Source organism: Heloderma suspectum, chromosome 3 (genome assembly GCF_057233095.1).
Source record: "Heloderma suspectum isolate Gila_16-S chromosome 3, 16-S_ref, whole genome shotgun sequence".
In the NCBI taxonomy this organism is placed as follows: domain Eukaryota; kingdom Metazoa; phylum Chordata; class Lepidosauria; order Squamata; family Helodermatidae; genus Heloderma; species Heloderma suspectum.
In genome coordinates this window covers 312,982,708-313,559,423 of record NC_139460.1, presented here as the reverse complement: position 1 = coordinate 313,559,423, position 576,716 = coordinate 312,982,708, and the positions used below count along the sequence as shown (strand labels likewise).

Genomic DNA, 576,716 nt, shown 5'->3' with positions numbered 1-576,716 from the left:
AGAACTCAAGTATAACATGATCACTTTCCCCCAGAGTTCCTGTAACTGCTACTTTATCCTCTAAGTCAGCGGTCCCCAACCTTTTTGGCACCAGGGACCAGTTTCATGGAAGACAATTTTTCCACGGGCCGGGGGGGTCCATTTGTGTTCGTGTTCTTTGCGATAATAGGCTACGTAAAGATTTATGTCACCTATTACGTGAAGAACAGGGATGCAAATGGCATCCGCATAGCAGGAGCCATTTGCATCCCAGTGGCCAGAAGTCCACCAGCAGCCAGAGCAGGCTGGCAGCTCCGTGGACTCGCCGCGGCGCGGAGACGGCTGGGACCGGCGAGGATTCTGGGGGGGCGGGACAGATCGCCTCCCCCCTGCAGATCCCTGCGGACCCAAGGTAAGGGGGTTTCGCACACCCCTACTCGCCTCCTGCTGTACAGCCCAGTTCCTAACAGGCCACGGACCGGGGGTTGGGGATCCCTGCTCTAAGTCATCTCGGTTGGTTAGGATCAAGTCAAGGATAGCCGATCCTCTAGTTCCTTCCTCTACTTTCTGGAGGAGGAAGTTATCTGCCACACAAGTCAGGAATTTCCTGGAGGGGCCATGTTTTGCAGAATTTGTCTCCCAACAAATATCGGGGAGAAATTGAAGTCCCCCATTACTAATACATCATGCTTCCTTGAAACATTGGCTATTTGCTTTTCAAAAGTTTCATCCTCATCTTCTCCTTGATTGGGTGGCTGGTAGTAGACTCTGACCACCATGTTCCTTTTATTTTTTGCTGCATTTATTTTAACCCAGATGCTCTCGACAGGGCTACCAAGCTCATCCTCCTGTATTTCTGTGCAGAGGTATGTATTTTTAACATATAGTGCAACCCCACCTCCCTTTCTTTTCTTCCTGTTCTTTATGAACAAGTTATATCCTTCAATTGCTGTATTCCAGTCATGAGAGTCATCCCACCAAGTCTCAGTTACACCTATCAAGTCATAATTTCCCTCCTGTATTAAGAATTCAAGTTCGTTCTGTTTGTTTTCCATACTCTGGGCATTAGTATATAGACATCGAAGACCATGTGCTTCATGGTCTGGCCTTCTTCCTACATGTTTGTGAAGACTATTATTGGGCGCTATTATAGCTGTTCTCTCTGTTGTGGTGCATGAGCCTTCATCCATTGTTACCTCCAATTTTATGTCTCCCTTCCCCGTAGGATTCAGTTTAAAGCCATTCTGATGAAGATCTTCATGCTTTGGCCGAACACATTCTTCCCAGCCTTTGTGAGGTGCAACCAAGCCTTTGCCAATAGTCCATCTTCCAGGAAGTATAGTCCGTGGTCCCAGAATCCAAATCTCTCTCGTCAGCACCACCTTCGTAGCCAGTCATTCACCCGGAGTATTTTTCTTTCCCTTTCTATCCCTCTTCTAACTACAGGAAGGATGGATGAGAAAACTAACTGGGCCCCAAAGTTCTTGAGTTTCCTTCCCAGTGCTTCAAAGTCTGATGTGATTTCTTTGTAGCTTCGTTTGGCAGTATCATTTGTTCCCACATGGAAGAGAAGAAAGGGATACCTGTCAGTGGGCTTTCTGAGTGCAGGAACCCTTCAGTCACATCTCTAATCCATCCTCCTGGGAGACAGCATACCTGGCGAGTCCATGGGTCTTCGCGACATACTTGGGTTTCAATCCCATGCAGCAAGGAGTTTCCCACTACCCCTCCTCTTCTCTTCTTGTTGTAGGCCTTGGTTTCATTGCCTCTGTTTGACTGAGCTTCAGCCTCTTGCTCACTCTCATGCATGTTTCCCTGTAATTCTTCCTCTGCAGGCTGTCCTCCAGTCTCATCCTCAAGTACCTAGAAACGGTTCCATAGCTCCACTGCTTCCACTGGTGCAGAGTGGCAGCTAGTTCTTCTGCTCCTAACTGTCACCCTTTTCCAAGAAGTCTCCTCTACTGCATTTTTCCTCACCTCATCATTTTCCTGTTCTGCCTCACCTTGCTGTTGCTCTTCAAGCTTCTGGTCTTCACTTTGCTGCTGTAGTTCCACCATTCTGTCCAATAACTCTTCATGTTCTCTTATTCCCTGGAGGGTCAACAGTCCAGTACTCTTTTTCAGTGTGATCACAGCAATGTGATCAACTTGCACTTGTTGCAGGTGTAGGCCATGTTGTTCTCAGGCAAGAAAACAAACATTGCACACACTTTGCAGGTCACCACCACTGGAGAGTCTTGTCCGTCCATAATCTCTTTTCCCTTTTTGTGTCTAGTTTTCTGATTGTTCTAGAGTAGCCTGTGCCTGGTCCACTACTTACTGAAGGTTAAAAACAGAGTCCCACTGGTATGGAAGTATGTGTTATAAGACAAAGTAAAAAAAAGTTTGTTTTAAAAAAAAATGTTAGGGGCCTCCCCTGCCGAACTCCCCTGTTTGCTCTCCCTGTCCGCTCGCTCTGATCACTCACTCTCTGGGAGCTTGCTTGCTTCTATAGTCCCTAGACCAGCTGGAGCAGCTTCCTCTGCTCTGCTCTGCTCTGCTCTGCTCTGCTCATCTGGGAGGCAGGAAAACGACCACATGAATTCTCTGCAGGTAAATGTAAAGCAGGCTCCTGTTGCAGGTAAAGCCACTTTGGAATGAGGCCTTGCAGGTAGAGATGTCCAGATTTCGTGAAATCCATCCCGTGGATATTTCATGGATTGCATGGTATCGTTGGTTTCAGCATCTGTTCACAGAGAGATTCAAATTATAATTGTTTCATTATGCAGAAGCATACACAAATAATTCCATAAGAGTATTTGCAACAATTTACGTAATTTACATTAGTACATCACATTTAGCGTATTGTCCACCATTCCATTCAACTTTTCCCCATGTATATTTTCCAGTTTCAGTAGAAACTTTTGTATTTTCCTACGAATAAATTCGTGCAAATTTCGGGAAAGTAAAAAAAGAGATCCGAAAGTCCACGGACTCTGCACAGCCTGAGCAGGCTGTCTGCAACAGATTCTGCAGGTCAGATTGTTAGAAATCCTAATTCATTTTAGTCTGTCTCAAATTTCTCCAGCATCCCTACCTGTAGGTCATTGATACAGCAGGCCGATTCACATAACACAAGAGTGGTTAATAAGCCACAGTAGGTTGTTAACCAGTCTGTGCATGCCAGGCGCATGCCAGCCTGATTTGCATAATTACCCTCGTCAGATGCAGCTTCTCATGTCATCCGAACACAGATCCCCTTTACTCGATATTAAACACTTGGAGAACTTCACCAGGAGGCTATTGTCAGGGTGGAAACTGAGCTCATAGAGCCCCAGAGCAGTTCTGATTCTGAGGAAGAGCAACTACCCATGGGAGAGGAGCTCGCTCATCTCTCACAGGCACAGCGGCAGGGAGAGATTCCTCCTGCCTGCATTCCTGAGAGAGATGGTGACCCTGGCAGTGAGAGAGCAGGGGATGGGGCCTTGCTGACGCTCGGCGCAGACGCAGGGAGCAGCGCCAGATGGAGGGCGCCGAGAGGAGGCACTCTGCTCGCTTGGCACTAAAACAATGGTTGCGTCCCAAGGACCCAAGGGTAAAAGTGAGGACCTCTCCATAGCCCATAAGTTCAGAATCTTCCCGCCCTTCTCCTTCAAACGGGGACCAACTGCCTTACCTGGAGCTTAGGCTACTCTGCCAACTACCCCAGTGCAGTTCCTTGTTTAGTTCCTGGTGATTAGCATCTGAAAGAGTCATTAAGTGGTAAAAGGAATAAAGCCTTGGAAAGAATCCTTTTCGTCTGTGTTTTGAGTTGGCTATTGGAGGGGACTGTGAGAGGCAGCTAGGGCGCTCCTGACAGCTATGGTCTGAGATTTTATGTATGTATGTATGTATTAGATTTATTTATTTATTAGATTTATTATCCACCCATCTGGCCAGCTACATGGCCACTGTATGCAGCGTACGATACAAATAACAATACGAAGTACAATAAATGTACATAATCAACTGAACAAAACAACATTGTTCTAAAAAACCCTTACCCACCCCAAATGCCTGCCTGAACAGCCACGTTTTCAAAGCCCAGCAGAAGCTCATCAAATATGGGCATGGTGGGGGTCACTAGGGAGGGAATTCCATGGAGTGGGGGCCACCACAGAAAAGGCCCTCTCCCTAGTCCTCACCAGCCTAGCTGTCCTGGCTGATGGGACAGACAGAAGGCCCATCTTGTTGAGCAGCATCCCAGGTGTTGTTGGAGGCAGTCCTTAAGATAGACTGGGCCCGAACCATATAGCATTTTAAAGGTCAACGCCAACACCTTGAATTGGGCCCAGAAAACAACTGCTAACCAGTACAACTCATTCAGCACTGAAGTGATGTGGTCTTGCTGACGGCTGCCTTTAATCAGGTGGGCCACCACGTGCTGCACCAGCTGCAACTTCCAAACCGTCTTCAAGGCTAACCCCACATAGAGCGCATTACAGTAGTCTAGGCAAGAGGAGACCAGGGCATGTACTACCGATGGGAGCAGATGGTCAGGAAGGTAGGGGCGCAGCCACCGTATCAGATGGAGTTGGTACAGCGCCACCCGGCTCATGGCTGACACCTGAGCCTCCATGGACAGCTGGGAGTCTAAAATGACCCCCAGAATGCGGACCTGGTCCTTCAGGGGCAGCCGCACCCCATTCAGCACCAGGCCAACATCCCCCAACCTCCCCTTGTCTCCCACAAAAAGTACTTCGGTTTTGTCAGGGTTCAGTTTCAGCTTAGTCCTTTCCATCCAGCCACTCATTTTAATTTTTATTTTAACAAAGGTCTCACCACTGCCTCCTTCAGGCAGGCTGGAACTCTACTTTGACTAAGGGAAGCATTAACCTCTCCACTTACCCACTCAGCCAGTCCACCTCTGGCTGCTTTTATGAGCCAGGAAGGGCAAGGATCTAGAACACATGTGGTGGCTAGTCTTGATGGCTCTGTGCTACCTCCAGTACCAGGGTCAGTGAGCCTATGTACACTAGTTGCTGGGGAACATGGGTGGGAGGGTGCTGTTGCGCTCGTGTCCTGCTTGTGGGTTCCTGGTCAACAGCTGGTTGGCCACAGTGTGAACAGAATGCTGGACTAGACTGACCCTTGGTCTGATCCAGCAGGGCTCTTCTTATGTTCTTATATTCTTCTTAACAAGCTCAGGTTTTGCTGATTCGCATGTCCATACCACTTCATCTCTCTCTCTCTCTCTCTCTCTCTCCCCTATCTATCTAATCATCTATCTATCTATTTGATGTGGGAACAGTGGACTTTGGCTGTAGTTGGAGTGCTTAAACTGTGCCTCCACCTATACACTCAACCTGTATATTTCTAAACACACTCAAATGTGACACAATGCCTTAACCTCCTCTGAGCTTCCAAGGGAAATCAAACCCGGGTAGGCGCTGCACCCGTGGAACCTCACCGCTCAGAGAAGTGGGGTGAGAGTAACAATATTTATAATAAGTGGTTTTAAAAAGGGGGAGTGGGGAGAATATTCTTGTAAGACTAGGAGTTTGATCTTCATTTTGAGTGAGACAGGTTCCAGGTTCCAATCACATATAAGCCATGAAAGAGGGGAAGGGGATGTATCCTTGTTGACTGAGGTAGTTTACTTCTGAATATGAGATGCTGGGGACCAACAACAGGAGGTTTCAGCTGGCTACTGTACTGTTTAAAACAGAATGCTGGACTAGACAGACCTCATTCTTATCCATGTAGACCATTTGTTGGGTGGATAGATGCACTCAAGAGTGCATGTTAGTTACCAATCCATTCAACTAGTCTTTGTCTCTGTGCAGTTAAGCTTCTTTGCAGTTAATCTATTAAGACTTACTGCTTGCAGAAAGTTAAAGGATTATTTCATTGTGTTCTCTCATGTAACCAGGCTATTACGTGATAAGTACAATCAACACATAAAAACAACATAGTTGTCGGGATCCATCTTTTGGCTATTACTGATGAGGCGATTGAACCTGCTGCTTTTATCTTAATCATTTTGGTGTGTTTTGTCATATTGGTGTTATGCTGTACACCACCTTGAAATCAAACATGAGGAAGGGTGGTATATAAATAATCTGATTTTAAATATCTTAATTTTGTATTTTAATTCAGTTGACTTATTTTATTGTTCACTGCTCAGGAATCCTGATGGATGAAGAGTGGTATATAAATCCTGTAAATCCTAAATTAAATAAATAAATTTATTAAATAAATAGCACCATGGATAAACCCTGCTTTGACAAATGAACTTATCTGTCAGGGGGCAGCTAAACAGTTAAAACTAAATACACATGCAACTACCCAGGTTTCTTTAACAGTCGCTACCTGCTGGAGTTAACAAGAAACTTTCCAAGCACAGCAGTTCAGTTTCAATAATTTAATATAAACCCACAGTGCAATGCTGATTACAAGGCCCCCTTCTTCATGAATCAGTTCTGAATGGTAGGTACTCAGGTTTTAGGCCACTGCTGCATATTTCAACACAAGTGCACTTAGAATTCTGAGACAAAAATCTTCACAGCCCTTTTGATCAAGGCAAATGTGAGAGGAGCTATTTCACTTGATCTTCTTTTGACATGGTTAACTCCTAGATCTTAATTATCAAGCAACTGCCACGGCTTCTCTGGTAGACAGATCGCACGGTGTTCCAGAGCTGTCTTACTGAATGAGGGATGAGGTAGGGAGGTGAAGTTGATGAAATTGAAGGTAAAAAAGAAAACAAAGGTAGATGTGCTGTGAATATATGCAAAGTCCAGAGGCCTATCAACACCACTAACTCAGATGGCAATTCCATACACCAGGGGTCCCCAGTGCAGCACCTCCAATGGCACCTGCGAATGGGTCCCCAATGTGCTGCTCACAGGCACCAGAAATTCTATTATTATTATTATTATTATTATTATTATTATTATTATTATTATACACACACACATGAATTTGTATGAAATGTATACAACTTTCTAGCAATTATACATGGGTTGCAACAACAGTGGACCAGATATCCAAATAAGTATCCATTTGAAGGTGACGTTTATATGCCACCCTTTCAAATATTGAAAGCATTGTTAAGTCCTCAATCCACTGCATTGCAGGAGGTGTTTATCCTTCCAAAGTTTTCATATCAGTCTTTTAGCTGTCACAAGGGTGCAGAGAATCCATTTATAGTGACCATTTGTTAATTTCCATGAAGCAGGTAAATAACTTAAAGGAGTGTGTTCATCAGTGAATATGAAAGACTGTTCCAGTACAATTTTTTTTTCTGTGTAATAACTTCCCTGCAAAAAAAGGGGGACAGGGAAAGCAACTGCTGGACATTGCCAAAACATATGTTTAAAAGAAGCATTCACTGTATTGCACCGCCAGCAATTAGCCGAATTAGACAATCCTTTATTAAAGAGATGTTGCGGTGTCCAAGAGACACGAAGCAAATGTTTTTTGCTAGATAAGTTGCAGCCTAAGATCCATAGACATAAAAAGTAGATGCCAGAGCAGCGATCCACTCATTAGGCATTTTGTGGTGGTGCCCGCAGCAGTATCTCAAATTCCCAAATGTGCCCACGGGTCCAAAAAGGCTGGGGACCCCTATACTCGCTTACCTGAAAGTAAGCCCAATTGAAACTAACGGGGCTTATTTCTGTATAGACACGCATACGATTGCACACACAAACTTTTCAAGTAGGGCATCCTGGAAAATACAATGGTGGGTATAGGATCTCAAACAGTTAATTCTCACACCCTTACCAAACTACATTTCCAAACTACTTTTTGTGAAAAAGCATAATGGTAGCACTTTTTTTGAAGTGTGTTGCATAGATATACCTTATTAAAACTCATTGCCATAAAAACAAAGTCATATTTTGGTGTTCTAAGTCTTACGTACAGTAACACAGAAGGAGGGAGAAGGAGCATGCTAGCTCCATCACCGTTCTGGTCACTGTCCTTGTGTTTGGGATGAACTTCTGCAGCAGGTAGCCCCTTTTATCTGTGGAGGCACAGGCTGAATCTACACATAGCAGTTTTACTGTTATCATACTGCAATTATAACTATTGGTGCACACGACACCATGTACATGGCATAACTGCTACGTGTAGATTCAGCCACAGTGTAAAGCCCTGGGAAAATAGGGTTCTGCATTGCGTGGGGAGCTCTCACAGATACAAAAGGCTTTCCACTGCAGACATTCCCCCTGAACATGAAGAAGGCAATGCAAATGGTAACAGAGGGAAGGCTGATCTAGTGTGCTTGTTCTCCCTCCAGGGCCGGCCCTATCATGAGGCAGACTGAGGCACCTGAACACTGATCTAGTATCATAGAATCATAGAATAGTAGGGTTGGAAGGGGCCTACAAGGCCATCGAGTCCAACCCCCTGCTCAATGCAGGAATCCAAGTCAGAGCATCCCTGACAAATGGCTGTCCAGCCTCGTCTTAAAGGCCTCCAGTGTGGGAGAGCCCACCACCTCCCCAGGTAATTGGTTCCATTGCCGTATTGCTCTGACACTCAGGAAGTTTTTCCTGATGTTCAGCCGGAATCTGGCTTCCTGTAACTTGAGCCCATTATTCCGTGTCCTGCACTAGTATACTTGTTCTCCCTCCTCACATGTTAGTATTAGGGCTGTGCACCACTTCAGCCCGAGGCCCGAACCCCGAGTCGAAGCGGGCTGCTTCGGGTCACTTTGACCCCCTTCCGAAGTGAAGCGGATAGGGCATGAAGCGACCCAGAGCAGGTTGGGAGCTCAGTGAAGCACTCAGGGTGCTTCGGAAATTTGGCACCCCTGGCTCAGCTGTGCCAGGTGCTTACCTGAGCCACTGCCACCTCTTCCTCTGCGGCCTCTGTTGCTGCTGCCACCGCCATCACCATCCTCACTGCCACCACTGTCATCCTCGCTGACACCTCTGCTGCCACCACCATCACTGCCACCATCATCACTGTCCTCGCCACCGCCACTGCCATCCTCGCCACCTCCACCACCTCCATCTCCTCGCTGCCTCTACTGCTACCACTGCCACCACCCTTGCCGCCTTCTCCGCCACCATCCTCACCGCCACCAACTCCTGAGGCCTAGATGTGCGCGCCAACTCTTACTGCAGGAAGTCGCCATTTTTTAAATAGCAACTTCCAGGAACTTGGACGGTGGCAGAGAGGAGGCAGCAGCGGAGGCAGCAGAGGCAGCAGCAAGGTAAGGGGGTTTACACAGGGGCGTCAGGGGGGACCTGAAGCGGGGTTCGACATCCGAATCCCACTTCAGGTTCAGGGCCAAGTTGGTTCGGGGGGGGGGCAAATCTGTCCGAGCCAAATTGGGCCTGCCTCCAAAGCCACGAAGTGGCTTCCGAGTCAGATAGGGGGGGACCCTGCACAGCCCTAGTTAGTGTAAGTAAGACTTATAGTGTTGAATAGGGCTTAAAACCTTTCTGGATCAGGCCAAATGCCCACCTAGTCAAGTATTCTGAGTCAAACAGTAGTCAGCCATATGGTTTTGGGTATTCACTAGCAAGCAATCAAGGTAATGGTCATCTTCTGTTCTTTATCCCCAGCACCTGTGACTCAGAGATATCCTGCTTTTCAACATGTTTAGCTACCATGGCTAACAGGTTGCTTAGCACTGTGTAATGTGTGATGCAGCGCTTAGAGTGCTGGACTGGGACTTGGGAGAAGAAGGTTCTAGTCCCCACTTGGCCATAAAGATCACCAGGTGATAGTAGGGATAGCGGAGAAATCTGCCATGGACTCCAGGGGGGCTGGATTCTTAGAATCTGCCCCCCCGGAGTCCGTGGCGGAACGGACCACCCCACCCCACCACCCCGCGAAGTCCGACCCGGCTGGATCCTACCTGGCACCGCTGGGGCCGGCCGGGTCCATCTGCAGCGGTCTTCAGACACAAATGGCATCTGGTGTAGCAGACGCCATTTGTGTCCCTTTGCCTTACCATGGAAGGCTACGTAAGTCTTTATGTAGCCTATCACAGTAAGGCAAAGGGACGCAAGTGGCGTAGCGGATGCCATTTGCGTCCGTGCTCTTTACCATGATAGGCTACGTAAAGATTTATGTAGCCTATCACGGTAAGGCAAAGGGACGCAAATGGCGTCTGCTACGCCAGACGCCATTTGTGTCCGAAGACCAGCTGCGGCCGGAAGTCCGGCAGCGGCCGGCCCCAGCCGGCGGCTCCGCAGACTCACCTCAGAGAGGAGCCAGCCGGGGAGGATTCCGGGGGGGAGGACTGGATCACCTCCCCCCCCCCGTGGACCCCCAGCGGAGCCAGTACACCCCTAGTTGAGAGTCACCGACTCTCAACCTAACCTATCTCACAAGGTTGTTGTGAAGATAAAATGGAGCAGAGGAGGAGGATCATGTAAGCCACCTTGGGTTCCTTGCAAGAGGAAAAAGGGCAGGATATAAATGTAATAATAATAAAATAAATGTGAAAAAGTAATTGACAAAAAAATGCAATTAGATTGGTTCACTGTTTGAGCTGAACTTGCTGGATGATGTCATTGGGGTGACAGTTTTGTTTGTGAGTTTGTTGTAATGAAGCACGTGGAAACGTCAAAGCTCTCTCGGCCCTTTCAATAATACATATTACTTTTCTGAGTGCTTCTTTACAATAAACTCACAAATAAAGCTGTCTCTTCCTGATGACATCATCCAGCCAGACAGAAGGTTAACTTATTCTGCTACAGCAGGAATTCAGTGGTGGGATAATATAGATTATTATCATCAATCCCATATTAGTTTACAATATCCTGGTCCGTCAGGCAGTGGAAAGAACAATCTTCAACTCTTTGGGGACCAAAAGAAAATATTTTTAAGCCATCTGTGTTTTACTCTGATGAAATTTCCCAGTGGAAAGAAAGATGGTCCTATTGACTTCTGCCGAAATGGCAGTAATGCACACCAGCTGACAATATGTCTCCATATAACTAGAATTACTGTACATCAAAGATAACTACATCTTTGGCTACATCAGTCTATAGCTTATTTTATAGATATGGTCTTTGCTCTCCATCTGTGCACTGCTGTCAACAGACACTGAAAGGCTCATTGTCTGATGCACAAATGCATCAGAGTCCTGTTGTTTTCCACATGGCGATGCCAATCTCTACCAGTTGTCAACCCAAACTTGAATATTTGGAGTTGTATCCAATGGTATTATTCCACTGATACAAAGCTTCTAGCAACTGCTAGCAGAACAATGCCACCTCTTCTAACTTTTCTGCTAGCACAACACTGTCTCTAACCCAGAATTAGCACAACTAACGCAAGGTCTAATAAAGCTGTAATGAGTTGTGCAATGATTTGCAGAACAGCTTATGCAAAACCTTGTGCAATGGCTTGTGCAAGCAGAATCCAAATGTTGGATCTTACACGTGCAAATTTTTTTAAGGGTCTAGGGTTTCTGCAAGCTGTAGAAGCTTTGCACTAGCAAAGTGTCACTGTTGGAAGCAGCACATTGTGTTAAATATATCTGCTTGAAGTAGACAAAGACTCATTGACTAGATATTTTGGCTGGAATCAGGCCATTGGTGAATAAAGGTGCAATCCTATCCAGATGCCTGTCAGCCACTGTACTTGGATACTGACAGGCATCCTATGCAGAGTAGAAGGAGCACAGAGGTGATCTTCCGCTCTGCGCTTCTCCTGCTCTGCATTTTTGCTAGATGGGCATTTTTGCCTATCTAACTAGACTTTGCGGAGGGTAAGGGAAGGAAGCTGGGGAGGACTGGGGATAGCTCATATCCCCACCTTCCCAGTCTCCTCCCCTCCCAGCCCACTGTTATACCTCCTTTCTCACCTCTCTGATGTCACTTTTGTGAGGTCAGAGAGGCAGGCAGTGTGGTTCTGTCCACACCAGCTGCGACGGGGAGGAGGGAAAGGGGCGGGGAGCTCAGACTCCATGGCCTGAGGTTGGAGCACTGTCTCCTACCTTGGATCCAGGAATCAGAACTATCCTATCCCCCCCCCAACCCGATGCTGTCTAAGAGCTATAAGATTGCTCTCTAAAGCTGTGACGGTTCCACACTCTGCTTTGCAACAAGGGATAGAACATAACTGCCCTATTGGAAGGGTCAGATGTTTTATTTATTTAATTTATTTATTACATTTCTATACCACCCAACAACCAAAGCTCTCTGGCAGTTCACAACCATTAACACCCCACCACCCAATACAACATGATAAAAATTGTGGCCTTGGGGACCCTATGGAATGATGTAGCCAAAAACATAATTATATTTGAAGGAAATGACAAATCAAGGATTTCTTTAGACCCTTTTCCCACACCAATGGTTTGGAGGTAGGAGGTGACTGTCTTTGAAGAATCCCCGTGCTCTTGATAGTAGGAATGGGTGAGATATTCATTCACAGTAAATTCATTTTAATGCAAACGTACCTAGTTTCATGCTTTTGAACCACTATGTGAACGAAAACTCAGTTATCCTTTGAAATCTGCACTTCTCTAAATTTCCCAATGGAGTTCACCAAATAAAAAATTGTGTATATTAGGGGAAACGCCATTAAAAAAATGGATTTCTAAAAAATTCTATATTAGTCAAAAATGCATCACTTAGGAGAAATGTGCACAACAATGCTTATGAATTTTCATACCAACTTTAACAAAGAAAAAGAAAATCTCAAAGTTCAGAAAAAACTGAACTTAAGACTGGAGAAATTATCAATGTTTGAAACAAAATGAATTTAATATTGGAAAGTCATGCAAGAATTCATGCATGTTTTTCCAGATGTACTCATCAATGTGCATTTTTGAAATGTATGCGTTTGTATCCCATTGCTTAGAGCAGGTCTGCACACATTTTTAAGAAGTACACATTTTTCAAATGCGTTTTTTGTTGTTCTGCAGATCGCATCATAAGTTCAGAAACGTACAGACTTCAACCATAGGTTGCATTCAGGTCTGTGTTCTCTTCCAGGAAGTGCAAACTGGGTAAATTCTGGTCAAAAATGAACTGAAACGAATTTTGAATGCATTTCTATTGCCTCCAGTATCAGAGGCAGTATGACAATTCCAGTTGCTGGGGAACACAAGCAAGAGGGTTCTACAGGCCACCATTTCCCACAATGGTCAACCAGGTGCCTCTGGGAAGCTGTGTGACATATCACCTTTTCCCTACCCATGAATATTATAACATCACCACTCCTCCTAAATATTTGTACAGCACCAAGTACTGATTCTAGCTCCAGAATTTCAGTACTTCTGTAATCTCTCAACCTCTTCCTTGAGGTAATACCTTAGAGTGAGTGTGTGTGGAAGGAATACATCAACTATAACCTAAGCAACCACTTTATTAGGATGCTGCTGCCACCCTCCTCCTCATGAGGAGAGGACCTTTAATTTCTGTGTGTGTGCGGGGGTAGATTCCTAGACTTTGGCCTATTTCTTTCATAGTTCCATTTAACCCTTTTACTGCTAACCAGTGAGACCGAGAATGGCGTGGTCTGAAAGAACAAATTGAAAATGAAACTTTATTTACATGGTATAAGATGTTTCAGTGCAGTTTGAGTTTTATGTGGTAAAATTCTTGTTTCGAGTTTTTATTAATTCATTACCTACTCTATCCTTTCTAACAATAAGGCTTTAAAATAATAAATACACCTCCCTCCACCTCCCATGGGAATCTAACCACCCCTAAAGCTAGAGCCCAGTGCCCTAATCCTGCCCCTCAGAAAGCCAATCCCTGTCTAACCCTCTAAAGAAAATCAAGTGCCAGTTATTCTCTCTCTCTCCCCCAAATGAAAAGGTAACAGCCAATCGGGAGACACCATTTAAAACTGAACAGTCTAACTCCCACCTCCCACCTACTTACCACAGCCTTTAGGAGAAAGGATATGTTAGAACACATCAAGCAAGCAAATAAGCATTAAATTAAACAACAAAACAAAATACCATGTCATCACAGAAGCCAACAAGAAGGACAGGAGAAACATTTCTCCTGCTGTACTTCCTCAGTGTCTGGTATTCAGAGGTGTGCTGCTTCTGATCCTGGAAGTAGTAAATATTCATAGAATCACAGAATCATAGAACAGTAGGGTTGGAAGGGGCCTACAAGGCCATCGAGTCCAACCCCCTGCTTTATCCTCCATGAATTTGTCAATGGTCCTAAGCCATTTGGGGCTTTAAAGATGAACATCGGCACTTTCAGTTGTGCACAGAAACAGATCACAAGCCAGCATGGTTTTAGAACTAGTGTGAGATGTTCCTTTCTCCTGGCCCCAGACAGTAGTTTGGCTGCTGTATTTTGCACCAACTATATTTTCAGAATAGCTGTGCGTAGGACATGCTAAGATAATGTGAGTGGAACATTAGATATATCAATTTCCAGGGGAGATAACAATTTCCAGGGATTCCATGGGGGACCTCCAACAAGCTAAACTCCAAAGCACTTTGTAATGAGGATTTCCTTGAGATGAGGAATCAAACCCATTCAAACAGTGATACTTATTTCAGAGTAAACTTGCCTCGGTGTATGCTGTCTGTGAACATTTGTGATTTGAAAGACAGAAAGTGCGGTCACTGGGAGCAAAGCAAAGCAGAAAGTATGGTCAGTACAAGCAAAGCAGAAAGTATGGTCACTCCACCTACATCAGTGGGCCTCCTGGCATGCTTACCTGGTGGTGACAGCAGCAGTGGCAAGAAGCGGCAGTGCTCCAATGGAGCTGCCATTTTAATTTCCCAGAATGCCCCTGATGTAGCATCACTCTGGAGCACTGATGAAAATTCAAATGGCATCTCCCACGGGGGACTGCCATTTGAATATGAAATAAATAAATAAATAAATAAATAAATTTCACGCAGTGGGTCAGATTGACCCTTCATTGGGGGCATACTGGGAAATTTAAATGGCAGCTCCCAGACCAAGCCCAGCCACTTGGCTCCAAAGTTTGCTTAAAGAGGGGCCCAGGACAGGTGTCAACAGTGGGCTCTGCAGGGTTGCTGGACCTTTGGCAACAGGGCTGTTCCAAGATACTTTACTACCTGAAGCGAAGGACGATGTCCCTTCTCATTCTATGTACAGAAGCTGACTGGGCTGGCAGATTAATCTTACTTCTATACTGGTGATGGGAGAGCATCCTTTACTGAACCTGAGGGCAGAATTCATTTTCATTTTATTTATTACATTACTTTACCGCCCAATAGCCAAAGCTCTCTGGGTGGCTTGCAAAAATTAAAAACCTAAAAATACAAAATAATAGCTTAATACAAAATAGGACTGTGCAGGGACTCCCAATCCGACTCGGAAGCTGCTTCGTGGCTTCAGAGGCGGGCCTGATTCGGCTCAGGCTGATTTGGGGGGACCCCGACCCGACTTGGCCCCAAACGCAAAGTGGGATTTGGATGGCCAAACCCCACATCTGGTCCCCCCCGATGCCCCCGCGCAAACCCCCAGCTCCTTACCTTGCCGCCACCGCCTCCTCTGTCGCTGCCTTCCCCTCCTCCATCGCCACTACCGCCACCTCCTCTTCCTCCTCCTCCACCACTGCCCTCTCCTCCACTGCCACCTCCTCCACCACCACCCTCTCCTCCGCTGTTGCTGCCTCCACTGTTGCCTTCTCCTCACCGCTGCCACCTCCTCCTCCTCCTCCTCTGCCGCCAGCTCCTGAGTCCTGGACACACCGGCTCTTATTGCAGGGAGTCGCCATTTTTAAAATGCCAACTGCCAGGAAGTTCCTGGAAGTTGCCATTTTAAAAATGGCGACTCCCTGCAATAAGAGCCGGTGCATGTCCAGGACTCAGGAGCTGGTGGTGGTGATGGCGGCAGCGGAGGAGGACATGAAGGCAGTGGCAGAGGAGAAGGCAGTGAAGAAGGCGGCGGCAGCATAGCCAGTAGCGGCAGTGACAGTGATGATGGCGGTGGAGGCAGCAACAACAGAGGTGGTGGTGGAGGCGGCGGTGACAGAGGAGGCAGAGGAGGTGGCAGCGGCAGAGGTGGGTGACTCAGGTAAGGACCTGGAGGCACCAGTGTGGCTGGGCCAGGGGTGCCGAAGCTCCAAAGCGCACCGAGTGCTTCAGAGACCCTGCAACCCGCTCCAGGTTGCTTCGTGCCCTCTCCGCTTCACCTCAGAAGGGGCTCAAAGTGACCCGAGCAGCCCGCTTCGACTCGAGGTTTGGGCCTCGGGCCAAAGTGGTGCACAGCCCTAATATAAAGCCATTTACATACATAAACTATAAAACCATTTGAAACAATCAACAATACACATCCCAGGACCCGTTAAATCTAATCATATGCTGTCAAATGCCTGAGAGTTGAGGAAAGTCTTAGCCTGGCACCAAAAAGATGACAGTGCCAGCACCAGGCAGTACTCACTGGGGAAAGTGTTCCATAATTGAGGGCCACCACCAAAAAAGCCCTCTCCCTTGTTGCCATCACCTGAACCTCTCTCAGAGAAGGCACTTGGAGGGGGGCCTAGGGATGCTGGAGAAATTCAAGATGGACTAAAATGAGTTTGGATTTCTAAGAATCTGCCCTGTGGAATCGACTGCGGAGCAGCCTCTTCAGGATGCATGGAGTCCATGGACTTTTGGATTTATTTATTTTTTTACTTTCCCAAAATTTATGCACATTTAGTTGTAGTAAAATACACAAGTTTTTTCTGAGACTTGTGCCATTCTGGAAAATATATGCAGGGAAAAGTTGTATGGAATGGGGGACAACACACGAAATGTTACGTACTAACGTAAATTATGTAAATTGTTGCAAAGCCTCTTACTGAATTATTTATGCATTTTTCTGTATAACAGGAAAAAAATGAATCCATCTGTGAATGGACAACAGAACAAATGACACTGCACAATCCATGAAACACACATGTGACAGATTTCACAAAATCCAGACATCCCTAGGAGGGCCTCAGGTGATGATTGTAGTGTACAGGTAGATTCATATTGAGAGGTTCATACCAGGCTAGTTTAGGGGGTGCAGAACAGGCCATGTGGTACACACAGCTCCATCTGCCAACAAAGGGCAACAGCTTGGGGGCTCAGGAGCAACGGACAAGTGTCTGCTGACCCTGGCCCCCAGCATCTGCTGCCTGAAGTGGTTCCCTCACTCTGCCTAATGGTACGGCTGGCTCTTCTCAGCAGCTGCCCAAGGATGCTGTCTGCCAACACAAGGGTTGTGCAGGTGTTGCTGCCACTGGATGTTTTGACCCCCAGACATCATTACAGGTAAATGAATGTGGAGTCAGCAGTCTGTCAGCAAAGCCTTCAGGTATGTAGCCTAATCAGTCCTAATTTTTCCTAAAGAAATAACAACCATTTTTTTTCTTGCAAAACTGAAAGGGCAGCATCAGGTCACTGCTCAGATATTGCAAGATATTTAGCAACACACCCTTAGCCAAAGACCAAAGCAACGGCATAGCACCCAGTGGGAAAGCAAAGTTGAAACACACTGGAACGGCCTCATTAGTTAAGCAATCCAGCTTCCTATTTTTATTTACTATATGCCCTGCCAGGAGGGGAACTCTGAAGACAGAGTATGTGGGCAGGCCAGAGTAGGAAGGGCAGCAAATCAACAGATAATCATCATGTTTAGGCAGTAATATGAGCTAATAAAAGAAGAAGAAGAAGAGGAAGAGGAAGAAAAAGAAGAAGAACAAGAAGAGGAAGAGGAGGAGGAGGAGGAGAAAATAAGGTTCACGAGTTCCTGACATTACTAAACACTAACGATTTTGTGATCCCAAGCATTTTTCCACCTTATTTTTTAAAGGTGCCTACCCTCTTCTCCCACATTCCCAGGGCATTACTAACAAAGGAGAGTGAAAAAGCAAGATGCAGCCCTCCAAGGTATGAACAATGTTTTACAGCAGTGGTTGGCCACATGCAGCTCCCCTGGCGTTAAGTGCACCCCCGGCCACCACCGGCCACTGCCCCGCACAGCCTCCAAATTTGCACCAGCCGTGGGGGCAGCAGCCAAGGAATCGGTGGTTTGCCACCAAATGTTGCCGGCAAAAGATGATGGTGGCCTGAAAAGGCCAAATTTAGCTCTAAAACAAAGCACACTCCTTGTTTTAAAGCTAAATATGGCCTTTTCCGCCCAGTGTCATGTTTTGCCACTGAAATTTGACAGCAAAGTGCTGACTGATTTGCTGCGGCCACCATCAAAATTCAGCCATGGATGGTGACAGGGTGGGGCCCCTGGAGGATTCCAGAGGGTTGAAATTGCCCCCTGGAGCCCCCAGAATTACCCACCCATGGTTTACAGTGACTGGGGGACAGGAATTGGAACTAGCTTCTCTCAGGGCCATATGAGCCATGAAGGTAATTGCATGAATGAATGCAATCTGTGGAGGCTGGTGGCTCTGATTTAGGTGGGGCTATGAATTCGTTCTGGATTTCAGTCAGAACCAGCCAGATATTTGGGGGATAGGGTCCAGCACCTTGGATAGCTCCTTTAGAGTTCTGGCTAGTTCTGACTGAAACCCAGAATGGAGTCACAGCCCCACCAATATCAGAGCCACCTGCCTCCACTGAATGCAATTACTATGCTTTTTTGTTATGTAAATAGCAGATGTGGAGAAGCCTCAAGTCCTTGAAAGGTGGGGAGGGGAAGTTTATCTCTTTCTCTCCCTGCCATACTCCTGATGAAAATTGCCTCTCCAAAACCTGCTATTTGCATGTGAAGGGAAGCTCCCATTGGCACCAATTGAGAAAATGGTGGCTGGTGGCCAGCCAATCAGCACTGATCAAAGTTTTGTTGTTGCCCACCACCAACATGCAAACTTACCCACTAACATAGGAGAGAGCCCATCAGATGGTCCATGGACAAGAGCCCCTCAGTCCTGGAGCCAGTCCTGAACTGTGTTGCGGTCCCTTTACTAAAACGGTGAGATGTAATCTAGCACACAGGAGGGGGAGTGTTTAGCTGCAAAGTTTCCCATCCCTATCTGTAACCAGGGATGTTGGAGAAATCAGCAACAAAACCAAATCAGTTCGGATTTTTAAGAATCCAACCCACGGATTCTGCAGTGGACTGGCTTTTCCCCTGTCGGATGGATTCTATGGACTTGTGGACCATTCTTCTAACTTTCCCAAATTTTGTGCAAATTTTGTAGTAGAAAAATTAGCCCCCCCAAATAGGGATGTACGAAAGTTCCGCCACAGATCTCGGGGAGGCCGAATGCCAGCGCATTCGGTCCCCCGAAATCGGTGGCAGAACAGCCCGCCATCCCCCCGCCACCCCCCCCGGGACGGGACTTACCTTGGGCGGATCTTCCTGGTGGCGGCAGCTCCGGCGGCAGCTCTGGCGGTGGTTCGGCAGAGGTTCGGCGGCGGTTCGGCAGCGGTGGCTGCAGCAGCTGGTCTTCCGACCGGCAGCCACCGCCGCCATTTCCAGGTTTAAAAAAAAAAAAAAGTAAAGATTTACGTAGCTTATCACGGCTAGATTTTAAAAAAACACCATGATAGGCTACATAAATGTTTACGTAGCCTATCACGGCTGACTTAAAAAAACCAAAAAAAATGCGCGTACGCAAATGGCGGCGGCCATGGCCGCCGCCATTTACATACCTTATTTTGGCATGTCTTAGTCTACGTAAACATTTACATAGACTAAGACGGCGAAAATAAGGGGAACGCAAATAGCGTAGCGTCTACGCTATTTGCGTTCCCCTTATTTTTGCCGTCTTAGTCTATGTAAATGTTTATGTAGACTAAGACGTGCCAAAATAAGGAACGCAAATGGCCGCCGCCATGGCCGCCATGGCCACCATGGCCGCCGCCATTTGCGTACGCGCATTGTTATTGGGTTTTTTTAAATCAGCCGTGATAGGCTACGTAAACATTTATGTAGCCTATCACAGCTGACTGCAGGGACGCAAACAGCGGCGGCTACGGCCGCCGTCATTTGTGTCCCTGCTAGCCAGTGGCCGGATGTCTGGCTGCTGGCGGAGCCGGCCGGTGGCTCTGCAGAATCGCTGCGGAGCACAGCCGGCCGGCCAGGATTCCGGGGGGGGGAGGAACGTAGCACCTCCCCCCCGGCGAGGATTCCGGGGGGAGGGATGGAACGCCTCCCCCCCACCATCAACGTAATCCGCGAACAGGTAAGTGACTTTCATATATCCCAACCCCCAAAGGCCAAAAATAAGAATTTTCCCCATAGGTTAAAGCATAGGTTAAAGCATGGAAACATGCATTTGGGGGGAATTTGCGCATCTTCACATGTGCAAATTTGCGCAAATTTGGAAGCTAAAAAAATCTGATTCTGTTGATGGGCAGACGATGGAATGAAAGGTGCCTGACAATCCACAAAACGCAGGCAAAATGGATTTTACAAAATCCGTGCATCCCTAGTTGTAACATGAAGCAGCACTTACCCCTAACTACTTGGGATGGATCTCACCATCTTACTCTGCTTAAGAACTTCCTGCCAGTATCTGGCTGATCCCGACTGGAAACAAAACCAAGCTACAGGGCCCACTGGCATGACATAGTATCAGGAGCTGGTTGATCTATGTACAGCTCCACCACGTGGTGAACCTTTGAACTGCAGGTGGCAGCTTCTCAGTGAAATACCATCCCGGACTCCACCCACCCAGGCCCCTCCTGGGCAGGAAGACGTTTAAGAGGTTTAAGAGGTTGAGCAACTTGGTCTTCTTGAACTCTGGTTTGTTCTTTTGATCCTGACTTCTAGCTTGCTGCAGTGGAGGCTGGTGCCTCCAATGTCACTGGGGTGGCAAATCCGCTCTGGGTTCCAGTCAGAACCAGTCAGAACTCTAAAGGAGCTCTCCAAGGTGCTGCACCTACTTTGGGGGTAGTAGGGCACCTTGGAGAGCTCCTTTAGAGTTCTGACTGGTTCTGACTGAAGCCCGGAGCAGGTTCACGGCCCACTGACATCAGAGCCACCAGCCTCCACCAGCTTGCTTCTCAATTCTTCTTCCCCTTTGTCCTTCAGTCCTGACTTCTGGCTTGTCCCATGGCTTCTGGTTTACAGCTTCTGGTTCACTGTAGATCGCCGCCCATGGCCTAGCCCTGACATCTATCATGGTCTATCATATGTCATTTTGGACAAAAATCCCAAGAAAGCCAATTGAGTAGGGTGCATCAGCCCTCTTTATTTATTTATTTATTACATTTCTATCCCACCTGTTTTCCTCCTCAAGGAACGCAAGACGGCGTCCATAATTCTCCTCCTCCATTTTATCCTCACAACAACAACCCTGTGAGGTCGGTTGGGCTGAGAGTCTTTGACTGGCCCAAAGTCACCCAGTGAGCTTCCATAGCCAAGTGGGGACCAAAACCCAGATCTCCAGACTCCACTCCAACACTCTCACCACTATACCACGCTGGATCTCTGGGTAGGATCAGCCCTGTCCAGTTATGTCTCCTCAGCATAAGAGTTTTGAATCTCCCCTGCTCAGAATGACTTCTCCATTTAGTTAAATGGAGGGGCTGGTCTGCACACCCATACTTGCATGTATGTGGACTGGCTCCTTCCCTCCGACTGAATGAGTGACCCCCATACACCCAAGCGTTCCATCAGAAGGCAAGCAGACCTCTAGAAATTTAGAGAAGTGCCTGCTGCATTGTGTAATATGCTTTCACTCCCAGGCTGAGTGTATGAAGCAATCCCAGTAGGTCTTCTAAGGATTCTGCTTGAGCTTGTACATTCCTAGGTATTGGGTAAAAAAATAACCCACAGGAACTTTGGCAACAGATGCAGAGCTACACCCATTCGCTGGCAGTCTGCAAAATAATGGTCCCGTGTTGCCAAAAGCCGTGGCAATTATCAACAATGTAAGTAATCAAGTAAAAAAGAACTTTCTGCACAGCCAAATGACCAAATTGTCAAGCACATAAAGAGTAGTAGCTCAAACTGATTGCAGCTTCACCAAGATAATTTTCTACAGGAGTTAAACATTCTCAAATCCAACGGGGAATGGCACAATAATCTATATAGCAGGGCATCTTAGCAATAAGCATTTTACATTTAATTTAGAAAATCTCTTAGTCATTAGAAAAGTTCTCCCATTATGGGGCAGGGGCTTTTGTGGAATCAGCAATATTAAAGCACTTTTAAGAAAAAAATAAAATAAGAGGGGAAATAAATAGACCACTTCTATCACAAGCTATTGCTACTCTAGAAGTAGGGATTTCAGTCAACAACCCCCTAGCCCAGCAGAGGGCTGGTAACCAGGGTAGGCATGGTTGGCCACTTGCCAAGGGCTCACACCCCAGCAGGGGCCCACTGAAAAGAGCCCCTGGAGTTGCCACAGGCTACTTGCTTACTGGCTGTCGGTCAAGCAAGCAAGTGGTAGCAATAATGGGAAAGAAGATGAGGAGCAATAGCAACTGGTGATACTGGTGGTGAGAGGGTAGACTCACTGAGGGAGGGTAGCCATTGAGGGTGTCTTGCCCAAGGGCCCTCAAAAACCTGGAGCCAACACTGGCCCAGTGGCCCTCCAAGTGTTTACATACATTCCAATTGTCCAGGTTTTCTGGGACCTGGCATATTACCGCCCCTATGATACTTTTTATGGGGAACCATTTTTAAAAAGTTCTCACAATGCACTCCTATGCATGTCTCTGGGAGGGCAAGTCTCACGGAGTTCAGTGGGACTGCAGCCTCAGCGTATGTTTATGTGCACTGGAGTCCTTCAGGTTCTGCCCCATCTCCCAGATCTCTAGAACTTAAATCTGAGTGGCAAATGCATTTTGACTCTAGCACATAGGCATACAAATGCACACAAATTAACATAATATCAGTGCACTGCATCCCTTTTATTTCCACACGCACACACACCATCAACAAACACCTTATGTTCAATTACATCCCATCTTTTCTCCATGGGGGAGTTCATGGAGAGTACATTGTTCTCTCCCCACACCCTACTCCAACATCCCCTTGAGACTGGTAGGTGGTAAACGCTATCAATGGGACACGTTAGTAATGCCTACCTTAAATCCCATTGATTCTAACAGGCTTACTCTAAGCGTGACTCAGTCTGGATCCAACCCTATGTATAATGAATGCAACCAGATCCATTGTGAGATTAACCATTCCATGAAACATTCTTCAGTGCCTTTTCTTTTTTGTTAAACAGGAACTGTTGCAATCAGTTTATGATATAAATACTTCCCATTTCAGAAGACAGGGCAGGACAAGCCAATGCAGGCTTCCAATCCCACATGCATAGATCTCATGGCAATCAGTGGGATATTCTTCCAAGCAAACAGTGATAGGATTCAGGGCTGCCAGCTAACAAGAGACAAACCTGCCTGGCTGGATCCTTGGCTTTTCAGGGCAGCCGAAGCGGAGCAAGGCTGGTTTATTTTCCATCAGCCCTTTTTTACAAAAGCTGTACACCAGCCTTTTATAGCCTGGTGTCCTCCAGATGTTTTGGATTGCAACTCCCATTGCCCCCAGCCATTGACCATGCTGGCTGGGAATGATGGGAGTTGTAATCTAAAACATCTGGAAAGTGCCAGGTCGGGGAAGGCTGGTGTGTGCGCCACAAAGCAAGCGGCCTATTGCTGAGCTCCACTGCTGGACACAACCAAAAGGGCTGGATTTTGCCCCATAGATTCCCCCCTGTCCAAACTCACTGTAGGCTCCAGCTCCAAGCACTTCCAAAAGTACCAGAATTAGTGATATGAAGAGTTGGCAACCCTAATAAGACTGGTCTGCACGAAGGCTATTCCCCCCCCCCGCCGCCCCCGTGCACCCTCTGGCGAGGTAAAACAGGTAGTCCCTGCCCCTTTCCTTAAAAAAGAAATCAATTATTATTTATTTAATGCACCTTTCTTCCATCATGGAACTCACATCAGTTTACTTGTAGTTCCCAGGCAGTCTCCCATACAAGGCACTGACCACATTCTCACCTGTTTGGCCCAGCACGCTGGCAGGACCCTCTGTTCATACCTGTCGTAGGTCCCTGTTATGTATTCTAGGGGTGGTGGTACTGTGACTTAGTTATTGGTTGAACCTTGGCAGCTCCTGTAGAGTTGGGATAAGTAGCAGCAGTGGGTGGAGCTTCTGCTAAGTTCTGCAGTTCTTTTTTTTTTAGGGATGTACGAAATTGCCCTTACCTGTCTCCGCCGGGTTCCGCTGGGGGGGGAGGCGCTCCGTCCCTCCCCCCGGAATCCTGGCCGGCTGGCTCCGCTCCGCAGGGTTTCCGCGGAGCTGCCGGCCGGCTCTGCCAGCAGCCGGACATCCAGCCGCTGGCTAGCAGGGACGCAAATGGCGGCAGCCATAGCTGCCACCGTTTGCGTCCCTGTAGTCAGCCGTGATAAGCTACGTAAATCTTTACGTAGCCTATCACGTCTGACTTAAAAAAACAAACGCGCGTACGTAAATGGCGGCAGCTACAGCCAGCTCCGTTCTTTATTTTGGCCTGTCTTAGTCTATGTAAATATTTACGTAGACTAAGACGGCGAAAATAAGGGGAACGCAAATAGCGTAGCGGACGCTATTTGTGTTCCCCTTATTTTCGCCATCTTAGTCTACGTAAATATTTACGTAGACTAAGACGGGCCAAAATAAAGAACGGAGCTGGCTGTAGCTGCCGCCATTTGCATACACGCATTGTTGTTTTTTTAAAGTCAGACGTGATAGGCTACGTAAAGATTTATGTAGCCTATCACATTGTTGTTGTTTTTTTTAACCTAGCCATGATAGGCTACGTAAATCTTTACGTAGCCTATCATGTCTTTTTTTTTTTTTTAACACTGGAAATGGCGGTGGCGGAGCCGCCACCGCCCGGAAGATCCTCCCCAGGTAAGTCTCGTCCCAGGGGGGATCCGCGGGGGGGCGGGGGGGTGGCAGACCATTCTGACACAGAGTTCGGGGGGCCGAAAGCACTGGCATTCGGCCTCACCAAGATCCGTGGCGGAATTCTCTGCCATCCCTAGTTTTTTTGTTAAAAAACCCTGAAACCTACAGCAGACTCTTTTTATCAGAGATGCAGAACCTCAAGCTTAGCAGTCAATACTGGCCCCCTGGGGCCCTTCTCCGGCCCTCTGTCATTCCCCAGAGAGGCATGTCCCTTTACCCCTGAATACTGTTTCTTTGGTGGTTCCCCAGCTTTAAGCTGAAATGTGGTCGTTTTTTTTCGTATTTAGGCCCTGCCTCTTTGATGTTTGGCTCCATCCCTTCACCTTCAATCCCACCCACCACCCGATTGCAGCCCCCCAGAGCTTCTCTGGAATGCAATTCACCTCTCGGCCTATAAGAGGTTCAAATACCCCTTCTCCAGTGGAGGCTGGTGGCTCGGATATCAGTGGAGAGGTGGATCCACCCCAGGTTTTGGTCAGAACCAGTCAGAACTTTAAAGCAGCTATCCGAGGTGTGATTCACCTGCTGATACTGGACCCACCAGCCTCCACTGCCCTTCTCTTCATTACCTTTCAGGTGACTTCAGTTTTCCACATACTCGGCAGGTGCGTTTAACTTTGCTGCGAGGAAAGGGTTTCTTTTCGATAAAATAATGTTTCCGCAGGTGTAAAAAATCAGTCAACAAATATTTGTTTGCTGTTTGTGTTTTGAATACACGTGCTTTCATGTCTAAGGATTTTCGCCAGGATCAGCCTATCACACAGCTAAGACGAGAGGGGCTGGGGCTGGGGACTTTTCCTGACATCACAAGAGGCTGCGGCCTACCCAGTTCCATTCCAAATGCTTAAAAATCCCCAGGCAACAGAACATGCCAGTGTGACAAAGTAATGTGTTATGTTGCTCAACAGCCTGTTTGGAGGATTGCCTTGACCTGTAACTGTGCTGGATACAGCCTGACTAAAATGGGTTTTTATTATTTTCCATTAGAGTCGGCTGCAGCAAAATGAACTGCCAGTCCACGGGGGAAATAAAAGTGTTTTTCCTCCACTAGATAGCATCTCTAGCTGATGTAAACAGACTCTTCCCTCAGACCTTGGCCAATTTCCCCTTTCCTGAATAAGCACTATACTGTTCCCAGCATTTTCTGTTTCATCAGCCAAGGTGCCTTTGTGGGGGAATGGGGGGCGGGGGGAGAGAGAACTTAACAGGAGGCCTTACAGAAGAGGTTTCTTTCGCCTGTGGACGAATTCCACAGGTATCAGCCTATTTCTGTTATGGCACCCCAATTTTCAGAACATGCTCCCTGTACAGGTGTGATTGGTCACCAACCGTGCAATCATTTGGGCACCAGGTCAAGCCTTTTCCATTTGCTCAGGCATTTTAAGTAGTTGTGAACCACCCAGAGAGCTTCATCTATTGGGCAGATAAAAAATTGAATATAATAATAATAATAGTAATAATAATAATACAGTTGAACAATCTGTCCTGTTTTATTTGTACTGTCTTTATATTGTATTGTTCTTTATTGCATTTTGTGGTTGCATGACCATTTTTTATATTTTTATTGTTCATATTTGCCTTGAGCTTGATATCCATTGACAGGCAGTTTATAAATATCCTAATTAATTAATTAATTAATATAACATATTTCTGCATACCAGGGGCTAGCAACAAACAATAGAGGATGTCCTTCACTTTCATTAGTATTTATTACATTTATATCCTACCTTTCCTTCAAGGAGCTCAGGACAATGTACACGGTGTACCTCCCCATTTTATCCTCACAACAACCCTGTGAGGTAGGATTTATCTGAGAGGACTTGCCCATGGTCACCTAGCTTCATGGCTCAGTGGGGCATCTGAACCCTTGTTCAAGACCAATGCTCTAACCCCAGGGATTGGCAACTTGTGGTCCTCCAGATGTTTTGGCCTACAACTCCCATGATCCCTCACTAGTGGCTTTGTTGACTAGGGCTGATGGGCGTTATAGGCATCAATCTGGAGGGCCACAAGTTGCCCACCCCTGCCCTGCACTGATTCTCTTCATGCCCTACTTGTAGATTTCCAGAGATGTCTGGCTGACCGTGGTTGGAAACAGAACATTGAACAAAATAGCCCATGGTCTCATCCAGCAAGGCAATTCTTATTCTTATTGACTGGTGTGTTCAACTTCCGTTTTGTTTTTGAGAGTCCTACTGACGTACTGGATGTGAGTGGGAAGGAAATGGATCTGGATCCATAACAGAGATAATATGATTCTTTTTCTGTCTCTCTCTGCTGGTTTTTCACGGTGTGATCCTACATGTCTACTCAGAAGTAACTCCCATTGAATTCAATGGGGCTTATTTCCAGGTACATGGTATAGGATTGCAGCCTCATTTTCTTCCTTTAAAAAAATAAAGTAAAGCCTTTTTTGTGTAAGAGAAATTGTGTAGTTTAGGAAAACAAACCTACAGTCCAAGGTGTGCTTTTGCAAGATATTTATGTGTGATTGTTGTACCAGTGTGGATAGCTATCCCATTGAGAGGCAAAACAGTGTGTATGGTCAGTATCCAAACAGGGATGTGCATTCTGACATGCAAATTGTACACCTGCAGTTCCTGATCCAGCGAGAGATATGCATGGATGGAAGGAGGCGGCGCATTAATCTCCTTTGCTGGATCAGGCCAAGAAACATTCAAAGTAAAACTGAAGTCTTCCACCTTGCCATTTGGAGACATGAAACCAACATGGTATGATCTTCTTCTTTTTCAACAAAAAAATATTGCCATGCTTTCTTCATTTCTCCCTTGGTTTGGCAATAAATTATTGCTAGGCTCATCTACTCCCACATAAATCACAAAAAGCAATCTACTAAGTGAGCTAGTCCATGCATGGCAGTGATTTCAATTACAGTACTTTAAAAGGACCTGCAGAACTCTACCTGTCAAGCTTACACAGGGGAAGCGAAAGCAGCAGGAGTCCTCCACCATTACTCCTTTATATGAGCAAGGCGCAGCGGGAATGCAAACCACACCAATGTGGCTTTTGGCATCTTAAAGATGAGCAACTTTATTCTGGCGTAAGATTTTGTGGACGATGGTCCGCTTCATCAGATAGCCCACAAAAACTGATGTCTGAATAAACAGGGTAGTCTTTAAGGTGCCACGAAGCCCTTTGTTGTTTTTGCTGCAATAGATTAACATGGCTGCGCTCTGGAATTTGGCTTTTGTAACTGGAGAAGCTTCTTTGAGGCTGAACTCAAGAACACCGCTAATTATACCATTATGTTTCAGGGCTCTTCGTGGACTTGGGAGTCCTAGCTGTTGAAACCTGGGGGGAGAGAAGAAAAAGGATGTGTCTGGTTCCACAGATCTGTTGTGCTGCATTTTATTCTGCTCTCATGCTACAACTCTTCATGGTTTCCTCTCTCTTAGGCTAAGATAACAACCCTTCAGTGGTGCGTATGTGTGCGTGTGTGTGCGTAATGCAAAGCAGCCTTGAAGACAGGATGAAGGCTAAGGGTTGCTTAGCCCTTTTTCGTTAGTCCATTTGTCCACTCAAGTCACCCCCACTAAACTGCATTCCTATCCATGGATGTAAACACAGAAGGAAAGGGTAAAGCAGCTCCCATTACTCTCTCTTTCTCTCTCACCACCTCCACAGCTGTTTTGCAATTAAAAACACACACACAAGGGTGTTAGGGGAAAGATTCAAGTGAGTGACAGGTGTAGTTTGACCCATTCGCCTGTTTCAGTCATTGGCACTCTCTGGGTGGTCCCTTGGCCTCCTCCTCTGATGCCCCAAGTGATGCAGGTTTGTCTGGGGCCCATCTGCAGGTCTCTCATGGTGCACTGTTCCCAAAGGGCTTGGTGTAACCTCTCCAGGAATGAAGGCACCCTTTATTTGAAAGGCTATCCTGTCCAATTCTGGTTTAAAGGTAAAGAAGCATAAGAAGCGTTGCCTCTCAAGAGTTAGCACCTGGACAGCAGACTGAACAGCCAGGCACACGGATCACATGGTCACAGTCTAATCACATGGTCACACTATGGTGAGATGCATTGTATCTCTATTTAAATTATAATAGTTCCTTATAAATTTGCATCTATTCATGATCCTATGCAAATGTTATACGAACTGATATCTTCTTTTGTCCTCTTTTTTCATGGTGTGTTTCCTCTTCGGGGGTGATTCATAAGTGCCCCCCCACAGTGTCTATGGGAGTTCTGGGGTCAGGGAGTCTCATGGGGTTTGGGGCCTCAGAATCTTCATCTGAGGAGACCTCTTGGCCTGAGCCTAGGTCAGGCACGACACTGTTGAGCTCTAGCTGTGACCTCCTCAATAATCCAAAACTGATGTTGACTTCAAAAATAAATATATAGATAACAAGTGGCTGTCATCTTCAAGGTCTGGTTGTGAACTTCCAGAAGCATCCGGCCAATGGTGCAGTTGAGGGAGAGTGCAGGTCTAGCCTAGTTTTTCAAACAGGAATGATGGAGGAGCAGAACTTGATTGCTTGCTGGGTTCCCCGCAGGAAGTGATAATGAGATGCTTTTAAGTAAAACCAAAAGGTGTGGATATAAAGGAATGGAAGCCAGTCACTCTGTGTAAGAGAATGCTTGTTCAGTTGTCTTAACTAAGCTAATTGATCAGAGTGGCAGGATTCTAGATTAAAAACAATGCTAAGGGGATGGAAGGTGGTACTTGATCCCCTTGTTCAGCCTACAGCCCTTTCACACTCCCTCAGTTCTAACATTTCAAACTACTTGCTTGAACTGACTAAATACCAAAAACAGACATAGGATCAAAAGAATTCCCAGAGGGGAATAAGAGAAAGAATGAAGAAAATAATCAACAGGCACTGGATATTTCTCTCCATTTCCTTGAGAGAGTACCTACTTCAGGTTGGCGGGTGAAATGGTAAAACTTCTTTGTAAGAGCGTTTTCATTTCTAATTAAGAAAGATCTTAATTAGGATCTCAAGGTGGCATTTCAGATGGCGAAGCATGGCTTCACCTTGTAAAACACCAGACATGGAGCATTTAACACCGTGTAGTGTTATACAAGTTGAATCTATGGATTCAACTCATAAGTAAGCACCACTGAGCTTAGTGGACCTTACTCCCACATAAGTACACTTTATTGCAGTAGGGATGTCAGAGAATTCCGCCACGGACTCCCGGAATCCGTGGCGGAACAGCCTCCTGCCCCCGCCACCCCACGGAATCCCCCCAGGATGGAGCTTACCTGGGGCGGCTCCAGTGGCAGCTCCAGTGGCGGCGGCTCTGGCAGCGGCTCCAGCTGGTCTCCCGGCCAGCCGCTGCCAGGCTGCTGCGGCCGCAAATGGCGGCCGTCGTAGCAGCCACCATTTGCGTGTTTGCAGGCAGCTGTGAGTATTTACGTAGCCTATCACAGTAAAGGTGGCCAGTGGCCACGCAAATGGCATAGCAGCCGCCATTTGTGTGGCTGCCTTTACCGTGATAGGCTACGTAAATACTTATGTAGCCTATCATGACAAAGAGCAGGGGCGCAAATGGCATAGTGGCCGCCATTTGCGTCCCTGCTTTAGCCGTGATAGGCTACGTAAATATTTACATAGCCTATCACGGGCTACCGTAGGGACGCAAATGGCGTCCCCTATGCAGAATGTCATTTGCGTCCGCACCAGCCCAGCAGTGGCTGGAGGCCCTGCTGCAGATTGGCCTGGACGGCAGCTCCGCGACATGGCCGCGGAGCAGAGCTAGCAGGCAGGATTCTGGGGGGGAGGACCAGATCTCCTCCCCCCCGTCGAGGATTCCAGGGGGAGGAATGGATCACCGACCTCCCCAGTGGATGCCCCGATGGGAACCAGGTAAGGGATTCGCTACGCTATTTGCGTTCCCCGTATTTTCGCCATAGTCTACGTAAATGTTTACGTAGACTAAACGTGCCAAAATAAGGAATGCAAATGGTGGCACCCATGGGCGCCGCCATTTGCGTACACGTGGGGGGGGTTGTTTTTTGTTTTACTCAGCCATGATAGGCTACATAAACATTTACGTAGCCTATCACGGTATTTTTTTAAAATCTAGCCATGATAGGCTACGTAAATCTTTACGTAGCCTATCATGTGTTGTTGTTTTTTTTTTACTGGAAATGGCGGCGGCGGCAGCCGTTCAGAAGACCGGCCGCCGCCGCTGAACCGCTGCTGAACCGCCACTGGAGCCGCCGCCGCCAGGGACATTCGCCCAAGGTATGTCCCGTCCCGGGAGGGTGGGGGGGCAGACCGTTTCACCACCGATTTCGGGGGGCCGAATGCGCTGGCATTCGGCCTCCCCAAGATTCGTGGCAAAATTCTCTGACATCCCTAACATCTGACCTTTTGCAAAATGGTGCCATGAATGGCCAACATACATGAGATTACAGATGTAAATGGCCCATTTACACCTGTAATCTTGTGGATATTGGCCATTCACATGACCTGCGTCACCAGATGGGCGGGTGCCTGTAGGACCTGAATGGGCGGGCATGTGACCATCCCTAACAAGACACCTCTGGAAACAGCAGTAGAGGCCTTGAAGGCCATAGCCCTCTATTGCTGTTGTTGTTGTTGTTGTTCAGTCGTTCAGTCGTGTCCGACTCTTCATGACCCCATGGACCATAGCACGCCAGGCCTTCCTGTCCTGCGCTCTCTCCTGGAGCGTGCTAAAGTCCATATTCATTGCATCAGTGATGCAATGAATCACCAATCGGTAATCGAATCAGTGAATACTAATGCTGTTACTCCCCAGTAACTGGTACATAGAGACAAGCTGCCTCTGAACCTGGAGATAAGACATAGCCACCCTGACTAGTAGCCATATTCTCCATGAATTTGCCTAAGCACCATTGGAAGCCATCTCTGAGCTAATGTGGTCATCTTGTGGCAGCAAATGAAAAAAAAATGGTGAAGTGAAGAGTCAGGAGTACAGCAGGTAAAACAAACAAACAAATCTTTCTCCACAAAAGAACTCAGCTCTGCCAACCAAAAGTCTGTCCCAAAATGTCTTCTTAAGGCAGCAGAAGACCATCAGAAAGGAGGCGAGGCGAGCTTCCCGTCCACTTTTCATGGAGATGTTGAGATTTTAAATTACAAAAAATGAAAGATGCCCACAGTGAGATCCACATGGCAGTGCTAAGAACTGAGCACTTTACAGCATGTCTGTCTCTCCGCTGAGCACGATTATTCATCACTGACTCGTGCTGTTTCTGTGGGCAGCATAATGAAAGGCGCAGCTATTTTTGTCTCGCCTATAACTTCCACCTGATTATAACTGGATACCGGGAGGATGCAGCCAGCCAAGCCCAGAATCTTGTAGCACCCCTGTAAAATACCATATGCTTTGGAACATGCAGGCAACTCCAGATCCTTTTGCTGACAGTTCCCAGCTTGATTTCAAGCACATTTTTCAAGCAGCATTTGCAAATCAGCCTTTCCGCACTACACCCTCTTCCGTAGGAACATCTGCAGGCCTGGCACATACGCTCCTGTTTCCTGCATCCTTAACTGAGATGTTAAACAAGATTAAATGCAATGTGTGTGGCACCTCTACCTCTTCTTAAGTTGATCAACTTCTTTTCATGCTCATGACCTTTCACTCTCTCTTTTTTTAATAGCCTGTTGCAGCCTTCCCCAATATGGCACCCTCCAGATGTCTTGGACTACAAATCCCATCAATCCTGCCATTGGTCATGCTGGCCAGTGCTGATGAGAGTAGTAAACCAAGACAACTGGAGGGCACCTTGTTGGGGAAGGCAGATCTATTGCATCCCTCTCCTGATGGAGGGCTCTCTGATCCAGTGGATTCCCCCTTTCTCCTGTGTCTCCTCCCTCACTGTTCCAAAGGGTGTCCCAATGCTCTGGGGCTAACTGGGGGTGAAGGGGATTCAGAAATGAGGCAGAATCAGCAAAACAATCACCTCCCTCTCCCTTTTGGCTCACAGAAGCCTCTACTAGGTCAAAGAGCCTCCTTTCAGCAGAGGGACGCAATTGGGTACACCCCTCTGTGATTGCAACTGACCACCATCAATCACAATCTAGCTGCAATGTAGCCTTGAAACTAGAGTACGGTAATATGCTCTACAGGGGAGTGTCCTGAATGGCTCTCCAAAGTGAGGCTACTGTAGAACCAGATGACTGCGATCTGATCATGGGGTGCCCATTTTTCCAGGATCTGCAGAAGCGGCACTGGCCACTAGGGATGTACGAAGTAGGGATGTCAGTGAATTTCTCCACGAATCTCCAGGAGGCCAAATGCCAACGCAATTCCCCCCCCCCGAAATTGGTGGGGAAATTCTCTGCCCCCCCGCCCCCCCCCCGGATGGACTTACCTCGTGCGAACGTCCCTCTCGGTGGCGGGTCCCAGCGGCGGTTCGGCGGCATTGCGGCGGCGGCCAATCTTCCGACCGGCTGCCACCACCGCCATTTCCCAGTAAAGTTAAAAAAAAAAAAATGTGATAGGCTACGTAACGATTTACGTAGCCTATCATGGCTAGATTTTCAAATTCAGCCATGATAGGCTACGTAAATCGTTACGTAGCCTATCACTTTTTTTTTTTACATAACTTTTTTCTTTCGCGGCCAGAGAGGCGGGGCGCTCCCCCCCGGCCAGAATTTCGGCCGGGAGGGGCAGGGCACCTCCCCACCCGCCAAGAATTTCAGGGGGAGAACCGGAGCGCCTCCCCCCCCACCAAAAACAGCTGCGGGACCAGGTAAGGGACTTTCGTCCATCCCTATACGAAAGTTCTGCCACGTATCTCGGGGAGGCCAAATGCCAGAGCATTCAGCCCCCCGAAATTGGTGGCGGAACGGCCTGCCGCCCCCCCTGGGACAAGACTTACCTTGGGCAGATCTTCCTGGTGGTGGCGGCTCCAGTGGCGGCTGCGGCAGCGGTTCAGCAGTGTTGGCTGCGGCAGCCGGTCTTCCCACCGGCTGCTGCCGTCGCCATTTCCAGTTAAAAAAAAAAAAAGTGGTATGCTACGTAAAGATTTACGTAGCCTATCACGGCTAGGTTTTTAAAAAAGATATGATAGGCTACGTAAATGTTTACGTAGCCTATCACAGCTGACTTAAAAAAAAAAAACGCGCATACGCAAATGGCCGCCGCCATTTGCGTTCCTTATTTTGGCACGTCTTAGTCTACGTAAACATTTATGTAGATTAAGACAGCGAAAATAAGGGGAAACTACACTATTTGCGTTCCCCTTATTTTCGCCGACTTAGTCTACGTAAATGTTTACGTAGACTAAGACGTGCCAAAATAAGGAACGCAAATGGCGGCGGCCACTTGTGTACGCGCTCTTTTGGGGTTTTTTTAAGTCAGATGTGATAGGCTATGTAAACATTTATGTAGCCTATCACAGCTGACTGCAGGGACACAAACGGCGGCGGCTACGGCCACCGCCATTTGCATCCCTGCTAGCCAGCAGCCAGATGTCCGGTTGCTGGCGGAGCCGGCCGGTGGCTCCGCAGAATCGCTGCGGAGCGCAGCCGGCCGTCCAGGATTCCGGGGGGGGGAGGACCGGAGCACCTCCCCCCCGTCCAGGATTCCGGGGAGAGGGACAGAGCGCCTCCCCCCCTACCATCAGCATAATCCGCGAAAGGTAAGTGATTTTCGTACATCCCTCCTGGCCACAGACATAAGCCACAGGTGCTGGGTGTCAACTTATTTAGCATTCAAACTAAGATCGGATGTCAAACTGTGATCTACAGACACTCATGAACTAACAAAATGTTTGACCTTTTGTCAAATGTCAACAAGTGTATGGGAGGAAAAGCCTGTAAATTCTGGGGAACTCTATAGAACAGGGGTAAGCAACCTGATGCCCTCCAGAAGTTTAGACTTCAACTCCCATAATTCCAGGCCAGCATGGCCAATAGTCAGGGATTGTGGGAGTTGTAGTCCAAAACATCTGGAGGCACCAGGTTGCCTACACCTGCTCTAGAGCATGGGTGGGGAACCAGTAGGGATGTACGAAAGTGACTTACCTTTCACGGATTATGTTGATGGTGGGGGGGGAGGCGTTCCGTCCCTCCCTCCAGTATCCTGGCCGGGGGGGAGGCGCTCTGTTCCTCCCCCCAGAATCCTCGAACGGCTCCGCGGCAGCTCCGTGGAGCAGCCGGCCACGCTCGGCCCGGCCAGGCCAGAGCCGTCCGCAGCCAGATTTCTGGCTGCGGAGGGCTCTGGGTAAAAACAACAACAACAACCAACCGTGTACGCAAATGGCGGCGGCTATGGCCGCCGCCATTTGCGTTCCTTCTTTTTACCGTCTTAATCTACGTAAATATTTACGTAGACTATGACGGCTAAAAGAAAGGGGAACGCAAGTAGCGTAGCGGGCACTATTTGCATCCTTTTTTCATTCACCGTTTTAGCCTACGTAAATCTTTACGTAGGCTAAAACGGCAAATCAAAAGGGGACGCAAATCACGCCCGCTATGCTATTTGCATTCCCCTTTCTTTTCGCCGTCATAGTCTACGTAAATATTTACATAGATTAAGACGGTAAAAAGAAGGAACGCAAATGGCGTACGCTGTGTGTGTGTGTTTTTAAACCCACCCAACCATGATAGGCTACGTAAAGATTTACATAGCCTATCACGTCTTTTTTTTCTTTTTTTTTTAAACCTAGCCATTATAGGCTACGTAAATCTTTATGTAGCCTATCACGTCTTTTTTTTTTTTTTTTTACACACAAGCCTGGAAATGGCGGCGGCGGCAGCTGGTCGGAAGACCGGCCGCCGCTGCCGGAGCCGCCGCCATCGCCCGGAAGATATGCCCCAGGTAAGTCTCGTCCCGGGGGGGATCCGCAGGGGGGCGGGGGGGGCAGGCCATTCCGCCACGGAGTTCGGGTGGCCAAATGCACTGGCATTCGGCCTCACCGAGATCCGTGGCGGAATTCTCTGACATCCCTAGGAACCAGTGGCTTGAGGACCATATGCAGTCCATGCGCCCTCCCCATCTTACTCATGGCCTCACCTCCTTGTTCACCATCAGCCCGCATAGCAATAAGGGTTCAGAAAAAAAGCTCTCATTGGCACCAAATTGTGCTTGCTTACAAGCAAGAAACAGGTATGAGTTCTCTCACAGGAGGATTCCTCTTGCAATACAATTAAGGCTCAGATGCTTCAAAAAGCAATAGGACCAGGACAACATGGGGCATCTTTGCTGTTCTCAGGCACTCCATCCTAGGGATGTGCGAACTCACCCCTGTCCAGGTTCTCCAGATACCTGCCCAGCCTGTCACGGGTGTATCTGAGTGCAGGGAGTGGGAAAGCAGTTCAGATTTTGAAGGAGAACCATCAGACAGGGGGAGGTGTTTTCCCAGGTTAGTCCAGGTATGAGTAGGCCTGCTTCTCAGGTTACAAACGTCCAGATGGCTGAGCTTGAGGGTCCCTCCTCACTTCCCCTCCATGAGAGGCAGTGAACAGGAGTATGACCTAATAGATGCCAGACACAGGCGTAGAGAAAAGAGAGAGAAGGCAGGGGTGGAACTTAGATGGTCTACCCAATTGGCCTTGCCTGAAAACCTGCACTTAGAGCCCTCACGACAAGAGAGGCCCTTAAGTTAGGCTAGCGAGACTGCCTCCCTCTTCAAACGGTGGTCAACCCTTTTAAATTCCATTTGAATCCCCTGAAGGCATTCCTTTGTAGATTGAGAGTTTCTGAGAATTTGCATCTGTATGACCCTGTGAAGTAATAGATTAAAAGCTGTAGACTGAAGCCCCTCGTCTGTGTATGTTTGGGTGTTGAAAGTGAAGTGGGGGCTAAGGGAATCCTGATACAGCCCCTGCCCCCACTCGCCAGTCCCAGGACTGCACTCGAGCCCCTCCCATGCTCGGTGAGTAGGCCACACTCACCCCAGCAGCCACATCGAGCTCCACAGTCATCATTTAAAAAATAAAATCAAATGGGGTTTGCAAAAATGTGCATGTTTTTGTATGCGTGAAAATGCACATTTTTGCAAATGCAGATATCTGCATGTGCAAAATGTGCATTTTTGCAAAGGCACACATTAGTGTGTGTGCGAAAATGTGCATTTTTGGCAAACCCGCATTTTTGCGCATTTGCGAATATGTGCATTCACAAAAATGAGCATTTTTGCATGTGTACAAATATGCACATTTTTGCGATCACCATTTTATTTCTCAAAAAATGGCATCCATGAAGCTTGACAAGGCCGCCGGGGTGAGTTCAGGCCATTCGCCAAGCACAGGCAGGGGGCGAGCAGGGGCAGGTCCTCAGCAAGCGGGGCTCGGGGATGTGGGCAGGAGTGGGTCTGCCAGATTCCTGGACTGAATCAGGCACCCACGTCAACCCTACTATCCTCCCCATCTGAATTTAGACATGAAAAACCCCAGAAAAGTGTGGGTGTATGAAAGGTAAATTGTAAACAAGCACAATGTTTGACATTGCACAACACTGTTACTGCTTACGGGGTGCATCTGTTAAGGCATCAGCCTTAGCGTCCAGTTTCCTGGCTTTGTGGCATTTGAGCCAACATGAGATAACCTTAACTCTGATCTTAAACAGGTAGGGTTTTTTTTATCACTGAATAAATAGTCTGTTCTACTGCTTCTCCAGGAAATGATGGTGCTGAACTATAGGAAGGCATGTTCAATAAAAGTCATTGATCCAATCTTGGTTTGAGATCAAGTTTATGTTTACTGATCTCTGAACTAGCATCAGCTTGCCTTCTTCTCATCTTAAGCCAGCCTCTTGGCTTAGCAGGAAAGCAGTAGCTAGCAGAAGCTAGCAGAAACAGTAGCAACTCTAAGTAGGCTACAAACCCAAGGACATACATGGATGCACAACCCCAACGTAATCTTTGCTCTCGTTCATGCACATATGGGCACACACATTTTCTCTTCTTTGAAACTCTTCTAAAAGCTAGAGATGTCAGAGAATTCCGTGATGGATCTCAGTGAGGCTGAATGCCAGTGCATTCGGCTCCCCGAAATCCATCGCGGAACAAAGCCCCTCCCCCGCAACCCACGAAAGGCGCGCAGGACGAAGTCCCCACCACCACCTCCCCATGAAAGGCACGCGAAACTGAGCACTTACCTGCTCCCATCCACGCTGCTTTGAGAATGGCTGCCGTCTTGCGGCCGCCATTCACTTCCTCCTCTTCATAGCCGTGATAGGCTACGTAAATAATTACGTAGCCTATCACGGCTAATGCAGGGATGCCATTTGCGTAAGTATTTATGTAGCCTACCACGTAAGTATTTACGTAAGTATTTATGTAGCCTATCACGGGGGGGGGGGACCCAGCATACGCAAATGGCAGTGGCTACCGCCATTTGCATACGCTGGGGTTTTTCCCCCTGCCATGATAGGCTACATAAATATTTACGTAGCCTATCACAGCTCAATACAGGGATGCAAATGGCGGCGGCTACGACAGCCGCCATTTGCATCCCTGCAGGGCTGCCCAGCGGCTGGATGTCCGGCTGCGGGTGGCCGGAGCTGGCCGGCAGCTCCGCGGCTTGGCCGCGGAGTGGACCCGGCCGGGCAGGATTCTGGGGGAAGGGACGGAGCGCCTCCCTCCCCATCGAGGATTCCGGGGGGGAGGGACAGAGTCCCTCCCCCCACCACGGATTGCCTGGCGCGGAGCCATGTAGGTGTTTCGTACATCCCTACTAAAAGCATGTGTGAGGAGAGTGGAGTTTTGCAGGAGTCAAATACATTGTCATAGTATGAGGATTCCTGACATCTGGTACTCAGTTGGTTTCATCTACTTGAATAATTAAGACTATAGGAACCAAAAGCATTTTGATTTCCTCTGTTCTTTGAATGCAGGTCTGCACTCACCTCACTGCGCTCAAACCATTCCTCTTCAAACCGCTTGTTAAAATTATAAAGAGGTCAGAAGCTGTAATCTCTGAGCTATCTTGAGATAACATCCACATAGAATCATAGAACAGTAGGGTTGGTAGGGGCCTACAAGACCACTGAGTCCAACCCCCTGCTCAGTGCAGGAATCCAAGCCAGAGCATCCCTGACAGATGGCTCTCCAGCTTCATCTTAAATGTCTCCAGTGCGGGAGAGCCCACTACCTCCCTAGGTAATTGGTTCCATTGTCATATTGCTCTAACAGTTGTGAAGTTTCTCTTAATGTTCAGCTGGAATCTGGCTTCCTGTCACTTGAGCCCATTATTCCGCGTCCTGCACTCTGGGATGATCGAGAAGAGATCCTGGCCTTCCTCTCTGTGACAACCTTTCAGGTACTTGAAGAGTGCTATCATATCTCCCCTCAGTCTTCTCTTCTCAAGGTCAAACATGCCCAGTTCATTCAGTCTCTCTTCACAGGGCTTTGTTTCCAGTCCCCTGATCATCTTTGTTGCCCTTCCCTGAACCCTCTCCAGCTTGTCTGCATCCTTCTTAAAGTGTGGTGCCCAGAACTGGACACAGTACTCCAGATGAGGCCTAACCAGTGCTGAGTAGAGGGGAACTAGTACTTCCTGGAATTTGGAAGCTATGCTTCTATTAATGCAGCCCAAAATAGCATTTGCCTTTTTTTGCAGCCACATCACATTGTTGGCTCATATTCAGCTTGTGATCTACAACAATTCCAAGATCCTTCTTGCTTGTAGTGTGGTTGAGCCACGTATCCCCATCTTGTAACTGTGCATTTGATTTCTTTTTCCTAGGTGCAGAACTTGGCATTGGATTATCCCTATTAAATTTCACTCTGTTGTTTTCTGCCCAGTGCTCCATTCTATCAAGATCACTTTGAATTGTGTTTCTGTCTTCCAAAGTATGAGCTATGCCGCCCCATTTTGTGTCATCTGCAAATTTTATCAGCATTCCCTGCACCTCCTCATCCAAGTCATTAACAAACATGTTGAAGAGCACTGGGCCCAGGACTGAGCCTTGCGGTACCCTGCTCATTACCTCTCCCCAGTTTGAGAAGGTCCCATTGATAAGCACTCCTTGAGTCCAATTCTGTAGCCAACTGTGGATCCACCTGATCATTGTTTCATCTAGCCCCCTTTGAGCTAGTTTGCTCATCAGGATATCATGGGGCACTTTGTTGAAAGCTTTGCTGAAGTCGAGGTATATGATGTCTACAGCATTCCCACAGTCCACAAGGAAGGTTACTTGATCCAAAAATGAGAGCATATTCGTCTGGCAGGATTTGTTCTTGACAAATCCATGTTGGCTTCGAGTAATCACTGCATTGTTTTCAAGATGCTTACAGATGCATTGCTTTATCATCTGCTCCAGAATTCTCCCCGGGATTGATGTCAGACTGACTGGTCTGTAGTTGCCAGGTTCCTCCTTATTACCCTTTTGGAAGATAGGGACAACATTAGCCCCCTTTCAGTCATCTGGCACTTCACCCATCCTCCATGATTTCTCAAAGATAATAGACAGTGGCTCTGAGAGTTCTTCTGCCAGTTCCTTTATTACTCTAGGGTGCAGTTCATCTAGCCCTAGAGATATGAACTCATTCAAAGTAATTAGGTGTTCCTTGACCATGTGCCTATTGACCTCAAGCTGCAATCCTGCCCCTTCAGCCCATACTTCGCCTTTGCCAGGAGGGTCATAGACCCTCTTTTGGGAGAATATTGAGCCAAAGTAGGAACTGAGCACTTCTGCCTTTTCTTTGTCATCTGTTATCATTTTGCTATCCTTATTTAATAGCTGAACCACCATTTCTTTCCTCTGTCTTTTACTATGCATGTAGCTGAAGAAAGCTTTTTTGTTGCTTTTAGCATCCCTCACTAACCTCAGCTCGTTCTCAGTAGGGATGGCGGAGAAATCCGCCACGGACCCCAAGTAGTCCGTGGCGGAACGGACTGCTCCCCCCTGCCACCCTGCGAACTAAGGTTGGGACGGACCCTACCTGGCACAGGCCAGTCTGGGCCCGTCCCCTTCATTCCGCAGCCGTCCGCTGCCAGGCTGCGGACACAAATGGCATCTGGTGTAGCGGACACCATTTGCGTCCCTGCCCTTTGCCATGATTGGATATGTAAATATTTACGTAGCCTATCACAGCAAATATTTACGTAGCCTATCATGGCAAAGAGTAGGGATGACCATCTAAGATTTGCATCCCTGCCCTTTGCCGTGATTGGCTACATAAATATTGGCTACATAAAAATATTTAAGTAGCCAATCACGGCAAAGGGCAGGGACGCAAATGGTGTCCCCTACGCCGGATGCCATTTGCGGCCGCAGCCCAACAGTGGACGGAAGTCCGGCTGCGGACGGCCCCGGCCAGTGGCTCCACAGTCTCACTGCGTAGCGAAACCAGCCGGGGAAGATTCTGGAGGTAGGGACGGCTCGCCTCCCCCCCCCAGCGGACGCCGGAGCAGACTGGTGAGGTTCGTACACCCCTAGTTCTCAGCTTTAGCTTTCCTGATGCCATCCCTGCAATTCTGTGCTACCTGCCTGTACTCTTCCTTTGTTGCTTGTCCTTCCTTCCACGTCCTATATGTGTCCTTCTTTGTTTTCAGGTCATCTCTAAGTTTTTTGTGAAACCACATTGGCTTCTTCTGTTGTCTTCCACCTTTTTTTCTTGTTGGAATTGTTTGTAATTGTGCCTTGAGAATTTCCTTTTTTAAAAACTCCCACCCATCTTGGACTCCTTTTCTCATTAGAGTTGCTTGCCATGGGACATTACTGATCATTGTTCTGAGTTTATTAAAATCAGCTTTCCTAAAGTCCAGGGTACACGTTTGACTACACTCGGCGCGTGTACCCATGGCCATTGCTTAAAGTGAAAATGTACTTTTTGCCACCAAAATGGTGCCAAAATTTAGCACCAGTTTCGCACTGGCAGCAACGGAGGGGGGAGCAAGGGGCGCAAAAAAGGACAGGTAGACCACATTTTGCCCACCCCTACACTATATTGATCAAATGAATTTGTTTGGGATTTTGACAACAATTGTCATTACTTATCTTTCATTGGAAGGGGGGATAAAGGGCAGTATCCAATAGGGCTCTTCCATGCATGGCCAGACCACTGTTTTCAATCCGTTAGCGGCCTCTACTCTTGCGGACCGGGACCAGCAGGGCTGGTTGCACACGGACCAGAATTGGTGGGCTGGCAGCATATGGAAGATCCCTATTGGGTACCGTCCATAGAGTTCTTTAGACACTAAAAGCTTTGGTTTTAAGCTACAAAGCCTGGGTCCTATTTGTAAACAGGAGATTCAAGCGTTCTGCTGGAAATGTGATCTTCAATGTATACATGGAGATTATGTAGTAATCATACTTTTGTCCCCAGCCACGTGGTTTTATTATAATGTCCCCTGTCTTCCAAGAAAATAAGTTACAAAACAAAGTTGAAATCCATTTTTCAACCATTGGTGCTTTCAGACACTTTCTACTTACATATCTTTTTTCTATCCTTATTTCTCTTTGGGTTTGGAAGAGAACAAAGGCCACAGATTTTAACTGCTGGACGAAAGGCCATCTCCAAAGTAAAACCATCACTGGAATGAATACCAAACCATGTTGCTGGCAGGTCAACAAACACTCAAAGAGAAGCTGGGTCATCTTCTCTACTATTTGAACCAGACACATAAATAACTTTGCATATTCCTTTTTTTAAAAAGGAGAAACAAAAACCTTAGATATAGTTGGGTAGGGACAAAAAGAAAATCCCCACAAATATTTGCTTCACTTTGAAAATGAATATATTTCAGATGCATTCATGACCTTTTCATCTGTGTTTTTCACACACAAAATTGAGAAAACTTTACAGATGGTTTTATTGAAATGGGAGTACAGTACACACACACACACACACACACACAGCTCAGCTCACCTCTTCCAGGAAGCATCTAGCCCATGGATGGAGAAGCTCTGCTCCATGGGCTTAATCCAGCCCATGGAAGTTCTCCATCTGGCCTGCAGAGCCTTCATGGATTCCTCCATGGAAAAAGTGCAGAAAAGGGCAACTAAAATGATCAAGGGGCTGGAGCAACTGCCTTACGATGGAAGGTTACAACAGCTGAGATTGTTTAGCTTGGGAAAAAGGCAAGTCAGGGGAGGCATGATAGAGGAATACAAAATTATGCATGGTGTGGAGGAAGTAGATAGGGAGACATTTTTCTCCCTCTCTCACAATACTAGAACCCAGGGTCATCCCATGAAGCTAATTGGTGGGAGACTCAGGACAGATAAAGGGAAGTACTTCTTTACACAGTGCATAGTTAAACTATGGAATTCACTACCACAGGATGTAGTAATGGCCACCAATTTGGATAGCTTTAAAAGGGGGTTAGACAAATTCCTGGAGGAGACGGCTATCAATGGCTACTAGACCTGATGGCTGTATGCTACTTCCAGTATCAGAGGCAGCGAGCTTATGTACACCAGTTGATGGGGAACATGGGCGGGACACTCTTGTCCTGCTTGTAGGTTTCCCTTGGGCAGCTGCTTGGCAACTGCATGAACCAAATGCTGCGCTAGATGGACCTCTGGTCTGATCCAGCATGGCTCTTCTTATGCTCTTATGTTCTCCAGAGGAATCTTCCAGCAGAATCTGCACTGTTATCTCCAAACACAGATAAGAAATAATACTAGAGGAAGTGGGCGGTGGGAGGCTGAGCCAGCTTAGTCTGTTTGCTCATGTGGTGCATTCCCCATTTGGAGCACTCCTGCAGCTGCCAACTCAGTTAGGGTGGCTTTACTACATACACAGTGAAGTCAGAACCTGGCCAATGTGCCAGGTGGAACATCCACCCAGCATGTCAGCCAGCCCAGGAACCAAATGATATCCAGCGTCATCCGGCCCATGGAGGTCTGTGGGGGCATCAAGCCCCCCCCTCGCATAATTTAGTTCCCAATCCTAGTTAGCCTAACCCCTCATCCCAAGGTCAGCACAAGCCATTGTGCTGCCTGAAGTAGTCCAGCAACCCACAGCCTGAGCTACTTAAAATAGTTCTTTGTTGCCACATTAGTGGTAGAATTATGGACTCTCGCATGTTATCTGGGGCCATGTTGCCCCTCGGTGCCGTACTCTGGGGAAAGGGTCCTTTCTTTAAACAGTATTTGTCATCATCATGGTGAAGTGGCTGCAGCACAGGCACTCTCCAGGGCTACCTCTCCCACAATGCCTCACTCTGAAGAACACCTTCCTCAATGGGACCACACCCTGGAGAGCCCTGTGGGAGTGCCACCAGCGGCTTTAATGCAGCAAAGTGGCAGCCTTACTCCATGGTAGGCTGGGTGGGTGGCAGGCTGGCTGTGCAGCAGGTGGGTGGGTAGCAGCAGAACAGCTGGGTCATGTGGTGGTGAGGTCAGCGAAGGACAGCAGATGGGCATGCGATCCACCTCCCCTCCCAAAGTGCTGCCTCAGCTGCATACCTCACTGTGGCTTATGATAGGGCCAGCCTGCCTCATCTCCAAATGAAAGGAAGCCTATGGGAGGAAGGACCTTTGCTCCATGATGGAGCACGTACTTCTGAGTAGACATGTATAGGACTGCAATTATAAGCACTTGAGTAGGCATGTATAGGATTGCAATGTTAAGCACATGCTTAACTCTCCCAAACAAATAACTGAGACTTCGCTTTGGCTGGATTATGACTTGAATCTTTGAACCCCCAATTTCACATTTTTGAAATTAAAATTCCACACCAAAACTCAGATCTGAGGTGCCAAAATATAGGGGTTTGTCACTGAAATGTCTAAATGTTAACAACAACAAGGTTAAATTCCTACTGGTTGTTCAGTTTCCTAAATTTTAAACTTGTAAATTTTGACTTGGAATTCTGAAAACTGAGTGACCTATATACAGTGCTTGTGCTACTTAAAAAAAAAAAAAAATCTTTGTGAATGTCGATTGAAACGTTATACTTGAGGGAGTATAATTCAAAACAGGAACCCTCCTCTGTATAGCAATGACCACAAACTAAAAATCACACATTAACACTAGAAAGAACTGAAAGGAAAATCAGCAGAAGCTATGCTGGAATGAGATCTAGGACAACCTGTGGTAAGTCACCATTCAGCTCTTACATACGTAATATGTGTGTGCGTGTGTGGAAATAATTTTGAAAAGATGAGTGGGTGGTACTGAGTGCACGTACTGAAGGAAGCAACAGGATTTAATGTGGAAAGTTTCCTTCAGGAGATTGGTTGCCTGGGTGTTTTGCGTTAAGCAGATTCGAAGGAGCTGGTATTCCAGATTGTATTATTACTTCACATGCAGGACGGGTCAAAATGCTAATGTGACATGGGCTGCAGAACCATACAGTGTTAGAGGGATAAGGAACCATATTTGGTCTGGGAGCCACATTTTCCCCACAGACCTCCCCCCACCATGGGTTCGATTATGTCAGGGGGATGAGCCCACCTGCGATGTCGAGGCAGGGCTTCACCCCCTGACATCATGGGGGCCCTGGCCAAAGTGCCAGCTGGAGCTCTTCCAGTTGGCAGAGCTCCAGCTTCACTCAGCAAAGCTGAGGAGACAGCTTTGCTGAGTGAAGCACACTCACTCAGCACTTACAGGACCTCCTGCAAATGCCAGCTGAGTACACAGTCGGCTATTATTATTATTATTATTATTATTATTATTATTATTATTATTATTATTATTATTACATTTATATCCCACCTTTCTTCCATTGTGGAACTCAAGGTGCTTACATGTGGTTCCGAGGTGGTCTCCCCTCCAAGCACTGACCAGACCCAGACCTGCTTAGCTTCAGCACGGTGGCTGCCTCATGTGCCTTCAGACTATGTCCTGGAACCACTGGCTTCACTTCTGCTACTCCTTCCCCTCATGGTGAAGCATACTTAGTCTGTACTTGCAGGAGCCAGCTGAACCCTGACCTCGGGACTCAGCTGCTTCCTGCAAGGACTGGCCCAGTGCACCTTGCACTGAAGCCTCCCTGGCCAATACAACCCCTGCCCTGGTGCTTCAATTGGAAAGCTGTTGTCAGTAAATTCAGTGATACAGCCTGAGGCTTTGCCTGCCTCACACCTTTCCCCTTTCAGGAGGCTGCAGGGCATGCTAAATAAGGGGAATCCCCACAGTAATTTCTGATCATAGATCGGACACTACAGCAGAGATTGCAATCCCATCTCCTCCTCAAAGCCCTCAGTAGCCAGGGGTTGGAGTTTCAGGTAGAGGGCAGGGCATCACCTGAGGCCCTGTGGCTAGATGGCCCAGCCCAGTGGGCCAAAGTGGCCTGCAGGCCAGAGGTTCCCCATCACTGCATTATTAAGCCCATGAAATGCTCACTATAACGAGCAGGGTTTCTGCAGACAAACAGCACTTGTTCTCACAAAAGTGCTTGACCTCAGAGCCTAGAACTAAGCTAGAGTCTGTCAGCCTGATATCTAAGCCCTGTTCAGCTGACCCATGTCATGTTCTCCAGCCTCGATCCTCCCTCAAGCTCAGAGGTGGGAAGGAGACACCTCTCTGAAAGTCATCACCCCCTGCCCCCAGTCCTTCCAGGTTAGAAGAACTTCTTTTGCACGGCAACTTGGACTGAGAAGACACACTCCCAGTGGAGTCCCCATCACCTCCACACTGTAGGAGCCGATGGTCGGAAAATCTGGTAACGGCCCTTTAAGAGCACTGACAGCTCCTGAGTGGGGGCAGGGCCAAAAAGAGGACCAGCCTTCATAAGGCTTCAGCCTCTTGCTGAGACAACAGCTCTCCTTTATATGGGTGAGCATGGGCCAGCTCTCATTTTCTGCCCAGGGATATGCAACCTGGTGCCCTCTAGATGTGTTAGACTACAGCTATAAGCCCCAGGCAGCATGGCCAATGGTCTGGGATTATGGGATGTCTAGGCAAAAGCATTGGAGGGCACCAGGTTGCCTACACCTGGTACAAGACATCCATACGGGTACAAATAACTGCATGGAAGGAGCTGATGGGGATTGTGTCCACTGACCATGCCTTCAGTCTAAGCATACTATTTGTCCAGAGCATATATACGTATGTCCTAACAGCTGCTGAGAACTATCAGGCTCCATCTGCATAGCCCTACCTCTTCCTTTGCATATTACTTTTGGTTTCATTTTTTGTTGTGCTGCTAGACCAAGTGCTGCTACAGTAAGTGCTGCTAGAGCTCTAGAGCTAATCTAGAGCTGCTGGAGTGCTGCTCTGGAGCGCTCTATAGGAGTATCCATAGCTATGGGAAATCTAGATATACATATACATATGCATATGCATAGACATATATATGAAGAATACCTAAGAGGACTAGAAAAAAGTGATCTGTGAACAACCAGGTCTTTCAGCATCATGAGAGATTGAGCCAATGGATGTTCATAATGAGAAATGGTCCTCTGTAGGAGGCTCCTTTTCATTGTAAAGGAGACCACCTATTGAGACGTTTCTGCTCTCCCTCCAGGAGTGGCAAGCTAATTAAGGTTTGGTGTTTTGGATGAGGCAAACACCAGTTGGTTTTCTTTGCACATCTTAATCTGTTAACCTCACCATTAACCTTGTTGGACACAGATCTGTTAACTTTTAGTACGTTTCCCCAATTAAGCTTCTGGGGTATCAAACTTCAATAGGCATCCACAGCTGTTGTGCATTGATGTATTCCCATGGTGATGGTTGCAATGGGCAGCAGAATTTCAAATGCCTCACATTTCTCATTTTGTTCTCCATGGGGGCAATGCACTTGGATGATTGCCTTCTTTCTTGCAAAACACCCATATCCCATATCGCCTACCCAACCCACTTCAGATTTCTGTCTTTTGAACCAACAGCATCAGAGTGCTTCTGAAGACAGTAGCATAAGTCACCTAGAGATGGGAGAGACATTAATTTGGTTCACACTTTACTGCAAATGTTCCTAATTTTGCACTTCCGAACCAATACTTGAATCGAAACTCCATTTATCTTTTGAAATTTGCACTTCCCTGAATTTTGCAACTGAGTTTTCAGTTAAAAAAAATGCATATATTAGGGGAAAGTGACCCCAAAATGTGTACATTCATGAAAATAACATTAAAATGCATTGTACTGGGAAAATTGCTTGAAAAAATGTGTGTATTAAGCAAAATTATGTATGAAATTGTATGTACTAGGCAAAATGCACACACAATGGGGATGCATTTTGATGCAGACTTTTAAAAGAAATCTAAAAGTTTAGGATGAACTGGACGTAACACTGGAAAAGTGAGAAACTGAGAGGAGCAGATTTGTCCATTCTTGTATCTACAAAGGCCTAAGACAAACCATAGTTTTTGAGAGTTGAAAGTGGTTTCAGAAAGACTTAGGGCTCATCCTATGGCCGCTAGACAGCAGTTAGATGGCCATAGGATTGTTCGGTTTTCCGGAACCAGCCTCAGAGCCGGCACTCTGAGGTTGGTTCCCTGAAAACCGCCTCCCCACCCCCTCCCCCACTGCCTCATAGGCAGTGGGGTCCATTCCTCAGGGGGGGACAGGGACAGCAGGAGCCCTGGTGAGACGCTTCCTATGGACCAGCAGGCCCCCACACCCACACCCCCGCTCTGAGCCCCCACACCCACACCCCCGCTCAGGACAGCTGAAATTGGCCATCTAGCTGCAAATGCAGAGCGGCCGGAGCATAGAGAAGATGATCTCCTCTGCATGCCACCCACCCTGCAGTGGATAGTCAGTCGCCTCCCAGTTCGGAGGCAGCCAACTATCCCCATAGGATTGCGCCCTCCACTTCTCATGATATATAAACATGCTTTCTCTTCTCTCCCCGCCCCGCCCCGCACCGCCCCACCCCATGGTTGCCTCTGATCAAAAGGGCTTTGCTGGCTTTTGAAACAATACAAAGCCCTATATAACTGCCAGAGACTAAAGTGGATTGAATGAACATTAGCCAGCCATGAGACACACCTGCTAAAATACCTAATGGAATCTTAGGTTGCAGTAACAGAAGGATAGGCTCTAAATAACGGGAAGTAATAGTTCCCCTCTATTGTATGCAGGTCAAGCCACATCTGGAGCATTGTGTCCAATTCTGGGTACCAGAATGGGACCCAGAAGGACATTTTAAGAAAGACATTGACAAACTTTCCAGACAAGGATGGTGAGGTGTCTGGAAACCAATTCTATGATGAACATTGGAAAGAGCTGGGTATGTTTCAGCTCGAGCAGAGAACGTTAGGGGGAGACATGATAGCGGTCTTCAACTATCTGAAAAGCTGTCACACAGAAGATGGAGTAGCATTGGTCTCTGTTGCACCAGAAGGCAAGACTATCACTAATAGGTGGAAATTGCAGGGCAGCAGATTTCAGCAAAACATAAGGAGAAATGTTGTAACAGTAAGAGCTGTTTGACAGTGGAACAGGGTGCCTTGTGCTCTCCTTTGCCAGAGGTATTTAAGAAGAAGCTGGACGAACATCTGTCAAGGATGCTGTGGTTGCACCTTGCATTGCAGATCCTGCATTGAGTAGGGGCTTGGACTAGATGATCTCTAAGGCCCCTTCAAACTCTAATGATTCTCTGATGCTGTCATAAGGTACATTTTCTCCTCTTGACTGATATTCTGGGTTTCTGCTAAAAGTTAGAGTAGGCAGTTATTGGGCTAGATGAGCCATTGGCTGATGGCATAAGGAGGCTTCTTGCAGTTCTTGGCAAGGAGGACAACATACGAGATCTTTCCTTCCCCTCATTCTCTGCAGGTGTAATTGTGTCTTTCCATTTCCATAATATGACACTAATGGGTTTTGTGCTCAATTTGTTTTCTGGCTCATGGACATCCGGATCCGCCAACTTTTCTGATGCAAACAGACTCTGTGCCAGCCCTGTGTTGTTGTTGTTGTTGTTGTTGTTGTTGTTGCTTTTCCAGCAGAGGAGAAACTGTACCACAGAGAAGGAAGAGACAAATCCAGGCCTCCTCAGTGACACTCTGATGAGTCTGAAGGGAGCTAAGCAGGGAGTCCAGATATCCTGGGAAGATAAGAGTACCACCCACTCCACTTTCATGAGACGATTGCCCTGTCCTGAAATCAAAAGTGCTTTTCCCCCACTACTGTTGCAAAGAAGGTAAATTCCCCGGCCATACACAATGAACAGCATCCTTGGCTTCACCGCTAATAACACTTTTGTGACAGTGCAGAAGCATGGCCTGCCAGAGGCATCATTACTTCAGGCTCAGCAGCTAATCCCCAGCCCTGTAAGGCAGAGGTGGGGAGCTTCTTTCAGCCTGAGGGTTGAAGTCCATTTCAGAGAAGCAGCTGGGGGCCACATTCCAGTGGCAACGGTATCAATAGGGATCAGAAAATACACCTGTAAGGCTGGAAACCCAAATCAAAAAAGGAACAGCTGCACCAACTGAATTCCCAATGAGTTTCAACACGGGACTTTATCAAAGGAAAAACTCTTAGGGTGCAATCCTATGGACACTAGACAGTGGCTAGATGGCCATAGGGTGTTTTGGTTTTCGGGGACCAACCTCAGAGCCAGTGCTTTGAGGTTGTTTCCCAGAAAACCACCTCCCCGCTGCCTCTCCCTCCATCTCATACGCAGTGCAAATCATCTGAGGCTCCGGGCTCGGAAGAGCAGCATGGAGTGGGAGGAAAGGGGGTGTTCCCAGAGGCAGGGAGGAGCGGGGATGGCAGAAGCATCTTTATGATGCTTCCTATGCATCGTCCAGCCACACACACCCCGAACTGCTCTGGCTAGACAGCCAAAATTGGCCATCTAGCCAGTAATGTAGGGCAGCCAGAGTGTGGAGGAGGAGATCCCCTCTGCACTCTGCCCACCCTGCATTGTATAGGTGGTCACCTCCAAGTTCAGGGGAGACTGCCTATCCCCATAGGATTGCTCCCTTAGAGATTCTTCTGGGGGATTCCCTCTCCCTTGCTTCTCTGGGAAGAAGCAAGGGAGAGTGAATCCTCCAGAAAAGTCTCTTAAGAATTTTTCCTTGATAAAGACCCATGTCAAAAGCCATTGGGAATTCAGTTGGTGCAGCTGTTCCTTTTTTGATTGGGGGCCAAAAAATCCAAGGGTGGCAATGGAGTTTCCCTCACCCCTTCTTTAGCCTCTGGAGGGGCAAATTTAGGGAAGAAGTGGCTGAGTTAGGGATGTATGGATTTTGTTAAGTCCATTCCATCTGTGTTTTGCAGTATGTCAGGCATTTATTGCTCCATTGTCCACTCATGGATGGAAGTGGATCTTTTTTCTTAGGGTTGTACAAGAATTTTGTACCGAATATGCAAGCATGCATTTGTGCTAGTGTGCATTGGCACAAATATAGACTTGTGCAAGTGTGCTTTAGCACAAGTGCACATATGTGCAAATCCCTGCCACTAAGCAAAATAAATAAATAAATAAATAAAACAGTCTGCAAGTCCACAGAATCTGCGTGATTTGGAAAAAGCCAGCAGAATCTGCAGGGCCAGAAATATTGGAACAAGGATAACTGTTTTGGTAGTTGGCCTCTGTACACCACCACACTGAAGTTGAAAGGAAACACACCCAGATGGGAGCAAAGTCAGGACTTTCAGCTGTAATTCAAGGGGTTTAACAAAAGTGGGGCACTAACCATTCAGGAAGGACATAGGTCATACACACACACCCATCATTGGTGGCTCATAAGTAATGGAACGAATGGCTGACAAGCAGCTGCATGGCCAGGGGTGGCCTGTTTCCTGGGTACCCCATGACCAATCAAGCAGATAAAAGGCCTGGAGCTGGTTCTGAGTGTTACATTTGCATTCGGTAGCTGTTCACTGGAGCCCCCAACATGAGGTCCAAAGAGCTGTCCATGAGAGTGAAGGAGGCCATCATTAGGCTAAGGAAACAACATAAACCCATCAGAGAGATAGCAAAAACAGTGGGAGTGGCCAATACAACAGTGGAACATCCTGAAAAAGAAGGAATTAACTGGCAAGCTCAGCAACAGCAAAAGGCCTGGCAGACCATGGGAGACAACTAAAGTGGATGACTGCAGAATTCTGGTCATGGTGAAGAGGAACCCTTTCACGACATCTAGCCAGGTCAAGAATGCTCTTGCGGAGGTAGACATGTCATTGTCAACATCTACAGTCAAGAGACGGCTTTATGAATGTAAATACAGAGGCTTCACAACAAGGTGCAAACCATGGGTAATGCTTAAGAACAGAAAGGTCAGATTAGCCTTTGCCAGCAAACACCTAAACAAGCCTGCCCAGTTCTGGAATAAGATTCTTTGGACTGATGACACCAAGATTAACTTGTACCAGAATGATGGGAAGAGAAAAGTATGGAGAAGGAAAGGAACAGCTCATGATCCAAAGCATACCACATCATCTGTCAAACATGGTGGAGGCAGTGTTATGGCATGGGCATGTATGGCTGCCAGTGGAACCGGGTCACTGGTGTTTATTGATGACCTGACTGCTGATAAAAGTAGCAGGATGAATTCTGAAGTGTATAGGGCTATACTTTCTGCTCAGATTCAGCCAAATGCTGCCAAACTGATAGGATGCCGCTTCATATTGCAGATGGATAATGACCCAAAACATACAGCAAAAGCTACCCAACAGTTTCTCAAGGCAAAGAAGTGGGATGTTCTTCAATGGCCAAGTCAGTCACCTGATCTCAACCCAGCAGAGCATGCTTTTCACTTACTGAAGGCAAGACTGAAGGCAGAAAGACCCACAAACAAGCAGCAACTGAAGGCAGCTGCAGTAAAGGCCTGGCAAAGCATCTCGAGGGAGGAAACTCAGCATTGGGTCATGTCCATGGATTCCAGACTTCAGGCAGTCATTGACTGCAAAGGATTTTCATCCAGGTATTGAAGGCAATCCTTAAGTTTGAAATGATGTTGGTTTGTTCCATTACTTATGAGTCACCAACGATGGGTGTGTGTGTATGCCACTGGCTGTCCTTCCTGAATGGTTAGTGCCCCACTTTTGTCAAACCCCTTGAATTACAGCTGAAAGTCCTGACTTCGCTCCCATCTGGGTGTGTTTCCTTTCAGCTTCAGTGTGGTGGTGTACAGAGGCCAACAGCCAAAACAGTTATCCTTGTTTCAATATTTCAGGCCCTGACTGTAGAAATCCAAATGCATTTGAATCCATTGTGGATCTCTCTGACATCCCTGGGCTGGATGGGAAGGCTTAAACTACCACCACCACCACCTGTAGGCAGTGGTCCTGATCTGGATCACAGCCCTGTGTGCATACAATAAAGTGGGCGGGGGGGAAATGTAGGCTCTGCTAGAAACTGCATATTCAGCTTATCATCTAGTTGAGTTTGCAATAAGGAGGTGAGATTCAAAAGTTCCATTTCAGATGCAAATGAAAAGTGTGGAAACAGGAAGCACAAGACGCTTGTCCTTCCTGTTCCTTCCACTCCTCTGCCACAGTCTAATTCTCTATTGTGTAACTGTGTAAAGTGAATTATAATCATCCTTGTAAACATGGTGCTTGATTTCTCCACCTCTGTCCTCCCATGCTTTCTGTTTCCTCTTTTGTTTGGCCTTCTTTCCCCTGCATCTAAATAAGAGATTATAAAGTGCCCTACTGGCTTTCAGGCAATGTCTCAGCCACAAGAAAGAGTCTGAGTCATCTCCCTGTGAGAATATTTGAGCTGTACATCATGGTTTATTTGCAAGCGAACTGGTACTATTATGCAATGTAAATGCTTTTAAAGCAACGGGGACTGTGGTTCAGTTTAAAATCCTGTAGGTTTTTATGACCACGGTGAGTGATTATAAAACCTACACGTATAAAATGAAGAGAAGGGGGAAGGGCAGAAAGAAACAAAGACAAGATTAAAGGGCAATTGCAATTACAGGTACATTTTGTGCGGAGCGCAGGCAGTAGCACAAGAAAGGAGACACGGAAGCATTCGTGTCAAAATGTGGGCTATCTATGGAAACATTTATGGCTCCATGGAACAGAACTTATATCCTGTTTTCATTCATTCACAAGTCATAAACATAAGGCTTAATTGTAATCTCACTGAAATAATGGCAGATGTTCCACAATTCCCCAACCTGGTGCTCTCCAGATGTTTTGGAGTTCAACTTCCATCAGCAAAAGCCAGCATGGCCACTGGTCAGGAATGCTGGGAGTTGTAGTCCAAAAACTCTGGAGGGCATTGGGTTGGAGAAGGCTCCTCTGGGGGATTAAGATGGTGTCTTCCAGTCAGGGCTAGCTCCAGGATTGAGGGGGGCCCTGGTGTAGTGGCTGCTGGTGGGGCCCCGCACTTGCTGGTGCCTCTACCCCACTGGGCATGAGCTTACCTGGGGGAAGAGACATTTCTCCAAACAGCCCAGAATGATTCTAGGTTGGGTGCCCAGGGGCATTGTGAGAAATTCAAACTGGCAGGCAGTTTCACAGCTGTTGCTCCTGGATAAACCCACAGCTGGAAGATGTAGTGGGTGGGCTAGGGTGGCTATGCCAGTCCTCTATTTGAAGAGTTGCCAGAGGGCTGTCCTCTGTTTTGAAGACCTCCTCTATCCTGTCCAATTCTGGATCAAGGATAAAGAACCATAAGAATTGTTGGCCATCAACAGATACTACCTGAACACAGGGCCAGCATCAGGGGTCAGCATGGGTGGGCAGCTGCTGAGAGCCCAGAGCCTCAGAAGGGTCCATCCTGCCCCTGAGCCTGCCATGGTTGCTGCCATCCTCCTCTTCCTCTCTCCTCTTTTCTCCTCCTCTGGCTGGCCAAGACTGCAGGCCACTTGGCAACCCATTTTTAAAGAAAACATCTTAAAAAACCAATTAGAAGCTGCCTTGGGGTAGGGGGACATGGCCAATGAGCGCAAGGGCAGTCTTTTCTTCTTTTCTTTTAGATTTTCACTGTTCTTTATTTCATTTCCATTACATGTACAATATCTATCTGTACAACTTTGTTCAAGAAATGCATAAGAAACTGTAGAACAGTTTACAAGTTATCCATGCTATTAACAACAATAAGATGTACATTTTTTATCCTTAAGAACCAATATATAACCTAAACTAAACTTTCGCTGTGATTTTTTATGTTTGAAAACATGCATTACAATTTGTTAATACATATACCTTGTTATTTTAATCATGTATAGTACCTTCTTGTGTTCTATGATAAGCACAGAGTTTTGTAGTAAGAGGGAACACTCCATCGTTTCTCTGCATTTCAATAAACAATAAAACTGTACCGTTCTTCCATAAAACTGTCCTTTTTTCTTTGTCCTTTTGCTAATTTAATACTATTTGTCAATTTTGCACAGGGCAGTCTTTACATCACTCCTGTACCCTGACTGACCATGCCCCCTCCCAAATGCAGCATCTGATTGGTTCAGATTGCTGCTACTGAAAACATGTTCCACAATAATACAAGCGAGAAGGATCTTGGAATTGTTGTAAATCACAAGCTGAATATGAATCAACAATGTGATGTGGCTGCAAAAAAGGCAAATGCTATTTTGGGCTGCATTAATAGAAGTATAGCTTCCAAATCCCGGCAAGTACTAGTTCCCCTCTACTCAGCACTGGTTAGGCCTCATCTGGAGTACTGTGTCCAGTTCTGGGCACCACAATTTAAAAAGGATGCAGACAAGCTGGAGAAGGTTCAGAGGAGGGCAATGAAGATGATCAGGGGACTGGAAACAAAGCCCCATGAAGACAGACTGAAAGAACTGGGCATGTTTAGCCTTGAGAAGAGAAGACTGAGGGGAGATATGATAGCACTCTTCAAGTACTTGAAAGGTTGTCACAGAGAGGAAGGCCAGGATCTCTTCTCTATTCTGGCTGAACATCAGGAAAAACTTCCCGACTATTAGAGCAACACGACAATGGAACCAATTACCTAGGGAGGTGGTGGGCTCTCCCACACTGGAGGCATTCAAGATGAGGCTGGACAGCCATCTGTCAGGGATGCTCTGACTTGGATTCCTGCATTGAGCAGGGGGCTGGACTCGATGGTCTTGTAGGCCCCTTCCAACCCTACTATTCTGTGATTCTATGATTCTATGTTGAAGAATTTTTTTAAAAAAATAGTGCATTTCCAGCTCTGCAGACTCAGCCAGCTGGCTCTTGTGGTGTGATGTCAGCACGGCTGGCTATGTGTGAAAGAGGATGAGTGGCCAGGATTAAAAAAAACAAAATGGAGGAAGTCTGGCTTGTAGTGTAGCAGGAGGGGAAACTTGGCAGCCCAGAGAGCTGGGGGCCCATCCGAAGCACTATGCCAAAGGCCCTCTGGAGTCTGGTGCTGGCCCTGCCTGAGCACTTAGGTGCAGGGTTGCCTGGGTACAGCCTTCCACATGATGGTGAGATGTACTGTATTTCTATTTACATTACAATAATACTTCAAAATTTGCATCTGTACATATAAATTAACAAGTGCAAATTTTATGCAAATCATTAACTTCTAGAGCTAGTGATCACATTTAAAGCCCTGAGGCGCTTGGGACCTTGATATTTGAGGGAGCGCCTCCCCCTATATATGCCTGCCCAAGGACTGAGCTCTGTTGGAGGGGCCCTCCTCTGCATCCCACCAGTGTGAGACATACACTATGGTGGGACATGGGAGAAGGCCTTCTTTACTGTGGCACCCCAGTTGTGGAATGCCCTCCCCTTGAAGGCCCGATTGATGCAGACATTGGTTTCATTTAGGCGCCAAGTTAAAACATAGCATTTACGAAAGCCCTTGAGGGCAATTGGATTCCCTGAGTTTACACACTGTTTTAACTGTTTTATTGTTTTAGATTTTAAATTGGTATTAGCTAGCTTAATGATTTAATATGTTTTTCGCTATTTAAATTATGCAATGTTTCATATTGTTTAAATTGATTGTCTCTGTACGCTGCCCTGAGATCGTAATGATATAGGGTGGGATACAAATGTTTCAAATAAATAAACAAACAAACAAACTTCTTTTTTTTCATTTTTTGGTGATGCATTTCCTCATTTTTGGCAATTCGTAAGTGGCCAGCCTATGGGCCCAGCATCAGCGGCAGTGGGCCCTGTTGAAGTGCCTGAGTCCTGACGACTGCCTGAGAACCCCAGGGGCTTTGCCAGTCCTGCATCCAGGATCGGTGCGGTGGGCAGGTTTACACTGCCAGCAATGTTGTTCAGGAGTTTACTTTCCCATGCAGAAATGAATTGCTGCCATACACTCTTATAGGGAAAAGTAAAGGGAAAAAAATCACTTGGGGTCACCATAAGGAGGAGCTTTAATACCTGTCCTATGTTGTGATGACCCCATTGTAAGGGTACAGTTGTTGCGTTATCATTTTATCCATATAACCACAGAAGGCAGTCAGTTCCTTGGTGACACAGGAAGCAGCTTTTATTATTTATTTATGTTGTAGTTGTACTACAGTGTGAAAGAGTCATTGTGGTGTAGTGGCGAGAGTGTTGGACTGGAAGCTGGGAGATCCGGGTTCTAGTCCCCCGCTCAGCCATGGAAGCTCAACGGGTGACTTCGGGCCAGTCACAGACTCTCAGCCCAACCCACCTCACAGGGTTGTTGTTGTGAGGATAAAACGGAGAGGAGGAGGAGGAGGATAATGTAAGCTGCCTTGGGTTCCTTGGAGGAGAAAAAGTGGGATATAAATGCAATCAATCAATTAATCAATCAATAGTACTAGTATTCCACTTCATATAATAAATTCTCCAAAGGCGCAATGCTATGGAGATAGACATCAGCCTCCAGTGCCTATCCAATGCAGCGTAGCTGGGGCATGAAGGGAATCCTCTCCTCCATTCTCCGGCTTCCCTGCATTTTTCAGCTAGATGCACAATTTTGGAGTGGGTGGGGGGAGGCTGCGTGGCACACAGGAAGCCTCATAAAGAGGTTTCTGCAGTCTCCTCCCCTCCATGCCCCCAGAAGCCTGTCCCCCTTTTCACCCTCGCCGTGTGCAGCCTGCCCCCCTTTTCACCCTCGCCGTGCTCCATTCCCAAACACAGAGAAGAAGCTGGCATGGAAAGAACCTTTCAATGGCTACGAAGGGGCAGGGCAGGGGGTGAGGAGCGCAGTTTCAGGGAACCCTATGGCCCTCAAATTAGTGTCTAGTGTCCATAGGATGCATGTTTAGACAGAAAAAAGTCCTAAAACTCCCAGCAACCCCTAGTCACCATAGCAGCTTACATACAAAAATATCTCTAAACATCATAGTTAAAAGTACATATATAATACAATATAACATTTTTAAAAAAACCTTACAACAACAAATGTAAGATAAATACGTACATTTCCACTCTGTCTTGATGTTCTACAGACTGCAAATGTAAATAGTTCAGTCAGATCCATAAAGGTTTCAAACACTCTGTACAACATGTACTTTTTAGAACAACAAATATTCAAGCATTTAATTCAAGCAAAGGGTCAAGTATGTATCCAGCAAGCTGCACAAAAATTCTGAATCAGGGTTTCTATTTAGAATGCATCCAAAGCCACGTTCTTTTGAAGACCGGCTACCAATAACCACAAAAGAAGTGGCACAGCCTCCAACATGTCCAGGATCTATAGTTTATTAATTTAATTAATTAATTAATTAATTAATTAATTAAATTTCTTAATCGCCCATCTGGCTGGTCACCCGGTCACTCTGGGCAATGTACAACAGTACAATTTAAAACAGCAAAATTACACATTAAAACATAATCTAAAAATACCCTAACCCACCCCAAATGCCTGCCTGAACAACCAAGTTTTCAATGCATGGTGGAAGCTCATTAAAGAGGGGGCATGGCAGAGTTCCCTAAGGAGGGAGTTCCACAGAGTGGGGGCCACCACAGAGAAGGCTCTCTCCCGTGTCCTCACCAGCCTAGCTGTCCTGGCTGATGGGACAGAGAGAAGGCCATCCAAGGCTGATCTTGTTGAGCAGCCTGTCTGGTGTTGCTGGAGGCACTCCTTGAGATAGGCTGGGCCGGAATCATATTGGGTTTTAAAGGTCAAAACCAACACCTTGAATTTGGCCTGGAAAACAACTGGTAGCCAATGCAACTCCTTCAGCACTGGAGTGATGTGATCACCCTGTGGCTGCCTGTAATCAGGTGAGCCGCCACATTCTGCACCAGCTGCAGCTTCCGAACCGTCTTCAAGGGTAACTCCATGTAGAGCTCATTACAGTAGTCTAGATGAGAGGAGACCAGGGCTGTATTACCCTTCATTCCAGTTTAGAGCTCCACTTCCGGGTTTTTGCTTTTAACAGGAAAGCATGTGTTCCATTAAATAGGTACAAACGAGACTGATATTGATCTGGAGGACCAAAGACGTGGGGAGAGAAATCCTTTGGGCCCTGGGGAAGCATCCCAGGGACCATATGTTGGCTTAGATTTCCCTCTCCAAGGTCAGAGACAGTGCTCTGACTTTGGAAGGGGGAGTGGGAGATCCAACCCGCAACTCCACCCCTCACAGCTGGTGTGGAAAGAACCATGCCGGCTGCCTCTCCAAGGTTGGAAAATCGACCTCAGAGAGGGGGGAAAGGGGAGGTTCCAGTGGGCAGAGGGGGGAGGGGAATGGAGAGGCCAGGATATGATTTATCCTGAGTAGCCTTCTTCCCTCCCTTTCTGAAGCACCCTTGCTAGATGGGTACAACTGAGAACTCAGCCACCTTCTATCTATCTGCCTGGCTACCTTTCCTCCTTCATTATCAAAACCTCTTTTATGTTGAAGCTGGAATGCTGTTGTTGCAATTCAACATAGACACCCCACTCATTTCTTCTGCTTTCTTTTAGCAGCAGCTAAGCCCAAATCTCTTTGCGATTCCATCCCATGTTTCTTCCCCCCACCCCTCATCCAACCGCCATTTCAGACAAAGTGTAACTAATTTTGCCAATAGATACACAGCAATAAATTAGATGCAATGTACTGAACTTGGGTCCAAAAATGGGGGGATTTAACTGAGCCTACAATTTTAGGGAAAGAAATCCATATCAAATGAAAAAAAGGATACAAGAATTTTATAACATATGGAGCATCCCTCAGAGGACTGTGCATTCTTCTATAACATCTCTCTTTCTTTAGTGTCAATACTGTTGCAACAAGAGTCTGAAATGACTTTGGCCCTTACCACACTAATGCCTATTAGAGTGAGATTCAAGGTATGGCACATTCAAGAGCTAGGGAATACTTCCCATGCACCAGTTATTTATACAGGGGAAAAAGACCCTGCTGGGTAAGACAGAGGGAGGCACAGTTGCTCCCAATAGCAATTAGATAATTGATCCATAGCTTGTAGACGGTCTCACAGCAAGCAGAGGCTACACTGAAAACACTCTGCTGAACTGAACCCAGACTAGCCGTCAAATACAAAAGCTTGACAGGGACACCAGGGAGAGTGCAAAGTAGCACAGGTTTTTCCCTCCTCATCTATCATCCATCTTCATTGTTCCAAGACAGCTGTGGCTGCATACCTGCACAATTGCTCCATTTTCACCAAAGACCCAGTCCACTGGGGGAGGTTCTCCTGTGAGAGCTCTTTTGAAAATGAATGGGACCTGGGCAAGAACACCACCAGGACCTCCTCTGGCACAAATCCTGCTGAAATGAATGCAAGCAATGAAAGGGCGAGGTAGGACTAGGGATCGATAGATCTGTTCTCACAGAGATGGTCAGATTTTCAGGCTTCAGTTCATTCCATCCCATTCCCCTATAAGTGGGGGAGACATTTGTGCTTTTTTTAATGTACCTTTCTGTGTACATTTTTCCCCACATGTGCACATTTTTGTGTGCATTTTTAATGTACACATTTTTCCCATGTATGTTATCACTGATGTACTGTGGTTTTGTTTCCATTGTGCAGATCCTGTCTCCCTTGTAGCTTAAGAACGTAATTAGTATTGCTTCCCCTTTTCCCACTAAGGGATGGGGCTGTGCTTTCTGGACAGTGTGCGAGGGTTAGGGATGGTGCGGGAGTCTGCAAAGATCGGATTTCATCCCCATCCAGCCTCCCGGACCCTGCTCACTCAGCCATAGGGCACTGATGGACCAGCTGCTGAGCACCCCGGAGCTCAGCGAGTGGCTGGAAGCACACACACACACCCCTCAATGCTCTTGCCTCAGGAGGAGGCCAGGGCAAGAGAGCTGGGGGCTGGCTGTGCCAGGACCTGTCCTGCCTCCGCCAGCTGTCAAGGGTTTCCTTAACAGCTGGTGTGGGGATGAAGGGCCTCAGTGCAGCCAGGCCTCAGTGCTCTCACCCTGGGCAGGGCAATCATTCTGGGGAATGGCCGTGCTGAGGACTCAGCAGTCAAGCCTTTGTGCCCATAAAGCACAAGAGCTTGACTGCCGGAGTCCATGGTATGGAGAAGAGGGGCGGCTTGTATGGCTTGGCAGGTGGGCAGGGCAAGCGGGGAGGCTTGCCAAGCGGGTCCAGGCCACGTGAACTGGGAGGGAAGCACATCGAGCTCCCCCTGCCCCAGATGGAGATGGATCCATCCATCCCTAGTGAGGGTTTCTTTTTAGTATACCTTTCTGTGCAGATTTTTTCCCCAAATGTGCACATTTCTGTATCCATGTCTCTTGGATCCCCTGCTGTGCAGGGCCCCATCCACCTGTTCCAGAGGCCAATTCAGAGCTCCTGAATCAGCTCTGACCCGCCTCGGGCCAATCCAGAGGTGGGCCAATCTTCTTTGGCCTCTGGATCTGAATTGAGATTCAGACAGCCAAAGTACCCAGCTGCGCAAGCCCTGCACCCATCCCCCACCCAGCCACGTGATTCCCATACCTACCCCCTGCCCAGCTACATGAGCCCCCTGCTCCTATCATAGATCATAGAACAGTAGGGTTGGAAGGGGCCTATAAGACCATCAGGTCCAACACCCTGCTCAATGCAGGAATCCAAGTCACAGCATCCCAGATGGCTGTGCAGCCTTGTCTTGAATGCCTCCAGTGTGAATGCCTCCAGTCTATCCAGATCACTTTGAATTTTGTTTCTGTCTTCCAAGGTATTAGCTGTCCCGTCCAATTTTGAGTAATCTGCAAATTTGATCAGCATTCCCTGCACCTCCTCATCCAAGTCATTAATAAAAAATGTTGAAGAGCACTGGGCCCAGAACTGAGCCCTGCGATACCCCACTCGTCACCTCTCCCCAGTTTGAGAAGATCCCATTGATAAGCACTCTTTGAGTCCGATTCTGTGGATCCACCTGATGTTTCAACTGGCCCACTTTGAGCTAGTTTGCTCATCAGGATATCATGGGGCACTTTGTCAAAAGCTTTGCTGAAGTCGAGGTATATGATGTCCACAGCATTCCCACAGTCCACAAAGGAGGTGACCTGATCCAAAAATGAGATCAGATTCATCTGGCAGGATTTGTTCTTGACAAATCCATGTTAGCTTCGAGTAATCACAGCATTGTTTTCAAGGTGCTTCCAGATGGAATGCTTTATTATCTGCTCCAGAATTTTCCCAGGGATTGATGTCAGACTGACTGGTCTGTAGTTCCCAGGTTCCTCCTTTTTACCCTTTTTGAAGATAGGGACAACATTAGCCCTCCTGCAGTCATCTGGCACTTCACCCGTCCTCCATGATTTCTCAAAGATAATAGACAGCGGTTCTGAGAGTTCCTCTGCCAGTTCCTTTATTGCTCTAGGATTGGGGATGGTGGAGAAATCCACCACAGACTCCAATGAGGCCAGATTCTTTAAAATCCCCCCCCCCCGAGTCTGTGGCAGAATGGACTGCTCCCCACCACCACCCTGCGAAGTACAGTCAGAACGGACCCTACCTGTCGCTGGTTGGGTCCGGGTCCCTCCTCTTCAACCCGCAGCCGTCCGCTGCCGAGCTGGGGACGCAAATGGCGTCCGGCATAGCGGATGCCATTTGTGTCCCTGCCCTTTGCCGTGATAGGCTACGTAAATATTTTACGTAAATGGCGTAGCAGACACCATTTGCATCCCTGCTCTTTTCGTGATAGGCTAGGTAAATATTTATGTAGCCTATCACGGCAAAGGGCAGGGACGCAAATGCGTCCGCTATGCCGGATGCCATTTGCGTCCCCAGCCCAGCAGCAGACAGAAGTCCGGCTGCAGACGGGCCCGGACGGCGGCTCCACGGACTCGCCACGGAGTGGAGCCGGCTGGGGAGGATTCCGGGGGGAGGGAGGGATCGCCACCCCCCCCCCCCGTGGACCCCGCAGCAGAATGGTAAGTGGGGTTCGTACACCCATATGTACGAATGCAGTTCATCTGGCCCTGGAGATTTGAACTCATTCGAAGTAATTAGGTGTTCCTTGACCATGTGCCTATCAATCTCAAGCTGCAATCCTGCCCCTTCAGCCTGTACTTTGCCTTTGCCAGGGGGGTCATAGACCCTCTTTTGGGAGAAGACTGAGCTAAAGTAGGAATTGAGCACTTCTGCTCCTCCTTACCTGGACCCATGGGGAGCGCCCACAGCTGCCACTGTCTTGGAGGGAGTCAACATTTTCTTTTAAACCGGAGACTCTTCTTCTTCCGGTAAGGCAATGGTGCATAGATTGTGGCCACAAAGGGGCCATCTATGCAATATTACAGGTGTAAATGGCCCATGTACACCTGTAAGATTGCGTAGATAGCCCCTTTACAACAGTAGTCTACGCACCATCTGCTTACCGGAAGAAGAAGAGTTTCCATGGTGATTCCCTCCAAGATGGTGATCAGTGCAGGCACACCCCACATTAAGAAAGGAGCAGAGGGCTCGTGCGGCCAGGTGGGTGGCTTCCCAGTTTGGGCTGAAGTGGTCTGAAGCACTTTGGAGTGGTATAACCCTCATCAGCCTGCTCCCAACCCTCTCCACAACTGGACTGCTTCGGCCTGAATCACCCTGCTTGCTTTGGGATTCAGGCCGAAGTGGTGCACAGCCCTATCAGATACTTCATAGGCTACATTGGGGAACCGTTTTCCATCTATCCCTTCTTAATCCCTCCTTCAAGAAGATGTCGCTTCCTACATGAGGGCATGGGGCTGGAGCTAACAATACATGGACCCTCCCTGTTCTGAAAGGCATAGGATGCTTTCAGCATGATGTTTTGTTTTTCAGCTCTTCCTCCAGCACCACGCAAACCAGGGTATGCCAGCACATGGTTTGTAAATCACCGCACTAAGCACACATGGCCGCGGACTTGTTTGATGGATTCTGTGGCATTGACCCCTCCCTGAGTGGGGTTTCCAGATTTGAAAGCTTCCAGCTCCGTTATGCTGCCGGGGGGGGGGGGGAGGCGGCGGAAGGGAATCCACTGAATAATGGCTCTAGAACTGCAGTCTAAACAAAACAAAAGACTTGCCCATTTCTGAATTTAACTCTCATTACGTGGTATTTATTACATAACACTGCTGCTTGTATTGCTCCAAACATTTAGACCTACAAAAACCCATGATATGCCACCAGCTCATTATCAATTTAAGCTGATTTTAATCCTCTTTCTTGGTTTATTTTTCTTCCCTCCCCTAAATGATCCATCAGTCGTCTAATTTGTTTCCTCTTGCTGGACATGCAAATGCACTGTTGGCCATCTTTCAGTTGGTGCATTATATTCCGCATAGGGAAATGACAATTTGCTCATTATTTAAACCATGGCAGGAAGAGGGTGGGTGGGTGGGCGTGGAAGGTGCATAAAGCAAACTAATTCGCTTGCTTCCAAATCAGGTCAATGTTCTTTCTCTCTGTGAGACACTACTTAAGAATGCTAGCAGTGCAACTGTATATCATCATTATCACCTCCAGTACGTTGTGACTGGGCATTTTCTACAATAGCACACAGAGCAGAAAATGTTTTCTGTTCTTTTTAGGGGAAAGGAGAATGGGAACAGAAGGGGCTAGAAAGAGAGAGAGAGAGAGAGAGAGAGAGAGAGAGAGATGAACAGAACACAGGGATCAAAGTCATCACAAAAATGTCACCATTACCATTATTGTTATCATCCAAATGAAGCTTATGTTGGGAACTGCATAAGCACAGCCTTCCCCAACCTGGTACCCTCCAGAGGCAACATTGGGCATATCTGCACTACAGACCTATATGGGTTATATACCAGTTTAACAGCTATCCTCAAAGAATGCTGGGAATTGTCATTTGGCGAAGAAGCTGAGAATTCTCTGCTGCAGAACCCTCATCAACCTCACAGAAAATAGTTCCCAGGGTACCCTGGGGAGAGGGAATTATTATTAAAGCAATTAAAGTCAGTGCTGTAAACATAATAACATAAGAACAGCCATGCTGGATCAGAACAAGGGTCCATCTAGTCCAGCATTCTGTTCACACAGTGGCCAGCCAGCTGTTGACCAGGAACCCACAAGCAGGGCATGAGTGCAACAGCACCCTCCCACCCATGTTCCCTCACAACTGGTGTTCATAGGCTCAGTGCCTCTGGTACTGGAGGTAGCACATAGCTATCAAAACTAGTAGCCACTGATAGCTTTTTCCTCTATGAATTTGTCCACCCCCCTTTTTAAAGCCATCCAAATCGGTGGCCATCACTACATCCTGTGGTAGTGAATTCCATAGTTTAACTACAGTATGTGCTGTGTGAAGAAGTCTTTCCCTTCATCTGTCCTGAATCTCCCACCAATCAGCTTCATAGGATGACCCCGGGTTCTAGTATTTTGAGAGAGGGAGAAAAATGTCTCCCTGTCCACATTCTCCACACCATGCATAATTTTGTAGACCTCTATCATGTCTCCTCTTACCCTCCTTTTTTCCAAGCTAAACAATCCCAGCTGTTGTAACCTTCTCTTGGAGGGGAGATGCTCCAGCCCCTTGACCATTTTAGTTGCCATGGTGCTGCCTGAGGTAGAGCATTAAACAGCACACATGGTCAAGGTGCAGAGTGTAAGGATTGGGCACAGGACCTCTGTAGAAGCATCTTGAGAGGCTGTGAGAACCACCGCAGAGTCTGATGAAGAAGAGGGCGAAGCAGTGGGGGAGTTACCAAGGTTTCAGGACATAGAGCAGGGAGAGAGTGGCAGAGAGGAATCTTTCCAGATGCCAGTTAATCAGTTGGTTCAAAGCCAAACAGAAACTTCTCTGTCTGTGGGAATACAAGATCTTCTGGGGAGGGAGGAGTTGGGAGTGATGGATGCCAGAATCAGACTTTGGGTCAAGAGGGAGGAGTAACTTTGGGAAGTACGGAGTTCTACAAGGTTGGCCCATCAAAAGAGGTCCCTAGGGGAAGACTCCCCCTGAGGGCGGGACTAGAAAAGCCACTCAGGTGTCATACTGCAGGCTGTCACCATTTTCGTTGCACTTTTCATAGCAGTAGTGCATCCATCAAAGCGATCTTTGGGTAGTCCATGTAGTATTGTCCAAGGCGAATTAGACATAGGGATGTAAGAACTCACCCTAGTTCGGTTTCTACGGGCACTCGCAGAAGCAGCGCCCCTGCTCGCATCCCCCCGGACCTGTGCTCAGGCCACCCACAAGTTCAGTGAGTTCCCCGTGCTCACCACGAACCCGTTTGGTGAGCACTGCCATTTTCGCGCCTTTGATTTCTGCGTAAAACTGGAAGTTTAAAAATGTGCATATTCAAATATGCGCAGTTTGGAGCTGGGAAAGCTAAATAAGTGCAAATTTAGAGGGATATTCCTGTTTTATGCAGAAATCAGAGGCGCAAAAATGGCGGCGCTCCCCGAACAGGATCACGGTGAGTACTGGGGAGTCTGAGCGGGCATGCGCAGGGGGCAAACAAGGACAGCATCTTGGCAGGCGCAGTTCAGGGTCACAGGTGGGGGTTGGCTGACAAGTTCCTAAACCCAGTCGGGCGCCCGCAACATCCCTAATTAGACATCTTCGCTCTAGGCTGCTGGAGGCTGAGGAAGTCTGTAACCTGAAATGCCATTGACCTGATTGATTCGCATAATAAAGGCTATTTACTAAGAGATGGACTTTTTTGTTTGACTGCAAACACACCGGGCAGTTTAGCACTCGACACATAATACCCAAGGCTGGTCAAGTTATTTTGGCAACTGAGGCAGAAAATTCCACAAGTGTCCTTCTTGGACACTTCCCACTTCCTGGAAGTAGCAACAGCAGCAGCTACTAAAACAATTTGCTGCCCTTTCAGGACAATCTAAACCAACTGCCTGAGGCAGCTACCTCACTTTGCCTAATGGTAGGCCTGGCCCCGGCAAATAGCTGTTTCTCAGCCTAACTACATTATATTCTTGTGAGGATCAAAGCGGATGATCCCCAAATCAGCCTGAGCTGCTTTGGGAAATGAGATAATGCAAATATGATAAACACATCCACCATTTTTGCTCCATTGCATACAAATGTCGGAAGTACTATAAGACTCTCTAAGCTTTGAAGCTACCTGTGGATTCATTTAAAAGTGCACTTGGGGCTGGGGATGTTGCAAAATCGAGCACACCTGCTTGACTCATCACAAGTTGATTCATTTTGAGCAGAGCCCTCCTCACAACCTGCTTCAGCCTTGAGCATTTGCCTCCACCACCTCCGTCCCTTGACCCCTAGGAATGCCAGAGAATTCCACCACGGACTGAAATGGGATCGAATTCCCTTCAGTCCGTGCCACGGAATCCTCTGCGGAATGGCACCACGTGGTCCTGCGGAGCCAGCAGTCATGCAGCTTTTTTTTGTCATCCGCACAGAGTCATGACATTTTCGTAAATAAAAATGCAAGGTAGTATATTCTGATAATAAATACATAAGTTTTTTTTTTTTAAATGAATTGTACTCACCGCCTTGTTTGTGGGTGTTCTTTTTCAATTGAAATCCTCCATCTCCATTTACTTTCAGCCAAAACACTTCCTCCTCCTTGGGGCTTCCCAAAACAAGGCTGCCCTAGGTGTGCCTGAGCGATGCACTCTTTGTTTAAAGCAACGCTGTTTGAAAGAAAGAAACAAAAAATCTTTTTAAATAACCATGCTGGTCTGGAGCCCTGCACAAGGTATTATTCCCCCTGCTAGGCTTTCTATTTCCACATCCAGCCTTGTTGTTGATGTTGTGAGGCTAAAATGGAGAGGAGAACCAACTCTGTGCATGTCTACTCAGAAGTAAGTCTTACTGAGTTCAATGTGACTTACTCCTACACATGTCAGCACCCCACTTGCCCCCAGCTTAGCTTTTTATTACCACATCCAGCTCATTATCAAACCTGTTAGTTATCCAGGGAACAGCTGGGTTGAGGGAGATTCCCCCCCACACACACACATAATGGAACAATATATTTCTTCATATTCCCTGCTATGTTTATTCCTCATTTTGTCCATTCCCTGAGCATGTGCAGAGTGTGCTTTTTATTCAAACAAAGAGAAGGTTGCTGATTTTCCCTTCATGCTGCATTTGTACAAGTGAAGTGTGACTGCTTCAGAAAGAACTTTCCATTATACTGTCTCTTTTTCTTTATGAGTTTCATAACAGAAGTATGGTGTAGTGGTTAGAGTCCAGCCCAAAGTCACCCAGTGAGATAACTAACAGGAGGTTTGCTAATGAGCTGGATGTGGTAATAGAAAGCTGAGCTGGGGGCAAGTGGGGTGCTGACATGTGTAGGAGTAAGTCGCACTGAACTCAGTAAGACTTACTTCTAGGTAGACATGCACAGAGTTGGTTCTCCTCTCCATTTTAGCCTCACAACGTCAACAACAAGGCTGGATGTGGAAACAGAAAGCCTAGCAGGGGGAATAATACCTCGTGCAGGGCTCCAGACCGGCATGGTCATTTTAAAAGATTTTGTGTTTCTTTCTTTCAAACAGCGTTGCTTTAAACAAAGAGTGCATCGCTCAGGCACACCTAGGGCAGCCTTGTTTTGGGAAGCCCGGAGGAGGAGGAAGTGTTTTGGCTGAAAGTAATTACTGCACATCTCAGGGCAGGGGGAAAAATAAATAAATATCTACAAAAAATAGCCTTTCTTACAGAAGTTATGCAGATTCACGGAGATGGCTGGGCACCGGAATTACGGCTGTCGGTACGGATTTATCTTCGTAATTCTTGGAGCGGAAAAAAAAGAGGAGAATTCTGGGGGCTTGCGAACGACGGTACGGAGCACAAACTGCAGAAGTCAAGTGGCACAGAAGGTACACAATTCGTACATCCCTATGACCCCCAAGGGCCAGTGACTTATTCCCAGTGACAGGGAAGGCAGTGGATGTCAGGGTTGCCTCTGAGCATATAGAGTGTCAGAGCAGTTCAGATTCTGAGGAACAGCTGCAATACATGGGGGAGGAACTTTCCTAGGCTTCAGAGGCACAGCTGGATGGAGAGGCCCTCCCTCCACAAACCCCTGTGAGTGATAGCCAACAGGGGGAGGCGAGGGAAGGACAACCTGAACTCTTAGATGCAAGGCGCAGACGCAGGCACAAGCGGGGAATCGCAGGGGCTGAGCTTCGGTGCTTTGCCCAATTGGCTCGGGGTCAACAGCTGCGCCTAGAGGTGTCACGGGAGAGGGGGAGATCTTCCCCACCCACCGCTTAAGTTAAGAGAGTTTGCCGGCTTTTTCCCAAACGGAGACCAACTTTCGTAGCTCCCCTTTGAACTCCTTGAAGGCTTTTGCTTTGTAGTCTGTCAGTCTCTAGCAATTTGAATCTCTATGCCTCATTAGAGTCAATGGAATTAAAGCCTTGGAAATGCAGCCTCTTGTCTGAGTGTTGATTTGGCTATTGGAGTTCTCAGCAGGGCAAAAGGGGGGTGGAATCCTGACAGTGGAGGTGGTGGAGGTGGGAGTACCAGATCCCTTGCAGGGTGTTCATTCCCACTGGGACTGGGACTATAAATCCCATCATCCCTGGCAGGAAGGAATATGATGGTAATCACATCCATTTCCACTGGGGAGAAGGCCCTTTGAACATTTTGAATTGGTATTTGGTACTACATGTTTTGGTCTTAAGCTGTATTGGCTAAATTTTAGATCGTTTGAATGTTTCTTGCAGTTGTCCCCGAGGAAGGAGGAACTTGACTTGAAATGCATTATGCGCAACAACATGGTTTTTTAAAATGAAATAAATACCACCCTCAGCACATTTGGAGTTTGCCTCGGATGATTATTTGAAGGTTCAGTCCCCCCCACACACACACACAGAGGTTTCCCTTTTATTGTTTCTATCCCAACCCAACCCGCCCCCACCCACATGCACACTGGTTTACAAATGATTGGGCAGATCCCCACTAAAAAATAATCACAATGGGTCATCAACACATCTAGCATCATCCTAATTTTGACTAGATCCAGCCGACGCAACCTGCAAGCAATTCTACTTTCTCCACAATCACTCGTCCACGTTCACAAATCCGCCTAGGATGATGCATGAATGCAAAGCCTCTTGGTCCAATGCTTGGGTAGGAGAGCAGCAAACATTTCCTGATGAGGGAAGACTGTACTGTTTCCCAGCCACCTGGAAAAGAACATCCACCATCTATCCCTGGCGAAACTGCAGAAGGGATGACAGCATCCGACTTGTATGTTTTAGAGAAAAATGTCTTCCAATTTCTCTGGTTGCTAAGGGAGTTTCAGCAGTGGGGACACCCCAGCAGGAAAATCTGCTGTTTCCATTTATTCCCTTCATTGGAATTTAATTTCTCTGCAGAAGAAAATACAAGCAGCAGGTGAACCATTTTATAAATAAGCTTGTGTCCAATATTTTTCAAATGGCTTGCTGCTTTGGTGGCAGGTACATTGTGCCTATTCCAGGTATGTTGTTGAGTTTATTAATTTCTCTCAGGGGAAAGAATGAAAGGGGTACATTATTTTTCTTCTGTGTTTTATTAGTGTTGTCCCCCACTCTGTCTCTTAAGAGAGGGCCAGCAAATAAAGGAGCGGGCGAACCCCTGCATCTGGAGAACTGCAACGTCTGCCCAGTCTGGGCACTTTACCCTCCCCTAGGGATGTACGAAATTGGCCTTACCTTGCTCTGCTGGGTTCTGCTGGGGGGGGAGGCGCTCCGTCCCTCCCCCCAGAATCCTCGCCGGCCGGCTCCGCTCCGCGGGGATTCCGCAGAGCCGCCAGCCGGCTCAGCCAGCAGCCGGACATCCGGCCGCTGGCTAGCAGGGACGCAAATGGCGGCGGCCATAGCCGCCACCGTTTGCGTCCCTGTAGTCAGCCGTGATAGGCTACGTAAATCTTTACGTAGCCTATCACGTCTGACTTTAAAAAAACAAAACAAAAAATGTGCGTACGCAAATGGCGGCGGCTACGGCCGCCACCATTTGCATTCCTTATTTTAGCCCGTCTTAGTCTATGTAAATATTTACGTAGACTAAGATGGCGAAAATAAGGGGAACGCAAATAGCGTAAATATTTACGTAGACTAAGATGGGCCAAAATAAGGAACGCAAATGGCAGCGGCTGTAGCCGCCGCTATTTGCATACACGCGTTTTGGGGTTTTTTTTTAAGTCAAACGTGGTAGGCTACGTAAAGATTTATGTAGCCTATCACATCGTTTTTTGTGTTTTTTTTAACCTAGCCATGATAGGCTACATAAATCTTTACGTAGCCTATCACGTCTTTTTTTTTTTTAACGCTGGAAATGGCGGTGGCGGCAGCTGGTCGGAAGACCAGCCGCCGCAGCTGGCGCCGCCACCACCACTGCCACCCTAAAGATCCGCCCCAGGTAAGTCTCGTCCTGGGGGGGATCCGCAGGGGGGCGGGGGGGCAGGCCGTTCCGCCACGGAGTTCGGGGGGCCGAATGCACTGGCATTCAGCCTCACCGAGATCCGTGGCGGAATTCTCTGCCATCCCTCCCCTCCCCTTCTCTTTGCTTTGGACATGTGAGTTGTCACACAGCTGTGATCCATCTGGTGGTTCATCACAAACCTCACAAACCTAGGGATGGCAGAGAATTCTGCCATGGATTCCAGAATCCCCCTGGAATCCGTGGCGGAATGGCCTCCTCCCCCCACCCCCCTGCGGAATCCCCCCGGGACAGCACTTACCTGGGGCGGATGCGGCGGTTCTGGCGGCGGCGGCTCCGGCGGCAGCTGGTCTCCTGGCTGGCCGCAGCCGGGCTGCTGCCGCTGCCATTCCCATCCTTGCAGCTGTGATAGGCTACATAAGAATTTACGTAGCCTATCATGGCTAACTCCTCCAAAAAAAACAACAACCAGCGTACGCAAATGGCAGCAGCTATGGCAGCCGCCATTTGCATTCCCTATTTTTTGCCGATTTATCTTATGTAAATATTTACGTAAGATAAATCGGCGCAAATTGGGAACGTAAATGGAAGCCGCCGTAGCCACTGCCATTTGCGTATGCTGGGGGGGGTTGGGGGGTTTTCGGAGGGGTTAGCTGTGATAGGCTATGTAAATTCTTACGTAGCCTATCACGGCTGCCTGGCTGGATGCAAATGGCGGCCACTATGGCAGCTGCCATTTGTGTCCACAGCAGCCCGTCCATGGCCGGAAATCTGGCTGTGGACGGCCCAGAGCCGGCCTTCGAGGATTCCGGGGGGGAGGACCGGATTGCCTCCCCCCCATCGAGGATTCCAGAGGGACGGAGCACCTCCCCCCTCACCACGAAAGATTCCATGAAAAGGTAAGTGACTTTCGTACATCCCTACTAGGGATGGCGGAGAATTCCGCCACGGATTTCAGTAAGGCCAAATGCACTGGCATTCGGCCCCCTGAAATCCATGGCGGAATGGCCTGCCACCCCCCCCCCCCCGCAGCCCTGTGGATTTTTCCCAGGACAAGACTTACCTGGGGCGGATGTTCTGGACGGCGGCAGGTCCAGCGGTGGCTGCGGTGGCGGCGGCTGGTCTTTCGACCGGCTGCTGCGGCCGCCGTTTGCATTCTGGTCTTTGCCGTGATAGGCTACGTAAGTCTTTACGTAGCCTATCATGGCAAGCCAATTAAAAAAAAAAGTGTACGCAAATGGTGGCGGCTACAGCGGCCGCCATTTGCGATCCTTATTTTTCGCCTTTTTAGCCTACCTTAATAGTTACGTAGGCTATTACAGTGAAAAAAAGGGGAACGCAAATAGCATAGTGGATGCTATTTGCGTTCCTTTTTTCTTTCACTGTTTTAGCCTAAGTAAATATTTACATAGCCTATTTGCATCCACACCAGCCAGTCCGCGGCCAGAAATCTGGCTGCGGACGGCCCTGGCCAGCTGCTCCACGGAGCCGCTGCAGAGCAGAGCCGGCCATCGAGGATTCCGGGGGGGAGGACCGGGTCGCCTCCCCCCCGTCAAGGATTCCAGGGCGAGGGACGGAGCACCTCCCCCCCCATGAACAGAATCCGCGAAAAGGTAAGTGACTTTTGTACATCCCTAAATCTCACACTGACTGGCAATGGCTTCCCAGAGTTTCTGTCAGGATTCCTTTAGCCCCCACTTTATTTCAACACCAAAGACACAGACGAGAGGCTTCAGTCTACAGCTTTCAATCCATTACTTCACAAGGTCATACAGATGCAAATTCTCAGTGACTCTCAGTCTACAAAGGAATGCCTTCAGGGGAATCCAAAAGGAAGTTAAGAGAGTTGCGCTGTTTGAAGAGGAAGGCGGTTTCACTAGCCTAACTTAAAGGGGGGGAGGACCCTCTCTCTCGTGAGGCTTCTGAGCGCAGCTTCTCACGCAAGGCCAAGGCCATCTAAGTTCTGCCCCTGCCTTCTCTCTCTTTGCTCTGTGCTTGTGCCTGGCATCTATTAAATCAGACTCTCCAACCACCCCCCCTTCTGTTTGCTGTCTTTCACAGGGGTGTTAGAAGAAGAACCTTCATCCTCAGCCAACTGGGCATTTGTAACCTGAGAAGCTGGCCCAGTCATGTCTGGACTAGCCTGGGAAAAACCTCCCCCATGTCTGGCAGTTTTCCTTCAGAAACTGAACTGCTATCCCACTCCCTGAGCTCAGAGACAACCCTGACAGCTTCTGACAGTCATCTTTCCCAGCCTTACATGGAAATGTCAGGGAGTGAACCTGGGAACTTTTGCATGCAAAACAGGTGCTCTACTACTGAGCTATTAAACATGGCCAATACAGGTTTGAAAGCAGGAGCCACCAAAGAAACCTGTTGTTCCACCCTAAGACCCACCTCCGGCTTCCATCTTTCCAGCCCCTGCCTGCCTTCCTCCATGTGGAAAAGCTTGGATGATGAAATAGTTTCTCCTGCAGACATGAAACTGAGTTGAATTACTGCCGTGATGCTTGTTTCCCCCTGGCCTTTTGGCTCTTGCCCCAGACGATGTTCCTTACTGTTAATAATTCCTCCCTTGGGAGAGGCTTACCTGTTTCTTAAAATGTAAATGCTTTTATTTTATTATTAGTTTTTTTGTTTGATTTGTACCCTGCCTTTCCACCAAACAATGGCACTTTCTCAGGACCCATCCCTACCACTAGGAGGTCATCTCTGCTCCAAGCTCTCACCATGTGGATCAGACCCATCACATGACTCTCCACACCTTAGCTTCATACACCTAATGTCACAGGCAAGGGCATGGAGATGCTCAGCACCATAGCACTAAGTCATGAGTGCTTATAAGCATTACAATCGAGATGAGAAGAATTCGTTGTAGGGAAGCCATTTTGGACGACATCCTCTTGAGGACTACAATGTGTGCTGTGGCACTTAGGACACAATCCTATGCATGTTTAGACAGAAAAAGTCCTACAACTCCCAGCATTCCCCTACCAGCATTGCTGGTTGGGGACTCTTAGGAGTTGTAGGACTTTTTTTATGTCTAAACATGCATAAGATTGCACCTTCAGCCATTTTATATATATATATATATATATATATATATATATATATGTTGTTGTTGTTGTTGTTCAGTCGTTCAGTCGTGTCCGACTCTTCGTGACCCCATGGACCATAGCACACCAGGCCTTCCTGTCCTGCGCTCTCTCCCGGAGCGTGCTCAAGTTCATATTCATTGCATCCGTGATGCTATCTAGCCATCTCATCCTCTGCCGTCCCCTTCTCCTTTTGCCTTCAGTCTTTCCCAGCATCAGGGTCTTTTCCAGGGAGTTTTCTCTTCGCATTAGGTGGCCAAAATATTGGAGCTTCAGCTTCATTATCTGTCCTTCCAATGAGCACTCAGGGTTGATTTCCTTTAGGATGGACTGATTTGACCTCCTTGCAGTCCAGGGGACTCGTAAGAGTCTTCTCCAGCACCACAGTTCGAAAGCATCGATTCTTCGGCGCTCAGCCTTCCTTATAGTCCAGCTCTCACAGCCATACATTACTACTGGGAAAACCATAGCTTTGATTAGATGGACCTTTGTCGGCAAGGTGATGTCTCTGCTTCTTACTATGCTGTCTAGGTTGGCCATAGCTTTCCTCCCAAGGAGCAAGCGTCTTTTAATTTCATGGCTACAGTCACCATCTGCGGTGATCTTGGAGCCCAAGAAAGTAAAATCTGTCACTGCTTCCATTTCTTCCCCTTCTATATGCCAGGAAGTGATGGGGCCAGATGCCATGATCTTAGTTTTTTTAATGTTGAGTTTCAAACCAGCTTTTGCACTCTCCTCTTTCACCCTCAACAAGAGGCTCTTGAGATCCTCTTCGCTTTCTGCCATTAGGGTGGTATCGTCTGCATATCGGAGGTTGTTGATAATTCTCCCGGCAATCTTAATTCCGACCTCTGATTCATCCAACCCGGCATTTCTCATGATGTACTCTGCATATAAGTTAAATAAGCAGGGTGACAATATGCAGCCTTGTCGTACCCCTTTCCCAATTTTGAACCACTCGGTTGTTCCATGTCTGGTTCTTACTGTTGCTTCTTGACCCTCGTACAGGTTTCTCAGGAGACAGGTAAGGTGGTCTGGTACTCCCATCACTTTAAGAATTTGCCACAGTTTGTTGTGATCCACACAATCAAAGGCTTTAGCGTAGTCAATGAAGCAGAAATAGACGTTTTTCTGGAATTCTCTTGCTTTCTCCATGATGCAGCGAATGTTGGCGATTTGATCTCTAGTTCCTCTGCCTCTTCTAAACCCAGCTTGTACTTCTGGTAGTTCTCGGTTCGCATACTGCTGAAGCCTAGCTTGTAGGATTTTGAGCATCACCTTGCTGGCATGTGAAATGAGCGCAATTGTGCGGTAGTTTGAACACTCTTTGGCGTTGCCCTTCTTTGGAATTGGAATGTAAACTGACCTTTTCCAGTCTTGTGGCCACTGTTGAGTGTTCCAGATTTGTTGGCATATTGAATGCAGCACTTTAACAGCATCATCTTTTAGGATTTTAAATAGCTCGGCTGGAATACTGTCATCTCCGCTAGCTTTGTTGTTACTAATGCTTCCTAAGGCCCACTTGACTTCACTCTCGAGGATGTCCGGCTCAAGTTCAGTGACCGCACTATCATGGCTATCAGGGACATTCAGATCTTTCCTGTATAGTTCTTCTGTGTATTCTTGCCACCTCTTCTTAATCCCATCTGCTTCTGTTAGGTCCCTGCCTTCTTTGTCCTTTATCATGCCCGTCTTTGCACAAAACGTTCCCTTGAGATCTCCAATTTTCTTGAAGAGATCTCTAGTCTTTCCCATTCTGTTGTTTTCCTCGATTTCTTTGCATTGTTCATTTAAGAAGGCCTTCTTGTCTCTCCTTGCTATTCTCTGGAACTCTGCATTCAGTTGGGTATATCTTCCCCTTTCTCCCTTGCTTTTCGCTTCCCTTCTTTCGTGAGCTACTTGTAAAGCCTCATCAGACAGCCACTTGGCTTTCTTGCATTTCTTTTTCTTTGGGATGGATTTCGTTGCTGCATCCTGAACAATGTTACGGACCTCCGTCCATAGTTCCTCAGGCACTCTGTCTATCAGGTCTAATCCCTGAAATCTATTCCTCACCTCCACTGTATATTCATAAGGAATATGATTTAGGTCATACCTGAACGGTTTAGTGGTTTTCCCGACGTTCTTCAATTTAAGCTGAAATTTTGCAAGAAGCAGCTCATGATCTGAGCCACAGTCAGCTCCAGGTCTTGTTTTTACTGATTGTATGGAGCTTCTCCATCTTTGGCTGCAAAGGACATAATCAATCTGATTTCGATATTGACCATCTGGTGACGTCCATGTGTAGAGTCGCCTCTTGTGCTGTTGGAAAAGAGTGTTTGCTATGATCAGCATGTTCTCTTGGCAAAACTCTATTAGCTTTTGTCCTGCTTCATTTTGTACACCAAGGCCATGCCTGCCTGTTATCCCGGTGATTTCTTGACTTCCTACTTTAGCATTCCAACCCCCTATGATGAAGAGGACATCTTTTTTTGGTGTTAGTTCTAGAAGGTGTTGTAGGTCTTCATAGAACCGATCAACCTCAGCTTCTTCGGCCTCAGTGGTTGGGGCATAGACTTGAATTACTGTGATGTTGAATGGTTTGCCTTGGATTCGTACTGAGATCATTCTATCATTTTTAAGATTGCACCCCAGTACTGCTTTTCCCACCCTTTTGTTGACTATGAGTGCTACTCCATTTCTTCTAAGGGATTCTTGCCCACAATAGTAGATATGATAGTCACCTGAATTAAATTCGCCCATGCCTGTCCATTTTAGTTCGCTGATTCCCAAGATGTCGATGTTCAATCTTGCCATCTCATGTTTGACCACCTCCAGCTTACCTTGATTCATTGATCTGACATTCCAGGTTCCTAAACAATATTGTTCTTTACAGCATCGGATTTTCTTTTCACCACCAGACACATCCACAGCTGAGTGTCCTTTCGGGTTTGGCCCAGCCGCTTCACTCTTTCTGGCGCTACTTGGAAATACCCTCTGCTCTTCCCCAGTAGCATATTGGACACCTTCCGACCTGAGGGGCTCATCTTCCGGCGTCATATCTTTTAGCCTTGTGATACGTTCCATGGGGTTTTCTTGGCAAGAATACTGGAGTGGGTTGCCATTTCCTTCTCCAGTGGACCACATTTCGTCAGAACTCTCTGCCATGACCTGTCCGTCTTGGGTGGCCCTGCACGGCATAGCTTATGGCTTCACTGAGTTACGCAAGCCCCTTCGCCACAACAAGGCAGTGATCCATGAAGGGGAGATATATATATATATAGATATAGATATAGATATAGATATAGATATAGATATATATTTTCCCACCTCAAACATAAGGATGCATGAGAAATTGGTTTCTATTTCTTTATTATTAGAACCTACTCCGTTTGTACTTCCCGTTTTAAAAATGTGCTTGAACATTTATTTATTTATTTAAAATATTTCTTGGCCGCCTTCCAGGGCAGAAGCCCTCCCAAGGCAGCTTACAGCAATAAAATACATAAAAACAGTTCAAATATTAAAACTGATAAAAATATGAAAACAATAAAATCAACAATAAAAACAACAATAAAACCAGCAACAATGTTAACAGCAGTAACAGCAACAGCCACCACACCTCTGATTGTAGGTGTGGGCACCCACAGCCCTAGCCCAGCCTTGATAATATGAAAACAATATATGGTTATGTAAATCCAGGGATGTAAAAAATACTTTCAATTCATTTTTTATCAGGATTTACCCAGTTTACACCTTCTAGTTTTAACACAGACCCAGACAAAATCTGTGGTCAAAGTCCAAACATTTCTGAGCTTGCAATACGATTTGCAGACCAAAAAAAAAAAAGTGTTCAACAACATGCATACATTTGAAAAATTCAGTGAAATATGTGTCCTTTTGAAAAATGCGCACAAATATGCATTAATCAATGGGAGAAGAATACATACATTTCAAAGATGCACACAACTGATGCATACATTTGGGAAACTACATGCAAAAATATGCACAGATTTTCATGCCGAAAGAAGGGGGAAAAAGCTCGCAATCTGATATGGGCTTGATGTCAGGAATGAATCTGAGCATATGGAGATACCTACCAGCTCAGATTCAGAATGGGAACAGCCAGAACAGGGGGAGGATCCCTCCCTAGTGAGCTCAGATATGGCAAGGCCGTCTTCCCAAGACCTTGACGCACAGATGGCTCAGCCTCAATGGCCTCCCACTTCACCTTTCCTCCTCCATGAGAACCCAGGTTTCAGAGGAGGAGAAGAGTGCGGGGCGTAACTTGAGGGATGCTAGGATCCATCGCAGAGCGAAGTGGGAAAAGTTAGAGGCGGAGCTCAGATGCTCCTCCAGGTTGGCGATGCATGATAGCCTACGTAGGGGGGAGCCACTGTAAGGGAGGGGCATCCCCCCCTAAGCTAGTCTGGCTGAGAAGTTCTTGTTCAAACTGCTGGCAACTTCTCTAACTTCCACTTTGGCTCCTCTATTGGTATTCATAACTGTGTAGAGTAGCTATTTCCACTGTAGTCTGATAGTTTCCTAGACTTTGCATTTGTAAGGAAGCTGGTTGTTGACTAATAAAGTAGAGAGGCTGAAGCCTGGTATCCTGGAGTGTGTTGATTGAAAAGGGGGAGGATGAAGGAACGTGACACTTGAGTGGAAACAAGCTTCAAGGTGAAATTCGGAGAACTTTGGTGAGCTCGTGTTTTGCTGATTCGCACATCCCTCTGTGAATCACCACAATGAAAACATTGCAGAAAGGCTTTAGGGGAGATGGAATGGTGGACGTTTTGTTGAGAAATTATAGGACCAATTTTTTTCTACTGGGCAAAGAAATCAAAAAAGAGAGAGAGGAAGAAACAGTTCTGACAAAGCAAGTCACAAATCATGTAGGAACAACACAATTATAAAAGGAGTTCCTTGGAAGGAGGAAGCTGGACTCTGAACTTCATAACCCCAACAGGAAGATAAGTTGGGTGAGGGGGGAGTTCCCCCCCCCATCAAAGACCTTTGGCATAGATTTTGTCACACTCCTGTGTAGCCACTTGGCTGAGGAAAAGGATCTGAGCTTTTTATATATCTGATGGCTGAGAAAATGGAAAAGCGGAACTTTTTGTTTATATTTCCAGAACTTCCCCCAGACATACGTCTGTTTTCCTTTGATTTGGCCTGGATCATGTCACGCACTGGGCTGTACCATCCCTATGGGAATGACTGGATTTGAGACTGGGGGAAGGGAAGGACAGGGGGCTTCCCGCACTTTGTTTTAAAGGAGGAAAGTTGTTTTCTAATCTGGATTAATGGTTGTTGATAATGGCTGTTTGACACAATTGGCAGCTTCCCCCCACCCCACCTCAAACTCTCTGTGTTTGCAGCCCAATCTTTGGGTGTGTCTCCTAAGAATTCAGTCTGACTGAGAACAGAGATGTCCATCGTTTGGAACTCTGTCTCACTTTTGACTCAATGGAGTTCCACAGGGTGCCCGGCTTTTCCCCCCAAACTCTGTCGAGCCAGCCGTAATTTGCACAAATAGAGATTTGCAGCTGCAATTTGCACAGATTTGCATAATTTGTGCAAATTACTGCCATAATTTGTGCAAATTTTAAAAAATGGAGAACGACAAACTTGCTCGACTCACTGCAGAGTGTGTCAGGCTCCACAGGATAAAAACGGACAGAAGTGCAGAGGGCCGAATCTAGGGATGGACGGAAGGTGTAAAACCTGCTCCGTGTTTTGTGGATTGTCAGGCACCTTTTGTTCCATCGTCCACCCACAGACAGATGTGGATGATGTTTTTTTCATCATGCAGAAAAATCCGTAAATAATTATGTAAGTATTTACATACATATTTACATAATTTACCTCAGTAAATAACATTTAGTTTATTGTCCCCCATTCCATTCAGTGTTTCCTCAGCAGAAACTTGCATATTTTACTATGAATATATATGCGTAAACTTTGGGAAAGTAAAAAAAAAAATCCTCCAAAAGTCCACGGACTCCACACAGCCTGACAGGGTTGCTCTACAGCGGATTCCGCAGGTCAGATTCTTTGAAATCCGAGCTCATTTTAGTCCCTCTCGAATTTTTCCAGCATCCCTAACCAAATCAATGGAAGCTTGTCAAGCTCCAGACCTGGAAGGACTTCTCTGACATCCCTAACTGAGAGTACCATGGGACTTCTAGTAAGTGCACTTAGAGTGGCAGCATCAGAGTGCCTTCAAGATATTATGAAATGTCAGAGGCACTGAAAGCACAAATGGCTTGCACTCCCTGCTCCCTGTGCCACACTCTGCATTGGCCAAAATAAAATTTTCACATGCCATACCTCCCTTGAGGGGAGAAGTGCAAATAGAAGCTGGCACATCTCACCGTGACTGGGGACCGGGAAGCAGGGGAATGCAAAACTTCTGTTTTGGGCAATACAGAAGCCCTATTCGGGTATTCAGCCAAACACATGATGGCACAAACTGTTATGGGGTCGGCACGCGTGCGTCACCTCCACCAGCAACATCCCCTCCACTCCTGACCTTCCCTCATATGTTTAGCTGAGTGTTCAGATGAATGCCTGATCAGAACTAATGACATATGGGGAACAGGAAGCATAAGGTACTTGCAGTTCCTGTTCCTTCTCTATTCCATAATTGCTCAAGCAACTCTTATCATGGGAAAGGGGACAATGAGAAGAAGCAAATAGCCTGCCATTAGCTGGTTATTGATACGGAATCATTTCTTATGACACTCAGTTCCCCTTTGAAGGCTTATAAAAGTTCAGAAAGAAAACCTAGGGGTATGGGGAGAGGTGTGTGTTAAGATCTGGATAGGGATCACCAAAACACTGGCAGGACCTCAAAGCCAGAAGCTATCTTGAACTTACAAGGGTCTGCTTCTCATGTTGGACTCGATGGTCTTATAGGCCCCTTCCAACCCTACTATTCTATGATTCCTTTTTAAAAATATGATTATTTTGTCATAAAGCAGCCCAGTATAAGGTCAGGCATCAACATGCGGCACCCTTAGGCGGCTGATGGGGTGCCCACCACTGCAGTGACATCTGCCCTGAACGCCATGCAGTTGACAGCTGGAACTGTGATTTTAATTTCCCGCAATGCCCCGGAGCAATGCTACTTCGGGGACACTGTGTGAAATTTAAATGGTGGCTTTGAACTACCTGGCACTGATCGCATCACAGCTGCTGCTACCCACTGCTGTTGACACCAGGCAGTGGCCCACCAGGGAACACTTTGCGAGGGGTCACACTTGGAGCCAGCCCTGGCCATCGCCTTCTGATCCTCCAGTCTGGATGTAGGTGCCGGTTGAATCCCATCTTAGGTCAGAGTTCAGCCAGTTCCTGCAAGCACCATCTAATTGTGCTTTTCTTGTCTTTCCTGCTGGCTTCCCAACCAAAGCACTGACTGGAAGAGCTCCAGCTGGCACTTCAAAACGGCACCCAATTACATCAGGGGGCAGGGGGTGGGGTCCCACCCCTGATGTCCCCATCAGGACCCAGCCTCTGACATCAACCCAGCCTATGGTGGGATCCAGGGAGCACTCTGTCCCCCAGACCAGATATGGCTCCCCATCCCTGCTTGAGGAATCACCTCCTGCTTTTGTGTGGCAGCTATTATTCCCAACCATCAGCCTTGGAAAGCCTTCTGTCTGTCCCATTAGCCAGGAGAGCTAGGCTGGTGAGGACTAGGGAGGGGGCCTTTCCTGTGGTGGCCCCCACTCTGTGGAATTCCCTCCCTAGTGACCTCTGCCATGTCCCCTCTTTGATGAGCTTCCGCTGGGCTTTGGAAACCTGGCTTTTTAGGCAGGCATTTGGGGTGGGTGAGGTTGGGGTTTTTTAGAGTAATTTTTTTTGTTCAGTTGATTATATAAATTTGTTGTATTCCATGTTGTTATTTGTATTGTGCAATGCCTAGAGTGGCTGGGTAGCCGGCCAGATGGGGGGCTAATAAATCTAAATAAACAAACAAACAAACATTAGGTCCTTCTCTTTCTATGATGGTTCCACTTACCTAGTGGTTCTGCTAATATATTCCCCCATGGAGAGAGGAGGTATGGGGGTATATATACTTATGTAATGACAGAGCAATCCTATATATGTCTACTCAGAAGTAAGTCCCATTGATTTCATTGGGGCTTACTCTCAGGGAAGTAAGTAAAGGATTGCAACCTTAGGCTGCTTTAGGAAGCTTAGAGCAGTGGTAGACAAAAGGAAAGTGGTAAACAGATAATTGGAACCAAAGCATTCCTTTCCTCAGAGCTGATGCTGTTTGATAATTTAAGGGGAAAGATCCATTTTAGGAAAAGAATAGATCCCTGCAGCTCAGATGAAAGACTCATTCTTGAGGCTAAGTTAATCAAAGGAACTGCTAGACAACAAAAACCTGGTGTGTGTGTGTGTGTGTGTGTGTGTGTTTGCAAGATTTGCATGTGAATAAATAAAGCAATGGACATCATTACCCTACGGCCTTACTGGAATGGCTTGCCGCCATCAATTCTTTTTGAAGGTGGCTTCAGCTTCCTGTTGGAAACGCTCCCACCTTGTTACAGCGCCAATCCATTTGGTTGCTTATATTAATTAAGATGATAATAATTTCACTCGTCTGTGAAGTACTGGCTTGCTCAGTGTGTGGTTGGCTTCCACTGTTTTGTAGGAAATCCACGAAATCCACAATACACATTCTGGCCCTATTGCATCGGCTACCTATTAGTGCCTAGGCCCAGTTCTAGATGCTGTTGACCCTTTAACGCACTAAGCAGCCTGGACCGTGCATATCTCAGAGCAGACGTGCGTGGACAAAAGAGAGATTGGGATCTAAGTCTAACTGATCGCAGTGGAGGCTGGTGGCTCCGATGTCAGTGGGGTGGTGAATCTGCTCCGGGTTTCCATTAGAACCAGTTAGAACTCGAAAGGAGCCATCCAAGGTGTGAAGCAGCCTCTATGACTGATAGATTGCCAGTTGATTTGCAGAAAGTCAGCAAGGGGTTTTGAGTCCCAAGTGTTTAACAACAGCAAGAACAATAGCAATCCCACCCCAAATTGGACCGTTAAAATAAGTACATGCATAGTTTTGTACTTGTATATGCAAGCCATCCCCATGTAGGGCTCCTGAGGTGCAGTGGATCATTGTCTCCACCCCCTGAGCCACGACTGTGCATCTAACTCTATCCACCACCTCAGGGTTCCAGTTAAAAAAGCATCAATCCTGAAAGTATGAACTCTGCCTTTGCCCACGTTGGAGATCACCTTCTCCCCTACGCACTTTCCAGTTCACTGAGCTGGGAGGTACCATAGACAGGGCACAGGGTCGGTCTTTTTCAGGTGTGGCACCCTCCCTTTTCAATTATGACAGTCATCCAAAGAGCTCTGGATAGCCCTTTCCTGAGACTGCCAGCTGCAAACACATTTGCTTCCTAGAATGTTTGCTGGTTTCTGCATTGATTCCCCATGGCATCCATTCGATCTAGTCTACTTTACTCTTTTATTGTTTGCTCTTTTGTTTTGAATTGCAACATTTAGATGTTAGTGCTCTACATTGCACAACAACTTCTGCTGAATGAAAACGTGACTCATAAATACAATAAATAAATAAACAGATGGATAAAAATAAGATCACACTGAAACAGCCAAGACAGCCTCAGCCCCGCATCTGCAACATGGGGCTAATCATACCAATCTTTTGGTGGGAGACAAGAGGAGGCTGGGGGATGTTGACCTGATGTTGAATGGGGTACGGCTACCCTTGAAAGACCAGGTCCGCAGCCTGGGGGTCATTTTGGACTCCCAGCTGTCCATGTAGGCTCAGGTGTCAGCTGTGAGTCAGACAGCGCTGTATCAACTCCATCTGATACGGCGGCTGCGCCCCTTCCTTCCCGACCATCTGCTCCCATCAGTAGTACATGCCCTGGTATCCTCTCGTTTAGACTACTGTAATGCGCTCTACGTGGGGTTACCCTTGAAGACGGTTCGGAAGCTGCAGCTGGTACAGAACGCGGCGGCTCGCCTGATTAAAGGCAGCCGCCGGCGAGATCACATCACTCCACTGCTGAAGGAGTTGCACTGGTTACGAGTTGTTTTCCGGGCCAAATTCAAGGTGTTGGTTTTGACCTTTAAAACCCTATATGGTTCCGGCCCAGCCTATCTTAAGAAGAGCCTCCAACAACACCAGACAGGCCGCTTAACAAGATCAGCCTCGGATGGCCTTCTCTCTGTCCCATCAGCCAGGACAGCTAGACTGGTGGGGATGAGGGAGAGGGCCTTTTCAGTGGTGGCCCCCACTCTGTGGAACTCCCTCCCTAGGGAACTCCACCATGCCCCCTCTTTAATGAGCTTCCGCCGTGCATTAAAAATGTGGTTGTTCAGGCAGGCATTTGGGGTGGGTTAGGGTATTTTAGAAAACGTTTTTATTGTAGAATTTTATTGTTTTAAACTGTTTCATTATATGCTGTACATCGCCCAGAGTGGCTGGGTGACCAGCCAGATGGGCGATTAATAAATTTAATAATAATAATTAATAAATAAATAAATAAATAAATCTATTCTATCGGGCTGTTATGTTCTACACACACTCACACCAACAGCACCCCCCACCTGCCTCCAAGTGTCACTGAAGACTTAAAAACCGGGTAACTGGAACCTGAAACAGCTGGAGAAGTCTATCTCCTGCTATCTAGTTTCTAGAATGCCTCTCTGGTGCTTGAATTCTGCAAAGATGTTTACACCTGTTCTTGTAAGGATTATGAAAATAATGTATGTGACATGTTCCGAATATTCAAAAATAGCAGTATTAGCAACAGCAGCATTGGGCACTGATCTTCCTGACTGCTGGTTGAAAGGACACAGAGTCCCTATACCCATAGGAGTCACTAGATGGCTCTCTGTTCCCATACCTTAGCTCCCACCCCTAGTACAGCCATACCCAGGGCTTGTTTTCCACTTCACCATAGGTGTGTACAGCACAACCATGGTGTCACTGGCCAAGAAGCTTGGAGCCAGCAAGGGGGGGGGGGAAATCTCCCTGTAATTTATTCATTCATTCATTTATGAATGAAAGAACCAAGTTTCTAGCACTTATGATGAGGCATAAAAACGCATGGGCATGCCAGATGAAATCTCGGAAGCCGGAGGCAAGCTGAACAATAGGCCTTCTCTTGATCAAAGGTCTCTGTGTGGGAGTGTATGGGGTGGGACAGGGCAGGGCAGGGCAGGGGTGGGACTAAATGGCTAGAGAAATAATGGGAATTCAACAGGAGGGTGAAATATGTAGCTGTTGTGAACATGTGACTACCTCAGGGCTTTGTGGGTGATGGTAGTGTGATGTTTAGCACGGCCCAAAGAGCTTTTTGTATTTATTTTTGTATTTATTTATTTAATTTATTAATCGCCCAGCCACTCTGGGTGATGTACAGAATGTATAATAGAACAGCTGAAAATAATAAAATTCTACAGTAAAAAATCATATTTCTAAAATTACCCTAACCCACCCCAAATGGCTGCCTGAACAACCACGTTTTTAATGCGTGGCGGAAGCTCATTAAAGAGGGGGCATGGCGGAGTTCCCTAGGGAGGGAGTTCCACAGAGTGGAGGCCAACACAGAGAAGGCCCCATCCCTCGTCCCTACCAGTCTAGCTGTCCTGGCTGATGGGACAAAGAGAAGGCCATCCGAGGCTGATCCTGTTGAGCGACCTGTCTGGTGTTTTTGTATATATTTACTGTCTGGGGAGCAGTATCCAATCCTGCCAGTGCACTAGTGGGAGCTACCACTAGTGCAACAGGAAGCTACTGGATCCTGCAGGAATTAGAACTGAGTGAAACGCTCATTTCCAGAATGGGACAGCTCAGTGGAGCTTGTGGAAGGGAGCCCCGTTGACCCATCCCAATCCAGAAATGAGCATTTATGCTCATTTCTGGGATTTTTGCCAGAAGCGCTAGTTCCTGTTGTGCAAGTGGTGGATCCCACTAGTGCAATAGAAATGGCAGGAGTGCAGCAGCAGTATTGGATACTGCCCAGTGCATTTTGAGAGCAATTGGTGTGTGTGTTTTGTTGTTGTTATTCAGTCGTTCAGTCATGTCCGACTCTTCGTGACCCCATGGACCATAGCACGCCAGGCCTTCCTGTCCTCCACTCTCTCCCGGAGTGTGCTCAAGTTCATGTGTGTGTTTTACCATACCTCATAAAAGCTGCAGCAATGTTTTCATCACAGGACAATTGCTCTTCCTATTTTCTAAAGCAGAAGTCTTCAAACTTCAAAGGCCAGGGACAGGGTTGGCCAGAGACATTTTGCTTCCTAATGTGACGGACAAGATGGCACCCCACCATTCCACTGGCAGAAGCCCCCTGGACTGGCAGCTGAGGGCCAAAATGGACATTAATTTGAAGCTGTGCCCAGCAGCTACGTCTTGTGTTCATTTTGGCTCTAGAGTAGGCACAGGGCCCCCAATCCAGATCTTAACTGCTCCCCACTCCCCGTGCTAGGGTCCCAGTCCAAATCGGGGACCGTGTACCTATGCTAGGGTGAAAATGAAAAAAATAGATGCATTGGCCATTGGTCTGGAAGTGCCTGGTTGGGGACATGAGTGGGGCAGTAGCTCAGTGGTAGAGCACCTGCTTGGCATACAGAAGGTCCGTTACAATCCCCAGTGCCTCCAGGACGGGCTGGAAAAACTCCTGCCTGAAATCCTAGAGAGCCACTGCCAGCCAGTGTCGACAATACTGGGCTAGATGGACCCATGCACTGGCTTGGTAGAAGGCAGCTTCCTATGTTCCTACGTCCTAGACAGAGTCTTCATCGTGACCATGATGACTAGGGTCCAGGCCCTCATTCAACAAGAGATGGAACACTGAAGGGTTTCCTCCAAGGCTCCCCTGAATATCACTGCCAACACGCCAGGCCGAAGGTGCCCGAGATGGGCCTCTTTAGCAGCTCAGTGCCTGTCTCTTTAAGGAAGCCAACATAGCCTGCACGTCTTGGAGGTTTGCCAGAAGTGAGGTCTGGTTTCACAACCTTCATCAGGCCAGCAAAGAAAAGGTTAGGGCCTGACAGCATTTCAGTGTTTCATAGGGAGCCAGCCATTCTAGGCAGAACATGTCTTTTTCCAGGGCTCCTCACTCCAGTCCTGACCCCCTTCATTACCTTGCTGCCGGCCCAACATTCAGGCTGCAACAGTGTTTGGTATAGACTTGGCGTGGGCAACTTCATGGGGTTCTGGGGGCCACTTTCCACAAATACCCCTCACCCTCTACAGGCCACACTTCTGCTACACCTCCGAAATTTGCTCTTTTTAAGGACCTGTAGCAGTTTGCTGCTGATTTTCTTTGCCACCATTTCGGCCACGCAGTGGGGGGCTCAGAAGAAGATGGGAGTCCATGCAGCCCTTGGGGCACATGTTCCCCACCCCTGTGGATGTGCAAATAGGACCCCCATTTCAAGGTATAACAAACCCTACAGAGCTGCCTTGAGATAAGAACCGTCAAGCACTTCGTACAACCAAAATGCCAAAGGAATGCTAAATCATCATAATAGCACAGACCAAGGTACAAAAAAAAAACAATCAGCAGACACTTGGGTGCATGCATACGCATGACCATGCATGCATGCAACGGAAAGGTTTGTCTTCATAATTCATAGCCTGCTTGTGAAAGGGAAAAGTCATAATGGCGTAGTGTAATATGTCAAGCATCTATAATTCATGCTCCTGGGGTCACAGAGCTACCATACCGCTCAGCTTCACTCAGCAGAGTGAAATGTTTGTAATCAATCTACCAAAAGAAAAAGAAAAAGGAAAACAGAAAAAGATTGCTAAAGACAACAGCCCAGTAGAGAGGTAATAAATATAACCAGATCTGGCAAGGTTCACTTGTGCCCAGCAGCACCTTGAGTCTACAAGTGTGCTCCTCAAGTCACATCGAAATCAGTAGGATTAGAAGAAGAGTCAGCAAACCTTGGTAGAATAAGAGCGGTAATAGCCCACTTACAAAGACAGAGACTGAGGCTGTGTCTGCGCCATAGATTAGCCTTCCCCAACCTTCAGATTTATTATTTATTTATTTATTCATTTCATTTCTATACCACCCAACAGCCAAAGCTCTCTGGGTGGGTCACAGAAATTAAAACCACAAAGCACAGCATAAAGGAGTATAAAATATGAATGCTTAAAACCACAGTAGACCAGTACAACCAGAATAAAACCTAGTAGCAATGCAGAGATTTAAAATACAGATTTAAAACAGCGAAGCTAAAAGACTAGGAAGCTAAAATGCTAAAATACTGTGAGAATAAAAAGGTCTTCACCTGGCGCCAGAAGGAGTCCAACGTAGGTGCCAGGCGAATGTCTCTAGGGAGCTCATTCCACAGCTGAGGTGCCACAGCAGAAAAGGCCCTCTTCCGGGTAGCCACCCGCCTCACTTCCTTTGGCAGGGGCTCACAGAGAAGGGCCGCTGAGGATGATCTTAAGGTCCGGGAGGCACATATGGGAGGAGGCAATCCTTCAGATAACCTGGCCCCAAGTCGTTAAGGGCTCTGAATGTTAATACCAGCACTTTGAACCGGGCCCGGAAATGGACTGGCAGCCAGTGCAGCTGGAAAAGTACTGGCGTGATGTGTTGGACTTCAACCCCCACCTAGCATGGCCATGAGTTGTTGGGAGAAGTAGTCCAACACACAACAGAAAAAAAGTCCTACAACTTCCAGCATTCCACTGCTGGGTGTTCTAGGACTTTCTTCTGACTAAAGGTGCATAGGATTGTGCCCTTAATTGCCAGTCCTTCTCTCTGAGGAAACCCTGAGAACTGGAATCCTGTGTGGGAGACCAGCAATCTTTACAAGAGCATTCTCAGCACCCTCACTGGACAAGAAATCCCAGGAGTCAACAGGAGAAGACATGGTATCAAACTGATATCAGTCTGTAGTCAGTGGAGGCTGGTGGCTCCAAATTTGGTGGGGCTGTGAGCCCATTCTGGGTTTTAGTCAGAACCAGCCAGAACTCTAAAGGGGCTATCCAAGGTTCTGAACCTATTTGGGGGATAGCGTTCAGCACCTTTGATAGCTCCTTCAGAGTTCTGGCTGGTTCTGACTAAAACCTACCGATTCACAGCCCCCTGAAATCGGAGCTGCCAGCCTCCACTGTCCATAGTGCAGAAATGCTCTCTCGACTCACTTTCCATAAAGTTATCATTTGTTTTCTATCATAGGCATGGAGAATTTGGGGTGCATGAGTGGAATGGTACTTGAACGATATGGAGGGAGAGCAAAGAACACCGCCTCTCTCATCATACTAGAAGCAGCAGGGCACGCACGGAGGCTGGCTGGCAGAAGTTAAATTCAAGGCAGACAAAAAAAAAGAAAGTATTTTCATACAAAGCGCACAATTATGGCATCAAATATCACAAAATTGTGGCAAAGGACTCTAGCTTAGAACTAGACTAGACACAACTCGGGAGAACCACGGTAAGGACCTCCCATGTTTGTTTATCTTATTGACTAGGATCTGTGTCTCTATATCTTAAATATCTCCAGGGACAGAGAGCTCACCACCTCCCTAGGCAGTTGGTTCTATTGTCTGACTGCTCTGATCGTTACGAAGCTTTTCCTGATGTTCAGCCAAAATCTGCCTTCCTGTAACTTAAGCCATTTATTTCATGTCCTACAGTCTTGAATGATAGAGAATAGGTTGCGTCCCTCTTCTGTGTGACAACACTTTAGGTACCTGAAAAGGAATGTGGGGGATAGGGCCCAGGGCTCATAAGGTTGGATGCAGCAGTTGGAACCCGGCATAATTGGAATGCCTGTGAACTAGCTGGTAAGAGGCTCAGGTGGGCTGGGTAGACTTGGGGAAGATGCATCAAACTTTCCTGCTCCAAGATTCAAGAAGAATCCTTGTGGAAATGGAAGGCTGGATTAATGAGACCTGGACCAATCCAGCAAATGATGTTCTTTGTTTACAAGGCAGTGGCACAAAATTCTTATAGTTGCTCTATGATATGCTGAGTGCACACGATGTGCACTCCATAGATTTATAATATTGCATAACAAAATTTGCTGTTTTGTAATATTCCATTCCCTTCCTGATGATCATCATTATACACAGGGCTGCGTTATGACGGCTATGTAGCCAAAATGGGCTATTGAGAAATGAGAGGGAGTACCAACATGCTCAGGGAAACCCCAACATTTACAGATGTACAAAACAAAATCTTCAGGGGAAAAATAAGGGCAAATTTCATACACACACACACACACACACACCCCACACACACACAAAGCAGCCCGAAGAGGACCAAAGTGGCCACTGAATGTGGAATGTCTGTTGGGGAGAAGAACTAGGGGGGAAGAGGGAAATGGAATGGAGTCCTTGAAGAGGGCATGGATGGCTGGAACACTGACCTGGAGCACTCCATACTGCAAAATTTTGTGGCAGAACCAGCTTGCCATTCCTAATACTGAATTTGCCTCCTTTACTACTGTAATATTCTATGCTGAGATTTTCAAAGAGGGATTTTTCTTTTTGTTTTTACTATGACACCACAATTTCCTGAATTATCATAACCAGTTTAGACTCCATCGGTTGGTTTGTTTGAAGTATTTTTATGCTGCTCCTCAGCCAAAAAAAGGTTCCCAAAATGGCTTACATATAATAAATTAAACAAGAGAGTTCTTGCCCGCAGACTTGCAATCTAAAAAGACATGACACACAAGGAAAAAGGAATGAGGAAGGAAGAGGGGAAAATTAATTCTTTTAGCTGGGATGGCAGAATGGCCCTGTTCTCCCTCTCATCTCCCCCAGTACAGCTGGAACAGCTGGTGGTGGTAGCATTATCTTTTATGAGTATATCTGACATTTGGCTCTTTCCTTTCTTTTTGTTTTTCAATCTCAAGATACGTCACCTTGTGCACACTTTACAAAGGGTGTTTTCAGGAATTAAGAGTAAAATGGCCACCCGTGCTGGATGTCAAAAAATGGCCATTTCACCCTCTTAAGTACATTTTAAGAGGGGAGTGTTGAAAACGTTCGCATAATCAGATGTCTGGATGAGCAGTAGTGCTATATGTGAAACATAAACAGAGTCCAGATAAGAAGATTCCAATCATAAGGGTTGGATAATGGGAGGTGCTACTGTAAATATCTTGGTACTCTGGCCTTTAAAAAAAAAAAAAAACCCTTCGTGCAAACATTTCTGGTCTCCTGTTTTAAAACAGAACTGTTTTTAAAACTAAAAATCCAGTTTTATTTATTGCATTTGAATCCCACCTTTCCTCCAAGGAGTTCTGGTCAGGGTAGCGCACACAGGGTGAAGATTAGGTTAAGCACAGAGAATGACTGGCCAAAAGCTTTCTAGGGAACTAGTGGAAGAGAAGGGAGGGCCGGCTCTAGGTTTTGGAGGGCCCTTGAGCAAGACACCCTCAATGGGCCCCTCCTTCAGTGAGCCTACCTTCTCACCGCCATTGTTGCCAGCTGCCTTTGCTCCTCATCCTCTTTCTCATCATGGCTACCACTTGCTTGCTTGACAGGCAGAGAACTGGTGAGCAAGTAGACAGAGGCATCTATTGCTTCTCCTCACCTCCAGCATCGTCTGGGCCAAAGCAAGAGACAGGGGGAACAAGCAGTTTGCAAAGATTAAGAGCAGGAACAACTCCAGGGTGTTCTTGCCAATGGGCCTCTGCTGGGATGTGGGTCCCCAGCAGCTGCCCAGCCTTGCTTACCCTTGACACCAGCCCTGGAGAAAGGACCTGAAGCTAGGCATGTTGCTTTCTCCCATCTTTGATTCTTAAAAAAAAAAAAAAAAACTCAAGTACTTTCCATCTCATCTATGGGGAAATTATCTGCAGTGGCCCCGCACCTTTGGAACAAATTGCCATCGGAAGCCCGCCGGGCTCCGTAATTGCAGGCATTTAAGAAGGCCTTGAAAACATATTATTTTACCTTGGCCTTCTCTTAATATGACCGCTGTTGTTGCTGGTTTTATTATCGGCTTTCATTGCTGCTTTTATCATTGTTTTATTGTGATTATATATTTTTATCACTTTTAATATTTTAACTCTTTCATGTATTTTATCGCTGTGAGCGACCTTGGGAGGGCCTCTGCCTTGAAAGTCAGCCAAGAATTTTAAAACAATAAATTTAAAAACTTGCAAACGTCTGGTAAGTTCTTATTAAAAAAAAAAAAAAATGCTGAACCAAATGAAATTCTCACCCATCTGCACTGGGCAATTTCAGTAAGTACAGCTATTCCCAGCATGGAGAGGACCCCGTTGTACCTGCCAGCCATTCTGCTGTTAAACATGAGGGGCCTGTCAGAAAAAAGAAAAAAAAAAAGAGAGAGGTGGTAGTCTTAATTCATAACCACAAACATGGACGAATACACGGGGATTCCAGCGCAGACATTTACAGGCAAAGCACTCCAAGCCCTCTGCCAGGGACGCGTCTGTCAGTTTTGCTTTTCCCCACATTGCCTTTCTTTCACATCTCAGGTTCTTCCTGCTCCATTTAGGGGAAAATGTGTGAACCCTGGCAAGTTCTGATGAACAAAAAAATGAACTGAATGACATTCTCGCCAGTCCTACTGGAAGTCAGGCCTGGGACTCTATTCACTGTGCTGGCTCTCAGTTTTAAATTACCACCCAAGAAGAAGAAGAAAAAGAAGAAGAAGAGGAGAGTGCAACCAGGGGAGGGAGTTCTCTTCCATGAAACAGGAAACAGAAAGGCCACCCGGGCATTTCTCGATCCTGATGGGCTGCCAGTTGGTCCCGAAACCTGACGGAGAAAAGCGCCTTGTCGATAAAACGTTCCGTCTTCTCCCTCCTCGGAGAAGCCTGCAAAACACGCAGTGCCCCTCTCTTAGGCAATCCGGGCTGGCAGTGCTCCTCTCTTCGAGGATGCTGGGTATTTTTTCAAAGTAGCACTGTAATAATACACAAACCACTGATGATGTCAGCTTGTTATTGACTTTCCAAGTCTGAATGACTGAGCAAAGGAGAGGGGGTGGGGGGGGGAATCAATCTCTGGCAGGCGGAGGCGGCCAGCCGAGCGAAAATGAGCTCTCAAGGTTGTGCCAGGGAGGCCGGGGGATGGGCAGGCGGCTTCCTCGCTCGCTGTCTCTCTGTCTAGCTGTGCTTGCCTGCCGGGTTGCTGCCGCTGCTGTGGCTGCCCGGCCAAACCGCCTGTGGAAAGGCAGAGCAAGACAGAACCTATGACGGCCCCACCGAGGCTTCCAGGCCTCCTGCCCCTCAAAGGCCAAAGTTTTGCCCAAAGCTCCTCATGCAGAAATAAGCCGTGTGCACAGGGAACCCTTTGGGACTGGGCGGGAGCAACTTGCAGGCCTTGGTGGCAGGCAGAGGGCAGACCCGCATGCCGCCCTCCTCCTCGCCAGCTGCACTCCCCCAGCCGGGCCTTAACTCTTTCCAGCCCTCGGTCCCCATGCAGGCCCGGAATACCAAACAAGCAAAAGAAATATTGCTACACATGCGCATGCATGCGTGTGCACATGTGTGTGTGTTGTTTTGAGTGCTATCTGGTTGGTGAGGGGTCGGATGCAGAAAGCAAGCCTGGCTCTCCCTCCTGGCCTTCCAGGAGACGGGGGGCGGGCAGGGCAGAGCTCGGAAAAGGACATCGCCCCCGTCCTGAGTGGTCACCACCACTGCACCCAGCAGAAAAGGGGCTCTGCCCCACCTCCCACGCTTGGAAGAGCAGCGTGGAATCTGGTGGCCACTTGCGCTTCGCCGAGGACACTGATCTGTGTAACATTTGCATATGCAACTGTATATAGGGATGAATGGACTGTATAGAATCCGCGCCATCTGTGTTTTGCGGATTGTCAGGCGCCTTTTGTTCTGTCATCCACCCACAGATGGATGCAGATTTTTTTTTTCCCCGTCGTGCAGAAAAATCCGGAAATACTTAAAAAAATATTTACGGAAGTATTTATATAATTTACTTCAGTATGTAACATTTAGTGTATTGTCTCCCATTGCATTCAACATTCCTCAGCAGAAACTTAGGTATTTTTCTACAGATTTATATGTGTACATTTCCAGTGTGAGAGCCAGTGTGGCGTAGTGGCTAGAGTGTTGGACTGGGGGTCAGGAGATCTGGGTTCTAGTCCCCACTCAGCCATGGAAGCTCACTGGGGGGCTTTGGGCCAGTCACAGACTCTCAGCCCAACCTACCTCACAGGGTTGTTGTGGTGATGATGAAATGGAGAGGAGGAGGAGGGTGTAAGCCGCCTTGGGTTCCTTGCAAGAGGAAAAAAGGCGGGATATAAATGCAATAAATAAATAAATACATACATATATTTCAGGAAAGTAAAAAAACATCTGAAAGTCCACAGACTCTGTACGGCCTGAGGGGGTCGCTCCACGGCGGATTCCTCAGGTCGGATTCTTAGAAATCCAAGCTCATTTTAATGCGTCTCAAATTTCTCCAGCATCCCTGACTGTATAGGTGCAAATTTAGAAATAATAACAGTTATTTACATAGAAATACAAGACATCTCACCACAGTGATGAAGACTAACCAGAGGGGTATCTACATAGGCTTTGACACCGATTCTACTGTGCCTCCAAATTGATTGTGTCAGATGACGAATGCCCTTCTCTGTAGCCAGCACGTTGTTTCTAGCTGCAAAATCCGGTGGTTTTTAAACAGCTTGTCTGAGAGCCAGTGTAGTGTAGTGGTGAGAGTGACGGACTGGGAGCCGGGAGATCCGGGTTCTAGTCCCCACTTGGCCATGGAAGCTCACTGGGTGACTTTGGGCCAGTCACAGACTCTCAGCCCAACCTACCTCACAGGGTTGTTGTTGTGAGGATACAACGGTGAGGAGGAGGATAATGTAAGCCGCCTTGAGTTCCTTGCAAGAGGGAGAAAGGCGGGGTATAAATGCAATAAATAAATAAATAAAATTGTCTGATGGATTTTCCCGTCGCAGTGGCTTCAGTGCTCTTTAGAGGAGTCTGTGTGACATGAACTGCCCTCGGTGCGGGTTGATTGGCGGAAGGGAAAGTTGCGGGGGGGGGGGCAGGAGAGCAGAGGGCTAAACATGTCTACTCAGAAGTACCTTCAGTTGCACTTTGCCCAGTACAGTGAGGGGGTCGGGATAATGCCTTTGCCTGTTGTATTAAATATTCAGACTGCGGGAGGGGGGCCGGGACAGGCAGCCAGCCTTGTTCCTTTGAAACTGTGCTGTTGCGAATCTGCACTGGAGAAACATGCTTACTTGGAAGTAACTCTCTCCCCACTGACTGCGGGGGGAGGGAGTGGCAGAGAGCAAGCCTCATGCCTGTGGTTTTAAAACTCCACAGGAAGTGCAAAAGAATGCCTTTGTGGAGATGTCCAGGTACGCAGAGCTTTATTGATTTTAAGAGGTGATGGCCCCCAAATGACCTCAATCCCACTGAGAAGGGCTAGACACGGAGGAGAGCTGTCCGCTACACATGCTTACTTGGAAGTAGCTCACCTTCCATTGAACCTCACTGAGCGTGGGGGGGGGAGCGGGGAGAGGTGCAGGGAGCAAGCCTCCGCTCATTCGCTGCCCCACACCTACGCAGGTGATGACATTCAGCTCTGTTCACGGGAATCTGCCCACCCAACCCAGAACTAATGCAGTTTCAGGTGCCACTTGCCCCATGCAAGTGGGGGCATTTTATGTATACACCACATTACTGGCTACCGTTTGCACCGGGGAGAGCTAACCCGATTTCATGAAAATCCGTATGTAAAAGGAATCCCCTCAAAAACCGTCTCCATGTGGGTTTGACCCAGGTGAGCTGCGTGCCTGCTCAGCCTGCTGCCCTGGTGCTTGAGTCCAGTTCCAAAATGATTCAAGAAAGGAGTGCAGGGGCCCTGATGTCACCCATCAAGCACCAGGATGGCAGACTGGGCCTACACAGGTCATCTGGTTAGTCTTCTCCAGTATGGTGGGATATATTGTATCGATATTTACATTAGAGTAATTATTACCAAATGAACGTACATTTCAATTACCATATGCACATGTTATGCAAAACCCTGTCCTCTTTTGTCCTTTATTTGTGGTGATGACTTCCCACTTTGGGGGCAATGTGTAACTGGCCACCCTAATAGTAAGAGTAAATCATCACTGCAGCTTCGTATCAGGCCTACAGAACTCTGATTATAACCCACTGACCAGGTATGACGGTGAATCAAAGCCTCATTAAACATCCTGTTTTTATTGCCTTCCCAAGACTGCCCAAACAGGAGATGTTGTCAAGCTCCCATATGTGGCGGGTGTCTGTATTTGGTTTGCTGGTTCACCAGTTCTGCAGGCCCCTGACTGTATGTAAATGCAGTGAAACACATAGGTGCAATTGCTTCATTCATGATCGTGTAGACCACATGTAAACTCTCCATGTATTAATGTAATGCTAAAGAAGAGGGTGGTAGGGTGGGAATCAAGCTCACTCAGAAGGAGACTCAGCTTAAGTAGAAATGCCAGAGGGTGAACTTGCAGTCTTCTGAAGGGATGTCAGAGAATTCCGCCACGGATCTCGGTGAGGCCAAATGCCAGTGCATGCGGCCCCCCAAAATCTGTGTCGGAACGGCCTGCCACCCCCCCACCCCCCCTGCGGATCCCCCTGGGACGACACTTAGCTGGGGCGGATGTTCCAGGCGGTGGCAGCTCTGGCGGCGGCTTCGGCAGCAGCGGCTGCAGCAGCTGGTCTTCCGGCCGGCTGCCACCGCCACCATTTGCAGTCTGGAGGTTTGGATGTTGTTTTTTTACAGAGATGTGATAGGCTACGTAAAGACCTACGTAGCCTATCACATCCTGGTTAAAAACAAAATAAAATGCGTACACAAATGGCGGCAGCTACGGCCACCGCCATTTGCGTTCCTTATTTTTCGCCGTCTTAGTCTACGTAAATATTTACGTAGACTATTATGGCGAAAATAAAGGGGAACGCAAATAGCGTAGTGGGCGCTGTTTGCGTCCCTTTTTGATTCGCCGTTTTAGCCTACGTAAATATTTACATAGGCTAAAACAGCGAATCAAAAAGGGACGCAAATAGCGCCCGCTACGCTATTTGCATTCCCCTGTATTTTTGCCATAATAGTCTACATAAATATTTACGTAGACTAAGATGGTGAAAAATAAGGAACACAAATGGCAGCGGCCGTAGTCGCCGCCATTTGCTTATGCATTTGTGTTTTTTTTTACCCAGAGCCCTCCGCGGCTGGAAATCCGGCTGCGGATGGCCCTGGCCTGGGCCTGGCCAGCTGCTCTGTGGAGCCGCCGCAGAGCACAGCCGGCCGTCGAGGATTCCGGAGGGGAGGACCGGATCGCCTCCCCCCCCGTTGAGGATTCCGGGGGGAGGGACGGAACGCCTCCCCCCCACACCATGAACATAATCCGTGGAAAGGTAAGTGACTTTCGTACATCCCTAGTCTTCTGCACACGCAGTATGTGTTCTGCCACTCAGCTTCTTGGCCCTCTTCAGTTTACCCCTTGCAAATTTGGAGAAGAATTCTTGGACAGGGGACTTTCCACACTCTTGAAATGGTCCAGAATGCCCCAATCCCCTACTGGGTCTGACTAGGTCTCCACTGAGTCCTGGCATGTCATCACAAATCAATGATGGTATGGTACCAGTGCCAGCTCCAGGTTTTTGAGGGCCTTTGGGCAAGACCTCCACAATGAGTCTACCTTCTCACTGCCATTGACACCAGCTGCTATTGCTCCTCACCCTCTTTGTCACTGTAGCTAAGATTTGCTTGCTTGGCAGACAGAGAACTAGCGAGCAAGTAGGCAGTGGCATGTACTCCTCATCCTTCTCACCACCACCACCGTGGTCTGGGTCAGAGAGAGGGAGTGGAACAATCAGGTTGTCGGTGAAGAGGAGGAGCAACTCCAGGGGGCTCTTGTCAGTGGGCCCTTGCTGGGGTGTGTGGGCCTCTGGCCGGTGCCCCACTATGCTTGCCCTTGACAGCAACCCTGCATGGTACCTCCCCAAATTAGTCTACCAGACCTGAGGAAACATCCAGAAATTTGAGGCAATGTGGCCTTTCAGTGGCTCACAATGAAATGTGCTTTGAATAGTGCTGTACATAGGTTACTGCCATTTGAATAATCCCTGACCCTGCTGCAGAGAGAAGTTGGTGTCAAGAGAGATCTATCCAGAGGAGTTCTTAGAAGAGACGCTGAACACGCTGTTCTGGATGTGTTTTGTTGTGCATTAGCCTTGGCTTGGAAACATTTTGAAAGCCAAGACTGTCACCTCCAGAATAAATAGTGGTGTAAAGTCTTCTATTATTGTCCATACACTGCCATCTAAAGAAAGGGTTTTTTGTTTTTTTGGTCTCAGCTGGATGGCAAAATTCATCTCAGCAGGCAAGGAGGGGTGAGGTGGGAACACACACACACACCTTCGGCTGGTGTCATTAACTGAAAGCTCTAGGAATGTAACTCATCTGATTTCCTGTTAAATTAGTCACATTACCAATCTCAGCCACTCTATTATACTTTTTTTAAAAGGTCTGTAGCTGAGTGTGGAGACAGACAAGTGGGAATGTATAATTATTCTCACAAACTAAGACATCAACATCTGGAGATATAATACATTAGGTGTACAGTCACAGGCCACCTGTGTGATGGAGAGTCTTTTCACACAGCCACTTGTGACCGTGCTGAGGTGAGGGAGCACCTTGCACCCTTTCCCAGATCCCATCAGCAAGAGAATAGAACCATCATGGCTTTCTCAAAGGCCCCAAACAGACATTACTTTAAATCTGGATCTAGCAGCTACAACCTTTTTTCATTTTTATTCTAGAGTAGGTGCAGCAGCCCTGATCTGGATCAGGCCCCTAGCATGTGGTGGTAGGAGGATGTTTAAGACCTGGATCAAGGCCCCTGCACCTACTTTGGAGTAAAAATGGGAGGAGCCATGGGTACTAAATACAGACTTAAAGTAATGTCTGTTTTGGCCCTCAGATTCACAACAAAGTTGAGCCTTGATGTTCCATCAGGTTTAGGTCACACAACTATGGCCTAGTTCTTACTGAGGTGGTGTCAGGAGCTACTGGGATCTGTGAACAGTTCACCCATTGAACTGCAGGTGGCAGCTTCCTCAGTGAACTACCCTCAGGGTCTGAACTGACTCCTCCCACCCAGACTGGCCATTGGATCCTCCTGGACAGGAAGGCATACAACAGAGCTTCCTGTTGCAGTTGAGCCTTGCTTGAGCAACAAGTTCTTCCTAAGCTCTGGTAAGTTCCTATTATCTTCTGTAGTTCTTCAGGCCTGTTTTCTGGCTTGATCTTTCATCCTGCCTCCTGGTTTATTCTTTGGTCTTGACTTTGGTCTTGTCCAATGGCTCCTGGCACCCAGGTCCTGGCTCACCTATGGACCAACTCAGCCTTGCAGCTGGTCAACTTGTGCCTAGGGATGGCAGAGAATTCCGCCACGGATCTCGGTGAGGCCGAATGCCAGTGCATTTGGCCCCGCCGAAATCTGTGGCGGAACAGCCTGCCACCCCCCCCGCAAATCCCCCCCAGGACGAGACTTACCTGGGGCGGATCTTCTGACCGGCTGCCACCGCCGCCATTTGCAGTCTTGTCGGGGGGGGGGGGGTTACGTGACAGGCTACGTAAAGACTATCACGTCTGGCTTAAAAAAAAAAAAAGCATACGCAAATGGCGGCGGCTACGGCCACCACCATTTGAGTTCCTTATTTTTGGCTGACTTAGTCTACGTAAATGTTTACTTAGACTAAGACGGCGAAAATAAGGGGAATGCAAATAGCGTAGCAGACGCTATTTGCGTTCCCCCTTATTTTCGCCGTCTTAGTCTACGTAAATATTTATGTAGACTAAGATGGCCAAAAATAAGGAACTCAAATGGCAGCAGCCATAGCCGCTGCCATTTGCGTACGCGCATGTGTGTTTTTTTTAAAGCCAGACGTGTATACCAAAATAATTCCTTCAAATTCCATACAAAATTGGCGTGGCAAGGACGAGGCTAGAAAATAGAAAGGAGACCTTCCCGATAACATCTACCTTTCTATGTGGAGGGATTTTGTTTCGTATGGAGGATCATTCCGTCCTGTGATCTCGTAAAGACTTACGTAGCCTATCATGGCTGACTACAGGGATGCAAACGGTGGTGGCTACGGCTGCCGCCATTTGCGTCCCTGCTAGCCAGCGGCCGGATATCTGGCTGCTGGCAGAGCCAGCCGGCGGCTCTGTGGAATCCCCGCGGAGCGGAGCCGGCCGGCAAGGATTCCGGGGGGAGGGACGGAGCGCCTCCCCCCCCCAGCGGAACCTGGCGGAGCCAGGTAAGGGGAGTTTCGTACATCCCTACTTGTGCCTGGCTGTGGTGAGAGCTCACAGGATGGAGTGATCCTCCATACGAAACAAAATCCCTCCACATAGAAAGGTAGATTTTATTGGGAAGGTCTCCTTTCTATTTTCTAGCCTCGTCCTTGCCATGCCAATTTTGTATGGAATTTGAAGGAATTATTTTGGTATACAGGAATATATGGAGGAGTCGACTGGAGAGTTTGGGCCTCCAGAAGGGATCCGTTGGTAGTGGGAAAGGGGTACAAAACCGGGTAGTAAGTTAATAATAAGTTACTAGTTACTAATAAGTTACTAGTAAGTTAATAAAGTTGTGACCCCTAGCTCACCCAATACCTGTGTCTTGCCTCTCTCTTCCAGGAGTGGGCACAACTAGGCCCATGGGTTGGATGTGTGTCCATAGGAGGAAAGACACAATAATTTACATGTTAAATAACCCACAGTCATAAGCTCTGTAGCTTCTTTTGCTTTGGCAGGTGCCAAAATCAAACCTATTGCTGGGGCGGCAGGGGAAGTTACATATTTTCGGGGGGGGGGGTAATGCAGTAGGCTTAGATTATCATATTTTCTTTGAGATGACATTGGATTTCTGTCATGGTATTTGTCATCTTTGATCAATAAACTTTTGATTGGCTTGTTGGCCCAGGGAAGGATAGAAAAGAGTGGAAGAAAGCCAGCATGGGCTCCATTTGCTGGCTGGTGAAGCAGCAAGTAGGTCATGTGACCAAGCTGTCACATGCCTTGCTGAGGAGAAGGATAGCAAGTACTCTGGGTGTCAAACTCTGGATCATAAGGAACAGGTAGTGCTTTCCTACTCCCTCCTTCACTGTGACAGCTGACCCGAGGAAGGAACTATGGGTACTCCAGCCTAACCAGTGCTTCACTGGCTTCCAGTCCTTTTCCAGGCCCAATTCAAAGTGCTGGCCTGAGCTTTACAACTGTTCAGGGCTTGGGACCAGGATAACTATTGGGGCCTTGAGATCTTCCTTGGAGGCCCTTCACATCTCATGGTTGCTAGTGAAAGAGCCTTTTCAGTGGTGGCCCCCAATTGTGAAATGGCTTCCCATTGGAGATTCACCTCTTGCCCATTTCTTGTCTTTTGGCACCAAATACCTTTTTTTTTTCCTGACATCTTTTAATTCTGTTTTAACCTCATTGTTTTATTCTCAACTATTTGAGTTTCATGCTTTATTATATTTTAATCTACTGCATTAAATAGTATACTTTTCATTTTACTGTTGATTTTTTTAACTTGTTCTATTTTGCGTTGTAAGCCACCCTGAGAACTTTTGATTATAGGGCAGCCTATAGGCTATAAGTGCTGTAAGTAAATAGCCAGAAGAAGCTCCCATTGGTAACTGAAGTGGATCATCAGCATCAGAAAGTCAGCTGACAATGCTCTCCTCCATCGATACACTTCCTTTATTTCCTCATTTCTCCAGCTTGTGCATCAAAAGGGATTTGGCTTCCTGCTCAGTCCAGGATCTACCATAGACCTGTTTTTGTATTTTTGTTTTTTAAAGATGTGCAGAGAATCTTCAACTTTGTATGTGTTTCAGGTCCACATTTAACTGCAGTAGACTTGCATTAATTCTGTAGCTGCCATTTTCCAAGACAGCTGACATGTGAATGTAGCTGTGGGGTAACTCCTGAATAAGTGCACATAGAAAGTTCATTTTACTGGCAAAATACAGGGCTTTTTTGAGTCAAGGCGGGTAGAACGTTTAATAGCCAATATTACCACCTCTATGTTCTAGTGCAGGGTAGGCAACCTGGTACCCTCCAGATGTTTTGGCCTACAGCTCCCATCAGCCTCAGCCAGTCCTACCAATGGTCAAGGATTATGGGACTTGTAGTCCAAAACATCTGGAGGGCACCAGTTTGCCAATCCCTGGTCTAGAAAGATCTGGCTTGCTGGTGTCTCCCTCTGTTGATTAGCTTCCTTGGTCAGCTTTCTTTGCTCCCTGTACCTGAATTCATCCTTGCCCACTCCGACTTTATTTAGTGAGTTAATTTTTTACCTGTCTTTTTCTTCTTTTTCTCTTGTGCCTTGTCCAGCTATTCCCAGTGCATTGGCACAGCGGTCCTGACTCATGAAACTAGATGGGGCCTGAATAAGGAATGAGAAGAAGAGAGGGGGGGGAAAACCCAAATACAATCTTGGGAACACAATGAAGTTATACCATCAGGATTAAGAATGGTTCTCCTTAACTACCAGTGTTTTTACCACCATTCAGAATAACTTGTTCTGGTAGCATAGTGCAACGCCGTGCAACGCGGAACACGGCCTCCCTCCAGGGGCCAGCAAGCCAAGCAGTACCATGGGAAAGGGCAATGCCATTTTGATTAGCATTTGGCTCACGGTCCACTTGTTCACTCCCCAAATAAATCAGCAGGCTTGTTCATGGGGGAGACATCTCAGTTTGCTTGCTGCAAAAATAACATTGACCGAGAACAAAGGGGAAGTGCCGCGAAGGATGTGCGGGCCGCAGCATGCAGAGGGTGTCATGGCTATGAACTGCCAAGCATTGCTGTGCACTCTTTTTGCTGCCAAGTGTAGGAACAGGTGAGAAATTAATACTGTTGCGAATTTAGTCCATTCATATAAACATCTCGTGTCCTGATCCAATAAGCCAGCCGAGATGGCGATGCATACCAAAATCTGCATTTTGCCGAGCTTGGTGATGGAGTTCATTGGGGGTGGGAATAGGCGCAAACAATAATGCATGTTTGTGGAAAGTGCACACAAAATGCATCCATTAAAGACACGTCTGCCTGAAGCTGCTTTACACCAATGCAAAAATAGTTGGGAAAATGTGTGCACTTCAAAAATGTGCACAGAAATGTGTATATTTGGGGTTAACGCACACAGAAAAAGTGTGACTTTCCATGTGGACTTAAAAAAAAAAAACTTGCGAACCTTTGTGGAATTGGGTTGGAATGAGCTTAAGCCTGATCATCCGACAATCTCAGCAAGAACAAAATTAACAGCTCTGCCCATCCCCATCAAGTGTACTCAATATTCCAACCCCAACCTTCAAGAAGATACCTCACTTAAGTGAATGTTTCCCAAGTGTCCAATAGCTGTAGTACATTTTCTTTCGGAATTAAAATGGGAGGTGTACTTATACCCAAAAAGGCTTCGACAGCTTGCTCTGATTGGCAGGAGCTTTTCAGGAAGAGGGTCATTCTCTCATTGGCTGCCTGATCCGTCTAACTAGACACCCCTGCGCCCTTCTGCATGCAAAGCGGAAGCTCTACCACTGAGCCATGGCATCTCACTTAAAAGGCTTCCCGGAATGGGAATCAAAGCCAGGCTGTGGCAGCAAAAGTGCAACATGCATACTGCTAGACCACCAGGGACATTTATTTTTAGAATCTGTAAAAGAAAGACCCAGCCTTGCAGGAAGCCCGCCGCCCATGCCCTTTGTTTCTGTGCAAGGCACTGTTCTGACCCTGCCTCTTTAGTGGAAGCAGGCAAGGCTGAAACTGTGGCCTACAGTCATGCTGAGCCCCCTTTCTGTTTTGGACCAATTCAAGCTTCTGTTCATCACCCTTGAAGTCCTAAAGCAGGGGTGTTGAACGTCTTCCAGCCCAAAGGCCACATTAAATTCCAGAGAAGCTCTCGCGGGCCGCATTCTAGTGTTGAGCAGGGCTAAGGGCAAAACAGGGTGGGTCCACAGGCAACAGGGCCAAAATTCCAAAAATGCTAACGTTTTCGGGTGGGGAGACAAAACCCAGGAAAATGCCAAGTGACTGGCGGTTGAGGAAAGGGGTGGGGCCAGAAAAAGGGGTGTGGTTAACTGGAGAACCCTGGAGGACCTGACCAGAATGCCAGGTGGGCTGGATTTGGCCAGCAGGCATGAGGTTCTGTATCCTTGCCCTAAAGGGCCAAAGCCCATGTATCTTACGAGCAGTGGAGGCTGGTGGCTCCAATGTCAGTGGGGCAGTGAATGCACTCTGGGTTTCAGTCAGAACCAGTCAGTCTAAAGGTGTGAAGCATCTTGGATAGCTCCCTTAGGGTTCTGACTGGTTTGACTGAAACCCGGAGCAGATTCACCACCCCACTGACATCAGAGCCACCAGCCTCCTGACTGATAGATTGCTGGTTGATTTACAGTGAATCAGCAAGGGGTTTTGAGTCCCAAGTGTTTAACAACAGCAAGAACAATAGCAATCCCACCCCAAATTGTACTGTTAAAATAAGTACATGCATAGTTTTGTATACATGTATAAGTACGTGTTTAGTTTGCAAGCAATGCTTAACTATAAACAGAAATACAGTCCATCTCACCATAGTGGGGGAGACTGTGACCCAGTGACCTGTGTGCCTTGGTCAGTTTGCTGTCCAGGTGTTCACTGTTAGTCCACTGTCAGTGTGTCCAGGTGTTCACTGTTAGTGGGCAACTTCAAGCCCCCTGTGAAGCCCCCTGGAGAGCTCCTTTAGAGTTGTGACTGGTTCTGACTGAAACCTGGAGTGGATTCAGCCCCCACTGACATTGGAGCCCCCAGCCTCAACTGCTGAAGACATCAGTGGGCAGGTTTCAGGCCTGAGGGATTGGCATTGATTCTTCCTGGAACCTTAAAACCAGCCAGAGTCAAATATAACACAGTGTCTGGGCTGGGGCCAGATGCAAAATGGTGGCCAAAAAGTGGAGCCAGTTAACTTCCACACTCCCTGCAGGGATAACCTGCCCATCCAAGCACAAATCTCTATCTGCATGGCCACAGATAAGGAAGTCTAATGATCTAATTTAAAGAAAACATAAGTAACAAACCCTTTTTGCTACTCCTGTGTTGATGCTTTGACTGATGGTGTGTTCAACAAATTAGTTCTACTTTATTTGATTACGTCTTTCTGTGTCTGCATTGCTTTGAGTGAATTTTCTTTTTGTAAAAAATGATGCATATGCTTACAAATAAGTGAAAGTGGGAGTCGAGCATAGGTCTGCAATCTCATGCCCACTTATCTGTCAGTAACGCCCACTGAAAAGAGTGGGATTTACTTCCAAGTAAACATACAGAGAATTGTGCTGTTAGAAGGAATAGCATCCGGTGATGGTGACAGAGAGACCGTGGCATACCTGTAATTGTGGAAGAGGAGATGTTTGTATGGTGGAATAATCCTTTCTGACATGGATGAATGCTTTGCTGAGATATCGCCGCATATCAGCTGGGTACATATTGTAATGAGATCATTAGCCAAAGTACCTACCAGCTGCATGAGGTCTGAGTTTGCAAGAAGCTGGGGTGGTGAGGAATACTGGTTTTCTGGAAATGTTTGCCAGCCATCAGTGCCTCCTCCACTTCTTATGTACAAATGACAAGGTGACGGCAGGGGCGGTGCTTTCTGAAATGTAGTCTTACCCATGTTAAAGGGTCAGGACCAAGTCAGGGACATGACCAACTGGCCCCGAATTGAGAAGTGAAGTGCAGCAGGCAGGAAATTGTACTCTGTTAAGCATAGGGATGTCGGAGAAATCAGCAACAGAACCAAATGAGTTCATATTTACATGAATTTGACCCATGGATTTCACAGAAGACTGGCTTCTTCCTTGTCAGGTGGATTCTGTGGACTTGCGGACTAGTTTTCCAATTTTTCAGATTTTGTGCAAATTTGTCATAGACAAATACGGAAAATTAAAAAAAAAAAACTGGCCCAAAATGCACATTTCCCCCATTGGCTAAAGCATGAAAATGAGCATTTTGGAGAAATTCGTGCATTTTGCACATGGAAATTTGTGCATTTTGCATGTGGGAATTTACGCAACTGCACTTTTTCACAAATATAAATTTGCACATTCGTAAACAAAGAATACAATTCTGTCGATGGGTGGAGGGAGGAACAAAAGGTGCCTGACAATCCATGAAATGCAGACTGAACGGATTTTACACAATCCATACATCCCTAGTTGACCGAGCAAGGACAAAAGACCAAGCACCTAGTATTTATTCTAGAGCTGTGCTGAAATTTCTCAAAAGTCTTTTTTTCACCTGAGAATCTGTTTGCAATTTTTCTTTTTCTCACTCCCCAAGGAAAGAAGGCCACTTTGCGGAATTTTCTTCAAACGGTCTTCCCCATTTTTTTGTGGTGGTGGCGGCAATGCTCTCCCACTCCCCTGCAGAGTGGCCTGGACCGCCGCCAGGTCCCGGGACATTGTGGAGGAGGCAGAATGAGCCCATTTCTTTTTAACACCTTTCTCCCTTATCTTCCTTTTATTTTATAAATGTCTACTTGAATTAATAACGGGACATGTATTGCCATGTGAGGTGGTGTGGTCTTAAGAAGCTATATCATAGGAACATGGGAAACTGCCCTACACTGTCAGATCATTGGGCTGACCTTGCTCAGCATTATCTACACCAGGGGTGCTGAATCTCTTTCAGTCTGAAGGCCAATTTCTAGTTTGGAGAAGCTTTTGAGGGCCCTGCCCATCATTCCAGCGGTAGGTGGGGCCAAATAACAAAAATGCTAGCCTCCTTTAGCTTAAAGCCCTTGCTGTCAGTAACTAAGCCTTAGGAGAGGGATTTCAACCTTTTAGAATGGGGGAAAGTACACAAATGGCAGGAAACCACCAAACAATCGGCGGCTGGGGAAAGGGCAGGCCTGGGAGAAAGGGATGTAACCTTCTGGGCAATCCCAGAGGGCTGGATTGGGACCTAGGAGGGCTGGATTTGCACCCCTGGTCTACACTGACTGGCAGCAACTGTCCAGGGTCCAAGACAGAAGTCTTTTGCTTATTAAGAAGACCCCTATTCAGGTGTTCAAAAAATGGAGACTCCCCACCGCACCCTCCGCCCCGACCTCTCTCTGTCGACAGGGAACCTCTGCAGCGAAACTGTTGAAGTGCTTTGCACGATTGGGACCCCTGCACAATCAGTCAAAGGGGGCTACGCTTTCATGAAGAACTTCCTTGTCAGCACAGGAAGGTCAGTGGGGAGCAGGTGAGGATGGAACACACATTTTTTTGAGCACCTGAATAGGGCTATCATGACAGAGTAACATATGAGCATGCAGCACTTTAAAACAAGCCAAACAATAGAGCTGAATTTTGGGGCGGGGGGGAAGGGGGGGGAGGACGGACAGGTAGCCAATGTGTGTTTTGCTAGTATACACTTGCATCACTTCAGCTGTGAAGCCAGGAGGAAGCCGAGCTGGCAGCATGGCTGGAGGAACCATTGTGAGTTCACTTTTTATGCTGCTTCTGTCTTCCCCTGGAAAAAAAATAATCTTAAGAGGTATACCTAAAAACATAACATGAAAAGATCCTGAGACAGTGAGAAATCAGACTAAACCCCAGGCTTTGCAACATGATAACTGCAGTTCAGAACAAGGTTATGCAGAATGCACAGCCAGTAGACTCACCTAGCAAAGGACTCCACTAACTGGATTTTCTAGGTATTCTGGTTACAACAAAATAATTGTAATCAGGTTAGGAATTTCCTTTTTCCAGAGTCATCCCACACTCGCCTGGCCCATTTGCTCTTTTGGACGTTGCACAGAGCTCAGCGAATGAATTCTGTGTCCTACAGGTAATTCCAACTGCCATCCTGAATAATGTCCATTCTCCCAGTCCTACTGGTTTGCTTCCATAGATTTGGGGTGGCGGGGAGGTGGTGGTGGTGGGGTCTGTGCAATTTGAATTGAGTATTCTGGTTCCACCACTTTTGAATCTTGACCAAAAATGCACTTCATCAGGAATGGGGAAGGTGCCGCCTTCCAGATGTTGTTGGATTGCAACTCCCATCATTCCTCACTATTGGCTATGCTGACTAGGGGTGATGGGAGTTGCAGTCCAACAAGATCTGGAGGACAGCACCACCTCTGTGTCTGCACTACATCCTGTAGGATATTTAGGGTAGTATCCAATGTTAGTCCAGCATAGAGTAGACCCATTGAAATGAATGAGACTTAAGTTAGTCACAACTAACTTAAATTCCATTCCTTTCATTGGGTCTACTCTACATAGGACTAACATTGGATACTACACTTAGGGTGCAATCCAATACATGTTTCAACAGAAAAAAAAGTCCTACAACTTCGAGCATGGCTGGCTAGGGCACGCTTGGAGTTGTAGGACGTTTTTCTGTCGAAACATGCATAGGATTGCACCTTTAGTGTGAAGTGAGGCCTATGTGCACATGAGATCAAACCACTCCTTTCTTTACATTGCATGGACTTTGTATTGGGGACCCCAAGTCCTAGGTTTGCTCCTATGCCCCGCCATATATTGAATGCATATGGTGCAGCCTTGGTTGGACCACACCAGAGTTTTGCCAAAATGTGGAACAACTCCTGTCAGGAACAATCTACCCTGCCCAGTGGTTCCATGGAGAAGGGAGGGAGGTTTTCTCCACCAGACAGAGCCTTGGAATTCTATTTTGCAACAACTTTATAAAGACACATTTAAGAGCTGGCTCCGTCATCCTAAAAGTCTGTAAATGTTACCCTGTGTTTACAGCCATAACAATTTTGGAATACCCCCGCCTTGCCACACACACACATCTCCTTGTAGTGATTCTGTTGCATGGTGCCACACCATGTTTAATATATGCAAGAATTACAATACAAAACATGCACGTTAATTAAGTTCTCTTTTAAGAAATATAATTATTTAATCCTGTATCTGCCTCTCTTCTGCTTATTTCTAGAACAGTTTCATATGGAGAAAACATTCCATCAGAGCAGCCAGATACATAAAATGTTAAATCAAGTATTTCTTTACTGCTTACTTAGGCTACCACCTTTCATTTCTGGCATTTCTGCCCCATATCTTCCTGTATGGGGCAGGAATTCAACCACAGGAAGGTTTTCCCCATGACTGAGACCCTATAAGCCTATTGTTGAATAATTACATAGACAAAACAGAGGAGTTGGGGCAGAGATACATTCTGCAGGCATTCAGGTCTCACAAGAGGCCCTTTCAGGGAGCAATTCCATGTCCCTTAGACAGTGTCTGGGGGAATAAAGTATTGTTCGATTTCTGGGTTCCAAGGTTGGAAACGGGGTTCTGACCTCGAAGCCCAGAAACCACACTCCCCACCCCCTCCCTTTTCCCCTCATAGCCAGCATGATTCTAGCTATGTCTCCGTGCTCGGAAATGGAGTGCGGAGATGGGGAAAGGGGGTATTCCCGGCGGGGGGGACTGGGGAGGCAGCCATACAACATTTCCTGTGGCCACCCCAGCTTTCTTCCCTCCCCCTCCGAAGCACCACTGCTAGAAGGGCAAAATCACCCATCTAGCAGAAATACAAGGCGGGTGGAGAGTGGAAGCGAAGACTGCTTCCGTGCTCCAGCTGCCCTGCATTGGATACTCAGTGGCCTCCAAGCTCAGAGGCTGCCAACTATCTTCATAGGATTGCGCCCTCAGACATTTACAGTGCAATCCCATGCATTTTTACTCAAAAGTAAGTACTGCTGTGCCCAGTGGCGTTTAATCCCAGGAAAGTCTGCAGCCATAGTGACTGAGCCGGGGGATTGAGAGTGCACCCATTGCCTCCATTTCCAACTTCTGTCCATTTATCTCATTGCCTCAGACATAGGCAACTTTGTACCCTCCAGATGTGTAGGACTTTAACTCCCATAAACCCCAGCCAGCATGGCCAGTTGTCAGGGAGTGTGGGAGCAATCCTGGTCTATACAAAGGAGGGGATCTTGATTCACACACACATACGTACACACACACACACACACACATTCACTGAATGTTTGAAAAGAGCTAGGGCATCAGTGTACCTTAAGCCAACATAGCTTCTGGCTTGGGGAGGTGCCACAGCTCAACAGAGCACATGTTTTCCATGCACAAGGTCCCAAGTTCAGTTCCTGGCATCTGCAGCTGGAGCTTGGAAAGAGGCCTACCTGAGACCCTGGAGAACAGCTGCCAGTCAATGCAGGACAGTGCTGACTTAGGAGGACCAATGGCCGGACTCAGTATGCCTCCGTTGGAAGTGGTATGCCTCTGTATACCAGTTGTTGGAGAACATGAGCGGGAGGGTGCTGTTGCACTCATGTCCTGCTTGTCAGCTTCCCACCAGCATCTGGTTGGCCACTGTGGGAACAGAATGCTGGACTAGAGAGGCCACTCTGTGTGTTGCCACTCTGAGCTGCCTGCGAGGCAGCGTGGGAGAGGGGGAAGGTTGGTTCTCCAGGAACTGACCTCAGAGCATGGGCTTCGAGGTCGGTTCCCGGAAACCGACATATCCTGTGGCTGTCCAGCCGCTGACCAGCGGCCATAGGATTGCTCCCTAAGCCATTTATTTAATCCATGGTAGGTGCCACAGGTCATGCGAACCGAGTCCCACCTACCCACAACCAGGCACTAGCATTTTCCCCAGCTGAACTGTAAATAAAATCATTTCCAAAGAGCACTAATTTAGAAGAGCATGATTATTAAACGCATTGCCAAAAACGGACTGGTTAATATATTGCACAGTGCTTCAGCTGAAGTATCTAAAAAAGACAAAGGGAAGTGAAAGAAAAGGAAATCAACATCTTGCTAAATTGCATGTTTTTTTTTTAATCCTATAATTGAGGCTGCTACTTCATTTCCATTTGTAAAACAGATTGAGTTTCCCTTCTATCTAACTAATGGATTTGGTTTATCTCTTATACTAATTACTGGCATTTGCATGGTTGGTACAGACCATTTGTTAACAGGAGGTTCACTTGGAAAAAGACAGGCTGACATAGTTAACCCTTGAATTACCAGAGAGCAGCCAAAAACATGTTGCATGCAAATAGGGGCTTTTCTGGTCCAATTCTGACCAAAATAATAGAATTGTAAAGTATATATAACTGTGGTGGTTTAGGGAATCTGCATTTCTCCCTTTGAACTCATAACTGAGTTATTGGTTATTTTCAACCATGAATGTTCAGGGACTGGAAGAACTTTTGGGAGCATTAGTGTGAATACCGTAATTTTGCAGTCCAAAGCACAAGGGGTCTCCTCTTCTTTTCTCATTTCCTTGCTAATAGTAATATATTTGTGTACAAATGTCACAACAGAGTGGATGAATTCTTCAGAAAAGCAGAATCAATTACATAACAATTGATTTTTCAGAGAAAGTCATTTTTAAGTTAAAACCTTGCAGGTTTAAAACCAATTGTTCCAGTCTAATTAGTATCTTACAAAATGATTTTTTTTAATGCATTAAGTATTGCCTGGGTTTTATTCAGTAAAAATGACTGACCAGCTAGAGCAAGGGTGTCTAGCCTCTTTCAGCCCAAGGGCCACAGATTCAATTTTAGAGAAGCTCTCAGGGGCCGCATTCCAGTGGTGGGTGGGGACAATGGCAAATGGGGGCCAGAGAGGCAGATTGGAACCCCTGGCAAACCAGTTTTGCAATGCTGAGCAAGAGTGTAGACAAAGCCACTATCAAGTACCCTTAATGTATTCCATATTTTCCCTTGATTTCTTTGAGTTAATTCAGTAAGGGCGCAATTCTATGCACATTTAGACAGAAAAAAGTCCTACAATTCCCAGCATTCCTCCAGGTGGCCATGCTGGCTGGGGCAAGGGATGCTGGGAGTTGTAGGATTTTTTTCTGTCTAAATGTGCATAGGATTGTGCTTTAATTCACATAGTGTGGTGCAAGAAACTGATTATCACCGTTCAAGAGTCTCCCAAATCCTGCTCTTGAATAAGGCTATGACAGACGAACAGGCACCTTGTTTGTGGAATACTCTCCCCAGGAAGCCCTGCCTGGCACCTATTCTGATGTTATTTTGGTGCTGGGCAAAGAACTTTTACAGCTGCAGCTTACATAGATGTAAGTGCTTTATGGCTGCAAATGGTAGAAAGTATGCAATTTTCGGCTGTGATTTTCCCAAGGTCCATGAGCAGCAGCTGCCGTTTGCAGACCTTGTCTTTAAAACCAGAAAGGCATCCAGCGAAATCTGGCATGCACGCAGGGCTTTGGGGATATCCGGTGAGGCTAAGCAACCTGGATTTCCCCATAGCGGAATGCCAGACCAGAGCTCAAGGGGTTTGCCCATCCCTATAGAGGCCCTGGGGAAAGGGCTGGAGAATGGCAAATTGAGCAACTAGTAATAATAAATATTTTTAAAAGTCATCCTCTAAAATCTTCTCAAAACAGAAAGCAACACGATGACAGTGAATTACTGGAAACTAGTACTAAAACTCAGAGCAGACAGAGCCTATGCTAACCAATTCCTGGGGTTGGGTGGGGGGTGCTTCTATAGAATCCTTCCCCAGGGACTGTAAAAAATATTCTCGAATACCACATACATTTGTACTTTCCCTTTTCTTTTGAGTTTCATTCTTTAGACGCAACTTGACAATGCCTTTTTCCCAGCCCTTGGAAGTTTACCCTAACATGATTTGAGAATCCTTGAACCATATGATAAAAGAACCATCATCTACCATATTCAGAGGGAGCTCAGCACAGGGAACAGGACAACCATACTTCACTCCCTACACTGAAGCACTCTGGGATAATTACATTGTAGCAAGGACCCCCGGTTGGCCTAAGATTCCACTCTACGGAGTTCTTAGTCTAACGGTCAATCCAGCCCATTTTTGATGCAAATACTTTCAGCCACACTCCCACACACTGAAATAAAACTGACAGAAATAAATAGATTTACTGACTGGCAAATATTCTAGAATGCCTCGTAGACTTGCACTATTTCTTTCCTTTCGAATTTCATTTTGTAGACCCAAGTTGAGAATCCCCCCCTTTTTTTTTTTACTTGGAAGTCCACCGTGACATGGTTTCGGAATCCCTGAATCGTGGTGGTTCTGGAGAGTATTTCAGCCATTTAGAGAAGTAGTAAATGAGCAATAGTTAGATTACCCTTTCCTTGCCTTTCACTCGGCTTCACAGTTTCAAGGTCACCATGTTCAATTTCCACAGCAAACTGTGTAAAACATATCAGTATGTGAACACATATTTTCTAATGTGCCAGATGGAACCAGAGAAAGGTATAATATACATATTTCACATAGCCTGAACTGCTCTTGAAAAACTAATGTAATGCTGCTAAAAAAACAAACAACGCCCCCGCCCCAATCTTCTCAGCCATAAATTTGATCTGTACCTGACTGAAGAACAGATGCCACAAATGAGGTCTCCATTGGTAATGTTTATGTGTGCCTCTTAATGTCACACCAAGAAGATAATTTAATGAACATGAAAATCACTGGAACAAATGCAGGCATGGTGTATATGCTGTATTGTTGCTAATTAACATGACCCAGCAGTGCATTAATACACACACACTAATTATGAGGTCCCTTGCTCCTTTAAAAGTAACTTCGAGGGAACAGTAGTGAACAAATTCCCATGCTGCCTTGGGGAAACCTCATCCCCATAGATTATTTAAGACGTTGCTCAAGAGAGTCATCAGCTTTGGACAAGCCACATTACGCACAGAAATAGCAAAGCGTCTTTTGGCACCTTAAAGATGAAGAAATTTATTTTGGCCTAAACTTTTGTGGATGCCGTCCAGTTCATCAGATGCAAGTGGACACTGTCCATGAAAGCTAAGGCAAAAATGAATGTGTCCGTCCTTGAGGAGCCACAAGACTCTTTGTTATTTTTGCTGCAACAGACTATTATGGCTACCCCTCTGGAAATTAAACACAGAGGCACCCCATTCCCTCCCCACCACCAACGTGGTCTTTAAAGAGCCTTACAAAAAGACCGCCCACGTATTATTTTAAAGGCGACAGCTGTGGCAGTGTGGCACCAGTGTACAGAAAGGGAGTCGTTTGCAAAACAGCACTTTTTAAGAGTCAATGTGGAATAGCCGCTAAGGTGCATGACTAGGATTGAGAAGCTCTAGGTTCAAATCCCACTATTAAGCTCACAATAGACCACGGAGCAGTCACTATCATTCACCCTAACCTGCCTCATAGGGTTCTTGTGAAGATAAGATTGGAGAAGAGCCTTCACACCTTGGGTAGCTCCTTTAGAATTCTGACTGAAACCCAGAACAGAGGCACTGCTCCACTGACATTGCAGCCACCAGCCTTGGAAAAGAGCTGGATTTCTTTTTTCAACGTACTAAGTAAAACTGAATAAATTTAATACCAATTTCATGATACCAATGTGCCGTGGCTAGGGATAAGAACCCCAGTCTCCACCATGCAAGTGAAATCTTAATTTTCCCAAGACGCAAGATGGTGTTAGCAAGTTTGAGCTCTTCCTTCTAGCCATGACAGACTTAAACCAACAAACAAAAACATTCTCAATTTTGTGTTACTGCTGTTTATTTCAATCTGGGGGAAAATAAAGAATAACGAATACAAATGCGCTTTTATGAATAAAACCAGCCTGAGCTTCAAGTTGGCAGTAACTTTCTGCTTCCTTTTGCAAGATGTTAAAAACATTAACAAAAGCTTTCAAAATAAAGACTAAAGTTTAGAATGTAGTCCTGTATATATTGTATTTTATGAGGTATTTGGTGGTTTTAATTGTTGTGAACCACCCAGAGAGCTTCGGCTAGTAGGCTGTATAGAAATGTGATAGACAAATAAATAAATAAATAGTCCATACAGAAGCAAGTCCCACTGAGTTTAATGGGGCTTACTCTCAGCTAAGTATCTATGGGCAGCACTACTAAGTGCTGGTGTGGGGAATTCTGTAGTGGGATACCTGCCACTTCCTGAGCCCTGCTGGCTTGCCAGGGCGGGAAGAGTGAGAGTGTGAGTGTGAGTGTGAGTGTGAGTGTGAGAGTGAGAGTGAGAGTGAGAGTGAGAGAGAGAGAGAGAGAGAGAGGTTCCTATTTTTAAAACCACCGGTTATTCTTTTGTAAAAGTTTCCCTTCCTATTGAAACCAATGGGAAGGAAATTAACTAAGCCAGCTTCAGGCTGGAGTTGTTAAAGGGCCTGATTGGGGGCGGGGCCAGCCCAAAACATTTTGCTACCTCAGAGAAAAGACAAGATGGCACCTCCTCCCATTTCATGTACAAGAGCCAGCTGGGATGGTTGTTGAATTTTTCTTCAACACTGCCAATGGGACACCATCATCCATTATACCTGAAGGCAGCAGGCTAGTTTGGAGGGTGCAGAGCAGGCCGTGTGGCCCACAGCTCTCTCCTCGAACACTGTGCTGCCGTCCCGCAGAATCTGCCACCTGAGGCAACAGTCTCACTCTGTCTAAAGGTAGGGCCGGTTCTGCTTGGGCAGGGGGGGAGGTCAAGGAGCCTACAACATGCCCGTGGAATGCCCCTTTTTGGCCCCTCTCACCAGCAGGAAGACTGCCAATGGTACACCTATGCCTCTGGAGCGTTCTGCAGGTGTATGCCCCCTACCTCTAAGTAGACATGTTGCTTGGCTGGTGGAGTGGCAATTCTGCCCCATCTTAACCTCCCTCAGCCAGCCTTTGGCAGGGTTTAAGATTGCTCTGCTAGACAATAAATTGTGAGAAGGTTTTAATAGGGCATTTGGGCAGGAGATTTCTTGCCTTTGATTTGTAATAAGAGGGATTTAAGAAGCTACAATTCAGCTTATAGAAAGATGCTGATCACAGGGCTGAAAGAAAACTTTGATTCCCAAGGTTTTTGCATAGCTGGGTATTTTTTTTACTTTCCAATTTTAATATAAAACACAAATATGAATTTTGATTCTGAAAGCTTTTGCTCATTTCTCTTGCAAATGGGAAATGATTTATGAAGGGGAACGTTTCTGCCAGATTGAAGAGACGGTTTTATTTATTTTTTAAAAATCATATTTTATTCATATTTATTCATCACATTGAATAAAATCAACACAAGTAGGTATTCTCAGAACCTTTAAATAAAAACAACAACAAACCTTTTAAATAAAAATGGTCGTGTGCCCATGCATTTAGCAGTCTTTCCCGGAGCCAGGCATTTGTGTTCAGAATCAAATCACCATTAAACCAAATGATTCTGTCTGTGGCCACAATCCAACCAAGCAGTTCCTAGGTTGCATCCTCACCCACCGAAAAGAGCTAGGCCAGCTTGTGTTTGGGGGACTGAGCTCTTAGACGCTCATCTAAACACACATGGAATGGGATCGTTCCTGCTTGTGCTCACTAGTTCTGCTCAGTATGCATGTTTGGAGGAATGTCTGAAAGAGCCTAAGCATGTACTGTTTATGCTGGGGGTGTTGAACCTATGTATACCGTAACTACAGCATGCTTGTGCAGCAGATGAGATCCCACTTACCCCACCATCGCTTGTATTCAGATGAAGATGCTCTTTCTGCATCCGAGAGCTTGAAGGACCAATGGTCTGCCTTAGCATAAGGCGGCATCACGAGTCCCTGGGTTCATGTAAGGCAATCCGTGCTTATGTCATGCAGTCTCATAATTACCACATTAATTATAGAAGTTAATACCAAATTGATAGCAAAATCCATTTGGGTTAGAAGTCCTCAACATTGCAAAAGGAATGCCCTTAAACAAACAATCATTCAAAGAAACATGCACAACCCAGCAACTGTAGTTATGCCCCAAACCTTAGATTTCTGTACAGGTATAGCATTAATTTATTTATTTATTTATTTATTTATTGCATTTATACCCCGCCTTTCTCCCTCTCGCAAGGAACTCAAGGCGGCTTACATTATCCTCCTCCTCACCGTTGTATCCTCACAACAACAACCCTGTGAGGTAGGTTGGGCTGAGAGTCTGTGACTGGCCCAAAGTCACCCAGTGAGCTTCCATGGCCAAGTGGGGACTAGAACCCGGATCTCCCGGCTCCCAGTCCATCACTCTCACCACTACACTACACTGGCATTAACATTGCAGTCCTATAGAGGTCTGCTTAGATGTCATCCCCATTGGGTCAAAAGGGGCTTACTCCCAGAAAACTGAGCATAGGATGGCAGTCTAAGGTTTAGGATGGCAGTCTAAGGTTTACCTGGGAGTAAGTCTCATTGATATCAGTGGGACTGACTTCTGAGGAGACATACCCGGAATTGCACTGTAAACAATAACTAAAAACGCCAAAGCACCCACATTTGTGTTTAAAAAAAATAAAATCAAATAAACAGCACACCTTGACAAATCATTCATGAGAACTGGGATGTTACTAAGCCAGAAAGGATCACATATGCCTTGCAGAGACTTCAGAATTCAAGGGCCCATTCATTGAGACTTGAATGATAGAAAAACAGAGGAAACATACAGGAAAATTGGGTCATCCCATGAAGCTGATTGGTTGGAGATTCAGGACAGAGAAAAGGAAGACGTTCTTCACACAGCGCAGAGTCAAACTATGGAATTCGCTACCATAGGTTGTAGCGATGGCCACCAATTTTGATGGCTTTAAAAGGGGGTTGGACAAATTCATGGAGGAGAAGGCTATCGATGGCTACTAGTCCTGATGGCTATGTGTTACCTCCAATACCATTGGCAGTACGCTTATGTACACCAATTGCTGGGGAACATGGGTGGAAGGGTGCTGTTGCACTCCTGCTCTGTTTGTGAGTTTTCCACAGGCAGCTGGTTGGCCACTGTGCGAACAGAATGCTGGACTAGATGGACCCTTGGTCTGATCCAGCAAGGCTCTTCTTATGTTCTTAGGGGGGAGGGGGGAATCCACCCCAAACCAGTTTTATCTAATTGTTTCCTTGAATTAACAAAAGACCAAAGTTTCCCGAAAGGGCACTCTTGGGAAAAGAAGAGGCACCTTTTTGACAACGGCAGTTCCCACAGTTTTCAAAAGAAAGTAAGCAACTTCAAACTCAAAGTTTTTTGTAAAATTATTTGTGTGTGTGTGTACAGAGAGAGAGCAAGACACAGACAGACAGACAGACAGACAGAGAGCACGTGCCCAATTTCAAGAATAAATGAGACATCATCCATTACACATCATATAATATGCCAACCCTGAACTTCTGAGTCTTGAAGATTAGAATGGATTTGTAATAATCTTGCATGGGAAATTTCCTAACTTTTTTCTCCCTATGAAATAATTATTTCAAGAAAATAGCTAAGTATCTCTCATGGAGCTAAATGACATTATAGCCAGAAGGTATTTTGAGGACTGCTGTCACTTGTAAAAAATGCAAGAAATAAAATCAGTGTTTGAAGTGAACAGCCCAAATTCTGTGCAACTGATTTGAATAGCAGTAGCAGAGTTGGTTCTTTATTTTATTAGCTTTCTATACCACACCACCCTGTGAGCTCAGAGGGATTTTCAGTAGCCCCCACCCCACCCCCAATGCTAACTCTTCTGTCCCCAAAGGGCTCAGAATCTAAGGGCCAAACCAGACTTGCATACATAAAGTTTAAACATATCCTTGCCTCTTTGGGGGTTACTGCTATATTTACTTACTTACTTACATACATACATTTCTATATCGCTCCATAGCGAAAACTCTCTGGGTGGTTTACAAAAAATAAAAAAATGATTAAAATACATTATACAAAGTGTAAAACTGTTTACATAACAACACATAAACAGAAAGTGCATACAGACAACATGTATCCAAAACAATTTTAGACAACCACAAGACAAATCCTGATCCTGATTAAAAACTCATCACATGCTGCCAAATGTCTGAGAGAAGATGTAGGTTTTAACCTGGCACTGAAAAGATAACAATGTTGGTGTCAGGCAGGCCTCTCTGGGGAGATCATACCATAACTGGGGGGGCCACCACTGAGAAGGCCCTCTCCCTTGCTGCTGCCTTCTGAGGCTCCCTCGGAGGAGGCACCCAGAAGAGTGCCTTAGATGCTGAACGGAGTTTACGGGTAGATACCTGTTGGGAGAGGCACTAACGTTTAATACTAATAGGATTAGTATTATCAGGGTTAACTTGTTATACTAATAGGAGCATGCAAGGGAGGGGTAAAACCTGTCCCTCCCACACCCTCATCTTGCTACACTCAGCTGCTTTAAGTGTTTTTCTCCCTGCAGACTCACGTCTGTTGTCAAACCCTAGCTGAGGGAAAACTTGTCACCCCCACACACGCTCCTTTTCATATCAAAAGTGATCCCCTGCTTTTGCTTTATACCTAAACAGGTAAGCGTGTCTGGTTTGGACCTATGTAATTAATCAGTTTGGGTGATAAAATAGGCCAAATTAAATAACAACATTGTACAGATGTGATTTCTTTTTAAAACACCCATAATGTGCCATACATGACCAGTCCCAGCTGGTGTCAAAAAGGGAAGTACTTTCTCCAGGTAGCCAACTATTCAAATGACTATTTGTGGAAGGGCTGTAGTGAGTGAGGACCAAAACCCATTCCCAGGTCTGTTGGCAGCAGTGTCTCTTGAGCTCCACCCAGGTGGTGGATAGTGCTTCCCTCCCAAATAACACATATTGGCATCCAGTGCAGATACAAAGCCTCCCAAGACCTCAGTTGCACCCAAAAGATTCACATTCTACATCAACATCACACTTTCTAGTTCGCCCATACGTCAGTGCTTATTTGTATTCTCAATTATACCATTCCAAGTAGATTTGTCTGCACAAAAGAAAAAACCCATATGGATCTAATCATGACATTTTTATCTTGCCCTTTTCCCAAGGAGATTGGGGCAGAGTAAATTGTCCCTTCCCCCTTTTTATCTTCACAACAACACTGTGAGGTAGGTTTTGTTGAGAGAGCAACTTGCCCAAAGTCATCCAGTGAGCTAAGAGCCCTTTGTATGGAAGCATCCCTAGTCTTAGTGTGAAACACACTACCAGCGGCCTCCCATGATGTATATTTCATTGGACTGCACCAATTCAGACTTTGGTGGGGAGATTATATGCTGAAATATCCACCCATATATTAAAATATCCCTACACTTATGAAACTAGCATATTGGGAGGTTAGTCACACACACACTTCATTCAAAACCCCTGCCTGCTCTCTGTAGTGGAACAACCCAACAGGAGATAGATCATGTGAGGCGGCTGCTGATGTGTTCCAGCTCAGTCCATTACTCAGGTGAAAGAATGTGGAAAAGGCACCCTAAAAGTAACTGCAGGGGTCCTCAAAGTAACCATGATTCTCTTCATCCTCATCAATGCTCTTTTGTTGTTGTTGTTGTTCAGTCGTTCAGTCGTGTCCGACTCTTCGTGACCCCATGGACCATAGCACACCAGGCCTTCCTGTCCTGCACTCTTTCCCGGAGTGTGCTCATGTCCATATTCATTGCATCGGTGATGCTATCTAGCCATCTCATCCTCTCCCGTCCCCTTCTCCTTTTGCCTTCAATCTTTCCCAGCATCAGGGTCTTTTCCAGTGACTTTTCTCTTCGCATTAGGTGGCCAAAATATTTGAGCATCAGCTTCAGTATCTGTCCTTCCAATGAGCAGTCAGGGTTGATTTCCTTTAGTATTGACTGATTTGACCTCCTTGCAGTCCAGGGGACTCGTAAGAGTCTTCTCCAGCACCACAGTTTGAAAGCATCGATTCTTTGGCGCTCAGCCTTCCTTATAGTCCAGCTCTCAGCCTCTCACAGCCATATGTTGCTACTGGGAAAACCATAGCTTTGATTAGACGGACCTTTGTCGGCAAGGTGATGTCTCTGCTTCTTACTATGCTGTCTAGATTTGCTATAACTTTCCTCCCAAGGAGCAAGTGTCTTTTAATTTCATGGCTACAGTCACTGTCTGCAGTGATCTTGGAGCCCAAGAAAATAAAATCTGTCACTGCTTCCATTTCTTCCCCTTCTATATGCCAGGAAGTGATGGGGCCAGATGCCATGATCTTAGTTTTTTTAATGTTGAGTTTCAAACCAGCTTTTGCACTCTCCACTTTCACCCTCAACAAGAGGCTCTTTAGATACCCTTCGCTTTCTGCCATGAGGGTGGTATCGTCTGCGTATCTGAGGTTGTTGATAATTCTCCCGGCAATCTTAATTCCGACCTGTGATTCATCCAACCCAGCGTTTCTCATGATGTACATCAGTGCTCTATTGAATGCCAAAGAAGTCATCCAATTTCAAATTACACTATTCAGGTCGCAGTCCTATTCACACTTACCTGTGGCTAAGTACCATTGAATGCAATAGGTCTTACTCATGAGTAGACATGTCTTTTTTTTTTAATTTATTGAATTTATATCCCACCTTTTTTCCTCTTGCAAGGAACCCAAGGCGGCTTACATGATCCTCTTCCTCTCCATTTTATTCTCACAACAACCCTGTGAGGTGGGTTGGGCTGAGAGTCTGTGACTGGCCCAAAGTCACCCAGTGAGCTTCCATGGCCGAGTGGGGACTAGAACCCAGATCTCCTGGCTCCCAGTCCAACACTCTCACTGCTACACCACTCTGGCTAATATTGCATTGTCTCTTACTTTTTAGAGCCTTTTCTGCATCCTGTATGGAATCTGTAGCCAAAATTCTACCGTGAACTCACCATCTCTAGGGTACACATGTCTAGACAGCTCTGAGATGATAGAAGCAAAGCTTCTAAGCTCACGCAGCCATTCCGATCCAATCACCAACTGCAGCATGTTCTTTAGTGTGTTTTTCTTCTGTAATCTCCATTCAAGTGACTCATGCAATGGGATTTCCACTGTTTCTTATGGGAAACTATCTGTGCTGCAATACCTTGCACAATTTGGACATTTTTCCAGTAAGGAAAAAAAGAAAGAACATATCTTCCAACCTTACTCTGTTTTGCTTTAGTCCTCATGTGTTAGTTTTGCATAGCCCTTCTCTATCTGCTGTTTTCCACTCTGACATCCTCAATTATCAGGAGTTGTGCTATCTGAAAAGTAATATTATGGCAGTTATATTGTCTGAAAAGGTGGGCCTTAAACAGGGAAGGATTTGCTCTCTTAGAGATGGGGAACCTCTTTCAGCTGGAGTGGGAGATTGCCACCTGGGAAACCTCTTGGGGGCTGTATCCCAGCAGTGAGCACAGCCAGAGCCTAAAGTGGAGTCAAGCCATTCTCTCTCACAAACATGGAGCATTCAAAACCCCTACCTGCTCACTGTGACAGAGCAGCCCAACATAATATAGATCATGTCCTCTATCCCCACACCATATGCACACACCATGCACACACACACACCAACACAGATCATTTGAGAAGTGGAGGGGGTGTGATTTTCCTCCCCATTGTGGCACACTGGGCTGGGAGGTTTAGAACTCCCCATCCAGTTCACCACAGTGGGGATAAAGATTTTGCCAGAGGAGGAGGCAGGAGAAGTGGCATTGCTTGGGAGAGTGCTGCAGGCCTCATTGGCCCCTTGTGAGCCAAAGGTTCCCCATCCCTGCATTATATACAGAGCCAGGCTAATCTCAGAGAAAGGGCATCTCTACACCATCTTAAAATGGGGCTTTCTGCTTCCATTTTAAATGCAGGATCACAATGATCCCTTCCCCACTCCCGCCCCTCCTCTTCCCCCCATATCTGAGTCTTCCATTATCATTCAATGATCTCGCTCCTTTTCTTGGCGCTTTAACTCTTTTGGCGGAGCGAACTGAAGCAGAACACAACGGGGTAATTTGATAGCTCATCATCTGCGATCTATTTAAAAACGGAACAAAGGGCATTTAGTGCAGGAGATACCTTGGAGGTTCAAGACATTTAAAGAGCCTGCAAACTTCCGTGAAAGAGCAATCTCAATTGCAGGATAAAAGTTCCGTGTGAACAAAGCCAAAATCTTGTCCTGCTGATAATAAGGGATCAAGAACTACAAAAGCCTGTACATTAAAAAGTGTGAAAGAAAGAGCATTTGGCATGAACGATTGAAGCCTTATCGACACATACAGCAGAATGAGGTAGTAGAGTCATGAGGTAGTTGTAGAATGGGATGTTCCACATCAGGCTGCAGTGGGAGACCATATTTTTAATGTTCTTCTATTTTAACAGCAGCAGCAAGAATGTCTTGGAATTATATCTCACGTGAACTGATGCTACTGACTGCACAAGGAGGGTGCATTGTCTGCAGCACAACCATTTCCTCTCCCCTGCCACTGCCACCCCTCATGGAAAAGTTCGTTTCTCTTTAAAGGGGAGCCAACAGATTGCATGATTTGTGCAGACATAACCTTATGTCCTTCATATGAGTCTCCTTCCTTCCAATTTTCTGTGACAATTTGCACTGTGTGGATTCACACCCTATGTACAATGGTGTAAATTCAGCATATGGCCCCAGTTTGCCCATCACAATACCCCCCCTTTTAAAAGGTTATTGCAAATGTGGCAGTGTCCTCATGCATACTGCCTGATTGCTCCCACTGCAAGCAGGGCAGCGAAACAGCTAAATGCTCTTTCCCTGGGTTGCTTGCTGTGATGTGTGAATCAGAAACTCTGGCTTCAACAAGCCAGAGTTGAAAGCCATGCTTGTTACAGGAGGGAAAAGCCAGAGTTGAAAGCCATGCTTGTTAGGGGAGGGACAAGCCAGAGTTCCTGGTTCACATATCATGGTAAACAACCCAGGGATGGAGCATCCCTGCATTGCTTGGCCTCCCCCACTTGCAGCGGGAGTGACTGGGATTTTTAAAAATCTGGATTGTTATGATGTGCGAACTGGACCTCTATCTTACAAAAACATTGAAATGTCAGGAGTGGAAAGTCTGCATGAATTGATGTCTTTGCAGAAGGGATCAGGAATGAATCAGAAGGATCTGAAGGATCTGGAATGAGAAAGTGAAATGAGATAGGAAATTGGAAGACCCTTGATGTTCTTTCTCGTGTTATACCATACTGACCCCTTCTGTTGGCTGCAGATGCACCACTTAGAAGAGATAAGGTGTAGGGGATTTATTCAGTATGCAGCTCTGTTTGTCAAAGATGCCAGGTTACAATTGATTGTCTTTGCCAAGGGCAAGGTACTTACTTGAGAGCACATGCGGCCTTTGGTCTACGTGTCAGATTCAGTTTTTAAATGAATACAAGGATGAAAAGAGGCTGCATGCAAAATGTGAAGAGTACACAAGACATTAATAATAGTAAACCTTCCGTGATGTGTTGTAACACAAAGGTAATGGACTTATGGAAAATGCTAACAAAACCGAGGGGGAGAGAGAGATTGAGAGAGAGAGAGAGAGAGAGAGAGAGGTCTGTCAGGATGTTTGTTTAAAAAGTTATTATGTATATTTTCATCTGGATGATTTGGTGGGTGGGTTGGGGAATGTGGCAAGCCAAACTTAAAGCCGGGGTGGTTCTACCATACGGGCGGTCTAGACAGTCATCCTGGGTGGCGCAGTTCAAACAGCATATCTGCACTACAATTATGCGCTGGATCAGGACCACATGTTTGCATAGCATAGCATAAACATAAACATATGAATAAGGTGACTCCTTGTTATCTTAGACAGCTGGAAAGTCTTGTAGGTGTTCAGTTATAAGGATGGGGAAAACCTCTACTTGCAAACACAGGCCAGTGGGGGTCATGAATAGCTACCATGTGGCCAAGGACTTGGGAACTGTGAGGAGGCGTGGGGCTTCCCAAAAGACTGAGAAGCAGCAACTGGCTCAAAGTCTGCCAGTGAACTTCATGACAGGGTGGGAATTTGAACCCAGATCACCCAAGGCCTAGCCTACCCCTCTGACCACTGCATCCCACAGGCCTTCCATAAAGACTATAATTACCCAGTAGTCTCAGCCTGCCCAGGGTGGCTTTATAGCCCTTCCTGGGGATGAGAACCGGTGGTCAGCCTGAATGAGTGGAGTCAGTACTTCCCCTGGGAGTCCTTTACAGCTACACACAGGGCTATGGCTTCCCAGTTCAAGCTCCTGACAGGGGTTGTGACAAGCGCACCTTTTTCAGAGGATGTGTGTGCCTTGTCTACGGAGTTTGTTTATAGTGATTCTAATGGTGGGCTGGTGCTTCTGTTGATGGGTATTGAAGGCCATGAGCCACACCATAGCTTGTTGAAGGATATAACTTGTTCAAAAAGAACAGGAGGAACAGAAAGGGAGGTGGGGTTGCACTGTATGTGAAAATTACATATCTCTGCACAGAAATACAGGAGGATGAGCTTGGTAGCCCCATCGAGAGCATCTGGATCAAAATAAATGGAGCAAAGAATAAAAGGAAACTGGTGGTCGGAGTCTACTACCCAACCAAGGAGAAGACGAGGATGAAACTTTTGAAATGCAAATAGCCAATGTTTTAAGGAAGCATGATGTAGTAGTAATGGGGGACTTCAATTTCCCCGATATTTGCGGGGAGACAAATTTTGCAAAACATAGCCCCACCAGGAAATTCCTGACTTGTGTGGCAGATAACTTCCTCCTACAGAAAGTAGAGGAAGGAACTAGAGGATCGGCTATCCTTGACTTGATCCTAACCAACAGAGATGACTTAGTGGATAAAGTAGCAGTTATAGGAACTCTGGGGGAAAGTGACCATGTTGTACTTGAGTTCTTGGTTCTAAGGGAAGCAAAAGCCAAGTGTAGTCAAACGTGTACCCTGGATGTTAGGAAAGCTGACTTTAATAAACTCAGAACAATGATCAGTAAGGTCCCATGGCAAGCGACGCTAACGAGAAAAGGAGTCCAAGATGGGTGGGAGCTTTTAAAAATGGAAATTCTCAAGGCACAATCACAAACAATTCCAACAAGAAGAAAAGGTGGAAGACAACAGAAGAAGCCAATGTGGCTTCACAAAAAGCTTAGGGATGACCTGAAAACAAAAAAGGACACATATAGGAAGTGGAAAGAAGGCCAAGTAACAAAGGAAGAGTACAGGCAGGTAGCACAGAATTGCAGGTATGGTGTCAGGAAGGCTAAAACTGAGAACGAGCTGAGGCTAGCGAGGGATGCTAAAAACAACAAAAAGGCTTTCTTCAGCTACGTGCAGAGGAAAGAAATGGTGGTTCAGCTATTAAATAAGGATGGCAAAATGATAACAGATGACAAAGAAAAGGCAGAAGCACTCAATTCCTACTTTGGCTCAGTCTTCTCCCAAAAGAGGGTCTCTGAGCCCTCTGGCAAAGGTGAAGTACAGGCTGAAGGGGCAGGATTGCAGCTTGAGGTCAATAGGCACATGGTCAAGGAACACCTAATTACTTTGAATGAGTTCAAATCTCTAGGGCCAGATGAACTGCATCCTAGAGTAATAAAGGAACTGGCAGAAGAACTCTCAGAACTGCTGTCTATTCTCTTTGAGAAATCATGGAGGACAGGGGAAGTGCCAGATGACTGGAGGAGGGCTAATGTTGTCCCTATCTTCAAAAGGGGTAAAAAGGAGGAACCTGGGAACTACAGACCAGTCAATCTGACATCAATCCCTGGGGAAATTCTGGAGCAGATGATAAAGCAATGCATCTGTAAGCACCTTGAAAACAATGCCGTGATTACTCGAAGCCAACATGGATTTGTCAAAAACAAGTCCTGCCAGACAAATCTGATCTCATTTTTGGATCAAGTAACCTCCCTTGTAGACCATGGGAATGCTGTAGACATCATATACCTCGACTTCAGCAAAGCTTTTGACAAAGTGCCCCATGATATCCTGATGAGCCAACTAGCTCAAAGTGGGCTAGATGAAACAACGATCTGGTGGATCCACAGTTGGCTACGGAATCGGACTCAAAGAGTGCTTGTCAATGGGACCTTCTCAAACTGGGGAGAGGTAACGAGTGGGGTACCGCAGGGCTCAGTCCTGGGCCCAGTGTTCTTCAACATTTTTATTAATGACTTGGAGGAGGAGGTGCAGGGAATGCTGATTTGCAGATGACACAAAATTGGGCGGGATAGTTCAGACTTTGGAAGACAGAAACAAAATTCAAAGTGATCTGGATAGACTGGAGCGCTGGCCAGAAAACAAAAGAATGACATTTAATAGGGATAAATGCCAAGTTCTGCACCTAGGAAAAAGAAACCAAATGCACAGTTACAAGATGGGGGATACGTGGCTCAACAACACTCAAAAACACATGGCTCAACAAGCGAGAAAGATCTTGGAATTGTTGTTGATCACAAGCTGAATATGAGCCAAGAATGTGATGTGGCTGCAAAAAAGGCAAATGCTATTTTGGGCTGCATTAATAGAAGCATAGCTTCCAAATCCCAGGAAGTACTAGTTCCCTTCTATTCAGCACTGGTTAGGCCTCATCTGGAGTACTGTGTCCAGTTCTGGGCACCACACTTTAAGAAGAATGCAGACAAACTGGAGAGGGTTCAGAGGAGGGCAACAAAGATGATCAGGGGACTGGAAACAAAGCCCTATGAAGATTGACTGAAAGAACTCGGCATGTTTTGCCTTGAGAAGAGAAGACTGAGGCGAGATATGATAGCGCTCTTCAAGTACTTAAAAGGATGTCACAGAGAGGAAGGCCAGGATCTCTTCTTGATCATCCCAGAGTGCAGGACACGGAATAATGGGCTCACGTTCCAGGAAGCCAGATTCCGGCTGAACATCAGGAAAAACGTCCTGGCTGTTAGAGCAATATGACAATGGAACCAATTACCTAGGGAGGTGGTGGGCTCTCCCACACTGGAGGCATTCAAGATGAGGCTGGACAGCCATCTGTCAGGGATGCGCTGACTTGGATTCCTGCATTGAGCAGGGGGTTGGACTCGATGCCCTTGTAGGCCCCTTCCAACCCTACTATTCTATGATTCTATGATTCTATGAGACACAGCCCACGTTTTTGTTGGCTTTATCCCCCCCCCTTCTATCTTTCTTTCTTTGTTCCACCATGGACCTAACATTAAGCCTCCCTGAACTGCCATGGCTTCCCATTCATCCTGAGCTGTCCTCAACAAAGAACTGCTGGCACAGAAGGGAGGAAACCGCTCCCCTCGGCTTTGCTTGATCTTTCCCAGTGCAAAGTATGTGCAGTCACTGCCCTTGTTGTTCAGTCATTAAGTCGTGTCCGACTCTTCATGACCCCATGGACCATAGCACGCCAGGCCTTCCTGTCCTCCGCTCCATCCCGGAATGTGCTCAAGTTCATATTCATTGCATCGGTGATGCTATCTAGCCATCTCATCCTCTGCTGTCCCCTTCTCCTTTTGTCTTCAATCTTTCTCAGCATCAGGGTCTTTTCCAGGGAGTTTTCTCTTCACATTAGGTGGCCAAAATATTTGAGCTTCAGCTTCAGTATCTGTCCTTCCAGTGAGCAGTCAGGGTTGATTTCCTTTAGGATTGACTGATTTGACCTTCTTGCAGTCCAGGGGACTCGTAAGAGTCTTCTCCAGCACCACAGTTCGAAAGCATCAATTCTTCGGCGCTCAGCCTTCCTTATAGTCCAGCTCTCACAGCCATATGTTACTACTGGGAAAACCATAGCTTTGATTATACGAACCTTTGTTGAGTTTGATTATACGAACCTAATGTTGAGTTTCAGACCATCTTTTGTACTCTCCACTTTCACCCTCAACAAGAGGCTCTTTAGATCCTCTTCACTTTCTGCCATTAGGGTGGTATCATCTCCGTATCTGAGGTTGTTGATAATTCTCCCGGCAATCTTAATTCCGACCTGTGATTCATCCAACCCGGCGTTTCTCATGATGTACTCTGCATATAAGTTAAATAAGCAGGGCGAAAATATACAGCCTTGTCGTACTCCTTTCCCAATTTTGAACCAATCGGTTCTTCTGTGTCTGGTTCTTACTGTTGCTTCTTAACCCTCGTACAGGTTTCTCAGGAGACAGGGAAGGTGGTCTGGTACTCCCATCTCTTTAAGAATTTGCCACAGTTTGTTGTGATCCACACAATCAAAGGCTTTAGCGTAGTCAATGAAGCAGAAATAGACGTTTTTCTGGAATTCTCTTGCTTTCTCCATGAACCCGTGAATGTTGGCGATTTGATCTCTAGTTCCTCTGCCTCTTCAAAACCCAGCTTGTATTTCCGGTAGTTCTCAGTTCACATACTGCTGAAGCCTAGCTTGTAGGATTTTGAGCATAACGTTGCTGGCATGTGAAATGAGCGCAATTGTACGGTAGTTCGAACACTCTTTGGCATTGCCCTTCTTTGGAACTGGAATGTAAACTGACCTTTTCCAGTCTTGTGGCCATTGTTGAGTGTTCCAAATGTGTTGGCATATTGAGTGCAGCACTTTAACAGCATCATCTTTTAGGGTTTGAAATAGCTCAGCTGGAATACTGTCATCTCCGCTAGCTTTGTTGTTACTAATGCTTCCTAAGGCCCACTTGACTTCACTCTCGAGGATGTCCAGCTCAAGTTCAGTGACCGCACTATCATGGCTATCAGGGACATTAAGATCTTTCCTGTATAGATCTTCTGTGTATTCTTTCCACCTCTTCTAAATCTCATCTGCTTCTCTTAGGTCCCTTCCTTCTTTGTCCTTTATCATGCCCGTCTTTGCCCAAAACGTTCTCTTGAGATCTCCGATTTTCTTGAAGAGATCTCTAGTCTTTCCCATTCTACTGTTTTCCTCGATTTCTTTGCATTGTTCATTTAAGAAGGCCTTCTTGTCTCTCCTTGCTATTCTCTGGAAATCTGCATTCAGTTGGGTATATCTTCCCCTTTCTCCCTTGCTTTTCGCTTCCCTTCTTTCCTCAGCTACTTGTGAATAGGGATGGTGGAGAATTCCGCCATGGATTTCAGTGAGGCTAAATGCCTCACTGGCATTCGGCCCCCCAAAATCCGTGGCGGAATGGCCTGCCACCCCCCGTCCCCCGCGGATTCCCCCCTGGGACGAAGCTTACCTCGGGCGGATGTTCTGCCGGCGGTGGCGGCGGCTCGGGCGGCAGCTGGTCTTTTGACCAGCTGCCGCGGCCGCCATTTGCATCCTGGTCTTTGCTGTGATAGGCTACGTAAGTATTTACGTAGCCTATCAAGGCAAGCCAAGCAAAAAAAAAAAATGGCGCAGGCAAATGGTGGCGGCCATGGCGGCTGCCATTTGCGTTCCCTATTTTTCGCCATTTTAGCCTACATAAATATTTATGCAGGCTATTACGGCGGGGGGAAAAGGGGAACGCAAATAGCGTAGTGGGTGCTATTTGCATTCCTTTTTTTTCCCACCGTAATAGCTTACGTAAATATTTACGTTGGCTAAAACGGCGGGGGAAAAAGGAACGCAAATAGCGCCCACTACGCTATTTGCGTTCCCCCTTTTTTTCACTGTAATAGCCTACATAAATATTTACGTAGGCTAAAACGGCAAAAAATAGGGAACGCAAATGGCGGCTGCCATAGCCGCCACCATTTGCGTACGCTGGGGTTTTTTTGCCTGCCATGATAGGCTATTTAAATACTTACCTAGCCTATCACGGCAGCCTGGCACTGAACAATGTTACGGACCTCCATCCATAGTTCCTCAGGCACTCTGTCTATCAGGTCTAATCCCTTAAATCTATTCCTCACCTCCTCTGTATATTCATAGGGGATATGATATGATTTAGGTCATACCTGAATGGTTTAGTGGTTTTCCCTACGTTCTTCAATTTAAGCCAAAATTTTGCAACAAAAAGCTCATGATCTGAGCCACAGTCAGCTCCAGGTCTTGTTTTTACTGACCGTATAGAGCTTCTCCATCTTTGGCTGCAAAGTACATAATCAGTCTGATTTCGATATTGACCATCTGGTGATGTCCATGTGTAGAGTCGCCTCTTGTGCTGTTGGAAAAGAGTGTCTGCTATGATCAGCGTGTTCTCTTGGCAAAACTCTATTAGCCTTTGTCCTGCTTCATTTTGTACACCAAGGCCATGCCTGCCTGTTATCTTGGTGATTTCTTGACTTCCTACTTTAGCATTCCAATCCCCTATGATGAAGAGGACATCTTTTTTTGGTGTTAGTTCTAGAAGGTGTTGAAGGTCTTCATAGAACCGATCAACCTCAGCTTCTTCGGCCTCGGTGGTTGGGGCATAGACTTGAATTACTGTGATGTTGAATGGTTTGCCTTGGATTCATACTGAGATCATTCTATCATTTTTGAGATTGTACCCCAGTACTGCTTTTCTCACCCTTTTGTTGACTATGAGTGCTACTCCATTTCTTCTAAGGGATTCTTGCCCACAGTAGTAGATATAATGGTCACCTGAATTAAATTCGCCCATGCTTGTCCATTTAGTTTGCTGATTCCCAAGATGTCGATGTTCAATCTTGTCATCTCATGTTTGACCACCTCCAGCTTACCTTGATTCATTGATCTTACATTCCAGGTTCCTAAACAATATCGTTCTTTACAGCATCGGACTTTCTTTTCACCATGAGACACATCCACAGCTGAGTGTCCTTTCGGCTTTGGCCCAGCCGCTTCACTCTTTCTGGCGCTACTTGGAAATTCCCTCTCCTCCTGGGCCCAGTGCTCTTCAACATTTTATTAATGACTTGGAGGAGGAGGTTCAGGGAATGCTGATCAAATTTGCAGATGACACAAAATTGGGTGGGATAGTTAATACCTTGGCAGACTGAAACAAAATTCAACATGATCATGATAGACTGGAGCGCTGGGCTGAAAACAACAGAATGAACTTTAATAGGGATAAATGCAAAGTTCTGCACCTAGGAAAAAGAAACCAAATGCACAGTTACAAGATGGGGGATACATGGCTCAAAAACACGTGACTGAAAGAACTAGGCATGTTTAGCCTTGAGAAGAGAAGACTGAGGGGAGACATGATAGCACTCTTCAAGTACTTGAAAGGCTGCCACAGAGAGGAAGGCCAGGATCTCTTCTCGATCATCCCAAAGTGCAGGACACAGAATAATGGGCTCAAGTTACAGTAAGCCAGATTCTGGCTGAACATCCGGAAAAACTTCCTGACTGTCAGGTAGGGATGTACGAATCCCCTACCTGCCAGTCTGAGGCGGGGGTCCGCGGGGCGGGTGGTGATCCGTTCCTCCCCCCGGAATCCTCTTTGGCCGGCTCCGCTCCATGGCAATTCCACCGAGCTGCCGGCCAGCTCCAAAGTGCCAGCAATACGTCCGCCATGCCATATCACTGGTTGAAGGGGACTACTGAATGCGGCCGCAAATGGCATCCAGGACGTCATTTGCAGCCGTAAAGGCCTTAGTTTAAGGAAAATGCAGCCGTAAATCCTGGACGCCATTTGCATCTGTGCTTTTCATTAACACGATAGGCTATGCAAATATTTGCATAGCCTATCACGTAAAAACAGGGACAGTCAGTCCCTTCAGCCAGCAATACGGCATGGCGGCTGTATCGCTGGCAATCTGGAGCCAGAGGATCCGGCTGAAGAGGATTCCGTGGGGAGGCAGAGGTAAGTCTTCCGTTCTGCCACGGACTCCGGGGGGACTCATTGGAGTCCGTGGCGGAATACTCCACCATCCCTATTGTCAGAGCAATACGACAATGGAACCAATTGCCTAGGGAGGTAGTGGGCCCTCCCACACTGGAGGCATTCAAGATGAGGCTGGACAGCCATCTGTCAGGGATGCTCTGACTTGGATTCCTGCATTGAGCAGGGGGTTGGACTCGATGATCTTGTAGGCCCCTTCCAACCCTACTATTGCATGATTCCTTGAATACATCCTTGTGATCATACACTACTTCCTTGCCCCCTTCCAAGTAAAATTGCCATCCCGGGCAGCCATTTGGGGTCTTTGTGCATTTGCCAGTCATGAATGCAGCATTAGCAAACCCTGCTGACGCTGTGCAGGATGTATTCAAACCACGAGGCCCTTGACTCCTCTCCCCCCACCCCCTTTGCTTAGCCTTGGTTTTGTGTTATCATGCTGCTTGGCTTTCATCCAAGATGTGGCTGCTGTTGCTGCTGCTGCTGCTGCTTATTCAGAGTACTGAAGCTCTGTTTTCCCTCCTCCCACAGCTAAGACAGAAGGCATTTCAGATAGCAAGTATGCTACTCCTTTACCTCCACCTCCCTCCATCACAGCAGATATTTCTAGAGAAATTGTTTAGCCACCCAATCTCTCTCCACACCCAAGAGCTATGAAAGAGCAATCATTCACCAATTGTGGTGGGTGTTATGCAAATCACTGCTCTCTTTTGTCCTCTTTTTGGCCAATTCATAAGTAGCCACCCCATCATGTACACACACACAGACACCACTTACCATTCGTGTACACATACTGGGCAGCACAGCAGGAAGAAATTGCAGGGAGAGGAGTTTCACTTGTCTTGAAGTAGCAGCTCAGCCCAGGTGACTTGGAGCAGCAGCTCCAAATTGAGTCAGCTCCCCTGTCCCTTCCCAGGAGATGGCAGGGCTGTGGGGAGGGGCCTCAGCAGAGGCTCATTGGCCAGATGGGGAGGCCTGGCATGCCGAATTTGGCCCACGGGACAGAGGTTCTTGTTCCCTGACATATGGAGTGTTGTATATAGGTATGCTGGAGAAATTGGCTCAACAATACCACAAGCGAGAAGGATCTTGGAATTGTTGTAGATCACAAGCTGAATATAAGCCAAGAATGTGATGTGGCTGCAAAAAAGGCAAATGCTATTTTGGGCTGCATTAATAGAAGCATAGCTTCCAAATCCCGGGAAGTACTAGTTTCCCTCTACTCGGCACTGGTTAGGCCTCACCTGGAGTACTGTGTCCAGTTCTGGGCACCACACTTTAAGAAGGATGCAGTCAAGCTGGAGAGGGTTCAGAGGAGGGCAACGAAGATGATTAGGGGACTGGAAACAAAGCCCTATGAGGAGAGACTGAAAGAACTGGGCATGTTTAGCCTTGAGAAGACTAAGTGGAGATATTATAGCGCTCTTCACGTACTTGAAAGGTTGTCGCAGAGAGGAAGGCCAGGATCTCTTCTCGATCATCCCGGAATGCAGGACACGGAATAATGGGCTCAAGTTCCAGGAAGCCAGATTCCGGCTGAACATCAGGAAAAACTTCCTGACTGTGTTAGAGCAATACGACAATGGAACCAAATACCTAGGGAGGTGGTGGGCTCCCCCACACTGGTGGCATTCAAGATGAAGCTGGACAGCCATCTGTCAGGGATGCTTTGACTTAGATTCGTGCATTGTGCAGGGGGCTGGACTCGATGGTCTTGTAGCCCAAATTCCTGGGAATCCAACCTGCGGAATCCACAATCTCTCTACCTGCACATCCTCCAAATTTTTCGCAGCTGTTTTCTTTTCTTTCTTTTTTTAAACAGGGGGAGCTGCTCCAATGGCAGCCACAACTGGTGTATCTTGGGCAAATTATGGCCGCAATTAGCATATTTTATGCCATTTGCATCCATAAAGTGCTTTGTTATACGTAAACAGGCAGGCAGGGAGAGTTTGGGGGTCTGTTGGGGAGGTGGATTGTGTGGCATGTTTCTTGTGCCATACAGAGCTCTCACGGGACCACAGCTGTCCTGACACCCCCATGGGGCAGGACTCCTCTGCCATGTCATCACAAGTGTTTTGGGCTGAGAAACTTTGCAGTATTCTGGGAGGAGAAAGATGGCAGTAGCCAGGCGTTAGGCATAGATGGTGGCCCGTATATAAAGATCCCAGGGCCAGCCCAAAACATTTTGCTGCCTGAGGTGAAGGACAAGATGGCACCTCCTCCCATTTCATATACAAAGACCAGCTGGGCTGGTAGTTGAATCTTTCTTCAACACTGGCAATGGAACACCATCACCCACTATACCTGAAGGCAGCAGGCTAACTTATGGGATGCAGGGCAGGCCATGTGGTCCACAGGCCTCTCTTCCAGCACTGTGCTGCCACCTCCCAGAATCTGCCATCTGAGACAACCGGTTCACTCTGTCTAATGGTAGAGCTGGCCCTGATAGATCACCAAGCATAAAGGTGTTGGGGACGCTCCAAAATTTCTGGGAAACCTCAGGTGACATTTAAAGATCTTCCCTCTGTTCTGGGGCCTATAGTGGGTCACTGAATAGAAGCCACAGGGCAGACCCTACCATACAGCAGGGTGAAGTGACCTTCAAGCATCATCATGGGGGTGGGGAATAGATGAAGGCAGGAACTGATGTCGGAATGGTGCAGCAAGACTTTTTAATTTGCTGGTTTGGGATTCCACTTCAGGCAGCAAAATGTCTCAGGCCAGCAATGATCAGCCCCTTCCATGAGTCGGGACTACTGTCTCTGCCTGGGCATCTCTTAGCCCACATAGCCTTGTCCCAGTCTGCCTCCTCACACTGCCATTTCCTGCATATGTGGGGGCACATGAGGAACGAGTGTCACATGAGAACTGTGCAGGGCATCATGTGGCCTGTAGGGACAGTATGTGCTGAAGACTCCAGCCTGCAGACATGCCCTTAGACTAGCAAATTGGAAGGTCCACAAAACCATTTCTTCCTCCCTCTCCTTCCTATTTTCCTACAAGCCACAATCATACTCCGGGCAATACCGTTGCAACAAATGCAAAAGAAGCCAAGCAGCAGCAGCAGAAATAATTGCTTTTGACCAGGGCTATGCTTTGCTTTCACAACGTAGCACTGGAAATGTATCACAGAAGTTGTTGTTGTTGTTCAGTCGTTAAGTCGTGCCCGACTCTTCGTGAACCCATGGACCATAGCATGCAACCAACAGCTCCTTAAAAGCTTCCTAAAATTGACTCTGGGTACTTCCAGATGAAGCTTTTATTGTGCAATTGCACTGCCTCGTTCATGGAATCTCATCTGGGGAGTGTGTGTGTGTGTGTGGGGGGGGGAGTCCAGATGATGTTGTCTTCCATTTGTAGCCTTCCCATATTTTCCTGGTGTTTCCTCCAGTGTTTTCCATCTATAGCCCTCCTGTGTTTTGCTGGTATTTCTTATCTGTTATTTCTGTTAAGGAGGATAGCTGTACAATGCCTTTTTATTGTTAGCGCTAGGGGCTCACTGTCTGGGAGCACCCTCTGTGTTTCAGTGGCAATAGTGACTCAGAACCAAATGGTTGATTATATCTAGCTGATGTAACAAGGACTTGGAAAGCTTAGGAGAAAATTAAAATACCGCTGCAGTTAGAATAAAGGCGTGTGTGTGTGCGTGTGTGTGTGTAGAAAGAAGAGGGCTTTGCATTGATTAGAGGGCTTTCTTATCGATAGTTGCTTTTCTTCCCCCTTCCCCCAAATTGCAGATGCTATTGAAACCAGGGGATTAAAAGTGTAGCAAGCTCTTCAAAACAGAACTGATCTCATGATCCGTTGCCTTAGAAAAGGCTGCTTGAGTTCACTGCTATTCATCTACTGGAGGGATGTTAGAAATAGTGTTTCTACAGTGCCAGAGGCAAGTATAGCTTTTCACAGACACTGATGGAAAGGAGGGAGGGAGGGCATCTATTTGAGAGAGAGAGAGGGAGGGGGGGAGAGAGAGAGAGGGGGGGGGAGAGAGAGGAAGAAGGAGAAAGAGAAAGAGAAGGACGGTTGCCCCAGAAAGCTTTTCCCCCCCTTTGACTACAGCATATGCCCCCATCGATGCTATCACTGGCAATATGAACAGTAGTGACAGCAGTGGTAAAGGCAGCAAATGCTATGAGTTCATTCAGACCAAGTGTGACTGAAGAGCTACCTGGACTACCAGTTGAACACTTGGGGTGGCACGTTGTCAGGGGCAGGGCAGGGCCAGCTGCAGTTTCGAGAGGGGCTTGGTAAAATGCCCCCAGCAGGCCCCCTGTTAGCAGCCTCGCCAAATTGCTGTTCCCAGGATTCTTTGGAGGATGCTGTGAGAGTTCACCAGGTTTAAAGCTATGTTAACACCTATAGGTTTTTAATGCAGATGTTCTCTAGGCGCAATCCTAACTACATTTACTTGGAAGTAAACCACACTCTGTTGAGCAGGGCTTACTTGGAGGTATGTGTGTGCAGGACTGCAGCATAAGTCAACCTTGACCTCAGGCGCACTACCAGGTTTGAGGGGGGCCCTCGGTAACGTGCTCTGGGGGAGGTGGGGTGTACCACCCTGGCTGTTCTGCCACATTCTCTCTCTCTCTCTCACACACACACACACACACACACACATGCACCTGTGCCACCCTGGTTGTTTACACTCCCCCCCATTTACGAGGCACTGCGAGGAGAATGAATGGGTCCGTTTTCTTTCTGTTTTGAAAACTTTTACAGAGGTAGTTGCCTGGTGAACTGGGCAGCGGCAGTAAAGCTGCAGTCGCTTTGCTAGCCAGTGCACCCAACAACAGCCTCTGTAAAAGGTTGGGGGGGGAGAAGGAAAAAGGGACCCATTCATTCCTTTCACAACTCACTCCCCACCCCACCCCAGCCTCTGCCACCTACAAGGCATGGGCAGCAGGAAGGCATCAGTGGCTAGCACACCTGACAACTTCTGCCAAAGATTTGGAAAAAATGAAAGAAAAGGAGACGCAGTTGTTGTCTTCCTGCCGCCTTCTCGGTCTCCTTCCCTTCCTCAGCGGAGAAAAGTAAGGGATCCTCTTTTCTTTGTGTCCTGTCCTTTTGAAACGAACAAACAAAAAACCTTTTTACAGAGAGGTTGGGGGCACCGGAAGGCCTCTTGACCCACTTGCACCCAGAGGCATTCTGGGAAAAAGAAGACAGAAGGCATGACTGCAGCTCCACTCTGCAGATTGCCTGACTTCTCTGCAATTTTTTTTTTTTAAGGACAGAAAAAGACCCTGGGCCTGTGCCTTGTGGTCCAACCCTAACTTCGCAGCTACTTGGCCCACTGCTCACAACTGCTTTTGGTGCATTAACAGTAAAATCCTATACATTTCTACTCAGAAGGAAATCCTGTTGAGTTTAGTGGGACTTACTGCCAGGTTAGTGCATAGAGGATTGCAGCCTAAATGACATTTAGGTGTCATTGTTCTTGGGTTAAGTGTTTGTGTTTTTTCTGTTCACATATGGGAGGCGTATGCCTCAGGATCCAGAGACCATCATGTGAATTTGTGCACAGACAAAGCACATCAAATGCAACATTCATTTCAATGGAGGCTACTGATTCATATATGCAATGAAATGTGTCCATGTATCTGCTGCCTCCATTCAAATTAATTGGGAAACCCTTATGCATGGCAGAGCTAAGGGTGTGAGAATATGAGCTTTTTTTAGGAGGCTGTTAATCAGCTGTTAATCCACTGTATCTACTTCCAGTTTCATCACAGAACTGAGATCCAAGCACCACACAAAGAATGTTTCCTTTTCTGCTACATAACCTCTAAGTGGCACTGTGGTGTATTGGAATGGCACAAGTACACAAGTGAAAAAACTGGTTTCTTTTGCTTTTCAATTAAATGCCACATTTTCCCTGCTCTAAAAAAACTCACCAAAAGTGCTCATTAGACACGTGAGAGAAACTGGAGGGTCATGATACCGTCTAATGAACGAGTAAACAACAACTGTGAGCAGGAAATGATGAGTGCATGATAAATGCCTCATGTAGAAAACTCCTATATGTTCTTGTAACAAACCGCAGTGTTGGAGTTATAATTTTTTTTTACCTTTCTTTTATCGTGCCCCTCATTGTACTATCTTCATCTGCATTTTGCTTCTGGTTGGCTGGGTGATGTATTCCTTCTCGCTACCTTGCACCAATCTCCTCCTAGTCATAGCATCATTTTGGTATATTCCCTGAAGCATTTTATGGACCTCCTGGAAATGCCACATAGCAAAAGCTTACACAGGTCATAAAATTTGATCTCATCCTGCAAATGTTTCCTGGGGTCCTGCTGCTGCCTCAATATACTGCAGCAATAGTCAAGTCATTGCTGTTAATGGAAGCGTGGATTTTGTGAACAAATTTTGTTCTTCTCTCAGAGGGTCTATGAGCAGCCCAGGACAGCTGATGAAGTACAACAGATTAAGTCGCCAACATGGAAATTGGAATCACTCCTGACAAACACATCTGCCCATTTGGCCCATTTCAAGATCCCATCAGAATACAAACCAAGCTGCTAAAAGCAGCAACCATCTAATGATGTTGAGAAATGACAGCTTGACTACGGAATCAAATTAAAAACAAGAAGAAAAAAATGTGGTGAGAATTCATTATTCCAGGGCATTCTTGCCCAAGGCTGGTTCAAATGGTACATACATCACTTGATTATTCAACACTTGATCATTCTCAGCTACGCTAAAAAGTATTGTCAGCTCAGATGCAAGTTAATTTCTACTAGTTAATTTCACTTCTTCCTCATGTTTAGATCCTGCCCTTCCACCAACCAGCTCAGAGTGATACACATGTGGTTTTATGTGTTTATTTATTTAGGACATTTATATCCTACTGTTCTTCCAAGGAGATCAAGGAGGCATACACAGTTTACCCATTCTCCTTTTATCCTCACAACAACCTTGTGAAATAGGTTATGCTGAGGGAGAGGGAGAGGGGTGGGAGAGAGACTGGCTCAAAGTCACCATGGCCGTGTGGGGATTTGAACCTCAGTTTCCCCAGTCCTAGTCTGACTCTAACCACTACACCACACTATCTCTCAGTGTTTCCCCATTTTTATCCGCACAAAAGCTTTGTGGTATAGATTTGGCTGAGAGATGGAGAGTGACCCAACAGCTTTGGCTGTCGGGTGGTACAAAAATGGAATGAATGAATGAATAAGGTCATCAAGCAAGCATCATAGCTGAGCTGGAATTTGAACCAGGTCTCCGTTCATTCATTCATTACATTTTTATTCCACCTTCTTCCAAGCAGCTCAGGGCAGCACACATGGTTCTGTTCTCACCTATTTTATCTTCGCAACGACCCCATGACGTAGGTCACACTGAAAGAAAATCATTGGCCCTAGGTCTCCTAGGGAGTTCATGGCTGAATGAGGATTTGAACCCAAGTCTCTCTGGTCATAGTCTGAAAGACTACACCAAACTAGCTCTCATTTATCTCTCAGTCTCCTCAAAAAATGTTGTCAGGATGCTTACACAGTCCAAACGAGGGGAAAAGCTGCATGCCTTGCCTGTGAAAACCGTGGAGTTTGCTGGGTCGTTAATGCACAATAGTACTTTAAAAGTCAGTAAAAGGTGGGGGGGAGGCTGGGAAGGCAGAGGAGACACTGCCCAGAGCTGGAAAGCTCAACAGGAGAAGAGGGAGGGAGGGATCAGCAAGAGGAGGAGGCGGGAACACTGACAAGGTAAGCAGACCCAACCCACTCTGCTCAGACTCCACCCAGCCATTAAGAGAATAACATGATTAGAGCTATGTGGAAACAGCGCAGAACCCCGGGATCTTGGATGCCCAACCAGCTGTGGTGTAGCTTGATGTCTCACCTGGAGAGCTTCCTCCTCCTCCAATATCTATCTAACAATCTTGATTCTTATGCTATATCTAGCCCGGTCATTGTGTGTTCATGTGTGCATAGTTAAACAATGGAATTCGGTACCACAAAGCATAGTGATGGCCACCGATTTGGATGGCTTTAAAAAGGGGCTAGACAAATTCATGGAGGAGACAGCTATCAATGGCTACTAGTCCTGATGGCTACATGCTACCTCCATTATCAGAGGCAGTATGACCATGTACACCAGTTGCTGGGGAAGATGGGCGGGAGGGTGCTGTTGTGCTCATGTCCTGCTTCTGGGCTTCCTGGCTGTGGGCAGCTGGTTGCCCACTGTGTGAATAGAATGCTGGACTAGATGGACTCTTGGTCTGATCCAGCACAGCTCTTCTTATGTTCAAGTCCCATTGGGGCTAGATATTTGGAGCATATTACATCAATTCTGTACCAGCTGCACTGGTTGCTGGTGTATTTCTGGGTCGAATTCAAAGTGCTTTTTTTTTTTTACCTTTAAAGTCTAAACAGTTTGGGGCCATGTTATTTAAAGGGCTGCCTACACCCTTATGATCCTGCCCATGTGTTTGAGGTCCTCATTGTTTGAGGTCCTACTCACTGGCTCTCCATTCAGATCTGTAAGGTCGGCAGGCAGTTGCAATAGGGCCTTCTCAGTGGTGGCCTCTTCCCTATGGAACCCCCTCCTGAGAGATATATTGCTGGTTCTTGTTTTTAAGAAGATTTATAAACATATTTGTTTTCTTTGGGTTTCAATTGAAATATTTTATTTAATATGCTGCTTCTGTTACTGGTTCATTTTTAAATTAGTTTTAAAATTAATTTATGTTTTTATGAACTTGCTATTACTGATTCAGAATTCAGAATGTGGTTCCTTGGGGCTCTGTATTGTCCCCTATGCTTTTTCCTGGAGGAGAAGGCTATCAATGGCTACTAGTCTTAATGGCTATAAGCTACCTCCAGTACCAGAGGCAGTATGCCTATGTACACCAGTTGCTGGGGAACATGGGTGGGAGGGTGCTGTTGCACTCATGTCGTGCTTGTAGATTTCCCATAGGCAGCTGTGTGAACAGAATGCTGGACTAGATGGACCCTTGGTCTGATCCAGCATGGCTTTTCTTATGTTCTTATACCTTTCCAATTGCAGGTAAACCAACTGAAGCTGAATCCAAGCAAAACTGAAAGCTAATTCACACAACCAGAAATCAGGCTTGTTTTCATTCTGGGATGAAGCCGCAAGAGCAAACACTCAGGGCTCCCTCAGATGTCAGGTTCGACAAACCCATTTTAAAATGGGGCTGATGGAAAATGACCACCTGGCTGAAAAGAAGCCCAGTGCCTGGGGAGTATGTCAGTGTGGACTATATTCTGTGCATGCAGAAGCTTCAATGCCTGATATCTCCAATTAGACTCGGGAAACAGGCGATGGGAAATGGGTCATACCTGAGATCACCCTGGAGAGCCCCTGCCAGTGTGAGTGGACAAGACAGACAAACAATCTGACTTGGGCCAGATCTACACCTTGTGTACACCTTAATACAATCCCATCATGGTGACGCTGTATCCCTCTTGTGCATTTATACCTGTTGCAGTCATTGGATAATACGAAATTAAAAGCAGGAAATAACACTAGAAAAACGGTGGACGAAATGTGCAATGTGCCCGAACAGTTAACAGTGCACTTCAATACTGGTAGACCTAGCCCTCCTATATGGCAGCTTCCTGGTTGTGCGAATCAGCCCTCTGGCAAGAGAAAGTGAATCCAACCAGCTGTTATTTGGTTTCCACCTTCCTCAGTCGCTCAAGGCTTACTGTCTTGTGGGGCTTTCCACAGGGGGCTCTGCATATTGCGACTGAGGACAGTCTGAAAAACAGAAGTGTGAATGAGTCACACTTCCTCTTCACTACTACTGGGGTAGAGTGAGAAGCGTGAGGAGGACCATGCACATCCCCTAAAGGTAGTATTTGCTCATGTACAAACACACTTGGAGATGCCCCAGCTTACTTGGAGTGAGTAACGACAGCAGCAGCAACAATGTATTTTCTGCATCCTCTAGAGCTTCTGAGCTTCAATGTATTTTCTGTATCCTCTAGAGCTTCCCCCCTCTCTCTCACACACACATCCTCCCAAAAGCTGGTAAAGGCGAGAGAAATGGCAACTGAAAACGAAGCTAGATCCTCTGCATACCACATCCCTTTCCCCAGCCAGCTCACCAAACAATAGGGCAGAAACAAGTCACATCAATCACAGCTGAGACCTAAAGTCAGAAAGGCATTATTATATTTGACTGGCTTTCGGTTGCTGGCTGGCTCCGACAGCTTAAAAACATGTCATGCTGGGGGCTATGGGCTACAAAGCCCCTGTGCCTGTTCTTTTAGAGGCAACCCAGCCTGTATTTTAGAGCAATGGTTTTGGATGTGCCTGATCTCATCTGATCTCGGAAGCTAAGCAGGGTCAGCCCTGGTTAGTACCTGGATGGGAGACCGCCTGGGAATCAGGCTTCCCGCACTGAGCAGGGGGTTGGACTCAATGGTCTTGTAGGCCCCTTCCAAGATTCCCTATGAATCCTAACCCCTATGATTCTGCCTAGGAACCCCTGTAGCATATCGTGATATCTGGCAGGTCTCCAATATCCTCTCTACCCTGTCAAAACAAAGTAAAAACTGGTAAGTGGGGGTGGATGAGAAAGTGGAATGCATGAGGTGGGAGGTTACAGAATTCTGCAGAATCCCTTGGGGAGTTCTGCAGAACTCTGATTGAAAAACACTGCCATAGAGCAGTGGTGACTAATTCATACATCACCATGCCATGAAACCTGAAGAACCCAATTCTCAGTTGTCCCTTAAACCAAATGTTGTTAGAATTTGGTGGGCATTATAACAAAACAAAAATAATCAATAGCAAGAAAATAAGATAAAATACAATCTGCTATCGAACTCTAGCCAACCATCCATACAGCAGATATATCAACAATCTTTTAAAGTTTAGGATACAGAAAGTTTGGAATCACTGATAAAATAAATATGTAATTTCCTGTCAGCTACATCAAATAAAGCTATAACAGAAATAATGCTAAGATCTTATTATTTGCCAATAATTGCACCTCTGTGTCTTGCAGAGTTTTTATCTGGGTAACACAGGAGAATTATATGATAGAAATGTTCTCCTTGGGCCTTCATGCAAGGAACAGAATGATAAATAATGTACAAGATCTTCAACCTGATTACAGCCAAAGATACATTCCTGTTCTGTGAAAGGGGTACCCGAGTATCTCCCCTCAAGGTAAGCAGAAGGCATCACTTGAAACTTGAGTTCCGTAACGGCTCTACAGATCTGGGGTCTGAAGTCAAGGTCTGAAGCTAATGAGTGCTGGAGTGGTTCTTTTTAATTCTAGCACACCAAGCTGAAATAATGTGAATCATTTCTAATCACTCTATTTTCATTGGCATGTTGGCCAAAGACCCAGTTTTTTAAGGCATACTGACCAATACTTAAGTATCCTTCCGGGGTAAATTATAGTTCCTCAGCTTGTCCTGATGTGTCTTTGCCTAATCATAGAATCATAGAATAGTAGGGTTGGAAGGGGCCTACAAAGGCATCGAGTCCAACCCCCTGCTCAATGCAGGAATCCAAGTCAGAGCATCCCAGACAGATGGCTGTCCAGCCTCGTCTTGAACGCCTCCAGAGTGGGAGAGCCCACTACCTCCCTAGTTAATCAGTTTCATTGTCGTATTGCTCTAACAGTCAGAACGTTTTTCCTGATGTTCTGCTGGAATCTGGCTTCCTGTCACTTGAGCACATTATTCTGTGTCCTGCACTCTGGGATGATCAAGAAGAGATCCTGGCCTTCCTCTCTGTGACAACCTTTCAAGTACTTGAAGAGTGCTATCATATCTCCCCTCAGTCTTCTCTTCTCAAGGCTAAACATGCCGAGTTCTTTCAGTCTCTCTTCATAGGGCTTTGTTTCCAGTCCCCTGATCATCTTTGTTGCCCTCCTCTGAACCCTCTCCAGGTTGTCTGCATCCTTCTTAAAGTGTGATGCCCAGGACTGGACACAATACTCCAGATGAGGCCTAACCAGTGCTGAGTAGAGGGGAACTAGTACTTCCTGGGATTTGGAAGCTATGCTTCTATCAATGCAGCCCAAAATAGCATTTGCCTTTTTTGCAGCCACATCAAATTCTTGGCTCATATTCAGCTTGCGATCAACAACAATTCCAAGATCCTTCTCACTTGTAGTGTTGTTGAGCCACGTATCCCCCATCTTGTAACTGTGCATTTGGTTTCTTTTTCCTAGGTGCAGAACTTGGCATTTATCCCTATTAAAGTTCATTCTGTTGTTTTCTGCCCAGCGCTCCAGTCTATCCAGATCACTTTGAATTTTGTTTCTGTCTTCCAGAGTATTAGCTATCCTGCCCAATTTTGTGTCATCTGTAAATTGATGAGCATTCCCTGCACCTCTTCCTCCAAGTCATTAATAAAAATGTTGAAGAGCACTGGGCCCAGGACTGAGCCCTGCGGTACCCCACTCGTTACCTCTCCCTGGTTTCAGAAGGTCCCATTGATAAGCACTCTTTGAGTCCGATTCTGTAGCCAACTGTGGATCCCCCGGATCGTTGTTTCATCTAGCCCACTTTGAGCTAGTTTGCTCATCAAGGTATCATGGGGCACTTTGTCGAAAGGTTTGCTGAAGTTGAGGTATATGATGTCCACAGCATTCCCACGATCCACAAGGGAGGTGACCTGATCAAAAAATGAGATCAGATTCATCTGACAGGATTTGTTCTTGACAAATCCATGTTGGTTTCGAGTAATCACTGCATTGTTTTCAAGGTGCTTCCAGATGGATTGCTTTATCATCTGCTCCAGAATTTTCCCAGGGATTGATGTCAGATTGACTCGTCTGTAGTTGCCAGGTTCCTCCTTTTTACACTTTTTGAAGATATGGACAACATTAGCCCTCCTCCAGTCATCTGGCACTTCCCCTGTCCTCCATGATTTCTCAAAGAGAATAGACAGCGGTTCTGAGAGTTCTTCTGCCAGTTCCTTTATTACTCTAGGGTGCAGTTCATCTGGCCCTGGAGATTTGAACTCATTCAAATTAATTAGGAGTTCCTTGACCGTATGCCTATCGATCTCAAGCTGCAATCCTGCCCCTTCAGCCTGTACTTCACCTTTGCCAGGGGGGTCATAGACCCTCTTTTGGGAGAAGACTGAGCCAAAGTAGGAAATGAGCACCTCTGCCTTTTCTTTGTCATCTGTTATCATTTTGCCATCCTTATTTAACAGCTGAACAACCATTTATTTCCTCTGTCTTTTACAATGCATGTAGCTGAAGAAAGCCTTTTTGTTGTTTTTAGCATCCATCGCTAACCTCAGCTTGTTCTCAGCTTTAGCCCTCCTGACACCATCCCTGCAATTCTGTGCATCCTGCCTGTACTCTTCCTTTGTTGCTTGGCCTTCTTTCCACTTCCTATATGTGTCCTTTTTTGTTTTCAAGTCATCTCTAAGCTTTTTGTGAAGCCACATTGGCTTCTTCTGTTGTCTTCCACCTTTTCTTCTTGTTAGAATTGTTTGTAATTGTGCCTTGAGAATTTCCATTTTTAAAAGCTCCCACCCATCATGGACTTCTTTTCTTGTTAGCATCACTTGCCATGGGACCTTACTGATCATTGTTCTGAGTTTATTAAAATCGGCTTTCCTAAAATCCAGGGTATGCGTTTGACTACACTCAGCTTTTGCTTCCCTTAGAACCAAGAACTCAAGTACAACATGGTCGCTTTCCCCCAGAGTTCCTGTAACTGCTACTTTATCCACTAAGTCATCTCTGTCGGTTAGGATCAAGTCAAGGATAGCCGATCCTCTAGTTCCTTCCTCTACTTTCTATAGGAAGAAGTTGTCTGCCACACAAGTCAGGAATTTCCTGGAGGGGCCATGTTTTGCAGAATTTGTCTCCCAACAAATGTCGGGGAAATTGAAGTCCCCCATTACTACTACATCATGCTTCCTTAAAACATTGGCTATTTGCTTTTCAAAAGTTTCATCCTCATCTTCTCCTTGATTGGGTGGCCAGTAGTAGAGTCCGACCATCGGGTTCCTTTTATTCTTTGCTCCATTTATTTTGATCCAGATGCTCTTTATGGGGCTACCAAGCTCATCCTCCTGTATTTCTGTGCAGAGATATGTATTTTTCATATACGGTGCAACCCCACCTTCCTTTCTGTTCCTCCTGTTCTTTTGGAACAAGTTATATCCTTCAATTCCAGTCATGAGAGTCATCCCACCAAGTCTCAGTTATACCTATCAAGTCATAATTTCCCTCCTGTATTAAGAGTTCAAGTTCATTCTGTTTGTTTCCCATACTCTGGGCATTAGTATATAGACATCGAAGACCATGTGCTTCATAGTCTGGCTTTCTTCCTACATGTGTCTGAAGACTATTATTGGGCGCTATTACAGCTGTTCTCTCCGTTGCAGTGCATTGGCCTACGTCCATTGTTACCCCCAACTTTAAATCTCCCTTCCCCATAGGATTCAGTTTAAAGCCCTCCTGATGAAGTTCTTCATACTGTGGCCAAACACATTCTTCCCATCCTTTGTGAGGTGCAACCCGTCCCTTGCCAACAGCCCATCTTCCAGGAAGTATAGGCCATGGTCCCAGAATCCAAATCTCTCTCGTCGGCACCACCTTCGTAGCCAGTCATTCACCCGGAGTATTTTTCGTTCCCTTTCTATCCCTCTTCCAACTACTGGAAGGATGGATGAGAAAACTATCTGGGCCCCAAAGTTCTTGAGTTTCCTTCCCAAAGCTTCAAAGTCTGATGTGATTTCTTCATAGCTCCACTTGGTGGTATCATTTGTTCCCACATGGATGAGAAGAAAGGGATACCTGTCAGTGGGCTTTATGAGTGCAGGCAACCTTTCAGTCATGTCTCTAATCCGTCCTCCTGGGAGACAACATTCCTGGTGAGTCTACGGGTCTTCGCGACATACTTGGGTCTCGATCCCACGCAGCAAGGAGTCTCCCACTACTACCACTCTTCTCTTCTTCTTGTTGTAGGCCTGGGTTTCATTGCCTCTGTTTGACTGACCTTCAGCCTCTTGCTCACTCTTATGTAGGTTCCCCTGTGATTCTTCCTCTGCAGGCTGTCCTCCAGTCTCATCTGCAAGTACCTGGAATTGGTTCCACAGCTCCACTGCTTCCACTGGTGCAGAGTGGCGTCTAGTTCTTCTTCTCCTAACTGTCACCCTTTTCCAAGGAGTATCCTCTACTCCATTTTTCTTCACCTCAGCATTTCCCACTTCTGCCTCATCTTGCTGTAGCTCTTCAAGCTTCTGGTCTTCCCTTTGCTGCTGTAGTTCCCCCATTCTGTCCAAGAATGCTTCGTGTTCTCTTATTCCCTGGAGGGTCGACAGTTGCCGCTCCAGTCCACTTACTTTTTCTTCTGGCAACGTGATCAACTTGCACTTGTTGCAAGTGTAGGCCATGTTGTTCTCAGGCAAGAAAACAAACATTGCACACACCTTGCAGGTCACCACCACTGGAGAGTCTTGTCCTTCCATAGCCTCTTTTCCCTTTTTGTGTCTAGCTTTGTGATTGTTCTAGACTAGCCTGTGCCTGCTCCTCTACTCAGTAGAGGTTAAAAGCAGAGTCCCACTCTTAGCCTCTGTCTCCTTTGTCTCTTCTACCACTGCAACTCCCCTGGCCAACTCCTGTTTGCTCCCCCTGTTTGCTCACTCTGGTTGCTCGCTCTCTGGGAGCTTGCTTGCTTCTGTAGTCCCTGGAGCAGCTGGAGCAGCTTGCTCCAGGATAATCCTGGAGCAGGATAATCTATCCTTCCTTAATTGTTTCAACTAACACATTTTGGAAATACTATCATCTTGCATTTTATTCAGACTGAGCCAATAACAGAGGTAGAGGAGATCAACCCTGGCAAGAATAATCAGCAGCCCAAATTCTGTCCTAACTTGGGCAGATGCTGTTTCTACAGGGAGTCCAAAGATCCCTCCTAATTCTTGTGGATCTCCAGTTCCAACTTAGCCCCTTCACTTCAGATTTCAACCCTGTACATCAGTTACTTCCTCATGGTCAGATCATAAGAAGAGCCATGCCGGATCAGGCCAAGGGTCCACCTAGTCCAGCATTTTGTTCACACAGTGGCCAACTAGCTGTTGCCTGCAAACCCACAAGTAGGGCATGAGCACAACAGCACTCTCCCACCCATGTTCTCCAGCAACTGGTGTACAAAGGCTCACTGCCTCTGGTATTGGAGGGAGCACATAGCCATCAGGACTAGTAGCCATTGATAGCCTTTTCCTCCATGAATTAACCCCCTTTTAAACCCATCCAAATTGGTGGCTATCACTACACCCTGTGGTGGTGAATTCCATAGTTTAACTATGCACTCTGTGAAGATGTCCTTCCTTTTATCTGTCCTGAATCTCCCACCAATCAGCTTCATTGGGATGACCCCGGGTTCTAGTATTATGAGAAAGGAAGAAAAATATCTCCCTATCCACATTTTCCACACCATGCATAAATTTGTAGACCTCTATCATGTCCCCCCTTACTCACCTTTCTCCAAGCTAATCCCAGTTGTTGTAACCTTCCCTCAGGGGAGTTGCTCCAGCCCCTTGATCATTTTAGGTCCATGCTGAACCAGTCATTTCTGTATAGAGGGATCACATTGGACAGGAGTTGGGGATGATGTGATTATTTCCTATGCAAGCACTAAACTAAAATTAAACTGATGTCTCCAAGGAAGAGGCAATGGCGGTCTGAAAGTAACCAACCCACTGTCGTTCCTTTATGTAGCTGCTTTGGTGAAGTATGAGACCTGACCAGTAGGTTCTGCACTGCAGCATGAATCTGTGAGGACAGCTGGCACAGCATAGTGGCTACATATGAGCTATGGACCTTTTTCAAATCTCCCCCAGACACAAATTCCCTAAGTGGCTTTAGTGAAGCCACTGTGTTCTCTTTGGACTTAGCCTTCTTCATCTGCAGTATGGAAGAAATCATACTAGCCTACTTTACAGGGCTGTCTTGCCCGGAAGGTCATGTGTCCTACGGTACAGAGAGCAGTCCTCTATTTAAAGACATCCTCTATTTGAGGGTGGACAACTTGTGGCCCTTCAGATGTTTTGGCCTACAGATGTTTTGGTCCCTGGATCTTTCAGCTGGCGGTGGTGGCAAGGAGTGCATTTGCACAATTACGCTTGGTGGGCCAGCTGTAACCCTCCCTGAGTTGGTCTGATTTGGCAACAGTTACCCATGCCTTGGTTACATCATGTTTAGACTATTGCAAGGCACTCTATGTGGGGCTACCCTTGAAAACTTCCCAGCAGCTTCAATTGGTGCAAAATGCAACAGCTAGGTAGCCAAGTGGTTCATGGTTGTTGTTCAGTCATTAAGTCGTGTCCTACTCTTCGTGACCCCATGGACCATAGCACGCCAGGCCTTCCTGTCCTCCGCTCTCTCCCGGAGTGTGCTCAAGTTCATATTCGTTGCATCGGTGATCCTATCTAGCCATCTCATTCTCTGCCATCCCCTTCTCCTTTTGCCTTCAATCTTTCCCAGCATCAGGGTCTTTTCCAGAGAGTTTTCTCTTTACATTAGAGAAAAATACTTGAGCTTCAGCTTCAGTATCTGTTCTTCCAATGAGCAGTCAGGGTTGATTTCCTTTAGGATGGACTGATTTGACCTCCTTGCAGTCCAGGGGACTCGTAAGAGTCTTCTCTAGCACCCCAGTTCAAAAGCATCAATTCTTTGGCACTCAGCCTTCCTTATAGTCCAGCTCTCACAGCCATACGTTGCTACTGGGAAAACCATAGCTTTGATTATACAAATCTTTGTCGGCAAGGTGATGTCTCTGCTTCTTACTATGCTGTCTAGTTGTGCCATAGCTTTCCTCCCAAGGAGCAAGCGTCTTTTAATTTCATGGCTACAGTCACCGTCTGCGGTGAACTTGGAGCCCAAGAAAGTAAAATCTGTCACTGCTTCCATTTCTTCCCCTTCTATATGCCAGGAAGTGATGGGGCCAGTTGCCATGATCTTCATTTTTTTAATGTTGAGTTTCAAACCAGCTTTTGCACTCTCCAGTCTCCACTTTCACCCTCAACAAGAGGCTCTTTAGACCCTCTTCACTTTCTGCCAGTAGGATGGTATCGTCTGCGTATCTGAGGTTGGTGATAATTCTCCCAGCAATCTTAATTCCGACCTGTGATTCATCCAACCCAGCGTTTCTCATGATGTACTCTGCATATAAATTAAATAAGCAGGGCGACAATATACAGCCTTGTCATACTCCTTTCCCAATTTTGAACCAATCGGTTGTTCCATGTCCGGTTCTTACTGTTGCTTCTTGACCCTCATACAGGTTTCTCAGGAGACAGGGAAGGTGGTCTGGTACTCCCATCTCTTGAAGAATTTGCCACAGTTTGTTGTGATCCACACAATCAAAGGCTTTAGCGTAGTCAATGAAGCAGAAATTGACATTTTTCTGGAATTCTCTTGCTTTCTCCATGATCCAGCAAATGATGGCGATTTGATCTCTAGTTCCTCTGCCTCTTCGAAACCTCGCTTGTACTTCCGGTAGTTCTTGGTTCACATACTGCTGAATCCTAGCTTGTAGGATTTTGAGCATAACCTTGCTGGCATGTGAAATGAGCGCAATTGTGTGGTAGTTTGAACACTCTTTGGCATTGCCCTTCTTTGGAATTGGAATGTAAACTGACCTTTTCCAGTCTTGTGTCCACTGTTGAGTGTTCCGAATGTGTTGGCATATTGAGTGCAGCACTTTAACAGCATCATCTTTTAGGATTTTAAATAGCTCAGCTGGAATACTGTCATCTCCACTAGCTTTGTTGTTACTAATGCTTGCTAAGGCCCATTTGACTTCACTCTCTACGATGTCCGGCTCAAGTTCAGTGACCGCACTATCATGGTATCAGGGACATTCAGATCTTTCCTGTATAGTTCTTCTGTGTGTTCTTTCCACCTCTTCTTAATCTCATCTGCTTCTGTTAGGTCCCTGCCTTCTTTGTCCTTTAACATGCCCGTCTTTGCACAAAACATTCCCTTGAGATCTCCGATTTTCTTGAAGAGATCTCTAGTCTTTCCCATTCTGTTGTTTTCCTCAATTTCTTTGCATTGTTCATTTAAGAAGGCCTTCTTGTCTCTCCTTGCTGTTCTCTGGAACTCTGCATTCAGTTGGGTATATCTTCCCCTTTCTCCCTTGCTTTTCACTTCCCTTCTTTCCTCAGCTACTTGTAAAGCCTCATCTGACAGCCACTTGGCTTTCTTGCATTTCTTTTTCTTTGGGATGGATTTCGTTGCTGCCTCCTGAACAATGTTATGGACCTCCGTCCATAGTTCCTCAGGCACTCTGTCTATCAGGTCTAATCCCTGAAATCTATTCCTCACCTCCACTGTATATTCATAAGGGATATGATTTAGGTCATACCTGAATGGTTTAGTGGTTTTCCCTACGTTCTTCAATTTACGCCAAAATTTTGCAATAAGAAGCTCATGATCTGAGCCACAGTCAGCTCCAGGTCTTGTTTTGACTGACTGTATAGAGCTTCTCCATCTTTGGCTGCAAAGGACATATTCAATCTGATTTCGATATTGACCATCTGGTGATGTCCATGTGTAGAGTCGCCTCTTGTGCTGTTGGAAAAGAGTGTTTGCTATGATCAGCATGTTCTCTTGGCAAAACTCTATTAGCTTTTGTCCTGCTTCATTTTGTACACCAAGGCCATGCTTGCCCGTTATCCTGGTGATTTCTTGACTTCCTACTTTAGCATTCCAATCCCCTATGATGAAGAGGACATCTTTTTTTGGTGTTAGTTCTAGAAGCTGTTGTAGGTCTTCATAGAACCGATCAACCTCAGCTTCTTTGGCCTCAGTGGTTGGGGCATAGACTTGAATTACTGTGATGTTGAATGGTTTGCCTTGGATTCGTACTGACATCATTCTATTGTTCTTGAGATTGTACCCCAGTACTGCTTTTCCCACCCTTTTGTTGACTATGAGTGCTACTCCATTTCTTCTAAGGGAATCTTGCCCACAGTAGTAGATATAATGGTCACCTGAATTAAATTCGCCCATGCCTGTCCATTTGAGTTCGCTGATTCCCGAGATGTCAATGTTCAATCTTGCCATCTCATGTTTGACCACCTCCAGCTTACCTTGATTCATTGATCTTACATTCCAGGTTCCTAAACAATATTGTTCTTTACAGCATCAGACTTTCTTTTCACCACCTGACACATCCACAGCTGAGTGTCCTTTTGGCTTTGGCCCAGCCGCTTCACTCTTTCTGGCACTACTTGGAAATGCCCTCTGCTCTTCCCCAGTAGTATATTGGACACCTTCCGACCTGAGGGGCTCATCTTCTGGCGTCATCTCTTTTAGCCTTGTGATTCATTCCATGGGGTTTTCTTGGCAAGAATACTGGAGTGGGTTGCCATTTCCTTCTCCAGTGGACCACATTTTTCAGAACTCTCCACCATGACCTGTCTGTCTTGGGTGGCCCTGCACGGCATAGCTTATGGCTTCAGTGAGTTACGCAAGCCCCTTCGCCACAACAAGGCAGTGATCCATGATTGGCACCCTTTCCTGAATGACCTGCCCTGCACTGGTTGCCAATTGCTTTCCAGGCACAATTCAAGGTGTTGGTTTTAAAATGTAAAGTCCTAAATAGCTTAGGACCTGGCTATCTAAGGAACCCCCTGTCTCACTATAAACCTGTTCAAGTACTAAGATCTGTGGGAGAGGACCTTTTGAAGGCACCATTACCTGCAGAGGCCCATTTGGTTGGGCACGCATGTAGGGCTTTCTCCTGTGTTGCTCCCAAACTATGCTTCTTCAAGAACTATGATTGGCTCCTACTCTCTTGGCCTTTAGAAAGCATGTAAAGACTCATCTTTTCAGTTTGGCCTTTCGAAATATGTAGTTTTAATGTTTTAACTGTTTTAATGCTCTGTTTTTATTGTTTTGAAGTTTTCTTGTTTTAAGGTTTTCTTGTTTCAAATGGTTCTACAGCACCTGGCTTTTAGCAGATAAGGCAGTACATACATGACAATAATAAATTAAATAAATACAGCTCCCATCAGCCCTAGCCTTCATAGGGCAGTATCCAACAATGTCAGCCCGCTAATGCAAATCGCGTCGCACTAGCATAAGCAAGCTCGTGTGCAACACCAACAGCATTAGCTAGCGTGAGAAGTTTTTCCGGGTAATCATGTTTTGCAAACCAGTGCTATTGGCACTGTGCTAGAGGTCCCTTACAAGAGTGCAACGTAATTTGTGTTAACGGAATGACATCACTAGATACTGCCCAGAAGCAGAAGTGAGGGATCATGGGAGTTGTAGGCCAAAACATCCTAAGTTGCCCTGTTTGAAGTAGGGGTGTACGAAACCCACTTATCAGTCCGCTGAAGGGGTCCATGGGGGGGGGAGGTGATCCATCCCTCCCCCTGGAATCCTCCCCGGCCAGCTCCGCTTTGAGTTTGCGGAGCTGCCAGCCAGGCCCGTCCGCAGCCAGACTTCTGTCCGCTGCCACGCAAATGGTGTCTGGCGTAGCGGTTGCCATTTGCATCCTTGCCCTTGGCTGTGATAGGCTACGTAAATATTTACGTAGCCAATCATGGCCAAGGGCAGGGACACAAATGGTGTCCGCTACCCTGGATGCCATTTGCGTCTGCAGCCCGGCAGCGGATGGCTGCGGACCGAAGATGACGGACCCAGACTGGCTGACACCAGGTAGGGTCCGTCCCGACTGGACTTCGCGGGGTGGCGGGGGGGAGCAGTCCGTTCCGCCACAGACTCTGGGGGGTCGGATTCTAAAGAATCCGGCCTCGTTGGAGTCTGTGGCGGATTTCTCCACCATCCCTAGTTTGAAGGGCTGTCCAGTCCAAGTCCACCTTAACAATAAATATTGGCAGGAATAGAGAGCAGGAGCCTTGAAGATACTCATCAACAGCAGACTGAGCATGCCCACAGGTCGCCTGGGCACACTCTCACTATTGTATTTCTATTTAAATTATAGTCATTCTTTCTAAGTTTCACCTATACATATAAATTACCTTATGCAAATGTTATGAAAATATGTGTCTTCTTTTTTTGGTAATGCATAAGAGGTCACCGTAGCTACTGCTACTATCCAGTTCTAGGTGATGGCCTCTTTCTCCTCCAACCGTCACCAGAATTGCTCCCCAGGAGGGGTGAAGAAGCAGATTAAGCTTGAACTCATGAACAGAAAGCAAATGGAGAAGAGAAACAGCAGAAGAGAAGAAAGAAAAGACAAACATGTCAAGTGTGGAAGGAGAATAGATGCAGTGCAAACCTGAGTATTATCTGAGCTGGAAAAGGTATGTTCTGATCCATCTGGGCAAGTGAATCAAAAGGAGAAGAGAAACAGCAGAAGACAAGAAAGGAAAGAAGAAAGAAAAGGTATATTCTGATCCATCTGGGCAACTGAATCAAAAGGAGAAGAGAAACAGCAGAAGACAAGAAAGGAAAGAAAAGGTATATTCTGATCCATCTGGGCAACTGAATCAAGCACCGCTGCCATGCTTTTTTCCTCTTCCCTCCCAAACCCTTTCCTTTTGTCTCATGTCTTTTAGATTGTGAGTTTGACAGGGGCAGTCCAATAACTGATTAGCAGCTCTGGGAGCCTTTTTAAGCTGAAGATCAGGAGAAAAATGCTTGCAATAAATAAAATATTAAAATGCTGAAATACTATCCCTGGAGTGCTTTGAACACTTCTGTAGAAATACAAAGTATTAGTAACGTGTGAATTGGCCTTTACTCCCTCCATCCTTTTCCAAGGCCTAGCAGGATGGCCTTACTGAGGGGTAAGCAGCTGTTGTGACAATAGCGGGATCATTTTATTTCCCCCCGCCCCCCCAACAGGTGAGCTGGCTCCAAATACAGATCATGTTGGCTTCATTTCTGTTCCTGGAAGCAAAATTGAAGTTAATACATGATCATTAATTTCAGTTATAAAATAAACATTTTATACCTTTGAGCTTGTTTATTTTATAGTAATTGCTATCAAATACGTGGGCCTGCACAATGAATCATGATGACATTTTAAATATTGAATTTTCCTGTAACAAGATCCTGGCATCCTGAGATAATCTACTTCTGCCTCACTTCAATGCCATATGGTCATCGGCTGATGAGAGCCAGAGACGGGTGCACAAGATAGATTCTCTTGATATCACACCCTTTGTGACTGCAACGTTGCTTGAGAGAGAGAGTGAGTTCGGGTTTGTTAAGCAGCTTTGCAGCGCGCCTTTCACTTCAGGGTTGCAACTCCCACACTGTCATTTCCTGGTTATTATATATGAATTAGAAGGTGCCACTTCAAGCTTCTGTAAGAGAAATAAGATCTCTTTCATATCTATCAAGATCGGAGTGCAATGAACCATGTTTTCAGAGAGATAATATTTTCATGAATTAACTTACAATGGGGTGATGGCTACTAGTTTAGATGGCTTAAGGAGGAGGATCAGTTAAAGTGATGACTAGGGGTGTTTCCAGATAAGTGGTCTTGTCCTCCATGACAGATTTATTTATCTTTTTGTGGAAAGAAAAAAAGGCAGAAAAATCAATGGAAAAACATGAGAATGTTCCAAGACCCCCTATGAAATCCTGTGAATGAGGCAGGGCAAGTTAGTAGTAGTGGTAGTAGTAGTAGAATTATTATTATAGCCCACCTTTTTTCCTCCAGGGAACCCAAGGCAGCTTACATGGTCCTCCTCTGTGCTGTATCCTCACAACAACCTCGTGAGGAAGGTTAGGCTGAGAGTCAGTGGCTGGCCCAAAGTCACCCAGTGAGCTTCATGGCTGAGTGAGGACTAGAACCCGCGTTTCCCGAGTCCTAGTCCAGCACTCTCACCACTACACCACACTGGCTCTCATTGTCAGAAGCCTCATCTGCAAGCATCCTAGATCTATCAATTGCTGTTAACGACGATAGTGAAATAAAACTTCTGTGTGTACAAGCAGGGTACCTCCCAGTATCAGATGCTGACGATAAACAACAGGGTATGGTCATCACCTTTCTAAGAATATCTGAGCCCTGCAAGGTCAGACGAAAGGTCCATCTAGTTCAACACCCTGTTTCACATAGAGGCCACTCTGGTGCCACAGAGGCAGGGCTTGCATTGGCCACTCCCCAGGAACTGCTATTCAATGACATACCACCTCCGAACAGCCATAATGCCCTTGCGCCCAGCTTGTGAGCTTCCAGAGCAGGGGTGCAGAAACTCAGGCCCGGGGGCCAAATCCAGCCTTCCTGGAGTCCCAATCCAGCTCTCTGGGGTTCTCCAGATGACCACATCCCCTTTCCCCTGGCCCCACCCCCTTTCCCCACCCACCATTCATTTGGTGGTATCCTGGCTTTGATTAGTGCTGCGGTGAAAAATTCTCTCACATTTTTTCTGACCGTTCTCATTAAATTTGATAGAAGATAATTTGCTTTTGAAAAGAAAATCAATACTGAAGAAAATTTCAGAGAAATTCTCATGGGTTGGGCTTGGGCTTCGTGGGCTTCCCTTACTTAGGAGGTGACTGAGGGATGAGCACAAATGACCTGTCTTTCATTGTACAGTCATCACTTTGGCAGCCTGTAGCCTCCTGAGCTTCCAACACTTCAATTAAAGTCCAGTTTAAGGAACCATGAGGTAATTCCTGCCATGGGGCTTTGTCAGATCAGGAAGTGCAGGCAGTCTGGGAGGCTAGCTGTGATTGTTGTTGTTGTTCAGTCGTGTCTGACTCTTCGTGACCCCATGGACCATAGCACGCCAGGCCTTCCTGTCCTGCGCTCTCTCCCGGAGTGTGCTCAAGTCCATATTCACTGCATCGGTGTAGCTGTGATTAGATAAGCTCAAAAACACCATAAAAATAAATTCAACATAAATTAAAGACTGTCCCAAGAATGAGGCAGAACAATGGAAGCCCCTTTCATGGGGGAAGAAAACTTTCTGGAAATTGGAGGACAGATTTTGGCAAACCACTAACTTCACCTTATTCCTGGAGCTGAACACAACACTGCCCACTCACACACACACATACCAGCATTGTGGTGGAGGCCAGCCTGCCAACACAGTTGATGCTGTTGCAGCATGAAAACCGCCAAAACCTTTACCAAAAAAAGAAGAAAGAAGCTGTGCCACAACCCCTGCCAATGGGGAGCCCTACCTGGGAGAAGCTGTTGAGAATTTCTTCTCTCCCTGGAGAAATTTGGTGAAATTATCTCCCAAATTTCTCTTCCCACAAATAAGGTGGATAATTTTGAGAGGCCATCTGCACACACCTCCAGCTTTTATGCACTTGCTCCCCTTTTTTGAAATGTTGACATGCCTCTCCTAAGGCTTAGTTTCTGGCAGGAAGAGTTTGAAGTGTTTTTGGAATTTTTGGCCCCTCCTCTTTTGCCTGTAGTCCCACCCACCACTGGAATGTGGCCCCTGAGAGCAAATCTGAAATGGAATTCAGCTCTCAGGCTGAAAGAGGCTCAACAGCCCTGTTCCAGAGGCATCTGGCTCACCACTGTTGGGAACAGAATACTGGGCTTCACAAACCAGCAAGGCAATGTTGATGTTCTCTTGAATAATTGAATTACTTCAATTTAGCAAGCCCTTAAGACACTTTAAGTCCTGTGTTGTTGTCACACAAGATAAAATGGGAGCCTATGCACATGATTTCTGAGTATGGGGTAAACAGTCTGGGGGGACGGAGCCACACACACATAGGTGAAAAGGCCATGTCAAGGCAGTCGTGGGTGTCCATCTCCATGTGCAGGGTTAAACATTTGTCATGCACCTGACAAAGTAAAAACACAACAACAACCCAACTCTTACCTGACCATTTGCTGTGACATGCGAAAGGCTACATCTTTAACATAACGGTGAGCACTCTTGACCGGCTTGCTGTGGTCTGAGAGACAACATGTGGAGGCTTTTTCAAGTGGCTAAGGTGTGCCCAGATGTAAACAGACCTAGAGATGTTGAGAGTTTTTCCTCCCAATGTCCTGTGAAGTAGTACCTGGCTGAAGATGTGGCTGCTGCTAGCATGCAGCTCCTCTGCTCTGCTCCTAATGTGATATTACGATGCATATGTGTCTTATGATGTGAACGCACAATTTTTTGTGACAAGTTTTCATTATGTTTCACAGGTCAGATGCAAATCTGATAAATGTTCCTTTTTCTGTGAGGCTCTGAAAGCATCCTGCTGTGTGCCTGCCCCATCTTAGGGAAGCCATGCCTGTTGACACCCCAAGGCATGGCCTCTTCCATAGTGCAGCTCTATAGCTCCCTAAGGGAGGGGTCTATCCACTCCACTCCCCTGAGGGAGGCTGCCTCACAGTACTGGGGAGGGAGAAGTCATATAACTTTGTCTCTCGGCCTACTAATCTCCCCTGGCTTCAAAATGTATCTACTGCACTGGTTAAGGAAGTCTTCCCCTAGTGACTGAAGATGCTATTGCAGGCTTCAAGCAAATGGACACATTAAAATTAATTAATGCATTTTAGGGTGCAATCCTCTGACCTCTAGTCAGCAGCTAGATGGCCATTGGATAGGTCAGTTCCCGGGAACTGAGGTTGGAGCCCGCTCTCCGAGGTTGGTTCCCTGAGAACTGACCTCCACCCCCTCTCATGCTGCCTTGTAGGCAGCACGGATCGGCCCCGCGCTCCACGATCTTAAGAGGAGCACAGAGCAGTGCAAATGGGGCATTCCTTGGGCGGGGCGGGGCAGGCGGGAGTGCCGTTCTGATGCTTCTTATGCATTGTCCAGCATCCCCCCCCGCAACTTCCCGTGCTAGATAGCCGAAATCAGCTGTCTAGCCACTAATTCATGCCAGCTGAAGCATGGAGGGGAAGATCCCCTCCGCACTGCTCCTGCCTGCATTGGATAGGCGGTCGTCTCCAAGTTCAGAGGCAGCCGCCTATCCCGATAGGATCATGCCCTTAAACAACAACATAACCCCAAAGTGCATAACTCCTAGGGTCCCCTTAGTAGGCATGCCAAGTTTCAGGTGCTAGGTTTCACAGTATTGGTGCTATAGGACAGACAGACAGACAGACAGACAGGCCATTTGGCAACCCTACTAGCAATCTAAGTAATGTAAGCATTTGGGATGACAAAGAAGCCAACGAAACTACAGAAATGACAAATTAATGATTAAAAAGTGTGTATTTCCGATCCACTTATTTGGTGTGTGTTGTCCTAATGTACTGACGTCACATAGTTCCACATGGTTTCTTCTACTAAATTTCCTCTATGGGTGCTTCCGGATGAAGCTTTTATCATGCCATCAACATGCCACATTCAAGAAACTTTACAGGGGGGTCAGGCATCGTCGCCTTCCATTTGCATCACTGTTTTCCCACCACTTCTCCCATTGTTTTTCTTACTGCGGAAAGTCCGTTGAGGATAACATGACAGAATAGCCACACACTGTCTTCTGACTGTTAGTGCTAGAAGCCCTCGGTCTGGAAGCACCCTACCTCACATAGTTTCCACTACTAGTTCTTCTCATCCCGTTTTTTTGTGTGATGCTGTTTCACATGTTGCCTTCATAATGAGGGACCACATGTCAGGATATCCTGACATGTCAGGGACCACATGTCAGGATATCCTGACATGTCAGGACCACATGTCAGGATATTTTTGGACTCGTGGGCACATTTGGGAATTTGTGAAACCTCTGTGGGCACCACCACAAAATGCCTAATCAGTCTACTTATCACATCTATGGATCTTAGGCTGTGTCTTATTCAGCAAAAACTTTTGTTTCATGTCTATTGGATACCACAACATCTCTTTAATAAGGGATTGTCTAATTTGGCTAATTGCTGGTGGTGCAATATAGAATGCTTCTTTTAAACATATGTTTTGGCAATGTCCAGTAGTTGCTTCTTTTGGGGAGGAGGTTATTGCACAGATAAATTTTGTACTGGAACAGTATCTTTAATATTCACTGATGTACACGCTCTTTTCAGTTATTTGCCTGCTTCATGGAAATTAACAAATGGTCAGCGTAAATGGATTCTCTGCACCCTTTTGACACCTAAAAGACTGATATTACAACCCTGGAAGGATAAACGCTCACCGCCTATAATGCAATGGATTGAGGATCTTACAGTGCTTTCCATATTTGAACAGGTGGCATTTAGATGCCACCTTCAAATGGATATTTACTTGGATATTTGGTCCACTTTTCTCAAAGCCATGTATAATTGCTAGAAAGTTGTATGGATTTTGTATGTATTCACTGCTATGGATATATACATATGCAGGTATGTATATTACATTCTTAAAATAAAATTTGAAGTTTTGTGGGTGCCTGCGGACACTGCGTTGGGGACCCCTGGAACAGGGAATCCTGAGCGGTATCGCATTTGATGTCATTGTCCCTGCTAATCAAAAAGTCCTGGCGTTTTGACCCTGTGACCTCTGGCTCCAGCACGGTACTGGTTCTGACAAGCCCCCCGCCCCGCCCTGCTTTGGGCTGAACTCCTGCCAAAAGGGGAACTTTCCCCACCCATCGCCCACGCATCTTGGCTGTGTTGTCTTGTGTTGCCTAGCCAGAGGAAACACGGAAATTGCTGCAGCACCTGTTTTCCTCCCATGTTCTCTCTGGCAGTGACTGCTCTTGCCCGTAGCGATTAAGAGGGCTGAAAAGAGGGAGAAGCAGGCCACCAGCACAACGAACAAGGAAGGGAAACAGCCAGTGAAGCAATTTCCTTGTTTTCAGGAAAACTGATGTATTGCTGTGAGGAGGAGAGGATATTGCTGATGGCAGCGATGGCTTTCATCTCACTGTAGGCATACAGAGTGCCACGGAATGGAAAGGGGAGACTGTTTGTTTGTTAGTGTCTTCCCCACTTCACCAGCTACTGCCTAGAGACTTGCTACCTTCTCCCCCCCCCCCCGCCCCCTAGCTACGTTTGGGCTTGCTACCTTTTTTTCCTCCTGGCATGATAGCTGTGTCTTTCACAAATGCCTGAGAAGCAGAAATTCAACAGGTATGGCAGTAATATAAGATGCATTCTGTTCCCCTCCACAGTCAGTGGAAAATTCCCTTTCATGTTAAAGGATTTGTATGGCATCCAAATTAATGTTTCTCTTAATAAGAGCAAGGGGAATACAAACACAGACACACAGGCATACGCACAAATGCACACAGGCTTACTTCCGTTTTGTCAATCACTTATTTACATACACATTTTTGTGATGGATTGTATCTTTACGTGCCTATTACTGAAAAGAACAGGGACGCAACTGGCACCCGCTACGCCATTTGCGTCCCAGCAGCTGGAGCCAGCCGGCAGCGCCGCCGACTCACTGCGGAGTGCAGCCAGCTGGAGCCGGCAAGGATTCCGTGGGGGGGGGGAGGAATGGATCGCCTCCCCCCGCTGCGGACTCCTGTGGACCAAAGGTAAGGGGGTTTCGTACACCCCTAGATGAAACAGGCTGGACATCGGCTAGAGCACAAATGGTACAAGACTCAAAGTGAAGACGACTGAGCACACTCTAGATTGCATAATCGTGCCTACTGCATGGCAGTACGGGCAGCAAAGAAGGTTTATTTTGCTGCCTCCATTGCGTCCTCAAGTTATTTATCACTTATTTACATATACATTTTTGTGATGGATTGTATCTTTACATTCCTATTACTGAAAAGAACAGGGACTGTGTCCAGCGGAGCTCTTCCAGGTGGTCCAGCAGTTGTTAACATCTTCCCCAATAAATGGGGTTCTGGTCCCATCAAGGACCCGCTGTGACCTTTTTACATCGCACTTTGAGGACAAAATTGCTTGTCTTCACAGAGACCTTGATGCTGTTGTTAGTGCAGTACCAGTCGAGGTGTCTGATGCCACCATCTGCCCAATTTTGTGGGATCAGTTCAAGTTGTTATGGCCTGATGATGTGGACAAGATGCTTGCAATAATGTGACGGACCACGTGCCCTCTAGATCCCTGCCGCTCCTGGCTAATAAAAGCTAGCTGAGGGGGTATGACTGGGTGGGTCCAGGGAGTGATAAATGCTTCCCTACTGGAAGGGGTGGTCCCTGCTGTCCTTAAGGAGGCAGTAGTGTGGCCACTCCTGAAGAAGCCCACTCTGGACCCAATGGTACAACTACCGCCCAGTCGCAAATACCCCTTTTCTAGGGAAGGTACTTGAGAGGTTCATGGCGGACCAACTGCAGTCTTGGAGGATACTGATTATCTAAACCCATTTCAATCTGGGTTTCATCCTGGTTACGGGACTGAATCAGCCTTGGTCACCTTGATGGATGACCTTTATCAAGAGAGGGACAGGGGGAGTGCAACCCTGTTAATTCTACTTGATCTCTCATTGGCTTTTGATATCATTGACCATGGTATCCTCCTGGATCGACTCTGTGGGATGGGTATTGGAGGCACTGTGTTACAGTGGTTCCAGTCCTACCTATGGGGCCAATTTCAGAGAGTAACACTGAGTGACTATTCCTCGGCCCCTTGGCAATTGAGCTATGGGGTGCCGCAGGGTACCATCCTGTCCCCAATGTTGTTTAACATCTATATGAAGCCGCTGGGAGCGGTCATTAGGGGATTTGGAGCTAAATGCCATCAGTATGCTGATGACATGCAGCTCTATCTCCGTGTGACATCTGAATCAGGAGAGACTGTGCAAGTCCTGAATCAGTGCCTCGACTCAGTAATGGGCTGGATGAGGGCCAATAAACTGAAGCTGAATCCTGGCAAGATGGAAGCCCTGTGGGTGAGTGGTTCCCAGGTCCAGGAGACAGGCTCATTGCCTGTTCTGGAAGGGGTTGCATTCCCTCTGAAAGATCAAGTCCGTAGTCTGGGGGTACTCCTAGATCCATCATTGTTACTGGAGGCTCAAGTGGTCACTGCAGCTCGGAGTGCCGATGTCCATGACCCCAATTTCAAGATTGTAATAATCACACAAGTTGATTCCTTTGCTGGAGTCACACATGGTGAACAGGTCTTGAGTCTGCATTCAGCTCATTTTCAGATTGCAGCACAACTGTTTGGTGTTCAACGAGTCACTCCTTGAAGATGATTCAGGCCACAGAATCAATATTATCAATATGTTCTGAAACATTCAAAGAGCTATTCAAGACATGCAGATCCACAGGAAAAGTTAAGTCCATGACAACCCCTGGAAAATGGTTCTGTGACTCCACCATGACTGTTCTTGAGATTTTTTTGCTCATGGAATGTGTCATGTTTGTGTCTCAGAGAGTTTGTGTTCGTGCTCTCTGCACATCCTGCTGCTCAGTAGACTATTGACTGGAGTAGGGCAGTGTTCCCCAACCTGGTGCCCTCCACATGTGTTGGCCTACAATTCCCAGCTATGCTGGCTGGGGGATTATGGGAGTTGCAGCCCAACACATCTGGAGGACTCCAGGTTGGGAAGGCTGGAGCAGTACAAGTTGGCTGCCAGCGTGTTGTTGGACCTGACTTGAAGGCCAATTACGAATAGGGCCTCATTTATCCAAACTAGCAGATATCTGGCTGATTAGAAATGAGGATACATGAGCACTTGATCGGGGGCTGTCTAGCTGGAAAGAGTTTCACGCAAATAAAGTTTGATCAAAATGGCTGTATCATGTTCATCTGATGCAGAAAAAGAACTTAGTTCCCATAATTGTATGGAATATCTATCTATCTATCTATCTATCTATCTATCATCTATCTATCTATCTATCTATCTATCTATCTATCTATCTAATCTAATCTATATATCAGCTTTCTTCCATCATGGACAGTGCTGGCTCCAGGTTTTTGAGGGCCCTTGGGCAAGACACCCTCAATGGGCTCCCTCCCTCAGTGAGTCCAGCTTCTCACCACCATTGTCACCAGCTGCTCTTGCTTCTCATCCTCTTTCTCATCATTGCTACCACTTGCTTGCTTGAGTGCAGGGAGCCAGGGTGCAAGCAGGCAGCGGCATCTGCTGCTGCTCCTTCTCACCACCACCATTGTCTGGGTCAGAGCAAGAGGCAGGTGAACAAACAGGTTGAAATGGTGAAGAGGAGGAGCAACTCCAGAGATCTCTTCTCAGTGGGTGCCTGCTGGGGTGTGGGGCCTCAGCAAGTGCCTGACCATGCCTAACCTTGAAGCTGGCCCAGATCATGGACTTCAAGGCAGCACGCATAGAGTTCCTTGGCAGTCTCCCACCCAAGCACTGACAAGATCCAGAGCTGTCTAGTTTCAGCCAGGTTGCTACACATGTGTCTTTAGGAACAGGGCATCCTCCTGTCCTCCACCTTTATAGCAAAATAGCTGGATTCTAGTCCCCGAAAGGTCTGAGCATGACCAAGTATCGAGTTTTTAAGAATATTCTCTGGAATTCAATTCCACTGAAATCAGTTAGCATTGCTTCTAAGTTGTAACTCCAAATTTGTAACTCCAGTGAAGAGCAGCATGGAACAGATTTGTTTCCTGTGTTGAACATCGGTGGGTATATCTATGTGGTGGTGGGTGAGAAGCTCAGCTTCTTCTTTTGGATCGATAATATGGATGGCTAGTTAAATGTGGCAGCATTATAGCAACAGCTGCTAAGTTACATTTCACACATTATGCTGGGAGGGAGCAGCAAGACTACTTGGGGAGAGAGTGATCTACTTGCATTAGCTACATCATGTGTGAGCTGTTTAGCATGAGGATTTCAGCCGCAGTAGTCACTTCAGAGACTTCGAAATGTACCACCAGATATTATGGAAGCTGCTGTGCCTGAGGTCTATGAGCTACCAGCTCATGTGGTGTTGCTTCTGTAAATTAAACAACTTCCATATATTGGGTGGGTGGGGGAGCCCAAGGTTTGCATGTAAACCAACATTTAGGTAATGATATAGTGACTGAATTATGTCCTTTATGAAGATGAGAGAAGAAGACAGGTTGCTGCCATACTAGGCCCCTTTGATCATTACTGTGGCATTGCTTTTGCACACTTAATTGGAGGCAGAAATAAAACATTCATCCCAGATGGCACTTAATATACGGAATAATACCCATCCCCCTGGCCATGATACTTCTGTAATGTTCACTCAAGGTAAAGCCCAAATAGCAAAGTCCACTGCAACTTGATGGGAAGCTTCCTCCTTCTGTTTTCTGCCTCTAACTTCTTCCTGTTCAGCCCAGCCAATGAATTGACCAGTCATTGCATCTTAATTAGACAGTTCTCATTCCTGAGGTGGGGAACAGGGCTTTAATTCCTGATTTCTACCTCATAGTTTTCTTTCTTTCCTTATTGCAAAATAATGCTATTTTACAATTTAAAAAGAAAAATGACTAAAGAACAGGGAGCAATAGGAAGCAAGAACTTCTAAGGAGGAAGCTTCACATTAAAGATGCAGTAGCCCTGCTAGTCATGTAAATGTGTTAGGGTCTGCAACTGCATGGGCAAAGCCTATGTGCACAGTTTGTATGTGTGTACAATATTTCAGACTTTCTGTTGAACGCAAATATAAGGCAGGGCCAGTAGTTGTGAACAAGTGCGATTCCAATCTCCCCATATGTGTGTCCAATACAATGTGAAAAAAGTGCTAGCAAGACAATTATTCAAATGGAATTTGGGGGGAGAAATCTTGCTGTGGAGGGTGAGTTAGAGGGACAAGATCTGCTTGCTCTTCTAAAAAACAAACAAAAGCCCCTGGAGATGTGTCTTCTAATGCTGAGGTCCAGAGACTGGAGGGAAAAGCATACTTCCTGAACAAAAAGGTTCTGAAATGGTATTATATTCTCTGTAATGAAGGCCCAACCTAGAGGGGATATGTCTGTATATAACCAAAGGGATTCAAATGAGCCTTTTTTAAAAAAAAAATCTTTACAAGCCTTTAATTGTTACAAATGTCTATCAGCGTTACACAAGAAATGTCAGAACAGCAGCGAGCGATAAGAAATGCTGTCCTACCAGATACCTGTGTTTTCCTAGTAGCTGAAGGCATTTGAGTTTAAGATTCACAATACAGCCAGTGTTTGAAAGTAAATAATTGTTCTCCCTGTGTGTGTGAGGAGGTGGGGGGAGGGAGCAGGGCACATGGCCAGCAGGGCTGACCCAATTGCACAAGCAACCCAGGTGTGTGCTCGGGCTAGCAATGTTTTGTTTACGGCCATCAATGAACTGATCAGAAAATGGTGCCCCTGCAGTTTGGGTGGTGCAGAGGACTGAGAGAAAAATGCTTGGAGTGCAGCTGAGTGGTAGAGCTCCTGCTTTGAATGTAGAACAACCCAGGTTCAATCCCCGGCATGTCCAGGTAGGGCTGGGGAAAACTCTGGTGTGAGGTCTGATTTGTTGTGGGGAACTGCTAAGCTGGGAAGCAGTGAAGCATCCAGTTTCCCTGCCATTTCCCCACTCCGAATGGCATCTGAGGTAGCAGTGACCAACCAGGAAAGAGATCTTGGGGTTGTCGTGGACAGCTCAGTGAAGATGTCAGCCCAGTGTGCGGCCACCATAAAAAAAGGCAAACTCCATGTTAGGCATAATTACAAAAAGAATTGAGAATAAATCTGCTAATATCATACTGCCCTTATACAAGTGTATAGTGCTACCACACTTGGAATACTGTGTCCAGTTCTGGTCACCACACCTAAAAAAAGACATTGTAGAGCTGGAAAAAGTGCAGCAAAGGGCAACTAAAATGATCAAGGGGCTGGAGCATCTCACCTACAAGAGAAGGTTACAACAGCTAGGATTGTTTAGCCTGGAAAAAGGAAGGTAAGGGGAGACATGATAGAGGTTTACAAAACTATGCATGGTGTGGAGAATGTGGATTTTTGTTGTTCAGTTGTTCAGTCATGTCCGACTCTTTGTGACCCCATGGACCATAGCACGCCAGGCCTTCCTGTCCTGCGCTCTCTCCCGGAGTGTGCTCAAGTTCATATTCATTGCATCGGTGATGCTATCTAGCCATCTCATCCTCTGTCGTCCCCTTCTCCTTTTGCCTTCAGTCCTTCCCAGCATCAGGGTCTTTTCCAGAGAGTTTTCTCTTCGCATTAGGTGGCCAAAATATTTGAGCTTCAGCTTCAGTATCTGTCCTTCCAATGAGCACTGAGCCCAGGGTCATCCTACGAAGCTGATTGGTGGGAGATTCAGGACAGATAAAAGGAAGCACTTCTTCAGACAGCGCAGAGTTAAACTATGAAATTCACTACCACAGTTGTTGTAATGATGGCCATCAGTTTGGATGGGTTTAAAAGGGGATTGGACAAATACATAGAGGAGAAGGCTATCGATGGCTATTAGTCCTGATGGCTATGTATTACCTCCAGTACCAGAGGCAGTGAGCCTATGTACACCAGTTGCTGGGGAACATGGGTGGGAGGGTGCTGTTGCGCTCATGCCCTGCTTGTGGGTTCCCAGTCGACAGCTGGTTGGCCACTGTGTGAACAGAATGCTGGACTAGATGGACCCTTGGTCTGATCCAGCAGGGCTCTTCTTATGTTCTAATCATCTCCTCCCAAAGTATTTTTTCCCCCAAGAAAATTTAAAAAGGCCATAAGAACTAAGGGTCAAACAGCACATTACTTTAAACGTGTGGCTAACAGCTACATTTTTTTTTCTTTACTCAAGGGTAAATGCAGAGGAACAATCCAGATTGGGATTCTAGCATAGGACAGGAGGTTGTTGTTGTTGTTGTTGTTCAGTCGTTCAGTCGTGTCCGACTCTTCGTGACCCCATGGACCATAGCACGCCAGGCCTTCCTGTCCTGCGCTCTCTCCTGGAGCGTGCTCAAGTTCATATTCATTGCATCCGTGATGCTATCTAGCCATCTCATCCTCTGCCGTCCCCTTCTCCTTTTGCCTTCAGTCTTTCCCAGCATCAGGGTCTTTTCCAGGGAGTTTTCTCTTCGCATTAGGTGGCCAAAATATTGGAGCTTCAGCTTCATTATCTGTCCTTCCAATGAGCAGTCAGGGTTGATTTCCTTTAGGATGGACTGATTTGACCTCCTTGCAGTCCAGGGGACTCGTAAGAGTCTTCTCCAGCACCACAGTTCGAAAGCATCAATTCTTCGGCGCTCAGCCTTCCTTATAGTCCAGCTCTCACAGCCATACATTACTACTGGGAAAACCATAGCTTTGATTAGACGGACCTTTGTCGGCAAGGTGATGTCTCTGCTTCTTACTATGCTGTCTAGGTTGGCCATAGCTTTCCTCCCAAGGAGCAAGCGTCTTTTAATTTCATGGCTACAGTCACCGTCTGCGGTGAACTTGGAGCCCAAGAAAGTAAAATCTGTCACTGCTTCCATTTCTTCCCCTTCTATATGCCAGGAAGTGATAGGGCCAGATGCCATGATCTTAGTTTTTTTAATGTTGAGTTTCAAACCAGCTTTTGCACTCTCCTCTTTCACCCTCAACAAGAGGCTCTTGAGATCCTCTTCACTTTCTGCCATTAGGGTGGTATCGTCTGCATATCGGAGGTTGTTGATAATTCTCCCAGCAATCTTAATTCCGACCTCTGATTCATCCAACCCAGCGTTTCTCATGATGTACTCTGCATATAAGTTAAATAAGCAGGGTGACAATATGCAGCCTTGTCGTACTCCTTTCCCAATTTTGAACCAATCGGTTGTTCCATCTCTGGTTCTTACTGTTGCTTCTTGACCCTCGTACAGGTTTCTCAGGAGACAGGTAAGGTGGTCTGGTACTCCCATCACTTTAAGAATTTGCCACATTTTGTTGTGATCCACACAATCAAAGGCTTTAGCGTAGTCAATGAAGCAGAAATAGACGTTTTTCTGGAATTCTCTTGCTTTCTCCATGATGCAGCGAATGTTGGCGATTTGATCTCTAGTTCCTCTGCCTCTTCTAAACCCAGCTTGTACTTCCGGTAGTTCTCGGTTCGCATACTGCTGAAGCCTAGCTTGTAGGATTTTGAGCATCACCTTGCTGGCATGTGAAATGAGCGCAATTGTGCGGTAGTTTGAACACTCTTTGGCGTTGCCCTTCTTTGGAATTGGAATGTAAACTGACCTTTTCCAGTCTTGTGGCCACTGTTGAGTGTTCCAGATTTGTTGGCATATTGAATGCAGCACTTTAACAGCATCATCTTTTAGGATTTTAAATAGCTCGGCTGGAATACTGTCATCTCCGCTAGCTTTGTTGTTACTAATGCTTCCTAAGGCCCACTTGACTTCACTCTCTAGGATGTCCGGCTCAAGTTCAGTGACCGCACTATCATGGCTATCAGGGACATTCAAATCTTTCCTGTATAGTTCTTCTGTGTATTCTTGCCACCTCTTCTTAATCTCATCTGCTTCTGTTAGGTCCCTGCCTTCTTTGTCCTTTATCATGCCCGTCTTTGCACAAAACATTCCCTTGAGATCTCCAATTTTCTTGAAGAGATCTCTAGTCTTTCCCATTCTGTTGTTTCCCTCGATTTCTTTGCATTGTTCATTTAAGAAGGCCTTCTTGTCTCTCCTTGCTATTCTCTGGAACTCTGCATTCAGTTGGGTATATCTTCCCCTTTCTCCCTTGCTTTTCGCTTCCCTTCTTTCGTGAGCTACTTGTAAAGCCTCATCAGACAGCCACTTGGCTTTCTAGCATTTCTTTTTCTTTGGGACGGATTTCGTTGCTGCCTCCTGAACAATGTTACGGACCTCCGTCCATAGTTCCTCAGGCACTCTGTCTATCAGGTCTAATCCCTGAAATCTATTCCTCACCTCCACTGTATATTCATCAGGGATATGATTTAGGTCATACCTGAAAGGTTTAGTGGCTTTCCCTACGTTCTTCAATTTAAGCCGAAATTTTGTAAGAAGCAGCTCATGATCTGAGCCACAGTCAGCTCCAGGTCTTGTTTTTACTGACTGTATGGAGTTTCTCCATCTTTGGCTGCAAAGGACATAATCAATCTGATTTCGATATTGACCATCTGGTGACGTCCATGTGTAGAGTCGCCTCTTGTGCTGTTGGAAAAGAGTGTTTGCTATGATCAGCATGTTCTCTTGGCAAAACTCTATTAGCTTTTGTCCTGCTTCATTTTGTACACCAAGGCTATGCCTGCCTGTTATCCCGGTGATTTCTTGACTTCCTACTTTAGCATTCCAATCCCCTATGATGAAGAGGACATCTTTTTTTGGTGTTAGTTCTAGAAGGTGTTGTAGGTCTTCATAGAACCGATCAACCTCATCTTCGGCCTCAGTGGTTGGGGCATAGACTTGAATTACTGTGATGTTGAATGGTTTGCCTTGGATTCGTACTGAGATAATTCTATCATTTTTAAGATTGTACCCCAGTACTGCTTTTCCCACCCTTTTGTTGACTATGAGTGCTACTCCATTTCTTCTAAGGGATTCTTGCCCACAATAGTAGATATGATGGTCACCTGAATTAAATTCGCCCATGCCTGTCCATTTGAGTTCGCTGACTCCCAAGATGTCGATGTTCAATCTTGCCATCTCGTGTTTGACCACCTCCAGCTTACCTTGATTCATTGATCTGACATTCCAGGTTCCTAAACAATATTGTTCTTTACAGCATCGGATTTTCTTTTCACCGCCAGACACATCCACAGCTGAGTGTCCTTTCGGGTTTGGCCCAGCCGCTTCACTCTTTCTGGCGCTACTTGGAAATACCCTCTGCTCTTCCCCAGTAGCATATTGGACACCTTCCGACCTGAGGGGCTCATCTTCCGGCGTCATCTCTTTTAGCCTTGTGATACGTTCCATGGGGTTTTCTTGGCAAGAATACTGGAGTGTGTTGCCATTTCCTTCTCCAGTGGACCACATTTTGTCAGAACTCTCTGCCATGACCTGTCCGTCTTGGGTGGCCCTGCACGGCATAGCTTATGGCTTCACTGAGTTACGCAAGCCCCTTCGCCACAACAAGGCAGTGATCCATGAAGGGGATTTAGGTCATACCTGAACGGTTTAGTGGTTTTCCCGACATTCTTCAATTTAAGCCGAAATTTTGCAAGAAGCAGCTCAAGATCTGAGCCACAGTCAGCTCCAGGTCTTGTTTTTACTGACAGGAGGTAGGGGGGATTCAACTCTTCATCCCCACCCCCACTGTGGTATGGATTTGCATTTCCAAAAAAATTATCAATTGAAAAGAATCATTTGTCAGTTACATGCGTTTGTATATGAGATGTAACTGGGTCTTTAAAGTGGCCCAATGGTCATTTTCTCTCCCTAGGGTGATGCCAGGGAAGCATCACCAAAACAGAGGAAATCAATCATCAAAAAAGAGGGCACAGATATTCATACAATTTGCATATGCTACTTGGTATGTATAGATGCAAATTTAGAAGTAACAATCACTATAATTTTGTAGCAGGACATTAAGCACAGTAGGGCTCACTAGGTGGAAGAATCTCTCTCCCCACACCCGCCCCGATTAGACGCACCAACACTTTTGATCTTTAGGTGCATTTTGAAGACACATCTGTTTATGCAAGCCTTCCCTCTGGGAATGCTGGGAGTTGTAGGACTTTTTTTTCTGTCTAAACATGCATAGGATTGTGCCCTTAGACTACCATCTTATGCATACGTAGATACAACAAACTCTAAGTATTGGTTTTCTATTTTATGATGTTATGATTCTATGATTTTACACTTTGAAATCTGTAGATGTAAGCGGGATATAAATATTTGCAAATAAATAAATACTGATGGGTGACTGCAAGGCTCTTATTCTCCCTTCTTATGGTTCTTTATCTTTAAACTGGACTTGGGGACAGCCCTTCACATAGAAGATTGTCCTCTGTAAAGTAGAACACATGGCCACTGCATCCCTGGGGATTGTAACGATGTGACCGAAAGAGGGTGGGTCGGCATAGCTTAAAATAAATTTCTCAGTGCCATCACTAAGCAGCAATTCTCACAATTCTTTGGAGAATCCATGATCATCAAACAGGCATAATAAATGTGCTGGTAGGGTACGCTGGAGCAATAATATTTCGCAACAACTGATGGAGAAGGGGCCATGGCTTGGTGGTAGAGCATGTGCTTAGCATGCTGAATGTTTTAAATCCAATCCCTGACCCTGACATCTCCAGGTAGAACTGGGAAAATTATTGCCTGAAACCTTGGAGAGCCACTGCCAGTCAGTGTTGATAAAATTACTGGGCTAGCTGGGCCCGTGGTCTGACTCAATATAAGACAGCTCCCTAACTTAAGTTCCCTCATATAAACTCTAGTCTCTTCATGGTCACTATGGGGAAATCGGGCACTTGCATGGAACAAGGCAAATTCCATGTACCAGGCCTAACACATGTTTAGGGACCGTAACAAATTAAGTGCAAGCAAGGGCAGAATATCCCCCTGCTACCCCAAGGTCTCCTAGATATTGTAGGGAAGTACCTTGGTCTCTAAGCCACAACCAGATGCTTCAGTGCCCTCTCAATGAGCCAGTCCCAGTCCATTTTAGAACCTGCAGGCAAGTCGGCCATAACGGGAAGTTTGGTGACCATGTGCCCTATTTTACAGAGGACAGTCCTCTATTTTAAGGGCTGTCAGAGGACAATCCTCTGTTTGAAGGTCTCCTCTGTTTGAAAGGCTGTCCAGTTCAAGTCTAGTTCAAATATGTGTGTGTGTGTATACACACACACACACACACACACAAGGAGGGAGAGCAGAGGTGAGGTGTATTATATTTCTATTGCATTTCTATATAAATTATAGCAATTCTTTCTAAATGTGCATATATGCATCTAAATTAACACACTTTATGCACATTTTATGGTGCAGATAAAGTGGTTAGGGAGGTATTTTTCTCCCTCTCTCATGATATTAGAACCTGGGGTCATCCCATGAAGATACAGGACAGATAAAAGGACTTCTTCACACAGCATATAGTTACACTATGGAATTCGCTACTACAGGACGTAGTGATGGCCACCAATTTGGATGGCTTTAAAAGGGGATTAGACAAATTCACGGAGGAGAAGGCTATCAATGGCTGCTAGTCGTGATGGCTATATGCTACCCCCAGTATCAGAGGCAGTGAGCCTATGTACACCAGTTGGTGGGGAACATGGGCAGGAGGTTGCTGTTGCTCTCATGTCCTACTTGTGGGTTCCCATGGGCAGCTGGTTGGCCAGTGTGCGAACAGAATGCTGGACTAGATGGAGCCTTGGTCTGATTCAGGATGGCACTTTTTATGTTCTGATGTTCTCTCTCGGGGTGATGCATTTCCTCTTTTTTTGATGATGCGTAAGTGGCCAACCTATGGGAACATCTGGCTGATCTTTACAGAGAATACTTTGGCCTTCTGCAGTAGAGGTGCAATTTCTATCATCAGTCTTCTTCTCTTTCTGTTATATTCTTTCTATGTTTTCTTCTTAAGTAACCATTTGGAGCCCACTCCAGATCTCATAGCAGCAGTGTTGTTGAAGCCGGGAAGGCACACCCTGTGAGCGCATCCTCACAAGTTTAGCCAGATGAAGTAAGAGAACATAACACCCTTATGGCTGTTTCCTCACCTTGGCTAACATTGGCTTGATCCATGTGAGGGATACTTCACACAAGTGTTGAACTGCACAGAAAGGCCACCATACCATTACAAAAGCATACGGTGTACGTTTTTTTGCCAAGGGCAACCTTCAGTGACATCTTTGGAATGTATCTGGAATGCATAAAAGTCTCTCCTCACTGCACTAGAAAACTAGTGCATGGGATATACACGCTCCTTCCCCTCCTACCCCACCCTTGCTTTCCTGTCTGCTGTGTTTTTGCATTATGAACAGCGTGTCAATAGGGCTCAGTAACAAAACAATTAGGGTGAAAATTGTTTTATCCCTTTAATGCCCTGGATCCCCACAGTTCACTCCATGAACCACTCCAGTATGGCTTTGTGGGCTCAAAGAAGGAGGGCATGTCTTACTTCTGGAAAATGATGCAGAGTTTTGGCTGCAATGCATATCCAGAGGAAGAGAGTCCCACAGTTTTATAGCGTGGCCATTGGTGTGTGTGCTTTTGGTGGTGGTGTGGCGGTGGGCTTCTTTGGGTTCTTGATATTAGGATTTTCTGCATGGGTAGTAGAAGGGGCACCACTAACTGATTTTAGGATTTATACAGATTAGGAATGTATGAGAATTTCATATCAGTGTGTTTAACATCAGAACGTTCCCTGTTCACACCCCGAACGTGAGTGCATTTTTCGGGCAAAGCTTGTATCTTCCCGAGCTTGCAATCTTGTTTGCAAAATGTGTTTGTTAGAGAAATATGCTCTTTAAAAATGTGCATTTTGAGAAAAAAAGTCAATGAGGGAAAGTATGCATACTTGGGTATGCACTCTTAAAAATGTGCCCCTAAATGTACACTTTTCCTGTTCGAACGACGACAAAAAGCTCGCATTTGGTAATAGGAATGAGGAGGACCAAGCTTCAAGGTGGAACTTGGAGAACTTTGACGAACTCGAGCCTCGCTGAGTCTCCCATCCCTCATTCAGATCATGATTCATATCTACAATGCAAGCTTATATTAATTATATGCCAGTTTAAGTTTTTGGCTTTCCCCAGAGAATTTCAGGAATTGCCATTCGGTTGTGACAGTACAGAGGGTTCTGTTAGATCTACCACCTCCTCCCGCACCCCAATCAGTACAGTTTTCTCAAGAGAGGGAATGAGTATTAAACCAGTTTAAGTTTGTAGTGGATATGCAACACTTCAGTTTAACAACAGGACAGTACTGCAAACACTCCATCGCTAGTGCTCTATCTCCTGTCCTCACGTACTCTTATTAGAGCAAGGTAAAATACTCTTGCTCTAAAAAGGGGGAATCTATCTATCCATCCATCCATCCATCCATCCATCTATCTATTATTACATTTATATCCCACTTTTTTTTTCCTCCAAGGAGCCCTAGGCAATTTACATGATCCTCCTCCTCTCCATTTTACCCTCACAACAACCCTGTGAGGTAGGCAAGGTTGAGAGTCAATGACTGGCCCAAAGTCACCCAGTGAGTTTTATGGCCAAGTGGGGACTAGAACCCGGATGTCCTGAATCCCAGTCCAACACTCTAACCGTTATACCACACCGGCTCTCCATAAAGCAACTCGGCTGATGTGCCATTGAAGGGCAGCACACTCTCTAAAAAGTCTGTTGTTCCCCAAAGCTTTTTATGACTTGATTTTGTTGATTTCTGAGTTGGTGTACACACACACACACACACAGACTGCCCCCCCACGTGCACACACAGACCCCCCCATGTACACAGACACACATGCACGCACACATATATACACATACAGAAATCAATAAAACTGCAGATGTGTTTTTATATCTGTTTTATTATTGTTTTGTTTTATAGCTACTGTAAATAGCTTTGGGGGGAAGTCTGTAAAGGCAATATAGAAAGGAGTATAATAAACAAAAAACATTGCGCTGGTGACAGGGAGGGATTACATCGATCGGAACCCCCCTTTTTTTCTTTACATGGTTACGTAAGCTTATCATGCTTGAGTTAGAACATTTGGCTAGAAAGGGATAAAACAAACAAATAGAGCTCAGGCACTTTGGGGACCTGTGCTGCTTGCCACTGATGTCACAGCAAGGATTACCTTTCCCTTGTTTACCCCGGCCTCCACTTCCCTCCCTCTATTCTGTTATCTCTCATTGTAAGCCCCTTGGGGCGAGCACCATGCACCTTTACCATCAAGGGCACAGTCCTATGTGTGCTTAGACAGAAAAAAGTCCCACAACTCCCAGTATTCCCCAGCCAGCATGGCTGGCTGAAGGATGCTGAGAGTTGTAAGACTTTTTTCTTTCTGTCTGTCTAAGCACGCATTGGATTGCATCCTAAACCAGTTTTAAGTCTGTAGTGTAGATATGCCTGAAAACACAATTTAGCAGGAAAGTATAAACAAATAATACTGCCAAACAGTGTAGTCCTCCCCAGCTTGCGCCCTCTAGATATTTTGGACTACAACTTCCAGCTTTTCTAGCCAACTCCGATGCTGTCTAGGGCTGATGGGAATTGAAGTCCAAAGCATCTGGAGGGCACCAACATGGGGAAGTCTGAAACAGTGACTCTTGCACAATAAGTTTCCACGTGGCAAGCAGGGTAAGAAAAATTATAGTACAGCGGTGGGGGGCGGGGGGCAGGAATCACATTTCCCCAGCAACAGCACATTGTAATTTGCTTGTAAGGAACATGGATATTCCCTCAATTAAAGCAATAGCTGCATGGGAAATACTTGGGTCTCCTGCATTCAATCTCACAATCATGGAGTACAGGTGCTGGGAAGCCATACCTACCTTCTATTGCATGCATGGGCCACAAAACAGATGAGGGGGGGCACTTCTCCTAGGGACGCATGTGCCTGTTATGCTTTTTTGCAATTGTGAAAGCTCCCCTGCCCCCCCCCATCACACAAACTGAGCTGCCAGCACCACCCCTGATGGCTCCTCTGACCTCCCCTTTAATTTCCTTCCCCTAGAATTCTGATCAGGCCTGGGCAGCTGGGTTCTGGAACAGCCATTTTAAATTTCCCACAATGCCCTGGGGCAAGGCTACATCACAGGCATTGTGGGGAAGTTAAAATGGCAGCACCCAGAGCCTAATCAGAATTTGGAGTATAGCTGTTGTCAGGTGCTGCTGCTGTCAGGGAGGCCTGATAGGGCTGGGGCCCCTTCTCCTACATCAGTGGGCTCTGTCCTTAGGGGACAGCGGACTCACCAGAGGGCACTTTGTCACAAGCCCCCCCACCCATCCCTGCACCCTCCCATACGGACACTTTTGTTCATAGTCCTGGTAGTGCTTCTGTACAATCCAGGTTGGTTAACGAGTCCATTGGCAATTGTGTGGGGCCAAGAACTGTCAGAACTGGGCCTAAGTATTGGGACACCAGTTTCAGTACTGTGCTCCCACACCAGGACTGGCCCAAGACATTATGCTGCCTGAGACAGCAAACGAGATGGTGCCCCGTCCCAGGCCCCAAAGCTGACTGGACTAGCAGAGGAATCTGTCTTCAGTGCTGGTGATGGGACAGCATCTTCCACCATACCTAAAGGCAGTAGGCTAACTTAGGGGACGCAGAGCAGGCCGCACGGCCCACAAATCTCGCCTCCAACACCTTGCTGCCATCTTCCAGCATCTGCCGCCTGAAGCAACTGCTTCACTTTGCCTAATGGTGGGGCTGGCCTTGTCCCATACCATTACCGGAGGGATGTGATTCCCCATGTGGGCACTGTGTGTGTTTGTATGAAAATATCAGCCATGTTTTGATCAGCCTCTGGGAAACTCTTCTGTTGAGAAAACATAGCAGCATAAGAAGCTGCCTTATACTTATACTTGGTCCATCTAGCCCAGTGCTGTCAACAGTTGACTTGCAGCAGTTCTCTAGGGTTTCAGGCAGGATTCTTTCCCAGCCCTGCCTGGAGATGCTGGAGATTGAACCTGAGCCCTTCTGCATGCCAACCAGGTGCTCTCCCACTGAGCTATGACCCTCCCCGCTGAAGAGGTTTGTCACCGCTGTGTCTCCACTCCAATTTTATGTTTGTGTTATAATGAGCGAGCCCCTCTCCTTACCATACAAAATCTTCAATGTGCCATACGTAGCTATACCCCACCTCTCCTATATTTTGTAGTTGGTTTGTTTCCTGGGACAGCATTTTGCAGAAGGGTGTGTCTTCCCCCCTCCCCCAATGTTTCTTTGGTCTTCTTTGCTCTCTCAGTCCTACATACTCTGTTGCTTCTGCTGCTGCTTTTGGTTTGCACGTTTCATTTCAAATGTGCAGAAAACCAAATAATGACTTGATCTGCTTAATGCAATTTCCTGGTTCTCTTGTGTTTCTCTCTCTCTCTCATATATAATGGACTTCCCCTCCCCCATACAGCGTGTTCTCGAATGAGGGTGCCTTTCCGCTTTTCTTTGTATTTCACTGTATATTTCACCTAGGCCACACAGATCTGTTATTAGGCCTGCTAGACTGTTGTCGATTTGTGAGCAGGTTTGGGGAGCGCGCAGTTCTTTTTACCGCTTAACCACACTGTACTCTCCACTCCTTTTCTGGCTTCTTATTCTGTGCACTCGAGTGGCCTGTATACCAGCATTGACTACCCTGATGCAGCAGCTCTCTGCATCCTGAACCCGTTCACTGGAGATACCAGCAATTGATCCTGGGATGTTACACCCACGCCAAGCATGTCCTCTATCACCAAGCTGTGGCCCTTCACCAAGAATGCATTTTGAAATGGGGGGCGTTTTGTCTTTCATGGGCCACACTGGTACCCCGAATATGCCACTCATCTCCCCTCCCATGTGCAGCCTTTGCTGGCACCTAGTCGATTCGAATTCACAAGCCACCTTTCATGTCTCTATAAATGTATAACTGATAAGGCGGGGGGGGCGTTCATTCATTGACTCCATTTCTATACTGCCAAATAGCCAAAGCTCTCTGTGCAGTTTACAAAGATTAAAATCCTAAAAATCCAATATGACAATGTAATAGAAAACCATTTGCATACGAAAACATATAAAAGGATGTTTCTGCTCTCCCAGTCCCCCCTCCATCCTTCCCGCTTTCCAGCTCACACCTGTGACCCTCCCCCACCCCTCCACACACTATTTTCCAATTTTCCGGTGGCCTCTTTTGGAGAAGGTGGTGGTATTGGGGTGTCTTATCCCCCCTCCCCTCCTCCCAGGCGCATTGGAACGACCCATTTGCTCCCCATCCCTGGTCCCCCCTATTGGGGGAGGGGTGGCAACGCATCCCCCCCCAGTGGCATTTTGCAGAAAAACCAAAACACACTTCCACCCATTTCTTGCAGGGGGTTCCCCTCCCCCTCTATTGCATTTTGGAACCTGTGTGTGTATGTGTGTCTAAAAGCCTTTTTTTTTTTTTTTTGCACTCCTCCCCCACCTTTTACAGTACCGGCACCCCAAATGCGCTTCCCTTCCCTATATTCCCCCGCGGTGCGCGCAAGCTGGTTTGTTTTTGCAGGAAGCAAGCGAGCCAGTAGGCCTGTCCGCCGCCCCTCCCTCCCTCGTCTGTGCATGAGTGTGCGCGCCTCGCTTTCTCCCTGCTCATTTCTGTATGGCTGGCCACCTTTCTCTCCCCAGTGCTGAGTGTCTGTGAGCCGTTGGCTGCTCTGAACCGTTTTGGCTCCTTCCCTTAGTAACAGCTTTAACATTCTGCCTCAATTCCTCTTCAATCTAAATCACACACACACGCACGCACACTACTTTTTTTTTTTTTTTATTTATTACCTCCTCCTTCCTTGGGACTTAATCTGTAATCTCTCCCCCACCCCCTCCCATCAACCTCTCCGCCCCCCTTTCTTTCCAAAATCCCCACCCCCACTCCCAACACACACCTCACCCAAGCTTGGGATATAATTGAATACATTGCATTCTTGGTGGCTATTTGTGGTCTCCCCCCCCCCACTCTCTGTCCTTTTTTTTTTTCCTTTTGGGGGGGGGACTGCATCAGCGATTGCAAATCCATATATTATATATATATATAGGTAGATCTATCTATCTAAAAGAGAAGGAGGAAGCTGCATTATCTATCTCCATATAAATATCTATCTATCTATATATGTCCCCCCCCCCCCTTTCCCTTCTCTCTCTTTTGCCTCCATTGCAAAAGGAGGGGGTGAGAACAGGCTACAACTGAGCCATCAATTGCAAGGTAAGAAACAAGAGTGTTTTCTGGATGTGCGTCCTTTTCTCTCTGCCTCGGTAAATAGACGTTTGCAACAGAATAACAGCGCATAAAGGCGATGTAAAGGGGGTAATGGAGAAGGATTTCAAGGCTGGGGGGGTTACAGAGCAGACATGGGGGGGAGGGCGCCTGTGTTTGTAGCTAGTTGGAGGAGGAAGCGTGGGGGATGGGAAGAAGTGTAACATGCATTTTTCAACTTGGCCCTCTTTCTCTCCACCCCCCTCCCCTTCCTGGAAGTCGGTGTCTTTTAACTATATGTTTATATATATATATAATGATCGCTCCTTTTCTTGCGTGTGGTGGTCTTTGGATTGCCTCCCCCAGTCTCTGACCTCCTTTTTTTCTTTTTTCTTTTTTGGTGTGGGGGTGGGAAGTGTTGATTCACCGCGTTTGGAAGGCGAAAAGGAATTTGCGCAAATAAATGCAAGCAAGCAGCCATTATGAAGTAAGCTGGGTTTATAGCCTATTTTTAGACCGATGGGGGTGGGGGCAAAGAAAAGAGAGTTTATATTTCCAGGCATGCATGCATGCATATATGTATAATTATAGATTTATGATAATAGTAATTTAATTTCCTGCTTAAAGAAAACGCACACATTTCTGTGCATATACAAGATCGCTCTCGGAAGTGGTTTTTATTTATTATTCTTTTTAAAGGTCAATTTGTTTTCTATTTTTAAAGAGGGGGAGGGAAAGTTTTGTTTGCTGGGCTTCTGTCTTGAATGTATGTGTGCAAGAAATGATGGGGGAGGGGAAGAAATGTGCCTGCGCTCATGCTGGAGTGGAGGATGGGACTGTGTTAACAGTGGTTGAGCTGCTTTCTTTTTGCAAAAGAGGAATCTAAGAAGTCCATCTTGTTGTGTGCTTTTTTTAAAAAATGTAATGTATGTATTGTTTTGTTGTTTGGTTTTTACCTGCTTTAAAGAATGCAAAGTTGAAAGCTGGAGTGGGGAGGAGATTGAAAGAGGCTTTAAAAACTGCTTAAAAGTGGCAGAGCTGTTGTGGAGCACTTTTCTAGTTAAGTTCTGAGAAGAACGTTGGCACTTTAAAAAAAAATGGGCAAAGTTTATAGCCATATTTGTATGTGATGGGCCCCAGTTTGAAATCAGGATTTCTTACCAGTATCAGGGCTTCTTGTCCACGTGTAAAACAGTCTCAGGCAATGTAAGAGGACAGCGTTAAATTGTGGGGTTTTTGTTTATATGCACTTTTTTGTTGCTCTGCAAACTTAAAATTGAAGGAGGTTGTTTCAGTACAGAGCAATATGTGGTTATCTTACGCCAGCAATGGTAAATATTCATTTTATTATCCCTCTGACATGGGGAGAAAGTACAAATTAAAGATGGCTCTGGCAGAGTGGATTGTCAAATGACTTTTGAAATGAAATAGGGCAAAAACAAAACAAAACACTCTACTGTGGATGTTCTTGAGCATGAAAAGTTTAAAAAAACAAACACACACCGAAGTTTGGTCAGTAGATTGATGTTGAAGAGAACTTTTTGAATGATGTCCCTGAATTGCCTGGTGGCGTTTCTGATTCTTACATGTGCTTCACTTCCTCATTTTGTTGTTGCTTGTTTAAAGGAAGTTCTAACTGATTTATATAAGCGCTGCACAATGTTCATTTGCTATGAATCTAGCATGGAGGTGAGTGGGAAGAAAAGTTGTGTTGTCCTGTTTTAAGTTTAACTTATGTCCTCCGTCCATGATCTGTTATAATAAATACGGGAGAATACCACAAAGCACGTGGTAAGTGATGTCTCTTGCTGTTTGTGTTGTGTTAGAGACATCTGTAGCACCCAGAGTTCAGAAGCACAAGGTTTGGCTTGGCTAGGTACACAAAGGTTCCATTTGCAAACTTGTAATTTGGGGGGGGGGGGAGGAGTTTTTGAACTAGGCCTCATGTTTGTGGTTTTGATGGACTTTTCATAAAATTAACCTTTTGCCCATGTGAGGCTTGCTAGAGAACGTTGGTTTGGATCTTTACTGCGGTGCAAATATCACCAAGAATGTGACTGAGGAAACAAGGCTTTTGACTCACATCCTAAAGTCAATTACTAGGGAGTGAGTCCCACTGAACTTACACAGTTAACGCCACACCTGTGTAAATGTAGGTGAGTGCTCCTGGCTAAACTGGTATATATCAGCGGGACTGTTTACATGAATATGGGATAGCTGAGTGCATCTTGAATGGTTGATTATGGGAAAAAGGTTGATGGATTGCTGCTTTGATGGCATGATTCATGTGGTATATTGGCCACTTGGAAGATTGGAGGATTTTGTTGGGAATATGTATTGTTGCAAACGGAATCCATATCACTCTTGTGTTCTGAACAGTGGCTGGCACACTATCGGTGCGATATGACTAATAAGTAACAGTAGTTGGGCTTGACCTGGACATAGTGATGATTAGACTGATGCTGCTGTTAGCTCTTGTTGTAATCGAGTTGTACACTTACTTAAATTTTAAAATGTGGGGGTTTACATTCAGTTCGTTTGGATCTCCCAATTCTTCATGTAAAAAGGAGGCAATGAGTTTGGTCCGGCATGAAGACAGTTTGCCACTGACCGATTCTATTGGCAAAAGCATAGGTGACCGCTGCTTTCATATTGATGGAATCGGGGGAAAATCTTTTTCATTGGTTTGAGTTCCAGAAGTTGGAGTCACCCAGTGATGTTCAGTGGCAATAGGTTCATGACTGACAAAAGGAAATACTTGTTCACACAAGCTATAATTAATCTGCACAGTTCATTGCCACAAGACGTGACAGTTTAGGCCCCTTCCACAGAATCAGAATCACAGAACAGTAGGGTTGGAAGGGGCCTATAAGACCATGGAGTCCAACCAGATGGCTGTCCAGCCTCATCTTGAATGCCTCCAGTGTGGGAGAGCCCACCACCTCCCTAGGTAATTGGTTCCATTGTCATATTGTTCTGACACTCAGGAAGTTTTTCCTCATGTTCAGCCAGAATCTGGCTTCCTGTAACTTGAGCCCATTAATCCCAGAGTGTGTGTGTGTGTGTGTGTGTGTGTGAGAGAGAGAGAGAGAGAGAATATATAACCATTTGGGTGAGGCTGATGGGATGGTGTCGCAGTGCCCCCTTCAATATGCACCTTCCCGTAGACAGTTGGTGTATTCACACGTTCTCCCCAGTGCCATGGGATCATGCTACAGGGAATGATCCCCACAAAATGGGGTATGTGAGAAATAGGGGGCCTTGAGTAGCTTTAAGAAATAATTGGGCTAATTCATGGCGATTGCCTATCAGTTATCACCTAACTGGTGTAGGCAAGAGGTATACTTTTCAGTACAAGATGCCTGGGACATAAAAATGGTGGTGGTGGTGGGGAATATTTTTATTGCCTGTTTGTATGGCTAGAGGCTTTATTTATTTATTTATTTATTTATATACCGCCCAATAGCTGAGGCATATTATAGCTGACTGGTGTTGGAAAGAGAATGAGGGATGAGATGGACTTTGCTCTGATTTAGCAACTAATTTTTTTTAAAAAAAAACCTTACTTACAATATTTATAGATTTCCTTTCAACAGAAAGCTGTTTACAGCAATTAAAAAAAATGCAAAAGCCATCCATACAAAACAGAGGGGGGAAAACTCTACACATAAAAACAAAAGCCTTTCCTCCAAAGGAAAATTGAGAGCAACATTGGAGTTGGAGAAACACTGTTGTAATTGGCCCCTCCTATGGCTTTTCCTGTGTTTAATCCCCCCTCCCCCATTAAAGTTCAATTTCAGGGACTGCTCCATTTATTGTTGGCCTCCCAACACCTGAGCTTAGTTCATACTTTCCCCTTCATAATAACATTAGTTATAGGAGTGCAAGGTTATACCCATAAAAGTGGAAGGTGCACACATGCATTTCCATCTTCAGAACATCATGGCAAGCCTCCCAAATGATTATTGAGAACACCTGGAATGTATTTAGCATTTCCTTCTTAATGGTAGGTGGGGGTGAAGGGAAGTGTTAGGAGGATTTGTTTTGGTGGCTGTTTGGCTCAGAGAGGTGTCTTCGGGCCTAATGCAACACTTGTGTTAAAAGGTGGGTGTCTTTAAGCTATATGGAGGGAAAATACAGGGGGATTAGAACACTTCAGTGTATTTGCTACCTATGTGGATTTCTTCAGCCCACTGGCTCAGGGTACTTTTTCAAAGGGCATCTGCTTACAAACTGATGGATTTCTCTCTGTGGTGGCAATGATGAATGCTTGCGTGGTTTCTTGAAGTTCTAAGGTGTTGTTGTCAATATAAGTGCAGAGTATGATCAAACTTTACTTCTGTGTTTGTAGTAATTCCTGCAATTACCCAGGTGATAGTTGGTGGGGTACATGGCAAACACTGAGAAATTGGGCTTTAGAGAATTGTTAAAAGTTCAGAACAATGTCTGTGCTTAAAAATATGTATGTGTGTTTTTGGCTAGTTCTCAATGAATTCTTACAATTGGTTTGTAATGCCAACCTCCAGGGAGTATTCAGGCTTGAAAGATGTGTGCAGAATCCTTACCTGTAACATACTTTACATACACAAGGGGTTGGAAACAGGCAGTACGCACAGGGGATTTATAGGTTTGCCAATCTGAATGTCTTCCTATTAGAATCTGGGCTCAAGTCAGTGTGCTCATTGTTTGCTCAGACGACCCTATGCAGGTTGGACCAGTTTACCTGTGGGAGTTGACCCCCCTCATCAATCTCCCCACATACAACATTCAGCTGGCTATTCTGCTCTGAGTACTGTCCTTTTCTGAGGTTAGATTACATGGCACTTGGAGCAGGTCCTTTTCAGTGGTGGCATCTCAGCTGCTGAATGGCTTCTCCAGAGAGGTCTGCCACATCACCTCTCCATTTAAATGTCTGGTTAAAAATCTTCTGCTTTCTAATGTTATTTTAGCAGTTAAATCAGTTGGATATTTTTTGTCATTTAAATGGTTTTGTTTTTTGTTCCTTGCATGTTACTTGGCTGCTCACAGAAAGGTGATTCGTAAATCTAACAAATAATAAAATAAATATTGTCATTGCCTGGATTAATTGAAAATGAAGTCAGTATGTGGCAATACTATAAGCAAGTGGAAGAAATATTTTTTAGGTTTTATTCCCTGTTCTGAGAGCTATACTTAATTAATTTTAAAATGTGTATATCACAGAGTGAATTCAAGGCATCTTACGTAATAAATAGGACAAAAATACAAAAAAAAATTATAATAGAATCAAATAGCATCAAGCAAAATATCAGTCATTAAAGTAAACATGGCTAAGATGATGAGGCCAAGAGAACAATAATTTAAAAGCCTTCTGGAATAGTCCTGTTTTTGCTAGGCATCAGTGGTGTAGCTGTGAAATGCAAAGGCCCTAAATCCATAGGGCATATTTCTAAAGTAGAAGGCACTTACGTTATGTTTTGGGGTTTTTTGGGAGGGGGCAAGTACTAGAGCTCTTTCACTTCTCACTGTTTCCTTGCATGTGGTATTGGTTCCATGTAGAGAAATGCAGAACACACTCTCTTCCTACAAGGCCATGATACCCAGGAAAATTGTAATGTGTTAAGTGGTCCCCAGGTAACTGTCAAGGAATACCTGTGCAGAAATTTATGTACATGTGAAATGGGTCATTCTTAAGGTTTTGCTGCATGGCTGTGTACAGATGGTAGTGTTTCCGAGATTTGAAGGTGGTAGTATACAACTATTTCTCCCACATTCTCTTCCTTTGCTCTTGCTAGGAGTTTTTGTAGTGCTTCACAAACTTGATGTTCTGCATGAGTACCTTTGCTCAGTATCCCATGATGGGTTGACTAAAGATGTGGGTATGTGGAAGAACATTACTTTGTCAATGCTTTGCTATTTGGAAGTTGCCTTTTATGACGGTCAGACTACTTGTCCATCTAGCCCAGTATTAACTACTTTGATTGGCAGAGAGTCAGAGTTCTTCAGAATCTTGGGCAGAGAGAGAGGGGACTTTCCTACCAACTGTTATCTGATTCTTTTAAACTGGAGATGCCAGAGGAGGTGCCACCTGGAACCTTCTGCATGCAAAGCATGCACTCTACCACTGAGCTATGGCCCATCGCCCTGGCGAGGGTAGAGCGCATCTCCCTGTTTCAACAGAAGTTGGCGTTGACCAAAGTGTCTTCATTCTCAGTCCATCTCTCAGATGACTAACTTTATTTTTAATATAGTTACACTTCATGTAGTTAATGACTGATAATCTCAGAGATTCTAGAACATTAAAACATGGGTCTTGCACAAAAGAAGAACTTCATTTGATTCATTTTGTTCTCTTGTATTTGGCAAGGTTCAGCAATTTAATTTCCAAGCTTATCTTCCAAAGGAAGTGCATATCTTACCTCTTAAATCAGGGACAGAGAGGTGAGAATTGAGGTGAATGTGCTAGTGGGGAGGGGGGATGCGGACTGAGGGTTTGTGGATTAGTGAAAGAATCGACCATCTTTTGAGTCATATGTGACCACATTATAGTTGTACATTACCTTATACATCCTGGGGCAAACTGAATGGGTTTTTTGGGGAGGTGAGTACTGTGAATGCTTATTGGCAGTAGATTTAGGACAGAAGAGAGTAGGACCCAAACCAATAGGTTCAAATTACAAGAAGATGAAACATTAGGAAGAACTACCAGAGAGTATGAGCTGTTGGACAATGGAGCAGACTACCTTGGAAGATGGTGGACTCCTCCTTGATCGAAGTTCTTAAGCAGAGGCTGGATGACCACTTAACAGGGATGCCAATTTATCGAATTCCTTGCCACGCAGTATGGCGATGGCTTCTAGTTTAGGCAGCTTTAAATGGGGATGAGGAAAATAAAAACACGGAGGATAGGTCTGTCACTGGCTATTGGGCAGGATAGGAGTGGAATGAAACCTCCATCTTCAGAGGCAGTGTACATCTGAGTCCCAAAAGCTGTTGGACAACAGCGTGTGCAGACTGTTGCTTAGATCTCCTGCTTATGAGCTTCCTGGTTGGCTGCTGTGGGAAATAGGATGCTGTAATGGATTGACCAGCAGAGTTTTCCCTATCTCTCATTGGCTGTGTGCTGATGGGCAAGTTCCTGAAAACAGGCTTAAACACGGGTTGAAAAAACAAGTACTGAGTCTGGGCACACATGTAAGCATCCCATGCTCTCCCACACTGGAGACATTCAAGATGAAGCTGGATAGCTATCTGTCAGGGATGCTTTGACTTAGATTCCTGCATTGAGCAGGGGGTTGGACTCGATGGTCTTAGAGGCCCCTTCCAGCCCTACTATTCCATGATTCTAACCATGGAAGGTTTTCTTTTCATTGCTTGCCAAAGCCCCCTTTTTTTCAGCACAGACACTGTAGAGCAGTGTCCCCCGACATAGTCCAAAACATCTGGAGGGGACCACAACTCTCAGTGTTCTTGACCATTGGCCAGGATTTGAAGTCCTAAACTTCTGGAGGGTATTAGTTTGGGGAAGGCTGCTTTATAGGCTTCTCGAAATTGGTCAGCAGTGGCATGGAGAAATGCCAGCTCAAATTTGAAACTGAGAGCTTAGGTATATGATTAACCAAGTTTGTTGGTTGCTTCACCGTATTCCCAAAATTTGGCCTGTGTGCCTCCAACCTGTGTTTTGACCCATTTTTCATGATCAGATGAGGGTTGACTCATAACTGTCCGGTTTGTGACTGCCAAATCATTGAGATCTAAATCAGGAAAGAGGGAGGTTGAGACATCTTGTCTATTCTCTGGTAATTGCCATGGTGAAAATATAATACTTGTGCATTGTATCCTGAGTTATACAAGTTCCTTCAGCTTGGTCTTTGCTTCATTCCCTTATGCCCTTTGTTAGCTGATTTTATCTCCTAGTGATCCCCGAGAAGTGGATGGATATGCTAAATAAAACCTGTATGTTCTTTGTTTGTTGCTGTTCTAGTACACCAGGGTTTTATCCAGGGTTGAGTGGAAACTCTCTATGGAGAAAAAGGCTGTAGGTCAGTGTTATGAGCATATCCTTTGAATGCGGAAAGTCTTGGGTTCAATCCCCAGCAACTCCTGGTAGGACAGGAGTAAGCATTACTCCTGTTTAATTTTTTATTTATTTATTTATTAAATTTATTAATCGCCCATCTGACTGGTCACCCAGCCACTCTGGGCGATGTACAACCCACCATAAAACAATTTAAAACAATAAAATTTTACCATAATTTTTTTTTAAAAAAATACCCTAACCCACCCCAAATGCCTGCCTGAACAACCACGTTTTTAATGCACGACGGAAGCTCATTAAAGAGGGGGCATGACAGAGTTCCCTAGGGAGGGAGTTCCACAGAGTGGGGGCCACCACAGAGAAGGCCCTCTCCCTCATCCCCACCAGTCTAGCTGTCCTGGCTGATGGGACAGAGAGAAGGCCATCCGAGGCTGATCTTGTTAAGCGGCCTGTCTGGTGTTGCTGGAGGCGCTCCTTAAGATAGGCTGGGCCGGAACCATATAGGGTTTTAAAGGTCAAAACCAACACCTTGAATTTGGCCCGGAAAACAACTGGTAACCAGTGCAACTCCTTCAGCACTGGAGTGATGTGATCTCGCCGGCAGCTGCCTTTAATCAGGCGAGCCGCAGCGTTCTGTACCAGCTGCAGCTTCCGAACCGTCTTCAAGGGTAACCCTACGTAGAGCGCATTACAGTAGTCTAAACGAGAGGAGACCAGGGCATGTACTACCAATGGGAGCAGATGGTCGGGAAGGAAGGGGCGCAGCCGCCGTATCAGATGGAGTTGATACAGCGCTGTCCGGCTCACAGCTGACAACTGAGCCTCCATGGACAGCTGGGAGTCCAAAATGACCCCCAGGCTGCGGACCTGGTCTTTCAAGGGTAGCCGTACCCCATTCAACACCAGGTCAACATCCCCCAGCCTCCTCTTGTCTCCCACCAAAAGTACCTCGGTCTTGTCAGGGTTGAGCTTCAGCTTATTCCTCCCCATCCAGCCACTCACCGTCTCCAGACATTTGGACAGGGATTCTACGGCCAACCTTGGTGAAGATTTGAATGAGAGGTAGAGCTGCGTGTCATCCGCATATTGATGACACTGCACCCCAAACCTCCTGATGATAGCCCCCAGTGGCTTCACATAGATGTTAAATAGCATCGGGGAGAGGATGGAACCCTGTGGCACCCCACAAGTAAGTGGCCACGGGTCCGAAACCTCCTCTCCCAGTGCTACCCTCTGGTACCTGCTGGAGAGGAAGGACCGGAACCACCGCAATACAAGCTCTCCAATGCCCAACCCCTCCAGGCTGTCCAGGAGGATACCGTGGTCAACGGTATCAAAAGCCGCTGAGAGGTTGAGGAGAACAAGGAAGGAGCATTCACCCCTATCCAGAGCCCTCCTCATATCATCCACCAAGGCGACCAAGGCCGTTTCTGTCCCATGCCCAGGCCTGAAGCCCGACTGAAATGGGTCTAGATAATCAGTTTCTTCCAAGTGTGCCTTCAACTGCACTGCCACCACCCGCTCAATCACCTTGCCCAAAAATGGCAGATTTGAGACTGGGCGAAAGTTGTCCAGAACTTGAGGATCCAAGGAGGGCTTCTTTAAGAGCGGTCTTATCACTGCCTCCTTGAGGGCTGATGGCATCACTCCCTCCTCAAGGGAGGCGTTCACCACCGCCTTGATCCCCTCACCCAGTCTCTCTCTGCAGCTCATAATGAGCCAAGATGGGCAAGGATCAAGTAAGCAGGTGGTTGGCCTTACAGATGAAAGCACCTTGTCCACTTCATCAGGAGGAAGAAGCTGGAACCGATCCCACAAAACCGGTTTGCCACAGGCCGCCTCTTGCTCACTAACTGTATCCACAGTGTGCAGAGTAACACACCTAATCTGATCAATTTTATCTGCAAAGTGCCTTGCCAAAGCCTCACAGGAGGCCTTGGAATGCTCCGGTGGTTCCGGAGCCACAGGACCGACCAGGCTCCGGACCACTTGGAACAGCCTCCTGGGGCAGCACTCTGCAGACGCGATGGAGGCAGCATAATATTCCTTTTTTGCTGCCTTCACCACCACGTGATAGGCTGAAGATACAGCTCTAGCCCGTGTCTGATCGTCTTCGGAGCGAGACTTCCGCCACCGGCGCTCTAGCCGTCTCACCTCCTGCTTCAGCGCTCGTAACCGCGGATTGAACCATGGTGCAGTCCGAGCCCTGTTCAGGGGGAGAGGGCGTTTCGGAGCCACCTGATCTAATGCCCCAGTGATTGCGGCATTCCAGCCACCCACCAGGGTCTCGACCAAGTGGCCGTTGGCATGCCCCAGAGAATCCCCAAGCGTGTTCAGGAATCCATTTGGATCCATAAGACGCCTGGGGCGGACCATTTTAATGGGTCCTCCACCCCTGCGGAGGGGTTGTGGAACCGAGAAGTCCAACATCACCAGATAGTGATCTGACCATGACAAGGGGGTGGTGGATATACCCCCGACTTCCAGATCACTCCCCGCTTCTCCAGAAACAAACACAAGGTCTAGTGCATGACCGGCTACATGGGTGGGCCCAGTTAGAATATGGTGCAGCTCCCAGGAGGCCATGTTCTCCATGAAGTCTCGAGGTGCTCCTGTGAGGACCATGTTTAAGACCATGGAGAACTATTTCCAGACAGCGTAGACCACCTTTCCCCAACCTGGTGCCCTCCAGATGTGTTGGACTTCAACTCCTATTGTTGAAGCAGTGGCCATCCTGGCTGGGGGTGATGGGAGTTTTAGTTCAACATCTGAAGGGCAGCAGATTGGAGAAGGCTGGTTTAGGGCAATACTGAGCTAGACAATCCAGTGGTTTGCCTCAGCATGGCGCAGCTTTGTACGTTTCTAGAAAGTTTTGCCACTGAATTGACATTATCCTCTCTACTTAATTTTGCAATACTTGTATTTGCAAATACAAACTTTATTTTGCAATATTTATGTTTGTATATCACTTTTCAACTGTAACCATTCTCAAAGCAGTTCATAATCACGAAATTGGAGATGTAGGGGCCCCTCATAGTGTTGTTTTGCCCTCATAGTGTTGGATCCAGAATGCCAGATGCTTTCTGGTATGAGATAATGCTATCCTGTGTTTCTTGACTCTGCTCCTCTGCTCTGCAAAGGAGGATACTGGGAGGCAGCTGTTCTTCTCACATTTCACTTTAATGTTGGGTTCTCCAAATTGTTTTTGTTTATCCTTTTTTTTTTGGCCTAATGTGTGAGCGGTTGCTTTCATTTGTGTATAATATATAAACAAATACATTGAAATTTTCCCTGGTTATAAGGCCTAGGCTTGTGATTTGGTTTTTGCGCGTGCGGGGGGGGGGGGGAATGTTGGGTTGTGATACTTTTGATGCTTGTCTCTTTTACAGTAGTGCTCAGTTCTAGGCCTAAGAGGCCTATATTTCCCCAAATTCCTAGGCACTATTATCAGTTGGGTGTCAGAGGGTTCTTTGGTGTCTGCCATTTCTAGCGCTGAATATATATTTCAAATTCCTAGGCTTTGGCATTAAATTTATAGGTACTCAGGTGACCAGGAGGCCTGGTTATTTTAGTGTGTGCTAAAAGAGCATGCAATTGAATGGGAAGGAATACATTTAGGTAGTAGTGAAGTGTTGGGCTATTAAACTGACATAGTTGCTATATTAGTTCAGTTCTAATTGGTGTGAAAATAAGGTTTTTCTTTCGCTTTACTCACCTCCATCGCCTGCTCTGAACTTCAGTTGTCAGTTCACAACAGTCTCTGCTTTTGTAAGAGGGGTTTACTTCATTCCCTTTGTTCTTTCCAGAACATTCCCTTGAACAGTGGTGTGTTGGAGACTGCCTCAGCCTTTCTGCCCACATTAGGCATTGTTCCCGCAATGAGGAGCAGGCGAGACGAAATAAGAGGAAGGGGACACCCACTTCTTTGTTTCTTTTGTCTCTGTAACTAAATCTGAACAGATTTTTCAGGAAATTAAGGGAGCAATCCTATCAGGATAGGTGGCCACCTCCGAACTTGGAGGCGACCACCTATCCAATGCAGGGCAGGTGGAGCACGGAGGAGATCTCCTCTGCGCTCCAGCCACCCTGCATTTGTGGCTAGATGGCCGATTTCCGCTGTCTAGCCATGGGACTTCTGAGTCGGGGGTGGGGGGAGGCCGGGCGACACATAGGAAGCATCGTACCGGCACTTCCTCACTCCCCGACCCGGGGATGCCCCCTTTTGCCTTGCTCTGTACTCTGTGCAGAGCCCAGGGATGATCTACATTGCCTACCAAGTGGAGGGGGTGGGGAGGCGCTTTTCTGGGAACCGATCTCGGAGCACGGGCTCCGAGGTCAGTTCCCGGAAACCAAACAATCCTATGGCTGTCTAGTCGCTTTCTAGCAGCCATAGGATTGTGCCCTAAGTAGCAATTAAGTCTAACATTTTGCATCATTGTAGGCAAACTTGATGGATGTATTTAAAGTGCTTGCCACATTTGACCCTGGTAAGAAATTATCCCCCATGCCACACTAGAGATGGACCATGAGGTTCCATCTCCTGGCATAGCATTTGACTAGCTATTGAGCTGGTGCGCACTTTCCATAGCCAATTGGAATGTTACCAGGTTCCTTGCGGTCATTGTTCCGCACTATATTTTACACCTACAGCAGCTTGCTATAATCCCATGGATGATCTCCCCATTCCTTCAGGACAGGTCCTGATTCTCCATGTGACTATGACTACCTACAGTGCCTTGCATAAGCATTCACCTCCCCCCTTGACTTTTCCCCATTTGGTTGTGTTACAACCTGGAATTAAAATTGATTCAATTGGCATTTTTACCATTTGATTTACACAACGTGCTTACCACTTTGTAGGTGCAAAATATTTTTATTGTGCCACAAGTTAATTAAACAAAAGCAAACTGGCATTTGTTGGTTGCATAAATATTCTCCCCCCTGAGTCAATACTTGGTAGAAGCACCTTTGGCAGCAATTACAGCTGTGAGTCTTTTGAGGTAAGTCTCTACCAGCTTTGCACATCCAGATCCTGCAGTTTTTGCCCATTACTCTTGGCAAAATTGCAAAAGCTCTGTCAGGTTGGATGGGGACTGTTGGTGAACAGCAATTTTCAAGCCTTGCCACAGATTCTCAATTGGATTGAGGCCTGGGCTTTGACTGGTCCATTCAAAGACATTCAGGTTCTTATTTTGAAACCACTCCAGTGAAACTTCAGCTGTGTGTTTAGGGTCATTGTCCTACTGGAAGGTGAACTTCAGCCCCACTCCCAGGTCCCTTGCAGACTGAAACAGGTTTTCCTCTAGAATTGCCCTGTATTGGTCTCCATCCATCTTGCCCTCAATCTTGACTAGTTTCCCAGTCTCTGCTGATGAAAAGCATCCCCACAACATGATGCTGCCACCACTATGCTTCAATGTAAGGATGGCGTTCTCAGGGTGATTAGCACTATTGGCTTTGTGCCATGCATAGGGTTTTTCAGTAAGGCCAAAATATTCAATTTTGGTCTCATCAGACCAGAGAACCTTTTCCCACATGTTTGCTGTGTTTCCCACATGCCTTTTGGCAAGGTCCAAATGGGATTCGATACTTCCCCCCACCAGCAATGGCTTCTCACCACTCTTCCATAAAGCCGAGATTTGTGATGCATCCGGGTGATAGTTGTCTCATGGACAGTTTCTCTCATTTCTGCTGTAGATCGTTCCAGCTCCTTCAGAGTTACCATTGGCCTCTTGGTGCTTCTCTGACTAATGCCCTCCATACCCGGTCACTGAGTTTTGGTGGATGGTCTTCTCTAGGCAGAGTCACAGTTGTGCTATATTCTTTCCATTTTGTAATAATGGATTTAACAGTGCTCTGGGGGATGTTCATAGTTCAGGATATTTTTTTATAACCCTAGCCTGATTGGTGGTTCTCCAGAACTTTATTCCAGACTTGTTTTGATAGCTCCTTGGTCTTCATGTTGCTGTTTCTTTAGATAGGCTCCCCCACAAACTCTGAGGCCTTCCAGAAACATGTTTATTTAATCTGAGATCATGTGACACTTAAATTGCACACAGGTGGACTCCATTCAACTAATTATGTGACTTATTTATTTATTTATTTATTGCATTTATACCCCACCTTTTTTCCTCTTGCAAGGAACCCAAGGCGGCTTACATTATCCTCCTCCTCTCCATTTTATCCTCACAACAATAACCCTGTGCTGAAAGCAATTGGTTTCACCAGAGCTTATTTAGGGGTGTCACAACAAAGGGGGTGAATACTTATACAATCCAGGGTTTTCAGTTTTGTATTTGTAAATCATTTTGTAAAATATGTAGATTGTTTTCCCCACTTCAGCATTATGGAGTATTTTGTGTAAATCAGTGACAAGAACTCCTAATTAAATCCATTTTAAATCCAGGTTGTAACACAACAAAATGTGGAAAAGTCAAAGAGGCGTGAATACTTGTGCAAGGCATTGTAGGTGATAAGCTTCCCTACATGTTGCAGAGGGGCTGTTTCCTATGGCTTTTCTGTGGCAAGTGTAATATGTGCACTGGCCCTTAAAGCTGCTTGAGGAATCTTGAGCTTTTCTTCACCTTGGACGTTTGCTTGTAGTGCAGCAGCTTGTAAAGCTTTCTTCTCTGCTTGTCACAGAATATGGTCTGGGTGAGATGGCTTAATCAGTGGGAGGCTGGGTCATAATGGCTTAACAATTTCTGTAAACGTGCTTTTGCAGCTTTCCTGAAGGATTAGCAAAGTTTCTTCATTTTAGGTAGTCAGTAGATCTCTCTGTCTTTAGGTAGTCTTTGGAGAAGAGCCATTACTCAGTGGAACTATTTATTATTTTATCTTAAGTACTTATATCTCTCAGGAATGCTTACAAAATCAGAATGTTGAGAGAATTAAAATACATGCATCTGCATGAAGGAGGTCCCAGGTTCAATCCTGGCATCTCCTGGTAGGGTTGGGGAAGTTCTAAAACCCTGGAGAGCTGCTGACAGTCAATGTTTACAATACTGAGCTAGTTGGCCATCCTTACATGTACTTGGGAGTGTATGCCTCCTTGCTGTGATCCTGACCACTCTTTTTCTAAGGGTACGGATGTATGTCTCATGCACGTAGTTTGCATGGAGGGCATGCGGTCTTAATGGTTTATTGTACGTTGGATTAGCAAGCATGTGAACTGATCTTCTTTGTGAGCGTATTCTTTAAAGCAGGGGTGGGCAATTTGTGGCCTTCCAGATATTTTGGCCTGCAATGCCCACCATGCCTCACCATTGGCTGTGCTGGCTAAGGCTGATAGGAACTGCAGGCCAAAACATCTAGAGCACCACAAGTTGCCCACCCCTTCCTTAAACAGGTTCGCATAGAAGATCAGTTCACATGTTGGCTAATCCAACATACAATAAGCCATCGAGACTGCATGCCTTCCTTGCAAATTCTGTGCATGGGACATAATGCATACCCCTAGAAAAGACTTGTACTGAGGTTGTGGTCCTTGAAAAGAAGGAAGGTTTCTGAAGTGCCACAGTTCTTCCTCTGTGATGGATCCTCCTGATTATCTTCATCTAGAGTCTGGCTGAAGAACTTGAGGTTAGAAACATAGGAACCTGCCTTATACTGAATCAGACCATTGGTTCATCTAGCCCAGTGTTGTTGACCATTGGTTCATCTAGCCCAGGCAGGAGTTTTTCCAGCCTTACTCAGAGACACCGGGGATAGAACCTGGGACTTTCTGCGTGCAAAGCAGGTACTCTACCACTGAGCTACGGCTCTTCCCTGTGAGGTTCTCCACTATTAAGAATGCTTTGCCACTTTTATAGCTGACTGCTAGTTCACTGCAAGGCCAATGTGTTTATTCAGATTTCTAGCATACTTTATCTCTGGCTCAACGGCAGACTGCAATCTAAAAGTTACAGGAAACCAGGCGAAACAAATGTGAGCTAAAACCGTATACTAACGCCCATGTAACGGATGATGATCGACCACCAACTCAAATACAGCCCACTAACTAAGTATGGCCACTTAACAAACCTCCTTTGTGGGTGTGCTCGCCACCTGCCTGGGAGTGCAGAAATAGGGGGTGTCACCTTCCAGTACTTGACAACAATCCATGGCTAGTGCCCTACATTTGGCCTGGTGGGTGTACCCTCTTGCAAGTTCTACTGGTCTCTGAAAGCCAGCTTGATCAAAAAATGTTGTCAGTATTTCTAAAAAGGTGTTCTAGCCTTGGATCTCAAGAGAAAGGGATTTCCGGAGTTGTGGGGCAGCATGGTCTTCTGTGCCCCTTTCTTATGGTTCGTAGACGGAATGTTCAAGAGGATGCTGTGTTGGTCTGAGAGATGGTAGTGAGGCATAAGCGAAGAGACCTTTTCCTATGCCACATCACTCCTTTTCCCTTCTTTTTCTTGTTCTCTTGTTTGTAAGCCTGAGGGCAAGTCTCGTGTCTTTTCATTTATGCTGTGTTCTACCAGTGGTATCACATACTGAATTTTACTTGATGTGAGCTGCTTTTGGAGACTTTTTTTTGGAAAAGCCAGGTGCACATATGCGCGCGCACGTGCGCGCACACACACACCAATTATGCATGGCCTCTTGGATATGTGGCAATTTAGAACTTGTAAGAAGGGTCAACGCCTTCAGTTGTGCCTAGAATTTAGGCGGTACTATTCTCCGAGCCAAGATGTTTTGCTGTCCCGAAGTCATTCTGCCATATATTGCAAGGCGAGCCTGAGCATCCTATATAACAGGGGTGTTGAACCTGAGGCCCAGGGGCCAAATCCAGCCCCCAAGGTTCTCCAGATGGCCACATCCCCTTTTCACCAATTGCTGATTGTTTGGTGGGTTCCAGGATTTTGCACATTTCTTCCATGTTCTATAAGGTTGAACTGCCTCTTCCAAGGCTTAGATACTGATAGTAAGAGCTTTAAGGTAAAATATGCCAGTATGTTTCCTATTTTGGCCCTACCCACTACTGGAACACAGCTCCCAGTGCTTCTCCAAAATTCAGTTTGGCCCTCTGAGTGCAAGAGGTTCAACACCTCACTGTATTACATGGCAGGAGATTCTGAGGTTCAGCTCTCAGGTACCCCTAAAATACTGCTCCCTCAAGCAAATATTGAGCTGGGAGTACTTTTAGGCTGTTCTGGGTAATGTCCATGTGATATTCTCCTCCTACTCTGTCTGTCTCTCTCTCTGTTTCTCTCTCATTCTTTTGAAGATAGGTTGCTCCATTCTGTACCAGCTAAAGCTTCCATTCTGAAGCAAAGCTTCCTGTAGTGTACACTGCAGAAGTCTGGCCTAGAGGTTTCAAAGGCATGAATGACTCAGAGTACGGTAATTTAGTGTTGGAAAATGCTGCAGTTCTTCAGAACATCTTGATGGAACTGGTGTTACATGGATAGCATTTAAGGGACAGTTCTAGGAGGATCAGAGGAACGAAGTCTTTCCAGACATGGAAAAAGTGAAAAGACCCAGCCTTCCAACCCCCATATTCTGTGTCAGATACTGTGCAAAGTAGCCATTCCATCAAGATGGGAGGTAAACACAACCTCAAACTTGGCACAGATAGGAAGCAAGGTAGTTTCAAAGGAGTTTTAATGGGTGTAGAATCTGATGTTACTACTCCAAAAAAGTGGGAGTACATCCAGCAAACTAGCTGCAGGCAGTGGTGTGATCTATTAGCCTTATCCTCCAGGAATTTGTCTATCAAGGAGTACTAGTCATGATGGCTGTATATTACCCCCCAGTATTGGAGGTAGTATGACTCTGCCTGTTGCTGGGGAAAACCAGCAGGAGGTGCTGTTGCACTCATGTCCTGATTGTGGGCCTCCTTCTCATGGGCCGCTGGTTGGCCGCTGTGGGAACAGCATACAGGCCTTTGGTCTGATCCAGCATGGCTGCTCTTACATTCATAATACCGCTTGTAGGTGCTTGTTAGAATCCTGAGAATACAAGTCAAGCTTATGCCTGTGTGTCTTTTTTAAAAGTACATTTTAAGTTTTCACTGTTGGAAAGAAGTCTGAAAAATGTGAGGACCTAGGATTTGGAAGGATGAAGCTGGAGACACGTACAAAGAAACCTAGGCTGTATTTCAACTTGAATAAGTTCTACCTCCATATATGTTCATACGAAATAATTCACATGCCAAGTTCATGTGAAATAATGAACATAATGTGCATATAGCAATGAAAAGTATTGTGGAAGTCTTGGCAGTGTGCGTGTGTTGATTATGCAGGATACAGATTTAAGTAATACATACAATAAGCAAGGTAGCTATCACTGACAAGATATTCTGTGCTTTCTGTGGAGTCCTGTGAATGGAATGAGTTATTCACCATACTCTGTGTTAGTGTGGTTTCTCATGTCATTATGTACATCGTGAGATTGGTTCAGGCGTTCAGTTTGCCATTTGCTTGGTGTACGTAGTTAGGCCCCTGGTGAATTGTGGATCAGAGCTTTGGTGGGAGAGTGCTGTTGCCCTCTTCTCCGGCTGGTGGGCTTCCCGGATGCCTCTGATTGGCTGTTGTGTGAAATATGTGGAAATTATGGTAAAATGCTGCTAGCATTCAATGGTGGAATGATCTCCACAGTGAGGTCTGCCTTGTGCCAACGTTGTTATCTTCTCAGTGCCAGGTTAAGCTTTTCCTCTGCTCCTAGGCATTTGTTGGCATATGGTGGGGCTTTTAATGTTACGTATTCGTTATTAGGTCCCAGTATTTTATTGGAACTTTTTTTTTGCTGTTTTAAATTGTTTGAGCATTTTGTATGTTAAAGATTTTATATTACGTTTTTATTGTGATGTAATTTTGGGTTCAAATTTTTGTGAACAGCCCAGAGAGTTTTGGCTGTTGGGTGGTATAAAAAGGAGTTTTAATGACTGCACAGCTAGAGAGACAGAGGGAAGGAGGGAGGGAGCTTAAGAATCAGCTGCATCCATTTTAGGCAGCATGTGTAGGGCAGCCATTGAGTTAAAATCAGACAACAAGCAAAGAATGGGATTTAGTAAAGATGTATAATTGCTCCAGCAAAGTCCCAGCCTAAAGAGGGAAGTTATTATAGCAATTCCTGTTAAGGAGAGTCGATGGTGAGCTTTGGTGGGCAGAGTTGCTTCGATACATGGGAACCCTTTACCGTCGCTTCAACTTGTAGCCCCAGTGGCTTACCACACAGGAAAGCCATGCACAGAAATGGCTGGTGTTTGCTCAGCTCCTGACGGCATGCACCTTTAAGGGTCACGTTGCTTTTAACGGAGATAGAGAGACCAGCATGTACAACCTGACTTAGCAGTGAGCTTCCCCAGGGACCAGGAATCACTCTCCATGCTCGTCTTCCTAGCTCCGACTCGTAGAATTAATCTAGAGTGGCTCTATATCCACTGCTTTGGTTAGGGGGAAGCTAAGGGTGGAGGAAGGTGTGGGGGATGTGTTGGATGACCATCCTCTCCTGTATCCCTGGATCAGTCTAATGGGCAGGAGGGCAGTCAAGGAGACAGTTAAGGCCCTAGGGTGTGTTTTGTTTTTTTCTTTTGCAGGGAGGGGGCTCTGGCAAGACACCGGCAGTTCCTCCCTGCCGAGGGGTGAGTAGTTGAGCAGGTGGCAAGGAGTCAGACCAGCAGCCATCACCATCACTTACTCTGGGAGGGGAAGATAACAGGCGAGCAAAGGACAAGGAGCAGTCCCAGGACACACCAGTTTATCCTTCCAGGGCACTAGGGCTTTGGCAGTCTGATACACTGGCTCTGCAAAGAGGTTGGTGGTTGCTGAGCTAATGCAGGAAACTTAGCTAATGGAAGGAGCAATCCTATGGAAGGAGCAATCCTAGACGGCCATAGCATATGTTGTTTTCTGGGAACTGACCTCGGTGGCTGATGTCAGGGTGGACACTGAGCCCATAGAATCCCAGAGTAGTTCTGATTCTGAGGAAGAGCAGTCGCTCCTGGGAGAAGAGCGCGCTCCTCTTTCCCAGGACCAACAGCTGACGGAGATTCCTCCCGCCAGCATTCCTAGTTTAGTTAGCAGTCCAGGGAGTGACCGAGCACAGATAGCAGACTTGGTGGATGCGCGACGCAGACGCAGAGAGCGGCGTCAGATGGAGGGCGCGGAAAGGAGGCGTAGTGCCCAGTTGGCGCGCAAACAACGGCTGCACCCAGAGGCTCCAAGGGAAAAGGGGAGGGACTCTCCCTAGTCCTTAAGTTCAGGGGTCTGCCAGTAATTCCCTTTCAAACGGGGACCAACTGTTCCAACGTAGGGCATAGGTACTCTGCTGCTTAGATCTAGTTGCTACCTGTAGAGTTGTTAAGTTATAAAAGAAGAATAAAGCTTTGAAAGGAATTCCTTTGTCTGTGTCTGGACTTGGCTACTGGATTAGACTGAGAGAGGCCTCCAAGGAGCCCTTGACAGCTGCGCTCTGAGGTTGGTTCCTGGAGAACTGACCTCCCCCTACTTCCGTGCTGCCTCTGAGGCAGCACGGAACAGCCCCGTCCCCCGCACTCACAAGAGGAGCGCGGAGCTGCTGGAGAGGGGAGTGGCTGGGGGCGTTCTGGGGCGGGGAGAGCATAACTGCCTGTATGACACATCCTATGACACATCCTATGTGTCATACAGAAGCTTCCTTCCCTGCTCCGTGCTCCCGTGGCTAGACAGCTGCATTTGGCTGTCTAGCCAAAAAAGCAGGGCAGGAGAAGCACGGAGGGAACGATCCCCTTGTGCTTCTCCTGCCCTGCTTTGGATAGGCGGTCGCCTCTGCGTTCGGTGGCAGCCACCTATCTAGATAGGATTGCTCCCTTAGTCACTATTTACCCTAACTGAGGGTTGAAACCCTGATTATTGTCATGGGGGTTTTAACACATGAAGAAAGTATATATTTGCCCTAGAGTTGGGGTTTCCAACGTGGTCCCTGCCAGGTCCTTCCTGATTTTTATTTTATGTTTAAATATTTTTAAAATTATTATTACTTTAAATTGGGAGGCTGGCTTGCTGCAAAGCCAAGTGTTGCCATCTAGCACCATCTTTATTTGGGTTCAAAAGAGTATTTTCTGTGTTTTGGAACTTAGACCCACCTTTTCTTTGCACTTAACTTCCTGGGGAAGTTACTTTTCTTTTAGTCTCACTGGTTTGGCTTCTGGGAAATGAGTGTTCTGTGACTGGTCATCCCACATGGCAGCCATTTTGTGAATAGGCAAACACCCCGTGGCAGCCATTTTATGAGAACGTCCATGACAGACATGCCAAATTCCAAATGTGCCTACTGACTCAAAAAGGTTAGAGGCGCCTTTCTTGGATGGTGTCAAACCAATAGCATTCTAGTCTAGACCTTCCAGCTTTTTACACTCTGGGCTTTCAAGCCGTCTTTTTCCATATCTGGCGCCAGAGACTGCTTTAACTGGAGAAGCCAGGTTTGCACCAAGGATATGTTGTTTTCCAGGAACTGACCTTGGAGCCTGCTGTCTGAGGTCAGTTCCTGGAGAACCACATACATCCAAAGCTTGTGCTCCCCTCCTTGGTGAGTTGTGGCATTCCCTGAGGAAAAAGTATTCGGACTCTGTGGCTGCTTCACACTTGCAATTTGTTCTTCACCCCAAGAGTTAGCTAAGCAGGGTTTTTTTTTTTAAATAGTACCTTTTTATTTGGAAAACTTGAGAGACAATTGTAGTATGCGAGAGCTCTGCATCTGTTCCTAAATGATCTTTGATGAACTTTTGTTCAAACTGTAAATCTTTCCAGGAAGTCGTGCTTGTAAAAGAATACCCTACAGCTCTGTGGCTTGACATTTTGCATTTAATCTGTTGTGATTTTCCTCCTCCATTTTGCAGCTGAGCGCACTTGGTTATGATAGATGTTTAGCAGTAACATGCAGACCATATCTTTTCGCTGTTCCTTTCTAAACAAAAAATTACATATTAAAGCGGTCTGCTTTCCTACATATATGGAGAAAACCCTGCTGCTGATGGGGCAGGGCTGTGCATTACCTTGGAAAAGGTCTGTTTGCCAGTTCATGGTAATGTGAGGGGTATGACCCGTTGTCCAAATGGGCCAGTTTTACAGGTGCCTAGGAGAGTTGATAGAGAATTGCCCAGGGAGAGGGGTGGCAGGAGAGGATTGGTTGGCAAAGGAAATCTTAATTGCCCCCATTTCTTCCTCTCATCATTTCCTCTGCTACAAATCCCCTCCACTGGAATAATGTTTTGAGGAACCCCCACAGTTGCCTCATGGTACTCAGCACCGCGTTTTGGAGCTTTGTTTCAGATAACTCAGGCTACATTATTGAAAGCTGATTTGGGTTTCTGAAGCTGTGCTCTAGACCTTCTAATCCTCTCAGGCGGGGGCAGTCTTGGAGGTGAGCAGCTGCTTTTGTCATGGTGGCATGCTCTGGCAAAATACCAGTGGACCATCCTTGGCGCAGGATGCGGTTTTAAGATCTTTGTAGTGGTTGCCTTATGACTTGCTCCCCCACCCACCGCCCTCACTCCTACGCACCTCCAAGGAGCCCAGGATGACATACATGGGGTGCGGGGGGAACAGGGACACATGGTTATTTATCCCATTTTATCCTTACAACTAAAGTAAGGTAGGCCTGAGAGAGAGAATGACTGGCCCAGGATCACCCAAAGAGCATCACGCAAGCAGGGATTCGAACTCGGGTCTCCCTGGCCCAAGTCCAGCATTCTACCCAGTTTAGCGCATTGCTTTCCACATGCCTTTCTTGATCTAAAACCTTCATATGAACGCTGTCAGATTGTTGGAGGGCATTGAAATAATTCTCCTATCGTAAAGGAATTTGACTTGTTTATTGACAAAGGCTGACACCCAGATAGAAACCTCCTTGGACTCTACCCACATTTAATGCTTTAAGGGCACAATTCTGTGCATGTTTCGACAGAAAAAAGGCCTACTACTCCAAGCACCCCCCAGCCAGCCAGCCATGCTGGATGGGGAATGCTGGGCAATTGTAGGATTTTTTTTCTATCTAAAGATGCATAGGATTGCACCTTAGGAGATTAAAACTTCTCAGCTGAAGAGCAAATAGCATGGGATGTGCAAGGTTCAGTGCAAGGTCTACAGTTGTCAGTGACACGAAGAGCCTACATTTAATCTGGCTGCCTTGTTGTCCCCACAACTTTCAGACACACGTGTCGAAAAAGTTCATAAAATTCCAAGCAGGCTGATCTGTGCATGTTTGGTTATGTGTGATTGTCCCCGAGCTTGTATGGCAGTGAGAGCTAATGATCAGCCACTGATAAATTAGGTTGTAGGTCAGCAGAAAGTTTTGAGGATGCTTGTATCACTTCGTGGGTGAAGAGCATGAGCTATGAACTGGAAGTTCCTTTGTTTAAACATGAATCTGAAGTGAACTCTTCAACTGGCCTTAGGCCAGCCTCCTACATCTAATATGTGGATAATAATACTAGCCTACTTGCAGAGATAAATGTGTGCGAAGCACGACAAGCACTTGGAGGAACACACTCTTTAAATACCAAGCGTTATCATTTATTATTTTTCAATAGTTGTTGCTTACTCTTAACAGAGGATTACAGTTCTGGAACAGACCTCTTCCAAAACTCTGGAGTAAAGAGTCTGATTTTCCTTGAGGTTGACTCCCTGTCTTTTCAGTAATTTGGTTGTGGTGATGTGATCTGTCGCTTGCTCAGGCATGAAGTTATTGCAGCCTGTCATATCCTAGGGGGCAAACCTGTAGTGAAAACTTGGATCAGTCTCAGGCTGTGGTGCGCTGTGATCCCTCTTAAATATGTGTGTCGGCATATTTAAGATTGCTTTCAGTGGTCCTTTTGTAATGCTGGACCTCAAGAGTTGGATGTTTTTTAGCCATGTCTTGTATGTTTCTATGTACGCAAACTGGTCCTCCTGTAGACGCAGTGCTTGTAGATACCAGCTGGTGCTCTTGAATGGTGATGCACACTCTCACGTGCATGAGAAGATGCAGCCCCCCAGTTCAGTGGGGCCCAGATGGGCATTGCCATGGAGATGTCACGTATCTGCATCAGCAGCATGTGCGGAAGGGTGTGTGTTTTCCCTTCCTCATTCAGTGCAGATGCATTTGTTAGAGGGTCATGGATTCAGGGAGTGGTATCCAGTGGTGCTGTTCTGCGAGTGGGAGGCAACTGCTGCTGGAATGGATTTCCCCTCCCCCTGTGTGCCCCCACAAATCGACTCCACAGGGTTGGGGGAGCCTCCAGTGCAGATTTGTGTCATGCATGGGGCAGGGGGAACTCCGGGAGGGGGAGGATGGGGAAGTTTGGTGAGCAAGGATTGCCACTAACGTGGGGGTTGGATCCAACCCAGTTCTAAGTGTAGCCTCTAAGATTTCATTTTAAACCAGGTCTTCCTGTATTTTTTTTTAAACAATCAATTAAAATACCTCCCCCCCCGACTTTTAATAATTCATTATTCATGTACATTTTCATGTAGTGAGTTGCTGCAGGATAAATTGTTCTTGAACCAAGGTGGTTTCAACCATGTTTCTAATTTTTTAATTTGTGTATTTCCTGAACAAGCATACCTGGTAATTGGGTACTATAACAATTAAAACGTAGCTGTTAGCAATTAAAAAAGACTTTGTACTCCCCAGGAACGTAATCTGAAATCTCTGGTTTAGAGATATAAAATTCCTGGAAATCAGTGAGCCATGACGGGGAGAGAAGAATCCCCCCCCCCCCAAAAAAAAACCCCACACAGAAATTTTGGGGAAAATTGAAATATGCAGTATTTTTAAACCTAAATGATTTTGCTTTAACAACACGAACTGCATAATTTATAACTGCATTACCATGTAAAATTGTCCCATTTGGCATATTTATGGAATTTACAGATCATTCCTATGCATGTTTACTCAGAAGAAGCCCGTTCTGTTTAATGGAGTTTACTCCCAGGTAAATGTGTATAGGATTGCTGCCTCAAACATATAAATGCTTTACAGGGCATGTGCAATCGTATACTTGACCACTCAGAAATAAGTGCCACTGAGTTCGTTTGGCCATAATCTCAGACGGGTAGGTGTGGTATCTCCAAACTAGATCAAACATGACCAGAAGAAGCCAAGCATCAATTGGATGAAAAGGAAAACTGTGTATGCTTGTCTCATGAAAATGACAGAACCCTGAAAGTAGCAGCGCCCTCAAGAGAAGCATCTTGGATTTGTGTGTTGTATATGTCTGCAGTACATGTGGGCAGCAAGCAACTCTAGTATTGGGGAAACCGTGATCTTGAGTGGAATTGCAGGGTGCGAGAAGGAGGGAGAGTTGGGGGAGAAGCATGAGCTTGTGCCCCTGACCCCAAAAAGGGACTGCACCCATGACCTACACCATACACGGGAATGATCGTTCTCTAACGCTGTCGGTTGTCATCCTACACTTTTTGAGTGAGTGAAACCTTATCTTAAAACCCATTTCTCTCATTCCAAAAGAGAAAACATTTCATAGGTGTGTTTTTCAGTGTTACCCCAAATTTCCAATTTTTCTATTGGGAAAAATCAATGTCTGGGGATTGGAAAAGAACTGTGTCTCCCCCCACCCCTGTTTTTTTTTTTTCTCTCTGGGTCTTCTCATATCTCTAGTTTGATCATGCACTCCTATCTTTTTTGCAGGACAGAATTTATACATTGTATCCAATCCTGACTATTTCCCAGTGGAACAGAAACTGCCCGTGGAAAGGTTGCCCCCTCCACCCTGCAGCCCCCTGCCTCCTGAAACCTTCTGTAGAGGGTAGGGGGACTCTGCAGAGCAGATGTGGGGGGCTTGTGGGGGGGCCGCAGGGGGAAACAGCAAGGGGAAATACTGCTGTGCAAGCGGAAGTCCACTTACTTGCTGTTGGATTCAAGCCTATTTCTGCTTAGGGAGAGCATTTACAAAACTGATAATTTCTGGTTGGCTCCCTATACATATGCAAGGACATGAAATGCATAGAATTTTGCAAAAGCAAGGGCTAGTAGTTACTGGGCAGAATATAATTTTTCCTTGACATAGAAAGTAAGTGCCCATGCTGTATTATTCTGAATATTCACAATTTCCATAACAAATATAATATATATGACCTATTGCATCGTATTTATAAAGCATACCTTTCCCCCTGGTTCATTTGCTTGCATAGAAAATCAAGTTTTAAGTCAGTGTTCAGTTTGGCTGATCATCCCGAACTGTTGTTCAGAGAGTCGTGAATGTACTGTACTGTGAGCTTGTAATGTACCATGAGCTAACGTGCATTCATCTTCCCCTCTTGCATTCTGATCCATCCTCAGTTTTCAGATTTCCTCTAATCACACTTTCTTGGGATGCCAACATTGGGCAAATAGTAGTTAGTGCTAACCCCCAAACCTTGGCTTGCAAGTTTAGTTCAAAACTAGGTGGTTTCAGAATTTTCACCAGAGCTAATTCCAAGCCTCCAAATCATAATTTTCCCAACTTGGACGTCATGGCAAGCAGTGGTTAGAGGAAGCCAGGAGACAGAGGGAGTTGGCATGCTTGACCCATGCAGGGGTACATTCCCCATCCTCCAAACTGTGGTTCGAAAGATCTTAATATGATGCTTGAACTTGGCCAGTGTGCTTGATAGAAGCTCATGTATTCAGTTTTAAGCGATGAGCACAGACTATAATGTGTCTGTCTTGAATTTAGATACTTAAATCAGGTTATTTTTAAGGGGCACTTAATGTTACTGAATATTTAAAAACAAAAGTAAAAGAAATCCTATTAAATAATGTTTTTGATTTAAATGAGTCCAATTGAAACACACGCACACAAAACCTCATCCCCGAAGTGGTTGACATTAATATGAAAAATATAACATGTGGACAGCTTGGCTCAGAGGCCTGTAGTAAGAAACACAAGAGCCTCTCTTCTGAGAAATGTCTGACTTCAAAAATATTTAATTATGTTGAGGAGAGCCTTTAAGAAAAAGCTAGGTCCCATTCCAAGCCATCAGGTATGAGAAAGACGTGAACTCAAACCAGTGAAAATGTTTTAATTTATTTATTTATTATTTATTTATTTATATTCATTTCTATACCGTTTTGAGTTCTCTTTCGTATTTCAGGGCTTTACCAGGGATTGTATTCTGGTGTCTGTTGGCCAAGAAGCCCACTCAAATACTCATAGCCTGATCCCGCACAAACTTAGTCTGAAGAAAGTCAGTGCAATGGGACTTACTTTCGTGAAAGTGTACAGGGAATTGCAGCTTTTGAAGGTGCGAGGTTTAGCCATTCTTGAGTAACTTTTATCTGGCCTGTATGAGGCAACAGGCAGTTCTTGTGGTCTCCAGTGTTTGCTTGCTTGCTTATTTATTTATTTATTACATTTATATCCCACCTTCCTTCCATCATGGAACCCAAGGTGGCTCATGTGGTTCTCAGGTGGTCTTCCCTCCAAGCACTGACCAGACCTGTTTAGCTTCAGCAAGGTGGCTGCCTCACCTGCCTGCGTCCAGTGTTGCAATAAATTCTTCATTAGTTTGTAACTACAGCAAGGAGGAGGTTAATGTTAATGCCAGCAAGGGCCATGCACCCTCTTTATTTAAAAATAAGAATAAAAATTCTTTAGCTAACAGAAGCAGAGTCTCCAACATGAATGATGTAATTGAATTTTAAGATTAACGTATACGGCACGGCATATTTGCATACACTTGTTTGATTTTTGCACAGCTTGTTCTGCTTGCTTAAGCTAGGTTTCTCCATTATTTGAACATTCTGGCAAGAAAGCAAGGGTGACGGGAATGTTTAAAGAGGGGTAATGCACAGCAACACCTCCAGGCTTCATTCCTCAAAGAAGGATGTGAAACGTGGTGCGTGGTGTGTGTGTGTGTGTGTGGTTTTTTTTTGGTAGATAAAATAATAATCTGACTCTCCGGATGCCAAATTCTGTAAAAGGTTGTGCGCTTGCAAGACAACCAGGCGCTCAGACACACAATCATCTCTAAAGCCCTGTTAAGTGACTTGTTTTATATATGGATATCAACATTCCCCATCAATTGCAGAAGTTCCTGTTTGGTGCCTTTTAAACATATGTGATTGTAGAAGACATCTTAAAACTAGATTTCAGTTGGAAACTGGGGTGAGGGGACACCCCTCCCCCCATGGGGGTGATACATTTGAATTGTTTGAATATACGCTATTCCTCATAAGTAAAGTGCAGCAGTAATTTTGCCAGGGCAGTTAAAGTCTCCATTTAACGTTCTCTTCAGCATTTCGCTCATCGAACAGATTAGGATAATGGTCGATGTAGAAAACATATTTGGCGAGAGCATAAATAAATGGCTTGGTGAACAACTTGGATTTATTTTCTTGGGCTCCAAGATCACCGCAGATGGTGACTGTAGCCATGAAATTAAAAGATGCTTGCTCCTTGGGAGGAAAGCTATGGCAAACCTAGACAGCGTAGTAAGAAGCAGAGATATCACCTTGCCGACAAAGGTCCGCATAATCAAAGCTATGGTTTTCTCAGTAGTAACGTATGGCTGTGAGAGCTGGACTATAAGGAAGGCTGAGCGCCGAAGAATTGATGCTTTCGAACTGTGGTGCTGGAGAAGACTCTTACGAGTCCCCTGGACTGCAAGGAGGTCAAATCAGTCCATCCTAAAGGAAATCAACCCTGACTGCTCATTGGAAGGACAGATACTGAAGCGGAAGCTCAGATATTTTGGCCACCTAATGCAAAGACGAAAGTCACTGGAAAAGACCCTGATGCTGGGAAGGATTGAAGGCAAAAGGAGAAGGGGACGGCAGAGGATGAGATGGCTGGATAGCATCACCAATGCAATGAATATGAACTTGAGCATGCTCCGGGAGAGAGCGGAGGACAGGAAGGCCTGGCGTGCTATGGTCCATGGGGTCACGAAGAGTTGGACACGACGTAACGACTGAACAACTTGGAACAATTTTGCAACGCGTGCTACAGGTGTGCATTGCTGCTGCTAGTACAACACCATGATATGTCATCTGGGTTGTGTCGCGGGGGAGTCAGTATATAATTCAGCGACAGCATGTGTGTTGTGTCGAGACCATAAGGTCTCTCTTCATTTACATTTTTGGGCCTTTGCTTTTAATTGTCATATTCTCAGATCACGGTTGCACTAGAACCTGTTAAAACTGCAGACCAGAACGTGGTCTATTGGGACTGTACTGGATGCCTGTGTTTCTTGCTGAGCTGTGTGTGGCTGTGGGAACTGAGTTACACAGGAGGGGAACAGGCTGGCAACTTCTGGCAATTCTTTTTAGTTAATAACAATAAACAAGCACGGCTTTGGGCACCAAGTCTTCACGCCAGCTTTCACTAAAGTCAATGGGACGGCATAATTGGAGCTGGCTTGGATTCTGCCAGGAATTTTTGTTGGCATCTTATTTGGGCCAGTATAGCATTCCACGTTCTCTTCTAAAAGGCGTCTGCAAAACTCTTTCAGGCTTCTGACTTAGTTTGACTTGTTGGGTAGCTACAGCAGCATGTAGCCAAGCCCCCGATGGCCTCTTCTGCCTTTCAAGGTGCCCTACGGAGGGATAATTTGCATTGGAGAAGGAAAGGGAGTGCTTAACCTTTCCCCTGCTAGCTGCTCACCCCTCAGGTGGCGGGGAGAGTTTTAAAGTGACTGACAGGGGAAGAGTTAGGTACACCCCCCCTTCACCCCCCCCCCCGGCATCATTTTCCATGCAAACAGCTCACTCCCAACTACATTTCCACAAGGGAGAAGGAGCTGCTGGGGGTTTCATGATATGACTATACAATGCTTCATTTTGTCTCCTTAGGCAAAGTTGTTTTCAGTGGAGGAGCTGTAGCTTAGTGGCAAAGCCTCTGCTTTGCATCCAGAAGTTCCTGGGTTCAGTCCAGGAGGGGCTAGGAATCCAAATTCCTGGAGAGCTGCTGCCAGTCAGCATCAGTGATACTAAATTAGATGGACCAATGGTCTGACTTGGTATAAGGTTGCTTCCTGTGTCCCTAACGGCAAAACAGTACATTCAGCCCTTGCGTCTGGTGTTGGCTGTGTAGTTGCCATATTTTACACTCTGGATCCTGATTACTTCAAGGACTGCCGCCTTGTCCCTGAACCTGTCCTAGGGTGAGACTTCCCTTGGAGGTCCTGCTTTGGGCCCCCTCTTTGAAATATGGTGAGAGATTACATGGGACAAGTCCTTTTCCAAAGTGGCCCCAAGATTTCTTAACTTGACCCAGGAAGGAGTTCCATCCAACCCTTCTTTCCTAGAGTTCTGATTAGGGATGTCAGAGAATTCCACCATGGATCTCGGTGGGGCCAAATGCCAGTGCATTCGGCCCCCCGAACTCCATGGTGGAACGGCCTGCCACCCCCCGCCACCCCGCGGATCCCCCCCGGGACGAGACTCATCTGGGCGGATCTTCCGGGCGGTTGCGGTGGCGGCTGCGGCGGCCGGTCTTCCGACCAGCTGCCGCCGCCGCCATTGCCACTCTTGTAAAAGAAAAAAAAGAAAGAAAAAGAAAGGCATGATAGGCTACATAAATCTTTACGTAGCCTATCATGACTAGGTTAAAAAAAACCACACACATGACGTGATACTGATAGGCTACGTAAAGCTTTACGTAGCCTATCATGGCTGGCTGGGTTAAAAAAACGAACCGCATACGCAAATGGCAGCGGCTATGGCCGGCACCATTTGCGTTCCTTATTTTTGCCCTCTTAATCTACGTAAATATTTACGTAGACTATGACGGCGAAAATCAAGGGGAATGCAAATAGCGTAGCGGGCGCTATTTGCGTCCCTTTTTGATTCCCCGTTTTAGCCTACGAAAATATTTACGTAGATTAAGAGGGCAAAAATAAGGAACGCAAATGGCGGCGGCCGTAACTGCCGCCATTTGCGTACGCAGGTTTTTTTTTTTTTTACCCAGAGCCCTCCGCGGCCGGAATTCCGGCTGCGGACGGGTCTGGCCCGGCCTGGCCGGCTGCTCCGCAGAGCTGCTGCGGAGCACAGCCGGCCTCGGAGGATTCCGGGGGGGGGAGGAACGGAGCGCCTCCCCCCCCGGCGAACAGGTAAGTGACTTTCGTACATCCCTAGTTCTGATGCCTTGCAAAGACTGTTACTTTACAGAGCTTTTGGGAGTGTTGCTAAGGAGGTTCCCCTTTCAGCATTTTTTTCTTCTGCAACATATCTTTGCTGGTTTCTTCTTTTCCTCTGTTAACAGCTGTTTAGTGTTGTCGTGGGTTTTTTAAACATATTATTTAAAATAAATATATTATTTTTAAAAATATTTCTAGAATTTGTTTGTTGCTAGCCACCTGGAGGAGATTGTTAGCTTCAGAAGGGGTGATGGGATATATTTTTATTTAAATTAGTTTAATTTTTATTATGTTGTACTGCAATGATAGTGAGTCAGAATTTATAAAAGCTACATACTAAAATGTTTACATGGCCATGTGCTGGACACATTCTTGCTCCCAACAATGCTTCTCCCTAGTTCTTACTCCCCTGTAGGTTGTGTAGTTTCTGGCCGTCCTGCTTCCCACCCTGGTTAAAGCAGTCCTTGAGAACTGTTTGCATTGTGTTTCTGCAGTTGCTTCCATTTTGTCCCGTGCTGTTTTGTTTCCAGTGTTTCTCTGGGAGAGGTGAGCCCATTTTCAATCCCTTTGGTAAGGGATAGTCAATTTCTATATATGCAGGGGGCTGGGCTATTCTTCAGACCAGAAGGGGACCAGAAGTATATTTAGCCACACAAACTGACCCCTGCACACGTGATCACACTCCCTAATAAACCTGACACCGCCTAGCAATAAAGGCTTCACAATTACCAAACATGCCCATTCAGGCATAACTGGGTATTGCATTCAGGACTTGCACAGATGTAACATTTAAAATGTGGGATCTCTCTCTTCCTTGCAACTTGCAATGCCCCTTCCCCCCCTTTTCTTTATGGGTGAATGAATCTGGATGGCTTTCTTAGGTCTCTTGGGGATTTTTCTGCAACTTTAACTGGCGCTTGTGCTGAAGTCCTAATTTACACTAATCGTATCGGAGCTATCAGTACGATTGCTCCGAAACATCCATCTCCCAGTCTTAGAGCCTACCTGGAGCAGTGGTCTCAGAGGTGGATCTGCGGGGACATTTGCTCCACCCCATGGCCATTGGCTTATGGGGCACCGGAAGGGTCTATTTGTCCTTGATGCTTTTCTAACAGCTACATGAAATTGCTCGGGGAAGTCATTTGGAGGTTTGGGCTGGAGTGTCAGCAGTTCGTGGATGATACTTGGTTCTACCTCTCTTTTTCATCCACTACTCCCCAGGAGCCTGTGGAACTTCTGAACAAGCGTCCAGAGGTGGGTTGGGGATGGATGAGGGTGAACAAGCTGAGACTTAATCCATACAAGAGTGTGGGTAGGGAAATTTCCTGTGCTGGATGGACATCTACAATTGATGGTGCGTAGGGTTGCACGCCCTCTGAAGGACCACATAAGCAGTTTGGGAGTTCTCTTGAGCCCCATCAGATGTTCAGTGAAAACATGAAGAGGAGCGCTTCAGCCCCACCACACTTGTCACACGTTTCTGGCGCCCTGAACACATGGAGGGCAATGGTTCAAACAGGAGAGCTTTCTGTATCTGTGGAGGCTCTCCACGGGATACAGTATCCTGGTTTTCCATGGAGAGCTTGGAGATTCCACAGATAAAGAGAAGAACTGTCTGAACAGGCTCTCCTGTTCAGACAGTCACCCTCCAGGTGTACAGGGTGATGGGTGCGATGATGGAGTGAGGGGTGGGTGGGGAGGGGCTGAAATGCTCTTCTCACATGTTCATTGAACGCAGAAGGAAGAATGCCTGGACAGGGCTCTCGTTGTTGTTGTTGTTCAGTCGTTCAGTCGTGTCCGACTCTTCGTGACCCTATGGACCATAGCACGCCAGGCCTTCCTGTCCTGCGCTCCATCCCGGAGTGTGCTCAAGTTCATATTCATTGCATCGGTGATGCTATCTAGCCATCTCATCCTCTGCTGTCCCCTTCTCCTTTTGTCTTCAATCTTTCTCAGCATCAGGGTCTTTTCCAGGGAGTTTTCTCTTCACATTAGGTGGCCAAAATATTTGAGCTTCAGCTTCAGTATCTGTCCTTCCAGTGAGCAGTCAGGGTTGATTTCCTTTAGGATGGACTGATTTGACCTCCTTGCAGTCCAGGGGACTCGTAAGAGTCTTCTCCAGCACCACAGTTCGAAAGCATCAATTCTTCGGCGCTCAGCCTTCCTTATAGTCCAGCTCTCACAGCCATACATTACTACTGGGAAAACCATAGCTTTGATTAGACGGACCTTTGTCGGCAAGGTGATGTCTCTGCTTCTTACTATGCTGTCTAGGTTGGCCATAGCTTTCCTCCCAAGGAGCAAGCGTCTTTTAATTTCATGGCTACAGTCACCGTCTGCGGTGATCTTGGAGCCCAAGAAAGTAAAATCTGTCACTGCTTCCATTTCTTCCCCTTCTATATGCCAGGAAGTGATGGGGCCAGATGCCATGATCTTAGTTTTTTTAATGTTGAGTTTCAAACCAGCTTTTGCACTCTCCTCTTTCACCCTCAACAAGAGGCTCTTGAGATCCTCTTCGCTTTCTGCCATTAGGGTGGTATCGTCTGCATATCGGAGGTTGTTGATAATTCTCCCAGCAATCTTAATTCCGACCTCTGATTCATCCAACCCGGCATTTCTCATGATGTACTCTGCATATAAGTTAAATAAGCAGGGTGACAATATGCAGCCTTGTCGTACTCCTTTCCCAATTTTGAACCAATCGGTTGTTCCATGTCTGGTTCTTACTGTTGCTTCTTGACCCTCGTACAGGTTTCTCAGGAGACAGGTAAGGTGGTCTGGTACTCCCATCACTTTAAGAATTTGCCACAGTTTGTTGTGATCCACACAATCAAAGGCTTTAGCGTAGTCAATGAAGCAGAAATAGACGTTTTTCTGGAATTCTCTTGCTTTCTCCATGATGCAGCGAATGCTGGCGATTTGATCTCTAGTTCCTCTGCCTCTTCGAAACCCAGCTTGTACTTCCGGTAGTTCTCGGTTCGCATACTGCTGAAGCCTAGCTTGTAGGATTTTGAGCATCACCTTGCTGGCATGTGAAATGAGCGCAATTGTGCGGTAGTTTGAACACTCTTTGGTGTTGCCCTTCTTTGGAATTGGAATGTAAACTGACCTTTTCCAGTCTTGTGGCCACTGTTGAGTGTTCCAGATTTGTTGGCATATTGAATGCAGCACTTTAACAGCATCATCTTTTAGGATTTTAAATAGCTCGGCTGGAATACTGTCATCTCTGCTAGCTTTGTTGTTACTAATGCTTCCTAAGGCCCACTTGACTTCACTCTCTAGGATGTCCGGCTCAAGTTCAGTGATCGCACTATCATGGCTATCAGGGACATTCAGATCTTTCCTGTATAGTTCTTCTGTGTATTCTTGCCACCTCTTCTTAATCTTATCTGCTTCCGTTAGGTCCCTGCCTTCTTTGTCCTTTATCATGCCCGTCTTTGCACAAAACATTCCCTTGAGATTTCCGATTTTCTTGAAGAGATCTCTAGTCTTTCCCATTCTGTTGTTTTCCTCGATTTCTTTGCATTGTTCATTTAAGAAGGCCTTCTTGTCTCTCCTTGCTATTCTCTGGATCTCTGCATTCAGTTGGGTATATCTTCCCCTTTCTCCCTTGCTTTTCGCTTCCCTTCTTTCGTGAGCTACTTGTAAAGCCTCATCAGACAGCCACTTTGCTTTCTTGCATTTCTTTTTCTTTGGGATGGATTTCGTTGCTGCCTCCTGAACAATGTTATGGACCTCCGTCCATAGTTCCTCAGGCACTCTGTCTATCAGGTCTAATCCCTGAAATCTATTCCTCACCTCCACTGTATATTCATCAGGGATATGATTTAGGTCATACCTGAACAGTTTAGTGGTTTTCCCGACGTTCTTCAATTTAAGCCGAAATTTTGCAAGAAGCAGCTCATGATCTGAGCCACAGTCAGCTCCAGGTCTTGTTTTTACTGACTGTATGGAGCTTCTCCATCTTTGGCTGCAAAGGACATAATCAATCTGATTTCGATATTGACCATCTGGTGAAGTCCATGTGTAGAGTCGCCTCTTGTGCTGTTGGAAAAGAGTGTTTGCTATGATCAGCATGTTCTCTTGGCAAAACTCTATTAGCTTTTGTCCTGCTTCATTTTGTACACCAAGGCCATGCCTGCCTGTTATCCCGGTGATTTCTTGAGTTCCTACTTTAGCATTCCAATCCCCTATGATGAAGAGGACATCTTTTTTTGGGGTTAGTTCTAGAAGGTGTTGTAGGTCTTCATAGAACCGATCAACCTCAGCTTCTTCGGCCTCAGTGGTTGGGGCATAGACTTGAATTACTGTGATGTTGAATGGTTTGCCTTGGATTCGTACTGAGATCATTCTATCATTTTTAAGATTGTACCCCTGTACTGCTTTTCCCACCCTTTTGTTGACGATGAGTGCTACTCCATTTCTTCTAAGGGATTCTTGCCCACAATAGTAGATATGATAGTCACCTGAATTAAATTCGCCCATGCCTGTCCATTTTAGTTCGCTGATTCCCAAGATGTCGATGTTCAATCTTGCCATCTCATATTTGACCACCTCCAGCTTACCTTGATTCATTGATCTGACATTCCAGGTTCCTAAACAATATTGTTCTTTACAGCATCGGATTTTCTTTTCACCACCAGACACATCCACAGCTGAGTGTCCTTTCGGCTTTGGCCCAGCCGCTTCACTCTTTCTGGCGCTACTTGGAAATACCCTCTGCTCTTCCCCAGTAGCATATTGGACACCTTCCGACCTGAGGGGCTCATCTTCCAGTGTCATCTCGTTTTGCCTTGTGATACATTCCATGGGGTTTTCTTGGCAAGAATACTGGAGTGGGTTGCCATTTCCTTCTCCAGTGGACCACATTTTGTCAGAACTCTCTGCCATGACCTGTCCGTCTTGGGTGGCCCTTCACGGCATAGCTTATGGCTTCATTGAGTTACGCAAGCCCCTTCGCCACAACAAGGCAGTGATCCATGAAGGGGACAGGGCTCTCGACTCTGTGTTAACTGGGGAAGCTCAGGTAGCGGTGGTGGCCAGGAGTGCTTTTTGCCAGCTTAGGCTGGTTTGCCAATGGTGGCCCTATCTGGAGAGGTCTGATCTTATCAGAGTTAACTATGCACTTGTGATGTCCAGGCTAGATTGATTTTATTTATTACATTTCTATACCACCCAATAGCCGAAATTCTCTGAGCGGTTCACAAAAATTAAAAACACACGTACAGCATAAAAACAATATAAAATATAAAAGCATTAAAACTACAGTATAAAAGTACAAGCAGCATAAAGCATAGCAGGAACGCAGAGTTTTAAAATACAGTAACAAATTTAAAACAGCAGAGCTAAAAGGCTAGAATGCTAAAATTCCTGGGAAAATAAAAAGGTCTTCACCTGGTACCTGGAAGACTACAACATAGGCATCAGGTGAACCTCTCTAGGGTGCTCATTGTGCAACCGGGGTGCCACAGCAGAAAAGGCCCTCTTCCTGGTAGCCACCTGCCTCACTTCCTTTGGCAGGGGCTCCCGGAGAAGGGACCCCTGAAGATTATCTTAGGGTCCAGGCAGGTACATACGGGAGGAGGCGATGCTTCAGGTAACATGGTCCCAAGCCGTTTAGGGCTTTGAATGTTAATACCAGCACTTCGAATTGTGCCCAGAAATGGACTCACAGCCAGTGCAGCTGGAAAAATACTGGCATAATATGATCTGGCTGGCCAGTGCCCGTTAACAATTTTGCTGCCCTGTTTTGGACCAGCTGAAGTTCCCGGACCATTTTCAAAGGCTGCCCCACAAATAATGCATTGCAGTAACCCAGACGAGAGGTTATCAGAGCACGGATAACTCTAGCTAGGCTATCTCTGTCCAGATAAAGGCCTAGTTGGTATGTCAGCCTAAGCTGATGTAATACCTCCTACATGGGACTGCCATTAAAAATGGTTCGGAAGCTTAAGCTCGTGCAGAATGCTATCCCCCAAGTATTGTGAGGGTCAGTGTATGTGACACCTTTACTTTGCCAACTACATTGGTTGCCAACTCTCATCTGGGGCAAATTTATTTTGCTGGTTTTAGCCTTTAAAGACTTAAATGGCTTGGGATCTACCTATTTGAATGACTATCTTCACCCATATCAGCATGCTGGCATGTTAAGGTCTACAACTGAGGGCTGCCTTATGTGCCTGTGAGTAAGAACAATCAGATGGCAGGTTCGAGAGAAAGGTCTTTTTCAGCAGTGGCCCAATGGTTACTTCCAACTGAGGTTTGGCAAGCCCCATCATTACAGGTATTTAGAAGGCTTTAAAAACCTATTTATTTACCAAGCCTTTTAATATAAGCTTTTTGGACTGATGCTGATTGGTTTTAACTGCTGACTGGCTTTGGCTGTATTTCTGTTGATTTTTGGTATCTTTGAAATGGGGTTTTTAAATATAGCATTGGTTCTTTTTTTATTAAACCTTTTCAATTAAAAAAAATATGGCAGAGATTGTTAGGCCTGCTACAATTGCTTTGGGGCTAGTTCTGGACCTGGATCTCTAGTTGTCTATCCCTGGCGTAGGATGCACATTGGAATGGTTCCCAAGCCATAAGAAAGGAGGTTGGTAAGAGCTCACAAACAAATTATTTTTATGGGGTGGTGGTCAGTCTCTCGAAGTCTTGTCTATCATGGCCAAAAGAAATAGAAAAACCTGGGTATGACACCACAGAAACATGTTTATTTTCAGGGAACCTCACCACTGTAAATTTTTAATAAAATGCAGGAAATCCCCCCCTTTTATTTCTGGACCCTTCCTTCCCTCCCCCACCCTCCAGTTCCAGAGTTAGGCTTGCTTTTGGTTGCGGTGTAGCATAAGACACTGTTCCTAGTTTTACTGCTGTCTTGTGTTTGCAACACCTATTTGGGGATTGACCAAACACAGGTTTTTCTTCCAGCGAGCCAGTATTTACTGAGTGAAATAAAATGCTGTCCTTGTCCATTTATTATGCTCTTTTGTTGTGGGAGCGCAGGTCCTAGAGAACAAGGCCACTGTGAACAATAAAGTTGATTCATATCCCTCTGGTGAAATGCTTTGGCTATGGGTGTTGAACACCAAGTCTTGTTTATACATCTCTTGGTGGTTGAGAGTTATTGGGAAATCCGTGTGTTACTTTACTTTCTTATTTTGCGTGTCTTGCTGTGCTGCCTAATTTTGGAGTTTGGGTTTGTATTTGCAGAACTGAGAACTTTTGGATTCAGATTTATTGAGAATTATGCTGAGTGAATGAGGGTAGGGTCATAAGTGTATGTTCATTGTTGCAGATGAGCTTCCATATTGCCTCAAATGTCATGCATATAAATGATCACCTATTCAGGGGCGGTTCTTGGCGTAAGTGACAGTGAGTGCAAGACAGGTCAGTTGCATAGCATATGTTCTGAACATGAAAGGTTCTAGGTTCAAAATCCAGCATCTCCCAGGCTCTTGGGTATTGTGGGCTGAAAAAAAACTTCTGCTGGGGACCTTGAGGAGAAGACTGGATGGTTTTTCAGACCATGTTTTGACCCAGCTGAAAGTAAAGGGGTTGGAAGTGTACCTTTGATTTGTCAATGGATAGTGAGCTTTGATGGCAGGCTTTCACTGTTGTTTTTTCAAACTGCCTTATAAAAGAAATTCTTTCCTGTCATTTATAGGAAATTCATAGATAACAACTCCATTACCAGATGGCTATTTAACAGTCATAGATTTTGAGTTCAGCAGATCAATACTTTTAAACAGTCAAGATGTACAATCTGCCGTAATGCTTACGAATGGGCTTACAATCCTTTTATCCTCAACCTACTTGCAACCTCAATTAATAATTTTTAAAGCCTTATAAACAAAGCAGGAGAAGATCCCTTGAGCTTGATCACCTTGGTACCTAGGAACTGAAAATAATTGTTGCATCAAAATCCTCTAGGAATTGGAAGCATTTTTAAGATGTATAAACAGTGTATAAATTGATGCCTCTTATAAAGCACAGTCCATCCATCCATCCAACCATTTATTTATTTATTTAAATTCATTTCTATACTGCCCAGTAGTTGAAGCTGTCTGGGTGGTTCACAAAAATTAAAACCACAGAGTGCAGTATAAAACAATATAAAATATGAAAGCTTAAAACCCCCATATAACAGTTCAACCAGAATAAAACCTAGCAGCAATGCACAGATTTAAAACACCAGAGCTAAAAGACTAGAATGCTAAAATTCCTGGGAAAATAAATAGGTTGTCACCTGGCACTGGCATCGGTGCCAGATGAACCTCCCTAGGGAGCTCATTCCACAGCCGGGGTGCCACAGCAGAAAAGGCCCTTTTCCTGGTAGCTACCCGCCTCACTCTATTTATTTATTTATATTTATTTATTTATTTATTTGTATACCGCCCAATAGCCGAAGCTCTCTGGTGGAGGCTCCTGGAGAAGGACCCCTGAGGATGATCTTAGGGTCCGGGCAGGCACATATGGGAGGAGGTGATCCTTCAGATAACCTGGCCCCAAGCCGTTAAAGGCTTTGAATGTTAATACGATTTATGTTTTAGTGAACCTTCTTACATGTGTGGAGTACTTTCCTAGTTGCATGGAAGGACACAACATAGCCAGAAAGGGAATATGGAGGATTCTCTGTGTCAGTGAGTATAAGGCAGGAAGGGACGGCTCCTATAATTTTAGGGCCCCTCTTCTTGGACGATTGTATGGGGACTGGAAGTATATCTTGCCACAAGCTGGCTCCTTCCTGGATGGTCAGACTCTTGGTGCCCCTTCTAGAGGGGTAGGAAGCTTTGGGGGGGGCATGGGCCACTTTCCAACCCCTGGCTGCCCCCGTGGACTACACTCCTGCTGCTGCACTGCTGAAATTTGGGGGTACAGTGGCAGCAGAAAAAAGAATTACCAGTTTGCTACTGAAATTTGGCAGCAAACCACTATAAATCCTTACAAAGGACAAATTTAGCTTTTGTGCTTTTAAAGGATATGTAGTGGTTTGCTACTGAAATTTGGTGGCAAACTGGCAATTGTATTTTTGCTGCCACTAGGCCAGCATTGCAGGTGGGGGCCGCAGAAGAGTATTGTGGAGAGCACATGTAGCCTACAGGCCATGTGTTTCCCACACATGCCCTAGTATTACGGGTTTTATTGTTATGGAGCACATGTGAAGCATGGCATTTTATATCCAGTCGGTTGGTCCACTGCGTCCAGTATTTTCTCTCTTGACAAGCAGAAGCTGCTCTGCAAGTTCTTGGGCAGAGCACTTTTCTCATCCTGCTACCAGAGAATATTTTTCTTAACTGGAGATTGCACACAGAAGGTCCCAAAAGGTGCTTGGCTACTGAGCTGTGGCCCCTCTGTAAAGGTAGGCGTTGGTTTATGGTAATCATCTCAACATCTCTCAGTAGCAAGTTTTGGAACCCGCATCTCATCGTAGCCCTCTTTCCCCCTGAGCCATAGAGCCGGTCATGTACACTAGAATGAAGCCACAACATTAGATTCCAGATTCAAAGATGTAATGATAGCCACACATTTGGATGGCTTTAAAAGCCAAATGCATGAAGGATAAGACTATCATTGGCTACTAGTCCTGATGGCTATGTGCTATCTCTAGTATCAGAAGCAGAATGCCTATGTACCCCAGTTTCTGGGGAACACAAAATGGGAGGATGCTGTTGCACTCTTGTCCTACTCATAGGTTTCCCACAGGCAGCTGGTTGGCCACTGTATGAACAGAATGCTTGATGAGACGCACCTTTGACCTGATCCAGCATGGATCTTATTGCTTTCTTATGAAGAGATGTAACATTAAAGAATGGATTCTCTATCTCTTATAACTCAAACTGTTTTGAAACTTTGGGCAAACCTTTTCCCAGATCTTGATTCAAGGCTTGGTACAGCCACTAGGACCAGGCAAAATTGCTCCAGGAGCTGGGTGGGATAATAGCAAATACAACCCAGAAAACATAATGGCTGGGGATCCACAGAAGCACACGTGCTTCTACATGTGCATTTGGGCTCTGTTTAGGCTCCCCTGCCTTACGTAACACCTTATGACCACTGAAAAGCATTTGTGAAGATTGCATGGTGCAGCATATTTGTATCTATCTGTGTTGGGCTACACCTGGGGGTTTGGCTGCATCCGGGGAGACGTAGCCCAGTGGTGGAGCACATGCTTTGCATGCAGAAGGTCCCAGGTTCAGTCCCTGGTATCTTCAGATAGGGCAAGGAAAGGATCCTGCCTGAAACCCTGGAGAGCCACTGCTAGTCAGTGTTGACAATACTGGGCTAGATGGATCAATGGTCTCACTCACCATAAAGCAGCTTCCTCCTGATAACTTTGCAATTGAGAAGAATGACAGATTGACAAGAGCAGGAGATCATGGACTTTCTTCCTTTGTCAGGCATGTAGAACTGATTCTGTTGGCTCTTTGATTATATTGGAAAGGCGTCTTCATGAGCTGTATCTTGCAGAGGAGTATAGTCCTGCAGTGAATTTTTGTGGTTATTTGGGTGGTGTAGTTGTGGGGAAAGATGATGCAACCACGTGGTTAGACTTTGGCAAAGTATGTTGGAAAGTGTATTATTATAGGAAGTAGCAACATTTTATTGTCTAGCTGTTTTGCCTTCCAGTATGAAGCTGCCTTATAATGATTCAGACCATTGGTCTATCTAGCACACTATTGTCTGCTTTCCTGGTCAGCAACTGGCCCTTAAGCAGGTCTTGCTACCCGTGAGATTCTTTACCTGGAGATGTCAGATGATTCCGGGACTTTGTGTATATGCTTGATGATTGAACTATGGCCCTTTCCTTGGGAGTCAGGTGTCACAGCAACTTGGGCATATTGATTGATAAGGCTGTAGCTCCTGTGTAGAACTCGAAGATATTTTTGGCTGATGGAGTCAATCGAGGTAGAACTGGTTCTTTGACCAAGCCTAAACACCATTTTTGCAGCTCAGTTAATATACTCATTTACCTTTTGTTGCATTCTGTAGTTTGGGAATCTAAAGGTAATAGCAACGTAGGCTTCTTAGATTAGTATCTGAAATTATTTTGATAAAAGTCACCCCATCTCCAAGGGAAGCTTTGCCTCCTAGTTGAAAATAAACTGATCTCTTCATTAATTATATACTTTAGTGTGGAGGAGGTTGCGAGGAAAAGTCTGCCAGAGATCTACTGCGCTATTATGCCAATTAAATTACTTCCAAGGTACAAATATATTGTACTGGTGCACTTTAGGAACCATGTGTGATTAGGGGAAAAAAAGAAGCTGCGTTTAGAATAGATGCAACTTGAACGGGGGAAACGAAAGCTTCCACATGTTGCCTTCAGGCCTGTTTCTATAATAGAACTCTCTGACTTGATTTTGTGTTCATATAACCATCCCTGGATCTCTGTGCTTATGGCGGAGAAAACAGTATTTCTAGGAATCAGCATCAACTTTTAAAGCTGCAGCATGCAGGGCTGTAGAAATCCCAGATGCCTTGTGTATTAATGGCTCTTGAAAGATTGGGCTTCCTCCATTTTTCCTTTCCCTTGTGCAGGTCTGGCACCTAGGAACCTGAAAGACGTTTTTCCTGCCAGAATAAGCTTCTTTAGTACAGACCATTCAGAAGAATTAACACACATTTCAAACTCTTAAGTACCAACTGCAATTTCTTTAGATGTCATCAGTTGCTGTAATTTTTATGTTATAGTGCCCCCACTCCATTTTAGGTAATTTGATATGTAACCATGATTGAGTATCTGCTTTCCCTTTCGCTCCCAGTATCCAAAATGCCTTTATGGCACTGTAGTAATGGCATGTAGAATGCCTGGTGTGTTTTTTTACTGCTCTTTCCTGCCGCCTCCATAGCCTGCAGAAACAACCCATGAATAACTACGGCTCTGGGTTTGCACATAATGGCAATCCATGGTTTAAATAGCTTAGAGTTCACAAGCCAGCAACAAATCATGGGTTCTTTCTTTGGGCTGTTTGTGGTTAACAAAGCATGGTTTGTTAGTGCAGCCATGTTCACACATCACAACAACCCAGAATTCAACAACCCATACCATGGGATAGCATTATGTGTGAATCGGGTCATAGGTGAATCGGGTCCTAGCTAAATACATACCCTCAAATCCTGGGCATGTACGTATCTAGGTAGGGACACAATTTTTCCCTACAGCATGAAGCGAAAGTGGCAGTTAGGGTGTGAAGGCCCCAAGAGGCTGGTTATGCAGTTTGGCTTCAACTTCTCCCATATTGTGATTGCACAGCGTGGCATGAAACACTTCATTGTCAAGAGTCCTTGCATTTTGAAGGGTTTTATGGGATTATCTATGCTTTTGTAGCAACCCCTCCTGACAAATCCTTGACACTCTCTAGGTCCCAGCACAAAGCACAGCTTGTCTCCAGTTTGAAAGAAGCACACTCTCCATCCTTTGCTATTGGAGGAGTACAGTAGAGATTTCATCTGCTGTCTGCTAAAATGGAATATGATGGTTGCCCCTGGAGATTGTATTAGTGGACCCTTGCGCATCATGCTCCTGATAAGTTTTGCTCTGAAAATGAGCAGGAAGAGATCTATCCAGACATGATATGAGGACTGCCACACTGCCCCATGGTTGTATTGTGGGATGTAGATGGGACTGTAGCAGAGAAACCATAATGTGGCCTCTGCTTTAACTGTAGCCATAGTTTGAAAACATGTCCCCACCTTTGTCTACATGAAGATGAATCTCTGTACATGAAAAAGTAGCATTTGAATTGGCCCTAATAGTTAAACCAGCAACAAATGCACCTAATTGAGTGCATTTGAAGTCTACAAAGATAAAAGGAGCAAGCCTTATTTTAAGCTGTTACCATTCATCAAGTTTTTATGAAGGTACCTAACAAGCTATGAAAAAGCATTGTCTGATAGAGATGAAAGACCATGGTGACAGTGAATTCTGACATAATGTATGCATAGCCTTTAATGTTCCTACATTTTTCAGGTAGATCTCAAAACAGCTTTTGAGAAAAACCATACACACTTCCTGCCTATCAGGTTTCTTGATTAACACAGTTGTAAATCACTCTCTCTCCCTCCCTCCCCCCAAGGATCCTATGTCAGGTCTTTCTAATTGTGAATGTTCACTTGGAACCTTTTTAACAGCTGGTTTATTCAGCAGATTTGTTTTCTTCTAGGAAACTTCAGAGATTAACCAATGGTGCTATAGACAGCATCAAATTGTGCATATTGGCAAGGTTGATAATTCTCCAGATAATCAAGGCCTGTCACAATGACAGTTTACTACTGGACATCCTACTTATTTCCCTCTTTGTATTGGTTTTCCTGGGCCTAATGCAAAAGATGCGTGCATTTGGTTATGGAGCTCAGCTATGAGAGGAGAGACAGGTCATAGCTAAGTTATAGTATGATGTGCTTTCTGTTGGTAGCATCCATTGTTAGTCTTCCATAGAGTAAACCCACTGAAATGAATGAGGCTTAGTCTTAGAGAGCTTCGGCTATTGGGCGGTATAGAAATAATAATAAAAAAAAAAGAAATAAGAAATAGTCATGACTAAGTTGACTCCCATTCATTTCAGTGGGCATACTCTATGTAGGACTGACATAGGGTAGTATCAAATGTCTGAAGGCCAGTTAAAAAGGATCTCCTGTATCTGGGCTGAGAGAAGGGCTAGATGGTTCAATGGGTTGACTTTGAATAAGGCAGCTTCTTCTCTAAGCAGGAGCAGATGACTCCATGGGTATGCTACTAAAAGCAGTATCCCTGTTGTATCTCTCTCCCCTCCCCTCCCCCTCCCAATTTAGGAATGTTCACATTTGATTGAGCATCATCACATTGTGAGGCGCTGTGCCATTCGTTTACATTGACTGAGATGAGAAAATTCAAAGTGATAACAATGCATCACATGTTGATCTTTCCTAATTATTCCAGGGTGAAGCAGGATGTACTATGAGGATGCCATTTTCCATGGCATCCCTGTGTCATGTGTAATACCTGTGTCTTCCCACCCTATATACTTTTTTCAAAAGAATGATCTAATCATCAAGATCCTATCGCTGTATGCATCAGTGACGATGCACTCTATACCTGTGAAGCTTCTGCCAACAAACTGTACCACGGGCATAACAAGAGCCTTGCTGGATCAATGCAAGGCCCATCTAGTCCAGCGTTTTGTTCCCACAGATGCCAACCAGATGCCTCTGAGAAGCCCACGAGCAGGACATAAGCGCAATAGCTCAGTCCTCTTCATGTTGCACAGCAAGTGGTACCGAGAAGCATAACTGCCTCCGATACTGGAAATAATATATAGCTGTCATGACTAGCAGCCTTTGATAACCGCATTCCCCGTGAATTTGTCTAATCCCCTCTCAAAGCGTAGGCTTGCTCTAATGGGCTGCTTTATGCAACATTAGGCATGAAGAGCCAGCCATATAGTGCCTTCTCTGATGGCTGACACATCCTATTGGCATTCGCAAATTAACCATCATGATTTCCATCAACATCGCAGTTGCCAGTTCACATCTGCTGCTTAAGGGAGGGGCTGGAGCTCAGTGGTAGATCATGTGCGCACCAACGGTCCCAGATCCAGTCTCTGGCGTCTCCAGGTAGGGCTGGGAAAGGCTCCTGTCTGAAATCCTGGAGAGCAGCTGTGAGGCAATACAGATAACCCTGAGCTAGATGGACCATTGCTCTGATGCCACAAGACAGCTTCCATAGTTCCCATTGTTCCACTTTTGTGTTAAGAATCCTGCATTGGCTTCTCAGCACTTGAGAGATGGGGAAACACATGCATTTGGATTGCTTTTAAAAATTGGCTGTTTGTCAGTTGTACGTACTGGATTTTCAGTCTCACTTTTGCAACCTCTTTGCATAAAATCCATTCCAGGGTTCTGGAGTTTGGTCATGCCTGGTGTCCACTTTCAAGTGTCTCTTTGTCCTGGTGGCAGAATACCACAGCAAATTGGCACATTTACTCCTATGGGAGAGTTTAAAGAGACAATAAGTGTGTGTGTGTGTGTGTGTGTGTGTGTAGGGGGCGGGGAGACAGTACTGGGATGGGGGCAAAACCTGTCCGATGACACTGCAGTATCACAGTTACTTTGTTGCTGGCACCATCTGAACTGGGCTCCCAATTGTAGGAGCTTTATCATTTGCTTCTGGGACAAAGGATGGGCAGGACAAAGGATAGGCGGTGTCAAAATCTGCCCGTTGTTCCTGTGTTATGGGATGCAGACGGGAACCCTTCAAGAGGATGAGGAGGGCTCTTCAAAAGTTAAAAGAGATGGATTCCCTCCCTCCCGCCCTCCCGCATCCTTATGATTCACAGCTGTCCCCCTAGTCCCGGGGTGCTCAGTCTTCTTGCACACACATGCACCAGCGATCCTGATGCAGATACTTCAGATGCAGGCAGGGGGGACTTCGGTGGCAGTGGCGATGTCGGGGCACGCTTGGGTGGGGGCTGCAGATTGTGGACCCCTACTGTACTCTGTGCCGGCGTGATGATTTTGCCATTTCTTCTGCTCAGTGAAAGCAGGGAATCTGAAGTGTTCCAGTAAAAGCCTGTGAAGTGCACAGGAAGATCTATGTGGATGCAAGTTTACCCTGTGGTTAAAAGGGAGGTCATTCTGTTCTTGAAATGGTAGGGAGTATGTGGAAGTCAAGGGAGCAGAAAGTAAATGAAAATTGGTACAGTTTTAGAAATGATATATACGGAAGCAGAGTCCGATGGGCTGGCCCATCATTGAATGGACTTGGGGTTAATGGTGCCCTAATATACTTGCATTAAGCACCATCATGGTTTTCTTGTAGCTTTGATTCCAGCTAGCTTAATTTCACTTAGATGTACCTTGTGTTTTCTTTCTCTTGCGCTTAACGTGGTATTAGCAGGAGGGCATCTCTTATTGTGCACTGTTAATTAACCCTGTAATGAGAGAGGCTATTGGTGCAGCAGCCTAAGAAGAGCTTGATTTCCAAGCGCAGTTATGGAGGGTAAGGAACTATTTTCAGGTTTCTGGTCAGAAAATCCCACCTACATGCCCATTAAGACAGACCACAGTGTGCTTGTCTGACACTTTCAACTTCTCCATCGCAATTCATTTTTTCCTTTCCTATTATTTCTCTCTGCCCCCACCCACCCCACTTTCATGCTTTTAGCTCAGAAAAACAGAAACAAGGTTGGAAGAGAGATTGTGTGTGTGTTTTGCTAAATGATTCCAAATCCTGCAAAATTCAAAGCATGGCAAGCAGGCTGAGCTCTGCTGAATAAAAGAATAAGATCAGTTGCCAGGGAATTATGGGAGTTGTAGTCTGACACACCTGATGTACAATATCAGATGTGTCCCTTACTAACGGACCAAAGTTGTGTCAGGGTGGAAACTGAGCCAATAGAGCCCCAGAGCAGTTCTGATTCTGCGGAGGAACAGCAATCCGTGGGAGAGGAGCTCGCTCATCTCTCACAAGCACAGCAGCTGGCAGAGATTCCTCCTGCCAGCATTCCTGGGAGAGATAGTGACCCTGGCAGTGAGAGAGCGCTGGAGGGGGGCTTGCTGGACGCTCGGCGCAGACGCAGAGAGCAGCGACAGATGGAGGATGCCGAAAGGAGGCGTAGCGCTCGCTTGGCGTGCAAACAACGGTCGCGTCCCGAGGACCCAAGGGAAAGAGGGAGGATCTCTCCCTAGCCCATAAGTTCAGGGTCTTCCCGTGATTCTCCTTCAAACGGGGACCAACTGCCTTACCTGAAGCTTAGGACACTCTGTTATCTTTCTCCAGTGCTGTTCCTTGCTTTGGCGGTAGCTACTAGTATTCTGAAAGAGTCATAAAGTAATAAAGGAATAAAGTCTCGGAAAGAATTTCTCGTCATCTGTGTCCTGAGTTGGCTATTGGTGAGGACTGCAAGAAGCAGCTAGGGACCTCCTGACAGCTTGGTCACTTACCAACCTGGTCACTGAGGTCATCAGAGGACTTGCTTCAGGTGGTTCCACATGGACCAATGGCCGGAGTCCACCAGGAGAAGAGCCTTCAGTGTGGTGACCCCCCTTCTTTCAAATTCCCTGCCCCTGGAAGTCAGGCAGGCACCAACACTGTATTGTTTGTTGCGCCTCCTGAAAATAGCACTGTTCCAGGAGGCATTCCTTAATTGCCCAGTTACGGCTTTTACTGGCATTGTGTTTTTAAACAAGTGTAATTTTCTTGTTGTGTTTTAATCTTTTTATTCTTTTACTGCTTTGTCTTTAGTCTTCACTTCTCTGAAATCTGTTCTAGATATGGAGCAGTATACAAATATTGTAAATAAATAAATAAATGTTGCTGGTATGCTAGAAAACATAACACAGGATTGAAAGGGATGCATATTGGCTTCCATGCACACATTGTGGCTTTCTGGACCTCCTTCCCATGGCAGCTTTTGTGCCCCCTACAAATCCACTCGTGAGGCCTGGTGCACCTCTCGGGAGTGGCGTCTAATGCAGCAGAAGAGGCTGCAGCTGGAAGCGACAAATAGGGGAAAGTCTCTATCCATGGAACATGTATTTTAGGCGCCTGCATGGGCCTTTTTTGTATCTGTTTCTCTCTCTCTTTTACTGTATTCTCTTTGCTGTATTCCAAATGGTCTTTGAACATTCAAGGTGCAACTCAGAGATCCACCAAGCTCATCTCGGCTCATGAGCCGAGTACCGTAACCTGCCAATACTTGGCGACACCCTCCGCCTCTGAGTTTTGGCAGGCTGTGTGGGTCACGAGTCTGCAGGCTTGATGTGTATACACATTCCGTGTGAATCTTTCTTCCTGCCCTCTGCACTATGCAACCCGCGCCATAAATATACTCGAAAGTAAGAAAACCAAAAAAGAGAAATGGAACCACGAAGAGAGAAGAAAAGGGGGAGGGGAAATGGAGGCAGGGGGATACCGAGACCGGAGACAGTAGGAGGTGTGAGACAGTATTGATTGAAATAATGTGCTGTTGCACTGGGTCAGAATGTAAAACACACACACACACACACACACACACACTCTCTCTCTCTCTCTCTCTCTCTCTCTCCCCTTTTCTAACTATATTTGATATTTCCAATTCCGCTTTTTGACAGCTGCTGCACAGTGAAGTGTTGAAAAATGACTATGGGATGCCTTTCCTGTAAGCAGCAATTTAGAACCTCACATATTTAACGAGTGTATTTTAGTGGTGTCTTTTTTTTCTTAACATGCTCAACATAGCATTCTTTTCTTCGTATCCTAGCACTGCAGTGCATCTTGGTGGTAAATCTTGGGTTTAAGCATCTTAGATAACTGCAGGATGCAGATTTTTACACAGCTTCTGTTTGGAGATGTGGGCTAGATAGAGAAGGTGTGTGCATGTGTTTAATTTGACCATCATTTTGGTGGAAATTCATGTACACACAAACACACACACATGCTCACGCGCACACACACACACACACTGTTAATTTGAAGAGAAACTTAGAGGGTGATGTAATTGGAAGCAATGGTTTGTTGAAGTATAATCTACTTAAGTAAGGCATTTGTATGCATTTATAATACTGTGGCCTGGTTCAGACTACACAGATCATTAATGAATGTATCAAACACTGCCATTTCCATTACAGATACTCAAGGCACCCTGCTGTTTTTACCACTCTCTGGTGTTTCAAGGCGAAGTAGAGTTTAAATCTGAACACATTATTCGGTTCAGGGTGCAGGCATTCCGAGGAGCAGTCCAGGCCTTCTCTCTCCTATTCTCCATTGGTTGGTCCTCTTGCCGGGGACTTTTATGTCCTTTAAAGGCCGGGCCTGATGTACCTACTTGTGGTGCAGACTGTATACTTGTGTTCTCTGGGAGTTTATTTGGGATCTGTTTTCTCAGATTGGTGCCCTAAGCCCCTCTCCATCTGTGCATCTTCCAGAAAAGCATGCAGGAACTGAGGTTTTCTGTCCTCTCTGCAGCAAATCTGGAGATACGCTTATAGTACAGTCCTACACACAACTTCTCTGAAGTAAGACCTGTTGTGTCCGATGGGATTTACTTCCAGGTAAGTGTATAAGATTGCAGCCTTAAAGATCTCTCATAAATTATTTTGACGTGCCTTTGGGCCTACTCTTGTATCATCTTTCTGTGTGGCTGGCTCCCATCAGACTGCTAAATGGAGAGACTGTGTGGGACAGAAAGGTGATGTTCCACGTAGGGATGTCAGAGAAATCCACTGCGGATTCAAATGAGGCCGGATTCCAAAGAATCCGGCCTCAGGAATCGGCAGCAGATTGAGATTACTTACCTCTGCTCCAGGAGGACTGGAGGCGGAATGGCACTCGGCTGCTTCTTCCAGCCAGAGCTATTCGCCTCTTCCCTGTCCCTGCCGATTGCCTTAAAAAAAAAAAAAGTTTTTTTTTTTTTTAATGGTGATCGGGAGGATGTGCCCATAGATTTATACATAAATAGAGTCATGAATATTGCGTATAAGTCTAAGTCTATGGGCACATCCCCCCCGATCGCCTTTTTTTTTTTTTTAAAGACATTTCTTTAAAAGGCAATTGGCAAGGACAGGGAGGAGGCGAATAGGTCTGGCTGGCAGGAGGAAAGGTAAGCACCCCCAAGCCAGTCCGTCTCCCCCCCCCCAGAATCCGAGTGGAGTGGAACTGCTCTGGAGGATTCCGGGGGGGAGGAACGGATCGCTGCCCCCCGCCCCAGATTCCCCACCGGAACAGACGGTGGGGAATCCGTACACTCCTAGTTCCATGCCAGCGCTGTTAGTTCCCAGGGAGGTGTTGGTGCTGGCCTGGGGAGTAACTGCATTGTCTGTTCTGTCCTGCATGGGGGAGCATTTTGGCCTCGTGACAAAACAGGGGGATTGTTGGATTATAGTAAAGTTCAACAAATGTGTAGTTTGAGTGCATAGAATCAAAATCTCTAGCTCTATTGAGATGTTTAATAAAACACTCTAGCAGAGGGGGATGGGGCCATGCTGCATCGCCCCACCCTGGCATCCTGTGCATTATGGGGGGGGGGGGGGCTGGCGTTTGCATGCATGATTCAAATGTCTGTAGAAGGGAGTTTATTCCAAGAGGTGGGATTTCACGGTGGGGTTCTAAGGATGAAGAAATAGGGATAAGTCCTAGGAAATGAGGAAAGCCCCCCCCCCCCATGTCTCTATAATCTGATTGTAAGATCTGTGTCTTGTAGTTTAGGGGTAAATTTTGTCTGTTTTTCTTTGGATTATCTACTTGGCCTGGGTAATTTTGTGCAGAATGAGTGTAAGGTTTACAACTACAGTATTTAGAAGAAGAATTAAGTACATTCTTGCTTATTTAGTGTGACTTCGACAACTTTTGTTTCCATGTTGTGGTTCCCAAGGGTTAACAGCCTTCCCAGCAATGACAAGGTTACCTTTGTATACTTGAGGGTACAAGGGAATGGAAGAAGATTCCTCAAGTGATTCCAGATTCCAGACTGAACACTCTCAGATGGGCAGGAGGAGGAAAGGCCTCACAGCACACAGGGGCCACTGCTGAACCACTACAGAGGCTGGGAAGCAGTCTCACCACGGAGGCGCCATTTGTGGGAATGGGCTGCCCCAATTGCAGAAGCTGCAATGTCTGTGTATAGAGCTACTTGGTAGAAGTGTTGTCTTAGAGTCTCTGTGTGCATGGAGCCAAGCTGTAGCCTCTACCTCTTGAAGTTCTCACTAGGGATGTGCGAATCAGCAAAACGTGAGCTCAGTGAAGTTCTCTGAATTCCGTCTTTAACCTAGTTCTGACTCTTGTTCGTATCAGATTGAGAGCTCTATTTTTGTCCACCTGAAAATCCATGCGTATTTTTCCAAGTGTACGCATCAAGTGGGCACATGGTTGAAATGTACGCATTCTTCACCCACTGATTAAAGCGTATTTGTGCACATTTTTCAAAAGCGCACTTTTTTCGTGGGCATTTTTCAATCGTTGGCTGCTGTTGAACAGAATTTTTTTTGCTCTGCGAATCACATTGCTAGCTCGGAAATGCACAGAGTTTGACCGCAGATTGCGTCCGAGTCTGTGTTCGGTCTGGAAGGTGCGAACTGGGAAAATCCTGATCAAAAACAAACTGAAACTAATTTCTCATACATCCCTAGTTCTCACTTGGGGGCTGCCATAAATGTGAATGAAGTCTCTCTTCACATCAACATCTGGATAGGAGCGTAGGAAGCTGCTTTATACTGCTCTGTCTCGACCAGGTTATTGTTTAGTCTGACAGTAGCACTCCAGGCCCTCTTTCCCATCACCTTCTAAGGTATACTTTTTAGATAAAAACTGGAGATGCTGGGAATTGAATCTCACACCGTGTGCATGCAAATCAGGTTCTCTGCCACTGAGCTATGGCCCCTGCCCAAAGGTATGGCTTCTCTATTGCCTAGTGTACGAGTTGGTCTGGGATCTAAAGCGAGAATTATGCTCCTAGACCAACAAGCTGGACATGGATGTGTAAAACAAACCGGTTGTTGTCCCAAGATAACATATTCTGGGGGAACTGTGGGCAGAGAAAGTTTGCAAAAATTAGGTACAAGCAGTGAGGGAAGAAGGGAGACTTGAATGCTCATTCTCATTGGCATGTTCTGATCATTGAGAAGAGAAGGTGGCCTGATCATACAAACAGCAGCACATCTGGGGGAGGAGGAGAAACCTGTTTTTTTTTTTCTTTTTACCCCTTTCAGTAACACAAATGCCAGTTGGCAGGCCCACCGTTTCAAATACCGCTGGTTGCTAGGGCCTTTGATGTTTGCACATGTGCCAGATGGTCACCTGGGTTCAGAAAATGCCTGTTGTCATTGTACATGAGTAACTTCCTTCAGGAAGGGGTTGCTGCAGCCTCAAACTGAACTGCTCCACCTATTTCCTTCTGAGGTTCCTCTACAGTAAATAATGTCATAGAAAAAAAACAGATGTAGAAAAACAACATGGAAGACGTCCATTTTCTCCACAGTACTTTGGAGTGTGTACGTGTGTAGCCTGCTCCTTCTAGCAAGACCATCTAGTTACAATGGTTATGCTTTAAACGTGACCATTTGTTTTTATTTGGCTTCTCTAGGATAGCATCACGGATGTGTGTGTGTGTGTGTGTGTGTGTGCGCGCAATATCTAATCTGTTACTTTGAACACCTATAATCTGAATTCTCTATTACATACGCTAGGCGAAAAAGGTATGAGTCTCACTACCTCTGAGGGGGTTGATCTTGACGTATTTTACTAACAATGAAGAGCAGTCGGTTCTTATCAACTAATTGTGTAATTAGCACGGGGTTTGGTATGTTTGGCTCAACCTTTTGCAGAAGACCAAAGCAGCCAGGTCTCCCCACTAGCAGAGATGCAAAGGCCCGGGAGGGAAACGAAAAAATCCAGACCCCCCCGTTTTTTTCTCGTTTTTTTCTGAGGACCATTTTTGTTTTTTTCTGAAAAAATGAACAGTTTTGGATTATGAAATATTTTCTTTTAGAATTTAAGACAAAATATTTATATATTGTTACCCAGATTTTACGGCCCCCCCCAGATGATTTCTAAAGACTATGTAATAAGAACACTTTTGTAGGAAGAGCAGAGATGAAAAATGTCTGGAAATAATGGAGCCATGGGAAAAATGTTTTTTAATCCTCTCTGTAAGATTCCCAGCATAGTTAGTTCTTTTATTCCTTATTTAAAGTATTGATCTAGAGTATATTTTACTGATAGACACTTATGCTCAGTTTCCCAACATGTGAGTAGAGTCACCATTGTGCATTCTTGACAGTAAATGTGCATTCTTGACAGCTTGGGTTTTGTTCTATAGAGTTCTGTGTTTCTGATGCTGTAGCAGTCATTTAATGTAGTTCTAATCTATCCAGACAATAATTACAAATTTACTGCATTTACTTTTAAAAGTTTTAAAATATAATTTATGAGCAAACTAAGTCATACATAAAATAACTGTAGGAACAGGAAGGCTGCTTTATGTTCCTAAAGCAGCCCTCCCCAGCCTGGTGCCCTCCAGATGTTTTGGACTACAGTGCCGGGCATTCCTGACCATTGGCCATGCTGATGGGAGATGAAGGCTGATGGGAGCCAAAGTCCAAAGTATCTGGAGGGCACCACGTTGGGGAAGGCTGTCTTAAAGCAATAAAGGGACTTTAGAGCTGTGAAGAGCGCTACAAAAAAAGTACAGGTTATTTTGCAATTTTTCCAAAATTTCCAATTTTTCCGAAAACCTTCGGGGGGGGGGGGAGAGAAACCTTTTTTCATGGCCTTAAAATTTCCGGAAATTTTACATCTCAGCTGATTGGTGCCAGATGCTGGCGGTGGGGATTGGAGAGAGAGGAGTGCCAGCAAAGCTGTATGAATATGGCTCAGTCTCCTCTTTTCTAGCTCTTCAGGCCAGTAGGGAGCTGGTAGTTCTTAAGGCCAGTAGGGAGAATGAGAATGTCACGTCTGAATCTCTTCATAGCTTTCTAGGGAGAGATGCAGGTCTGCAGGTGTGGCACTGTCACTGTGACTGATGCTATGTTGGGAAGCAGTAGGTGGAGAGGGAGGGGTATAATGGATCTATTGGAGTCTTTGGATAGAGAGGGTTATGCCTCTCATGTTGATGGCAGGCCTCTTGCATGTCTCTTCACTCCTGTTTCTGGAAGTCTTAATTCTTGCCCTGGTTTGTGTGTGTGTGTGTGTGTGGGGGGGTACCCGACAAGGACCCTTAATGAGCTAGATGGGGTTTGGAGTCATATCTGAGAGGAATGATGGAGAGATGCATTCAGGTGGACCTTAAGCGTTTGGGGCGTCATTGTGGCGGGATGAGCCAGTGACTACAATGGGAAATTCGCTACATCTGCTGTAGGTGGTCTCATTTGTGAAGAGGTGGGTTTTTTCTTGGGATAATGGTATAGAACAAGACCTTCAGGGCTGGCCAAGAAGCTCATTCTTTCTTTCTGCTTGGAAGTTGACCACTTCTTAATTAAAATATCCTGTGCTGGACAGCCAGCTTTCTTACACCTTGACTAAGAGCACAATAGATGGATTTTTTATTTTTTTTTGGTCATGCCAGGTGTAACTCTGAGTACTATTTGTTTTTAAATGGATGCAAATGCCAATTGCTCCTAGTGAATCTGCTTTTTAAAAGTATATTGTTATATGTTTTAAATTTTATTTTATTGTGTGTGTTGAATTTTGTAAGCTGTTATGGGACTTTTATGTAAGGGGGGTATAAAACCCCTCAAATAAACTGGAGGGGGTAAATCAGAAGTACTGTGATCCTCAAAGTGAGAGAGAACACATACATAAGCTCTGCAGGTGCTTCCATTTTGAAAGCAATGGGTGAGGGGCAGGATGGATCGATGTTTTAAACCAAGTTGATTGAAATTACCAAAGCTAAATTTGATAGCATGATCTGAATCCTTTATTTTTAAGTCACATTTTCCATTTTGTAATTCATATATTTCTTGAGTAAACATGCATATTAATAGGTTTTAATGTTTTGCAACTAAACCAGCTTGTAATAGAGCCTTTATACTAGAAACATAATCTAAACCAGGGCAACCACAAGCCAGGATCACAAGCCAGGATCTTACCTTGGTTTATAATCCTCTTTTACAGGGTTGCAAATCACAGTTTGTCGGTTTGGCAACCTGCAGTTTTCTACATACCGGACAAGAAGTAATTAAACAAACCATGCTAGGAGAGGAGAATATGGAAAGCACCAAGCTCATTTGTGTAGCACCAAATCATAGTTTGGAGTTGCATGTAGTGACTCATAGGGTGTGATTGGATGTAACACTCTACTATGGTTTAGTAAGATGCAAATGAGCCTTGGGCTTGTGAGCTTTCCACTCCTCCAGCAAGGCTGTGAGGGGAAGTTTGGAAGTTTTTGGTTTCCATTTTTGCTTACCATAGTCTTTCATTATGTCTGAATCCAGACAAAGGTGCTTACTCTTAACTATGGTTTATGGAAACGAGCCAACTTCAAACTATGGTTTCCGATCTTGGCTTGTTTCCTTAAACTGTAGTTAAGACTAATCACAATTCCGGGTTTGAACATAATGACAAATCATGGTTAGTGAAAGTAGTTGTTGTTCAGAACATCTGCCCCCCCACCCCGAATTTCCCATCCCTGACTTCTATACACCATGGGAATCAAAACCTCTCTCAAAGCATTTTAAATTCTCCTGAAAACTTTGTGTCCAACCTCCAGTATGTTTGATAGAGGTTTATGGATTCAGCTTTAAGAGTTTGTGGCTACAAAGCAAAGTCATGGAATAAATGTAACTGCACTTAAAGCTGTGTTCAATCAATTGGTCGATTTATTGATCCAGACCTCACAACAAAACATCAGGTGACATGCAGGAATAAAGTTCAAAGACATGAATTAACACTGCAGGAGTAAAGTCGAAAACATGGATTAAATTTCTCTAAATGTAGAAAACTAAGATTGCTTTAATTAGATAATATTTTAGCTCATGTCCTCTTTGCTCCCAACAAAAATATAGCTCGTTTCTATAATATACGCTTTTGTACCAGGAAAAAAACATAATATTCAGATGATCTTCCAGGATACAAAGTGATCAGTGTATTGCTTAACACTTTTCGGAAGTCTCAATAAAAACTGCAGAAGAGAAGGATATGGCTTACTGTTTGAATGTTGCCTGGAAAGTATAGACTTTAAAAATATGTATCAAAATTAGTTTGCGTTTTTACTCCTGATTTTAAAATAATAATAAAAAATAATTTAAAAAGTATTTCTAAATGAGTTTATAAAATGCAGACGCGAGTATTAGATCTTTGTCATATTGTTGGGAGCTTGGCACTTGACCCTATGCTGTGATACCTGACAGCATTGTGCTGTCAGGTATCAAAAATGGTTGGCCTCTCTATTTGTTCACATACAAAGCTTGCCCATTTTTATTGGAATCTCTGTAGGTGCAATCCAGTGTCTGCAAAAAAACATACAGCTTAGTTACTCTGTTTGGTAGGGTTAGACTTTTGGATGACATCGCCCACTTAACCATGCTGACCTTGTTTGCTCCTGGAAAACACATCCATACAACGTGTGTGCATGTGCGCACACACGTGGGTGTGTAGTTTAGCTGACATGATTATGTAATTTTCGGTAGAGTGACTAAAGCGGCAGAATCTTTAAATTGTTCTGGCAGTATTAAGTCCATCACACAGACTACAAAGCAGCTTTGAGGACCCTGGGGAAACGAAGTGGAACACCCGTAATGTTATTGTCGCAGGATGTACTACAAGTTTATTTCTGAAAACGGCATTTTCAGTTACTCTTCAATTCACAAATAAATGTGCATATAAAATAGTGTGCAGCTGTATGTTATTTCCAAAGGTTCATCATTTAAATTTTCATTGCTATATAGATTTGTTTACTACCGGCAGGAAGTTTAGAATGAATTTCTAAAAGAATCTGACATTTGCATTGGGAGAAAATGGAACATGTATTTGATCTAAAAATATCACTTGGAATCAGTCCTAAGATACTTCTAGATCATCTGTTCTAGTCTTTGCCCTAAAGCTGGAAACTCAGAGCATTTCCTCCAGTGAATATTTTATTTTTATTTCATTTCATACCCTAGCCTTCAACAGGTTCTCAGGGTGGCTTACAAAAAGTTTAAAATTAAAGCAGAGAAAAGCATTAAAATACCTCAGTATAAAAGAGGCAATATAAAAGCAGTCAGCAGAATTAAGCAAAGAAACAAACCAAACGTATTAGGGTTTCTATAACCAGGATGAGAGGGGACAGTTTACAATCACTCTGGAGCTGAATTTTGGGTGAGCAGCAATGTTAACTGAATAACAAATATAATCATACCAACAATTCTAACTTTAAACCACAGTAAATTACAAATACAGTGCTACTGTTAGTAGGATAGTGGCAGTCCCCTTTGGAACTCTGAAAACTGTTACTGGCCCCTGCTGTTGAGTCTCGCTAATTCTCACTGGTTAAAGGTGGTTCTTTCTGTCTCTTCCTCCTTCTCTTCACCCCTGCACTGCTTGCCTTATCTTCCTCCTCAGCAGTTCTGCTTTACTTCTACTTTATTCTGCTGCCTTCTCTTGTCTTTCTCCTTCCTTCGTCTTCTCTTCCTCCTACCATTTCTTTCCTCCAACAGTCAGTTTAAGAACAGGCATGCAGCATAAAATGTCATGTACAGAGGATGAAAAAGCTTGGGGAAATTTATAGTCCTTGCCTGGTGCTAAAATGGCACGAAGGCAGGCACCAGATGAGCATTCCTGGGGAGACCATTCCACAGTTGTGGTGCCACCACCAAGGTGGCCCACCTGCAGCACCTCAGATGAAGCGGCGGGGAGGAGTACCCTAAGCGGGAATCCTATTATCTTTAGACCAAAGTTGACCAATGTCTGTTTTCTCACAGGTGGGTCTATTATTCAGTAGTCCAGGGGCCAGAATTGTATTGAGTCACTCAAGCTGGGTCCTTCACAGGCAGCCATGCTCTATGATGACAATAAAGTTGGCACTATCTAACAGTGAGATAGTCTCATTTATGGAACACGTGCACTTGGGCAACCATAACCGGAACATATGTAACACTTCAGAATGTGGAGAGTGTCTCTCTCACACACAGTTCTTGAGAACTTTTACTCCTCTGTGAAAGTGTGGGCAAGCATTCTACCACATAGTTGTGCCAGATAAAATTATGGGGGTGGGGGCATGTTTCTGGCCTGCAAGCTGGAGGCAAGAAGCTTGTTGCTAGCAGAGAGCAGAAGTAAGCACAGTGGCCCATGGTCAAAGTGCCAGCAAAACAAGCCATTCCAGCTGTCTCAATAAGAGAGGTTAGGCTAGGCTGATGAGGCTCTGGGTCATGGAGAGAAATGGGACAGAGGAGGGGCGTGGGGCACTGTCAAGAGGGAGGGTGTGATTTTGTGTGTCCCAAGAGGAGTTCAGAGCCCTGTGTGAGGGGACAGAGTTGTTTGAGGAAGACCTGTCTGTCACCAGAGTTATCGGATTGTAATGTGGACAGGTGCACTGAGGGTAGCCATGCCATCTCCTGTGCCTCCCCCTGCCTGCAGAGCAGCGTCTCACTACTGCAGGTAGGGGAGTATAAGAGGTCAAAATGACAGGGGAGAAAGTGCTGCCATGGCTGACTCATCTCTCAATTTTAGTGGGAATTTTAAAGTTCTCTGACGTGCAGTTTGCAACTCTACAAGTCTCCCACTTGAATCTTAGAATTTATAACTTTCATTTTTTCCTATTTTTTTTTTAGTGCACACTGTACACTTGTATTACACTTTTCTATGAGGCAACGCGGGTTAGGAATTCATGTATTTGTCCACTCAACACTGTGGGTCCTGCGATTTTGAGAAGGAGCAGAGGTTCTGTGAAGAAATCGCAACGCCAAGTCCCGGACTTGCTTGTTGAAGAGGGTCGTGCAGGTTGCTTAATCCCCCTTGTCTGCAGTATGTTCCTGCTTTCCTTATTTGGAAGCTTGTATTTTGTGTTTGTCTAGCAGTAGGCGCTAATCTCTACTTGAGAAGGTTCTTCCCAAACCAGTGAATCGATAGTGGCCAAAGTGCAGCATAGGTCCCACAAGGGCACAAGCTGTGTGTGTGTGTGTGTGTTTAGGATACCTGAACAGGCACTGCTAGAGCATACTGTCATGTCTTCCTAAGTCGTTCAAAATGTACTGCTCCCTGCTTTACAACTAGAGAAGATGCAAAAACACCTCAAGCCACTGTAGGCATATGTACTGTCATGACCACTGTCTCATTCTTCTGGCTTGGCTTGTTACACACTTGCCCAGAGCTTGGCTTCTGGGCAGATTTAGCTAGTGTGTATATAGATAAGTGTAAACAGAATGGTTTCAGATGTTTTTAAGGCTTGTAAAAAGTCTGACTTTTGTCTCAGTGCAAATGCTTAAAAGGATGGGGGTGGACACCTACAGGCCCCTTGTAAATCATATTCTAATCACCAGGCAGCACATTGCAGCTTCCACATTACAGATTTAACAAGGCATTTCCTTTTGTCCTAACAGATAAGGAGGGGAAAAGGCTGTTTCGCAACAGAACAACTTAGCCTCACAGTGTTCTGTGGAACTGCAGCGGTGACCTCAAACTTCCGTGTAGCATCCCCCACGCCTACATAACTTGGGCACACATTGCCAACGCTAAATGTGTGGTTGTAATTCAGGTTTCTATCTTGCGAGAAGGACTTTGTTGGGTTTGTTCTTGGTTATCTCAAGGAAGCCCCTTGCTTGACGATAACTTCTCATAATTGCATGTTACATTAGTCAGTTTTCTTTAATGAAAAAAGCAAATAATCTCACACAGGTAAGGCAGCATCCTTAGCAAAGAATATAATCAAAATCTATTTCAGTACATAAATAAGCTTATAATGTGTTGTATATCCCACATGTGTAATTTGAATGTAGTACTTATATTGTCTAGACAGGGGTGGGTAACTTCTGTATCCTTGGGTGGCCAGGTAGTGTCTGGGGACTGGATGTATGTTTGACCACACAGACTGACTCCCTCCTGAGTCCATAATAAAGTTGGTGCTGTTAAGCAATGAGGGCAGCTGAATTATGGATAACATACACTAATTGCATAGTATTACATACAGATACATACTTTCCCATGATATATACAGTTTTCAAACGGGAGAGCTAAGAAGCATGGGATATCTGGACAAACTGTAAACGTACTTGGACTAAATTTTGGGAAGGCTGCCATTGGCCAGGTGGAATTCTATCCAGTGCTTTGAAGCAGACTAAGGTGTTACAGTTCAGGAATAGTTTTCTCACTTCCAATATCCTGTTTTGTATGGACGGGAGCATGCGCTGCTGGGCGCTACTTCTTAAAGGTGCACAGAGAGCCTTGAGATAGTGACATCTAACACTCACCTCTGACCTGGTCTTCCTGGGCAGGGCAGAAGTGTGCACTGGGCACTGTGGCTTTCATGAAACTCTGCCATAGAATCATAGAATAGTAGGGTTGGAAGGGGCCTACAAGGCCATCGAGTCCAACCCCCTGCTCATGCAGGAATCCAAGTCAGAGCATCCCTGACAAATGGCTGTCCAGCCTCGTCTTGAAGGCCTCCAGTGTGGGAGAGCCCACCACCTCCCCAGGTAATTGATTCCATTGTCGTATTGCTCTTACAGTCAGGAAGTTTTTCCTGATGTTCAGCCGGAATCTGGCTTCCTGTAACTTGAGCCCATTATTCCGTGTCCTGCACTCTGGGATGATCAAGAAGAGATCCTGGCCTTCTTCTCTGTGACAACCTTGCAAGTACTTGAAGAGTGCTATCATATCTCCCCTCAGTCTTCTCTTCTCAAGGCTAAACATGCCCAGTTCTTTCAGTCTCTCTTCATAGGGCTTTGCTTCCAGTCCCCTGATCATCTTTGTTGCCCTCCTCTGAACCCTCTCCAGTTTGTCTGCTTCCTTCTTAAAGTGTGGTGCCCAGAACTGGACACAGTACTCCAGATGAGGCCTAAGCAGTACTGAGTAGAGGGGAACTAGTACTTCCTGGGATTTGGAAGCTATACTTCTATTAATGAAGCCCAAAATAGCCTTTGCCTTTTTTGCAGTCACATCACATTGTTGGCTCATATTCAGCTTGTGATCGACAACAATTCCAAGATCCTTCTCGCTTGTAGTGTGGTTGAGCCATGTATCCCCCATCTTGTAACTGTGCATTTGGTTTCTTTTTCCTAGGTGCAGAACTTGGCATTTATCCCTATTAAAGTTCATTCTGTTGTTTTCTGCCCAGCGCTCCAGTCTATCCAGATCACTTTGAATTTGTTTCTGTCTTCCAAAGTATGAGCTATCCCACCCAATTTTGTGTCATCTGCAAATTTGATCAGCATTCCCTGCACCTCCTCCTCCAAGTCATTACTAAAAATGTTGAAGAGCACTGGGCCCAGGACTGAGCCCTGCGGTACCCCACTCGTTACCTCTCCCCAGTTTGAGAAGGTTCCATTGATAAGCATTGAGTCCGATTCTGTAGCCAACTGTGGATCCACTGGATCGTTGTTTCATCTAGCCCCCTTTGAGCTAGTTTGCTCATCAGGATATCATGGGGCACTTTGTCAAAAGCTTTGCTGAAGTCGAGGTATATGATGTCTACAGCATTCCCACGGTCTACAAGGGAGGTTACTTGATCCAAAAATGAGATCAGATTTGTCTGGCAGGACTTGTTTTTGACAAATCCGTGTTGGCTTCGAGTAATCACGGCATTGTTGTCAAGGTGCTTCCAGATGGATTGCTTTATCATCTGCTCCAGAATTTTCCCAGGGATTGATGTCAGATTGACTTGTCTGTAGTTCCCAGGTTCCTCCTTTTTACCCTTTTTGAAGATAGGGACAACATTAGCCCTCCTCCAGTCATCTGGCACTTCCCCCGTCCTCCATGATTTCTCAAAGAGAATAGACAGCGGTTCTGAGAGTTCTTCTGCCAGTTCCTTTGTTACTTAAGGATGCAGTTCATCTGGCCCTGGAGATTTGAACTCATTCAAAGTAATTAGGTGTTCCTTGACCATATGCCTATCGATCTCAAGCTGCAGTCCTGCCCCTTCAGCCTGTACTTGGCCTTTGCCAGGGGGCCATAGACCCTCTTTTGGGAGAAGACTGAGCCAAAGTAGGAATTGAGCACCTCTGCCTTTTCTTTGTCATCTGTTATCGTTTTGCCATCCTTATTTAATAGCTGAACCACCATTTCTTTGCCTTTTACTATGCATGTAGCTGAAGAAAGCCTTTTTGTTTTTTTTAGCATCCCTCGCTAAACTCAGCTCATTCTCAGCTTTAGCCTTCCTGACGCCATCCCTGCAATTCTGTGCTATCTCCCTGTACTCTTTCTTTGTTACTTGGCCTTCTTTCCACTTCCTATATGTGTCCTTTTTTGTTTTCAGGTCATCCCTAAGCTTTTTGTGAAGCCACACTGGCTTCTTCTGTTGTCTTCCACCTTTTTTTCTTGTTGGAATTGTTTGTGATTGTGCCTTGAGAATTTCCTTTTTTAAAAGCTCCCACCCATCTTGGACTCCTTTTCTCGTTAGCGTCGCTTGCCATGGGACCTTACGTATCATTGTTCTGAGTTTATTAAAATCAGCTTTCCTAAAATCCAGGGTACGCGTTTGACGACACTCGGCTTTTGCTTCCCTTAGAACCAAGAACTCAAGTACAACATGGTCGCTTTCCCCCAGAGTTCCTGTAACTGCTACTTTATCCACTAAGTCATCTCTGTTGGTTAGGATCAAGTCAAGGATAGCCGATCCTCTAGTTCCTTCCTCTACTTTCTGTAGGAGGAAGTTATCCGCCACACAAGTCAGGAATTTCCTGGAGGGGCCATGTTTTGCAGAATTTGTCTCCCAACAAATATTTGTCTCCATATGTTGCATATTGTCTCCTACTGCTGTGGAGGTACCAGGCATATACACTTTCTGTGGACTTTACATATAGGCAATCAGCACCTTTGATGGTGAAGCCCCTTTCTCTTTAAATGCTACCAGAGGCACAAGTAGCGAAACACAAAGCATTTAGTAAGTGAATAGGCCAAGAAGGGCAGTTGGGGATACTGCTGAGATGAGAATTTGCGCTTGCAAATACACTCTTATTTGAATATTAGAAGAGCATTGGTGAAATGGGAAAGGCAGAAGCTCAGAGATGTCCATGACAAATTGCTAGGCCTGTTTTCTAGGTCATGGATGATGCAAGAATTGAGAACATGTCGTTGTGTTGAGTTCGAATGGTGTGTTTGGTTAATGGTGATAGTGGATTCTATTGAAAACATATAAGCTTGGTTAGAATTGGAGGCTATTCTTTCCAATTCCCAGGTACCAGAATCAAAGCTGTAGGATCCCATAATTATAATCTGCTAGCATATGCAGGGATAGACAATCCATGACAATTCTACAATTACAATTCTAGGTAATTGGGTACCTAGGATGGCTTCTCATTTCTCACTTTTGCTTATTTCTACTATGGTAAATGCTTGCAAAACATGGGTCCCAAGTTAAGTTTGATTTTCTCCTCGCTTGTCTTTATTTTGCTTTTCTTCTCATTAAAATGCTTGGTTATGATGCTGCTGGTGTGACCCACTTATGAACTGCAGCCATCAGTTGAAAACCTATAGACTAGGTGACCTTTTGATCCTTTCTAATTTCTGACTCTGTAGTTTAGGCAAGACGTTTGCCTTGGTTAAGTAAAATTCCAGCAGGTAAAAAAAAGGAAAGACCTCTGAGATGCCATCACCTAATTTGTCTAGTATAGCAGCAAAAATGTTGAAGCCTGCCTCTTCAGTGGTGCAAGAATACAGAGTAATTGGAGCAGAGTACTATCATAGGATCAGCATCTTCTGCTTTGAAAACCTAACACCTCAGCTTTGCTGCAACATTTGTTGCTTATAAATGGATTTGTCTTCCTTTATCGTTACATTAGCAGCAGGAGCATTCTGTTTGGGGGCAAATATTCTGTTTTTACGCTCATTTGAAATTCTTGTGTTTTGCTTCTGAATGGTTAATCTTGCAGACACAAGAAGCTTGAAAGCCGAGTTATCAATGCCCATTGACTGAGTCCTATGTGAACCCTCACCTCTAGGACAAAATAATCCTGTAATCCAGTCATTGAAGGGTGGAGCCACACCACCACAATTGCCCACCCCTAAAAAAATTGGATCTACAATGTCACTGTGTATTTTGTTCATGCTACCCGCTGCGCCATTCAGTGCAGCCACCTACCCTTCACAAACAATGACTCTCACCAGTTCCGGGCTTGCAGTTTCTAAGACTGCTCCTGAATTCTATAAAAAACTTGCATCAAAGCCAGCCAAGGAACATTGCGTTCGCATGCTACCTCCCTCCCCTTTTGTGGTGTGATCCTGAACTCCTGTTCCTGGTTTGCTGCGAAATGATATTGACCAAATGACCAAACTGTGGCCTGCGTCTATGTTTTTTTTTTTTAAATTATTTGTTGCATTTCTATACTGCCCCATAGCTGAAGCTTTCCGGGCAGTTTACAGAAGTTAAAACATTGAATACAATATAAAAAGGTTAAAAGCCATTTACCTAAAAGCATATACATAAACAACATATAACTAAAAACAACTTTGAACTGTCAGTCATAACTAAAGACACATCCAGGACCTTACTCGTAATGTGCTGCCAAATGCCTGGGGGTAAAGATAGGTCTTAACCTGGCGCCAAAATGATAATAATGTTGGTGCCAGGCAGACCTCATCGGGGAGCTCGTCCCACAGATGCGGGACCACCACTGAGGTCTTCTCCCTCGTTGCTGCCTTCCGAGCTTCCCTCAGAGGAGGCACTCGGAGGAAGTCCTTAGATGCTGAACGTAATGTACGGGTATTTTCATTTCGGGAGAGATGTGCTGTCAGGTATTGTGGTCCCAAGCCGTTTTTCTCCAAACCACTTTGTCTTAGTAGAAAGAGCCGCTGCTTATGTAAGTCAGGGTACTCAATTTTCACTTATCTCCCTTAGCCATGTAAGGGCCCCCCCCCACTCTTCTGAGGGTTGGGAAACCCTCTGGGACAGAGTAGGATATGGAATATGGCATGGAAGCCTGCAGCATGTAGGAGAGATCGGTGAAAATTATTCGTGCCAATTTAAGCAAGTGGACGCATTTGTTGCTCAGGCCGGGGGGGGGGATTTGTGGCACTCCAGATGTTTTGGCCTACAGCTTCCATCAGCCCTAGCCAGCGTAGTCAGTCGTGTAGGAACATGGGAGTTGTAGGACAAAACATCTGGTGGGCCACAGGTTGTCCACCCCTGCACTAAGGCAAAGCCACCATTGGATATAACCCCTTTTGTGTAAATACAGAGATCAGTGAATGTGGCCCATTATCACATGTTTGGCATTCAATAGTGTAGGACCATAAATTTAGATGTGCAGCAAATTTGTGCAATTGATACCCTTATGACTGCATTTTAGCCATTCATTGTTCTTACGAAAATGTTGTTTGAGTAGTTTTTAAAGTTTTTTTTACCTTAAAATAAAAAAGTAAAAGTAGTTGAATCTGCACATAGAATACTGATGTTTTACCCTTGATGTCACCCTTGCTTGGCACATGGTAGCATGTGGGGTATGGTACAATATGAACGCTATCTTTGCATCTCTTTTCATTGTGAAAGTCTTTTCGTATGCACATTCTTCTAGGATATCTATTTATTTATTTGTTTTGAAAAAAGATTTGGCATGCTGTTTTGTCTGTGATCACACCGACTTATGGGCTGAAAAAGCTGCAGTTATGGTTGTGTGTAAAATTTCAAGCTTGCACCATGTTTCTCAATTTGTTGGGCAGTTGCATTTCTCTTTTGCAGCCGAAGAGAACTGAAATGTCAAAATAGATGGAAATGCGAATGCCGAGCGAGGGCTGCACAAGATTTGTTCTGAGGGTTGTTTCTTTTTATGCGTTTTACTTCTGGAACTGGCCAGGAATCGCTTGGGAACCATAGTTTGATTGCTCCATTCCCCTGACTGTTGTAAACAAGTGTGTTTAGAAGTGATGTGGATTGTTGTTAAATGGCAGTGTGACAACAGCTCTTCATATTAGGATATTGGGATCTGGTACGGCTGCTACTATATTTTGTTCATTGTGAAAACTTGCCTTGAAAATTATAATCACTAATCATACATCTCACTCACCTGCAGCAGGTTAGCTTTGCCTGTTTCCCCTTCTTGTCCGTTATGCTTGTATCTCCCCACCCAGAATATCTGCAGTGCTCTTTCTCCTTCTCTCTGGCCTGGTCCAGACATCACAATCTCGATCTGCTTTAAATCATGGTTTATTGGACTGAGAATGAGTTGTGTGCCTGTGTGCTCTCTCCTTGAGCCTCCCCTGATATGTCTGGCTTTGATGAAACAACCTAAATTATATTTATTTGCAGCATTTCTACCCTGCCCTTTAGCCTCCCCCCCGGAATCCTCGACGGCCGGCTCCGCTCTGCAGCCAGGCCGCAGAGCAGCCGGCCAGGGCTGTCTGCAGCTGGATTTCCGGCTGCGGATGGGCTGCTGCGGACACAAATGGCAGCCGCCGTAGCGGCCGCCATTTGCGTCCAGCCAGGCAGCCGTGACGTAAGAATTTATGTAGCCTATCACGGCTAACCCCCCCCCAAACACAAAACAGCGTATGCAAATGGCGGCGGCTACAGCGGCCGCCATTTGCGTTCCCTATTTTTCGCCGTTTTATCCTATGTAAAGATTTACATACGCAATAACGGCAAAAAAAAAAGGAAACTGCAAATAGCGTAGTGGGCGCTATTTGCGTTTCTTTTTCACCATAAAAGCCTACATAAATATTTACGTAGGATAAAACGGCGGGGAAAAAAGGAACGCAAATAGCGTCCACTACGCTATTTCCATTCCCCTTTTTTTCGCCGTAATAGCCTACGTAAATATTTACGTAGGCTAGAATGGCGAAAAATAGGGAACGCAAATGGTGGCCGCCGTAGCTGCCACCATTTGCGTACGCTGGGGTTTTTTTGGGGGGGTGTTAGCCGTGATAGGCTATGTAAATTCTTATGTAGCCTATCACAGCTACAAAGACTCCAATGGTGGCCGCAGCAGCCCGGCCGTGGCCAGCCAGGAGACCAGCCACCGCCGCATCCGCCACGTCCGCCCCAGGTAAGTGCCGTCCCGGAGGATTCCGTGGGGGGGGGCAAGAGGCCATTCTGCTACGGATTCCGGGGGACTGGATTCTAAAGAATCCGGCCTCACTGGAATCCGTGGCGGAACTCTCTGCCATCCCTACCTGGTGCTGTTTACAAAGATAAGTAGCAAGACAGTCTTTGCCCTCAGGCTTAGAATCTAAATTTAGATTCTAAGACATGACACGCAAGGAATAAGAGGGAGGGAGGTGGTGGTGGTGACTGTGCTTCTCCTGCTCACACATGGTGGTGGTGGTGATGGCATCCGTTTACTTCCTCTCCTCACAAGGCAGTTGGTTGGGATGGCCTCTGTGAGGAGATGAGGGGCCCAGTCCTTGCTTAAATTTCTTCAACTGTCCTGTGATGTCTGAACTGGGAAACAGTAGTTCAAGGAATACTTCTAAACCAGGATATGAAACCAGGATCAGATCTAACCTGATAAGCCATTGTGTATTTGACCAAAATTGTGACATCTGAACTGAACCTTGGAGTTCCTTCAAACCCAACTCAAAAGCCACCTTTTCCATTAGGCTTTTGACATGACCTGTTAGTCGTCATTCACATCGGAAGTGAAACATAGGTCTGTTTACTTGCATTCATCCCTTGTCCTTCTTTCCCTCTTCTCCCTTTCTTGTCCCCCCTCCCTCACCCATATAAATGTAGATTGTAAACTTATTGAGGTGGAAACCTGTCCTCTGCTTATGTTACTCTGTAAACTACCAGACATGCCACTGGTACTATGCTACAACAACAATAGTAATAGTAATAATAATAAATTTGTAGAGCTGGAGCTTTTGAAGCTTGCAAGAGCCAGATGTGTTTGTATCACTTCCTTATTTATATTTATTTACTGCATTTCTATACCACCCAGTAGCCAAAGCATTATGGGCAGTCTGCAAATAAAGGTTTCTATGTCTTGTGCTCATTTCCCTGGACTGCAGTAACTATCCTGGGCTTGAGAAATGTAATGTGACTCATCCTGGGAAAGCCCTTCACCAGCTGCTGCTGTTGCAGTGTGTGTGTGTGGGGGGGGGGGGAGGCGGCAGAGGCACAGAATAACATTTTTACCATGCAATGGCCACTTGTGGGAAAAAAATCATAGTGGTGCATGTGACCGACAAGGGGAACAAGTTGTCTGTAGCATCCATTCTCATGGTGAGGTGAATTTGGGCATATTTCACTGTAATCCCTTGGAAAACTTACGGCACTAGAGACACCATTAAATTCTCCTCCCCATCTCTCCAGATGCTACAGTTGACGGTGATTATGTGTGCATTGTGATTACAACTGGCCATCACGTTGAAGATGATGAGAGTTATCTTATATGCTTAGTAACCCTAAGCCCTCCTCTTCCTCCTCCTTCAGAGAAATCATAGAATAGTAGGGTTGGAAGGGCCCCATAAGACCATCGAGTCCAACCCCTTCCTCCTCCTCCTCCTCCTCCTCCTCCTCCTCTTATGGATCTAGGGTAGGGCTGAGTAGCTTGGCTAAAACTGCCTAGTGATTTTGTGGCTGACGTGAGATCTGACTTGGGTCTTCTTCTGTCAGGGTGGACACTGAGCCCATAGAATCCCAGAGTAGTTCTGATTCTGACGAAGAGCAGCTGCTCCTGGGAGAGGAGCACGCTCATCCTTCCCAGGGCCAACAGCTGGCAGAGATTCCTCCCACCGGCATTCCTGGCATAGATAGCAGTCCCGGGAGTGAGAAAGTGCGGGAAGAAGACTTGCTGGACGCGTGATGCCGACGCAGGGAGCAGCGCCAAATGGAGGGCGCGGAAAGGAGGTGTAGTGCCCGGTTGGCGCGCAAACAACGGTTGCGCCCAGAAGATCCAAGGGAAAAGGGGAGGGACTCTCTCTAGCCCATAACTTCAGGGTCTGCCAGTGATTCTCCTTCAAACGGGGACCAACTGTTCCAACTTAGGCATAGGTACTCTGCTGCTCATAGCTAGTTGCTAACAGTAGAGTTGTTAAGTTGCAAAAGAGGAATGAAGCTTTGAAAAGAATCCCTTAGTCTGTGTCTGGACTTGGCTACTGGATTAGACTGAAAGAGGCTGCCAAGGAGCCCTTGACATCTTCTTGCAATGCATTTTCTTGGGCAGTACTCTGTACGAGTTCTCAGTGGTCACCTGTGTTCTTCCAGAAACCGAGGCCATTTCTTCCCATAATCATGCATAGTCTTTTAACTGTCCTGTTGTTGTTGTTGTTTTTTAAAGAAGAAACTCTGCTTTTAAAAAGCAAAAGCAAGCATTGTTTGGATCCTCAGTGCAACTGAAAGCTTCTAGTCTCTGTAGCGGTTACAGTTCTGGAGAAAACAGTGCCGCCAAGATTTGTGGTTACATAACACCCTTTTGGTTAATGCATCTTTTCTCCCCGCACCCACTCTTTTGTTGCTGATTGCTTGTTCCGTTTGTTTTCCTGAGCAGGATTAGTTTGTTTTTCCTTGAAAGGAGGAGGAAGATGAATGGTCCGGTCTGTGGCCTAAGTCAGTTCAGCTAGAAAAGTTCCCCTTTTTGTAGTTCTCTTTTTCCTTCTCTCCCACTCCCATACACAGTATGTTTTTTTTTACAGAGTGTGACTCTGGATTTTATGCGTAGAATTTTCTCTGGATATCAGTGGTGGGTGTCATTTTTATTTATTTGTTACATTTATATCCCATCTTTCTTCCATCATAGAACTCAAGGTGGCCACATGGTGGTCTCCCCTCCAAGCACTGACCAGACCCAGACCTGCTTAGCTTCAGCAAGGTGTCTGCTTGACATGCCTTCAGACCATGCCCTGGGACATGGTCATGAAGGCATGTCATCTTTATGGCTCTCTTCCCCCCTCCCGCTGCCATTTGTTAACATCAGTGCAGAATGTGTGAGAGAACCAGCACCCTCATCTATGCTATCCCTCAGTGATCTTTAACTTTTCTGATTCCTGCCCCATCTTTAAAACTAGCCCCCCTGCCCTGGATTTCTTTATAACTGTACATGATTTATTCTGCATTTGCAGGTTTGGGGGAAAGGCAAGGAAGACTACGGGATAGGAGTAGGGAAGTTGCTTTGTGTCTAGAAGGCAACCCCTGGCTTCGCTAGGACTGGGAAAGACTCCTCTGCGATTCAGGTGCGAAGCTGTCTTACGTAGAGTCAGACAACTGATCCAACTAACTCAGTATTATCTATACCAGGGATGGGCAACAAGCGGCCCCCTCTAATTTGGACCCTTTGGGCACTCTGTAGACACTCTGGACACAATTTTGTTTTATTATTTTTCCATTTTAATTTTCTTCCCATTTTTGGCACCCCTGGGGTTGTGTATGTGGCCTGCAAAGTGGAGGCGGGGGAAGGCCCCGAGACCTCCTGAAGTTGTTCACCTCTGGTCTACACTGACTGGCAGTGGCTCTCCAGGGACTTAGGTAGGGGTCTTTGTCAGTGGAGGCAGGCGGCTCCAATGTCAGTGGGCTGGTGAATCTGCTCCGGGTTTCAGTCGGAACTCTAAAGGAGTCATGTTTGATCCCTGTGCCTCTTTCTTCTTTTGATACCTCTCATTTGAACTTGACAGATTGGGGAGGTTTTATTTTTTATTTCTTTTATTTATTAAATTTGTAAATCGCCCATCTGGTTAGTCACCCAGCCACTCTGGGCGATGTACAGCAATACAAACAGTTTTAAAACAATAAAATTCTACATCAAAATAGCGTATTTCTAAAAATACCCTAACCCACCCCAAATGCCTGCCCGAACAGCCACGTTTTTAATGTGTGGTGGAAGCTCATTAAAGAGGGGGCATGGTGGAGTTCCCTAGGGAGGGAGTTCCACAGAGTGGGGGCTACCACAGAGAAGGCCCTCTCCCTCATCCTCACCATCCTAGCTGTCCTGGCGGATGGAACAGAGAGAAGGCCATCCGAGGCTGATCTTGTTGAGCGGCCTGTCTGGTGTTGCTGGAGGCACTCATTGAGATAGGCTGGGCTGGAACCATATAGGGTTTTAAAGGTCAAAACCAACATTGAATTTGGCCCGGAAAACAACTGGTAACCAGTGCAACTCCTTCAGCACCGGAGTGATGTGATCACTCCAGTGGCTGCCTTTCATCAGGTGAGCCGCCACATTCTGTACCAGCTGCAGCTTCCGAACTGTCTTCAAGGATAACCCCACGTAGAGCACATTACAGTAGTCTAGATGAGAGGAGACCAGTTATTACCCACACAACTTTTGTGTGTTAATATAGTACACAATTTCTATTCTGAAGCACAGAGAATTTTTACAGCACAAACCTATACAGAAGGAAGTGCGACTGAGTTCAACATGGGCGTCCTCCACAGATCCATAGAATCACAGAGTTTGGAGCAGTGGAGGCTGGTGGCAACAGTGTCAGCGAGGTAGTGGATCTGCTCCAGGTTTCAGTCAAAACCAGTCAGAACTCTAAAGGAGTGATGCTTTGCACCTTGGATAACATCTTGTACTGAGTACTGACTGAAACCCAGAATGGATTTACTGCCCGATTGACGTTGGAGTCACCAGCCTCCACTGTTCCTAGTATTCCTGACCATTGGCTGGGGGCTTAAAGTCCAAAGTATCTGGAAGGCATCAGGTAGAGGAAAGCTGGAGGAGACAATTCTGAGCTAGGTGGACCAGTGGACCAACTCGATATAAGGTAGCTTCATGCAAGGCTCAACCTCTGCGAAACTTATTTAAGAATGCGTCTTCTGAGATTTTCCCAAGCATTACATTATTACATTAAATTTTAAAGCAAAGATGGTAAGATGGAGTGATTTAGAAATCTGCCTAGGTATAGTCCCGCTACATAATTAAACTGGCTTGTAATGTTTGTATTCCACTTTTCCAGGATCAAAATTGAGCTCAAAGTAGCTCCCAACACCAACAAAGCGCCAACTCCTATAAATAACATTTTGGTCCATATAGCCATATCAGAATATCAGAAGAAGAAGAACAAAAATGCAGTAGGCAAATCAACACACAATTAAAATATGGTTTAAAATGACATTGAAAAATAAATAGTTTACATAAAAATATACAATACTTGATAACTAAATTTGAAATTAGGTATTTAGTGGCTTCTGGCAAGAGTAATCAAGAAATCATAGATAAGAACTTTGATAAGCGCTTGCTTTCATGTTTATGGCCTCTATTTACAGTTTGTAACCCAAGTCAGTTGAAATGCTTAGATTTGGAAGCCTCCTCAAAACTGCTTGCCAGTGGAAAGTGCTCCTCTTGCTGTGGCAAAGGCATTTTTTTCTCCTTTGACTCATGGTAGAAAGCCGGTGTCCCTTGGTCTTGCCTCTCCTCCCAGAATAGGTCTCCTTATCTGTGCATTGTAATCTCATGTTTTGTCGCAGTCTCCATGTTTGTCTGGAGCAAATTATTTCTACAGAATAGTGCTTTATATTGCATGGTGTGAAGCCTTTCTCTGAGAAAAGGATTTTCTCCTGGGCGCTCTAATGAGTTGCTTTTAGACGCTTCTCCCTCCTGCCCCCGAAACACACGCACAGTGGTGTCCCATTCTGACAGGCTGTCCAGCAAGTGTATGTGTTGTGATGTGGACATTATCACTGTTTGGCAAGTTCCTTCAGCATCGTTTGAAATTCTCAGGCACTGAGGTGAATAGAAGTGGTCCCGACAGAATCTTGATAGAGCAAAAGTGGCAATTTAAGGCTGGTCTGCTCTCTGTGGAGCGCTTCAGCCATGTTTTGCTAGGGGAATTGCCTCATGTTTCATCCTTGGCTGATTCAGCAAAGGACGTTGCCCTGAAGTGCGCTGGTGTCCAACATTCCTGTTCGGACAGAAATTATATAATCTGCCATACGTTGAGGCAGCGGCCTGAAAACGTTGAAAGGGCCGTTGTGGCCTTCCAAAGCTAGTTAAGAATGTGCATAAACCACAGCTTCTCAGCCTGTAGCACATGATTCAGGAGGTGCTGCCGACAAACAGGATCTGGGGGTTCTTAAGAAAAGTATCTAAACTTCTGGAGAAAGGTTACCCAAATTAAGTTCTGCGTGAATTATTCAAACAAGGTGGCATGATTTCCCCTCTGTATTTTGCTTAATTATTCTACATGTTTACCATTATACATAATTTATTCTGCATTTTCAGGCCATGGGGACGGGGCAAGGAAGTCTACACAGCACTGGCCTTCAGTGGTAGGGTGCCTCCTTGACATGCAGAAGGCAACCTCTAGTATCTTTATGTAGGACTGGGAAAGCCTCCTCTCCGAAATGCAGGACACTGGTGCCATCACTGTTTACCAGCCTTCCCCAACCTGGGGCCCTCTAGATACATTGGACTACAAGTCCGAGCAACTCCAGCCAGCACAGCCATGGTGGCTGGGGGCTGATGGGACTTGTAGTCCAAAACACCTGGAGGGCCCCAGGTTGATAAAGGGTGGTGTAGACAATATGGTATAAGGTGGCTTCATATGAAGCCTTAACCTCTCCAAACTTATTTAGCAATGCACCTAGCATCTGACTTTACTGAAGCATATGATATATTTTTATATCTCACCTTTCTTCCATGATGAAACTCAAGGAAGCCTACGTAGGGTTCCCAGATGGTCATCCATCAGATGTAGAGCTGTTTAGCTGCGTCCTGAGCCTTCAGAATACAGCCCTGGTGTTGCCTGCACACATCCAGACACATCTTTACAGTAGTGGTTAAAAAAGGATAAGCCTTTAAAAACAGTTTAGATCACTAGGCAGCTGTATTCTGCAGGTGTGGCTTTTCTGTATTCCTGACACACACACACACACAGACACACCACACCACACCCACACACAGCTGTTGCCTTCATGCCCTTCTTGTGGGTTTCCAGAAGGCACCTGACTGGTCAGTGCAGGATATGGAATGTTGGACTTGATATGCCTTTGGTCTGATCCAGCAGGACTCTTTTTATGTTAACATAAGAGCTCTGGTGTTCCCATGTTCACAGCATACTGCTTCTCAACATATAGCCACTGTGACTAGTACCCACTAATGACTAAGTGCTGTGTTATGTTCTTATGTTCTTACATTCCTGACAGTTCCACATGGACCGGTGGTCCAGCTGGAGTCCACCAGGAAAAGAGCCATCAGTGTGGTGGCCCCCTTCCCGTGGAACTCCCTGCTTTTGGAGGTCAGGCAGGTGCCAACATTGTGTTCTTCCAGGTGCCTCCTGAAGACACTGTTATTTCGGGAAGTTTACTGAATCCGGTCTTATTGGAACTTGTTTCTTTTTAAATGTTTTAATTGTTTTATCATGGTGTTTTTATTCTTTTATCCTTGCTGTTCACTCCTCCGAAACCTTTTGATGTCGAGCAGTATATATATTGTAAAAATAAATAAATTCCAAGCTGCTTCTTTTGCCAGCATTCTTTTCACCCTCTATCCCATGTTAGTTTGTTTACAATTTTTAAATTGCCCACCTTTAAGACCTTTGGGTAAATGCTCAAAACAATACAGCAAGAATAAAAAAGATTGCTAGAAAGCCATAACCTTGTTTTGATACTAGATTGGCTCAGAGTTTGAAATAACATATCAAGTTAACACTCATCTATTTTAGAGGAGGAAGAGGACCAGACATAGTAAACACAAAATGTTGTTGAATATTGAAATGTGAAATGCAGTCAAACTGTTTAAGTCAAATGTCCAAACCAAGAAAGACAATGTCTCCATTGCAACCCTGAATCGTGAATAAATCTTTAATAAACAAGAGATTAACTTTAATTGCAAGGGCTATATGCTTTAATTGATTTAATTGGTATTAAATAACATAAATTTTGAGTTGATTAAGGGTTGGGGACCAATTTTAATGAGTGCGGGCAAAGATGATTTAGAATTAAGGGCACACTTGGTGTGTGTGTGTGTGTGTTTAGGTTATTCTGGGTTTTACCGCAAAGGGAATGGAGAGAAAACAAAATAGTACTCTTTTTAGTAAACTGTTTAGAAAGCAGAATTTAGTCTTGATAGAATATGATTAAAGAATCTTAAGTATTAGTATTGCTACAGAGGAGTTTGGAAAGCAATCTTCCTGTACTACCATGTGCCATGGCAACAATATTAACTTTTAGAAAGGTAGGTTTAGATCAATCTTTCCCAATCTGGTGCCTTCCAGATGTGTTGAACTGCCACTGCCATAATTCCCAGCCAGCATTTGCATTGGTGCTGCCATTTTTAAAATGTCATTTTTGCTAGAAAGTTGGGGTGCAAATCAAATTAAATACACACGTTAATTAATTAACAAATGCTGGGAGTTGTGGTCCAGCACGTCTGAAAGGCCACTAGGTTGGGGAAGTCTGCCTTCCAGAATAAAGCTCCAGAAGATGGTTTAATCCGGCCAAGGAAACAGGGTTCTGCAGCATGAATCCTGAAAGGGATAGATAGTCCCTTCGTTGACTGGGAAGAGAGAACCCTCAATGGCAAAGTTCCCTGGTACTCCCTGTCCAGGGTGGGGAGGCAGCCTTTCCCCCACCTCATTATTAGCTGTCTCCTTTCTGCCTCTTTTCGGAGACAAACCTGTTGTAATCCAGAACATCTGGAGGGCACTACCCATAAGCCCCAGACAGCATGGCCAATGGGCAGGGATTCTGGGAACACTAGTACAAAACATCTGGAGGGCACCAGGTTGCCTCACCCCTGCAGTAGCCTCTTTCAGATGTTCAGGTAACATACATGGAGGGGAAGAAGGATGGTACCTGGAGCTGACCTTCTCACATTGTTTTGAAGGTCTACAGGAGAGAAGGGAGTGAGGGCAATCTCCACTGGCTCTGCTGAAAGCGCTGGGCTCTTCCTGCCACTCAACTCAAGCTCCTAGGTTCCATCCCTGGCATCTCATTGTAGGACTGGATTGCCGTAGGACTTGGACAGCTGCTGCTAGTGGGCTAAATGGTCTGACTCAATATAAGGCAGCTTCCTCTGTTCCTAGTTCATTTGGGGGGGAGGGGGGAGATTCCCGCAGCAATTTATGCAGCAATTTATGCAGCAATTTACAATAAATCAAAATAAGAAAAAAAAATACACAAAGACTTTAAAGCCAAGTGACTGAAAAAAGCAGCAGTACAAAGAATAGTGTGAGTCGATCAATAAAAACTTAACCAACTGGTTAGAAAGTCAACCTGAAATAAAACAAAAAGGTGTAAATGGTTGCGGAAGGACAACTTCGGAATGTATCCCTGTGATTTTGGTACTGTAGAGCTCAAAGGGCTTTTGTGTTGGCGTTCAGCCCCCCAATTCTGAAGAGATGGATATGGGTGAGGATCAGGAGCTTGCAGTGTGTGTGTGTGTGTGTGTACACACACACACGCACACACACACACACACAGAGCGACATTGCGCACAACTCCTGCTAATGCATTTCATGGTGAAGGAGCTCAGAGCCCGATTCATGCATGATGTTGGCAATGCAATTGTGTCTGCAAAGCCTCTCCCCTGGGCTGACTTTAAACATTGTACCTCCTGCTTCTCATGTGATCTGGGATTTCCTAATGCGAAACAAATCCATGTTTCCGGTGCGGTTTTGGCAGGGCCGAGTCCAGGTGTGCGTGGCCCGGCAGGAAAGTGCCTCCTGGTCAGCCTGATCTGATACCAGTGTGCCCTCGCCCCTATCTACAGCACTACAGTCTACAGCAGGCATCTGTGGGCTGACGGATGTAACTATCCACAGTGCCCTGATGTAGCATTGCTGTGGGGCATTGTGGGGCATTTATAATGGCAGTTTCCCAGCTGCTCACTGCAGGGTAAACTGGAGGCCTGGAGCAGGGTGGGAGAGTGGGCTTAGTGCGGGTGTTTTTCAGTGGTGGATCTTGCCAGAATATAGGGGCCTTGGCAGCTACTGGAAGGGGTGGGGGTGGGGGGGAAATGACACAACATCTGAATTTTGGTGTGGAGTCTTAGGGAATGTTTTGCGGCAACAGCCATGCTGCAGGAGTAGAATATGAATCATATGCTCCTTTCTAATCGGCATCCGAGAGTTGGGGCCCCTCGGTCACTGCGACTGATACTGTGCAAGCCGGTGCAATGGAATAATGGAAAACCCTCACTGGCGCACCAGAGGTGGGCTTGTGGGAATTCCTTTGCATCCTGGTCCATATCTTCTATTCTTACGACCAAACAGTGAGTACGTGTTACTCCTCCTCCTTGTAATTTGTCAAATGCTGTACGTAAGAACATGCAAAGCTGGTCTGTAGTGGTTTGTCTCTCTCTGTATTATACTGACTGACTGGTGGCTGTCCAGAGTTTCAGGCATCTTTCCCAGCCCTACTGGGAGATGCTGAGGATTGAACCTGAGACATTTGCCCGGCACAGAAGTAGACAACAAGCAGCCAAGGATTTCCATCCAGCTCAAAGAGATTTCTGATGTCGGGGTCAGTCCCAAACACCCGATGGCCTATTGGCCGCTATCTTTTATGCAAAGGGAGACACAAGGCAAGAGCTCTTTAACACCCTGCTCCCTTTGAACCCCAAAGCCTTCCCTTTGTACACTGTAGTTGTTCATTCTTGCTTGCGTCTTGGCTCATGGGCCAATCAAGGTATACAGTCAGGGCCAGAAATATTGGAACAAGGATAACTGTTGTGGCAGTTGGCCTCTGTACACCACCACACTGAAGTTGAAAGGAAACACACCCAGATGGGAGCGAAGTCAGGACTTTCAGCTGTAATTCAAGGGGTTTGACAAAAGTGGGGCACTAACCATTCAGGAAGGACAACCAGTGGCATACACCTCCCCCCATCTTTGGTGGCTCATAAGTAATGGAACAAACCAACATCATTTCAAACTGAAGGATCGCCTTTAATACCTGGATGAAAATCCTTTGCAGTCAATGACTGCCTGAAGTCTGGAACCCATGGACATGACCCAATGCTGAGTTTCCTCCCTCTAGATTCTATGCCAGGCCTTTACTGCAGCTGCCTTCAGCTGCTGCTTGTTTGTGGGTCTTTCTGCCTTCAGTCTTGCCTTCAGTAAGTGAAAAGCATGCTCTATTGGGTTGAGATCAGGTGACTGACTTGGCCATTGAAGAACATCCCACTTCTTTGCCTTGAGAAACTGTTGGGTAGCTTTTGCTGTATGTTTTGGGTCATTATCCATCTGCAATATGAAGCGGCATCCTATCCGTTTGGCAGCATTCGGCTGAATCTGAGCAGAAAATATAGCCCTATACGCTTCAGAATTCATCCTGCTGCTTTTATCAGCAGTCAGGTCATCAATAAACACCAGTGACCCGGTTCCATTGGCAGCCGTACATGCCCATGCCATAACACTGCCTCCACCATGTTTGACAGATGATGTGGTATGCTTTGGATCATGAGCTGTTCCTTTCCTTCTCCATACTTTTCTCTTCCCATCATTCTGGTACAAGTTAATCTTGGTGTCATCAGTCCAAAGAATCTTATTCCAGAACTGGGCAGGCTTGTTTAGGTGTTTGCTGGCAAAGGCTAATCTGGCCTTTCTGTTCTTAAGCGTTACCCATGGTTTGCACCTTGTTGTGAAGCCTCTGTATTTACATTCATAAAGCCGTCTCTTGACTGTAGATGTTGACAATGACATGCCTACCTCCGCAAGAGTGTTCTTGACCTGGCTAGATGTTGTGAAAAGGTTCCTCTTCACCATGAGCAGAATTCTGCGATCATCCACTTTAGTTGTCTCCCATGGTCTGCCAGGCCTTTTGCTGTTGCTGAGCTTGCCAGTTAATTCCTTCTTTTTCAGGACGTTCCAAACAGTTGTATTGGCCACTCCCACTGTTTTTGCTATCTCTCCGATGGGTTTATTTTGTTTCCTCAGCCTAATGATGGCCTCCTTCACTCGCATGGACACCTCTTTGGACCTCATGTTGGGGGCTCCAGTGAACAGCTACCAAATGCAAATGTAACACTCAGAACCAGCTCCAGGCCTTTTATTTGCTTGATTGGTCATGGGGTACCCAGGAAACAGGCCACCCCTGGCCATGCAGCTGCTTGTCAGCCATTCGTTCCATTACTTATGAGCCACCAATGATGGGTGTGTGTGTATGACACTGGCTGTCCTTCCTGAATGGTTAGTGCCCCACTTTTGTTAAACCCCTTGAATTACAGCTGAAAGTCCTGACTTTGCTCCCATCTGGGTGTGTTTCCTTTCAACTTCAATGTGGTGGTGTATGGAGGCCAACTGCCAAAACAGTTATCCTTGTTCCAGTATTTCTGGCCCTGACTGTAGAACAAAGAAAGATCGCCATTAACCCCTCTGTTGTTTTCCGTACTGGGAAGGAGAGTATATTTAAGTCCTTTTGGCTCTTCTTCTGGCTTGTGCAGGAGGGAGTCGGTGGGTGGAGCAAATGTTGCTAACCTTTCAGCCATTGGCTAATTCAAAATGTGGCTTCACTTTTAAAACATTAATTTTTGTGAACCGCCCGGAGAGCGTAGGCTATTGGGTGGTATAGAAATGTAATAAACCAATCATGGTCGCTGAGCAAGGTATCACGTTTCATATTATGCCAAGGCTGTACTCGCAGGTTTACCATCTAAGAGAGTGTTTTTTCTTGCGTGTTAAGCCACAAAGTCCCAGTGCAGGTTGAATGCTATCTGACTATGGCAATTGCAGTTAAGAGATTTGCCTCCGCATATGTGAGAGTTTCAGGTTTGCAGAGAAATTGTATACAGTGCAGCTCTTTGCATGGAGAAGATGCAAAAAAAAAAAAAAGGGGGGGGTAACTGAAAACTGGATCATTCAATCTTGTAATTTTATGTATAGCTGGATACAGTCTCTGATGTGTGTAAAAACAATGGTAGAAGTTGCCTAGTGAATTAAGAGTTGAGACAAAGGAATGTTTGCTTAGATTTTTCATTTTTTACAGAGGACTAAAAATATTTAGGGGGCTTTTCAATTCATTGAGAGCCTAACTAAATGTTACATGCAGATGCTTGTAAGTGACCGCCGGTGGCTCCTATTGTAAAGAAAAAAGGTGCTGGGGAGAGGAGTGGAGCTGAGAGTAGAGAAACAGTGGGTGCAGGAAAGGGGGAGTACTCACTCTCGTTTCTGCTGCTTCTTGGCTCTAAATTCAGTGGCATGCTGGTAAATTTAGAAGTGCAGGCATTCATCATGGCACTCATAGCCATGTTCCCGAGAAGAGTCCAAAAATGCAGGTGGCTGTGTTGATCCATCTCAACAAACCAGTTCCAGGAGTTTTCATCTCCACCAGGACTAGGTCTTCTTAAAAACTAATGGGTCTTAATTGCCCATTCAGTACCAAGCTGAAGCCACTCCAAAATACTATGTGTTACAACAGGGAACAACATATTGTTGCTGGAGAAATTCATCCCTCCACCCCTGGCCACCGACTGTGAGAATTGCAGCTAAACTCAGAGGGGGGCGGCAGAAGAAATTTGTGTCCCTGCTAAAACGTGTTGGCACTGCATTCCGGTGAGCATTTGCGCATAAAGTGAAGCCAGGGATTCTGGTTTATTAAACCACAATGTAAACGGGAGCTGTGTCCATGCATGCAGCCTGTTAACTCCTGTTTCACATTAGGGGGTAAACAAACCAGGCAGGGATAGCTTAATTTGATGTCTAAGCCCGGGATAGCTTAGTGTGTTGTCTGAACCTAGGTTCAATATGCCAAAAGAAGCCAGGATTTGTAAGCCAACAACAAACCCTGGTTTAAACCTGGTTTATGATCTTGGCTTGTTTGGGAGCAGTAAACCATAATCCTGGGTTGGGATGTCACACTAAGTTGTCTTGTGCTGGTTTGTTTAACTGCTTGCACGAAGGGAGGAGCAAAGCAGGAGTGCACAGGCTAGATGCACAACCATGCTGCTCACATTGTTCACATTGGTCTTTAATAATCCAGGATTCCTGGCTTATTGTTATGTGCGAGCGCAGCCACTATTGCTCATCCTATCCTATCACACAGAGTTGTTGTGAGGGTAACATGGGATGTGGTGGGGGAATAGTATCATGTATGTTGCAGTTGAGGTAGTTGACATTGTGATTTAATAAGCGAAGATTCCTGACTTTGTGGCTGCACTCACACATGAACACTACATCTCCACATAACCTGCCACACAGGATTGATGTGGGGATAAAGTGTGTGTGTGTGTGTGTGTGTGTGTGTCTGGGGTGGGGGGACAGACAATACCCTCTGTGTTGCAATTGAGCTTCTTGACGGAACAGCGAGCTAATGTTCCATCAAGAAACTGTTTGTAAATAAATAAAGGCAGATCACAACTCATGCCTCCAATGTGTGGAGAGTGTGTGGGTGAGGCTAGGAGGGGACATGTGGCGCAGTCCCCTTCCCCTATCAATCACATGGGGATAAAGGACTGAAGGGGCTATTAATTGCAGTGCCATCACAGGGGCAACATTTATCATCTGGGTAGTTAGTTTTGGGGGCGGGGACGTTTGAATGGAAGGGAAACAGTGGCATGTTATGTTCATGGATGAGCATTTACTTACATGTGCACTGTGCTAAAGATGATGCATCCCCTCATAGAGGTTTGAATCCTAGAAACATGGGTGAGGGGGCACAAATCAGAACTCTAGGACAAATACATGTGTTTTATTTTATTTCCTTTTATTTAATTTATAGAAGGGCTTTTGCGTCCTAAAAAAAAAAGGGCCCCTGAAGCAGCTCGCAACGAAATGGATTAAAATACAATAAAACTAGGAGTAGGATGAAAATAGTGAAAGCATGATTAAGGTGGGAGGCAGATCCTCAAACTAAAAGAATGGCAAAATGAAGTCTTCCCAGCTCCCCTGAAGAGAGCCAACAGCACTTCTCTAGGGACTTTAGGATATTTGAAGGACTGTCAGGATTCCGTTGGTGGAATATTTTGGTCCCAGACTGTTGAAGTAATAACTAGCCCTTTAAATTGTGCACAGAAACAAACTGGGAGCTAGTATGAATGAGAGTAGTGCAACACACGCAAAAAGCAGACGCCAGAAATTCCTCCGGCCACCTCATTTTGCACTTCATGCATTTTCCGAATACTTTTAAGAGCTGGCTCTGTGTAGAGCGCGTTGCAGCAATCCAATCTGGATGTGTATATTCAAAGGCATGCCCCCACCCCCCCAGTCTCGTGTCTCCCCCCACCCTCTGCCCCAGTGCATAACAGGGGCAGTGATTTACCTGGCACTTGTACCAGAAAATAGGGTTGGTCCTTGGCAGCTAGGATGGGCTGGAGCATCTGCTTCAACATTTTGATATATTTTCTTCTCTGTATTTCTGCAACTGGAGTGTGAAATCTGGGAGAGAATTCAGCACCCTGAGATTCACAGATTCTCACTCATGATCTTGGGAAGAGGTTTGAAGAGGTATCGGTAGTGCTTTAAAAATCTTTGAAAACTGACCGGGGTTCAGCGAAGGCTTCAGTTGTGGTTGTTTGGGCAACTGAAGTACTCCTCATGGCTAAAAATTTCTCCCACCATTTATCCTGAGCTTACAGGAAGGTATGACTCATTCTCAAACTTTGCCATAGTTAGTCTCCACACGTTAACCCATTCCTCTTAAAAACAACAAGAGCTCATTCTCTCGTATGTTACTGTGGTTCATGGCTAGGGATGAGTGAGAAATTAGATCAGTTCACATCTCAGTGCAAACTTACCAAATGTGTACGTTCTGACCCTAAACACAAACTGCAACACATTGCTGCTGAAATCTGTACCTTTCTGACATGTGTGAAGCACTTCACAGAAACAAAAAGCTCACAAAATGCACATAGCTGCTTTTTGCAATGGGGGAAAATGCATACCTTTGCAGAAGTGTGCACACAAATATTTACATTTGGGGAAATGCATACGAAAGTGCAAATTTTTAAAAAGTGAGCATGAAAATGTATTTCCGTATGGACTAAAAAGCAACATAATCTGATGTGGAATCAGGATGGAATGAATTTAGCATTAAGGTAAATGAGAAGCTTAGTGAAATCAGGAAAGATTCACCCCTATCCATTAATGGCTGGGATCAATAAGGGGGGTGGGGGGCTTTCATACCAGGGCCTCTGTTATCAAGTGAGTCTATGTTAGCCCAGTATTGTCTGCTCTGCCTGTTATTGGCTCTCCACCGTTTTTGGGAGAGGTGTTACCCATCACTGGCTACCTGATTCTTCTAACTAGATATGTCAGGAACTGAATTGAATTTCGCTTCAGTTTATAAATCACTTGAAAATTCCATGTTTGCAACCACAGACATGAATGGGAGTGCATTCTCTTGGAAAATATTCACCAATTACTGAACAACTTGCATTTGTGTTTGCAAAATGTTCGTGTTTAAAAATGCACAACTTTGAAATGATGAACTTTTAAATATTTCAGTTTCCATTCTTAATGAGGGAAAAGCTCACACTTTTTAAAGTGCACTCTTTAAATTGTGCATTTTTAAAGATGTGCATTTTTATGCTTTAGTCAATGGGGGGGTGCATACTTTTGAAAAAATGTGCACATTTCCTATTCGAACAAACAAGAAATCAGTTGCAAACAAGAATGGGAGAGAACTGAACTGAGCTTTGAAGTAAAGTTTAGAGAATTTAAGTGAGCTCGAGCACCCCTGGTTCTCCCATCCCTAGACTGAACATAGGGCCTTCTGCATGCAAAGTATATGCTCAGGGATTGAGCTATGTCCCTTCCCCAAAGCAATCTGTGACTGAGGTAGTGTCAGTAGTAGCAGTACCTGAGAAGCTACCTTGTCAGTTGTCCTGGCAGGGGCAGTTTCAAAATTGAAATAAGGTGTGAAATGTAGTTCTAGATAATCTTCCCCCAATGTAAGAATCTATTGTACAGTAGATTTTCTCAGCTGTCTCTTATATGGTAGCTGCTAGCTAGTCTCACTAATATTCAGCCTCTAGTGCATTGTGCATGCATAGATGATTTGGTGTACAGGCCAAAGTCACGTGCAGATCTCTGACTACTTTTGCATGCTGCTTCAGCTGCTCAAAGTCCATGCATACAGGCATCTTATCATACTGGTGCTAAGGAGGTGCTGTGATCGGCAGCTGCCACACAAGAGGTGCTTGTGAACATCCATTTTCTGATGAGGGCTGAGTTCAGCCAGGTCTCTGAGGCCCTCCATCCATCTAGGTGCCTGTTTTCTGTCATTGGCTGCTTTCCAGTCTGCTGAAGCCTTGTGTGTTCAGCTGTTGTCACCTAGTTTTGTATTGATGCATATAAGATATAACTACAAGTACATTTGAAGCTGATGCTCAAATATTTTGGCCATCTAAAGCGAAGAGAAAACTCACAGGAAAAGACTGTGAAAGATTTAAGGCAAAAGGAGAAGGGGACGGCAGAGGATGAGATGGCTAGATAGCATCACTGATGCAATGAATATGAACTTAAGCACACTCTGGGAGAGAGCACAGGACAGGAAGGCCTGGCGTGCTATGGTCCATGGGGTCACAAAGAGTCGGACACGACTTAACGACTGAACAACAACAACAACAAGTACATTAAAACCAGAGTTTCTCATTTTCTTTTTTCAAGATGAACAAAAATTTAGGTGTTTATTAAGGGAATTATTTACATAAGGGAATAAAGTGTCACTCTTCAAATAATGGGCTGAAATTGCTTAAATTTACTTAAATATGCTTGCTTACTGTTACTAGTATGCACGAGTCTCCCTCTGCTAAATCAGCTCTCAACAGCTTTCCCCTATTTCCTTATCCAACCCCTCACAACCAGGAACAGATCCTGTACAGCATGTCTTCTTCTGCCACCAGCTGTTCCTGGTGCTTCTGGTTTCTAGGAATATTCAGATGCTTCAGGGACTATTTGTTGATCCTGTCTGGTCAGACCTCTCTCTGAAGCCTTCGGGTGCTGGGCTTTTCACCCTGCTTGAAGCTTCACCACAACCTCGTGGCACAGCTTCCTGCTCTTTGCAGCAAACTTCCCCGTACTTCCGATCTCACAAACTCACTCTTTCATCAGTCCTGAGCTCTGCCCGCTTTGGCCACCAAGCCACAAACCAACCACCAACTGTCAACTCAAGAGTTTCTCAATTTACATGTACAGGCAGCAAAAGCCAAAAATGATCCATACATCTTGGAAGTAGGAAGATAGGTAGCTGCCTTCTACTGAGTCCGACCAGTGGCCCATCTAGTCCAGTACTGACAACACTGACAGGCAGCGGCTCTCCAGAATTTCAGGCAGGATTCTTTCCCAGCCCCACTATACCTGGAGATGCTGGGGATTAAATCTGGGACCTTCTGCGTACAAAACATGTGATCTACCGCCGAGTCATTGTCCCTACCAAGATATAGATGGCTGTTGGTTAGATGACACATTAGCATGATAATTTAGGGAATTCTGTCATGCAGAGGTTTTGATCCGATTGACTCTCAAGTCTTGATTTGTCTTCCAGACTGACAGTGCTCTAGTTAGTATGTGTGACTACAGTGCCATATTTCCTTTCTAATATGATACAGTGGTCTTTTTTTTTAAAAATTGCAGAATCTTTATGCATAATATATGATGCCTTCCGAACAGTAGATACAGGGCTAAACAACAGTCTCTAATATGACAGCTGTTGATTTACTGCGGAATTCGATGCTCAAAGGATTTTGCTGTTCATTTACAGATGTGCCTGCGGGTATGAACTTACAGGCAGAAGAATTCAAAGTCAGCTCTGGTTGTATTCCTTGTTGCTTTGAAAGGCTTTTGAGAGAATATAGGAAAGTACCAGATACCAAATTCAGCCAGTGCTCCATCTAGCTCAATACTGTATACAGGAGAAGAGCAAAGGGCTGGATGTGCCTGATCTTGTTTGATCTCGGAAGCTAAGCAGGGTCAACCCTGGTAAGTACTCAGATGGGAGACTGCCTGGGAATCAGGCTTTCTGTATTGAGCAGGGGTTGGACTCGATGGGCTTGTAGGCCCCTTCCAATGGTATGATTCTGTGAGGCTTGACCTTAAGCTTTTCTTTTTAAAATGCCAGAAAGCGGCAAGCTGGGGCTGTGGTGGTGAAAATTCAGGGCTGGACCTACCAGTACGTGGAGTGAGGCAACCACTTTAGGCAACAGATTCTATGATTCTATGACTTGCAAATGCTCTCCGTGGTTTTCCAACAGGGGTCGTTCTGTAACCTGCCTGTAGATGTTGGTGATGGAACCCTTGGTCTTCTGCATGCAAAGCATGTGCTCTACCCCTGAGCTATGCCCCCTTCCTGTGGAGACAAAAAGAAAATGAAAAGATGGTATTGGGTTAGGTCAGCAGAGGGTGGGGAGAAAAAGTTCTCCCTCCTCCAGTACACTGATTTTGTTCCTGTTGTTACAACAGTGCCAAGTGCGTATCTTCCTATTTCTGAAATGTTTTTGGAAGGAAATTTGATGCTTTAGTGGATCTGCTTTGTGGTTGTTGTGGCAGTGACTCTGTATAGAGATGCGTATTTGGGGAGGGAAGTTTCCAAACAGCCCCCAATTCTTGCCCCCTGAACTGTCCTGTGGTCCCTGAATCTGAGAGTTGGAGCATGCTATTACACACCACTGCAGTTTTTTCCAGGTTAGGATGATCTTTCATGGCTCCATAAATGATGGTTTATGGAGCCAGGAGTGAGCATCTTAACTGAGCATTCTCTCTTTATTTATTACATTTATTTATTTATTTATTTATTTATAAGATTTATAAGCCACCTTTTTGGGAAACACTCCCAAGGCGGTATACAAAACTTAAAACCATAAAATAAAGTAAGACAGTGATAAAAAACAAAAATGAAATAGAATTTAACAATGAAAACCAGTAAATAGAATTTAACAATGAAATAGAATTTAACAGTGAACACCATATACAGAATGGCAGCCAACAAAGTCCTGGTTCAATTATAGGCCAAGATAAGCAAACAAGCATTTAGGACTTGCTTGAAAGTCTGTAATGATGGGGGCTGGCGGACATAAATCGGGACAGAATTCTACAGCGGGGGGGGGGGAGGCACTGTTCCTCATGCTTGCCAGCCTAGTTGCTTGGACAGGTGGACACATAAGCAGGGACTCCAATGTTGATCTCTTAAGTATGGACAGATTGGTATGGGTGAAGGTGGATGATGGGCCAGCGTTTCTTGTTATGTCCAAACCAGGGAACTCTGATGTAATACAAGGGATAGAGTGCCAAAGCCAGCACACAAAGAGTGAGGCATATGCACTTGGTCCTGGTGCTCATTCCCAAGTCCACAAACTAGAGGTGGGGTGCCTGAAACCTGGGAGTCAAATGGCCATCCGGAGTTTCCCAGATCTCCACACCCCCTTCCCTTAGCCCCATCCCCTTTCTTCTAACCACCAGTTGTTTCCTGGCTTTTGTGCATCCCCCCCCCCCTTTCTGTTAAGGTTGAAATTCTTCTCCTAAGGCTTGTTTACTGGCAGTAAGAGCTTTAAGCTACAATATGTGGGTAGTTTTTTTTTCTATTTCAGCTCCTCCCAAGAGCTTCTTAGAAATTGGATTTGGATCTCAGGTCAAAAGTGGTTCCCCACCCCTGTCATAAACCATGGTTTATACAAGCGGGAAGGACTGTCCAAATTTTATTTATGGAGGGAGCAATCTTAGGTCTCCTAGACAGCATCTGGGTAACATAGGATATTTTGGATTCCTGGATCCGAGGCTGGAGACAGTGCTCTGACCTCAGAGCCAGGAAACCAAGCTCCCTGCCCCCTCGCTTGAAGCTGGCGCAGAGGGAACTGCACCAGCTGCTTCTACGAGCTTGCAAATGCGAGCTTGTAGAGGGGTTAAAGGGGGCATGTCGGTATGTAGGTAGGGGAGGAGACTGGGGACGCAGGGATCCGAGCTGTCCCCAGCCATCCCCAGCCTCCTTCCCTCCCCCTCCCCAAAGCCACCGTTAGATGGGCAAAAACGCCCATCTACCTAAAATGCAGAGCGGGAGGTGCGACACGCCTCCTGCACTGCATTGGATACATGCAAGCCTCCAAGTTCAGAGGCTTACAAGTACCCATGGCAGACCAGATAGGAATCCACCCTTATTTGGTGTCTTAATTTTTTTTTTAAAAAATGAATGCAGCTGTTGTACTAGAACTGCATGGGACGATCTATTCATTGCCTGCCCTCCTGGCTGAGCAGGGATCTTGCGGGGAGGAGGGAACCTCATGTGATTGACCAAGCTCATGTCGTTGTGGTATTTATACACATGCTACAGTGGCATGGGGTGACATGATGGGGAAGTGATTTCCATGTCACTTGAGCAGGGGAGGGCAGAAGGTAGATCGTGATCTACTGATCAATTTCTGTGGTGATCAGCGTGTGTTTCTGACTCCCAGTTATTTTAATAATAACAACAAATGAAAAAGACTTCTCCACCCTAAATTCAGTTGCTGAAATGAAGAATGCTGGGCGGGTGGGGGTAGATTGCAGATTGAAAGAACAGTGGGCTCAGGTCTGCTATTGAGCATATGCTTAGAAGTCCCTTGTTCCTTAATTCTAAGTGTCTGTCTGCCCCCTAAGCACCTATTCCCTCCCCCCTTTCATTTGGGCCCAGTTGGTGGATCTTGGGTTCTAGCAAAAAAGGAAGTAATTCTTGTAAGCCTGCACTTGAGATATGTAAATGGGACCAAAGCGAAGTCTCTCACAATCTTCTTGCATCCATACAGTAGTATATTATTTGTTCTGAAGTGCTGGTGCCTTGCTGGGAATGGAAGGGGCTGTATACAGAGCTTCCACCAGAGCATGGGAATTATATTTGGCATAAGTTTGATTCTAGAAGTGCAGTACAAATCCTCAACCGTTTTGAATCCAAATACCAGCAGCTTCCCCAGCTACGGTTGTATCTATTTGTATACCATCTTATTATACCTGTGCCCAGTTCCAAGTTTTAGAAAGAAATACTTTTAAATGAAAGACCAGCTGCCTTGTTTACACATTACGTTTTTACAGTGGGGAGTTTTGAACTGTAGGAAGTACTGCCAAGGTTGTTTTGTTTTTTTTTTAACTTTGCCGCTGCACAGATGTTACTCTCTTTGGCATAGTCTGTGAAAACCTGGTTCTTGGACTTCAGCTCTCTTCTCCCTCCCCAGCTGATTTAGACAGCATAGGCCTGGCCTTTTCCTGCTGTAAGCACTTCCAGAATACCCACTAAAAGGCTTCACAGATGTGATACGCTCCCTCTGATGCAGGAACATTTTGGTAGATATTACGTAAACCTAGGCAAAGTTCAAGAATAATACCAAGTTTTATTCTTTCAGCGTAAATAGAAAACATCATTTGAAGGTACCTTTTGTCATCTCTTCCTTCTCAAATGGTTAAACACCCCCCCAAACCTTGCTTTTTAATAACTTTTGGTAAATTATGAGGATATTAATAGAGGTAAAACAAAATATAAGTAGTATATACTTATAAGTAGTAGTATAAGTAGTATATAAGTAGTAAAAAGAAAAAACGAATTGTTAAAATGAAATAGATTGGGTTGTAAAAGTATCTTCCAGTTCAGTCCTATGCAGGTTTATGCAGAAGTAAGTCCCACTGAATACAGTGAGGCTTATTTCCAGGTAAATGGGTATTGGATTGAAAACTTAATTAAGAACATTAAGATCTTGTAACTCTCGTTCAGCAGGCTAAAAGTGTCATGTAGTGGTAACCATTCTTGGACTTGTGTTTTCGATGATGTATATGACACACATGGCAATAAAAAGTATGAAGCCCCAGAGAAAGTAGTACAAAGCGAATATGTAAATAAGCCTTAAACTACATTATTAAATGAAATTAGCAAGGTAGCGCCAATATGTATGTACATAGTCAGGTGGTTGGATTAACATCCTGTAATTCTGGTTAGTGACTCTGACACATTTTTTAAAGCACTGTTGATATATATGAGATATTCTTGACAACTTAAAAAAAAATCTTCACGTAGTATAGACATCTGTGCTTGTGTACCATATTTTAATTTAATTGTGACAGAAAATAGCAAAATGTAACACAGCCAGTCATTAATCTATCTTTGTAGACATAAGTCTGTACCGAAGGAATTCTAGTTAAAAAGTAGGACGTCACCATAGTGTGCTCAACGTGTTTTAATTCTTTGGAACAGCCATTGTGTGGAATGGGGGAATTTTAAAACAGAAAATTAGTAAATTCCAGTGGGTTTCCAGAATGTATGTTTCATTAATAAAAGTATTCAAGAACACAGCCTTAAATACCTATTACAGTGTCCTTAGATCTTACATGCTTATTAGAATAACCAGGTTTTTGGCTGAAGAACTGGGTAAAAATGCTTTAAATAGTACATTAGAAGTATCAATATTTGTTTTTAACTAATGCTTAAGGAATTCCACCCTGTTGATTTTTTCCCTCGATTTTGAGGGTTCCAGCATACTGGAATTGTTAAAGAGCATCGCTGATAATGTTAGAATCCATGGTTCTTCCAGATTTGTATGTCTTGAATTTGAGTTGTTAGTAATGATTGCATATACGCAAAACAGGAAGGAAGAATGGCAATCATTACATTAAGAGTTGAATCCTAATTTGCAGATTCGTCGGCTGGAAGGGGTTTGGATGGGGCAGAAGTGCTTCTGTGCTAGCGGAGAGTCTGCGTCTGCTGCAGAGGCCCCAGTATGCCTGTGGAAAGCTCTGCTAGATCCCAAGCCTGTTCATTCCCCCAACTGATTTCAGGAACAGGCCAACTATGCCTGGCAGGAGTTCATGTAGTTAATTCTTTCCCATTGGTTTTGGAGTGAGTGGATTCAAAATAAAGATCCGCCATGCCCACTGGGTCTGCTGCTCTCTCAAACTCTGGGCTGTGTGTGTGTGAGAGAGAGGGAGGGAGGGAGGGAGAAGGGTTTGATGCGGGGTGTGTTGGGTCAACAAGGAAGGCTACAAGATTTCCTTGGGACTGGGCTCCTCAGAATGCCCCACTCTGCTAGGGTTTTCTGCAAGGTCCCATGAGGATGAGATCTTCTTGGGTCTCGCTCAGGCTGAAACTTGGCAGAGAGACTTAGAGCTGTAGTACACTGTACCTGCAACACAAATGCTCCTGAGAATAGCTTCCCCAGGATGAGGGGTACCCATCTTGGCTGTAACTTCTAGAGCTACTTGTGGATTTGTGCAATGAGATGCAACAAGTCTCTCCTTGCCCATGAACCCAGGAATTGTGTGCAATGCACTTTCTACCTTTGATTCTTACAGTTTAGCTTTCCTCCTTTCCTCCCCTCTTGGTGCCCTTTGAATATTCCTGATTGGTGTAATTTTTGTTGTCTGCATGGAGGAGAACTATATAAGATTTATATACAATGCTGTAATGAGTCATACTTTTCTTTTCCCTCTCAAGTGCTTATAAGTGTATGAATAAAATCTATGTGTTCAACAGCCCACGTCCTTTCAAAACATGCTGTACCAGATAACTTTGTTTTTTCTTGGTGGTATGTGCGTGCCTCCTGCCTCCTCCCCCAGGCTGTGTATCTTTTATGTCTTGCTTTTCTAGGATACTTTGGAACGTGACGAATCCAAGGTTAGCTGCTATATTAATTGCAGGTTAAATGAGTTTAGAAAAATAGAATGTCCCTCTTGGTAGCATCTGGTACAGTGTACACCTTCTACCAATTAGCGGCAAGAATATCCATCACAGCAAAAAATAAGGTTGTGTAATCCTGTTTCCAATGAACTGCACTATGGAAACCAGAATAGAAAGCAAGCAAGGTGAGAATGTGAGGGGGATTGGGCTGTCAGGTTACCATGGTGACAATATATAGGATGGAACACCCATCACCCGAATGCTCAACTGCCAATTCTTTTCGTAGGTGTGAGCTTTGGTGATGAATATTTACTGTGTGTGGGCCAATATTTGCTGGAAACATCCTGTAGAATTTGAGTGGCAGCTTAGTAATTATATTATATTATTGAACACACATGCAGACACAGGCATCTGATGGGGTTACCCCCACCCCCCACTCAAGTACACATTTCAGTGAAAACTTCTTTAAGCAAACACCGGATTTATTCTGTTATGGTTTCAGCCCTTTTGTCAGATTTCCTACATAATTATCAGACCCAAGCACATCCTCTTTTCTCACACAACTTAAATATTAGCTTTGCTCAATCTTTAAAAGAAAGGAATATATAATACATAGGTTGGCATGCTCATAGGAAGTGGGGAATTTTCCCTCCGGAAATAATAATCATAATCTTTTAAAGCAACAGCATAATAAATGTGGTGGTGGATGAAACCTGCCTATTTGCAGAGCTCACAAATGTAATACATAACAGCAATTGAGCCACACGTTTGAAGATTTTAAGTGGGGTTTATTGCAATCAAAGCAACTTTCAATTCATTATTCTGCAGTGGCTAATGTTTTTCAGTGCAACCTCTTGTAGTTGAACTGGTGATGCAGTTCGCTGGGGAAACATGTTCAATTTTCATGCTTTATTATGAACTCAATAGCCACGGTTCTGTTCTAACACTCTGAGCTTTTTTGACAAAGGGTGGTGCAGCGCTAGAAGACTGGTAAGGGCCATTGCTTCATTGATACATGTTTTGAATTGTATCTATCTCAGGTTCAAAACTGGATGTCTTCCTGAGGCCCCTGCTGCCTTTCAGAGCAGACAGTATTGTGTCAGATCATCCTTCCCCATCTGGTGCCCCCCAGATGTTTTAGACTACAACTCACATCAGTCTTAGCCAGCATAGCCAAAGAATGCTGGGAATTGTCATCCAGAATATTTGCAGGGAACCAGGTTAAGCAAGGATGCATCACATCATCCTTCTTGACCATTGGCCATGCTGGCTGGGGCTTTTGGGAGCTGTAGTCCAACATATCTGGAGGGACCCAACTTGGGGAGGGCTGCTTTAGATAGATTGAGTCAATAGAAGGCAGCTTCACATATTTTCCTAGTTTTCTTACACGTTGCTTGCGTGTTCAATTTGTTCCAAATATTCATTTAATATATTTGAAATATTTATATTCTTCCTTTGTGGCCCAAATGGGGACCCTCAAGGCAGCTCACAACAGAAGGTTTTTGCTAGTTTTTTTTTTAAAGAAAACAATATGCACTCAATACAAAACCAATAAAATCAAGCAAGCGTCGCACTGTATATCCAAGCTATCATATCAATAGAGATGGGCAAAGACTAAATCCAGCCAAAGACCTGGTGAAACAAAGTGGCCTTCGCAGCATGCCAGGATGCCAATGAAGAGGGAGAATATGGGCATTTATCTACTTGCACTTGGTTAGGGCATTGAACTATGGCCTGCTTTCTGTGGGGAGTAGATCTGAGAGGATTGCTTGTGCTGGATTGTATTTTAGGAATGTTGTGTGTGACAGCTAAATGTGCTAATTAATGGAAGTGGAATGCAAGATATGCTTTCTGAACTTCTGTGTGTGTGTGTGTGTGTGTGTGTGTGTCGGGAGGGGGGGAGCATATTTTGAAGTGAATTCAAAATATGAAGTGAGCCAGAAACCTCAAAGAAGTGGCACTTGCTTTGATCACTATGGTCCACTTGTCCACACATACCCACCTTATTTATTCCCTCTTGTCAAATGTTGGACAGCATCTGATAGGGACAGTCGCAATATACAGTGGGGCATGGGAGCCTGCCATTAGGCCCAGGGGTAGGCACTTCCTGCTGAAGGGATGGTGGAGGATCCTCTAGGGTTTCCAACCCCACTGCCATCGGCTTCCTCGGCCTGCCTGCAAAACTGGCTTGTCTCTCCACAGCTGAGCCTCTTGTCTCTTTCCAAGCACGAGAAATAGTAAGAAGTGTAAGGTGTGAAACATGGAATCTGGCAACAGGGCCCAGGTGACTTGCGTCACCCTGACAGTGGTTAGAAGGGAGTGTAGCTGGTCAGCCTAGGTGAATCGGGTAACCTGGGAAGCCAACAGACGGTTCTGCTGTTACTTTTATATAAGTTGGCAGGGGAATCTCAGAGCGGGGATGGCAGCAGGAGATACCCTCCGAGGGGATTCCTCCAGGGGTGGGACTTAGAGCCTAAGCCCTGCACCCTGGAGGGACCTCAAGAGGCTCAGCAGGCTGGGCAGAGGTTCTGTACCACTGATATAAGGTGACCAAGGTGTGACTGCTCAGTCTGAGCAACTTCTTGCTTGAGTTGTTGTTGTTCAGTCGTTCAGTCGTGTCCGACTCTTCGTGACCCCATGGACCATAGCACGCCAGGCCTTCCTGTCCTGCGCTCTCTCCCGGAGCGTGCTCAAGTTCATATTCATTGCATCCGTGATGCTATCTAGCCATCTCATCCTCTGCCGTCCCCTTCTCCTTTTGCCTTCAGTCTTTCCCAGCATCAGGGTCTTTTCCAGGGAGTTTTCTCTTCACATTAGGTGGCCAAAATATTGGAGCTTCAGCTTCATTATCTGTCCTTCCAATGAGCACTCAGGGTTGATTTCCTTTAGGATGGACTGATTTGACCTCCTTGCAGTCCAGGGGACTCGTAAGAGTCTTCTCCAGCACCACAGTTCGAAAGCATCGATTCTTCGGCGCTCAGCCTTCCTTATAGTCCAGCTCTCACAGCCATACATTACTACTGGGAAAACCATAGCTTTGATTAGACGGACCTTTGTCGGCAAGGTGATGTCTCTGCTTCTTACTATGCTGTCTAGGTTGGCCATAGCTTTCCTCCCAAGGAGCAAGCGTCTTTTAATTTCATGGCTACAGTCACCGTCTGCGGTGATCTTGGAGCCCAAGAAAGTAAAATCTGTCACTGCTTCCATTTCTTCCCCTTCTATATGCCAGGAAGTGATGGGGCCAGATGCCATGATCTTAGTTTTTTTAATGTTGAGTTTCAAACCAGCTTTTGCACTCTCCTCTTTCACCCTCAACAAGAGGCTCTTGAGATCCTCTTCGCTTTCTGCCATTAGGGTGGTATCGTCTGCATATCGGAGGTTGTTGATAATTCTCCCAGCAATCTTAATTCCGACCTGTGATTCATCCAACCCGGCATTTCTCATGATGTACTCTGCATATAAGTTAAATAAGCAGGGTGACAATATGCAGCCTTGTCGTACTCCTTTCCCAATTTTGAACCACTCGGTTGTTCCATGTCTGGTTCTTACTGTTGCTTCTTGACCCTCGTACAGGTTTCTCAGGAGACAGGGAAGGTGGTCTGGTACTCCCATCACTTTAAGAATTTGCCACAGTTTGTTGTGATCCACACAATCAAAGGCTTTAGCGTAGTCAATGAAGCAGAAATAGACGTTTTTCTGGAATTCTCTTGCTTTCTCCATGATGCAGCGAATGTTGGCGATTTGATCTCTAGTTCCTCTACCTCTTCTAAACCCAGCTTGTACTTCTGGTAGTTCTCGGTTCGCATACTGCTGAAGCCTAGCTTGTAGGATTTTGAGCATCACCTTGCTGGCATGTGAAATGAGCGCAATTGTGCGGTAGTTTGAACACTTTTTGGCGTTGCCCTTCTTTGGAATTGGAATGTAAACTGACCTTTTCCAGTCTTGTGGCCACTGTTGAGTGTTCCAGATTTGTTGGCATATTGAATGCAGCACTTTAACAGCATCATCTTTTAGGATTTTAAATAGCTCGGCTGGAATACTGTCATCTCCGCTAGCTTTGTTGTTACTAATGCTTCCTAAGGCCCACTTGACTTCACTCTCGAGGATGTCCGGCTCAAGTTCAGTGACCGCACTATCATGGCTATCAGGGACATTCAGATCTTTCCTGTATAGTTCTTCTGTGTATTCTTGCCACCTCTTCTTAATCTCATCTGCTTCTGTTAGGTCCCTGCCTTCTTTGTCCTTTATCATGCCCCTCTTTGCACAAAACGTTCCCTTGAGTTCTCCAATTTTCTTGAAGAGATCTCTAGTCTTTCCCATTCTGTTGTTTTCCTCGATTTCTTTGCATTGTTCATTTAAGAAGGCCTTCTTGTCTCTCCTTGCTATTCTCTGGAACTCTGCATTCAGTTGGGTATATCTTCCCCTTTCTCCCTTGCTTTTCGCTTCCCTTCTTTCGTGAGCTACTTGTAAAGCCTCATCAGACAGCCACTTTGCTTTCTTGCATTTCTTTTTCTTTGGGATGGATTTCGTTGCTGCCTCCTGAACAATGCTACGGACCTCCGTCCATGGTTCCTCAGGCACTCTGTCTATCAGGTCTTATCCCTGAAATCTATTCCTCACCTCCACTGTATATTCATCAGGGATATGATTTAGGTCATACCTGAACGGTTTAGTGGTTTTCCCTACGTTCTTCAATTTAAGCCGAAATTTTGCAAGAAGCAGCTCATGATCTGAGCCACAGTCAGCTCCAGGTCTTGTTTTGACTGACTGTATGGAGCTTCTCCATCTTTGGCTGCAAAGGACATAATCAATCTGATTTCGATATTGACCATCTGGTGACGTCCATGTGTAGAGTCGCCTCTTGTGCTGTTGGAAAAGAGTGTTTGCTATGATCAGCATGTTCTCTTGGCAAAACTCTATTAGCTTTTGTCCTGCTTCATTTTGTACACCAAGGCCATGCCTGCCTGTTATCCCGGTGATTTCTTGACTTCCTACTTTAGCATTCCAATCCCCTATGATGAAGGGGACATCTTTTTTTGGTGTTAGTTCTAGAAGGTGTTGTAGGTCTTCATAGAACCGATCAACCTCAGCTTCTTCGGCCTCAGTGGTTGGGGCATAGACTTGAATTACTGTGATGTTGAATGGTTTGCCTTGGATTCGTACTGAGATCATTCTATCATTTTTAAGATTGTACCCCAGTACTGCTTTTCCCACCCTTTTGTTGACTATGAGTGCTACTCCATTTCTTCTAAGGGATTCTTGCCCACAATAGTAGATATGATGGTCACCTGAATTAAATTCGCCCATGCCTGTCCATTTGAGTTCGCTGATTCCCAAGATGTCAATGTTCAATCTTGCCATCTCATGTTTGACCACCTCCAGCTTACCTTGATTCATTGATCTGACATTCCAGGTTCCTAAACAATATTGTTCTTTACAGCATCGGATTTTCTTTTCACCACCAGACACATCCACAGCTGAGTGTCCTTTCGGGTTTGGCCCAGCCGCTTCACTCTTTCTGGCGCTACTTGGAAATACCCTCTGCTCTTCCCCAGTAGCATATTGGACACCTTCCGACCTGAGGGGCTCATCTTCCGGCGTCATATCTTTTAGCCTTGTGATACGTTCCATGGGGTTTTCTTGGCAAGAATACTGGAGTGGGTTGCCATTTTCTTCTCCAGTGGACCACATTTTGTCAGAACTCTCTGCCATGACCTGTCCGTCTTGGGTGGCCCTGCACGGCATAGCTTATGGCTTCACTGAGTTACGCAAGCCCCTTCGCCACAACAAGGCAGTGATCCATGAAGGGGATGAGTAGCTGTGTGGATATACAAGCAACGAGCTGTTCAAAGTGAGGAGACTCCTGTGACTTGCCGACCCTCTGCCTGTCTCCCCCCTCTCATCTTTTGATCTGGTTGCCTCAGAAGCAGACCATCAGCCTTTCTAGGATCAGCTTCCTTCTTGTGGCTCATTCAACTCTCAGCTGCTGCTTTTGGACTTGTCCTATGCCTGTCCTGCACCATGCTAATTTCCTCTAACCCCACTGGGCCCTGATTGAAAGGAACAGCAGTGCATGGCTTCCCATGGTGCCACTGATTTTCTGAGCATGGTCTTTACAGCTGCTGGAGCCCCGGTACTGCTCATTCAGGTGAGCAGCTCCAGCTTATTTGGTGTATTTAGGAAAGTGTCCTCGCCTTGCTCATCCTCCATCCTTCTCTTCCCTTGCCCTAGGTCCAAAACTTCTGGAGGGAAGGCCCTAGGGGCTTGAATAGGATCTGTTCATGTTTTACTGCAGTCGGAGAGTTGGTGGACAAAGAGAATAGATGAAAGCAGGACAAGGGAGAGGCCTGTATTACATTTTTGGGGAAATACCTCTGCTCAGCAAAGCAGGAAGAAAATTTTTCAAATTCCCAGATACCAGCATGCAGTTTTTTAGGGATGTAGTTGACCAGATGCTTGGGGGGATCCAGCTCATTTGGATGCATTTTAAAATTATGTTTAAAAACAATAATCTTCAGAGTTTCCTGCAGTTAACTGAGTGAAAATGAAATTTGGCAACATTCAAAGATGTCTGCCAGGGACTATAGTATACAATGAAAGAGCAGTGAAATGGAAATGTTGTAATACCGATATCACTGCAGCACTAAAGGAAAAAAAGAAAGATGACATCTGAAAGAATCCTAATGGAACAAGAAAATACGAAATGCTGTCTACCTGGGCATATCTCATGTTTTAGATTGTCTTTCATAAAAATTGGCATCCCTCAAAAACGATGCTTACAACTTAAAAGCTAAAAGTGAAAATTGGGAGATTCTTGGAGCTGCCAAAGTATCCTTCTCTACCCTTCTTGCAGTTTTTGATGAAATGATACTATTTTCATCCAATTCCTTCTAACATCATGTGGCTTGTGGATGTGAGTGGAATTTCATGCACAAAGATCAGTTGCAGTCACTGTAGGATCGAGGATGCACATTGTTTTCTGCCCTGAGGGCGCAGCAGGTGTTTGCTGAGGTGGCAGGGGCTGCACATGTCACCTGTCCATGCCACTCTTTCCCACACCTCTCTCTTGCTCTCAAATACAACTCTTGCCCAAGAGTTTTTCAGAGGTCAGGCACCTGTTTTGATCAGATAAAACCAGCACTCCTTCCAGAAACTTCAAAACCAGACCATCCAGGAATCCTGGCTCCTAGCCCTTCCCCTTTCTCTAATCCCTCTCTTGCTGAAGGATCCTGACATCTCTCACCCTGTAACTTGGAACTTTTTCAGGGGAGAGGGTGGACAGAATAAGATGGGGGAGGGGGAAACCCACTCTAGGAACAGGCTGTGTGGTTCCTGCCATAGAAGCTCCTTTCCCAGAATGTCCTAGGAAGCAGGCAGGACCCTCGATAACTGCTTCCTAGGATGCTCCTGGGACCCTCTTGTACGAGATGTATTCAAGGACACTTTGTGCAGAGAGCCTGAGAAACCTCAGGTATTATGGGTCGGTCTTACTCCTCCTGAACCAGGGCCTCTCTTTTTGGCCACTCTGTAGAGTAGAGTAGCCTTGCACAACCTGGAAGCCTCCAGATATTTTGGACTACAGGTCTCATAACCCTCAACCACTGGCCATGCTGGCTGGAACTGATGGGAGTTGTAGTTCAAAACATCTGGAGGACACCAGTTGGGCAAGGCTACGCTAGTGTGTGTGTGATGGAATGTTAGGGGCTGACTTTTATAGCTATGGACAAGTGAAGTACTTTTTATTTATTTATTTTTACGTTTATATCCCTACTCCCCACCCCCACCCCATTGGATACCTAGCTATAACTGCCAATGACATAGGAAGACTACAGGTGTTGCACTCTCCGTAACAGTGTCCCTAAGTGCATAACGTTTACTGTGCCTTGTATAGATGAATGGCTTTACTTCCTCTGAGGATAGGCAAAGTAGTGGGAGCTAAACCTGCTTCCTGCCCATGGTGAGATCACGCCGTTAGAACCACGTGTACTCCTATTTGCATAGCCTCATGCTGAGTTCTGTTCATTACTCATGCAAGAATGTGACAGAAATTCAGAGAAAGTAGAATGGAGTATTAGGAACGGGCTTGTGTATGTAATACTTATACAGTGCCATGATGCACACGGAACTTTTACAGAGTACCATAAGCAAAGGAAAGATGGCTCTTGCCCCAAGGCAGCATTCTGAAGGTGTGGGAGAGATTTCTGGAGGGGGGAAAAGTAGGGTGGCATCTTCTCCCAATAATGCTCCTTTGAACAATGCTGTGTGATGATAGCATTACTCAGAGGGGCATTCTGGAGGGGTGGGGTGATAGTGGCTGCTGAAAGGAGTGTGCTGCCTCCCTTTGGCCCCATTTCACCCCCCATCACCAAAAATAGCCCCCTGTTTCACTCCCTGCAAATGGGGAGTAGAATTTTGATTTAGCCCTAGGTGAAAATGTGAATGCAAGTGAAGTGGGTCTTTCCACTGAGAGGTGGTGGATGTAATAGCTTAGCTTAGGTAGCTGAAATAAGAAGAGGACATTGCCCACTCCTTCTGACTGAAAACTAGGTCTAACAACCAGAAAGGGAGAGGAAAGGGGAAATTGTGAGAAAGATTTCTGTGAAAATCCCTGGTCTGTGGCTGTTACCGCAAGAAGAGTTAAGAACAGTTAGCATTTGCCAACCCCTAAAATACAGTTTTTAAATAGCTCTGTCCAAAAAAACTGTCAGCCAGAATGTCTGGAATTTGATGTGTGTGTGTATACACACACACACACACACTTTAAAATACCATCGTATGTAATAGAACACTCCTGTAAATAGCAGAACTTCATATGGAAAAGTGTTACAACTAAAATTGTCCTAAGGGACTGAAGTTGAAAAATCTTCTATAGTCTCTCTACTGCATGGATGATCGTGAGATACTGTTCCACCTTCTCTCCAAAAAACTACTGAACCATCTGATCAACATCCTGTATAGCAAATGGGAAAATATCAAGAATTAAATCTCTGACCTTTTGCTGTTGTTGTTCAGTCGTGTCCGACTCTTCGTGACCCCCCACAAAAAACCAAACTTCCACACAGTCATGCACCTGGCAGACATTCTCCAAAGAAGGCAAGTCATCTATTTTAAGCAGTTTGCTTCCTGAAAGAAAAAGAAAGAACCCAAACTATGCAACCCACTGTATGCCTCCACTGGCCACAGCAGGGACTCTTTGAACTTGCCCAACAATGTTGTTCATCTATACAGCCCTACACTGAGCCAGACAGAAGAGTATGTTCTTTCTTAGGACCTAACCTTCTGCCCCAGCATATGCAATTCTGTGGAAACCTAAGGCTTTTTTCTTCCATCGAATACTCAAGGAATACTTCCACCGTGACTTCAACCAGTGCGCTAGCACATAACTCCGACATCCCCAGCATACTACTGGATAGTGTACTAATACACCACAAACATCCTCTCAGTGCTACAGGAAGAAGGATTCTGCATGGACCCTTCCAGAGATTCATCACACCAGGTTAGATTTTTCCATAATGTTTTAGCTGCCATGTCCAGGCAGAGGTAATCTGCAAACAGCATCTTTTATGACTTAGCCGTGCAGAAATTGATGCCATCCACAGCCTCAGAAATAATGCTGACCTCATAATTTAAAAATGCTGGCAAAGGAGGAGCAGTTGTCATTGGACTACGTGTTGGATTACGTGACAGGAGGCTGAGAGGCAAGTCTCAGACACCACATTTTACAGGTCCCTATCCAGAGACCCCACCAAGGAACGCAAAAGGAACTACACAACCTGTTAAAGGAATTTCCTATGGATGTGCAAGACAAAATCTATACAGACACATTGAAGGAACCTCAACCAGGTGTCTTCTATCTGCTATCCAAAATACACAAACCAAACACTCCTGGGAGCCCCATAGTTTCAGCCATTGGTACTTTCACAGTTGTGGTGTATGGGTATATCAGTGTCTCTCAGGTAGAGGAGAGGTTTTTGAGGATGGGGGCTGAGAAAGCGTTGTTCTATGTCAACCATGAAGATGTTAGCATACTGTAGAACCATGCAAACACCCATGGCAGTGACAGGGATCCGAAGATACATGTTCTCATCAAAGCTGAAATAATTGTGGATAAGTTTTAATTTTTGTAAGCTGCCTTGTGTCCCAGTACTGATGGCTTGTCCATCTTTGTGGGAGATGTTGGTGTAAATGGTCTCAACATCCATGGTAGCTAGGATGGTGTTCTCTAGGAGATTGTCAATAGATGGTAGTTTCCTTTGGAACTTCTCTTTGACAGGCCTTGGGTGGTAGGCCTATACTTGCTTACAGACAGCCCCTCAGCCTAAAACTGGTACTCAGAAGTAACAATTGGCCACACAAGGAGGATTCTCTCCCTCCCTCCCTCAGATTGTTGATGTGGCAACTTCTGGATCTGGCTGCTGTCAGAGACCAAAATAGTAATTATTGTAAGTGGGACTTGCGACAACATGTTGCAGTATATTCCTACATCCTAAAAGGAGTGCTTCTGTTCAAAGCATCAGCCACCATGCCCTTCTCCAAGGAGGCCATTCCAGATATCCTCTTTTTCATTTTTCTTTTCCAACTGACAGTTTAACATTCCATGGCTATTGAGCATGATCAGTCCTTAGTGGTCTCCCAAGCATGCGGGTGTCTCCAACTTGTTTCTCAGCAGCCCTGTTTTGGCTCCCTATTTGTTTGGCCTCACCACCTGAGTTCATTATTAGAGGGAATTATTTAGTTTCAGTGTATATCCTACCTTTCTATCCATGGCACTTATGGTAGGTGAAAGGGTCACTGATCTGAACCCACTTAGGTTCCATTGCAGCTTATATGGGCAATGCACTGATGAATGGTACATGATGCATTTGTTTGTCTGCAGGGGAGTGTGTATATTATGACAGCTCTGGTTACTTAGCTTGATCTAGAAATCTTGTAACTGTTTTAGGCTGTGAATTGCTAGGACTTAAACTCGGGGTGCCTTTTGTCTGTCAATCAAGGAATTTGTCTTAAGCTTTGCTCCTGGCAAGCCCCGCATTTTGGCTTTGCAGATCTCGGGTCCTAGCAGGCTGGCCAACCTCTGCAGAACCTGGCTGGCTGCTCAAGGAGCCTCTGGGGAAACAGCAAAAACACGAGAATTCTTTGGCTCCGACTAGATAAAATTGGTATTGGATGGACTAAATGGCTTACATATGAGAGGCTAAGAAAGAAGTAGAATGTAAGAGTGGGAGGCTTCATGTAAATAACTCTAGTCTGTGTTTTCCTTGTTGCAAGTTTGCAGACTTGAAGACTTGTTGAGAGCTCATCCGTGTAAGGGGGGGGGGGGAGAGGCAGAAAAGATGCCAGATTACAGAACTGGCAAGTGTAATTCACCTGTTCCCTCAAGCTCTGTTTTGTGTGTGTGTGTAATGATCTACCTCCCCTCCTTTTCTGTGGTAATTCCTTGGTGAACTAAAATTACACTGCATGCACCTTGTAGATATTCCTCACCTGGCAGAATGTGTGATGTGGATAAGTTTTATATAAAAAATGTGATTGCATGCAAAACCACGCAGCTGTTGCAGGTCTGACTCCTATTTTCCACCTCTTGCGGTGTAGAACTTGCTAAGAATTTTTGTCCTGGCTTGTGGAGTGAAAGCCACTGGGTAGGATAGACCCATTGAAATGAAGGGCACTTAAGCTTAGACTAACATTGGATGCAGCCCAGTGGATATGACCCTGAATAACACATTTGTCAGTCTCCTCCCCCACCCCCGGGTGGGCGGGCTTTGCTTACTAGGATCAATTTCAAAAAGTGTTTCATATGGGTCAGTGTATAAGCACAGTAGGTTTCATATTTTTTCGGAAGACACTTGTTACCCAGAGTCCCAAACTAGACATGAGGTATTTTATCCTTTCCTGTGAAGAAAATCCAATAGCCAGCTTTGGTGGATAGAGCTAGGCCAGTGTCTGGGAAACATTTACCACCAAGGGACCGATGGCTTAAGACACAGGGCAGCTGTACACAGACTTGTGATTTCTTGGTTCTAGTCCTTGCAGCTCTGCAGGCTCAGAAGGGAATCTTTATTCATTTAAGATTATTCTTTTAGGGTACCTTTTAAAGGCAGGATCCTCTCAAGGCAGTTCAGAAAAAAAGCAATACAAAAATATGCAAAACAAATAGAAAAGCAATACATATTCAATAACGTGCTATAAAAGGAGATAACTCCAATAAAAACTGCCACCCACAGATTATGGGAAGGCCATTGAAAATAAGTGGTTCTTCAGAGCCTTCCAGAAGACTTGCAAAGAAGGGGCCTGGCAAATCCCTGATGGAAGCTGATTCCAGAGGTGTGGGGCCACCACTGAAAAGGCCCTCTCCCTTGTACTCACCAGCCTAACCACCCCTTGGCGGTGGGCAGGTGAGAAGGGCTTTTGCTGCTTCCCTCAGAGTGCAGGCGAGAAGGTGGTCCTTCAAGTAGCTTGGACACAAGCCATTTAAGGTCTTAAAGTTTAAAACCAGGAATTAGGCTCAGAAAATGGACTGACATCTAACACAGCTGGTGCTGTAGTAGTATCAGATGAGCAGACCGCCCAGCTCCCACCGGTATCCAAGTGGCTGCATTCTGCACCAGCTGAAGTTTCTGAACCATCTTCAAAGGCATAAGGATGTTCAAAATTCATTTGTGTGAGCTGCCCAGAGAGCTTCAGCTATTGGGCAGTATAGAAATGAAATGAATAAATAAATAGTACAATAAAATTTACTCTGGTGATTGGTAGTCCAAGTGAACCCCTTGGATTGGCCAGGCCCATGATAAACTCCAGGAGGCTGCCTTTGCCTGGCCAACAGAATTTCAGGCTTTGGGTTTCTGCTGCTTTCACTCCGTTGCACACATAACAGCTCCTAACTTCTTCAGATCTGTGGCTGCCCAAGGCGCTTGTCCTGACAAGCTCAAAGTAGCAGGTAAAAACTTCCTGGATTAGAAATTTGAATGGAGTATATAGTTATTGGCAGAAGAGTTGTAGATGCAATCTTGCCACTGGACGAGGTAGACATTTGTCTGGGCTGCTGAACTACACAGTGTATTTTGTGGTAAGCTTCTGGGCGTAATCACTAGTATATCCTACAATTAAGGCAGTAATATTTCTGTCTAATACACTTCAAAAAAATCTGGTAAAAAAGCCTGTTTCATTAATATATGGCAGATTACAAATAGTTACATTTTTCATTGCAAGTTCACAGTGTCTCTGTCGCCTTAGGGAATCTCGGGTATTAATTTACAGTTGTACAGATTAAACAGGTAAAGTCAGTGAGTAATGCTAATGTGCAACATCATTTCTTACTGCCTGCGTACATTTTGGCTTTTGTGTGTGACTCTTTTCTTGAGGAAGATGTGGCGACGTCATAAAACATATTCCAATTTTGTTAATATTCCATAAACCAGCATCAGACATGAGATTAGATGGAGGAGGAATGACAACAACAAAGCACAGTTCTAGATATAAGGGAAGAGTGAACCAGCCAGTAGCTGTCAGAGTTCCAGACTGCTAGATAGATCCTTTTGACCAGGCCTGTCAAACATGGTGCCCTCCCAATGTGTTGGGCTGTTAATTCCCATCGTCCCAAGCCACATAGCCATTGGCCTTGCTGGCTGGGTATGATAGGAATTGTAGTCCACTACATTGGGAACACACCATGTTGGGGAAGGCTGCTTTTGACTGAATGTGCTACATGAACAGATACAATTTTCCCCTATCCCTGTAATGGCACAGCGAAAATCTTTCCCACGGATTATGGATGAAAGCACTGATCTTCGTTAAAATTCTCCAGCTTTGAAGGCATGGATGTCTGGCAGAAGGGTAGATCCTTGGGCTATGCAACTACTGCCTTTCCAACTCTTTTTCTTGACCCCCTCCGACTTCTCATGGGTTGGAATGACCCACAGTTTTATACAGCTGTCAGACACATTATGCCCACCCTGTCTGAATGAAGCCATACCCACTGGCACCCCTAGGCACAGCCCCTGCCATGGTGCACTCCTAAAGCCTCCTGAGGGGAGGTGGCAGGTATATAACTGTCCCTCGGCCTACTAATCTTCCCAGGCTTCAAACTGTACCAACAACAAAGCTGTGCATTTTAAAATTTAAACGGACATAATTAAATTAATTATAATTAGTCCGGCTGTTTTAAAATCAACTAACAGTGAGGTGCTCCCCCCCCCCCAGGGTCCCCTCAGCAAACATCCCAAGTTTCAGGTGTCTATGTTTCATGTTCTTGGTGCTATCGTGCGGACAGACAGAAGGACATACATCCTCTTTTATAATTATAGACATGGGTGCTCTGGCTCTGTTGGCTTGTTTGCTGGGTGAAAGGGCAGACTACACTTCTTGCAGAGGGTGGCATCACAAAGTGCCCCCTCCCTACCACATAGTAAGTAGACAGAACTTGCTCACTGTCACGCACCAGGGCAAAACCCCTGTTTTGCAGAAGTATGAATGTTCTGCTTCATACAGGGCTGGTGATCCTGAGGCATATATGTGAGAAAAACAGCTTAGAGCTTGTAGAAAGCCCTGGAAGGGATGGCTTCTGCATCAGTGTGAGCCTCTGCAAGTTAACCTCCCACTCTTTACTGATGCCTTTTGATTCTAGGAACTCTGTGTGTTCCAGTGCTGATGACAGTGGGGTGGTAAATCCGCTCCAGGTTTCAGTCAGAACTCTGAAGGAGCTATCCAATGTGCTTTGCACTGGTGTGTTCCATGGGTGTGTTCTCCCCCCCACCCAACCCCTTCTGTCGTGAGGGCGGGAAGTGGTCGTGTGTGTGTGTCGTCACCCAGCCCCCTCAAAAAGCTGGATTACGTTTGTGCTGTCTCTGGATCTTTAAATGTCAGTTGATTTGCGTGTGACATGAAGCCTTTGCCCTGTAATGTGGAAGAGCCTCTTGGCTTTGCCTCTCATTGTCATCGTGAGAACATTCACATCGGATTGTAGGGAGGCACTGGTGCTTCGTGTGTTTCCTAGCACCAGCATTGCTGCGATGTGGCGTTTGGCAACTGTGAGAGTGAAGAACAGCCCTGTCCCCCAACCCCCAGGTCTGCTCGTGTAAATGCTTGATTGGAATTTATTTATGCCAGGGCTCCTTCAGTATGTACCAGCTTTTCTGGATGGCAACCTCTGCCCCCCCCCCTTGCCCTGTTGAGTGGCACAAGAGTCTCCATTCAGAAGTGGGGGGGGCATGGCACCCATTTGGATCCAGTCCTTACTCTTTGTCATAAAAACAACAAAAAACAGCACTTCATGTTTAACTTCATGTTTCGTAGGGGCTGACATGACATGGTCATCTGCCAGTTTCCTCTTTTATATTCGGTTCTTCACTATGGTTTTGTTTGCTCCAGAATGATGTGTGACTCAAACAGCTTGCCTCACAGAATTTCAGTTCGAGGAAACCTTTGATGAATAAACTAATGTGGTGTCTCTCCCTCCCCTCCCTCTTCCTGGGATTGAGATTACTGGCTTGTATCCGGAGTCTTCCTCCTGCCCTTCTGTCCTCAGAAGGCTTCTGATCTAGTGGGAAATTTCTGCTGGTAGAAGAGGGAGCGAGGCAGTCTTTGTCAGTTCCCCCCTTGCCCTGTAGTCCCCTGTGTCTTTGAAAATCTTCAGATGGGTGGGGGATTCTCCAGAACAGCATGAGAGGTGGTGCTTTGGGCTGAAGACAGAGGGGAGGATTTGCAAAGATTGCTTTTCCCCACCGTCCCACCAGCTAGACTGACCTCCATGGAACTCTGCTCAGGGAGTACTCCCACTGGTGAGGATGGGAAACATTGGATCCTTTTGAATTGATAGGTTACTTATTGTTTCCCTATAAGGAATTATGCAAATGCATCTTCCCTCCGCTGCATCCCATACTTTTCGAGATATTTTACTTTGTTGCAGGCCCAGATTTCTCACGCAGGCTCTCATTACTATTCCATGGCAGACGTTCTTCTGAGTGTCGTGGTTCCCGAGAAATATAGCAGAATGTTCTGAGAGCATTTGTTTTTCCTTATAAATTACTCTTTCAGAGGCAGCTGCTCAAAGCAGTGCGTGGGCTTCAGTAGCTGAGTGCTGATGCTCATAAAACCACTGTTGAATCTTACACATTCCCACAATTATGCGCACATGTCTTACAATTGATTTTTTTTTAAATGGATCATTTAAAATGTATTACGTTTCTTCACATTACAGCATAAAGACGGATGTAACCCTTTAACCCTCCCCAAATATATATCCATACATGTTTATGTGTTTCATCCTTAAATTGGTATGCAAAGAGCCTACTGTACAATATGGTCTTCGGGTCATTTCACATATTGTGAAGCAGCAAGCCCAAGCTCGCCACCAAGTGTACACAGAATAGGGGTCTGCAGCCAATTGCTGCTGCCTGAGGAGTGTACCTGTATGATATACAGGCCTGGAATTCGCACACAGCACTCTGAGGCAGCTGCTGAAACCCAAGCATCCTGGCAGAGTCCACTGCTGATGCATGTGCTGAGTGCCCCTCCCCCCAGATTTTTTTTCTTCTGGTCCTCTGGGTTGGTGCTATGCAGCTGAGAGCTGCCATTTAAATTTCCCACAGTTCTCTGGAGAGGTGCAATGTTGAGGGCATTGTGGGAAATAAAATGGCAGCTCCCAGCTGATTGACACTGATTTAGAGTCCTGCTCTTGCTGGTGCCAGGTCATCCCACCAGGGTCAACTGATGTAGGAGGCATCCCACTAGAGGGCTCTTTGCAAAGGATTCTGTCAAACCTGGAGCTGGCCATGATGGTATTCATGTGTTTGTCACATCCACAGGTCATATTTTCAGATTATGCTTTCGAACATCTTTATTGTGCACCAATTTTGCTGCTGTGCTAGTGGGAATGACCGCTAGCGTAATGGGAAAGAAGTGCTTGCTAGAGCAACTGGAAACTACCGCTTCTGGAATGGGACAAGTCAGCAGAGGTAGCGGAAAGGAGCGTCACTGACTTGCCCCATTCCGGAAGCAGTAGTTCCTTGGATTGTGCTAGCAAGCCCTATTTCCCCATTCTGCTAGTGGTCATTCCTGCTAGCACAAAGTGTTTAGAGCTGTTGAATTGCCAGCATCGGACTGCCCATAATGAAGTGGCCATTACATCCAAATTATGGAAATACACAGAGGGTGATGGAAGCTCATATAGCAGCTAGGTTTGGTAAGTGCCATTTGGCCACATTTCATTGCCAGGCACGATTTGCAATCCTGTGATACGTTTCTGTGTTTATATTGGCTTTATACAGTTGTATCATTGTAGCTGGCTCCTTAAAAACCCGGTCGATCTTTTGGATGACCTGCATATTGTCCATCGTTTTTTCCTAAGGTCTACTCTTGCTTTGTTACCGCTCCACCTGCTTCTGTCTTGGCACTTTTTGACCTCTGCTGATGGAAGTTGTTACTGTGAAGTAGCATCGATCCATTTTAATGAAAAAAGCGGAGCCTCTTGGGATTCTCTGGCTAGAGTTCACACAATCACTTTGGATGCCCCAGTTGAATCAGTATACCACTAACACAAAGGATCATGGTATTTCATATATAAGAAATTAACACTTGTTGGATGATCCAATTCTATATGAGTGCTGAAGTGGCCGGTATCTGAAATGGTAATACTTTAGTCATTTTTAGCTAACCTTGCTCTGTACCTATTTCTCTCCTACTGATACCGGAAGGAAAAATAAGGAAGTGTATTCCCTTAAGGGCCTTCCTCTCCTCTCCTCTCCTCTCCTCTCCTCTCCTCTCCTCTCCTCTCCTCTCCTCTCCTCTCCTGGAAGAAGAGGTTACAGGTGAAGAAAAGGGAAAAGCAACACTACAAGAAGATTGGATAAATGTGAAGAGTGAACTTCTGCATGGGTGGGGGTGATCACCAGACAGTTGGATTTGTACACAGCCACTATTTGTCATAACAAGCAAATAAAATACCACAAAATTAAACCAGGTGTCAATGTAGCCCTCTTTGTCTCATAGAAGGAGTTACTCAAAAGAATGTCTCTCTCTCTATTCAATGCTTTCAAGTCCTATATGAACCTGCCTATGTGCTATCGTAGCTGTGGCCCTGTTTGAAGCGTTCTCTCTCTCTCCCCCCGCCCTTTGGAGATTAGATGGGTGGCCACCAGGGACACATCCTCTTCTGTCATAGTGCTCCAGTTATGTAACACCTCCCCAAATTTTCACCTGACACTCACCCCATTATCCTCCAGATGCCGGGTGAAAGTTGGCCTGTTCTCTCAAGCTTTTGGTGGCATATAGTTATGCAACTCTGCGTGGTTTCCCCCCTATTACTAATGCTGATACTGTTCCTGTTAGCATGGGTTTTTTTACCCCCCCCCCAGTGTTATTTTTTACTTCTGTATTAATTGTGAATGTTAAAATCACCTTGGAGACTATTGGTGAAAAGGCAGGGTAGATATCTAATACACAAACGCACATATGATTGCAACCTTGGTCGTGGGAGGCTAATTTAGGTAGGTTATATCCATCCAGAGTGTCTCCTCTTAATGGTGATTTGCACGTAAAAGAGAGTTCTCGTGATAAGTTCTCCTAGAACTGCTATCATATGAGAAGATTGTTCTGGTGTCTACTTATTTAGAAGAGCTCTGTCCCAACTTTCTTCCTTCATGGAACTCAAGGTGCCAGAGATGGGATTCCCAGGTGATCTCCCATCCAGGCACTGTCTAGACCCAGATCTGGTTATGATTGAAAATATAGTTATTTTCCCTTGATGTTTTTCCCCTGCATCCATTACTGCAACTTCCGATGAGAGGGTGAAGTTCTAGCTGTGTGGATAAAACCCTGCCTGGGGAGGCATTGAAGCCTCAGCCAGTAGTGTTGTTGCTATTAATTGGAGCAACTTGTCCTCCATAGGGAATGAGATGATGCAGGCTTTTCAAGTATTTTAGTTGATTTGTTGTGGTTATTCCAAATCACCTGAGTCATGTAGTTTCCTGAACCAGGATTTCCAGGAATTCAGTGATGGTGCATCATGACACTCCCCCCCCCCCCCCGTGCTGCAGATTGAAGATTGGGTCTGCATTGCCACCATGCTTCTCTTTAGCCTATCTTAATCTTGAAGATAATCTCTTCTAAATTATCATGTATTAACTTATGGAAATTAGCAGTTGCCTTTGTTTCCATCCTTGGAAAAGGGAGAACTCGAACATCGTTTTCTCTCTCAAAATTCAGCGGTGAAACTTTCATCCTTCCTTTTACAAATCTTCTGAGCAATCTGGTCTCACCACTGTTACAGTATGGTGTGTTAACACCTTATTTACATTTTTAAGTGTTATACTATTTTTCTTTACTGTTTTTGTCTTTTTCTATTCCAGTACCATCTTCCTGTGACTGGAGGCTCCTAACAGGAAACCTTCCACTCCTCAATGCACTGCCAATGGTAAGTACAGTTAAATGCCCTTAGCGTGGTTTTGTGTTTGAGCTGGCCTCAAATAAAATTGTCCATAGTATGAAAAGGAGAAACACACATCCTACTTACCAAAGGAATTTTTAAAATGTACGTCATTCATGTTGGCATGTATGGCACCCTGTTTTGCTATCAGACAGTATTTCAGTTAATTTGACAGTCAAATCTGACATCTTGTAAATGAATTTGGTAGCAGTTCTAATGTTCCGTTTTGACTAGGCTGAAGCATCATTACTTCTAAAAGCGAACTCAGGTGATGAGCACTGGCTTAAACTGAGCCAAAATGGGGCCACTGAGAAACAAGAGGGCAATATTGGTATGCTCAGGGCAACGCCACATTTTGCAGAAGTACACCCCTCCCCCAAATCCCAACTGGGCAAAAAATGCCCAGTAGCCACAGAAAGTTGAATGTCAGTTGGACAAGAAAATGGGAAAACCAGAGGAAGAGAGGTGGGAATAAGAGTGTAATGCCCTGTTTGAAGGGAAAGGCTGGCTGGAACCCTGAATGAGAACACGCCTGTTGAGCGGAAGAACAGACTGCAACAGACTGCAACATTTGTTGTAGTTCTCACTTGTTAGGATGCTACTAGCCTGCCATTCACACCAATAACGTCAGAGAGCTGCTTCTTCTTTTACCGTTAAAAAACCTACCTGACAACCTGCTGCTGCTTTCTCTGGCTCTTGACTCTCCTTGCTGCTGTCTCTACCCACTTCCCTTCCTCCTTGCAACCTCCTGGGGGTGGGGGAGGGATTGGCGAAGATGTAGCATGGTTGTGGTTTATTGTTGTTGTCCTTAAAGGTTGCCCAGAAGCATGGATCTGGGGCCAGTGGGGACTGGGAGCCATTTGGGTGGGTGGAAGTTCAATTTCTGTCGGGATGAAATGTTCTCAGCAAATTTTAATGGCCTGCTCTTGGATCTATTCAACATTGGAGCAGGGAAATGTCTCTTTTAAAAAGAGCAACCGAGTTTTTATAACTATGACGTGTGTTAATGAAATGGCTAAACACTCATTTATTTATTTATTAGATTGATTAGCCGCCCATTGTCTAACCCCGCTCCCCATTTTTAAATGACAGGTTTTGCATATTTTGGCACCTGCACTAGAGCTGTGCTAAACTCTTGCACTTCAGCAATTTCAGGGAGAAAAAGTGGGATTTTGACAGCTGCAAAAAGCCCCCTTGAAAACCCTCCTAGGCAGTGGTCACTGGTGTTTTCCCACTAAGACCAGGTTTCTTCAAGGGGCTTTTTCTTGATCCTCAAAGTGTTTTCAGCCATGATATACTTCTGCTTTGCAGCATGATCCCAGTCACTGAGGGATAATGTAATGAACAGGAACAAGTAGCCAGTTACATCTGGCTATGTGACTGCATCACAGGACGCAAATAAAGCCCTCACGTTCCTCTCGCTCTGAGAGCTGTGCGTGTGTGAAGAGAATATGTCCCGGTAGGCCAGGGGCTGTACTGCTTTAAAACAGCCTGTTTTTGCTGCCACTTCCGGCTTTGAAAAAGAAGCTTTTTTCCCTCATTGCCAAATTTCAGTCAGAAAGTCGGGGGCAGTGGGGGGGCTGCAAAAAAGGCCGGGGAGGGCACATGTTGCCCCCAACTGCTGTAGGCCAATGCTCCCTATCATCCTAGTACTGTGTGGCAAAGCTTGTGTCTCAGTTGCAATGCCAGGCCTGCAGTAGCCACAGGGGGCAGCCCCTTCCTTTGGAAACGTGTTAACCAAACATCATGCCTAGGCAACACAAGACCTTAGTATCCAGAGAGGGCAGGGACTTCATCTCACCTAGATGGGTGGTTGGCATTTATCCCTGTTAAATTTCATTCTGTTATTTTTTGCCCAGCACTCCAGCCTATCAAAATCACTTTGCATTTTGTTTCTGTCTTCCAGGGTATTGGCTATCCTGCCCAATTTTGTGTCATACTGTCATGCCTGTTGATGCTGTGCCAGGCAGACTTCTAAAATACCACACGTTTGCAATTTGAGCCTGAACTTGAATTCTGTAATCTATACACATTTTGTACCACTTTTGTGTTTATATGGGTAACGAGCGAATGGACCTGGCTTTGCACGTTTTGGAATTACCTTTAGGTTGATACAGAAGCCTTCAAGCAAACGTATGCAGCTGGCATAGTTGGATGCCTTGTGCCCACCCCGCCTGAGTGAAGGCATGCCTGACTGCACCCCTAGGCACAGCCCCTGCCATGGTCCACCCCTATAGCTTCCTCAGGGAAGGATCTACCCAGTCTATCCCACTCAGATGGAGCTGCCCCACAGCAGAGCGGGAGCAGGCCTATAACTTGGCCTACTAAACTTCCCAGGCTTCAAACTGTGCTCATTCTTTTTTTCATGCTTCCGTGTGGGTTTTTTTTTCAACATTTGGGCCCTTTTTTCAATTAAATGTCTAAAAAACATGAACAACATGAACGTTGTGTGGTTGAAATCTGCTCACTGCAGTGCTGAATCAAGATGCGAAGTTTGGTTGAAATCGATCAAATGGTATTGAAGCAATAAATCTTAAAAAAAATGATGCAATGCTTTTTTAGTTCAAGATGGTGGTTGGAATTTTCATTATGCCTAAAACTGTCCCAGATAGAGGTAGAACAAATCCTAAAAGTTTCATAACAATTGGATATATGGTTTTCAAGTCCATCGACATACAAAGACTTCCTTTTATTTATATAGAACAGGGGTTCCCAACCCCCAGGCCACAGACCAGTACCGGTCCATGGCCTGTTAGGAACCGGTCCGTACAGCAGGAGGTGAGCGTAGGGGTGTGCAAAACCCCCTTACCTTGGGTCCACAGGGGTCTGTGAGGGTGGAGGGAGGCGATCCGTCCCTCCCACCCCCGGAATCCTCGCCATCCCCAGCTGGCTCTGCTCCGCGGCAAGTCCGCAGAGCTGCCGGCTGCTGCCGGACTTCTGGCCGCTGGGACACAAATGGCGTCCGCTATGCGGACGCCATTTGCTTCCCTGTTCTTCAAGTAATAGGCTTCGTAAATCTTTATGTAGCCTATTACTACAAAGTAATAAATGTAATGCAGTTTAATCATCCCGAAACCAAAAATTGTCTTCTACGAAACCAGTCCCTGGTTCCAAAAAGGTTGGGGGCCGCTGATATAGAAGACGGAAGGTAGATAACCAACTAATCCTGAGAAGTTTTTGACTGTTGAAAACCCCACTAGGTAGAGAGTTGATCTGGAGTCATTTTTAAAGAATTATATTTGTAGATGATATTATAGGATTTATTGATATGAACAAGTAACCAGAAAAAAATACACTTTTCAGAATTGGAGAAAAAAACACATGTTGTTAAACTGAAGCCAGATTTGACTGTCGTACTTAGCAGTTGGAAGATCTGATGTTGTATCTTTGGACAGAGTCCTACTGCTTCAAAAAGGTTGAGGAAGGACTTTGCATTGGTTTACAAGCTTTGGCCTTTCTAGTTTTCATGTTGGTTATCATAGGATACACTTCTGAGTGTGGATGAACTTCTATTCTGCCCCTGTGGATTCTTGCTTGTAAGGCCTGTGTACTTCCAATACTCAGTATCAACCTTCTGCTCCCAAAATCTTAAATTATGACAAGTACATCATATGGACACCACTGAGGTACATCATCAACCAGGGGTGGGGAACGTCAGACTCCGAGGCCAAATTCGGCCCTCTGGGAAGGTCCCACGCCCTTCCCCATACCCCGCTCTGCCACATGTGTAATTTACATAGCATAAGCAACCTCTAGTGCAACACCAATAGCATTTGCTGGTGTGACGGGTTTCAAACCCATCATACCAACAAACCCTGTTGGTGTTGTTCACTAGCAGAACGTAATTCGTGTTAGTGTTATTATCGAATTGGATACTGCCCTATATGTTCAGTCCACTATGCATATGCATGTGTGAATGGTGGATTGGTGGTGCAGATTGGCATGTGTGCCATGGGGGGTGAAGGTGCAGTGGTGCAATCCAGAGTTTTGAATAGCTGCACAGTGCTAGGCTTCCCATAATACCACTGTTGCTGTTCAGAAGGGACTTGTAATTCTTCAAAGCTGCAAGGTTAATGGCAGAGGTGGCCCAGATGTTCCATGCCTAAGTAGAGTGGTGCTGGGTTTGGTCGTGGGCTGAGAACTTTTCAGCCATCCCTTGTAGCATCCTTCGGCGTGCTTGTTTTTTTAAAGAATTGTTTAATTTGTCACAGTGCCTTTTTCCTAACAGAATAAAGCCCCTTCCCTGTATTACTTCATGCTTGCATACTGAGATTTCGCCAAGAATGAAATGCTGTTCTGTATTATTGCTTCTCTTAAAAAACATGACTCATTGCATATTAAACTACTCCCAACACTTCATAAAATTTTGACGTACCAGGAAGAGACTGTTTGAAGTCTTACTGTATTTTGTCCTAGTTTTCCCCTACAGGTTATGCCAGAAAAGAAGTATTTGTAGAGTTGTGGGCCTGTTAGTTGGTACAGTGGTAACTGGTTCTTAATTACTGCCTGGAGCAGGAGGAAAGACACTCTGTTTTTTTCTTTTAGCAAAGGGACCTTTACATAGGGCTATGTGTGTTCTTGTGATTGTGCTTTGCAATTCACCGAATTTGGTGCTGGATGAAAAATGCAGTGTCACGAGAATCTCAGTTTCCATTTTATTTACTTTTTTTAAAGAAGCAAATTTCTCTCCATTGTGGCTACGAAGGCAGGCGGTCTGACTCAGTATAAAGCAGTTTCCTACATTACATAAGGTGTTTTGTGTGTACCATCTGGATAAACAACCATCCATCCTTGCAGATAAGTCCTTTCTTGTCTTTTTCCCTATGCTGACAATGGCTGAGCAAACCTACAGCGAAGTGTCTGACATCGGGGTGGGTGAGAAGGGGATGTGCAGAATTTCCCGAGCAGCGTTTCAGAGTAATGGCATGGAAAAGACCCCATGGGGCCGCTCCTGCAAAATGGCTCCTTGTGATGTGACAAAGATAACATGCAGACTGTCCCAGTGTGTCTTTTCTTGGAGCTGCTCATGGGAAGAAAGGCTTGCAGAAAGTTCTTTGGGATGTGCAACTTAAGAGTTTCTGTTCCAGTTGTGGCTGTTGTACTTAGTCCATTTCTTTGCCGCCTAGCTGATTTTGCATCGCACATAACTGCTTACCTTTTTGACCATCAGAAGTGATGCTGTGATGTGATTAGCCCATGTAACATGTTGCTGTTTTTTGCCAAATTTGTGACCAGTGCCCAAATTGGGGCGGGGCGTTAATGACATTCCCACCCCATGACCTCCACCGATTTTATCAAAATCAGCTCCCACCTGGACAGTCTTCTAAATACAATAGCTAAGGGGACCATAACAAAAGGTAGGAGGATGGGACCTCCATGTAATTTCAGGATTGTGTGCTACTCTAAGCTAACACTGGCACATGTGGTGGTTGAAAGTGCAAGACAGGACACTCCCAATTACAGTTGAACCTTGGCCATCAATTCACCATCACCCTTTGGATTATTTGGATTATAATATCAACCAATCTAAAGTAGGCCTGCACAGCTTGCAAACCATCAAGCTGAACTGGACAGCCCACGACGAATGTGATAAATCTGTTCTTGCTGCATGCCTGGGAGTGCAAAAACGGGAAGCTCGTCAGCATCTGGTGGTGTCACTACATTGTTGGCAGCTGCATCCATCTTGGTGGGTTACGGGTTGTGCAGGTGAGCATCACAGCGGTGTTGTTTTTAAGGATTTCTGAGACATTGGCCTGGTTCAGACTATCGTATCTCAGCAAAATAAGCCAAGATATGAACGAGTCTCTTGCATGTGCATGCAGCCCTTTGCCCCTCCCGTGGTGTGAGCTGTGATTAGACTAGGGAGCTTCTAAATAAAAATTAATTAATTAATTAATTAATTACATTTCATAGTTTCCTGTTTCATCTGATCTGGGGAACTGTGGTTACCAGCTTTGAAACAACCCCTAGGATCTTAAACTGTAGTTTAAATCTGGCTTAAGTTCCTGACTGGTTTCTAAGTTGATAATCGTAGTTTCCCAGTTGGGACAAAATGGGAAACTATAGTTAACTACAGACATTCTGGTTTAATCATGGCTAATGTGAAGGGAGGAGCCGAAGGGTCTGTGTGCAGAAAGAGGATTTGTCCATACCACAGGTTATTAAACTGAGATACGACTGAATGCAGCCAGTGTGCGTTAAACACCCAAAAGCACTATATAAAGGTGGTTTAGCTGTTTCTTTTAAAATATCCACTAATGTGAGGCTTACTGCAGTTGGTTTCTGCTTTTTTGCTCTGTTCCTGACTCTTGAAGGGAAACAGTTTGGAAATAGTATCCTTTTTTCATGATGCTTCACTTTTACTGTTCTCTTTCTGTTTCTTTATTGGCCTAACTTGCTTTAGGGGTGAGTTTTCTTGTGGTGTGGTGGTGGTGGTGTGGGGGGAAGGTTTCCTTTATGATACTACATATCCTTCCTTATGGGGCATAAAGTCCAACTTAAGCTCCTGTTTACCGAGAAAGTGCTAGAAATGGGTAACAGGGGTCTCGTAAAGCTGCCTCTGCCTCTAAAGAGTCCAGCATCGGCCTGTTTTACTTAAGTACCCACTTCTCTACTTTGGATTGGCCTATCAGAAACATATTACTATTTTTAGTGGTCCATTTTTGCTTCTTCCGTTGCTGTTGATGCATGGCCCAAAGAGTGCCATTCCTCTGTGCAGTCTCACCATGAACGTTGGCCTCCAGAATGCGTTGGCAATTCTAAACTTGTTTTGGAGGAGTGGGGAGAAGGGAAGCCAGTAACACATTGAGAGTTAAGGTGTTTACTGTTGAAGAGGGGCTAACAAGGAGGAATGTAGGGAAGCTTCTTGTTTTGCAATGGCTTTCATTTTGTAAGATAAGCAAACACATATATGGGTATATTTGTAGCTAGTTTTTATGAGAATGGTATATTGAATTGTGTCAAGAGAAGACCATCTATCTAGGCTTTCGTCTGGCTTGATTGTTTGCTTGATGACCTTTGGCTGACAGTAATAATAGGAGTAGCCATATTTATTAGACATTTCTATCCCAGTTTTCCTTTCAGAAGCTTAAGGGAGCATAGATGGTCTCCGCACCCCTGGTTTTATCCTGACAACAACTCTGAGAGGTAGCTTAGGCTGAGATAGCAAATGGTCAAAAGTCATCCTGGGAGTTTCCTGACTGATTGGGGAATTGAATTTGGGTCTCCCTGGTTTTCAAGTTGGATGCTCTATCCGCTACACTACATCAGTTCTCTCTAAGTTACTGGTATGCACTGATCACATCTTATGGAGGTGGGAGCAGGTAAGGCTGGAATGGTGTGGCTGACAAAAATTGAGATAAGGTAGGTAGTTAGTTACAATGAAAAATACTAATAACATTAAGTCTAATGCATTTCGTAGCCTCCTTTCAAGACTGCAGTCTTGTCGAGGCATCTTAAATATAAAACATACTTCAAACCAAGCTGAGGTAGAGTGCTATCTGTGAGCCATTTGATACCTTCAGGTCCCTTAGAGATACAAGTAGCCCTGATGCGAGGCGGTGAAGGGGATGACACCAAAAGGGGTACGCCACTTTTGTTCTCCCCTTTGGGATGCTGTGAGGGTGCTATTCTTCTTCCCCCCTCCTTCTCTCTCTGTCTCTCTCTTTGTTTGTTTGTCTATTTGGTTGTTTAGTTTAATACCTGTTGCGTATGTGTGGGGGGAGGTGTTCCTGGGTGATCACTTGATGATAGAGTTGTATCTGTGTTCTGCCGTTGGGGTTTATGAGCTGTTGTACCCCTGGGTGAGAGACGGGCTGGGGGCTTTGTGTGCTAGAGCAGCTGCTTCTGCCCAGGGTGAGACCCTGTGGTGGCTAGAACTGGGATTCCCTCTGGATGAGAGCCAGTGTGGAGAAGTGTTTGTAACACTCCAGGTGAGATATGGAGTGTGTCAGGATTGGGCCCAGGCTCCCTGGTTGGGTTTCTGACTCTGATTCAGATTTGGAGGCGGAGCTAGAAGAAGCCCAGCCTAGACAGGGAGTGGGGGGAGGAAATTCCCCAAGACTGTCCAGGAGTCAGTGAAGAACCTTCCTAGGGGCTTATTGTGCAGGAAGGCCAGGTTCAGAGACTGTCTTCCCCCCTCCCCGTGGAAAATGGGCCTCTGTTGGAGGGGGAGGAAGTACCGGAATTGAAGATGCCAGAGCCCGCTGCCGAGTTAAGCAGGTGGAGCTGAGAGGAGGTGGGAGGCATTCTGCCGAAGTGGCTGCCCATCAGAAGTTGGGTTGGGAGGATCCAGAAAAAGCCTGTTGAGCATGGTGGGAAACCTGTCAATTAGTTGAAGCCCTTAGTAGCTCCTTTAACAAAAGCCCTATTTAGCTAACTAGGCTCAGAGGACAGCTCCCAGCCTTTGTGGATGCTGCAGGTGTGAAGAGGTGCTGTTAACTGAATAAAAGAGTTTGTGGATTGCACAGCGGAGTCTCTGATGCCTCACTACTCAGCGGGAGGGCTTGGAATCCCTGACAGAGTGAGCATGAACTAGTAGAAGTAGGTTTCCCATGGGTAGCTGGTTGGTGACTGTGTGGGCTAGATAGACCCTTGGTCTGATCCAGCATGGTTCTTCTTACGTTCTTATGTTTGAACAGCTAGGAAATACATGCTTTAGTTGTTCCCTGTGTTGCTTGGTAGGCTTGCAGACCTGACATCATATATGTGACCAATGGCTGGTAATAACCACAAACTATAATTTGTCATTGGGCTGGGTTGGTTGTGTGTGATTGGCTGGATGAATGGAGTGTGTGAGGTTTTGAGTGTTTGAGGGTACATTTGAGTTGTGAGTAGATGTTGAGCGTGTGTGGGAAGTTTTGGTGTGGTAAGGATATGCTTGAAAAACTGTGACTCAGGGACTCAGGGAGGTGTAGGTGCCTCTATTCCAGTGATTTGGGGCAGAAGGAGATATGGCAGGAGGAGGGGGTCAGGACACCAGAACAGAATGGTTTACAGATGTTTATACACTGTTCCCCTTCTACCCCCCCTCCTCCACCTCTCATGTACCTGGTAGCTGATCCACTGAGCCACCCTGTCTTGTGGTGCTGCTATTTAACGCCAGGCCGCTCCACAATAAAATCACGCTCATTCACAATTTAATCATGGGCGAGAAGGCTGATCTAGCATGTATTACTGAGACATGTGGGAGAGCTGGATGAGGCTAACTTGACTCAGCTCTGCCCACCTGGATACTCAGTGCAGCACCAACATAGGCTGGAGGGCCTGGGGGCTGTGGAGTCACTGTGTTTTCCAGTGTTTTATAGAAGTTCCATCTCTCACCAGGAAACCACTCCAACATGGAGCAGGTCTTGAGGAGTTGCACCTGGTATTGGCCCTTAGAGGCAGATCGGGGATGCTCTTGGTGAACCGCTTATCCTGCTTTCCAATGGGCTTCATGACCAAGCTGCCAGAGGTGGTCTCAAGTGTTGTGTTGAAGAACCCAGGACAGTGGTTCTGGGTGACTTTAATTTCCATGCTGAGGCTGTCTCTGGAGCTCCAGCTTGGAACGTCATGGCCTCCATGCCAACCATGTGGTTGTCTCAGTTTGTCATTGGCTGACCACATGAAGCAAGGGATACCCTCTTTGCTCCGAGCTGTGAGATAAGTAGTCTGAAAATGTGTGTGCTTGAGGGGGTTCAGATAACCCCATTTTAATGGTCAGACCATTTCCTGGTGAGGTTTGAACTCACAGTGCTACTTCCCTCCTGCAGGGGTGGGGGACCCATTCGGATGGTCTGCCCCAGGATGGAATCCAATGGATTTCTGAATTCTCTTGGGGATTTTCCAGTTGAGAGAGGCCCTCGTCTTCTGTGGAACAGTGAGATGCAGAGGACCATCTACTTGATTGCATCTGAATGACCTCCCCAGCACTGTAGAGCCCGCTCTGCTTCCTGGTGTACAGGGGAGCTGGGCCCAATTAAACAGGCTGGACATTGGCTAGAGCATAAATGGCATAAAAGTGCAAACACCCAACCACACTGCCTCAAAGTGCAAACACCCAACCACACTGTAGAGCACATAATCATGCCTATTGCATAGTGGTGCGGGCAGCAAAGAAGGATTACTGTGTTGCCTCCATGGTGTCCTGGAGTAGCAGTCCAGTAGAGCTCCTTTGGGAGGTCTGGGGGTTGTTAACACTTTCCCCAGTGAATGTAGACCTGATCCCTTCAAGGACCCACTGTGACCTTTTTGCATTGCACTTTGAGGACAAAATCACTTGTCTCCGCAATGAACTTGATGCTGTTGTTAGCTAGGGATGGCAGAGAATTCCACCACGGATTCAGTGAATCCGTCCCAGAATCCGTGGCGGAACGGCTTCCTGCCCCCCCGCCCCCCCCACGGAATCCCCCAGGATGGAACTTACCTGGGGCGGATGTGGCGGCGGTGGTTCGGGCGGCGGATGCGGCGGCGGTGGCTGGTCTCCTGGCCAGCCGCAGCCGGGCTGCTGCGGCCACCATTTGCGTCCTTACAGGCTGCCGTGATAGGCTACGTAAGAATTTACTTAGCCTATCGCAGCTAACCCCCCCCCCCAAAAAAAAACGGCGTACGTAAATGGCGGCAGCTACGGCGGCCGCCATTTGCGTTCCCTATTTTTCGCCTTTCTAGCCTACGTAAATATTTACGTAGGCTAGAACGGTGAAAAATAGGGAACGCAAATGGCGGCCGCCGTAGCCGCCGCCATTTGCGTACACCGTTTTGGGGGGGGGTTAGCCGCGATAGGCTACGTAAATTCTTACATAGCCTATCACGGCAGCCTGGAAGGATGCAAATGGCGCCCGCTGTGGCGGCCGCCATTTGCGTCCACATCAGCCCGTCTGTGGCCGGAAGTCCGGCTGTGGACGGACCAGGCCGGCTGCTCTGCGGAGCTGCCGTGGAGCATAGCCAGCCGGGCAGGATTCCTGTGGGGGAGGACCGGATCGCTTCCCCACCCCCCGTCGAGGATTCCAGGGGGAGGGATGGAGCTCCTCCCCCCCAGCGGATGCCCCGACCGGAACAGGTAAGGGATTCATACATCCCTATTGTTAGCACAGCTCCAGTCGAAGTGTCTGATGCCACCATCTGCCTGATTTTATGGGATCATTTCAGTTGCTGTGACCTGATTATGTGGACAAGGTTTTTGCAGCAAAGCGACCAACCATGTGCCCTCTCAATCCTTGCCCTTTCACGCTAATGAAAGCTAGCAGAGAGGGTATGACTGGGTGGGTCCAGAGAGCGGTAAATGTAACAATTTGAAAATCACACCATTTGTACCATTTATATAACCATTTGTAAGCCTTTTCTGGATCACACCATTTGTAATATTTGCAATTCTTTTATTCTTATGGAGAAACTCTTCCCTCTGCCCCACACCCAAATGTAGCTATCACTTTGAAAAAATGGTACTTAGCCATATAAGGAAGCTTCAGGTATTCGTCTTACTGTTTTTTCAAATAATTCTAAACACCATTCTCATTAAGGTCAGAACTAGACATTGCAGGAGAGGCGTGGCTTCCACCAAAACCCAGCAACCTTGCATCACCTCCTGTTCCTTTCCTGCTGAATTTTAGCAATAAGAAATGTGTGATGTGATGACATTGAGTTGCAAGTTTCCCCATCCTTGCTTCATTTTATTGGATGCTGCTTGTGGGGGCAAGGAAGCTTGCAGCATGGTGATGTCACTTCACGTGTTTCATTTGCAGTATTAGACAGGAAGAACAGATGCTGTTTTCAGTGGCAACCACAGCATGTCCTGTAATGTCTCATTCTTGCCTGATCCCTTTCAAAAGAAATACCACTGCCACAGGTGTATATACAAGTTATGTTTGCTTTGTAGTTGTGAAATACAGCTAGGAAAATAAGTCAGATTTATTTCTCTATAGGTTATAATGAACGAACAGCCAAAACCTAGCAGCAGCAATGACAAATTACAACCAGAAAATGTTAGTATTTTAATTCAGAATTCACTCTCCAGCGTCATGAGGATTTTCAAGGATACAGGGAAGCACCTTCACAAACAAATAATGAAACTCAATAAAGGCATTCAGCTTCGAGCTCTGCTTGGGAAGCAGTACAGGTCCTATAACAAGGAATGGTCTCTGAGTTTGGAAGTTAAAGATTCAAACTCTGTATATGCATTTTAAGATAGAAGTGTGGGTAGCACAATTAAAATAAAGTTTTGGTAGAGTAATCCATCATGCAAATGTTATGGGAGGAAAGTAATCATACATCTGCTTAATAACTTACTTAACTTACTTAACTCTTAAGTACAGCATTGTATTTCCTACAGTAGCACAGAGAAGAAGCTTGCATAAATAAACACCGTTAGGAGTGGATAAGTAATAAGTATAGGCAAAGGTCTATCACAGAGTGGATGTGAATAAAATGAGCACAGTTGCAAGTAAAATACCAATATATGAAGACAACCTATTAAAACAGGTTCTCCCAAATTATTTTGGAGCCTTCACTTTCATTTTTCCACTGGGTCGTTTGAACATATGAAGCCGCTGCTGTATTGAGTCAGACCATTGGTCCATCTAGCTCAGCATTAGGGGTGGACGAAAGTCCCTTGCCTGTCCTCGAAGGACGTTCGCGGTGGGGGGGAGGCGCTTCGCTGGTCCCCCTGCGAAGTTCAGGCCGGGGGGGGAGGCTTCCCGCCTCACCCGGCCGCGAACGCGAAAGTTAAAAAAAAACCAAAAAAACGCCCCCTGATAGGCTACGTGACGATTCACGTAGCCTATCACGGCTAGATCTGCAAAGTCAGCCGTGATAGGCTACGTCAGTCGTCACGTAGCCTATCACGGGTGACTTAAAAAAAAAAAAGCGCGTACGCTAATGGCGGCCCCCATAGGGAGCCGCCATTCGCGTTCCTTATTTAGTCGCTGTAGTCTACGTAAATGTTTACATAGACTACGGCGACCAAATAAGGAACGGGAATGGCAGCTCCCTATGGGGGCCGCCATTATCCGTACACACTTTTTTTTTGACTTGCTGACTTTGCAAATCTAGCCGTGATAGGCTACATGAATCGTCACGTAGCCTATCAGGGGGCGTTTTGTTTTTGTTTTTTCTTTTATTGCAGTGGCGGCGGTGGCAGCCGGTCGAAAGACCGGCTGCCGCTCCCGCCCCGCTCGAACACCCGCCGAACCGCCGGCCGGACCCGCCGCCGGGAGGGACATTCGGCGAAGGTAAGTCCCGTCCCGGGGGGGGGGGTGCGGGGGCGGGGGGGGGGTTCGGAGGATTTCTCCCCGAAACTTGTTCAGGGGGCCGAACACGTTGGTGCTCGGCCCCCCGAAGTTTCGGGGAGAAATTCTCCGCCAACCCTGCTCAGCATTGTCTCCTCTGCCTGGCAAGGGCTCTCTAAGGCCTCAGATAGGTGTCTTTCTGTGATACTTTCAGTGGGGATGCCAGGCCTTGAACCTACATGCAACACATGCACTCAACCACTGAGCTCAGATCATGGCTTGAATACTCGGGGACGTGTGCTTGGCTGCACTGGGCCCTAAGGCATTGATGGAGGGCTAGGGTTCCTACCTCTGTCGCTCAAAAGTAGCCAGTTAGAAGGTTCGTTTATTCCACATCTCTCTCTTGCCACTGAAGTAGCAATCCCAGGGGCTAGATAGTAAGTACTTTTTGGGGTGAGGATGGAAATGGGTTCAGGGACCTCCAGTTGTTGACCCCTAGATTAGTACACAAGTCAAGTCTGCAAGTTTGGCCCTTCAGTTGAAAAAAATTGCATTGGAGTGCAGTCTTATGCATGTTTGGAGAGAAAAAAGTCTTACAACTCCCAGCATGCCCCAGTCAGGATGGGTCATGCTGGGAATTATAGGACTTCTTTCTCTCTGAGAATACATAGGGTTGTGCCCTTAGTTCTAGTTTAGATCGTTGCACTGCTGCTGGCTTTTATCTTGGTTACTACTTTGGTTTTATTCTGTTTTTAAATTATGGTTGTATGTGATGTTTTACTATGTTGTTGTATTTTGTGGTTTTAAGCTTTGTCATGTAAACCGCCCAGAGAGCTTCAGCTGATGGGCGGTACAGAAATGTAGTAAAGGAGTTTGGGATGGCCGTGAATGAGTAACTCTCATATCGTTAAGACATTTAAAGGGTTGCATTGCAAAAGAAGGGGGGAATTCCCTATCTACTTCATCTCACACTCAACTAAATTATGACTCATTCTCCTTTTATTCTAGTACAAGTATATTTTTTTCCTTGCACTCCCCCAGGAAGACTCTAATGAAGAGAATAACCGAAGTTCCCTGGCAGCAGTTAAAAAACTTAGTTTGCCACAGTGACGTAGAGGTAAAACTTCAACATAAAAGCATCTAGAAGTTTGCTTCCTTACGGTGGCATTTGTTTTTAAGGGCTTCAATAGCTTGTTTTATGTCCCTGTTAAAGTGGCCACAGCTACGCCTCTTATTTGCACAAGCTAGTTAGTGTGTCCCCATTCCGCAGCAAGTCAACAAAATGGTAACTACGTTTTAAACAGAAGGAGCAGTAGCATCTTCCATAGAATCCAAAGCACATGCAGTTGGCCCATGATGTCGCCCTGGACAACTCCCTTAGAAACAATGCGAGGAAAGAAACTTAAGCACACAGCAACATTACATGGCTTGTTGTTGTTGTTCAGTCGTGTCCGACTCTTCGTGACCCCATGGACCATAGCACGCCAGGCCTTCCTGTCCTGCGCTCTCTCCCAGAGTGTGCTCAAGTTCATATTCATTGCATCCGTGATGCTATCTAGCCATCTCATCCTCTGCCGTCCCCTTCTCCTTTTGCCTTCAGTCTTTCCCAGCATCAGGGTCTTTTCCAGAGAGTTTTCTCTTCACATTAGGTGGCCAGAATATTGGAGCTTCAGCTTCAGTATCTGTCCTTCCAATGAGCACTCAGGGTTGATTTCCTTTAGGATTGACTGATTTGACCTCCTTGCAGTCCAGGGGACTCGTAAGAGTCTTCTCCAGCACCACAGTTCGAAAGCATCAATTCTTCGGCGCTCAGCCTTCCTTATAGTCCAGCTCTCACAGCCATACATTACTACTGGGAAAACCATAGCTTTGATTAGACGGACCTTTGTCGGCAAGGTGATGTCTCTGCTTCTTACTATGCTGTCTAGGTTTGCCATAGCTTTCCTCCCAAGGAGCAAGCGTCTTTTAATTTCATGGCTACAGTCACTGTCTGCGGTGATCTTGGAGCCCAAGAAAGTAAAATCTGTCACTGCTTCCATTTCTTCCCCTTCTATATGCCAGGAAGTGATGGGGCCGGATGCCATGATCTTAGTTTTTTTAATGTTGAGTTTCAAACCAGCTTTTGCACTCTCCTCTTTCACCCTCAACAAGAGGCTCTTTAGATCCTCTTCGCTTTCTGCCATTAGGGTGGTATCGTCTGCATATCGGAGGTTGTTGATAATTCTCCCAGCAATCTTAATTCCGACCTGTGATTCATCCAACCCGGCATTTCTCATGATGTACTCTGCATATAAGTTAAATAAGCAGGGTGACAATATGCAGCCTTGTCGTACTCCTTTCCCAATTTTGAACCACTCGGTTGTTCCATGTCTGGTTCTTACTGTTGCTTCTTGACCCTCGTACAGGTTTCTCAGGAGACAGGGAAGGTGGTCTGGTACTCGCATCACTTTAAGAATTTGCCACAGTTTGTTGTGATCCACACAATCAAAGGCTTTAGTGTAGTCAATGAAGCAGAAATAGACAAGACGGACAGGTCATGGCAGAGAGTTCTGACAAAATGTGGTCCACTGGAGAAGGAAATGGCAACCTACTCCAGTATTCTTGCCAAGAAAACCCCATGGAACGTATTACATGGCTAGTCGCATTTAATTGTGTGTGCACACATCACCAGAACATGGCCACTAAATGATGCAGGGATGGGGAACAGCATCCCTTCACTACCTGGTATGGGAGCCCAGTGGTTAGACGTGCAGCAATAGGAATAAGGAGCCATAAGTTCCAAAGGTTGCTCTTGTAGCTGGTGCCTTTTCCTCTCTCACAGTCTCTCCACAGTCAATGACTTAAGTATTCCAATTAAGGGTAGATATATATCAGGGGCATATCCCAAGGCACTAGAATATGCCCCTCATACATATCTAGCCTTAATTGGAATTCGGAAGGCTTTGACTGTGGGTAGAGTGTGAGAGAGGAAAAGGCACCAGCTCAGAGGTAAGTCAGGGCTATGGCTCCATCTTAGAGAACATCCTTTGCTTATAGAAGGTCTAGACTGATTGCTAGCCAAAAAAAGAAACAAAACAGGATCTTGGGTAGCAAGACCAGGAAAGGCCTTTGCCTCAAACCATGAAAAGCTTTGCCAGTTGGAGTAGACCAGTCTTCCTCAACATGGTGGCCACTAGATGCATTGGACAAGAGCTATCATCGATGACCATCAGCCATGCTGCTTGGGGCTGATGGGAGTTACAGGCCTAAACGTCTGGAGGGCACCAGGTTGGGGAAGGCTGGAGTAGATAATGTTGGACTAGATGGACTGATGGTTTGTTTCCATGTAAAGCAGCTTCATATGTTCATGGATTTATATATATGAGATTACAGAAAGGAAGCAAGCTTATAACTAAGTCCTGGGTTCAGTCTCTGGCATGTCCTGGCAGATGATGGGAAGACCTCTACCAGAGAACCTGGATAGCTGCTGGCAGTCAGGGTAGACAATACTGGGCAAAATGTACTGATGCTTCTATTCAGTATAAAGCAGCATGATTGGTTCATAAAATTCAAACCTAATGCTGGATAATGTAGGTAGCAGAATAATGTAGAAATACGTTTTGTAATGGAAAAATCTAGAGCATAAAGGCAGTGAGTCATGAGCACTGAAAAATGACTGTAAGAACAAGGTTGAAGCAGATAGCAATGCAGAACACGCATACGTGGTTATTGCTGTTCTGAACGTAATAGTGTTGAATAGTAAAGTGCATGGGGAGGAGGTGAATGGAAATCCGTTCACTTGGTCGTAGGAGTAGAACATGGATCCCACTCAATAAAGCAACTTTTTTACACTTGCCTACCTCAGCAGCTGGACAGTGCAAACTCAGCTGTCTGCTGAGAGTCTTCAAGAAACCTGGTGCAGGGCATGGGCTAATCTTCCTAGGATCTCTGGTCATATTTCACATTTCGGAGAAGCTGTAGGCAGGGCTTTGTCTGTGCCATACATCTAGGGGTGCACAGAAAAAGCTCAGAATATAGTCTTGTGAGCAAAATTCAACTTTCAGAGAATCTTGGCTTTCATGTAAAAAGAAGAGAGCTTTTAGCCGCTGTGACTGGGGTGTGATATGCTTAAAAGTGTGCAAAACACACACTACATACCGCCTCCCCCCCCCCATACACACACACAAACAGGAGGTATCATCCTCTAATACAGCCTTCCCCAACCCAGTGTCCTCCAGATGTGGGCTGGGGATGATGGGAGTTGTGGTTCCACACATCTGAAGGACACTAGGCTAAGGAAGGCTGCTATACTAGAACTTGATGATTGCATCCGATCCAGATGCTAATCACTAAAGAGCCAGTTGATGAATGGAATGGAATGAGTCATACTTCTTATCAAGTACAAGAAATGTCATTTAATGCCTACAGTCTGAGATCAATAATATTGTACTGTAGCTCCATAATAGGTAAAGGAACAGGCTGAAAATACAAGTTCAAAATACGCATTCAGAAGAGAATGTGGAACTTCAAAAATAACTCCCACATTCCTCATTCAGCTTGATCGCTTCCAAATGGTAAGATACATTTTTTTTCACTATGAAAGCAATTAAGTGCTTCAATGCAATGTCCTGAAAAGTCTTCAAAACAGTTCCAAATGACTTCAGGAGTTGCTTTTAACACCTTCCTTTCCCTTGTTCTCAAGTGCATGTGTAAAATGCCTGCTAAGATCTCCAAAGCCAGAGAGAAGTGGCTGACAGATTTCCAGTGATTGGGGGATGGGACTCTGTTCCCTTTATGGCTCCTTATCTCTCACCATAACTAGCCAAATGAGAATCAATTATGTGAGACGGTAAACATTGCAGAATTCAGAACAAGGAAGTATGTACATTTGCTCACTTAATGTATATAAGTATATAAGAGAGCTTCGGCTATTGGGCGGTATATAAATGAAATAAATAAATAAAATAAGTTATAGAATTTGGCACGCTTTGGTGCTGAATGGATTGTGCTGATGCAGAGTTGTTGTTGTTGGTGAGAGGTGCACCAACACCCTTGCTCTAAACAGGACCCATAGATCAGTGCTGAGTTCATAGTTTGCATCTCGAAAGTCCTTTGAGATTCCTGCCCCAGGGATCCCAGAGCGCAAGGGTGGGAAAACCAGAGATATTAGGAACGTGTTTCCATTCAGTGGAGCTTGCAATGTAAGTGGTGGTTGCTTCAAGAACCTACTCCTTCCTGTGTAGCTAGTACGGCTTCCTGAATTAGAACACCCATTTGTTCTAGGAGGAAGGTGGGTTTTAAGAACCAAAGTGCTTCATGGCATACATCTATAGTAAGAACTCTGCAATGGCCTTTGGTCCTGACTGATTGGATGACACTCATGGGAAATATACTAGCCCAACCAGTCTGTTAGGCACTGACATTTGTGTGGTGTGCCCCTCCCTTTTGATTATTATTTTTTCCATATAATTAAACTGGAGAGAAAAGCGTGCATGATGGGCACAGATCTGTAAGAAATACCTAGCCAACAGTCTTCCTCTGTATACACCAAGTTGACCCTTGAGAACTTCTGAGGAGGCCTTGTTGGTCGTCCCACAGCCAACAGCATGTCGTCAAGTAATGGCAGTTAAATGCACCTTCTTAGTAGCAGCACCCACTCTCTGGAATGTTCTCCCATGTGTGTTCCTAGAGGCGGCAATCTTAGACCCCTCTTGAAGATGAATTGCACTGCTCTGTTTTACTTTTTGTGTAAGGTTTTTTTTAAGGTAGTTATTTTATATTGTATGTTATGTAAACTGCTTAGAGAACTTGTGATATCAAGTGGCATATAAGTGGTTTAAATAAATAAAGAGAAAATAAATGGGTTGCAAACAATGGGCAGGTCCCTGCATTTTCACAGTGTGTTTTGAACACGTCATTTCTGTGTTTGTAGCTTTTCAGCGTGCTTCTCCTCACAAACACTTGCCTCTCCTAGAAACTGTACGGAAAAAAAATATGGTTAACCCACAGTGGAAATGCGGAACATTTCTCCCACTCTTTTTGTGTGTGCATCTGATGCAGTCACAAGTTTGACTAGTTGTGAAAAACCAGGCTTTAAGGGCTCTCTTTTAATGATGGCAATAGCTTTGTGCGTGTGCATATTTGTGCATGTGTTTTGAAATAACAGAAGCAGCAAATAAGAACTGCCTGTGCAATTTCCTTTCATGACAAACAACAAGGGACACATTCAGAAGTATCAGGTACATAACAGACAAATTAAAGAAGAAAATAGATGGCCAAAAGGTTAAAAAGGAATGAAAACACAAGCTTAATACTCACAGGATCAAATGAGGCATTCGTTAATTTTCCTCCTTTTTCGGTGCAGTTCATCAGAAGTTCAAGTAATTCTACTGAGCGATTGAACTGGAACAGAGCATAGTGCCAAAACCCCTGATTACTGATAGCATAAACAGAGAAATAATCAACTGCACTTAACACTTGATGTCATCTTTCACATAGGAAATTGCTTTTGAGAATGTTGGAATTCTACCCTAGTTGCAAGCAGCGACCCATACTGCATGCAAATACCCACAACAGCCATGGCTGCAAGCAACAGATGACAAATTCTTTCTGCTAATGAGCAATCAGGCTGGATTTAAAACTGAAATGGCCGAGACAAGGGGCGTTGGGGCAGAGACATTGGCCACTGAAGGTGATGGTGGGAAAACAATTTACTAGAGGTGTAGCTGAAGGTGATGTCTTTCCAGAGCATGGCTCATATAGGATTTGCTATTGCTAGCACATGCTGAGTTTGGAGACAAAAGGCATGGGCTGTGTTTAAAGTGGGGAAACAAAGTCTGATGAGTATTTTTTAAAAAAATATATGGTCAGGGTCATGTGATATAAATAAAAGGATGTTTCCACATTCAGTATATAAGTAGTTTCCCACCCCTGCTATACACAGATACCTAGGAGTAAATCCCATTGAAGTCAGCGGGGTTTACTCCTCTTGTAGAAATGTGTAGGCTTACACCATTGGGCTCACTAAACTTTTGGAGTTCTTTGAGAGTATCAATAAACATGTAGACGGGTGATGTAGTAGACTGTCAAGGGCTCCTTGGAGGCCTCTCTCAGTCTAATCCAGTAGCCAAGTCCAGACACAGACAAAGGGATTCCTTTCAAAGCTTTATTCTTCTTTTACAACTTAACAACTCTACAGGTAGCAACTAGATCTGAGCAGCAGAGTACCTATGCCCTAAGTTGGAACAGTTGGTCCCCTTTTGAAAGGGAATTACTGGCAGACCCCTGAACTTAAGAACTAGGGAGAGTCCCTCCCTTTTTCCCTTGGATCCTCGGGGCGCAGCCGTTGTTTGCGCGCCAACTGGGCACTGCACCTCTTTTCCGCGCCCTCCATCTGGCGCCGCTCTCTGCGTCTGTGTCCACCAAGTCTGCTATCTGTGCTCGGTCACTCCCTGGACTGCTTTCTAATCTAGGAATGCTGGTGGGAGGAATCTCTGTCAGCTGTGGGCCCTGGGAAAGAGGAGCGCGCTCCTCTCCCAGGAGCGACTGCTCTTCCTCAGAATCAGAACTACTCTGGGATTCTATGGGCTCAGTGTCCACCCTGACATCGACATTGTTTACTTGGGACTTCCAAGAAACATTTGACGAAGTCCCTCACCAAAGACTCCTGAGCAAACTTAGTAGTCATGGAATAAGAGGAGGGGCCTTCTTATGGATTGCTAACTGGTTAAGGGCTCAATCCTATGGGGATAGGCAGCCACCTTCCAAACTCGGAGGCGACTGCCTATCCAATGCAGGGCAGGAGAAGCACAGAGGGAATAGTCCCTTCTGCACTTCTGCCCTGAATTTGTGGGAGGATAGCTGATTTTGGCTGTCTAGCTGTGGGAAGGTGGAGCGGGGAAAGAGGCTGTCGGACGACACATAGGATATGTTGTACCGGCATCTCCGCCTTCCCCGCCCCAGAACGCCCTCGGAACACCCCATTTTGGCCATTCCATGCTCCTCTTCCAAGCACAGAGTAATCATAGAATCATAGGGTTGGAAGGGGCCTACAAGACCATCGGGTCCAACCCCCTGTTCAATGCAGGAAGCCTGATTCCCAGGCAGTCTCCCATCCAAGTACTAACCAGGGCTGACGCTGCTTAGCTTCCGAGTTCAGATGAGATTGGGCGCATCTAGCCCTTTGTGCTTGGGGGGCCATTTCACACTGCCTGTGAGGCAGCATGGAAGGAGGGGAAGGTCGGTTCCCAGAAAACAAGATATTCTATGGCTGTCTAACATCTGACTAGCGGCCACAGGATTGCTCCCTAAATATCAGAGAGCACAGAGTAGGAATAAATGGTAACTTCTACCAATGGAGGGTGTAAAGATGGGTCCTACAGGGATCTGTATTGGACCAGGTGCTTTTTAACTTGTTCATAGATGATCTGTAGTTTTCACTGAGTAGTGAGGTGACCAAGTGAAGTGGAGAATATGATAAGACCCAAAAGTAGTTTTAGGATAGTGAACAAAAAAATGTGGTTCTGAAATTCTTAGAGACTCCCTCCCTGAGTAAACAAGCATTATTTAGTCAATAACCTCTGAAAACTAGAGCTGTCAACCAATTAACAACTTTTAATTGATTAATCATCTGCATTTTAGACTATTGTTTAATCAAATGTCAATACATTTACACAGTGTCAGTGTATAGGTGCATCTTTGAATATTAAAGGGAATGTGAAATAATTTATACTGTAAAGGTACCACTTATTATTAAAAAGGAAAACCATATCTTAATATCTTTACACATATTACCAAAAATAGCCTAACAAATGAACTGTACTTAACTTGCAGCCCCTCAGATTAAAATCAGCTCCAACAATAAAATCTTTCTTTAGAGCCTGTTTTTGCTTTAGGGCCTTCAGGCATCTCATGGGATCTTGTTTGCTACCACGACAGATAGAAGCATTTGAATTTTACTATAAGCGGTCTTCTCTGGGCACCACACTTTAAGAAGGATGCAGACAAGCTGGAGAGGGTTCAGAGGAGGGCAACAAAGAATGTCAGGGGACTGGAAACAAAGCCCCATGAAGAGAGACTGAAAGAACTGGGCATGTTTAGCCTTGAGAAGAGAAGATTGAGGGGAGATAGGATAGTGCTCTTCAAGTACTTGAAAGGTTGTCACAGAGAGGAAGGCCAGGATCTCTTCTCGATCAAAGAATGCAGAACGCAGAATAATGGGCTGAAGTTACAGGAAGCCAGATTCCGGCTGAACATCCGGAAAAACTTCCTGAATCTTAGAGCAATACAACAATCGAACCAATTACCTAGGGAGATAGTGGTCTCTCCCACACTGGAGGCATTTAAGATGAGGCTGGATAGCCATCTGTCAGGGATGCTCTGATTTGGATTCCTGCATTGAGCAGGGGGTTGGATTTGATGGTCTTCTAGGCCTCTTCTAACCCAACTATTCTATGATTCTAAATTGAAGCATCTTCCTTATGAGGAAAATCTGAAGCATTTGCAAGTTTTAGTTTCAAAAGGATGACTAAGGCGTGTGTGTGTGTGATTGTGATTAGAGGCTTATAAAATTATGAATGGTGTGAACGGTATAGGTAGATAATGTTTTTTTCCTCTCCTTTTAAGACTAGACTAGACTAGAACATGGGGGCATCCAATAAAATTGATGGATCTATATAAGAATATGGTAGTTTAACGCTTATTACTAGAAATCTATCAGACTGATTTTCCTCATTTTTGTTTTAAACTGAAGCTTGAGCAGTGTAGATGGGCGGAAAATTTTTAAAGTTCAAAAAAATTCAAAACTTGAGCTTTAATAGCAAAACAGTATGTTTTTTTGTTCTGCACAGTCTCCTGTGTTCTGGAGTCCTTCAATGTGTCCACCCAGGAACGAGTATCAAGCACTATCAGTGCTTTGGCACAGCAACAGAGGCAATGAGTGTGGTGTGAGGCGCTGGAACACTGTACTGGGGAACCTGCGTGGCACAGTAGTGTGCTGGCTGCACCTTACAGAAGAGGAGATGGTTATCCATCGTCCTGAGTCCCTGCCAGCATCCTCCTGAACTCTGCACTGTGAGGGGAAAACACCTAGCAGAATGGACAGAAGGATCCCCAGGCATATGCAGCAGTGCCTTGCCTGGAACCTGTATTTTCTACAGTGCAGAAGAAGCGTGTTGGCTGCCAGCGCCCCGTGAGAGGCAGAGGGATGGGGGGCTTTACCCCCCCCGGGGGGGGAGGGGGAGGCATTACCACTTTTAGAGCTCGCACCAGCCAGGGGTGCAGTAGCACAATCCTGTGTGTGTTTCCTTGGGAGTAAATCCCATAGAACTCAATGGGATCTGGACCTGGAAAATCAGCTGTGCATTGCATTGCAGCCTTGGAAAAGTGACTTCTGTGGAAGAAAGCAGAGAAGGGGGAGTTTATGGAACTGAGCAGGGTCTGGGGTGCCAATGGGCAGCCTTTTGTTTCATTAAGGGCATAATCCTTTGCATGTCAGACAGAGAAACAACCTACATCCTAGGAGTTCAGCATGCTGGGAGTTGTAGGACATTTTTCTGTCTAAACATACATAAGATTGGGCTCTAATTTACAAAATTGATAAGCAGCTCTATATCTAAATAGATTCCTGAGTGGTGAACAATAGTCAAGACCAGCCTGGCCCCAGAGAAGGAGCAACTGCATTGAGAAACACAGCTCCAGCTGACAGTTCCCTGGGACTGCAGACTCTGGGCTCATCCATCTCACACATCATCCATCTACCACTGGAAGCTGCACCCCCTGCCTCCTAGGAAGAATGCAGTGGCAGTTGAAATCCAGGACCACCAAGGTGGCTTTCTCTGAAATGTTCCACACGCAGGGCAAGCTAGACAGGCAAAGCTGAGGAGTCTCAATGCGTGGATGAGACAGTGGTGCAGGGAGGAGCGGTTCAGATTTGTTAGGCACTGGGGAATGTTTTGGGACAAGCCGGGCCTGTCCAAGAGGGACGGGCTCCACTTAAACCAAAATGGCCAATGTCCCATAAACAAAAGATGTACGCACCAGAGGCATCTGGGGAGGGATACTGTGTATAGGTGTTTTCATGCAAATGCTAAAAGCCTCCGAGCCAAAATGGGAGAATTGGAGTGCTTGCCTGAGCTGATGTTTTCAGGAAGAGACTCTGAGGAACTGAGGCAAATATGCGACAAAAGATGAAGTTCTCAACCTTATTGACAAATTCAGAGCAAATAAATCACTGGCCCAGGTGGTATCCTTTCTAGAGTTCTCACAGAACTCAAATATGAAGTTGTTGATCTTCTAACCAAAATATGCAACATGTCCGTAAGATCAGCCTCTATACCTGAGAACTGGAAGATGGCCAATGTAACACCAATGTTCAAAAAGGGATACAGGGGGGATCTGGGAAATTACAGGTCTGTTAGCTTAACATCTGTTCTGGGTAAATCAGTTGAAGGCATTCTTAAAGATGAAATTAGTAAGCATATAGAAGGACAAGCCCTGCTGAAAAAGATTCAACACAGCTCCCGCAAAGGTAAGTTTTGTCTCACTAAACTTTTAGAGATCTTTGAGAGTGCCAATAAATGTAGACAGGGGTGATCTGGTAGACATTGTTTACTTGGACTTCCACAACGCTTTTGACAAAGTCCCTCACCAAAGGCTCCTGAGCAAACTTAGCAGTCATGGAAGAAGAGGACAGGTCCTCTTACAGATCAGTAACTCGTTAAAGAACAGAAAGCAGAGTAGGAATAAATGGGAAATTCTCCCAGTGGAGGCAAGTAAACAGTGGGGTCCCACAGGGATCTGTATTAGGACCAGTGATTTTCAACCTGTTCATAAATTATTTGGATTTAGATGGAGGAGAAGGCTGTCGATGGCTACCAGTCCTGATGGCTCTGTGCTACCTCCAGTACCAGAGGCAGTGACCCTATGTACACCAGTTGCTGGGGAACATGGATGGGAGGGTGCTGTTGCGCTTATGTCCTGCTTGTGGGTTCCCAGTCGACAGCTAGTTGGCCACCGTGTGAAAAGAATGCTGGACTAGATGGAGCCTTGGTCTGATCCAGCATGGCTCTTCTTATGTTCTTGTTGCAACACCAAGGACGACATAAAATTTTATTGTTTGATTGATTTATGTATTTTTTGTATTTATATCCTGCCTTTTTCCGCTTGCAAGGAACGCAAGGTGGCTTACATTATCCTCCTGCTCTCCGTTTTATCCTCGCAACAACAACCCTGTGAGGTAGGCGGGGCTGATTGTGATGGGTGCAAAGTCACCCAATGAGCTTCCATGGCCGAGTGGGGACCAGAACTCGGATCTCCTGGCTCCCAGTCCAACACTCTCACCACTACACCACACTGGCATCACATTTAGTCCCCACGTTGTCTTCCCAGAAGCATTAGAATGGTTTTATTTTAAATTTTTATTTTAAGTTCAATAACACAGTTTATTTGAAAAATCACATCAGTGGATCCCGTGTACAGTTGTTCCAGTCTCAAGGGAAATGGCCAAACATATTTTCACCCAATCATTTGCAGACAGCTAGCGCTCATGGCAACACGGGCTTTACACTAGTAGACAAAAGAGAGTGCTTCTGCACACCGTGTATAATAGATGGAATTTGCTGCTGTAGGATGTGCTGATGGTGACCACTAATCTAGATGACTTTAAAGGAGGATTTGACAGATTTATTTAGGATAAGTCTGTCTGTGGTGTTGGCCATTATACCGAAGTCCAACCTTCAGGGTTAGATGCAGTAAGCCTCTGGGTACGTTTTGTATGGGGTGTGGGGAAAGTAGTGGGGGGCTGTTGCTTGTCAGCTTCCAGAAGTGTCTGCGTGGCATCGTAGAAAATGGGATGCTGGTGTAGAAGGAACTTTGATCCAACAGGGTTACTCTTACATTCTTAAATACCCCTACTTGAAAGTTTATATTGACCATGTGACTTAAAAAATGTCCAATGTTCGTCCCCCTGCTCCATAAAAATATGAAGTCATTTGTGTTGTTCTCTTAAACACACACACATGGCGATAGTCATATGACATTATTTTGCACTGATATATAGGGAATATTTTATTTAATTTTGAAGGATTAATTTGTCTGTTTTATTGTTACATGTAACTAAATTAATTTAGCAACAGTCGAGGATTCTGCTGGATTTGAGAAGTAATTTTATTATCAGTCTAGTTTTCTCTGCTCCTTCTACTTCATGTGCAATTGACATTTTGCTAGTAGGTGGCTAATTGCTAATCTTAAAAGAAATAAACCATAGATCATACAGTGGTAACAAATTGGTATTTAAGCATATGTTGGGCACTCGGCTTTTCTGCTCATTTGAAGGACATTCTGATTTATCTATTCCACTTCTACAAAGAGGTTTAATGCCCCCCCCCCATCCAAATAAACATAATCAGTATATTGCTAATGTGCAAGTATTAGAATCACATTCCTGTTGTTATGAAAGCTGGGATGCCAAAGGGAAGAGTAGAATTCTCCACGAAATCATTTTCAGATGATAATTTTCAAAGTGCTCAGGACTTCCAGCCAAGTGATTTAAAACGAAAACAAAACAAGAACACTCAAAAACTTAAAATAAGTAGAAGTTCTTGGCAGAATAGATCTTAATACTGGTAGATGACTTGTTCAGCTCAACCCAACTTCCTTCAGCTGGAGGTACTGTAGATTCAGTCAGGAGCATTGTACTGTCGTGACTTGAGCCTGCAGAAAATATTGCATTGGTGACCTGAGGGATGTCAGGCAGTGGTTCAAGCTGTGTGCCCCCCAACTGTTCTAGCCAAAGGAGGACCCTGCCAGGGAGACTAGCTGTACTCCTTGGAACAATGGCTTCCAGGTAGGCATGAATGAATCTGTCAATTTTTGCTTTCACTCAGATTCTAATTTTCCTGATCTGTTCAATTTTGTTTCACCCCATTTCCACATTAGTTTGAGACTTGCTTAAGTCCGCACAACTATTTCTCCTAATCTACACATTTTTGTAGGAGTGGCTTGACTGGAGAGTTGTGTCAGAAAAAAATGTTAATGTCGAAGTACAATTGTGTTTTGTGTATTGGCCCAGGAAATGCAAATCAGGCCAGTTCTCATTGAAATGCAAACTGAATGAAATTCTCCCCATCCCTTTTTCTAGGCCAGTGAGCAAACCTGGCTTGTGCAGCTTGGAGACCTAACCAAGTTCCCTGACCCCTATTTGAGGTTTCCGGGTCAGGATTTCCCCCTGAGCAGCTAGAAGACGTGCTGTTGAATACCAGCCACCTTTTTCCTCCTCTCCCTTTGCTTTATCCACACACCACTGCAGAGGGGCGACACATATATGCGAAGTAGATGTTTTGAGTTATAACTATGCATTCTGGTGATTGGGAGGTGTTGCCACATTTTGCTTCTATGACTAAAATCCTATGTTAAAAAATTATTCCTGAGGAGGGGGATGCAGGTATTTCAGTGGTGCCAAAAGAGGTGGGAGCAGGGGGAAGAAAATGGAAAGAAAGAAAAATGTATTCTTCAAATCTCCCCTGCCCTCCTTAACATATTCTAATGGGATTTAAGGGACAGGAGTTAGTTGCATGAGAAATCCATACTGCTTAAAGGAAGTGGTGGTGGTGTGGATAGCGTACTGGATTTGGAAGGCTTGGGTTCAAATTCCCATTCACCCACAAATCTCACTGAATGGTTTTGAGGAAGTTGCTATCACCTAACCCAGCCTTCTCCAACCGGGTGCCTTCCAGACGTTTTGGATTTCAACTCTCATCAACCCAACCCAGTATGGCTAATGGTCCAAAATGCTGGAAGTTCTGGTCCAAAATGGTCCTTGAGAGCAGGAGTGTTGCTGGAGTCTTTAAAAGAGGTGGTAGTCAGACCACTCCTGAAAAAGCCTAGCCTGGACCTGGAGGACATTAACAATTAAAGGCCAGTAGCCAAAATCCCCTTCCTGGGCAAGGTGCCTGAGCAAGTGGTTGCAGGACAGCTCCAGGCACTCTTGAATGAAATGCATTATCTAGATCCATTTCAATCAGACTTCAGGCCTGGCTTTGGAACAGAAACTGCCTTGGTCGCCCTGTGGGATGACCTCTGCCGGGCGAGGGACAGGGGGAGTGCGACCCTGTTGATTCTCCTGGACCTCTCAGCAGGTTTTGATACCATCGACCATGGTATCCTTCTGGATAGGTTGTCTAGGCTGGGAGTTGGAGGCACTGTCCTGTAGTGGTTCCGCTCCTACTTGGATGGCCGATTCCTGAAGGTGGTGCTGGGGGATTATTGCTCTGTGCCATGGCAATTATGCCATGGGGTTCCATAGGGCTCTATTTTATCCCCCATGCTGTTTAACATCTACATGAAACCGCTGGGGGAGGCTTTCCGGAGGTGTGGGCTGAAGTGCTATCAATATGCGGATGACACTCAGCTCTATCTGTCTTTCTCCTCAAGCCCAGGTGAGGCAGTGGCTGTTCTGAATCAGTGTCTGGGCATGGTAATGGACTGGATGAGGGCCAATAAACTGAAACTCAATCCAGACATGACAGAGGTACTGTTAGTGGGTGGTTCATTTGCCTGGCTAGGTGATATTCAACCTGTTCTGAAGGGGGTTGCACTCCCCCTAGAGGATCATGTTCGAAGTTTGGGGGTGCTGTTGGACCCAGAACTGTCACTTGAGGCACAGGTGAACTCAGTGGCATGGAGCACTTTTTTATCAGCTCAGGCTGGTATACCAACTACGCCCTTATCTGGACAGAGATAGCCTAGCTACAGTTACCCATGCTCTGATAACTTCTCGTCTGGATTATTGCAATGCATTATCTGCGGGGCTGCCTTTGAAAATGGTCTGGAAACTTCAGCTGGTCCAAAAAAGGGCAGCAAGACTGTTAACAGGGACTGGCCAGCGAGCTCATATTACGCCAGTACTTTCCCAGCTGCACTGGCTGCCAGTCCATTTCTGGACCCAATTCAAAGTTCTGGTATTAACATTCAAAGCCCTTAATGGCTTGGGGCCAGGTTATCTGAAGGATCGCCTCCTCCCGTATGTGCCTGCCTGGACTTTAAGATCATCCTCAGCGATCCTTCTCCGTGAGCCCCTGCCAAAGGAAGTGAGGCTGGTGGCTACTAGGAGGAGGGCCTTTTCTGCTGTGGCACCCCAGCTGTAGAATGAGCTCCCTAGTGAGTTTCGCCTGGCACCTACATTGCATTCTTTCTGGCACCAGGTGAAGACCTTTTTATTTTTCCAGGCGTTTAGCATTTTAGCTTTCTAGTCTTTTAGCTTTGCTGTTTTAAATCTGTATTTTAAATCTCTGCATTGCTGCTAGGTTTTATTTTGGTTTTATTCTGATTGTAGTGTTATAGTGTGGTTTTAATGCTTTTATATGTTATATTGTTTTACTGTGTGTTGGTTTTAATTTTTGTGAACTGCCCAGAGATCTTTGGCTATTGGGCGGTACAGAAATGAAATAAATAAATAATAAACTAAATAAAATATCTGGAGGATATCAAGTTGGAATAGGCTGACCTAACCCACTTCATAGGATTGATGTGAGAATAAATCAGGATAACCTCTTTTACATTCCCCTGCTTTTTCTCTTCCTTCAAAAAAAGCATTGTTTTTTCTGCCTCTTTCCAGAGAGGGAGAGAATTTCAGAGAATTTTCTCTTTGGGGAGCGGGACAGGGTTTCCACATACCTTTGTAAGTGTAGGCAATTCTTGAGGGAACTTCTTTCTATTTTTTTAAAACACCCCCTGCACTTGCAGCAGTCCAGGATTCTTCTCCAGCCCAGCAGCTTTTTCTGAACTTCCAGGAGTCCATGTGACCTTGCCTTTTCCAACAGCCTTTCAGGAAGAATACCCGGCTGGAGAAGAGTCCAGGGCTCCTGCAAATACAGGGGGTGTTTTTAAAAAAAAAAAAATGGAAAGAAGATCCCTCAAGAGTTGCCTACATTTAAAAAGGTATGTGGAAACCCTGTCCCACTCCCTAAAGAGAAAATTCTCCAAAATTCTCACCTCCCTCAGCCTCTTTCACCAGAGCTTTTGTTTCCCACTCCCCCAAGAAATGCCATAAATGGAAGAATGAAAATTTTCGGCACAGCACTAATCATAACCTAGGGTGCGTATAAAAGCTTTATATGTCACTCTTTTTGTATGAAATACCAGGATGTAAGCACAGGTAAGGCTTTGCCAGAGTATGTCTGGGGCTCATCCACTGCAGTAAGGCTGATCTCCACACCCAGTCTTGATATCAAAGGATGCTGATGGAAATCACTTTGTAGCTATAAGGCATGGCCACATAATCTAACACAGAGATAAGTGTCAAAACCCCGCTTTGTTGTTGTCAGATGAGTAGCTGAAATACTTCTAATGCAATGACTAGTTTGTGCACAGGTTAAAGAACAGGAGGGATGAAAAGAGGAGCAATTATAAAAGGACCTTCTGATTTTTGGCAGAAGGCAACCAACCAGTTGTCCCCCTGCTTTCCTCTCTGTTGTGGGCTGAGCAGCTCATATAAGGCCTACTAAGCAGAGAGACAGGAGATCTGCATGGGAGCTTGTAAGGATTACTTCAGGCTACAGGAGTGTGCCCTGTACCCAAAAGGAAACGCTTCGCGCTACTAATGAGTCAAAGAGAAAAGGCTGCAATTCTTTTAAAGAATATTGCAGGTTTAAATGTATTCCCTGACAGCTTCTAGGACAGCCTCTTGGAGCTGGCTGTGGTTGCACATTTTCACATGCTATAATTTTGCTGTAATTAACTGAAGAAAATAACTGTTCCCTTCTTAGAAATAAAGCACTTTCCTCCAGCTGTCCCCACATGCCACTCTGGTTGTCCTTTTGGCACAAACGTTGTTTTTGAGTTGATGTTTTCTCCAGAATTATTCATAGCAGCAACCCTTTGACATGGTAGTGGTTGCATTTTTGAGTCCACATGTGGGTGATGGTGTTCAGCCTGGGTACCACCCAGACCCATTCAGCTGGGCAGGCTTCTTGTGCTGTAGTCTTATATGTGGGGTATCGGGCAGATTTTTCAAACCCCTTTTGTATTGGAGACCCTTTTCTTCTTGGCCCTCTGGAGATGATTATGTAGTTCTGTGTTCCTTATCTTCCAGTTTTTGTTTTTGTTTCAAGCGGTAGGCGTAAGATTTCTATAAAACAGAAAATTGAATAATGAAATACTTATATATTTCTTTTCTTTTCTCTTCCTTTCTTTTTTTAAAGTAACTTAAGCGATTTCGACACGTTGAGAATAAAGGAACTGTTCTTGGGGCAGTATCCAGTGCTGGCAGTTTGCCAGCGCTAAACATGTTGTGCTCACAGAAACAAATGCTAGAGTAACAGGGAGTCAGCACTTGTTAGCGCTACCCCAGAAAGTGACTCAAATTAGCACTTAGAACTTATGGAATGGTAAGAGTCAGAGTAGCTCCCTTCTGTGAGCTTCTGATGGATAGTGCCCCGGTCTTTTCCCCCTCCTAGAATTGTTGACCTTTCTGCTGCCACTTACCCTGCACCCAGTCCTGAGTGAGACTGAAGGTAGCACAATGACACCTTCTTTATAGTGCTGTTGGGGCAATGAGGTCAAAGGGCAGCTGGCACCCTCATGTAGGTACCTGTGACTGGGGAAATTGTGGCCTGTGGCAGAGAAACCCATTGGGTTATATCCAGTGTTAGTGCCACCTAGAGTAAACCCATTGAAATGAATGGGACTTAAGTTGGACTAACAATGGATACAACAGATTGTGTGTGTGTTTTAGGATGACATTATCTAGGTCTGGGGAGAGTTTGGAGGAAGTGTGTTTTGTCACTTGTGAATAGGTTGGTTGAAGGAATCGAACCCATTTACTGGCAGTCCAAGAGGATCCGAGCTGCTGGAGTAGGGTAGGTGAGGAAGCCCAGATCTGCAGGAGTGCTTGTCCAGAAGGAGCTGGGCCCACAGTGTTCTCCTTGTGGAGGTGTTGCACCAGCAACTGTCAGACAGTGACTGAGAAGCTTTCTAAGTCCGGCCCCTTCCTGGAGCCTCAGCATGGCCCTGATCTGGAGTAGGTGGTGGCCCCCCTCCCCCCAGACCGATGGAAACTAGGTCTTTGGCTGCTGAGCACAGTTTGTCTTCAGTTCTGGATTTTGTCATGTTCCCATTATCACCTGAAGTCGTGGGGATGAGAGGCTCCAGACTCTCCACTAGTTGTGGAAGGTCCTGCCTGAGTGTGGTGTCTTCTGAGTGGTGGCCTTGTGTGTCCCTCCGGGGATGTTGGGTCCCCGTCTCTCCTGGGATCAGTAGTTGGGTCCTGCTCCTTTTCCTCTGGGGTAGCCTTGTCTGTTTTGAGGTCCAGTCCCAGATGGGGTCTGACAAATTCCCACAATTATTTTTTAGTTGCGGTGTGCAGACTTCTGCAACGTGGCTTGTGTTTTGGATGGTAACTGTTTGTGAGTCACAGCTGGCTCAGAAACATGCTATCGCTAAAACTTTTTTTTGCTTGAGGTATAGGAAGGGGACAGTCACAATGGGAGCCCAGAAAGTCTGTCATACGTTGAAGCACACGTTGAAATTGCCACTGACATATTCAGTGGCAATTTGTATCCATGTGGATACAAGGATCAGCTTTCTGTGAAATATTCTCCCTTCCAATATTTTTGTGTATGTAGTGCCAGGTTTTTTAAGTTCCAGCCTTCACATATTTTGTGGTGTGGATGTGAGGGGGCTCTGCAGAGCCCCCTCCATTCATGTCTCTCCATCGCCGTATCAATATGTACGATGGGATTTCTGATGCCACTCCTCCATTTTATAGCTGTCCTAAAGCCGATGGGGCAAATTGATCTTGGTTCAGTCCCCCCCGCCGCCTCCCCAAAGCATATTTGCTTTAATACACAGTCATCCCAAAGCTGGAATGAACGATTCCTGACTACAGCCAAAGTGTCTTCAGTGCACAATTTTCAACTTCTCCTACATTTGTGGAAGTAGCTACGCCTCTTTCAAGATGACCTTTGCAGCCCTGCTCTGTTGCCAACTCCAGAGGCACTTTGTTTGAATTTTGTTCATAGAATTTCACAGCTATGAAAGGAACAATTTAAGCCATGTTTTTTTTTGCGGGGGAGGGGTAGAACAGAAAAATATGAGCCCCCTTTTTGCTTCTCTGATAATTTGAGAGTATGATGCTTTTATTTTCTTGACGTGCTGTTCCTTCTGCTGTGCTCCGCTTGACTTTTCCACATCAAATTAAGAGCTGTCTGTCTTGGTAGCTGGCTTATCTGCAGTGGGTTTAGTACGTTTAAAACACTGAATTGAGTCTCTGGTGCTTCGGGTTCAAATCCCATCTCTCTTGGGGGTGTTTACCATGTGTCCTCCTCAGAGACACACCTTAAATGGGTGACTTGTCATGGAGCATGGCAATGATGTATTGAGGTGCATGACATAGGACATCCCCAAATGTCCTCTAGATGTTTTTGACTACACCTCCCAGCATTCCTCAGCATTGGCCATTCTGGCTGGGGTTGATGGGAATTGAAGTCCCAAACATCTGGAGGGCACCAGGTGGGGAAAGCTGACACATAAGCAGTTCTGGCTAGTAGTTTTCATTACACTGTTCAAATTATGTGCACTCTGCTGAACAACATGCATGTTTCTGTGTCATTCTTTGAAACATCTTGACTCCCTGCCTCTCCAAGGCACAAGAAAAGTCCTCCCCAGGCTTGTCAAGGCCCTTGAGTGCAGTTGAGGGAGAATTGCCAGTTTCTCACCTGGCAACAGGGGCCTACATCTTTGTATGCTTCTGAGCAGCGAGACAAGCTGGGTTTCTTCTTCGACAGAGCAGAGCTAGAGAGAAGATGGGTGAGGGGAACAGCAGGAGAATCGGGTGGGATGTGCAGTGTCTAAAATGAAATGGAAAATGGTGACTCGGGACATTTATGGCATTGGCATTATCTTCTTTGCCAGGATGAGGCAAAGGAGTGTTGCCAGTGTGGGTTTTGGGGCAGCAGGGCTACTTGATAGTAGGGAAGTCTGTCGCGGGGAAATCTGGCCCTGTGGGGACTGGTCGGATTTACCTGGAGTCTCCAACTTGGCTTGTATTTGCAAGCCGAGCTGTGGGCTTTTCCCCAGAATCCAAGAAATTTCCTTCTTATTTATTTTCCCTCTAAAATCCTCAAGTTACACAAATTGCAGTCGCAATTTGCGTAGCTTGTGCAAATGTTGGCCGTAACTAGTGTAATTTGTGCAAATTGCAGCCGTAAAGTGCTTAGTTATTGCGACTGCAGTTTGCCCAAAGTATGTGACTTGCAGCTGCCATTTGTGTAATGGCTGAAACTTGCACAAGTTACACAAACTGTAGCTGCGATTTGCATAAGTTGCCAATTTTAGAGAAAAGAATCTGCGAGCTAGCCTGACTCGCTCACAGATCAAGTCGGGCCAGTTCGCAGGTTGGCGAGTTGGAGTCCAGGGGACCAAGCTGCGGACCTTTTGGCGGACTCCCCCCCCCCCCCCCGCAAGATGGATTCCTCTAACATCCTCTCTTGATGTACAACTTTACACCAGTAGAACCCCTTGCAGGGGACATGGGTGGCCGTTCCGTCCATTTTGAGTGAGCAGTTCCTTCCTTTGACAACTGCAGGTCAGTAACTGGCTCCAGTAGAGCCTCTGGCTAACTGAGGCCTTATATCCCTTCCAAGCTCTACTCCCTTCCTGAGGATTGTAGGCCTCTGGGCTGGAGGCTAGCACTTAGTCACCTCTTTGCCAGTTCTTGGCTGGCGTGTGGCTTGGTGTGTGCAAGACCCTTGGGGTGGGAGGGGGCCGATTCCTTGGGGACGTTTGGCTCAGCGGGTTCTTCCTCTCCATGCCCCAGTTTGGGGATGTCTGGCTCGAGGGACAGGCTCTGTCCAATTCTGGCTCCACATCAGGGCCTGGGCTTGGCTGCAGCACCCACGTGATATGCACGTCTGTGGCTGGTGGCTACTTCTCTGTGCCAGAGCTCTTGGTGCTGCTGAAAGCTGGGCTCATGACAGGAAGAGACAAAGGGAGATGCAATGTCCTATCCCCCTCCTTTTGTCAGGATGTTTTCTTAAGGGCGCTGTTTCGATCCTAACTTATTTTAGATAAATCGTTACACATTTGTTAGTAATTTATAAATTCATGAGACGTCTACCAGATGGTGGGAATGCACGTAGAAACTTGGCCATGAAGGTGGGCTATACCTGGTTCACACATCATGGCCTACTGTGGGTTAAACAAACCATAGTTAGTTGGGGCTGCCCACTCCATTTCTGCTTTGCAGCATTCCTGGGTTGTTCGTCATGACATGCAAACTCTGTCTGGAACTCTGGGTTGGTGAGGGGGGAACAACCCTGAGTTTTAACCCAACAATAAACCATGGGTTAAAACTCTGGATTCTGAGTTTGCATGTCACAGAGCACATGCAAACTCTGTTTTGCAAAGAGGAAGTAAAGCAGTGAACGGCAGGAGGCAACATGCTTGCTCACTCCCAGCAACCCATGGGTTAATGAATCCATGGGTCGTCGTTACGTGCGAACCAGGTGGGCAAATGCCAGCCCTAACTTCCCTTCCTGGCAAGCTTTGCTTTTCTTGTCTTTCCCTTGATCTGTGCTTCCTCCTGCTTATCCTAATATTTTAAGAGAGATGCTTGAGAGTACACACCATTTTACTATTCACTCAGGCCTTTGCTGAAAGCTTCTGCCAAAAAAATTGTGCTTTGTGTGCTATGGATCAAGTGGATGGTAGATTATGCCAGCATGTTGATAAATCTTTGTGTGGTGTATACATGTGCCCCTGTGTGTGTTAATTTAGACTGTCTGCGAAGCCAAATTCATAAATCATTTCAGGAAAATTATTATGGAAAAGGTAGGAGGTGTTGAAGAAACATGGAGACCTGAGGGGATACTTCTGTGTTCGATCAAAAAGCAACATTTTCATTTTGCTGATGATAATCTCACAAATATTTCATGCTCAAATATGCGGGAAACTCATGCTGCCAACAGTAATATTAATAGAAAGCTCAACTCTCATTACATTTGAAGATGTAATAATTTTGCAAAGACAACTAAAATACTTCTCAGGAGCATTTTTATAATCTTTTAATCAGTTTGATCATACATGGATTCCATTGCATAATATTGCCTGCTTTGACCACAAGCAAGTGAAATTTGGCAGGGCTCGGTCTATGCCATGCATAAAAAGAGAGAGGAAAACAAAAATCCTGTGGCCGAGAACATCAAATTCTGAATCCAGAAACTCTGTGCATATATTACACAAATTGGGCATCTTCTTATTTTGCATAATTCATTCTAGTTTTGCAAGTTGTGAGGAGGGCAGGAAGGGCTTTGCTCCAAGCACTGAAAACATTATTCACCTACCTCTCTGGCCTGTGAAACATCCACAGGCATTGTTAATATATTCAAGCATAGCTTTGCACCCATAGAGGTTAGACTGTTGCTTTTTAAACAAACATGAAAGTAGAAATTCCCAAGAAGCGGAATCTCGTGTCTCCTGCCACATTCTGTAACTTTTCCGCACACCTGTGGATTTACAGGACACAAACAACCGTGAATGTTTCAACCAAACTTTTCCTGAATGGAGTACAGCCTGTGTTGCATGTGAGTGGCCTATGGGGAATAGAAGGCACCTAGCATCTGATTGTTCTGGAAGGACCTGTGCAAGTGGTCCTGTGGGGTTGCAGGGGCCAGTTCCCCACCCCCACCCTGGAACCCATCAGGGACATGCACCCTTGCCACACTGCTGGCATTCGGCGGTGTGGTGGCAAAAAAAAAAAGTGTTTTTTTTTTTTGCCACTTCTGCCACCTCAGCAAATTCGGTGGCATGGGGGTGGGCATGCAAAAGACCAGCAGAGGTACATGTGGCCCATGGGCAGTGTGTTGCCCACCCTTGCTTTGAACCATACAAAAGAAGTGTGAAATGGCCCCATGGCGAAGCAGCACCCATACCATACAACAAGCCCCTCAGCACCCAGCTGCATGACTGTCCTTAGCGTTTGGTGGCTGCCACAAAGTAATCAACATGCTGAATTCCTGCCCCCAACAGCATGAGCTAAATGAGCCTTGTGTCCTGCTGCCAGGACCCACAAACCTTTCTTAGAATTTCCTTTAGTCAGGAGTAGGCAACGTTCTAGGGCCGTGGACATATTTGGCAATTTGAAAAACTGTCCTGGGCACCACCACAAAATGGCTCCCATGGGAGGCATGGCAAAGAACAAGTAACCTGCCCAAAACAGCTGAGCACAAAGCAGAGGCGGCGGCTGAGCTCCAATATGTTAAACAACTCCTTTGAACCCACATTTTTCAGCGCCAACAACAAGGTATTTCACAGCAAACCCAGCTGCCAGTAAGAAAATGTGTCAAGAGACAAGTGGGAGAGACAGGGCACCTTAGTGCCCATAGGTGCATTGGTGCCCGTGGACATCACTTTGCCTACCCCTGCCCTTGGTCTGTCTAGCCTAGGGGTGGGCAAAAAGTAAATCTCTAGGTGTTTTGGGCTTAAACTTCCAACATTCATGACCATTGGCCATGCTGGTAGGGTCTTCTGGGAGTTGAAGTCCAAAATATCTGGAGATCTATCTTCTACCCACCCCTGATCAGTCTTCTTGGACTGGCAGTGGCTCTCCAAGGTCTCAGGCAGTGGTGTCCATCAGCTCTGCTTCATGAGATCCATTAACAGGAAATGCCAAGAATCGTACCTGGGAGCATGTGCTGTACCAATGAGCGATAGTCCCGTACTGCATTCTGTGTGGATTGGCTTTTACATGTCATTGTAACCAGGCAGTGTTAGTTGTCACAGGACCCCTGTCAAGTGGGCTGTCACAATTATGAATCAGCACACGCCAGGTATTTTCAGATGGCAGACTCACGTTTTGTGACTGGCTCTGAGTGGGTTTTTGTGAGAGCTTTGTGGCTCTGATCTATATAGTTCTGAACGGACTTTAACTTAATTACATATAGCTGTCTATGTGTGGGCAGATCTTTTAACTTAAGCAGGATTAGATCTTGTGTTTTTCTTCTGTTGATGGCACGTGCTTTCTTGGGACATTCACTTGCTCTACTGCTTTTTTTTGGCATTGCTATTGCAGAACTGGACATTCTGCCAAGGGATCTCATGCATGGAATTTATAGCACCAAAGAATAATTTGTGAGTAGGTCTAGTGCAGTACCAGAATCACACTTTGTCACTAGGCAGGTAGATGGAGGTCCAGCTACAGCTGAAGAGATGTAGGCTAAATCTGTGGCAAAAGTCCAGTGGAGGGACATCATTGTTGTGTTGGTTTATTTTGTATGTTTGTGCTCTTTGAGGGCAATTTTACACCAGGCATCTGTGGCTTTGAAAGTAGAGATTTTCCAATAAATGCACTTTTTGCATGAGCTAATTAAAAATAATTATGGAGCTTAATAAAACAACAATTAAAACATTAACTTAAAACTTTAAAACGAGTGCTCTGTTAGGGAGGGAAAAGCCCACTGTAAGTGGGAGTTTGTGCTGGAACTGCTGGAATAACTTCACAGTATAGGCAAGCAAGTGCTTTGCCTTGTTTTTTTAAGTAAGATTTTATTCCCTCTGTTTCTGATGCACAAGAAAAATGAGGGTGTTTTTTTTTCCCCCAATGCAAGAGTGAGTTGTGTTTCATTAGCAAGCACATACTGGACCTTTTGAGAAGCCAATTGGTTTTCACTAGACACCTGGGGATTCCAGTTTTCATTTTAAAAATTCCTGATCATGGTCATTCCAGTGCATAGCACTACTCCTCCATGAGATTGTATCATGACAAGTCATCAGCTTTTTTAATGCTATCCATTTCCATTCTGAATTTCTGTGTCTAGCAATTAGAGCCCATCTATAGATCCAGGAAAAGCAAGGGGTGAAGTCCTTCCTTGCCCTGTGCCACTTCAGAATGCAGATGGAGACTTGCACCTACCTTTACATGATCCTCCATGTAAATATATATGGAGTTCCCATCATATAATCTATTCTGAAGGTACAGTCCCAGAAGAGCTGTTTGTTGTTGTTCAGTCGTTAAGTCATGTCCGACTCTTCGTGACCCCATGGACCATAGCACGCCAGGCCTTCCTGTCCTCCGCTCTTTCCTGAAGTGTGCTCAAGTCCATATTCATTGCATTGGTGATGCTATCTAGCCATCTCATCCTCTGCCGTCCCCTTCTCCTTTTGCCTTCAATCCTTCCCAGCATCAGGGTCTTTTCCAGTGACTTTTGTCTTTGCATTTGGTGGCCAAAATATTTGAGCTTCAGCTTCATGCATATTTCTCATGCATGTTGTGAATCCATTGAAGTTTAAAACAATGTTTAACTTCTGTTTGTTTGGGCCTTCAGAGATTCAAATTAGTAGTTGTGGATCTTTCAGACATGATTTTCATTAAATGTATGCTGGTGTTTCCAATGACACATCACTAATTATTTAACATCCCCCTCAGCAACACATTGGCCTCGTTGAGGTGTAACATTCATAGTTCAACAAACTATGGTTTTGTTGGATGGGGAACACGTGACAAGCTTGAGTGTTCCCTCTACCCCCAGCTGTAGAAGACTAGAATCAAACTGCAGTTTTTAGACAAATGCTGGTTTGTAAGGAGTACACACTAAGTTTCCCAGTTTGTTGGATATCATGGAAAACTGGTTTAATCAACTAGGTAGTTTTCTACGAATCTGGGCATGCAAGTGGTGGAGGGAACAGTTGAGCTCCCCTCTTGTTCAAGATCCAAGAAACCATAATTTGTAGGACTGAGAATACAATGTTTGAATTGAGCCATTGGTTATGATCCAGCAGGTCATTGTGGGTTGCTGCCAAATTTGGGGTGAGGTGAGGGGAAAAATCAGCAGCGTGTTTTGGTTTTGGGGTGGATTGAACTTCCCACGGATTCATGGGTATGACTGGGTGTTGTGGTCCATCATATTAAACTTGCCTAGAAGTGTGAACTGATGGCATCATAAACCCAGGCTTACAGGGTTCCTTTGGAGATCTCAAGGGCCAAACAGGAATTTTGACTGATCTCCTTGACTTGCACACAAGATGGTTCCTCTGAAGTAGGGCTGGTGAACATAAGAACATAAGAGCCATGCTGGATCAGACCAAGGGTCCATCTAGTCCAGCATTCTGTTGACACAGTGGCCAACCAGTTGACCATTGGAAACCCACAAGCAGGACATGAGTGCAAAAGCATCCTCCCACCCATGTTCCCCAGCAACTGGTATACATAGGCATACTATCTCTGATACTGGCAAGCATGTAGCCATCAGGACTAGTAGCCATTGATAGCCTTCTCCTCCAGGAATTTATCTAACCCCCTTTTAAAGCCCTCCAAATTGGTGGCCATCACTACATCTTGTGGTAGTGAAATCCACACTTTAACTGTGAAGAAATACTTTTATTTGTCCTGAATCTCCCACCAGTCAGCTTCTTGGGATGACTCTGGCTTCTAGTATTATGAGAGAGTGAGAAAAATGTCTCCCTATCCACTTTCTCCACACCATGCATAGTTTTGTACACTCCTATCATGTCTCCCCTTACTCACCTTCTTTCTAAGCTAAACAAACCTTTCCTCTTGGGGGAATTGCTCCAGCCCCTTGATCATTTGTTGTTGTTCAGTCGTTCAGTCGTGTCCGACTCTTCGTGACCCCATGGACCATAGCACGCCAGGCCTTCCTGTCCTGCGCTCTCTCCCGGAGCATGCTCAAGTTCATATTCATTGCATCCATGATGCTATCTGGCCATCTCATCCTCTGCCGTCCCCTTCTCCTTTTGCCTTCAGTCTTTCCCAGTATCAGGGTCTTTTCCAGAGAGTTTTCTCTTCGCATTAGGTGGCCAGAATATTTCAGCTTCAGCTTCAGTATCTGTCCTTCCAATGAGCAGTCAGGGTTGATTTCCTTTAGGATGGACTGATTTGACCTCCCTGCAGTCCAGGGGTCTCGTAAGAGTCTTCTCCAGCACCACAATTTAGTTCATTTTAGTTGCCCTTTTCTCCACTTTTTCCAACTCTACAATGTTTTCTTTTAGGCATGGTGACTAGAATTGCACACAATATTCTCAGTGTGGTCATACCATAGGTTTGTATAAGGGGAATATGATCTTGGCAGTTTTATTCTGAATTCCTTTCCAAATTATGGAGTTTGCTTTTTTTCACAGCAGCCGCACACTGGGTTGACATTTTCATTGAGCTGTGCACCACAACTCCAAGATCTCTTTCTTGGTCAGTCGCCACAAGCTCAGATCCCATCAGGTTATACTTACATTTGGGATTTTTTACACTTTGGGCGGATTTTTTAGACTTGCTTACGTTGAACTGCATTTGCCATTTGGATGCCCATTCTCCCAGTTTGGAGAGATCCTTTTGGAGCTCCTCTCAATCCTGTTTTGTCTTAACTACCCTAAATAATTTGGTGTCATCAGCAAACATGGCCACTTCACTATTCACGCCTAATTGCAGATCATTTATGAATAAGTTGAAAAGCATTAGTCCCAATTCAGATCCCTTTGGAACCCCTCCACAGCCCTCCATTGAGAGAATTTACCATTTATTCCTACTCTCTGCTTTCTGTTCTTTAACCAGTTACTGATCTGTAAGAAAACCTCTCTTATTCCATGACTACTAAATTTGTTCATGTGGCCCTCCAGATGTTCTTGGATTGCAGCTCCCATCATCCATAGCCAATGGTAGCTGGAGTCCAAAATGTCAGGAGGACACCGCATTGGTGAAGGCTGGTCTAAAGCATTTGAAAACTCACAAGACTTGGCAGCTGTCACTTGTCGCCACCCCACAGTCAAAGCAATTTAGAACTCATCTGTTTCTCTTAGAACCCCATCTTTTTTTTCAGTAGCATAAATGTAATAAAGCAATCAGTGTAGATAGATGTGAAGAGGGTAAATCCAGTGCAGTATGACAGTTAAAAAGAAAGTTGATTTTATTTTTTCAAGGAAGTGAAGTGCATGCTGTATGTAAGGAAAGCAGGTGGTTTAAAGTCTCTTGCTTCCAGCATACCTGAGATGCAGGAATTCTGTGATGGCTTCCCTAGCAGAGCAACCAGCAGCTTGGCGTCTGGGAAAGGGAGGCATTTAGACAAGGAAGTGGCCTGGGGAGATAAAGGGTCAACACCCCCCCTTCCCTGGTGCTGCTTTGCTTTTAAGGAAAAATAATAATATTGCACAATTTGGACATAGCATTTGCATTTTTGCTTAATAGCAGGTATGCTGGAGTCTCTAATCTTGATAGAGCAGTGGTAGTGAGGGAAGGTGTGGTTAATCCTTTTGCCCCATCTCATGTATGTATGAGATGGGGCAAAAAAAACATCCTGACATCCATCCACCCTCCCCGGATAGTAAAAAGACAAGGCATCTCTGTTCCTGCAGGATTCTAGAAGTTTAAGTTTATTGTCCACAATCAGGTTCCAAGGAGGCATATGTCTGTCTGCCTTCCTACCCTGCTATATGTTGGGAAGAACAAAGAAGCAAGAAAAAATAATGGACGTTTTTTACTCAATGAGCAGGAAGGTCCAAAGGAGCTGTGGGTAGTATCCAATGTTAGTCTTATGTAGGATAGACCTGTTGAAATGAATGGGACTCAAGTTAGTCTTGACTAACTTAAGTCTCATTCATTTCAATGGGTCTATTCTACGTGGGACTAAGGTTGGATACTGCCCAGTATAAGACAGCTTCATATGTTCCTATGGGTAGATACATGGGGTGGTGAATGCATCATTATATTAAGGGGCTGTCCCTACTCCCTTGAAAGGGGCAGCAGTGCAGCCTCTCCTGAAGAAGATGTCCTTGGACCCAAAGGTATATGGGAACTACTCTCCCACAGCTAATATCCCCTTTTAGGGAAAAGTGCTTGAGAAACTGTTGGCCAGTCAGCTTCAGATCTTCTTGGAGGAAATGAATTATCTAGACCCATTCCAGTCTGGTTTCAGGTTTGGGTTTGGGATCAAAACAACTTTGATTACCCTGACAGATGACCAACTCCTGGGGAGAGACAAGGGGACTGTGAACCTATTGATCTGCCTGGATCTCTCCATAGGTTTTGATGCCATTGACCATGGTATCTTCTTGTTTGGCTTTTGGAGTTGGAGCCACTGTGTTACAGTGGTTCTGCTCCTACCTGCAGGGTAGCTTTGAGTGATTTCTGTTTGGCCCCATGGCTATTAAGCTGTGAGGTGCCACAGAGCTCTATTCTGTACCCCATGCTGTTTGATAACTATAGGAAGTGCTGATTCCTAGAGGTCATCAAGGAGTTTGGAGTTGGGTGCCATCGGTATGCTGATGATACCAAGCTCTATTTCTCCCTGTCATCAGAGTAGGTGGAGCTATGCAGGTGCTAGACTGATGTCTGGATACTACAGTGGGCTGGATGAGGTCCAATAAACTGAAACTGAATCCCAGCAAGATGGAGACTCTATGAATTGGTTGGCTCCCAAGTCCAAGAACTGGGAGTGAACCTGTGTTGGATGGGATTACACTCCCCTTAAAGGAGCAGATATGCAGTTTGGGTGTACTTTTAGACTCGTCTTTGTCGCTGGAGGCTCCAGTAACCTTAGTGGCTTGAAGTGCCAGCTCCAATAGTTCCTAGACAGAGATAATCTGGCCACAGTAGTCCATGCACTAGTAGCTTCCCATTTTGAGAACTGCAATGCACTTTGCTTAGGGCTGTCCTTGATGACGGCAAAGAAACTGCAGCTAGTGCAGAATGCAGTGGCTAGGTTGCTGTCAGGAGCATCATATAACACCAATCAGTACATAACTGCACTGACTCTCAATGTTTCCAGTCTGAGTTCAAGGTTATTATTGATGACATTTAAAGCCCTAAATGGCTTGGGATCTCCATATTTGAGAGAGTGCCTCTTCCTGTATACACCTGCTCTTTCTGTATACACCTGGGGGAGCATTCCTCTGTGACCTGCCATTGGGAGCTGTACATTGAGGGCCTTCTTGGCCCGGGTTACAGAATTCCATTCTTCCCAGAGGCCTGGCTAGTGCTGAATTAAGAACTGGCTACTTACCCAAGATTTTGGGTCTCATTGTTCATAGTCCAGTTCTAATTTACCACTGCAGATTTTATATACATGATTGTTTTATGTTTTGCTTTTGAATTGTTCGCATTGATTGTATTCTGCCCTGAGACCCACTGATATGGGGCAGGTTAGGAATATTTTAATAAAAAAATAAAATGGGGCTTCCCTGGCCATCCCCCCTCTAATGGACTGGGGCAGAAGGATGCACTTCACACATCTGAGAAAACAGATCCAGTTTCTAGGTCAGGGGGCATAGCTGCCAGCCAGCCACTTTCCTCTTAAAAAATTAATTATGGATTGACTTCATGCAATGAAATACAATTATGTGTCAGGAGAGCCATTAGTAAATAGTTTCAACTTTCTGAAAGTTTGTACACAGACAAGAAACCATGGAAATCTTTTCCCCTTACAAAACCTGAAATGCAGCTGAAGAGGAAAAGGTCAGAAAGGTGAATGTCCAAGACTTTCCAATGAACATCAGCAATTAGGATATTTCTTGATTTGTAAAATCTGTCTCACTTGTCATTCAGTAATATGGTTGCTTCTTGGCATAACATGATAATGAGTTGTACTTCAGTTCATGTGCCGTTTCGATACAAGAGGTAGAAGACAAGTAGCTATATTTTCTCCATCGCCCTTTTAAAAGCGAACATTGAGAAAAAGTATCATCGTGTGGTTTGTGTTACAGGTGGTGTAATACCAAGGGCTGTACTGCTGCCACGTCACAATTTTGTGGGTTTCAGAGTGATACTTCCTTCAGAGTAAGGACACTCAGTGATTATTATTATATTACTTTCTTTGATGAGGGAGGCTGATATATTTGTGTAATGCTGCATCGGGCCGAAGGTCCAATTATTTCTTCGGCTGAGGTATACGCTTTTGCAGTTGTCTTGAAATGTCTCGTTTTGTAGTCATTGAAGTTTAGTGCGCACGTCTATATTCTTGCCTTTAAGAGCTGTCATGAAAGGAAACCACGCATTACACTACAGCATGGAAATACGAACCAGAGCTTTGATGGCTTTCTGCAGTTATCCATGAATGGAGATGCCTACTGAATATGGAGTGAATTTAAAAGGTGCAAGCCAGATGTTCCTATCTGTGGATTGAACTAGTTTTAGCCATGATGAGCTATATGGTACCTACTTGCAGAGGCAGCATGTAGCTGGGAGGGGCAGCAGGAGAGGGTCGTCCTGTCCTGATGGTGAGTTTCCCTGAAGTGCATAATGTTCATCACTGTGGGCGAGAGGGTGTAGGACGAGATGGACCACATTGCAAGGTGGACCACATTATGAGAGTGCCAGCTTTTTGCTTCCTTTTTTGGGTAAAGAATTTTGAAATGGTTAGAGGCCATGTGAACTATGGAGTCATTAACTGTAGAGCTAGAAGAAACCTGGAGGTCTGCTGCATTAACATGTCCCACCCCCTTTCTGCATCATTCTGTTTGGCTGCCAGGGAACACCCCCCTGGGCCACAGAAGCACTGCAGGAATGTTGGAAAGGATTCTAGGCCGTGTTCTGGAATGCCAACTTAGTTTGCATGGGGATTGGACAGGCCCATCATGTAGCCATGGTCTTACAACAGGGGTGCAGAACTTCAGCCTAGGGACCCAAACCAGCCATCCTGGGGTCCTAATCCAGCTGTCCAGGATCTCCCAGATGCCCCCTTTTTTCTCCAACCACTGGTCATTTGATGGTTTCACGGCTTTTGTGCAGCTTTTTCCTCTACTCTGAAAGGTTGAACTGCCTCTCCAAAGGCTTACTTACTGGCAGTGAGATCTTTAGGGTAAAACATGTTGCTAGTTTTGATACCGCCTTTTTTACATTTGGCCCCACCCACCACTGGAATGTTGCCTCTAAGAGCTTCCCCGGAAATAGAATTCAGCCTGCAGGCTGAAAGAGGTTGACTACCCCTACTCTGTACAAACTGAGAAGGGATCCAATGCACCCCCATGACTGGAGATATCGGCAGAAGATCAAAGTGGTCACGCTGCCTTCGCTGTTCCTGCCTCCCCACACGCCCCTGCGGGTCAAAGGTTTTGAAACTCCATATTTCACATCTGCCCCTCCATCTCCTCTCTCCTCTCCCTCCAGTGCCAACTCACCATTTGATGACATTTCAGTTGCTTCGTATTTGCATTCCTTGCTCTGTATTGCATCCCTCATACCGCAACCTTCCCCAACCTGGTGCGCTGCAGGTGTGTTGGCCTGCAACTCCCAGAATCCCCTGGCCAGCACAGGTGTATTGAATCACAAGCCCACATGTGTATATACTCTGTTGTATAAGGTACGGATGCATTCAAGTCCTTGCAATTTCAATCTGATTGCTGGCAAAGACGTAGAAAAGTATTCAGGAGCAAAGATATTCAAAAAGAAGGTGGGGCCTTAGAGAATGCCAGTCTCGGGTTACTTTTTGACGTGGCTACATTTTCAAGAAAAAGACCTCTGACCATATCATTTTCACCAGAGGGAAGATGCAATAGCCTTTGCTAGTATATATCTGTTGTTACCCTTCTACTTCTCTGCTCAGTCCGCATCTTAGATTGTAACCTCCTTGGGGGCAGCAACATGTCCTTTTTCTTGTGTTACATGGTAAAGCATGCTCTATGCTGAGGATACTATGGGAGAACCCACAGCTGTGTAGGACAGCACATGCTTCGCAAGCAAGAGGCCCCAGGTTCAAACCCCGGCATCTCTAGGTAGGAAACATACCTCTCTAAAACCCCGCAGAGTTGCTGCCAGTCAATACAGACAATACTGAACTAGATGGACATTGGTCTGACTCTGTATAAGGCAGCTTCTTTGTTCCTTTGCTATGTTAATAATATTATTATCACTATTATTAAGTGAGGGAGCAATCCTATGGCCCCTAGACAGAGTCGGGGAGTGGGGGTATAGGATATTTTTGATTCCTGGAACTGACCTTGGACCCAGGAATCCAAGCTCCCCCCCACCCACAATTCTGGGAGTTGCAGGCCAACACATCTGGAGGGCACCAGGGAAGACTGGTGCAAAACCGACCTCAGAGAGGACATAAAGGGGACGTTCCCATGGGTGGGGCAGGGACTGGAGATGCTGGCTTATGCCATATCCTGAGGCCTCATCAGCCTCCTTCCTCCTCCCTCTAGCCGGAAAAGCCCATCCAGCTGAAACTAAAATGCAGGGCAGGAGTATATTTACGGTGCAATCCTATGGGAGGTGAGGATTGCCCTGCTGAACATCCCACTCTCCACTGGAGACTCTAAGCCTCTGAGTTCAGAGGCTTACAAGTATCAAGGGCAGATCCCATAGGATTGTGCCCTAAATATACTAATAAATAACAGTAAAACTATTCAAAACCAGAGTCTGTGATTAAGTACATCTTGGAATTAAGCTTTCTGCCTTCCCTCTGTTTTTTCTACCACCACACACCACACTCCCTTTGATCTCATTCACTGGTCATGTTGTCAACTTGTGTTTTAAATGTGGTTAAGTGATGGATGGAGTTAATGCCAATGTGGCAGAGGTTAATATTTTGTGGCATGGATCTGATTTCCCACTTGTGTGTGGGTTTGGGGTTGGGTTTTTTTAGGTTCTGCCCTTTGTCAGGATCTCCCCAAGCATCCAATCGGGGTCCTCCAGAGTAGCACCCCATGAAATGCCACAGACTGTAGCCTTGAAAAGAGATTTCCCCTTCCCCATTCAGAAACTCTTTCTCCTTCCCCAGGGCAGGTTGAGGGGAGAGCATGGATGGATCCCAAGCAATGTTTTATTGTCTGTTCTATTCATTTTAAATCGGTTATTTTATTTGTTTTTCAGTGAATAAGTTACCTGCCCAGGCAGAGATAGGGGGGTTGTTGTGTTGACACCTTCCCCCCAACTAAACAAATCTACCTATAGATAAATAAAATGTAGTGTAGTTCATAATAATACTGAAAATGCCAAAACAAAAGAGCCGTATTTCTCATTTCTGGAACTCTTACTTGAATGTCTGAAGTGAGCTCAGCTTCGTCTGTGGTCGACGCCAACTATATTTGAAAAGTTGTCTCATATCATTTGGCAGCCTTTGATAAGGAGAAGCTTTAAGACTGAACTAAAAGAGGGAGCTACAGTAATTACCTCACCCACAGAAAGCTACAGCGGAGGTCATTTGGGGGGCAGTTCGGAGACATCCTCCCTGCAGCTGCTTATGTCGCTGCCAGCCTGTGGACACAAGATGCCTCTTGGCTCCACTACTGCTGACTCCTTTCCTGAGCACAAAAATATAATCTTCTCCCATGCAGCGCATTTTGTTAGAAATGTAAAGACGACACAACAGTCTGACTTATGACGCCCCCTTCGTCCTCTTGCTCTTACGAAAAGTCACAAGGGTTTTGGTCACAAGCATTTTGTCCCCGGGTGTGCATGGGTGGGGAATTAGCAGAGAAATTTGCCAGCAATTGCTAAGCCATCCAATAATGTCCCAGGGAGGAAACTGCGCCTGCAAGCAACCGCCTCTGCTGTACTGTATTTGAGAACATCTGCTGCAAATTTTCATTGTTTTGGTTTCATTTTTGCTGAAGAGTGTACGCCTTGCAGACAGCACCAGTGTTGGCGGTTCTAGCTTTATACTGCTTATCTTGGATGCCCAAGTGACATCTGTGGCATGAAGTGGTCTTATAGGCCCCTTGGACTCGATGGTCTTATAGACCCCTTCCAACCTTACTATTCTATGATTCTAAGTGCCTTTGACCAGCTGAGACTGGTTGGCCAGCTCTGACTCCTCTTGGGAACAGTGTTGCCGCAGTTACCCATGCCCGGCTCTGGACTTGATTACTGCCAGGCGCTCTATGTGGGGCTGCCCCTAGCCAGCTTTTCAGAGCCTTCAGCTGGTTCTGAATACGATGGTTTGGTGATTGACTGTCACTAGGCAATTGGAACACATCTCAGCAGTACTGACTAGCTTCTGGTTTGTTTCCAGGTATAATTCAAGGTGATGTATTTGACAAAAAGAAACCCTGAGCCACTTGGGTCCAGAGGATCGAAATAAAATGCCTCTCCTAAGGCTTAACTACTGCACTAAGAGCTTTAAGCCAAAGTATGCTGGCATCTTGGCCTCACCCCTTTTGCTTTTGGTCTGCCCGCCACTGGAATGCAGCCCCCGAGAGCTTATCTGAAATGGAATTCAGCCCTCGTGCTGAAAGAGGTTCAACACACCTGATTTAAAGGATTGCCTGTTCCCCTATGATCCTGCCTGCTCTTTTTAAGATACGTGTCTGAGGCCCCATGCTGGGTGCCTTTGCCTCCAGAGGTAAAGCAAGTGGTAGCCAGATAAAGGGCCTCTCCCAGTTCTGGCAAGCTTTCCCCAAAGACACTTGGAATGTGCCTACTCTACTAGTTTTTCAGCACAGGTGAACACAGTGTGTTCTCCTGAGCTGTTAATGGGAGATTTATTTTCTTCTAGTTGTTTCTTGCTTTTGTTGCAGCGTTTACTGCTATTTTTATTCTTTTGTGATTTTTTTTATGTGTCATGGTTTGAATGTAATGTTAATTGTTGAACTGTAAATCTTTATCAGTAGCCACCTCGGAAGCTTTTGCTGAAAGGCTAGATGGAAATATTTTAAATAAATGAAAACGTGTAGGCCCTTGCAACAAAATGTTGCAGTCTCTGGAACTCTTCTCAGGATCCTCCATTCTATTTCCCTTTCCACTCAGTTTTCTGTTATTCCCCCCCCCCCCCGCCACATCCAGTCAGTATTCCTGGGCTATTTTAAAGGTTCTTCCACCCCGTAGGGTTTTTTCTAAGGGCACAAGTATCTAGACGGCAGGCCTTCTCTGTAGCAGCACCCACCATCTGGAAAACTCTCCCTCATGTAGTTTGGGAGGCAGAAAATGGGGCATCTTCTAAATACCTCCTGAAAGTACACTTGTTCACCCAGGCTTTTCCTAGGCTGCAAATTAATTATGCCACTCCATTTTACTGCTCTTTGATTTTTTACTGTAGTTTATAGTGTTTTTAATGCTATGTTTTTAATATTGCATTTTAATATTGTGAACCACTGATATATTTTATTGTATTCAGTGGTATACACATTCCATAGATAGATAAATAAATAAATCCTATGCACATTTAGAGAGAAAAAAGTCCTATAACTCCCAGCATCCCTCAGCTAGCTGTGTTTGTGCCCTTAACATTTTTGTAATTTTGCAAACCTTAAAGTGCCTACTGATGTTTCTCACTTGTATATGTGTGGTTCTGTTTTGGTTATATAAGGATCCACACTCAGAGAAAGAGTTCACTGTTTATAATAAAAGTTACTGTGGGGCAAATAGTTTCATAAAGCATTTAGTAGACGGAGGGAGCAATCCTATGGCCGCTAGACAGTGGCTAGACGGCCATAGGTTATGTGTATTTCTGGGACCTGACCTCAGAGCTCGTGCTTCGAGGTCGGTTCCCAGAAAACCAACCTCCCCCCACATCTGCGCTGCCCTGGAGGCAGCGCGGAGAAGCCCCGTCCTCCACACTCGGAAGAGGAGCACGGAGTGCCTGAAAAGGGGCGGGGCTGGGGGCATTCCAGGGCGGGGAGAGCGGATCTGCCTGTACAACACATCCTATGTGTCATACAGCAGACTCGTCTCCCGCTCGCGCTCCCCCCCCTCCCCCGTGGCTAGACAGCCGAAAACGGCTGTCTAGCAGAAAAAGCAGGGCAGGAGAGGTGCGTAGGGAACAATCCCCCTGTGCTTCTCCTGCCTTGCTTTGGATAGGCAGTTGCCTCCGAGTTCGGAGGCGGCTGCCTATCCAGATAGGATTGCGCCCTAAAGATTGCTACAAACAGGACACCATTATAATGCAAGTTTAAAGTGGTGTGTTTCCTCAAGTGCCGGTCAAGCAATTGGAAGGCTTTGCATGTCCTTTGTGTTTGTATGGAATCCAAAAACAATGAAGAAAAAACTAGTTGATGCTGCTTTATTGCCCGTTCAGCTGTGTGACTGAGTTGAGGAGGTAAGGCACCTGTCCTGCATGCACTAAATGGGCACCAAAGTCATTCAGACAATTCAGTGACAGTTATTAAAATAACGTGACGTTTTGTAATATTACCTTTTCACTTTGGAATAATGAGATATATCATTAGACTGTCAGATGAAAAACCGGATATGAGCTTGCTGAGAGCCTTAAGTGAGGCAATATGCTAGGCAGAGTAGCACTCTTGCAGCTTCTCCTTGGTTCAGTACCCATATCCTAACACAGTGGAGCACATTTGGCTATTAAATACTGCTGGTGGAGGAGGGGAAAAGTAGTGAGATTCTAACCAAATGCTGCTGATTGCTTTTGGTTTTCCCCCCCATAGTTTCCGAATGACTTGCAGAACAGAAAGGGATATCTGAATAGTAATTTCCTACAGGGGTCAGGCCAGGGGTAATTTTGGGTTTATGCTTCTAATTCCTTTACATATAAGCTGTCTAACCATTTTAAAAAAGTGTGGCGCCAGGTCCCTGGGGAGTAGAATTAGGAATAAAAATGATTAATTACGGCACTTCGCCCATTTACTTGTTTTATTTATTTATTGTTTACTGTATTTGTGCCAATTTTCCAGATATGTTCAAAGCATTGTAAAAAAAAACACACACAACCCATCATAAAACACTGCAAAACAAATAAAACCCAGTAAAACGGCAGCCGCATTGAAACAGGAATAGCAACGAAACCAGCAGCTGCGGAGCCAGCCTGCATTTCCCTCTGCCCACTGAATGAAACATACTTGTTAACAAACCTTTTGTGCAAGATTGTGCAACAGTCCAGTGTGCTCACTTGTTTCCATACTGACTTTCTAGATACATGGTGATTCTGTTTTATGTTAAAGTATACTCCGGGAGAGAGCAGAGGACAGGAAAGCCTGGCATGCTATGGTCCACGAAGAGTCGGACACGACTTAACGACTGAACAACAACAACATTTGTTGTTGTTCAGTCGTTCAGTCGTGTCCGACTCTTCGTGACCCCATGGACCATAGCACACCAGGCCTTCCTGTCCTGCGCTCTCTCCCGGAGCATGCTCAAGTTCATATTCATTGCATCGGTGATGCTATCTAGCCATCTCATCCTCTGCCGTCCCCTTCTCCTTTTGCCTTTGATCTTACCCAGCATCAGAGTCCTTTCCAGTGAGTTTTCTCTTTGCATTAGATGGCCAAAATATTTGAGCTTCAGCGTCAGTATCTGTCCTTCCAACGAGCAGTCAGGGTTGATTTCCTTTAGGATTGACTGATTTGACCTCCTTGCAGTGGTTCACCTAAAAACAGAAAGATCATCCGTGTCCCAGTTGTTTTACTTCCTTACACTCAGAAACTGTAAACATTTTAATTAAAAATAGAAAGTATTTGATAAACCTCCCTCCCTCCCTCCCCCACCTGTTTTCACTTGCCTATGGAGGGACATGGCTGATGTCTAAGGTTTGCCCAACTGGGCGCTGGCCAAGGACCATGCTTTGACAGGGATCCACTTGCAGACTCTGAAGCCCCTTAGCTGCTCCAGTTCTGTGCTGTTGCTGCCTGTTCCTTTACTCTTGCTGATGGCCAAACAAGACATGGGCCTTGTTCACATGTGCTTGGAGAGTGGGTGGTTAGGGTAACTATGGGGGGTGCGGTAGCAAAACCACGACACGCGCACCATTCACACGACCAGGACCTCTGAGGTTCCTCTAACCACCCCTCCTCCGTAGTTACTGGCAATCTTCCCAGCATGGTTAGCATGCATCCCAGTGTGAATGGGATGTGCACATCCTTAGCATGAATGGGTTCCCGGTGGCTGCTCTGGCATCTGACATGGCCATGCAGCCATAGAGAAAGTCTGTGGCAGCTACAGTGTCACCAGCAGTGGCGGATGCTCTAGCCAGCAGATTCTATGGTTGCAGCCTGGAAGTCCTCCAGAGTTTGTTTTAACTACCGGGGAGCCCACCAGACAACACGGTAAGCCACCCTGGGGACCCTTAAACCTATTGCAGGGGGTGGTTAGCTGAGGTGGTTCCAAAACTGCGGTTGGCATGTTTTTCTCAGCCCACACGACAGCTGAAGCCACCATGGTTACCGGAAATTCCCTAACTATCACAGCTTTGTGTTAAGTGTGAACAGGGCTATGGTGTTAAATTCATCTTTGCATTTAACATGCAGACTTAAAAAAAATCAAAATCACAGCATGGGGAGAGATTTAACTCCTTCTTCCCCTGATATGGTCCTGAGGAAATCCCTCATCTGAAAGTGTTTTTGTTGTTTTTGTTTTCACTTTTGCTTGAGGGAGAAATTTTCCATTGGCAGCACTGGGGAATTTCTTCCCAATAGAAATTCCAGTTTTGGAGGAGGGATTTACATCAGGACTGACGTAGGAGAGGAAAGAGTTAAATTCTCCCCTCCATATCTGCTCTGATCCTGCTATTTTTGAAAACCCTGCATGTTAAATGCAGTGCGTACTTAAAGTATGGAATTCACTACCACAAGTTGCAGCAATGGCCACCCACTTGGATGGCTTTAAAGGGGGAATAGACAAATTTGTGGAGGATAAGGCTATCCATGGCTACTAGTCCTGACGGCTGTGTGCTACCTCCAGTATGCAGCATGCCTATGTTCACCACTTCCTAGGGAACATGACCCAGAGGGTGCTATTGCCCTCATGTCCCGCTTGTGGATTTCCCAGAGGCAGGTGGTTGGCCACTGTATGAACAATACGATGGACTACATGGACCTTTGGTCTGTCCTGGCATGGCTCTTCTTATGTTCTTAAATGCAAAGACACATTTAATGTCACTCTAGTTTGGCCCTGAGTAATCAAGCATTGACAAGGAGCGAGGAGAAGGAGGAGGAGCCACCGTGTGCCTTACTCTCTTCCTCTAGTTAGCCACTTAGATCAGATCCACAGGAATTGGGATCTGAATGGGCAACAGCAGCAAGGAGAAAGTGGACCTGCTTGCAGGGTGGGCACTGAAGTCACTTGTCCAAGCCCCCCTCCCCCCAAATCCAGAGCTAACTTTCTTAAAGTCAGGAGAAGATGGGCCTACACAATGGGAGGTAGTTTCACAACTGAGGCCAGATGGCAGAGAACGCCCCTTGCAGACAATGGGGCTGTTCACACAACACGTTAACCCACACTTGGCGATTGAGTGTGGGTTGTTGTTGAACCATGGGTTAGTGCGGTTAGCATGTTGTCTTGAACCCAGGACATTTTCCATAGGATGGCTTGTTAACCATGCAGTGCGGCTTATTTTTCTCGAACAAGCCACCTCGAGAACTCATGGTTTGTTGTTGGGTTGTTCAGGGTAGTTAACAAGCCAGCTTACAGAAAATGACCTGTGTTCAGACAACACGCTAACCCACAGTTCAACAACAACCCACACTCAGCTGCTGAGTGTGGGTTAGCATCTTGTGTGAACAGCCTCACAAGAAGATGGGGCCTACAGCAAAGCCTTACCACTGGGTTTCAAAGGGTGGTGATCTTAACGAGCTCCTTACCTCCCTGTTCCTTCTCCCAGCCGATTTTTGTGGGTGGCTAAATTTTGGTTCAGTTGTCGTTGTATGCAACAGTTTTCCATGCTCCTCAGTCGATGTAGCCCAAGGCATGTTCCCAAGGAGAGGAGTAGCTCTGACTTAAATTAGTCTTCCGCAGTTGCCTCCCTCCAGATATTTTGGACTGCAGCTCCCATCAGCCCCATGACTAGGAGTGATGAAAACATCTGGAGGTGCCCAGGTTATGGGAAGACTGCCTTGAAGGATCAACATTTCCTGCAGGAACCTGCCTGGGTAATAAAAGCTTCTGGAGAGGCCTTTCTCTGAGTCCCATCACCATCAGAAGTAAGGTGGCTGTTGACAGAGATTGGACTTGCCCTGTTGTGGTACCCTGTTGTGAAACTTTCTCCACAGAGGTGGCTTGCTTGATTCTGCCTTTGTTTTTGGCACCATGTGAATACCTCTTTATTTACCCAGATTGTTTAGACCTGTCAGTTTTAATTTAACTTTTCAATGCTGGAATTTTATCTGCTCCACTGCCTCTCTTTTTATCTTATTGTATTTTAAAGACATTTTATGTAAGCTGTTCCGAAAGCCTGTTTGGCTGAAAAGCAGCAGAAAGTACTTTCTCCAAATAAACAAAACAAAAAGCTCTTGTAAAACATCTCCATGCCAGAAACAGCTATACACTGTTGAATGTCTGGCTCTCATGCAACTGCTAAAGCACAGAGGCCCTGCCAGAAAGAAAAGATGGCAACCCAACCCTCCTGCTGCAGGAAAGTAATAGTGTAACACAGGCGTAGGCAGCCTGGTGCCCTCCAAATGTTTTGAAGCACAACTCCCATCAGCCCTAGTCAGCATGGCCAATGGTCAAGGGTGATGGGAGTTGTCATTCAAAATAAGGATAGCACCAGGTTGTTACACCCGGTGTCAGTAGAGGCTGGTGGCCCCAATGTCAGTGGGGTGGTGAATCTGCTCCGGGTTTCTGTCAGAATGAGTCAGAACTCTAGCTCCGTGTTCTGACTAAAAGTCGGAGTGGATGCACTGCCCCACTGACCTTGGAGCCACCAGCCCCCACTGCCCAGTGTAGTGTGCATCATTTTAGAACGTTGGGACCTAATCCAACAATTCTTCCTTGTGCTGATGATCTTACTTGCTTTTATATGTACAGGCATGGTGCACCTATGTAAGGCATGCCTGAATTCTTACATCTTCTCAATTTCCCATAGGCGTGTTAATGTGAACTCTGTTTTTTTTACCTTTTTAGCTAGCAACACTGGAGCTGCGAATTTCAAATCTTTGTTCCCGTTACTTTTGCCGAATAATCTGAAGGCCTGATGGGGGGCAGAAAAACTTGTCTGACAGAAAAAGTTATTTTTATTTTGGGTATTCTGTTTTTTATATCCCGTTTGGGGGATTTTTTTTTTTTTTGGTAGAGCTTCGAACTGCAAATGTGTTAAGCTTTTGGTCACATGCTATATTCCCCAAATGCTTCAGACATTAATATCAGTGCTGTTCTTGTCATCTTCTTTTTTTAAAGCCTAAATGACGTGTTACTTCTAGTGCTAATAGTAGCAAGCAATAAACTGCTTGTTTGACATCAGTCCAAGAGCTGAACTGAATGTAATATGGCCTCCAGTGCATATAAGCCTGCCGGTTGGCTTTCATATCTCTGAGACCACTAAACTCATCTGTACCATCAAGGTATCATCACACAGACCATATTATAGTGACATAGTTGAGGGGTTTTAACTTCACATGGATAGCTCATGTACCTCGGAATCTAGATTTGAAGGTCATGAAAGACCCCTAAGGACTAAACCTGCCCCAAGCTGAGGCTTGCGGCTGCTTTTGCTGTTAAGCCAATGGCAGCCAGAGAAGCCAGGACAAATCTTGCATGCTCAGGAATCCTGCAGTATCACAACCAATCAGCCATTAAGGAAGCAAAATAAAGTAGCTTTGGACGTTCACCCTGAAACATGACTTGTGCTTCTTTCAGTGCTACTTTTTGGTCTTGTACAGACAGAGAGGAGGGATAGCTGTGAATATCTCCCCTCCACTGTACGATGCAGGTTCTGTCCATGTAAGGCAGAGCACTCATCTTGGCACAGGGCCATCGGCACTAGCTCTCCACCCCTTTGTCCAAGTCCAGAAGGCAGAAGTAGCCTTTGCCACACTTTGCTGTTGATTCTTTGGGTGAATGTCTGAAGCCACCCAGAGAGAGAGAGAGAGAGAGAGATTTATGCTGCTTAACCTGTTGTTATTGTTGGATTGTATCTTTATTTTGTGTTTTATAATTATATTTGTAAACTGCCCTGGAAACTGATATCAGAGGACATTATATAGAAATTCTGCCCCAGATCTGTGCAATAATTGGCAGGCTAATTGCGGCCCCTTCCCTTTCTGTAGGCCCTCATGGGGAAATTCCAAAAACTTTTTGCAGTTGTTTCCCACCTCTTTGTGAGAACCTCTAGGGCCCATCCAAACCCATTCAAAGTTTGGGTGGACAATACCAGCCTTGGTACATCTGTATTGTATCTCCTCTTCCCTGTATTCAGAAGTGAATAGTGAGTTGGCACCAGTTTTGCTACCTAGTCAGCCCACCTGCGTCTGAAACTCCGTTACTGGTGTGAATTGCTGGGAGAGTTGTGTGCTTTTGCCATTGAATTCAATAAGGCAGAGTAGATGTGCAGGGTCAGACAGAAACAGAGCAGAAAAGGGGAGGGGAGGCTGAAGGAAGACAAATGGGCAGGGGAAGTGAATGGTGGAGGGACTGAAAGACCTGTGGTGGCATAGAAGATGGGATTATTGAGATGAGGCTGCAGAGAGAGTGGTGTTTGAAGAAAAAGAGAAATAGTAGGGTAATTGATAGGGGCAAGTTGGTTCAGACAGAGAAAGACCCTTCACCTGTGAATAGTATGAAGGAGCATCATGCATAGAAAGGGGTTCACTCCCTAGTGCATTGGCATCCGCAGAATAAAACCTACATCCATGCCTAATAAGCAGACGGGGGGGGGGGGGGCAAGGACTGCATGACACTTTCTACACAGAATGCCCTTTTATGTTATTTACATGTTAAAGAGGCTAGAGAGAGCACATTATGGGGTGAAGAGAGGAAGGCAGCATGCTGAAAGAAAATAAAGGGATTTACAAAGAGTGGGTATAAAAGCAGATAGGGAGTAAAAACTATTTTAAAATCTGTTTTCTGCAGTTAATGTAGTGTTTCAACCCTCTTGAATTAATTTTTTTAAAAGTAAAATGTACCCTCAGAGTGATTTTGAGTTGTGCACCCCTGTTCTGGCTGTTTGATCATATATTTGGCTTGATCTCAAAGCTTAAATAAGCAGGGGGCAAGTACATTTGCCTTTTTAATTGTAACTAAATCTGGAGATGATGATTCCCCATTTTATTTTGTATTGTTTTGTTTTAGTTCTCTTGAGTGCAAAACACTGAATCGGTTGCAGCCGAAAGGTTGTCCTCCTCCTTCATCTGAGCTGCTGTGTTGTTTCCATTATGGTGTTTTCTCGGAGGGCTTTTCCATTTCACCCATCCTTCCTTCAGAGACGTAGTTAGTATTCAACAGAACACCTGCCTCGGGAAACATTTGGCAGCTTTCATGCACTCGGCAGAGAAATTCTGAAAAAATGATTTCTTATTCCCAAACTAGAAACTGCCTGGGCTGGTAAAATCCAAAGCCTCCCTCCTCTTGGGAATAGCAGTTATAGGAAGAAATCAAGCTCAGTAACAAGGAAGCATGCCAGTTTTATTTGCATTTAGAATAGATCAGCCTCTTCCCCCACCTACTCTGTAAATGGAGACACCCAGTTACTGCCTGTATTATTTCCTCCCTTGACGGAGTTGTCTGTTTGTATCCTTGCTTTCTGATGCTGGCAGTGTTGCCTTCATAACATACATATTGCTGGGAATCTTGACAGGACTATAAAATGGGGGTTCATAGAATCATAGGGTTGGAAGGGGCCTACGTTACCATCAAGTCCAACCCCCTGCTTAGTGCAGGAGGCCTGATTCCCAGGCGGTCTCCCATCCAAGAACTAACCAGGGCTGACCCTGCTTAGCTTCCGAGATCAGACGAGATCGGGTTGTAATCCAGTGATCTAGCCCTGCTTATGTGAACACGATTTCTCCATAAGCAGCAATGTGAAACACACACCTACCCACTCCTGCAATGAATGTCTGTAGGGCTCTGGATTGTGGGGTGGGACGGTAGGCAGTTCAGAGAAAAGCATCAAGAGCTGCCAAACTGTGCAGCTGAAATAAATTACATGAAGTGGGCAAACCTGATGCAATCCTAAGTGCACTTATTTGGAAACAACTTGCATCCAAATAAACGTAATGAGATTTTAAATGAAGTTTACTTTACCTGTTTACACTCAGCCAGTTGTGTTGGGCGGGGGTAGAATTTGACAGTGTCCATCTGAAGTTAACAAAACTCTAAAATGTGTCTTTTTCCATAATGGGAGTGATGATCACCGACCTCTCTCTTTGGGGGTGGCACTTCAGAATTTTCCTTTTTCTTTAAGAAGATGGCTTAATGGGACATCTTACATATGTGATTTTTAACAGCTCCTAATTATCCTTGAATTTGAAAATAGGGCGAACTAGAAATGCAAATAATTAGAAATTTTTCTATATCATTAGGGACTATAAAAGAAATTCAGGAAATCTGAAACTCAGGAGACTGGGGTGGAGTGCATGGAAAAACGACGCAGTGCCAACAAATATACTGCTGCAGCCCATATTAAAATTGCTGTAGCCTGCTGAGGCCCTTCTGACAGCTGGATGGGGTGGATTTTTTTTGTTTATTTATTTTTTATTCAAGCAATTGATATGGGGAGTGTTAAAATAATATACTAGCAAAAATCACCATAACCATCTTGGCTTCTACTTTTAGTTCTCTCTGTCTCTTTCACTCTTGCCTCGTAGTGACATCTTTATATAAAAAGTAATGGCATAAACATGCCTTAAGGTGGGAGACGGGGTCTGCCAAGGTATTTTCAGCATTTTCTCGGCAGCACCAGAGCTCTGTAAACTCTCTTTCATTGGAAGGCTTTGACTCTCAAATTTCTGGGTTTTCCATTGAATAGCTTCAGTGGTGCAATTATGTTAGAATTCCTAGAATCCCTGATTATGGGAGTAGTCAATCACTAATTAGTAGTTATTTCCTGGCAGATTCTCCTGTGAATGTTTTTTTCTTTCTCTTGTTTATGCATGTTATCACTTACATTGTAGTGGCGAGAGCAGAGGACAGGAAGGCCTGGCATGCTATGGTCCATGGGGTCACGAAGAGTTGGACACAACTTAACGATTGAACAACAACATAAAAATCCAGATTTATTTGTTCCTGGTTTTAAATACAGTTTTGAAAACATTTCTGGTACCAAGGGCTGAACATACATGGTTTCCATGAATGCCATTGGTGCTAGACATTCTTTCACAAAGATTTTCAAATAAAAAATAGTGATTAATCCATGGCCCCTCTATCAAGCATGTTGTCTGTGTTTGGACATCACAGTAAACTATTATTTATTGTGACAGGAATGAGCCTGACAACCCTTTGGCTTGCACCCAGACACATCCACCTTTCACTGTTTTTGATTAATCCATGCTCATTGTGTAGTCCAAACCCAACAAACTGTGGTTAATTTTAACTATGATTTGTTTGAAAGTAGCCAGCTTCAAACCATGGTTTATGAAGCTGGCTTGTTTAGATAAGTTGAACCACAGTTCAGGATTCAGGCATAATACCAAACTGTATTTAATTGAAATCTGAAATCAAAGCTTCTGATCTTCTTGCAGCTGCTCTGGAAGGAGCGCACACAAGCCAAAAGTTATTTTCTGTCACAATAAGCCATAGTTTATGGATGATTTCCAAATGCTGCCATTGACTGTGATCACCGCAGCCCACTGTGGCATATTTAAGCCATGGTGAGTTGCGGCACATGCTGGATGGCTTTTGAATATTCAAGCCACAACTGCAGCTTGCCATGTCTTCTGAAACTGGCGAGGGTCAGTTGGAGTGGTTAACAAATCTCCCAGAACCCATGGGCTGTTTTAGGGTTGTGGGTGGTTTGTTAACTACGCCAGCAACCCACCCTCACCAGGTTCAGTGTGATATAACAAGCCATACTCGTAGCTTGAATATTCAAAATGGCTGCCTGCATGTGCCGTAGCCCACCGTGGCTTAAATAATGGTGGGCTGTTTGATCATGCAAACTGGCCCATTATTTTAAAGCCTACTTTTCTATTTAAAAGAACTAGCCATGGGGAAACATGCCTGACTTTTGAAATCATACATAGTAAAGGATATAATAAGTTGTGAATTAATTGTGAGTATTCTCTCTTGGTCATACATTATGAATATCTACTTTGCATCTCATCAACATATATTAACACGACTTGCTTCTGCAGATCCCACACACAGGCTGGTCTTATACATGTCTGCTTGGAAAATAAATTCCACTGTGCAGGGCTTACTCCTTGGCATGTGTGCCTAGTTCCACCCTTGCAGTACTATCCTTTGCATGTTTACTCAGAATGATGTCCCATAGTATCTAACAGAGCATACTCCTGGGTAAGTGTATAGAAGTGTAAGTCTTCATGTAAGTGATCTTGCTTAGTGTTCTTGCATGTGTATGGAAAGAGTGAAATACATCTATTAATTTCACAGTTGTCCCTCTGTGCAGTCCCTCTGTGCATCTTATAATGCAAAAGGCATATAGAATGCATGACCAAAGGTAGGTTTTGATTCAGATAGTATAAAGGCACTTCATAGTTGTAAACTATTAGTTGTTAAATATATTTATACTGTACTCTTCTGCTTATAGACCACTTAGAACAGCTGGCATCAGTAAGAAATACAATGCAACAATAAAATGATAAAACAATAGCAAAACAATACAATTGAAAGCAGCAGTCACCAATACAATTAAATTGTAATAACATCAGATTAGTATGTATGCTTGTTCAAGGAAAAACAACACACATACTGGGAAACTTGATTTGAATCAGTAAATTTTGAATCAGTTGTTTTTGTTCTTGGTGATTTAAATCATGATTCAGATCTCTATTTTAAATCAATCCACCTTGTGCTGTAGAGGCATGAGAATAATTGGAAAAGAAAATTAGATGTGGGGAGTATTGTTGAATTATACTCAATGGGTAAAACCCTTATTATTCCTTAGCACAGCTGGTTGCTTGTTCATCTTCTCTCCCTCATATAAATTCTACTCCAATATAAGAGTATTAAGAAGACCTTTGGTGGAAAACGTGTGAGAACTGGAGCTTCGGTACCATTACTGTCAAGTGAATAATATCAATATCTTGATGATAATAAATGGAATTTGTTGCTACTTTTCAACAGGTGGCTTATTGATTACACTTCTGATCAAGCATTCAGAAAGCTCAAAGACAGTTAATTGATAAAGTTATATTGGTACGACTTTGGAAATGTTTGGTGATTATTATTATTAAGAGGTTACTAGATGAGAGTCTGTAACCAACCAGCATTTTAAATCATGATAAGTTAATATGGGCCTCTTCTGAATATTACCTCTTTTGAAAACAAGTTCACCAGCATCCAGACTTACGTGTGTGTTTGTGCGTGTAATATCCAATATATTTCTGCTTTGTGCAACTTATGAAGTAGTATTTGGTCTGCAGAAGCTCCTACATTTTTTTCAGGTTTGTATTTAGTCCAGCATCTCATGCAGGGCCTGATGGTAGGAGCCCTCCCATGGGGTTGTTTGTGTTTCATATTCTGAGACCCAAACTGCATGCTACTTCAAAGGCATATGTAGCAGCTACATCTCTCTCCTTTTTTCCTTTCCCTTTTTCCTATCCTTTTTCCTTTCCCCTTTAAGTTCAGGGGCCCCAATCTGGATTGAGACCCTAGCATGGGGGCAGTTCCAATCCAGATCAGGGGCTCTGCACCTGCAGTTTATATTGCCAAACTCTGATCTGTTAAAATAAAATAGATCATGGTTTGGCAATACAATGGCAGGTGGTCGGATAGTTTTTCCAGAAATGTGCTCACTTGGCTGGGTGTAGGAATCTCCTCCACATAAGTAGGTGGAAAGCTTTACAAAACTGGAGCAGAACTGATTATTTTGATTAATATATTTAGCTGTTGATGTTCCACAGGTGACCCTCTTTTGTGAATTTATCAGCAAGGCTCAACTTGTCAATCACTGAACTGCCACAGGGCTCTCAGCGCATTTTGCTACAGCAGACTAACATTGCTACTCTTGTGGAACCGCCGCCACCCGCCCATACACACACCTTTTTAGAGATATGTGTGTTGTTTGGCAGGTCCCTTTAATCTCTGAAGGTATATAGGAATATGACACCAAGAATAGCAACCACCTGTGTGCCTTGAAGAGGAAACGTGTGTATTGTCAAGACAGTTTGTGACATGTGAAAGTAATAGAGATGGATTAAGTCATTTGTTGCATTTAGGTGAGACAGGTTAGTCTGGAATAAGCTGAACCTGAACCCCAACAAGACCAAAGTACTTCTGGTGGGAGACAAGGGGAGGTTGGCCTGGTGTTGAATGGGGTGCGGCTGCCCTTGAAGGACTATGTCGGCAGCCTAGGGGTCATTTTAGACTCCCAGCTATCCAGGGAGGTTCAGATTTCAGCCATGAGCCGGGCGGCACTCTACCAACTCCATCTGATATGGCAGCTGCACCTCTACTCCCTGATCATCCGCTCCCATCTGTAGTTCATGCCCTGGCCTCCTCTCGCCTAGACTACTGTAATGCTGTCTCTGTGGAGTTACCCTTGAAGACGGTTCAGAAGTTGCAGCTGGTGCAGAACGTGGCGGCCTGCCTGATCAAAGGCAGCCATTGGCGAGACCACATCACTCCAGTGGTGAAGGAGTTGCACTGGTTACCAGTGGTTTTCCAGGCCCAATTCAAGGTGTTGTCATTTACCTTTAAAACACAATACGGTTCCAGCCCAGTCTCTCTTAAGGAGCGCCACTAGGGACACCGTTCAATGAGATCAGCCTCAGACAGCCTTCTGTCTGTCCCATCAGCTAGGCTGGTGAGGACTAGGAGAGGGCCTTTTCTGTGGTGGCCCCCACTTCTCAGAATTCCCTCTCCAGTGATCTCTGCCATGCCCCCTCTTTGATGAGCTTCTGCTGGGCTTTGAAAACCTGGTTGTTCAGGTGGGCATTTGGGATGGATTAGGTTTTTTAGAGCAATGTTGTTTTGTTCAGTTGATTATGTACATTTGTTGTATCTTGTGCTGTTACTAGTATTGTACGCCACCTAGAGTGGCCAGGGAACCAGCCAGATGGCCAGCTAATAAATCTAATACAATAAATAAATAAAATCTTGTCTGAAAATGGGTAGGGAGGTTGCGGTAGTGGGATGCAAGTTCTATGAGTGTTAGAGCAGACCAGACTGCGAGTGCTGCCATCAATCACATCAATCATTTTTGTGACCTGCCCAGAGAGCTTTGGCTATTGGGCAGTATAGAAATGCAATCAGTCAATAGTTGTAGTTGGGATAGGCTGGTGATGGAGTGATATTGGTACTCAGAGAACCATGGTTAGCAAGCTACTAAAAATATGAATAAACTATAAGTAGCCCCATCACTTCTGCTGATGCACTGAGAGAAAGAGTCTTTCACTGTATTTGGTGCTGCAACAAATATTCTCCAGTTTTGATTTTCAGCTGAGAATAACAGTTTGGGCAGGGTCAAAATAACACCCCACCACCACCATAAAAAAACCACCCCTTTGTGCCATTATTCATTGGCTCCTGTTTAGTGGTATGGTTTCTCCTGGCTGCTAGTTTGAGCACCATTCATTTCTTTGTTGGTCCAGAGACTCTTTCTGTTTTTTCACACAAGTGATCCCAGCCAGTCAGAGATCTCAGCACTACATAGCCAGTCGGATCTGGCTAAATGTCGATGTCGCTGAGGGCATAGGAAGGGAATTTAAAAGTGAAATGAAAAGTGAGATGTAATGTAAATGAATGGGTGAATTCTAAAAGGGAGGCATGTATTGACACTCTCAAATATGTTTGCAAAAAAACCCACACACACATTAGTTTTCTGATCGGCCCTAATTCTACTACAACTTCACAAGGAATTTATATTTAAGAACTATGCTTAATATTCTGGAGGAGTAGTCCACAACAAGATAGTTGCATATAAAGCACCTCTCTTTGTAACTTTTAACGGTAACTGTATAGCCTTATGGGACTCTGCTGATTGAATATAGAGTAGTATCTTATTAACCTCTGGCTCAGATAAACCATTTAAATAAATACCTTAATATACAGTCATTAAAAGGATATTTTTAGCTCAGCATCCTTTAGCTATTAAAGAAACTTGAATGGGAATTGTATTTACTGTGTTTTCTTTATTTTAAAGGTCACAGACAAAAAAAATGACCATAAAAGCTTTCTTCAGAAAGGAAATTATTTATGTACTACAAGGAATGTGAGAACTACTGATGTCTTGTGCTATGTAAACCAAGGGTAAAAAGAGGAAACACAGAGTTGGCATCTAGAAATCTGATACTGGCACTTAAGATATTTCAAAGTTTTCTTAAAAGTTTTGTGCAGGCCTTACTTAAAAGTTTGATGCTGAGGATGTGGAAATATTTTTCATGCTGTCATATAAACCCATATTGAGCATGTGTTTTATTTTCTTACCTATCATAAATACCCATTTTATTGTTAGATGCCTTGAGTGCCATTTTTTGACATAAAAGCGGGTTGTAAATTAATTAAGTGAGCAATCCTATAGCCCCTAGACAGAGTCTGGGGGCCATAGGATAGTTCGGATGCAGAGAGAACCACATTGGCCGCCTCTCCAAGACCACAAATGTGACTTCAGAGAGGAAGGAAAGAGGGTGTGCTGGTGGGCAGGGAGGAGACTGGGGAAGCTGGCTTACACCATATCCCCAGGCCTCTCCCGCCTCCTCCCTGACACTTCACAGAGCCCTAGCTAGACTGGCAAAAAAGCCCATCCAGCCAAAATGCAGGGCAGGAGGAGTGCAGAAGCGAAGGTCACCTCTGCCACTCTTCCCACTCTGCATTAGATTGCTGTAAGTCCTCAAAGTTCAGAGGTTTATGGCCATCCCAGTAGGATTGCGCCCTAAATCTAAAATAGACAATAGGGCAACAACCTAAGAAGGGGGAAACGAAGGCATGGATAAGTGCGGGAAGAATATGTGATCAAGTACACGTACTTTGGCTGAATCACCACAAGATACAGGGTCAAAGACAGCATCCCCCAAGCTGATGCCCTCCAGATGGTTTGGACTTCAACTCCCATCAGCCCCAGACAGCATGGCCAATGGTCAGAAATGCTCGGCATTGCAGTCCAAAACATCTGGAGGGCACCAGGTTGGGCAAAGCAGATCTATGAGAAGGTCAAAAGTCTTCCCGGAAAAGCTGAGATTTGAGGAGGCACTTAAAAGAAATAAAAATCCTTCTTTTGGAGCCCTTGCCAAAGCAAGTGAGTTGAGTGGCTACTAAGAAGAAGACGTTGTGTTGTAATTTATGGTTTTAATTGTTGTGAACAACCCAGATAGCTTCAGCTATTGGGAGGTATAGAAATGCAATAAATAAGTAAAATAAAGGAGGTGGCCACACAGAGCTGTTTCGGGAGACAGTTCCAACCATCAGGGGCATCAAGAGAAAATCAGTGGCATTGTTTCAGGGAGCAGGAAACGTGTGTTCTGTTAACTACCATTAATTGTGGGAGGGACCATAGCTCAGTGGTAGAATAGGGATGGCAGAGAATTCCACCACGGATCATGGTGAGGCCGAATGCCAGTGCATTCGACCCCCCGAACTCCGTGGCGGAATGGCCTGCCCCCCCCGCCCCCTGCGGATCCCCCCCGGGATGAGACTCACCTGGGGCGGATCTTCCGGGCGGAGGCAGCGGCGGCGGCTGGTCTTCCGACCGGCTGCCGCCGCCATTTCCACTCTTGTAAAAAAGAAAAGAAAGAAAGACGTGATAGGCTACGTAAAGATTTACGTAGCCTATCATGACTAGGTTAAAAAAAAAAACCACGACGTGATAGGCTACGTAAATCTTTACGTAGCCTATCATGGCTGGGTGGGTTAAAAAACAACAACAACCGCGTACGCAAATGGTGGCGGCTATGGCTGCTGCCATTTGCATTCCTTATTTTTGCCTTCTTAATCTACAAAAATATTTACGTAAACTATGACGGCGAAAATACAGGGGAACGCAAATAGCGTAGCAGGCGCTATTTGCGTCCCTTTTTGATTCGCCGTTTTAGCCTACGTAAATATTTATGTAGGCTAAAACGGGGAATCAAAAAGGGACGCAAATAGCGCCCCCTACGCTATTTGCGTTCCCCTTTATTTTCGCCGTCATAGTCTACGTAAATATTTACGTAGATTAAGAGGGCAAAAATAAGGAACGCAAATGGCGGCGGCTGTAGCCGCCGCCATTTGCATACGCGGTTTGTTTGTTTGTTTGTTTTACCCAGAGCCCTCTATGGCCGGAAATCCGGCTGCGGACAGCTCTGGCCTGGCTGGGCCTGGCCGGCTGCTCCGTGGAGCTGCCACGGAGCACAGCCAGCTGTGGAGGATTCCGGGGGAGGGACGGAACGCCTCCCCCCCCACCAACAACATAATCCGCGAACAGGTAAGTGACTTTCGTACATCTCTAGAGTACATGCATTGTATGCAGAAGGTCCCACGTTCAATCCCTGCTTTTACCCAGTCAAAACAGAAAACAAAACAAGAAAAGGATCAGGTAGCAAGTGATGTGAAAGACCTCTGCCTAAAATGCTGGAAGGCTCCTTCAGTACTGGGGCTGCTGACAGGACAAATAGTCCAACCTTGTATAAGATAACTGTCTATATTCCTACGGTTGCTTATGTTGTTTGGGTTTAATTCCAGGCCATTTATGGGAGTGGGTTTGGAGAAACAGTGGCTGGGTTCACACAACATGCTAACTCATAATCTGTGGTTGAGTGTAGGTTGTTATTGAACTGTGGGTTATTGTGTTGTCTGAACGCAGCATGTTTTCCGCAGGGTGGCTTGTTAACCATGAAGTGTGGCAAACAAGCCACCTTGAAAACCCATGGTTCGTTGTTGGGTTGTTCAGGTTGTTAACAAACCACCCTGCGGAAAACACGCTATGTTCAGACAACGCGATAACCCACGGTTCAACAACAACCCACGGTTCAATAGCCCACTCTCAACCACTGAGTGTGGGTTAGCGTGTTGTCCGAAACCAGCAGGTGTGGAGCTTTTATGGTGATTGTACTTTTTTCTTTATTTTTAATGTGTCCTGTCCTAACACCTGCAGCTGCTATGAGTACTACTACGTAACCTTTGTTTTGCATCCATATTGTGCTGGGTACGGTACAAACACAACAATCAAGTGATATAGTTCCTGCAGACTACATTAGGCAACAGTGCCTGGGTAACGCACGCACATGTGCACACACACACACTCATATTCATGGATAGTGGGATCAGGTTCAGTCAGCTTTGCTGAATAATTGGATAAGGAACTTAAAGGAGATACCAAATTTAACCTGGCTTTGTGAATGGGTTCTCACACTTCTGGCTACTCTCCCATCACAATCCTAGCAACTCCAGTTTCTGCTGTCTGGGTGGGTGTGTAGAACAGCTAGCCAAGCTATTCTTAAGACTGCCTTCCACGTGGATCTCCACCATAAGGTTGTGGTTAAAAATACTCTTGCGGTGAGAAGGTGGTGCTGCAAACTGTCCCTTATTATGTCAGCAGATGATTACTCGGTGGCAAGGGAAAGGTAGCTGACCCTGGTTTGAACCATTGCCCTTCCACAACACAGAATGTTGTGCTGATGCTGCAGACAGAGATGCCAGCAGCTGCTTAGGATTGTGTCTGAAATGGGAACCTTTAACCAAAATTGTCTTAATGAGGGCAGAGTCCTTCTTTTTAAACAGCTGTAGCGATTACTTTTAGTAGTGTGTTGTTTGCTCCTTCTCTGCTCTTGAAGGACAAGTGGCAAAACTGCAGCTAGCTTAGGAAACCTGGAAATCCAAGGGGAGACTGGTGGCTGTCTGTATGTGCTTTCTCTTGTTTAGAGAATGACAGAGCCAAGACTGGTAGCTTATTTTCATTGATTTATCTGAGGAGTTTGTATCAGAGCTGTGTGCAGATGGCCTTTCAAAATTCTCCAGCCTGCTTGTGGGCAGAGAAACCAGGGGGACAATTTCACTGAATTTCTCCTAGGGGAGGAGAAATTCTCCAACAGTTTCTCACAGATAGGGCTCACTACTGGCAGGGGTCGTAGCACAGGCTCTTTCTTTTTTCCTAAGGGTTTTTGGTTTATTGCAGTGTTCCTGCAAGTGGCAACAGCATCAACTATGTTGAGGCTTCCACATTTCTGAGGCAGAATTTTGAATTTCTTTCAGTTTTTGAGCTTACCTAATCACTGTGAGGTGGCCGAGGGCGCTGTGTGTTTTCTCTCTCTAGTACGCATCTTCCCATTGCTCTACAGCCTCCCAGGCCACTTGCCATTCCTAATCTAAAAAGAACCCATGGGAGGAATTACCTCATGATGTCTTCCTCATGATAGCTTTAATTGAAGTGTGGGAAGCTGAGGAGACTACAGGCTGCCACAGAGTATTTTATACTGAAAGACAGGGCAATCATGCACACTCCATGGCCACTTCATAAGTAAAGTAAGGACAAGAACCCCAAACCTAACCCATGAGAATGTCTCTGAAATTTCTTCTCCTTTGAATTTCTTTTTGAAAGCAATTTCTTTTCTATCAAATTGAATGAGAATGGTTGGAAAAAAAGTGGGAGGAATTTTCAGCACAGCTCTAATTTGTAGATTGCCCTCTGCAAAATCTTACCCCAGGGTGGTTTACAGTACAGCTTGAGATACTCAGCACCAGTCTCAGTTCTCTTGGGGAGCATAAGGTACTTGAAGGCAAGAGGGCAGTGGCATTGGGTGGGTACCAGGTGGCTGGGCGGCTGCTTGGAGTGCAGGTAGGCCAGGGGAAGACATGAAGGGCAGCAGCAGCACGGATTAGCAGAGGGGAGACCAGGCGATCATCCCTTAAAGCTCTAGATAATCCTTCCCCAGTCTTGTGCCCTCTAGATGTTTTGGACTACAACTCCCAGCATTCCTGACCAGTGGTCATGCTGGCTGGGGCTGATGGTAGTTGAAGTCAAAAATATACAGAGAGCACCAGGTTTGGGATGACTGTGCTAGATACTGTTCAGTATATTCTTGTGCAGCAGGCCCTTTCCAGAGAGCTTACAAGCGAAAACGTCGATGCGGTGAACAACATTTTAGTAGCCTAGTTTCTCATTCTCTGTGTTTTTGGCTGGTAGCTGGAGAATTTTATTCTCTAGAAAAATTCCAATAGGTTGGAAAGAACAATTATTCAAATCCAGTTCTGAGTTTGAAGGCAATACAGTTTTCAGTCTAGATAGTATGAGCACAGAGGTTTTCCTGGGTCACTTACTATCCCCCCCTCCCCTCTCCCCCCCCAAGCGACGCTAGTTTAGTAGTAAAAATAATGCTTTGCTCTGGGCATATTTGAGAAGTAGACCTTATCTGTGTTTGCTCCTGTTACACGAGAAATGTAAGAGCGATGTGACCTTCTGGGAACATTATGCCCAGCAATGCAGCCAGTGAGGATGCGGTTATCATTTTTAGCACTTGTTTTCCCTTAAATTAAGCTCTCACAAAAAAAACCCTGTCATTTTCTTTTTTAGAAAATTCCAAACTGGCTGTGTCATATCATTTTCTTTCTCTGTTCAGATTGGCCCAAAGAGATGGAGTTAGCCGCCTTAAATTAGGTCACTAAAGCTTAAGAGTATAATCAGAGCTTCACATGAGTGCAGTCAACCCTGCCCCCCCAATTATTTGTCCTTCACCAAACTATGAAAATAAGTTAGTTTGTCGGCTTTGTATAATTTCTTCGGGTTTCGGGCTTTCAAGGTATTTGTGTTTCTTTTCTGGCAAGGATTCTATAGATGGAAAAGTATACATATTGGAAATATATAGGCTTTTGGGGAAGAGGGGATGGGCACAATAGTGGTAGGTTAGATAGAACCTACAACTCTACCCCATTAACCCTGAAAGTCTACCCAGAACTCTGTAGCTGCTGATAATTGAGCATGCTCTTCTGACACATTTCTAGACTTCTGTAGAACCCATAGGGGCTAGAAACGTGTCTTTTTTTTTAAGGAATGAAAATGTGTCTTTTCCATAGTATCTATCATGCAGGTATTAAATGTTGAAGTTAAAGAAATCAAGGTCGAATGCTAATATTTGACCATGTTAAAATAATAAAATATCACAGTAGACCTTTCAAGCTGTTCCAGCTTGAAAGTAGGCACAATAATATGAATACTATTTTATACCTGAAAACAAATGATCAAACTGCTTGCAGCCTGGATTTTGTACACTAGCATGTGAGGCACTTTTGCAGGTGGCTTTAGAATGCCTTTTGGTTTGTTTCCCTTAAAATAGCCTATTGTGGGAATACCAGTAATGAAGCACGGAACATGGGAAGCAGCCATTTTGCAACTGTAGATCTGGTATTTTGTTTTTGGTGGGAGTTTGTGACCTGTTCATATGCTCTTAAAGATTTACCCATATCGGTCACCCCTCACCATTTTTGGCATAGAAATACACCGCAGTCAGACTCTCTTCCGGGACCATGCACTAAAAAATGGCGGCTTCTTAGCAGTAGAACAGATCCCTGAAGTGACTTGTATCAATTCCAGGAATCATTTTGTATTTTGCTGTCTGGAACTATGACCTCCAATGTTTTTCAGTTCATATAATGACATTGCAAATGGCAGTTCTCTTCCTCCTCCACCCAACCATATCACATGTTGGGACACATACAGTGTTACCAGTGGTATGATATATAGCTGATGTGCATTATCTCATGATTGTGTGGTATGTGTGTGTATGAGGAGTGCCCCTTTAGTTAAGGTGAATTGCAAAAAGAGGTTCTGTCATTGTAAGCCTCATAATTGTACTGCTTATAAAAATGACACCTGTATAGCTACTAAGTTGAAATTTAGCATCCATGATCTACCTGATGAGCTCTACAATTGTGCAAGTTTTCAGAGAAATCTGATTCAAATTGCCACAGATACATCAATTTAAATAGGGTGGAAAGTAACACATTTGTACTTTTTACTCTGTGGCTCGACATATGTATTTCTTTCAAATCCTGTAGGAAACTACTGATGTACTTTAGTCAGGCTTGTTGAGGAAGTGTGCCTTTCATTGGTTTGGTGAAATTTTGAGCAGCAGTTTAAAAGTAATCAAGGTTTTTCTGCCCCATGGAAACCTATGGCTGCAAATGCTGGGAAAGTTATGTCAGACCTGCTCAGTTTCCTTCTGAAGCTAGAATGCTGCCAGTACACCAGTGTTTTGAATTCCACTGTTCTTGTCAGCATTCTGATAGTGGTGGAGGGGTAGCAGGGAGCTGTCAACTAAGATAAGAGTGTGGTAATTTTGAAGGCTGAGGGAATCACTGTTAACTGATTGACACATCCCTGATGAAGAGAGGGAGGAAAAGGAAAAAGCTATGCTGGAACCCTGTGTAGGCCTCCTCAGAAGTAAGCTATTCTGAACATACAAGGACATATCTATTCATTTATACACATCTACTCAGTTAATTACTTGTCTGTGCTTTTGGTTTTTTTAGAACACTATCATAATTTCCTTTTGAAAAACCAGGGAAATTCAATGATAAAAAACCCTAATCCTTTAAGACTAGCATTAAGGCTATCTCATGTTGGCTCAAGCTCCACAAAGCCAGGAAATTGGAAGTGAAGACTGATGACCTAACAGATGTGCCCCATGATCAGTAACGATGTTGTGCAACATCACAAATTGTGCTTGCTTATAAGCAACAAACATGCATGGATGGGTCAACTCACAGGAGGATTCCTCGAGCAATACAGTAAGGCTCACATGCTTCAAAAAGCAATACAGGACCAGGTCAATGTAGAACATCTTTGTTGATCCCGGCACTCCATCCTGCCCATCTGCATTTGGGCCTGAAAGACCAAGGAAAAGCTTGGATGCATGGAGGGAAAGTTGTAAGCAAATGCAATTTGTAGCATTGCACAACATCACTACTGATCACGGGGCACATCTTTTAAGGCATCAACCTTAGCTTCCAGTTTCCTGGCTTTGTGGAGCTTGAGCCAACTTGAAATAGCCTTAACTCTGGTCTTAAGCCAGCAGCCTCATACATTGTATACTGCCTTTCCGCCACAGTTGGCATTATAGGCAGATTAACAATATAAGAAGCTATCAATATAATAAAACCAGAGCATGTCATCAAATATACATTTTGCTGTTTTTCATATTCTCTTTGTAGTTTAATTGTTTTTATTCTGTTCTAATTTTTCTTCTCATTTTAGAAACTTTCTTTGAACGGTGAGGTAGACATTCCAGCATTTAAATGCATACATATATAGTAATAAAAACAGTGGTTATTTATTTTCAATATTTATCCCTTGCTTAATTAACGAATAGTTAAGGGCATAAAAAGAGCCGTGCTGGATCAAGACCAAAGGGTGATATAGTCCAAGATTCTGTTCCCACAGTAGTAAATCCATGGGGAAGTCCACAATTAGGACATGAGTGCATTAGCTAGGGATGTGTGAATCAGCAAAACTCAGAACTCATCAAACTTCTCTCAATTCCATCTTGAAGCTCGTTCCAACTCTAGTCCATATCAGATGGCGAGCTTTGTTTTCTTCTTTTCAAATGGAAATTTGTGTGCATTTTCGTGCATATTTTTTCAAGTGTATGCCTCAATTGTGCGTGTCTTTGCCATGGTACACCTTCTCCCATTGATTAAAGCATAATTATGTGCATTTTTTCAAATACATTTTTCAAATGTACAGATGCTGTCAAACACTTTTTTGTTTGTTTGCAAATGACATTGCAAGCTCGGAAATGGACTTCGATTGCATATTGCATCCGAGCTTGTGTTTGGTCCAGAAGGTGCATTCTGTATAAATCCTGATTAAAAATAAACTGAAACAAATTTTTCATTCATCCCTTTCATGCTCTCCAGCATCTGGTATTTGGTGCAGTGCGGGCAAGCACACTGCCTATTATAAGAAAAGGAGAAAAGCTTATCTGTATCTTTTGTCCGCACCATGCATTGGTTTACCCACCTCAGTCAGGACCGCTCTAACTCACCCTTTTTGTAAGCTAAAGAGCCCCAAACATTCCTCATAAGGGAGTTGTTCCAGCCTTTGATAATTTTGGTTGCCCTTTTCTGCACCTTTGCAGATAGTTGAGCAACTGAAATATCAATCAGGCGTCAACCAGTCCCACCATCGCGTGCACGCGCGCGCGCACACACACACACACACACACAAAGTCTAAGCAGTCCTTTGGGTGATCTGGTGGTTCCATGTTGTCATCAAATACATTCCCTAGGGAGGCCTGCTGGGTGCTTTCGCTCTTGACATTTCAGACGTTTTTTGTTTTCACAGGCCTTTTAACTTCTTAAATTTTTAATCTTAAAATTCCTTCAGCAATCTTGTGATATTTATAGAGTTTTTAGATTTGGGAAATATGCTGCAGTGAGTTTTACTAATATCTGTTTTTATCCTCTGCTGGGTTTTATTAAGGTTTCCATGTTTTAGAATAGCCGAAGAGAGCTTCGGCTATTGGGCGGTATAGAAATGAAATAAATGAATGAATGAATAAATACCTTTAATATATCCATTTTTTTTTTGACACCCTAAAGGTTTGGGTTTTACATCTATAAGGGCGCAATCCTATGCATGTTTAGACAGAGAAAAGGCCTACAACTCCCAGCATGCCCCAGCCAGCAATGCTGGCTGGAGCATGCTGGGAGCTGTAGGCCTTTTCTCTGTCTAAACATGCATAGGATTGCGCCCTAAAAAAATCAAATAAATTTTCTTGTAATCCACCCTGAAAATAAATTTAGGGCTTTAAAGAGCCAAAACTTGAAATTGTGCCCAGAAGCAAAGTAAAGGAGCCAATAAAGCTTACAGTATAGGCGTAATATGTTAATACCGCCATATTCTGCAGCACCTGAAGTTTCTGAAGACTAGTAGTATTCATGGCTCTGCTTTAGATCAGCTTTCTCCAACCTTGCACTCTCCACATGTTTTGGCCTACAACTCCCATCATTCCTGACCACGAGCCACACTGCTGGGGTTGATGGGAGCTGAAGTCCAAAACATCTGTGGGAGCCACGTTGGAGGAGGCTGCTTTAGACTAAGCACATGGTCTAAAGCAGGGGTGGGCAGCTCATAGGCCACATGTGGGTTTCACTGCTCCCCCCCCCCTATTTTTTCTTTTAAAAACGTGGGGATAAAAACTCACAGTTACTATGAAGGCTTACAGTGGACAAATGTAGCTTGTTTTGCATTCTAAACCCCTGTAGCTGTTTATTTTTCCTCCCCTTCCTCCCCCTTTTTGCACCGTGGGGACAGCAGCAAGGGGAGTACCTTCTGCAGCGGGTCTAGGAGGTGAAATTGGCCCCTGGTCTGCTCAGGGTTTCCCATCCCTGATGTAAAGGTTCATGACTCAGAGGCCGGATCCTATGCATGCACACTTTGTTGGGATTAAGTCCTGTTGAACTCAGTTGCGGAAGTATCCATTATATTACAATGTTATATAATTTATACTTGTGTGTTCCAGTTGTGTGCAGTTTAGTATTCCTAATTGACTTTAAAATGATACCATGTTGACATGATTGTCGAGGTATTGGAGAAAATAGTAGCAAATCAGCTAATGCTTTATTTTCTCCTTGTAATAATAGCAATGCTTTTGAAATAAGTTGATTCATGCCTAGTTATGAGATATGTTCTTAGAGTGTGCATTCATTTTTGACATCGCTTTGCCTTTGAAACAAGCAACGTGCGTCTCAACAATAGCAGCTAGCAGTCAAGGATAAGCCAAAACTAAGTTCACGTTATTCCGTTAGTTTTAAATGGTGGTTTTCACTTTAATTATGTAAAAATAAAAAGAGGCATTGGGGAACGTGTGGTCCTCCGGATGTTGTTGGACTATAGCTTCCATCAGCCCTAGCTAGCATGGCCAATCATAGAATCATAGAATAGTAGGGTTGGAAGGGGCCTATAAGGCCATCGAGTCCAACCCCCTGCTCAATGCAGGAATCCAAGTCAGAGCATCCCTGACAGATGGCTGTCCAGCCTCATCTTGAACGCCTCCAGTGTGGGAGAGCCCACCACCTCCCTAGGTAATCGGTTCCATTGTTGTATTGCTCTAACAGTAAAGAAGTTTTTCCTGATGTTCAGCCGGAATCTGTCTTCCTGTAACTTGAGCCCATTATTCCATGTCCTGCACTCCGGGATGATTGAGAAGAGATCCTGGCCTTCCTCTCTGTGAGAACCTTTCAAGTACTTCAAGAGCACTATCATATCTCCCCTCAGTCTTCTCTTCTCAAGGCTAAACATGCCCAGTTCTTTCAGTCTGTCTTCATAGGGCTTTGTTTCCAGTCCCCTGATCATCTTTGTTGCCCTCCTCTGAACCCTCTCCAGTTTGTCTGCATCCTTCTTAAAGTGTGGTGCCCAGAACTGGACACAGTAGTCCAGATGAGGCCTAACCAGTGCTGAGTAGAGGGGAGCTAGTACTTGCCAGGATTTGGAAGCTATGCTTCTATTAATGCAGCTCAAAATAGCCTTTGCCTTTTTTGCAGCCACATTCCACATGTATGTGGCTGCAACATGCAGAATTGTTTGCGACAACAATTCCAAGATCCTTCTTGCTTGTAGTGTTGTTGAGCCACATATCCCCCATCTTGTAACTGTGCATTTGGTTTCTTTTTCCTAGGTGCAGAACTTGGCATTTATCCCTATTCAATGTCATTCTGTTGTTTTCTGCCCAGCGCTCCAGTCTATCCAGATCACTTTGAATTTTGTTTCTGTCTTCCAAAGTATGAGCTCTCCTGCCCAATTTTGTGTCATCTGCAAATCAGCATTCCCTGCACCTCCTCCTCCAAGTCATTACTAAAAATGTTGAAGAGCACTGGGCCCAGGACTGAGCCCTGCAGTGCCCCACTCGTTACCTCTCCCCAGTTTGAGAAGGTCCCATTGATAAGCACTCTTTGAGTCCGATTCTGTAGCCAGCTGTGGATCCACCGGATCGTTGTTTCATCTAGCCCACTTTGAGCTAGTTTGCTCTTCAGGATATCATGGGGCACTTTGTCGAAAGCTTTGCTGAAGTTGAGGTATATGATGTCTACAGCATTCCCACGGTCCACAAGGGAGGTTACTTGATCAAAAAATGAGATCAGATTCGTCTGGCAGGACTTGTTCTTGACAAATCTATGTTGGCTTCGAGTAATCACTGCATTGTTTTCAAGGTGCTTCCAGATGGATTGCTTTATCATCTGCTCCAGAATTTTCCCAGGGATTGATGTCAGACTGACTGGTCTGTAGTTCTCAGGTTCCTCCTTTTTACCCTTTTTGAAGATAGGGACAACATTAGCTCTCCTCCAGTCATCTGGCACTTCCCCCGTACTCCATGATTTCTCAAAGAGAATAGACAGCAGTTCTGAGAGTTCTTCTGCCAGTTCCTTTATTACTCTAGGATGCAATTCATCTGGCCCTGGAGATTTGAACTCATTCAAAGTAATTAGGCGTTCCTTGATCATGTGCCTATCGATCTCAAGCTGCAATCCTGCCCCTTCAGCCTGTACTTCAGCCTGTACAGCAGCGGTGAGGGGTAGTGGGAATTGCAGTCCAGCAACACATTATGTTCCCCATCGCTGTGCTAAAGTCACAGTTTAAAGGGAAAAGATATGCATATTCATGGAAAAAGCCCTAGCACAGTTGTTGAACATGGTTGGTTTGGCATAGTGTTTTCCACTGCCATAAAGATAAGTCTCAGTTTGGTCAGAAATGCAGCTTGTCTCTTTGGCAATCGAATTGCTGTGGCAGAACCAGCGTTAGATACTCTTACTAGATATTCACAAGAAACATGCTTCTTCCACATATATATCCTCTTTCTTTGGATTGTGGCCAAAACAATTATGCAAGGCAGTTTCCTGTTAATGTATCAGGAGCAGTTTGAACACCTAAGTTGCCTTGAAAGCCCTAATGAAGTGGTGATGTTAATTGGAGGAGGTTTTCTCCCTATTTCTGGACTGTATATTTTCCATTTTTTCATGTAACAGGAAGAGTAATGCACGTTTCTTGGGATTTTCTTACATAGAGTTAGTTTTGTGAATGAGTCGACATAAGACCCAGATCATGATGGACCATGATGAAAAACCTTCGGAGAGTGGTAGTGAACGATCATATAGCAATTTGTGGTTAAATTAAAAAAAAAAGACCCCGGAAACATAACATTTTAAAATAGATTTCTTTATTTTAGGGCTGCAAGCTCAATTCAAACCAGTAGAATAATCACCTAAAGCTTAAGTTGGTTGGTTGATGGGGGTTTATTTTTAACTGATGAAGGCACATTTTAAGTGTGGAAGCTGAAATTAAACAGCACATTTCTTTATACTCGGAGATTATTTTGGTTTTGGTGTATTCCTGTAATAAAGAATGAAAAGGGAAATAGTAAATATTTATATTTATTTTATTTCAATATTTATAAGCTGCCTTTCCAGACCAAGTCCACCCAAGCCAGGAACAAAATACAAGTATAAAAATACAATAATATAATGCAACTTCAAAATTTTTAAAAATACAAAAAACCAACAATACATTAGAATAGAATTCAGGAATAAAATATCAGTAAAACAGCAGCATGACCGAGCGAAGGGCTGGATGGCAAGCAAAGGGCTGGATGTGATCCTGATCTCAGAAGCTAAGCAGGGTCAGCCCTGGTTAGTATTTGGATGGGAGACCGCCTCTGAATCAGTCTTCCTGCATTGAGCAGGGGGTTGGACTCGATGGTCTTGTAGGCCCCTTCCAACCCTATGATTTCTAAAACATATCAATTAAAAGCCATTTGAAACAGGTACATTTTCAAAACCTTTATAAACGCTGCAACCAAGGGGGCCAACTGCACATCCCTTGAGAGGGAGTTCCATAAGGTAGAGGCCACAACTGAGAAGTCCCTGTCCCTTGTACCTTCCAGTCTCGCTTATCTTAAAAGCTGGGCAACAACTTGAGTCTCTGATATGATTCTTAAAGCATGAGCAAGTTCTTATGGGCATAGGTAGTCCATCAAGTAACATGGCCCCAAACCATTTAGGGCTTTTAAAAGCCAAAAACAGCACTTTGTATCGGTCCCAGAAACACAACTGGTAACTAATGCAGCTGGTACAGAATCAGTGTAGAATGTTTTGTCTAGCCCAAATGAGCACTCGAGTGGCTACATTCTGCACCAATTGAAGTTTCTGGGTCATCTTCAAAGGCAGCCCCACGTAGAGCATATTGTAGTAGTCTAGTCTGGATGTAACTAGTGCATTCATGACTGAGGCTAGAACCACTTTCTCTAGGTAGGGTCACAGTTGGACTACCAGCCTATGCTGGTAAAAAGCACTCCTGACCACAATCCCACCTGTATTTGCAGGCAATACTGAGTCGAGAAGCACCCCCAAATTACAGTTTTGCCTCTTCAGGGGGAGTGCAGTCCCATTCGGAACTGGTTTCACCTCTCTTCCCAGATCAGCTGGTTTCCCTACCCACAGCCACATCTTGTCTGGATTAAGCTTCAGCTTCTTCATCATCATCCACCGCAAAATCGCCTCCAGACACCCACCTATTCAATGGTTCCACAACCTCCCTGGCATCTGCAGATGGAAAACTGAGATAGAATTGACACCGCTGTCCAAACTTTGAGATGACTTTAAGGGCAGCAGGAATTACCCCTCTCTGAGAGAAGCATTGATTGACTCTGCGAAACTGTGGTGTCCAGGTTGGACACTGATGAGAGGAGTGTTTTTTTCCCTTCAAAATGCAATGCAAATTGGTCAGAACAGGCCTTTGAGGGTTCTACCATCTAATCCCCTGGACCTGTATTCAATAGGCCTCTTGTGACCAGAAACAGCTTTGCTGGACAGCATTGTGCAGACATGATCCCAAAGCATTTTCTGAAGACATGTGAGATAGCAGCTTTGCTGTATTTCCTTGCTTTGGAAATTTGCTTACATATTGGAAAGCAGGCTGCAGATCTTAAAATAAGTCAGGTAGGGAGGTCTAGGGATGGCCTCTGCCTGGAATGGATGCCTGGGAACCCTTTACGTTACCTTCAGTGTCATGGAAGAAAATTGGTATAAATGTAATTAAAAAATCAATGATTATTGCCTTTGCTCATAACAGTGAGTGGTCGATTCATTTTATTAAATTGTAAGTTACCTTATGCTTTTTTCAATGCTTATAATGAGATTTGAGCTAAATGCAGATTTATTTAAAAGTTTGGTTAAGAGGGATAGTCAATTAGTCAGACTGCATGTATGCATGCATGCATGCATTCATTCATTGATTGTTTGTAACCTGTCTCATCCAACACTCAAGGTAGCTTACAAAGGTTGTGTGGCTTGGAAGAAGCTTATTCTCATCTCAAAGAAGAGAATGCTTAGTAGGAGCATCAAGAGCAGGGACGGGCACCGAGCAGTCCTAGGACTGCAAGTCACCCAGCGGCCTAATTTTAAAAGCCCTTTGCAAGCAATCAGTTCAGACCTCTGTCCTCTACTGACCTTTGTCCCCTACCTCCAGCAGCTGAAAGAGAGAGGGAGGTACAGGACAAAAGGGCCAGAAAGAGAAAAAAATGGGGTGAACTTGCCCACTTTTCTGTCTGGACCCACTCAGCACTGCCCCCCCCCCAGATTAGCCCTGAGGGAATGTGCCCCTCGATAGAAACATGCTTCCTCACCCCTGATCTGAGGCCTAAAGAAATGGTAAAAGTTGAGGTAGTTCAGCTCAACCATGATAGAGGAAAAGCTTTTATTTTGGGCTGTTCCTAATCTATGTAATTTGTGGAAACGTTTCTTAAAAAAAACAAACATTCTCAAAAATTTAAGTGTTGTGGGGCACCAAGGATATAAAAACATTCTCTTTAGAATTCAAAGCAGAAGCTTTCTGCTAGCAGCCTTGCTCAACCCAAGAAAAGCACCTCACAAAGCTCATTTGTTCCATGCCCGTGAAAGATTTGAAAGCCCAAATGTGACAGTTTGGAGGAGTCGATCAATAACATCTAGCAGGAGGCAATATTTAAGAACTTGGGAGGAAGTGGGGGGAGGGAATGTCAGTCCTAATTCAAATTGATACCTAATAAATACATCCCAATAAAAGACGTAATGCATTTAAAATGTATGAACTACCTATTCATTATACAAATTTGCTTCCTTAATGACTTTTAGATGGATGAATTTCACCCAGCTTCATTTCTCCTTTGAGTTATGCTAGGGCAGTTTATTGAAACTTAGGGGAGGCTCATTGAAAGTTATTCTTCTGCATAAACTGTGGAAGCTTGGCACAATTTATAATGTTTAATGGATAAATTAGAAGAAGGCCTTGATCCTGTCATTGATTAAATTGCTATGGAAACACACCTCAAATGGGGGGGATGGGCATGGAAATTTGGCAGTGAAGTTGGAAAATTGGCCATTAAGACAGAAAATGCTCCTCCTTTTCACCCTTGCAACCTGCTTGTTCCCCTGCCTTTTGCTCTGGCCCAGACAACTGTGGTGGTGAGAAGGAGGAGTGGTAGATGCCACTGCCTACATGCTCACTGGATCGTTGCCTGTCAAGCCACCAAGTGGTAGCAATGATGGGAAAGAGGAGGAGAGCAATAGCAGCAGGTGACAAGGGCAGTGAAAAGGAGCAAGGGAGCCCAGTAAGGGTACAAAATTATTCATGGTGTGGATAATGTGGATAGGGAGACATTTTTCTCCCTCTCTCACAGTACTAGAACCCAGGGTCACCCCATGAAGCTGAATGGAGAGAGATTCAGGACAGGTAAAAGGAAGGACTTCTTCACATCACACATAGTCAAACTATGAAATTTGCTACCACAGCATGTAGTGATGGCTACCAATTTGGGTGGCTTTAAAAGGGGGTTAGATAATTTCCAGGAGGAAAAGGCTATCAAATGGCTACTAGTCCTGATGGTTATGTGCTACCCTCCAGCAATGGAGGCAGTAGGCCTGCGTACATCATTTTCTGGGGAACATGGGCAGGAGGTTGTTGTTGCACTCGTGTCCTGCTTATGGTTTCCTGGTTGACACCTGGTTGGCCACTGTGTGAACAGGATGCTGGACTAGATGGACTCTTGGTTTGATCCAGCATGGCTCTTCTTCTGTTCTTATGTGGTGTCTTGCCCAAGGATCCTCAAAAACCAGCTGCTTCCCCATCCTACCTGAAATAAGCTTCGCCACACAAGCACTACTAGGATGGGCCAATGGGTGGAAGGGTGTTCAAGGCAAATCAGAGGGTGCCTAGCTCAAAGTGGGCTGTTGTTGTTGTTCAGTCGTTCAGTCGTGTCCGACTCTTCGTGACCCCATGGACCATAGCACGCCAGGCCTTCCTTTGCCTGCAGAAGTTGAACAGTGGTGACCTACCTGACTGTCCCTACTTGGTATTTACAAGATTTCTCAGCTAGCATTCAGGAAACGTCTGTTTTCTTGGAGTTATCTCCAGGCAGATGGAATGATAAGTTTTTGAACCCCAGAAGACCAGCATGTCTGCCTTTCTCATTTTATTTTATTTTTTAAATTCTCAGTAGGCTAGATTAGGCTGAGAGACCAATCTGTCAGAGGTCACCTAGAAAGCTTTCTGGCTCAAAAGGAATCTGAACTTGAGTCTCCTGCACATACTTCCTCCTCTGAGAAAACTAACACAGTATGAGTAATGTACTTCTGACTACATACTCTACCCATGACATCTATAGGGAAAGCTTTAAAATAGATCTTATTTACTGTGGCAGTGGGAGAAGATTTTCCATCACTATCTCTCTGCAAATTTTGGCTTAGGCTGCACCCGGAGGAGATCTTTTCATAAACTTTGATGAACGCAGCTGTGACGTGCGGCAGAATTCCTACCAACTTAACTTTTTCATCCTGAAGATCGGTGTCAGCACTGGGTGCAGTTCACCGATACTGTAATAGGTTACGTCAGCATTTCTGTTACATTACCATATTGTGATATTTATAACATGGCCATAAAATCCACCCAAGAATTGAAACTTGGCACCAGAGATGGAAATCTGAAGTAACCGTTTATTGGGAGGAATTTGGCTTTCCCAGCTTGCACTGCTGCTGTGTGGCCCTCATCCACTGACATGTAGGATGGGTGTAGGTGTTAGACTTGCACTGGAGAGATCCAGTGCTGTATCCAATTTTAGTCTAACTTAAGTTCCATTCATTTCAATGGGTCTACTCTAAGTAGAACTAACATTAGATACAACCCCCAGGTTAGAATTGCTTCTTGGCTACATGCTGTTCACTGACCTGACCCTAGCCAGTCACTATTTCTCAGGCTAAATATCTCTCATGGTTACAAAGATAGCTTCTGTTGGATGGGGGTAGGGGAACCATGAGTAGTAATGTTCCATGCAAGTGGGCTCACATCTACAGTGATGCCAGTACATACCTCACTGCAAACCTACAGGTGTGGTTCGGAAGCTTCCACATATGACACGTAACATTTGTACCAGAGCCTTTCCTGGCTCATTTCCACACAAGTCTTTTTACATTGTTTTATCCCAAGTGCTGGCTTCTCTTTGACTCTTACTACAGTGCCTTTCCAGTTCGGTCTGACTACAGCACAACCTGATTCATGCCAACAAAATCTGGAAGTAGTGTGAGGGGGCAGTAGTTTTTGACACAGGTTAGACCCCACCTGGGTAAACATAGGGTTCACTTATAATCCCGCTGCAGTTAAGTGCAACTGGGCGGTCAAGACCTGTACATCAACATGCCGATCAAGAAGGGGAAAAGGGGTGCCTTACTCTAGTTCATAAATAAAGGCATTGGGGTCTGCATTTCCCAAACATGGAATTTTCTTTTTCCTCATCCATCAGACCACACAGCTCAGTTTGCTTCTGCACTCCTGCAGTTCCTAAAAACTCTTGGGAAATTTCAGCATCAAACAAACCAGGACAAGCACATTTTTGAAAACAGTATCACCGTTATATCATGTTACCGTGACTTCCGTACCTTTGCAAGAGACGACTGATGAAGGTTTTATCAGGAACAACAGTTGTGATAATTGGAGCAGCTGCTTTTCAGTTCATATGGGCCGATTTTAGGATTCTTATTGCAAGACAGAACTTTGAGGGTGAGAGAGTGTTTGATATAAGCTTTTTAAAAATATAAAATCTGCAAAACCATTTATCTAAAATTGTTTACTTGTTCTGGGATATTGTCTGAATAAATTCAAACAATATTTGTTATTTGGTGGTTTGGGACTGTGTGTGTTAAAAGGGAGATCATAAGCATACTGATTGACAAACTAATTAAGCACATGCATTGAAATTTAAAGTTATCTTGGGAGCCAGGACCGCCAACAGGTAGACCATAGTGGCTTAAATTTTTAAATAGTGTAGCAAAAAAAAAATGCCCACAGTTCTGCTCATAAGAAAAAGAGAGGAAAAATGGTTTAAAGCTGCAAGAAAAAGAGAGGAAAAATGGTTTAAAGCTGCAAGAAACAGAGTGCTATCTTTAACCTTACCTCTCTCTTTTGGAATTCATACATAATATGTACACCAGAGCCACTCTAATCTTTTGGTAGCTTTTAACGTGTGTGTGTGTGTGTGTGTCCGTGTGTGTCCCTTGTCCTTCATGTGCTGCTCTGTAGACATTTGTGGGGGCCTGGCAAACTAATGTGCCTACTCATGAGTAAATTTATGTGTAGTTAGGCTCAGTAGTGTGCCTTGAAGGTTAGCCAGTAATGTTCCTCAGAGTATCTGCCAAGACACTGGGGAAAATATTGCAGAAAATGTAGTGCCTGTTTAATGAGAGAATGACTTCTCTGTAACAAAAACTCAGAAGCAAAGATCCAGTCAGAGGGAGGCTTCCTGGAAAATATGCTGATTGCACCAGCTGTTCCTGGGATTTCTGGGACACTGCGGGGGGGGGGGGGGACCAGCTGCTGCAGAAACACCTTGCACCCTTTTGCAATCAAAAGTGTGAGAATATTTGTAGCTTTTTGATGGTATGCACTATCCATAAAGGGAGAAGAACCAGTCTCTAAAGGGGTCTTGAGGAAGCACACCAAATATACTTGACTAATATAGTTTAGGCTGCTTTTCTTGTTCTTTTGGTCATATTCTTTTGTTTCTTGTTCTTTCATTCCACACCAGTCCTTTGGTCAGGTGTGGAGAAAACATCTGTATAAGGTGCTATTGCAGGCTGGAAGGGCAGGGCAAGTACTTGTGGCATGGGGATGGGTTTCAACTGAGACTTACAGCAGCCATTATTTAAAAGACGAAAGGATCACCTTGGAAGAAGGGAAACCGTATTTAGGCTGTTGAAACAATCTGTATGTGTAGATTAGGCCATTATAATAAGCAGGTTGCTCTGTGATGTCCTCATTGGGGGAAATTGCCCATTTCTTTCACAAGGTTCTTTTTATTCCTCATTCACAACAACCATGTTCAATGTTTATGTTACACTGCCACCTTTTGTCCGTTAGATAGGAAGCCTCTTGTCAGGTGGTATACACACCAGAGTTTTATTCTCCCATTTCCTTGATCATCCTGGAAGAGAACACTTTGATCCAACCTTTGCAGAATTTTATTCAGCCCAGGTGGATGTTAGTGTTACGGTTATTTTGATAATTAGGCAAACTTTTTTTTTCTTTTCTTTTTTCTTCCACCTCTTAAGCTGTGAGGGCCGAAAAGCCTGTGACAGTGTGTTTTTAGCGACCATTTTGCAATGTTGTTTTGAACCCATTAGTTGAGTGTTGCTAGCCTCTCAGGTTGCTGACTATTTAAAAAGAAGGTTTGATCTGTCCCTATGTGGATTAAAGGCACAATCCTATGCATGTTTAGACCAAAAAAAAGCGCCCTACATTTCCCCTGGCTGGGAAATGCTGGGAGTTGTAGGACTTTTTTCTGTCTAAACATGCATAGGATTGTGCCCTAAATAACCCTTTACTCATTCTCCTTCCCCCAGCTCCAGTGAAGAGGCATTGCCTCAAAACTCACTGGGATCTCTGATCTTTAGTGAGTAAATAATGGCTATGTCAACTGTTGTGTTTCCTTCACTGTACCAGACTTGTAGCGTTTGGTTTTGCTGATTTATTTTTTCATGGTTGGAGTTTCAGTGACTTAAAAAAATATGACCTTTGAAAACCTTAGAACCTAGGACACAAATACTTGGAGGAGGGGTGTGTTACCTATCATGGCATGGCAGGACCGCGATATAAAGCAAAAAAGTTGCTAGGGTAACCCTGATATGTGTGTCTGTATATCTCTCTGAGCCAGCACAGACCCTACATTACCAGCCCCTTAACTTAAGCTAAGTGAACAGGAACTTTGTCCTTCCTCTGTTTCTCTCTCCCCACACTTGAATCTCACCACCACCGCCACCATACACACACATTTGCTGTCTTTTATCTTGGTTCGCCATTAACATCTGCCCATCATAAATCTGGGCATGTTTCGGAACTAGCTTTTAGAACTCAGTCCTGGATTGTCACCAGTCCACAAGATGAAACTTCCCTGTAGTAACTGGCCATGTATGTTCCTCTAAACTTAAGGCAGTAACCAACAGCACCATTACACCACGGCAAAATGATGTTGCACTAGCCGAAACTAGGTTCTGAAATTTGCGCAAGAGGAGAATCCAAGTAAAGTTAAATTTGTGCAAGCGATTGCACAAGTGTAAAGCACAGCTGCTTGCCCAATGGAAAGATTTGACAGTGCTCTGCAAGCGCTGTTTCAATTTGCAGAATCATACCACTGGATACTGCCCTTAGGTTAGAATCATCCTCCCCATCTTAAGACATGTTCTAGAAATAATATAATTAATTCAGAATGGAGAGCTTTAGATTCAGCATTGGAATTGCAAGTTTGATGGCAAACGTGGGATTTCAACCCTGTGTTTGCTGCCAACATGCAATGCACTGGATGGGGGGGTTGAGCGTGGGACTGTTTTTTGTTTTTGTTTTTAATTGTATGTAAGTTGCTGTGGGAGCCTTTTCAGCTGAAGGGTGGGATATAACACCTTCAGTTAAATAAACAATAGGAACCAGAGGCCTAGTCAAAAGCGAAATCAAGAAGGCAGGTGAAATGGGATGAAGCCTGGGAAGCCATCCCTATGGCCTTGGACAATGTAAAGCAGGAGCAGAAGCAGGCTAGCCAGTCGGTATGCACGTAGGCAGTCAGACAACATCCTGACTGATGGGTTGCTCAAATTCTAGTATAGAGCAAATGAAGTTATTGTTGGTGGTTTCAGGCTGGATTTTTACCAGGGATCAAAACTGGGACCTTCTGCTCTGCCACTGAACCAAGATTGTTGTGTTTTTTAAAACCATGCAGCCACTACGTTCTGTGCTGTTTAGTTATTTATGTATGTGCTTTAGGGACAGATACCAGTAACTTGTCTATAGATTCCTAACCCACTGTGCTTTTATTTATTTTTATTTACTTTTTTTTTTTAGGGTTATATCCTTCGTTGTGACCTCATGGTTTAAGCGGGCATAAAGATGAGTATAAGCAGTGATGAGGTTAACTTCCTCGTATATAGATACTTACAAGAGTCCGGTGAGTATTTGGCTAATAATTCGCTGAGGAATGTCCTTTTGGGGCTAACATTTAAGATAAAATTAATATTGAAATGTACATCTGTCCTGTGGGATCTGTCCTTTGTTATACATATAGCGGCTGAAAGATTGAGGTGTGACTTGGGAATTTCTTGGTTCAAATCTCAGTTCTCAGCTCTGCCATGAGTTCACCAAAAAGCATTAGATCACGGGTGGGCAGAGAGTAGATCTCCAGATGTTTTGAACTTCAGCTCACAGAAGCCCCTGCCAGTATGGTCAATGGTCAGGAATACTGAGAGCTGATGTCTAAAACATCTGGAGATGTTTTCTTCTGCCCACCACTGCATTAGACAAGACACTTTCTCTCATCCTCACCCTCCCACACACACAGAAAATCTGCAATATGTGGATGATAATACTGGGTTATTTTATATGTTTGTAAGGATTATAATGAGCTGAAATGTGTGACCAAACTATAACACTATATAGGCACTAATTGTTATTACTAGATTTATGTCTTGAGTTTCATTTTTGTTTCTACTTATTGCTGAAAAGCGCCTATGTTTTTTGGTGAGTTTTCGAATACCCCTTGAAATTTTATATGGTGGCATAATGTAGAATGGTTAAGAATGTTATTAGTGCAAGGTGACTGTAGGATGCATTGATCCGGCTTAAAGAGAAGCATTTCCAAGGCAGAGGTATTCTTGGTGGCGGCACCTACATTGTGGAATGCCCATCCTAGTCATTTCATTGTCTTGATTCCGCCAGCAGGTGAAGATGGAGTTGTTTCCAAAGGTCTTCTCTGATTTTCGATGTCCAGTTTTTTTTAGAGTTAAGCTTTCAAGCTGGTGTTACTGCCTGTTTAGGATATATATTTTTAATGTTGCCGTGTCTGTTTTTACTTTCTAAGGCTGCAGCAACTTATCTGGGAGTAAATCCCATTAAAATCAGTGGGACTTACTTCTGAGTAGACATGTATAGGGCAGTGCTGTAGGTCGCTTTGAGTTACTATTTTTTAATAGAAAGGCATATACATTTAATCTATAAATAAAATAAATAGATATCTGCTATTCTGACTGCTTAGAAGGTGTAGGAAGCAGTAGAATACCCATTAGCTGGTGGTGCCATGAGTTGTAGTTAGGGATGTTCATTGCTAGGAAATCTAGTGCTTTTTTGGCTCGACGGAGTTTCGCAGCATGTACAACTCGATTTCTATTTGCAAGCTGAACTTCAGGCTTTCCCCCAAACTCTGGGAACGTTTTTTGCACATTTTGGGGGGTGTCAAGCTGTAATTTGTGCAAATTGCTCAGAAATTTATGCAAACTGCAGAACCTGCAGAAAAATGTGCAAAATGTCCGGAAAATCCACGAACTGGACCAGTTCGCTGCAGACTAAGTCAGGCACTGCAGCGGGAACCAAAACGAGGTCTGGGGAGCTGAACCTAGGAAAACGTTTTGAACGCCACCACGACCCTCCCCAAATGGATTTCTCCAACATCCCTAGTTGTAATCCAACGCATTTGGAAGGCACCAGGTTGGGGAAGGCTACAGTAGAATCTCCCTTTCCCAGTTCCTTCAAGGACCTCACAGCCTCTTTCTTCCTTGCAAAGTCTGAGAATTCCTTCCCATGTAATGAAGAAATGGCTGTGCTGGAGGCCCCTCTTATTTGCATTTCCTCTTTTCTCTGCTTCTCTGTCATGTTAGGAATGGGACTTGCCAATCTCTGCCTGTTGTGAGATCTGTGAACTCTAGAACTCATGCTTTTTATAGCTGAGGAAGTTCAGAAAATTATAGATTAGCAACTGGCTCAGAAGAAGCATGCTGTCATGACATCCATTAGAGTTGTCATGAGCCTTGCTAGCAATGCCTCTTGCCCTACTTGGGGTTTATTTCATGACTCCTTATGTCCAGATAACAGTATAAACTAAGTTCAGCCTTGAATTTACACAATTCAGAGACCATCCTAAAGTTGAGTCAAAAACAGTCAAGAACTCTTTGAGTCTCCTCTGCCTAGCTGGAGCCCAATGTTATATGTGGGGGGAGTTCATGGTGAAATGTGAATCCATTGTTCGTGTAGACAGGGAAAGTTATCTGAGGAGAATGGTCCCAAGATAACCTACTTTGTGGTTGTGTTAATAGGACATTAGTCACATGGGTAGCAGTAACTTCTGTCCTGGGGTTTTCTTTTACTCAGGACTACAGCACCTGGTGGTCCCAAAAATGTCCTTTAGCAGTCCTCTGGGGAACAGGTGCTTTCCCAGCAAAGGGAGGCTTATGGTAGCCATTCTAGCTGAACCTTGACTGGCTTAAAGATGGTGGCAGGGAGGGGTTGTTCTGTCCTAAAATGCATCAAGATCTTGGGAGCCCAAATCCTGTGCTGGGAAAAACTGAATTCTGTAACCTGCGTGAATTAGGCAAATCCATCAGATATAAGGAGGGGCATGGAGCTACACCTGGGACTGAAGTCATAACTACTGTAAAACTTATTCAGCCACCTGTATGGCTTCTGAGGTTTTACTAGGTATGGCTCACATACTTTCGAAATCATCTCCACCGCGTCCAAAGGAGTGGAAAGCAAATAAGCAAAACAAAATCACTTCAGAAATAAATAAAATAAAGCTGTGATTCCCAGGAGCCAGAATTATGTGCACAATAGGCATGCATTTTCTACACTTGCATATATTTTGGGAATATGCCTTGTCCTGATTCACAGCTCTTCCTTCTGCTACAGCCAGGCAATAAAAGGGAGGCAATGTCCCTACAGAACGATGTGGAGTCAATAAAATACCCTTATGTAAAACAGAAGAGCCAATAGCTCTCCTGCAGGTCTCCCCACCATCTGAGAGGTGATGCGACCTTCTGTGCAGTAATGCCCCATCTTTGGAATGCACTCCCCAGGGAGGCTCACCTGATGCCATCTCAGCTACCTTTTTGGCACCAACAATTACCCTTTTTATTCTCCCAGGCTTTTCATGCCAGTGTGAGAGCGCTTGCGTGTTTTATCTTGCCTCTGTGCTTTTTCCCTGCTGCCGTGTTTTGATATTTACCGATGATTGCTTTTCTGTTTGCGGGAAGGAACTCCGATTAATGGAACATTTCTGAATAAGGAAAACTCACCCTGTTTCCAAAAACATGGTATCTGAGCCAGATGATCTCCAGTTTTGAAGAGGTTGTTAAACATGCAAGAGAAATGCCCAGCTTCTGTCAAGCCACTCCCTGGCTTCGATCTCAGTCAGGTTTTCATTGTTAACTAAAAAGGTTATTAGCAGATAGATAGATAGATAGATAGATAGATAGATAGATAGATAGAAAATGGGGAAACAGGTTTTTTTTTTAAAAAATTAATACATAAGTGGGACCTCCAAATAGGTCTGGACAGATCAGTGTGTTTCCATTCCATGTCACAAGGAACAGTGACATGGAATGGAAATAGGCTGATCTGTCCACCCCCAACTTAAGTATTAATATTTTGTTTTTAAAAGCTGTTTGTCCATAAATTCATTCTCCCCTAATTCCACATTAATCTACAAGTTAAAAAAAACATGAAAAATCATATTTGAATACATACTTATATTCTAAGTATTCATATTTGAATATATAGTTATATACCAAGGGCACAATCCTATGGGGATAGGCAGCCGCCTCCCCACCCCGGAACACCCACAGCCATACCTCTTTTCAGCCACTCCGCACTCCTCTTGCGAACGCAGAGGACAGGGCTGTTCCATGCCTCGGAAGTGCGGGGAGGTCGGTTCTCCAGGAACCGACCTCAGAGTGCGGGCTCTGAGGTTGGTTCCCGGAACACCACATATCCTATGGCTATGTAGCCGCTGACTAGTGGCTTTGGATTGCTCCCTCCATGTAGTAAACATTTCTAAACATATTTTATCTAAAATATGCATTTATAAACATATTTTATCCAAAATTATGCATTTTAAATATTTATTTATTTTATTACATTTATATACCGCCCAATAGCCAAAGCTCTCTCATAAACACATTTCCATAAGGTGGGGTTTTTCTGGTTTGTTTTTGTTTTTGAGCAAGTAACTATATTGAAGATTCTTAGAAGTACAAAATCTGAAGGATAACTTGCATCCTGATCCACGCATTAGTCCGAGATGTGCAGGTCAGGACAGTTCTCATCAGAAGGTGCAAAGAACAAATTCCTCAAGCATCCCTACCTGCTACAAAATGTGGCAGTGTGAAGTGTTCATCCTCTGTGTTTCAACTGATCCGCTGTGCCTTATTCCAGAATTCTTAATTCCATTCCCCTTCAGTTTCCCCTCCCCATCAGTAAACACTCTGAACATGCTCAGTCCTCACTGGGATGTTTGGGATGGGGTTGCCCTCTTAAGTTCCCCCTCCCCGCCCATATTTTTTGCACTCCTACAAGCCTCGAGGTTCCCTAGAGCATTCCCATACCTCCTTCTTAGTTGTGGGTGTTGTTGTTTTGACTATATAATGACAGGCTTTCAGAGAACGAGTTCAGTCTTAGTATATATGATGTGAATGACTTCAGTTTACTACATTCACTTCAGTAAATTCCCTTTTTAGTTTCTATGCAGCTGCTGCAGATCTTGTAACTACGCTGTATGCCTTTCCTGATTAGACAGAAGATAAACTCTCTTGGATAAATCATCACTGTATTGCTTTCAAATTATCAGTTTTTCAGTAAACCTTTTTTTCCCCCCTAGGAGCAGCACAAATTGCACAAAACAAGCACAGACATTTTCAATAGATCGAGTTCCACAAATTGCAGTTAATTAGAACATTTTAATACTACCCTTTCGAATTGATAGCAAATTGAGGGAGCATTGTTTTGAAATCTCAGTACAAGGAAAGCTTTCTGCCGAGAGGATGAAGGCAGATCATAAAAATAGCTTCCTGTATTAAATTACCAGATGTTCAAGCCAGAGGCTTGAACTACAGTGTGAGGCCAGGACAGAACTTAGCAAGCTACATGGACTATGTAACACCCTGGCCTCAGATGCTCTCCAGGCATGGAAGAGGAGTATAACATGGGCCCCTGTTACTGGTGCATTATCAATACTAGGGGGTCTGAATCTCCTGTCTGTGCCTAACGGAATAGTTTGTATATATTATTTACTTACATAGGAGGTGTTTTGTAGTAAATTCCTAGAATGGCTGCCAACACAAAAATGTCAGTCAACAAAAGTTAAAAATTAATAACAGTGATAACAAAACAGCAACAACCTGGCCAAATATGATGAAACACATTTAACGGCCTAGGTTGTTCTTTGTTTTTGCTTTTGTTTCTAGAAATGGGGGATTTGAAAAAGGGTTTCCCCTGGTGCCCCAAAGGCAACAAACTCAGTGCAGAGAGTGCCAGGACACCACCACTGAGAAGGCCGCATCTGCAATCCAACAATGGAGGGATCTGGAGAAGGGCCTTCGAGGCAGATCTTAATGAATGGGCAGGTTTATGTGAGAGGAGGTGGTCCCTGAAGTAGCTGGGTCCTAAGCTGTTTAGAGAAGAGCTGGGACAGCCATCTTCTCTTCCCCCAGAATTTAATGATGGTGGCAGTCCTGGGGCATTCTGTTCCAGGAGCACCAGAGCCACTGCTTGCTGATGGTAAAGTGTTTGTTTGTTTTAATTGTTTAAAAGGGGAGGAGGAACCCTAGATAACTCCACAGTAAAGGTAAGACAAACATGTTTCAAATTCCCCCCCACCAGTTTTTTTTTTAATGAAAATTGCAAGGCTGACTATGTCAGAACAGCGCTAGCTTAGTGCATTTATTTATTTATTTATTTATTTATTACATTTATATTCCACCTTTCTTCCATCATGGAGCTCAAGGTAAGCTACATGTGGTTTCAAGGTAGTCTCCCCTCCCAAGCACTGACCAGACCCAAACCTGTTTAGCTTCAGCAAGGTGGCTGCCTCATGTGCCTTCAGACTATGCCCCGGGACCAATACCAACACTTTGAATGTGCGTAGACATGGCTCTGGAGCTTACACTTTGCTTTTCACCTCAAGCCATTGTCCCCAGAAATCCTGAGCTGGAGGACGCACTCCCCTGGGTCTGGTTTCGGGCACAGGCCCTTGACTCCCAATCGTTGGCCCTGACAACTCCGAAGCTGTGACTTCATAGAGATTGCATTTTGGGGTGCAATTTTTTTTTGAAACTCCCACTTCTCATTTTTCCTGTAGGTAATTTCCATAACCACCCTCTTGCTTGATTCAGCCAAAACTGGGAGATGCAGTCATGCTCTCCCTACTTCAACATATTTGCCCAAAGTAGGAGTACATCAGGGTTCCGAAAGTTCCCTCCCAAACATTTATCTGATCGAATTATCTTCAAGGGAGCATTGCTTTCATGGGAAGAGTTTGAAAAGAGAAGCAATTTTCTGTCCTAGAACTCTGACTATGAAAAGCTTTTTTGGGCGGGGGGGGGGGTGCTCTATGATAAATCAGCAGCAGCACCCACTTAACTGTGGCTCATTAGTGCTAGGAAGTGTGCTGTCCAGGAAAGAGCTGAATACACACATTATTTCCAGCGATGGCAGGAAGTCGGTGTCTGGCAACTGAACCAGTGGTGTGTGATCTTTCCAGCCAGTCTCCCTGCAGAACCTTTAGTCACATTTTGGTCCTGCTTATAATACCCTATTTCAGTTCTGCCGGTGTCAACGCCATTTCTCCTCAATGTAGTCAAGTATACCTGCGACAGAAAACTTATGCTCCCCTTCTCTTTTATATTGCCTGCTCTTTAGTAGTCTTGTTAAATTTTACTAGTCCTGACAAATTTTGATGAGTCTTAACAGTTCCACACGAGAGGCTCAGATTTCTTTTCTTTAAAATATAATCACAAGAATGATGCTCACTGCATCGACAGCTACAAAACTGCAGGAGGTTTCACCTGCTAATTTATTTATAGCTGCACACCAGTGTGACCTGATGCACAGTTTGGGAATTACTGCTGTAGCTAATAGCAGAGCTTGCCTGCCCATTGTACCTATTGTACGCGAACCCTAACCTTTGGAGGAGGGCTAATGTTGTCCCTATTTTCAAAAAGGGTAAAAAGGAGGAACCTGAGAACTACAGACCAGTCAGTCTGACATCAATCCCTGGGAAAATTCTGGAGCAGATGATAAAGCAATCCATCTGGAAGCACCTTGAAAACAATGCAGTGATTACTCGAAGCCAACATGGATTTGTCAAGAACAAGTCCTGCCAGACAAATCTGATCTCATTTTTTGATCAAGTAACCTCCCTTGTGGACCATGGGAATGCTGTAGACAACATATACCTCGACTTCAGCAAAGCTTTCAACAAAGTGCCCCATGATATCCTGATGAGCAAACTAGCTCAAAGTGGGCTAGATGAGACAACAATCCGGTGGATCCACAGTTGGCTACAGAATCGGACTCAAAGAGTGCTTATCAATGGGACCTTCTCAAACTGGGGAGAGGTAACGAGTGGGGTACCGGAGGGCTCAGTCCTGGGCCCAGTGCTCTTCAAAATTTTTATGAATGACTTGGAGGAGGAGGTGCAGGGAATGCTGATCAGATTTGCAGATGACACAAAATTGGGCGGGATAGCTAATACTTTGGAAGACAGAAACAAAATTCAAAGTTATCTTGATAGACTGGCGCGCTGGGCAGAAAAGAACAGAATGACATTTAACTGGTGGCGTTCAAGATGAGGCTGGACAGCCATCTGTCAGGGATGCTCTGACTTGGATTCCTGCATTGAGCAGGGGGTTGGACTCGATGGCTTTGTAGGCCCCTTCCAACCCTACTATTCTATGATTCTACTGACATTCAGCTAGCTATCTTACTTGGGACTGAGATACGTCCATTTTGCTTGCATGCACTGGACTGGAAATCTCGGAAGTTTTAGCCTTTGGGGAGTAGAATGCCATGCGGCAAACCCAAATACACACATCTTATGTCACCTAAAAATGAAAATGTATTTTCTGGATTGGAGAGCAATACATTATTTTCACATTCATATTTGAGAAAATCTATGGGGGAGGTCATAAAGGTCAGTGGAAATAATTTGCTGATGTTGTTCGTTCGGGAGGCTCATATTCTTGAGCCCCAGTTCACTTTGGGGGACAGATTTGTTTAATACTAATGTTGGAAGACACAGTTAAGGGAAAAGATCTCCCTGTGCCTTTCCTGGATTCTGTTTTGCTTCCCTCAATGTTTTTTTTATTAAATAAATAAATTTATACCGCTCTTCCAGTTGCCTAAAGTGGTTTGCAACCAGTAATGTAAAGAAATGAAGTAGAACAAAAACAAGATCAACAAAATCTAATAATGAGAATGAATAGCCATTTCAAAAAGAAATGAAGGTTTGTTATGAAAAGAAACATCATAGTGGTTCTAACCTCTACTGGAGGTTCCACAGCTTTGGAACTACCACTGTGAAAGCTCTACTCTGAGCCACTGCTGTTCTCACTTAGCTGCAAAGATGGTACAGATGGTAAAGCCTGCTATCTGGACCCCAAAATGCGAGTGCACTCAAATAGGGAGAGATTAAGTATATGTGAATCAGCAAAACCGAGTTCACCGAAGTTCTCTGAATTCCATCTCAAAGCTCAGTCTGACTTGAGTCCATATCAGATGGCAAGCTTTGTTCTTTTCCTTTTCAGATTAAAATCTGTGCTTTTTTGTGCATTCCCCCCCCCTCAAATGTACACATCAGTTGCGTGCATCTTTGAAATGTACGCATTATTCTCCCATTGATTAAAGCATAAGTGTGCACATTTTTATGAACATTTTTCAAATGGATGCATACTGTTGAAGGCATTTTTTTTGTCCGCAAATCACATTGCAAGCTCAGAAATGTATGGACTTCTACTGCAGCTTGCGTCCAAGGCCATGTTTCGTCCAGAAGATTCACACTGGGTGAATCCTGATCAAAAACAACCTAAAACAAATTCCCTGAGCTTCTCTCAGGCCTGCAGACCTACCACTAAGCCTACCCATCGCTACATATTTGAAAACTGATTTCTAGAAACGGAGATCCTGATCCTGACCCAGATGTTGGAGTTTTACAAGGCAGTGCAGTATAGCAGACTGGAATATATTTATATTTTCTAGCAGAGTTGCATGCAGCTCAAACCACAGAAATGCACAGCTGGTTATCATCATCTAATACTGTTCAGACTTCAAAGCAAAACAACACTATTGGGACTACTTTTCAGAATTCTGCATGCTTGAGATGAGCACATGGAGCTTCATATAAACAGGGTATTTCTGTATAAAAGTGCTGCAGGCATTTGAAAGAAGTAGGGTAGTCCCTGCATGAGCAGAGATCCATAGGCTCACTGAAACTCACACATGCGCTCTGTAGCCATGGGTTTGGATTGCAGATGGGGCTCTTTGATTGCAAAGTCAACTCTTCCCTTCTGATCTTCCACATCTTTCAAATTGTGTGGGGATATGTGCTGAATGCTGTTCATATCTGCACTGTGTAATCTTTGCAGCAGTTTCACAGACGTGTGAGGGAGAGGGAGATCTGTGGGGGAAGGAAAACTGTCGCCTCCGCCACCAATTCCTGCCCCACCACCAGGCCTAGTATTCCAAACCAGCATATAGGGGTCAGGTCAGACTGTATCCCTCCATGATCCAGCCCATAGGCAAGGAATGGCGTAAGAACGTGCTGGTCTCCCCAGCGCTGGCATCCCCAGAGGTCCATGTGGGAACCTTTCATGTATGTCTTGCACATGTAAAAACCAACACCTCAAGGCCCAGATCACATGGCTGATCACCAGGTTTTATGCGGGGAACTGATTTATGCTTGTAGCCGGAATGTGGGCATTATAGCCCTGTGTGAACATCCAGGGGAAGGGGCCATAGTGCAGGATGGAGCATGTGCTTTGCATGCAAAATGTTCCAGGTTCAGTCCCTGGCATCTCCAGGCAGGGCTCTTCCTGTGTTCCTAAGGCAGGGGAGGTGGACAAAGAAGAAAGGAGCACTTGCTCTTCACAATCCAATCTCCCCCGTAACAAATCATTATCGGCTGGCAAAATGACCTTTGCTTTGACAGGCGGGGTACGTATGAAAGGTGGACTTATATATTGCAAGGACCATAGGGGCCCCTGCATGCAGAAATGCATTGTACCTGTCTGCGTAATCCTTGTCAGTAAGGGCTAGCCTAGGGTCTAAGATAGAAGGGAAGTTTTGCCCTCACTGCAGTAGTGCTCTAGTGACTCACTTTTACTTTTCCCAAGGGAATAAATTAAACTTGTTGCCCAGCCATTGAGAACCAGGTTTCTTTATTTGCATAGCCCCAACCATTCATCTGTATCGCCCTATCCTGACTTCTGGGTCTTGGCCCTGCTATTATCGCTGCTTTCTTTCTTGTAAAACGAATCTCTTTGTTCTCCTCTGTATGTGCAGCGTTTCAGTTCTCGCTGGCAATAAACAACAGCTTATAATGCCTCAAAACGGGAAATTTCTGAAGTCCCAATTACCTATAACGGGAAAACATAATGGCTTAAGGTGAAACTCTTCCTTGCGATACGGATTTAACGTTTTCAAGGCAGGCAAATAAATAACACATTAACATCCAGTAATCCTAATTTCCCTGCTTGCAAAATGATAATTATGCCACTCTTGAAGTTGTATATCGGCAAATGCAAGCCTGGCACTGGTGCGCACACACGCAAGTAAAATGCTTTGCCATGAAGTTAATCCTCTCCTGTGTGGATATATTTCCCTCTTCCTCTATGCAATTTAAAAACAAATGAACACAGAAAAAATAAGCAACTGAATCTTCCTTATTTCTCACCAGAGCCTTCAGCTGGTAGATTTGACCAATGTTTAGGAAGGAAATAAGGATTGTTTCACTAGGTAACAACAAAGCAAAAGTTAAATACACCTAGTAACCAAAAGCAGATTCTCTGCTATGGCCTTTGGCTGATGTTGTTTGGTACATAAATCTTCAACAAATGCTGTCATTCAGGAAAAGCCAAGAGTACACTCCCTCCTAGAGCCTGCTACCTCAAACTGCAGGTGGGAAAGGCATGTTGGAATGCTCCCCCACATCAAAAGCCCCTTGCCTGTGGGAAGCCAGCATGGAAGGGAGAAGAGTTCTAGCTACCTTAGTGTGCTAGCTGTTTCACAAGCAGAATGTTATGTATTTGTTTTAAATATAAGTCCCATTTTATTGGTTTGAGCTTACTCCTCCAGTGTGTGTTGGGACTCAAATATACACTCTCCAACCTGCACTGAACAGTCCTAGTCCTGGGAGGGCTATAGCATGTGCTTTTCCTGTACACTTGCATTGGCATCAAGATGGAATTAATTCACAGGCCGCAACTAGACACTGTAAGAGTTGTCTGGTTGCTGCTGAAAACAGCAGTCCTGAGACCATTAAATAATAAATGGTGGGTGTTCATCCTTCCAAGCTTGTATTTTAAGCCTTTTTGCCACTCACTATAAAGGCTCTCATGATCCACTGTCAGTGTCCATCTGTTAGCCCCCATGCCCCAGTAATACAGTTTGAAAGAACACGGGCATCTACAAAAACCAAACGTTTTTTCTAAAGGAAAATTAATACGAACTACAACTTCTGACCAAATAGAAGCCGCCACAGAGCATGCCCACATCATATGGCTCAATGAGGCATTACATCAACAACATCTAGCAGAGCTAGTCAATTTCTTCTTCACAAGATACTGTAGTGTCCCATAAACACTAAGGGTGCAATCCTATGGGGATAGGGAGCCGCCTCCGAACTCAGAGGCGACCGCCTATCCAGTGCAGGGCAGGAGAAGCGCAGAGAGGATCATCCCCTCCGTACTTCAGCCGTCCTGCATTTGCGGCTAGACAGCCAATTTCAGCTGTCTAGCCGTGGGAAGTCGGAGTGGGGGAAGTGGCTGCCAGATGACACATAAGATGTGTCATACAGGCATTTCCTCCTTACTCACCCCAGAACTCCCCCCCCCCCGGAATGCCCCGTTTTTGCCGCTCTGTGCTCCTGTTCCAAGCACGGGGCTATTTCAAGGGGCCTGCAAGACAGCGCGGGGGGGGGGGGGAGTTGGTTCCCGGAAACCGATGTATCTTATGGCTGTCTAGCCTCTGACTAGGGGCCATAGGATTGCTCCCTAAGATACAGATATATTTAGGAAGTTTTAATTGGCTGTTGTTTTTATTGATTGGTTTTATCTGCTTTTATTTTTTGTATATTGTTATTTATTCTAATGTGATTGTTCTTGTTGTTAGCCTCCTTGGATGCCATGCTGAGAGGCAGGATAAAAATCTAAAAACTAAAGGAATGAAATAGAGATCTTACTGTGGTTCCCATCACCCAGGAGGCACTGATTTGTCTAGTTTCTGTTAACGGATTCAGCTCTGATAGAGGCCTCATCTAAACATTCACCCAGCTGCATGGGGTACTGCTTTCTCCGTGGCTGGCTGTTTCCAGATGGAGGGCTCCTAGCACCAACCATCAGACAGCATTGTGCAGCTATTCCGTCTTTTCTTCCTTAACAGATTTTCCACAAAGAAAAAAGATGGAACAAGTGGTGGGAAAACATGGGAGGGTTATGAGTGGAAGACGACATTGTCTGGACCCCCTGTAATATTCTGTAAATGAGGCAGGGAGATTGCACAATAAAAGCCTCTTCTGGAAGTACCTGTGGTATCCAGCACAGTTGGAATACATGTGTAAATACAGCAAGAACATTGGCAGAAGCAATTGGGTGGGTCTTTCCTACCTGGTGGGTAACGTGATGGTGCAGAACAGTGCCAGTTATCTGGGAAAGGCCCTTAAATCAACCCTAGCCACTTGGCTGTGGTGTTCGTACTGCAGCTTCATGGATGAACATCAAAGGGAAGTGGTACCCAGGGGCCAGTGCATCTTTAAAACAGGGTCTTTGTTACTCTACCTACATAGACATATGTTCAGACCGGTAGGTGAAATCTAAACTGGTTCTTTGTAGTTTTCACTAATATTTGCTGGTAATGTTTCAGTACTCTGGTGTGCTTTTTCCCAAGAGACTCCTCCCTAGTCCTCCTTGCCCTTGTTTGTTCTTTGTTTGATTAATTGTAAAAGAAAAAGTAAAGGTCAATAAAGCATTAGTAAAGTATTTGTGTACGCTTTGGGCATGACCCAAAGCTTCTCTTGGGCTCGTGTATGCAAATGACACAGGGAGTGCACATGAGTCACTTGTTGGTGGGATGTTCCAAGTGCACAATGGGGAATCCCAGTTTCGCTTTTGATGAATTCCACAACGAGAATTCACATGATGGTCCCACAAATGGGACCATCAAAGAAAATGGTCCCATGCATGCATGGGAGCTCGTGCATGCATCCCAGATCTCCTGCCTCGAGTCATTTGTACAATACAACCTGAAGGTTTTTTCACAATTCAGTGAACTATTAAGGCTGCTAAAGTCTCGTTGACTATACACAGAACATAAATGTTCCTGGCTGTGGGCTGGTTCACACTTTTGCCATAGCAGTACAGATATACTGTATTACTTAACATTGTCTATGTACCATGGATAATGAAAAGAGAACTATAAGATAGAGACATCTGTAACCTGGGGACTGGTTTAATTTGAAGCTCAAAAGAGTGGAGGAGAGAATATGTGTTAGGAGAAGTTACGGACTTCAAGTGCAGCCATCAGTAGTCCCTCAGCCCAGACTGAAAACCTATGGGGAAGAGCAGTAACTACATAGAGTGTTGTAATGTCTGGGGAGACCTCTGCTAATCCTGGGTGGATAATCAGAAGTGCAGTGCAGGATATGCTGGGGAGTTTCTGTCCCAAACACAGAGAGGTGGGCTAAATTCCAAGAGCAATCCCTACAGTTCTTTCTAATGTGGCACTCCAGGAGAAACAGTTCCTGGTCTAGACCACCATTATTAAGGGATTTACTCTTAATAATGGTGAAGATATGGAAAGTGGCAGACATGGCCAAGTGATCCCATTCACTTAGCCATTTGAGAGAGGATAGGCAGAAGATAGCACTCTTTGAATCAAGATGGGAACTTTTTATAACACTTATGAAAGACAGTTATAATTTAGAGATGGATAGGTACAGTTTATTTCAAATGAACTGAATATGTTTAATGGATCAGTAAAAGTAAGAGCAAATGTTATTTAATGTTCGTATGCAGCATATATAGTATTTTCTGTTTTATAGATTATCTCAGTAAAACAGTATTTTTTTTTTAAAAAAAAGTGGAACTTGTATGTGAATGGATAAATGTTGTAACATAGTAGTTGAAACTGTTTTTTAAATATGTTGTAATTATGAAGATGGAAGACTTTATAGGAACTTTGGGAGCATTGTGCATTCTATAAATTGATGTATGTACTTGATACGTGATACTTGCTCTTGTATTTCTGGTATTTCATTTGTGAAACTATAGTAAAAGCAATTGAGAAAGAAAAAGAGTTTCTGGCCATAGCCTGACAACATAACTTCCCTTGTGTGAATGAACACATCCTTATAACCTCCCCCTTGTCTTTAGGGTTTTCTCATTCAGCATTTACCTTTGGTATCGAGAGCCATATCAGTCAGTCTAACATCAATGGTGCCCTGGTGCCCCCAGCTGCATTGATATCCATCATCCAGAAAGGCTTGCAGTATGTTGAGGCAGAAGTCAGTATTAACGAGGTAAGGAAATCTCTCATTGTCTACAGAAGCTTTCAGATGTTTTCTTGCAATATGTTAGACCATCAATCCCTTCCCCGCACCTCTCCTTCCTGACTTCCCTGCACTGCTTGTTCACTGTCATTCTAGTGTTCCCTGTTGCTTGTGTTGCCCGGACATTTTCTTGTTGAATAAGATCAGAGCATTATTAAACTTACGTATGGGGTTAAAATCAGGACAATCATTCGTTGCCATGTTTGGAGCTTAGTGTTTGGGGATTGGGTGGGGCTTCGTGGAGATAACGTTCCTTAATCACAATGCTGGTGTCCATAGATCAAATATTAAGGGCACAATCCTGTGCACATTTAGACAGATAAAACACCTACAATTCTCAGCATTCCTCAGACAGCCATGCTGGCTAGGAAATGCTGGGAGTTGTACTTAATCCGTATGTGAGTAGGTTCCTGTGATGAGGTCCTGGGCAAGCCTATGAAATTTAGAGATTTTTCCGGGGGAAGCATCCTATTTGTGAAGTGTGAAACATGTCTTGCCAGATGGTTAGAACCCAACTGTCACAATGAATGTATATTCACAATGTTGCAGCCTCTTCATTTCAGAGGTCACACATACCAGCTATAGGCATACAATAATAAAATGAAGCAATGGAGCAAATTAGGCAGAAAAGGTGGTCTATCATATTTGAGGACATTATGTTTTTGGGTTGCTCTCATTTTGCCCAGTCTCTTGCAAGATGTATTTATTTTGAATGTATACCCTGCTTTATCATGTAGACCAGCTGGTTTGCAGTAATTGTCTAACTCCTTGCCTTTTACCCTCCAATGAGGAGGCTTTCCCCTTTGCCTACCACTTTCTAAGTAATCCTTCCACACATAGATTTTAAAAAACGGATAAGGGCGCAATCCTATGGCCGCTAGACAGTGTCTAGATGGCCATAACCTCATTCCCCGCCCCCTCCGCCTCGTAGGCAGCACAGTTCATTCCCGGCGCCACACTCTTAAGAGCAGCGCAGAGCAGGCAAAAAAGGGGTGTTCCTGGGGGAGGGGAGGAGACTGCGGAAGCATCCTTATAACTCTTTCTATGCAGTGTCCGGCCTCCCCACCCCCAACTAGACAGCTGCAATCAGCTGTTCAGCTGCAAATGCAGGGTGGCTGGAGTGCAGAGGTGAGGATCCCCTCTGTGCTCTGCCTGCCCTGCATTGGATAGCCGTCCACCTCTGAATTCAGAGGCAGCCAACTATCCCCAAAGGATTGTGCCCTAAAGTAGTTTCCCAGTCAAATTGTTTTCCTCTTACCCCCTGCCCCATTGTTGAGAATTTCCACTCGAGGCCTTGAAGTTGCTAACTTCAGTAATTTCTAACCAAGTAAGTGTTCATAAAGTCCCTTAATTCTGCATAGTGGTCTTTTTGAAACTTCAGTTAAGGTCCAGTGCCCAAGCAAACATTTCCATCACTTTCCTTTTTAAATTGGAATAGATGGTGTTCACAGCTTTCAGTGAAAAGAATTCCACTTTCTCTGGGTGCAACATAAAGCCAGAGCAAGTAGTGAGGATAAACAAGGGAGATTGCCTGTCACAAGGGGTTCCCTGGGCTTCTAAAAATAAACTAAAGGATATGTATACATAGACTGCTTTCGTAAGACCACTTTTCACAATTACTTGCATTTTTTCCCCCCTTAGCAATTCCAAAAGCAAATTCATTATTAGTAGTAAACACATATCTGGATATTCTTTACGAAAATATTTTAGTCCCATTGGACTGAATAGCTTGCTTATTGCTGCTTTAAGGCCTGGGTTTCCTGGTGGCCACCTTCTGGGTGGGAGGTGATTTTTTTAAAAAAAATTTTTTTGGTCAGGTGTGTATTTTGGGGGCGGGGAACAGAAGGCATGAGTGAGCTAAATGTGGAGTTATGGTGCCTATACTAGCATTAGGCAACCCCTAGGGGGTAACAGTTTCAAGTCCTCAAATTTTATAGACCTTCCCCAGGTGTGTGAAAAGGCAAAAGGGGAGGTTTCAGCACACACACACACCTTTAAAAATGATTGCTCTACATAGGTTTTTTTTATACTTGAGCATCTGTACTCAAGTAGAAAATACAGCATAAAAAGCAGCCCAAGGCGAACCAATGGATATGGAGTACTGATGTTTAAACTTAGCAATCCTCGGCTCAAACCCCTCCTTCAGCCCTAGCACTAGTCAAGTGTGTCTGAGGCATTAACTGGATTAGAACAACCAAAGACGATACTGTATACCATAATCTTAGGCACATTTAGTCAGAAGTAAATCCCACAGAGTTCAAGCAGGCATAATCCCTAATAAATAAATCCCACAGAGTTCAAGCAGGCATAATCCCTAATAAATATGTCTAGAATTGGAGTCCTAATCATCAACAGGTGTGCTACTTGTTCTAATGACAAAGACACAGTAGTTGAACGGTTTATGAAACAATGAAATTAAATTGTTTTTAATGATGATGCCTGGTTGTTTGAATGTTTTTTATAATATAGTTGTTTTTATTGCTCTTGATCTGTTGTACCCCGCCTTGGTTTCTTTTACACAGTGGTGATATAAATAAATATTTTTCCAAAAACGCAATGAATGATAATGACTTCTAACAGTGTTGGGTAGGGTTCCTGTAAATACAAAGAATTCACTAAACAGTTCTGCTCTCTTGGTTTTTAACTTGCTAAATACCAGGGTCAGCCTACACTTGCAAAATTTAGAGAGCAATCCTGTGGCCCCTAGACAGTGTCTCAGGGGGCAGAGGATACTGGAGTCCCCCCCCCCCAAGCCATGGACAATGCAGTGACCGGGAGAGTGGGGTGGAATCCAAGCCGGGATTCCCCCTCAGTCCTGCCTCTCCCAGCTGCCTCGGAAAGCTCCACATTGGTCTTCTCTCCCAAGATTGGTCTGATATTGAGAGGGAAAGAAACTAGCATGTTGGGGGCTGGCGAGTTGGTGGGGAGGAGAGAGGCTATGGATCCCTCAAATCCATAAGCCTCTCAGCTCCCGTCCCCACCCATGTGTGTCATCTAAATGGCCTCAGAGGGCACGTTGAGGAGAAACTACAACAAAGGAGGATGGCGAGACTAAAAAGCCTCTGTCATTCCTCCTGCCCTGCCGACAAGAGCCCAAAAGGGCCTTGTTGTTCAGTCGTTCAGTCGTGTCCGACTCTTCGTGACCCCATGGACCATAGCATGCCAGGCCTTCCTGTCCTGCGCTGTCTCCCGGAGCGTGCTCAAGTCAATATTCATTGCATCGGTGATGCTATCTAGCCATCTTATCCTCTGCCGTCCCCTTCACCTTTTGCCTTCAGTCTTTCCCAGCATCAGGGTCTTTTCCAGAGAGTTTTCTCTTCGCGTTAGGTGGCCAAAATATTTGAGCTTCAGTATCTGTCCTTCCAATGAGCAGTCAGGGTTGATTTCCTTTAGGATTGACTGATTTGACCTCCTTGCAGTCCAGGGGACTCATAAGAGTCTTCTCCAGCACCACAGTTCGAAAGCATCAATTCTTCGGCGCTCAGCCTTCCTTATAGTCCAGCTCTCACAGCCATACGTTACTACTGGGAAAACCATAGCTTTGATTAGACGGACCTTTGTCGGCAAGGTGATGTCTCTGCTTCTTACTATGCTGTCTAGGTTTGCCATAGCTTTCCTCCCAAGGAGCAAGCGTCTTTTAATTTCATGGCTACAGTCACCGTCTGCGGTGATCTTGGAGCCCAAGAAAGTAAAATCTGTCACTGCTTCCATTTCTTCCCCTTCTATATGCCAGGAAGTGATGGGGCCAGGCTCAGAAACCTCCATTCTGTGAGGCTTCCATCTAGAGAGCTCCATCCAGTAGGACTGCACTCTTAATTTTTGTTTTTAAACTGAAATAACACAAGTAGCAGTTATTAAAAATAGTCATGTTTGTATTTATTTATTTCATTTCTATACCGCCCAGTAGCCAAAGCTCTCTGGGCGGTTCACAAAAATTAAAACCAAAAAATGCAGGATAAAACAATATAAAATATAAAAGCATTAAAAACCACAGTATACCAATACAACCAGAATAAAACAATAAAATGTTTTCAAAGCAGTTGTGCTAGATAGGGAGCAGGCTGATTCTTCAAGCATCATGGCTTCATAAAATGTTTGACCATACTTGGGGGATGAGCTATAAGCTCAATGAGTAGAACACATACATGCTTTCCATACAAAAGGTCCCAGGTCCAATCCCCAGCATCTCCAAGTAGGGCTGAGAAAAGACTCCTGTCTGAAATTTTGGAGAGCCACTGCCAGTCAGTGTCAACAATACTGAGCTAGATAGACAAAAATACGGAGGTAAGTTGATCAACAGTGTGAGTCTGCATAAGGCAGCTTCATATGTTGATAGTTGTGATGCTCCTGCCCTGGGTTCTACCTTCTCCAGCTTCCACCTGATGAAACTGAGAAGAAAACCTCCTCAGGATGTCTTCCTCCGCTTTCTCTCACTCTCTAACACTCTATTAGCCCTGTCGTACCTGGATCACATTTAACAATGCAAACATGTACATTAATATAGCAGACATATGTCACAGTGGTCAAATACTAGATAGTCAATGAACAGGTCAATTGACCTGCATTCCAGCCCTACCCCCACTCATCTTCAGAGTGCCTGCCTTGCAGGGGACTCTTGGCATTGCAACTTTGACCTGCAACTAAACATTAGCTGTTGTTTCTCTCTCTCTCCAAATTAGGATGGTACTTTGTTTGACGGTAGGCCGATAGAGTCCCTCTCGCTGATAGATGCCGTAATGCCAGATGTGGTACAGACGAGACAGCAGGCCTACCGAGACAAGCTTGCTCAGCAACAGGCAGCGGCTGCAGCAGCAGCAGCTCCAACAAACCAACAAGGTTCTGCAAAAAATGGTGATAACAATACTGCAAACGGAGAAGAAAATGGCGCCCACACAATAGCAAGTAAGCTGACTTTTAAGAAGGACGACATGGGTATGCGCTTATTAACAGCAATTAATAAGCACATTTCATGGAAGTTAATGGCACATCTCATGGGAAACTGTCTGCATACATCTCAGTATGCAGCTCCGATCCTGTGTGGGTGTCTGGGATAAAGCTGCACCGAATCTGTCTCTAAACATTTGGGAAACAAAGCTCTGGGGATGCTTCTGAATCGTCCACTTTTCCCCAGTTTTATTTGGAACAGTGTGCAGGTGTTATGTCCCCTCGCTGCTGCTGCTTCTGCTTCAGTATCAGTTTTTGATGGCTTATTCTTTCTGGAATGATCCTGGCCGATCAGGGATGAAATAATGGGCATGATAACATTACATTGGCACATAACTAATTAGATTAAGTTACGTCCATAAACACATACAGGGTTTATAGATGGAAGTATAGATCTGGATATTCTTGAAGATATTGTTCAATGAAAAATTGAAAGACACTTAGCAAGTATCCCAGAGCATGCATATCCTCAGAGGCCAATCCACCCACACGCCGAGCTCAGAAAGGGCCCTCCCGATCCTTTCAGTAACAAAGAGGGAGTCCCCCCTTTCTCATTACTGAAAAGATCCTGAGTGTGTGTGTTGACCTCAGAGGACTATGCCCTGTAGTATGTATCCTCCAAGCTCAATTTCTTATCCCATATCACTGGGATTCTTCCAGTGCCAAGGTCAACTCCCTGTTTTTAGAGGAAATTGGCCTCTGAGCCCAGTTCCTCCTATTCCTTTGGCAGTCAAGAGGATTTGTGCCCACTGCCATTAATTATTTGCATGTAATTACTTAAGATTTATATCTTCTATATGCCCACATGTGGGAGTAGCATGTGGACTAGGTCCTCTACAGATAAGCACCCATTTCTGCAATTGCAGCAGGACATTTTTCAGCCAGCAGAATCATTTATGGGCACCTACAGCTGTGCCCATAAAACCTCCAGTCACACGGTACATTCTTCACATAATATCTTTCCAAGGAAGACTGGGTTGCCACTCCCATCTGTGTAAACTGATCTTCTGTCCTATTATTGTATTAGAGAAGTGAAGAACAAATGGGCTTACTGCAATCACTGACCATTTTAGAGACAGAAATGAATAAAGATAGGAAACATGCTCAAAATCCTAACATTGTCCTGAGCTGAGTTCCTCCTTGCGTGACTTATTTCTTATTTACTGGTATCTCTGTGGTCTGCTGATTTATTTTAAATTTTACAGAGCAATAATGGATACTCTGCTCCCTTAACAGCTAAGGCAAAACTCATAAGTGATCCTGAGTTATTCACTCCTGCTTAAAAACATACAATGTGCCTTGCAGGATCGGAGCAAGGGCCATCGACTTCACAGCAATGGGCAGGCTGTAGGCAGCATGCTGGAAACTAGCTTCACTGTCTCTGCTTTACAGTCTGCCTTCTGCCAAACCCTGTCCTAAAGCATTCCTCCAACACATGGCTGTTATTTGTGTTGGTTTTGCAAAGTTAACACTTTATCTTGCACATGGAAATCTGCGGAAATTCACATTCCTAAAACCAGTGTCTTCGTTCCTTTCCATGTTTAGATTTAGAAGGCTGTTTTTGCCTGTTAACTGTGAGTTGCAGCGTATGAAAGAAATCGAAGCTACTGATATAGTGAGAATATGATGTGCCAGCCACCCCTACTGGCTGGAAAGGCAAATTATATTGGCTCTCTGTCTTCACAGAAAGGAGTATTTATAGCTGCTACATTCAATGCCAGTAATGCGAGAATAGCTTTCCCCCCCTTTCCTTCCCTTGCTCTCTCTGATGTGAACACTTGTGCGCTTCTGCACATATGCAGAAAGAACCAACTTAAATTAGTCTGCTGGTGTGCAAAGGTTGTGCTTAACATGGGTTTCCACTAAATGTAAAATGGATTGACATGCTAATAATAATTTATATCCTTTCTACTGCTGCCTTAGTTGAATTCAACATAACCTTTGGTTGTTTTAGTTTCTTTTTCAAACATCAGAAACGTTTTGGCACTAGCACAGACTAAAACTGTGAGTTTTGCTTGGTAAACCACTTCGTGTTATCTTACAGGGCAATGTAGATTTATTATGACTTCTTTGCTAAATAACTGAATTACTATATCTTACCATGATTAGCCACTGATTGGCCACATAACTAAATCATTCAGTGAAGTTAGTAAAGTGTGGTAAATCTACTAGTTAACTTCTATAGGACCAAAAGAATTTGTTCAAATATTTTTAGAAAAACTCTTTTATTTTCATATACTTATATAGTTGGAAAATATAATCTTGTGAGGGTTCCAGAATCTTCCCCTTTGCACTTACATAACTGTTCAAACATTTAATATGACAAGAATACACAATCCATATGTATAACAGAGGAAGGCAACAGGAGGAGGTCTGGAGGTCATTCCCTCACCCCCATTTTTTACCCCTTTGGTGACGAAATGTTAAGAGGGTCAAAATTAACTTACAGTGAAGCCAATTTTGATTCTTTGGGCACTCCGTAGCCACCACGGACACTGTTTTTTTCTGGAAAAAAGTAAAATTTTCAACTGATTTTGGGGGTGGCAGTGTGTGCAGCCTGCCGGCCGTATGTTGCCCACCCCTGGTATATAAGAACTGTTTGGGCTTTGCCATAAGCCAGCCCTATTATTTACTACATTTTTATCCTGCCCTTCTTCCAAAGATCTCAGGATAGCATACGTGGTTCCTCCACTCTTGTATCCTCATAACAACCTTGTGAGGTAGATTCTGAAAGAAAGTAACCGGCCCAAGGTTGCTCTGATCTTCATGGTATGTGGGGATTTGAACCTACATCTCCCCAGTCTTAAGTCCAACATTCTGTCTGCTATTCACCACAGTAGACTGGCTCTCCAGTCATAGGCCCTGTTTAGTTGTTTGAAAGCAATTTGCACCAGTTTCTGATGCTCAGATGTAGTAGGATGCATCAGAAAGACCAATACTCTAGGGCAGGAGTAATCAACCTGGTGCCCTGCAGATGTTTTCGGTTGCAACTCCAATCAGCTCCAGCCAGCTGAGCCAGTGGCCAGAGATTATGGGAGTTACAGTCCCAAACATCTGGAGGGCACCAGGTTGCCTACTCCTGCTCTAGGGAGGCCAGAAGCAGCAGGGAACAGGAAAAAGCCCAACAGGAGAGAAATCCTGCAGGGAGTCAGTGGCAAGACTATGGAACTTTGCGGAAAGCAAGACCAGCTGATCCACAGCTGGTTCATCAGCAATGCATTTCAGGGGGGCGGGGGTGGAGGATGTACCAAGAGCAAAGATGTGACATCCCTGGATGTCCTCTGGGCTGGACACAAGGAGTGGATGGGTCAATAATAATAGCACTTCGTTCTCCATTTGTTGTTCCCCATTATGCAGACAATCATACAGATATGATGGAAGTGGACGGCGATGTTGAAATCCCTCCTAACAAAGCAGTGGTGCTGCGTGGCCACGAATCTGAAGTATTCATCTGTGCCTGGAACCCTGTTAGTGATCTTCTGGCCTCGGGGTAAGTTTTCCCTAAAGGAGTCCAAAATGTCAGTTCTTGACTTAAATTCTGTGAGCTTCCACCAAAAATCCTAAGGAACATCTTTTTGTTTCTCTCCCTGTGAGCGTGCCTAATAAGAAAGGGGAATACAGGAAACAGCCACTTTTAAGCCGAATGATATTGTCTAGGTTCTCCCCCCCCCCCCCTTCAGTGGTGTAGCAGAGGGAGGTTGTGGGGAAGTGCAGTTCTGGGACCTTTTTCAGATCAGAAATGATGAAGTCATGTGCTGAAGTGCAAAGGTAACTGACAGACCCACCTTGCTCTTGCAAGTGCATGAAGGGATAAGGAGGTGTCCAGATGTACTACTGTTTGTGACAGATTCGCATATGGGAAGTCAGAGAATTAGGAAAATAATCAAGCGGAGGCTGGATATACCTTTCTTTTTCTTTGACGGAGTTCCCACTTCACGCCAGCAGTTCAAATGGTAGCACTTGTTTGCAAGAGTGTTTGCATTTCTAAAGGTTAATTTGTTGCCTCAAAAGGACCCTGTGTATTTTGCAGATCTGGAGATTCAACGGCAAGAATATGGAACCTTAGTGAAAACAGTACCAGCGGTTCCACGCAGCTGGTCCTTCGGCACTGTATACGGGAAGGGGGCCAAGATGTACCAAGCAACAAAGATGTGACATCCCTGGATTGGAATGTAAGCAGAAACTCAAAAGTGTTCAAATTACCCCTGGGGAAAATGCAGGTTTCCAGATTCAAACACTTGACATTCTGATAGACACTCATAGAGGAGGTGCTTCTGAACTTTCACTTTAAATTGTGAGTTTTGGATATCTGTTTTATTGCTGCTACAGTGTCATCAATGCACACGGTGACTGTTAAAACAGAAGCCCTGCTGAAATGTCAGCATTTTGCATATCTGGGACATTATCTAGCATGCAAGCCCAGCAGGGTTTAGACTTGTTCAAGATCTGGTTCAACAGCCCCCTACTCTGCACTACAAAGAACTTTCAAAACTCAGTGGACTTTCAAAAGTGGTTTATGATACAGTATTGAAGTTGCAAAGTCCCAGCGGGCCTGCAAGGCCTCTGAGTGTGCTTAAATTAGCTGTCTGGAATATATGGCACTTACCTTTCGCGAACTATGTTTATGGTTGGGGGGGAGGCGTTCCGTCCCTCCCCCCGGAATCCTCGCCGGGGGGGAGGCGCTCCGTCCCCCCCCCCCCCCCCGAATCCTGGCCAGCCGGCTATGCTCCGCAGCAATTCTGCGGAGCCGCTGGCTGGCTCTGCCAGCAGCCATACATCCGGCCGCTGGCTAGCAGGGACACAAATGGCGGCGGCCATAGCCGCCGCCATTTGCGTCCCTGCAGTCAGCCGTGATAGACTACGTAAATGTTTACGCAGCCTATCACGTTTTTTTTTTTAAACCTAGCCGTGATAGGCTACATAAATCTTTACGTAGCCTATCACGTTTTGTTGTTGTTGTTGTTTTTAAACTGGAAATGGCGGCGGCAGCAGCCGGTCAGAAGACTGGCCGCTGCCGAACCGGAGCCGCCGCCGCCAGGAAGATCCGCCCAAGGTAAGTCTCGTCCGGGGGGGGGGTGTTCCACCACCAATTTCGAGGGGCAGAATGCGCTGGCATTCAGCCTCCCCGAGATCCGTGGCGGAATTTTCGTACATCCCTACTGGAATATGGCCCCAGATGATGGAGCCCAAGGCAAGAAGGTGGGAAATAGAAAAGATCGAGTGCCATTACAAACACACTTCATTTATAATAGCCCTAAGTTTGTGGTGTTAGCAACAAGCACATAAAAAGAGAAACCAACGTTTTCAGTGAAATAACACCAGTATAATTTATTTATTTTTCTATTTATATCCCACCTTTCTTCCATTATGGAACTCAAGGTGGCTACATGGGATTCTCAGGTGGTCTCCCCTCCAAGCACTGACCAGACCCAGACCTGCTTAGCTTCTGCATGATGTCTGCCTCATGTGCCTTCAGACCATGCCCTAGGTATAGGTGAAACAAATGTTCCAAGCCAGTCCGTTGAAATACCTTTCCTACGGCTTAGTTACTGGCAGTAAGTCCTTTAAGCTAAAACATGTTCTCACACACACACACATTGGCTTTGCCCCTTTGTCCCTGCTACCTTTTACCTTAAACTCTGCCCACCACTGGACTAAAACCCCCGCAAGCTTCTCTGAAGCAGGATTCAGCCTTTGAGCTGAAAGAGCTTCAGCACCCCTGCTCTATTGAGATATTGGCTGTCCTAGCTGTGGTCTGTGAGATAACAGCAGAATTGAACTTTTTCCCCACAGAGCGATGGTACACTTCTAGCAACGGGGTCATATGATGGATTTGCAAGGATATGGACTAAAGATGGTGAGTGCATAGCTTTCTGTTTCTCTTCCTCTTCCGTGCATGGCAGGTTGCAAAGGAATTTCTTTCCACTGTTTTTCGTAAAACAAAATTGCAATAACTCTTCTTTAATTTTTAGGTAACCTCGCCAGCACGTTAGGGCAACATAAAGGTCCCATATTTGCATTGAAATGGAACAAGAAAGGCAACTTCATTTTAAGTGCAGGCGTGGACAAGGTGAGAAGACATCTGGCTTATTTAACATTCATTGTTGCAAGTTTAAGTTACAAGGCACCAGCAGTTGTAGATTTGTGTTAGGCAGTAAAGCCATGAAAAAGCTGCCTGGGTTTAGAAATAACAATCATCAGTATGACTTGATCAGGCCGTTAATATAGCAAGTGATTTATATGCAGTACAGACAATGGGTGTGAAGCTCTTAATACTAGTGGAAATCACAGTTCACTCCAGTATTAGAGGAGAATGATCAAATAATGAACTCGTAAGAGCAGGTGAGAGCTCACATCGCTGTAGTAGCTTAAGAGTCGGGCAAACAAATATATGAAGAATCTCAGAGGAAAGGTGGTGCTGTTTACATATGATGCCCCTTGAATTTCCCTACACTGCCCTAAGGGACATTTCATGCATTACACTCAGGAAACCCAAGTTTGTGATGCAGCGTTCCCCCAATAATGAGCTGTTGCAGCCGATTGCCTTTCCCTGACCAAGTCTACCTGTACCATCCTTTGGTTAGCACAAGCATATGTCACATTCACTTGCAGTTTTTAAACTTAATAAACTTAAAACTTAGAATGCGACATTTAGTTGATGAATCAATTAAAAAACTTCTAACCAATTAAAAAAGTGCCCTAAATTAATCAGGCAGCAGGAATTATAATAATATAAAAATAATTTTTAATATACAGGCTTACAAAAACTGTGCTTGCAGATCTTATGTGGGAAATGTTATGTGGTTAATCCACTGATACAACTTTGCAAAATACACATGCTCATGGGATCACTTCAAAAAGGGTTTGCACTTGGATTGGGGTGATCTCATTTAAAGGAACAAGGGATCTCTCTGCTTTTTTTGTTTGTTTGTTTCATTCTCTCTGTGATGAGGAGAAAGGATAGGAGAAGTGAGAGCGTGAGTCTGGAGCTCGCTTCTGATTTCTTCCTGGGTAGAATCAGAGTGTGACTGTGTGAGAGAGAGAGAGTGTGTGTGTGAGTGCCCAAACGTTTCTGTTTTCAATGAAACAGTTCTGTTCTGAACGTACAGGTTTTCTAGATATTGAACCACTTAGGGATTTTATGAACCGATTAGAAATATTATATTTAGCAGTATATAAATATCACAAATAAATAAATAAAAATAAGTATTGCATGCCAAAGCAAAGGAAGCATATATTTTGAACTTTGCGCAAGGGAAAGGAGCTTGTGTGTAATTTGGAATGGAGAAGCAGCTGGTGAAGAAAGACTTAACCACTGTTAAAGAGTCAATGGGGGTGGATGGGAGATCCGGTCTCCCCCATCATAGGCGTGTACTCAGCATGGCTGTCCAGCAGGGCACAGTCACAGATTAGCATCTGAATGATGCTTCGCTATGGAAAGGCCTTAATCAGCTCCTGGGGTTCCTGGGCTCAGTCTAGCCACCCACCCTGGCCCTGCCAAACAGCTGGTTGGCACTTTAAGAAGCAAGCACAGCAGTATGATTGCAGCTGGCCTAATACATGACCATTGGTACATTTCTGAACTTTGGGCCAGCTAAATAAATCGGCTAATTATATAGAAAACGCAAGAGTTGACTACATTAGGTGCCTGCAGACACAGGTCCTTTTAAAGATTTGTACAGCTTATACAAAGCAATATAAGAAATGTGGCCAATCATTTCAATCTAGATCCTTCAGGAATTTAACTTATTAAATATTTATAGTTGACTGTTAACTTTCATATGGTATAAATCATGTGCGTTGGATGGATGGATGGATGGATGGATGGATGGGGTTAAGAACCCTCTCTGCTTCACATCACACAATCCTGATGTGCCTTTTGGTGGCCGTGTGGGGTGGAGGGGGAAGGCTGTTGGGGGTGGGTTGCATGTATTTGTGAGTAACAGAAGGAAGACATAGTAACCTGCAAATATCTGAAGGGAAATGAGCTTACTAGGAGAGTGCAAAGGAGTAACATGATAAAGATTTAAAAACAAACAAAACAGATGGATATTAGGGACTACTTTCTGATAATCAAAATGTGTATGCTGTATCTTCCTTGCAGTCAACTTTTTAAATGATGAGCCTATCCCTACAAAACATACAGTCCTGAATAATGCTGGCTGAGCAGATCATAGCAGTGGGTGAGAATCTATAAAGCGATGTTATGGTATTTCTTTTCTTTCTTTTCAGACCACAATTATTTGGGATGCACATACTGGAGAAGCCAAACAACAGTTTCCTTTCCATTCTGGTATGTATCTCTCTTCAAAGAACAGATTGCTTTTCAAAACAGGGGAAGGGATGATTAACAGTGGAAGCCGATGTTTCATTTGGGGTGGGTTAGGGTATTTTAGAAAATGTTTTTATTGTAGAATTTTTTTGTTTTAAACTGTTTTATTATATGTTGTACGTCACTCAGAGTGGCTGGGTGACCAGCCAGATGGGCGATTAATAAATTTAATAAATAAATAAATAAATAAATAAATATCATGCTCAGTTAATCCTAATTTTTAACTCTTTCATAGTTGTTGTTTTTTAACATGACCATGCACAAAATACCTTTGCTAGATACCCGGAAGAAGATATATTCAGCACACCATCTCATGTGCCTTGTATTTCAGTTGACTCAGCTTTGGATAAGTTACAGGCAGAACACCACTGTTAAAGCCTGAGTCACTGCTGTGTCGAACTACCCTGCCCATGCAATCATCATAGGGTAGGCAGTCATGACTGAGCAGCAAGTTGAAACTAGGGATGTCTCCGCATCCCACCCCAGGGGACTTGGGCAGAAGCCTTTCCAGAATGGGGCCAGGGCCCTCCACAATGTGACAAGCCCCCTGGCCCACTCCAGAAATGTCCGAAGGGCACCATCACAGTAAAGGGTCACCGTATGCATCATCTCCTTGTTCCACCAGGGGCCTTGACACATGTCAGACAGGGGATATCTCTTGATCGTACTAAAGTCCAGCTTCACATACCATCAGGCCCCCAACATGGTGAGAAAGGCTGTGAAGGCTACCTTTGCATCCAAGACTTCCAACCATTTACAAAGCGCCCTGGTCACTTTACAAAGTGGTCCAGAGTAGGGATGCCTGTCCCTGGGAAATCTGGTCCTTTGGGGGTCCATCAGAATTCTGCAGTGTGCCTGACTTGGCTTGCATTTGCCAAACTGCAGGGACCTTTTGCCTATTTTTGTGAATGTGTGTCGGGCTGCAATTTGTGCAAATTGAGATTTGCGGCCCAAATTTGCATAATTTGCACAAATTGTGGCTGCAGTTTGTAATTTGTGCAAATTGCACGTGAAAATTTTGGGAAATTGCACAAATTTCAGCTGCAGATAGAGTCAGGCCAGTTAGCAGAAAATGGACCAAAGTTTGCTGGGCTGAACCAACAAAAGCTCATCGAATTCCACTCCCCAAATGGATTCTTCCTTCATCCCTAGTTGAGAGTGAATTGTGCAATCCACTCCAAATCCCACCTTCCACTCTGCTTTAAGGTGGTCAGTCATTTCCTGGATGCATTTGCTCATGATCATAGGGAGGGTGAAATATTTCTTCTTTCTTTTTTTTTCTTTTTCTTTCTGTCACTAGCACCAGCACTAGATGTTGACTGGCAGAGCAACAACACGTTTGCCTCCTGTAGCACAGACATGTGTATTCATGTCTGTAAGTTAGGCCAAGATAAGCCCATCAAAACCTTCCAGGGCCACACCGTAAGTAGTCTGTTATTTCTTTTTTAACTATGTTCCACTTACATGGTGCCAGCTGCATGCATGGAGCAAGCTTAAGAGACCTGACCCAATTTTCTTCTCGCTGCGCAAACACAATACCATATATCAGTCTTGATCTGAAGAACTTGACATCTCAAGCTGCAGTTCCCATAAGATCGCAACATTTCAAGAGAGCTCCTGAGAGATCTGTTCCAGTGTCCTGGAATTGACTGCAGGTCTCTTTAGAAGTGATGTCTGCTGAGTAGGTCCTTGGAGCATGAGATGAGCTTGGGCTGTTCTTATGAGAGGCAGGAGCTGTGGGCACTGGGCAGTTGTTGCATGGACTGCTACAGTTGTACAGTGCACATGCCCTTGTTATGCAAACGTGGTGCTGTGATGATGATATTAGGAGGTGCCCTTGGTCAATCGTTGAGATTGCAATGGAAAACAGATAAGGATACTTTCTCTTATGTGCTAAGCACCTTTACTCCAACCTAGTCCCACTGAATTGAATGGGACTTACTTTTTAATAAGTGCCGAGGATGCAGCTGGGTGGTATTGAGCCATTACCTTGGAATTGTTGTGCACTGTAAGGATGCAACAGACAGGCCCAATAGAGTCTTCTCGGTACATCCCCTATATCTGCATCGCCTCTAGCCAGGCACGTTACACCATATTTTCAACATTGTCCTCTTTCAGTTAAGTTTCCTGCCTGTCATTGCTGAGTTGGCAGAGCCCACCTTCCTTTATTTTGCAGTCTCTTGCGCAAAGGAGTTAGGGATGCCCATTTCACTCTCACTCTTCAATTTCAGAATGAAGTAAATGCAATCAAATGGGATCCCACCGGTAATCTGCTGGCGTCTTGTTCCGATGACATGACTTTAAAGGTAAAAGTGCATCATGCTGGATGATTTGGCTCTGCAAAAAAGCATGATCTGTTACACTTTCTAAGCCACATTCTTAAGTGGTGTGTGTGCGTGTATGGATATATCCATAGATAAAAAAATGTCAGATAGAACTTTTAAATGCCAGCTATCATTCCTGATGACATTTTAGTTTTCCTTGGCAAAAAAGGACTTGATATCCCATAAAACCTATCTTGCTTGGTCAAAGCCCAATAAGTCTATCTCCGACAATGACCATCTGGCCACCACACACATACACACGCCACATTCCCTGTTGCTTGCCCCAGCATTGTATAATGGAAGATAATTGACCAATGGCCATTGGCAGGCCTATCATTCATGAATTTGCTTCTAAAGCCATTTATGCTACTGGACATCCCAATATGTTGGGACTTCATTAAGTGTTCCATGACTTAATTGAGCGTTCCTTAAAGACATGCACTCTTTTCTTTGAGCTGTTCCTTCCACCAGTCAATTTAATTGACTCGCTTCATCTCCCTGACAGTCAATCCATGCCAAGCTCTCGTGTGACTTCATTTTGTTAAGGTACACATTTTCCTACTTTCTTACTTGGCACCAGTGGTATAAAACACAGGGGCACTGTTCCTTCTCAGAAGGCTTATAGCCTACAACAACCTTCTCCATCCTGGTCCCCTCCAGGTGTGTTGGACTTCAACTCCCATAATTCCCAGGCAGAATGGCCAGTGGCGCCAACATTTTGACATTTCACCAACGTAAGACCAACTGAAAGGCCAGCTGTAAAACCATATGTTGTATTATATAACTCCATTCCCTAGTAAGGGCATCTTATATCTAGGATATGAAATGGATGTCTCTTTAAAACAAAACAGCAACAGCAACAAAAAACCCTTCTGCCTGTACTTTATAGAAATGAAAGAACAACAATATTTGTGAGGAAATCTTTACATAACAATTATTACGATATGTTGTTCTTTTCTTTTTTTTGTCCTCTCCTAGATCTGGAGTATGAAACAAGATAGTTGTGTCCACGATCTACAAGCACACAACAAAGAAATTTATACTATCAAATGGAGTCCTACAGGGCCTGGGACAAACAACCCAAACGCCAATCTTATGTTAGCAAGGTACTATTGACGTCAGTCTCCATGTGAAGGAGAAATAGCCAATTATTTCGCTCATTTGTGTCTCTGAGCTAGTCCTCCAGGCTCTTCTTTAGAGCCACTTTCCCCAACCTGGCGCCCTCCAGATACGTTGGACTACAATGCCCATCATTTCCAGCCAGCATGGTTATTGCAGTTGGGCATGATGGGAGTTGCAGTCCAGCACATCTGAAGGACACCAAGTTGGGAAAGGTTTAGAGGATGAGTTCTGCAGGTGACATGCTCCTTATCATACTTTGAATTAAGGATGTGCATCGCTGGGAAATCTGCTTCTTTTTTGGCTCGATGGAGTTTTGTGACATGTATGACTTGATTTGTATCTGTGGGCTGTTCCCCAAACCTTTTTGCACATTTGGGGCACGGAGTTGAAGATGTTCTACTAGGGACAGAGGTTCTTTAGGATTCAAACAAGGCAGTGAACACACCTGGTTGATTCCTTTCCCATGTTTTATTCAGAGGGAGAGGTAGCAGGGACAAACATGGAAAAGAATAGGCCGATACAGAGTACTTACACCCCTTCAGTTACCAGGAACCCCAACAGAGTAACAGGTTTGCTCCAGAGTTGATCAGCCGTGGTGTGCAGTGGGATCCTTGCCCAGGGAGAGGTTCATTGTTATGAACTCCCTAGGGCTTTTTATACCGTCTAACTCATGCTTACATGACTAACTTATCATCATCTACACCTGTGATTTGGCAAAGTGTCTAACTACATACCTTCAAAGGTACATACATTATTCATAAGTTATTTCTGTCACATCAAGGTTACATCCCACAGCTATTATCTCTAATTAGGTTATCTGTCCACCTGGCTGCCCTGGCCAGAGCATCCTCCCTAAATTCTCTCATGAGAGATGTTCAGGCACAGGGGCCTACTGTGCCCTCCTCTGGATCACAACATTCCTCTGCAGTACCTACCGCTACAGAAGGTTCTGCAATTTGCAGAAACCTCTGAGCAATTTACCCAAATTATGGCTGAATTTACACAGCTTGCTCAGAAATTTGCACAAATTGCAGAACCTTCCCAGAAAATTTGCACAAAATTCCCAGAAAATCTGCAAACTGGCCCAACTTGTTACAGGTCGAGTCAGGCGCCACAGTGGGAACCGAAATGAAGTCCTGGGGGGCAAGCCTAAGAAAACCTGTCGACCCCCCCCCCCCCCCCCGCTGGATTTCTCCAACATCCCTACTCTGAATACTGGGGCACTCCGGGGCAAGATGTCCTAGGTATTTTCCCAGAACAATGCCAGTGTACTCCCAGTGGTATGCCATAATACTCACAAACTACACAATCACAGCTAAGTTAGAGAAATTGAGATATATAGAGCCAGTCTGCATGTAATGCCAGGGTTTGAGGTTAAGTGCACAAGCCTCTGCAAGCCTGAACAAAGCCTCGGGCTCACGGTCTCCCCTCTCCTCCTTCTGTGTGGCCAGGAGAAGTACTTCTGCTGAGTTTAGTCTCACTTTCTCCGATTTCTGGCTTGTTGTTACATACAAGCCAGGAATCCGTGGTTTAAAATGAACTTTAGTCAATTGCGGAACAAACTGAAAACAAATCCTGGATTTTTTCACTGGCTTGTTTAATCCTGCTGGCAGGAGTCCCCCTGGTGTGGGAGGAGAGGGGAAGGGAGGAGTGGGGGAAGACTTAGGCTTGGATAGGGCTTGCAAAGCCCTATGTAACCATATTAATACAGATATGCACATAATGAAATGGAGGTCTTATAACAGAAGTATGATCTATATGGAACTATATGCTGCAGCGCCCAACTAGGAACATAGATAGCTGCTAATTCGATGTGATCTCTCTTCCTTCCTCTTCTGTGTGAATAGAATGCTGGACTAGATGGACCCTTGGTCTGATCCAGCAGGGCTCTTCATATGTTCTCCCTCTTCACCAAAGTGTGGGAATCTCAGCTATCTTTTTGTTAACAACAAATGTTTCTAGCTCTTAAGCCTGAAAAAGTCAAGTCAGTGCCTGTTGAACTCTGAGAAGCACAGTTTGGGGGAGGCTTGTTTTTTTCTTCATAATCATCTCAGAATTTAGCTTTGAAGATCTAAAGCGTCATTATATAGAGTTGGACCATTAGCCTGTTTAACCTGTGACAGTCTCAAGCACCTCTCCAAGGTCTGAGGCAGGAATCTTTCCCAGCCCTGCTAGCTGAGCTCCATTTTGCTGAGAATTCAACCTAGAACTGATGTTCCACCACTGAGTAATGGCCCCTTCCCATTGCATGGGAATCTTTCCCAGCCATGATTGCTGGCTAACTAGCCCAGATCCATGATGTTACTTGATTTTTTGTTTTATTTTTTACTGGAGATAATTGGGATTAAACCTGGCACTGGGTGCATGCAGTGCAGATGCTCTATTGTTGAGCTGTGTGCCCTCCTAATAGGAAGCCACCATATACTACGTCAGATCATTGGTCCATTCAGCCCAGTACTGCCTGCTCTGATTTGCAGCATCTCTCCAAGGTTTCCGGCAGCAGCTTTGCTACCTTGGGATCCTTTCAACTGTAGAGCCTCTGGGTATTGGATCTAGGACTAGGGATGTACAGATTTTGTTAAATCTGCTCTGTTTGTGTTTTGTGGATTGTCAGGCATCTATCGGAATCGGATTTTTCTCAGTTTCCTGAACTTGCGTTAATGTGCATTTGTGCAAATGTGCCCTTCCGCAAATGCACAAATCCCCCCAAAATACCCATTTTCATGTTTTAGCCTATGGGGGAAAATGCATTTTTTAAAAAATGACTAAATTTCCATAAGTGATCCACAAGTCTGCAGAATCCTTGTGATTCAGGAAAAGCTGGTCCAGTGCGGAATCCAGCGGGTGGATTCATAGAAATTTGAACTCATTTGGCTCAGTTGCAGATTTCTCCGACATCCCTACCTAGGCTGTTGTGTGTGCAAAGCATGTGATCTGTACCACTGAGCTGTGCCTGCTCCCCAAACTTCACCTGTGCAGAATTTTGATTTTTTAGAAAAACAATAGAGTTTATATACAGCCCTATGAAAGGCTGGAGCTTTTAAAGCAAGTATTTTGCAAGTTTTCTTTCGTTCTTCTTTCTCCACTCTTGATTCTCCACCATTACCACCCCAGCTCAGTACATTTGTTTATAAAACATCTCTCTTAAAAAAAAAACGCAGCATTTTAAAGTAAATATTTCAAAAATAACAACTACCTTCATCTCCACTCTTTTCCTCCTTGGCAGTGCATCCTTTGATTCTACGGTTAGGTTATGGGATGTAGACAGAGGGATCTGCATCCACACCTTGACGAAACATCAAGAACCTGTGTATAGTGTAGCTTTCAGTCCTGATGGCAGGTACCTGGCCAGTGGCTCTTTTGACAAATGTGTACACATCTGGAATACACAGGTAGGTTTGCTTGGATGCCAGTGCTGTTATTTATTTAGCTGCTTATTTTACCTTGATTTCTTTCTCACTAGAATGTACATGCTGCCTTTCAGTCAGACAGTTTTAATGGGTGGGACTGAGCAATGACCGGAACATCTTTCACGGTGTTACTAAGGTCATGGGTTTGGTGTTGTTGTTTTTAATTTGGTGATAGGCATTACGTTCCTTTGATGCCACTCATCTTCAGACTTTTCTCTCACCAACAATCCTAACAGTTCCATTCAGCATCTTCCTTGCTTGCCACAGGACACAACTGATTTCACAGCTTTTCCTCTTCTTTGCTCCTTGGAACTTCCCAACACTTGAGAAGGAGCGAGCCTGGGTGGGGGGAGTGGCGGGGAGACACACACATTGGCAGTTGCAGGGTGCCCTTAAAATGCAAGATGTTGCTATGATTTCAGCCCTGCTTCTAGAGTGTTTTAGCTCACAAGTTCTTCAAAGGAGGGGGTCATTAAATAGCAGGAATTGGCTGTTGTGCAACTATATGTATTTAAGATGTATTGAACTGTATGTATTTAAGATGTACATACAACTGTATGTAAAGATGTATTTGAGCACAGTAACATGCAAGTGGAAGCACTGAGCAAGTGCAGCACAAGTGGTTGGGCTTAAATGTGGAAAACATAGGAAGGGCAAGATAAAATGTGCCTGAAAAAGTCAGCTTCTTTGCCCCCAGGACACCTCTTGTAATATATAATAAGGAGCTGCCCTATTTGAAGACCAGCAGCTCATCTACTGTGACCAACAGTAGCCATTCCTTTGCAAGCCCCTTTTTTGTGATCAGCAGAAGTGGCCTTACTTCATTTCTGTCCATTTACTGGAGTGAGATCAAGTTGGTCATGCAGCAGGGCCTTCTCTGTAGTGGCCCCTACTGGCTGGCACTTGAAGCACAAATAGTTCTGCTGGGCAGCCTGTATGCATAAGTTCTGCCAGAAAGTGACAGCATTTTATATCAAAAGGTTCCCTCTTCACCGGCCCATGGGCACTTTCTGAACTTTGGTTATATTCCGGAGGGTAGCCTTCTTAGTCTATTGCAGCAAAAACAACAAAGAGCCTTGTGACACCTTACTAACAACTTTATTCTGGCATAAGCTTCCATGGACTATAGTCTGCTTCATAGTCTAAGAAAGCTTATGCCAGAATAGATTTGTTAGTCTTTAAGGTGCCAGAAGACTCTTAGTTGTTTCTGGTTATATTGCCCCTGTTTTAGGCCTTTTAGGGATTCTATTTCATTAAACTTTTTTTTAATTATGTTGTTTTGATTTACTATAATTCTTTTTGGGGCACAATCCTTCCTTGCACAAGGGCATAGCCTTTGTAAACAGAGGGATCCACACAGGGTTCAGTTTCTCTTTCTTTTCTGCCACCTTCCAGTCATAGGAGGTCAGTCCTGGAACAGGAGATGTGTTAATGCCTCCCATACCCCCTCCCCCATCCACTCCTGTCTGTGCTATGCAAGTTATTTGAGATCGTTCACAGGGAAGAATTGTGACTATTTTGTTTTCATATTGTATTTGCATACTGCCATAATAATAATAACAACAATACTAATACTAATATTTTAATTGCATTCTATTTTTCCCCCCTGTCCCTGCTTTTTAGACGGGTGCTCTAGTGCATAGTTATCGGGGAACAGGAGGCATTTTTGAGGTTTGCTGGAATGCAGCAGGAGACAAAGTTGGAGCGAGTGCTTCAGATGGTTCAGTAAGTACACCAGAAAGACATCTCATGCTTGTTCCACTTGTGATTTTTCACTCCCAGGGTACCTGAGTGATTTGGTTACACTTGAGATTGTTAATACAAGCTAGAAGAATGGTTCCTGCCTGACAAGCTAGATAGGCTGCAACTGACACACAATTCATTCAGTAAATAAATAATCAAAGCAGCAGTCGGAAGCAAGAGAAAACCCAGTGGCTCGTTCGGAGGCGGCCGTCTATCCGAGTTCGGAGGCGTCTGACTATCCAGTGCAGGGCGGGTGGCGCACAGAAGGGATCCTCTACGCTGCGCTCTGGCCACCCTGCATTTGTGGCTAGTTGGCCCAGTTTGGCTGTCTAGCCGGGGCACATCAGGGCAGGGGGAGGCCGGACAGCACATAGGATGCATCATAATGGTGCTTCTGCAGGCCCCACCCCGCCACCGGGAACACCCCTTTTTTGCCCACTCCGCACTGCTCTTACGGACACAGGGCTGGGGACGAATTGCACTGCCTACAAGACGGCGGGGGAGGGGGTGGGGAACATGGTTTCTGGGAACCAAGCTCAGAGCCCTGGCTCTAAGCTCAGTTCCAAAAAACCAAAAAATACTATGGCCGTCCAGACACTGTCTAGCAGCCTTAGGATTGCACCTTTACAGTGTGTGTGTGTGTGTGTGTGTATATATATATATATAATTTCTTAATACATTTCTATACTGCCCATTTCTGTAGCCATGAAGCTCTCTGGGCAGTTCACAACAAGAACATGCAAATTGCCATGCCAGACAGGTGACGAGTTTACTTTAGCTCACTTCTAACCAAGAACTGTCACCGCAGTTCCTGTCATTCTTCCATGATTCTCATAATCGTATCCCATTGTGAAGAAGAGGTGCAGCTGAGCAAAAAAAAAAAAAAAGCCTTCATATTTTTAAACAGAAGAAACTCCATGGTTATACCTCCATTTTACCACACGATGGAGCATTTCTAACCAGAGAAGAGCTACAGGGACTTCTCAGCTCTTGATAAGATCTCCCTGTAAAGAAGAACATGCAAGTCCACTCTCCATTTGCATTTAGCTCAGTAGCCTGCATGAGAAGTGGGACCTGCAACAGAATGTTGCAGTGTGGAATCTTCAAGTTCTGGATACCAGCCAGCCACGCCCCCTTCCAGCATTCTTCCTTCTATTCCCCTTTCTCCTAGTTTTCTTTCCCACCACCAGAAGACTCCACATTCTGGGACCACTGTGCATACTTAGTCTTCATTGGGCTTTTTCTTTTTTTAATTTAGGGGGGTTGTTATTTTTCCTACCATTTTTTGTACTTCAGCAAACTGGGATTCCCCCCTGCATGCTGATCCCTCCGTCGTATGTCTCAGTTGCCCTGTTTGGGCTGCATAGTTGTCGACATTCAGCACCTGTCTTTGCTATTAGAGTACATCGGTCAATGGGGAAATTTGCAGCCAGAGTGTGATGACCGTGTCCTTCCACGGGTGCCATTCCCCCGCATCTTTGGGTCAGATGTATCTTGTCCTTTCTAGATATGGAGGCTACACACTGCTGGCTAAGATGGCTAGAAGCCACTGATAGGCCCCTCATCCACTGTATTCTTTTTTATGAAGTCCCTTATGTGCTTGTGGATTAGCGTAGTGTGCGTATCTTTCTGAATATGCTGCCTTTCTTTTCCCTCCTTGCAGGTTTGCGTACTAGACCTACGGAAATAGCGCTACTAGTTGGAAGCCATGGACCGACTATGAATGTGTACATAGCCAAAATGACTGTCCCCTTGACCCATGTACTGCTATAGTCCCAATTGAACCATGGCCAGTCCACTACAGCCAAACCCGAAAGAATTATATACATATACTGTATATTAAAAAGCAAAAAGAAACGATTACACCCTGAAGAAGATGACAGAGTTTTGTCACAGCTTGTGAAGCCTGTTCACCAAGTGCTGGGATCTGCTGTGCCCCCGAAAAATAACATGTAAGCATTTTGGAAATGGGAAAAAAACAGGACGAGAAAGAAGGAAAGAGAGAAACCTAACTGTATACACGCAGCCCGTTGAGTGTACCAAATTAGGGAAAGCTATAGATGGCTGCCTTTTTTTTTCCTCCTCCCCTTTCCCCCACCTTCACCCTTCTTAAAGCTTTGAAAGATTGGATTTTTTTTCTTCTTCTTCTTCTTTTTGGCTTTCTTTCTTGGTAGGAGATGAGCAGTTTTTTGTGTACAGGGAAAATGGATTAGCATAATCCTGTGGCAGTAGCTTGTTCATTGCTCCCCCCCGCCCCCGTTTAGTTTTTACTGATGCACAATGCAAGGGTGTGAATCTGTTTCTTGGTGGTGGTGGTGGTTCTTTTCACTCCAAACTGGGGAAAAATCATCCTTTTGCAGCAGTTCTTTTGAAAGTGTTATTTTTAAAGATGTAGACATCTGGAACGTGTTGTGGATATCTGCTCACAGATTAGATGGGGAAGGAGGAAACAAAGCAGAACCTTTTGAAACATGAAGTTTAACATTCCCTTATGTTAATAAGATCCATTAGCTATGGGCTCACATATTGGGGGCGGGAGGGGGTGGTTTCTTTTGGTAGTGACCGTTCCAAAACGCAGTAGTTCCTTATTTAAGACACTTCTGCCAAACATAAAAGGGTACAAAAATAAAGAAGTTAAGAGTGTGCAAAAACTAGACTGATGTTTGGGACATGAGCACACAGTGGGGGATCAGAATTGTGTCACTTGCCCAGCCCAAAGTTTGTGCATTGGATTTATGTTTGCATAGGGACCTACATACACAGAACCCATTGGGTGTCTACCTAATCTGTACTCCTCAACACAAGAGGTTGGTCTTGATTGGGAGGTGGGCCAGTGCACTCACAGTCCTGTCCCCCTTGCTCCTGCATGTACGTTCCAAACTTCAGCCTAGGAGTACAATAACTAAGAAATGGATCCTCTTTTTCTTTGAAAATATAGTCATGGACCAATTGTGTACTGCTGAGAAAAGGAACGAAATGGTGGAGAAAAGGGATTGGTTCGTGTTTAAAGTCGTCTGGGCGAGTGTTTTTGCTACAACTTCTGTGAGAGTTTTGCCCATTCTTACTCAGATGTCTAGTGTAACCAAATTCCAAATTAAAAGTATTTTTGATTTTTGTTTTTGTTTTTCTTCCTACGAAAATATCTTTGACATCTCTCTGCTGTTGCTTCTGGAATGAGGCAAGACGTTTACTCTCTTAAGGTACTGATCCACTGGAAACTTTGTCCATACAAAACATGTTGAAATGGAAAAGGGGAAGATCCGCCTCATGGCGGCACTCAACAGACGTTGTGCTGGTGAAGTTCCCAGTGAATTGTGCCCCTTAGTTTTCCAATGTAGGAAGACGAGAAAACCGTACAACAAAGGACTTGCTTCAAGTTTATTTTAATACTGAGTGACTGAGCTTCCGTAAAAGAAAATTGTCTTGCACTAATTTCACCCTGCTGCTCCCCATCTCATAACTTTTGTATGTGCTTGTGGCATAACCCCCATCTCCCTTTCCAAATTTAGGATAAACATAAGCTGCTATTTGTTTTTAGGGGAAAAAAATATGATCACTACTATAGAGCGTCTCTTTGTTTCTAATATCAAGTATTGCTTTTCCTTCCTTCACAGCCAGAGGTGTATCTGACAAACAGTTTGTCTGCTCACATGTTTAATTAAAAGTAATACCCGTAGTGGTATCCCCTTCGTAAAAGTATAGCATGACGGCAATCCTCTGCCAATACCGTTAATGCATCATGTTTTATGCAGTCCCAACCTTTTCTTAAAAAGAAAGATTGTCAGGGTTTTTAACATTTCATCGAATTTGTACTTAAATGAATGATTTATACTCAATAGCTTTGCAAAGGTCTCCGTTCTATATCCTCATTTCAGTCACAGCAACACAGCATACAAATACTAGATGTCAAATCTTGGTGGGTTCTTTTTTCCTTTCTATGGGCAGAATAACATGTAGCATGCCTTTAAAAATGGCAGCCCTCTAGTGAATTCCCCTGTTGCTGCGTGGTAACATCTAGTTCAACGTAACATGTCCCAGCATCATTACGATGTGCGTTTCCCTGCTTTACACCATTGGCTGGCAGGGAAACTCACATCATAGTCTACTTCAATTTAGCAGAACCCAGGGTAAGAACTAGAACTATTTGGGGCGGGGGGACTCAACTCAGCACTGCCATGTTCAGCAGCAGCCCGGTTTTCTTTGTTACATCCTTTATATTTCATGTAGATGGAGCTGACCCAGAAAATGCAACTCATTAGTCTTTTTATCAAGACAACTATTTTAGCATTGATTTCTGCCATTTCTGTGAGCACACACACAACACCACATTTTGAAGCAAGCAAACTTAAGCCTTAGAAGGCATGGCAACCATTTTAGCCTACTTTTGATACACACACCCCAGTTATTATTAATGGGGTATTATACTCTTATACACAGCATTGTGAGAAACAAAAGGAAGATTTATACCCATTTGGACAGTCAGTCATCTAATATGGCTCTGTACCAGCTGTTTGTAGGGTTTTGGGAATAGGCTCAAGATGTTTAGGATAATTTCCCTGTGAATTACAATATGTAAGAAACTTAATCTGTTGAGTATCTGGCACTTGGAAAATCTTGCTTTCTATTGCTGGAGGTCCAGGACTGTGGCTGACCTCTGTCATTATTAAAATAATTTAAAAAAAAGTTTTTAAAAATGTAAAAAAATAAAAAATCTGTGCAATAATTTTAAACTGTGCTCCCAGGAATAGACACAAATGTGTTTGGGGGTGGGGTGGGGGTTATTTTGAGTATATTTAAACAGCATTTTCTTTTCCTTTAGCAACGCAAATGTCAATTGCACTGAACTTAAATCTTAAAAAAAAGTCAGAAGTGATTCTTGATAGTACTTTTGTATTTTGATATGGACAGTCTGTTCGTTTTTCATACAAGCTCTTGAAAGGATGTTTTGGCAGACTTTAAAAGTGTATAAAAAAAGATGGCGTTGAACTCTTTTGAACTGTTTTGACACAGCTGCACGATTCCACAGCAACGTTCACATATCTGGTTTTGCAACTGTTTAGCTGTTTTTTGTTCCTGTTTTGTTTAAATTTGTTTCTAGCCATTTAAGTGTGATATAGCTGATTTCCCTTCCTTCCTCTACTTTTGCCTTTAACACAATTCAAGATAATTATTTTTGTGGCCCAAGCTCAACCAGTCTCTCTCACCTTGAGATATGTGGTCCAAATTCTGAATTCCAAAGCCACAGAGGGAGAGTTATTTACTTGGGCCAAACACCTGAATGGCAAACGTAGCCCTGGTTCTGTGTATTTAATCCCACTGAAATAGTCATTAGCAAGAGTATGCAGTAGGGTGCAAGATCGTAGACTTTGGCTGCACTCCAGAGGATATCATTTATCAGATACTTTTTTCTTTTTTTTTTAACTGTGGGGCTTTCCCCTCCCCGCTCAGCTCCCCAGCCTCCCTTTCCTGCCACATCCAATAGTGCAGGCTACTTTTGGAAAAAATTGGATATTGGGGTAGCTTCTGCAGAAATGCACTGGGGCAAGGAAAACGTCCACGTCATAGTTCCTGGCATTTGCAAAAATGGGCTGTTGGAATTGCAAGCCCTGAATTGTCAGACCTTTTGCTGCTGTCCTTTATCTGTGCGCCACAGTGCTGCTCCAATTCTGAACTGACTTCCTTCTCTTCCTCAGTAGGAGACACACATGCAAAATAAGACATAAAGACAGAGACACACACACAGCTTAGTGTGATCCAAAGAACCGTCTACAGTGCCATTTTTTTGTATAGAGGAGAGCCAGGGTGGAAAATCTCTTCCCCCATCATTGCTACCTAGTCCTTTGAAGGTGGAAGATGTTTAATCCTTCCCCCATCCATTGATCCTCTCTTGCAAATGCCCCCCAACACCAATGTGAATCATGATCTAAAACTGGAAGGAAGCCCAGCTGGGGAAAGAAACTGCCTCAGGCATTTGCCGGAAAAAAATGGGGCAGGAGGGCAACTACCCTCCCACAGGCTTGGGCATATGCATTTGCTACAATCACACACACCTCTGTGCTGACACTGATCTGTGTCTCTAGCTTCCTTTGGAGAAAAATCCATAGAGCAGAAAGAGAAAGACATCATGATCGTAAATGCTTTGCATGGCATGAAAACTCATTTTAGGAATGAGTGTTACAGAACTCCTTATTTTAAGGCATTTTAAGTAAGGAACATACTAGAATGGTTGAGAGTTGTTTGCTTTTCTTAAAATAAAATAAAAGCTTGGAACATCGTTTTGAGATGTATTGTGCAGAGAAAGGGAGGTGTGGAATGCCTCCTATGTTTCAGCCCAACCAGTATGATGACATCAAAAGGAGAGCAAGGGAGGAGCTTGTGAAAACCAAGGTGGGGCTATTCTGTGGTTTCACTCATAACAGCAAGACTGATGTTAGGTACACAGCAATGAGAGTGTGGCTAAAAAACAAACAAACCCATCTCCACTTGCCTTCAAATAGCTTATGTCTCTGCTTAGGAGACTGGGATAAAACTAGGATCCCCTTCTGTTTCAATGAGAATACAACCATTTTAATTGGTCAATCAGAACTTTAAATTCACTCACTGCGCTTGCAACCCTAAGCCTATTTCTGGACACTTGCTTCCAGTGTTGTGTGCTTATCTGCATAATGTAAATGCATCACTCTCCTTGGACGATGGGGCTGGGGGTGGGGTGAGGGAGGATACAGGACCTCACATCCAAGAAAAACAAATTGAAAACTATTTTTTAATGGTAAGTTGCAACTGAAAAAAACCAAATATGTGTAGCAATTTTATTTTTCTTTACTGCTTTTCTACAGTGGTAAGGGGTTAAAGAAGTGATTGGTAGCTTTATATTTGCTTTTAAGTTTTGAAGCAAAAATAGGTAAAACCTGGGTGGTTTTATGGATTTTTGTATTGTGGCAATTACAGTTGATATATCAGTATATTTAAATGCTCTCTGGCAGTAAAAAAAAAAAAAAAAAAGTACCGCAAAATGCGTGTGGGTTTTGTTGTGTTCAAAGATAAAGGTCCGGAGCTACAGTTTTTCCATGATGAGAAATCCTGCTGATATTTAATTAATTTCAAAAGGAAAAAAAAATATATTGGGGCACTTGGACCCAAGCTATAAATGAGAGAGATCTCCATATCTTTAAAAACACCACAAAGGTTTGACTTGATTAAAAAAAAAAACTGTGAGCAAAAACCTACATTGGCTAAGCAAGGAAATAGAGGACCTTGTCTCTGGGGGCTTGGTTTGGAAATTGCTTTTAGAATTGGTAGGAAGGGAGTTCATACTTCTGCGGAATGAGACAGCATTGTGGCACATGGACAGTGAGTCATAGGGAAGAATCCACATAGGTTTAAAAGGGGATGAATGCGGATGCTCTAAACATTCAACCCCCACCACACCCCTGTCCACAATAGTCCACAATTCCACAATTCTATGCTGGATTCTGACTCCCCCACCTACCCCCCAAAAAACTATACTGATGGTGATAGCCATGCTGTGTCAATTGCAGAAGTTGCACAATAAGCCTACAAAAAAACTATGCCTTTAAAAAGTTGCCTGCTTTGATGGCTTCCTGCATTTCAGGATCCGTGCACACAAGCTGAACTGAAAGGGCAGGAAGTCGTTCTGGCCAGGCCTCTAGATTGGGACAGCAGCAAAGTTTTGATTCCAAGAGCATGGACCCTACCTGTTCTAACAAAAAAGAACTGAAGCTTTTCCCAGCGTATCCTATATATACAAAAAATTGGAGTCGTTCATGTGTCAACCCCATAAACTGGCACAGGCTCTTAACAGCTGCACGTATCGATGCAAGAGTGGTCAACTAAACATTGCAACGAAGCCTGAATCCTTTAATCCTTTTTAAGTTCCCAGTGTTGAGGTCAATAAACAAGAGCATGATTTTCTTTCTTTTTGCATTTGTGGATAAATTTGGGAAATCAGTCTGTTTTGTTGTTGCTTCTGCTGTGTGCTTTGCAAACTTGTTTCTCGACAGGCTGCGGTAAGCAAGTCGGTCACGTATAATACAAAAGTAATCTCTCTTTTCTTTTCCCCCTTCTTCTCTCCTGACTTTGACATTGTAGTTGTAAAAAGGTTCCGATTTGGAGTTGCAAATCTTTTGGGTCTACTTCTGTGAGCCTACCTATAGCACTGGATAAAAATGTCTACATCATTTCTTCAGTTATATATCCAGTTAAATTACAAATGTTGTACAAGTGTAAAACCAGCCCATGTGACAGGTTTTATTTTTTATTTTTTACTTGTTCAAAAATACTTTTTATTCAGTTTTCATGATTTATTGTCTAAAGAAGACTGATATAGATGTTCTATACTGTCCTGGACCCATGTTAATTACACCTTTTATTATGCATTTTGGTTCCACATCATGATGATTTTGTCCCCCCCCCCCCCAAAAGCCCTTTCTTAATCCCATTCTAGGCACATTTTCTGTTGCAGTTTTCCCTTTGCATTGTATTGCTCTGACAAGTGTAATTTGAATCAGATCTGAAAGAGGTCCAGAATAAAATATATTTTGATACGATGCTGGCTGCATAGTCTTTTAAAGTTTGCTTGCATTTTTATTTTGTCTGTCTGTAGAATTTATGCCCCACCTTTCAACACAAACACCCACCAGGCAGCTTACAGTCAAATAACATATAACATTAAAATAAGCAGCATTAAAAACAGAAGAATAAATGCAACAAAAACAGCAATTTTAAGCAGAAGGCTTTAAAAAAGCCAATTAAAGGATCTTAAATACCATTGGAATAGTATGGGCTTTGCTTGGTTTCTAAAAGATGGTGCTATGGAAACAAGGTGTTCAGATGCGACCACAGAGTGGGTCCTCTTTCTGGTAATTGCCCACCACACTTCAATATATACAGTGCAGGGCTTCTGAAGATAATCGTAATTGGCAGGCAGGTTCATGTGGGAGAAGACAGACCTTACATGCTCCAGCATCAGGGGCATGATACCTGCAAATGGTGTTTTACCATAAGAAAAGATGCCTTTCAAGCATGGGTGGGCAGAACTTAGTTCCCATCTTTGGCAGATCACCCCAGACATCTACATCTACCTTCTGCCCATTCCAGTCTGTTCTAACAAGCCTTAGGCAGCCTTCCCCAACCTGCTGCCTTCCAGATGTTTCCCAGCATTCCTTAGCATTGACTATGCTGACTGAGGCAGATGGGAGTTGAAGCTCACAAATGGCCACTTGGTCGAGACCCTGGTGGATGGCTGGAATGCTGCAATCACCGGGGCACTAGACCATGTGGCTCTGAAATGCCCTCTTGCCCTGAACAGAGCTCAGACTGCACCATGGTTCACCCCACGGTTGCGAGCTCCGAAGTGGGAGGTGAGACAGCTAGAGCGCTGGTGGCGGAAATCTCGCTCCGAAGACAATCGGACACAGGTTAGAGCTGTAGCTTCAGCCTACCATGTAGCGATAAGTTCCTCATCATGTCTGCAGAGTGCTGTCCCAGAAGGCTGTTACAGTGGTCCTGAACCTGGTCGGTCCAGCTGTTCCGGAACCAATGGAGCATTCTAAGGCCTCTTGTGATGAGTTTGCAAAGCACTTTGCAGATAAAATTGACCAGATCAGGAGTGCTATTCCTTGCACTGTGGATACAGTTAGTGAACGAGGGGGACCAGTGGCAGACCGGTTGTGTGGGATCAGTTCCAGCTTCTGTCTTCGGAGGAAGTGGACATGGTGCTTTCATCTTTAAGGCTGACCACCTGTTTACTCAATCCTTGCCCATCTTGGCTCATTATGAGCTGCAGGGAGAGACTTCGGGAGGGGATCAAGGTGGTGGTGAACACCTCCCTTGAGTAGGGAGTAATGCCATCAGTCCTCGAGGAGGTGGTGATAAGACCACTGTTAAAGAAGCCCTCCTTGGATCCCCAAGACTTGAACAACTTTCACCCGGTCTTGAATCTGCCATTTTGGGGCAAGGTGATTGACCAGGTGGTGGCTTTGTAGTTGCAGGCATACTTGGAAGAAGCCTATTATCTGGATCCATTTCAATCGGGCTTCAGGCCTGGGCATGGGACAGAAATGGCCTTGGTCACCTTGGTGGATGTGGGGAGAGCTCTGGATAGGAGCAAATATTCCTTCCTTGTTCTCGATCTCTCAGTGGCTTTTGATACCATCAACCATGGTATCCTCCTGGACCGCCTGGAGGGGTTGGGCATAGGGGACACCTATTACAGTGGTTCCGTTACTTCCTCTCTGGCAGGTACCAGAAGGTAGCTCTGGGGGAGGAGACTTCAGACCCTTGTCTGCTCACTTGCGGGGTGCCACAGGGTTCTATTCTCTCCCCTATGTTATTTAACATCTATATGAAGCCACTGGGGGCTATCATCAGGAGGTTTGAGGTGTAGTGTCACCAATATGCGGATGACACGCAACTCTGCCTCTCATTTAAATCCTCACCAAGGTTGACTGGAAATCCTGTCCAAGTGTCTGGAGTCCATGAGTGGCTGGATAGAAAGGACTAAGCTGAAACTGAATCCCGACAAAACCAAAGTACTTTTTGTGGGAGAGAAGGGCAGGTTGGGTGATGTTGACCTGTTTAATGGGGTGCGGATGCCCCTGAAGGACCAGGTCTGCAGTCTGGGGGTCATTTTAGACTCCCAGCTGTCCATGGAGGCTCAGGTGCCAGCTGTGAGCCAGGCAGCACTGTACCAACTCCATCTGATACAGTGTCTGCGTCCCTATCTCCCTAAGCATCTGCCCCCATCAGTAGTTCATGCCCTGTTCTCCTTTTGCCTAGACTACTGTAATGCGCTGTATGTGGGGTTACCCTTGAAGACAGTTCGGAAGTTGCAGCTGGTGCAGAATGCAGTGGCCCGCCTGATTAAAGGCAGCCGTTGGCGAGACCACATCACTGCAGTGCTGAAGGAGTTGCACTGGTTATCAGTTGTTTTTCAGGCCCAATTCAAGGTGTTGGCATTGATCTTTAAAACCCTGTATGATTCCTGCCCAATCTATCTTAAGGAGCGCCTCCAACAATACCAGGGACACTGCTCAATGAGATCGGCCTCAGTAGGCCTTCTGTCTGTCCCATCAGCCAGGACAGCTAGGCTGGTAAGGACTAGGGAGAGGGCCTTTTCTGTGGTGGCCCCGACTCTGTGGAATTTCCTCCCTAGTGACCTCAGCCACGCCCCCTCTTTGATGAGCTTCTGCCAGGCTTTAAAAACCTGGCTGTTTTTAAAGGGTGTTTGGGGCGGGTTAGGTTTTGTTTTTTTTTTGAGCAGTGTGTTTGTGTGTGTGTTTTTGCTGTTGTTTAGTTGATTATGTAAATTTATTATTAACATTGTATGCTGCCTAGAGTGGCCAGGTAGCCGGCCAGATGGGCGGCTAATAAATAAGTGCAAAAGATCTGGAGGGCAGTAGGTTAGGAAAGGCTGGTCTAAGGCCTCAGGGGCAGGTATTTACCCAGCCTTGCTACCAGAGCCCATTTAACTGGAGATACCTGAGACCTTGCCAAGGGGGAAGGCTGTGGCTCAGTAGTATAGAGCACATGCTTGGCAGGTTCAATAGAGATAGGAAAGATTCCTGCCTGAAACCCTGAAGAGCTGCTGCCAGTCAGTGTCAACAGTACTGGGTTAGATGCACCAATGGTCTGACCTCAGTATAAGGCAGCTTCCTATCAGGGTTGATTTGATTTGATTTGACTCAAATTGATTTAAATCATGATTTAAATCCCTTCTCCAAAGGACTCAATGATTTAAATCACTAGTGAAGAAGATTCTATTTAACCATCATTTTTAATAGAAGCACATTATTGTTTGCTATAACCTTAATACATATTCAGAGATATAGGTTTCATTAAAAGGTAGGTATACAGTGGAGGACACACACAGAAGAAGTTTCCCCAGGAGTCAGGACTGCATGAATATGTTCTGTTCACTTTTGGTTTCACTTTCTATCCCCCTCCCCTATCCCTTGCATTTATATCCAGGCTCCTCCTCCTCGTTCAGATCTATTCCATCTCCCCAAATTCTCTATTCATTGACCTCTATCTTTGCGCGTAGAGAGAGAGAGAGAGAGAGAGTGCAGAATAGAACTGATCACGTTATCTCCCATCTCCATAAAATACTGTTAACATATTCATGGAATATGATTAGAAGTTGTATAATTAGTATTCATGATGATATAGTTGACCTAGACTCTTTTTTAAGATCAACCCTGCTTCCTATGTTCCCATATATATACTCTACCAGTGAGCCAAGTTACTTTAATGATCTCCGTAATCCAGAAATGTAGGTTGTTTTAGATACACTTGTCCTTTTCTGGCCCACAAACAGGAGGCTTTATATAAGGTCCTTTTGCTAGATGGCTGCAATTTATTTTTATTTTTTTTGTCAAATGCAGTAGCCGTGAATGCTGCTGTTCCCATCTGGAATGCCTATGCATTTTTATTCTTACTACATTTTTTTTAACTGCCTAATAACCTAGGTTCTCTGAGCAGTGTACAGTACTTTAAAATAAAATACCAAGTAACAATAGAACAATGACATAAAGCAAACCAGATAAAAGCACACAAGAAAACCAAAAGTAAAACATCAGGGATAAAACAGTCCAAAAATCAAAAGTGCTAAAAAAAATTTCCTAAAATGCCTGGAAAAATAAAAGAAGATATTCTCCTGGGGCTGAAAGGAGCATAATGTAGGCACCTGGCGAGCCTCTCAGGGGTGGGCATTCCACAGATGGGAAGCCACCACTGAAAAGGCCCTCTTGTAGCCATCTTCCTTGTCTCATTTGGCAGGGGCACCTGGAGAAGACACTCAGATAATGTCCTTGGGGTCCAAGAGGGTAGATATGGGTGGAGACAATCATTTGGGTGACCTGGACCCAAGCCAGGATTTAATTTGGATGTTGTTATGGGCCATATGATTCTGTTGTGCCAAAGAGGGAGCCCTTCTTCATTCTTGTATAGCTGATTATAAACAAGTAGGTCCTTAATGTCCACTTACAGCCCATCATGCTAGTCCTCATTAAGGCTGAGCTGAATGTTTTTTTCCCAGAATTTCTTTGGCTTGAAATTGGGTCTCCAGGAGGACGTAACATTTTTATAAAACCGCTCCTGTAAATTGCCTGTATCTCTGCCACCGCCACCTTTTTTCCCCTTCTGATCCTGGTGACAGTGGGCAATTGTACTCCCAGGACGCCCAGCTGTTGGCAGGTGCCATTGTCGTTTACTGCCACACCAGCTCTGGAGCTTGGTTGGTAAATAAAAATGGTGCCCGCAAGCATCTGGGACACCTCAGAGCCAACTCGCCCTAGGATCCTCTGTTTTCTTGAGGAGGCAAATTATTTTATTTTGTTTGTTTTAAAATTTCTATCCCACACTTTTATCACCAAGGGCAGCACACCAAGCCAGTGCAAATAAAGTTATAACAGCAGTAAAATTCAACAGAGGCATAAAAACTATAGGCAAATATTCCAAACACCAGATAGCCTCTTTCTCACTGAAAGAGAAGGAAGCCCGTTACAGGCCATACATACATACATGCATGAAGCATTTCCTGGCTGGGGATAAAACGTATGTCCCCTTATCGCCACCACTTCCCAATTTATCAGTTTCTTACAGGTTCTACTTAATAACATTTGTATCAGCCAGGTGCTTCTTGTAGCTGATGTTAAAAACGCTGCTTCTCAGTGGCTAAAGACTATGGCTGTGCACCGCTTCAGCCCAAACCCCCAGGCGAAGCGGGCTGCTTCGGGTCACTTCGAGCCTCCTCCAAGACAAAGCGGAGGGGGCACAAAGTGACCCAGAGCAGGTCCGGGGCTCTCCAAAGCGCCTCAGTGTGCTTCGGAGCTTCAGCACCCCTGGCCCAGCCGCACCAATGTCTTACCTGAGCCGTCCATCGCCGCCACCGCTGCTTCCATCGCCACCGTCACTGCCACCAGCTCCTGAGGCCTGGATGCAGGGAGTCGCCATTTTTAAAATGGCGACTCCCTGCAATAAGAGCCGGTGTGTGTCTAGGCCTCAGGAGCTGGCGGCGGCGATTATGGCGGTGGCAACGGAGGAGACGGACGAGGCGCTGGAAAGGTAAGGAGCTGGGGGGGTGCATGGGGGTGACGGGGCCAAAGCGGGATTCAGCCATCCAAATCCTGCTTCAGGTTCGGGGCTAAGTTGGGTCAGGGTGTGTGTGAATCAGCCCGAGCCAAATTGGGCCCACCTCCAAAGCTACAAAGTTGATTCTGAGTAGGTTTGGGGGGGTCCCTGCACAGCCCTACTAAAGTGCTCTTTCATACAGCTAAATCAAGAAAGAATCTTGTAGCACCTTAAAAACTAATATATAGCGATGTACGAATTGTGTACCTTCCGTGCTGCTTGACAGTTTGTGGCCAGTGCACCATTCCACCCTTCCCAAGCCCACGGAATTCTCTTTTTTTTCAGATAAATCTGAACTGACAACTGTAATTGCAGTGCCCAGCCGTCTCTGTGAGTTTGCATAATGTCCGCAAGAATCGCTATTTTTCATAAATATTTACGTTTGTTTTTTTTTTATTAAAATCCTCCGTCTCTGTTTACTTTCAGCCAAAACACTTCCTCTTCCTAGGGGCTTCTCTGAAATAGAATTAGGCCCTTGAGCTAAAATAGGTTCCCCATCACTAGTTTAGACCTTTGTAGGTCTAGAGTGATGGTCTGAAAAGGGCTCTGGAAGCACATTTGGCTGAGCACACAGAGCTTCCATTGTTGGGACCTCTGCCTTATCTGGGAGCTCTGGGAGCATGTGAACCATTCAAACACCAGTTTATGCCTTCATCTATAAGTAAGTCACTTTACCCTCCTCCAGGTCAGGGCTGGACCCTTCCCACATATATATACCAATACTGAACCGAGGTGGTGAAAGGCTTATCAGGGAACTGAAATGAAACTGCTCAAAAATGAGGTAGTGGTTTTATTTAGGCACTCTCTTGATACGAAGTATGTAAGTTCATACATGTAAAAACAGGCCTACAAACAAACCCCAAACGGCCTGACAAGAACCTGTGATCTACTTGGGCTTACAGAATGTTGATGCAAGTTGAGCTTGTAGACATAAGAAACAGAGATAAGAGATGGAACTCCCCAGTTCCTTTAGACTCTCTCCCCTGCCCCTTCCTTGAAACAGAGCTGCCGATAGAAAACAATGGAGAAGTTTGGGACATTTGTGTAGCTGTGATTGGATTGCAGTGTGACCACCCGGAAACAGAAGAGAGGAGTTCATGCTCTTTCCAATGTTGGTCTTATTTCATGTGAAAACTGTAATTTGTTAATTCAAAACAAATTTTAAAAATCAGTTACAAATTCATTGCGGCTGCAGGTGAGTCAATGGTCTCTGAGGCAGACAATCCCACAATTGCCTCTCCTGCTCCCTGGTAGTAAAAATACAACAATAATAAATTAAATAACTGACAATATGCTGCTCTTTCATGTCATCCAACCCTGAGGTAGATACCTCCCCCCGCCCCCCTCTGGAGAGCCAGCCCTACTTAGATGTTGGGCAGATATTGCTGGTCCCAGCTGTCTGGAAGGTTCCTGAAATAATACATTAACCATGCGCAAAAGTTTCATCGTACCAGTTATTCCTTTGTTTTTCTCTGACAAATCCCTTGGTAAGTAAGTGACAAATTCTAATTTGGCAAGGTTTATCATAGTGGCAATTACTGAAACCTATAAGGTATCGGGAGCAGCTGTCCAATACCTTATTGACTATTCACTTCAGAGGACTTGTATCTCAATGGTTTTCTGGGGCAATTTCCCCTTAAGAACATAAGAGCCCTACTGGATTAGACCAAGGTCCATCTAGTCTGGCATTCTGTTCACACAGCGGCCAACCAGATGCCCATGGGAACCCCACAAGCAGGACATGCGTACAATAGCACCTTCCTGCTCATGTTCCATAGTGACTGGTATTGAGAGGCACACTTCCTCTGGTAATCCCCACCCATCATCAGTAGCCATCGATGGCATTCTCCATGAATTTGTTTAATCCCCTTTTACAACCATCCACATTAGTGGGCCATCACTGCATCTTGTAGCACATTCTGTAGTTAACTCTGCACTATGTGAAAAAGGACTTCCTTTTATCTGTCTTGAGTCTCTCACCATCGAACTTCATGTGACGACCCTGGGTTCTAGTGTTATGACGGGGCTGGGGTGGGGATGTCTCTCAATCCACTTTCTCCACACCACACATAATTTTGTGCACTTCTATAATGTCTCCCTGTAATCACCTTTTTTCTAAACTAAACAGTTCCAGATGTGTCCTCATAGGTGAATTGCTCCAGCCCCAGATCCTTTTGGTTGCCCTTTTCTGCATCATTGCCACCTCTGTAATATCCTTTTTTTAGGTCTGGTGACCAGAACTGTACACAATATTCCAGGTGTGGCCACACCATATATTTGCATAGGGCCCCCCCCTTTGTCTGCCCCTTCGTAGACATTTCTAGGGCAGCCATCTGGTCAACAGCCTTTATCTTTACTAGGTACTGTGTGGTCAACACTGGAGTTCACTGCTCATATTATAATGGATGTACCCTGTGTTACACCCAACTTGTTTTGGGAACTTGTTAATCTGGGATAAAGACATGTGAGAGAGCCTACAAATGGGCAGTAATAAGCTCTGATAACCATTAAATTTAGCACAGGACCTGCTATTTTCAGCCAATTTAATACACTCTTGAAAGCCAATTTAATACACTCTTGAAAGTACCCAGGGCTTTTTTCATTTGCCACTTTAAAAACACTAATCAAACTTGTTACAAGTCATTTACAAGATCACCCCCCCGCGCGCGCACACACACACACACACACACATCATTGCTGCCATACATATCTCTTTACTTCCATCTTAGCGAGAAGGTTGTGAAGACTGTAACGTCGTTTGAAATGTGCTTCAATCTTCATCCTGCCATAATTAATTTCATTTTGGGAGGGAAGGAACCTCAGGAGATTATTAGCTGAATTTCCCATCCTTCAAAAGCTGCTGATGTGATTTTTCTGAGATGTTGCTCCCACTGATCTTTTTAATGATCTAAGTTTAGTATCTTGGCAAAGGTGGCTTTTGGATCTCATTAGATGTGTAATAATCACTTGCAGTTCGTTACATTGCAGGATGGCAGTTTTGCTCCGAAGCTATTGCAAAAGCTAAGCTGGGTGTCTGAGGGCTAAGCGAGAGGTGACGACCTGTCTCCGTATATGTGGGTCTGCTCCAATAAAGCAGGGAGTGGGGACCTGATTCTAAAGAATAAAGCAGATGAGAAGGGGAGCACAACGAACACTCCCTCAGCCACCACTTACAACGTTGCTGTCTTTCTCCCTCCCTGGCATTCTTCTTCGATGTTTGCATTACAAGGGGTCCAGAGGTGCCCCCCCAATGCCATTTTGTGGTGGCCCCTTTAAGCTACTGTTTTTAGTAGGCTCCGCTACAGGGTAGGCCATGATTTGCTTAAAAGTGGAAGAAGTCAGTGGAGGACTTATAGATTTCATTAAAAGCCCCACTCCCCCCCCCCCGCATTTGATCACTGCTCTTCTCTCACTTCCATTATCAGCCTGGCTAGGTAAAAAGGGATATTGATAGACAGACAATGGGGTAAGAGTTCAGTATGCCTCATCCATGCACCCCTTTTGTCTGGAAATGTCCCCTGCCATATTGCCCTCTGCACACTTTTTATATTTAACGAGAGTGGCCCTGCAACAAAATGTTGCAGTGTGTAGTGCTTCTGTTTAGGGTTCTAGCCACTCCATTACAGTCCCCCTCCACGGTTCCCACCACCAGCAGACAGACAGGATCTCTGCCCCTTGAGCATGCTTGTTTTGGGGGGCTGTGTGTGTGTTAATTTGGGCAGGGGTGGACATACTTGTGCCCAGCTAAGTGTAATTATTTGATTTCTCCACTGGTGTCTACATGGGCAGCTCCCTGCTCCATCCCTGGGGGTGTTTTAAAATGCTTTTCCTGTGTGAACCAGGAAGTGACCTATCCAGAGAATGAGATTTATATATCTATGTGTCTTTCAGCCACTCCATGGAGACACCAATGGAGACTTTTTTCAACCCCCATATGGGGGATTTCCTTTCCCCAGCACTGCCACCACCTATGGGGGACCTGCTCCTTCACAGGGTAGTCCCACCTGCAGGTTTTCTTATTTATAGCAAATGCTCATATTTCTGGGCCTAAGGAACTCTCTGCCGCTATAACTCAGAGTTCCACAAGCTGACCCTTTTCTGCTGTCACCAATTCTGTTAGAATACTTTTATTGTTTGTTTATTTATTTATTACATTTCTATACCACCCCATAGCCAAAGCTCTCTGGGCAGATTACAAAAGCTAAAACATTAAAAATACAATATACAAAGTTTAAAAGCCATTTACAGAAAACCATATGGCCAATATATAAAAACAACATATAACTAAAAACAACTTTGAACAAAAAACCATTTAACAAAAAAAAAACCCAACAATAAAACAACGCAGCTTAAAACAACGCTGCTTAAAAACAGCCAGCAGAACGAACAGGAGTTCTCGAAAGGGAAGGCCTGCAGGCATAACAGAGTCTTTAGTGCCTGCTTAAAAACCTTCAAGAAGGTCAGGTCCGCAGGCGCATTTCAAGCGGCAGGTCATTCCACAGCTGAGGGGTGGCAAAGGAGAAGGGCCCCTTGCCTGTGGCTGCCAGTCTCATGTTAGGCAGCCGCATTTCTTCACACCCTGCATATGGGGGAGGGGGTGGATTTGGGGAACCAAATGGTGGGGGAGAAGGTTTAATCCTTTCCTGCTGATGTGCAGTGGTCCCGATATGAATCAGGGTGTGCATAGTTACTGTAGACAGTGAGGAGTAAAAAAAAAAGGGGGGGTAATCCTCATCTACACACTACACAGTTAACATAATGTGTAGTTTGACTTTTACTCCCTCTATATTCCATGCCATTGAATCCTCATGGGGCTGTTTGGGTGTTGTTGTTGTTGATTCCCCTCTTAGGTTCCCCCCACCCCAGATTTTTTTGCATACCTGCAAACCTCAGGGTTACTCTGAGTCTGATGAACACTCTGTCTTGTGTGTGGCTGGTGCGGTTTTGTCTCCAGTTCTACAAGCTCGGGAAGATGTGAATCTATATTAAAAGAAATGGTAGTGATTGTGCTGCATTTAAAGGGACAGAATCCACATTTAGTTTGACCCTGTGTGTTTGTGAGTGTGTGAGAGAGCACCCACAAGTATGTGTGACTGTATCTTAATGTCATCCAAAGATATTGACTATTTTGGATTCAACACCAGTGCTGCCATATTTTTTTTTAGCTGATTACAACTTGGATAATTACAGCCGTGAGTCACATATTTAGCCGAAACAAAATATATTGATGACAAACAGCCTTCTTGTCAAGAGAAACTGAAGAGAGTGTTGTGAATCCAGATTGGGCAATGGTGGTGTGGGCGAGACAGATTGCAACCACAAGGGACTTAGGAAGAGAAATGAATGGTTGACAGTTAAGTTTCATCATTTGCAGCAACAGCAGCAGCTAAGAAAATCCAAGCAAGGATATCTCAGTGAAATGCAAAGGCAATTCTCTAATCTAAGTAAGCTAAGTCAAAAGTAATTTCTGGAAGTTTTTATAAAGGATTTGATGGCCCCCAAGAACTTCCCAGAAATTGGATTTGGCCCTTGGGCTGAAAAGGTTCAACACCCTGATGTAGAATGAAGGAGATACTCCTCATCGTAAATCAGGAGAGGGCAACTTGTGGCCCTCCAGATATTTTGCCCTACAGCTTCCATCAGCCCTAGCCAGCATAGCCAAAAGTGTGGAATTATGGGAACTGTAGGCCAAAACATAAGAGGAGCCATGCTGGATTAGACCGGGGATCCATTTAGTCCAGCATTCCATTAACACAGTGGCCAACTAGCTGTCAACCAGGAAACTACAAGCAGGGCATGAGCACAACAGCACCCTCCTACCCATGTTCCCCAGCAACTGCTGTACATAGGCATATTGCCTCTGGTACTGGAGGTAGCACATAGCCATCAGGACCAATAGCCATTGATAGCCTTCTTCTCTAGGAATTTATCTAACTCCCTTTTTAAAGCCATCCAAATTGGTGGCCATCACAACATCCTGTGGTAGCAAATTCCATAGTTTGACTATGTGCTGTGTGAAGAAGTCTTTCCCTTTATCTGTCCTGAATCTCCTATCAATCACCCAGATGACCCCGGGTTCTAGTATTTTGAGAGAGGGAGAAAAATGTCTCTGTATCCACATTCTCCACACCATGCATAACTCTGTACTCCTCTATCATGCCTCCCCTTAACCTCCTTTTTTTCCAAGCTAAACAATCCCAGCTGTTGAAACCTACTCATAGGGGAGATGCTCCAGCCCCTTGATCATTTTAGTTGCCCTTTTCTGCACATCTGATGAGCCACAAGTTGCCCACCCTGTTTTAAATGTTATGGTCCTTTTTTTTTTTTTTTTTGTATTAGCATGTTAAGTTAGGAATTATATTTCATTGAGTATCTGACCCACAGGGATGGACAAATCCGTCAATTTTGGCTTTTCATTTGTTCCATTATCAAGTTTGGTTCATTTCAAACCTTGAGGATTTTTCCAGTGTTAAATTCAGTCTTTCCCAAACTTAGAGATTATTTACAAAAAGTTTGCATGAAAAATTGTATGCATTTCTGTGTGCATTTCTCCTAATACATGCATTTTTGTATGCAGTTTTGCCTAACATACAGACTTTTGGCAAGCAATTTCCCTAATATAATGCATTTTTGAATGTTAGTTTCACTAATGTACACATGTTCTTGTCTGTACTTTCCCCTACTATGTGCATTTTTGTATGCATACATTGGCTCAGTCTTCTCCCAGAAGAGGGTCTATGACCCCCCTGGCAAAGGTGAAGTGCAGGCTGAAGGGGCAGGATTGCAGCTTGAGGTCGATAGGCATATGGTCAAGGAACACCTAATTACTTTGAATGAGTTCAAATCTCCAGGGCCAGATGAACTGCATCCTAGAGCAATAAAGGAACTGGCAGAAGAACTCTCAGAGCAACTGTCTGTTCTCTTTGAGAAATCATGGAGGATGGGTGAAATGCCAGATGACTGGAGGAGGGCTAATGTTGTCTCTATCTTCAAAAAGGGTAAAAAGGAGGAACCTGGGAACTACAAACCAGTCAGCCTGACATCAATCCCTAGGGAAAATTCTGGAGCAGATGATAAAGCAATCCATCTGCAAGCACCTTGAAAACAATGCAGTGCTTAATCGAAACTAACATGGATTTGTCAAGAACAAATCCTGCCAGATGTATCTGATCTCATTTTTGGATCAGGTCACCTCCCTTGTGGACTGTGGGAATGCTGTGGACATCATATACCTCAACTTCAGCAAAGCTTTCGACAAAGTGCCCCATGATACCTTGATGAGCAAACTAGCTCAAAGTGGGCTAGATGAAACAACGATCCGGTGGATCCACAGTTGGCTACAGGATCAGACTCAGAGTGCTTATCAATGGGATCTTTTCAAAATTGGGGAGAGGTAATGAGTGGGGTACCGGAGGGCTCAGTCCTGGGCCCAGTGCTCTTCAACATTTTTATGAATGACTTGGAGGAGGAGGTGCAGGGAATGCTGATCAAATTTGCAGATGACACAAAAGTGGGCGGGATGGCTAATACCTTGGAAGACAGAAACAAAATTCAATGTGATCTTGATAGGTTGGAGTGCTGGGCAGAAAATAACAGAATGACATTTAATAGGGATAAATGCCAAGTTCTGCACCTAGGAAAAAGAAACCAAATGCACAGTTACAAGATGGGGGATACTTGGCTCAAAAATAGTACAAATGAGAAGGATCTTGGAATTGTTGTAGATCACAAGCTGAATATGAGCCAATAATGTGATGTGGCTGCAAAAAAGGCAAATGCTATTTTGGGCTGCATTAATAGAAGTATAGCTTCCAAATAACGTGAAGTACTAGTTCCCCTCTACTCAGCACTGGTTAGGCCTCATCTGGAGTACTGTGTCCAGTTCTGGGCACCATAATTTAAGAAGGATGCAGACAAACTGGAGAGGGTTCAGAGGAGGGCAACAAAGATGATCAGGAGACTGGAAACAAAGCCCTATGAGGAGAGACTGAAAGAACTGGGCATGTTTAGCCTTGAGAAGAGAAGGCTGAGGGGAGACAGGATAGCGTTCTTCAAGTACTTGAAAGCCTGCCACAGAGAGGAAGGCCAGGATCTCTTCTTGATCATCCCAGAGTGCAGGACACGGAATAATGGGCTCAAGTTACAGGAAGCCAGATTCCGGCTGAACATCAGGAAAAACCTCCTGACTATTAGAGCAATATGACAATGGAACCAGTTATCTAGGGAGGTAGTGGGCTCTCCCACACTGGAAGCATTCAAGATGAGGCTGGACAGCCATCTGTCAGGGATGCGCTGACTTGGATTCCTTCATTGAGCAGGGAGTTGGACGCGATGGTCTTATAGGCCGCTTCCAACCCTACTATTGTATGATTTTATGATTCAATGAATTTTGAAGAATCACTGAGTTTTAGTTCACATATTGGTTCAACAGTGTGAATTTAGGGAAATTTGCATAAAAATGTGAACTGAACATTTCCCCCCGCCTATCCCTACCGAGCTCTTGCATGCAGCCACCTAAATTCTCATTCACGAGCTTCTTGTGCTATCCTCTTAAAGAAGAAGGACAGTTAAGCACATTTCCCTCCAACTTTTCAGGAGTATTCCGATTCAAAGTCAGTTCACATTGGAGAAGCTTCGCTTTAACTTGGACGTTTTCTGAATCTGTCCACATCAGACTGATTCAGTTCTGGGTTTGGGATTTGGCCAAATCCAATGCACCCCCCTAACTGATAGAACAAGTTTCCTGTGGATTTTCTCCATATTGATTTTTTTTATTAGATATTTATTTACTGTCCCACATCAAAAGATTTTGAAGTGGTGAACAGAAAACATTAAAAACAACACCATGTCAAAACAATTAAAACATTTTAAAAAGAAACACGTCAAATTTAATGAACTGCAGCTGGTCACTCAAGGTCACATCTCGAAATAACAATGTCTTCAGGAGGCACAAGAAGCAACACGACATTGGTGCCTCCAAAAGCAGGGAGTTCCACAGGAAGGGGGCCACCACACTGAAGGCTCTTTTTCTAGTAGTGGGGGTCTAGATAGCAACAAGCTAGGACATCGGTAGCATAAGGGGATATGGTGGGAAAGAGAGGGCAAACAGCCTGCAAGCACCTTCTTCCTGCTTCCTTTTAAAGTAGAGCTGTGCACAAATGGCCTCTCAAAATTCTCCACCTTATTTGTTGGCAGAAAGTTGGGTGTGTGTGTGTGGATTTTACTGAATTTCTCAAGGGGTAGCAGTTCTCAGCAGTTTCTCATGGGTTGGGTTCACCATTGGCAAGAGTTGCTTTTGAAGACGGGGGTTTGTTGGCAGGCCGGCCCCCATTTTGCATCCACCACAATGCAGGTGTGAGGGGGCAGTGTAGTGTCTACCTCCAGGGATGAGGTGGAGTTGGTGCTCTGCCAAAATCTGTCCTCCAATTTCCTGAAATGTTGTTCCCCCATGAAAGAGGCTTCCATTGTTCTGCCTCATTCTCAGGGTGTTTTAAAATTTATAATTGTGGCGCTTTTATCTGACCTAATCACTGTGAGGAGGCCGAGGGTGTTGTGTGTATGTATGTTTTCTTTCTATTACAAATCTCTCCATGCCTCTGAAGCCTCTCAGGTGGCCTGTGCTTCCTGAACTGAAAAAGCTGTATGGGAGGAATTACCTCAGGATGCCTTTCCCTACACTTTAATTGAAGTGTGGAACCCAAGGAGGTGGATGGCTGCTGGAGAGATTATTGTACTCGCACATTCCTCAGCACCAGTAGAGTAAGCACAAGAAACCCAAACCTGACCCATGAGAATTTCTCCGAAATTTTCTTCACCGCTGAATTTCTTTTCAAAAGCTATTTCTATCAAATTGAATGAGAATGAGAGGAAAATATGTGGGAGAAATTTTCAGCACAGCACTATTTTAAAGGGGCTGCTGGGAGTAGGGATGGACGAAAGTCCCTTACCTGATCCCACAGCTTGCTTCGCGGTGGGGGGGAGGCGCTCCGTCCCTCCCCCCGAAATTCTGGGCGGGGGGGAGGCACCCCATCCCTCCCCGCCGAAATTCTGGCCGGGGGGGAGGCGCCCCATCCCTCCGGCTGAAATTCTGGCCGGGGGGGAGGCGCCCCGTCCCTCCGGCCGAAATTCTGGCCGGGGGGGAGGCGCCCCGTCCCTCCGGCTGCGAATTCTGCTGTCTTGCCGGGACGCAAATGGCGGCGGCCATAGCCGCCGCCATTTGCGTCCCTGCAGTCAGCCGTGATAGGCTACGTAAATGTTTACGTAGCCTATCACGGCTGACTTTGGGGGGAAAACAAAGCGTGTACGCAAATGGCGGCGCCCATGGGTGCTGCCATTTGCGTTCCTTATTTGGGCACGTGTAGTCTACGTAAACATTTACGTAGACTACGGCGAAAATGAGGGCAACGCTATTATTTTGCGTATACATTTTTTTTTGCAAACTCAGCCGTGATAGGCTACGTAAACATTTACGTAGCCTATCACGGTGTTTTTTGAAAATCTAGCCGTGATAGGCTACGTAAATCTTTATGTAGCCTATCATGTTTGTTGTATTTTTATTTTTTTTTACTTGGAAATGGCGGCAGTGGCAGCCGGTTGGAAGACCGGCTGCTGTCGCCGCACCGCCGCCGCACCGCCGCCGCACCGCTGCCAAACCGCTGCTGGGAGCCGCCGCCGCCAGGGACATTCGCACAAGGTAAGTCCCATCCCGGGGGGGGGGCAGGGGGCAGGGGGGGCGGACCATTTCTCCACCAATTTCGGGGGGCCGAATGCGTTGGCATACGGCCTCCCGGAGATTCATGGAGAAATTCTCTGACATCCGTAGCTGGGAGCATGGTGTGAGGGAAGCTGAAGTGACCTCTGGTTCCTCTACTGGCCTGTGTTACAAGGTAAGATGTGACTGAGGCATAGTGACTGGTAACTGTGCAAAGGAAAAACAAAACAGAACTCTAGAACAACCATATCTGCCCAGTTTGACAGATTATTTCTAGAGAACACAAATGACTGCAAAATGTGTGTGTGTCTGTGTGTTTGTTGGAGGGGGGGAGTATAAGTCTATGCACCTTAAAGACCTCGAGGGTCAATTTGATGCCCTCTTTCCATTAAGAATATAATTTAATTTCTTAGACTTACATGCCAACCAATATCATCTGGCAATAAAAAGAGCTAGACATATGCTAATCGACAGCTCTGATAATTACACAATCTTCAAATTAATTAACAAGCCAACGGCAGCCAAACATTAGCATTTAGAAAGAGCTTTGCTGCATTAACTGCTAATGAGTTCATTTAAATCTATCGTGCAATCCGTTTTGGAAAGCATGGGCATATTTAATCATATTCAATCAGATTTAATAATGAAATCCTCAACATCGGGCATTGCTGAGTGTGAAATTGCCATGGAATTTTAATTGTTAAATACAGAGGTCACCATCTTAATGGCCACTGTTTAATTGAATAGCTATTTCATGTGAAAATTGGGTCATACATGTATGAGTACTGCCCTGTATCTACAGTGACTTGGATCATGGAACGGACACCAATCCAGTGGAAGCTCCTTCTCTTGGCAGAGGGGAGGTGATTTTCGTTGATTCCCCCTTTGCCCTGCAGCCCCTGCATTACCTTCCATGCTGTTCTGGAGGGTGCCCAAGAAAAAGCAAGGCTAGGGGCTAGGAAGGGAGAGAGAGAGAAGGCAGCGAGGGAAGGTGAAGGAAAGAAGCATAGCAAGGAAAGGGATTGGGTGAAGAGAAACAGCAAGGCTATGCATAATTACTAGGCAGTTGTATTTTCATATATAGGCATGTGTATTCATTGCTATGGATATATACAAATCCATGTACATGTACTTAAAAGGGGAGACGGAAGCTTTGTGGGTCCCCACGGGCACCATGGGAGGACCCCACAGGTGTCATGGCACCCATGGACATCTCGTTGGGGACCCCTGCTAGGTAGACCTCTGGCCTGGTCCAGCAGGGTTCTTATTCTGTTCAGCATTTCTTCCAATGAAGCTTTGGGACTGACTGTCTGGTGGGGTGGTGGGCTCTCCCTCACTGGCAGTCTTCAGACAGACGCTGGACAGCCATGTCTTGGAGAACTGCAGCATCAAGCAAGGGGTTTGGACTGAATGGCTGAGAACAGGAGTCAGCAACACGGTGCCTGTGAGTGCCCTGGCACCCGCCCCAAACTCCCTTGCACTCCCTTCTTCGTGCACCCACTCACACACTTCCCCTGACTGTGAGCCCCCCCCCACTGCCTACTTCACCACCACTTCACCGCCAAAGCCCTAAGGAGGAAGCAGGAAGTCAACAGATCCAGGCAAGGGTGGGATAAGCAAAAAGAGAATTCCCTGAAAAATGACAAATGTGCCTGCAGGACTAGAAAAAGAAAACACAGATGTGCCATGAGATGAAAATAAATTATATATAGGTCCTCGGGACCAAAAAGGTTGCATATCCCTGGCCTAAAAGAACCCGTCCATCTCTGTGACTCCGTGAGAAGCGCCCTCCCCCACAAGTGTGGTGTTCCACAAGTGCATCACATGCACACCGCAACCACACAGGGCCTTGGGTAGTTGCTTGGCTCGCCCGCCCCTAAATCTGCTCCTGCCTGCGACGCTCCAGAGTGGAAAAGATGGCCTCAGAACTGTCCATTGCTGGAGATATTTAAACAGAGGCTGGGAAAGCATCTGTCAGGGAAGCTATAGTTGCATTTTGCATAGCAGATCCTGCACAGAACAGCGGATCGGTCTAGATTATCTCCAGGTTGCCTTCTAGTCTATGTTTCTAGGTAGCCTTGTCTTGGCGGGTGTATCTTTAGGCTTTAATTATTTAATTTTCACATGGCCTACTAACCGTTTTATCATTGTTTCTCATCGCCTGGGAATTTCTGATGTTAATATGAAGCTCTAAACGTAGGGTTACCCCCTCCTCCCAAGCCACCTTCCTCCACCCCCCCACCCCACGCCAGAAAATATTCAGACATTCAAAAGCCAGATCTGGATTTTTGCAGCTTAGGCTCTGGTGTAAATTAAGTGAGAGCTCCTATATCGTTTCCGAGAATCTATGTCATAAATATCCCCATTAAGTAGCAATTAAGATGCTGGGATTTAGGCTCTATGCTGTTCTAGGAGGTAATTATAAAAGAATTGGATTAATTAGCCACTGAATTATTTATGTAGACATAAATATTGCACATGCGATTAGTGTTAAATAGGATATTGCTACCCAACACCCCCCCCCCCGAAAAAGCGAGGTAAAGATAAATTGATTTTCACGTTGCTGCTTTAATTCCCTGCCCACCAAATAAAAAACTGAGATTACTGAGATTTCTCTCCAAAGTGAACCATCCCTTCTGTTAGAACTTGTGCCTCAAATGACCACCATAGTCTTATTCAGGTATTCTTGAAGACTGTTGTTTAAACACATAAGGAAGGGGAGTGCTCCAGCTCTGTTCCTCTCCTTCAATGCTCTTGTTGCACTGGATGTGTTGAGGGCGATTGTCTAAAATGGAGTCTCCTCTATCCGTGAGGGCTCTTCACACAACCATAATTCCAGATCACGTGGAGAGCCCAAGAGACATCTGTGCCTCCCATCCGTCACGGGTGTCTGCTAATGCAATCTTTTAGAGGCACCACACAAGGAAAAAACAAAAACAAAACCCCCACCCTAGTGCAATCCTATACATGTCTACTTAGAAGTAAATTCCACTGAATTCAATGGGGCTTACACCTAGGAAAGTGGGCATGGGAGCGTAGCCTAAAGAACTCCTTTCTCTGTTGTGGTATAATTTATGGCTGGACAATTTATGTATTGATTGATTTGATTACAGTGATATGATTAGATTGGATAGGTTTCTAAGGAGTCTTACCAAAAGTAGAAAACAAACAAAAAATAATAAACAAATTAAAACAAAACCATTTAAAAAAGAACATTAAAACACCACAGTATAAAAGCAGTCAACAAAATTCAAACAAAGACCAAATAACACAAAAAGAAGATACATCGAATTAAAAAAGCCAGGGGAAAGGAAGAGGTCTTTGCGTGATGCTGAACTGGTATCAAGGCAGGCGTCAGGTGAGCGCACTCCGTAGTTTGCGGGCAACGACCCTGTAGCCCTTTCCCTTGGACCCAGTGTTGTCCACTGCAGTTCAGATGGTGGGGACACTCCGAGAAGGGTCCCTGCTGAAGAGCTTAGTCTAGACATTCAGCGGAGGCTGGTGGCTCTGATGTCCGTGGGGCAGTGAGTCTGCTCTGGGTTTCAGTCAGAACCAGTTAGAACTCTAAAGGAGCTATCCGCACCTTGGATAGCTCCGTTAGAGTTCTGACTGGCTGTGACTGAAACCCGGAGCAGATTCACTGCCCCACTGACATCGGAGCCACCAGCCTCCGCTGTGTACATTCATTCTTGTTAGTTTTGAGAGAGAATGAAAAATCTTAATAAATCATAGAAGCATAGAGCTGGGAAGGCACCTCAGAGATCATCTACTCCAACCCCCTGCTCAGTGCAGGCTCTGCACTGCAGGCTGCAGCTCCTGCATCTCTGACAAATGGCCATCCAACTTCAGCTTAAATGCCTCCAGCGAAGGAGAAGCCACCACCTCCCGAGGCAGTCTGTTCCACCACTGAATGGCTGTCACCATTAAGATTGTTTCCCCTAGCATGCAGCTGATATTTGCTTCCCTGCAATTTCCACCCACTGGTTCTATCCCTGCCCTCCAGAGCCACAGAAAATAGGTCTGCTCCATCTTCTTCTGCATGGCGCCTTTTCAGATATTTGGAGACCACAATCACGTCTCCCCTTAATCTTTTCTTCTGCAGGCAAAACATATGTAGTTTTTCAACTGTTCCTCATATGACTTGGTTTCCAGACCCGTCTCCACCCTGGCTGCTCTTCTCCAGACGCACTCCCAATTTGTCAATGCCCTTCTTAAAATGGGGCACCCTGAACTGGACACGCTACTCATGACTGATGTAAACACTGTTGACCCTATGCCGACCCTGAACACTGCCTAGCTCTGGCCCCATTTCCTATTGTGTCTTGGCCTCACTTTCTAGCTCATGCTAGCCTCACCTCTCAGCCTGGCTCAGGGGCCTAGCCATTTAACATCGCATTTTAGCTACCGACTGAGTAAAGCCATTTGGATGTGGACACCTTGAGCTCAAATGCTAAGCCTTAATACATAGGAAGAAAGATGTTATCAGAGTGCATTCCAGAAACCATCTCAGTTCTTGGAAGTGCACAAGTGATATAGAAGCACCAGGGCTCACAGGGCCACATCTTCACAGCAGCTGTGGGGGAAATGGATTTTCCCAGCATTCCTTGTTGTAACACAAAATATTTGTGGGTGGCTTGTCTTGAATGGGCCATTAGGACTGGTTAGCTTTACAAGAGCCCTGCTCCTGCTGGAGACACAAACTGCTAGAACTGGTTTGTCAATGTGGTTCAACAAAGCTGCCTGAATTTTGGGTAGGGATGTCAGGGAATATTCCTCTGACTTTTGCTGGTTTTGCTGCTCATTTTATTTGGATTCATGTTCTTTTAATTTACCACCTTTTAATATTTTTATGCCTCGAAGTTTTTAATTGGTTTCTTTTAGAAGTTGTTTCAACTGGGTTTTATCCATATTTTATGTTTTGTTGGTAGCGATCCTATTGCCACTAGACAGCAACTGAGCGGCCACAGACAGGATACTTCAGATTCCCTGATCCAAAGCTGGAGACAGAGCTCCAAACTTGGAGGTGGGAAATGTAGATCTGACCCCCTCCTCCTCCCCCTCACAGCTGGCATTGAAAGAACCATGCTGTTTACCTCTCCGAGGTTGGAAAAGCAACCTTGGAGAGGGGGAAAAGGGGGTGTCTTGGTGAATGGGGAGGGGAGGAGACTGGTGAGGTCAAGATATGAGCTATCCTGAGGCCTGTCCAACCTCTTTCTCTCCCATTCTGAAATGCTGTTGCTAGACAGGCAAAAAACCCTGTCTAATGAAAATGCAGGGTGGGAGGACAGGGAGGTGAAGATGGCCTCCGCAGCTCCTCCCGCCCTGCATAGGATGATTGTAATCCTCCGAGTGGGAGATTCAGGACAGATACAAGGAAGTTCTTCTTCATAGAGCGCATAGTTAAACTATGGAATTTGCTACCACAAGATGTAGTGATGGCCACCAATTTGGATGGCTTTAAAAGGGGGTCAGGCAAATTCCTGGAGGAGAAAGGTATCAATGGCTACTAGTCCTGATGGCTTGATGCTACCTCCAGTATTAGAGGCAGTGAGCCTATGTGCACCAGTTGCTGGGGTATGTGGGTGGGAAGGCATTTTTGCACTCCTGTCCTGCTTGTGGGCAGCTGGTTGGGCCACTGTGTGAACAGAATGCTGGACTAGATGGACCCTTAGTCTGATCCAGCAGGGCTCTTCTTAGGTTCTTACATTCTTGTGAGGGTGGAGCCCTTAGGATTGCACCCTAAGAATTCTTTCTCAGAAGCCACCTTGGGAGGGTTTTCTACCCTTAAGAGCAGCATTTAAAAGCATTTAAATAATGACATTAACTATATAGGCAACAAAAGGCAGTCACTACGCAAGAGAATTAATGGGCATAAATCAGATATTAAAAATAGTAACACCCAGCAAGGGTGAAGGGAGCATTTCAGTCTTCCAGAATATTCTGTAACAGACCTTAAAGTCATCATCCTTCAACAAACAAGTTTCAAAGGAAGTCTGGCTGAGTTGGAATTCATTTGCAAACTGACACGATCAGACTTGGGCATAGCAGAGATGGGGACTGGTCAGCTCATTACAGGAGGTAATTTTCACTCCTTAGGTGTTCATTGACCCTATCCATCTTGCTAAGCGTATTCATCTCCAGATTCTAGCTGATAGCAGGTCACACTTGCACTGACTGGCTCTTGAATTCATTTGTTTGGTTCTTGTATTAATTTGTGCTCTGCCTGGTAATGTGGCATTATCTATTGCCATTTCCTATATTCCTTAGCTTTGGGGGCTCTCTTTTGTAAAGAATCTCTTTTTCCTTCCTCGCTTTATATTCAGGATATAACCCCTTTGACCTGCTGAACTGTGCAACTAAGAATCTAGTGCCTGAATTTGCCTTTTTTTTCCTCCTCCCTCCCAATCTCCTTTCCTTTTGTGTCATGTTTTTAGATTGTAAGTCTGTGGGCAAGACTGTCTTAAGAAATATCTTTGTACAGTGCCTTGGGAGCCTTTTTGGCTAAAGGGTGGGATAAAAATGCAACCAATAAATACATAAATAAGACGAATATATGTGTTAGTTTTTGTCAGGAGGGGGGTTGGAATAGGAACACTCAGCCCTGTGTGAAGCTACCCATAGGGCAAGCCACAGCAATAAGGTTTTGAATGTAGCCCTGGGCCGTGAAGTCTTTTCAGGATTTGCACTGGCCCTGCCCATCAAGACTGGCCATTGGGTCCCTCTTAACTGGAAGGGCTATAAAAGACTTCCTGTTTGGCCTGAGACTGCCTGAGTAACCTGGTCTTCCTGGGTCTTGCATGTTTTGCTATCGTTCTTGGTCCCAACTCAACACCTGGGATGGATCTACATGGGGGATTTACTCAGTGCTACTGTGCCTCACACAAGTGCATGACACATGATGTTACCCCCAATCTGCATCAGTCCTGGGTTTTCATGCTGTTGAAACTGCATTTTTGCAGTAATTTTGTAATGGATTTTCCCATAACTCTGGCTTCAGTGCTGGCTGGGGGAAGCAGCACTGAGAGGAGGAAAGGAATGCCGCATCAGCAAAGAATGGACCCAAGGCAAGGAGCTGGCGTCGTGCTCTGCTGAGTGTGCTGTATCTTTTCCCAAATAAGCCTTACTCCCAAGAAAGTCAGCATGTTGCTTTCAGGATGACTTTCCTTTCCTTTCCTTTCCTTTCCTTTTTTTCTTTTTTTCTTTTTTTTCAAAAAAACCCCTCTGCTTCTGTGCAAGTCTCCATATTTGCATAAAATGAACGGGCCTCTAGGAACAACTAGCTGCAAACAGCCCAGATAAGCATCTCTACTCAGAAGGAAATCACATTGTCTTCAATTGCACCTACTCAGCACAGGAGAGGAGAGAAGGGTGTGGGATTGGGAATTGCTTTCTCCTTTGTTTTAAATCTCCGCTTATCTGCCACAGCAGACCTGTAAGTAAGTAAGTAAGTAAGTAAGTAAGTAAGTAATAGTTTATTATGGTCACAAGACCAGCAAAACAGTAGACCTGTGCATATGTTCAATGTTGATGCTGCGAGACTCCACTCACATATGCCCGAACTAATTCAGTTTCTCACGCAGTCTGCCATGCAAAAGTGTTTCTTTCGTCATGTATAAACCACTTTAACTGGCTGTGTGTGCCGTGGGAGGAGGAAATCCAAATGGATGAAAACACGGTTTCAAATTGGGCTGTGCACAGCTTCGGCCCAAGGCCCGAACCCCAAGTCGAAGCGGGCCACTTCGGGTCACTTGGTGCCCCTTCCAAGGCGAAGCAGAGGAGGCATGAAGCGGGTTGGGGGCTCACCGAAACACTCTGTGCACTTTTGAGCTTTGGTCCCCAACCCAGCCCCCCCCCGGTGCCTCCAGGTCCTTACCTGAGCCACCGCCGCCTTCTCCACCTTCTCCACAGCCGTGCTGCTGCTGCTATTGTCTTCACCGCTGCCTGCCACTGCCGCCGCCATCTCCCGAGGCCTGGATGTGTGGCGACTCTTCCTGCAGAGAGTTGCCATTTTTAAAATGGTGACTCCCTGGAAGAAGATGAGTCACCACACGTCCAGGCCTCGGGAGATGGCAGCAGCGGGGCGAAGACAGCAGCAGCGGATGGCGAAGGAAAAGAATAAGAATAAGAAGACAGCAGTAGCAGCAGCAAAGGTGGTGGTGGAGCGACAGAGAAGGTGGTGGCTGTGGCGGCAGGAGAGGAGGAGGTGGCGGCCCAGGTAAGGAGCTGGGGTGTGTGTGTGGGGGTGTCCAGGGGGAACCTGAAGCGGGGTTCGCCATCCGAACCCTGCTTTGGGTTCGGGGCTGAGGCAGGTTGCCCCCCCCCCCATATCTGCCCAAGCTGGATTGGGCCCGCCTTGGAAGCCACACAGCAGTTTCCGAGTCAGATCGGGGAGTCCCTGCACAGCCCTAGTTTCAAACTGAATCACGTTGGAAAGCATCTCTGTGTAGATTGACCCCTGGTTCCCGGATCTTCTCCAACTGCTCCTTATGGCCCAGACCTGGCTGGCTTCATGCTCCTCTTCATGCTTTTGTCTTCAACTAAACTATCTTAAAGCATGTGCAAACACACTCCAAACAAAGCAACCCTAGCAGAACTGACCAAAAGCTAGAAAGATTTCCATCAGGACAATATAGTAATAATCAGGAGTGGGACCACTTCAAGGTCAATCCATAGCTTATGGGGGGAAAAAACAATATCCATCAACCCCCTAGTAACAGAAATGATGTCTGAGCCCATAAAATAGCCGTTTGTATTCTTATTGGATCTCCAAAGCCCCCAGAAATGTGAGAATCTCTGGTCAGGTCCACTTATTCCGTCTTTGCCTCTAAAGAATTAAGAATCTTTCCCCCGCTTCCTGGCTGTGTGAACTGGTAATTAAAAGAAGGAGGCTTATTACACAGTAAGTACCTTATAAATCAAGAAGCAAATAAGAGTACATGGGGGCCATTAGCAACTGTGTGCTAATAGTTCCCCTTCTGCAGTTGCTATTATGGAAAGAAATTTTATGCCACATTATTATCCCAGTGACTGCCTGTCATTGATACTTCATTCCCCCAGTTGCACAAGGGGCGGATTTAATCCTTGATGACAGCAGTGAACTTGATACCAAAGACCAGCGCTGCCGCTTTGGTGTATTCACCAGGGCCGGCCTGGCCATAAAAAGGGGCAAAGCGCTCACTTCAAGGAGGCAGGTGCCGGGGTGTGCGCCTGTCTCTGTTCCTGCTTTTAGCTTAGGTCTTTGTGCACCACTGCAAGTGTGGTAGTGACACACAAAGACAAAAGTTGAAAGCGGGAAGAGAGACACCCTCCCGGACCCTCCACAAGTATGGCGGAGTAGATCCAGTATTGGAGCTGGACCAAAGAGACCTGGATTCAAGTCTCCTCAGTCAGCCATGAAGCTTGCTGGATGATCTTGGGCTTCTTACTGCTTCTTGCTCAGCCTAATGTACCATACAATGGGGAAGAAAACCTCATACTGTCCTGAGCTTCTCAGAGGAAGGTGGGATGTCTGTCTGTCAGTCTGTCATCTATCAATCATCTGTCTATCACTATGCAGGGGGTTGCCTGCTCGCATGTAGGGCTACTGGGGAAGGGGAATATGGGCACACATACAAATGCCACCCCAACATCCCTGCATGCCTGGCTTCCATTTAGGCCTTATCAGCATTTCAGATCATGAGAGCTGTATAAACACATTCGGCCGACTGCACTTAGAGTCCTGTTCAGACCTTCATGCTCAATGCATGAAGGTCTAAATTGAAGCTAGATGCACAGTGGAGGTGGGACTTACATGTGCAGCCATTCCCCCTCCCCACATTAGCCCTACACATAAGCAATTAAATGTTTGCATAGGGCGTCCGTCCATCCATCCATCCATCCATCCATCCTTCTATCTATCTATCTATCTATCTATCTATCTATCTATCTATCTATCTATCTATCTATCTATCATCTATCTAATCTCCCTATTCAAGCATTCTGTACACGAACAGAGCAAACACGTGAAGAGAAGGAGCACTCCAGCCCTACCCCTCTCCATTGTCAAGTTTGTCACCCCCAACTTGTGGAGAATGACAGTCTGAAGAGGAGCACCTCCACGGATCCAGGAGGCTGTCCTGTATTCACACTATCATCCTCCACAAATACAAGGTGAAGGAAATGCCTGAGGAGGGGGTGGGGCTAGAGAGCTCCCTCCCCTCCCACATTTACTCTGTTCAGCTACAGAATGCCTGAATAGGGCTTGGATCTAGATGTATACATGATCAGAGAAGGGTATCATTTTCTTCATATCCAAAATGCCAAAGGCCAGCACTGGTCTTTATATGAGCTGTAACATTTGGTGACTTTGGGGTTCCATTTGGATGATTCCTCCTCCCCGCTGAACTGTGACCAGTGCAAGCCAGAGCAGCACCTCCTTAGCCACCTGCCTTGTCCCTGCCTATACATTTAGGGAAAGATCAGCTGATTACTTCCTACACACCCTTACAAATCACATGGGATCACACAGTTGATTTGTTAATAAAATCAGGAAATCAACAGTAATAATGCCATGTGATTTGTTAAATTTAGTTGTGCGTGCATGCTGGATGATCTGCCTGTGTGTGAGCAGACAGGAATGGTGGAGGCCGGGATGGCATGTCAGATGGGTGGGGGGAACAATGCATCCCAGAACCCATGGTCTATTGTAGGGTTGCTGGGTGGTTTGTTAACCATCCCCACCACCCACCCTCATGACAACCTGCACACCCAAAGGGTAATTAGGGAAATCAGTCAGTATGCAATTGCCATGTGCAGGGGTGGTTAACAAGGCACTGTGGCTTATTAACCACCCTTATCATGCAAACCAGCTCTTTGTATGTGTGGCCTTCAACTGGGTTAGGGATGGCATGGGCGCCCAATTCCATCTGGGAGTCCAGTGGAACCCCCCTGTCCACACCCCCAAGCCCCACTTGCCAAGCCCCGTGCTCCCTGCCTGCACTCGGCGAGTGGCTGCATTCACCCCAGTGGCCTACTTGAGCTCCGCTGACTCCATTTTTTGAAAAATAAAATGGAGATTGCATAGGACATGGCCACCAGGGTGAGTGTGGGCTGCCTGCCGAGCATAGGAGGGGTTCGAGCATGGTCTGGGGACTGGCAAACAGGGGCAGGGGCTAGGCAGGCATCCAGAGAACCCGGACGGGGGTGGGTTCGCACATCCCTGGTTGGCATAGGAGGTGGAGTAGATCGGGGTGCTGAACCTCTTTCAGCCTGAGGGCTGAAATCAGTTTTGGAGAAGCTCTTGGTGACCACAGTCAAGAGGTGGGTGGAGCCAAAGGCAAAAAGGGGTGGTGCTCAGATACAGAAATATACCAGCATATTTTAGCTCTAGGCCCATACTTCCAGTAACAACGTCTTAGTGGAGGCATTTCAACCTTTTAGAAATGGGCGTGGGGGCTGTGGAAAACCTGGGAAACTACTAAATAATTGGTGGTCAGAGGGAAGGGGGTGGGGCCCAAGCAATGGGGCATGGCCTTCTGGGAAACCCCTGAGGGCCAGACTGGGGCTCAAGGTGGGGTGGGCCTGAAGTTCAACACCCTGGAACCGATCTTTGATGTTGCGGTGAAGTTGGTGGAATTGGTATTCCCAATGTTCTACAGGACTGTTTCCCCTTGCCGCTTCTCCAAGATGAGTTCTTCTGCCTTGGAAAAGTTAGCAGTCATAGCAGTGGTGATGGTAGGGACAGTGGTGGCTCCAATTTTGGTGGGGTGATGAATCCATTCTGGGTTTCAGTCAGAACCAGTTAGAGCTCTAAAGGAGGTATCCAAGGTGCTGAGCCTATTTGGGGGAATAGGCTTCAGCACCTTGGATCGCTCCTGCAGAGCTCTGACCGGTTCTGACTGAAACCCGGAATGGATTCATCGCTCCACTGAAATCGAAGCTACCAGCCTCCGCTGGGTAGGGAAGATATGCAGGGCCCTGTTTTGATCGTTTGAGTTGCTCCTTGAGCCTTTTTCTTCCCCAGTTGGAATACTCAAAAAGACCTGAACGCTTTTGTGTTGCACGGGAAGGCGGACACCCACGTTTTCCTCATCCAGGCAGGTTTTCACTTGAAAAGTATTCAGACATGAGTTTTCCCCACCTGAATTCTCAAATGCAATGCTGTGTATGATTCGCTCTTTTTCTGAATGGACATATGGGCTTTCAGTCTGAAGCACTGACAAGCGAGAGCTGTCGTGTTTTATGATCCTTTGCTCACTGCTATGCTGCAGTTCTTTCTTTATGCCATGAGGTGGCACTCACGTTCTATAAACGTCCCTGGAATTGCATGGCGTGGTGGTGGGGTGGGGGATGTAGGATCCTGCTAAGTCCAATTCATTCTATTTTTAAGATGTGTATTTGTTTTATAATATCAGGGCTTTTATAATATACCTAATTATCCCTGCTAAATGGGCAGGGTCTCTGAAAGGCTTAATCAGTACGATCTGAAGTAAAGATATAATATGGCTGTATAATTTTCCAGCCAGAATCGGCACAATTTTATTTTATTTAAGGCTTTGAGTGTACTATTTTGAGGAGAGGGTTATAACTCCTATTTATGTGTATGATGAACAATCAACAACCATATAAAATGGCTTTATGGAGCTACAGTGCGCCACTAAATTATATGGCCGGAGAATGCCGCTCCTGAGTGCAAATTTTCCAATTTCATTTCTTGTGGGGAGGGGTGGCAACATGGGTTGTGGCAGCTTGCTCCATTTTTCAAGGAACAACCGAAAACAGACTTGCTGAGCAATGCTTGCCAAGTTCTGTCCTGACCCTTGGAAGTCGATGAAAAGACCTTAGGTCAGACTTAAAGAGGTGAGGCCTTGGAAAGGGATTAAGCAGTAGGGCCATCCCTCAGTGGCAGAGACCAGGGTTTTGGTCTCCCCTCCAGATTTCCTCCTCTCAATGACCTTATAAGGTAAATTAGGCCAAGAGAGAATGTGTGTCGTGCTTGACCTGAGGCCAGGCCAGGAAGTCTCCTCTTCTAGTGAAGATTCTGAGGCTGAACAGCCCATGAGACTCCTCCTGTAGGCACCCCTCACAAGCCCTTAAGCAACAGGTCCTTGAGGCACCATGGACGGGCTCCTGACAAACTTGCCTTGCCCATGGAGTCAGAGGAGGAGGCTGAACAACCGCCCAGCCAAAAGAAACTCTACTCCTCAGGAATAAGAGGGCTCCTCAGAAGTAGGAGGGGTCCACATGAGCAGGGGGCTCTCCATGAGCAGGAAGCTTGGAGGATTGTGTCTGGGTGGGGCTCTGAAGACCAGGCTGCATAAGCCTTCAGTTCTGGCCTATCCTCTGCTGGAACAAGAAAGGTCCTATACTCTGTGTATCCCACGTTTCTGACTCTTGACTTAGCAGCGATCCTAACATCGTGCCTGTCCCTTGCTTTCCCCCTTTGTATTTGCATTAGGGTTCGCTCAGTGACCCTGCTAACAGACCAAGCTCACGAAGGACAATGGCTGGCCCAAGTCTCCCAGTGAATCTCCTGGCTGAGTGGGGAAGGTCAGCCCACATGCCCTGGTTCCTAGTCCAGAAGTGTGCACATTGGTTGTGGGTACTTGGTGGGGATGGAAATATGTGCTGCACATGCTCCAAGCCACTCTCCTTGCCTTGTGCATGTGCCCTTCTTTCATCCTTGTCCAACTGGCATCCCTCCTCCTGCTCAGGCCAATGACTTGCTCTGCAGCATTCAGACACCAGTTCCTGCCTTGATGTATCCTGTTCCCCTCCCGTCCTCGTGATGCTGCCCAAACCTGATTGCTTCCTCCTGAGGGATGGGGCCAAAGCAAAAGCGGCTAGGGATGTATGAACCCCCCACTGTCCGGTCTGTGAGGGGTCCATGGAAGGGCAGTTCAGGCTGTTAGGGCCCCACGGAGTTCTCTGGAGCCCAGCCATAGGAGTTGGTGGAGTGGCTCTCTGGCTCCCTATAAGATATGATATGTTAATGGCAGTTGCCATTTGCCTACTGTGGGAAAAATACAGCCGTAGACGGCATATTTTATGCCATCTGAGGCTGTAAAGCACTGACTTTGATCTAAATTGCAGCTGTTTACAGCTGTATTTAGGTCAAAGTGCTTTATGGCCACAAATGGTGTACAATGCACCATTTATGGCTGTAACTTTCCTGCGATAAGCTAATGGCAGCTGCCATTAGTGTATCGTGTCTTATAGGGAGCAGGAGAACCGCCCTACGGGAACTCCTCTGGACCTGGAAGTACTTGCAGCCACTCCGCCATGGACTCCGGAGGTCAGATTCTTTGGAATCTGGGCTCATTTGAGTCCGTGGCAGAATTCTCCAGCATCCCTAGGCAAGGCCCAAACTCAAAAAATGCCAGCACATTTTAGCTTAAAGCTCTTACTGCCAGAACCTAAGTTTTAGGAGAGACCGTTCAACCTTTTATAATGCGGGGAGGAGGTAGGGATGTCAGAGAATTTTGCCACGAATCTCGGGGAGGCCAAATGCCAGTGCATTCGGCCCCCTGAAATTGGTGGCAAAACGGTCCGCCCCCCCCGGGACAGGACTTACCTTGGGCGAATCCTCCTGGCGGCGGTGGCTCTGGCGGTCAAAAGGTAAGTGACTTTACCTTTTGATTTTCAATTTAGTCAAAAGGTAAGTGACTTTCGTACATCCCTAGGAGGAGGGATGCACAAAAGCTAGGAAACCACAAAGTGATCAGTGGTTGGAGGAAAGAGGGTTGGGCTGGGGGGAAAGGGGTGTGGCCGTATGGGGACCTCCAGTGGGTCAGATTTGGCCCCCAAGCCTGAAGTTCTGTACTCCTGGTACAGAGCTTGAACAAAAGTTCTTCAGCTAGCTGAAATGCAGCCTTTACCTTTTAATTAGGCATACAAACAATCTTGCATAGAGGTGTTACCATTTAAAAGGCTAACATGAAGAAATCTAAGAAAGTATGGCAGAATCTAAGAAAAAGAATGAAGCATCTGGCCTCTGCTTCATTAGTTTCCTCATTCTCTGACTTCCTAGATGCGAATCTGTCACAAGCAAGAGTAAAACCTGAAAGCCTCATTATCACCAGGGCATAGTCTGAAGGCCCATGAGGCAGCTGAAGCCTTGCTGAAGCTAAGCAGGTCTGGGTCTGATCAGTGCTTGAAGAGGAGACCACCTGGGAACCACATGTAGCCACCTCAAGTTCCACAATGGAAGAAAATGGGGATATAAATGTAAAAAATAAACAAATAACCCACTTTCATTAGTCAGGAGGGTCCGACAATTACCTCGGTGCTTTGGCAGAGGATGTCACTGTTCCTGCTCTGAGGAAACTCCTGAAGCTGCACTCCCTCACATTCCACTACACCATTGGACATGTGCTAACAGTGGCATTCCTCCTAGGAGCCTAGCAGCTGTTCTAAGAAGGTCTTTCCTGGGCAGCTGGGAGCCCTGGTGCCGTTACTTTTCAAATTAATTACTGCCTGTGTGTTCAGAAGGCCGTTCTGAAGACATCAGCCCGTTGCAACTTCTCTGAGCAAATGCTCCCTGTTCTGCCTGCTCACCTTGCCCTAGGATGTTTTACCTTCGCTCTCCAAAATCTCTCCTCTGGGAGAGATCATGTTTGAAAGGTGAAATCAAACACGTAAATATTTACCGGAGGAAACCAATTTCATGTCCTTTCAAACTAAATTGCTTTTTAGGGGTGGGAGGGGAGGATGGGGAAGAAATGCTTCAACAGGAACTGTAAGTTCAGACAGAAGCCTGAGCTGCTAGGTGGATGGAATTTTAAAACATGCTCCTGATAGATTCCTGTTGACAATGCTAAGCTCGTCTGAAGGTGCGGACGTTATCTGCCGTGCAGAGAGGTAACGCTTATTTCTCACTTGTTAATATACTGCCCAGAGTCGTTGGCTTTGGAATGATGTTTGTGTCCCTGCCAGTTTTGCTGTCCAAGTGGCAGAGTGGAATTTATCTAGAAGCTGTTAAAATCCCTTTTTTATTCTAGACTTAAGAAGCTCTTGGATAGATCAAGATTTATTTCACTGTAGACCAAAGGACTCTGGCATGCTAACTAGTTCTGTGATCCCTGAGCAGTCGGCATCCACGAAGCTCTTTGGAAACTGGTCTTCACATACAAAAAAGATTCGTTTTTGTGTCTACTGATTCCATGGAAATGGTGAACCAACTTACTTTAAAAATATAGGTACGTCCAGGCTAAAGTTAGTTATGATTAACTTGTCCCATGCATGACCATGGCACAAGTTAATTTTAGCTAGACTCTAGCCTTGGAAATGTGAGATGTTTAGAGAATTCTGTTTAATAATATTTCAGGGGGCAGGGGGAAAAATAGGTCTGCCAAGTAATTATGGCGTTTTAGTTAATTTAGGGAGCAGTCCTATTCAGATAGGTGGCCGCCTCCGAACTCAGAGGCAACTGCCTGTCCAAAGCAGGTTAGGAGAAGCACGGAGGGGATCGTTCCCTCCGCACTTCTCCTGCCCTCCATTTTTGGCTAGACAGCCAATTGCGGCTGTGTAGCCGTGGGAGGGCTAAGCAGGCGAGGAGGCTGCTGTATGACACATTGGATGTCGACACCCTCCCTGCCCTGGAATGCCCCAGGAATGCCCTGTTTCAGCTGATCCATGCTCCTCTTGCAAGCATGGAGGACGGGGCTGCTCTGCACTGCCTCGGAGGCAGCGTGGAAGTGGGGGGAAGTCGGTTCCCAGAAAACCAGATATCCTATGGCCATCTAGCCACTGTCTAGCAGCCATAGGATTGCTCCCTTAATGGATAATTTAATCAACTAAAATAAATCAAAGGAAAAAATAATCAACTGCCAATTCGAGATGTGAAAAGATGAGTAAATAAAATTAATAAAAACAAAAGCTACAACAACTCATTGTTAGAAGGAATGACCATGTTTACCATTAGTGTTGCTGCTTACCTCCAGTTCATTTCAATGGGATGTCTGCAAGAGAACTTCCCACTGGATTGAGCCCCACAAAAGCAGTAGCCTTTAAAAAGTGCCCTCAACTCACATATCCATGGGCTAAAACTCTCCCTTCCTGATAGTAATGAATCAATTAAAGGTTCAGTTGATTACTCTACTGATTATAGTTTACAAGCCTAAAGAGTTAAATTGCAATTGAACCACTAAGATGGTTTATCTGTTTATATAATTTATATCCCACGCCTTCAACATAAATTTATAAAGTTATGTTCCAGGGTAGCTAACCAAGTAGTACCAAAAATAGGTACATTATTGTTGTTGCTGTTGTTGTTGTTATTTAATCAAGCAAACAAACTAACACAATGAACTAAAAAGCCACTGTCTATTCAAATACACAGTAAAATCAAAATGCTCTAATTTAAAAATGGCAACATTAAAAAAAGGTAAAGGTGTCCCCAACCAGTTGTGTCCGACTCTAGGGTGTGGTGCTCATCTCCATTTCTAAGCCGAAGAGCCAGCGCTGTCCGAAGACGCTTCCATGGTCATGTGGCCGGAATGACTGAACACCGAGGTGCACGGAACGCTGTTACCTTTCCCGCCGAGGCGGTACCTATTTATCTACTTGCAATTTCTTGCTTTCGAACTGCTAGGTTGGCAGGAGCTGGGACTGAAGACGGGAGCTCACTCCGTCATGCAGCACTCGGGTCTCGAATTGCTGTCCTGCTGACCTTCCAGTCTGCAGTTCAGCGTCTTACAGTTCTTAAAAGCTTGGGAAAACAGAAATACATTTGCTTGACACTAAATGATAGTAATGAAGGCTCCAGGTGAGGCTTCATGAGGAGGGAAGATGCCAGGCCTGAAGAGTCATAGAATCATAGAATCATAGAATAGTAGGGTTGGAAGGGACCTACCGTCGAGTCCAACCCCCTGCTCAATGGAGTCTTTCTCCAGTTGCCCCTAAACTCACCTCAGATGGTGGGGTTACTTGGAGAAAGGTCTCAGGTTATGATCTCAGTGGATCACCATCTTCCACTGAGATGGGTTGGGGGGGATTTGCACAATTCTGTTCACTTGCAAATGTGTACTTGTGTTAATGCCCATTAGCACAAGTGAGCATTTGCAAATGAATGAAATTCTCATTAAAAAAACTTGATTCCATCAATGAGCAGACAATGGAATGAAAGACCCCTGGCAATCCACACAACACAGGCAGAATGGATTTAACAAAATCCCTATATCCCTACTCTAGCCACAGACTAGTTTCTGAACTGTCTTCAAAGGCATCCCCACATAAAGCCCATTGCAGTAATCCAAGGTTATCTGAAGGATCACCTCCTCCCATATGTGCCTGCCCAGACCCTAAGATCATCCTCAGCAGTCCTTCTCCGTGAGCCCCTGCCTAAGGAAGTGAGGTAGGTGGCTACCAGAAAGAGGGCCTTTTCTGCTGTGGCGCCCCAGCTGTGGAATGAGCTCCCTAGAGAGATTTGCCTGGCACCTACGTTGTACTCCATCCGACGCCAGGTGAAGACCTTTTTATTCTCCCAGTATTTTAGCATTTTAGCTTCCTAGTCTTTTAGCGTTGGTGTTTTAAATCTGTATTTTAGCTCTCTGCATTGCTGCTAGGTTTTAATCTGGTTGTGCTGTTATATTGTGGTTTTAAGCTTTCATATTTTATTTTGTTTGATCCCATGCTTTGTGGTTTAAATTTTTGTGAGCCTCCCAGAGAGCTTCGGCTATTGGGCGGTACAGAAACAAACAAACAAACAAACCCAGAAGTTATCAGGGCATGGCTAACCATGGTTAGACTATTCTGTGTCCAGGAGGGGTCGCAATCAGTATCAGTCACAATTATGTCCTATGTGCCACCCAGGCCTCTTGAGACTGAAGTGATAGGGATGTTTCTAACAGCATCCTGAGATGGGGCATCTGGTGCTTTATTGGTGGCTCCATCTCCTTTGTCAGTATTGAAAGAGCAATGTTTTATCTATTAGGGAATATATAGAATGCAACCTCTCTGAAATGGGTGCATTTGTGCCATAACTCCCCCCTCCCCGCCACCATTTCTCTCCACCCACATTGTGTTGCGTGAACTGTCTCTTGGAAAGTGCAAGGAAAACCTGTCTTTCTGACACTGTCCTAGGGTGAATGCAAGCCTCATGGCTGCCGGGCTGATGCTGCTGTACATCACCTTGTCTGTGTAGGTGCTCCACATTGGCGCATGCAACAGGGATGACGAGCACCATGGACCTATGCTAGTGAGCTTCCCCAAACGGATCATTTTATGTATGTGTGTATGTATGAATTGATTTCATTTCTGTACTGCCCAATAGCCAAAGCTCTCTGTTGGAGAGCCACTGTTGAAGACAAAGTGATGGATTCAATGGGCCCTTGGTCAGATCCAGCATAGTCATCTCTTATCATTCATTCATTCGTTCGTTCGTTCATTCCATTTATATCCTGCCTTTTTTCCTCCTTAAGAAACCCAAGGCAGCGTACATAATCCTCCTCCATCGTTGTTTCATCCTCACAACGACAACCCTGTGAGGTGGGTTGGGCTGAGAGTCTGCGACTGGCCCGAAGACACCCAATGAGCTTCCATGGCTGAGTGGGGACTAGAACCCGGATCTCCTGGCTCCCAGTCCAACACTCTAGCCACTACTCCACACTTGCTCTCTGAAGTCTGAAGTCATCTGAAGTCTGCCTCCTTTTCAAAAGCTCCAACAACCCCTCTGGCACCTGAGTTTTGCCTTCATCCATGTTTGCCTGACACACACTGCGATGCGACGAAGGACGCCATTTATTGCATTAAAGAGAAATTTTTTACAAGATCATATATATAAAAAAGGAGGAACATGGCTCTGTTTTCCAAAGCGTTGCAGAGAATGGGTGGCATGCCTCACTGCCTCTAAATTAGATCACAAATTTTCTGGCTGATGGCAGCATCTGAGCATTCGCCCTGCAGTCAAAGATCTGAGCAAATTATGTCTTAGTATTACAGCTTCATTTCCCCTTGCTAAAATTACACAGAGGCAAAGGTGTGTGAGTGCGTGTGGGCGAATAGACATACATGGGCATCCAGTAGGTTCAGGGGTATATGGAGGACAAACCACTGAATTAGTCCTCGACACAACTTTTCTTATTAATTATACTTGTATGCTGCCCTTCGTCCAAGGGAGGGGAGTGTGCATGGTTCTACCCCTTTCCCTAGTTTATCTGTACAACAACCCTGCAAGGTAGTTTAGACTGAGAAAATGTGACTGCCTCAAAGTGCCCAATGAGCTGGATAGTGATTTGAACCATTGTCTCCTCAGCCCGAGTCCAACACCCTAACTACTATACGATGGATGGGGTACATGCGGCCTTCCAAATGTTGTCGGACTGCAACTACTATCATCCTTCACCATTGTTTATGCTGGCTAGCGCTGATGGGAGTTGCAGTCCAACAACAGCTGGAGTGGTCACATGTTCCCCAGCACTAAAGGATGCTGGCCTTTGTCAATGTAGAAGGGCTACCAGTGCTAAAAAAATGGTGAAGTAAAAAATAGCAAAGGGTGTAGAGCACACGCAAATAAATAAATAAATAAACAAACAAACAAACAAATAAGGACTAGTGGCCACTGATGGCCTTCTCCTCCAGGAATTGGTCTGACCCCCTTTTAAAGCCATTCAAATTGGTGGCCATCACATACTGTAAGTCTGTGAGACTTGTTGCCAGTCAGAGTGCAGGATGAGCTGAGACCATTAGACTGTGTTGGGATAAGGCAGCACCCCATGAAGGGGCCATAGCACAATGGTAGAGTACGTGCTTTGTATATAGGGCTGAGCCAAAACTGGTGTGCGTGGGTGTGTTATGTGTGTGTGTTGGGGACGGGGGAGTCACCCATATGAAATGCAACATCCAGTTTCACTGATAATTTGGGGCTTAGGAAATGGGGCATAAATGTTATCCTATTCAGAGTGAGGACAGGTAGCAGCATTGCCCTTACTCTGAATTGGCTTTGGAGTCTAGCTACATAGCATAGCTGTTGCAGTCATGTCCTGCTTGTGAGTTTCCCGTTGACAGCTGGTCAGCCACTGTGCGAACAGAATGCTGGACTAGATGGACCCTTGGCCTGATCCAGCAGGGCTTCTCTTATGTTCTTATGTTCACTGTTACATCATGCTCATTCCGTGTTCTCTTATGGGTTGGGTCACTCTGCCAGCCACAGGAAGAGGCCCTTTTAAAAACTGTACCCACATAGCTGCCAAGAAGGGCAGTGCACATGAACAGAACAGTGCAAAGAAGGCAAGATTGGGGGGGAGGAGACCACTTCAATGCTCCCTTTTTTACTTCAAAAATGTTTGCCCACAGTACATCTCAGCCCTATTTGCATACAAGAGGCCCCAGTTTCACTCCCTGTAATCTACAGTAAAAGGATCTCATCTCAGAAAGCAGGATTGGGAATGATCCAGTGACAGGCAGAACTATGGCTGCAATCTTCTACTCAGAAGTAAGTCCTGTTGAATTCAATGGGGGTTACTTTCAGGTAAGTTGAAATTGCATCACAGCCTAAGGTAGGTGAACTAATGGGCTGTCTCGGTGTGAGTCAGTTGTTTGGATTTAGAACATAAGAACATCACAAGTGCCGTGCTAGTCAGACCCAAGATCTGCTGAGTCCTTTGACTGGCTGATTGTGTTGATGGTTTTATTGTATTTTATTATATATTTGTGACCTTAGAGTCATGATTGTAATGTTGTTTATGTGGTGTACTATGTTTTATATAGGTTGTTAGCTGTCCTGGGCTCTGTGTGAGGAAGGGTGGGATATAAATAAATCAATAAACGAACAAATGCATACACGACAGCCCGGCATTCGGTTCCCACAGTGGCCAGCCAGATACCTATGAGAAGCCCACAAGTAGGACATGAGTGCAACAGCACTCTCTTTTCCTTGTTCCCCAATGACTGCTATACAGAGGCATATTCCCTCTGATACTGGTGGTAGCATATAGTACCATGTCAGTCTGCAGGTTGGTGACAATACGTTTTTAAATGTTTTCCCAGATTAAACCAGAACAAGACCTATCTTCATAGGAAGCTAGCTCTTCAAGTAGACAGATTTATCATTGCCCACTTTTTTGATGTGTTGGTGGGAGCTTCTGAAATGGGGGAAATATTAAAAATAAGACCACTCACCTGGTGAAGTGGTACAGTCCAGAACTCTAGCACTTCATTCTGCATAATGTATAGACAAGCTCTGGACAGGTTTTGATTTAATAAAATATCTCATAAATGTGGGAGAAAACCACCACCGCCCCTTCTACTTGACATTTATTGTCTTCTGTGTCAATGGATTTACTTTGACATCTTCAGACTTGTCAGCAGCATTGTTGGCGGTCTCAAGAAATGAGAAATCAATGCTGACTGATTCTGCTATCGTCCCAAGGACCTTAATTCCACACTTAATGTGAGGCCACTGTACCTGTTATTGCTCTCTGATCAAAAGGATCTTTAGGATATAGAATGCAATACAGTTGGGACAAGACGAACACCACAAGCCCATTTATTTGTCTTATTTTTCATGGTTTATTCTGCTTCAGCAGCATACATGGCATCTTACAGAGCGTCACAGACAAAAATAGGCAGTCCTCTGCCCACAAAGAGCTTCCAGGCTAAAATAGGCTATGCAGGAAACAACACAGGGGTGGAGAGATAGAGCAGAGAAGGCTGAATGTGGGTAAGTGCATTTATACATGCTTATGACTTGGTTACATCTGGGAATTAGGCTTCAGGAGAGAGAGAGAGAGAGAGAGAGCTTTTCATCAGCGAAGTATCAAAATCCATCTTCTTGACGTTCTCGAGATGTTCAGCGTTGCATTGAACTTCCCTTTGATTCTGTATCTGAGCTTTGGTATCATTGACTTTTCTGGCAGTTAGTACTGGCTGGTGAGGTGGTTTGCTAGTGGCCACCCCATGGTGATAGAAGGGCGAGAGGTGCAGATCTTCCTGCTGGGGTGGGGTGAGTGGGTGGGGGAACTGAGGTCAGATTTCCTCCTCTGTGGCTGGAGATCTGTCTCCAACCTCAGAGGAGAAGATCCAATCTTTCTTATGGAGAAACGCTGTCCCATGGACCATAGGACTGCACTTTAAAGTCCTATGCTTTGACTTAGATTCCTGCATTGAGCAGGGGGTTGGACTCGATGGTCTTATAGGCCCCTTCCAACCCTACTATTCTATCATTCTATGAAAGTCACAAAGCTGCAGTTACAGTCTGAGAGAAGGTGGCTCTCTTTCTTTACACAAGGCATTTATAGTGTGCTGGTGACTGGCCACCCACGGAAGTTTGCGTGTCCATGATACGATGCTGTCATCATCCACAGCCCCTCCTGCACTATCCCTGGCAAAAAGTGCAGTTTAAAAAAAGCACAGATATTTAAATACAATGGGGTGCACCACCATTTTTCAGCCACTAGATGGCCACTAGATATCTTCATTGGAAGATATACGGGCTGGTGAGAAAGGACATTTGGTCATGTTCCTCATCTAATGATCCAGTTCTCATGGTGCCACGGAGATGGAAGAAAATGCTCCAGAGAGCTCCCCGATTTTCCTTTATTCCAGGGATGGGAAACCATCCAGGGATGGAGACAGTGGATAGGGACTGATTTTTCTCCCTCTCTGATAATACGAGAACCTGGGGTCATCCCATGAAGCTGACTGGTGGGAGATTCAGGACAGATGAAAGGAAGGGCTTCTTCACACAGCAGAGTTAAACTATGGAATTCGCTACCACAAGAGGTAGTGATGGCCACCAATTTGTAGGGCTTTAAAAGGGAATTGGTCAAATTCATGGAGGGTAAGGCTATCAGTGGCTACTAGTCTTGATGACTTTACACTGCCTCCAGTATCCAGCACCTTAGGTAGCTCTTTCAGAGTTCTGACTGGTTCGGACTGAAAACTGGAGCAGGTTCCCCATCCCACTGACATCAGAACCACCAGCCTCCACTGGAGATGGGCTTGGAAAAGACAAGCATTTATTTGCCTTAAAGGCATCTGTGCGCGTGCGCGCGCGTGCACATTTTCTGTGGGGAGAGCGACACTCATCTTTAAGGATCCCTTGACTTCAATGGGATTACTTTCTCAGAAGACATGTTGTCACCAGGGGGCTAATATACTAACACTTGACTCGCTAATGGCAGCTCTGAATAAAAAGGGAAGTGTCACAAAAGGCAACTGTCTCTTATTTTATTTTGGGGGTCTACATGAAACAGACTTTGAAGTGGATATGTATAGAATGAGCGAGCGAGGGAAGTATAAAGGAAATCCTCTCTAAAAGGTGACTCAGCTGTGACATGTCATTGTGATTGGTGCCTTGGAGGAGTTGGTGCAAAAGTGAAAGGATACACACACACACACACACACTGGTACATGATGGGACCCAGCTCCATCCCACACACCCTACCGTAAGAAAAACACCCACTGATTCTGTTCCCATGTCTCCAAAGAACAAAGGGACTAAGCCTGCAGCCCGCAAGCTGGTTGGTTAGTTCAAATGTATAAGTGAAATTTAGCCCCATCACTAGCACCCGCTGCTCGTGGGTCTTCCTTGACCCTCTTAGGAGGATCAGGTCATGAAGTTGAAGTGACAATAGAAATAGAGATGCTCACAGTTTTCCAGAGTTTCCAGTAACAGACTGCCTCAAGTGAGAGGTGAGCTTTACAACTTGGTATGACAGATGGTGTTAGAGTCAATTGAAAAGGTTAACTAGCGTGTAGGATCAGAGAAGACAGAGATTTTCCAGCATTTTCAATCACGTGGAGAGCCTCCACATATACAGGAAGTTCTCCTCTTCTCCACTCTTGGTATCCATTTAACGTCACAGCTACTGATGAGGATGGATGCCAAAACTAGATTGCATGCAACTTTCTTTTTACAGTGGTCCTGAAGAAGAGTCCCACACTCAAAACACTGGGCTCCATTCAATACTTCTTCAGTGTATCTTTTAAGTTCCTATGTTGCCCCAGCTGTGGGCGTTGAACTCTTAGGTTACAAGTGCCAAGACAGTGATAGTGATAAAGACAGTGATAGTGTGAACCGCCCAGAGAGCTTCGGCTATTGGGCGGTATAGAAATGAAATGAATGAATGAATGAATGAATGAATAAATCAGACTCAAAGTTTTGCTTACAAGGAGACTTTATTGAGTAACTTACAGCACACAGGCGTACCCAATGGTTGGATCAGACAGCTTCTCTGAACCCCGAGCCACTGGGTACAATGGATCTTATACTCCACAGGTTAGCAATAAGCAGTGTTTCAGCAGCACGTGCCCCTAGCGTTCATTCTCAGCATAGTCTAGAAGTGTTTGGTTCTCAGGCACAGCCACCTGTAAACAGACTTTGCTTGCCAGGCACATCAGAGATAAAGACTCTCCTCATTAGCAAGGAATGCAGCAAGAAGGCTGTTATCAGCCTTTTGACTCATCTGCACATGCTCAGAGGCTTACTAGCATGGGAATTGCACCAATAATGAACTTAAGCAAGCATTATGGATCTCTAGGCCCCTCTAACACTATAAATGACTTGGCTACGCTCCTGGGGCCAATACAGTTCCCTCTCTAATTTTTTTCTGCATTGGTGTCCCGTCTCTTTTCTTTCCTTAGGTGTGCCTGATGTACATGTTACAGTGTACAGTGTAGGGGTGTATGAAACCTGGACTCTGCAGGGGTCTGCGGGGGGGGGGAGGCGATCCATTCCTCCCCCTGGAATCCTCGCCGGCTGGCTCCGAACTGCCGGCAATATGGCCGCCATTGCTGTATTGCTGGTGGGCCGGATCGACTGCAGCCACAAATGGCGTCCGCGACGCCATTTGTGGCTGTAAAGGCCTTAGTTTAAGGTAAATGCAGCTGTAAATGGCTGTATTTACCTTAAACTAAGGCCTTTATGGCTGCAAATGGCGTCCTGGATGCCATTTGCGTCCATGCTTTTAATTAACGTGATAGGCTATACAAATATCTGCATAGCCTATCACGTAAAAGCAGGGACGTCCCTGCGCCCCTGCTTTTATGTGATAGGCTACGCAGATATTTGCATAGCCTATCGCGTTAATTAAAAGCATGGATGCAAATGGCGTCCAGGACGCCATTTGCGGCCGCAGTCAATCTGGCCCACCAGTGATATGGCAATGGCGGCTGTATCGCTGGCACTTCAGAGCCGGCCAGCAGGGAGGATCCGGCCAGTGAGGATTCCTCGTGGAGCCGGAGGTAAGTCTCCTGATCCTCCACGGACTCCTGGAGTCCGTGGAGGATTTGTCCCCCATCCCTAGTACAGTGTGGGGAATATAGAAAGCTCTATAGTACCCAAGTCACTAGTCCATCTTGTTCAGTACTAACCACATTGACTGGCAGTGGCTCTCCAGTGGGGATGGGTGAGAAAGTGGCACTTCCTGAACCTGTACATGAACTGGAACACAGTTATACACTGATATTTGCCCTTTTCAGAATTTTGCAATGTAATCTGCAAATTAAAAATGTGCATCATAAGGGAAAGTGTATCCTGAAATGCATATATTAGGAAAAGTAGTGTATTCATTATATTAGGGAAATTATTTGGGAAAAATGCATATATTTGAAAAAGAGCATATGAAAATGCATATATTTGGAGATATACACATTAAAATGTGTACATATTCTTGTGTGGACTTTTCTTGGGCAGGGGGAATCAGAAATTGATGTAGAAACAGAAGGCAGCAAATCTAATGTTGGAAAAATGAGGAACTTGAGTGGAATTGAACTTGACAGATTCATTCATTCCTACTCTCCAGGGTTTCAGACATGGCTCTTTCCCAGCCTTCCTGGGAAACACCAGGGATAGAACCTCTGACCTTTTGCATGCAAATCATGTGCTTGAACAATATATGAGCCTGGTGTGCTGCATCTGAGACCACGTTAGTTGACTTCCCATCTTATGTGAGTGTACCCACAGATTTAGGTCTTCAGTTAAGGCCTTGCTTTGTGTCCCACTGCCATCTGAAGTATGACAGGTACAGGTTCAAGAGGGACACACAAGATAGGTCCCTCTTGAAGGTGACACACAGGCATTGGAATTCTTTGCTCAGGAGATTCAGATGAGTTCCTCTCACCTTGCTGTCAAGCACCAGGTCAAGACACTATTGTTTAGTAGTCATGTTGGGCTCTTTTACTTGGCTTTGCTGATTCATGTTGTGGCCATCTCACTGTATTTATGCTGTTGTGTTTTGGGGGTGTAGCTCTTTTATATTAGCGATTTTGGTGTTCTGTATTGTTATTATGGTTGTTAGATAGGGATATTAGAGAAATCTGTTTGGGGGGATGGAGTCTGACATGTTTTCCTAGGTTCGCCCCCTCCAACTTAATTCTAGCTCCCACTGCAGTGGCCGGCTCCGTCTGCAGTGAATTGGGCCTGTTTGTGGATTTTCTGTGCATTTTGTGCAGGTCCTGCGATTTGCTCAAATGTTTGAGCAATTTATTCAAATTACAGCCAAATTTGCGCAAATTTGTCCATAATCTGTGCACATTGCTCAGACATTTGCACAAATCATGGAACTTGCAAAACAAATGTGCAAAAAAGTTCCCAGAGTTCAGGGGAAAGTTTGCAGCTTGGCTCATAAATGCAAATCAAGTCGTACATGCTGCAGAACTCCGTCGAGGCAAAAAAGAACCAGATTTCCTAGCGACAGATAGACAGATATCGCTATTGTTAGTTACTTTGAGGATCCCATTTGGGCATGAAAAGTTGCAATACAAAGGCTTTAAACAACAATGACAACGAATTAAATAAGATTATCCATCTACCCATCCATCTGCACTGCGTTGACAAGTGGTTTTCAAAACCAAAGCCACTGGCTCTTATATCCTGCTGTCAGAGTTCTAAAGTAGCACTTAATTAATTCCTCGGTGGTTCTGCCTCTCACATGCTGTGAAGCGAGTTGTCATAACTACGCACATGCTTTATTTAGCTTTGCCTTTATTAAGAGGTTTAGTCTGCACAGAGGAACATAGCACTTTGCTAAATGCTGGGCACTTTCATTACTTTTGGCACTATTGTGGAAGTCTTGTGGGAGGCCCGGAGCAGCATGGTGGAGCCCCTGACCTCTGGGCTTAAGGATCCTGAATACAGGTGTGTGTCAGTTGTTAACTGGGCTCATGGGCTGCCCGCAGTCAGCAAAGCTGGTGCATATCGCTGAAAGCAATGGCATGATGGCGTGGTGATTGCTTAGGGCTACGATCTTCCAGTTCCCTTTTCCCTCATGGTCACCCTGGGAAGCCAACTGTGCAAACTGCCCATCTCATGTTATCTCTGACAAGCCCCCACCCTGCCCCCAGTGAGTTTTGCAAAGTCCCTGCTAGGGACAGGAGAACCAGGGATGCTTTAGTTGGCCAAAATAGCCTGGACTTCAATTCGAAGCTCTGTTTTCGTTTGCAACTTGGCTTTCATTTCGTTCGAATAGGGAAAGCACAGGTTGTTGTTGTTGTTGTTGTTGTTGTTGTTGTTGTTACATTTACATTTCTATACCGCCCAATAGCCAGAGCTCTCTGGGTGGTTTACAAAGATTAAAAACATTAAAAATACAATATACAGAGATTAAAAACCATTTACATAAAGAACACATGAACAGACAATATACACGAAAGAAACGTATATCTAAAACAACTTCAAACGAACAATTTCAAAAACAAACAACTGTAGGTTGAATCCCTGTTCCCTGATCTGTCTTTCAACTGACTAGCAGAACCTCTGTCTTCCCTGGCTAAAGCTTCAACGTGTTTGTCCTCATCCTGTCCATTACTGACATGAGGCACCGCTTCAGAACCAGAGCAGCTTCCTCGGGGTTCGGTGGATTGGAGAGAAAGAGTTACCATTGGAGCCAGCAGTGGCAGTGGACCTCTGCCGGTGCCCGAGGATGCCAGCTGGTGGTGCTGAGCCTGATTTCCCATATTGCCTTCCATAGAATCATAGAATAGTAGGGTTGGAAGGGGCCTACAAGGCCATCGAGTCCAACCCCCTGCTCAATGCAGGAATCCAAGTCAGAGCATCCCTGACAGATGGCTGTCCAGCCTCGTCTTGAATGCCTCCAGTGTGGGAGAGCCCACCGCCTCCCGAGGGAATTGGTTCCACTGCCGTATTGCTCTAACAGTCAGGAAGTTTCTCCTGATGTTCAGCTGGAATCTGTCTTCCTGTGACTTGAGCCCATTATTCCGTGCACTCTGGGCTGATCGAGAAGAGATCTTGGCCTTTCTCTGCGACAAGCTTTCAAGTATCTGAAACAGAACCCCAAACATACCTGAATAGAACCCTGAATAGAACCCTGAATAGAACCCTGAAATGGAACCTTGAAATACAGGGTTCCAAATCCTAAACAGTGAGAATGCACCAGCTCTCATCAAACGTCTCAAAAGAGCAGTGCATGTCACGTATGTGTGAAATTACTCTCAGGTTTTCTTCTCCTAAACCAGTGCATCACCAGCACATTAAGAGCAGAAATCGTTGCCAAATGCCTCTTTGAAAAACTGCACAAAGAAATATTTGTCATATGGTTGCAGCAACGCGATATTGCATTTTCCATTTGTGTCAAAGAATCTTTTCTGGTTTTGGATTTCTTGTATTAAAAATCAATATTAAATGCACTGTTTTTTTTGTTTGTTTCTAACAGGAATTAGCATACTTAAATTTAAAGGCAACAGAAAATACGCTTCCTGCCTCCCCCACCCCTTGTGTTTGGAGATACTTTTGTCCTATTGCTGGGAATAGAAGTTAATATAATGACAGATTCCCGGAAACATAAAGGCCTCTGTTTGGGAGGACACAACATTTTCTACTTTCTCCTAGCATCTTTAGCAACAAAGAAAACATTTTAAAATATGTGGAGATTTTGCGCATGATCCTGTGCAGGTTTAGAGAGTGATCCTATGTCCCCTGGACAGCATCTGGGGGACATAGGATTTTTCGGTTTCCCAGCTGCAAGCTTGTAGATAGCACTACAAGCTTGTAGCTGGGAAACTGCACTCCCTCCCTCCTGCTCCCCCTCCCCATCATAGCCAGCACAGAGAGAAACGTGCTGGCTACCCATCTGTGCCTCTCCGTGCTCATAACACAGAGCACAGAGAGGGCAAAAGGGGGGCGTTCCTTGGGGGGCGGGGAGGGGAAGAGACTGCAGAAGCTGTTTTAGACAGCTTGCTATGCAATCTCCAACCCCGTTCCCACCCCCTCCCTGAAGCTGTGCTTAGACAACCGAAATTGGGCATCTAAGGCAAACTGCAGGGCAGCTGGAGCATGGAGGGAATCCTCTCCTCCATGCTTCAGCCGCCCTGCATTGGATAGGCACTCGCCTCCGACTTCAGAAGAGATTGGAGGTGACTGACTATCTCAATAGGATTGCACCCTTACACAGAAAAAAGTCCAAAAGTTGGGATTGTGGTGGTCAGCTCAATGAAGATGTCAACCCAGCATGCGGCTGCTGTAAAAAAGGCAAACTCCATGGTAGACCTGCCTTTCTTTCTTTCTTTCTTTCTTTCTTTCTTTCTTTCTTTCTTTCTTTTTCTTTCCTTCCTTCCTTCCTTCCTTCCTTCCTTCCTTCCTTCCTTCCTCCCTTCCTTACTATACCGCCCAATAGCTGAAGCTCTCTGGGTGGTTCACAAAAATTAAAACCAAAGAGCACACAGTAAAACAATACAAAATATATAAAACATTAAAACCACAGTAAACAATACAAATAAAACCAGAATAAAACCTAGCAGCAGTGCAGCTTTACTTTGTAAAGCGCCAGGCACAGTAAAGTTGCGGGTATTGTTGTAGGTATTACTCAGAGTAGTAATAAGTAATGTCACAGGTATTATTACTCCTCCTCCCAGCAATCATCAGCATCATCATCATCATCAGTCGGCCTTCGTGCAGCCACTGCTCACCACATTCCCAGCCGGCAACCTCGCCCGGCCCTCTGCTGAGAGAGCCGCATTCGCAGCCTGCACCACAGTCGAGGGAGCCGATCTCCCGCTTCCTCTCAGGCCGCCGCCCCGCTCCGTTCCAAGTCTCCCCCCTCCCCTCCAGCCACCATACGCTTTTCTTCCGCGCCCACCTCTGTCTCACTACCCCCTCGCTTGGCAGCGCCCCCTGGCAACTCATGGCCGGGTGAGCCAGTTCTCACAGGCCAAACGCTGTGAATACAGCAGGCCCTGCTATTACACTCCCAAATAATTCCACCCTCCTCCTCTTCCTCCCCCCTCTCTCCTCCTCCCTCCACCACCAGTCGCCGCTTCCGATGTCTTAATTATAATAATTAGAAAAGGAACTGAGAATAAAAGTGCCAATATCATATTGCCCCTATACAAATCTATGGTGCAACCACACTTGGAATACTGTGTCCAGTTCTGGTCACCACACCTAAAAAATAGATATTGCAGAGTTAGAAAAAGGGCAGAAAAGGGCAACTAAAATGATCAAGAGGCTGGAGTATCTCCCCTGTGAGGGAAGGTTACAACATCTGGGATTGTTTTGCTTGGAAAAAAGGAGGGTAAGGGGATGTTAGACAAAAAGTTCTTGCTTTCGGTTTAGAAGAAATAGATGCCAGGCAGGCAGCAGTGGATCCAACACTATTTTATTGAACGTTTTGCAAAACGGGTGCAGAGCAGTCTGGACCCCGAGACACGTGTGCAAAAGCCTTTTATACCTTATCACCTCTATTGTTCTTGCCAATAACCAATGAAACAGTCAGTACATTAGCTTACCAAGCCAATAGCCAATAAACAGTCAGTATCAGCTTACCAAGCCATTAGTCATGAGCGCGTCATTATGGTTCTCCTTTTTGCTCCGTCCAAATTTTTCCCGCCCCTCGAGCTCCTACGTGACTGAGGCGCCAATGGTTATGGAGTCTCTTTTTCTAACAATTCCCTCCTTTAAGTCTTTACTCATGTCTTAAAGCGTTTAAAACGGAGCCTCTTTATTGGTACAATAAAGCAAGAGCATCTGTTTTGACAGAGCGGTTTCTATCAATCGCTGGGATAAGCCTCTGACACAGGGGATAATGCAGCAACCAAATAATACCAGAACTCCTACCACCACTACAAGCGAGATAAGGATTGAGGCTGCTAGGTGTTTCCAATTTCCAAACCACTTTTCTAGCCAGGCAGTCAGGGGGTTGTTAATCCCCGAATTCTCGGCTAACTCCTCAGATAAGGTGGTGAGACCTTGTAATGCTTTTGTTACTGTGCCGTCTGGGGCAGTGTTGTTAGGGATGAAGGTGCAGCACCGCCCACCTAACATAATGCATACCCCTCCTTTTTCTGCTAACATCATATCAAGAACACGCCGATTTTCCCAGGCCATTTGGCTAGTGGCATCTAGCTGCTCAGCCAATCCTTTTTAGGGGTGGACGAAAGTCACTTACCTGTCCTCGAAGGATGTTCGCGGTGGGGGGGAGGCGCTTCGCTGGTCCCCCCGCGAAGTTCAGGCTGGGGGGGGAGGCTTCCCGCCTCACCCCGGCCGAAATTCAGGCCAGGGAGGAGGCTTCCCGCCTCGCCCGGCTGCGAACGCGAAGGTTTTTTTTTTTAAAAAAAACGCCCCCTGATAGGCTACGTGACGATTCACGTAGCCTATCACGGCTAGATCTGCAAAGTCAGCCGTGATAGGCTACGTGAATCGTCACATAGCCTATCACGGGTGACTTTAAAAAAAAAAGCGCGTACGCTAATGGCGGCCCCCATAGGGAGCCACCATTCGCATTCCTTATTTAGTTTCTGTAGTCCACGTAAATGTTTATGTAGACTACAGCGACCAAATAAGGAACAGGAATGGCGGCTCCCTATGGGGGCCGCCATTATCCGTACACACTTTTTTTTTTAAAGTCACCCGTGATAGGCTACGTGACGATTCACGTAGCCTATCACGGCTGACTTTGCAAATCTAGCCGTGATAGGCTACGTGAATCGTCACGTAGCCTATCAGGGGATGTTTTTTTTTTCTTTTTCTTTTATTGCAATGGCGGCGGCAGCAGCCGGTCGAAAGACCGGCTGCCGCTCCCGCCTTGCTCGAACACCCGCCGAACCGCCGGCCAGACCAGCCACCGGGAGGGACATTCGGTGAAGGTAAGTCCCGTCCCGGGGGGGGGGGCGGGGGGCGGGGGGGCGGAGGATTTCTCCCCGAAACTTGTTCGGGGGGCCGAACACGTTGGCGCCCGGCCCCCCGAAGTTTCGGGGAGAAATTCTCCGCCATCCCTAATCCTTTTATAGCATCATGGGTATAATTGATAAATCTTTGTTGATTATAATAAATGTAATTGATCCAATCTACATTTATTTATTTATTTATTTATTTCTATACCACCCAATAGCCGAAGCTCTCTGTTAATGGTCATTAACAGAAGCTCTCTGTTAATGTTAAAAAAATTAATTTTTGTTAATGGTTGCCCACCAAAACAGGGTAAACTCAAATCCTGCAGTGATTTGATTTCTCCCTTTGAACTCTTCTGGCACTCCCCTTGGCACCCCTATAGAGTCAATGTATATTCGATTATCAAAAGGGGTTACCGACCGTTTCTGTCGGGGTTGGCTAGTCTCCCTTGTTGGATGAAATGCAATTGAAAAGGGGACTGCCAACTGGACACAAACTCCTGACCAATTGAAGGGCAATACTTCATACAACTCTAGACCCCCGCAATACCACCAGAGATCAGCCCGTGGGATTGGGAGGGAATCATTTTTAAAGCTAGTGGAATTAACACATCTCCATTTGTTTGTCAGGTTCCCTACAGGCTCCCCTCCCCCTATAAGATTTTGGTATATACATCCAGTATGGTTTCTTTGTTGCACAAAAACTACAGGGGGTATAACACGATTTTCTAATTTGAGGGGAGGGTACAACTTATTGAGAGTGTGGCACTCCTCCTCTCCCCATGCGTTAGGGTGCTGGAACAAACGGATCACACAGGTGAGGCGGGAGGGAGTGTCCCATCCCAGAGGAAAAGGCAGTACCCTTGCTACCGATCTTCCTGCAGCACAAATAAAACAGTCAGACTTATTTAAGGACTTAGCGATGTACTTTACCCATTCTAGCCACACATTATCAGTTTCTTCTGTTATTGGGACCCCTAATCTGGCTTTCCAGGGGCGCTTCTCTATCTCTGGGATCTTTATTAAGGGGGGCGGACGTGGGGCTGCAGGGGTTAGCCTGGCTTGCTGCACAACTTGCTTAATGGTCTGATGGACCCGCAGCGGGCTCCATCGATCTAATCCCCACTGCCCTGCCTTAGTGAGGCAAACTTTGGCCCCTAGTGGTAATTGGCTTTTCCGAGTACCGGTATAATAGGTGTAGGGTTTGGTTAATTGTATCTCGAAATCCTTCTTTCCTAAGCAAGTGATAGACTTCATGGATTTGTAGTATTCTGTCCCTAGAGAAGTTCTGAAGACTGCGTTTCCCCCTTATTGGCAACAAGATTGTTTTGATCCCATTACTCCATAGGTAAGCAATGTTAGGATCCACAGCCACTTCATTTTAGCAAGAGTAGCTATTCTATCAAGCCCGATTAAGTCGGATCTTGGCCTTTCCTAGGTGCTGGGATTTATAGACAAGAGGTGATTGTGGCTCCTGGATGGCTTCTTCGCCTGTGTCCCTGGCAGCTTCCTGGGGGGTGCCAGGGAGCAGAGGACCGTTGCCCGTGTCCTCCTGTTCTCTCCGGGTGACAGGAGGAGGCAGGGGTCGTCTAAATGGCTTCAACCGGCTGCAGTGTGTCCATTTGCTAGAACCTACAAGTTTTACACATGAATGGCTGGTTGGTCCCACTAGGTAGGGTCCTTCCCACCCTTCCTTTAAAGCTTCTTTATTCCACTTTTTCAGCAGTACTTCATCTCCCGGTTGGAAGAGATGGATGGGAGCATCTAGTGGCAATCTCTGGAATGGGACAGAGTAGGCTCGAAAGAACAGACTGTAGAGAAATCAACTGGCCCCTTAACATCTGATCTCCCATTTCCCATTTGACCTCCTCCCTCCTTCCGCAGTGTACCCGAGGCGGGAATCCAAACGTTAGTTCAAAGGGGGACAGCTTTATGTCTTTTCTTGGCATTTTTCGAAGCTTTGTCAAAGCTATTGGCAGAGCCTCAACCCAAGTGAGTCTTACCCCTTGCTGGAGCTTGGTTAGAGTCTCCTTGAGACTCCGATTGGTTCTTTCAACTTGCCCACTCACCTGGGGTCTCCAGGGGCAGTGTAAGTGCCACTCTACCCCCAGAGCTTGTGCCAACCCTTGCGTAACACCTGAAGTGAAATGTGAGCCCTGGTCAGATTCTATAACTTTAGGCAAGGAGAACCTGGGCACCACCTCCTGTAACAATTTAGCAACTACAGTTTTTGCTTGACAGTTCCTGCATGGGAACGCTTCTACCCACCCCGTCATTTGACACACTATTACAAGCAAATACCTGTAACCCTTACACGGTGGCATTTCAGCAAAATCGATCTGTACCCTCTGGAAGGGATAGTACGCCCATAGTCGCCCTCCTTTTGGTGGAGGGGGGGTTCTGGGGGAATTAGTTTTCTGACAGACCTCGCAGGTTGCGGCTAGTCGATGGGTGCGTACAGTTAGGCCAGGGGAGACAAATAGCATCTTGCAATAGTCAATCATGGCTGATGCCCCAGGGTGTCCAAGAGAGTGATGCACTTGTTCCAGGATAGCTCCCTGCAGGGTCTGTGGAAGAAGCAGTCTTCCATCCGTCATCTGGATCCATCCATCATCGCGAGGACTCACTTTGTGTTCTTGTGCCATTTGCAACTCAGAGGGGGAGTATGTGGGGCGTTCCCCCCTTCTGGGTAAGACAAGGAATGTTCCTTGGATTCCTTCCCTGGCTGCTCTCTTTGCGGCCTCATCAGCTCTTTGATTTCCTTGCCTCCACTTTTCCTCTTTTTCCCTTCCATGGGCTCGGACGTGGATAACTGCCACTTGTAAGGGTAACTGGAGGGCATCCAAGAGGTCTATGATTAAGCCGCCATTGGCAACTGGGGATCCATTTGCTGTAAGGAATCCCCTCTCTTTCCATAACTGTCCGTGAGCGTGCACAACGGCAAAAGCATTCTTACTGTCAGTGTAAATATTTACCCGCCTTCCTTTGCCTGCCTGCAAAGCTCTTGTCAGGGCCACCAGTTCAGCGGATTGGGCGAAGACATGAGGAGGCAGTCATTCTTCATGGACACTCTCGCTATGGGTGACGACAGCCACCCCTGTGTAATGCTTCCTGTCTAGCATATAACTGGACCTGTCCACAAACAAATCTTCGGCCCCCTCCAATGGTTCATCTTCAAGATCTGGCCGACCCTTGGTGTCCAAGTCTAGTACTTCAAGACAATCATGATCTGGGAGCCCCGGCCCACGTGTGGCCTGTATTGCCGGTAACAGGGTGGCAATGTTGAAGCTAGAGCAAGCTTTGAAAGTGAGGCTTTTGTTTGTTGACAAGCCTATTTCATATCGGGAGTGCCGAGCCGGGTTGAGGAATTTGCTTCCTCCCCCTGACCCTAGGATTTGCAGCACCCCATGTGGCACCCAGACCTCGATGGTCCCTCCCATTGTCATTTTTTCAGCTTCAGTGCAGATTAAGGCTGTCGCTGCTACCGCTCTCAAGCAGCTCGGCCATCCTCGTGCTACAACATCAAGGACTTTGGAGTAGTAACCCACTGGCCTCCAGGAAGGGCCCGTCCATTGGCAAAGTACCCCCGAGGCTACGCCCTTATTCTCATGCACATAGAGTCTAAACGGTCGACTGGGATTTGGCATGGCAAGGGCCGGTGGTGACACAAGGGCAGCTTTAAGGCTGTGGAAAGACTCATTCATTTCTTTAGTCCATTTCCATTTGTCTAATTTATCCTTTTGCAGTGCCTCAAATAGTGGTCGTGCTATTTCCCTATAGTCGGCTATCCACAGCCGACAGAATCCAGTCAATCCCAGGTAGGCCCTTAGCTCACGGGGGGATGTAGGGACAGGAATGTCATGAATGACTTCGACTCCTTCTGATCCCAAGCTTCGGGTCCCCTTGGCTAAGTGGTAACCTAAGAATTTTACAGTTGGTCGGACTAGCTGCACCTTCTCGCTTGACACTTTATAGCCTCTCTCTGCTAGATGATTAAGGAGGGAAATTGTTCCATTTAGGCACATATCCTTAGCCTTGGCTGAGATCAGGAGGTCATCACAATATTGGAGGAGATGCACCTCAAGGTGCTGATGGACCCAAGGCTCGAGGTCCTTTTGAAGTTGCTGACCAAAAACAACGGGTGCAAGATTGAGCCCCTGAGGGATCACTGTCCATGTTAATTGAACCTTTGACTCACCCTCTGGGCTTTCCCACTCAAAGGCGAACAAAGGCCTCGAATCAGGGTGGAGTGGGATGCTAAAGAAAGTGTCTTTTAGGTCTATGACAGTAAACCATGCATGATCTTCTGGAATTCTTACGAGAAGGGTGTGTGGGTTAGGGACCACAGGGTGGGGGGCCTCAATTTGCTGGTTAATGAGGCGGAGGTCTTGCACAAGGCGAAACCCTTTGCCCCCCCCTTTTGACACAGCAATAATGGGCGTGTTGTAGGGGGACATTATCTCGATGAGTCGGCCTTCCTCTCGGAGCTTCGTTATTACTGGTTGTAGACCCAGCTTCCCTTGGTGGGAAAGGGGGTATTGTTTCATATGAACTGGTTTCGCCCCTTCCTTGAGAGGAATTTTGTATGGTGCTGCCGATTTGGCATGAGAGGCCCCTCCAACCCCGGCCCAAACCAGTGGGTTGACTCTGTTTTCTATTAAGCACCAGTCTTCATTTGCCTCTGAGGTGGGTTCCTCCATGGCTTTAAAAAGGGCCATTTGATAGTTGCTGCTCTGTTGCTTGGGAAGTCGTACTTCCATTCTTCCATCAGGGGTGAAAGTGATCTCAATATGGAGCTTAGTCAATAAGTCGCTCCCTAACAATGCCACCAGACAGGAGGGGGTACAGACAAACGCGTGTTCTAGGTGTGTTTTTCCAATTTTAGTAAACAAAGGACGAGAAAGGGGCACTTGCGTTGCCCTTCCCTCGACCCCCATTATGGTGGTAGTTCCCCCACTTCCCGTTGGTGGCTTGTTAAGGGGGAGTATGGACAAGGCAGCCCCTGTATCCACAAGGGCATCATAGGAGCGACCCCCAACTTTAATTTTGACCATGGGGTCCCGTCTTGCCTCGGAAATGGCCAAGAGGGGTCCGTGCCCCAGTTCGTCCTAATCTCTTTCTTGTTCATACAACACTCTTTGTTCTCCCCCCCCCCGCTTTCTTTCACTTTCTTTTTCAGGGCTTCACAGTCTTGTTTCCAATGCCCAATCTTCCTACAGAAAGCGCACTGATCTTTTCCTAAGGGAGGCCCTTTTCTGTTCCCCTTTCCACCCTTCTTAGTCCCTCCTTTCTCTGGCTTGAGAACAGCAGCAAGTAGTTTTGCCTGCCTTTTATCTTTTTCCTTTTCTTCTTCTTCCTCTCGTCTTTCATAGACCTTCTGGTCTACCTCAACCAGGACTCCCAAATCAGCCGCTAGTCCTCCTTCGACTTTTTGTAACTTCTTTCTAATATCTTGGCAGCTATTTCCTACAAACTGCGTTGTGAGAATTCGTAGGTTATTTGGGTCATTCAGGTCGATGTCAGTATATTTAGCAAAGGCTTCTCTCAGCCTTTGGAGGAAGACGGCGGGGGGCTCGCTTTTGTCTTGTTTTAACGTCAAGACCTTTTGCAGATTGGGGGCCCTTCGAGCGGCCTGTTTCACGCCCGCTAAAACAAGCCAAAAGTATTCAGCATGTAATTGCCTTTGCGCTGCCATGGCCACTCCCCAGTCAGGCCTCCCAATAGGCAAAACCTCTGCCATTTGCTCCTCAGTCGCCTGGGGGTTCTCTTCTCTAAATCTAGTTCGTGCCCCCGCAAGAATAGTTGGTTTTTGGCTAAGGAAGCAAGTGTTTAACAACATCTGTGTGTCATCCCAGGTAGGATTGTGTGTAAGCCTCACATTTTCCATTAAGGACAACAGTGGACCAGGGTCCTCTTCAAAGGGAGGATTGAACTGTTTCCAATTGTACAAATCAGATGTCATAAAGGGAACGTAAACAAACATTGTCCCCTGTGGGTGTTGGGCGGTAGGATCGGGAACCTCTCTAATAGGGAAGGTCAATTTTACTAGTGGTTGAGGGTCCTTTCGTAAATTGTAATTAGGCCCTCCTTTGGTTTCCCCCTCTTTATCAGGCACCTTTTCCTGGGTTCGAGGCTCCCAAGCACCCTTCATCTCTTTGAAATTTTTCTCGAGGGCGTCCAAACGATCTTGGAGAGTGTCCTCGAACTCAGTCATAGACCCAATCTCGGGAATTTTTAATGGTTGCAACTCTTGGGCAGGCTCCCTTGGGGGGGGTGGGGGCTGGAGCGGGTGTAGTCTCCCCGCGACAGCAGTCCCGTAGGGAGGAGGAAGCAACGGATCCTCAGGGGCTGTCGATACCACCCTAGGTGTTCCCTTCCTCGTCAATTTTTTTCCAGTTATCACAGGGAGGGCCAAGGACATACATTTAACTACCCACGGGGTGGGCCTGCCGCCAAGGGGTACGCAAGTTGCCCATGAATCAACATAGGGGAACTGATCCCAACTTCCCCTCTGCGTTACTATTATACGCACAGCAGATACCAGGGTTGGGTCAAAAGACCCCTCGGGTGGTCATTTGGGTTCTAATACCAGCCATTCCTGGGCACAAAGAAGGACAAGTCGATCCTTCGTCATCTTAGTTACATAATCCTGCTTAAAATGTGACCAGTTGTGCAAACAACACTCCAAGGGTGTATGGGACTCTTCCGTGAGCCTGGATTGGGACCCGCCCATGATGGTGGGATTTCACTCAACAAATCTTGTGCTTCGCCCTCCTCTGACCCAGCCCGTCGCCGAGACAGGGAAATGCAGATCGGGGCTCCTCACTCGCTTCGCCTGTAGGCGTCTCACACAATCACAAACACACCACTGTCCCACGTGTATCCCCTAAAGTAAGCTGTTTCACTTACCCCGAGGCCTCCTCTGTCCCACCCGCAGCCGCGTCCAGCTGCCTATTGATCCACTGCCGGTGCCAAAAAGGAGTGATCACATTTCCCTCTCCCTTTGGCGTTGGTCCCCAAGCGCCTCCGCTGCCGCCAACGTGAGGAGAAGGCAGTGTAAAACAACCGCCTGTGGCCACTTCTCCTCCACGGCCCCTCCATGGATGTGCCCCAAAGCAGGATCCGAGTCACGGCACCAAATTGTTAGATAAAAAGTTCTTGCTTTCAGTTTAGAAGAAACAGATGCCAGGCAGGCAGCAGTGGATCCAACACTATTTTATTGAACGTTTTGCAAAATGGGTGCAGAGCAGTCTGGACCCCGAGACACGTGTGCAAAAGCCTTTTATACCTTATCACCTCTATTGTTCTTGCCAATAACCAATGAAACAGTCAGTACATTAGCTTACCAAGCCAATAGCCAATAAACAGTCAGCATCAGCTTACCAAGCCGTTAGTCATGAGCGCGTCATTATGGTTCTCCTTTTTGCTTTGCCCACATTTTTCCCGCCACTCAGGCTCCTACGTGATTGAGGCACCAACGGTTATGGAGTCTCTTTTTCTAACAGGGAGACATGATAGAGGTCTACAAAAGTATGCATGGTGTGGAGAATGTGGATAGGGAGACATTTTTCTCCCTCTCTCACAATACTAGTACATAGGTCATCCTATGAAGCTAAGTGGTGGGAGATTCAGGACAGAGAAAAGGAAGGACTTGTTCACACAGCACATAGTTAAACTATGGAATTTGCTACCACAAGACGTAGTGATGGCCACCAATTTGGATGGCTTTAAAAGGGGGTTAGACAAATTCCTGGAGGAGAAGGCTATCAATGGCTACTAGTCTTGATGGCTATGTGCTACCCTCCAGTACCAGAGGCAGTGAGTCTATGTACACCAGTTGCTGGGGAACATGAGTGGGAGGGCGCTGTTGCACTTGTGTCCTGCTTGTGGGATCCTGGTCAACAGTTGGTTGGCCACTGTGTGAACAGAATGCTGGATGAGATGGACCCTTGGTCTGATGCAGCAGGGCTCTTGTTATGTTCTTACGTTCTTATGGCTTTTTTCTGTCTTAACATGCATACAATTGCATCCCTAAATTCATGAGAAATTTGGGTTCAAAATCATGTGTTATGTGGTATAAGTTGGATGATGCTCCTTCCTCCATCACATTTAACTACCTCCCGCTGAGCTCCCCCGGTGGGCATTAAGACATACAAAGAGTTTTCTTTTGTTAGTGTTAGCTATTTAAGGAAAACAGCAGCAACTAGCGCTTTGTTTTAAAAGTTTTAGCGTCATCGCATGTCATTGCCTAGTGGTGATGAGAAAAGCTCTCCTCAACATGGAGACATTCTCAGTGGCGGCTGGCGACTCTCATGCTGGTGGGGTGGTGAATCCACTTTGGGTTTCAGTCAGGCCCCTAAAGGAGCTCTCCAAGGTGCTCCACAGCTTCACTGTCCAGCCTCTGCTCGACATTCTGCGAGTAATGTAACTTGGGGTGTCGATGAACCAATGATCTGACTTGATATAAAGGTTCCTTGCTCCCTCACCCTGAGAGTTGCTCTGGACATGCAGGGACTGCCTGTTTCCCGATGCCAGAGTCATCATCGTTGTCACCATGGTTATCGTTGTGATTTGTATGCTGCTTTCCCACACAATGTGCCAAAGTGGCTCTCAGCACAACAGCAATACAGAAACAAGAATGGGTATCGATACATCCACTTCAATAATACATCACTACAATAATCAGAGCCAGTGTGGTGTAGTGGTGAGACTGTTGGACTGGGAGCCGGGAGATCCAGGTTCTAGTCCCCACTTGGCTATGGAAGCTCACCGGGTGACTGTGGGCCAGTCACAGACTCTCAACCCAACCTACCTCACAGGGTTGTTGTTGTGAGGATAAAACGGAGAGGAGGAAGACTATGTATGCCGCCTTGTGTTCCTTAAGGAGGAAAAAAAGCGGGATATAAATGTAACAAAATAAATATATAAATAAATAACAACCCAAACAATTAATTAGATTAATATGAACATTATTAGTAGTAATACAACAGATCAACCTTCATGTTGTCTTGCATCACCTGATATGCAGTGCTGACTCAGCTGGGTCAGTTTCACAAATTCGGCAGTGATTCAGCAAGTTGTCGGGTGATGAACGTGCATGTAGAAAACTACAATTCAAGAGTTTGCACATTGGTGTGACTATACAGTGCACTATTTGTTTTAACTTTTCTCTCTCTCTCCACCCTCCTCTTTCCCTCTCCCTCTCTCTGTTTCTCTCATATTCCTTTTGCACCACAATCTGCTATGCATGTTTATTTTCTATTATGTTTCTCAAGCCAAATCTCAGATCAGGGATGGTATTACGAACCTACGCAGCACATGCCGAATATTTTTGCAGCGAGAGAAAACACCATCTGCTTGCGTTCTCAGCAACCAATCTCTAAATCCAAAAAGAAGTTCTTCCTTTAATGAGGAGGTCAAAGGATGTATGTCTGAAAAAAGCTTCCACCCTCTAGCATATGTCTAGCATACATTCTCCATTTTTGTACAAGCTCTTGGCTTCTAAGTAAAAGCCTCTTCCCAACTCCTTCACATCAGAAAGGAAAACAGAAAGGAGTGTGAATGTCAGCTTCTGTACCATTGTTGCATTATGGAACATCAGTGCACATCTCAAAATGTACCAAGGTTTCTGAAAAGGAAGACATCAAAAGTGCTTGCTTCAAAGGATTTCTTGGAGCACACGAATCTACCTTAAGAGAATATGGCTCATGCACTGGCATTGCTTGATGCTTAAGGAATTCAGTCTTGGCTAATTCCATTATGACATGACCCATCGGTCCCTCTCAGACCAGACCAGAATGGAATTGAATTATTGGTACAAACATGCAAAAATGACACAGACCAGAATAGATTTGTCCTTGTGCTTTTATGCTGTCTCCTCTCCCTCCTCCACCTTGTTCTTGCATACTCCAGTTCGTTAAGTTACTTGTCAGTTTCTGGCAAACTACTTGCATCCAAACCAGCTCACTATGCCTTGGATGTAGGTATGGTTTGCTGCAAACCAGGAAGTAACTAATTAAGGCTGCAATCCTATACCCACAACTGGGAGCAAGTCCCATTTAACTCAGTGGGCTTACTTTTGAGAAGACTTGCATAGGATTGCACTGTAAGTGCAGCATGTGAAAATGGAAAGGGAATGGAGAGGGGAGAAAGGAGTGAGAACAGGGTTCATGCCTATGGTTTGAAATTCCAGATGAACTGATCCTATGTTGAGGAAGTGCTTTGGGAAAAGATTGTCACTGAATCAATGTAACGTTGTCTGAAATGAAGAATGCCAGTTCCAAAGTGATTTTGCTGGCACTACCTGCATTTACTACTTGCATTTTACTACCTGCATTTTCTATTGAACAGGCATATATCCAAATGCAACAACTTACAGTATTCTTTAATACCCTATTACAATATAAAAGAAAACTCATCTCCAGCCATTCAAGGCAAACTTAAGTCAAAAAAGCATTCTGCTGACTTCACTGTATGTGTGGGTAAAATCAAGAGGACATGATAGAATACACAAATGGGAAGCCACCTCCAAGAGTTCTTGGGGGCCGAGTCTGTTTAGGGCTATACAGAGCTACCCTACTGCCATTCTGAAATACTTGTTGTTGTTGTTCAGTCGTTCAGTCGTGTCCGACTCTTCGTGACCCCATGGACCATAGCACGCCAGGCCTTCCTGTCCTGCGCTTTCTCCCGGAGTGTGCTCAAGTACATATTCATTGCATCGGTGATGCTATCTAGCCATCTCATCCTCTGCCGTCCCCTTCTCCTTTTGCCTTCAGTCTTTCCCAGCATCAGGGTCTTTTCCAGTGACTTTTCTCTTCGCATTAGGTGGCCAAAATATTTCAGCTTCAGCTTCAGTATCTGTCCTTCCAATGAGCAGTCAGGGTTGATTTCCTTTAGGATTAACTGATTTGACCTCCTTGCAGTCCAGGGGACTCATAAGTGTCTTCTCCAGCACCACAGCTCGAAAGCATCAATTCTTCGGCACTCAGCCTTCCTTATAGTCCAGCTCTCACAGCCATACGTTGCTACTGGCAAAAACATAGCTTTGATTAGACAGACCTTTGTCAGCAAGGTGATGTCCCTGCTTCTTACTATGCTGTCTAGGTTTGCCATAGCTTTCCTCCCAAGGAGCAAGTGTCTTTTAATTTCATGGCTACAGTCACCATCTGTGGTGACCTTGGAGCCCAAGAAAATAAAATCTGTCACTGCTTCCACTTCTTCCCCTTCTATATGCCAGGAAGTGATGGGGCCAGATGCCATGATCTTAGTTTTGTTAATGTTGAGTTTCAAACCAGCTTTTGCACTCTCCTCTTTCACCCTCAACAAGAGGATCTTTAGATCCTCTTGGCTTTCTGCCATTAGGGTGGTATCGTCTGCATATCTGAGGTTGTTGATAATTCTCCCGGCAATCTTAATTCCGACCTGTGATTCACCCAACCCGGCGTTTCTCATGATGTACTCTGCATATAAGTTAAATAAGCAGGGCGACAATATGCATCCTTGTCATACTCCTTTCCCAATTTTGAACCACTCAGTTGTTCCATGTCCGGTTCTTACTGTTGCTTCTTGACCCTCGTACAGGTTTCTCAGGAGACAGGTAAGGTGGTCTGATACTCCCATCTCTTTCAGAATTTGCCACAGTTTGTTGTGATCCACACAATCAAAGGCTTTAGCGTAGTCAATGAAGCAGAAATAGATGTTTTTCTGGAATTCTCTTGCTTTCTCCATGATCCAGCGAATGTTGGCGATTTGATCTCTAGTTCCTCTGCCTCTTTAAAACCCGGCTTATACTTCCGGTAGTTCTTGGTTCGCATACTGCTGAAGCCTAGCTTGTAGGATTTTGAGCATCACCTTGCTGGCATGTGAAATGAGCGCAATTGTACGGTAGTTTGAACACTCTTTGGCATTGCCCTTCTTTGGAATTGGAATGTAAACTGACCTTTTCCAGTCTTGTGGCCATTGTTGAGTGTTCCAAATTTGTTGGCATATTGAGTGCAGCACTTTAACAGCATCATCTTTTAGGATTTTAAATAGCTCAGCTGGAATACTGTCATCTCCGCTAGCTTTGTTGTTACTAATGCTTCCTAAGGCCCACTTGACTTCAGTCTCGAGGATGTCTGGCTCAAGTTCAGTGACCGCACTCTCATGGCTATCAGGGGCATTCAGATCTTTCCTGTATAGTTCTTCTGTGTATTCTTTCCACCTCTTCATAATCTCATCTGCTTCTGTTAGGTCCCTGTCTTCTTTGTCCTTTATCATTCCCGTCTTTGCACAAAACGTTCCCTTGAGATCTCCGATTGTCTTGAAGAGATCTCTAGTCTTTCCCATTCTATTGTTTTCCTCGATTTCTTTGCATTGTTCATTTAAGAAGGCCTTCTTGTCTCTCCTTGCTATTCTCTGGAACTCTGCATTCAGTTGGATATATCTTCCCCTTTCTCCCTTGCTTTTCGCTTCCATTCTTTCCTCAGCTACTTGTAAAGCCTCATCAGACAGCCACTTTGCTTTCTTGCATTTCTTTTTCTTTGGGATGAATTGAGTTGCTGCCTCCTGAACAATGTTACGGACCTCCGTCCATAGTTCCTCAGGCACTCTGTCATAGAATCATAGAATCATAGAACAGTAGGGTTGGAAGGGGCCTACAAGGCCATCGAGTCCAACCCCCTGCTCAATGCAGGAATCCAAATCAGAGCATCCCTGACAAATGGCTGTCCAGCCTCGTCTTGAAGGCCTCCAGTGTGGGAGAGCCCACCACCTCCCCAGGTAATTGGTTCCATTGTCGTATTGCTCTTACAGTCAGGAAGTTTTTCCTGATGTTCAGCTGGAATCTGGCTTCCTGTAACTTGAGCCCATTATTCCATGTCCTGCACTCTGGGATGATCGAGAAGAGATCCTGGCCTTCTTCTCTTTGACAACCTTTCAAGTACTTGAAGAGTGCTATCATATCTCCCCTCAGTCTTCTCTTCTCAAGGCTAAACATGCCCAGTTCTTTCAGTCTCTCTTCATAGGGCTTTGTTTCCAGTCCCCTGATCATCTTTGTTGCCCTCCTCTGAACCCTCTCCAGTTTGTCTGCATCCTTCTTAAAGTGTGGTGCCAAGAACTGGACACAGTACTCCAGATGAGGCCTTACCAGTGCTGAGTAGAGGGGAACTAGTACTTCCCGGGATTTGGAAGCTATGCTTCTATTAATGCAGCCTAAAATAGCATTTGCCTATTTTGCAGCCACATCACATTGTTGGCTCATATTCAGCTTGTGATCGACAGCAATTCCAAGATCCTTCTCGCTTGTAGTGTGGTTGAGCCACATATCCCCCATTTTGTAACTGTGCATTTGGTTTCTTTTTCCTAGGTGCAGAACTTGGCATTTATCCCTATTCAATGTCATTCTGTTGTTTTCTGCCCAGCACTCCAGTCTATCCAGATCACTTTGAATTTTTTTTCTGTCTTCCAAAGTATGAGCTATGCCGCCCCATTTTGTGTCATCTGCAAATTTGATCAGCATTCCCTGCACCTCATCCTGCAAGTCATTAATAAAAATGTTGAAGAGCACTGGGCCCAGGACTGAGCCCTGAGGTACCCCACTCGTTACCTCTCCCCAGTTTGAGAAGGTCCCATTGATAAGCACTCTTTGAGTCCGATTCTATAGCCAACTGTGGATCCACCAGATCGTTGTTTCATCTAGCCCACTTTGAGCTAGTTTGCTCATCAGGAGATCATGGAGCACTTTGTCAAAAGCTTTGCTGAAGTCGAGGTATATGATGTCTACAGCATTCCCATGGTCTACAAGGGAGGTTACTTGATCCAAAAATGAGATCAGATTTGTCTGGCAGGACTTGTTTTTGACAAATCCATGTTGGCTTCCAGTAACCATGGCATTGTTGTCAAGGTGCTTCCAGATGGATTGCTTTATCATCTGCTCCAGAATTTTCCCAGGGATTGATGTCAGACTGACTGGTCTGTAGTTCCCAGGTTCCTCCTTTTTACCCTTTCTGAAGATAGGGACAATGTTAGCCCTCCTCCAGTCACCTGGCACTTCCCCCATCCTCCATGATTTCTCAAAGAGAATAGACAGCGGTTCTGAGAGTTCTTCTGCCAGTTCCTTTGTTGCTCTAGGATGCAGTTCATCTGGCCCTGGAGATTTGAACTCATTCAAAGTAATTAGGTGTTCCTTGACCATATGCCTATCGATCTCAAACTGCAATCCTGCCCCTTCAGCCTGTACTTTGCCTTTGCCAGGGGGGTCATAGACCCTCTTTTGGGAGAAGACTGAGCCAAAGTAGGAATTGAGCACCTCTGCCTTTTCTTTGTCATCTGTTATCATTTTGCCATCCTTATTTAATAGCTGAACCACCATTTCTTTCCTCTGCCTTTTACTATGCACGTAGCTGAAGAAAGCCTTTTTGTTGTTTTTAGCATCCCTTGCTAACCTCAGCTCATTCTCAGCTTTAGCCTTTCTGACACCATCCCTGCAATTCTGTGCTTCCTGCCTGTACTCTTCCTTTGTTGCTTGGCCTTCTTTCCACTTCCTATATGTGTCCTTTTTTGTTTTCAGGTCATCCCTAAGCTTTTTGTGAAGCCACATTGGCTTCTTCTGTTGTCTTCCACCTTTTCTTCTTGTTGGAATTGTTTGTGATTGTGCCTTGAGAATTTCCTTTTTTAAAAGCTCCCACCCATCTTGGACTCCTTTTCTCATTAGCGTTGCTTGCCATGGGACCTTACTGATCATTGTTCTGAGTTTATTAAAATCAGCTTTCCTAAAATCCAGGGTATGCGTTTGACTACACTCAGCTTTTGCTTCCCTTAGAACCAAGAACCCAAGTACAACATGGTCGCTTTCCCCCAGAGTTCCTGTAACTGCTACTTTATCCACTAAGTCATCTCTGTTGGTTAGGATCAAGTCAAGGATAGCTGATCCTCTAGTTCCTTCCTCTACTTTCTGTAGGAGGAAGTTATCCACCACAGAAGTCAGGAATTTCCTGGAGGGGCCATGTTTTGCAGAATTTGTCTCCCAACAAATATCGGGGAAATTGAAGTCCCCCATTACTACTACATCATGCTTCCTTAAAACATTGGCTATTTGCTTTTCAAAAGTTTCATCCTTGTCTTCTCCTTGATTGGGTGGCCGGTAGTAGACCTGTCTATCAGGTCTAACCCCTTAAATCTATTCCTCACCTCCACTGTATATTCATAAGGGATATGATTGAGGTCATACCTGAATGGTTTAGTGGTTTTCCCTACGTTCTTCAATTTAAGCCGAAATTTTGCAATAAGAAGCTCATGATCTGAGCCACAGTCAGCTCCAGGTCTTGTTTTGACTGACTGTATAGAGCTTCTCCATCTTTGGCTGCAAAGGACATAATCAATCTGATTTTGATATTTACCATCTGGTGATGTCCATGTGCAGAGTCGCCTCTTGTGCTGTTGGAAAAGAGTGTTTGCTATGATCAGTGTGTTCTCTTGGCAAAACTTTATTAGCCTTTGTCCTGCTTCATTTTGTACACCAAGGCCATGCTTGCCTGTTATCCTGGTGATTTCTTGACTTCCTACTTTGGCATTCCAGTTGCCTATGATGAAGAGGACATCTTTTTTTTGGTGTTAGTTCTAGAAGGTGTTGTAGGTCTTCATAGAACCACTCAACCTCAACTTCTTTGGCCTCAGTGGTTGGGTCATAGACTTGATTTACTGTGATGTTGAATGGTTTGCCTTGGATTCGTACTGAGATCATTCTATCGTTTTTGAGATTGTACCCCAATACTGCTTTTCCCACCCTTTTGTTGACTATGAGTGCTACTCCATTTCTTCTAAGGGATTCTTGCCCACAGTAGTAGATATGATGGTCACCTGAATTAAATTCGCCCATGCCTGTCCATTTTAGTTCACTGATTCCTGAGATGTCGATGTTCAATCTTGCCATCTCATGTTTGATTACCTCCAGCTTACCTTGATTCATTGACCTTACATTCCAGGTTCCTAAACAATATTGTTCTTTACAGCATCAGACTTTCTTTTTACCACCAGACACATCCACAACTGAGTGTTCTTTTGGCATTGGCCCAGCTGCTTCACTCTTTCTGGTGCTACTTGGAAATTCCCTCTGCTCTTCCCCAGTAGTATATCGGACACCTTCCGACCTGAGGGGCTCATCTTCCAGCGTCATCTCTTTTAGCCTTGTGATACGTTCCATGGGGTTTTCTTGGCAAGAATGCTGGAGTGGTTTGCCATTTCCTTCTCCAGTGGACCATATTTTGTCAGAACCCTCTGCCATGACCTGTCCATCTTGGGTGGCCCTGCAGGGCATAGCTTATGGCTTGACTGAGTTACGCAAGCCCCTTCGCCACAACAAGGCAGTGATCCATGAAGGGGTCTGAAATACTTCTGTTTTGCAATTGCATACTATTTTGAACTCCTTTTCTCCCAGTTGTAAAGTCACTCCTCCCTGTCTGGCCCAATGCATATGGAAGGAGACCATATGTGAATTTTCTTACTAGACTGGGGAATACATGAATGAAAGAGAGACAGTTGTGTATCCAGCTGTGGATCATCCAGTGCATCCTGCATTTACACTGTATGGCCCAGATAGATAATGTACTACATTTCCATCTGCCTTGCAATTTGTACATAAATGCAAGTGTGCACACATTTGCTGCCTCAGGCCACTAGATGTGCAGAACACCATATTGTGCACAACTTTCTCTGGGTCAGAGCCAATGTTCATATCCTATTTGAATGCAAGGACATGCTCCCATTTCTTTTTTCCTTGCCTGGCTGGATTCGGTGCTTGATGGTCTGTTCATCTGACCCAGTTAGGTTGCACAGCACTTATGTTCTCACAATGAAGAATGATTGCATCTTTTCTTCTGTGCTTGCAGCATGGGATTGTGAAACCATTCTTTATGTTTACTTTCAGTTTCAGCTGCCAACCCTTGGTTCATGGTCAACTGCACTCCCTTCCTTACACAGTGGATGTGTTGGTGATCATCATTAGTAAGCCTGAATTTCTTCATTATAGTAATGTATAAACACTGATGGTGTGATCTTCTAAAACCAGGGGTCCCCACTGTGGTGTCTGCAGGCACCATGGCATCTGAGGGGAGTTCCACTGGCACCCACAAAGCTTTCCAGTCCTTGCCCCCTTCAAACATTTTTTTTTTAAATAAAAACTTTGGAAAATGTTAGGTACCAAGGAAGTCAGTCAAGAGGGTAGTGTCAATTCCCTACAGCATGTCCAGACATTCCTAATATTGGGGTAGGGAATGCTTTGTATAAGCCAATTTGTAGGAGTGGCTTATTAATGATACGTGGTCTGAAAGCCAACCTCCACCTTCACCTCTGGCCTTCCTAAATGGTGTAAGGAGAGAAATCACCTGCTTTTCCCTCAGTCAAGTCATGCACATCTGGCTGTGCTCTACAAAGTGTTGTCATTAGGGATGTTGTCAAAATGTTCCAGGCCTGCCTTGCAGATGTGCAACGAGGCTTATGCATCCTCTTCTAGAAACCATTCAATTCTGTTTCTGGATCTGGAAGTGTCAATGCATTCTCAATCCAGGTTGTCGAAACCTTTCTGGAGCTGAATGCAGCAATTCTGCCTCCATTTAGTGACCAGGAACTCAGGAAGCTGCCATGTGTAGGCCTTCTGTGAAACTTCTGTGCATGTGCTGGTTGTTGAAATGGGATTGGCAGGACCTGCAACTGTCCTATCCTGTAGTCTCTCTTCTCCATTCCACATACTTTGAAAAGCGCTGTTGAATGGAAGTGCTTCAGTCCTCCTGAGCTCTTTGCTACCAGAAGAATGGATGGCAAAAGTTTATTTGAGTAGGTGAGCTGATATTTCTGCTTGATGTGCACTGGAGATCCTGTCTCCAGCAAGCAAGTGGGAACTATCGTTGCCACAGAGGACAATAACTTATGCCACACCAATCCTTTTATCTTGTGCCCACACTGCACATTAGCACATATCCCCATGGTAAATCTCCTTCACTGACTTTTTTTTTTTGCTTTCAGAAGTCAGTTCAGGTTCACACAGTGAAAGCCGATTAGTACATTGGTTAAATGCTTCAGTGATTTACACAAAATTCTAAATAATAGGTTCTGAGCAGTTCTGAGCTGCTTCGTTTCACATGTGGTTGAAACTGAATACCTTGGCCTGCCATGCTGTCGTTTGCATCTCAGAACTGTAGGTGACATCTCGGGCTGTTTGCACTCATCGCCAATGTGACTCCTGTGTTTATTCAAATAACAAGCATTGTTATTGTCAGATGATATGATGTTGTCAGACTCCAAGGAGTTCCTGAAAACTTCTGTCATTGTTTCAAGTGGCCCTTTTGCTCTCTGATTGCAAACTGCTGTCAATCTGCAGGAAATGAATTCACACTGACTATCAGCATGCACGACACACAATGAAATTCATTTCTCACAGAATATCACTTAAAGTCTAGGCCCAAATATTGGAGTTAATGGAACCATTGCTACAGGCCAAGTGGGAAATGACTGACAGGTGCCATGGGTCTTAAACCCAAGAATATCATCCAGTCATCCCAGAATACTCCGTATTCTTGTGTGCTTTGCCTCAAGCCTTGTTAATGTCTTGAAGGTGGATAATAACATCGTTCTCTCTTTCCCATAGTGAAGGGGATGGGCAGAACCTATTGGCTCTCCTACATAACTAATTCAGCTTTTAAGTTAATTACAGTTGCAATATATAATTACTTTTTGCAGAATCAAATATGAAGTTTGAATGAAGCTTCTGGAATCCTCGTGATATTACTGGCTCACAGAAGACTACAGGCTTCCAAGCATGGCCAGGTCTCTTGGCATTATGGGAAATGTAGGTCTCATACATCAACATACTTCTGGACTCTGGCCTAAAAGGCAAGGGATTAGCTACTCCCCACAACGCAGCACCTCACTCGTCCAAGCGGGGATAGGGTGGCAGAGAGGGCTTAGTCCCTACCATTCAGGCTACAAACTGCTCCAAAGCCCAAGGCTGCCTCTTGATCGTTAGGAGAAATACTTTTCCCCAGTGGAGGCTGGTGGCTTTGATTTTGATGGGGCTGTGAGTCCATTCTGAGTTTCAGTCAGAACCAGCCAGAACTCTTTAAAAAGCTATCCAAGGTGCTGAACCTATTTGGGGGATAGGGTTCAGCACCTTGGATAGCTCCTTTAGAGTTTTGTCTGGTTCTGACTGAAACTCAGACTGGAATCATAGCTCCACCAAGATTGGAACTGCCAGCCTCCACAGCGTTTCCATGTTATTGAGAGGTCCAGATATGCCCAGCAACACTGTGGTTCTTGGATCAGGTGGTGGTCTTTCTACACAATGATCAGGACCTCCCTTCTACCCCTCCCTACTCTAGATGGTGACATTAGAAAGGCCCTGATCCTTGCCATCTAGGCTGCACCCTGCTCTAAGGCCCAGGTGTCTGATGCAAAGAGCTTGGGTATTCCCAGCAGCATCCCAAGTCTCAGAGAAGACAATTGAATCCTGACATCCCTGCTGCTTGGTTCTAAGTTGGCATCTCTGTGACATGAATGGCCATGCTTGAAATACATGTAGCTTGGCTCGAAGTGATGATGGGGGCTTTGGCTCCTTGGAGTGGTAGCCTCAGGCGCATAAGAACACAGAAAGCTGGCTTATACAGCTTCAGACTATTGGTCCATCAAGATATTGTCTGGCCACAGTTCTCTAGGGTTTCACTCTTTCCAAGCCTTACCTGAAGATGCCAGGAATTGAACCTTGTGCATGCAAAGCATGTGCTTTACTGCTAAGCTATGGGCCTTCCCCCCAAAAGGACACTCCAGGTAAGAAGCTGGGAAAGGAACAATGTGAGGGGAGATGGCTGACCAGAGACCAGCATCTTAGGGGCTCCATGCCTAATCTTATAGAGAGTCTTCCTGTCTGACAGACCCTGTTGTACCTCCTCAGGAACTGGCTTACTTGTGAGACTGTAGTTAAGACCTGTGGGCTGAAGTAACTCCATCCTGGTGAGTCAGCAGACCATAGGCCCATTACAGAGTAATCAGAGTACAGAGTCCATAGGCATTATGGAGTAACCATGGCTATCATGATGAAGGATCCACCAATATGAGGCTGGCAGGGCTCCTAGGACATAAGTTAGAGTAGGCCAGTGTTCTCTGTGGCATTGTAATACTAACTTAGCCAGATTTTGGTAACATGACAAGTGGAAACCACTATCCTTCTTCATTTAAGTGTAAATGGTCAAAACCTAATGAAATACTGAGTGCAAGTTGCCGAAGTGACTTATTCACTGTTCCCAAATGGTGCAAAGCTGGATTCAAACATTCGTCAAAGAGAAGTAAATACTTCAGACCTGAGATCTGAGCATCTGAAGGAGACTCATTTCATTTTGTTTCATTAGGACTTTCATTTCAGCTCTCCATGAAATGTCTCCCAGAGGACGCTTCATCCTTGACATTATTACGCCATCTTATGTAGAGTATTAGCGTGCTGTGTTGCCTTAATTAGTTTATCAGGCCACATAAAGTAAACTGCACATGCTATTAGAACATCACATGCTTGGAGTTGTCATGGCATTCAGATGAATAATTGAATGCAGTGAAAATAGTACTCCAGAGCTGCTAAATGACAGGAAATGGAGGCATTTAGTGGTTTAGCAAAGAAAAAGAAAAAAAGGAGAAAAGAAACCTACATGAGAAGAAAGGGACAAGCTGTATGCTAGGCAGATGCTATTTTCCCTAGAGTGTTGCAGGTGATTAAAGCGAAGGTTTTCTTAAGTGCAGTGGAGCTCCCTCAGGTGTTCAAGATGAATGTGTGAAGACATCCCAACATCCAATATCCCCATAGAGGGAGCTTCAGACCCTTGCTTGTTCACCACAAAGATCTGAAAGGGTTATTTACATGTGAGTGATCATGAACTCTGATATGGTTCCCTTCAGATCTTCATGGTGAATGTGCAAAGGTCTGAAGCTCCCTCCCACTGAGACAGGGAAGTTGTGGCAGGGCTTGCATGTGTGGCCCCATTGTGCCCTGAAACCTTCAGCTGAAGGTTTCCAGGGGTGCTGATCTGAAGCATGGAATGCATATATAAAAGAGCCTTCAGTGTGGTGGCCCCCTTCCTGTGGAATTCCCTGCCTTTGGAGGTCAGACAGGTGCCAATGTTGTGTGTCTTCTGGCACCTCCTGAAGACGTTATTTCGAGAGGACTTCCTTGCGTGATCAGCTGTGGTTTGTTAAATTCCACTTGTTGGGGTTTGTCTTTTTTTAAAAATGTTTTAACTGTTTTAACCTGGTGTTTTATTCTTTTACCTTTGTTGTTCACCACTCTGAAATCTTCTGCTGTGGAGTGGTATATAAATATTGTAAATAAATAAATAAGTACAAAAATGCATATTTAGTAGAAATGCACACAAAAACATGTATAAATTTTCATGCAGATTTTTTTTTAGGGGGGAGGGAGGAACTGATATAGAAATGGGACAGAACACATTCAACGCTGGAAAAAGGAGACACTGAGCAAAATCAAACTTGAGATTTGTCCATCTTTAATTTGTCCATGTCATTCTTAAACTATGGCATTCAGAACCTGACAGAATACTCCAGATGAGGTCTGACTAGTGCAGAGGAAAGTGGAACTATTATTATTATTATTATTATTATTATTATTATTATTATTATATTTATTTATATTCTGCCTTTCCCCAATACTGGGACTCAAGGCCTTACAACATTAAAACTTCTTCAATTAAAACCTTTTAATAGAAATATAAATAAAACTGTACAAAAGTTAAAAATATAAAAAATATAATTGACTTCCCGTTTGGGACCGATGTAGCCCTGGCAGCTTCCACGGACTCTCTGTGGGAGCTTTCTCAAACAGCTTTTTAAAAGGTTGAAAAACCTTTTCATCTCCCCCCTAGAAATGAAAGGAAGGGCAAGGCAAATAGCTCTGGATTTTTGCCTGGAGTAAAGTAACCCCCACGCGATAGTGGAGGAGCTGGATGCCAGGGATTCCCCCAGGGCTGTACCAACATGAAAAGCTGTAATGAGACTCCTATTTTATAGGAGAAAACAGGGCTGGCATGTTCCATAACAATATATCCTGCAAGAAAAATCAGCAACCTATAAGAGACGATTTAAGAACTTTGAACAATATTTGAGATCATCTGAGGACCTGTAAGATTTATTGGAGAAAACTGTGGCTGAACCAAGAAGGCGAAAGAGGCTTGCTTGAACACCTCCCACAACTCCTGTGTCAAAGGTTCCGAAAACAGAAGATTTAGCAGAATTATTTATGATGATGAAAACCCTATCTTTGCAATTTTCGGGACTAGTTCAAAGGCTGGACTTAATTCAAAATTCCATTGCTGATATGCAGAGAGCCGTGGATTTAATTAATGCATCACAGAAAAAAATGGAGTCCAAAATTAATGAGCTTGAAGACCGAGTGGCAAGAAATCGACTACGATACAAGTTATTTGTAAAAATACAGTATTGTGCAAAAGCCTTAGGCCACCACCAGCTTTGTTGTTTTAGCAAAGTTTTAATGACCATCCATAATTATTTTTCGGTCTCTGTATTAAGATAGAAACAGAAAATACAGGAAATATGTACAGGCAAAAGTCAGTATTTAGGGTGACCTCCCTTGGCTCTAAGCACATCTTGAACTCTTTTGGGGAGACTATCCTGAAGTTTTCTGAAGTAATCTTCTGGTATATTATACCAGGCTTCTTTCAGCACTTCCCAGAGTTCTTCTTTAGATGTAGGTTGTCTTTTTTCTTTCTCTGTCCTGGTGATCCCATACTGCCTCTATAATATTCAGGTCTGGACGCTGTGGAGGCCAGTCCATGACTGTCAGTGTTTTATCACCTGTTTTCCTCGCTAAATATGATTTCATTGCATTAGCAGTGTGCTTGGGATCGTTATAGGAATGTACGAAAGTCGCTTACCTTTTCGCAGGGGTGCTTCGCGGTGGGGGGGAGGCGCTTCGCTTCTCCCCCCGAAGTTCAGGTGAGGGGGGGGAACCGTCCCGTCTCACCCGGCCGAAATTCAGGCCGGGGGGGGAGGCTTCCCGCCTCGCCCGGCTGAAATTCAGGCCGGGGAGAAGCGCCCCATCTCCCCGGCCGCAAAACAAAGTGTAAAAAAACAAACAAACAAAAAACCCGTGATAGGCTACGTAACGATTAACATAGCCTATCACGGCTAGATTTCCAAAGTCAGCCATGATAGGCTACGTAAATCGTTACGTAGCCTATCACGGGTGACTTTGAAAAAAAAAAAGCGCGTACGCAAATGGTGGCGGCCTATGGGCGCCGCCATTTGCGTTCCTTATTTGGTCCTGGTAGTCTACGTAAAGATTTATGTAGACTATCGGGACCAAATAAGGTAGACTATGTAAATCTTTATGTAGACTATCGGGACCAAATAAGGAACGCAACTGGCGGCGCCCATAGGCCTCCGCCATTTGCGTACGCGCTTTTTTTTTTTTTCAAAGTCACCCGTGATAGGCTACGTAAAGATTTACGTAGCCTATCAAGGCTGACTTTGGAAATCTAGCCATGATAGGCTACGTTAATCGTTACGTAGCCTATCACATTTTTTTTTTTTTTAACACTTTACCTTGTAATGGCGGTGGCGGCAGCGGCGGCGGCAGCAGGTCGGAAGACCAGCTGCTGCCCCCGCCCCCGACGAAAGGCCGATGAACCGCCGCCGGGAGGGACATTTGCCAAAGGTAAGTCCCATCCCGGGGGTGGGGTGGGGGGTGGAGAATTTCACCGCCGATTTCAGGGGGCCGAATGTGTTGGCGCTTGGCCCCCTGAAGTTTCGGGGAGAAATTCTCCGCCATCCCTAGATCGTTATCATGCTGAAAAATGAAACCTTTCCCAATCAGGTGCTTTCTAGAACGAATGGCATGATGAATTAAAACCTGTCTGTACTTTTCAGCATTCATGATCCCATCAATATGGACAAGATCGCCAACACCACTGACAGAAATCCAGCCCCAAACCAGGACAGACCCTCCACCATGGCTGGATCTACACTTACCATCTTTTTTCACTTCCAATGAGGTTTCATCGCCCGCCTTTCACACTACACAGTAGCCGCCTCGAATTGGAACCGGAATTTCCCACTTCTGTGCTCCCGCTTTCAATACACTAATATCCCGGTATTTTCCGCCTTCACTACCATATCCAGTCATAATCTCCTCCCGTGCCTGTCCATATGCGGCGGTGTTTGTATTTCCCTCCTGTCCAATCACAGCTCTCGATGGCCCCATGGATTCTTCTGTTACCAATCGCATAGCTTCCTCAGTAGCCCCCGTTTCCTCAGCAACAAGCAAAGGGCTGGATGTGCGCGCGCTTGTCTGATCTCGGAAGCTAAGCAGCGTCGGTCCCGGTCAGTGCTTGGATGGGAGATCGCCTGGGAATCAGGCTTCCTGCACTGAGCAGGGGGTTGTTGTATCCCTTCAAATGAGATTCAGTTTTACCCCCTCCTATGCTCCGCTCCTGATGTTTTTTTTTTTAAAAATCAGGTGTTATCCTCGCAGAATCAGGGCTTCTCTGTGATTTTTTTTTTCTAATTGAGGCATGATCTTCGAAGTTGTGATGTGATTACAATGTAGATCAGCCCCATGTTTCACTGAAGGCTGCAAGCACTCATTCATCCATCTCTCTCCAACTCTTCTTCTCACATATTGTCGAGGATTGGACCCCAAAATTTCAAACTTGGATTCATCACTCCATAATACTCTTTTCCACTGATCCTCATTCCAAACTTTGTGAGCTTTAGCATATTTTAGCCTTTTCACTCTGTTCCCCTTCCGCAAAAGTGGTTTCTTGGCTGCTACCCTTCCACAAAGACCATTCCTGGCCAGCCGCCTGCTGTTACTCTAGTGTAAGGGGAGGTCACACTAAATACTTGCCACTTTTGCCACTTTTTTTCTGATTTTTTTCCTATTGTTGAATACTGCATACAAATTCCCTGTATTTTCTGGTTGTATTCTAATGAAGAGACTGAGAAATGATTATATATAGTCATTATACCATTGCTAAAACAACAAATCTAATGGTGGCCTAAGACTTTTGCACAGTACTGTCTGACAAAATCTCTCAATTGGAGGCCTATACGAAGAGAGCCAACGTATGTATAGTAGGGATTAAAAGCTTGTCTAATGATGTGAAATTGTCTACTTTTGTGGATAAACTTTTGCATAAGATACTTTCTATATCCTCTGATTATTCTCTTGATATTGAGCAGGCATTTCGTGTGCCAAATCCTAAAGGGAATGATTATACTATTGTAGTTCAATTTGCAAAAGTCTCCACAAAGTGTTATATCCTGAATTTGGCAAAACAAGCTGGAAGCCTTTCCTGGAAACAGGATAAAATTATGCTGTTCCCAGATTACATCAAAGAAGTGGCAAATAAAAGAAGGCAATTTGTCAAAGCAAAGAATCTGGCAAAACAAACGAACTTACAATATTACTTAAAATATCCTGCTACACTTTGTATTGTGTCGGAAGACCAGATGAAGACGTTTACGAATCATAAAATGGCAGGGGCTTTGTTGAATGTTAAAATGCATGAGAACTCTGTCACAATACCATGAAATGGAATTTCTAAACAAGTACTGTTAACTGCTTGTGTGTAGTTTTCATGATCTAGGCTAACTCAGAAGAAATGACTTTATATATATTTGTTTACCTTTATGTATTCTTTTTTATTATTTTTTCTCTCTCTTTCTCTTTATGTATCTTCTTCTATTTTATATTTTAAAATAGACAAAATATCTAGTATAAAAATATTATTGACTGTTGAAGATTTATCTTAAGTTTTATTATTATACAATACTATACTCTCTCTTTTTGATTATTATTATTACTACTACTACTACTAATATTCAGGCTTTTGGGAATGAAGTGTGGAACTGTTGCATTGATATAAAAAATTGTTTTACTAAATTGTAAGATTGTATAATAGATATAGTTTTTTAAAATAGAATACCATTGGAGGATGGGAGATGTTGGAGTTTATTTTTCTTTTTTCCTTTCTTTCTTCTCTTTCTATTATTATGTGTCCTAACTAAAATATTGTATGGATGAGAATTGAAGTACTGAGTAGGTTGTTGGTAATGTTGGTAGTGTTTATAAAGATAAAATAAATAAAATATATTAAAAAATAAGTTAAAATATAATTTAATCATCAATATTAAAATTGTAAAAATATTAAAACATTAAAAGACAACCACCACAACAAAAACAATTACTTCCCATGACTTGGAAACTACTGTCCTGTTAGTTCTTGTCATCTGTCTTCTGCCTAGGACTGCTCCTGGAATTTCTCAGAGAGAGAGAGAGAGAGAGAGCCAACCTGCAAGTTAGTGAGGAGTTGTTACTTAAAATATTAATACTGACAAAGTACAGAAGACCATCTCTTTACAGTTTCTTTATCTCAAGCCATTAGCTTTGATTTAGTGCAGACATAGAAGTCTTTTGGAAGCCTCCTTAGTATCTTCTCACTCAAGTTTAATAGCATTTGTTTAAATGAGGACTGGATTCTCAAGTAATATTTCTCTTTAACAGGCAAGTCCCAGCACAAGGTAATAAGTAAACTGGGAACAATATATTTTAAAAGAAGAAAGAGATCCTGCCAGCTGAAGTGAGATATTTATTCCCTGCGATTTTTCAACTATTTTCCAAGAAAGCAATATAAAATGATCTTCCTTGAGGAGTTAAAAGAAAAGAAAAAGAAAAATAGAGTGGGTGGGCTGGAATCTTCCTCTATTGTTGGGAGTTAATGTATCTTATTGCCCACATGTTGTAGGAGTAAAGACATTATTTATATGAGTCACCACCATTGCTTTTGGGCATGTTGGAAACTAGAGCTATGCATCTTTTTGCTTTTCTTTTTAACTCTAACATGCCCCAAACAAACGCTTGGTGACTGTGAAGAGAAAAATATATTGCTAGTTTCAATCCTCGACTATAGGTTTGTCTTGGCAGAAATTGGGTGGCTAAGATTAGTGTACTATATTTTAAAATCTTTGTCAGAAATATTCTGGACAGCCATGTTACAGGGAAAAGCAGTGGGCAGCAAGCAGTACTATACAGGAACATCTCTGTGTAATATTTCTGTCCTGCCATTTTTCCAAAGGAGGTCAGGCTGACATATAGGGGGTTATCCCGTTTTATTCTTGCAACAACCACAGTGGAAAGCTTAGACTAAAGCAGGAGTGGATTAACCCTCATGCTGCTACCCCCCCCCATTGTCCTCCATGCTGCAATCTGGTTTGAAAAAGCTTTCCCTGGAGTCAGCAAGTACAGGAGGAGGAGGTTGGTGTGTGTGTGTGTGTATGTGTGTGTGTGTGAGAGAGAGAGGGAGGGAGGGAGGGAGAGTGGGAGATAATGTGTGTGTTATGTGTGTATATGAATGCATGTGCATATGTGATGGGTGAGAATGACTGTGTGTGTGCTATTTGTGGATGTGTGTGCATGCATGTATGAAAGAGTGGGGAGTTCTTGCCCACTTTACCTTTGACCCCGCCCACTTCTGTAGGGGCCCACTCACCTACGAAGTATGATAAACATAGGGTTGCTGCTGAAATAGAAACCCCATCTTGGATTTCCCACTCCTCTCCTGGTAATCTGGAAATGCATGATGAGATAGCATTGGATTCTGTCCCCATACCCCAGTTCTCTACTGCACATGATTGGCTGCCTGGGCAGTGGTGAAATAAGAACATACGAGGCGCCCTGCTGGATCTGACCAATGGTCAATCTAGGACAGCATCCTGGCTCCCACGTGGCTGCCAAGCCGTGATAGGCTCTGTAAATACTTACGTAGCCTATTACAGCACAGAGCAGGGGAGCAAATGACATAGCGGCTGCCATTTGCACCCCTGCTCTTTGCCGTTAGAGGCTACATAAGTATTTACGTAGCCTATCACAAAGAAAGGCAGCCACACAAATGGTGGCCGCTACGACAGCTGCCATTTGCAGCCGCAGCAGCCTGGCAGCGGCTGGGAGACCAGCCGGAGCTGCCACTGCCGCCGCTGCAGCCACCGCATCCGCTGCCAGGTACGCTCTGCCCCAGGGGGATTCCGTGGGGTGGCGGGGGGGGGGAGGCCATTCCGCCACAGATTCTGGGGGGCTGGATTCTTAAGAATCCAGCCTCTCTGGAGCTCGTGGCGGAATTCTTTGACATCCCTAAGCCATCATGGGTGGTAGCCTTTGATAGACACATCCTTCAGGAGTGTGTCTAATTTCCCTTTAAAGCCATATAAGCAGGTGGCTATCAGTGCACTTGCAATTGTGAATTCCATAACTGTGTTACGTGAAGAAGTACATCCTTTTGTCTATCCTGCGTCTCCTGCCATTTTCAAAACCTGTATGAGGGTCAAGAAGCAACAGTAAGAACCAGACCTGGAACAACCGATTGGTTCAAAATTGGGAAAGGAGTACGACAAGGCTGTATATTGTCGCCCTGCTTATTTAATTTATATGCAGAGTATGTCATGAGAAATGCTGGGTTGGATGAATCACAGGTCGGAATTAAGATTGCTGGGAGAATTATCAACAACCTCAGATACGCAGACGATACCACCCTAATGGCAGAAAGCAAAGAGGATCTCAAGAGCCTCTTGTTGAGGGTGAAAGAGGAGAATGCAAAAGCTGGTTTGAAACTGAACATTAAAAAAACGAAGATCATGGCATCTGGCCCCATCACTTCCTGGCATATAGAAGGGGAAGAAATGGAAGCAGTGACAGATTTTACTTTCTTGGGCTCCAAGATCACCGCAGACGGTGACTGTAGCCATGAAATTAAAAGACGCTTGCTCCTTGGGAGGAAAGCTATGGCAAACCTAGACAGCATAGTAAGAAGCAGAGACATCACCTTGCTGACAAAGGTCCGTCTAATCAAAGCTATGGTTTTCCCAGTAGTAACGTATGGCTGTGAGAGCTGGACTATAAGGAAGGCTGAGCGCCGAAGAATTGATGCTTTCGAACTGTGGTGCTGGAGAAGACTCTTACGAGTCCCCTGGACTGCAAGGAGGTCAAATCAGTCTATCCTAAAGGAAATCAACCCTTGGGTGCTCATTGGAAGGACAGATACTGAAGCTGAAGCTCAAATATTTTGGCCAGCTAATGCGAAGAGAAAAGTCACTGGAAAAGACCCTGATGCTGGGTAAGACTGAAGGCAAAAGGAGAAGGGGACGACAGAGGATGAGATGGCTAGATAGCATCACTGATGCAATGAATATGAACTGCAGCACACTCCAGGAGAGAGCGGAGGACAGGAAGGCCTGGCGTGCTATGGTCCATGGGGTCACGAAGAGTCGGACACGACTTAATGACTGAACAACAAAAATTATGAGAGAAGGAGAAATGCTTAAACAACCTTGCTAGTCTTGGGGTAGTACGCAATGTGATGTGTGCACATACCAATTATAGCGTTAACTAAGGATGGGCAAACTCACCTGAGTCTGCCCCGTGACCCGCTCGCTGGATACCCGCCCACCGCCTGTCGCTGCTCGCACTGGGACGGCTGGTGGTTCACAGCAACTGGTGGCTTGCAGGAGCCCGGCGAGCATCGCTGCCACCAAGAGCAACTGCATCCCTCTCTACCGGTGCTTGGCAGAGAGGGGCACAGTTGTTCTTGGCAGCAGCAGCGGAGGCAGCAAAATGGGAACCAAGAGGGAAGCGCCATGGTGCTTCCCTCATGGCTCCCATCCTGTCACCACTGCTGCCGAGAGCAACACTTGGGCAAGGAGAGGGGGTGGTGAACTTGCCCGTCTCGGTGCATGCCGAGTCAGGTAAGGGCAGGGGGTCACGGACTGGCATCTGGGGGGGCCGAACTGGCAGGAACCTGCTGAGTTTGAGCCCCCAAACAGATGCTTGTGACATCCCTCGGGTTAACCCCTTAGACTAGGGACAGGTCATACACAGTTTGAAAAACATCAGCATATTTAAATAAATAACTTTGATTCATTTCAAAGCTAAAACACTTGTACAGTCTGTGCCGAATTTCTTCATGTCTAATGTCTGAATTCTGCAAAACACATAGACAAAAGTCACACATTTTGACCCATATATCCAATGACTGTATATTTAATATGCACACATGGAATTCCAAGCAAGCATTACAAGCAGGATTGGAATTTCAAGGAGTTTTAAGCTTAAGCTCTTTAACACTGAGGGGCATTCATGAAAGGGAGGCATTCTTCAACATGTGGCACAATAAGTGCACAGCACACAGGTGGAATTCCATTTTCAGTTCTGCATTTCCTATACGGATGGATGAGAAATTTGTTCATTCCAAACGTTTATATGAATGTACCCAATTTGCAGCTCCTAAAGTTCTATGCAAACTGGAATGCATTTGTATGCCAAATTTGCACTTCTTTGACTTTTATGGTGCAATCTGCAACTCAAAATATCTGCATAAGAATGCATTTATTAGGGGGGAAAGTATGCACAAAATCTCCAGAGGAAAAAAAATCACTTGCAGGAAGTCCACTCTCTAGGAAAAGTGCATATAAAAGTGCATATATTAGATAAAATGTGCATGGAAATGAGTATACATTTTTGGGCAGACTTTTGGCTGAAGTTGCAAACTGATGCAGAATTTTTGTGAACCACCCAGAGAGGTTCGGCTATTGGGTGACTGATAAATAAATAAATAAATAAATAAATAAAAATACATAAATAAAAAAAATGGGCAGAAACAAACTTATGGTCAGGAAAATGACAAACTGAATGAAACTGAAATGGACAGGTCCACCCAGCCTTAATTTCCCATCGCAAGCACTGAATTTCTGTGATAAGTCTCCCCACTTGAAAATTTGACAGGCTCCACTTACGCTACCATTTCTTCAAACATCATCAGCTGTTCACTTCAATTAAGGCACCCACTTGTTTTTGTACATCTGTGTTTCACTGACAAGTACGTTACACAAGGATGTAGTCTCAAAGCTGTGTAAACATGTCATTGGTCTTGTTCTTGTATAGCCTTTGGCATCTGTTCCCTGTTATCCGGAATATGCTTCTACCAACCCATTTGCCTCCTGCTGCTATAGCTGTTCTGTAGTCTAGTGGAAGGCATTCAAATATCCAATGCTTTATGAAATTAGCTTGCCTGTTCTTCTCTTTAGAATCACCAGCACTTTGGGAGATGTCATGTTTGTTTCTGGTTTAGTTTCCCCCAGTCACATTTGTTGGTGCAGAATTGACTTGATACACATGCTGTTTCTTAGAAATCAGCTCACTGGAAACTGTACCCAGATGTTTATTTCTGCACCATATTTCTTACCTGTGGTTTTGCTTTTGCTCTTGCTGATAATACAGTAAACCATCTTGCTTATGTTGTGCTCCTTGAACAGCTGCTAAGTACTCAGTTAATCATTTTTAATGTGGTTGGCTGCTTTCTCCCCCCTTCCCGTTAAACTTCCCTTCACTGTATTCCTTTGGTTGATTTGTTAGTTGGATGATTTTTTCAATTAGTTTATATTTCCCTTGCTTCCTTTCAGAGATGTATACAAATTTTGTGAAGATATTACCTTACCAAGAGCATGCCTCAAAGACATCCAGATATGCTTGGGATGATTCAGATTTTGATGCCTTTTGAGAATGACCTCCACATGGTGGAGTATGGCTTTGATCCTTGGGGAGTATGTGTAGACACCGTAAGACTCAGGCAAATAAGTATATGCGTCCCTTATACCAATAGCAAACTCATTCTCCAAGTGTGGATTCCTATGAATACCACCATCCACACATAGGAGGGGGGTGTCAGTAGGCTTGGGGGAACCTCAAGGTTTGTAGAAGTACAAAACAACTTTAAGGGGGGGAATGCCTAATTTTGGGGGGGGGGGATCTGAGCATGGTTAAGGACCATGGAAAGCTGGGTGACTGCTGGGGATAAAGCAGAAATCTGGGAGGAGGGGAAATGGAATGTAGCATCTTGGAAGAGGGCATGGCTGGCCGGTACCCTGGACTGGACACCCCACCCAACACCACTTCTTTGCACAGCAGACAGTTAAACTATGGAATTCATTACCACACAATGTAGTGACAGCCAGAAAAGGGAGTTAGACAAATTCCTGGAGAAGGCTATCAATGGCTACTAGTCCTGATGGCTATGGGCTACCTTCAGTATCAGAGACAGTGTGCCTATGTACCCCAGTTGCTGGGGAACATGGGTGGGAGGGTGCTGTTGTAATCATATCCTGCTTGTGGCTTCCTGGTTGACAGCTAGTTGGCCACTGTGTGAACAGAATGCTGGACAAGATGGACCCTTGGTATGATCCAGCAGGGATCTTCTTATATTCTTATGTACTTAGTATGCCTATGTACACCAATTGCTGGGGAATATGAGCCAGAGGGCACTTTTGCACTCGTGTCCTGCTTGTGAGTTCCTGGTTGACAGCTGGGTGGCCACTGTGTGAACAGAGTGCCGGACTAGATGGACCCTTGGTCTGAACCAGCACAGCTCTTCTTCTGCTCTTATTTTCTTAACACGTAATTGTGGGACTACCTGGACCCATTTCAAACCAGCTTCAGAGTGGGACATGGAATTGAGGCTGCCATGGTCATCTTGGTGGATGGACTTCACCTGGGAATTGATAGGGACAGTGCATCCCCGTTGATTCTTTTGGATCTCTCAGTGGCATTCGATACCCTCAACTGTGGTATCCTTCTGGATCGCCTGAGGGAGCTGGGGGTTGGGGGTATTGCTCTGCCGTGGTTCCACTCCTTTCTCTCAGGATGGTTCCAGATGGTGTCACTCAGGGATAGCTGTTCCTCGAAAAAGTTGTCCCCTCAGGGCTCTATTCTATCCCTGATGCTGTTTAAAATCTACATGAAACCACTGGGAAAAATCATCAGGTGGTTTGGGGCTGGGTGTTATCGGTATGCTGATGACACCCAAATCTATTTCTCCTTATCATCTTTATCCAAGGAATTCCTCTGAATGACTGCCTGAAGTCAGTAATGGGCTGGATGAGGGAGAACAAGCTGAAGTTGAATCCAGGCAAGACAGAGGTTCTTATTGTGAAGGGCCCTAATTCCAGTATAGAGGTATGTCAACCAGTTCTGGATGGGGTTGCACTCCCCCTGAAGGAGCAAGTTCATAGTTTGGGGGTGCTTCTTGACCCAACCCTGCTCCTTGCACCCCAGGTGGAGGCAACAGTGAGAAGTGCCTGTTATCAGCTTTGGCTGATACCCCAGCTACGCCCATTCCTGGAACATGTGGACCTGGTAATGGTGGTACATGTGCTGGTAACCTCTAGGCTTGATTTCTGCAATGCGCTGTACTTGGGGCTGCCTGTCTGTACATTTCATTCGGAAACTTCAACTGGTACAAAATATGGCAGCCAGGTTTTTCTTTGGGACACCCCGTGGAGACCATATTACACTAGTTTTGAAATCTTTACACTGGCTGCCAATTTGTTTCCGAGCAAAATATACAGTGCTGGTTCTTACCTTTAAAGCCTTACATGGTCTAGTCCAAGGTGCCTCAGGGAGTGCCTCCTCCCCTGCGTCCCAGTCCGCCATGGTCCTCTGAGGGCTCTCCTCTGCAGCTGCCTAACGTGAGACTGGCAGCCACAGGCAAGAGGCCCTTCTCCTTTGCTGCCCCTCAGCTGTGGAACGACCTGCCGCTTGAAATGTGCCTGCGGACCTCGTTGAAGGTTTTTAAGCAGGCACTAAAGACTCTGTTATTCTGGCAGGCCTTCCCTTTTGAGAACTATTGTTCCTTTTGCTGACTCTTGTATACTGTTTTTAAGCTGTGTCATTTTAAGCTGTGTTTTACTGTTGGATTTTTAAGAAGATATTTTTAGTTCAAAGTAGGGCTCTGCAGGGACCCCCCTGCGCACCTTCCGAGGCAGGCTCGATCTGGCTTGGGCAGATTCAGGGCCCCCCTGACCCGCCTTGGCCCTGAACCAGGGTTTGGATGACGAACCCCTCTTCAGGTCCCCCCCCGATGCCTCCGCACAATCCCCCAGCTCCTTACCTGGGCTGCCTCCTCCTTTGCTGCTGCCTTCTCCTCCTCCTCCACTGCTGCACTGCCACCCGCCAGCTCCTGAGGCCTGGATGTGCAGCGACTCTTCTTGCAAGGAGTCACCATTTTAAAAATCCTGGAAGAAGATGAGTTGCTGCACATCCAGGCCTCAGGAGATGGTGGCAGTGGTGGCGGCAGGTGGAAGCAAAGGCAGCAGTGGTGGCAGCAGGTGGCGGTGAAGATGGTGGCGAAGACAGCTGTGCGGCGGTGGCAGAAAAGGTGGCAGCAGCAGAGAAGGCGGCTCAGGTAAGGACCTGAAGGCCTGGGGGGTGTGTGTTTGGCCAGGCCGGGGGGGGGGTCACTCGGCCGAAGTGCACCGAGTGCTTCGGTGAGCCCCTGACCCACTCCGGGTCACTTTGTGCCCCCTCTGCTTGGGGGGGGCACTCAGTGAAAAATGATGGTTCATTGTAAGGGTAGGCAACCTGCTGCCCTCTAGATTTTTGGATTACAATCCCATAAACCCCAGGCAGTATGGCTAATGGGAAGCCCTGGGGATTGGGGAGTTGTTGCCCAAAACATTTGGAGGACACCAGGTTGCCTATGACACTAGCTTGCCTACCCCAGTCTATTCATTTAAATTGCTCTAAATCTTACTTACCCTTCTTTTCCCTGAAATTGACTGTAGTGCTGTGACACAATACTGTTTACGATATGATCCCTGATTGGATAAGCTCACCCATTTGACTAATCCAGGATGACATAATACTGCGACATAATACAGTTCCTGATGAGATCCCTGATTGGTTAAAGTCACCCATTTGATTAATCCAGGATGACATAATACTGGGACATAATACAGTTTCTGATGAGATCCCTGATTGGTTAAAGTCACCCATTTGATTAATCCAGGATGACATAATACTGGGACATAATACAGTTTCTGATGAGATCCCTGATTGGTTAAAGTCACCCATTTGACTAATCTGTTTGACTAATCCATCCATTTGACTAATCCAGCTGAGCACCAGTCAGGGGAAAAATGATGCCAAAAAAAGGACCAGATAGTGATGCAAGGAATTGACCAGGATTGAAAAGAGTAGATATTTATACAATTTAAGTCAGGGGCGTGGGGGTGGGTTTTGTTTTGTGTTTTGGGGGGATAAATTTCCACTCCACCAAAATTGCTAGTTCAAAATCCAAAATAGAAGTAGCCAATATTCAACACATCTTTCTGTGCGTGGTATTCCAAGCCCCTACGTGCAAAGATTCCATTCCTACCACCCTGTTTTTTTTCAAAGACAGAAAGAGTGAGAAATGTGAAAAAATGGGAGAACTTTGTATGGTGCTGCCATGGATTAAGCCCACGTTGATTTTTAATGTTTTTTCAATGATGCTGGAGAAAAGCTTACTTGTTTACAGTGTCCTTACTTGCCTCCAGTAGTGTAGTGGCAAATTCAGAAGGGTGGGGTCCCTTCGTGACAGTCACAGCCACGCCCCCTCACAGCCATGCCCCCTTCTAAGATTGCACAACCTTGTAAGATATGCAGCCTTCAACTGGGATCCAAAAACAGGGCAGCTGAGAGTAAGGCAGGGGTATTTCAACTGGAGGATGTCTGAGAAAAATGCAGGGGTGTTAATCTTTTTCACTCACTCACTCACTCACTCACTCACACACAAACATTTTAGGTTTTCAAAATATGATACTCTAAGGAAGCTTCACCCTCTCAACTCGGCCCTCATGGACAGATCCCTTCTCATTTAAACAGCCCCCTTGCACACTCCCTTAGCATCCCAACATTATTACCTATTAGCTTTTCCTAAGCTCCTTCATTATATCTCTCCCATCCCGCAACAGAAACGTCCACACACCCAGCTGGATTGAACCACACACACACACACACACACACACACACACACATAAACCTTCTTTCTCCTCTCCCCCCAGCTGATTTTCTCTGTTTCCCTTCCCACCACCAGGGGTTGTTTGCCCAGATACCTGCCAACCTTGTACCAAAAAGTGCAGCTGACTGAACAGGTTGCATTTGGCAATTCTGCTTACTGTAGAAATTACAAGAATTCACAATTTTGCTTACTGTAGAAATTACAAGAATTAACAGTGCAAGCCAATGGGTCTTTATTTTGAATTAAATTTACAGAGATCTTGGGAAGGCAGCTAAGGCTGCAGTCCTAGGCACACTTATCTGGGAGAAAGCCCAACTGGCAATTGAACACAGTGAGACTGACTACTGAGTAAACATGCATAGGATTGTGTGATAAATCCTACAAACTGGCACAAACCAGCCACCTGCCCTGCCCCATAAGTAAATAATGATGGCAGCGACCCCTCCCTCCTGCTTCTGCCCTGGCCAGCAGCAGCAGCAGCAGCCCTGCCTGAACGGGTGGCTGGCGTTGCAGGAGACGAGGGCAGCACCGAGCATGCAGGCACACAGCAGGGACGGGCGGAGAAGCCAAGAGCTGAGGAGGAGAAGTGGGTGAGGGGGGGAGAGGAGGCTGCAGAGCTCCCTCAGGCTCCCTCCCTCCCTCTTTCGCTCACTCACTCCCTTTGGCCATCAGCCAAAAGGCAGCCACCTGCACTCCCTCTGCTCCCTCCGCCTTCCCTAGCAGACTGCGACCCGGCTGGGGACTGGTTTTAAAAAAAAGTGCTGGAGCAACACCCCGGCATGACCCGCCACCACTACACAACTGCTTGCCTCCCTCTCAGTTGGTGTTGTTTATCTTCACTAAGAGCAACATGTTGCCAAATCTGATTCCTACATCATATATAGCATCATTCCATTTGGTGGTCCCTAACTGGCTGGAATTGTGCATGTGACTAATTCAGGAAGCATTGGCTCACTTTCAAATGAGTTCTTTTGTTCTCAATTATGTCACATAGCCAAATTTGACTTTTTATGTTGCATTGTGATTTCAACCCTTTCACTATGTGGTCCCTAATTGACTGGGATTGCTAATATGACCGAACCAGGAAGCATTTCACTTGCTCTTTGTTGAACCTCAGTAATGTCACATAGTCAAAACTGATTGTCTATATAGCATTGAGATGTTATCTCATTCATTAAGGATGTGATGCTCTGCATGTTTAGACAGAGAAAAGTCCCACAATTTTCAGCATGTCCCAGCTAGCCGTGATGGGAGTTGCAGGACTTTTTCTGTCTAAACATGCATGGGATTGCACCTTAAATGATCCCCCAAAGTCTGGGATTATCCATAAAGGAGACAGAAGCAGAAACTAGACAGAAAAAAAATGTGCAATAGTAGGCGATGATGACAGTGTACAGGACTGAAAAAAAAGGTGAATATTCTCAGAATTAATTTTTTTGTGGGAGGAATAGTCCTACTACCCCAAAGTACTACTTGTTACCTAAAATGATACAATATTCAATGGAGCCTTAAGATACTTACAGGTTCCTCAACCAACACAGGTGTCTACAAGTAGTTCCATGAATATCTGGGAATCTAAGGGACTGGAGACATTGGATAATATTTTACCTTTACTTCTTTCCATTTTTGTACAGAGTATTATATTTCATACAGTGGTTGCTGTCTGGCACAAAGGTGGGATATAAGTAATCTTTTAATTAATAAATACATGTCAGAGATATACATTTTTGGGGTGTGAACCACCCTTCCCCGAAACCAACAACAATGGGTTCAAATTCCAAGAAAGGAGATTTTGACCAAACATTAGGAAGAGCTTCCTGATGGAATGAGCTGTTCAACAGTGGAACAACTGGCCTCAAAAGATGCTGGACTCTCCTTTGTTAGATTTTAAGCGGAGGCTGAATGGCCACCTATCAGGGATGTTGTAGAAATGGATTTCCTGCATTGGCAGTGGGGACTGGACTAGATGAACTTTGATGTCCTTTCTATCTCTACGATACTGTGATTCCTGCTGTATTATTATGCCATGCCTTTCAATACCTCCCACCCTCAATTAACATCCTTTGAGGGAAGGTTAGAGAGGCATGGCTAGAAGTGTGCTATTTCACCCAATGGAACAAATTAGAGTGGCATTGCCATTGTTGACTTTAGCCCATTTTGTTTCCATAGAAAAAACACTTCTTTTTCTGCCTGTCATTTAGTTGTAGCTGTATTCAGTTCTCGATATGCTCAATTAAAATGCTGGAAGTGAGATTCAAAGCTGTGACCCATGGAAGAAGAGACTCTATTGTACACATAAGTGATTGTAAAAAGGACTGTGCCAGGTAAGGCTCTTGTAATGCATCTGAAATGGTAGCTCTAGAATATAGAAATGCATGGCCCCAAGTGATGGCCTTCATGCTCCATCCGGCTCATCATGCGGGAAATTCTGTGCATTACCTGTTTCTGTGATCTAGCGGAAAGCATAGCCTTGGGAGTCTGCCATTTTGACCTTGTGAAATAGGCATCCTGTTGGCAGGCTTTATGATCTGGAAGGGAACTGCTAATAGATTTTCATAGCTTAAATTACAGAGAGTCCAAGAATGTCAAACAAATGACTCAGGTCTGTTAAGCAGGCTAGCCAGTAGTATATCATATAGCTTTGTTTGAAGGGCTGGGGAGAGAATCTCATAGCAGACAATACCACCAATTGTTGTAAATGGGGAAAATACAGTGAAAAATATGAAAGCAGAAGTGGCAGACACAGGACCCTTACAGATGTCAGATGTATTCTGTTCTGTGGTGGCAGCTAGTAGAAAGCTTTTTGTTGCATTAAATGTTGTGGAAATGGTTGGATCCTTTGAGAGAATTCTATAGAAAGGCTGCTGTCTATTGTCAGCAAAGAAGGTCTCGCAGCAGAACACCATCCTCTTGAGCTGAAAGGCTGATTGCTCTGTCTGCAAAGAGCAGGTTATGATGTTCTATTGGTAAGACCAATAGACTGCCTATCATCATGGCAGCCAACAACCAATACATTGTGGCCAGAATGTTTCCAATAAAGATCTTCCCATGCCTCACTGAAGCTATCAGTGACTTGCTCCCCTCTGCTATCCCATCACACTGGTCACACCTAGAAAATTAACATGCTAGGGCAAAGGGGTTTTAGGCTAACTTTCTCCCTGAGGTGTTAGTTTTCTGTGTACAAGATGAAATCCCCCTGCCCCACAGGGCGACGATGCAAAGTTGCACTCTCTCACCTGTAGTCTGCAGTAGCCACTCTGAGGGAATTTTTAGGGCATAGACATTTCAAAAAACTGCAAATAGAGATGTGCGAACTCACCCCTGTCTGGGTTCTCTGGATGCCTGCCCAGCCCCTGCCCCTGCTCACCAGTCCCTGGACCGTGCTCGAGACCCTCCCATGCTTGGGGAGCAGACAGCACTCACTTCAGTGGCCTTGCTGAGCAATGTGGTCACCATTTTTTTAAAAAATAAAATAAAATGGCAACTGCAAAAATGTGAATGTTTTTATATGCACAAAATGCACATTTTTGTGAATGCACATTCGCATGCGTGAAAGTGCACTTTTGTGAATGCACATATTTGTGTGTGCAAAATGCGCATTTTTTTAAAATGTGCATTTTCACATATACGCAAATGTGCACATTTGCAAAAATGCACATTTTGTGCATGTGCAAATATGCGCATATAAAATGGCAACTGCGGAGCTCGACAAGGCCGCTAGGGTGAATGCAGACCATTCGCCAAGCATGGGCAGGGGCTGAGCAGGGGCAGGGGCTTGGCTAGCGGGGCTCGGGGGTGCAGGTGGGGTGGTTCTGTCAGATTCCCGGACAGAATCGGGCACCTGCACCATCCCTAATAAACTGAAAATTAAGTGGTACAGTCCAGGGGAGGCTTTCTGCTGCATGGGAAGATTGGCACATACTTAAAAGTTCTTGATGAACAGAGGGGGGCAACCTGCAGAGAAAGAGTGGAAGGGTATTCCAGGCACACAGACAGCAGTCTGGCCTAAGCTGTGGATTTGGGGGAATGGGAGAAGATAATAGATGGGGGATAAGCTTGGGTGGAATGAAGGATGCAAGGAACTGTTATCCAAAGTACATGTTATGTTAAGCACAGTATTTAAAAACAACAGGAGGTTCTCCCATTACTCTTTCTTGACAAAGAACAGCTGTGGGGTCACCAATCCAGACTGGGCCAGTAGCACAAAGGAGGAGGTTTAACCCTTCCCCTGTTTTTCCACTGGAAATGCCCCCTCCACAAAGATGTTATTTGCCCCTGAAGCCGCAAGCTACTGCAAATAGCATTTTTGGAGAGCAGCAGCACCTTTTGAGGGTGATTCGCAGTAGGCAAATGGAATTTAGGAAAGTTTTAGTGTTCCACTATCCTACTCCAGATCACACTCACAAACAGATGCTTGTTGTTAAGCAACCAAAGGGGCAGGCCCTAATTATGACTTTAAATAGCATCCTTAACATACTGTGTAGTATATCACCGTGTCAGGACAGAGAGGAGAGAGGAGAGAGAGAGAGAGAGAGAGAGAGAGAGAGAGAGAGAATGGTTATGGAAAACAAACACCAGAGCTGAGTTGGTGACTACTGCACATGAACAGATCACTTTGATTTAATTTAATCAATTTAAAGCCACTTCAACATGTGCTCCAGCCCATACTCAGAGCCAGGAAAAAGGTGGAGCCCTTTCAAACAACTAGAACAGGGGTGATTTATTTATTTATTTATTTATTCATTCATTCATTCCATTTCATTTCATTTCATTTCATTTCATTTTATTTCATTTCATTTCATTTCATTTCATTTCATTTCAATACTGCCCAATAGCCGAAGCTCTGTGGGCAGTTCACAAAAATTAAAACCATGAAGCACAGCATAAAACAATATAGAATATGAACGCTTAGAACCATGCTTTAACAGTACAACCAGAATAAACCTGGTAGGCAACTTCAGGAGGTCTGGGGGGCAGTTTTGCCTCCCAGACCCCCCTCCATGGGCCGCACCTCCTTGCAGGGGTCTAAAACAAGGAGAAACAAACAAAACAAATGAAAAGGTCTGAAGATCCCTGTGATTAGCTTGTTTGCAAGCTAATTTTGACCCTTTGGAGGCTCTGTAGCTCTTCGGGGTGCTATTTTGTTTGAAATAAACAAACAATTTTTAACCCTCATGTCATTTTGGGAGTGGGAGTGGCGGGGCAGCACTGGGGGGGCTGCATGAGGCCTGTATGCCACATGTTGCCCACCCCTGGACCAGAATGTTGAAATTATACAAAGCTTGACCGGGAGCCCTTGAGGGGTCACAAATGCATTCTTGGTAAACTGCTGCTAGGAGGCTTGTGATGTGTTATGAAAGGAAGTAAAGAGTAATGGTGTATTCGCATTGCAGACCTAAAGCTAGAACTGGGATCAAAGAGCGGCATGTTTGGGCACCTGCTGATGTCCACCTCCCTGCAGGGTCCCCCCTGTAGATCCACAGAGCCTCCTGGCCCAGCTGCTGCTGCTCTTCTTTTCTGTTTCAGCCTGTCGACCTCTGAGCATGCAGCCAGTGACACAGGTGAGGAGTTGGAGCAGAAGCTTTCCAGCTGTGGAGGCTGGTGGCTCCGATGTCAGTGGGGCAGTGAATCTGCTCCAGGTTTCAGTCAGAACCAGCCGGAACTCTAAAGGAGCTATCCTTTAGAGTTCTGACTGGTTCTGGCTGGAACCAGGAGCAGATTCATGGCCCACTGACATTGGAGCCACCAGCTTCCACCACTTTCCATTATCCCTCTAGTTGGTTGTATGGACTGAGTCCAGAGGGGAACAGTGAGAAATGTCGTTCTATGAGAGGAGACTCTTACTCTCCACCTCATCCTATTACAGTTCCCAGGATCCTTTGAGGAAAGCTGCAACAGTTTAAACATCACAATAAAATTAATATATGCTTGTAATGAAAATATTCCCCAAGTAAATACAAAGCTACAGCATGCTGTTTCTGTCAGCATGGATGAAAGTCACATCTCCACCACTGTCTCTTAGTGGAACTGGAAATGTGTGATGAATTCAAGCAGCCCAGCTGTTGTCAGAAACAATACAGCATCAAATGTTGAGCCCCTTCTTGTCTGGGCGACTCCCTCAGTCCTAAGAAGAAGCAAGCTAAGCCAACATTGTCATTACTACACTGTCTTCACACCCTGCTTTGTAACCAACAATCACCTGTAGACATTCCTCTATGCTCAGTTAAAGACAGCATCGACTGTGGCCATAACATTCCCTCCAAATGAACACCAGTGATGTATCAGCCACAAGTCAGCACAGCATGTCGGTGTGGTGTGCAAGAGCTCAATGAAAGATTCTCATATTGACATGCATCCAATATGCAAGTAACAAATTATCAGCCAACGAGGGACCTTTTGAGCTTCACAAGATGCCCTGCATGTAGGAATGGAGCAGACGGCTGATTCCTTCTGGGAGTCCTGCGGAACACCCCCCTGTCCACACCCTCAAGTCTCGCTTGCTGAGCCTCTGCCCCTGCTCGCTCCCTGCCGTGCTCGGTGAGCAGCCCACACTCACCCTGGCAGCCTTGTCGAGCTTCATGGTCAACATTTTTAAAAAAAATAAAATGGTGATTGCAAAAATGCACATCTTTGCATACGCACAAAAACACACATTCTTGTGAGTGCAGATATTAGTGTATGCAAAAATGCACATTTTGTGAATGCGCATATTTGAAAAATGTGCATTTCGCGCATATGCAAATATGCACATTCACAAAATGCAGATTGTTTGTGCATATGCAAAGATCCACATTTTTGCAGTCACTATTTCATTTTCCAAAAATGGCAACCATGGCACTTGATGAGGCCATTGGGGCGAGTGTGTGCTGCTTGCTAAGCATGGGAGGGGCTTGAGCGCAGTCTGGGGACTGGTGAGTGGGGGCAGGGGCTGGGTGGGTGCCCGGAGAAACTGGAGTGGGGTAGGTTTGCACATTCCTACCTGCATGCTGTTGCCATCCCCATACATAGGGCATTCTCTATGCCCCTCCCCCTGCCCTGTTTCTGAAACTCCCTCTCAGGAGAGGTGCAATTAGGTGCCTCTGTGAATCCTTTTAAATGTAAGTTAAAGATTTTTTATTTTCAAAAACATTTAGCTCCTGATTGGTTTTGGCGTTTTTAGGTAAGAGTATTATGGCTTTATTTTAAATTGTTTTATTGTGATTGTAGGGTTTTATAGGTACTTTTTAATATTATAAATGGCTACCATGCTCCTTTTGGAGGAAAGGTGAGGAATAAGCAGTGGAAAACGGTGGCTCCGATTTTGGTTGGGCTGTGGATCCACTCTGGGTTTCAGTCAGGACCAGCCAGAACTCTAAAGGAGCTATCTAAGGAGCTGAACGTATTTTGGGGCTATGGTTCAGCATCTTGGATAGTTCCTTTAGAGTTCTGGCTGATTCTGACTGAAACCCAGAATGGATTCACAGCCCACTGAAATTGGAGCCACCAGCCTCCACTGGCTATAAGAATTTGAACTAAAAAAATTGGTCCTCAACTAGGGATGTACGAAAGTGACTTACCTTTCGTGGATTATGTTGATGGTGGGGGGGGAGGCGTTCCGTCCCTCCCCCGGAATCCTGGCCGGTGGGGGAGGTGCTCTGTTCCTCCCCCCAGAATCCTCCAACGGCTGGCTGTGCTCTGCGGCAGCTCCGTGGAGCAGCTGGCCAGGCCCGGCCCGGCCAGGCCAGAGCCATCCACAGCCGGATTTCTGGCCGCGGAGGGCTCTGGGTAAAACAAACAAACAAACAAAAAACCCACAACCAACCGCGTATGCGAATGGCGGTGGCTACGGCCGCCGCCATTTGTGTTCCTTCTTTTTGGCCATCTTAGTCTACGTAAATATTTACGTAGACTATTATGGCGAAAATAAAGGGGAACGCAAATAGCGTAGCGGGCGCTATTTGCGTCCCTTTTTCATTCACCGTTTTAGCCTACGTAAATCTTTACGTAGGCTAAAACGGCGAATCAAAAGGGGACGCAAATAGAGCCCGCTACGCTATTTGCGTTCCCCTTTATTTTCACCATCATAGTCTATGTAAATATTTACGTAGATTAAGACGGTGAAAAGAAGGAAAGCAAATGGCGGCGGCTGTAGCCGCCGCCATTTGCGTACGCGGTTTTTTTTTTTTAAAACCCACCCAACCATGATAGGCTACGTAAAGATTTACGTAGCCTACCACGTCTTTTTTTCTTTTTCTTTTAAGCCTAGCCATGATAGGCTACGTAAATCTTTACGTAGCCTATCACGTCTTTTTTTTTTTTTTTTTTTACACACAAGCCTGGAAATGGTGGCAGCGGCAGCCGGTCGGAAGACTGGCTGCCGCCGCGGCCGGAGCCGCCCGGAAGATCCGCCCCAGGTGAGTCTCGTCTCGGGGGGGGATCCGTGGGGGGGCAGGGGGGTAGGCCGTTCCGCCATGGAGTTCGGGGGCCCGAATGCACTGGCATTCAGCCTCACCGAGATCCGTGGCGGAATTCTCTGACATCCCTATCCTCAACATCTTCCTGTGCTGGAAGTTCAGTTTTGTATTCTACGTGTTTGGCAGACAGGAAGACACAAATGCCACAGGACTTCAAGTTAGCTTTGCATTTTAGGACCAAACTATATGCGATGTGGAACACCTGTGATAAATCTCCTCATTAAAAAATAAAGAAAAAGTTTTGTTTTAAAATAAAATAAACTCCAGCTGTGTGTGTGTGTGTGTGTGTGTGAATATGATCAGAGTAGAATGCTTTCCTCCATGGGCTGATTATTTCCCTGATCAAAATCACCCCTCAACTTTGCCCTTATTCACGGGGAAAAGATATGGGGACCCTGTATTGTTTTCCTCTGTGGATGGGGGAGGGGTGAAAGCAGTTGAGGGGGGTGATTTCGAAGGGGCATAACCTGGGAAAGGATTAACCACCATCTCCCTCTTCACCGTGCTCAAATTGACAAGCCCTGCACAGTTGGGGGAAGGGGCGCTTAGTTAGTAGTTTGAAGTAGTTTGGATTCAATTTCATTGCTTCACTCACATAAGGCAGCACTTTTCTTCTGCAAGGATCCCAATGTGACTTTGCAAGTTATAAAATATTAAATCCAATGGGCCAGATGGGTGCACCACAGCGTGAGGGAAGGGAAATGTTAGCCATTAATGCTACCGTTAGGAAAAGCATCATGGGACTTTAATGTCAACAGAATGCAGGCAAGTCCTCGGCTTTTAAGCTCTTATCTCAAAAGACAACCATCATGCAATAAACTGCATTTCTAGTTACTAGAGCACGCATATATATATATATATATATATATATATAGTTAGTTTCTAGAGGACAAAGTCAACAAGCTGAGACTTAAAGACCAATGAAACTCTTGTGCCTTTGCGTTATTTCTTCTTTATATTTTGAGCTGGGCTATAAATCCTGTACTAAGTGAATAACATTCAGCTTCCCCTTCTTCCTTAATATAGCACAGGAGAAAATGGAATTTAATTTCTTCCTAACCTGCTGCCCTAATATCTTTTGGGACTCCCAGGTCATATTTCTAAAACTCTCCAGTTACTTTAATGCTGTGACAACTTATATAGATAGATAGATAGATAGATAGATAGGGAGAGAGAGACTGAGAGAGAGAGACTACATTAACTTGTCAGTAGAGATGTTTCTGACCAGGAATTCACACAGTCTCCAGAGTGAATGACTGGGAGGAAGTGAGGTCACCCAGATGCTAAGCCTTGGTAAATACAAACCAAATGGCACAGTTAAAATTGTCTTTCCCCCAAAACTTTGAAACATGAAGCACCAATTGTCACCAGATGTGACCTTCTCTACTGACAACATCCACCTTGACAGAATTTTGAAGCTTCCATAGATATTCTTACAATAATGACTTACACCTATGAGTTTCTAACCTTGCTTCTTTGAGGGAATACTTTCCATGTTGACTTTTCTGCTCAGGAACCCTGGAAACCTTCTGAGGTTTCAGGGGAGTATATTCTGAGGTAAACACTCAGGGTATTAGCCAGACCTCTTAGGCCTTCCTGTGAATTCAGATCCAAAAGAGTTATGATGCAGGAAATTTGAAGGGCCAGTCCAGGGTTGATGGGTGGGTTGGCAAAGTGCCTTCCAGTGTTCCCCTTCTACATTGGCAGGTGCCAACCCATTAAGATATTAGTTGTAGGACTGAAATGGCGTGCAAATCAAAAACTGAATATCTATTGAGGCTAAGGAAGTTTAAAAAAGAGAGAAAAAGGAAGTAGGAATGGGTTTGGGGAAAAACACAAACGTGTTTGATTTTTGAACTTCTGGATTCATTGAAAATGATGTGATTCTTTTTCTGGGTTGAATTACAAGAATAGAAATTTGTGGTGGTCATTGTAATATTTATTTCTTTCCCCCTACTTTGTAATCCTGTTTATTTACATTTGGGGTATTGACCTGTCTCTCTGTTTCCAGGTTGAAGCCCACAAAGGCAGCATAGGTCCAGGTTATCAGGAGTCCAGGTAATCAGCAGGTGGTCAGGGGGAGAATTAAAAAAAAAAGTTAGTTGTGTGCTTCACAATTGAAATAATGCAATATGGCCATCTCCCCTTCATGGATCACTGGCAAGGAGAGACAAGAAGGTCTTCCTAAATGAACAATGCAAAGAAATCGAGGAAAACAATAGAATGGGAAAGACTAGAGATCTTTTCAAGAAAATCGGAGATATCAAAGGAACGTGTTGTGCAAAGACGGGCATGATAAAGGACAAAAAAGGCAGGGACCTAACAGAAGCAGATGAGATTAAGAAGAGGTGGAAAGAATACACAGAAAAACTATACAGGAAAGATCTTAATGTCCCTGATAGCCATGATAGTGCGGTCACTGAACTTGAGCTGGACATCCTAGAGAGTGAAGTCAAGTGGGCCTTAGGAAGCATTACTAACAACAAAGCTAGCGGAGATGACAGTATTCCAGCTGAGCTATTCAAAATCCTAAAAGATGATGCTGTTAAAGTGCTGCACTCAATATGCCAACAAATTTGGAACACTCAACAGTGGCCACAAGACTGGAAAAGGTCAGTTTACATTCCAATTCCAAAGAAGGGCAACACCAAAGAGTGTTCAAACTACCGTACAATTGCACTCATTTCACATGCCAGCAAGGTGATGCTCAAAATCCTACAAGCTAGGCTTTAGCAGTATGTGAACCGAGAATTACCGGAAGTACAAGCGGGGTTTCGAAGAGGCAGAGGAACTAGAGATCAAATCGCCAACTTTCGCTGGATCATCGAGAAAGCAAGAGAATTCCAGAAAAACGTCTATTTCTGCTTCACTGACTACGCTAAAGCCTTTGATTGTGTGGATCACAACAAGCTGTGGCAAATTCTGAAAGAGATGGGGGTACCAGACCACCTTACCTGTCTCCTGAGAAACCTGTATGAGGGTCAAGAAGCAACAGTCAGAACCGGACATGGAACAACCGATTGGTTCAAAATTGGGAAAGGAGTATGACATGGCTGCATGTTGTTGCCCTGCTTATTTAACTTATATGCAGAGTACATCATGAGAAACGTCGGGTTGGATGAATCACAGTTGGAATTAAGATTGCCGGGAGAATTATCAACAACCTCAGATACGCAGATGATACCACCCTAATGGCAGAAAGTGAAGAGGATCTAAAGAGCCTCTTGTTGAGGGTGAAAGAGGAAAGTGCAAAAGCTGCACATGAAACTCAACATGAAAAAAACGAAGATCATGGCATCTGGCCCCATCACTTCCTGGCATATGGAAGGGAAGAAATGGAAGCAGTGACAGATTTTATTTTCTTGGGCTCCATGATCACCGCAGATGGTGACTGTAGCCATGAAATTAAAAGATGCTTGCTCCTTGGGAGGAAAGCTATGGCACACCTAGGCAGCATAGTAAGAAGCAGAGACATCACCTTGCCGACAAAGGTCCGTCTAATCAAAGTTCTGGTTTTCCCAGTAGTAACGTATGGCTGTGAGAGCTGGACTATAAGGAAGGCTGAGCGCCGAAGAATTGATGCTTTCGAACTGTGGTGCTGGAGAAGACTCTTACGAGTCCCCTGGACTGCAAGGAGGTCAAATCAGTCAATCCTAAAGGAAATCAACCCTGACTGCTCATTGCAAGGACAGATACTGAAGCTGAAGCTCAAATATTTTGGCCAACTAATGTGAAGAGAAAACTCTCTGGAAAAGTCCCTGATGCTGGGAAAGATTGAAGGCAAAAGGAGAAGGGGACAGCAGAGGATGAGATGGCTAGATAGCATCACTGATGCAATGAATATGGACTTGAGCACGCTCTGGGAGAGAGCGCAGGACAGGAAGGCCTGGCGTGCTATGGTCCATGGGGTCATGAAGAGTCAGACACGACTGAATGACTGAACAACAACAACCCAATACAGGAGAAGTAACAAGTAGGGATGTAGGGATTGTGCAAATACTGCTCCATCTGTGTTTCATGAATTGTCAGGTGCCTTTTGTTCCATTGTCTGTTCACAGACGGATATGATTTTTGTTTGTTTGTTATGGGGAAAAATACACAATTCCGTAAGAGGGTGCACAACAATTTACATAATTTAGATGTATGTAACATCTAGTGTATTGTCCCCCATTCCATTCAACTTCTTGTCAGCAGGAACTTGCATATTTTCCTACAAATAAATGTGCATAAATTTCAGAAAAGTAATAAAATAAAATAAAATAAAAATCTGGAAGTCCATGGACTCTGCGTGGACTGAGGAGGTCAATCTGCAGCAGATTCTGCAGGTTGGATTCTTAGAAATCTGAGCTCATTTTAGTTTGTCACAAATTTCTCCAGCATCCTTAATAACAAAGAAATCAATTTTCTTACAGTAGCACAATAAGCCAAATGAAGACATGCGATTTTGTATTAAAAATAAACAAATAAAATTTCATTAAACACAAGAAGAGTTATATATTATTAGTAATCAATCTACGCTTGGTCCTAACCTCCCTCCCTCCCTCCCTTCCCCTTCTAAATCCTATTCCCAAAATCCTACTTGCTAGATGTAACTTCCTCAATCCCTAAGGCCCTGACTAACTGTCAGCTCTCTCCTTTTATAACCTCAGAATCCTCACCCACACACCAGCCCTCCCACCTTTCACTCACTCCCAAATGTTCTTTTAACCCTAACTTACCTGGGTTACACTAAGCAAGGCAAGCACATACATTAATATAACAAGCGTACGTTACAGTGACATACAACAGTATAAAACTATTTTAAAACCATGTCAACATCAATGTTTAAACATTGCTGTATAAAACATTTCAAACTGGTTCTAAAAACAGTTGAATATCTGTAATACTTTGTGCAATGCATTTCACTGTAGTATAGGAAACCTAATTAAATTTCGAGAAAAGAACAAAGAAAATCTGCAATCTTTTCACAGGATGGGTTTTTAACATCTCTATAAAAACAGACCTAATATGGACAGAAGCCTCCACAAACAGTCTGAAAATGGCAAGAAACTAAAATGTTTACACGCCTCTCTTCATCATTTATACAATCTACTCCTGCAGGGCTGTGCCCAACACTGTATAAATTTCAATTATCTTAGCAGTGGTTCTGCGCTGCAGTAATTGGTACACTCACTTTATCTAATGGAGTATTTTTCATCTAATTGACTCCCAATTTATCATATAAATGTCAAAGCCAAATTTTTCTATAATAACCTATTATCTCTGCTTTTCTAGCTCACTGCACTTGTACGTAACAAAGTGGTAATAATCTTTGGAGATAATGAAAGACAGCGACTTAATTCACAAAGTGCCACAGAGAACAACAGCTTCCTCCTTGTCCAAAAGGAGAAACTTTTTAATTGTTGTTGTTGTTGTTCAGTCGTTCAGTCGCGTCCGACTCTTCGTGACCCCATGGACCATAGCACGCCAGGCCTTCCTGTCCTGCGCTCTCTCCCGGAGCGTGCTCAAGTTCATATTCATTGCATCGGTGATGCTATCTAGCCATCTCATCCTCTGCCGTCTCCTTCTCCTTTTGCCTTCAATCTTTCCCAGCATCAGGGTCTTTTCCAGGGAGTTTTCTCTTCGTATTAGGTGGCCAAAATATTGGAGCTTCAGCTTCATTATCTGTCCTTCCAATGAGCATTCAGGGTTGATTTCCTTTAGGATGGACTGATTTGACCTCCTTGCAGTCCAGGGGACTCATAAGAGTCTTCTCCAGCACCACAGTTCGAAAGCATCGATTCTTCGGCGCTCAGCCTTCCTTATAGTCCAGCTCTCACAGCCATACATTACTACTGGGAAAACCATAGCTTTGATTAGACGGACCTTTGTCGGCAAGGTGATGTCTCTGCTTCTTACTATGCTGTCTAGGTTGGCCATAGCTTTCCTCCCAAGGAGCAAGCGTCTTTTAATTTCTTGGCTACAGTCACCTTCTGCGGTGATCTTGGAGCCCAAGAAAGTAAAATCTGTCACTGCTTCCATTTCTTCCCCTTCTATATGCCAGGAAGTGATGGGGCCAGATGCCATGATCTTAGTTTTTTTAATGTTGAGTTTCAAACCAGCTTTTGCACTCTCCTCTTTCACCCTCAACAAGAGGCTCTTGAGATCCTCTTCGCTTTCTGCCATTAGGGTGGTATCGTCTGCATATCGGAGGTTGTTGATAATTCTCCCAGCAATCTTAATTCCGACCTCTGATTCATCCAACCCGGCATTTCTCATGATGTACTCTGCATATAAGTTAAATAAGCAGGGTGACAATATGCAGCCTTGTCGTACTCCTTTCCCAATTTTGAACCACTCAGTTGTTCCATGTCCGGTTCTTACTGTTGCTTCTTGACCCTCGTACAGGTTTCTCAGGAGACAGGTAAGGTGGTCTGGTACTCCCATCTCTTTAAGAATTTGCCACAGTTTGTTGTGATCCACACAATCAAAGGCTTTAGCGTAGTCAATGAAGCAGAAATAGACGTTTTTCTGGAATTCTCTTGCTTTCTCCATGATGCAGCGAATGTTGGCGATTTGATCTCTAGTTCCTCTGCCTCTTCGAAACTCAGCTTGTACTTCCGGTAGTTCTCGGTTCACATACTGCTGAAGCCTAGCTTGTAGGATTTTGAGCATCACCTTGCTGGCATGTGAAATGAGCGCAATGGTGCGGTAGTTTGAACACTCTTTGGCGTTGCCCTTCTTTGGAATTGGAATGTAAACTGACCTTTTCCAGTCTTGTGGCCACTGTTGAGTGTTCCAGATTTGTTGGCATATTGAATGCAGCACTTTAACAGCATCATCTTTTAGGATTTTAAATAGCTCGGCTGGAATACTGTCATCTCCGCTAGCTTTGTTGTTACTAATGCTTCCTAAGGCCCACTTGACTTCACTCTCGAGGATGTCCGGCTCAAATTCAGTGACCGCACTATCATGGCTATCAGGGACATTCAGATCTTTCCTGTAGAGTTCCTCTGTGTATTCTTGCCACCTCTTCTTAATCTCATCTGCTTCTGTTAGGTCCCTGCCTTCTTTGTCCTTTATCATGCCCGTCTTTGCACAAAACATTCCCTTGAGATCTCCGATTTTCTTGAAGAGATCTCTAGTCTTTCCCATTCTGTTGTTTTCCTTGATTTCTTTGCATTGTTCATTTAAGAAGGCCTTCTTGTCTCTCCTTGCTATTCTCTGGAACTCTGCATTCAGTTGGGTATATCTTCCCCTTTCTCCCTTGCTTTTCGCTTCCCTTCTTTCGTGAGCTACTTGTAAAGCCTCATCAGACAGCCACTTTGCTTTCTTGCATTTCTTTTTCTTTGGGATGGATTTCGTTGCTGCTTCCTGAACAATGTTACGGACCTCCATCCATAGTTCCTCAGGCACTCTGTCTATCAGGTCTAATCCCTTAAATCTATTCCTCACCTCCACTGTATATTCATCAGGGATATGATTTAGGTTATACCTGAACGGTTTAGTGGTTTTCCCTACGTTCTTCAATTTAAGCCGAAATTTTGCAAGAAGCAGCTCATGATCTGAGCCACAGTCAGCTCCAGGTCTTGTTTTGACTGACTGTATGGAGCTTCTCCATCTTTGGCTGCAAAGGACATAATCAATCTGATTTCGATATTGACCATCTGGTGACGTCCATGTGTAGAGTCGCCTCTTGTGCTGCTGGAAAAGAGTGTTTGCTATGATCAGCATGTTCTCTTGGCAAAACTCTATTAGCTTTTGTCCTGCTTCATTTTGTACACCAAGGCCATGCCTGCCTGTTATCCCGGTGATTTCTTGAGTTCCTACTTTAGCATTCCAATCCCCTATGATGAAGAGGACATCTTTTTTTGGTGTTAGTTCTAGAAGGTGTTGTAAGTCTTCATAGAACCGATCAACCTCAGCTTCTTCGGCCTCAGTGGTTGGGGCATAGACTTGAATTACTGTGATGTTGAATGGTTTGCCTTGGATTCGTACTGAGATCATTCTATCGTTTTTAAGATTGTACCCCAGTACTGCTTTTCCCACCCTTTTGTTGACGATGAGTGCTACTCCATTTCTTCTAAGGGATTCTTGCCCACAATAGTAGATATGATGGTCACCTGAATTAAATTCGCCCATGCCTGTCCATTTTAGCTCGCTGATTCCCAAGATGTCGATGTTCAATCTTGCCATCTCATGTTTGACCACCTCCAGCTTACCTTGATTCATTGATCTGACATTCCAGGTTCCTAAACAATATTGTTCTTTACAGCATCGGATTTTCTTTTCACCACCAGACACATCCACAGCTGAGTGTCCTTTCGGGTTTGGCCCAGCCGCTTCACTCTTTCTGGCGCTACTTGGAAATACCCTCTGCTCTTCCCCAGTAGCATATTGGACACCTTCCGACCTGAGGGGCTCATCTTCCGGCATCATATCTTTTAGCCTTGTGATACGTTCCATGGGGTTTTCTTGGCAAGAATACTGCAGTGGGTTGCCATTTCCTTCTCCAGTGGACCACATTTTGTCAGAACTCTCTGCCATGACCTGTCCGTCTTGGGTGGCCCTGCACGGCATAGCTTATGGCTTCACTGAGTTACGCAAGCCCCTTCGCCACAACAAGGCAGTGATCCATGAAGGGGAACTTTTTAATAGATTTGTTTAATTATGTAATGGGTTTCATCTGGCAGATAGGTTCTCTCCACTTCCCCTCCCCTCCCCTCCCCCACCACCTCTTTCGAGACATAGGAATGAATTTCTCTTTTGCCTGAAGATGAGAGCACCTAGGAACTGGATGACAGGAATCCTTTGCGAGGCACTCCGTTTGACTCCTTTTCCCCAAAGAAGCTCCTGAAGAATGGTCTAATCCAAGGGTCCCCGAACCCTGGGCTGTGGACCGGTCCCTGTCTGTGGCCTATCAGCAACTGCGCTGCAAGGGTGTGTGAAACCCCCTCACCTTGGGTCCGTGGGGGGACCGCAGGGAGGGAGGCGATCCCTTCCCTCCCCCCAGAATCCTCGCTGGCCCTGGCTGGCTCTGCTCCATGGCGAGTCTGTGGAGCTGCTGGCCAGCTCCAGCCGCTGGTGGACTTCCGGCCGCTGGGACGCAAATGGCATCCACTATGCGGACGCCATTTGTGTCCTAGCAGCCAGAAGTCTGCCAGTGGAACCCCGTCCGTGGAAAAACTGGACCGGTCTCTGGCACCAAAATGGTTGGGGACTGCTGGTCTAATCAATCATGATGCAAGAATAGTGTAATGAATCGTGATGCAATTAATAGGCAATTACGTCATGACACAGAAGAGTCACAGTACCGGGAGGTCGCCCCTGCCACCTTCTGAATCCTCAGGTAGCCAGAATCAACATGTAGACAATAGGACTCTTTTCCAAGGCTTTATTCCCATTCAACCTAATGATGCTTACAGATGCTAATTGCTTGATTCTTGACGAGTGAGACTTAAGAGTGCTGCCTACTCAGGGGTTCTAACCTTAGGAATCAGTTGATCTCCATTTGGAGGGTAAGATGGGAAACCTCTGTACATATGGGCTAGGAGGAAAGAGTCCATCCTTTTCCCATGGGGCATCAGGACGCCGCTGTTGCCGTTGCACCAAGTGGTGCGCCCGCCATCTCCCGCCACTCAGCGCCCGCCATCTCCCGCTTGACGCTGCGCCGGCAACAGCGGCGTCCTGATGCCCCATGGGAAAAGGATGGACTCTTTCCTCCTAGCCCATATGTACAGAGGTTTCCCATCTTACCCTCCAAATGGAGATCAACTGATTCCTAAGGTTAGAAAAAGAAATGCAAGAAAGCAAAGTGGCTGTGTGATGAGGCTTTCCAAGTATCTGAGGAAAGAAGGGAAGTGAAAAGCAAGGGAGAAAGGGGAAGATATATCCAACTGAATGCAGAGTTCCAGAGAATAGCAAGGAGAGACAAGAAGGCCTTCCTAAATGAACAATGCAAAGAAATCGAGGAAAACAATAGAATGGGAAAGACTAGAGATCTCTTCAAGAAAATCGGAGATTTCAAGGGAACATATTGGGCAAAGACAGGCATGATAAAGGACAAAGAAGGCAGGGACCTAACAGAAGCAGATGAGATTAAGAAGAGGTGGCAAGAATACACAGTCCCCTGGACTGCAAGGAGGTCAAATCAGTCAATCCTAAAGGAAATCAACCCTGAATGCTCATTGCAAGGACAGATACTGAAGCTGAAGGTCAAATATTTTGGCCATCTAATGCAAAGAGAAAACTCTCTGGAAAAGACCCTGATGCTGGGAAAGACTGAAGGCAAAAGGAGAAGGGGACGGCAGAGGATGAGATGGCTAGATAGCATCACTGATGCAATGAATATGGACTTGAGCATGCTCTGGGAGAGAGCAGAGGACAGGAAGGCCTGGTGTGCTATGGTCCATGGGGTCACGAAGAGTCGGACACGACTGAACGACTGAACAACAAATGATGGGACAGTTGGAATAGAACTCTACAAGTGAGGGGACATTACTGAGAAGGCTCTGTCCCTCATGTCCACCAGCCTAATTGCTTTACCAGGTGGGCACCTGATCAGAACTTCCAATGCTGATCTCAGAGTGTGGGCTGGTTAGTATGGGTAAAGGGTTAAGGGCTAAGAAACCTAGTCCCAAACCATTTAGGGCTTTAAAGACCGATACCAGCACTTTAAATTGGGCCCAGAAATGCCCTCGCAGCCAGTGCAGCTGGTAGAATACAGGTGTCACATGATTCAAACACCATCACCTACCAGTTCTCAAGCAGCTGCATTTTGTACCAGTTGATATTTCTGAACCACCTTTAAAGGCAGCCACACATAGAGTGCATTACAGTAATCCTGAGTGGATGTTACTAAATTATGGATAATTGAAAGAAGGTCTGTCATCTCCAGATAGGGTTGCAGTTGGCGTACCAGCCTAAACTGGTAAAAAAGCAATGCTGGCCATCACTGCCACTTCAGCTTCCCCAGTTAGTGATGAGTCTACGAGAACTCCCGAACTGTGCATCTGGTCCTTCAGGGGGGAGTGGGACCCTGTTTAGGACTGATTGGACTGTCTTGTCTGGATTAAGTTTCAGCTTGTTGGCCCTTGTCTATTTCAGAGCTGCCTCCAAGCACCCACTCAAGACTTCCACAGCCCTCGCAGGCACGAGTAGATGGAAATCAGAGGTAGAGCTGAATGTTAGGTGCATATTGATGATAACTCAGAATAGGGATGTTGGAGAAATTTGCAATGGAATCAAACGAGTTCAGATTTCTATGAATCTGGCCTGCAGATTTCACTGCAGACTGGCTTTTCTGAGTTAGACAGTTTCTGCAGACTTGCAGAGCAGGGTTTTTTTGTTTTTGTTTTTTAACTTTCCAGAATTTTATGCAAATTTAGTCATGGAAAAATACACAAAATAAAAAAGGCCAAAAATGCACATTTTCCCCATAGGTTAAGCATGAAAATGTGCATTTGGGGGGGATTGGCATAATTTGGGGGGATTTGGACATTTTTGCTAGTGTGAATTTGCGCAAATTTGGAAAATGGGAAAAACCCGATTCGTCAATTAGTGCATGACGGAATGAAAAGCACCTTACAATCCACAAAATGCAGCTGGAACTGATTTTTAAAATCTGTACATCCCTACCTCAGCCCAGCTCTTTAGATTACTTCCCCCAGTGGTTCCATGTAGATATTCAGAAGGATAGGGGGCAAGATGGATCCTTGCAGCAGCCCATAACCCAATGGCAACCTTCTGAGACGGATCTTCCAGGAAGGTCTGAAACCACCAAACACCATGCCTCCCATGCCCAACCTGAACAGATGGTCCAGAAAGATACCATGGTTGATGGTATCAAAAGCCACTGAAGGCCCCGGCAAACCAACTAACATTGGTACCATTGTGAGATTTCCTCCCAATAAAAATGGCAGGTTTGGAGGAGAGTTTTGAATATGGATGTTCCCCATCCAAGTCAGTATCATTGGTTGGAGGGAAGGGTTTATAGCAAAGAAAAACACCATCATCTATCTGCTTCTCCTTCACTGTAACATCTCCTTACCTGGCAGTTTGTGATCCCACTGCATGATAGGTTTTGTAGTTTCAAGGCTGCATAAATAGTTGATGGGTGGATGTTCTGAGGCATAAAACTTAAAGCATCATAAGAATGCAGATTTTGAGCATATATAATGCTTGTTCATCTAAGCACGCCACATATGGAGAATTGCTAAAATCATGGCAGATTTTGGAAAGGCTTTCAAATTTTTGAATCAGGACCTGGGAAGTGAGTGACAGAATTGCAATATTTATTTTGGCAACGAGCTGAATTCTGCCTTTGGACAACAGTTTGGCCAGAGTTCATAGTTCTAGAATTCTCCATTGCTTTTCCTCACAGCGTTTTGCTAACACTTCTACTCTCATAAATATGGAAGATTTTCTGGACTGGAAGAAAATGAAAGGGTCATGAAGAACAGTCTGCTATAATAATTTAACTCCAGCATTACAACTGCAAGGCACTATGAAGAGGTGGAAGAAACTAGCTAGTCAGTGTGGATATATGCATACATGGCTTTGTTATGAATAGTGACATCTACACTCAAGTTAAACCCTGTGCTTTGTCTCCAAGGCATGTCAGATTATCAACTCTCATATTTATTATATAACAAGTTCAATGATGGTGATAACAGCAGCCACCCATATCTTAAAAAAAAAACAATACCCATCAACTGACACAGCAATTGCAGCTGATTTGTTTCTGGGTTGTAGATACACTGGGAGTATTTCCCAGAAATTTTATTTAACAGTTTGAGATTAGATTTAAATCATATTAAGCCTCAAGGGATAAACTCCCTTGGATATCAGCACTCTGAGAATGTCATGAAATTAAATGACCATGAACTAAACCCACTCTTTATTTTTTATTTTTAAAAAATCCAAACACTGAATTTCTGGACAGACAGAGAAGCCTTTCTGACTTCAATCGAGAAGTTATTTGTTTGATGCAGTGGTCATGTTCAATTATTAAAAAGATGGGCCTCAGTTGTTGTCCAATGTTCTATGAGCAAAGCACCATTTCTACATCACTTTCTCTGCCAAGGAATCCCTGTACATCAACCATGGAACCATGGGGTGTATTCTATGCCAGCAGTCCGCAAACACTTTTTTTGGGGTGGACCACTTGAAAATTGGTCCTCTCTCAGCAGACCACTTAATAAACATGGTGGTGGTAGTGGTGGTGGTGTGTGTGTGTGTGGGCAGGGTTTGGACAAATTAAAGCACTTATATGACTCATATTTTAATAATATTCTTTTCTTCAGTACCAGTATCATAGCCAATACCAGCATCATATTATGGCAATCATGGGCCTTGGGCAAGGCTGGTAAGAAGGGGAACTTAAGTGGGAAATATTAAGAGAAATGTTAGTTGACTGCACCAGTGACGTATCATGAAAATCACAGGTCCTAAGCCAGGGCCTTCTTAGCCTGTTCAATAATCCAGTACTGGTCAAAACAGCCCTTTTCTCCATCATCATCAAAAAACAAAACAAAAGTGTAGAGCCAAGTACAGACATTACTGACTGTTCCACAACCTGTCCCTAGATCATCTGAATGAGGCTCGCAGGCCACCAGTGGCCTGTGGATCATAGTTTGATCTACCTCTGATGTAGGCCATGTATTTAATCTGTATGGGGAACAGGCCAGGATTGCATTAGCTCACTGTCACTCAAGAACACACCAAACACCTCACTGTGGCTTTGTGTTGTGAGGGAAGACTGGGAGTGGAAGGCAAAGTGCCTATCAAGGAATGTTGGCAACCATTGTAGAAGCTTCTGAGGAACTCTAGTGAAAAGCTCTTGAAGAAAACCAGTGCCATAAGCAATCCCATATATATTGTATTTCCTGAAGAGTTTCATTGGATTTGGAACCTAGTTATTGCTGAGTCCATTTAAACTCTCTCTCTCTCTCTCTCACACACACACACACACACACAGCTACAAATGTAAGAGGACCCTTTGAACATTACTATTAGAATTCTCACATATTTAAATCTATGTAAAGTTTAATCATATTTGTATGGCCCTAGGTGGAATTTTCAAGGAAGATTACTTCTTCCCATTGACTGTTTCAGTCCCAGCGTTTAATATCTTGAGCCTCCTGGGTGATTTAAATAAATCTAAATAAATACATAGCTAAAATAACGCATTAATAATGGATCACACCATTCCCTCTTTGGTCCATGAGAAAAGTTTTTTTTGCCATGAATACCTCATTACCCTTTAAAAAATCTGTTAGAAAAATAAGAATGTGATAAATCTATTCAGAAAGAATTTATATAAATATGGTCAGAAGGTTCTAGAACTGGTCTTTCATGTGTGGTGACTTTGTTCAAGTATTGCAAGGAGCAGCAAAATTGCATTATTGAAGGAGATACGATAATGATATTGGCCTGGGACCATTTCTTCATCTGTGACATTTTATCATGATGCAGTAGCCAAGATTTTGATGGGGAACTCATGCTGTGAAATACAATGAGTGTAATATCTAGCAAACGAGAGAGAGAACAGATGTAGCTAAGCTGTATAATCTAGTATGACATTTGTTAAGTTTGGGAAAGGAACCAGACAGTGAGCTTGAAAGTGAGAGTGGGGGAAAATAGAGCAGAACTCTGTTTCAATCCATGCAAACTTAACCCCCATTCTGATTACTAACAGGATACACAGGATGCCTGGAACATAAAGAGCGGGAATATGGTTGCAGCCCCTTCCCTGCAGCATTCAGCTGATTTTCTGTACATATCTGATCCGTGTACAACTTCTACATGGGCAGGCTCTCTCTGCATAGCCAGGGATCAAGCCCTACCGTTATTTATTTATTTATTTATTTATTCATTCATTCATTCATTCATTCATTTCATTTCTATACCGCCCAATAGCCGAAGCTCTCTGGGCGGTTCACAAAAATTAAAACCAAACAACACACAATAAAACAATTTAAAATATATAGAACATTAAAACCACAATATAACAATACAACCACAATAAAACCTAGCAGCAGTACAGGAGTTTAAAATACAGATTTAAAACAGCAAAGATAAAAATTTAGAAAGCTAAAATGCCTGGGAAAATAAAAAGGTCTTCACCTGGCGCCGAAAGGTGTACAATGTAGGCGCCAGGCGAACCTCACTAGGGAGCTCATTCCAGAGCCGGGGTGCCACAACAGAAAAAGCCCTCCTCCTAGTAGCCACCCGCCTCACTTCCTTTGGCAGGGGCTCACGGAGAAGGGCCGCTGATGATGATCTTAAGGTCCGGGCAGGCACATATGGGAGGAGGCGATCCTTCAGGTAACCTCTCCGTTAGGCAGAGTGAAGCTGTCAACTTAGTGGTAGATGCTGAGAGAAAGCAGCAAGGAGTTGGAGGAGACAGCTCTGTGCAATGTAAAGTAAGGCATTCTTTCTCTCTCCCTCTCCATTCTTTTGCTGATTGCGCACTCTGACAAAATATTAACTATTGTTCAGGGTTTTTGTTTCAGGATTATAAAAGTGACCAAAAGCCTGTATGAGAGATGTGCAGGAGGAGTAAGGAGGAATGTTTTACTTGTGGATTATGCTGGACTTAGCAAGTGGTTGGACTAGATGACTTTCAAGGTCCCTTCCACCTCTATAGTCCTATGTGGATGGTATTAGTGGCCAGCTGGGTACTTGTAACATGGCATGGTAGCTTCTGTTGCATGATAGCTTCAGTTGCATTGACTCCATGTGTCTATTCCAACAGAGAGACAAATCTGGGACTTCAGTCCACTATTTTGCCACTGACAGCCATCCAGCTCCAAGGTCATGGTGAAGCTGGAACTAGCCTCAGCACAGGATACCATACCATATGCATATTGGCTAAATAACACGCTGTAATCTCCCAGCATCTTGGCGCTTGGGTGAACACAGAAACTGAACACGTTAAACTGAATGTGTTCTGTTAATTTCATTTTATTTCATTTTGAAAAGGCTATGCCCACAGTACTAGATGCGTGGACCACTTAGAATAGTAGGCATCAATCATATTTGCCTTCAAGAAATAAGTACTATTTGGAAGATCATTTTTTAAACCCCAAAACTGATTCTGAGGAAACTGTGAGGAGAGAAAAGGAGACAGAGACTGGGGAAAAAGATTCTGAAGAAACTGTGAAGAGGGAAAGAAAGGGGCAGAAAAGGCAGCACCGGAGGAGGCTGAGTAAAGACTAGGAAAGAGAGCAACCGCAGCAGCATTCTGTCCTCCCCCAGTTACCAGACAACAGTGGCTCCATAACCACCAGTTAATAACTGAGGCCTACAGTTATGTCTGAGTCCTGGACTGCCCAGCTACAGACAAGTTTTAAGAAACAGCCTACCTTTGTGGACTGGATAACTGTTGGACTTCTTTCCCTCCATTTTATTGTTTAGAGAGTTAGTTTGAATCATTTAGTCATTTGGATCTCTGTTTTGCATCCTCCTCCATCCCTTTCCCTTCCCTGTTAATTTTTTTTTTTTTTTTAAATTGTGACCCGCAGAGAGCTTTGGCTATTGGGCAAAATAGAAATGTTATTTATAAATAAATAAATAAATAAATAAATAAATAAATAAATAAGTCCTATTTCTTGTTTTATAAATTGCTCAATGGTTTCCCCCCACTTGCTTTCAGAGAACAGGGGTCCTGGTGGGTGGGTGGAGGCATGGTATGGTAGTGTGGGAACAGTATCTTTCTGCTTCATCCACTACTGTGTGTATGAACCCAGGTCCCATGGTTTCCACCACCCCGCAGCGTTGCTGGTAAGGAAAGTGGGGTTACATTTGGAAGCACTGCTGGGACCTGGGTTCAGGGAGGGAAAAGGGGTGTGCGTGGGGAGGGAAGTAGTGCTGGCTCAAAGCAATGACTCTACCAAAAAATAGTGAAATTGTATGAGTAATTTGTCTAGAATCATGTTAGAGAATTTATCAAACCTATTTTTATTTTGATTAATGCATTCTACGCTGTTTCGCTCTTTCTAAAGAACAGTGCCTGAGGACGTGCATTACTAACAAAAGGCAAAGACACCCACAACTCAAGCAGGCAACTCAATGAAAGGTCACCTCTCTCCCTCTGTGACCTTAGTTCATTGAAGAAGCACCCTTTGCATAGCAGTAAAATGGGCAAGTTATTTTATTTATTTATTTATTTATTTATTTCCTTTCTATACCGCCCAATAGCAAAATCTCTCTGGCCGGTTCACAAAAATTAAAACCAAAGAACACAAATAAAACAATACAAAATATATAAAACATTAAAACCACAGTAAACAATACAACCAGAATAAAACCAGAATAAAACCTAGCAGCAGGGCAGGGATTTAAAATACAGATTTAAAACAGCAAAGCTAAAAGTAGGGATGTACGAAAGTGACTTACCTTTTTGCGGATTCATGGTGGAGGGGGAGGCGTTCCGTCCCTCCCCCCGGAATCGTCAACGGGGGTGGAGGCGATCCGGTCCTTCCCTCTGGAATCCTCGATGGCCGGCTGTGCTCCGCGGCAGCTCTGCGGAGCAGCCGGCCAGGCCCAAGCCAGGGCTGTCCGCAGCTGGATTTCCGGCCGCGGAGGTCTCTGGGTAAAAACAAAACAAAACAAAAACGCGTACGCAAATGGCGGCGGCTATGGCCGCCGCCATTTATGTTCCTTATTTTTCACCGTCTTAGTCTACGTCAATATTTACGTAGACTAAGACGAAGAAAAGAAAGGGGAATGCAAATAGCATAGTGGATTCCCCTTTCTTTTCTTCATCTTAGTCTACGTAAATATTGACGTAGACTAAGACGGCGAAAAATAAGGAACGCAAATGGTGGCGGCCATAGCTGCCGCCATTTGTGTATGCATTTTTTTTAAAAAAACCCAGATGTGATAGGCTATGTAAGTCTTTATGTAGCCTATCACATCTTTGGGGGAAAAAAAAGAAGACATAGACTGCAAATGGCGGCGGAGGCAGCTGTTCGGAAGACCAGCCGCCGCCACCGCCGAAGACGCTGCTGGAGCTGCCGCCGTCCGGAACATCTGCCCCAGGTAAGTCTCGTCCCGGGGGGGATCCACGGGGGGGGAGGGGTGGCAGGCCGTTCTGCGATGGATTTCAGGGGGCCGAATGCACTGGCATTTGGCCTCACCAAGATCTGTCGCGGAATTCTCTGACATCACTAGCTAAAAGTCTAAAGAGCTAAAATGCTAAAATGCCTGGGAAAATAAAAAGCTCTTTACCTGGCGCCGGAAAGAATACAATATAGGCTCCAGGCAAACCTCACTAGGGCGCTCATTCCAGAGCCGGGGTGCCCCAGCAGAAAAGGCCCTCCTCCTAGTAGCCACCCGCCTCACGTCCTTTGGCAGGGGCTCACGGAGGAGGGCCGCTGAGGATGATCTTAAGGTCCAGGCAGGCATATATGGGATGAGGTGATCCTTCAGATAACCTGGCCCCAAGCCGTTAAGGGCTTTGAATGTTAATACCAGAACTTTGAATCTGGCCCGGAAATGGACTGGCAGCCAGTGCAGCTGGAAAAGTACTGGCATAATATGAGCTCGCTGGCCAGTCCCTGTTAATAGTCTTGCTGCCCTATTTTGGACCAGCTGAAGTTTCCAGACCATTTTCAAAGGCAGCCCCGCAGATAATGCATTGCAGTAATCCAGACGAGAAGTCATCAGAGCATGGATAACTGTAGCTAGGTTATCTCTGTCCAGATAAGGGCGTAGTTGGTATACCAGCCTAAGCTGATAAAAAGTGCTCCGTGCCACTGAGTTCACCTGTGCCTCAAGAACTGACAGTTCTGGATACAACAGCACCCCCAAACTATGAACGTGATCCTTTAGGGGGAGTGCAACTCCCTCCAGAACAGGTTGAATATCACCTAGCCGGGCAGACGAACCACCCACTAACAGCACCTCCGTCTTGTCTGGATTGAATTTCAGGTTATTGGCCCTCATCCAGTCCATTACCATGCCCAGACACTCATTCAGAACAGCCACTACCTCACCTGGATTTGATGAGAAAGAGAGGTAGAGCTGGGTGTCATCCGCATATTGATGGCACCTCAGCCCACACCTCCGGATAACCTCCCCCAGTGGTTTCATGTAGACGTTAAACAGCATGGGGGATAAAATAGAGCCCTGTGGAATCCGATGGCACAATTGCCATGGCACAGAGCAATAATACCCCAGCACCACCTTCTGGAGTCGGCCATCCAAGCAGGAGCGGAACCACTGCTGTGCAGTGCCTCCAACTCCCAACCCCGACAACCTATCCAGAAGGATACCATGGTCAATGGTATCGAAAGCTGCTGAGAGTTCCAGGAGAATTAACAGGGTCGCACTCCCCCTGTCCCTCTACCAGCAGAGGTCATCCCACAGGGCGACCAAGGCAGTTTCCATTCCAAAACCAGGCCTGAAGCCCGATTGAAATGGATCTAGATAATCTGTTTCATTCAACAGTGTCTGGAGCTGTCCTGCAACCTTCAAGCACCTTGCCCAAGAAGGGGATGTTGGCCACTGGCCTATAATTGTTAACATCCTCTGGGTCCAGGTTAGGCTTTTTCAGGAGTGGTCTGATTACCACCTCTTTTAAAGCAGCTGCCACCACTCTCTCTCTCAAGGAGGAATTTACAACCTCCTGGACTCAGCCGAACATCCCCTCCTTATTTGATTTAATAAGCCATGAAGGGCAAGGGTCAAGGACACAAGTGGTTGATCAGACTTGGCCAAGCACCTTGTCTGCATCCTCAGGCCTCAATAACTGAAACTCATCCAATAGAACTGGACCAGATGGTGCTCTGAACGCCTCTATCAATGGAACTGCATTAATCATGGTGTCCAATTCATGGCGAATCTGAGCGAGTTTATCTTCAAAGTGCCGTGCAAACCCGTTACAGCATGCAACCGAGGGTTCCACTGTCTCTCTCCATGGCCCAGAATGTAACAAGCCGCAAACCACTCAGAAAAGCTCCGCTGGACAACACTGAGAAGATGCAATGCTGGTGGAAAAGAACTGTCTCTTTGCCACCCTCACCGCCACAGAGTAGGCTCGATAGTGAGCTCTTACCTGTGTTGGGTCAGACTCAGCACGAGTTTTCCTCCACCTGCATTCTAGCCATCTCCTCTCTTGCTTCATTTCCCTCTGCTCAGGTGTATACCAAGGAGCTGGCCGGGCTCTGCTCAGAGGGAGAGGGCGCTTGGGCGCGATCGTGTCAACCGCCCGAGTCATCTCTGCATTCCACAGAGCGACCTGGGCTTCGACAGGAGCACCAGCCATACCAGCAGGAAAATCCCCCAGAGCCCTCTGGAATCCATCGGAATCCATTAGCCTCTGGGGGAGGACCATTTTAATAGGCCCCCCACCCTTGCAGAGTCTTTCCAAGAGTCTAAACCTCAACAGGAAGTGATCTGACCATGACAAAGGGACAGATGTTAATTCCTCCACTTTCAGATCACTATCCTCCTGCCCAGTTGAGAAAACCAGATCAAGTGTGTGTCCTTTTATATGTGTTGGGCTGATGACATGTTGGGATAGCCCCATGGTTGTCATGGCGGCCATGAAGTCCTGAGCCGCTCCGGATACAGCAGCCTCAGCATGGAAGTTGCGATCCCCCAGGACCATCATCCCAGGGGTCGTCAACACCAAGTCCAAGACCACCTTCGTCAGCTCAGGCAGGGAGACTGATGGGCAGGGGGGGGGCGGTACACCAACAGAATCCCTAATCTGTCCCGGGTACCCAACACAAGTTATTGTGCAGGCTGAAGAATGCAAGCGGCTACAGTGATTCAGAATCAGTGTGTTTACTTGGGAGAAAGTCCCACAGGACTCAGTTCCATCTAAGTAAACAGGGTTTGTGTTGCATTGTGCTAGGTCATTAGCACAATGTTGTTGTTATTGTTTTTTAACGTGAAGGGGAAAGAGTTCCATAATCTAAATTTGGTCCAATAAAGGTATTGCTCAAGTATGGATTTTGGAATTTTTCTTATGGCCTGCACAGCTATCTTTGCTTCTTGTAAAAATAACAAGGAGTCTTGTGGCACCTTAGAGAGTAACAAATTTATTATGGCATAAACCTTTCACACCCAGTCCGCTTCATCAGAAGATGCTATTAGTATTAAAAGAATTACTGAACCAGTCCATACCCTAACTGATCACTGTGTGTGTGTGTGTGTGTGTGTGTGTGTGAGAGAGAGAGAGAGAGAGAGAGAGAATGCTTATCAAATTTGCAGATGACACAAAATCGGGTGGGTAGCTAATACCCTGGAAGACAGAAACAGAATTCAAAGTGATCTTGAGAGGCTGGAGCGCTGGGCTGAAAACAACAGAATGAAATTTAATAGGGATAAATGCTAAGTTCTGCACCTAGGAAAAACAAACCAAATACACAATTACAAGATGGGGGATACTTGGCTCAAGCAAGAAGGATCTTAGAGTTGTTGTAGATCACAAGCTGAATATGAGCCAACAATGTGATGTGGCTGCAAAAAAGGCAAATGCTGTTTTTGGCTGCATTAACAGAAGTATAGCTTCCAAATAACATGAAGTACTAGTTCCCCTCTACTCAGAACTGGTTAGACCTCATCTTGAGTACTATGTCCAGTTCTGGGTACCACACTTTAAGAAGGATGCAGACAAACTGGAAGGGGTTCAGAGCAGGGCAACAAAGATGATCAGGGGACTGGAAGCAAAGCCCTATGAGGAAAGACTGAAAGAACTGGACATGTTTAGCCTTGAGAAGAGAAGACTGAGGGGAGATATGATAGTGCTCTTCAAGTACTTAAAAGGTTGTCATAGAGGGGAAGGCCAGGATCTCTTCAAGATCATCCCAGAGTGCAGGACACGGAAAAATGGGCTCAAGTTACAGGAAGCCAGATTCCGGCTGAACATGAGGAAAACTTCCTGACTCTTAGAACAATATGACAATGGAACCAAATGCCAATGGAACCCCTAGGGAGGTGGTAGGCTCTCCCACAGCGGAGGCATTCAAGATGAAGCTGGACAACCATCTGCCAGGGATGCTTTGACTTAGATTCCTGCACTGAGCAGGGGGTTGGACTTGATGGTCTTAGCGGCCCTTCCAACCCCACTATTCTCTGATTTTCTGATCTCTTTCTTCCCCTTACAGTCAAGGGTATACTGTGTCTGAACACAAAGGCTCTATCCTGTGAGATCTCTGATCAAGATCTTCCTCTTCAACATTACTTCACATTATATTACATAAAATGTAGCCAGAGATGGACCATCTCCATTGTTTCCAGCCAGAAATTTCATTGATCAGCCACATGAAAAATAAGTCACTGAAAGCCAACAGTCAGATTTAACACAAGTGGATTCAGTGATTCAGAATCACATGATGTTCATTTATCCTACTGGACTCAATGGGATTTACATCTGAGTGGGCAAGTTCTGCTTTGTGGCTCTTGCCCATCAACATGATGTTCATTTTTTTTTTAATGTGAATGGGAAAGAGAGAGCATTCAAAGTGTTAGTGAACCGCTCAATCTGCCTAACAGATCACACACAGGAATTTATGTCTTGTTGCACTTTGGTGCAGGGGGACATATTAATGAATAAATTTACATCTATAAAACATTTGCAATTTCACTGAGCATGTTCAAGATGTTTTTCATCTCCTCAGCTTGGGATTTACTTGTGAGTAAACATACGGAGCAGCTTTGCAGCTGTGGTGCTGGCTCACAGAACTTTACCTACACAGAGAGAAAGACAGTAGAACCCATTATATGTCAGAAGTATTGTTAGAACACTAGTATTTTTTTAACAATGGGAAAAAAGATAAAAGATGCAGATCTGTGGCACCTTGCTTTGCCTCCTATATTATGAATAGATAGATATAGTTTTCTTTTCTCCTCATCTCCTTTAGCATAACAAGGCTCAAGGCTATTAACATCTTCAAGGCTATGAAGGACTTGGTAATAGTCTAGCTGGTGGGGAAACTCTTGTTGCATTTGAAGCTGGTCCGATTTGATTCCCCCCTCCCCCCAGTTTCCCTCGAATTGGATAGCCTATTTCAACCATATGAGAAATGGAAGAGAATTAGTCCTTGTCCATCGAGCCAGCCCTAGGGGAGAGGTTGTAACCAACCAACCACAAGAATAAACAATTCAAAGTATGTCTCTAAACAATGAAATTAAAAGGAGGGAAGGGAGTCCAATAATATGTTCCCTAAAGGTAAGTTGTTGCTTAAAACAAAACCTGTCTCTAGCTGTGCAGTCCAGAACTTGGGCATAATAGTAGGCCTCAGTTACTAACAGCTGCTTCGCAAGCATCTACTGACTAGCAACTGGGAGGAAAGCAGAGCCTTCCTTTACAAGCTCTGTGTCCTTCCCTCTCCTCAGTTCCCCTCAGAAAGAATCTCCCTGCAGTGGCTCATCAGGGTCAAAAAAGGGTTGAGATTAGGGATGGGTGAATGAGCGATGTTCAAGATCTCCAGGATTCTCTGAACATCATCTTGCTACGCATCTCGTGCCTGATTCCCCTTTGCATTATTGATCTATTTGCTCTGTGTGAATGGGAAACTTGTGCAAGTTGAGCAGTGATTGAAGATTTGCGTAAATCTCCCCAAATTTGTGCAGATCTCCTAATTCGTGCAGATTTCCTCCATCAATTAAAGTGGGGCTGATCTAGTCTCCTGAGGAAATTGGAGCAAATTAGAGAATTTGTGCAAATCGGACTGGTGGGAATTGGGAACGAGATGAACGCAAGCACATATTCAGCCATTCGCAAATGTTTTAGGCAGACATGTGCTCGCACTTGGATTTGGAGCTTCAAATGGGGCATGCTCACCTGTGTTGCAAGCAAAAATGGAATTCTCATACACTTGTAGTTGAGGCTGCACTCAAACTCCATTCTGTCCCCCCCATCCTGCGAAGAAGAGCTTATCAAATTTCATAGGCTAAAATCTGGTGGAAAATTGCACTTTCCCCCCCAAAACTTACAAATCCCTTATACTTCTGGGGCCCAGCACATACTATGCCTTGTCCTATACCTAATATGACAAATGGTTTCCCCAACAGACGCCGTACAAATGGAGACATTTTACTACAAAGTAAACCCCATGTCAGTTTATGGGGGAAAAAACACACAATACCTGTCAAACTGCTGGAGGTCATTCATAAAACTTTGTTGTTCAGTCGTTCAGTCGTGTCCGACTCTTCCTGACCCCATGGACCATAGCACGCCAGGCCTTCCTGTCCTCTGCTCTCTCCCGGAGCGTGCTCAAGTTCATATTCATTGCATCCGTGATGCTATCTAGCCATCTCATCCTCTGCCGTCCCCTTCTCCTTTTGCCTTCAGTCTTTCCCAGCATCAGGGTCTTTTCCAGGGAGTTTTCTCTTCGCATTAGGTGGCCAAAATATTGGAGCTTCAGCTTCATTATCTGTCCTTCCAATGAGCACTCAGGGTTGATTTCCTTTAGGATGGACTGATTTGACCTCCTTGCAGTCCAGGGGACTCATAAGAGTCTTCTCCAGCACCACAGTTCGAAAGCATAATTCTCCCAGCAATCTTAATTCCGACCTCTGATTCATCCAACCCAGCATTTCTCATGATGTACTCTGCATATAAGTTAAATAAGCAGGGTGACAATATGCAGCCTTGTCGTACTCCTTTCCCAATTTTGAACCAATCGGTTGTTCCATATCTGGTTCTTACTGTTGCTTCTTGACCCTCATACAGGTTTCTCAGGAGACAGGTAAGGTGGTCTGGTACTCCCATCTCTTTAAGAATTTGCCACAATTTGTTGTGATCCACACAATCAAAGGCTTTAGCGTAGTCAATGAAGCAGAAATAGACGTTTTTCTGGAATTCTCTTGCTTTCTCCATGATGCAGCGAATGTTGGCGATTTGATCTCTAGTTCCTCTGCCTCTTCTAAACCCCGCTTGTACTTCCGGTAGTTCTCGGTTCACATACTGCTGAAGCCTAGCTTGTAGGATTTTGAGCATCACCTTGCTGGCATGTGAAATGAGCGCAATGGTGCGGTAGTTTGAACACTCTTTGGCGTTGCCCTTCTTTGGAATTGGAATGTAAACTGACCTTTTCCAGTCTTGTGGCCACTGTTGAGTGTTCCAGATTTGTTGGCATATTGAATGCAGCACTTTAACAGCATCATCTTTTAGGATTTTAAATAGCTCAGCTGGAAGACTGTCATCTCCGCTAGCTTTGTTGTTACTAATGCTTCCTAAGGCCCACTTGACTTCACTCTCGAGGATGTCCGGCTCAAGTTCAGTGAGCGCACTATCATGGCTATCAGGGACATTCAGATCTTTCCTGTATAGTTCTTCTGTGTATTCTTGCCACCTCTTCTTAATCTCATCTGCTTCTGTTAGGTCCCTGCCTTCTTTGTCCTTTATCATGCCCGTCTTTGCACAAAACGTTCCCTTGAGATCTCCAATTTTCTTGAAGAGATCTCTAGTCTTTCCCATTCTGTTGTTTTCCTCGATTTCTTTGCATTGTTCATTTAAGAAGGCCTTCTTGTCTCTCCTTGCTATTCTCTGGAACTCTGCATTCAGTTGGGTATGTCTTCCCCTTTCTCCCTTGCTTTTCGCTTCCCTTCTTTCGTGAGCTACTTGTAAAGCCTCATCAGACAGCCACTTTGCTTTCTTGCATTTCTTTTTCTTTGGGATGGATTGAGTTGCTGCCTCCTGAACAATGTTACGGACCTCCGTCCATAGTTCCTCAGGCACTCTGTCTATCAGGTCTAATCCCTGAAATCTATTCCTCACCTCCACTGTATATTCATCAGGGATATGATTTAGGTCATACCTGAATGGTTTAGTGGTTCTCCCGACGTTCTTCAATTTAAGCCGAAATTTTGCAAGAAGCAGCTCATGATCTGAGCCACAGTCAGCTCCAGGTCTTGTTTTTACTGACTGTATGGAGCTTCTCCATCTTTGGCTGCAAAGGACATAATCAATCTGATTTCGATATTGACCATCTGGTGACGTCCATGTGTAGAGTCGCCTCTTGTGCTGTTGGAAAAGAGTGTTTGCTATGATCAGCGTGTTCTCTTGGCAAAACTCTATTAGCTTTTGTCCTGCTTCATTTTGTACACCAAGGCCATGCCTGCCTGTTATCCCGATGATTTCTTGACTTCCTACTTTAGCATTCCAATCCCCTATGATGAAGAGGACATCTTTTTTTGGTGTTAGTTCTAGAAGGTGTTGTAGGTCTTCATAGAACCGATCAACCTCAGCTTCTTCGGCCTCAGTGGTTGGGGCATAGACTTGAATTACTGTGATGTTGAATGGTTTGCCTTGGATTCATACTGAGATCATTCTATCATTTTTAAGATTGTACCCCAGTACTGCTTTTCCCACTCTTCTGTTGACGATGAGTGCTACTCCATTTCTTCTAAGGGATTCTTGCCCACAATAGTAGATATGATGGTCACCTGAATTAAATTCGCCCATGCCTGTCCATTTGAGTTCGCTGATTCCCAAGATGTCGATGTTCAATCTTGCCATCTCATGTTTGACCACCTCCAGCTTACCTTGATTCATTGATCTGACATTCCAGGTTCCTAAACAATATTGTTCTTTACAGCATCGGATTTTCTTTTCACCACCAGACACATCCACAGCTGAGTGTCCTTTCGGGTTTGGCCCAGCCGCTTCACTCTTTCTGGCGCTACTTGGAAATACCCTCTGCTCTTCCCCAGTAGCATATTGGACACCTTCCGACCTGAGGGGCTCATCTTCCGGCGTCATATCTTTTAGCCTTGTGATACGTTCCATGGGGTTTTCTTGGCAAGAATACTGGAGTGGGTTGCCATTTCCTTCTCCAGTGGACCACATTTTGTCAGAACTCTCTGCCATGACCTGTCCGTCTTGGGTGGCCCTGCACGGCATAGCTTATGGCTTCACTGAGTTACGCAAGCCCCTTCGCCACAACAAGGCAGTGATCCATGAAGGGGTCATAAAACTTTAAACACCTATAAATATGGAATTTCATACCAGTTCTACCTCAAAATTGTCACAGGCCATACTCAAATGGACCTCTACTACACTGTCAAATTTCAGATTGGTCTGTTGCATTGTTTTCTCAGTATAAGCCATGGAATCTACTTGCCCCACCCCCCTCCCAATTTCTGGATGTAATGGCAAAATGCAATTTAGCCAACTCATCCTTAACATAGGGCCGTGACTGTGGCCCTGCAATTTACTTGGAGAAAATATAAAGGTTATGTTGCTTGTTATGAAAGAAGGGAGGCAAATGTTTTCTGGATTAGCTGTACTGGTGAAAGAACTTCATTGTGAATGGACTTCTTTCCTGAGATGGGATTGGTCAGTGCGGTTCTGCAGGATTTCACGGTAGAAGGGAGAGAACAGTTATGACAGTGGGAAGCTGGGGCTTAAGGAAAGAATGAGTGAGACATCTTCATGTATTCTGGTGTACTATTTACTGTGAATTAGAGCTGATGGCTTAAACAGCAGCAACAAAATTACCCTGGTATGCTTGAAGGTACAGGGTAACAGGAAAACATTCTTCAACTTGTGGAAGCAGGCTGGTATTACCACTAAAAACCTCCTACAGGGTGAGACATCATTAGGGGTGGAGTCTGCCACAAGCATCCTGTGCCCCCCTCCATGCATTCAGCTCACTGGTGACTCGTGGCAGCTATATAGTTTAATATAGGGATGTCAGAGGAATCTGTTTAGGGATGGAGTTCAATGAATTTTTCTGGGCTTGGCCCCCAAGACTTCATTGTTGGTTCCTGCTGTGGCACCTGACTCAATCTGCAGCAAGTCAGGCCAGTTCATGGGTTTTCCAGGAATTTTGCACATTTTTTGAAGATTCTGCAATTTGGGCAAATTTCTGAGCAATCTGCACAAATTACAGCTGAATTTGTGCAAATTGAGGCTGAATTTGCACAAAATATGTGAATTATGGCCAAATTTGTGGAATTTGTGCAAATTTGACCTTAATTTCCACAAATTGCTCAGAAATTTGCATAAATTGATGACCTTGCCAAAAATGAACAAATTACAGCTCCACACACACAAAAATTCGCAAACACTTCCCATAGTTCGGGGAACAAACCGCAGTTTGATCTGCAAATGCAAACTGAGTTGGAAATGCAGTGGAACTCCCTTGGGCCAAAAAACAACTGGATTTCCCAGTGATGGAGAGCCCTAGCTTAATGTACTATCATTGTTGGGGAAGAGCCATAGCCTGGGGTATAGAACACTTCACATTTTGAAGTTCCCAGGTTCAACCCCTGGCATCTCCAGTTAAAGGGATCAGGTAGCAGGTAATAGAAAAGCCTTGTGCTAGAGATATGGTGCCAGTCATTGTAGACAACAGGGCTAAATGGACAAATAGTCTGACTGGCACTGGTGCATCTGGGTAATATTAAACCCCGGACTTACTGGTTTTATGGGATCTCTCATGTAGATGGCCATATTGTTGTTGTTCAGTCGTTCAGTCATGTCCGATTCTTTGTGACCCCATGGACCATAGCACGCCAGGCCTTCCTGTCCTCCGCTCTCTCCCGGAGCGTGCTCAAGTTCATATTCATTGCATCCGTGATGCTATCTAGCCATCTCATCCTCTGCCGTCCCCTTCTCCTTTTGCCTTCAATCTTACCCAGCATCAGGGTATTTTCCAGAGAGTTTTCTCTTCGCATTAGGTGGCCAAAATATTTGAGCTTCAGCTTCAGTATCTGTCCTTCCAACGAGCACTCCGGGTTGATTTCCTTTAGGATTGACTCCTTGCAGTCCAGGGGACTTGTAAGTGTCTTCTCCAGCACCACAGTTCGAAAGCATCAATTCTTCGGTGCTCAGCCTTCCTTATAGTTCAGCTCTCACAGCCATACGTTGCTACTGGGAAAACCATAGCTCTGATTATATGAGCCTTTGTTGGCAAGGTGATGTCTCTGCTTCTTACTATGCTGTCTAAGTATGCCATAGCTTTCCTCCCAAGGAGGAAGCGTCTTTTAATTTCATGGCTACAATCACCGTCTGTGGTGATCTTGGAGCTCAAGAAAATAAAATCTGTCACTGCTTCCATTTCTTCCCCTTCTATATGCCAGGAAGTGATGGGGCCAGATGCCATGATCTTAGTTTTTTTCATGTTGAGTTTCAAACCAGCTTTTTGCACTCTCCACTAGGGATGTACGAATCCCTTACCTGGTTCCGGTCGGGGCATCTGCTGGGTGGGGGAGGTAATCCATTCCTCCCCCCGGAATTCTCGATGGGGGGGAAGCAATCTGGTCCTCTCCCCCAGAATCCTGCCTGGCTGGTTCTGCTCTGCGGCTATGCCGCGGAGCCGCCGGCCGGGCCAATCTGCAGCAGGGCCTCCAGACGCTGCCGGGCTGGTGCGGACACAAATGGTGTCCTGAGTAGGGGACGCCATTTGCGTCCCTACGGTAGCCCGTGATAGGCTACGTAAATATTTATGTAGCCTATCATGGCTAAAGCAGGGATGCAAATGGCGGCTGCTACGCCATTTGCGCCCCTGCTCTTTGCTGTGATAAGCTACGTAAGTATTTATGTAGCCTATCACGGTAAAGGCAGCCACACAAATAGTCGCCGCTATGCTGTATAAATACTTACATAGCCTATCATGGCTGCCTGCAAGCAAGCAAATGTGGCCGCTACAATGGCCACCATTTGCGGCCGCAGCAGACCAGCAGCGGCTGGCCAGGAGACCAGCCAGAGTCGCCACCACTGGAGCTACTGCCGGAGCCGCTGCCACCGCCGCATCCGCCCCAGGTAAGCTCCGTCCCAGGGGGATTCTGCAGGGTGGCGGGGGGGGGGGGGCGGGAGGCCGTTCCGCCACGGATTCTTTAGAATCCGGCCTCACTGGAGTCCGTGGCAGAATTCTTTGACATGCCTACTCTCCAATTTTACCCTCAACATGAGGTCTTTAGATCCTCTTCACTTTCTGCCATTAGGGTGGTATCGTCTGTGTATCTGAGGTTGTTGATAATTCTCCCGGCAATCTTAATTCCAACCTTTGATTCATCCAACTCGGTGTTTCTCATGATGTACTCTGCATATAAGTTAAATAAGCAGGGCGACAATATACAGCCTTGTCGTACTCCTTTCCCAATTTTGAACCAATTGGCTGTTCCAGGTCTGGTTCTTACTGTTGCTTCATGACCCTAGTACAGGTTTCTCAGGAGACAGGTAAGGTGGTCTGGTACTCCCATCTCTTTCAGAATTTGCCACAGTTTCTTGTGATCCACACAATCAAAGGCTTTAGCGTAGTCAATGAAGCAGAAATAGATGTTTTTCTGGAATTTTCTTGCTTTCTCCATGATCCAGCGAATGTTGGCGATTTGATCTCTAGTTCCTCTGCCTCTTCGAAACTCAGCTTGTACTTCTGGTAGTTCTCGGTTCACATGCTGCTGAAGCCTAGCTTGTAGGATTTTGAGCATCACCTTGTTGGCATGTGAAATGGGCGCAATTGTATGGTAGTTTGAACACTCTTTGGCATTGCCCTTCTTTGGAATTGGCATGTAAACTGACCTTTTCCAGTCTTGTGGCCACTGTTGAGTGTTCCAAATGTGTTGGCATATTGAGTGCAGCACTTTAACAGCATCATCTTTTAGGATTTTAAATAGCTCAGCTGGAATACTGTCATCTCCGCTAGCTTTGTTGTTAGTAATGCTTCCTAAGGCCCACTTACTTCACTCTCGAGGATGTCCGGCTCAAGTTCAGTGACCGCACTATCATGGCTATCGGGGACATTAAGATCTTTCCTGTATAGTTCTTCTGTGTATTTTTTCCACCTCTTCTTAATCTCATCTGCTTCTGTTAGGTCCCTGCCTTTTTGTCCTTTATCATGCCCATCTTTGCACAACATGTTCCTTTGATATCTCTGATTTTCTTGAAAAGATCTCTAGTCTTTCCCATTCTATTGTTTTCCTCGATTTCTTTGCATTGTTCATTTAGGAAGGCCTTCTTGTCTCTCCTTGCCAGTGATCCATGAAGGGGAGATGGCCATATTGCATTATTTCAATTGTGAAGCACACAACTAACTTTTTTTTAAATTCTCCCCCTGACCACCTGCTGATTACCTGGACTCCTGATTACCTGGACCTATGCTGCCTTTGTGGGCTTCAACCTGGAAACAGAGAGACAGGTCAATACCCCAAATGCTAGTTCAATTGCGCTCTTCAATGTTTAACAATGTATATTCAAATACCCCAAATGCTAGTTCAATGTATAAACCATTTCCTAAGCTGTAGTGTCTCACTAATATGCCAAGGATCTTCCTGCTAAAGCTCATCAAATCTAAATATGTATTTAAAAGTATATCTGCCCTCAAGCATGTATTTAAAGTTTTATACCAACAGAATCAAATTATGAGGAAAACTTTCCAGATGCTGAAACATGCAGCATAAAATTCAGGGAAGTTCTCATGCATATTAGTATCTTTGTCAACTGTTACGAGTATGAACAAATTCAATCTTTCATTGCCCATTGTGCTTGAGCACTTTGACTTAATGATCCCTGTCCCAAAGAGAACTCCATTATTGTTTGCAGACGTCAGTACAAATCGAAGGGTGGTGGAGAGAAGAAAGCTTTAGGGTGTGAAATAATCAAGCAATATTCTACCCGTCTCACACTGTTAAGGAACTATTTGAGAATTTCAGAGTGGTTTCTTTGAAATGAATGCTCAGTTCTGTATTTCCAACACAAAGACTTTTTTTTTTTTTAGTACTCACGTCATAAGATTTGCTTTGTGTTTTTGCATTCTCCAGTTCATTACAGTGAGAATATGTGAGCACAGATTGGGATGATTACTTATGTGATGGCTTTGGACATGACACAGAGCGGAAATATCAGTGATTCATGAACCCTCTCCCCATGCTCTGTGTCACATTCAAAGCCACCCAAAGAATTTACAAGGCTTGACCAATAAATATGCATTTCTTCTTAAGGCTTTCAAACGTCAATTGCTGGGATCATTTTCGTCAGAAGTGTCGCTTTCTTTAAGTTCTCTGTTGCTCCATAATTGATCAAAGGCAATGAAACATCAACTGCTCAAGCAATCTAGCCTCTGATCTCATAACAGTCTCTCTCTGCTTCACCAAGTGGACTACATTAATGTGACAATGATGTTCAAGTCATTCAGTTTGCAGATTCCCGATGATATCCCAATGTAATAAGGCATACGTGCACACAAACACAATCTCTTGGTGACTTTTGCACAGCCAGTCCACTCAATTACGTCGTTGTACTGAAGTATTTTGATGGTTCCCACTGAGTTATCTAAAGTTTGCAATATTTTAGAGGCCTTCCTTTCCCCCATCCTCCTTTTATTTCAAATATGGCCCCATATTCAGTGATGCAATTTAATTCCTGATAGTGACTTCACTTTGACCACTTCTGATTTATCTTTCTATTTTGCAGCCATGTCTAAGAGCAGCATGATAAAGCCAGTTTACTTTGATGGAATACAAACACGGCCTGGAAAGTCCAATAGAAAGCTATTTGCATGTTTAATTTCAAACTGTCACAGCATGGCAAAGTAGCATGCACAGAGATTTAAACTGTTCTTGCTTCACTTCCTCTGGCTTGCCATGATGTAGACAATCAATCCATTCTTGGCTTTGCGTCTTATCCATATTAATTTGCCCATGAAAGAATTCAGAGGTATGCTTCTACCAGAGGACCTTGGAATGATCCCCACACAGCAGACCCCCACAATTTATGACCTACCAAAAGCAGCACATTGATGTAGGTCCTCTAAGGCAGGAGTGCAGAACCTCTTTTAGCCCCAGGCCTGAATTCCTTTTTGGAGAGGTTTCTGAGGGCTTCATTCCAGTGGTGGGCAGGGCCAAAGGCTGAAAAAGCAGGACTAAAAATACTAGCATATTTTAGCTAGGGATGTCTGATGCTGGGGAATCCGGTTCTTTTTCAACTCAATGGAGTTCCATGGCACATATGCCTCAATTTGTAATTGCAAGCCAAGCTGTTAGCTTTGCCCTGGACTCCTGGAACTTTTTTGGTGCATTTTTTGCAGGTTCGGGAATGTCTGCAAATTTCTGGGCAATTTACACAAATTATGGCTGCATTGTGTGAATTTGTGAGCCAGTGTCGTGTAGTGGCTTGAGTGTTGGACTGGGAGTCAGGAGATCAAGATTCTAGTCCCCACTCGGCCCTGGGAACTCACTGGGTGACTTTGGGCCAGTCACAGACTCTCAGGCCAACCTACCTCACAGGGTTATTGTGAGGATAAAATGGAGGGGAGGATTATGTATGCCACCTTGTGTTTCTTAAGGTGGAAAAAAGGTGGGGTATATATGCAATAAATTAAAAAAGATTGTGCAAATTGCTCAGAAGTTTGTGCAAATTGTGGAATCTGCAGAAAAAACGGTGCAAAATGCCCAGAAAATTTGTGAACTGGCCTGACTCATTGCAGATCAATTAACAACCTCAGCAACAACCAAACCTGAGGGGTCAAACCTAGGAAAAGTCATCAAACTCTAGCCACCCCCAATGGATTTATCTGACATCCCTAATGGTAGCTTAAAGCTCTTCCTCCACTAACTAAGCCTTAGAAGAGGCATTTTGACCTTTTAGAATGGGGGAAAAATCTGTGCGAAAGCCAGGAAACTACCCAATATTTGGTGGTGGGGGAAGGGTGTGAGGCTAGGGGAAAGGGGTGTGGCCATCTGGGGAGACTTGAGGGCTGGATTTGGCCCCTGAGCTTGAGGTTCTGCATCTGTGCTCTAAGGGGTCAATAAACCTTTTGGTTATGGTGCTCTTCCTAGACTGCAATAATAGGGGCATTGTCAAACATGTGGGAAGTCACAGTATATGGCTACTGGGTTGAATTTAGCTTGGTTCAGGTTCATACCCCTTCATACTTTTTATAGACTGTTTATATTTCAGGAGTTCTGTCCCTAGTAAATAGAAAATACATAATTGGTAGAGTTTGTCCATACGTTCTGTGAAGACTGTGTGTCTGAGGAGTGCTTTCAATGGAAAGAGTGGTGAAGGGGTTCTGGATTCAGCAAAGAACAAGCATATTTATTTGTAGAAATATAATGCACAGAAGAAATATAATCGCTGTCTTATTTGCTACCCCCATTCTGAAATTGCTGTGTAGGATAATAAGGGATTATACTCACTCGACTCTATTGATCTGTTTTCCAACTCTGCATGTAACAATTAAGATAAAACAATGGTAGCTTTGCAACAAGTCCTATCCTGAAGCAGCAAAGAGAACCTCCTCTCACCAGAATCCCATATCATGAGCAAAGTTAGGGACCTCTCAGCCTCATGGTAATCCTCCTGGCTGTAGAGTGCCAGGAGACGCAAGATGGAAAAAGTCCCCAAACTGTCCTGGAGACACCACGAACACCTCCACACCTCCCAAAAGTAGCAGGGAATATACCCTATGGAATAAACTGGGACATACTTTCCAGGTCACCATGCATAGGATTGCACTATTAATCTTCCTGTCAGTCTGGCTGAAGCCCACAAAAGAGCTGGAGGAGGTTGCCACAGAGAAGAAACTAAAAGCAGTAGGGATTTCTAGAGAAGCCACTACTCTCTCAGCCTGATGTCCCCTCTCTGCCCTACGGGGATAATAATACTGGCCTCCCTTCTAGGGCTGTTGGAAGGGTTACTAAGATCATGCTTCGAGTACTCCGAAGTGTTATATAAATGCTAAGTATAATAATTATAATCACTTGAATCTGAGGCATGAAAGTTTGGAATGTTTCAGCGAACTTCAAACATCAGCAGTTTGCAAACTAAAAGAGGCTTAAACTTGATTAGTATTTGGAAAAGGTTTGCCACCTCCTCCTTTCCATCCTGTAAATCCAAGATTTAATCAATGCTTTTGCAAAATCTATTCATTGAAACCAAACTTGAGGGTAAGAGACTTTTTTTTTTTTTGCAAGTTTGCAGGATAAAAGAAAGGTGGGGAGGAAGCAAATCATTATACATTTATTCTCACTTCTGAGTTTTGGCCGATAGATAACCGTCCCAGTGGCAGATGAAGTTGCTGCAAATAATGATTTTTTTCCCCTGTCAAACTGGGCAGTTTCTGTGGGTAAGGAACAATGAGAGAGTGTCATCATTTTTCACCGTAAAAATGGTGTTAGAAATGGCAAGATAAAAAGAGTTATAATAGTAGCCCTGTCCTGAAGTCTGTTGATAACTTTATAGCTGAAATGTGTCCAGGTAGAAAACATACCAAAGAAAACTCCTTATTGATGTTGGGACCATTACACCAAACCTCAGTTCAGTTACCTAGGAAGTGGATCAGATCAGGTATTCATCATTTAACTGTTCTCAGCTTTCTTGAGTTTATTGGCTTTAAGTCAGACATGTAGAAGCAAACATGTATGATGAAAATTGCAGCTAATGTCTCTACATAGAAACAACCGTTTCCAGCATTATCTCTTTAATCTTTTTGCATGTTATGCTGAGTGTGCATGGGTGGAGGGAGACAAGATTATACCTGTTGTATTTACTCCCACAACCTATGCACACTCAGCATAAGTTGTGAAAGGGCCTATACTAGAAACGGATGAGAAAATCATTTAGTCCATTTTTTTACATAAACTTAGGGCACAATCCTATGGCCACTAGTCAGCAGCTAGATGGCCATAGGATTGGTTGGATCCTAGGAACCGACATCGGAGACTGTGCTCCAAGGTCGGTTCCCAGAGAACCAACCTCCACCCCTTCCCGCGCTGCCTCGTAGGCAGCGTGGATCAGCCCCGTGTTCTGAGCTCGGAACAGCAGCACAGGGAGGGGGAAATGGTGTGTTCTTGGGGCTGGGCTGGGGTGAGGAGGTCCGAAGTGCCAGTACAACACTTCCTATGTGTTGTCTGGCCACCCCTTCCCACGCTCTGAGGTCCTGCAGCTAGACAGCCGAAATCGGCCATCTAGCAGCAAAAGCGGGGCGGCAGGAGCGCGGCGGAGATCGCTCCTCACCACTTCTCCTGCCCTGCACTGGATAGGTGGTCGTCCCTGAGTTCAGAGGCGACCATTGATCCTGATAGGATTGCTCCCTTACTCACTTTGCACCTCCTGAACCTATATGTGAACCAGAATGCATTTCTACACCAAAATCTGCGCTTTCAGAATTTTGCAATGCAATTTGCAACTCAAAAATGTGTATATTAAGGAAAAGTGCACAAAAGAATTCATATATTTAGGGAAAGGATGCACAAAAACGCATTGTATTAGGGCAACATCTCTTGCAAAAAGGATGCGCACTAAGAAAAGTGCATATAAAATGCATATATTAGAAGAAATGTATATGAAAATGTGCATGGGAATGTGTATGAATGTTTGTGCATATTGTTGTTGTTGGCCACTTTGGCCTTTGGTCAGATCCAGCAGGGCTTTTCTTATGTACTTACATTGAAGACAGGGAAAGTAGTGTGTATGGCTACTTGAGTGATATGTTGCCCAGAATGAGGAACTAAGTCTGATGAAACTGTTATATAAGGCCAGCCAGTCCTCTATGGTCTCCCCATATCACCTTTTCAGCTGAGCTGAGGGACTGCAGTAGCACTCCCTGGCTATAAACTGGGTGGCAATGTAGCATGTTGTTGTTGTTCAGTCGTTCAGTCATGTCCGACTCTTCGTGACCCCATGGACCATAGCACGCCAGGCCTTCCTGTCCTGCGCTCTCTCCCGGAGCGTGCTCAAGTTCATATTCATTGCATCGGTGATGCTATCTAGCCATCTCATCCTCTGCCGTCCCCTTCTCCTTTTGCCTTCAGTCTTTCCTAGCATCAGGGTCTTTTCCAGAGAGTTTTCTCTTCGCATTAGGTGGCCAAAATATTGGAGCTTCAGCTTCAGTATCTGTCCTTCCAGTGAGCACTCCGGGTTGATTTCCTTTAGGATTGACTGATTGGACCTCCTTGCAGTCCAGGGGACTCGTAAGAGTCTTCTCCAGCACCACAGTTCGAAAGCATCCATTCTTCGGCGCTCAGCCTTCCTTCTAGTCCAGCTCTCACAGCCATACATTACTACTGGGAAAACCATAGCTTTGATTAGACGGACCTTTGTTGGCAAGGTGATGTCTCTGCTTCTTACTATGCTGTCTAGGTTGGCCATAGCTTTCCTCCCAAGGAGCAAGCGTCTTTTAATTTCATGGCTACAGTCACCGTCTGCGGTGATCTTGGAGCCCAAGAAAGTAAATTCTGTCACTGCTTCCATTTCTTCCCCTTCTATATGCCAGGAAGTGATAGGGCCACATGCCATGATCTTAGTTTTTTTAATGTTGAGTTTCAAACCAGCTTTTGCACTCTCCTCTTTCACCCTCAACAAGAGGCTCTTTAGATCCTCTTCGCTTTCTGCCATTAGGGTGATATCGTCTGCATATCGGAGGTTGTTGATAATTCTCCCAGCAATCTTAATTCCGACCTCTGATTCATCCAACCCGGCATTTCTCATGATGTACTCTGCATATAAGTTAAATAAGCAGGGTGACAATATGCAGCCTTGTCGTATTCCTTTCCCAATTTTGAACCACTCGGTTGTTCCAGGTCTGGTTCTTACTGTTGCTTCTTGACCCCCGTACAGGTTTCTCAGGAGACAGGTAAGGTGGTCTGGTCCTCCCATCACTTTCAGAATTTGCCACAGTTTGTTGTGATCCACACAATCAAAGGCTTTAGCGTAGTCAATGAAGCAGAAACAGACGTTTTTCTGGAATTCTCTTGCTTTCTCCATGATGCAGCGAATGTTGGCGATTTGATCTCTAGTTCCTCTGCCTCTTCAAAACCCCGCTTGTACTTCCGGTAGTTCTCGGTTCGCATACTGCTGAAGCCTAGCTTGTAGGATTTCGAGCATCACCTTGCTGGCATGTGAAATGAGCACAATTGTGCGGTAGTCTGAACACTCTTTGGTGTTGCCCTTCTTTGGAATTGGAATGTAAACTGACCTTTTCCAGTCTTGTGGCCACTGTTGAGTGTTCCAAATTTGTTGGTATATTGAATGCAGCACTTTAACAGCATCATCTTTTAGGATTTTAAATAGCTCAGCTGGAAGACTGTCATCTCCGCTAGCTTTGTTGTTACTAATGCTTCCTAAGGCCCACTTGACTTCACTCTCGAGGATGTCCGGCTCAAGTTCAGTGAGCGCACTATCATGGCTATCAGGGACATTCAGATCTTTCCTGTATAGTTCTTCTGTGTATTCATGCCACCTCTTCTTAATCTCATCTGCTTCTGTTAGGTCCCTGCCTTCTTTGTCCTTTATCATGCCCATCTTTGCACAAAACGTTCCCTTGAGATCTCCGATTTTCTTGAAGAGATCTCTAGTCTTTCCCATTCTATTGTTTTCCTCGATTTCTTTGCACTGTTCATTTAAGAAGGCCTTCTTGTCTCTCCTTGCTATTCTCTGGAACTCTGCATTCAGTTGGATATATCTTCCCCTTTCTCCCTTGCTTTTCGCTTCCCTTCTTTCGTGAGCTACTTGTAAAGCCTCATCAGACAGCCACTTGGCTTTCTTGCATTTCTTTTTCTTTGGGATGGATCTGAGATCAACTTGATAACTTCTTTTGCCCAAGATTTGCCCTGCTGGGGCAGTCACTTGCCTGGGCCCCACTACCAGAGTCCCTGATTTGAATCTCCTGGTGCCCTAGAGATAGGACTGGTGGTGGAGAAGTAGGCAAGTGGGGCATAGTAAATCTTGTTTTGGAAAGGTCAGAAGGCTGCCTTCCCTTTCCCATCCAACCCATAAAATCTGGAGGGATATTAGCTTGTTTCTTATTAGAGGGGCTACAGTTCAGTGTTAGAGCACCTGCTTTGCATGCAGAAGGTCTCAGGTTCAATCCCTGGCATCTCCAGGTAGGGCTGGGAAAGCCATCTGAAACCCTGTGGAAAGCCGCTGCCAGTCAGAGTCGACAATACTGGTTTGGATGGACCAATGGTCTCAATCAGTATAAGGTAGCTTCCTATATTCTTATAGTCCTATCAAGCTACGCGAACGACCACTTTCTCCCATATGAGCCTGCTTGGTCCTAAGATCTTCTGGAGAGTAGGGATGGACAGACTCATAGAATCATAGAATAGTGGGGTTGGAAGGGGCCTACAAGGCCATCAAGTCCAACCCCCTGCTCAATGCAGGAATCCAAGTCAGAGTATCCCTGACAGATGGCTGTCCAGCCTCATCTTGAACGCCTCCAGTGTGGGAGGGCCCACCACCTCCCTAGGTAATTGGCTCCATTGTCGTATTGCTCTAACAGTCAGGAAGTTTTTCCTGATGTTCAGCCGGAATCTGGCTCCCTGTAACTTGAGCCCATTATTCCATGTCCTGCATTCTAGGATGATGGCGAAGAGATCCTGGCCTTCCTCTCTCTGACAACCTTTCAAGTACTTGAAGAGTGCTATCCTGTCTCCCCTCAGTCTTCTCAAGGCTAAACATGCCCAGTGCCCACAGAGTCTGGCTGTGTGAGCCCATGGAGGGCTCAGCGAGTGGTCCAGGAGAATCCAACAACCACTTGCTGCTCCATGTGAGATGCCATTTTATGGAAGATGGGGGCTCTAGATTTTCATATATCTAATGTTGCACACAACAGTGGTTATAACGGGCCATTTCCGCAACACTAGATATACGAAAAGGGTGGAAATGGCCCTTTATGGCCACCATTGTGTGCAAGATTAGATATACAAAAATCTAGACCCCCAATCTTCGGTAAAAATGGAGGCTTGCATGGAGAATAGGCAGCTGTGGGGTGCTCCCAGTTGAGTCCGGTAAGTCCCTGCTGCTTGCACAGCTCGGCAGGGGTGGTGGTGGCTCACTGAGCCAGGTTTGGGGTGGCGAGCAAGGGGGGAATCTGACCAGCTCCCAGACCCATTTGGGCACCCTTGACATCCCTACTGGAAAGGAGTGATGTACGAACCCCCCACGGTCTGGTCTGGGGAGGGGGGTCCATGGAGGGGGCATCCATGCTGCTCAGAGCCCCATGGAATCCTCAGGAGCCCAGCTGCATCCGCTGCAGTTCATGGAGCAGCTCCCTGGCTCCCTATAAGGTGTGATACGCTAATGGCACCTGCTATTAGCCTATCACAGGAAAAAGCCACTAACGGCTGCCATTTAGGTCAAAGTCAGTGCTTTATGGCTGCAAATGGAACACAGTACGCCATTTATGGCGGTATTTTTCCCCATGCTAGGCTAGTGGCAGCTGCCAGTAGTGTACTGCGTCTTCTAGGGAGCCAGAGAGCCCTCCCGTGGGAAATCCTCCAGATCTGGAGGCAAGTGGATCTGCTCCGCTGTGGACTCCAGATGTCAGATTATCTGGAATCTGGCCTCATTGGAGTTTGTAGCAGAATCCTCTGACGTCCCTACTGGAGAGTCCCTTCTTTCAAGACTTCAGTGGCATGTTTAGTGGTGCTCTGAGAGAGGGCCTTTTCTGAGGCCACTCCCAGGCTATGGAACCCAAGGGAGGCTGGATGTGCTCCTTCTTTGATGTTCTTCCACAGACAAGGACTACTTTCTTTAAGAAGGCCTTTCAGTTGTAAGTGGGTCTGGTGTGTTGGGTGCTGTTTTTAATAATATTTTTTTCTGTAATTGTTATGTTTTTATTGCATTTTATTGCATTGTTTTAATCAGTTTTAACTGGTTCTGTAAGCTGCCTTGAGCTCCATCTTTTGGTAGAAAAAAGGTAAAAGGTGTCCCCAACCAGTCGTGTCCAACTCTAGGGTGTGGTGCTCATCCCCGTTTCTAAGCTGAAGAGCCAGCGCTGTCCGAAGACGCTTCTGTGGTCATGTGGCCGGCATGACTGAACACCGAGGTGCACGGAACGCTGTTACCTTTCCCACCGAGGCGGTACCTATTTAATTACTTGCAATTTCTTGCTTTCGAACTGCTAGGTTGGCAGGAACTGGGACTGAAGAAGGGAGCTCACTCCGTCATGCAGCACTCGGGTCTTGAACTGCTGACCTGCCAACCTTCCAGTCTGCAGTTCAGCGTCTTAACCACTAAGCCACCGCAGCCCGGTAGAAAGGCAGGATACAAAATAATTAATTAAATAATTAATTAAAAGGCTTAAAACTCAATTACCTGGGAAGATAGAAAGGAGAAGGTGGACAGTCCCTTCATGATGGCACCTGTTACAGCCTTGGCTGCAAGTTTTCTCAAGGACAGTGTTTTCTTCATTTTCAACATCCTACCAGGGAGCCTTTTCCAAGTTTGCTTCTTTGCCCCAGACATCCCTGCACATTGCAAAGGATTCTGAATTGAGACCAAAGTAAGTATAATTGATTTCAATGGGACTTATGATATCCAATTAAGTATGCATAGGATTGCAGCCTTGGAAACTGAGGATTTATTTTATTTATTTAGTACATTTCTAATCCACCCAATAACTAACGTTCTCTGGGTGGATTAGGACCAGTTGAAAAACTAAAATGCCATTTTAAAACACAGTTAAAAACATAAAATACAGTACAAATATTTAAAAGAATAAAATACAATATAGTGCAAAACAATAAACAGCAGAGGAGTCAATCAAACAGCCACAATAACCTAGAACTAGGGCCCAATCTACACTTACTGTCCTTTAGTAACGAACCCATCACGGTAACATGACTGCAGTCTTATGCAGTAATATGTGGTAGGGCACACAGTGTTAATTATGGCAGTATTTAGAATCACTTAAGGAGCAATCATATGGCCACTAGACATTGTCTAGAGGGCCATAGGATATGCTCTTTTCCGGGAACTGACCTCAGAGCCCGCGCTCCGAGGTTGGTTCCTGGAAAACCGACCTCCCCCCATGTCCACGTTGCCTTGGAGGCAGTGTGGAGAAGCCCCGTCCTCCGCACTTGGAGTGTGGAGCAACTGAAAAGGGGCGGGGCTGGGGGCGTTCCCGGGCGGGGAGAGCGGAGCTGCGTATATGACACATCCTCCTCTCCTGGTTGGCCCCCCGTGGCTAGACAGCTGAAAACGGCTGTCTAGTGGAAAATAGCAGGCCAGGAGAGGCACAGAGGGAACAATCCCCTCTGTGCCTCTCCTGCCTTGCTAAGGATAGGCGGTCAACTCCAAGTTTGGAGGCGGCCACCTATCTTTATAGGATTGTGCCTTACTCGGTTACCGCAAGGCACATGTTGCTTATGTGGCTATGCATAGCGCTACAAGAGGGCATTCAAATAATGCTCCCCGCCCCTATTCTAATGACATCTTGAACCACGCTGTGAAATCTCAATATTTTTTTTTAACGTGAGCTAGGAAAGCCCGTCTTCCTAGCTGCATGAAATGGCAGTGACCAGACAGTGCAGGTTCAACTGAGCTGTGAAATCCCTTGGGGAAAAAAAAGCTAGGAAAGCACTTGCTAGGGATGTCCAGAACTGGAAAATCCAGCCCTCTTGGGGCATGAGGGATTTCCCAGGAGCCCCCAGCTTGGCTTGCATTTGCGAGCTGGACCATGGGCTCCTGCTGGAGAAGGGAGACTTGCACACAATGACAGGCACTGGATTTGCCCTCTGCCTCTCTTTGCCACTGCTGCCACCATCCCTGTTCCTGGCTGCTATGCACAACCCTCTCACCAGCGGTGGGCAAGCCCAGCACAGGTCACTGTGCACTAGTTTCCCCTGTCCCTGCTGGAGCCCCAGCAGGGAGAAGGGAGACTTGCACATAATGAGCAGCATTGGGCAAGGACAGCACCAGTTCTGCTCCCATCCTGCTGCCACTGCTGCGTCTGCTGCACAGCCATGCCTCCTTCTGCTGGTACCCAACAGAAGGATGCATGGTTGCTTGGTGGCAGCGACAGGCAACGAGTTGGGAAGGAAGCACCACCAAGCACAACCCCAAATGTTCTCCTTGCTTTTGTCATCATTTTGTATCAGCGAGTCATCGAAGGGAAGGAAACGGCGCAGCTGGGACACACAAATGCATATACTGCGCAATAAAGCCATTTAAACTGTATTTTGGGGGTTGTGACATCACGAAAATGGTTTACAGACAGCGTCATGTGCCCCAAATGTTAGCGATGCACTTTCAAAACGCTAGAAAGCCTGAGTGTGGACCCTTCCTATGTCTTTAAAACTCCTGGGAGAAAAGAAAGGTCTTTGCTTGGTGCTGAAAAGATAACATTGTTGGTGCCAGGATAATCTCTTTGGGGAGTTTATTCCATAAGTGGGGTGTCACCACTGAGAAGACCCTCTCTCTTGTAGCCACCCACCTAGGTTCCCTTGGTGGGGGCACCCAGAGGAGGACCTCTGAAGATGACCTAAGGGTCTGAGCAGGTACATGCAGGAGGAGATGTGCCTTTAGATAATCTGGTCCTAAGCTGTTTAGCGCTTTAGAGGTCAACACCAACACTCTGAACTGGGTTCAGAAATTGACTGGAAGCCAGTGCAGCTGATGAAGCACTGGCATCACATGGTTGGATCGGCCAGTCCCAGTTAGTAACCTAGCAGCTCTATTTTGGACGAACTGAAGTTTCTGAATCATCTTCAATGGTGGCCCTACATACAACACATTGCAGTAATCCAACCAGGTGGTTACTAGAGCATAGATAACTGTCTCCAGGCTATCTCTGTCCAGATAGGGTCGCAGCTGGCGTATCAACCTAAGCTGATAAAAGGCACTCCTGGACACTGAAGCCACCTTAAGATGGCATTCAAAAGATACGTTTAGGCTTGTCAAGAAGTCTCCAAGTTGCAGTTCAAATGTCACCAGCTCACTGCCATTTCTCACTGGGCTGCAGTCAAATGAAGGTTTTATGTACTAATGTGATAGATCTGCTGCTAAAAATGTACATCCAAAAAGGACCTGTTCAGTAGGGTTGATGGAGAATAGAAAAACAATACAGGATTGAGTCTGCTAACATTTTTGTGCTGATACAACACGATCAAAATGAGTTATGGCAGAAAGACTTGAGAAAAGGAAGAGACAAGAAAAAAAGGGTGGGTGTCACTCCACTTACTTTATGCTGACACAGGTAAGGTGTATAAAATCCATGCAGATGCTTGCAATGTTGGATACGAAGTATATATTGATTTACTTTGTAGTATATTCTACCAATTTCCATTCATTGTTATCTTTAATCTACTAAATTCTGAGCCCCATCATCATAATCCTGTGCAGTAATAGCAAACTCATTCTCCAAATGTGGCTCCTTATGTAGCCAAAATGGCATGATCCAAGGACAAGAGGGAGGTATCAGCAGCTTTGGGGCTACCCCAAGGTTTGTAGAAGTACAAAAAATCATTAGAGGAAAATACCCCTGAGGGGTGAAAATACCCTTACAAATAGCCCAGTGGGTCTGAACATGCTCAGTGGGTACAGAATGCTGGCTGACCGTTGGGGGGAGAGGGAGCAGGAAACCAGTGGGGAGGAGGAGTGGAAAGGAGTATCCTGGGAGAGGGCATGGCTGGCACCATGAAAATGGAATGGAGTATCCTGGAAGAGGACATGGCTGGCTGGCTGGCTGGAACCATGAAAAGGAACACTCCACAAAGCAAAATTTTGTTGCAGCCAGTCCCACTTGTATCACTGTATTATGGAGAGCCAGAGCCAAGCTGGGGTGGGGAGGGGAAGCAGACGTACTTTAAGAGTAAAAGGAATGTGAAGATGATGGATGCTGCAGATGAAATGCCTCCCCTCCCCTAACTGACTTGTAGTATCAGGTCCAGGATGCTAGAGATATTTGTTTCTCTTCCTTGTTATGGTTTTGTTGGATTATTTTACTGCATATTTGCTCCACTGCATTGTGTACTTTTAAATCTTGTTTTGTTAATCTCTCCCTTTTCTTTTAGTACTTCAAATAGATTTGGAATAGAAAACAATGGCTTTTTTTTGTGCGTAACATCACTTTCAGCCTAGAGACAATTCCTACAAAGATTGCTGACTATTTTGTAACCTTTTGGTTGGTCCTAATAAAGTTCTTATCCTGTCAGTGTTTCAATTTTGTTAAATCAGTGTTTATTTAAGCATTTTATATTTGCACAATTCACTTTAAAGTTTTATTTTTCTGAATTTTTTTCACTGCAAAATTCTGAATTATCACCTCAAAGTCAATTTCTCTTGTAAATTCATACTTGATAGACAATATAGCTAGGGGAGAGAGCAATCCTATGGTCCCTAGGCAAGTGTCCCTGGGACCATAGGATAGCTCAGAAAAACCCCTTCCGAGGACAGAGAGAGTACTCCAACCTTGGAAGTGGGAACAGGAGATCCAACCCCAGAGTGCTTCTCTCCATAGTTGGCATGGAGAGAACTGCTCTGGTTGCCTCTCCAAGGTTGGAAAATTGACCTCGGAGAGGGGGGAAAGGGGGACATTTTGGTGTGCGGGGAGGAAAGAAGACTGAAGAGGCCAGGATACAATGTATCCTGACCCTCCTCCAGCCTCCCCCCCCCGAACCATCTTCACTAGACAGGGTGAAAAGCCCATCTAGCAAAAAAAGAATAAGAAAAAGATTGGAAGGCAGGGAGGCAAAGATTGCCTCCACCGCTCCTCCTGCCCTGCTGGCTTCAGCCCAGCAAGGCATAGGAATTCTGAGACTTTTGAGCAGTGAGGGACTGTGCCGTAAGTGGCTTATCTGTTCTTGCCCTAAAACTAGGGATGTACGAAAGTTCCGCCACGGATCTCGGGGAGGTCGAATGCCAGCGCATTCGGCCCCCCGAAATCGGTGGCGGAACGGCCCCTCGCCCCCCCGGGATGGGACTTACCTTAGGCGGATCTTCCTGGCGGCGGCAGCTCCTGCGGCGGTTCGGCGGTCGGTCTTCCAACCGGCTGCCACCACCGCCATTTCCAGGTAAAAACAAAAAAACACAAAAAAGTGATAGGCTATGTAAAGATTTACGTAGCCTATCATGGCTAGATTTTAAAAAAACACCGTGATAGGCTACATAAATGTTTACATAGCCTATCACGGCTGATTAAAAACAAAAAACAAAAACAACGCGCGTACGCAAATGGCAGCGCCCATGGGTGCCGCCATTTGCGTTACTTATTTTGGCACGTCTTAGTCTATGTAAACATTTACGTAGACTAAGATGGCGAAAATAAGGGGAACGCAAATAGCGTAGGATCTACGCTATTTGCGTACCCCTTATTTTCGCCATCTTAGTCTACGTAAATGTTTACGCAGACTAAGACGAGCCAAAATGAGGAACGCAAATGGCGGCACCCATGGGTGCTGCCATTTGCGTACGCGCGTTGTTTTTGTTTTTTGTTTTTAATCAGCCGTGATAGGCTAAGTAAACATTTACATAGCCTATCATGGCTGACTGCAGGGACGCAAACGGCAGCGGCTACAGCGGCTACGGATGTCCGGCTGCTGGCAGAGCCGGCTGGCAGCTCCGCAGAATCGCAGCGGAGCGGAGCCGGCCGGCCAGGATTCTGGGGGGGAGGAACGGAGCGCCTCCCCCCCCGGCCAGGATTCCAGGGGGAGGGATGGAACGCCTCCCCCCCAGCATCAGCATAATCTGCGGAAAGGTAAGTACTTTTCATACATCCCTACCTAAAACAGAACACCTGCAGTTTTTCATTACTGCTAACTTGCAGAAACTTCTTTCAGCTTCTGTCATAGTCACTAACAGTTCTCAGGTAATCTACAGGGCCATGTACACGTCATGGAAAATTAGTCACATTTTTTGGGGGGGTAAATTTCATTTAATAAGATGACTGGATATAATTCATACACTTTTCCAAGAGCAGACTGGAAGTCTTTTCTTATCCCCCCACTGTCCCTGAGATCGGTGTCCCTGATTATGATGGCACTTTGCTCCTTTGACTAACCGTTCCTCCTTCCTGCACAAGAAACTCTGGGACTGGTGGTTCTTGAGAGAGCTTGTCATATAGAGAAGCACAAATCTTTCTGTCTCTCAAACTACAAGACCTAGTTTAACTACACAAATTCTCTCTCTCTCTCTCTCTCTCTCTCTCTCTCTCTCTGTTCTAGAGAAGGAACTGGACCAGCAATTTACTGTTCAGAGCATTACTTATTCTATTCTAATACTACTGATTGGCACACGCAAATATCACAAGATCTGGACAATAGGTACACTGATGCGTGGAAATAAGTTTCCATAAATATCCTCAAGCATGAATTTAGCCTCATTTCTGTCCCCACATGTTAACAAGGTTGCAGCCTGGGATGGATCTCTAGGCCCTAGTTAGTGTACCCCCACCCCCCGCATGCTTAGCCCCAGTTTCCAGAAACTGGTGATATTTCATTCCATCACTATTATATTACCCTGAATTGTGTAAAGGGTGATTTTTGTTGTTGTTTCAGAAATAGAAACCCTGTAGCCGCACATCCTTCAACCCCACACCCTGTGATGAAATTTTAAAATGGAATGTATCTGTGATGGGATGTGGAAGGCAATAGGGAGATTTCTCTTGACAAGAAGATGACAGAAAGGTAGATGGAAAGTTTTCTACAGACTCATGGGAGTGCGGGTGTGAGATGAAAACCAATTCTTCTGATAGCTGACCTAGGATGCGTTATTCTTCCTTTATTTGCAGTGAGAAGTTCCTTTATTGGTTTCAACATTTATCTATTAAATGTTTCTGCTTGATCTATAATCCAAACCACAGCAGCAAAGTGCTTGATGCCTAGGCCATACATTCATTTAAACAGGAATACATGATTCCATCCTCACCCCACCCCTATCCCCCTGGTCTCTGCTTTTAAAATTGTGGTTAATTAGGGCTAAATGCATTTACCATTTCCAGTTGATTTTTTAAAAATTCAATACATTGGCTATAAAAAGGGCAGGAAATCTTTTTGGGCCCATGGGCACATTTGTCAATTTGGGAACGTGTCCTGGGCACCACCACAAAATAAGTGCCATGGGAGGGGTGGGAAAGGAAAGGCAACCTGACCAAGAGACTGAGTCCAAGGCAGAGGTGGGGGCTGAACCCCAACATGGTAAACAACTAGTTTGAACCCACTAGTTTTCAGCAGTATCCTATTTGACAGTGATCCCAGGTGCTGGTAAGAAAACGTGTTAATTTCTTTTTTTTTTAAGTGGTAGAAGTAAGGCACCTTGGCAGGCACCAAGAAAGATGTTCGGGGGCATATTGCCTACCCCTGCTGTAACTGGATGTGTACTCTGGAATTCAGAGATAGACTGGAAGTCTGGGGTTTCCACATGAAGAAGATGTTCCAAGATGTTGGGGCTTTCTACATTCAGAGAACATAAGAACACAAGAAAAGCCCTGTTGGAGCAGACCAAGGCCTATTTGCTCCTGGGTTTTGTTCTCACAGAGGCCAACCAGAGGCACAAAGGAAGCCTGCAAGTGGAACATGAGTGCCATAGCACCTCTTGCTCACATTCCCCAGCAAATGATATTTACTGACACTGATACTAGAGGAAATATACAGCCATCATGACTAGTAGACATTGGTAATGCGGAAGGAGTTGAAATGATCAGATGGATACAGCAGGGAGTGGGGAAAGGGAGCAGGTTGCCCAGGTAATGGCAGTTGATGTGGAGGGAGGGGGGAGTGATGGAAGAGCTGGAATGGGGGAGTCAAGGCTGACACAGAGGGAAGCTAAAGGAAGTCTTCATGCGTCAAAGAAGAAAACAGATGAAGCAGTCTAGAAAAAGCACCTGTGACAGCAGAAGACCGAGAGTAAAAGATCTGACAGAGAAAGAAGCAGTTACTGTTGAAAGAAGTGTCTGTTCCTGAAAGAACCAAAGAGCTGTGTTTTGTGTCAGACCTGAGAGAAGCAGAAGGGGCAGTGCTTTCGGGGTTTGTTTTTTTCTGAAGGGACACATCCAGAGGCCGGGGGAAGGAGAGACAGAACTGCATCAGACTCACTGTGGCATAAGTGTTACTGTTTGTTGAAACTGTATTTACGCAAGTGCTGGAAGCGTTTGTTTATTCTGGAATCATTGTTATATGTATTGACTTCCCTTTCTTTATTATCTGAATTCTGCACTTACCCTTTTCTTCATTTTATAAATTTGTGTTAATCTTGCCCTGTTGTTTGGATCTAATTACATTTCGAGGAACCTGAGGTCTGCTACAATAGCCTTATCCACTGTGAATATAATCCCTTTTTAAGTAGGGATGCCAGAGAAATCCGCTGCGGATTCAAATGAGGCTGGATTCTTTGGAATCCGGCCTCAGGAATCCACAGTGGATCAGGACCACTTACCTCTGCTCCAGGAGGACTGGAGGTGGAACGGCACTCAGCTGCTTCTTCCAGCCAGAGTCATTCGCCTTCTCCCTGTCCCTGCCGATTGGGAGGATGTGCCCATAGACTAATACGCAAATAGAGTCATGAAACTTGCATAGAAATCTATGTGTCCATAGGCTTATATGCAAGATTCACCACTCTATTTTGCGTATAAGTCTATGGACACATCCTCCCGATCGCCATTTTTTTTTAATACTTTTTTTTTTAAGGCAATCGGCAGGGACACGGAGGAGGCAAACGGCTCTGGCTGGCAGGAGGGAAGGTAAGCGCCCTCAAGCCAGTCCCCCCCCCACTGGAATCCAAGCGGAGCGGAACAGCTCTGGAGGATTCCGGGGGGGGGGGAGGAATGGATTGCCTCCCCCCCATGGATTCCCCACCGGAACAGACGGTACACCCGTATTTTTAAGGCAATCCAAGTTGGTAGCCACCACTACATCTTGTGGAAGAGAATTTCATAGCTGAACTTCACTGTGTGAAGAAGTACTTCCTTTTGCCTGTCCTGAATCTCCCACCAACCAGCTTCATTGGATGACCCCAGGTTCTAGTATTCCGAGAGAGGAAGAAAAACTTGAGAAATCAGATAAAAAGCCTGGCTTGGTGATCTTTAGACACAAGGGGAGAAAATGAGATCTTCCACAACTAAACCAATTTTCCCGTTGCATCCTGCTACTTCTGTCACCTCATTTCTTCTCTCATCCATCACCCTTTCTCCTTTCAGTTTCTCTACTCTTTAACTCATGACTGGAAAACTACCAAGTCAAGAGCTTCCTCCTCCCAAGCCTCCCACAGCCTGATATTCCCCGATTCTCTAATCCTCATGGAAAGAGTGTTATCAGAGGTCCCTGGCTTTCACCTCCCCCCTTTTTGTTATACGTTCAAACAAAGCAGTTAAGAATCATTTATGGACAACTTCCTCAGCTACCACTGATCTCAAGAATGGGTGATGTATAGTTATATGTATGTCAATGTGCAGATTTGCTAAATAGGATAAAATGGAGAAGAGGAGTATTATGTAAGCTATGTTTGGTTCCTTGGAGGAAAACAGGTGGGATATAAATGTTACAATAAATTTTTAAAAGTGTAGATATCCTCCTAATAAATATCCTGGACTGTTTCAGGCTAGGCTAGGCTAGGCGCTCACTAGAGGAGCGCAGAGTGGCCAGAAAGGGGTGTGGCTGGGGGTGTTCCAGGGCAGGGAGATCCTATGTGTCATAAAGTAGCCTCCTCTCCCACTGGCCCCCCTCCCGCCACGGCTAGACAGCTGCAATCGGCTGTCTAGCAGAACAAGCAGGGCAAGAGGAGCGCGGAGGGAATGATCCCCTCTGTGCATCTCCTGCCTTGCTTTGGATAGGTGGTCGCCTCCGAGTTTGGAGGTGGCCACCTATCTAGATAGGATTGTGCCCTAAAGCCATCTTAGCCACTGGCCATCAGTACATCTTGTTGTGGCAACGAATCCTATCAATTAATTTTACTTTGTATCAAGAAATATCTTCTTTTGTATGACTTGAATCTACTGCTGATCAATTTCAATGGATAGCCCCAATGTTTAGTATTATGTGGGAGGGACGACAACTTGTCTCTATCCGCCTCCATGCTTGACAATCAGTCATGGGCAGTCAGCAAAACCAGGAGGTTTATTGCGTCCTTGGTGAGCAGTATTCAAGGGTTGTGGGCTGTTTTTAGCTTTGTGGGTTGCATATTCTGAAGGTCTGCTTTACAAGTGACGTAGGAGGTATGTTTGTAATGCATATTTTGATGCTATTTAAACTAGTACTTAAGGACCCTAAAGTTCATACCCTCCCGCCTTTCCCTCCCTCTTCACCTTGTACACTGTAATGCCTTCCCTCCATTCCTGGTTTGCAGCAAACCACAGTGGGGATGTACAGATCCCCTTACCTCGTGTACATGGGAGGGTCCACCGGGGGGGGGGAGGTGATCCGTTCCTCCCTCCAGAATCCTCAACTGAGGGGAGGCGATCCGTTCCTCCCCCCTGGAATCCCAGCTGGCCGGCTCCGCTCCGCGGAGCCACCAGCCAGCTCCATCCCGGCTCCCACAGTGCTCTCTGGATGCAAATGGGGTCAGCTATGCCATTTGCGTCCCCATTTCTTCTTGCGATAGGCTACGCGTCTCTATTTACATAGATACTTATGTAGCCTATCGTGTGAAAAGCCAGGGACGCAAATGACATCCACTATGCCATTTGTGTCCCTGTTCTTTCACGCGATAGGCTACGTAAGTATCTACGTAAATAGAGACACGTAGCCTACTGCGAAGGAAAACGGGGACGCAAACGGCGTGGCGGACGCCATTTGTGTCCGATCGCTTACTTCCAGATTCTGCACAGACGGCGGAACCGAACCGGCTGGGGGCGGATATTCAGTCCGGAGAGGCACAGGTAAGTGCATTTGTTCTGCTGCGGACTTCGGGGGGCCGAATTCACTGGAATTTGGCCTCATTGGAGTCCGCAGCAGATTCTGCGGACATCCCTAAACCACATTTTTGCCATTTCACCCCAAAGAGCAAACAATTGCCATGCAAACCAGGATTGGAAACCAGGATTAAGCTGTGATTTCCAATCCTGGTTTGCAGGGAAAGTGCAAACCATCATTTGCTGCTCAAGTTAAAATGGAATACTATAGTTTGCCAGAAATCAGAAAAGGAGGGAAGGCATCGTGGAGCAATAGGGGAGGGGAGGAGAGAGCACATAAGCCCAAGTGTTCTTAAAGACCCATACATGTACCACTAAACCATTTGATCCAGGATCTGCCTTCAATTGACAGAACATAGTTCTTGGGGATTCCACCCTCTCCTCCCTGCACCACAGACTACTGCATTCACTAGGGTCCCCTGACCCTCTGTGTAGCATTTTCAGGGGGCTGGAGAGGCAGCTGTGGGTAGGAGGGGGCAGGAAAGTCCACTTCTACCAGCCCAGCTGCATGTGCCTAAATCTGGATCCAACCCCATGGTTGGTGCTACATCTGAAGCAGCCCACACTGAAGTACTATTGTTTCCCATATGCCATAAATAGGCCTATACTACATGCACCCTTGAACCATACACGGCCTATCAATAATGGATTTATCCTGCACTTGGCATGCTGAAATATATCTGGCATATTGGGCAGGCTTCTGTCTGGGACATGGCACAAAAACGCCCCTTTCTTTCCAGTGATCATGGGAAAGACCCAAGATTTTAAGATTGAGACACAACCAAAGCAGAGCTTATTGATGCATCAGATCCTGAAAGGTAACATTACATTCCTCACCGATGCCAGCAGGTGAGTTGTTTGCCATCATGTAGCATGAAATTTGGAATATAAGCATTCCTATACCCTGTCTCAGCTTATGAGACAATGGCTGTTGAAAAGCAAAAGATATTGATTCTACAGGAAAAGTACAGAGATAGAAAGTGCCTTTGTCCTGGGAGATGACTATAGCAGAGGTGTTTAAATACTGCAAGGCATTAGAGCTTTTGTTATCCTGCTGTCAACCAAGATTAGCAGCACACTCACTTTTGCTTCAGATCAACAATTGGGAATAAAGAGGGTTCTTCTCCTTTTAGTGCAGAATAACTCAGAGATGCATAATGTTATCTGTAAAGCATTCAAAAGTGTCTATTTATTGCATTCACGCCTCGGTGCTTTAGTGCAAGTATTAGCAAAATCAAAGATCTTTCAACTGCCTAAGCCTATGGTGGAAGCTGCCATTTTTTATCAACTAGATTCTAGGGTTGAGACAAATGTTCTCTGAGTTTTCAGTTAATAGGAAATGGTTTATTTATCTATTACATTTCTATACTGCTTAATTAGCCAAAGCTCTCTAAACCCATAAAATACGACAACACAATAAAACATAGTCTAAAACTTTTAGGGCACAATCCTATTCATGTTTAGACAGAAAAATGTCCTACAACTCCCAGCATTCCTCAGCTATCATGGCTGTCTGGGAAATGCTGGGAGTCATAGGACTTTCCCCCCCATCTAAATATGCATAGGACTGTGCTCTTAAAAGTTTAAAACTGCAGAATAAAACCAAAGTAAAAACAAACAGACAGTAGCAGTGTAAAGATCTAGAAAATACAAAAGCAGATTTAAACACAACAAAATCTGAAGGACTAACATGCCTGGAAAAATAAGAAGGTCTTCACCTTGCACCAAAACGTCCCCAACGTAAGCACCAGGCGAGTCTCTCTGGGGAGGGCATTCTACAATTAGGGTGCCACAACTGATAAGGCCCTCTTCTTAATAGCCACCCATTTCATTTAGTGGGGGCACCCAGAGAAGGACCACTGAAGATGACCTTATGGTCTGGAAAGATTACATTTTGAGGAGGGCAAAGTTTTCTTCAAGAGAGCAGTGCTCTCCCCCATCCCCAAATATCTTTTTACAACAAAATTGGGATTCCTCACCTTCTACTGGCAGAAAGCACTTATCAAGAGAAAGGAATAGAAGCTACTGGACTCCACATATAACTGAAGTTTGCTTCTCTTGGCTGCAGCAGTCATTTTAAGGAAAGCAGACAAAGCCAGCAATGGAATATGACCCAATTGTCTGCCTGTCTTGGCACAGGAGGGGATGGATTACACACCCCATATTGTGCTTCATTGCAGATCATGTCCCTCCCTGCTGACTGTTTTGATGGAAATGATCCCAAGCACTATGCAGAGCACAATCCACCCTTTCTCTTACAAAGAGAGGGGGTGATTCATAGAATCATAGAATAGTTGGGTTGGAAGGGGCCTCTAAGACCATCAAGTCCAACCCCTGGATCATGGTGGATCATGTTCTGAGTAGCACTGCAAGTGAGGCAAAAGGTTTTGTCCCTGTTCAGGTGGCAGCTCGAAAAGATTGTTGAAATGGGGTTGGGGTGGAGTTGCTGAGGGCAAACTGTTTCATATGAACCCCCTCCCTATTGCTCAGCTGAAGAACTGTCTTTCACCATTGCCAAATGGTAAAAGGTCAAGCGGAATCAGGTTGTCTTAAAGTGTTCCTATTGCTTATCTGGAGCCCACAAACCCATTGGCATATGCATCCCCATCCAGGATTACGCAATTAGTAATCTTGGTTGTGAGCTGGATTCAGAATAACAGTTACTGAGCTATCTAGTCATAGCTATTCGAACTATGGGGACTGTATAGGCCATTGCTCATTGGGCTCCTTTAGAGAAAAGTTCCCATAATACTTGATGTAGGCTGTAAACCTAACACACAAGGGTCTAGGAAGTAAGTCCCCTGGAACACAGTTGGACTTATTCTGAGTAAATATGCATAGGATTGCACTTATAGTCTTTTTCCATGTCATTGCCTCATTAAAAGAATGTGAGATTAACTGCTTTAGAGTTTTATGATGCTTGAAGACAGCTGTGCAGTACACATAAAGATGTTCCTGAAATTTCTGAATACGTACAATATATAGTATACTACAAGACAAGAATGCATGTAATATTGCACATTGAGAGCCAGTGTGGTGTAGTGGTTAGAGTGTTGGACTGGGACTTGGGAGGTCTGGGTTCTACTCCCCACTCAACCAGGAAGCTCAATGGGTGACTTTGGGCCAGTCACTGACTCTCAGCCTAACCTACCTCACAGGGTTGTTGTGAGGATAAAATGGAGAGGGGGAGGACCATGTAAGCTGCCTTGTGTTCCTTTCAAGAGAAGAAAACCCAGGATATAGGTAGGGATGCTGAAGAAATTCAAGATGGACTAAAATGAGCTCGGATTTCAAAGAATCTGCTGTGGAGCGACCTCCTCAGGCCATGTGGAGTCTGTGGACTTTCGGATTTTTTTACTTTCCCAAAATGTATGCATAATTATTCATAGGAAAATATGCAAGATTCTGCTGAGGAAACGCTGAATGGAATGGGGGACAATATGCTAAATGTTATGTACTAAGGTAAATTATGTAAATTCTTACGAAACCTCTTATGTAATTATCTGTGTATTTTTCTGTATGAAGGGGAAAAAATCACATCTGTCTCTGACCGGACGAAGGAACAAAAGGCACCTGACAATCTGCGAAACACAGACAGAACAGCTTTGATACAGTCCATACATTTCTAGATACAGGCAGGATATAAATGTAATAATGAAATATACTGTGAAATGCAGATTCAAGTGGTAAGGAGGTGAGCAAACTGGAAGAAGCTGCCATTTCCTATCCCATGGCTATTTCATTATTACGCTAGTCCATTAGCGATTCAATGTCTCAATTTTATCCAAAAAGGTATTGACATTTCCACGTGCAAATTAGAAAATGTAGGCACACAGGCTGTCATCCTTTACTCACTTACTCAGACATAAGCCCCATTGACCTCTATGGAACTTACTTCTGAGCAGACATGTATAGGATTGCGCTCTTAAATGGATATAAGGCTGTTTCAGAGCTAATGGCAAGTAGGAAGCTGGCCATTCAGAACCCTATGGCTTATGTCAGGTAGCCAGCAGCTAGTAGAGTGACATAGGACATCCCTGGTTCAAATATCAGCTCAGCCATGTGAATAATGCAAGTTCCTGAGTGGGTGATTTTTCTTTAACTAACAGCCAGCACATGGACCCATATCAGGATTTTTTTTTTTACCCTTTCCCCTTGTCATATTCCTGATCAGAATTGCCACACGACTCCTGTGTTACTGCACTTTGCTATAGGAGGAAATGTATGTAGTAGGTGTGTGTGGGGGTCAGTTCCAGTGAGGACCATGGTAGAGGCAAAGCCATTAGGACTAAACAGCCATGGATCCCTTCTCCTCCAGGAATTTGTCTAACCCCCTTTTAAAGCCATCCAAATTGGCGGCCATCACTACATCTTGTGGTAACGAAAGCCATAGTTTAGCTATGTGCTGTGTGAAGAAGTCACATCTAGTTTGGGCCTCAGTTCATACTAGATATGGGTGAAACTGTCTCCATTCGGAATGGACTTTGGGCCTTTCTGAGCCTTTTTGGAGTATTTTAGAGCCTGGGAGAACTCTCCCACTGGCATGAGCCCTCTTACCTGCCCATTCCACACTTCACCAGATTTGTGTATTTTCCCAAACTATAACACACTAGGGATAGGCGAATCTGTCAGTTTTATTTCCTTCTCCATTCAGGTTTAAAAAAAAATAAGATCTCAAGTTTTTTCTTGCCTGAATATGCACTTTGCGAATTTGGGTAAATTCTTATAAAAAATGAAGTGAAACAAAATTCTCACCCATCTGCACCAGCCAATTTCAATAGATACAGCTATTTCAGGTGTGGAGAGGACCATGTTGTTCTTCTCTGTTGCTGTTAAAGATGAGGAACGTGACAGAAAAAAAGAGAGGTGGAAACCCTAATTCAAGAGCAGGACACTCAAAACCCTTGGCCTGGATGTACATATCTTACAGTTTCAGTTTCTCCCACATTTGAATTTTTTTTTTTTTTCAAATCTCAAGTTTTTTTTCATCCCAAATGTTTGTAAAATCTTATCAAAACCAAATTCACACCAATCTTTAGTTAACACTTCCCGCAGACAGCAATGCAAGTTTTGGGTATGGACAGGCATCCTCAGTGAAAAGAGGAGGAACTGCTTAGAAGAAACATCCCTCAGATTTCTTCTATGAATTTAAGCTTTTTTGTTCCCCATAATGAGTAAAGGGATATATATATATCCCTTTACTCATTATATATATAGATATAACCTTCTCAAGAGTTCTTAGAAATTAGGAACAGTTTAGAAGCAGGCATTGCCTTTTTCTTTGGCTGCTGTTTTCCTTTCCCCCTGTGAAGGCTTGAGGCCTACAGAGGCAAGGAAAAGAACAAAGTCAGGCCTAGAGCTTCGGGTTTTTTGTTGGGAGGGGGTATCCCTGAGAGCAGTCGTTCATTTCCCTAGTTAAGATTCAGTTCCATTTCCCCAGTTAGGTTTCATTTCTTCAGATTTGAAGCAGTACTTTAAGTTTTGAGGGAGGAGAGTATAAAAAGAGAGTGAGATAGCCAGTAAGAGCAGAGTCAGAGAGACCAGAGCATGAAGAGAGAGCAGGAAGAAGCAGCCTGGAGAAGTCTAAATGCAGCTAACGTAAAGAACTTGAGTTTCTTTGGCTTTTGCATAGTTCTTTCCCATTCTAAATGGTAAGCCTCTCCTAAGGGTTAGTTACTGGCAGTAAGCTCTTTAAGCGAAACTATGTTGGCATTTTTTTGGTATTTCTAATAGTTTTTGCCCTGCCCCCTTTTGCAGTTTGCCCCTGGAATGTGGCCTCCAGGAGCTTCTCTGAAATTGAATTCAGCACTTGGGCTATAAGAGGTTCAACACCTCTGATGTTCGTGAAATTATTTGTATACTCAAAAAGGCACAGTATATACTTGTTATTTTTAGGGCTGATGCTGTGGAGGGGAATTGGGAAATAATCTGTGCAGCTCCTTCTATTGAAATAATTTTTGAAAGGTTTCTATTGAGTCATGGAGCCAGGAAGAAAAGACAATTGCAAAGGAGTGTTCTTTAGGTCATGAATCTGAGTGGTGCAAATCAATACGAAAGGCAAATGTTATTAACGCAAAAGGCCCAAGTGAATAATTAATTACAGCACAGGACACTACATACTTTCAGAAGCATAAAATGAGTAAATAGAGCCTTGAATGTTCATTTGAGCCTCTCTTTCTGGCTACAGTATGAGTCTTGTGGCAGCTTTGTACTCTCCTGGTGGTGATTATTGGGTGGTGGCAGGTGGGTGGTGGTCCTGGCATTCATTCATTCATTGCATCTACAGTCAGGGCCAGAAATATTGGAACAAGGATAACTGTTTTGGCAGTTGGCCTCTGTACACCACCACATTGAAGTTGAAAGGAAACACACCCAGATGGGACAGAAGTCAGGACTTTCAGCTGTAATTCAAAGGGTCGGACAAAAGTGGGACACTAACCATTCAGGAAGGACAGCCAGTGGCATACTCCCCCCCATCGTTGGTGGCTCATAAGTAATGGAACAAACCAACATCATTTCAAACTTAAGGATCACCTTTAATACCTGGAGGAAAATCCTTTGCAGTCAATGACTGCCTGAAGTCTGGAACCCATGGACATGACCAAATGCTGTGTTTCCTCCCTCGAGATGCTTTGCCAGGCCTTTACTGCAGCTGCCTTCAGCAGCTGCTTGTATGTGGGTCTTTCTGCCTTCAGTCTTGTCTTCAGTAAGTGAAAAGCATGCTCCATTGGGTTGAGATCAGGTGACTGACTTGGCCATTGAAGAACATCCCACTTCTTTGTCTGGAGAAACTCTTGGGTAGCTTTTGCTGTATGTTTTGGGTCATGATCCATCTGCAATATGAAGCGGCGTCCTATCCGTTTGGCAGCATTCGGCTGAATCTGAGCAGAAAGTATAGCCCTATACACTTCAGAATTCATCCTGCTGCTTTGATCAGCAGTCAGGTCATCAATAAACACCAGTGACCCGGTTCCATTGGCAGCCACACATGCCCATGCCATAACACTGTCTCCACCATGTTTGACAGATGATGTGGTATGCTTTGGATCATGAGCTGTTCCTTTCCTTCTCCATACTTTTCTCTTCCCGTCATTCTGGTACAAGTTAATCTTGGTTTCATCAGTCCAAAGAATCTTATTCCAGAACTGGGCAGGCTTTTTTAGGTGTTTGCTGGCAAGGCTAGTCTGGTCTGTCTGTTGAGCGTTCCCAGTGGTTTGCACCTTGTTGTGAAGCCTCTGTATTTACATTCATAAAGCCATCCCTTGACTGTAGATGTTGACAATGACATGCCTACCTCCTCAAGAGCGTTCGTGACCTGGCTAGATGTTGTGAAAAGGTTCCTCTTCACCATGAGCAGAATTTTGCAGTCATCCACTTTAGTTGTCATCTGTGGTCTTCCAGGCCTTTTGCTGTTGCTGAGCTTGCCAGTTAATTCCTTCTTTTTCAGGATGTTCCAAACTGTTGTGTTGGCCACTCCCAATGTTTTTGCTATCTCTCTGATGGGTTTATTTTGTTTCCTCAGTCTAATGATGGCCTCCTTCATTCGCATGGACACCTCTTTGGACCTCATATTGGGAGTTCCAGTGAACAGCTACCAAATGCAAATGTAACACTCAGAACCAGCTCTAGGCCTTTTATCTGCTTGATTGGTCATGAGGTACCCAGGAAATAGGCTACCCCTGGCCATGCAGCTGCTTGTCAGCCATTCGT

The 576,716-nt window shown here is 45.3% G+C and overlaps 1 protein-coding gene across 12 annotated transcripts; it reads left to right on the top strand.

Moving 5' to 3' along the window:
* The first annotated feature begins 179,496 nt into the window (after positions 1–179,496).
* TBL1XR1 (TBL1X/Y related 1) lies at positions 179,497–423,849 on the top strand. Of its 12 annotated transcripts, none has more exons than XM_084847518.1 (17): positions 179,554–180,069; positions 205,667–205,784; positions 291,392–291,456; positions 378,671–378,773; positions 393,232–393,377; positions 398,087–398,309; positions 401,709–401,841; positions 402,382–402,523; positions 404,145–404,208; positions 404,324–404,421; positions 406,584–406,644; positions 407,984–408,105; positions 408,915–408,989; positions 409,986–410,113; positions 413,356–413,521; positions 415,163–415,264; positions 416,946–423,849. In XM_084847518.1, the coding sequence occupies exons 4-17, from the start codon at positions 378,716–378,718 to the stop codon at positions 416,970–416,972; spliced, it is 1,545 nt and encodes a 514-aa protein (XP_084703644.1). In that variant the 5' UTR covers positions 179,554–180,069; positions 205,667–205,784; positions 291,392–291,456; positions 378,671–378,715; the 3' UTR covers positions 416,973–423,849. The 12 variants fall into 12 exon arrangements, with proteins under 12 accessions (XP_084703638.1, XP_084703644.1, XP_084703640.1 ...); XM_084847519.1 differs by lacking the exon at positions 179,554–180,069 and adding an exon at positions 180,198–180,547; XM_084847515.1 differs by lacking the exon at positions 179,554–180,069 and adding an exon at positions 180,198–180,547 and having other exon boundaries at positions 199,599–205,784.
* The last annotated feature ends 152,867 nt before the right edge of the window (positions 423,850–576,716 follow it).

Bases quoted from the DNA above. Each gene is read 5' to 3' on its own strand.
- TBL1XR1 (XM_084847512.1), top strand. From the start codon at position 378,716: ATGAGTATAAGCAGTGATGAGGTTAACTTCCTCGTATATAGATACTTA. The intron at 406,645-407,983 runs GTATGTATCTCT...TTCTGTCACTAG, and splicing joins ACAGTTTCCTTTCCATTCTG to CACCAGCACTAGATGTTGAC. The intron at 408,106-408,914 runs GTAAGTAGTCTG...CTTCAATTTCAG, and splicing joins AAACCTTCCAGGGCCACACC to AATGAAGTAAATGCAATCAA.